Source organism: Ceratotherium simum, chromosome 7 (genome assembly GCF_057802395.1).
Source record: "Ceratotherium simum simum isolate JZ-2026a chromosome 7, ASM5780239v1, whole genome shotgun sequence".
NCBI lineage: Eukaryota > Metazoa > Chordata > Mammalia > Perissodactyla > Rhinocerotidae > Ceratotherium > Ceratotherium simum.
Genome location: NC_141906.1, coordinates 12,280,259 through 12,831,773, shown reverse-complemented (window position 1 = coordinate 12,831,773; position 551,515 = coordinate 12,280,259). Strand labels below are relative to the sequence as shown.

Below are 551,515 nucleotides of genomic sequence, written 5' to 3'. Positions count from 1 at the left end.
ACATTGTGATAGAATGATTCACGTTCAAGGTCAGGCCGGAGCAAATTGGAGGCGACATGCTGATTTTACTGCCCTCACTGAGCGGAGAGCCAATCCTACACACAGACACTTAACCCTTTCCTCGCCACTCTCATCAGCTGTGTCAGCCCCTGCCGCCTTCTGCACCAGCCGAGGTCCCCAGGGCCTGTTCACTCACGTGTGGCCCTGCCTTTGACATCTCCCCAAGGCTCTGACCACATAGGCCTTGCAGCCTCACATACTTGTCATGGTGGTTTGGGGAAGGCAGATGGCAATCACGGCACCAAACCAAACAACTTCAAGTTGAAGGTCAAACGCTACTTGTGTAAGTTCGTTGGCCACATTCTGCCCCAGGAAATCTCTCTCCCCAAGCAGAAGCAGAGCGCTTCCCCCTTCCTACCCTCTTTTCAGGGTTCCAGGCCCCCTCTTCCCAGCTTTCTGGGTGTCCCACATGGAGAAATGGAGGAGAAGGGGGACCAAATTCCTCATTTTTTTTTTTTATGCACAGCAAGTCAGATCTTTTCTGTGGCTCAAACATGATAGAAGTTTATTTCTCCCTCCTATAAAAAGAAAAAGAAGAAACCAAAACAGATGTTCCTGAGTAGGCGGAACCTTGCATCCAAAATAATTCAGAGACCCTGGCTCCTCTGTATTGGGGGTCTACCATATTCAGCACAAGCCTTCCAAAGGCACCCTACTCATCTGCTTCAAGCCAACCTGGGAAGGAGTGCAAGGAGCGTGCACTGGAGGTTTGGGGGAGCAGGATTGAAAGTGGCTTGCTCTCTCCCAGTCGTATCCCACTGGCCCGAACTCCTGTACATGGCCACACCTAACTGCAAGGTGATCTGGGAAATGTAGTCCAGCCGTGTGCCCAGGAAGACGAGGAGATGGGTCTGGTGGACAGTGTCTTCTCAATGAGGGAGTGGAGGTAGTATGGACAACTCTGAGGAGTTTGGCTGAGAAGGATAGAAGAGAGAGAAGGTATGAGGTCAAGGAAAGTTTATTTGTGGAAAGCGGTGACTTGACTGTACATCCTGGAAGAAGCCAGTGGAGAGAGAAGAAGTGTTTTGCTGGGAGAGAGATCAAGGGTCTCAGAGAACCCGTGACTGGCAGGAGAAGGGACAGTCATGATAAAGGCACCTCTGGCTGGGTAGACCTTACCCTGAATCTTTATTCATCTCTGTGTCCCCAGTGTGTAACACAGGGCACAGAAAAATGAATATGAACATGACTTTAAACATGAAAGTGAGGAGCCCGGGCAGCAAGAGGTTAAAGGGTATGGGGTGGGCAGAGCCGGGGAGCCAGGTGACCCCCAACATACTGTGGTGGTGCCAGTTAATCCTCTGCAGCAGGCAGGAGGCCTGCACAGCTGTCTCTCCCGAGCTGGAGCTGCGCCCCACTCCCAGCCCTTTGCCCAGCAGTCCTGGCAGCCCTGGGACTGGGGGGAGATACATGGGCATCATGGTGGGTAACTGGTCCACCCCCTGCGCCCCTTGGGGAGCTCCTTCTCCATCTGAGCCATTCTCTAGGCTTCCTACTCAGCCCCCACCTCTCTCTGGGCCAGGGTCTTCCCAGCCAGCTGAACCCAAACCTGTCCCTGCTCCTCCCACACCGTGTCCATCCCTGCCTCTGCACCTTAGCCTCTCCTGGAATGCCCTTTTCCTCCCTCTCCCTCTCCTGCCTAGCCTGCAGATTCCTAGACTTGAGTCCTACCTCACTGTAAAACCCCAGCCCACGGGATCCTTCTCTTTGGCCACTAACCCCCCACGGCCCTAGGTTCTGCTCCTCTGGGGCATCACATGCCAGCCTGTGTCTATGCTCTGCGCGGGGAAGGGGGATGCAGGCCTGGCTCCAGCATTCGTTCGTTATTCACCCACATTTCATTCATAACAAATGAGGATGCTAAGGCTCAGAGAGGTTAAGTGACTGAGGTTAAGTGAATAGCTGGACAGTGGAGGGGTCAGGACTCAAGTCCATGCTTGTATAACTCCAGAGCCCACACTCATGCTTTCCTTCTCAACCAGAAAGAGCACAAAGAGGATTGCTGGGTGCCTGGTAGTGAGTATTCCAGGCCCCTTCCTCCAGGAAGCCAGAGGGGACAGTGGAAAGAGGGATCTAGTCTCTCTTTGGCCAGTTGCCAGTTATAGGAATTTGGCAAATTTCAAGCCTCAGTCCCCTATTGTGAGGAGGGGCGACAGTTCTGCATCCTAGGGTTGGCATGAGGGTCGAGTGAGATCATGGACGGGAACGGGCTGGACAACTGCAGAGGCTGTGGCCAAGTGTGAGGCTGCCTGGCTGAGCCTGGAGCTCCCAGCCCAGCTGTGCCCAGGGCAGGAGAAAAGCAGGAGCAAAGAGCCTGACCCAGCCCTAGCCCACCCTTCGTCCAGAAGCTCTGGGGCTCACCACTAAGTCTTTGCTTCTGCTGTGCCCCAGCCAGCTGTGCATCCTGCCTCTGTTCTACCTGAACTAAATCACTGTCTATAGATTGTTGGAGCTGAAGAGGGAGCAGGGTGCAGTGGAAGAGCCTGGATTATGGGGTCAGGCTCTGTCTCTGAACAGCTGTGTGATTTATCCTCTCTAAATCTCAGTTTCTTTGTTGCTAAAATGGGAATGAGAATCTGGCAAAGTGATAGTGAGAATGTTTATAGATAAAGCCCCCAGCCTGTGGTAGGCATCTAATGAATGGAGCTATGTTACAACTATGGGCAGAACCTTAAAGGTCATCTTCTTCAAACTCCACGTTTTCAGGAGCAGGAAACTGATCCTCGAGAGAGAGGGTGACTAACCCAAGGTCTCTCTGCAAAGTGAGCAACCACAGAGGCAGCACTAGACTCCAAACCCATGCTCCTCCCATTGCCTCCTCCAGAGAGTCTTCCCTGAGCTCCAACCCAGTCCCGGGCTCCCTGCTCTGACCTCCCAGCATCTACTGTCTGAGTCACCCACTGGGCCTTCCAAGAGCTCTGTCTCCTTCTAAGACTGGAAGCTCACCAGATATGACCTGAGCCTCTTGGTCCTGTCCTAGCCTCCCCATCAATAACTATCACAAGGCCGGATCCTCTGCAAGGTGTTCAGACCCAGCTGAGGATGTTCTTGGGACTTTGGCTGAGCTGGGGGACATCAACTCCCAGGATGGAGGAGAGAAGTAAGAGAGGGAAGGGTTAAGGCTCAGCAGCTGGGGAGGGCAGCCTGCAGACGGCCCAGCCCAGCACTGGGAGGCCTGCACCATTCCATTCCTTTGCAGATCAGTTACACCCAGCTGTCTCCCTCCCCACCGCCAGTGCCCCTCGGATTAGGCGGGAAAGGATCCCCGGCCTGCAGCCTGCACACGGCCCATGGGGAACAGCGCCTGCAGCCCACGCCTCCACGACAGCTGCTGAGTGTCAGGCAAGAACATAGATCAGCGGGATCCTGGCAGAGGTGCCCCCACCACAGGCCCTGCCCCTAGCATGTGCAGGAGGGGCCGCCTGAGGAGAAAGGGGGTCTGTAAGGGATTTGGGAGGTACAGGGAAGGGACTGCTCCCAAAAATATCTCTTCTGTCCATATGTCACTATGCTTCAAATTCCACCATTAGACATCTTAGAAACTTTGGGTCTTCCAAAGACACCAACTAAAATCTACCTCCATGGAGTAGCTGGCATTCCTATGCACTGCTTGATAGGAACCCCTTGGTAAAATTTATGAAAAATTTATTTTACAAGGTATATATGAAGTCCTTCAAAAATATCCATTCCTTTGTCTCTGTAGTTCCACTGAGGACTTTAACTTAAAGAAGAATTTAACTTAGTAATTTATAACATGGAAAAAATATTGTAGGCCATAGTTTCAAGATAAAGAAACTAATGTCATGAATGCTCTCAAAATACTCAAAAAAGTCATAGGAAATGACAAAGAAAATGTTAAAACTAGAAAATATCTGTACTGGTAATGAAAAACATGAAACCATTCCATTAATAGGCTGGATATATGAAATTCCTGGAAGCTATAAAGCAAATGAGAGGCAGCACAGTGTATGGGTTGGACAGACTACTGGGGTTTGAATACTGGTTGCTTCACTCATTAGTTCTGTGAACTTGGCAAGTTACTGAACCTCTCTGAACTTCAATTTCCTCAGCTGTAAAATTAGAAAGACTATTACAGTGGTTGAGAGAATTCTGTGAAGATTAGGGGAGATCATATGTGGGAAACATCCTTGTGATCCCACTACCAGAGGAAGCAGCATCACCCAATGAGTGAAGGGTTATGGTATGTCTCCTCCAGACACCACCTAGCTGCTGAGAAACCTCACACAGTATCAATCCTGACTAATCTAGACGTTTATTATAAATATTATCAGTCAATTAAAACTCATTGGCTATTTGAAAATGATAGACAACCATAAAATGGTGTCCAAGTTGAGATGGCAAGGGAAATTTCCCTCAATGAAATACCATCAATTCAAGAAACAGGAAGGACGTGAATAATATTTTAATTAACATTCCCAGGGTGATTCATTAGGATATTGAAGTATTTATAAAATAAGAGGCTATGTGTAAAAGCACAATAAGGAAAACAAAAAAGAGTTTTTAGAAATTAAAAACATACATGTACTCTCAACAGAGTACCCTGCAACTGCAGACCTACCCTGCAGTTATAAACAACCAGAAAATTGGACAAATACATGAAATATGTGTTTTCAGACATTGGACAACAGGCAGTTCAGGACTGGGGTCCACAAGAGAAGGGAAAGACATGAAATGAGTCTCACTAGAAAGCTTCAACTTTCTGCCTGGAGGCATTTTCTCAAACAAGGCACAGAGAGGGGAAGGGCCAGCAGAGCATGGTGGTCTCACTGAGATGAAGAGAAAGAAATCAAATTCAGGAGTCTGAGGCAACTGGAATTTGTGTGGCAGAGTACCAGAGTAGAGGGAGCTATGTAGAGAAAGCACTCTAGAAATCTGCATAGATAAGTCTGTTGCTGAATACTAAGGTGCATATGTATAGGGTAGAAAGCCATATGGCTGAACGAAGAACTATTGGGTAATTGTAAACTAAGCAATTCCTGGAACTTACACAGGGCTAGGAGACATTCAAGTTCTTACCAGTCAGAGTGGAGAGACCTCATTGAACATCTATTGAACTTAATTGAGCCTCCAGAAAAGGCAACCCCTTAGCAATAGGACTAAACCAGCCCTAGATAAATCCTACCCTAAATCTGCCCTAATTAAGCTTTGAAACAAGTCTCAAATGGACCATGCTGATACACAACTAACTACTCTAAAACATAACAAAGTTTAAACATTTTTTAAAAGAAAAAAAATCCAGGCTCTCAACAACAACATAATAATAATGTCCAGACTTCAATAAAAATTACTAAACATGCAAAGAAGCTGGAAAATGTGACTCATAACAAGTAGAAAAATCAGTCAATAGAAATAGACATAGAAATGACAAAGATGATATTTGCAGACAAGGACTTTAAAATAGCTATTAAAAATAAGTGCTCAAGAATGTGTAGAGAAAAATATGAACATAATGAATAAAGAAATGGAAGATATAAAAAAAAGAAAATGGAACTTCTAGAGATGAAAACACAAAATTTTAAATGAAAATGGGATTAACAACAGAATAGAGACTTCAGAAGAAAAGATCAGTGAACTTGAAGACATAATAAGAGAAACTATCTAAAATAAATTACAGAGTGGAAAAAAAGGCTGAAAAAAGGAATAGAGCTTCAGTGACCTGTAAAATAATATGAAGAGATCTAAAAGCCGTGTAACATAAGGCCCAGAAGGAGAGAGAAGGGAAAGAAAAAAGTATCTTAAGAAAGAATGGCTGAATCCAAAATATATAGAAAACTTCTACAACTCAACAACAAAGAAACAAACAAAAGGATTTTTAGAAGGGCAAAGGACTTGAACAGACATTTCTCCAAAGAAGATACACAAATGGCCAACAAGCACATGACAAGATGCTCAGCATCACCACTCATCAAGGAAACGCAAATGAAAAGCGCAAGACACCACTTCACACCCTTTAGGATGGCTACTACTAAAAACAAAGTAACAAGTGTTGTCGAGGATGCAGAGAAACCTGAACCCTTGTGCACTGCTGGTGGGCATGTAAAATGGTACAGCCACTATGGAAAACAGCATCATGGTTTCTCAAAACATTAAACATAGAATTACCATATGATCCAGAAATTCCACTTCTGCATATATACTCAAACAACTTGAAAGCAGGGACACAAACAGATGTTTGTACACCCATGTTTATAGCAGCATTATTCACAATAACCAAAATGCAGAAGCAACCCAAGTGTCCATTGATGGATGAATGGATAAATACTCAATGTATATATATACAATGGAATATCATTCAGCCTTAAAAATGAAGAAAATTCTAATACATGCTACCACATGGGTAAACATTGAGGATGTTATGCTAAGTAAAATAAGCCAGTCACAAAAGGACAAATACAGTATGATTCCACTTATATGACGTACTTAGAGTAGCTTAGCTTCATGGCCAGTCAATAAATTGGACTTAAACATCTCAAAATCCACAAGGCTCCATACTCTACCTATCAACCTGTATGTGGGCTGATGAGTACACTCAAATTTGCAATCATGGTATTGACATAAGGATAACATATAGACCAATAGAAGAGAATTGAAAGCCCAGAAATAAACCCATACATTTATGGTCAATTAATTTTTGACAAGGGTTCCAAGACAATTCAATGGAGAAAGAATAGTCTTTTCAATAAATGGTGCCAGAACAAGTGGATATCCATGTGCAAAAGAATGAAGTTGGACCAGATCCTTACACCATACAGAAAAATTAACTCCAAACGGATTATAGACCTAAATGTAAGAGGTAAAAAAATAAAACTCTTAGAAGAAACTATCAGAATAAATTTCCATGACCTTGGGTTAACTAAAGGCTTCTTAGATGTGACACCTAAAGCTCAATTGACAAAAGAAAAAAAGATACTTTGAACTTCATCAAAATTAAAACTTTTATGTTTCAAAGGACAACACCAAAAAGGAAAAAAAAAATTAAAAAAAACCCTCACAGATGGGAGAAAATATTTGCAAATATTATGTCTGACAAGGGACTTGTAACCATAATATATAAAGAAATTTTACAAATCAACCATAAACAACAACAACAAAACCCAAATAACCCAGTTTTTCAAATGGGCAAAAGATTTGAATAGACATTTCTCCAAAGAAGATGTACAAATGTCCAATAATCATATGGAAACATGATCAACATCATTAGCCATCAGGGAAATGCAAATAAAATGCACAATGAGATACCACTTTCCATCCACTAGAATGGCTATAATCAAAAAGTCAGATAATAAGTGTTGGAGAGGATGTGGACAAATTAAAACCCTGATACGTTGCTGGTGGGAATGTAAAATGATGTGGCTACTTTGGAAAACAGCCTAATAATTTCTCAAAATGTTAATGATAGAGTTTCCATATGACCCAGCAATTCCACTCCTAGGTATAAAACTAAGAGAACTGAGGGGCTGGCCCGGTGGTGCAAGCGATTAAGTGTGCACGCTCCGCTGCGGCAGCCCGGGGTTTGACGGTTCGCGTCCCAGGTGCACACCGACGCACTGCTTGGCAAGCCATGCTGTGGCGGCATCCCATATAAAGTGAAGGAAGATGGGCACGGATGTTAGCCCAGGGCCAGTCTTCCTCAGCAAAAAGAGGAGGATTGGCAGATGTTAGCACAGGGCTGATCTCCTCACAAAAAAAAAACTAAGAGAACTGAAAACATACGTTACACAAAAAACATACACCAGTGCTCGTAGCAGCATTATTCATAGTAGTGAAAAAGTGGAAATAACCCAAATGTCCATCATCTGATGAATGGATAAATATAATTCCACACAATGGAATATTATTCAGCCATAAAAAGGAATGCAGTACTGAGAAATGCTACAACATGGACACACTTTGAAAATATTACTTTAAGTGAAAGAAGTCAGTCACAAGAGACCATGTATTGTATGATTCCATTTATATTGAGTTGTCCATAATACGCAAGTCTATAAGAAGAGAAAGCAGATTTGCGGTTGCTTAGGGTTGGGGGTGTGTGGAGGGGAATGAAGAGTAACTGCTAATGTGTATGTTCTTTTGGGGTGCTGAAACTGCTCTACAACTGATTGTGGTGATGGTTGCACAACTCTGTGAAAATGATAAAAAAACATTGATTAGTATACTTTAAAAGAGTGAATTGTGTGATATGTGAATTATATCTCAATAAAGCTGATATGTATACATGTATAGGCGATGATTGTCAGACTAGATAAGAAAAGCAAGAGCTAACTACATGTTAACTGCAAGACACAGATTCTAGATTCAAAGAAGCAAATAATTTGAAAGAAAAGAACGGAAATTTGTATATTCAACTCAGCAGTAACCACGAGAGAGTTGGAAAGGCTATATTAACATCAAACAAAATAGACTTTAAGAAAATAAATATTCTTCGGGACAAAGAAGAATATTTAATAATGACAAAATACTGAATACATCAAGAAGGTAAAATAATTATATAGGTAAAAGCATTTTACAACAGATCTCCAAAGTAAATGAGGCAAAACTTGACATAATTGAAAGGAGAAATAGACAATTCAACAATTATAGTTGAAAATATTAATATTTTTCTCTCAGAAATTGATAGAAAAACTAGACAGAAAATCAGCAATGATACAGAGCACTTGAACAACACTGTCAACCAACTTGGCCTAAATGACATGTATAGATCACTCTACCCAACAACAACAAAATAAACACTTTTCAAGTTCAAATAGGCCATTCCCCAGGATAGACTATATGTTATATTATTAAACGAGTCTCAGTAAATTTAAAAGGAATGTAATCATACAAAATATGATCCCCAATCACCATGGAATCAAGTCAGAAATCAACCAAAGAAAGAAATCTGGGAAATCTGCAAATATGTGGAAATTAAACAACATACTTCTAAGTAAAATAAGGAAAAAGCTCAAGTGAAAGTTAAAATATCTTGAAATGAATGAAAATGAAAACAAAACATATCAAAAATTATGAGATGCAGCTAAAGTAGTCCTTAGAGGGAAATGTACAGTTTTAAATACATATTTGAGAGGAAGAAAGATTTAGAATCAATAGTCTAAGTTTTCACCTCAGGGGGCCATAAAATGACTGAATCAAACTCTAAGTAAGCAAAAGGACATTAATAATAAAAATCAGAGAAGAAGCCAATGAAATAGAAAAAAGAAAAACAATAGCAAAAATAGATGAAACTAGAAATTAATTCTTTGAAGAGATCAACAAAATTGATAAACTTTTCATCAGACTGACCAAGAATAGAAAAGAGAAGACATAAATTACCAAAATCAGGAATGAATGGAGGAGGGAACATCACAACAGATCCTACAAAATTATAAGAGAGTATTATGAATAAATGCATGACAAAAAATTAGACAAGTTAAGTGAAGTGAAAAAATTCTGAGAAAGACATAAATTGCAAAACTGACTTAAGAAGGAATAAAAAATATGTAAAGATATATATCAAGTAAAGAAACTGGGTTGATAATTAAAATTCATCCCACAAAGAAAACCCTAAATCCAGATGCTTTCACTGGTGAGTTCTATCCAACATTCAAGGAATAAACAACACAAATCCTACACAAACTCTTTCAGAAAAGAGAGAAGGAGGATACAATTCCCAACTTATTTTACAAAGCTGTTATCACCCTGATACCAAAGCCAGACAAAGACACGACAAGAAACAGAACAACATTCTAATATCCTTCAGGAACATCCCTCATTAACAAAATATTAGCAAACAAAATCCAGCAACATGAAAGGATTGTACACTATGACCAAGTGGGATTTATCCCAGGGATGCAACGTTGGTTTAACATTCAAAAACCAAGTAATGTAATACACCATATTAATAAAAGGAACAACAAGTTCCACATGATCATCTCAATAGGCACAGAAAAAGCATTTGACAAAATCCAACACCATTTCATGACAAAAAAAAAAACTCTCAAAAAAGTAGGAATAGAAGAAAACTTCCCTCAACCAGATAAAGGCATCCACAAAAAATTTACAACTAATATCATACAATGACCAAAGAGAGAATGTTTTTCCACTAAGATTGTAAACTTAGTAGGATTTCTGGCCTCACGGCTTTTATTAAACAGTATATTGGAGGTTCTCACCATGCAATAAGGAAAGAAAAAGAAATTAAAGGCATACAGAGTGGAAAGGCAAAAGTAAAACTACCTTTATTCACAAATTACATGATCATCTATGTAAAAAACCCTAAAGAAACTACAAAAAAGTTACCAGTACTACTAAGCAAGGTAATGCAATATAAACTTAATATGCAAAAATCAATTATATTTCTAGATAATAGCAACAAACAAAAAATGCAATGATAAAACAATGCTAATCACACTAGTATAAAAAAGAATAAAATAGTCTGGAATACATTTAACAAACATGCAAGACCTATATGCTGAAAATTACAAAACATTGATGAGAGAATTTAAGGAAGATGTGAATCTATAGAGAGCTATGCCTTCTTCATGGATTGGAAGACTCAACATTGCTAATATGGCAATTTTCCCCACATTGATCTATAGATTCAATGAAATCCTCATCAAAACCCCAGCAAGCTTGTTTTGTAGAAAGTGACAAGCTGATCCTAAAATGTATATGGAAATGTAAAGGACCTAGAATAGCCAAGATGATCTGGAAAAGAACAAAGCTGGAGAACTTATACTACCTTTATTCAAAATTTACTGTAAAGCTACAGTAATTAAGATGATGTGGTATGGGCCTAAGGATATACATATAGATCAATGGACTACAAAAGAGAGTCCAGAAATACACCCACACAATCACAAGAAGTCCAAAAAACCAATAAGAACAAGAGCAAAATTTGACCTGACATTTCACCAAATAACACATATGACGGCAAATAAGCATATGAAAAGATCCCCAATATCATTGGTTATTAGGAAAATCCAAATTAAAACCACAATGAAATAATACTACACACCCTCTAGAATGTCTACATACTAAGAGACTGATCCATTAAATTTTTAGTGAGAATGTGGATAAATGGAACCCTCATACATTGCTGAAAAGAATGTAAAATAGTACAGTCACTTTAGAAGTCAGTGCGTGAGTTATTCAAGAAGTCAAACACACATTTCCATAGGATCCAGAAATTTTACCTCTAGGTAGATACACACAAAAAAATGAAAATCTGTGTCCCCTAAAGATGTGTATGCAAAAGTTAACAGCAGCTTTATGCATAATAGCCCCAAACTGGAAACAACACAAATGTCCATCAACAGGTGAATTAATAAACTAAATATGGTATGTGCATACAATGGACAGCTACTCAAGAACAAAAAAAGAAACGAACTATTAATATGTACAACAACATGGATGAACCTCAAAAACATTGTGCAAAATGTGAAATGCCGAATAAAAAAGACTACATGTTGTATGATTCAATTTATATGAAATTTCTACAAAAGCAAAAATATAGAGACAGAAATCAGATGAGTGATTGGGATGGGAGTGGGGTTGATTATAAATGGACAGGAGGGAACTTTTAAAGTAATGAAATTATTCTAAAATTGACTGTAGTGATGGTTACAGAACTGTATAAAAATACTAAAATTCATTGAAACTTACAATGGGCAAGTTTTATATTACGTAAATTATAACCCAGTGAATGAAGATTTTTTAAAAAAACTTACTGTCTAAAACAAAAACTGACAGTATTTTATATGGTAAACTACATAGATAGAAGTAAAATGTATGATAACAACAACACAGAGGATAGAATGTAGGTAAACTGTTGTAAGGTTGCATGATATACAGTTGTTGTCCATTACACATGCAATGGTGTAACATTATTTGAAGGTAGAATGTGATGTGATAAAGATAAATTAAAGATGCTTATTTTAAACCATTTTTCAATCACCAAAACAAAAGTTATAGCTAATATACCAATGGTGGAGATAAAATGGAATAAAAAAATGACTAATCCAAAAAAGGGCAGGAAACAAAAAAATAAAGGAAAAAAGGCAGGGTAATGTAACAAATACAAAATAAATAACCAGATGATAGAATAAAACCCAGTTATTATATTATTATATTAAATTATTATATTATATTAAAAATAAATGGTCTAAACAATCCAATAAAAAGAGATTGAAGAGACTTTTTAAAAAAAGGCCCAATTATTATTCCACCTACAAGAAACACATTTTAAATATAAAGACACATTTAAGTTAAAAATGAAAGAATAGAAAAAGAAACTTCATGCAAACATTAATCATAAGAGAGCTAGAATGGATATATTAATATCAGACAGAGGAGATTTCAGGGCAAGGAATATTATCAGTAATTTTTAAAAAGAACATCTAATGGGGGCCAGCCCGGTGGCGCATCGGTTAAGTGCACGCCCTCCACCGCGGCAGCCCAGAGTTCACAGGTTTGGATCCCGGGCGTGCACTGATGCACTGCTTGTCAAGCCATGCTGTGGTGGCGTCCCATATAAAGGAGAGGAAGATGGGCACGGATGTTAGCCCAGGGCCAGTCTTCCTCAGCAAAAAGAGGAGGATTGGCAGATGTTAGCTCAGGGCTGATCTTCCTCACACACACACGAAAAAACAAAGAACGTCTAATGATGAGAGAGTCAATTCATCAAAAAAAATAACAATCAATAATTTGCATGTACCTAATAACAGAGCTTCAAAATACGTGAAGCAAAACATACATATATATAATTATCATTGAAGATTTCGACGCCCTTCTACCAATAATTCACAGAATAAGTAGACAGAAAATCAGCAAGGCTATAGACTTGAATAGCACTATCAACTAACCGGATCTAACTTGCATTCATAGAACGCTTGACCCCACAAGAGCAGAATACTCATCCCTTTCAAGTGGACATAGAATATTTGCAAAGATAGATCATATTCTGAGCCATAAACTAAGTCTCAATAAATTTAAAAGAATATTATCATGAAAAGTATTTTCTCTTACCACAATGGAATTGAGTTAGAAATCATTAACAAAAAGATTTTTTGGAAAATCTCCAAATATTCAGAAATAAAACAACACCTCTAAATGATCCATGGGTCAAAGAAAAAATTTTTAAAATTAGAAGTGATTGGAAGTTAAAACACAACATATCAAAATTTGTGGGGTATACCTAAAGCGCTATTTAGAGGGAAAATTGTAATACTAATTGCCTGTATGAGAAAACAAGAAATGTCTTGGGGCTGGCCTGGTGGCGTAGTGGTTAAGTTCACATGCTCTGCTTCGGCGGCCAGGGGTTTGTGGGTTCTGATCCCAGGTGCGGATCAGTGCACCACTCATCAAGCCATGCTGTGGCGGCATCCCATATGCAGAGTAGAGGAAGATTGGCATGGATGTTAGCTCAGGGACCATCTTCCTCAAGCAAAAAGAGGAAGATTGGCAACAGATGTTAGCTGACGGCCAATGTTCCTCACCAAAAAAAAAAAAAAGAAGAAATGTCTCAAATCAACAATCTCATCTCCCATTCTAAGAAACTAGAAAAAGAAAGAAAATTAAATCCAAAGTAAACATAAGAATGGAAAAATAATAATTAAAGTTGGAACCAATAAAATGAAAAACGAAGGAGAAAAAGTAATACAGAAAAATCAATAAAACCAAAATCTTATTTTTTGAGAAGCTTGATAAAATTGATATACCTCTAGCCTAATTAATCCAGAACAAAAGAGAGAGGAATAAATTATCAATATCAGAAATTGATAAAGGGGGGGCCGGCCCGATGGCACAAGTGGTTAAGTGCGCTTGCTCTGCTGCGGTGGCCTGGGGTTCGCCGGTTCGGATCCCAGGCGCGCACCGACACACTGCTTGGCAAACCATGCTGTGGCGGTGTCCCATGTAAAGTGGAGGAAGATGGGCACGGATGTTAGCCCAGGGCCAGTCTTCCTCAGCAAAAAAACAAAAAAAGAGGAGGTTTGGCAGATGTTAGCACAGGGCTGATCTCCTCACAAAAAAAAAAAAAAAAGAAATTAATAAAGGGACATCAATACAGATCCTATCGATACTAAAGGATAATAAAATATTATTGTGAACAACTTAATGTTCATAAATTTAACAACTTAGATGAAATGGAAAAATAGAACTAAAAAAAATAGACAAATCCAACATTATAATTGGAGACATTAAAACTCCCCTCTCAGTAATAGATAGGAAAAGGAAATAAAAGATGCGTGGATTGGAAAGGAAAAAACAAAACTGTCTCTACTCACAGATGACGTAATTGTCTCTGTAGAAAATCCCAAAGAATCAACAAAGAAGTGATAGAACTAACAAGTGAGTTTAGCAAGGTTGTAGGATACAAGGTCAACATCTCACCAACAAAGGATTTGAAACTACAATTTAAAACAAGTACCATGTCAGCTAGGGCTACCATAATGAAAATACAATAGACTGCATGGCTTAAATAACAGAAATTTATTTTCTCTTAGCCGTGGAGGTTGGGATGTCCAAGATCAAGGTGCAGGCTGATCTGCTTCTCCATTCTCCTGCATTGTCACTAGTCTTTGTCCTGAGCAACCAGTGAAGGTTGATGGAGAAGAGCCTGCAAGCAACTATGAACCACCCTTTTTTTTTTTTTTTGTGAGGAAGTTCAGCCCTGAGCTAACATCCATGCTAATCCTCCTCTTTTTTTGCTGAGGAAGACTGGCTCTGAGCTAACATCTATTGCCAATCCTCCTCCTTGTTTTCCCCCAAAAGCCCTAGTAGATAGTTGTATGTCATAGTTGCACATCCTTCTAGTTGCTGTATGTGGGACTTGGCCTCAGCATGGCCGAAGAAGTGGTGCGTTGGTGCATGCCCGCGATCCGAACCTGGGCCGCCAGTAGCAGAGCACGCGCACTTAACCGCTAAGCCACGGGGCCGGCCCAAACCACCCTTTTTAGCAGCTCCCAGAATTTGTATACTCTCATACTAACCCACATTTAGCCTTTAGCAGTTTGTTTTAAAAATTTATCTTGTGAAATAAGTCAGACAGAGAAGGACAAATACCGCATGATCTCACTTATATGTGGAATCTAAAAACCAACCAACCAAACAAAAAACAAGCTCATAGATACAGAGAACAGATTGGTGGTTGCCAGGGGTAGGGTGTGGGGGAAATGAGTGAAGGGGGTCAAAAGGTACAAACTTCCAGTTATAAAATAAGTCATGGGGATGGAATGTACAGCATGGTGACTATAGTTAATAATACCATACTGCATATTAGGAAGTGGCCAGGAGAGTAGCTCCTAAAAGTTCTCATCACAAAAAAAATTGTAACTATGTATGGTGACAGATGTTAACTAGACTTACTGTGGTGATCATTTCTCAATATATAGAAACATTGAATCATTATGTTGTACGCCTGAAACTGATGTAACATTATATGTCAATTATACCTCAATAAAAAATAAAATAAAATCATTTTATGTATCAAAAATAATAAATAAAAATTTATCTCTCTTCTTTTTCTCTCTTTCTAGGGCACCTAGATCTCTTCTTCTCATACTCTGCCATAGGTAAGCGAATGCTTACATCCTGTCTCTGCTTGGAGGACCCTGTCTTTCCTTAGATTTCAGACCACTTGGTTACCCTGAAACCTCCACTCTCTGATGGGTTATTAGTTATCTACTGCTATGTAACAAATTATCCCCCAAACGTAGCGGTTTAAAGCAATACACAGTTATTATCTCACAGTTTCCACATATCAGGAATATAGGAGTGGCTCAATGGGGTGGTTCTGGTTCCGGGTCTCTATGAGGCTTCAGGCAAGCTGTCAGCCAGGACTATAGACATCTCAAGACTTGAATAGGGCTGAAGAACTTTTCCAAGCTCATGCCCACAGTTGTCAGCAGGCCTCAGTTTGTTGCTGGCTGTTGGTGAGAGCCTCCAGTTCCTTGCTATATGGACCTTTCCAACATGGCAGCTTGCTTCCCCCAGAGCAAGTGATGAGAGAGAGAGAGGGAGCCAAACCCAAGACAGAAAATCATATTGTTTTATAACCTAAACTTGGTAGTGGCATATCGTCACTTCTGCTGTATTCCATGGCTTATGCAGACTGACCCTGGTACAAGATGGGAAAGAATTACACAAGGGTGTAAATACCAGGAAGTAGGGATCACTGAGGTCATCTTGGAAGCTGGCACTACAGATGAGTTCAATAAATGTTGTGATTTTTAGCTTACCCAGCTTTTTGTTTTTGTTATTGTGGGAACAATGAGCAATGCTCTTTCCAGCTCTCTACATCCTGCACATAAGCGGAAGTCTTGAGTCTTCCTGTATTTAAACTTATATCTTACACTTTTCACCTCTTTGTCTTATTGCACTGTATTTTCAGAGAATTCCTTGGCACTATTTTTTAGGTCACTGACTCTGTCTTCAGTATATCCATCAGGGCTTCTATTATTTTTCCCCCACCAATCAGGTTTTTATTTCCCAGAAAACATGAGAGGTTTTTTAAAAAAATCTATTTTAATGTATTATATAGGATTATTTATGCTATATTTATGCATGTTCTTGGTCACTGCTATTGGTCCGGGGATGGACATGTGACCCAAAGTTGCCCAATTAAACTCAAGGAAAAGACTTACATTTCATGGTTGGGGAGAGATTATTTTCCTCTTTCCCATTAAACTGAATAAAGGAGAAAAATCTCCCTTTTCTGCTTGCAGCTATCTTACAACTAGGAGGCAACCAGCTTATGACATGGAGTAAGGCAAAGCTAAGAAACAGAAAGAACCTGAATTCTTGACGACATGATTGAGCTGCTGAATCAACCAGTCCTGAAGCCCACTTTATCTCTAAACTTCTTGTTAGGTAAGTTAATAAATGCTCTTATGTTTGATCCAGTTTGAGCTGGGTTTTCTGTTACATGTAGCCAAATCCATCCTGTACCCAGGTAATCAGTCTTTCATTAATGAATGAATCCCTACTTCATGCAAACAGAAAGAGATAGACTCACACAGGCAAGAATCTAATAAGAATGGGCTCCTGACCATCCTTATTTCATCCTTGGGAATGGTGCCTCCTGGAATTGGGCATCAAAGCAGTCCCCAGAAAACTCATATAACCATTCAGACCTCTTATTCTGGCAGTCTTCCTTTCAGGAATATGTTCAAGGGAAATAATTCAATAGAGGACAAATAGTTAACCGTGCAAAGAAATTTATTCATAATGGAGGAAACATAGAAACAATACAAGGATAAAAAAATCTGAGAAATACCAAATGAACTATTGTAAATTAATACTAGGGTGATCAATAGATGAATTATGTTACGAAGTGGAAAAGTATATGTGAATTAATACTAATTTTCATTGTTAATTTGGGTAGTTGGTTTTAGGCATTTTGTCATTTTGCTCTAAAAATATTAAAGTAAGTAATGTTTCAAAAATCAAGAACTTAGATATTTAAATGTATCCCACAAAAATTAAGCATCTGATGCTGCTAAGCTGTTTAGAATTTTTAAAAATATTTACATGCTTAACACAACTTATATCAACATTAATAAACTAAGAAAACAAGATAAAAAAAAAAAAAAAAAAAGAATGGGCTCCCAGTAACCTTGCCTTTCATCCTTAGCCACATATCCTCCCCTCATACCCCTCTTACAAACTGGTCCTTGACTTTGTCTCCCACCACCCATCTCTCATCTCCCATCTGTGGAGCCCAGATCTGTCACGAAATGCCTTTGGGACAACCCTGGCCCCCACCCTGACTATGAATGCAACTCAGCCATTGACTTATGACCAGTAAAGCATCTTTTATGCCTGTTTCTGGACCCCACATGTGGCAGACCCATAAGTGAGAGCCTCACTGCCATGTTCTCATCCCGGCCCCGTGTGGACTCTCCTCTGTCTGGGCCCCAGCATTCCTCTACGTACCACAATTGGGCTGGACTATATATCTCAAGGTTTCTCCTAGCTCTGACATTCCAGGATCCCTGGACTCTGAGATACATTAAACTCTATCTCTCCTGCTTAGCCTGATACCCGATTTTGCATTTGGCACACAACCATTCAGTGCTGGTCTCCTGCACTGTACAACAAATGTGGAGGGAGAAAGACAGAAAACACAGTTCCCAAAGTCCCTGGAAGCCCCTGATTTCAGCTGACAATAGAGCGGCCTTTGCCAGGACTCATTCCCTGACAGGCCAGGAGAGTTGTCTCCGGGCTATAGAGACACCCAGGGGAGGAGTAGAAACACCAGGAAATGGTTTCCAGGGATGTGGGACAGGAGAGGAAAGACTGGGGTAATGGATAGACACTTGGCGGAAGATAGGTAGAAAAGGATTGGAGATCCCGAGGGGCCAGAGCTGGTCACCCAAGAGATCCCTGTTCTCTCCCGCTCACTTGGGAGCTCTGCTAGCCACTTCCTCCTCCGGTCCCTCCCTACCAGCTACGTCGGCAGCCCCTCCCTCCCCATCCTGAGCCTTGCTCCAATTTCAAAGTTTCCTCAGCCCCAGCTGGGTTGGGAAACTAAGGAGGGAGAAGGCATAATTTTTAGTCCTGTTTTGGGGAGGGGGTGTAAGGAAGGGGCCGGGTGGAAGAGAGGAAAGAAGTGGAGCCTTTTGAAATGAAAGCTGGGCCAAGCTCATCAGAGATTAATGTAGGAAAAGCCCCGCTCGTCTGAGAGGGCCCAGATGGTGGGCAGACTTGCAGAGGCCGCTGACAGATCCTGAGGGTCCACAGCCTGCCTCCCACTTCTCATCCTCATCTTGGAGAAAAAGATGCAGGCCTGCACCCTCAAGGAAATTGGGGCTGCTCTAGGGCTGTCTCCAGATCAGGTGGGGAACCAGAGCTCTAACCTAATGGCTCCTAACTCCAGCTGCTTGTAAACACGGGCACGTGCATGCCCCCCGCCCCCACACACGGAAAGGGGGAGAGGACAGACATTTGACTCAGGCCCTTTCTTCCATGGGAAGACTGGCCCGGAGGAGAAAGGTCCCAAAGCAGACTCTGACCTTGTTCACTAGCTGGAAGGTGGTGGAAAGAGGGTTGTGACCCCCATCACAGCTTCAAACCGTCCCTCAACCTCCCCGCATGCCCAGTCACTGCCCCATCTCTTTCCTCCTCTTTCAAGCCCAGCTCCTCAAAGAAGCTGCCTCCATTCGCTGTCCTCTGCTTCCTCACTTCCTTCTCACTCCTCAACTCCTTGTGGTCTGGATTCCACTCTCTCCACCCGTGGAAACTATCCTGTTCTGACCACTACATTGCTAAATTTAATGGACACGTCACATCTCAGTCCTCAACTGTCTAGACCTCTCAGCATCTTTTTTTCCCCCCAAAGCCCCAGTAGATAGTTGTGTGTCATAGCTGCACATCCTTCTAGTTGCTGTATGTGGGACGCGGCCTCAGCATGGCCGGAGAAGCGGTGCGTCGGTGCGCGCCTGGGATCCGAACCCCGGCCGCCAGCAGCGGAGCGCGCGCACTTAACCGCTAAGCCACGGGGACCGGCCCCAAGACCTCTCAGCATCTTAAGGCCAACTGGCAGCTCCTCCCTTCTCAAACCTCTCTCTTCTTCCAGAGGAGCTCTCCTGGTCTCCTCTGACTGTCCCTTGTCTGCCTCCTTCACTGGCTTTTCTTCTTTTGCTTTCCCATCACCTTTCTTTCCCTTCCTTAGTTGGGGGCTCCTCTCGGTGCTGTCCTTAGTTTCCTTTGCTCAATACCCTCTCCTTGACACATCTTCCACTCCAAAGTCTTTAAAACACCAACTCTAGGCTGATGAGGCCCAAAGCAACTTCACCAGCCTCAGTCTCTCTCTGAGCCCCTGATTTATCCACCCCTCTGCCTCCTGACAGCTCCTCCTAGACGCCCAAAACTCAAAACAGCCCAGACCACAGTTCTTATCTTCCCCTCAACTTCTCCTCCTCTTGGGTTTCCCGTCTCAGGAAAGGATACCACCATCTATGTAGTTGCCAGAGTCAGAAACCCTGAGACTCATCATACCTCCCACATGCTCTCAGCCCTCAGGGCCTGTTGAGTCTACCGCCTAATAGCACTGGGACTCTGCTTCTCTCCGTCCTCAATGACCTCAGGCCTCCATGCCTCTCTCTTCCTCTATCTCCTGGAAAATTGTTAGCAGCTCCCATCTGATCATCCTGCCTCCATTCTTGCCCTTCTCCAATCTATCTTTCAAAAGCATCACCTGCTCATCATTCCTACCCTATTGCTTCCCCCACCCCCTCCCCACCTGCTCCACTCATGGGATGCAGCTGACACTGCTTACTTGGGCATTCAAGGCCCTTCAAATTTGATCCCAGTCTACTGTCCTGACTAGTGTCCTACCTCTCCTGCATGTTGCCCCTTATGCCACTCCCATGCACCCTACAATCCAGCCACACAGGTGTACTGCCCCCTTTATGCCTTTGCTTTCACTGCCTGGAGTTACTTCCCAGCTTCTTATCTGGGTAACCCAGATGTCACCTTCTCCAGGAAGCCTTCCCTTATTCCCCCAAGAAAAATGACTCTCTTTCTTCTCTGGGCTCCCATGGCACCTTTCACATGCCCCATAATGTAGCACTTACATTGGCTTTTACTTCTCTTCTTGGATTTCTGCTTTGCTGGCTAAACTGCGAACTCTTTGAGGGCCGAAATAGTGTCTGAGTCATCTTCATATAGCCATTCCTTAGCCCAGGGCATAATGGGTGATCAAAAAATATTTTATGAATGACTAAATGATTCTATATCAAGTATTGTGGCTGCTTTCTTGAAACCAAGTCAACATTAGATTTCTCTGTGCCAAATCTAGGATCCTGAGGACCAGTCTGGCTGCCCCCAGATGGAACACAAGGCAAAACAATTATTTCCAAACTGGGTGTTTTCACTGGTATAAGCAACACTGTGGTGACCATCTTTGGGAATAAAGCTACTTCTGTATTTTCAATTCTTTCCTTGGGACAAATAAGAAAGAACAGTGATCAGACTACCTGGTTCTTCTAGGAAATGACAGGTGCTGAGGGTGGGGTAAGCTTCCTCTGCAGCTCCTCTGGGAATCTACACACCAGAGGTCACTGAGGTCACAGCTCATTAAGAGTTACAGAATATGAGCGCCAAGGAGACTTGGGGACAAGATGAAATGATCCCACCCCACCACAGGTGAGAATCTAAGGCTCAGGGAGGGGAGCAGCTTGTCTAAGACTGTCCAAGTGGAAGAACTGTGGAGCCAAGCCTAGGAACCAGGGTTTCCTGACTGCCAGCCTCGCTCTTGCCCTTGCATCCTGTGCCTGCTTGGGAAATGCATGCACTTAACAGGTTCCCCAGAGCAGAGGCTACAGGTGGTCTCAGGAAAGAGCCAAGGCTCTGGGGAAAGCAGAAGCTTTGAGGAGAGGAAGCAACTGACTCCCGCAAAGAGCCAGACCTTCAAAACCTTCTCCATTCCCCTGTCCTCACAAGGACATTAGCTTAGGGGCTTCCTGAGGGAGATAGAAATAGTGGAGAAAGGAGAGGGGGACTAGGGCACTTAAAGGATCAGTGGAATCACCCTGTCCTCCTCCTCATCATTCTTAAGATAATAGGTTGTAATAACAACCACCATAATAATATACATTTAATTGTCTAAGCCTCTCAAGTACCATGTCACAATGGTGTTCTTATCCTCATTTTATACATATGGAAACAGGCTCAACCAACTTGTTCAAAGTCATATAACAAAGCCTCAAATGCAGATCTGCCAGACTACAAAGCCCACAGAATTAACGCCAACGACAGAAGTTTCCCAACTTCCATCCAGTCTCAGGCCAGGTATCTGTAGGGCAGCTCTGGAAGGCAGCAGTCCTGAATCCAGAGCTCCCACCTCTTACCAATAGTTGTTGTGAAGAATAAAATAGATATATGTGAACAAAGCCACATATATACGGACACTCGATTTATGACAAAGCTGCCTCTGCAGTGCAATGGGGAAATGATGATATTTTCAATAAGTGGTGTTGAGTCAACTGGATATCCACAGAGAAAAAAAAAAAAACAATGTTGACCCCCACCTCACGCCATACGCAAAAATCAGTTCCATTTGGATCACAAATCTAAATGTGAGAGGTAAAACCTTAAAACTCTTAGAGTAAAACATAGAATATTTTTGTGACTTGGGATAGGCAAAAGTTTCTTAAATAGAACATAAAAAGCACTAACCAAAAAGGGAAATTCTTTTGATAAATTAGACCATGTTAAGATTAAGAATGGCTGTTCATCAAAAGATGCCATTTAGAGTGAAAAACCAGCACATTAAGAGAATGAGAAGACAAGTCATAGACTGGGAGAAAATATTAGCAAAAGACATATCTGATAAAGAACTGTTCCCAAAATATACAAAGAACTCTTAAAACTCAACAATAAGAAAATGAACAATTCAATATAAAAATAGGCAAAGGATCTGAACAGACACCTCACCAAAGAAGATAAATAGATGGCAAATAAGCATATAAAAAGATGCTCAACATCATGTGTTATTAGGGAATTGCAAATTAAAACAACAAAGAGATATCTCTACACACTTATTAGAATGCCCAAAATCCAAAATACTGACAACACCAAATGATGGTGTGGATGTGGAGTGACAGGAACTCTCACTCATTGCTGGTGGAAATGCAAAATGGTACCACCACTTTGGAAGACAGTTTGGCAGTTTCTTATGAAACTAATCATATTCTTACCATACAATCCAGAATCACACTTCTTGGTATTTATCCAAATGAGTTGAAAATTTATGTCCACACCAAAAAACTGCACATGGATGTTTTAGCAGCTTTGTTCATTTGCCAAAACTTGGAAGGAACCAAGATGTCCTTCAGTAGGTGAATGAATAAACACACTGTGGTACATCCAGACAATGGAATATTATTCAGTGCTAAAAAGAGATGAGCTATCAAGCCATGAAAAGACATGGAAGGGACTTAAATGTGCATCACTAAGTGAAAGAAGCCAATCTGAAAATGTCACATACTGTATGACATTCTGGAAAAGGTAAAATTAGGGAGATAAAAAAGATTAGTGGTTGCCTAGGGTTATGGGGAAGGAAGGAATGAATAGGTAGAGCACAGAGGATTTTTAGGGCAATGAATGTATTCTGTACGAAACAATAATGGTGGATACATGTCATTATACATTTGTCCAAACCCGTAGAATGTACAACACCAAGAGTGAACCCTAAAGCAAACTATGGACTTTGGATGTGTCAATGTGGGTTCATCAGTTGTAACAAATGTACCACTCTGATGCAGGATGTTGATAGTGAGGATGCTGTGAGTGTGTAGGGGCAGGGGTATATATAAACTCTCTGTACTTTCCACTCAGTTTTGCTGTGAACCTAAAACTGCCCTAAAAAAATCTAGTCTTGGGCCGGCTCCGTGGCTTAGCGGTTAAGTGCGCGCGCTCTGATGCTGGCGGCCCGGGGTTCAGATCCCGGGCGCGCCCCAAGGCACCACTTCTCCGTCCAGCGCGGGGCCGAGTCCCACATACAGCAACTAGAAGGATGTGAACCTATGACATACAACTATCTGCTGGGACTTTGGGGGGAAAAAAATGAATAAATAAAATCTTTAAAAAAAAAAAAAAAAAAATCTAGTCTTAAGAAACAAAGGCAACACGGAGTGAGAGGAGGTATTGCAAGGCATATACCCAACAAAGCACTCATATCCAAATGCTTACAAATCAAGAAGGGGAAAAAAAAAAACGCAATAAAATAAAGGGCAAAAAACTTGGACTTGAACAGGCACTTCTCAAAAAAATGACATCCAAGTGGCCAAGAAACGTATGAAATGGTGCTCAACTTCACTAGTCATCAGGGAAATGCAAATTAAACACAACACACAATACCACATGCATACCATTTTTCCTAAAAGGAAAAAGGAAATCCCAAGATTTGGTAAGAATGTGGAAACCAGGACTCTGTGAACTGCTAACAGGAATGTAAAGTGGTAGAATCACTTTGGGAAATTGATTGGCAGTATGTATCAAAGAAAAACATATGTACACCCTAAGACCCAGCATTCCCACTGCTCAGTGTACACTCAACAGAAATGCTTACATATATTCACCCAAAGATATGCTGTTCATAACAGCCCCATTCATAACAGGCAAAAATAGAAACTACCAAAAGTCCACCAGCACTAGAGCGGAAAAATAAGTTGTGGGATATGCAGAATACAACAATGGAATAAACAAATTACACCTACACACAGCAACAAGCATACATCTTGCAAATATAACATTGAATTAAAGAAGCCAGAAATAAAAGTATACTGTATGGTACCATTTAAAGTTTAAAACCAGGCAAAACTCTTTGTGGTGATGAAACATTTCTGTATCCTGATTGAGGTGGTGATTACATGAATCTATGTATGTGATAAAATTTCATAGAATTATATGACAACAACAAAAAATAAGTGCGTGTAAAAACTGGTGAGGGGCCGGCCTGGTGGTGCGGCGGTTAAGTGCGCGTGCTTCGCTTCGGCGGCCTGGGGTTCGTGGGTTCAGATCCCGGGCGCACACCGACACACCGCTCATCAAGCCATGCTGTGGCAGAGTCCCATATGAAGTAGAAGAAGATGGGCACGATGTTAGCCCAGGGCCAGTCTTCCTCAGCAAAAAGAGGAGGATTGGCATTGGATGTTAGCTCAGGGCTGATCTTCCTCACAAAATAAAACAAAACAAAACAAAAAAAACTGGTGCGAACTGAATAAGACCTGTAGCTAAGTTACTATTATTGTGCCAACGTCAATTTCCTGGTTTTGATAATGCACTGTGGTTCTGTAATATATTATTGGGAGAAGCTGGGTAAAGGGTACGCAGGAACTCTCTGTACCACTTTTGTAACTTCTAATGAGTCTAAGATTATTTAAAAATAAAAAGTTAAAAAAAACAGACAAAATTAATCTACGGCCCTGGAGGTCAGGAAAGTAGTTATCCTTGGTAGAGTCAGAAGTGACTGGGAGGGGACACCAGGAGGCTTCTGGGGTGGTCTGTTTCTCAGTCTGGGGGCTAACTACACAGGTGTGTTCATTTTATGAAAATTCATCAAGTTGTACACTTATGTGCATTTTTCTCTATGTATATTATACTTCAATAGAAAGTTGTTTTTTTTTTTTAAAGCAATGATGTGCTCATAAGAGCTTGGCCCTCTGCCCAGCACACTCTGAGGGCTCCGTATGAGCGTTTCTCTAAGTCCCTGCCTGTCTCCTGTCTTACTCTCTTGTCGGGTTCTATCTTGTGTTGTCCCCACTGCCCAGGTGCGCACATTTCACAAAGGAGGTGACTTAGCCCATCGGACTGCAGAGTGGGAGTTCTAGGCAGATTTGGGGGGAATTACAAGACCTTCTAACAGGAAAAATTACCCCAGTGTGAAGCCTAATGTGCCTCCACCCAGCACCAAGCACCATAAAAAAAGGCTTATTGTAATTATTAGGCACATAACTTTACTAATAACCAATAATTTTCTTGATTTATTAGTTAAAACAAAAATACACCTCATGAAAAAAAAGCCCTGAAAATGTAAAACAAAAGTTGACAATGTAACAAGAATATTCTGTTGCTATGAAGAATTGACACAAATTACAAAGGGTGTACTCTGATCTTGCAATGCCTCGGAGGGAGGGGGTCCAGCTATTTGAGCCTTTTTGATAAGCTGTGCTCCACTCACAGACGGTGCTGCCTCCCACAGTTCCTTAAAGGGTCTTGAATTATTTTTAATTTGGAGAAAGAACATTCTGCCAAAGACAAAAGTAATAGGAATTGTTCAAACTGCAGAATATGCTACAGAAAAGCAGGCACTTAAATTGTAATATTTCATAGTAACCACACCAGTAAATTCAGTCTTAATTTTTTGCCAGTTTAGCATTTAATGATTTTATACAAAGCGGCATTGATAATAATCTGAAGGGTCACTTGAGAAGTCCTTTTACACCTTTGGTGTGTCTGCCACACTGAATTTTTCACCCATTTTTAATGGGTTTGGAGTAAGACATGCAAAGAAAGCCAATAGCTGTACTTCGCCTCTGAAATATTGGGTCTCAATAGGCAGTTAGTGTATCAATTACAGGATGAAAAATGATGAATTATAATCCCTCGCCCTAAAGAATCTGCAGATCAGAGAACCGTCATATGCTCTGGAGCAGATGACACAAAATGTTTAAAATATTGGCCTTTCAACCAAGAGAGTTTTACAACATGGGAAATGTGATTTAAAACAGTTGGTTTTTGCATAGCCTTCAAGACAATGCCACTGGTCACTGTATACGTTGCTCACTGGATCACAATCTATGCATGACAATTAAGATATGCAAGAAAATATACTTTTCCTTATTGTTCTCTAAATATTTTTTATCTTGTTTCAGTCTCCAGACAAAATGCAAATGGGGGGGGAAATTGTACTCCAATTCTTCTAGTTAAAATAGCTGCTGCATAAATTCTCTCCGTGGTAGCTACTCAGTCCTTCAAAGTGCTCCCCACCCACTGCTCCCCGAGTGCTACAGGATCACCAGGAGAAAGAGGGACCCTGGTCTGAGCCATATGGCTTCTGCTCACCTGGGGAAGGGAGAGCTCAACCCACCTGGTCTCTGGACATGAGCCTCTGTCCTCCTTCATCTGGCGATGAAGAATCTGTGGCTGGATATCTTGCAATCTGTGCTCTCAGGAAATGCAAATCACTTGGCGATTGCTTTCTGGGAGACAGCTCTCTCATTCTGCTATCGGGCTCCTGCTGAAGCTGCTGACGCTCTGAGACTCAGGTTCAACTCCCACCTGGACGCCAAGCTTTGGGCTGCCTACCTGCAGCCTCCTGTTATAAGAGTCCCCGTGTCTCCACATGATGAGAGGGTCCTTGTACCTCCATGCCATGGCAACTTTTGGGCAGGCCTGCCAATTCTCAGTTCTCAGCCATCTTCTCTGTCTGCCATAGTCATGCAGATGCTTCTGGATCTCTTCCATAGAACATGAAAACTACTTCAGGTACCAGTCTAGACACATCTTGAAGCATGGGGCAGGGCAGGTGTGGGGGGTTGTGGCTGGGAGAAAATGCAACAATGCCATGAAGACTTGCAGCATTTTCCCGAAACTTTTGGGGGGTTGTGTTTCTATTGGGGTGTCTATCATCTTCCCTCTCCCCTGTATCCCTGAGCTAAGGTAGCACCCTGATCTTTTCCTAGCAACTGAAGAGCTCTCTGCTTCCCCTTCCTATCTGATGGGGGACTTCTCTTACATCATCTCCTCCTCCTTTCCCACTCCAGCCCCACAGCCCAAAGGCTGATGGTGGAAATGCTGTAGGGCACAAACCCAAACCACTTAGAATAGAAAAATACATCAGGAGGTATTAAAATATATATATGATCCCTGACTATGATTCTGACAAAGATTTCTATATACTTTCAGGTAAAAAGAAGCCAAGTCTTAAAGGGCCAGCAACTACTGACAGCAGTTTATCCTTGCTGATGCTCACACAAACTTCCAGATTCTTCTGGAAGGGCAGGCAATGACCAGTTTTCATAGGGCCTCCCAATATACTGACCAGATATATGTATATTATTTTTGCATAGGAAAATAATCCAGGCATAGTATAGCCTAATCCTAAAATTTTAGAGTAATAAATTCAGGTGAAACGTTCTTTAACAAAATGAAGTCTGAATTCCAAAAGCTGAATTGGACCAATACAGCAATTTTTGTGCCCTTTTATTTAATCCACTGATGTTTTTATTTTTATCAGTACAATGTATTTTGCTCTTGTAACTACTTAACCAATTAAAGACTAGGAGGGTGGTTATTAAGTGTTATTGGGCAACTGGCAGAAAATTCTATTAATGGACTAGTGCAAAGATGCACCATAATACGCCTTCGCTCTTATCTCCTCTCTTGTCATAATTGTTGTACGTCATCATCCTATAGTCATGTGTTTGAATCCAGATCCTAGATCCCATATCTGAATCCTACGTAAGTGTGATTTTCTTTCTTTGCTAATGCTTTTATGTTCATTTTTAAATGCTTTAGCATATTTACCAGCCACAGCAAATATTCTTGCCACCTCTGACTAACATGGGTCTCTCTGAGCCACTGGTCTTAATACAATGTTCTTCTACGTCTTCCTGTCCCTCCTGGGCCTCTGGCTCACAGCTGAAGCCTCTGCCTGCACCTCCAGATTAGATATTGGGGTCGTCCTCACCCAGGAAGATAAGAACAGCCTCCATAAGATCACTGACCATCACCCAGGTCTGCACACCGGCTGATCTTCAGACTGAATCTTTAGCCACTCAAGGGCAGGGCTAGGTCTTCATTGTTCTGCAAGTTCCCTTCCCTCTAAACACACAATAGAAAAGGCTAACATTTATTGAGAACTGATTATGTACAAATACTTTACATTCATTATCTCATTTAATTCTCACTACTAATAGCCCTACTTTATAGCTAAGGAAAGTGAGGCTCAGAGAAGTTCAAACGCATTTGAAATCACAGCCAGCAAACAATAAAAGCTGTGAAATGAACGCATCTAACTCTAGTGCTCTTCACTTTTAAAATTGGGGCAGACAAAAGTTAAGTAATTTGTCTACAGTTATAAAGGTAATAAGTGGCTGGGCTGGGATTCAAATCCAGATCTCCTCCAACTCCAAACCTTTGTTCCTCAGCCTAGGGGACAGGGAAGATGCGTGAAGCAGAAGGTAGGCCTATGAAAGTAGCGTAAATTCAGATGGTCATGGTAGGAATTAGACATTAAATAGAAACAGGATGGAAGGTGTGTGAGAGCCGACCAAGCAGAGATTGGTTTCAGCTAACTGGATGGTGGGACTTAGCAATCAGAGAACAAGATCTTTGGAGAGCATGCTGTGAACTAGACCAATGACAGCTGCATATCATGAGAAGTGGGTGACGGGACTGACCAATCAGTAACTGCAAAAAGGGGATTATTCAGTGAAACTGACCAATCAAGGAGTCACAGCTAGGCCTGCATCTCTGAGTCAGGAATTTGTGCATTGGGAAGGTAATCTGACTTCTTAATGGTGAAAGGCCGCTTTGGGCTCTGCCTGGCGCCAGGGTTCCAGGAAACAGGTCTGAGGCCGTGCTTGGGCCAGCAGTAGCTGCCAGCATGCCTTTGCTCATAGATTAGCCATGAGGTCAACCGTTTTAGTGACTCATCTCGTGAAAATGAGGCATCAGTGTCAGGCCTTACTGTTTCTCTGTAAGCATTTAACTTGATTTTTCCAGCTGGTTAAATTCCTCCTTTGCTTTTATACAGAGGCTTGGGATGTGGCTGGATATCAGCTCCAAAGATATTAGCAGGTAAGGCAACCCCCCACCCAACCCATGCAAGATCCACACTCTGACCAGTGCAACTGGCTCGTGAAACTGTGGCCAAGAGTCACTGCCTGAGACATCCCCCCTGATGACAGCCTGGGAAAGCCACCGCCAAGGGCTGAGGGACATGCCTAACTAGAAACAGGGACAGCCCATCCTGAAACACCCCCTTGAGTGATGACCCCACCCATTGCCACAAATGTCAAGAGACCACATGTCTCTGCCGGCCCCTGTAAACCATGTGATGCCTTCCTTTCAGTCAGAAACTCCAAGAGCTCTGGGAATTTCATATGTGGAGAGTCTCCAGGGAAGGAGGTCCTGGAGGCTGTGTCCCTCAGAGTTTACCTTTCTATTTGAAGTTCTTTCCTACTCTGCCACCAAGTGTCCCCCCTCACACACCAGCGGTGCTGCCCCCAATTCACACAGCCTTTCAGGCGCAGGCACACAGTCTTGGTTTGGGTCACCCTGAAAGCAGAGCCAGAGGCAAGGATTTGGTGGAGTGGTCTGCTCAGAAGACGACCCCAGGAAGCAGAAGTGTGGAGCAGGAAGAGGAAACCGGGGAAATGGGAAAAGCCAAGGTGAGGGCGTTTCCTTGAGGGCGCACCTGTAGGCATAGGGGGCTCGATTCTGCTGGAACCTCTGAGAAGTCTACAGAATGCCTCCCAGAAGTATCACCTCACTGACTGAAAATTGTTCCTGGGGAAGTTAACTCCCCATGCCTCCAGGCAGCATTTGATTCAGCCTACGGATCTGAAGAAACCTCAAATCAGAATTCAGGAAGACTGTGGCTCCTGCTTAAGGTAGGACATTGAGAGAGTCTGAACTTGCCTAGAACTGTCCACCACGGCTGTGTCTGAAACCAGAGGTGAGCCAGGGGCTTGTGGTGCCAACACCACAGGCTATACACACTGACCGCAACCTTCCTGAACAATTTCATGAAGTCTGATAGAGAGCAACAGGGAAATAATCTCAAAAGGAGCAAGAAATGAGAACCAGTTTACCTCACCCAAACTGAAGTTGTAGCATTCCAGACTTCTACCCAAAAGGCATTGGAGAAAAACGTACTGACTTCTGAATCCTACAAATTTGGGTTCAGATCCTGGCTCTGCCACTTAGAAAGTTAATAACCTTAAGCAGGCCACTTGACTGCTCTAAGCCTCAGTTTCCTCCAGTGTATAATAGGGATAAAAATACTTACCTTATAAGAAAGTTGTATGCAAAGCCCTTGGGACACAATCAGCCCTGTCTCAACATACGGCAGCTCTTACTAAAGGGCTGGCCCATTTTGCACACCCGCAAACTCTCATGCCAGGAGCCATGTCTGAGCTCCAGGCTGTCTCTGAGGGAAGGTGGCTATTTCCCCTTCTCTAGACAAGAGCTGCCCATCATCTTTTTTTTTTTTTTGTGAGGAAGATCAGCCCTGAGCTAACATCCATGCCAATCCTCCTCTTTTTTTGCTGAGGAAGACTGGCTCTGAGCTAACATCTATTGCCAATCTTCCTCCTTTTTTTTCCCCAAAGCCCCAGCAGATAGTTATATGTCATAGTTGCACAGCCTTCTAGTTGCCGTATGTGGGACACGGCCTCAGCATGGCCGGAGAAGCGGTGCATTGGTGCGCGCCCGGGATCCGAACCCGGGCCGCCAGTAGCGGAGCGCGTGCACTTAACCGCTAAGCCACGGGGCCGGCCCCTGCCCGTCATCTTGATGTGTAGAAGGCCAGGACCAGACAGCCATACGGCCTCTGCTGTCCTCATCCTCAGCACCTTAACAGAACCACTTCTTGTCCTGGAGATCTGGCTCAAACCATTTAGGAGGCACAAAGAGAGCAGGTCTGAATGAGACATGTAAAATCCAGGCGTTAAAAAAATGGAATGATGTGGAAAAATACATCTTTGGAGAACTATCCTGACCTTTCTCTCAACAACTGAAGAAAAAATGTAAACTTTCCTCTCTGACTTTTTCTGTTTCATAATCTGGGCTTCCATACCTTTGGTTGCACATCGTAATAAACAAACTCAGATTCCAGAGGTGAGTGTCCTTATGTGTTAAATCCAGCCATCTGTGCTCCTCAATTGTGCTAAAAAGTGGTGCTATGTTTATAAAAGACATTTAAAAACTTACTTATTGCCTTTATTTCAATTATTCTCATATTTTCATTCCTGGTGTTCCCCAAATTTCCAACTTCAAATGAGCTGAAATTTGACTTCTTTAATCTGGGTTAAAAAGACCATGTGCTTTAGTTCAGAAACTTCTTTCCCATGATCTCCTCTGCCTTGGGGTCTGGGGTTGGACAGCAGCACCCATATCAAACCCCATCACCTAGATGACAGGTCTGCAGGAGAACTTCTCCAGGAGGAGCCAGGGAAAGCACCAGGGCTAGGAGTAGAGGGATCAGAGTTCTGGTGCAGGCTCTGCCGTGAACAGGCTGTGTGGCTTTGGGCAGGTACCTCACCTCTCTGGGCCCTAGTTCCTGTTCTTTAAGATGAGGGGCTTAGACAGGAAGTGCTCTGAGAATCAGTAGATGTGATCCTTGGGGGCTTAGGCAGAGAATCCTGGATAGCTGAGATTTTCTGAGCCCCGCCATGGCGTGCCTGGCCTGGCTAGGAGTTCCCGCAGGGCAGGATCACATTGCCCCAGATTCCAGGACTGGCTGCAGCACAGACCCAGGATCGGGTGACAGATCCATCCAGCCTGGACTGGCTCAACCTCTCAGCTACAGCCGTAGCCATGGGGGCTGGAAAACCAGAGCTAATGCAAGCCAGCTGGAGGCCAGGAGAAGATTGATGAAGCACAGGGAGAGGATTTGGCCAGGGGGTTGGGGGCCTAGAGCATAATTAGTCCTGCCTGCTTCCCCGGGGCCCCCAAGCTGGGTAAACCTCGTTAATTGGGAACCCTCGAAGGGGAATTCCTGCTCATGACCCAGCGAAGGAAGGGCTCATTAGGAGTTAATTAGTAGTGAAACTGCCTATCAGGGAAAGTGTTTAAACTATTACACGGCTGAGCACCTGTTTACCTACAAACAACTGATATGTCAATTATCTGACCATCAAAGCAGGTCCCCTAAGATGGTGATTACCAACCTCGGGTGATCCTCAAGGTCACCTAGGAACCTTGTTAAACATCAGTCTCTCATGTAGTGATCCTGATTGGTCAGCCAGGGGTGAGGACCATGCCCTACGCTGTCCACTAGCCCAGGATCTCTTGGCCACATGTGTCAGCAAGCAAGAAGCAACACCTGCCACCTGCTACTGCTACTGCTCGTCCTATAATTTATTTAGCATTTACTATGCACCAAGAACAATTCTTGGCTTTTAGAATGCATTGTCTCTTTTAATCCTCATCACAGCTATTTGTGATAGGTGTTATTATCCCTTATCTACAGAAGATGACGGAATTGAAGTCAAAGAGGGGAAAAAACTTACTAGAAATAATAGTAACTGGCAGAGGTTATATTTGATTCCAGACATTTTGACTCAAAATCTTCACTCCAACTTTTTTAATCATTCCAAAAGCCTTTCCTGTCCTTTGACTGACTAAGGCAATACTCTGTTAGGCTTTTAAGGATAGTCATAGTGCTATTCAAGATATTGTCCCTTACACAGATGGGAAAACCAAGTTCCCAAAAGGAGACATTAACTGATTCAAAAAGTCCAGGTTTATGGCTCCCATGCCTGGGCCACTTTCCATTAGACAAGGCTGTCATCTGGAATGATGGACTAGAAGGAAGGAGAGAGGCCAGTCTCCAGAGCTAAATGTCAGCGTGTGTGCCCTGGTATTCAAGAGGCAGAGTAATTTACTTAGGAACACTGGGCTCTAATCACAGCCACACCACTGACCCCAAGTGTGACCTGAGACAAGGCACTGAACTTCTATGGGTCTCAGTTTCCCCATCTGTCAAATGGGAACGCTGCCTTCTGCCTTGTGCAGACTAAGTACCTGGAGGGTGAGTGAGAGAAGAGAGTGCTGTAATGAAGTAAGAGAGTGCTGTAATGACGGAAGGGATTGCTCGAAACCAAGCCTGGCAGCCTTGACTTGAGAGAGCCTCTCTCACAATTGTATGGCACTTTAGGGCTTGATAAGATGGCCCTTTAGGCCCCAGGCTCCAGAGCCAATCTTACCTTCCCTGCATCGCATGAAGCGAAAGAAAATACTTCCTAATTTTCTCCAGAAAGCTGGCAAGATGGTTGACCAAATGACCCCTTTGACCTTCTTGTATGACTCCTGGATTTGACTTATTGGTCAGAAAAACCTTGCAGCCCTACCCCTCAGACCAAGGGCAGCTTCCTCCAGAGTCAACTCACCTAGGGGCTCCATCCGGATGCCCGCCTAGTTCCCTTCCGGCCCTGGTGGAGGCATGAGCCTCCCCCGCCTCCTGCTCACTCCTCACTCCTCGGCCGCCGGCCCAGCAGCTGTTGCCTCAGATCAATGTGGACCATCTAATCCCCTCTCCAGAGCCCTGGCCCCCTCCTCAGGCAGTAAATTAAGGAGGATGTAAGAACAGAGGGCACCAGCGTCAGCAGAGCGGCATCCAAAACATCCTCCCCCACCCTGTGCCTGAGTCATAGGGCCCTGAATTGGCCCCCTTTCTGCCTGGGGTGAGGGAGGAGGAGGCAGGGAGAACCAGGCCTGAGGGAAGAGGGAAGCGAGAACCCAGAGGAGGGAAAGGGCAGGGGGCTTATAGAGAGGAACCAGGCGGGGCTCCTAGGGGTGTTCTAGCTCAATCACCTTCCCTGTCACACTGTGTGAGACCCCAAAACCATACACCAGAGTGATGCAGGGCATGGATCCTAGACCTCAGCTCCCTAGTCATGCCCTGACTCCCGCATCCCATTTCCTTCACATTCCACACCCACTCCTGACCGTTGTGTATCCATCCATAGAATGGACAGGGAATAGCTGACAAGAGTAGGGACACCTCACTACAGGACCCATCCCAAATCCCTGTGTTGAGGGGCTCTGGTGGAAGCAGCATCTTTGGCAGCAGTTCTTGCCTACTGCCTCTGAGACCATAATCTGAAAGACTGATCTTAAAACTCTATTGCTCTCTGACTTAACACCATCTAAGACTCCCTATGCATATAATGTATTGAAGACCACACCAAGAGCTTCTTGATCTGACACCAATCTACCAACAAACTAAAAATGGAGGAAGAGGGAACAAGATGGCCAGATAGAACTGGTATGGCGTCTGCTGGAATGACCCAGAAAGAAGAGCAATGTAGGGATCCTGCCCAGCTTTTCAGAGATGCCACCTGGGAGAAGGGGCTGGTGAATAATACAGTGGCTTCCAATGCAGAGACCAGAGTAGGGTGATAAACCCCATAAGCTTGAGATTTTAACTCAGCAAAGTCAATGCCACCTTTTAGGCTTCCCAGAGACCTAGTGGAATGAGACTCATCCCTCAGAAACAGGATGGAAATGTTTCACAGAGAAGATGGGTCTGCTCAGTGGGAAGGGCAAACAATCCTACATGTCAAACACATCAGTGTTTGTGCTTCAGTGTTGATTTGTATACCATTTATATGCTGACGACTATCAAATTTCTATCTTCAGCCCGGGTTTCTTGTATCTGTCAGCCTGCTTGATGTCATCACTTGGATGTCCAATAGACCTCTCAAACTTAACCTATCCAAAACTGAACCCCTGATCTCCTCCCACAAACTCTCTCTCCAAACGACATTTCCCATCTCAGCTTATGGCAACTCCAGCATTCACGTTGCTCAGGCAAACACCTCCACACTATTTGAATCTTCTCCTTGTCTCCCTTCTCCACTCTCACATCCAATCTGTCATGAAATCCTATTGGCTCTACTTTCAAATACTATATCCAAAAGCTGACTACTTCTTACTCCTCCACCATTACCACTGTGAGCCAGGCTACGATGGTTTTTTGCCTAGATTACTGCAGAAGCCTTTGTCCAAGTCCTCTTGCTTCTACCCTCCCCTGCCCTATCTCCCCACCCCATCCATTCTCGGCACAGCTGCTAGAGAAATCCTTTTAAAAATGCAAGTTGGGGCTCATAACTCTTCTGCTCAAAACTCATCAAGGATCCTCCATTTCACTCAAACTAAAAGCCGAAGACCTGGCAACGCCTACAAGGCTCTATGTGATCTGGTTCCATCAACACTTGGCCCTCAGCTCATGCTCCTCTTCCTCCTTCTCTGCTCCAGGTGCACCGACCTCCTTGCTGTTTCTCAAACCTGACAGACATGCTTCTGCCTTAGAACCTTTGTTGTGACTTTTCCCTGTGCTTGGAATATTCTTCCTCACGCCTCACCCACCTTCAAGTCGTTGCTCAAATCTCACCTTTTCAACAAGGTCTTCCCCGATCGTCTTTTAACTGCAATTGAAGTCTCTCTCTTTCACCATCCTGATCTCCCTTACCCCAATCTACTTTTTCCTTTTTTTATGTTACACTAAAACACTTACAGTATATAATTCACTTATTCATCATCTTTATGCTTGTTGACCATCTCTCCCAGCTAAAAGGTAAGCTCCACAAGATCTTTATTTTTTTCGTTGCTGTATCCCAAGTGCCTAGAACAGTACTTGGCCCATGAATGAATGAATGAATGAATGAATCAAGGTGGGAAAGGGGAGAGGAATGTCCCCCAAAGCTCTCTGGCTAAATGACAGAAATGGAGGTTGGCATATTGAAACATGTCCCAGGGCTTCCCTAGAGAGCCATTTAAGCAGTGATGATGTCTCCATCCATCTGGATGTCCTATTACAAGGGACTTGTGGCTAAAAGTCAGACATGTTGCAAACTTTGAGGTGCATTTAATACAGCCATACTTATGACTGATCCAATAGAAAGAGGCAAAAACTGGAAGCAGCTTACCTCCAATATTCTTTGGGTTCATTCCATGTCTGCTGCCATTTCATGCCTTCATATGCGGGTAACTATCCTGGTTCTTGATTTAGTACCATCCCTTAACTTAAGACGTCTATCCTCCCACCCATGACAGTCCAGGCCCACCTTATGAGAATGCCATTTATTGACTTTGCCACTCAACTCAAAGGGTGTATTTTGTTATCAACTTTTGCACCATTTCCATTTTTGCCACCTGGGTGTGAGAAAGCATTTCTATTGCTGTGTAACAAATTACCCCACACTTAGTGGCTTAAAACTATACCAATTCAACATCAATTGCCATTAGGGAAATGCAAATTGAAACCACAATGAGGTACCACTTCATACCCACTAGGATGGTTTTAATAAAAATAGACAAATATAACAATTGTTTGCAGGCATGTGGTGAAATTGGAACCCTCATGCATTGCTGGTGGGAGTGTAAATAGGTGCAGTGACTTTAGGAAATAGTTCGGTAGTTCCTCAAAAAGTTAAACATAGAATTATTATATGACCCATATATCTTATATGACCCATTATATATCTACTCCTAGGTATATACCCAAGAGAATTGAAAACGTAAGTCCATGCAAAAACCTGTTCACGAATGTTCATAGCAGCTTTATTCAATAGACAAAAAGAAACAACCCAAATGTCCATCAACTGATGAACGGATAAATATAAAGTGCTATACCTATAGAACAGAATATTAATCGGCCATAAAAGGGGTTGAAGTACTGATATATGCTACAATTTGGATGAACCTTGGAAATATCATGCTAAGTGAAAAGAACCAAACACAAAAGGCTACATATTGTACGACCCCATTTATATGAAATGTCCAGAATAGGCAAATCCACATATACAGAAAATGGGTTAGTGTTTGCCAGGGGCTGGAGGAAGTGAGGAATGGGGAATGCCTACTTAGTGAGTATGGGCTTTGTTTGGGGGAAGTGATTAAAATATTCTGGAATTAGATAGTGATGATGGTTGCACAACTTTGTGAATGTACTAAAAACCATTGAATAGTACACTTAAAAAAAAAAACATTAATTAGTTCACAGTCCTGGAGGTCAGAAGTCTGGATGGGCTTGTGTGGGTTCTAATCTCAAGGGCTCACAAGACTGAAATCAAGGTGTCAGTAGGAAGGTGGCATGAAACATATTCCAAGAATCTGCTTCCAAACTCCTTCAATTCGTTGGCAGAGTCCAGTACTTGTGATTTTAGGGTGGAGGTCCCTGTTTCTTGCTGGTGGTCTCTCGGTGCCTTAAGGCCACCTACATTCCTTCTCATACGGCCCTCTCTATCTTCAAACTAGCAAATCAAATCAAATCAGTGCACTGAGTCCTTCTTATGCTTCAAATCTCTCTGACTTCCCCTTCTGCCACCAGCATGAGAGAGTTCTTTGCTGTTAATGACTCATGCGATTAGATTAGACCCCCTCAGTTATAGCCCTTTTCTAAGGTCAACTGTACCTATAACATAAGCCAAGCAGGGGAGTGGTGTCTCATCACAGTCACAGGGTCCAGGGATTAAGGCGTGGCGTCTTGGGAGCCATTTCTAGAAATTCTACCACTACAGCACCTGATATTATTTTGGGTGGACATAAAGACAATTTGGTCTCCCAGAAGGAGCAAGCATTTCCCGAGCACCTGTTGCATTCAGATGCTGGGAGTTCTGAGTTACCCTCTTGTCTCCCTGGTCGCTAGCCCAGCCCCAGCACATAATGTGTGCTCAATGAATACTCACTGAGGGTTTGCTCTGTGATAGGTGTCTGTTCAGGTCAGAAGACAGAACCAGACACACACAGGCAAGTTTTGGGAGCTAATCGCCGTGAGAGGTAGGTACAACTGGTAGGAGGACACAGGAGGTTGTGACATAGGGAATGGTGTCTTTGAAACTAGTCCTGATCTGTTAGATGAAGAGGTGATAGGAACCTTGAAAGAAAGTAACCAAGTCATCTCAGCACTTGTGATAACTACAGAGGTTATCTGCATGAGATAAATGCCAAGCATGTCCCCATTTTTGGAAGGCAAATTTCAAAAAGGGGGAGAGAAGATGACAGGCTCCCATGAACAGATGTGTTATTCAAAGGTAACATTTAAAAAAAAATTTCATTGCAAATGATCCCCATGAAGAGGAAAAGTGTGGGAGGTGATGGAGGGGAAGGGTAGTATCCAAGGAGAACAATATAGAATAATAGGACCTCTGTCCAGTGTCTTCTGATGATCTCACTCGTTCTTTCAACAAATAGCTCCTGAGGGCACTGTGCTGGGCGGGACAATACAGGGAGAAGCCACATGGGAAATGTGGTAGGTGGCCTCTAAAATGGCTCCCAATGATCCCCACCTCCTGGTATAATGCAATGCTCTCCCTCTGAGTGTGACTATCAGCACAAGTAATGGGGTGTCACTTCCAGGTTAGGTTATAAAAAGATGCGGCTCTGTTTTGGGTGCCATTCTCTCTCTTGCTCTCTCTCGGCTCACTTGCTTTGAGAGAAGCCAGTTGCCATGTTGTGGGCTGCCCCATGGAAAGGCCCACATGGCAAGGAATCGTTGTCTCCAGCCAATAGCCAGCAAGGACCCAAGGCCTGCCAACAGCCACATGAGTGACCTGGACATGGATCCTCCCCTAGTCATGCAGCGAGATTACTGCAGCCCCAGCCAGCACCTTGATGTCAGCCTATGAGAGACCCTGAGCAAGAGTCACAGCTAAGCTGCTCCTGGATTCCCAACCCACAGAAATAGCAAGAGAATAAAAGTTTGTTGTTTTAAATTGCTAAGTTTTGGGGTAAGTTGATATGCCACAATAGATGACTAATGCCAGAAGGTTTATAAGAGAGGTGATAATACTTTTAATAGTTATAATAAAGAACATACCCAAAAAACAGAGGCAGGTCACCCACCTGAGGATGAGCCAAAGAGACAACTTAAGAGAAGGGAGGCAGGAAGGGAGAGGACCTGGGGAGAGTGAGACTTGAGAAAATGCTCAGGGCAGAAAACAGGATTTCTCCAGTTTTGTTTAGGGCAAGAAGCAGAACAAAAGCTTCCTGTTGGGGCTGAGGTGGGCAGAGAAGCAAGAGAACTCCCCACTTTCGCATCTATTGCCTCCACAGGGGGAATGAGCCTCATTCGTTCATTTCTCAAATGTTTCCAAGGGCAGAATTAGGTCTGGTTGGAGCAAACCGGAGGAGGAGATGCTGAAGAAGATTGTTCTAGAGCTCAAAGCTCTGCTAAGCGCCTTCTCTTTAGGCCCCACCCAAGAAATCCCACTCTGAGGACCCAAGAGCATGTGAAGTGAGATTGTGGAAGTGCTTTTGGGAGATCCGGGGCGTGGCAGGGGTCATGTTGTTGGAGGGGTAGACACTGCCCTCATTTCCAGAAAAAAGGAAGTAGATCCTGAGACACATAGACTAGGGATCCTGATCTGGGGAGAAGGTTTAGAACAGAATCCGAAGAGACGATGTGTGAGCTCCAAGCCCCAGCCCAGGCTTCACTAAACAACTCAGGCCTAGCCTCGAGTGCTTTCTCGGTGTTTAAATAGCGAAGAATGAGCAGTCACAGCCAGGATCCAAGTGACGCTGTGAAAACGGCACATCCTGATTTCATCTGGCAATTGACAGCCTCTAGTAATGTGGAAAGTGGAGTAAAAATACTACTAGGATGATTTATAACCATTTGAACAGTTATGGCCAGAAATTACTGATTAGAGGAACATTATCAACTAGAATGAGCCCAGGAACCTCTCAGCCCCCACTGGATAATAATATTAACAGTTAGCATGTACTGTGGACTTACATTGTATTAGCAACCATTCTAAGTACTTTCCATGGCTAGTTTCATTTGATTCTCAAAACCTTCCTGTGAAGAGATGCTTATTACAATCAGCTCCATTTAACAGATGAGGAACCTGAGGTGCAGGGAGGTTGATAAGGTCACACAGTTAGCATCTCACAGAGCCAGGACTGGCATCAGGTGGCCCAGACTTAGGGCCTTCACCTTTACCACGTGGCCCCATTGCCACAGAGAAGGCAATGCCCATATTCTCCCACCTGAGAAGAACCTGGCTCAGCTTGCCTGAGTATGACGCAGGCTCCCATGTGGGGCGTGCATGCCTGCAGCCCTGTGTTAGTGCCCATGTCTGTGTGTGCAGCGCGAATCTGCATATGCATGCTATTTATGTGCGTGTGCTCTGAGCCAGTAAGTTGCTGGGAAAAGCTGGAAAGGGGGAGGGCACTGCAGCCCCAATCACCCAGTGCCCAGGGTGCTGGGAAGCAGCAGGAAGTTGGTCAGTGGGTCAGGCAGCCGGTCACCCGAGCAGGAGGGTGACAGGTGGGCAGGGTTGTCGGGGGTGACCAGCCAGCTCCCACCTGCCAGAGCTGTCCATCACCACCAATGCTGGCAGTGCCTGAGGCCAGGACCCCCAGCAGGCCGGTCCCAGAGGCACACCCTTCCAGGGGGCATCCCAGGGTGGCAGAGACCCCCATAGCCAGCCCCAAGCCCTGGCTCAGACCTAAGCACCCAGTCCTCCCTGTGTCTCTTACCCACCCCACACCAGAGGCTGAAAGCTGTCTTGGCCAGCTCAAACGCTGAGAACTAAGTGACGGGATGAGATGGGGTGGGGACATGGGGCCAGTGGGTGCCTTCCCACGCTCATCGTCCTCAGCATTCAGAAGACTGGAAGTACATGACCTTGATAATGTTGTGGGATAGGACAGGGCAAAAGAGTCCTCAGAGGTCATCTAAATCACACCTCCTTATTTTTCAGACAAGTAAAACTGAGGTTCAAAGAGGCCCGGGATCCCCCCAAAGATCCTGGGATCCGTCCGGGGTGTCTAGCAAGAGTCAGAGGATTAGAACTGAAGTTTGGCTGCCCTGTGGGGAGGTGAGTTCTGCCCGGGGAATAACAGGAGCAGGTGGAAGCTGTAAATATACGTGGTGGGGGAAGAGGGGACCACCAAGAACATCGCAAATCCCGGCAGCTAGGGGGCTGCCGTCTGGCCAGCTGACAGGGGCAGAGCAGGTAAATAAGAGGGTGGAGAGTGAGGAGGTGGGAGCCCAGGTCCTGAGCCAGGAGGGGGTGGGCATGGAGCTGGCAGGTGGGTGGCTCTGGGCAGGGCCGGGCACTGCAGGTCCTGCGGTGGAGAGACGGCGATGGGGGTGCGGCTCCAGCCAGCCTGATGGGCCAATAGCGGGAGGACCTGGGGGCGGGGCAGTGGCGGCTCAGGAATAGGTGGGGGTGGGCGCACAGGGTCAGCGGGTGGTGGAGGGGCCGGGAGGAGGGAGCGGGGTGGAGTGTGGGGAGGGGCCCGCGGGGGGCGCGTGGCCGGGAGGGCGGTGGGCTGGGGCTGCGGGGATGGGCGGCGCGTGGCCGGCCGCCCCCAGCTGTGGCGTCGCTCAGGCCCGGCTTAGCGGGCCAGGGCCAGGGATTAGGGGCAGTGGCCGCACCTGGCGGGGCGGCCGCAGGGCTAATGCTGTGTGACCGCGCGGCCCCGCCCGACAACTGGCTCCCTCCCGCCGACAAGGGCTGGGGGCTCGTTAGCCCGCCGGCCGGCGTGTGCGCGGGTGTGTGCGCAGCCATGGGCGGCGTGCGCACGTGTGTCACCGGGGGCCCTGCGGCTGCGGCGGCTGACGGCCACCGGCTGCGCGGACTGAGAGGGGCCCTGGAGTGAGGCTGGGGAGGGCAGCGGCCGGAAGTGTCCAGCCCTGTGGCGGGGCGTTGAGGACCAACTGGGGGCACTTGATTGTGTGCCACTGTGCCCAGTTGTCACCTTGCGATGGTGCCGCTCTGGGTCTGAGTCCCTGGGGGTCTGACTGGGGCTGCCTCTCTCATGTGACAGTGCCTATGATCGTACAGTGTTGACGCTCACTGTCCAGGACCGTGGCCCATGCTGTGAGACTGAGCGTCTGTGGACAAGACACTGTGTGTGTTTGGGGGTATCAGGAAGAACTCCCACCTTCCTTGGGGCCTGCTGCCCAAGTTCCCTCTGCAGATATAGCCGTTGAGGTACAAGCCCCCCACAAGCTGTCTGCTTTCCAGCAGCAGTGTCTCAGCACATACCCTGCAGGGCGCCAAATCTCTGGTGCTGAATGGAGACCATCGGAGGGGAGTTCTCAGTTCTAATCTTTGTGTTCCTTCCCCCCTAAACTCAGGCCTGCCCCCTCAAGCCCATCCCCAACCTGGGCCTAACTCAGGTCCCCCCAGACATACTTTAACATGCCCATTTTCTACCAATATAATTGGATCTGGACAAAGCTTGTGTTAGGATTGGGAGTTCTTCTTATCTAATGCCATAAATAAGCCTCTGGGCCTTTGCACCTGCTGTTCCCTCTGCCTGGAAGGAGGCCTCTCCCTTTCCTAGAGGACAGGAACCATCTCCACCGAGAAGCCTTCCCTGTGGCACCCCCACCCTGCTCTTCCCTCTCCTTGCAGAACCTTGGTTCACACCTGGCTTGGGCTACTCCAATGTCATCTGCATCTCCTGGAGACAGGAGCTCCCCGAAAACAGAGGCAGGTCCAGACAGATGGTAAATGGCACAGAATGCTCACTGAGCTGAGGCACTGGGCAGGCAGAGCCATGGACTCTGCTCCTGCCACCGACGCCTAGAGAAAGCCTGCTGGGGCTTCATTTCTGAGAGGTGGAGGGTCTGGCTCCCTCCTCCACATACACACGTGTCCTCTCTGCTTCCAGGGAGGTGCCAAGCTGCTAGCAGCAGCCCTGCCCCCCACCAGGCTCCCCAGCAGTGAGGAGCTGGGCTGAGCTGTCCTCACCCGCCCTCTTGGCCTGACCCTGGCCCTTCTCTCTCCCTGTCTGGGGATGCCAGGACCCACAGCAGGTGCCTGGACAGACTTGGGGCTGGAGGGAAGGGCTGGGTGCAGCGGGCCAGCCTCTGGCCCAGAACAGGACTCAGAGAGACACGTTCTAAAATCCTCCTCTTCCTCCTTCTCCTGACTACTGTTAATAACAACAGCTCCCATTCCCTGCACGCTTATTGTGGGCCTTACACAGTGTTTGACACTGTGCGTGCATTATCTGCTTCATCCTACATCAATCCTGAAAGGCTGGTGTGGTTGTCCCCCTCCTTCTGATGAGGCAGTTGAGATTCAGAGAGGCTGTGTGCTTTGTTCAAGGTCACCTTGCGGGTCAGAGGCAGAGCCTGGATTCACACCCCGACCTCTCCCTGCTCCTGTCCCCCACTGCTGAGCCCAGGAGCTACTTTCCTCCCCCTGGGGGGTGACTCTGTTGTACATCTGCCTCCCACATTGAGTGGGAGCTGTGGACCAGCAAGGACTGTACCGTCCTCGGGATTGCCCCAGTGAAGGCGTTGAGGAAGCTGGTGGAGTGATGGTACCTTGGCTGTTAGACAGCATGGCAAGTGCTGGGGTTCTGGTCCTAGCTCAATCTTACTTGCCCTGTGACCTTGGAACACTAATCTTTTTGTCTCCCTCTCCTCATCTGTAAAATGGGAAGGATAATAATATGGTGGTGTGAGGAGACTGAGTTAATTTAGGAAAATTCCTGTCATGTAGTAGGTAGTACATAAGGTGTTAGATATTACTCTTGTTACCTATTATTATCTCCCACTGGCCTGGAATGGGCCCTGTCCCACTCTCTGCTGTATGCCCAGCACTTAGCACGGGCCTGGCCTATAGTTGGTCCTTCCATCTCCTCATCCGTAAAATGTGGCTAAAAATACCAAACTTCCAAGATTAAGGAGCTGTATGAAGCACCTGCACAGGGCGGAGGCTGGCGTCGGTAGTGGCACCAGTGGGGCTGTGGGTAGGTTGAAGGGGGGCCAGGGCTAGCTTGGGCTCTCCTGGACACCCCGTCTTTGGATCCAGAGGCAGAGGCTGCACCCACCACCTCCTCCTGCCCACGTAGAGAAGACACACAGAGCCTCACTCAGACTGCGTCCCCTCCATCACATGGAGGGACCCCCACGCCAACGGCTACCCTGGGGACAAGGCACCTCCACTTTGCCCCTTCCTGGGGCTTCCCCGAGGAACTGGCAGCTTAGGGCTTTGGGAATGGAGTCAGGTGGACAGGAAGGCATTGGGGAGACCATCCCAAGCCAAACTTCTCTAGGAGCAGAATCCTGTCTTCAGTTAAGTTTTTATGTGAAATTGATATAGAAAGCAGAAAGAGGTGCCATTTTGTTGTTATAAAATTAATTTAATTAGTTCAAATGTGTAACTCTTATTTCTTATAAAGAACACCACTGTTATCCACCAGCTACAACAGGGTCTGGCGTGTAGTAGTCTCTCAATGAATACTTGTTGACTGAATGGAAGTCAATTAGTGAAAAAAAATGAGGTTATTTTGATGAATACAAATATGTGAAATGGGGGAGGGGGTTATGTGTGATAGTTGGAGAATCCCACTAGGCTGAAACTCTAATCCACCAGTCATGGAGTCCCTGTAGCACTTCTGAATGGCCCAGGGCTCCGCAGAACACCGTTTGAAAGTGACTGGCCTACACAAGTGCTCCTTTCGGTGGATGAGGACACTAAGACCACAGTGTCAGTGGCAGAGCCGGCCTAGAACCCAGGCCTCCTGACTCCCCACTTCCCTCTCAGCCCCTCAACACGATGCACTCTGGAGTCCTGGGGTGGAGGCCTTCCTGTCCATTTCACCCTGCCTGGGACAGCCTGTGTGGCAGCGGCCCACCATCCTGCTCCAGGCAGTTCCCATCATCCTCTGCCCTGGGCCTGAGCCAGGCGGGAGCCAGGCCCTTCCCACTGACTGCAGGCCAGGCTCTACTCCTAATGCGTGTCATCAGGGGAAGGAAGGCCCATTGCTCAAGACCCCTCTTGGAACCACTGGCCCCCAAGTGGTGGGCATTCCCCCGGGTGCCAGATCAGCAGAACCTGCTGGCTGAGTGAGGAGCAGAGGGTGGAGTACAGCCATTGATGGCCCCTGGCAGGGGGAACATCCAGGAGCGCCCCGGATCATGGGCCCCACAGCAGTTGGGGACATTTATGGGCCTTCCTATAAACTTCTGAGAGGGTAACTTTATCCTGCTTCTTTCGGCCAAGTATCCTCCTCCAGCAGCTGGTCACAAAGCTGGTTAATCTCCCAGAGTGCTCAGCTTAAAACCCGTGACTCACAGCACCGCCAGTGTGGGGGAGGGGGCAGCCGCCTCCAAAACGTGGCGCCCAGAGTCAGCTGTTCCGGGGCCTTCTCAGGTTTCTCCAACACAGGCCTGAGGTTTGGGGCCTTGTCTTCCCTCCTAGAGTCCTCCTCCTCACTGACCCCTAGATACAAGCCATAAGAGGTCAGGGCCCTGGGAGGAAGGCCAGTTCCAGGGCCTTGGCTTTGGCCAAGACTTCAGGCTGTCCCCAGGAATGACCAGCAGGCATTGGCCTTCAACGGAAGGGTGAGGTTTCAAGTGTAACTCTGGAATAGGGGAGAGGACAGCCCTGCAATTGGGGGTCCCTCGCCTGTACAGGCCTGGAGAAATTCCCTTCAACCACGACCCCTCACTGCGGGTCTGCCATTCCTTGTCAGAGTGTGACGTGAAGCACATGGAGAATGGCTGAAGTGGGCTAGCAAAGAGTAACACAAATTCAAGTGGCCTCCGACTTGAGATGAGCAGAATAAACACAAGACCTTTAAGGGAGAAAAAGTGAAGTAGTTAGGAGTCTTGGCTTTGGAGCTGGAGAGACCTGGGTTCAAGTCCCAACTCTGCCACTTGCTAGCTGAATGGCTTCTCTGAGCCTCAGTTCCCTCATCTGTAAAGTGGGAAGAACAATAGTACTAACCGTGGTGAGTTAACGTGAGAATCAGATGAGATTCTGTTTTGCTTACTTAGTAGGTGGGAGCTGTTAATATTATTGTTATCATCCACATCATTATTGCTCGAAAGGCAGGAGAACCCATTTTTCCTTGTCAGGGAATTGTGTCTGTGTAGTAGGAGGGGAGCTAAGGGTTTGAAAGGCTTTCAGGGACCCCTCTCATTTGATAGGAATCTATTCAGATGAATGTAACTCTGCACATGATGGGTGAGTGTCTGCCAGCCAGTGGCCTTCTGCTTGTTATGGCTGAGGACCAAACCTGAGATTCAGCCACAGCCGAGACATGGTGGAGAGTCCTCCTGGTAGCTCCACTGAGCGAAGCATAAATCACATGTTAACCTTTGCTAATGTGGTACCCAGCAATTCTCAATATCATCTACTCTATCCCCAAAGTTCCAGAAATAGCCTAAGAGCCCTGTGGTGACAAGGAACTAACCACTTTATAAGTTCCTGTCATGGGCCAGGCCTATATTAAACAGCTATATATTCGACCACATCTAATCTTTGCAACAGCCCCGTGGGGTAGGTATACTATTATCCCATGTGGCAGACTGATTACGAGAACGGACCCAATTCTTTACTCCTCCTTGTATTCACGACCTTTGCCACGTGACTTTGCAGCTCCTCACGTCCAGAGGCGTGTTTCTCCCTCCCTCAGCGCTGAGTTCAGTCTTGACCTTGTCGTGGCCCGAGGGACAACACACCTAACTCAAGCAGAGCGGTGAAAAAGCACCGTGTGCTTCTGCTTGCCCATTGCACCATGGCTGTCACCGTGAAGACACGGCCAGGCTAGCCTGCTGGACCATGGGAGAAGAGCTGAGCTGCCCCCATCACCCAAGCAAGACCAGCCTGGAGCAACCCAGAGCCAGTCGGCCACAACATGTGGGGGAGCCCAGCGGAGCCCAGGAGAACAGCCCAATCTCAATAGGCAACCTGCAGACCCATGAACTAAATAAATGCTGATTGTTTGAAGCCTCTGAGTTTTGGGGTGGATCGTTACATAGCATTATCATGGTAATAGATAACAGATACACACCTTTTTAAAAAAAAAAATAGACTTTATTTTTTAGAGCAGTTTTAGGTTCACAGCAAAACTGAGCAGAAAGTACGGAAATTTCCCATATACCCCCTGTCCCAATACACATACAACCTTCCTCACTGTCAACACTCCGCACTGGATGGTACATTTGTTACAGTCAATGAACCTACATTAACAATCATAATCACTCAAAGCCCATAGTTTAACTTAGGGTTCACTTGTGGTGTTATGTGTTCTACAGGTTTGGACAGATATATAATGACATGTATCCACCATTATAGTATCATATAGAATGATTTCACTTCCCTAAAAAGTCCTCTGTGCTCTGCCTATTCGTCCCTCCCACCCCTCCATAAACCCTGGTAACCACGAATCTTTTTACTGTCTCCATAGTTTTGCCTTTTCCAGAATGTCATATAATTGGAATCATATAGTATGTGGCCTTTCCAGATTGGCTTCTTTCACTTAGTAATATGCACCTAAGTTTCCTCCATGTCTTTTCATGGCTTCATAGCTCATTTCTTTTTTAGTGCTGAATAATGTTCCGTTGTCTGGATATATCTCAGTTTATCCATTCACCTACTGGTGGACATCTTGGTAGCTTCCAAGTTTTGGTACACTAGTTTTTAGATGAGGAAACTGAAGTGTGAAGTGGTTAAGTAGTCTGTCCAAAAACACATGGCCGTAAGTGGCAGGTCTGGGATTCAAACTTAGGTCTTCTGCTAGAAATCATGGACTTTCCATTCTTCTGTTGGAGTGTCCCTACAAAACAATGCCCTTTTAGAGCTCTCTGCTTTTTCTTATTCTGGTCCCTCAGCTTAGCATGCTCTTCCTTCCCTCTCTGTTCATCTATGTTTAACTCAAAGTCTATCTCTGTGAGACATTCCCCACTTTCCTCCTCCCCACTCCAGCCAAGGTATTTGTTAGTCCTTTCCCTGTGTCTCTACTATGAGTTGCTTGCTTTGAAGATACTGTGGAAGTTCTTGCTGAGGCACATTCCAAAGTGAGGTCCCCAACTAAGATGTAAGCATTTCTAACTAGATGGCTGAGAACCAATTATCTTAGGGCATTGACGGTTTGAGGGAGGATTTTCTTTGGAGAGAGCTCTTTGGGCCATGAAGATTCCCCCACGGGGGTGGAGTGGGGTCTGCTTTCCCCTTTACTTCAAGACAAGAGAGAGGGGCTTTATGGAGACCACATGGGGATGTTAACATGTCTCCCCTGCAGTTTGGGTGACATAGTAGGCTGACATCTGAGTCATGAATACAAACCCTAAAGAAGGAGAAGATGGCTCAAATGGCCTGGAGCTGCAGAGTAGAAGGCTGCAGTCCCAGAAACGTCTGGGCAAGGATTCGTGAGTACTTTCTGTGGACTGTATGTGGGCCACGTAAGAAAGAGCCAGTATGGGGTGCCTTAGATCTTGCCCTAGAGGCCATCTGGAGAGTAGTGGGGCCTCAGCAGAAGAAACCCAAGGGTAGACTGAGAGCTGCAAGAGATCAGTGGAAGAGAGTTGCAGGTGAGAGGTCCCCAGCAATGAGGGCAGGAAGGGTCTCCGAAGAACTTGTGAAAGCACGCAGGCTGGAAGGAGTAAGCTTTAAGATGCCTTTCAAGCCTGGAGAGCGCTGCTACTAGAATACTGACACAATACCAGTCAAATAAGAACATTCCTGGCCCTCTCGTCTCCTCTCCCTCCTGAGTAGCAAGTCTCATTGACTGCAGATTTCCTACCCTCAGCAGAATCATGCTGGAGGGCAGAGGAGAAAAGCTTCCACTTAAGTCACTTCCCCGAGTTTTGATCATTACATGAGACCGGACATTGTAATCTCTCAATTGAGATTGTATTTGTATTAGTTTTCTATTGCCACGTAACATAATTACCACAAACTTGCCAGCTTAAAGCAACACCGATTCATTAGCTCTACATTAGTTCTACAGGTCAGAAGTCTGGCACGGCCTGGCTGGGTTCTCTGCTCAGGGTCTCAGGAGGCTGAAGTTAAGGCGTCAGCAGTCTGAGTTCTCATCTGGAGGCTCTGGGGGAAAATCCACATCCAACCTTCCTCAAGTTGTTGGCAGAACCCAGTTCTTTATGATTTTATTTTATGACTTAGGTCCAAATTTCCTTGCTGGCTGTTGGCTGGATGTCACTTTCAGCTCCTAGAAGTCTCTCTCAGGTCCTTTCTACACAGCCAACCCCATCTTCAAGCCAACAACAGCATGTCAAATCCTTCTTGTGCTTTGAATCCTTGACTTCCTCCTTTGCAACAAGCTGGGGAAAACTCTCTACTTTTAAAGGGCTCATGTGATTAGGTCAGGACCACCCAAATAATCTCCCAGTCCTAAAGTCAACTGTGCCAACATGACCTATTCATCAGAGTAAAATCATCAAATTCACAGTCCTGGGGATTATTAAGAATGTGTGTACGGCAGCGGGAGGATGGAATCTTGGGGAACATCTTAGATTCTTTCACAGTATTGTAATCTAAAATAGCAGTAGGACTTTTTATTGCCTTAAAGAGACCAGAGAAGTCATGAGATTGCCCAAGTTTTCATCCAGGATCAGGAAAATAGCTATCATGCTAAAGAGCAGGTTTAAAGGGATGGTGGGAGACCCCTCCCCACAGAAAAGTTGTTTCCTGATGACCTCCCACTAGTCTTTCTTGTTTAGTGCAATGATTGTCATTGCCCCCCCTCGTTAGCACTAATCTCGTCTGCCTTCTGGGATCAGAAAATGTTTTCCCATCTACCCTCCTCCATCGAACTTCAGAGACTTAAAGGAAAAGACCAAGGCTTGTTCAATTTTCCACCTTCCAGAGCTGGGCATAGAGCAAAACCTCACAGTCTGTTGAAAGAATGCATGAGTGAGCTAAGCAAATGGAAACTGTTCGCAGCAGGTGATGAAACTGCAGCTCCACTCTGACCCCTCCCGAGAGCCCCTGGAGGTGAGAGCAATCAGAGAGCTGCCCTTGGGAAATAGTTTTAACAAAATCGTACCTGGATCCCACACATTTGCTGATGGTTGCTCCCCATTCGGTCAAGTTAAGTCTCCATCCTCATGTAGGACAAAAGAGAGGGAGCTGGAGGGAGGGGGAGGGCAGGGCAGCCCCTTTCACTTCTTCCTCCCTGACTTGGGCAGGGCCTATTAAATGGCAGCTACAACTATTCTGAAAGTCCGTGTGTGAGAGACCAGGCTTAAATATTGGCAATGAACAGAAGATTGAGGGGTTCTGGACCTCTCTGACACTCAATAGGTGGGCCTGCCCATTGAGTTTTGGGCAGTACCTACTGTTTATTGACTACCTACTGTGTTCCCAATTCGGTGCTTTGGATCTAATTTTCAGGCATTCTCTTACTTCATATGCAGCACTTTGACAAATGTAAATTAACATCTCCACTTTTCAGATGTGGAAACAGAGGCTCAGAGAGATTAAGGAACTTGCCAAGGTCACAAGTGAGTGGCAGAGGGAGGACAAGCTAGGCAGCGTGACACTCAGAGCCCACGGCTTAACCACATCACTTACACTGCTTCCCTTCGTGTGACTCTTACTTCTCATCTTCCCTAACGGTTACCCCAGAACCTCCACTTCCATCTGAGGGGCAAGCCATCTGTTTGCCTGAGGGAGAATCACCAATCTCTTAGCTCTGTCTGCAAAATGAAGAGAACAATCCCCGCTCATCTAGCAGCAGTCAGCTCAGACCAACAAGTATGTCTTCCCTCCTTTGTTTATGGTCACATAATCCCCTGGGCACATCTCAGCCATCACCTTACCACGTGCATTATTGCCCCTGTCATTGCCAGATACATAGTAGGTATGCATATTGATTAGGATACAGGTTAGGCTGCTGTAAAACAGAGACAACTAAAAATGCAGTTTATTCTGTTATACATAAAATTCCAGGGAGGTGGTCAAAGACTTGTATGGCAGCTTAACAATCCTGGGGACCCAGGTTCTTTCCATCTTGTTGCTCTACAGTCTTCAACAAGCAACTTCCATCACATGATCTAAGATGGTATATTAGTTTCTTATCACTACTGAAACAAATTACCATAAACTTAGTGGTTTAAAATAACACATGTTTATAATCTTAGAATCGTGGTGGTCAGAAGTCTGAAATGGGTCTTACAGGGCTAAGATCAAGGTGTTGGCAGACCAGCGTTCCTTCTGAAGGCTCTAGAGGGGAATTCCTTCCTTGCCTTTTTCATCTTCTAGAAGCTACCTGCATTCCTTGGCTCATGGCCACATCACTCTGACCTCTGCTTCTGTAATCACATTTTCTTCTCTGACTCTCCTACCTCCCTCTTTTCCTTTAAGGACTCTTATGATCGTATTGGGCTCACCTAAATAATCCAGGATAATCTCCCCATCAAGATCCTTAAATTAATCCCATCTGCAAGGTCCTCTATGCCAGGTAAGGTAACATATCCACAGGTTCCAGGGATTAGGACCGGGCATGTTGGCAGCCTTATTCTGTCTACCACAGATGGCTACTCCAGCTCCTGCCATTCACTCATATTCCAACCAATGGGGAGGAGGGAAGAAGAAGAGAAGCCATAACCAAGAAGCTGCATGCAAATCACTTCCACTCACACCCCATTGGCTAGAACTCACTCACATGGCTACAGCTCGCTGCAAGGGAATCTGGAAAGTGTAGTCTTCTGCCAAGTGGCCATATTTCCAGCTAAAAATTATATCAGTACGTAAAAAAAAAAGTGAAAAAACCCCCACATCATAGAGATGCAACTGGAAATCTCCAGACCATAAGAAACTCTGTAGGACAAACAACCCAGTTTTTTTCAAAAAATAAATTGCAAAGGAAAAAAGATATAGAAGAAGAACTTTAAAGAGACTTAAAAGACAGATTAACCAATCACAATGTGTAGGCCCTATTCGGATCCTGATTCAAACAAACCAAAATATTTATGAGATAATTGGAAGTTCGATTACTGATTGCATATTTGCTGGTATAAGGATTTACTGTTAATTTTTTAAATATTCTAATGGGATTGTACTTATGTCAAAAGAGGTTCTTATCACATAGAGATACATAATCAAATACATACAAGTGAAATGATATAATGTCTGAAACCTGTTTCAAAATAACAGGAGGAGAGGAAGTGGGTGGGGCATTAAAAGGTCAGGTCAGGTTTGGACACGGGTTAATGGTTGTCGGAGCTGGTAACGGGGCTCAGTATGCTATTGTGTCTATTTCTGTGTTTGAAATACTTCATAATTCAGAGTGGAAAAGGAGGCTTGCCTGGGAAAGGAAGAAGAGGCAGGGGAGGGGCTAAATGGACAGGGGCAGATTTGATGCACCCAGCAAGGCCCCCAGGCCAGATGTCTTTCTCCCCATGTTCTCCCCACTCCCCTGCCCCCGCCTAGTTCCTGGACAAGCCCACTCTGAGCCCCCATCCCAAAGTAGCTAAGGAAGGACAGTGAGACTCAAGACCCCTGAGACCGAGGTGTCAGATGTCATATATGTCAGGGCAGAGGTGGCCACTTCATGACCACAAAGAAACCAAATCAGTGCCAGCCCCCAGGGACCCTGCATTTGCCTTGGTCTACCACAGGTGGGTTGTCCTTGCTTCAAGGGCATGAGGTGGGGCAAGTTCATCCTTACTCATTCAGAGAATCCTGGGCATAAAGGGGCCTCAAGAAGCCATCAAGTCCATTCCCCTGTCTCCGAGATCTGGGCTTCCTAGAGTTGGACGGGTAGGTAGAGCGCAGAGACCAGCATTCCCATCCCAGAGCCTCCATAGCTAAGCGTATGTGAGTCCTGGGCAAGTTGCTTAGAACTCTGGGCCTCAGATTCCTACACTGTACAACAGAGATAAATGTTGCCACTGGGCTTGGGGCGGGGAGGGGATACTGGCCACTGAGATGTGGACTCTGCTGGGCCTCAGCCCTCTCTGGGGGTGCCTTCCACAGAGCTGCCTCCTCCAGCCTCTCCCAGCCCCCACCCCCAGGCCCTGCCTGCACCAGCCTCTCTGCATCTGTCATCAGCCCGCTCTGCTCCCCCTGGGCCAAGCTTTGTTTGGGGGCGACTGGCAGGCTGCCCGTGCGCACAGTGGAGGCGGTGCCGCCCGCTGCTGCAGACAATACTTCACAGGCTGCATGGTTACCCACACTTCCAGCCCCCCACACCCCACCATGGCCCCAGTTCCAAGAAGTCCAGAGCCCAGAATAGACAGGCTGGGCTCCCCCACTGCCTCAGCCCCATCCCGTCCACTGCTTGCTCCTAGCATCTATCCAAAGGGAGAGCAAGCAAGGCAGGACCCCAGGCTCCTACCGTGCACCGTGCACTGGAGACAGGCTCCACACAAGCATGCCACGTGCCTCGGCGTATGAACCCTCACCGTCCTTCGAGATAGGTGCTAGGACTAGTCACCTTTTACAGCTGGGACAAGTGAGACTCAGAGAGGAGAAGTGACTTACCCAAGGTGAGTAAAGGGCAGAGCCGGCATTTGAGTCCAGGTCTATCTGACCCCTAAGGCCAGTGGGAACACAGCCCCAGGCACCAGTGACCCAGTCTCTGTGTCAGGCAAGATCAGCACCACGTTCTCCAAGGCCAAGTTCTGAGAGAGGTCATGCTGCATCTTCAGGAGAAGCCAAGACTATGACATTCATGGCCCCCCAGGGCTGCTTGGGGTGGGGACCTTCACGTTAACTGCCTCTCCAGCCTGAGGAACAGGCTTCTGCTTCTCATGCTGAGCCCCAGCCTCACGCAGGCTGATGCTTCACCCACCCCTGGCCCTGTGCTGGGCCAGGGGGACGGGTCAAAGGACAGGCCTCTGCCCTGCATGCCGAGAAGGGAGACCCAAGAGGGAGCTGGGAGGCCAGGGAGACGCAGGGACCCTGGCCAGACCCCTTCTTGAGTGTGAGTGAGGCCAGGAGTCCAAGGCCTCCATCCTACATGTGGGGAAAGTGAGACCCCAAAAGGAGTGTGGAGGGGCTCGGAGAGGACCCCACAGCAGCACACAGCCAACTCAGAGAAAACCCCGGTCCTGGGGCTCGGTCCAGGTTCTCTCCTCTGTACAAGGGTGCCATCCTCCTCCCGCAATCCCTCCTCACACCACCCTCGACCCTTGACTTAACCTGTTACCTTGTCTGGAAAACTGGTGGGCTTCACCTCAGACAGAGCCATTTACCCCTCTGGAAGCAGGTCCCAAATGACCAAAGGAACGCCGGATACAGAGTCAGCTGCACGGGAACATCCTACGGCATGTTGACATGCCTTCTGGCCTTCACTTATGCTGTTCCCTAAGCCTGGAATGCCTTTCCCTCCAGTTCTCCCAGTGGGCACTCCTACCTATCCTTCAATACCCAAAAAGAAGGATACCATACATCCTCCTTGGGGAAGTCTTCTCGAGTAGCCACAGGAGAGCTCGCTGCCCACTCTGGGTGCTCCCATAGGGTGTTTTGATGATTCATTCATGGGTCTGCCTCTCCCCACTAGGTGGAGCTCCTGGAGGCCAGGGGCCCTGCCTGAATCATGGTTAGATCCTGCCACAGTGCCTAGCTTGAAGCCTGGGAACAGAGTGAGTGCTTAAGGAACATTTGAGGAACGGAGGGAAGGTAGGCCTGTTGGGGCACGTGGACCATAAATCACTTCCCCAAACCAGGGGGGAAGCCGCCATCCAGGAGGGCTTTATGGTAGTGGCAGGACAGGATATAGGGCAGAGGCAGATGACAGTTACCCTGGACAACCTGGGTACCAGTAATGAGGCCCTTGCCCCACGTTTCTCTGCCAGGAAACTCCTGTCCTGGGTGCCAGTGGTCAAGGATGGGCAGGTTTGGGGGAAAGAATCAGGCCTCCTCAAGGCACCCCACCTCCCCTCAGAGGCGTGTGGCTGGGGCAGCTGCTGGGGGCAGCAGCTGGTGTCTGTCCCTGGAGCCCAACGGCTGTGTGTGCCTTAATCCCAGCTCCTTGGAGCCCCCCAGGCTGGCAGGTGGGCCTATTAGGCAGAAAGGAGGCAACAGGAGAGGGGTGGGGAGCCGAGGCCCCTCCCCAGGCCCCCACAGCTGCCCACTGGATCCTGCCACATGCATCATCCCCAGCACCAGGCCCCCATCCACAGCTCTCCCCTCAGCCCTTACAGGGAGGCCTGACCCTCTCTAGGCAGGAAGATTCCGCTTAAAAAGTTCAAATCCAAGACTGCAAAGAAGACATGGATGCCAGGGCCAATATGCCCCTTTAGTGTCTTCCTTCCAGATGGAGTGGAGGACATCCAGGCCCATAGGGCCAGGCAAGCGTTCACACTGGGAGCAAATGTGGATATACCTGACAGAGAATGTGAGCAGTGTGGGACACAGGTGGGTGTGGACTTGGGGTATGAGTTGTGTTCTGTAGGGGAGGTGTACACAGGTGTACAACGTGAGGTATATACACGTGTGACGTATACATGGAATATGAGGAGTACACTGTATATGATGAGTAACGTGTGTGAGGTGGACATGGTGTGACAGAGGTACACAGTATGGAAGATGTGTCCTGTATGTGAGGAACACTCATGTGTGAGGTGTGCATGGTGTGGGAGGTATAAACAGAATGTGAAGTGTACACAGAGTGTGAGGTATACATGGAATATGAGGTATACATGAAGTGTGAGGTGTACATACTCCATGTATGTACAGGAGTGTGAGGTATTCACAGAGGTGAGGTGTACATTGTGTGAAGTGTACATGGAGCGTGATGTGTACATGGGATATGAGGTATACACGGAGTGTGAGGTGTACATGGTGTGAGGTGTGCATGGTGTGGGAGGTATAAACAGAATGTGAGGTGTACACAGAGTGTGAGGTGTACACAGAGTGTGAGGTGTACATGGAATATGAGGTATACATGAAGTGTGAGGTGTTCATGGAATATGAGGTACACATGGAGTGTGAGGTATTCACAGAGTGAGAGGTGTACACTGTGTGAGGTGTACATTGTGTGAGGTGTACATGGAGTGTGAGGTGTACATGGGATATGAGGTATACACGAAGTGTGAGGTATACATGGAGTATGAGGTGTACATGGAACGTGAGGTGTTCATAGAGTGTGAGGTGTATATTGTGTGAGGTGTACATTGTGTGAGGTGTACATGGAGTGTGACGTGTACATGGGATATGAGGTATACACGGAGTGTGAGGTGTACACGGTGTGAGAGGTGTCCGCAGTTTATGAGGTACACATGCCTATGACATGTCACAAAGAGACATGGAGGTACGGGGAGAAGGGCAAACAGTCTTTCCCAGGAAATGCTGTCAGCTCTATCCGAGGCCCAGACGCTGGACCCTTGGCACAACCTCCTGTGGAGTGTCATAGCAGAGGAGACAGGGACATCCTCTGGCTTTTTACAAATCCTATGTGCATAAAGTAGAAAGTGACTTGGTGAGGCCTTCTCCTTCTCCTTCCTCCTGCATCCATGCCATCTTAGCTTAAGGACAAAGCGCTCTTTGAGGAGATACCGTACTTTGGCAATATTATTTCTTATATCTGACTTAAATTCCTCACACTGCAAGTTAAATTCACATTTAAAAAAACTTCTTGTAGTGTGTGTTCAGTGGAGGTGGTGAACTCTCCTTGAACAGCTCTCCTCATGCCAAGAGCCTAATGCCCTTAGGCTACAAGAATAATTAGCACCTTCATGAACCCTGCCAGCCTTAACACTTCTTTTCTTTCTTTTTTTTTTTTTTTTTTGAGGAAGATCAGCCCTGAGCTAACATCCATGCTAATCCTCTCCTTTTTGCTGAGGAAGACCGGCTCTGAGCTAACATCTATTGCCAATCCTCCTCCTTTTTATTCTCCCCCCCAAAGCCCCAGTAGATAGTTGTATGTCATAGCTGCACGTCCTTCTAGTTGCTGTATGTGGGACGCGGCCTCAGCATGGCCAGAGAAGCGGTGCGTCGGTGCGCGCCTGGGATCCGAACCCGGGACGCCAGTAGCGGAGCGCATGCGCTTAACCGCTAAGCCACGGGGCCGGCCCAACACTTCTAGTCATTAACTATTGTCACCTTATTTGTGCTGTTTAGTTAACCACAGTGAGTTTGTATGTCAGACCCCAGGAATCTGTGCCCTGAGAGACCCCTGCCCTCACCTCTGAGGCACAGAAAGTTTATAATTATGTAAAGAATAAGCTTGAAGGAGAGAGACCGGATGAATGAACTCCTCGGGTCTTTCCAGAAGCCAGGCATCAGGTGATTCTTAAACTGGGCCTCAGCTTTCCGTGCCTCTGTCAAACAGTCTGGGCTCCTGCGAATTTCCCTCGCCAACCCCCTCAGCCCCTGGGGAAGCACCTGGAGGTGAGAGGTGTACATGGGGAGTGAGGGGGGCAGGGACGGAGGTGCACATGGCCCGTGGGGCCGGGCAGGGTGAAAAGCTGTGCAGGCCGCGGGGGCTTCCCCTCCCACAATGCCAGGCTCGCATCAGGCACATCCCCTGCCCTCCACCCCGCTCCTGAGCACACAACACACTGTACACGTGTTTCTGTGTGCGTGAAGCATCTCACCCTCACCTCACCAGTGGTCACAAGTCACCCATCCAACCATCCTCAAACTCATGCCACTCCTCGTCTCACCCAGCCCACCTGGCACCAGACATTCAGGCCACAGGGTCCTAGAGCAGCAGCAGCCATGCCTGTCTTGTCCCCCACAAAATCCTCTGCTCCTGGCAACTGTCCCACAGAAAGTGCTCAGTAATAATCTTCTCTCTCTGCCTGGAACGTTCCTCCCCCAACGGGTACGTGGCTCACTCCCAAACCTCTCTGACCTCTTTGCTCAAATGTCACCGTGTCAACCTGACCGCTCTGTTTAATTCTGCGACCAGGCCTGCGCTGCGCCCCAGTCCCGCTCACCCTGCTCTGCTTTTGATATTTTTCTGCAGCATGTCTCCCCTTCTAACGTGCTCCATAATTCACTTATTAGTGCGTTTACTGCTCATCGTGGGCCTTGCCTCCGAGAACATCAGCCCCACGAGGGCAGGGAACTCTGCTTTCTTCCCTGCTGCATTCCCAGCACCAGACACAGAACAGGAGCCGCATAAATATTTGCTGAATGAGTGAACGAGTCATAGGGTGGACGAGTGACAGTGGGCATACGCCCCCACAGTGCACACGCCGCCCCACACAGCCACACCCTGCACACAGTTGGGGGTGGTATATGTGCCATTTGTCGTTTCCTTGTTCGCTTCCCCTCCGTGTGGACCCCTTTCTCCAACTCCCAGTTCATCCGCTGGCCTCCCAAGCCCTGCTTGCATGTGAGGCCAGGGAGTACCCCCGAGTAGGAGGTGGTGTCTGTGGAGAATCTCTGGGAACCTGACCCTGAATCTGGGACCACATCTATACCCTCTCGACCAACACAGCCTGGCCCCAGGGCAGGATCCATACCCAGGTGGCCGGCAGTTTCAGGCTTTCCCAGGGAGCAAGCTTGGCAGGGGACAGGGGAGAAGTGCTCAGGGTGGACCCAGAGACAGGAAGAGAAAGACTGGGGACGGAGAGGGGACCTGGAGCTGGCCCGGCCCCACCTGGCTTGCTCATGTTTTCACCCTCTGGCCCTGTGGCACTCCCCACCCCCCACCAGATATGCAGCCTGTGCCAGCCGGGGGAGAAGCCACAGGTCCAGCCCGGGCAGGGGCAGGGTGCTTGAGGACTGGGGCAGGTGCAGGCTGGATTGGGTTTCCAGAGGCTATATATGTATATAAAGGCTGCAGGAGCCCTGGGGCCACCGCTCCCTGAGGGTGCAACACTGTGGGGCCCAGCCAGGCCTGCATTCCTGCCCAGAGGCCAGCTCTCCATTTATAGCCCCAGGCAGGCAGGCCAGGGGCTGAGGAGGGAGGGCTGGAAAGGGTGGAGGGGGAAGGGAGCCCCCTCCCTACCTGCTGCCAAAGGAGGTCCTCACTGTGAAGACTGGAGACCAAGGACCGGTGAGGTGTGCGCCTGGCCCAGACCATAGAGCCCCGCAGTCTCCTCAGCCTTCAGTTGCGGGGAGAGGTGCTGGGGCACCCCCTGCATTGCCCCTCAGCCCATTGCCCTCGGCCTCTCCCAGAACAAGTGAGCACCCGTGTCTCCGAGGGGCACCTTTGACTGGACTCTGCAATGTAAGAGTCTGGACTCTTTTCAGCTTCCAGACCTGACGTCCTTTTCCCTCCCCGCCCCCAACCCAGCACTAGGACTGAAAGGCACCAGGTCCCAGGGCAGACACACTTCTCCCTGCTCGTTCGGCTGCAGGGATGGGAAGGTGGTGTCGACAAACCTCTCCCAAAGATGTGGTGGCACCACCAGGAGGGCGGCCCCGGCAGGCAGGGTCCCAGGCCCAGAGAGGTCTCTAAAGGTCTCCAGGTCCAGTGATTGCCAAACTCTTCAAGCAGCAGGAGGCTTGTAGCAAACAAAACCCCACTTGGAAGTCTCATGTGGAAGCGGCTTTGTATCACTAGAACGTGTGTGCATTTCAAAACAGTGCTTCTCAATTACCACAGAAGATGAAGCTACCAGTCGAGTTTAAAACTGTCAAAGCCATTTAGATTTCTAAGCCACAAGTGATAAAATATTAAATGTGTTTGGTAAGATCGAACATACAACATTTACTTGTTGTAAAGGCACCATGACGACAGCCCTGAGGTGGTTTTTATGAACGCAAACACAAAAAGCAAAGTTGTAATCATTTAAGTCTTGGCATCCAATTTATTTCTGTGTCCCCTTTGCTTGCTCAGGTTGGAGAAGAACCTGGATTTGCAAGGAAAAGTGGCTTAAAGAGCTGACCTGGAAATCTCAGGGTACTCTTTAATTAAAGAGTTTGATTCATTCATTCATTCAGCCAACAAATATTTATTGAGTGTCTACTAGGTGCCAGGCATTCTGCTGAGGCTTGAACAGTAGGAAGACGTATTTGTTTCAATCTAAATCACTAACACATCAGTTACTCGCATTCCTCATTGTGAGTATAAGTCAAGTGAAAAGACTCATAGTTTCTAATAAGCACCAAATCGCTCTGCAGTATACTATTACGACATTACAGCAGGCCAGGTGTAATTGCTCAACGTGAAGGTGCATGCCCCAGGCAGATAGGCCTGAGTCTTGCCTGAGAAGAGCAAGTGTGACCCAGCATGTGTGTCTAATCACGTATGCAACTGTCCAGTGTAGAAGAAATACAACCATCCTCATTAATGACATATTTCAAGAAGTTCAAATATATGCATAGAGATTCAAAGAGCATGAGGCCACCCATTCGATCACTCGACATTTATCAAGTTCCTACTATGTGACAGCCGCTGTGATGGTTTCTGGAAATGCCGTGGTGAAAAAAACCTCCCTGCCTTCACGGGGCCATGTCAATCAATGAATGAACTAATAAAGAAGATAATTAAAGAGCAGCTGTGCGAAGAAGGAAATGAGCAGGGTGATGCGACCCAGCTACCTTAGAGAGGATGGCAGAGGCGTCCCAAGGAGACAACATTTGAGCTGAGACCTGATACGTGAAAAGCAGCCAATGGTGGAGAGAGCCCGGCGGAGAGTGCTAGTGTAAGGCTCCGAAGCAGGACGGTCCTCAGAGCGCTGGAAGTCAGGAGAGGAGGTCAGGCTGGAATGGAGAGATGAAAGGGGACAGTGGTTCCAGATTACATTGCAGAGGTGGGCTGAGGCCAGCTCATGTAGGGCCTTACAGGCCAGGGTAAAAAGATGAGATTTTATTCTAAACGTGATGAGAAACTGTTAGGGAGTCTGAAGCAGAAGAGGGTATAATCCCATTGATGTTTTTAAGGGATTACTCAGGCTGCTGTGTAGTGAGTGGATTCTCCTGGGGCAAGAGCGGATGTGAGGGAAGCAGCCAGGAGGCTACTGTGGTCTTTGGGCCAGCAGTGTGGCGGTGCAGTCCAGGATGGTGACACCGGGGATGGAGAGACTTGAGAGACGTCTTAGAGGTCGAGTGGACTGGTCTTCCTCAGGCCCAGACCTCCCCTCTGGAATTCCAGCGTGACAAATCCTCTGCCTACTTGACCTCTCCACTGCAATGTTGAATATGCATCTCAAATTTTGCCCCAACCTGGACTCTCGATCTGCCACCCGCAAACCTGCTCTTCCCCAGCTCCACCCTTCCAGGAGTCATCCTTAACTCCCCTCTTGTCTCCCTGCCCACATCCAATCATGAATAAGTCTTGCTGGCTCCATTTTCAAAATATACCTGGAATTCAACCACTTTTCACCATCTCCACCGCCACCAGATCTAAGCCACTATCACCATTCACTTGCATTATTGCAGTAGCCGCCTAATTGGTCTCCCTGCTTCTGCCCTTGCTCTCCAGTAACCAGCATGCTCCTGTTAAAATGTAAGTCAGATGGTGACATTCTTCTCTTCTGCTCAAGCCCTCCAGTGGCTTTCCATCTCAGAATAGAATTCCTTTGCTCCCTTTCTGACCCCATCTCCACCACTCTCCCGCTTGCTCACCCTGCTCCAGACATACCAAACCTCTTGCTGTACTTTAAATCTGCCACACAATCCTGCCCCAGGACCTTGGCACATGCTCTTCCCTCTATCTGGCCCCAGATATCTGCCTCTGCCCTCCCTTCACTCAGGTCTCTGTTCAGATGTAGTCAGCCCAGAGAGTCCTTTTCTGATCACTCCATACAATGCAAAAATCTTCATCACTTTTGTTCCCATGCTTTACTTTTTCTTCATAAAACTTATAACCTCCTATAACATCATATACTTCCTTGCTTACTCATTTATTGTCTGTCACCCTGACCTACAATGTAAGCACCATGAGAGCAGGGGCTTGATTTCATTCATTGCTGTGTCCCCAACACCTAGACCAGTACCTGACACATACTGGATGCTCCATGATATCTGTTGAATGAATAAATGAAGGTGGTGTTATGGTGTGAAGTTACTTCATGAAGGGGGACCTTCAGCACTACTACAAGTGGCAGAGAAGACGGCAGGGCTCCAAAAGAGCCCACCAGGTCCAGTGGGAAGGGAGGGCTTCCCAGAGCCCAGATGGCCAGCCAGGACAGCTTCCAGAAGTTAGTGGGAAAGGCACAAAGGTCAGTCTGGTTTATGTCTCTGGGCTCCAGGAGGAGAGACCCAGGTAGGGGTGTATGGTCCAAGGGAGATTTCTAGCCAGAGTTCGGAGAGGAAGGTGTGGACTGCAGATTCCAGAAGAGGCTGAGAGGCCCTATGGGGGTGGGGGTACCCCAGGGCTTGTGAAAGAGGCAGAGATCCCATGGGGTGGTTGCCTCCTCCTTCGATTCCCAGTCTCCCCAGTGGGCCTGCTGGGGAGAAATGCAGCTGAGGCCTCCACAGGAGCTGAGCCCTGAGACTTACAAGGGCCCCTGTCGGGGCCCAGTGCCCCAGCCAACAGCTGGGAGGCCCAAAGGGAGCACACCATCCAGCCGGCCTCAGAGACAGGAGCAAGCCCTCTTGCTAGTATAGCCTTGCACCTCAAACTGAGAGCTTCCACATCTTTGGTCTCTTTATGACCACCACAATCACTCCAAGAGATCGCTATTATTATCCCCAAATTTAGAAAGTGGGGAAACTGAGGCTCGGGAAGGCGGTGTGACTTACACAAAATCATACAGGAAACTGTGGAGTCTGGACGCGAACTTGGGTCATTAGTCTGCAAACTCCACTCTCAAAGACTTGGCTCTGAAGTGGAGTTCTCAAGCCCAGCCTGGGCGTTCGCTGCCTTTGAGCAGTGAACTGCCTTGGTGCAGCATTGTGCTACAGGCGGAGGCAAGCCCGAGCAGACGGAGTTTTCTTCCCAGCTGAAGCGACATCTTGGCCTGGACCCGCACTGGACGCCTGGCTGCGGAAAGGCGCAGGTTGAGAGTCCGCTTCCCTCCCTCCAGGCCGGGGCAGGACCTGAGTTTGGAGAGACTGGCGCGAAGCTCCTAGCAGAGATCCTTGCCTTCTGTATAGACGCGGCCGGGTTTCTAAGTGTCCAGATGGGCTGGGCCCGCGGCCCTCTGAGCGACCCCTGAGGCAAGAATTGGCCCAGTGACACGGTCACCACGTCCAGTTTGTCTCCGGTTCACCCACTAGCACTCTTGGAGTCTCTCGTTGCGCGTTTCTCTTTTTCTGCTTCTCAGAGAGCTTTCTGCCCTCTGAATGTCTCTCAGTCTCTTGGGTATATCTCTCACCATCTCACTATCTCAGCTCTGAGTGTGTCTCCGCCCCACTGCCATGTGTCTCTCTCCAAATCTCTTCCCATCTGATTTCTACTCCTACCCTGTTCTTGGGTCCCTCACAAATCAGAGGACAGAGGGGAGCCCAAAGTCGGCTTGGAAGTGAGCGCGCGCGGCCAGCGTTTCCCGAGGACACAGGAAGAGTTTGGTGCTGGAGAGGTTTGGAAAGAGTGTGCCCGGGAGCCAAGTGCAGCCGCGTTGGGCTGCCAGCTTCTGCCTCCCTCCCTGCCTAGGGAGGGGCCGGAGCGCGCACGCTCGGGTGTCGAGGGGTAGGGGGCTGGCTAGTCTCTTGCCCCTGCGGCCACCCTGGGGATCCCAAGCCCCTCCCCGCTCTGTTCCTATTGGCCTCGGGCGCCCCCGCCCCCAGCCGCCCGCTCTGGCTCTGGGGGCCCTTAGGCTACTACGGGATAAATAGCCCCGGGCGCCTGGTGAGAAGATAGGGGTGGGGAAGCCCCGGGGCGCTGCCACCGCTTTCCTCACCTCCCGCCAGGCCAGACGGGACAGGGCAGGGTGGAGGACAGCTGGGTCTACATTCAGACCCCCAGTACTTTGCCATCGCACGGCCGGGACTCCAGAGAGCCAGAAAGTTTCGGGCAACCCCTGCCGCTGCGGTTGGGCAAAGCCAGGTTGTTGCGCCGACCCCCGCCGGGATATGGAGCTGCTGTCGCCGCCGCTCCGCGACGTAGACCTGACTGGCCCCGATGGCTCTCTCTGCAACTTTGCCACAGCGGACGACTTCTACGATGACCCATGTTTCGACTCCCCGGACCTGCGTTTCTTCGAGGACCTGGACCCGCGCCTCGTGCACGTGGGCGCGCTCCTGAAGCCCGAGGAACACTCGCACTTTCCTGCGACCGTGCACCCGGCCCCGGGCGGGCGGGAGGACGAGCATGTGCGCGCGCCCAGCGGGCACCACCAAGCGGGCCGCTGTCTATTGTGGGCTTGCAAGGCGTGCAAGCGCAAGACTACTAACGCCGACCGCCGCAAGGCGGCCACCATGCGCGAGCGGCGCCGCCTGAGCAAAGTCAACGAAGCCTTCGAGACGCTCAAGCGCTGCACGTCTAGCAACCCGAACCAGCGGCTGCCCAAGGTGGAGATCCTGCGCAACGCTATCCGCTATATCGAGGGCCTGCAGGCGCTGCTGCGCGACCAGGACGCCGCGCCCCCTGGCGCCGCCGCCGCCTTCTACGCGCCTGGCCCACTGCCCCCAGGCCGCGGCGGCGAGCACTACAGCGGCGACTCGGACGCGTCCAGCCCGCGCTCCAACTGCTCCGACGGCATGGTAAGGGAAGGACCCCGGGCTAGAGGACAAGTGAGGGCAGCTCTCGGGATATCTGGGACGCGTTTCCGAGGGCAGGGAGCTGGCCCTCCGGGGGAGGGTTGGGCGGGGAAACTTCCCAGGAGTGGACCCCCATATCCTGGGCTACTGTCGCTGGAATGGCCTAGTGCTTTGGGGGCGCATGGGACAGGTGCGATCCACCCGGTTGGGGGCGCTATTAGAACACTGCTGCGCCGACATGAAGATCTGCTTTTTCTCCCTTTATCCCTATTTCCAAAATACAGATTTGTGCTCCTAGGTAACTGTCCGCCCTCTGGCCTGGCATGCTGCAGACAGCTCCTGCCCATCCCTACCACCCAACCAGGACAGATCTGGGCCGGAACTCGTGGCTGAGATTTGGGGAGCTGGGGGGGGGCGGCCTCAGGGAGTGATGCTCCGCCCCACGCGGTCTCGCGGGCCTGACTGGTCGCCCTTGCCTTTTGCAGATGGACTACAGCGGCCCCCCGAGCGGTGCGCGGCGGCGGAACTGCTACGACGGCACCTACTACAGCGAGGCGCACAGCGGTGCGTATTCGCTCTTCCTTCCCACGTTCCCATTTGAGCTGTCCTGGCTTCCCTCTGTCTAGGACCCCCCCGCCCCCCAACCCTGGGCGATGGTATACTGAATGAAAAACTAAGCGTGGGGCTCCCTCTCTTTTTGCCCAGCACTCTTGCTGGATCGTCCTGGACTCTGGCAGGCCCTCAGTTTCCCGTCTGCCCCAAAGCACTGAGCCCAGTAGTGGGAGACTTGGCGGCTCAACCTCTGCATACTAACCTACCCTCCCCGTGCAGAACCCAGGCCCGGGAAGAGTGCTGCGGTGTCCAGCCTCGACTGCCTGTCCAGCATCGTGGAGCGCATCTCCACCGAGAGCCCCGCCGCGCCCGCGCTTCTGCTGGCCGATGCGCCGCTGGAGTCGTCTCCCGGCCCGCAAGAGGCGGCCGCCCCGAGCGAGGGCGAGCGCGGCGCCCCCACCCCTTCCCCCGACGCCGCCCCGCTGTGCCCCGCGGGCGCGAACCCCAACCCGATCTACCAGGTGCTCTGAGGGGTGGGCAGCCGCGTCGGAGGGCGCTGCTGCCCACCCGCCCGAGGGATGGTGCCCCTAGGGTCCCTCATGCCCAAAAGATTGAGCTTAAATGCCACCCCTCCCCAACCGCGCTTTAAAAGCGACCCCTCCCGAGGTAGGAGAGGCAGGAGAACTGATGCGTGTTTCCGCCTCCCGCACCCGAGAGCAAGGACACAGTCCTCTTTCTCCACGCAGCACCTTTCCCTGAGACCCGCTGCGATGGCCAGTCGGTGTTCCTTCGTGGGCCAGAGCTGATCCTCGAGGGGCTAGGCCCTTCCTCTTCCTGGCCTCCTCCCCCACGGGGAGTGGGACGCCCGCGGACCTAAGCCCCGCCCCCGGACGCCCAGGTCGCTTACGGGGGCGTGGCCTCTCCGGTCCGGAGCCCAGGAGCTGTGCGCTCTTCCCCACGCCTGCGGGGTGCGCTCCCGTCCCCAGTGTAACTAGTGTAACGGTTACCGCTCCCACCCCCTCCCCGGTTCAGGACCACTTTTTGTAATACTTTTGTAATCTATTTCTGTAAATAAGAGTTGCTTTGCCAGAGCAGGAGCCCCTAGGGCTGTATTTATCTCTGAGGCATGGTGTGCGGTGCAACAGGGACTTTGTATGTTTATACGGCAGGCGGGCGAGCCGCGGACGCTCGTCAGGTGTTGGAAATAAAGACGCTAATTTATACCGCGGTGGCTCCGGCTCTCCCTGGGGATGGGGGCAGGATTTTTGACCCGGAGGAAAATGGGCTAACTGGGCCAGCTGTACCGCAGCGACCCCTGTAGGCGGCAGAGGGATTGCAAGGAGGAAGCCTGGGGCCACCGGAAGGGAGGGTGCACATGTCTCCAACAAGTGGGGAGCTTCCTCTGACCGTGACGTATATACTACGCACGGGTCGGTGGTTCTCAGGTGAGGATGCGTCTTAGAATGATCTGAGTAGTTTAAAAAAGATCCATGCTTGCCCACCCCCCACCCCGCCCCGAGATTCCGATTTAATGTATCTGCCCCAGATCCCCTGGGCCAGGTATTGGTAGTTTTCAGAAGCTCCCCAGGTGATTCTGAAGTGGTGCAAGGTTGAGAATCACGCGTTCCGTGCACACAGAGTGAACCTAGGTGTGGTGTCCAGAAGGATCACTGGAAAGTCGTGGCCCCGGGTGCCACTCAGAATCCTCATGGGGACAGAGGATGTGATAAGGTGCTCACAGCGTTAAGAGGGAAGGAAATGACTGGAGGGGGCATGGTAAGCTGTATGGTACTTACAGGCTCCTAGTGATAGGTGGAATCACAAGGGGACAGCATAGAAGACCAGAGAGGCACAGACACCTCTACTCAGCCAGTAACCCGGCACATGGAGCATCCTGGCACTGTCGGATCTCAGAGGACAGGAGCCCAGAGCCTTCAAGGAGGGGGCACGTGCAAACCTGCATCCTCACAGGTGGCATAAGTGCTGTCATCAAGCTATGAACACTCTGAGAGCAGAGGAGGGGCCACTGATTTAGCCAGGGTGCTGGGGAGGGCTTCCTGGAAGAGGTGCCATTTGAACTGTGTCTTGAGAAGTAAGAGAAGACAACACACCCACAATGCCCACAGACCCACGCACACCCACAAGGGAGAGACCCACACACAGAGACACCTCTGGGAGGGCACCCCTGGAAAGATGGCCAGATAAAAGTTTCTCCCCACTCACGTACTGCCCCAACCCCGCCCCCCAACACACATACAGGTACGTCCTACATCCCACCCTTACAGATACGTTTTTCCTGAAAACCTTACAGGCCCACTTTCAAGGGTTCTGCTCACCAAGTGGAGGGGCCCTGGGGAATATAGGTAAGACATGATGCCAGAAGGGAGGGCCCCATTACGTAGCTGAGGATCTGCTGTCTGCTCTGAGGAGAGCCTCTGCTCTCCCCAACACAGGGCCCCTGAGGAGCCGCCCAGGGCTGCTTTGGTACTAACGATCCTCAGCTTTTTCTCTGGCGGCTTCCCCAGATGCGCCTTGGGGTTCTTTACACTCCTTTGAGACCCCTTGGGGCTCATTCATGAGTTCATTCATTCAGCAGATGCCAGGTCCTATGCTGGGTGACAAGAGAGACCGGTGGACACAGTTCCTGACCCTGGGAGGCACTCAGACTTTGGGGGGGATTGGATCTTTCAGCAGCTGATTACATCACAATGACTTACGTGCTATAATAGGGGTGTGTGTGGCAGAGGAGCACAGTAGGAACAGAAGGTATGGACAAGCCGGTAACCCGTAATTAGAACCTTGAAGGAGTTGGTCAGGAAAGACGGGTGCCCCAAGCTGGGGAATCAGCAAGTGCAAAGACCAGAGGTGACAGAAAGCAAACTGCGGCTTCATGGAACCAAAAATGCTCACAGGGAGGGGCCGGAGGTGAGATGGGGAGAGGCAGCAGCAAGGCCACAGTAGACCTGGTCTTTAACCTGAGGGCAGTAGGGAGCCATCGAGGAATCGAACCAGGGGAAGGATCCACATAAATCTGTATTTTAGAAAGGCCAGTTTGGGCTGGCAGAATGGATAGCAGGGAATAAGACCTGAGACAGGAAGACTTGTCAGGAGGCCACCGGGGTTGCTCAGAGGACATGGCCTGAACGGGGACTGTGACTGGGGAAGGGAGAGAAAGCACAGGAGTGGAGACAGTTGTGCCAGATAAAGTGTAGGTATCGACAGGACAGCGGAGAACCTGGAGGCACAGTGCCTACCCTCACACAGCTTAAAATCCGCTGGGCAGACAGCCATTAGACAAAGAACCAAGGGAATAAATGCAGTGTGACAAATGGGGAGAAATGCTGTAGGAAAAGTAAAGGCTGCAATGAGAAACGAGGTTGGGGTTTGAGAAGGTAACCAGTGAAGAGAGGAGGAGGCAGTTTCTGCACGGAGGGAACCAGCCCCATATATGCAGAAGGCCCCAGGAGCCTATAGGGAGCTAAGATGCAATTAGAAAAAGGTGTCCCTTCTTTCCCAAGGACACTGCTCTGCAACAGGGTTCATGGCTAGGCAAGCAGAGAGAAGGCTGCACTTCAGCCCTCACTCACCTCCTTAGCCAGCTGCACTTGTTCAGTGAACAACCTGCGTAGCTGTTCACAGAGCCTGTGTATGGAAGCCCTAAGGAAGTGAGAGAAAAGGAAGAGCCAAGGATGACTTCAGGCTCTGGTTTGCTTCAGATTGGTGGTGCCATTGCAGAGATGGAGACTCTGGGAAAGAAGTAGGTATGGGGACAGATTTAGTCCAGGACACTTCCGGTTACAAGTGACAGAAACTCAATTCAAACTAGCTTAAACCCCCCCAGGGTGTGTTGGAAGGACACGGGGCAGTTCCCAGATGGAAGTAGCGCTACAAGCACCACAGCGTCCAGGGGCCTCGAGAGCTGGGACTGGAGCCCGTATTACTCTCCCACGCGCTCCCCTTCTTGCCTCTACTTGGCCTCACTCTCTCCTACTCCATATTGGTTTTCTCCAGCAACTCAGGGATCACCTTAGACCTCACCATTAAACTCCAGTTAGAAAATTCCCAGGGAAGAATTCTCATTGGACTCACTCAGGTCATGAGCCAGGATTTGAACCCAGGCAGAGAGGCTCCAGAGACCACACTCTCAGCTGTCTTGCCCTGTAGCCTCTACAGAGGGAGTAAGGAGAGAGGAGGTAAGGAAAGTCAGGAGGGAGGGGAGCAGCTGGACACTGGATCACCTCATGGATGATAGGATTTGAGGCTGCCTCCTGGCCTGTTCCTCGCCTCAGTCCCCTGGTGGAGAGGTGGTGGTGGCGGGGGGACATCTGGCTGAGCCCAACTCCATTTGCAGTGTAGATGAAATGTCCCTTGCTCTTGGGGCCATTTTCGCCCAGGCTGGATCTGAGGAAACACCAAGCCATGCTCTCCATAGAGACATATGTGTGTGTCTCCACACTTGTGTGTCCATACAACAGCACACGTGTACCCAGCGCATACCAGCAGATGCACCGTGAAACCAATGACGTTTAAACCTCAGGTCCCCTCCGTTGCGTGAGTCCCTTCTAAGGCCCTGGGAGAAGCCCTGGAAATATGTTCACATCATCTCGTCTCTTTTTTAATTTGCCACAGTAAATTACTTTAACTAATTGGTTGTGGTGATTGTCTCTTTCTATTCTGACGTCCCCATTGTGTTGAGTGGCATTTATGGGCATGTTGGGGTCCTACCTAAAGACATACATTTTGTCTGGCTTTCGGAGAACATATTTTAAATAAATGGAATATAAAACAGAAGCAATAATGATGAACGATGAAATAAATTTAAATGATTATGACATTGAGAAGACAATAGTACCCCCAAAATATATTTAGATGATACCAAAAAGGAATTTATTAAAAGCAAGAGATAACTTTTGAATGAAGTTATTGAAGACTCTTGCATTGTTTGTAATCCAATCAATGAAGAAGGGTGAATTATATGAAAACATTGGAAAAAGATTAAGCGTTTGTTGATCTAACACAAAATACTGGCATCAACTAATTATGAATTATAGAATAAAATTTATATGTCACTATAACAAGTTCTCAACATCAACAAACTTTTTAATGAACATTGTCAATTTAAAAACATTTAAAATTAATCACCACACAAGAAAACTCAAAATACCTTGAACTCTTACAGTCCACAGATGAAAGAAACTTGGTGGAGTTTTCCCCAAATTTGACACCAATCCTGAAATTGCACATGACATTTCCACTAGAGTGGCAAGCCTGAAAGAAGCTTCCTAAATTATCAATGACACAGAACAAGTTTTGGTCAACCATGTTCAAGGAAAGACTGAATTATCTGAATTCTCTCTCAACTGTCTGTACAGAAAATGATATAAAACCATTGTCACATGAAGGGGCAATTAAAGAATATGCCCCCTGATGCAGGTGGAACGGAGTAGGCAAGGTGGGAAAAGGCAAGAAAAAAGGCTAAGAGGAGGAAGGAGGAAAGGATGAGGAGATGAGGAGGAAGATAAAGGCAAACATGATGATGGTGCTAATGATGAAGAACTAGTCGGTTCTAGCTCAGTTTTTTCTCATCTATAAAACACTTAAATCCTCTGCACACAACTCACTACAATTAAAGGGAAAAAATTAAAATGTGAGGCTGTGTAATATTCGTTTTTATACCGTACAGGGTCATTTTTGCATAGTGTACTATTTTTTTTCAGACAACATTTATCAGCAGGTTTTAATTCACGTAGAACTCGCCCGGTGGCAGGGGGAAGTGAGCCCCGGATGATGTCCATGGCTACCTCATCCCCGGGACCTAGGCCTGTGGTGCCACTGACCAGCTCCGAGACCTCGGGCATATGCCTTACCCCATCTGACTCGGGCTTTCTCTCTGGGTAATGAATTAGTGAATTTACAAGGTATGTCTCAGTTCTGAATTCTTTAGTAATTCACTTAAAGCATTTCAGAGAAACAAAAAGATAATGAAATAGATCTTTTACAGATAAGGGAACCAGACCCACGATAAACTAAGATTTTTCTCAGCATAAGCAAATTAACTATAACCTCCTGGTTTACTGATCCTTCCACTTTTCCCAAATTTTTATTGAGATATAATTCATATACCATAAAATTCACCCTTTTAAAGTGTCCAGTTCAGTGGTTTGTACCGTATTCAACAACACTATATTCAGCAACAATCACCACTATCTAATTCCAGAACATTTTCATTCCTCCCCAAAGAAACCCATACCCATTGACAGTCGCTCCCCACTCTCCTCCTCCCCCCAGCCCCTGGCAACCACTAATCTATTTTCTATCTCTGTGGATTTGCTTATTCTGGACACTTCGTATGAATAGAATCACACACTTTGTGGCCTTTTGTGGCTTCTTTCACTTAGCATAATGTTTTTAAGGTTCATCCATGTTGTAGCCTGTATCAGTACTTCATTCCTTTTTATAGCTGAATAATATTCCACTGTATGGATACATCACATTTTGTTTATCCATTCATCAGTTGATAGATATTTGGGTTGCTTCCATTTTTTAGCTATTATGAATAATGTTACTATTATTTATGTACGAGTTTTTGTGTAAACATATGCTTTTAATTCTCTTAGGTATATACCTAAAAGTGAAATTGCTGGGTATATCATAACTCTATGTTTAAATTTTTGAAGAACTGCCAAAGTGTTTACCAAAGCAGCCGCACCATTTTACATCCCCATCAGCAACGTGTGAGGGCTCCAATTTCTCTACATCTGCGACAACACTGTTATTGTTTGTCTTTTTATTCTAGACATCCTAGTGGGTGTGAAGTGGTATCTCATTGTGGTTTTGATTTGCATTTCCCTAATCACTAGTGATGTTGAGCATCTTGTCGTGTGCTAGTTGGCCATTTGTATATTTTCTTTGGAGAAATGTCTATTCAAATCCTTTTCCATTTTAAAACTAGGTTGTCCTTTTATTGTTGAGTTATGAGAGTTCTTTATATATTCTAGATACGAGACCCTTATCAGATATATGATTTGCAAATATTTTCTCTCATTCTATGGGTTATCTTTTCACTTTCTTGACAGTGTCCTTCACAGCACAAAAGCTTTTTCTTTATTTTTATGGAGTCCAATTTATCTATTGTTCTTTTGTTGTTTGTGTTTTGGGCATCATATCTAAGAAATCATGACCTAATCCAAGTGAGAGTTCTATACTGTTAGTTCCTACATTTAGGTATTTGATCCACTTTTAGTTGCTTTTTCTATATGGTGGGAAGAAGGGGTCCAACTTCATTCTTTAGCCTGTGGATATCCAGTTGTCCCAGCACTATTTGTTGAAAGAACTATTCTTCCCCCCTCCCCATAGAATTGTCTTGGCACCATTGTCAAAAATCAGTTGACTATAAATGTATGGGCTTATTTCTGGACTCTCAGTTCTATTCTATTGATCCGTGTGTCTATCCTTATGGAAGTACCACACAGTCTTGATTACTGTAGCTTTGTAGTAAGTTTTGAGATAAGGAAGTGTGAATCCTCCACCCTCGTTCTTCCTCAAGATTGTTTTGGCTGTTCTGGATCCTGTGCATTTCATGAATGTATATTTAAGTAGCCCTATCCTATGGTATTTTCAGGAGCACAAACCTTGCCTCATACGATATAGGAGCTGTCAATTGGCATGGAAATTTAAAGCAGGGTCTTGTTGGTACACAGAAAAAAATAGTTATATGGGAGGAAGATGATTTTTTCATTTTTAGTCAACTTTGATGCAGCTTTAATAAAATAAATGTGGTTTTGTTAACTGAACATCATCCTGTAATTGCAAAAAAAAGTTGCAACTGGTTTTTGCTGGCATTATGAATGCTTCCAAGTAAATATAACTTATTTAAAAGTATTATGTAGGTGTGTCAGGCAGTTAATAAAAATATTAAGCTACCTTTTTCTGGATTTATTTTGTAGTATTTGTCAACCTTTAAAAATTTATATCTATCCCTGATTTCTTCTCTAAGTCTAAACAAATATTCACTTTTGTACCCAACTTTTAATTTTTTTAAAGAGTGACCCCCTAAACTTCAGGCCTTGCAAAACCTGGACCTGCCCCTGTGCACTGCCACCCAGGATCCCCTGCAGACTGCCTCACACACAGGTCCCCCCCGAGGAGCACACACAAGAGAACCCCCAAGGCTCCTATCAAAGGAGTCGCAGAGGGAGGAAGACCCTTGGGATAGCCTCACGTCTCCAGCTGCTTCTGGGAGGACAACGCAGCGGCCCCTGCCCAGTCCTGGTGGGAGCACTCTTGCAGAAGTGCCCATGCCCACCTGTCCTCCCTACACACAGGCACCCCTGACCATCCACATGCACCCTTTACCACAGCCATCATCAGTTCCCACCCTCCCCTCTCACTCCCACAGCCGTTGAGGCCTCATCTTCCCCGAAGCCAAGCCTAGGAAGGGCTGACGCTCTGCCCCCTGGGCCACACTGACACCCTGAGGGACAGGCGTTGCTGAGCAGTGGCAGGAGCCCATGAGGGAGACGTGGGGTGAAGGCTGGTCACTGAGGGTTTGGAGGAGGTGGGCAGTCCAAGGGGAGGGGGAAAGGAAAGAGGCTCTATCTCATTTAATCCTGACAAAATGTTATTCCCTTTAAGCAGATGAGGAAACAGAAGCCTAGAGAGGGAAAGTGACTAGTTTACACAGCTAAAAAGCCACAAAATGAGATTGGTAACCAAATCTGTCTAGATCAGTGGTTCTCTCAACTGGAGGAAATGTTACCCCCCAAGGGACATTTGGCAGTCTGTAGATCTTTTTGATTGTCACGACTGGGGAAGGGGTTCTACTGACATCTAGAGGGTGGAGGCCAGGGATGCTGCTAAACATCCTACAATACACAGCACAGCCCCCTCAACAAAAGATCATCTGATCCAAAATGTCAAGGGTGCAGAGAATGAGAAACCCCGGTCTAGCACTTCGCCAGAGTATTCTTTACCTTGGCCCCTTTCTAGACTTGCCCTGGCCTAAGAGCTCTGGGACCCACTCACCCAGGGGTTGCAGGAAGGTACCTAACCACCCCATTCCCAGGTTAGGCACCAGGGTCAGTGCTCAAGCTACAGACCCGACGGCCACGGTCACCAATTTCCCACTATGACACCTTTGGTTTCACTTTCCTCTGTCCACTGGAGGGAGGAGTTCTGGTCTGGGGAGGAGACACCTGTAGGTCCCACTGCTTACCATTACCCTGAAGCCTACTCTGTGTCCAGCTCAGGTTAGTTTCCTGATGTGGCCACAAGATGGCATCCCAAGCCACCAGGAATGCTAAGGCTCTGGACCTGGGAGAGCAGCATACAGGACAGTGCCAAGCCGGACAAAGGCCTAGGGGCTGGACTTGGGCCAGTTCCAGAGCCTAGCAGGACCAGATCTAAGGCCTGCAAGGGCCAGGTGTGAGAACATAGGCCCAGCTTGGCTCAGGACTCCCTTCCCCTTTTTCGAGTCCACTCCCAGTCCCAGCTCATCCTCCAGCCATTCCCACCACGGAGCTTACTGAAGCCCACCACCTGCTCCCCTCTAGCCTGAACAAAAGAGATCCCAGAGCTGAGGAGTTAAGGTTATAGGGCTTGTTATTATTCATATCCAGCAATAAAGAAGCTGAGGCATAGAGAAGTTGAGTAACTTGCCCCAGGTCATAGCTGGTCAATGGTGGACCCGGGATTAGAACCCAGGCAGCCCGGTCCTAGAGTCTATGCTCTTGGCCGCTGATCAACACCCCACCAGTAGTTCATTGCCCACCCCTCCCACTAGCCACTGAGCCCAATCACCCCCTGGCACGGGACCACAAGCCTTCCTCTGCAAGGGAGGGGACAAATGGCTGTGAATAAGGGGGACTGCTCAGTGGAAAGGGGCGAGGGTCTGGGCTGGGCTGAGGGTCTTGCATAGTGGCTGTGTGTGGGAAGCTGAGGCTCTGGCAGCAATCCCTGCCCCCACATCCATTTCTCTGGGGCTTTTTTTTCTTTCTTTCTGTGTTGCCCTCTTGGTTTTTCTGGGCTTTCTGCAAATGCCAGCCTTCTTACAGTGTGAAAAGGAAGTGAGAGAAGGGAATTTTGTGTCTGAGCTTAGGATAGAGAAGGGGGGCATTCTTTGGGGCTTGAGCTGGGAGTGCCATCAGGATCAAGGTGAGAATCCCGAAGTGGGACAGTGCAGGGCCCCTCAGGGCAGCTGCCCCCTCCCACCTGGGAGGCTCCTGGGAGCTCCTTTCTCTGAGCCTTCTCTGCTCACCTCATAGGGGATTTTAGGGTGCAATGGACACGCTTTCACATTCCCCCTCCCTCCAGCGCTGGCCCGCCTCTCTTTCTAGCACACCCTCCAGGGCCCGGCCTGACCGGAGCTCCTAGTCACCCAACCTTCCCTCTACTAGAAGCCGTTTGTCTCTCAGTCTCTCCACCTTCCCCTGCCTCTCCCCACCACCTGAGGCACACTTCAGCTCCCCACATGACTCACCATGGGGTAGTGGCCTGAGTGGGCTCTGCACTGACTCCCTGAGAGACCCTAGGTAAGTCCCTCCCCCTGACTCAGCCTCTGTTAAGGCCTCCAGATTCCCATGGCCTCTGACACTGGGATCTAGGATCCCAGGCCCCCTCCTGCCTTTCTCAACTCCTCTAGCCCTTCATGAGGAGCTCCTGGGTTCTGGGCACTGTGGAGGGAAGCAAACAAGAAGCAGCCCTATAGGAGGTGATTGTCCATTTTTGGGAATGAGATGAGCTATAGTGAGGGTTGGGGAGCTGTACTCTGATCCCATGTGGTCCTGCAGGAGAGGGAAGGGGTGGAGCCCTGGGCCCCTGTGGCTGGTGGAATCACAGAAGGCTTCCTGGGGGAGAGGGGATGGACGTCTGGCTGGAAGGAAGAGAAAGTTTAGAGACACTTCTTTCTTGTCTCTCCCCATCTTGATTTCTCCCAGCTGGGGGGGTGTGTCTTCATCGCTCTGTGTCCATCTTTTTCTCTTCCTTCTGGGGTCTCCATTTCTCTGTTTTATCACCTCCTTGGATTGGGGCAGAGCTTTCTGAGAGCCTGTGTCCTGGGGAATCTGAATCTGGGCTGAGCTGAGCTGTCCCAGGTCAGGCCTCCTCATGATTAGGGCCTGGGGCTCACACTCGTCAGGGTGAGAGGGACACAAAAGCACTGTCATCTCTGCATTACTCTGAGGTCGAATGGGAAATAGCTTCTACTTAGATCTCTGGAGGATGGAGGTGCCGTCCAGGCCCCCGACTCCAGCCCTGTCTTTGCCTCTGCCCCTCTCTGCCCCTGGTTTTGCCAGAGCTCTGCTCTCTCTGTCACTCGCCTTGTCCTTTTCCCATCCCTCATCTCTCTCTCTGCCCTTGCTCCTCTCCAAAGCTCTCCACTCCTTCAAATCTTTCCCCCATGACCCACAGATTTCCCTGGGGCTGGGCAGGGATTCCCCAGGCCAGGTGAGGAGACAGATGTCTGCGGCACAGCTTTGTCCCCAGGCCCACAACGGTGTCTGTGGGTCAGTGTTGAGGGACAGCTGTCAGCACAGTTAGCAAGTGCCGACAGGTAAATGAGAGACTCATGTCTTCTTAATTAAATCGCCCTTTGCCCAGGCAGCCTTGTGTTCGATCAGGCTGGGCTGCAATCAATAAGCCTCTTTCCCAGCGCAGCCACCCCTGGAGCTGGGCCTGACCTCCTCAGCCCTGCCCAGGCCTACCTGCCCACTTCCCCAACAGCCTGAGAGCCCCCCAAGGGCAGGGTCTCTTGTGCCCCTGTGCCTGGGACAGAGCACAGAACAAGTAAGGAGTAAAGGAGTGATTGCTCAATTGAGTAGACTGAGGCCCTGGCAGCAAACATGGGCCAGGAAGGCTTGGAGGCCCAAACTGCAACTCCCACCCCCAGGATCAACTGTGAAGCTGTAGGAATCACAGCAGGCCCTGCTGCCATCCAGCTCCCAGACACAGCACCAGCTTCCCACCCAGGGCCCCTGAAGCCCTGCAGGGAGAGGGGGATTGTCAACGCTCAGGACTGCTGGGAGCAGCTGCTCCCTCTGACCTCTAAGGGCAGAATGCCCTTTTCATAAGGAATCCCCACCTAGGGATCCAGGGCTAGTGTGGGAGGAGCAGTGACCTGGGCTCAATACGCAGAGAACGTGGCACTCATGGGAGACTAGGGTCAGCCTGGAGTTATGAAGGGCCCAGGGTTAGCAAAGGCTCAGAGGGGTCCAGAATTACTGGGTTGTTAGTAGAGGGCTTAGAGGACAGCGTGTGTGTGGCGTGTTTGGCGTGTGTGTGTTGGGGGGCGGAGGGGGCTATTATTTTAGAGTCCATGCAAGAGGGATCTATGAAAGGATCATGAGGGCTCCAGGTTCCGTGAAGACGGTCGCTATAAACGAGTTGCTTGGAGCGGCCAATTCTGGCTCGGGTCGAGATACCGCTGATAGCGATCGGGGACATCTCGTTTCATTAGGGGATCAAACAGTCTCTAGTTTGGAAGGAGAGGGGCAGATGCCGATGCCTTCACCTTAGTCTGACCCGGGTTCGCGGGCCTAGACGTCTCCTGGAGCCCCCGCCAATCAAACAGCGCTCCCCGAGCGCGGAGCGTCGGCTGGTCCCCCGGGAGCAGCAGGCGCCCTGCCGGACAGGCGCCCCCAGCGCCGGGGTGGAGGGAGGCCGGCTCCGCGCGGGGCTGGGAGGGGGGCGCGGAATCAGGGCTTTTTAGGACCCAGCGCGGCGCCTCCCTCCGGGGGCGAGTGCGGCTGCGCGCGCCGTGTGCCCGTGTCCGGAGAGCGGCGGGCTGGACGCGGACCGCGCGAGCTAGCCAGCGAGCAAGCGAGCCGAGCAGCAGCCTGGGCGGCAGCAGCGTCGCGGCGGCGGCGGCGGCGGCCGCTCCGCGCCTCGCCTTCCCGGCCTCGCCGGCCTCGCCTCGCCGCGCCTGGACCCGCCACCCCCGCCTCCCGGGCCCGACCACCGTAGCCCCCTCGCCTCGGCCGGCAGCGCCAACTGCCTGCCCGAAGCGAGGCGCGGAGCGCGCGGCGCAGAGGCATCGGAGCCAGTGCCCGCCAGCGCCGCAGACCAAACCCAGCCCGGAGAACCCCTGCGCGGCCCCGCGCGGCTCAGCCACAGTCCGGGAGCTGTCCCTTCAGCACCGCCGCCGGAGCCGGAGCCCGAGTCGGAGCGCAGCCCAGCGGAGCCCCAGCTCGAGCCGGAGCGCACCGAGCGCGGCGCTCTGCGGCCGCCGCACCGAGCAGCGCCCCGGGTGCCCCTGCCCAGGGGGCCCGCCATCTCCTCCGAGAGGCGGGGAGAAGGAGCGAGGAGGGCGGGCGGGCGGGCAGGCGCGCCCGCCGCCGGGGGGAGCAGGCAGCCAGGCAAGGAGAGAGGGAGGGGGCTAGAGCCCGCCCTGCGCCCCGAGCTGCAGCCCGGCCACGCAGGGAGGAAAGCAGCGGGCATCCATCTCCCCCGCGCCGAGAGCGCGCTGCGGCGACCACCGCACGGCAGAGCGCGCATTTCCCGGCCCCCTGTCCTCCCCTCCCCCTTCCGGGGGCTGGTCTATCTGTCCGGCCCCGGGAGCAGCTGACCTTCCCCCCAAAAGCTTTGTGTCGATTTCTCCATTTTCCCGCTGAGATGGGGACGGGAGCCCGGCCCCCCCACCCTCTTTTCCCTCCTCCCGGGGCTCGCCGCTGAGCGCCGCCCCCCTCCCTCCTTTCTTCCCTCCCTGTCTCCCTCCCTCCTTTCCTCCTCTGCCTCCTCCGCAGCCGGACCAGCTCCCTCCCACATCTGGTGCCTAGAGACCCTTGGGATCCTGCGCACACTCCCCTGGACCAGCACCCGACAGAAAGCGCCCAGAGGGGCTTGGGTCGCTCTTGGAGTGGCCAGAGCCGCGGTCCTCTGTACCCCCGACGGCTGGGGGGAGGGGGGAGGAGGCCGCGCGCCCCCCTCCCCGGCGCCGACTCCCCCTGGCGGCTGCTCCCATGGGTGTCGCTGGGCCGCGCCATGCCTAAGGGGGCGCCGCGATGGGCCAAGGGGACGAGAGCGAGCGCATCGTGATCAACGTGGGCGGCACGCGCCACCAGACGTACCGCTCGACGCTGCGCACGCTGCCCGGCACGCGGCTCGCCTGGCTGGCGGAGCCCGACGCCCACAGCCACTTCGACTATGACCCTCGCGCTGACGAGTTCTTTTTCGACCGCCACCCGGGGGTCTTCGCGCACATCCTGAACTACTACCGCACGGGCAAGCTGCACTGCCCGGCCGACGTGTGCGGGCCACTCTACGAGGAGGAGCTGGCCTTCTGGGGCATCGACGAGACCGACGTGGAGCCCTGCTGCTGGATGACGTACCGCCAGCACCGCGACGCCGAGGAGGCGCTCGACAGCTTCGGAGGCGCGCCCCTGGACAACAGCGCCGACGACGCGGACGCCGACGGCCCCGGCGACTCAGGCGACGGCGAGGACGAGCTGGAGATGACCAAGCGCCTGGCGCTCAGCGACTCCCCGGACGGCCGGCCCGGCGGCTTCTGGCGCCGCTGGCAGCCGCGCATCTGGGCGCTCTTCGAGGACCCCTACTCATCCCGCTACGCGCGGGTAAGTGACAGCTGACCCATCAGGAGAGCGGGGCGGGGGCGGCAGCCGTCCTCTGCCTCCCTCGGGCAGGGGTGGATCCGAGAACTGGCGCCTAGGGAGTCAGAACTGAAAGGGGTGTGTGTGCGCATGTGTGTACATACGTGTACGTGTGCAAGAAACAGGGTGACTCTTTTCAAAGGTGACTACTTATGTACGTATGTAGGTCTGTGTCTGTATTTCCGAATTTAATGTGTATGAGTGAGCATGAATGGGTATGTTTGTGTGTATGAGTAGATTGTGTGTGCATATGTAAGTGTGGTGGTGTGTATTTGGGTGGGTAAAGTATGTAGCCGGAATGAATGAGTATGAGTGTATGTTTGAGTGTGCGGAAGTGCCTGTGCATGCATATCTGTGTCTTTGTAGATGTACGCTGTGAAGGTGTGAGCTGCCCTGTAAATTTTGGTGTGGAGAAAGGAGCTGGGAACCCCTCCTCCCTCCCAGGTAAGGGGCCTCTGGAGCCAGCCAGGGCCCACAGAAGAGGGCCTGAGGCCTGGTCTGCTGCTTGAGACAGCCCTCCCCTCCTCAGGGAGCAGCCCTAGGCCATTCTGAGGAGATGGTCAAGGGGGCATGTTTATGGCTAATTAATAGTTTGATAGGTGGTGTGGCGGTGAGCTGTGGGGAGGGGATGTGATCCTCTGAGACCTGCTTCTGAGAACAGAGCCTGTCCTTCTTCCTCGTTAGAAGAGGAGGCTGTTGGAGGGGCCCACTGGGCTTATGGCTGTGCTTCCTGTGGGACCTGTCAGGGACAGAGGGTGCCCTAATGGGGCAGACCGCAAGGAGGTGTGTGTGAGGTGGGCGTGTCCTCCTTGGCCACTCCCCTTTAGTGACAGCAGCTTGTTGCAGGGGAGAAAGGGCACCCTGCTGCTGACCTTGGCCCCTCAGATGGACTCTCTAGGTCAGCATCCTGCTCTGTAAAATGAGAGAGAAGGTCTGTGAATTCTAAGGGTCTTTGCTGCTCAACTGAGCCCAGAAGGGAGACACTGGTAGCAAACACTTATCCTGGAAGAGACTCCCCCTTGCCTTCTCTGGCTCTGTCCTCAGAGGCCTGAATGGAGCCTAAGGCATGAGGAGAAGGGTCAGAGTTGGGAATTAAAGCAGAGCCCCTCACCCACCGTAAGCCATCCTCCCCAACCCCTCCCAGGCAAACCGTTGCCTCTCCTGGCCCCCATTTACTGCTCCACATCCCATCCCTCCTGCTCACTGGAGCCCAGGGTGGGGATGGGGCAGGGGACAGACAGGAGTGTCCGCCCAGCTGCCGAGGATCAGTGGGAGAAGGGCACATGGGGAGCACTGAGGTGCCCACGGGCAGAGAAAGACTGTGTTAGGCACAGGCCTGGTAGATTTGTTACTGAGATAAAGCACAACATGTCTGAGCATTTGAGGGAGGGGGTAGCAGGCCAGAGCCTTTAAATTCTAGGACAGAGGATGTATGTATGGGGCAAGGGGAGCTAATAGGGAGAGAGCCAAGCCCCTGGTTTTGCCACTGAGGACCCTGCCCAAGGTCACCCAGGGAGCTAGAAGCCAAGCAGGACTAGAAGCCAGGTCTCCTGGGACCCCGTCCTCCCCTGAACTGGCCACCAGCTCCCTGCCATTCCCTGGAGTGGACTGGGACCCTCAGAGGTCTCTCCTCCCCTCCCCTCTCCTGACAGAGACCAGCATAGCCAGGGGATTATGTAACTGGAGGCTGTGGCTGAGCTGTGGGGAGGGGCTGGAGGAGGGGGACTGGGAGGTGGAACCAGCACATGGCGGGGCGTGCTGGGCAAAGGCCTGTGTTAGAGCAGCTGCCCATTCGGTCTGCATTTGACCTTGGACAGCATCTTACCACCACCATCACCCTCCCTTGGCCCCGGAAACAAGGAATAGGTCCAACTTCCTCATTGTTCTCTCAGCCTTCTGGCTCCCTAGCAAGAGGCTGTGTCCCTCCACCCCACCCCTTGGGCTCAGCTTTAGGGCTCTGACCCCCGTCCCTGAGTCTCAGGATAGGCAGAGGCCACCTGGGGCATGTTCCAGCCCCTCCCCGTCCATCTCCTCCCACTGGACGTTCCTAGGCCTCGGGGTGGCCTTCACCTAATGCAGACAAATGGGCTGGCTAGTGTGATTTGGGGTCTTGTTGGTGTACAAAACCTTACAGAGAAGTCCTGATTCTCTCCAGTGTCCACTGAAGAGCAAACTGAGGGAAAAGCTGGGCAGTGGGGGAGAGATGAAGGTGGGTTAGAAGGTGCCCCCCCAGCCTATCCATGCCACCTTCTTTTCCCAGTAGCCCCACAGAGTCGTTCCAACTCCCTGGGGTGACAGTGAGGACCCTGAGGCCCACAGGGGAAGGGCCTGCCCAAGGGCACACATGAACTGAGGGCAGAGCCTGGATTAGAACCCGGGCTTCCTGCTGCACGGCCGGCTGGCCTAGCTGCATTGCGTTGCCTCTCTGCGGCTCATCTGCGCAGAGACCAGCCGGCCGCCCGCCCGCCCCCCTCCATCTTTGCTCTGCCACTGCTGCTGTCACCTTTGTTTACCCCTCCCCCACACAGGCCCCAAGCCTCCTCACATTGGTGGGTTGGGATTTAAGTTTTTATTCTTGATTCTAGCCCAGAATCCTGTATGCGTGTGACATTGTATATATGTGTGAAGGAAAAGCTGTGTGTATGAGAGAGAGAATCTGTGTAAGAGAGATTCTCTGTGGGTGTAAGAGACTCTTCATGTGTGTGAAAAAGACTGTATGAGAATAAAAATATGTGTGAGTGAGACTCTGGGTATGGGGTGTGTGTGTGTGTGGTAAGACTGTGTAAGAGAGATTCTGTGAGTCTCTGTATCAGAGAAATTCTGTGTGAACGTGAGAGAGACAGATTGTGTGTTTTGAGAGATGGACTTTGTGTGTGAGAATGAGACTGCGTGGGCGAGAGTGCGTATATAAGAAAGAGAGAGAGACTGTATGTGTAAGAGAGATGCTGTGTGTGAGAGAGATTCTTGGGATGTGTGAGAGACTTGAGGTGAGTGTGTTGCTGTGGGTGTATTGCTGTGTGTGGCAAGTGTGAAACTATATGTGAAGCTCTGCATGTGAGGCTGTGTATGTGTGTGTGTGTGTGTGTAAGGCTGTGTGCATGAGACCATCTGTGTGTGAGGCTGTATGTGGGGTGGGGGACCCTATGTGTGACATGGACTGTGTGTATGTGAGGCTGTGGGTAAGACAGAGACTGCGTGAGAGCCTGTGTGTGTCTGTGTTGCTGTGTGTGCTTGCGTGTGAGAGAGACCCTGGGTTACCTGGGTGTGAGTGCACCTTGAGGAAGGTGAAGCTCCAGACCAGCTTCCTGCCTGCTGCCTCCATCTCCCGGGACTCCTGAGCTGCCTTAGCGGGTGGCTTTGCTCCTCATTTCCCATCCTCGATAGAAACACTGCTCTAGCCCAGGCCAGTTGTTGGTACACGGGCCAGGTAGTGAGGCCACCCCACCCTGGGCCTCAGTGTTGGCTCTGGAAGATAAGGGCTACTTGGCTGTGGCGGGAGGTCCCAGCTGAGCTCTTCAGGGGTGACGATGCTGGCTGCAGCAGCTGGCTCCATGGCCCCTCTCTCCTAGGCTTTCCTGGGCACCCAGTCTGAGGGAGTGAGGGGTGGGGAGGTAAGCTGGGACATGCTGAGCCTGGCTTGTGTTCTGGGAGTGAGGGCTGGTTCCCCAGACGCACACAGGCAAAGGATGACGATGACACTCATGGGTGTCATCCCACGTGGGGGAGAGAGCTGTGGAGGGGCTTCCTGGGGCCATGAGAGTGAGAACTGCCCCCAGGGAGGCAATGCTGGGGCAAGCTTGGAAGGGCAAGTAGGAATTAGCCGGGCAGATGGAGGGGACGGCCGTGCTAGCCTGCAAAGCCGTGGAGGTGTGGGAGCAGCAGGGAGGGTTGGGGCAGCCGGGGCAGTCCCGGCTTGAAAGAGGCCCTCGTCTCTTCCTTGGGGGCCAGCACAGGTCTGATTAGCATATTGTCATCAGGAACATTGTTCCGTGTCAGATCAGGGCCAGTGGTGGTCCCTGGGCTGTAGGCCAGAGAGTGTCCCCTGTGTGTGTGTCTGTGTGTGTGATGACATCTGTCCCCTAGAGTCACTTGACCTTCCAAATGATGAGGAAGTGCCAATGGCCCCCCAGCTTTGGAAGCACCTCCTCCATCCACCCGCTGCCCACCTCGGCTCTGACACCAGGTCTCTGTTCCTCTGCCTTGTCCCCTCCTCTTTGGGACCTGACCCAGTCTGACTCCTCCTCAGCTGCCCGGGAAGCAGATTCACCTGGAGGCAGGGACGAAGAGCCCAGCAGAAACTTCTGTCCTCCCTTGGGTCCCAGCCGACACAGGGCTTTTGGCGTCTTGACCTGGCCTGCGGAGGGGCTGGGGACACAGCTGCTGTCCAGGACTTCCCAGCAGCTCACCCCCCGCCCAGAGCCCACTCCCCCAGGTCAGGGCCCCACGTTGAGTCGTGGTAGGGTGAGAAGGAGATCCATGAGCAGGGGAGAAGGGGCTGGCTGTGCTCCCCTCCAGCCACCCTGAGTGCTCCCCACCACAGTGTCCCCCCATTCGATGCTCTTCTCCTTCCCCAGGTGCTTTTACAGGGGTCCTCGTGTCTTTGAAGGGCACCTCCACCCCCTCCCGCCGCAGCTCTCCTCCCAGTAGTGAACATCACAAACCAAGCGTCTCCTAGTCAGAGTCTCTCAGCCTCTTCACCTTTAAAATGGGCATAATGATAGACCCTGCCCCCGGGGGTTGATGGAGAGATAACTGGGGTAATATGTGGAGGGCCCCGAGTCACAGGGCCTGGCATGCAGTAAGTGCTCAATAAATGTTGGCTGCTGCTGTTACACCTACTGGTTGTATTATCATTTTACTTCGTGACTCTCTCTAGACTCCATCCTTTGCCTTCCATCTCCAGGTCCACCATCCTGGTTCAAGCCGCCATTGTTTCCCTCAGGCCCACCTTTCCAACAGCTTCCTGACTGCTCTCCCACCTCCAGCCCCTGGCCCCTCCAGTTCACTCTCCACCTGGCAACCACAGAGGTCTTTTCAACTCACAAGTCTGTCAGCTCACCTCCCTGCCTGCTTAAAAACGCTTCAGTGCTTCCCCAGCCCGTACACGGCCCATTAGGCCTGCCTGCCTCTCCAGTCTCCCCCAGCTTGGCTCTCCGCCTCATTCACTGAGCTCTAGCCATCCTGGCCTCATTTCAGTTTCTTGCATGAGCCAGGTCCCCCTGCCTCAGGGCCTTTGCATATGCTGTCCCCTCTGGAGTATTCTTTCCTCCTGGTTCCTCCCTCTTCATCCTTCATACCCCGCCTCAAACCGTTGGCTCCTTGGTGATGCCTTCCCAGCCCCCATAAGTGGGGTCAGGGTTCAGAACCAGGGTCCTTCCCTTCAGAGAAGCCATCTGGTTTGTAATGAAGTGTTCATTAGCAGCCCGGCTTGATTCAGGTTCGTTTCCTCCTCCAGACTCTCAGCTTCTTACATACTCAGTCTAACTGGAGCTATTATTATGATGGATGAGGAAGTGGAGGCCCAGAGAGGAGTGCTCTACCCAAGGTCACGTGTGATCAGGTTTCTTTGGGGGCTGGTTCAGAAACCTGGGTCTCTCTAACTCCCAGCTTGGTGGCCTGGAGCCCCCATCCACCTTACGACGCCTTGGGCGTGTTTGGAGTCTGGCACTCTGGGGACAGCAGTGTGTGCTCCCTGACTGGACAGGCGGTCTGGCATCTGCCAGGAGCTTTGGAGGAGGTTGGCTTGAGCCTTCCAGAGGGAGGCGGTTGTCTCAGAGGTGGGGGAGGGGGGTGGTGGGGGCTCGTTCCAGGCCCGCTGCCTGGGCCGGGGATCTCGGGGCCTCCCACGACAGCTGAATATAGTGCTCCAGCTATTCTGAGCGGTCCCATGACCAGTGGATTCGCTCTGGACCGAAAGATCAGGGCCTTAAGCAGCTGCCTCCTGTCAGCCCCCAGGCCAGCCTGGCCACCCCGCTGGCCTGAGCTTCCCTTCCCTGGGCGCAGGCTCAGAGGGAAAGGGGGGCCTGAGAGGCTCCAGGGACTGTTGGCTGCCCAGTCCTTATTTGGGAGAACCACTTGGGTGGGAGGGACCACCTTCTACATACGGGACTGTTGGAGCAGATGGGCGCTCCCAGGCCCCCTCCAGCCACTACCTTCATCTCGTGGAGGAGAAACAGGCTCAGAGAGGGGAAGACACTTGCCCGAGACCACACAGGGAATCAGCGAGACCCAAACTCACACCCCAAGCCTCCCGGCCAGCTGGCCTAGCCATTTGCATTGCTTTTGGCTCTCAGTTTTAAAAGGACACCAGATCCCACCTGGGCAGGGTCTTCTCTTACTGTCGATATTTCCTCCCCTGGGCGGGGAGAATAAGCAGTTACCTGCTACCTCACCTCCCTTCCCTGCTCCCCCCTAGGGCCCAGCACAGCGGGGCAGTCAACCCAGACTTGGGCCAAATCCTGTTCTTTCAGCCCCCAAGCAGGATTTTCCAGAACCCCCTTCCTTTCTGAATCACAACACTAATGGCTACTGGTTACTAAAGCACTCACTATGTGTCAGACGGTCTTAAGAGCTTGATTTACATATTCTCATTTAATTCTCACAAAAACCCCGTGGAACTGTGTTGTTGTCATCAGGCCAATGTCACCAGTGAGGCTGCTGAGCAGCAAAGAGGTTAAGTAACTTATCCCAGGTCACCCAGCTCACGCGTGGTGGAGCCAGCGTCCAGACCTGGGCCTGCCTGACTCTGGAGCTGAGTCCATCACCCCTACTGCCTCCTGTTGCTGTCCCAGGGACGGTGGGGTCAGTGGCTTGCCATGGCCCAGGCTTGGGTTTCCATCTGCTTCCCTCCCTCCACCACCAAACACTCTTTCCAACATCCTGTCTGGGAATCCTGCTCAGCGAATTCTGGCCCCGGGACAGTGGCGGCTGAGGGTCCAGCCTGGCGGGGTTAGGAGTGCTCTGGCAGCCCCCAGGAAGAGGATTTTCAGATGCCTCAACTGCCTCCCCTATCCACGCGGGCCCTGGGGCTCCATATGGCCTGCAGGGAGATGGCAGAGGGCTTGGGGAGGATCAGCAGTTATCTTGCATGAGGCGATGCATGGTGGGAATGCTGGCTCCTCCTCTGCTCGGCCTTCGAGGCCTTCTGCTCTGGAACTGGGCCACTCTCCTGCTGCTCCCTTCTGCCAGGCTCCTCCCAACCCCCTCGTCTTCAGCCCTCATTCCAGCCTCCAGGTTTTCACTTATCTATTCCCCTCTCTCGGTGTCCTTTCTGGTTTTTGCTGAACGTGAAAACCCATCCCTCAAGATCCCTAACGCTTAGCCTGGCTGCTCCTGCCCTTGCTGACCTCCTCCTTTGGGAGTGAGGGGTCTGAGATGGGCACGGAGTCACCAGGCTTGCATGATTCGAGCTGGAGGTCAGTGGGTCAGCTCTGGAGGCCTGTGGCTGGGGACAGGCAGGCCTGGGTATTAGAGACCATTTCAGGTGCGTGGAGAGATGAGGCCACAGACAAGACCCCAGTTGTGGGCATCAGGCAACTGTGCCAGAGCAAGATCTGCAGCCAGGCCAATAAACCAGCCTGGCTCCCTTGGGCAGCTTCCATGGCCACGTCAGGCTGCAGTTTCTCCAGCTGTAAAATACAGAGGTTGTTCTACATGACCACCAGGCCCTTCCCAGCTCTAACTTTCCAGGAGGCTAGAAATTCTGGGCTTCAGCCTCCTAGAGGTGCCACAGGAGTGGAGTCAAGCCCTCCCTCTCTCTCCTTGTGCACCCTCGGCCCAGCTCCTCTCCAGGACATGTGTGGGTCCTCCTGACAAGGGTCCTGGCACCAAGCAGGCAGGAGCCTAGGGAGGGGGTCTGAAGAGCTTCCTTCTGCATTCAGTCAGGCTCCCTCAACCACTCTCATTCCTTCATTCAGGACATAGTGATCACGCCCTGCCTGGGATCGCCGCTGGTGCTGGGCCCCTGTGAGCTGTCAGTGGCCTGGTAGACTCACCCAGCCCTCTCGCAGGCACAGACCTGTGGGTGCCACCCCTTTAGGGTGTGCTTGCTCAGACCCAGTGGGTTGCCCTCTTCTCCAGGCCCTTCTTTTGGCTATCTGTCCTCAGGAGTTGCAGGAAGGTACACTCAGAGAGGAGATGCTCTGCCAGGCTGCAGGGGCTGGAGCAGGGTGGGGGGCTAACTTGGATGGTGGAGGGGTGCTGTGGAGAGGCGTGCATGAGCTGCTGCTGTGCTGGATGGGGCTAGGGCCGGGGTTGGGGTATATGCAGTTGTTGCTGTGGGGGTTGCAGGGGTGGTTGCTGGAGGACACCCATTCATGGTGACTCTCATCATCCCCTACCTGGGACGCTTCAAAAAGGTCAGCCTCCTGGGCTCTGTCCCTCGAGAATTCGATTCCTGGATCTGGGGGGCAGCTGTGACGTTTACTCCGTTCTCGGGTGATGCTAATGCTCAGCAAGGGAGGATCTGCAATGGGGTCTGCGATATGGGGGCTCCTACTGCTCAGGGTGGCCCTCTGACCACCAGCATCAACATCACCTGAGCATTGTTAGAAATGAAGAGTTTCAGGCCCCACCTCGACCTACGGATTCAGGATCTGCCGTTTAACCAGATCCCCAGGTGAATCATATGCACATTTGATTCTGAGACGGGCTGAGGCAGGCGACGGTTCCCAGTGGAGCGGAAGCCTCAGGACGCAGAGAGGCCTGGGGGAGTCGGTGCAGGTTGGCAGGGCTTCGCCGGTGATTCTGATCTTCCTTTGTGCCCAAGGTGTTGGCATCAGGGTGACGGGCCTGGGGGTGAGACCCCAGCTCGGTAAATGGCAATCCGTCCAGTTGCTCAGACCCAAAACCTTGGCATCTTCCTTGATTCCTCGCCTTCTCTCACGCATCAGCAAATCCTCTTGTCTCCATGTTGGAAACATACCCAGCACCCGACAGCGTCACCTCACCGCCACTGCCCCCTCCCTGGTTGAAGCCACCATCTTTTCTCCCCTGGATCACTGCCAACCGTCCTCCCTGCTTCTGCCGTCACCGGCGCCCTCCACACAGTCAAATGCTAGTCAGATGGCGCCACTGCCATGCTCTGCTCACTCTGACTTCTGGTCCCACTCAGGGCAGAAGCCCAGTCCTTCCAAGGGTCATGAGGCCCCTCAGGAGCTCCCCACACCCACCCTCTCCCACTGCTCCCTGCGCTCTCCTCCTTACCCGTTCTGGCCTCTGGTTTCCCGCCAGCACCAGCGCACTCTAGTGCTCCTGCCTCGGGCCCTGTGCTCCCCATCCGTTCCGCCTGGAGCGCCTGCCCCCACGTCCTCACCCCCTCACTCCTCAGGTCTGGACTCAGAAGCCAGTCGCTCAGATACACCCTTGCATTCCCTTCCCCTTCTGTGCTTTCTTGTTTTCTCCTTGGCATGTAACTCCCTCTAATTATATTTTACTTACTTACCCGGTTTGTTGTCTGCTTCCCCCACTAGAATATAAGCTCCACCAGGGCAGGGATTTTTGCCTTTTTTTAAAAATTATTTTATTGAGGTCATATTGGTCTATAACATATATTTCAGATGTGTGTTATTATATTCCAGTTTCTGAGTAGACTGCGTCTTGTTCACCCCCAATAGTCTAGTTTTTTGTCTGTCACCCTCCGTATGTGCCCCTTTACCCCTTCTGCCTCCCCCCACCCCCTTCCCCCCTGGTAACCACCAATCTGTTGTCCTTTACCCATTGTTCTACTCTTGGAACCTACAACAGGGCCTGGCACACAGTGGGTGCTAAGTAAATATTTACTGAGAGAATGAAGAAGGAGGCCAGAATTCAAGATCCAGGTCAGACGTTGGCACCACACCTTTGAGGCTGTTACTGGCTGACGCCCTCCTTCCTTGCCTCACCTGGGAACACAGTCCCTCCATCCTTCAAGCCTGGAGTGGTGATGGAGAGGCAGAGGCTGAGGCAGTGCTGGGAGGGCTGGAGTGCCCTGGTCAGGGGACAGAGGGCAAATCCCGGTCAGGGCAGAGTTCCACCTGCCGCTGTCCCCGCCCAGGGCCAGATGAGGCTCTTTACATCCTGGCCGCTCCACCTCTCCATACTCCTCCTTCACTCTGCATCACCCCAGCCACTCCCCACAGCCAGAGCTCAGAGGCTAGGAAACTATTTTCCAAAACCAGGATGCACAAGTTCTTAGGATAGTGACGTAGGGACCCTGAGTTCCCAGGTCCACTTGGTCCAGCCTAACACCCAAGTCTGACTTCTCTTGGAACTATTTCTCCTGAAGGCCAGCCAGTTCTTTGTCCCCTCCCATCTCCTTCCTGTCCCCCTCCTTCCCTTCCCTCTTGCCTCCCATTGTCCCCTCTCCTCTCTCAGCTGTGTTTGTGGGAAGTTCTAGGCATTAGTTACTGGCTTTCAACATGGACTCTTCCCCTCGAAGGCCTAAGATGCTTTGTGTCCCAAATCCCCCTGCTTCGAGCCTCTGTCATGTATTCAGTAGAAATAGGGGCTGGCCTGCTTCGAGGCCAGCCCCTACTTCGTAGCTACCCAACCTTGGCAATATGACCTGGAGCCTCGTTCTCTCCAAAGAGCATGGCCTCTTGAGCCAGGAGGCCTGTGTTCGAATCCCAGCCCCACCACTTCCCTGCTGTGTGATCTTGGATGAGTTCCCTAACCTGTCTGAGCCTTAAGAGGGGTATTAATAGCACCTGACTCACAGGGAAGTCGGGAAGATTGAATGTGTTCAGCACTTAGCCCAGAGCCCAGAACGTAGTAAGTGCTCAATTATCGTGGACTCCATTATTGTCCTCTTACCAGCACTCAGCTCTGGAAGATCCAAACCCTCACCTGTTCCCCGTCTGCTGCCTTCTTTCAGCAACTGACTCTGCCCTCAAGAACCTCTCTGGGGGTCACCTCGCCTACCTCAGCCCTGGGGGCCCCTCCTTCCAGAGTTTGTCTCCCAGGAGCCAGATTTTAGGAGGCAGGCCTGGATTCTGTCTTGGTTTTGCCACAAACCTGGGGTGTGTCGTGGGCAGGTCACAGCCCCTCTGGGCCTCAGTCTCCTCATCTCTTGTGACGGTCTGCTCGTCCTTGCTCTGCCTCACCCCCAGGTGTAGTGGGGCATGAGCGAGATGGATAGTGGAACTTCCGCCTGCAGGTGGAAAGGGAGGGAGGGCCGTTGACATCAGGCTCTTGTCGGGGGCCAAGAACGGAGACCTGAGATGCTGACAAGTGTGCCAGTGTGCTGGGGCCAGTGGGTGGGGACCGTGCATCACAGCTCAGGGCACTGAAACGTCTCCTCTCTACAGGGGGTGCTCAGGCACAGGGAGCAGTGGCAGCAGAGGCCAAGCTGACCCCAGGAGCCGCTGGAGTCCGGGGACTAGGGCCTGGGGTTCCTGTGGGTGCTAGTGGGCGGTGCCCGCTCTGGAGCTGGGCTGCCCCACGAGGCTGACGCCAGGCTGGGTGGGGACGAGCTAATATTAGCTGGGACAGCCCCAGACAGCTGAGCTCAGGGGGCCCCAGGAGCCAGCCTCACTGGGCCCAGGCTCAGATGCAGCTTTGGCCTGGGCTGTGGCAGCCAAAGGAAGCTTGCTCAAGCCTGTGCAGGGCCTCAGATGCCCCTTCCATCCCGGCCTGACCCAGACCCTTCCCCTGCTGGCCTGGCAGCCCTGCTCCTGCTTCACCCTGCCTCTGGCTCCTGCCCGCGAGCCCTGGCCCACTGGCCAGGATGTGCCCACCTCACCTCTTTCCCTCCCATCCCCAGGGCAGGAGGGGACTTCTCTCCTGCACCATACTCTACACCGAAGGAAGGACAGTCTGTGTGGTCCCCCTGCTGGGGCTGCTGGCAGCACTCACTCACTTGTTCATGCAGCAAATATTTATTGAGCACGTACTTACTAGGTGGCAGGCACTGCTCTAGATGCTGGGAACAGAGCAAAGGACAGAACGGTCAAAATCCCTGCCCTCAAGAAGCTTACATTCTAGTGCAGGGCGAATAAAAAGAAACAAATGGATACACGGACTATCTAGTGTGCCCGACGGTGAGCAGTGCCGTGGAGATGTATAATGCAAGGAAGGGCCCAGAAGTGCTCGAGGTGGCGATTTTAGCTAGTGTGGCAGGGAAGGCCTTCCTGAGCAAGGGATGTTTCAGCAAAGACTTGAAGGAGGTGAAGGAAGGGGACATGTGACATCTGAAGGACAGAGGGACTGGGACATGCAAAAGCCCTGAGCAGGCCTGTGCTTGGGGTTCAAGGCACAGCGAGAGGCCAGTGTCCAGGCTGGGCTCAGAGAGTAGGGCACAGTGTTAGGTCAGAAGGAGCAAAGCAGAGCTCCCCTCAGCCCCACCAGGCTCCTGGCAGTGGGGTCATGCCCCATGGGCTCCATGGTGTGCCAGCCCAGTGCCCGCTGTGCTCACGTCTGCACTGCCGTCACTCCCTGCCCATGGCCCCAGGGGCTGCACAGTCTGGACCTCCAGGAGACTGGGCCTCAGGGAGGGGCTCCTGCCTCACCGTAATGGGGGACCTCCGTCCCTTCCCTGAAGGGGGAACAGTGGGGCCACACCGGGCTGCCACCAGGCCGGGGGGTGAGCTATTCTCTGAGGGGATATGGGGCTGGAGAGAAGCTGGTGAGGGAGCCAGAGGCGAGGGGCCCTTCCAGACGAAGGTCCTCCATCCACATAGCCCTCACTGGTCGCTCAGCTGGCCCTTACTCCAGGTGTGCTGAGAGACAATGGTTAGCGCACTGGTTATGGGCCAGACAGAGTCAGACTGCCTAGGTCCAAACCTGGCTCTGCTGATGACCAGCTGTGTGGCCTCTGGAGCCCATCCAGCTCAGCTGTAGAGGGATAACAAGAGTCCCCACTTCAGGGGGCTGCTGTGAGAACACAAGGAGATAAGCTGTGGAAAGCCCTTCAGCACGGTGCAGGGCGCAGCGCAGGTGTTCCAGTTATGCATTAGTATCGCTCTCCCCATTTGGTGCATGAGGCATCTTTCTAGGATGCTCTGCAGACACTGGCCTCACCCACCCAGGGGCTCTGGGAATATGAACCTAATGTCTACAAAGGGAGTTGCTGTAACTGGAGAGGCTCGGTGGCTCCCTGGTGACCTTCTCTGCCCGTGCAGGTGGTTGAGCGGGCAGCTGGGACTCCTTTGGGCCTTGTCCCCGGGGCAGGACTGTGTACATACTTCAGACCACAACTTCCCTCCAGGGCCAGCGTCTCATCGCTTAGAGATGAATGTTTTATGCTCAACCTCAGGGGCTCTCTGAGCAGCCGTGAGGAACACGGTCACCCGCTGGGCCACCTGGAGCCAGCCAGAGCCCTGGGCTGAGGGCTGGGCTCTCGGAAGCCCACGTGGCTGTCACCTGCTCCTCCTCGTGTTGCTGTGGTTGCTCCTCACTCGGCCCTGACCAGCCCGTACCCCTGGAGCATGGCCCTCAGTTTCCTCATCTATAAAGTGTGCATGATGGCGTCGTCTACCTCTCAGGGATGCTGGAGAATCCCCCAGAGGCAGGAAGATAATTTGTGAGGGAGAAAATGGGGTTCAGAGCAGGCCCATGTGCAAGAGACCACAATCTCAAGGGAGTGCGAGGAGGGGACAGGGTGGAGGCAAGAGCACAGGGCTGGGACCTGGCCGGGCCTGGGTTTGGCCTCCCCTGTCTCTGTGTGGGCTGGGGCAGCTGGTGTCTGGCTGCGCCCACTTCCTCCTGTGTGAAAGGGGATGAGTCTCGGAGGGGAAATCCCCAGCATGGTGCCTGGCACACAGGGGGTTGCTTACCAGGGGTGGGATCTGGCTGCCTGAGGCACCATCAAACCTGGTCCTGGGTTCAGATTCCCAGGGGAGCTGGTATAATGAGGCCCTCGCTGAGCCACAGAGACAGGAAGGCAGGCTGTGGAAGCCTCTTCTGGTGGCTCCACAGCCTCAGGGGCATGAACCGCTGTCACCAATAATATATTTAGCCACACAAAGGTCAGAAATGCCAGGGCTGGCTTCCCTTCTAGGCGACAGGAGTCGTGTCTCCCGAAGCTTGGCTGTCACCAAGAGGATATTTTTTCCTGTCTGGCAGTCTCAGGATCTGAATAAAAGCCTCAGAGTGAGGAACCGCTGTGGTTTGTAGCCGCTTGTTGAGTCTCTCCATGCCCATGGCCCTTCCCAAACCCGATGTGCTTCCCTTGGGAATCCCCTGTCCCATCTCTCCAGATCGCTCAGCCTTGGCCTCCAGGCACATCAACTGTGCCTAACATCCTCTAGCTCCCCTGCCTCCTGCCTTTGCTTATTCTGTTCCCTCTGCCAAGAATGCCCTTTCTTCCACCTCTGCAATCTGGAACGATCCATCCTTCAAGGCCCGCTTTGATGGCCCCTCCTGTCTGGAGCCTTTCCTAATCCCCCTCCTGAAGAGCTATTCTCCCAGAGAACTCTTCCTGCCCTGGTCCAGCTGCCTTATTGAGGTTACACGTCTCCCTGACTCAGCGGCAGCCTCTCAGAGGACAAGGACCAGCTTAAGGAATGATCGTGCCTGTTACATAATATCGCATCCATAAATCTTTGCTAAAGCAACGTACCTCACAACAGCCCTGTGAGGTAGAAGGATTAGATATTGTCCCCATTTTATTGGTGAAGGAAAAAATGGCCCAGAGAGATGGGTTTACTTGTGGAAGACCATCCTGTTAGCAAGTGGTGGAAGAAGGCTCAGCTGCCGGGTCTTCTTGGGGGAATTAAGGAGACACTAGAGTAGTGCCAGTGTCCCTCCTGCACTATTATGCTGTGGTTCTCTGGTAAAGAATGAAGTGGTTGGATGGACAGATGGGTGATGGACAGTAGATGAAAGAATGGATAGAAAGATGGGTACGTGGATGCATATGGATGAACGGATGGAAGGAAGGATGTATGATGGACACCCAGCTGGGTGGGTAGCTCGGTGGATGGGTGAATGAATGAATGGATATGAGGATCTCTGGATAAATTTCTAGTTGCTTGGCTTCAAGGCAGGAGAGGAAGTCCCACCTCTCATTAAATGAAAACGTCTAGAGGATGGGACGTGGAGGCTGAGGGCTTCTGGGTGGAAGGCAGGGGGGAGCCATCCAGCCCACGTGTGGAGAAAGCAGGTTTGCCAGATGCCAGGTATGGATGGTTTGTGGAGTGAGGGAGCTGGCAGCTGGGGCAGAGACTGGCCTGGGGGCCTGGCCCACTCTCAGAAGTGAGAGGCTCTGATGGAGCAGACCCAGGACAGGCTGGAAAGAAGTTGCAGACAGAGCCACGTGACAGGGGAGGCCTCAGAGCCTGGGGTTTTCCAGACTCCCTGAGGCCACTGGAGGACAGACAGTGAGTAGGGGATTGGCCTCTGAACTCGAGGCTGCAATGAGCATACCAGTGGTTTGAGTCTGTTCTGGGGTGAGGAGGCCACTCTTCCTTCTCAGGTCCCCAGCTTTGGTGAGCGAGCCCGTCACATAGCTCTGGAGGGCGTGCTCAAGGAGGCAGCACACTGCTGCCGAGGAGTGGGCCCTCCTGAGGCCCTGGATGATCCTGGCTCAGGTATACAGAGATCCACCACCTTCCCATTGCTTTTTGCCATCAATTCTCAGGCTCTAGACATGAGCTCCAAGGCTTTCGTTCTAATTGCCTAACAAGGGCCAGTGAAGGGACCAAGGACATAGGTGGCCAGTAGTTGAGCTTGGCAGGCCTGGAGACTTAGATGCTGCTAGGCTGGAGCAATTCTTCCTGCTGGAGCTAAGGGTCTCCATTTGCACAAGGCACAATGCTGTGAGCTCCAGGCTCCCTCCTGAAGCCCTGCTCTAGCGTTCCCCAGCACCAGGCTGTACCCCCCACACACTCACTGGCCCCGGCAATCTCCATGGGAAACCAGGTCCCAGTGGGAGTGCCTGGTGCACTGCTAACCGCTCATTACAGTCGCGGCTGCAGCTAAGTATAGCTCCAGCACACACAGGACCAAGACAACAGGGAAAGTCTTCCATAAGAAAGCTCCACGTGCAAACACACCACATCTACACACACACGCTCCCACACTCGTGCATAGCGATGCACTCATGGACCCATACCTGCACCAACACAAAGTTTCATTCATTCATTCATTCAGGCATTCATTCAATAAATGTTTGTTGAGGGGCTAGGAGAGTGGTTGAGAGCATGTGCTCTGGAGTCAGGCAGAGCTGGGTTTCGAATTCTAACGCCATCACCTCCCAGGTGTATGATCATGGGCAACGTAACTCTCGAGCTTCAGTTCCCTTCTTTGTAGAATGGGGATGGTAACTGCAGGGAGGACCTCAGAGTTGGTGCAGGGGTGGATGAGATGGGGCATGTAAGAGTGCTTGGGACAGGTCCGGCTCAGGACAAGTGTCAGTACACAGTTGGTGTCTATCCTCACTACTGAAGACCTACTGTGTGCCTAGCTCTGTGCTGGGAGCTTTATTTAAAGCTGTTGTTTCAGAGGTGGTTGCGAGAAGTGGTGCCTGGTGTGTAACAGGCACTCAGTAAATACTGATGATTGAATGAACGAACAAAGGAATGGACGCTGCGTCAGTGGATGGCCGGTGTCCTTGGGGCTTTCTTCTCTTGGGAGGAATCCATCCTCACTTGTCTCTCGTCCAGGCTGTGTCTCTGGTAGGATCTGGATGTTCTTGTGGGTAACACAGGGATCCTGGAGAGAGGGTGGGAGCTCGAGGTATCTGGGCCACCCCTCATTTTGCAGGTGGGGAAATGGCAGCACAGCGCAAGCAGGGAGCATCTTCCCAAGCCAAATGGTCAGCAGTCAGTGGCCGAGGCCCAGAGTTGTCACCTTGAGCCAGCCTGGCACAGTGGGTGGTGCCTGGTCCAGCCACAGCCCCCGAGCCCCTGAGCCCACTGAGGCCACAGCCCTGGTCCTGGCTTGGGCAGACACAGGAGTCATGCAGCACCAGAGCCTGGGCTGGGCTGTCGGCAGGTGGGGGCCTCTGGGCTGGCACTAGGCAGGGCTCCATCTGCCGGGGAAGGGACTGGAATTCTGTCCAGCCTGGGTAGGAAATAAGGCTCAGGATTTGAAGGCATTGCCACCGTTCCGACCTTTGAGGAGGCCGGCAGCTGAATGGCCTGGGCCGTCTCCTCCCATCACACCTCCTCAAAAAGAAAGTGACATTTCCTGGTGCTTTTTTGAGCCCAGGCTGGCTGGGCCAGGCCTGGCGTGGGGTGGCGAGGGGGCGGGTGGCACTGGGAGTCACAGCCCGAGTCTCTCCTCACCTTGAGTGATCTCAAGACGCTGGGAATAGACATGGTCTCAGCTCCTCGCCATGTGTCCCAGATTCCAGTTCTGACGCCCAGATTTGAGATTCCGCATGCCAGGGCCTGCATGAAGGTTTTGAATTCCACATTCCGGAGCCAGATCTGCCCCTGAGGCAGGACTCGGGCTGTCGAACTCCACAAGGAGCAGTGCCTTCTGCTGGCCACCTGCTGGGAGGGGAGGACGTCGGCCCCTCTGAGAAGGAACCTCCGTGCCCTTGTGCCCACTCGGCTCAGTCATTCATGTTCGTGGCTGGTGGGGGTTCAGGTCTTTATTTACTGACTGTGCCCATTGTCAGGAGGTGAACGTGTTTGTGCCTGCTGTGGGTGTACATGTGAGTCTGCTGTCAAGGAGGGTCCCCATTGCCAGTGTAGACATGGACGTGCTCTCAATCACTGTGCGCATTGCCAGTATAACAACCAGTCTCTGTAGAGGTTAAGCAGCTGAGAACGTAGCTGAATGACTAGTGACTGCGTCCGTGGCCGCTTCAGTCACAGATTCGTGGACAGCGATGATTCTTTTACCCATGTAGGTGTAGATCCGCTGTAAGTGTGGCCAGTGCCAGTGTAAACACAAGTCTGAAATCAGTGATTGTGTACACTGCCTGTGGAGACGAGGGGAGGCGGGCACCCGAGGGGCGGTTCACTTCCTAAGGAGGCTGAAGGGAGCCGACTTTGTTCTGCCCACTGTGGAGATGGAAGGATTGAGGCTAGTAGACACAGGATGTGTATTCACGACCTTCCCACAGTCGGGAAGCTGTGCTCTTGCTTAGCTGTGCTCCTGGTTCCCGAGGCAGGGCCCCTCTTCACCTGCTAGTGTGGGGTGTGTGGCGGGGCCTGATGGCAGGGCCAGCCCTGGTCCCCAGATCCAGCTGCCTCATGGACCTTACATTCTAAGAGGGAAGAGAGAGAAACAACAAATATGGGAACTAAGTGAATTAGAGAGTGTGAAGTGCCAACACTCATCCAACAGGGCACTTAGATTGGGTGAATATTATTGTATGTCAATTATACCTCAGTTAAGCTGGGAAAAGTTTGTGTGTTTGAAGATGGTACATCCTGGGACGTGGGGGGAGTAGAGAAGGAAATTCAGATGAGTACGGGATGCTGGTTGAGATTTTAAGCAGGGTGGTGGGCGTAGGCCTCATGAGATGGTATCATGAGGATCCTTGGAGAAGGCCATTCTGAACAGAGGGAGCAGCCAGTGCGAGGGCCCTAAGGCAGGCGTGTCTGGCATGTTTAAGGAACATGTTTGAGGAGGCGGGTGTGGCTGGAACAAGCGAAGGGGACAGTGGTAGCGGGAGCTCGGAGGCGTAATGGAGGCCCAGATCACGTGGGGGCCTGCAGGGCATGGTGAGGCCCGTGGCTTTTCCTCTGGGAGAAGTGGGGAGCCACTACAGGGTTTTGAGCAGAGAAATGACACAATCAGATTTACATTTTAAAAGGATCATCTGGCTGCTGTGTTGAAAATAGTCCTCGAGCGCAGGAATGTTGCATCTAGGAGAGCAGCTAAGAGGCTCTTACCATAATCCCGGGGGAAATGATGATGGTGGAACAGCGGCGGTAGCAGCGGTGGTGGGAAGTGGTCAGAGTCTAGATTTATTTCGAGCTGAGCCAACAGGATTTCCTTACAGATTAAATGTGAGGCGTGACTGAAAGAGAGGTGTCAAGGATGACTCCGAGGTTTTTGGCAAGAATGTCCTGGAAGGATGGAGCTGCTATCCAATGAGATGGAGAAGGCTGCAGGCGGTGGGGGCAGTCCAGGAGTTCAGTGATGTGTTGAGTTGGAGAGAGCTATTAGACCTCCACCTAGAGATGCTAAGGAGCTGGATGCTGAAGACCTGAGTTCAAAGGGCTGGACAGCAGATAAACATTTGGGAATGTGCTATTAGTGGTATTTGAATGGGTGATGTACATAAGCCTTGAAACTGGGTGAATCACTGCGGGAATGAGTGTAGATGGAGAAGAGGACCAAGGACTGTGCTCCAGGGCTCCTTGATAGTTAGAGGCTGGGGAGAAGATGTTAGTAAAGGACATTGAGAAGGAGCAGCCAGGGAGGCAGGAGGAAAATCAAGACTGTGGGGCCCTGGGAAGGGTGACCAAAAGGAGGGAGTGATCAGCTGTCTCAGCTGCTGCTGGTCAAGGAACATGTGCACTGGGCACTGTTCCTGTTCTTTCTGCCTAGAATGCTCTTCCTTGCACCCTCTGTTTCTCTAGTTGATTCTTACCATCCTTCCAACCTCTGCACACTTGTCACTTCCTCCTGGGAGCCACTCTGACCCCAAGACTTGTTGTTAAAGGCCCCTCAAATGCCTTGTGCGCTCCCCTCGTCACCTCATACAGGTACATGTTTACTTGTATGGTTATTTGATAAATGTCAGTCTCGCCTGCCAGGAGCTGTGGCTGATTTGCTCACTCTGTCCTCGGTGCCCTGCACAGGCCTGGGAGAAAGGGTAAACATTTGTTTGAGGGAGAGCAGGTGGGCAGTCCACTGTGGTCCCACCTGGGCTGTGTCCACTGCCCTCCCTGAGCTGTCCCATCTTTTTATTCCCCTCCCTCCGATGCACACGTCCATACTGCATACAGTCGGCCCTGCATATCTGCAGGTTCTGCGTCCGCGGATTCAACCAACTGCAGGTGGAAAAGCTTATGATGGTTGCGCCTGTACTGACCATGTACAGACTTTTTTCCCTTATTATTATTCCCTAAACGATATAGTGTAACAACTATTTATACAGCATTTACATTGTATTAGGTATTATAAGTGATCTAGAGATGATTTAAAGTATACTGGAGGATGTGTGTTATATGCAAATATTATGCCTTTTTATATAAAAGACTTGAGCATCTGCAGATTTTGGTATCTGTGGGGCATCCTGGAACAAATCCCCCATGGATACTGAGGGACAACTGTGTGTGTACGTACACGTGCATACCCTATTGGGAGTCAGGACCCTGACTCGATGCAAAAACACAAGTGGGCACGTGGGGGCAATTTTCCCAGTGGTTTCCTAGTGGACACACCATGGAGCTTGGAGCCTCAATTTTCTCATCTGCCAAAGGGGGGCAGTCAAGACTGTCCTGCTAATGGCCCAACTGTTGATGTGTATGTATGTGTGAGTGTGAGTGTGTGTGTGTGTGTGTGTGTTGTTCATATGGGATTCAAAATGTGAAGATGTGTTGTAAACTGTAGACAGCTGTGCCCAATGTCATCATAAGGGGAAGACGAATGTCTTCCTCCCGGGGCTACCTGGATGGATGTGAAAGAGATTTATAAAGGGAAGCCCTGGCGCATAGTGGGTTTAGAGTCAGAGAGACCTGGTTTCAAATTCTGCCTATCACTTCTCAGCTATGTGGGTTTTGGGGTTTTGTGCATGTCTTAACCACTCTGAACCTCAATTTTCTTATCTGCAAAATGGACGTGATGATGCCTCGCTCAGAGGTTTTTAAAGATAAATGGGATCCTGTTTGTAACGGCAGTCGTTATTACTTTATAGCAGAGGACAGTGAGGCTCAGCAAAGATGAATACTCCCGCCACAGAGGTGGTGGTGAGGACTGAAAAGGGTCAAGTGTGCAATCCGTGTAGCCACGCACACTGAGTGCTTCACAACATCAGGCTCTGACACAGGCCACGGGGCTGGCTGGAGAACGGAAGCGTGGACGGAAGCCAGGGGAAGCCTGGCCTGCGGGAGGGCCGCTCGGGTGGGTCCTGAAGCCCATCCGCAGGTGTGGGCGGGGCTGGCACAGGGAAGAAGAGGAGTGGGTGTGTTCCGGTCACCCCAGAGGGCAGACCTGGGATCGCTGAGAGAAAGGGGCAGGGAGGTTGACTTAGACGAGACATAAATGCCTGTCTGTAGAGCTGTCCAAAGACAAAATGAGTGGCTGCAGGAGCTCCCCATTGCTGCCCATCACCAACAGAGACCTCTGCCTCAGGGTTCCTGCAGAGGGGATCACTGAGCTGCCCCCGGGGGAGGGCTGTGTATCCTATATGTGGTGCCTTCCTACTCCCTTCCTGATGTGGGAGTCTCAGTCATGAACTTCTTATTCTAGTCTGTGGCACAAAAAGGTCTGAGGCACTTGAGACACACCTACAACAGAATCCTTAGAAATAAAGAAGAAAAGAAAAAAATGAGGGCAGTATAATGAAGGGAAAAAATAGTGATACCTCAAACCCAGGAAAAACATTAGCCCAGACTTAAGCACCAAATTTAGCTGAGCTCCCTGGCAGGCAGAGCAAAAGAGGAAGTCTGAAGGGTTCCATGACTCATCATTTACTAACAGAAAAGTAGACAAGTGCCCAGGAGACACACAATCAGACACAGTTCTAAGACCTGAACTAGAAGAGGAATTTCCCTTGTGGAATACTGGTATTTCTCCGAGTTTAAGATGTTAATGGGAGAGGGTGTTTACTTTCCGGTCTCCAGGCGGGACTCTCAGGTCACAGGAGTGGGTGGGATGTTGGCTCCTGATGGGACCCTCTGGGCCCTGACACCCAGCCTTCCTGGCCTGTGGGACTGTAGGGGCACTCTGGGACAGCACAGCTGGACCTCCCTGTGGCTGACTAAGGTTGAAACCAAGCTGCAGCAGCTAGGTCAGGCTCATGGGGCGCAGCCTGGCCGACTGGCGCTGTGCACGTCCTGCCTGGCTGCTTAGAGGGACCTCTGGGAGGCCTGGAGTGCAGGGCGTCGGAGCAGGGTAGGACTGCCCCTGCCCCTGGGAAGCTCTGAGGAGCAGTGGCGACAACAGAACCGACCTCCCTGGGCTGGCGTGAGGCTTGGGCAGACGACACAGGGACAACAGGAAGCACAGCCTGCTCAATACCAGGAAGCCGCCGGCGTGAGTCCTCCGCCTCGTCACCAGTGTTAGGCCGGGATGCCGGGAGCCCTGGCTCAAACCCCGCTCATCGTGTGACCTTGGGTGTCCTTTGCCACTGAGCCTCCTCTCCTCCCAGCCCCAGGCAGGGGCTCACGTGGAAAACCCTGTGGAAGTGGGCGTGTGAAGTCACCGTCCCCCTGAGGAGTGTGGCCCTCACTGGCTGGGGGCTGCGGTACTGGGTCTTGGGCTGTGGCACGGGGACAGGCTCTGAGGGCCAGGCCACTGGCTGTCACGAGGCCATCATTCGCTCCTGGTCTATTGTTAGCAGGTGAGTGGTAGCAGGAGCAGAAAAATTAGGGGGAAAACCCTAAAATTGAACACATCTCTCCCTTTAGCTGTTGCTACTGCTCCTTGCACCTCCCCCCACCCTTATAATTTGGGGAAAAAAAAATTTTAAATGCTGTGTTTGGATTTTTGTGGAGAGAAGCCTTGGCCCAGTTCCTGGAATCCCAGTGTGCACAGGAACTGGCAGTCTTGGGGTTTCTCCCTGCCCCAGAACTCCCTCCTAGATCTGGGGCAGCCCGAGACGCCTGGCCTTTTCCTCCAGGCCCCTCAACAGCATCTTCCTTCCTGGACTTTCTCATTATTATTATTGTCACCACTTTAAGAATGATGGGACTGAGTCTACAGGAGGTTACTTGCCTGCAGTCATATAGCTAGTGGCAGAGCTCAGATTCGAACTTGGGTCTCTGAAGCCAAGCCCAGGACTTTTCTCCTTGGGCCATGCTGCCTGCTTCCCAGCCCCTAACATGGTCTCAGGCTGATGAGGTTTATTATGCCTGGCACTGGGGTCTTGTCAGGCCTCATGAATCCCAAATGCCAGGACGGGGCTGGTGGCATCAGAGGGCACAAATTAAAGGTAAATTTCTGGTCCCGCCCAGAACTGCTGAACCCCAGTCTCTGGGTGCAGGGCTGAGGACCCTGCATTTCTATCTCCACTCAGTCACTGTCCTGCAGCACGCTCCACTGCCATCCTCCCCATGACGCAAGCCTCTGCCTACTCTGTTCCCTACCAGACCCCTCCAGGGAGGCCTTCTTACTCCCCACTTTCCCTTCCACCTTCAAGGGGGTCTGCGTTTGCCCCCCCAAGTTCTCCTTGTTGCTAAATCCAGACACTTCTCCTCTGACCCTGTCCCACTGGATCCCTCAGGGGCCGTCCCTCAGGGAACAGCCCTCCCCTTGTCCTCCAGGACCAGCGCTGGCCCTCGCTGGGCAGGCTGGTCACTGTGCTGCTCAGCCAGGTGTGCGTGGGAGCGTAGACTCAGCCTCACGCACACCACATGGGCTGAGTGGGGCCAGGGGCCAATGGGGCTGCTTTGTGATGTGGGGGCAGGTCCGTCTCAGTCTCCCGGGTGCCTCCCAGCACAGTGGTTCCTGTCCCATGACTAAGATTCTAGGCTTTTCTACGTCTGAGATGCTCTGGTCCTAGGTGCTCCATTGTGATGGGAGAGGAGCAGGGTGGGAGGGCCCACCGAGGGTCAGAGGTGGGGGGGTTGTGTGGAGTGATGTGTTTGAACCCCTGCTTCTTACTTCCTGTGTGTTATTTCATTTCATCATCACAGCCCCCGGGAGGCAGGACTGTGGTCCTGCCCCCTCGCTATCCAGGAATTAAGCCTCCGAAAGGGCCTTGAACTTGTCCAAGGTCACCACCCGAGCCACACCCCAAACTCAGGTTGGTCTGACTTCAAGGTCCTGCCATTTCTGCTGCAGCTGCTGCCTCCTTTGACAAGAGGGACTCCAGCTGCTTTTGACCGGGGATCTAGAAGGACAGCAGAGAGGTCTGGGAGGGTGTTTTAGGCAAAATCTTAGACGCTGCAATGATGGAAGCCCTGTGCTGGAGCCCCCCCATGCTAGAGTACTGTGGTCCCTTCCCTCTTGTGCCTTCATTTCTCCTTTCCTGCCACAAAGGTGACTTTTGGACCAAAAACCTCAGAGGCCCTCCTCTGTCCTGGTGTTCTGGGTTTCTAATGACCGTGTTTTCACAAGTCCAAGGTACTATCGATTTGAAACAGGCCGTGAGTTAAGTAACAGCGGGTTGGGGATATGGGAAGAAATGCTATTTTAAAGGTGTGTACGTTTATGACATATTTTCATTTCCAAAATGTGAAAAAGTGTGCATCTTGGAGTGAAAGCAACATAGGAACCTGTACCACCTCAAAATTTGCCAGCCCGGCTGTGGGGCGGCCCTGAAAGGCTATGACCTGGGTCTAGGGTCGTGAATGAACTGTGCGCAGTGGGTGTTGTCTCTCTGGGAGGCTGGGGTCCCTGAGGCCTGGGCACTGCCTTTTCTGGCCCTCGTTCCCCACTGCCCAGGCTGGATCCTGGGACTGAGAGGGTCAGTGCAGTGGGACGAGGGGCTTCTGAGCTGGGCACAGCCCTGCCTTCCCCCAGGCTGGCTCCGTGGCCTCTTCCCCGCCCCACCCTGTCTATCCCCTTTCTCTCAGTCACGGACAGTCCCAGGGAAAGAGGCAACCCCCCATCCCCGGCTAGCGTGTGAGTGACCACCTCTGGCATGGAAAAGGGTCAGGCCCTGGGCTGGGTCTCAGCTCAGAGAACACGTGTCCAGAGTGCCCAGCCAGACCCTGATTCCCCCAGGAGATGGCTCATACATGCAGACACACAATTCACACAATCACACCCCACACATGTCCTTATACACTCACACAATGACATCCCATGTGTGTCCTTATACACACACACATCACACCCCATGTGTGTCCTTATATACACACATCACACCCCATGTGTGTCCTTATACACACACATCACAACCCATGCATGTCCTTATATATACACACACACACAATCACATCCCATGTGTGTCCTTATACACACACAATCACACCCCATGTGTGTCCTTATACACACACACAATAACACCCCATGTGTGTCCTTATACATGCACATCACACCCCACACATGTCCTTATATACACACACAATCACACCCCACACATGTCCTTTTACACACACATATCACACCCCACATGTGTCCTTATACACACACACAATCACACCCCACGCGTGTCCTTATACACACACACAATCACACCCCACGCATGTCCTTATACACACAGTCACACCCCACGCGTGTCCTTATACACGCACAGTCACACCCCACGTGTTTCCATATACACACACACATCACACCCCACGCGTTTCCTTATACACACACACATCACACCCCACGCGTGTCCTTATACACATGCACGATCACACCCCACACGTGTCCTTATACACATGCACGATCACACCCCACGCATGTCCTTATACACGCACACTATCACACCCCACGCGTGTCCTTATACATGCACACGATCATGCCCCGCGCGTGTCCATATACACACACACACAATCACACCCCACATGTGTCCTTATACACACACACAATCACACCCCACGTGTGTCCTTATACACACACATATCACACCCCACACGTGTTCTTATACACACACATAACACACCCCATGCATGTCCTTATACACACACATATCACACCCCACGCGTGTCCATACACACACACACAATCACACCACATGCGTGTCCTTATACACACTCACAATCACACCCCACGCGTGTCCTTATACACACACACAATCATACCCCATGCGTGTCCTTATACACACACATAACACCCCACACGTGTCCTTATACACACACACAATCACACCCCATGCATGTCCTTCTACACACACAATCACACCCCATGCATGTCCTTATACACACACATATCACACCCCATACATATCACACAGACACCACACACCCCCATACATATCACACACACACACACACACACACACACACACTTCTGCCCTCTACATGAACTGCATAACCCCCACACAGTGACCACTTACAGAAGCATTGTACACATGCCTGGAGTCAGGTCACATAAATAGGTGACACACCGCTGTGTACACACCTCCTCCACATTTACACACCATCTCCCCTCCCCCCACACTCTCCCCAGCACACAGACTTTCCCAGACAGGCGCCCATACGGCCGTGTTCTCAGCACACTTGCACACACTTTTGCTCACCTCTCCATGCAGCACCATGGGGAGCTCCTCCCACCTGCCGCTCCGTGGGCTGGCGCCAGGAGGGGAGAATCAACGAGAAGGAATGGGGGCCGGGACCCAGGAGCCCCGACAGAGTGCTCGGGACCCAGCCAGGCCTCTCGGGGTTGATGGTGGAGGCATTTACTGATGGATCAAAAAAGGGACTGGACCCCAAAGAGGCCCCAGCCCCCATCTCCACCCTTGAAGCCCGCAGCCGGCCCAGCGCGCTATGGGCATGCCCGGTCCAAGGGAGTCCAGACGAGTCTAATTCAGTTTCCAAACTCAACTTGACTGACAATTTATTTAGGCCAATTGGCCATCCTGCCTGCTTTGCATCACTGACTCCACATGGATTAACTCAAACGCTGCACACCCCCGCTGGGCAAATTTAATTAGGCAGAAAAACTGACCTGAAGCCTCAGGGGGCCCAGGGCCTGGACACCAGCCAGGGCTCCCCTAAGTAGCCCCACTACCTGCAACCTCGCTTGGTCTCACAATCCTCAGAAGGGACCAAGTCCAACCCTCACTGTACTGATGATGACAGTGAGGCCCAGAGAGGGGAAGTGATTTGCCAAGGTCACACAGCGAGTAAGCAGCCAGACCAGAATGTCAGTCCCTGCACCACGTCACAACCATCGCCTTGTTCCTGGAACGCCAAACTGCAAGAACACAGATCTGCACGGCCAACTGCTGAACGGTTCCGAAAGGCAAGCACAATTTTCTACAGATGACTGTGTCATAAATAATTTATAAATGAAAGTCATAGCACATATTGGTCATTTTAATAGATAGTAAATTGCCTTCCTGATTTATGGTTTCAGGGGTGGGGTTATGATAAAAATAACTTGGTGATTTATAAAATATCTTCCTAAGTCAACAGATCGTTAGTAGGTTTGTCTGACTTTACAGCCAATAGCCTCACCACCCTGGTTACCATAGAAATGGGATGCCTTGCTCTGTTGCCATGGCTACCATTTTCTAGAGCACAATTGGTGGGTCTCTCACAGTTTGTGATTTGGTTCTGGGGGAAAAAAAGCCAAAAACTACCAGCTTGGGTTTATGCTGCATTATCAGGCGATCTTGCCTGTGTTGTCTTGAAATTTCACAGACAGTGAGGTGGCCACTGAGGTGGCCAGGCTGGGTGATAACTGCTCCTGGGCTGCTGGGCCAAGCTCCCTTGGTGCCCTTCCTCAGCCTAGCAGCCCAGGAGGGACTGGTCTCACAGCTGGCCTGGATCCTGGGTTTGGGGGACAGCTGCTACAGGGGGTGCTGAGGAAGGGAGGCACGGTCTGGCGGGTGGCAGGAAATCAGGAAACCCATGGATGGCAGGCAGGCCCTAGGGATGAGGAATCCAGACACCGGCACCATCTGAGCAGGGAGGCGGGCTGAGGAGGCGGGGGCGAGGCGGGCTGGAGCTGCTGTCCTGTAGGAGAGACAGACACTGAGTCTGTCACACCCGGCGGGGGCGAGGCGCGCAGAGGAGGGGCCAGCTGGGCAGCAGTGCTGGGGTCTGTGCTGTGTAGTGGGGACGCTGTGTGGTGACCGCTGCTGCACCATCCGTGTGCTCTGAGTGTGTATGTGCCAGTGTCGTGTGGGGATGTGTGCTGGCTGCGCAGCACCCTGGTGTTTACGTCTGGTGTGTGGTGACATGTTGCAAGATGCTCCATGGGCCCCTGTATTCTCTGTGTGTGTGTGTTGGGGACACCATGCTGTGGTGGTTTGTGTGGCCACGTGCACAGTGTATGTGCTTAGGTAATGGGTGAAGTGTATCCCTGGGTAGTTGTGTGTGTCTGTGGTCTGTGGGTGACTCTTCTGTGTCCTCTGGGTGACTGGGGATTGGGAGGCAGACAGCTCACCTGAGGTACAGGCCCCTGCTCTTGTCTGCAGCCCCTACAGCCCTGGGGGTGACAGCCCAGGGTTGCTGTAGAGGCGGCCCCCAAGGCTTGCTGCCCTGGGCCTGCCAGGCTGAGGTTCCCTTCCTGCCAGGGGCAGCAGATCCCAGGAACTTCCCTTCCCCGTGCACTTGCCCCCTGCCTCTGGCTGAGCTCCTTGAGCAAGGTGAGGTCACCTCTCAGCATGCCCTTTCTGGATTTGTGAGAAGGTGGGCCAGGTGGGGGTGAGGTGGCCGGTGGGGATGCTGGCTAGGCCACCCAAGGCTGCAGTCCTTTGATTCCCCGAGCAAGGAGGGGGCAGCATCCCTGCCCCTGGGGCTCCTGTTGCCCCAGCTGCTGGTAAGTCCCAGCAACGAGGCCCAAGTATGATCCAGACGTGGCTGTGCTCCAGCCTGTGGACCCGGGCACCCTGTGCTCTCCCTCTCTGGAGATGGCATAGCCTGCCCTCAGAGAGTCTGGGCTGTGGGTGCCAACTACAAGATGGAGCCTCAGACACGATCAGGGCCAGCTACCCCATGTGCAGGGTGGGGTTTTTAGCCCCGAGAGCTTAGGCAGGTCTGATGGTAGAGAGAGCTTGGGTTCTGGAGCTAGCTATGTTTGGGTCCAAGTCCAAGTTTCAGCTTCATCACTAGCCTTAAACCCTTGGTTTCGTCCCTGAACCTCTCTGTACCTGGGTTTCCTTTTTGGCACAATGGGGCACCACCACCCGTCTTACCGGGTCAGTATGAGGATTAAAGGTGCAGAGTAGGTCCTCAACTTTGGAAGCTTCCTCCTCTCTCCTTCCTGTGCTCGGCTACCCCAAGGATGCACAGAAGGGAGCTGGGGACTCAGCTGGGTATGAGCTCTCGCTTTGGCTGTGCGCCGTGGCTGACCTGCTCGTCTCCAGGCTCAGGAGAATGTGGCTGTCCAAGCAAGCCAGGGGCACCTTCCTCCACTGCCCTCCTGATGGCCCACTTGGACCCAGATGTTGCTGGGACTCTGCCTGTGACAAAGGACCAGGCCTGCCAGCAGCAAAGGCCAGGAAGGAAGGCACCCAGGGAGCCTAGGCAGGGCAGAAGGCCTGGCTTTGTCCTCTTCTGGCTCTCCTGGAGGAGAATCCTGGCGTCTGGCTCTAGGCCTGGCTGCTGCTGCCTGCACTCCACCCCCACTCCTTGGGCACAGGGGCCCAGAGAGGAAAGAATCTAGACAGGATGTCCATTGATCACTGAGAACCAAGGATTTTTTCCTACCCTATTTTATAAGACCTGACCTCTTTTGGGGCCTCAGTTTTCCCAACAGGACCTGTCCTGTGAAAAGAGCAAATGGGATGAGAGCTCTGAGGGCCCGTGGGGGCACTTGGGAGTCAGAAGGCTCCTGGGACATCAGTGCCCTGTCAGGCCTGTTCCCATGAGCCTCCCCTGAGCACTAATGAGCCAGAGTAGGAGACAGCTAGAAGCTTGCTGCCTCCCTGGGTGTGAATTTACAGACTCCTTGTGTGTGGGGGTCCCTTCATCTGCTGCTTCCTAGGGGCCTCAGCTGCCAAGAGCCTCACCTGGAAAAGGTGTCTCAGGAGAAGGGCTGCTTAGTGGCTGTTGCAGGATGGGTGGGTTTTTTCAGACAGAGATCGGCAGGAACACTTTCTGGTGGAAGGAACAGCAGGTGTAAAGACATGGAGATGGGGGAGACATGGAAGTGGGGGTCAGAAATGGCAGAGAGTTGCATGTGGCAAGAACGTTGGGTGCTTGTAGGGAAGCCACTGAGGCCGGGGCACAGAGAGCCTCGTGTGCCAGGCTGAGGAGTTAGGGCTTTTCTCAGTGGGCAGCGTAGTCCGGGGGCCTGGGCAGAGCCGGGTTTCCAGTGGGTTGCTCCCTTTGGTAGCTGTTGGAGGCTGGACTGAAGCCTAAAACCTGACCTGTTGGCTTTGATGGCAGTGACCCTGTTGAGAGAGAGTCACACGTGAGCAGAGGCGACAGAGGAGGACAGATGTGGGACCGTTTAGGAGGGGACGCTGTGGCTGATGGGGCGGTGAGGAGAGGAGGTGCTTCTTGCCTTCCACCCCTGGCCAGGTTCGGGAGCCCAGGGGTGCTGAGGGCCCTGCCTCTTGGTCTTCCTATCTCACAAAGGCCAGGGCAGGGGGGTGGCTGGGGGCATGACCTGCCCTTCGGGAGTCTGGGCTGTGAATGCCAAGCTCCAAGAGGGGGCCCTCCAGGGGGAATCCAGGGCCAAATGCCCAGTGGACAAGGATGTGTTTTAGTTCCAAGAGCTTTGGCAGCTCTGGTGATGGAAAGAGCTACAGAAACATGGGTCAGAAGGGGTAGCCTCTCTTAGTTGCCACCACTTTGCTTTCCGGGTCTACCTCTTAGTGACCCAGGTCAGCACTATCTGGACCCTTAAAGAACTGTTTCTAGAGTTGGAAGACCTGGCTGAAGTCCTTACCCTGTCCCCACCGTGTCCAAATCTCACCCACTTCATAGGGCTGACGGGGCTTACCTTTTCAGTCCACTGCATTGTACTTGTCTCTGTTCTTGTCTCCCTGAGGGCTGGGCTGAGGCCTTATTCTACTCTGTGCTGGGCATAACCTGGCGCCTGGTGAGGAACGGAAGGAAGAAAGGACAGATGGATGAACGGTCGGATGCATGAATGGGTGGATGGATGGGTGGGTGGAAGGGGGGGGGAGGGAGGAAAGAACGAGGGAAGGAAAAAAGAAGAGAGGAGGGAAGGGAAGAATGAATGAATGCATGATGTATGGAAGAGAGAGAGGGAGGGAAAGGAGGAAGGAACAAAGAAAGGAAGGAAAGGAGAGAGGGAGGGAAGAAGGATTAATGCGTGTGTGGATGAGAGGGAGGGAGGGAGAGAGGATAGAAGGAAGGAAGAATGGGGCTGGCCCCGTGGCTTAGCGGTTAAGTGCGCACGCTCCACTGCTGGCAGCCCGGGTTCGGATCCCTGGCGCGCACTGATGCACTGCTTCTCCGGCCATGCTGAGGCCACGTCCCACGTGCAGCAACTAGAAGGATGTGCAGCTATGACATACAACTATCTACTGGGGCTTTGGGGGAAAAATGAATAAATAAATCAAATTATATAAAAAAAAAAAGAAGGAAGGAAGGATGAGTGGATGGATGGGAGGGAGAAAGGGAGGAAGGAAGGATGGATGATGGATGATGGATGGGTAAAAGAAAGGAGGCACAGGTGGATGGAAGGAAGGATGCATAGGGATCACACTTGATAGTAGTCTAGGATAAAATTTTTGAAAATTGCACCATGCTCTAAAACCTACAGGACAATTAGCTACCATCATGATTGGCTCGGGCCATCTCTTCCTGTTTCTGGGCCTCAGGCTTCCCATCTGTAGCATGTAGTGTCTTGCACCAGATAATCCCTAAAGGCTGCTCTTACGCTGTCATTCTGAAGTGCTGACTTTGTCCCTTCCCCCTCTCCTCTTCCCTTCCCCCAACCCAGAACGTGGCTTGAAAGGTCCACATAGTTCTTGGTTTCTAGAACCCTGCCAGAATGGGTACCAGTTCCCATGGCCATGATCAACCCAGACAGGGCTGTTCTGGGACTTCCAATGCTGCCCATCCCCTCACCAGGGGATGCAAACTAAAGAAATTGCTAGAAGCAGCATGGCTGCCTCCCACTGCAAATACAGGGTGAGACCATGGCTCTCCTTGAAGCTATCTATGGGGGCAGCTCTGTAGACCAAAGGTGCCACCCATTCCAGACTGTTGCCCAGGGCTACCTCCAGGGAGATGGCCCTGCTCTGGCCATGGTCTGTCGTGGCCAGGCTGGGAGAAGAGGGGCCCAGAGGGGAGGGGAGCAGTGGGAACATGCAGGCAGGAATAACCAGCTAGGCCCCTGGAGGACAGCTGACTGACCAGGATTCCATCTGCCCAGGGCAGTGCCAGGGGAGGCCACGGTATGTCAGAGTTCCAGGGGGACCCAACTGGAGGCTGGAAGAAGAGCCCTTGCCTGGAATTTAGTCTGAGCAGGAGGGTTTGAAACTCAGACAGCTGCTCAATTCTTTTTCCTCGGGTACCAGTGTCTGCTGGGGGCTAGAGAAGCCCAGGAGGTCCTCAGATGGGGCCACTAAACCAAGCCAAAGGGTCTCCTGAACCTTTCTGCAGTGGCTCGGGGCCAGAGCATATAGTCTGGACAGGCTGGGTTATCCTGGCCATTTCCTTCTCACTGGTGGGGTCTGAGAGGAGCAGGTACCCGCTTGTGTTTGGAAAGCTCCAGCCCCTCAGCAGTTTCTTCCTCCTTCCCACTCACACCCCTCCCCTGGGGCTAGCAGGCAGGAGCATGAGAGAAGCAGACCCTATGGTTTATGGTGACTTTGAGGAGCCCCTGGTCAAATTCTCCTCCTAATGCTTGAACCCTCAACACAGTATCTCTGACAAATGACCATTTGGCCTCTATTTGAATACCTCCAAGGATGGGGAACTCACTTCAGCTTGGTGGTGTGAGTTCCTAGGAGGACAGGGAGAGGGGGTAAAAAATATCATGTACCTGGAGCAGATACTCCATCCTAGATAGGCTCGAAAGAGACCCCATGAGTGAGGCACAGATCCGTGAGAAAGAGAGCAAATAGACTGGAGTAGGAAGGAAGAAGGATGGAAGACGAGGCCTTTGAGGGGCCTGATTGCACTACAGCTGCCCATTCCCATTTCTTTGCCAACTTCAACCCCAGCAGGCCAGGTCACTTTTCTTAGAGTAGGCTAAATGCTTTAATAAATCACCCCCAAGTCACAGTGGCTTAACACAACAGAAGTTTGTTTTCGCTCAGGTGATAGTTCAATGAGGGCATTTGATAGATGTCTTTCTTTTCAGGGACCCAGCCTCCTTCCTTCTGTAGCTCTGCCGCATGGGATCTGGCAGGAGGGTCCCGAGGGCTTCAGCATTTGACTGGCAGTCAAAGGAAGAAAGAGAGCAGGGAGATTGAGTGGGAAGGTCCTATGAGCCATACCTGGCATTAGTGCACACTCCTTCTGTGCACATCCACTGGCCTGAACTCAGTCCCATGACTCCACCCAAGCCCAAGGAAGTCTGGGAAATGTAGTCTAGCTGCACGTCCAGGAGGAAAGAAAAGGCATCTGTGAAAACAAAGCAATCTCTGCCACAACCCCTTCATTCCCAAGCCTCCTCACCCCGTGCCCTGTGGAGGGAAAAGTGGCATGTCGGCTTGGCCCATGTTGGAGGGCACATTGTGCAGGTGTCTTCCCCTGGCCTGGCCTCTGCCTGGACCCAGCACAAAGGCACCCCAGATTTCTCTGCTCTGGGTGGGAGGGCCTCCCCTCTGACACTGTGTGTTTCTCCCCCACAGTATGTGGCCTTTGCCTCCCTCTTCTTCATCCTGGTCTCCATCACCACCTTCTGCCTGGAGACCCACGAGCGCTTCAACCCCATCGTGAACAAGACGGAGATCGAGAACGTTCGGAATGGCACGCAAGTGCGTTACTACCGGGAAGCGGAGACGGAGGCCTTCCTCACCTACATTGAGGGCGTCTGTGTGGTCTGGTTCACCTTCGAGTTCCTCATGCGCGTCGTCTTCTGCCCCAACAAGGTAGAGTTCATCAAGAACTCGCTCAACATCATTGACTTTGTGGCCATCCTTCCCTTCTACCTGGAGGTGGGTTTAAGTGGCCTGTCCTCCAAGGCTGCCAAGGACGTCCTGGGCTTCCTGCGCGTCGTCCGCTTTGTGCGTATCCTGCGCATCTTCAAGCTGACCCGCCATTTTGTGGGCCTGCGGGTCCTGGGCCACACTCTCCGCGCCAGCACCAATGAGTTCTTACTGCTTATCATCTTCCTGGCTCTGGGTGTCCTGATCTTTGCCACTATGATCTACTATGCCGAGAGGATAGGGGCACAGCCCAATGACCCCAGCGCCAGTGAGCACACCCACTTTAAGAACATCCCCATTGGCTTCTGGTGGGCCGTGGTCACCATGACAACACTAGGCTACGGAGACATGTACCCGCAGACGTGGTCCGGCATGTTGGTGGGAGCACTGTGTGCGCTGGCAGGCGTGCTGACCATTGCCATGCCCGTGCCCGTCATCGTGAACAATTTCGGGATGTATTACTCCTTAGCCATGGCTAAGCAGAAACTACCAAAGAAAAAAAAGAAGCATATTCCACGGCCACCGCAGCTGGGATCTCCCAATTATTGTAAATCTGTCGTAAACTCTCCACATCACAGTACTCAGAGTGACACATGCCCGCTGGCCCAGGAAGAAATTTTAGAAATTAACAGAGCAGGTAGGAAACCTCTTAGAGGCATGTCGATCTGACCATTCACCTCCGCCCCCTGTAGTGATGATTCCACATTCAGTCAGACTGCTTCCTTAGTTCCATGGGCAACCCTGGACCCCGCACTCAGTCGCGAGGTGTGGAGCCTGAGGGCCCAGGGAGATGCTGGGCAGCCAAATTCACAAGGCGAGAGCCTGCTAGAGGAACCTCACTGGTGGCCCTGGGTAAGGAGGTTGACGTGCTGGTCTTGTGAGGTTCTGAAGAGATGACTCGGTCCGTGAGGTTGCTAAGGACTCTCTTAGCAGGAGCCTGGGGGCTGCTGCTCGGTGGGCAGGAGTCAAGCTTGAGTCTCCGACTCAGGCCACTGACCCAGTGTCGGGGCAGGGTGGGGGTGGGTGTGGTCTGGAAATGCCAGAGAGCTTCTGATTTGGTTTTTACACGGCTCCCTTCAGGCTGTGCAGACCGCACAAATGGTGCATGGGATCTGGCAGGAGGGTCCCTGCAAAGGCAGTAGCAAGGATTCTCACCCCCAACAGAGCCTGTCTCATAGCTGAGTAGAACTCCTGCTCTGATTCCGGCTGCCTAGCTCCGGGGCTTCCTAGGAGACGCCCCTAGCCCTCCGTAACAAGCTTACTTACCCCATAGCATGCCGAACCAACTCATCTTCTACCACCACTCTAGAGTTTAGCGTTTATCTTTAGGAACCTGTTGGAGTGACTCTAGCTTTCACGTTGTCTGTTTGGGTTGATGGTCGAGTGGGAGTTTCCGGTGGTCTTCTGATGGAAGCGGCTGGTGAGCCAAGGACTGGAGGGGGCCACCACCCCGGGCAGCGTAGACGAAAGCGCTACAGACCAGCAGCCACCTCCCACCAAAGGTTCTCCCCATTTCCGGCGGTAGGGACTGCGGCAGCAATACGTGACATCCCAACCAGTGTGCAACCACTTTCCCGTGAATTCGGTGGGCGTCGGGGAGCGGGGAGGGGGCCATGAAACAATACTAGTCACCGTGGGATATATTCTAATATTCCATGGCTAGTGGTTCATTATGGGACTATCTCAGTTTTATGAGAACCTGCATATAGCACATAAAGTTGATCACGGGGCTCTGGTCCGAAGATATAAAGCCCATCGTCTACCTCTACCCATGGAATACCATCGACTTATTCTGTGGACACAGGGATTTCAAGAGAATGAATGACCCAGAGGAGAATGACAACGCTGAGCTGAGTGCCGGGGTGAGGGAGGCTGAGTGAGTGATAGGTAGCACTTAGTCTACGAAGGACATCCCCGTGCCCATATCTGGCCGGGGGGGTTGTAGGCTAGCACAGCCTAGATGAGCAAGTTTCCTCCTGGTTTGGGTGGCCTCCCCCAGTGGAATATTGATTCTTTCTTCCCTGCCGACGTGCTCTCTGGCCCACCACCCCCATCCTGCTCCTGATCTGGCTTTATCCCACAGCTCTGCTGCCCAGGGCAGTACCCCCAAGGCCCACTTCTCTGCCCATAGGGGCTTTCCAGCCCCTCACCAGGCCCCCTCCCCTTCCCCGCTTCCTGGGATTTCTGTAGGCACCTGAGAGGAACGTGGTTAGTGTTCTGGGCTGGGCCAGGGGATGGGCAGGGGTCTCAGAGGCTAGAACAGGGGGCCTGAGGTGAGGCCAGGCTCCCCGGCTAGGGCATGGCTCCCACTCAGTGAGTCAGGCCTGGGCCACTGGAAAGCTCTGCCCCACCTCTCTGCTTTGGATTAGCTAGCTGTTTGACCTCAAGAGCCACACCATGGCATGGAAAGTTCCTGAGGCTCTGGGAGAGGGTCTGGGCTGGCCTAGCCCCCAGCTCCACTCTGGGCTCCGCAGGAAGAGCTCTGCTGAATGGCGTCATCATGGCTCTACTTGACCCTTCTGTCACATCTTCCCCACACTGGGTCTTTCAGGGCTGGTGCCCAAGTGTGGGTGTCCTAGGCCAGCCTGTCAAGGATCCCCAGTTCACTCCAGTCGGGCAGATTCCCCTCTACTTCTAGACAATGCCAGTATCCTCCATGTGCTGAGGGTGCGCACGCACACACATACGCACACACACACAGAGTGCAGACGTGTGTGTTCTGACATGCATACCAGCTCGTCCCAGGGACACAGCCCTTTCCCCATGCTGCAGCACCTGTAAGCCCATGCACTCTGCTGGATCCCGTGGGCCCCACAGCCATGGCAGCCCTGCTCCTGGAGCCTCCTTGTGCTGGCCCCAGGTCTCAGGGACCCAGAGAGCTCTGGCTTGAGCAGTGTCTATGGCTGAGGAGATATTTGAGGCCCTTCCAGGATTGCCTTCTGGAACCTGACGCCGGGACCCTCCTACCTGTCTCCCTGATCCCCATGCTCAATCCCGACTCCCTTTCCCAAGTACTCACTTCCCCTAGTGGTGCTGTCCTGATGTCCAGACCTGCCTACCTTGGCTCCGAGACCCCCTCTGAGCCTCAGCCCTCACTAGAACATTCCTTCCTCTGAAAGCTGGTGTATGAGACCTAGATTATCTATCCAAGAGGGGCTGTAGTCCTTAGGAGGTGTCCCTCCATCTCTGCATCCCTGAGTCCCTTTCCATTCGCCTCTTTTTCTGTTTGCAGCTATGTACCTAGATGGGCATGGTGTTGAGGGTGAGTTTGTGAGTGAGCTGGGGGGAAGGCCAGAGGTGAGGAAGGCAAATGTGAGTGGAGACCAGACCCGACAGGAACTGAGAGAGGTGAGATGCAGCCCCTGCGGCATTTCCAGCCTCACTCCACCCCCAAGGGCAGTCAAGTGGCCTCAAGGAAACCTGGGGTTCTCCAGTTCTACTTTTAGAACCTGGGTTGGGGCCAAGTGCAGCATGCTGGGCTCTGAGGGCACCCCCCCACACCCAGGGCCATACCCTGGGACTCCAGCAAGGCCTCCGGGTTATGCCAGCAGCCACCGTCCCCTTCCTCCATCCCCTGGTCTCTCCTGAAGCCTCAGGCCTGTGTGTCTGTGAGGGATGATCTGGTCTCCTCCTCTGTATCATGGCTGGCATGGCCTCAGTGTGTGGCGGATTTGTCCTGGGTGGGGGGTTGTAGGGCATCATAGGGAGGATGCCAGGAGGGCACCTCGCAAGGTCAGGGACTGCCTGGGTCTCATGGCCCAGGAGAAGCTGCTCCTGTCCCAGAAAGGGGCTCCCTCCTCCATCCGCAGTCGGGGGCCCGGGCCACCTGCTCTGGACAGCTCAGAGTGCTCCCTCTATCCTGCCATGTCCATTCACGTGTGTCTTGTCCATCTCTGCTCCTGTGATGTGGGTCGGTCCTCTGTGGTGCCGTGTCCAGGGCTGCTGGGGTCCCACCATAGGTGAGCAGGGGGCTGGCATGGGGGAGGGGTGGTGGCCAGACCCCCTTCCTGCCTGTGGGCATGTAGGGTGGCAGTGAGGTCCCAGAGAAGACCCTGCCCGGGCCCTCGGGGAGCTGCCACTGCAGCGTCGGGGACATATTTGTGAGGTGGGTTCTCCCCCAAACAGCTGAGTCCAAAGTGCCCCTGTCCTGGCACTCTTCCGCCTTTCCCCTGCTGGGCCGCAGGCGGGGCCAGGAGTGCTGCTGGCCCGTGGGGCAGGGAGGGTGACGGGATTGGGGCTGAGGTGACCAGGCAGGGTGTGGGCAGGGCCAGGGTGGGCAGCTGGGGCCCTGACTGGGGTCCGTGTGGCCCCGGTGGGCTAAGGGGGAAGCACCAGAGAAGTGATGGGACTCTGAGGGCCAGGCTGGTGTTCAGTCTGTGTTGTTCACCTTCTCTCTCTCTCTCTCCACTAATCATGTCTCTCTCTCTCCTCGTTTTGTCGCATGACTCGTGCCGGTTCTCGTCACTGTCCTCTGCTATGTCTCTCACAGACTGTCCCCAGTTAGCCTGGGACTTTTTCCCTGAGCCCCCAGTGGGGCAGACCCCTCAGGGCTAAATGCCCAGCACCCCCTCCCCGCCCCAGCCCTGCGTGCGCCCTGGCGCCCACTGCCGGTGTGAACAGTAAGTACATCGGCGGGGCCTGGAGACCGGGCAGAAAAGCCGGCCGTGCTGGCTGCGGGCCCAGACACCGGGTTCTCCTTGCTCTAAAGTTTAAAAAAAAATGACCCTCTCGCGGATGCTCATCTATCTCAGCCCATTTCAAAGCCTGGAAACCATCTCTGTGAGACGCTGCCCATGCTGCCATTTCATCATCACAGGCCCGCGGGTCTAGTTGGTCCGAGGGGCCCTGGACCAGGGGAGGGTGGGCTCCCAGCCTTCTGGCGAGCAGGCAGGAGCTGAGGCTCCTGGCGGCCATCTGATGCCAAAGATGGGGGGCAGGAGGGGGTGGGGAGTCTTAGGTGAGCTGGCACCTCTGGCCTTTTTCACGGGTTCCCCAGGTTTTCTCTCTCTTCTAGCCACCCCTCGGAGCTGGAGAGAGAGAATGCTCCCAGTTTCTGAGAGCACCCCAAACCGCAGATAAACCAACAGCCCAGGGAGTCTGGCTCCTTCACAGAGCGAGATCTAGCCACTCCCACCCAGTCACAGCCCCTCCTCAAAGGTCATGGTTGAGAGAAGCCACAGGCGGCAGGGGTGGTGCCCGGCTCACATCCACTCAGAGATCCCTGGTGGCTGCCCCCTGCCCCCGGCCCCTGCAGGGAAAACCAGCCCCAACTTTGGGCCCTTTAAAGGTTGTGGGAGCTGGCTGCTACAGGGGCAGGGCACTGGGGGGCAGAGCCAGAGGAGGGCTCCACCAGCCACCTTTGACCCTCCCCTGGGCAAGAACTGCAGGCTGTAGACACCTCGACTGACAGACGATGGCCAACAGAGAGACAGCAAGTCCTGGTCCCCGTCCCAAATGGAGACGCTGCCTGGTAGGACTGGCTGTCTTCCCCTTGAGGAACGTTTGTGCAGGGTAGCATGGGCCCCGACTTCCACACCCTCATCCCCATCCTCTTCTCTTATACTTCCCTCCCCTACCCCCAGCCGCCCTCCTCCCGCAGCCCAGAGACCCTTGGGAGGGAAGACAGGGCCAGCCAGAGCAGGAGGCAGGACCAGGCTTGTCTGTGCGCACATGTGTGTGCCCACAGACACGCCCCAAGTGCTAGGCAGCCCCCCAGGCCCCAGAGAGGCCCCAGCCCCAGTCCTGTGGTGTCCGAGTTACCTTGGTAACTGGCTTTTCTGGTTCAGAGTAAATCAGGGAGTGAAGCCCCTGGGATTTGTCAAGAAACGCACTGTACGTGAAATGCTTTGCCATCTTGTACGACAGATTTTTTTTAAGTTCCAAAATTATGATGGGATTTTTTTTTGGATTTGCTTTACGAATAAACCTGATTGGTCCATTTCTCTTTTGACTGACTGCCTCTTTGTAGTGACACGATGTGTACACGGGCCGTGATCCCGCCCGCGGGCACGCTGAGTGTGCACGCAGAGAAGGATCACCTGTGCGTGTAGCTATATGATGTGAATAGGGTCACCGAAGAGGGTCGCATCGGGCGGGGATGGTCTCCAGCTTTTCTCCCCTCTGTAGTCCTTCACAGAACCACTCCCTCCCCTCCTGTGCTCATGCCCATGTTGGTGTCCGTCTTCCCTGGAGGCTCTCGCTCTTGACGAAGTCTTCGAGGAAGCCATGCTGCCCACTGTGGGGACTAAGTTGGCTCCACCCTGGCCAGGAAGATTCTGCTTTGAGGGCAGAGAGCGTGGGGCAGGCTCAGTCTCTAAGAGTGATGGGGGGAGGGCAGAGGCCAGACAGAGCTACCTCTGCCAGCTCCAGAGGCTTCCATGGCGCTGCTGCTGGACTTGGGAGGGGGAGAGCTCCCTGCTCTGGCCATACTTTGCCTCCCCCCCCGAAATGTGCCCCACATCTCCTCCCAGGTTCCCTCTCAGGCTACCACAGTGGCCAAGACTCGTCTTCCCACCTGAGTCCATCAGCTGCTATTGTCTTTACACATCCATTTGCTCTGCTTTGCTGGGGACGCTGCTGAGAGGAGACAGAGGAATGGGAGCCCCCTCCCCAATCATGGCCCACTGTCACTGCCTCATGCATACATCCCTGTTGTACCTGTGACCGCTGACCAGGCCTGCTTGGGGCAGAGAGGGGTGGAAGACACTGGCTTGGTCTGTGTGGGGATCAGAGTGGACTGACTAGCTTACGTCTGTGTGGGGGATGGAGCAGACTGCGTGGTCAAATTGGGGCTGGGGGACAGAGGAGACTGTGTGACCAGGCCTAGTCTGCATGGGGGGCAGGGCATACAGAGCAACCAGATTGAGTCTATATGGGGACAGAGGCGACTGTGTGACCAGGCCTAGTCTGCATGGGGGGCAGGGCATACAGAATGATCAGGTTGAGTCTATATGGGGACAGAGGCGACTGCGTAACCAGGCCTAGTCTGCATGGGGGGCAGGGCATACAGAATGACCAGGTTGAGTCTATATGGGGACAGAGGCGACTGTGTGACCAGGCCTAGTCTGCACAGAGGATGGAACATATAGAGTGACCAGATTGCGTCCATGGTGGGGAGATGAGTGATCAGATAGAGTGTAGTGGGGGAACAGCATAAAGCCAGTGACCAGATGGGATCCAAATGGGGGATGGAGAAGCATTGATTGATGGGATCTGGATGGGGCTAGGGAAGCCTGGGCAACCAGCTGGATGTGGATGGGAGGCAGCCAGGCTCAGGTCAGCAGCAGAGGGGTCTGGAAAGGCCGCCTCTCTGGACGGGAGTGTTTCTGAGTGTCTGTCTGTCTTCTCCCTGAGCTCTGTGTCTGGCCCTCTACCCATGACCACATCCACACCATCCTGTCTCACCGGCCCCGCCTTGGGCCCTGGGCCTGGCCCGCAGCACCACGCTTGCTGGGTCCATCACCAACTCATCTTTTTGCAAACTTTGAGCAAACCCAGGAGCCCCTCCTTCCCAGTGCTGCGGGCAGCCCGCAGGCTGCCTGAATGAGCCGGAGACCCCCAGCCTCCTGCCTCCCTCCATGGCCCGCTCGCCTTTCCGTCCTCAGCGGCGGGCTGCCCTTTGTCAATGCCCCACCTCTGGCCTGTCCCCCCGACTAAACAGTTTTGAGTGTCTCAATAGCTTCTGCTTATATGTTTGAAGATTCCAAACTGAATGGGGAGGTGGCGAAGGCCGCGCTGGCGAACGAAGACTGCCCCCACATAGACCAGGCCCTCACTCCCGATGAGGGCCTGCCCTTTACGCGCTCGGGCACCCGCGAGAGATACGGACCCTGCTTCCTCTTATCAACCGGGGAGTACGCGTGCCCACCTGGTGGAGGAATGAGAAAGGGTATGTAGAGGAGGCTGGGCACCCTGCATCAGCTGGGCTGCCTCGCACTCCTGCAGATGGGTGGGTGGGGCGGCGGGCGAGGGGCGCTGAGGGGCAGGCAGGCACACTGAGGGGGGGGGCAAGGAGCAGAAGGAACCCCCAGGGTCGACCCCTGGATGTCTGAGTCCCTTTCTCCCAAGTGGGATATTGGGCTGGCAGAGAGGACCTGAGGTCCAGGCAGCTGTGGGTGGGTATCGAGCTAAGGGTAGGAAGGGGCTTGGGGACAGGCTGGCTGACTACAGGCTGCAACCCTAAGGCAGAGGGGTATCCAGGGATGCGGGAGGAGCCTCGACTCCTCCAGGCTGCTCTGGCACATGGCAGGTCAGACCCAGAAGGCAAAGTGATCTCCCCTGACCCTTGGTTGAGGAGGGCAACAGGGTGGGCCTTGCCTGGGCAGGACCCTCTGGGCTTAGCCACCCAAGATCCATGTTGTGGAAAAAGCATCCTTTAAAGAGAATCCACAGACCAGTGGGAGGGGAGGCATGAAGAGAGAGGTGGCTTCAGGGCTTGGGGGTGAGGCCAGTGTCCTTGCAGAGGTAAGGTGTGTGCCAGTCAGAATATTGCTAGTGGCAGATAAAGAACTTGCCAAGAGAAGGTGGTTACGCAGGGCTCTGCAGCCCCTTCCCTCCCTAGCACCCATTAGCCACAGCCCCGGGTGTGGTCAGCGCCCCCTTGTGGTGGGTGAAGGCTGAGGCCCATGGTGGCCTCTGTTCCAGGTCTCCTTGTATCAGACCCTTACCTTAGGCTGACTCCTGGGGAAAAGGCTTCTACTAGAGCTTGAGCATGGGCTGCAGAGAGGCTTGGGGTGGGGCCAGAGTGCCTGAGCTCAAGGCTCCAGGCATGGGCCCGGGCCTCGAAGGTAGAGAAAGCTATCCTCAGCACAGCGGACTGGCTGGACAGCTTGTGCATGTCTGGAGCACCGCACAGGCTCACACGGGATGCATGCTGGCCAGGGCGAGCAGGTTGGGCCAGAGCGGTAGTTGGTTTTTTAGAGCAACAGTGGTGTAGCCTGTGGCCATTCACAGCTGCTCCAGTATTTGAAGTGGTTTGACAATACACAAGGAGAAAACACAGAATTCAAAATAAAGGGCAAACCCAGAAGAGGAGAGGCAGCCTACACTGGGATGGGGGAAGTCCTTCTGGTCACTGGTGCTTGGTGTGCCCAGCTGGTCCAGGCTCGTCCCTGCTTCGTGCCCTGCCTGGAGGTCCCTTGGACCCCAGCATGGCATACCCGCAGGGTACTGCATGGTGGAGGGCTGCTGGCCTGTTGGCAGGCCCCATCCTTGGCACCTTCCATGGATAGGACTGATGCTCCTCTTTGCAACTGGCTTTTTCCCAGGTGGAGGTTCTAGAATGCCAGGAGCAGGGGCAGCCCAGGGGAGTGAGGGAGAAAGCAGGTAGACGATTCCCAACGGCTGTGCTCTGCCTAGTAAGGTCTCATGGGCCGCCTGTCTCCATCTCGAATGTTGGATCCAGCTGTGTGGTCTAAAAGAGCAGACAGGAGAGTCTCTTTACCGTGCTCCCAGAAGCCCAGGGAGTGTGGGACAGAAGAAGCCCGTAGCGGCCAGGGAGTCCAGCAGCGACCCCTGTCCACAGGTGGTACCCATGCCCCAATCCCACAGAGCCGTGGGTGCCATTGTCTTTGGGAGGCGCCAAGGGTGAAGTGCCCCCACCCACATCCACCCAGCCCTGCTCTCATGGAGTCATGACAGCCGCTGAGGACTTGCGTTTCTCGGGAGAATTCCAGGCCATAAGCCATGTGCAGAGTAGGACAAGAGTTAGGGACTCCACCGTCCCCCCAGGAGGGAGAAAGAGGCGTGCTGGGCTGGCTCACTGCATGGGAAACCAAGCCAGCTGGAGAAGAATCTGCCTGCCTCTGCATGCGGCTGTTCTGTCTTTCCTCCTCCTTCCTTAAAAACTAAGTACCAGCGGGATGGGAAAGCCGAGAAGAGAAGCTCAAGTGTTAATTGTATTCTTTACATACAGATCTTTGCAAAGAAAGCCCTGTCATTGCTAAGTATATGCCGACAGAGGCTGTGAGAGTGACTTGACCAGGCGGCTTGGCCCAGGACACTGGTGGCTATTAAGCATCTGGGTGGACCTGCAGCCCCTCCTCACCCTCGGACAGAGTAAATTCACGCCATGCAGGTTTGCCGGACGAGTCCGAGTGGCCCAGGCATTGTGCTAGGACGGACGTAGCTTTTCCTACGGCCAAATGGTAACCGACCGTAGAGGATTTCTTTTCCTTCTTTTCATTTTTTAAAATTTTATTTTACTCGGGGAGGGGGGGTGGAGGGGTTCCTTAGCATGACTTGCATGAAGTTAAACAGAAAACCCAGCCAACCGAACCCACCAACCCCCTGCAACTGTATGATTACCCTAAACAACAACAACGAAAAGGAAAAAGTGAAAGTCCTCTATTTTCTTTCAAAGCTCTTTACTTTTCCACACGTTGTTGGAGCCAAACTGTAACAGCGTTCGGTAGAAACCTGTACATTTTGGGGGAGGGGGGAGGCATGGGGGAGGGCTGGGCACGGGAACGGATTGCTTCCCTCTTTGTACACGGGATGGAGAGTAAAGGTTCCAACAAGGGCAGTCGGTCAGTCATCGGTCATATTGACCTAACCTTCATAGTTCACCTCTCACGCGGAAACTGAGAACTCTGCTCCAAATAGAATCGTGGAAACCCGCACCGCCGCCTTCTTCCCTCTGTTTGGCATGCTTGTGACCCAGCGGACGTCTCCCCAAGACCCCTGACAGCAGCTAGTCTAGGTTGATTCTGTCATCTTCTCGGTGTGTAGATGCAGTGTGACCAACTTTCACAGCAAATTGTTCAAAGTAAATAGTCAACACTGTACAGATTTTCCAGTGTTACTTTCGAGCACCAAAAGATCAGGACCAGGGGAGGGGTGGCCCTCCCCCACCTTTATTAAGGCACAACCTGGCATTGTGTGCAATTTAGTACTTCAGACTAAAAAACTGCATGCCCAATGTTATGCAAAGCGATCCTAGCATGAAATACATCTTGTATCACGGTTTCTGTATAGTCTAAAGCAGATTTGTTTTCCTCAAGCAATTGGAGCTTTGCAGAGACACACTTCTGCATCTTGAATACATATAGTATTTTCCCAACGGAAACAGAGGACAGTAGCTTGGCTTTGGTCTGATTCTAAAATTAGTGGTGGGAGGGGGGTGGGGAAGGATGATATTTTTGAAAAACACATGCTTGAGTTGAAAAAAAAATGCAACATCTTGAGCTTTCACTGCAGCTCGCAACATTTCCTGGAAAGAGAGCAATGCTGCTTTCGCTCGATGCCCTCCCCTCCCGGGCCCTGGCCCTCAATAAAAAGCTGACTTTTGAGATGAAGCACACACGGAGTTGGGTTTTTATTGCCTCAGGCAGTGTCGCGATTTGGTCCTGGGCCTCTGGTCAGGCACGCTGTGGCCGGGCGGGGGAAGCCTGAGCCCTGGCTCCTTGGTCTCAAGGACCCACCCAAGGAGCTGGCCGTACTCGTACTGGGGGGAAGCCAGGCCCTCAGAAAGACCTTGTCCTCTGGACACCCCCCACCTTCAGATCCTGTTGGGTGCCGGGGAGGAGGCAGCTCTCAGAAGGGATAGTGTCTATAAGGACCTGACCTAATGTGAACACATCCTCGGGAAGGTTCACCAACACAGAAACTTCTCCGTGAATCACGCCATATTCATGACTCCTTGAATCTGGCCATGTCAGAGCTCCCAGCCCCCCGTGCAGACCACAGTCACCTCCTTCCTAGGAACATTCTTGAATCTGATGGAGCCAGAGGCAGGGGTCTGACTGACAGGTCTGGGTGCCCAGCTGCATCCTTGCTAGACCGTCTGTTGGACCACCTCATCACATACCCCTCACTCAGCCTGGGGGCATCTTGGAAGGGGTGGAGCCCTGTCCTAGGGATCTTGATTTGCTTGGGTTGTTCACTTGGTTTGGGTCGGGGGTAGAGTGGGGGACTAGGGTTCTGATTCTTTTCCATTAGAGAATCCAGGAATGTTCAGGTGGAAAAGTCCCAATGGACATGGTGGTCGACCTCTGAGCATCTTACATATGAGGAACTGAGGCACACGGAGGGGAGTGCTCTGCCCAGGGCCACAAACAAGTGGTGCCAGTCTCCCCTTGACTTCAGTTCCCTTGAGGCCCCCCAGCACGGCCTGAGTCAACGATCCTATGGTGGGGGGCTGAAGGTGGGTGCCTTCATCTATTCTCATCCAGCAGTTTCTCATCCCCTCTAAGCATTTGCCTCAATGTCCCGGTTCCCTGTGCAGTCTGGAAACCAGTGGGTGGGATCAGTGGAGCAGTGAAGATGGCAAGGCCTCTGCCCAGGGGTGATGCAGCCAAAGGGCTGCCAGCTCCACGCTGTGCATGTGACAGTCATGCGCAAGTCTCAGGATGGAGAAGCCAAGCCGCCTCAGCTGCTGCAGCGGGGTATGTTCCCTCCACCTGGATCGGCCCCATAAGTGCCTCTAGTGGACTCAAGCGGGACTCAAGACAAAGCCATTTGGAACACGGGTTTTCAGGGACACAGCAGCCAATGGTGAAAGGGGATTAACATGCACTGAGCATCTGCCGTGTGCAAGGCATCTGAGAAAAGTTGTCTACTGATAGCCCACAATAATTCAACATGCCCATTTTAGAGGCAAGAGAACAACGTACAGAGAGGTAAAGTAACTGGCCCAAAGCTGCACAGTCCATGAATGATGAAGCCAAGATTTTAACCCAGGTGGTCTGACTCCAGAGCTCAGGTTAAGCTGTCTCAGTGCCTTCCGGGGGCTGGAGGTGGAATTGATGGGAACACTAGAGTTGCTGGTCCTGAATCCCAGGACCCTCAGGACCTGGCCTCCTGCCTTCCTTCACGAAGTGCCATGGGTATGACAGAAGGGCCACTTCACACGCTGCTCCGAGCCTTCCATACACACATCTGACCACCTCACTCTCCCGCTCAGACACCTGCTGCCCTGAGAAGGAAGCTGAAGCCCCTTACACTGGCTCGCACGGCCGCCAGCCGCCCCTCTCCGGGCTCTCACGCTCTCTGGGCTCCGTCACTGAAATTCTACACTTGCAGTGGTTACACATACGCACCTCAGGGCCTGGAACTCCCTCCCTCTAACACCCCCACCACTTCCCGACTAACTTGTGCCATGGGTATGACAGAACCCCAATTTCGATTTGTCACTAAGTCACTTCACTCAGCCATTGCGGCTGCCTGGGGGCATGGCGGAGGGCTTTACTCTGAGCCCCAGGCCTGGATTCACCATTCCCAAGCACAGTCTCATCTAGTCGTGGTGTGATGGCCCACTGCGATCAAAGGGGGTGAGGTGTCAAGGGGAGATGGGGTGCCTCCGATCAGGAGGGGACAGCGTGCGGGGCAGGCTGGGTGTAAACATCCCACTAACACCTCGTACGTGGGCGGGCGTCAACAATCACTCCAGGAGCCAGGCCCAGGACCTGTGAGCACACAGCGGGGTCCCATTCCCCTCTTCATTTTCCTTTCCTCCTTCTCACACAGGAAGAATGTGAAGGCCAATTTATTTGGTCTATCAGAAAAAAATTTTTTTTAAAAACGAATGGGTATTTCTCAAGTTGGCTCCTATGGCTCATTAGCTAACCAGGTGAACAATATCCACATTAATTGACTATCAGATGCTTACAACATCCACAGCATGGTTATCAAACATTTGTACAAGATAAAAGCAGAGGATGGGTGGGGGGTGAGGGATCAAGTACCCACTCACTTAACCTCCCAACCCACAGTGACCCCAAGGGTGGACTGACCAGTTGATTCATTTACTGGGCACTTCCTCTGTAGAGGACCTGACCTTGGGGAAGGGGTTCCGGGTCGACACAGCCCTGATCCTTTGCCCTTGAAGAGCTCAGGGTCTATCAGGAATGAGGGGCTCGGACATCCACAAGTCTGAGAACCACCAGTAGGGATCAAAGAGTCCCGAAGAAAGTCTGGGAGACACAGTCAACAGCCCTTCGCCCCCTGGAGCTTTCAGACCCTCATCAGATCCTGCTGGCGAACTGACTTGGAGAAGCCGTCTGCTGCTGTCAGCAGGGCGATGTGGAGGAACTCGAGCTGAGGGGACGGGCTGTGGTGTCTGCTGGCGCCAAGAGCCATTCAGTCCTCCATGTGTGGACTACCTGTGCCCTGCATGCTTCCAACAAAGTCTGACTCAGCTTCTGAGTGAGGCTCTGAGGCTTAGGGCTGACATGTCACTTGACCCCGGCAGGCGGGAAAGGAGCCCCGAGACGCTTCATTCCTGTGCCCACAAGGAGGTCTCCAGAGAGGCACTAGGGCTGAGCAGCAGAGGACTTGGGATTTGGGTCTCTTCCAGCAGGCGCTGCAAGAGGTAGGGGCCTTGGCACTGCCATGCTGCGAGAGAGCGTCAACGTTGGTTCCTCGTGAGGGGAAAGTCTGTCGAGGAGGGCCTGGGTACTAGCCACGTGGGACTGCTTTCCGGCCTGTGTCTGATGCAGACCACTTGGCCTGGGACGGTGGGTGGTGGCCAGTAACGGGCTTGCTCTGGCATGGGCCACCGATGGATTGCTCCATATCTGAGGGCTTGGTCACCTTGGCAAGACCAACTCAGAGTCCATGGAGATGTCCTTCCTCCCATTCCAGAAGTGCTTGGAGGCTGCTCTGGCCTCCACTGGTTCTGGGAGGTGGCGGACCAAGGGATTTGCTGGCCAGGGCAGCAGTGTTTCTAGGGTGCAATGCTAGGAGCAGGACTCCATGTGCTGTGTTCAAGGTCGGCTGATGGCTGTGGGAGGCCCCTAAGTTCAGGCCCGGGAAGCTCAGGATTGTCCTCATCCCCACCCTCCTGAGCTGAACCCACCCCTGATGCCCCCTCCTTGTCTGGCTCAAGGCCCTGGATGGGTCACCTCCCAATCAGGACCCTGGGCCAGGAGTGAGGTGTACGGCCTCGAGATGGTCCCTTCCCCTTTTTAGGCCTCCATTTTCCCATATGAACAATGAAATATTGGATAAGATCAGTGGTTTTTAAACTTTTTCCAGACCCCTTGTCAAATGAAATCTTATGTGAAGCCGAATATATAACATAGATTAAAATAAAGCTGATGTGAATAGGGTGGAGGGTGGGACCCGGGCCTCTGTCTACTCGGCCTTCCTTTACCCACAGCCCACAGGGTGCCACTGAGTTCTCCAGAGACTTCTAGGCTCTACCGAATGCAGTTTGAAGGCCACTACGCTACATGGTTATTTCAGGTCCTCCAGCTTTGATGGCCTGAGGTTTTGTAACTTCCTAAAGCCACTGGAGCCTAGCCCTCACAGATCCAAACCCTCTCCCAAGTCACAAAGGGAAGGCAGTGTGGGAGGAGCCACACTGCTGGCTGGCTAGCTGGGGACACGGTCACACAGTCCCCCAGGGAGAGCCACTCTCTCAGGCCCTCTGGTCAAACGCCTGCCACCGCTCACAGCAGAGAGAAAGGTACTATGTCCCCCAGAGCCATAGCCGCCACCAGGGGAAGCCTGGGGCCCGGGGTCTGGCCTGGTCCCCATCTCACCTGAGGGCCCTCGTCCGGCAGAGGCCGGGGCCTGGGGGCGGACGTCAGGGTTAGGGTCTTGATGTCGCTATCCCTACAGACTCCCCTGCCCATGCTGTGGCCTGTCCCTCACCTGACACTGCACAGCTTGGCAATTACAGTCACAGACTGGCTCCAGAGTCCCGCCTGGCTCAGATGAAGACAGTAATTTTCTGCGAGTTTCACTGGTTCTACACTCTTTTGTCTGTCCCAGGGGTCTCCTCTGCGGGGTCTTCCCAGGTGTCTTGTCCCTTCCTCCACTTACTCATCTCCACTCCCTTCCACCCCCACTCCAGGGCTTTCTCCCTTGGTCCTAGTCACCAAGACAAGCAACTCTTCCTGTCCAAGTATCCAGCCTGCTGATCAGGGTGTCTTGATAACCTTGAACCAGCAAACTACGTGCTCTGCGCCCTAAGAAGAACAGCCCAGGAGAGGCTGCGGCTGCTCTCAGCGTGGCCTGAATCAAAGGCCGCTGGATCAAAACCACCACTGGGGATAGGGCCGGGCTTTCTGTTCCCACCAGGTAGGGACAGGCTGGAGCCTTCCTGCTGGGTTTTAGCTTTGCATGTCCTTTGGTGAGGACCTACGCCTCATTCTCATCTGCTGGGCAGAAAGGATGTCTGTCTCCTCGAGCCCCAGACACTGGGCAGGCAGCCTCCATTGTTCTGGTCTGTGGTCAGCCCCACCACAGTGCCTCCTAAGCCTTCTCAGGCCACCCCAAGACCTGACAAAGCAATTCTCTGGGAACACTTCGGGTAGAAAAAGCCACTTTATTGAAGAGTCTCTGTCACAAGACCCCCATTTCTGCACCTGTCAGATTGGCTTTGGGTAGAAATTTCTGGTTGTCTTTCCTTCCAGTTTCTCTCTTTGTCGATGGCTTCCTGAGATTTGGCGTCTTTGGTGGCATCTGGGGAATCGTCAGTGACCATGGGGCCCTGGCCCAGTGCAGGAAGGGCTGGCAGCTGGCAGAGGGCCAGGGAGTGGCCAGCCCCGCAGCCCACAAGGAGTCCCGATGACGACCGCAGAGCCTGCACGGGCTTTGGGGCCCAGACATTGGCTTCGGTGCCGTCCCCGCACATGCCATGCTCGTTCCAGCCCCAGGAGTAACATGCGCCGCCTGTGAAGGAGACGGAAGACTGCTGTGGATGCGGTTTGGGATAACAGGGCTGAAACACTCACCCTGGGGGCACAGTGTCATCATAACCCCAGTTCACAGGAAGAAACCAAAGCTCAGTGACACTTGGTGGCACGCTCACCATCCCTGCTTCCACCCCTGCCCTCCTGGGTCTGCTCCTGTTCCCTATTTCCCACTCCCACCAACCCACAACTGTTCCTGCCCCAAACCTGGCTTTCCCCCTTGGCCCTTCCCTCACTGCCACCCCCAACACACACACACACACACACATAATCTAAGACCTGCCGACTCTATCTCCAAACACCTCTCACATCCTCTCACGTCTCTCCGTCTCCACTGCCATGGCCCTGGTCCCGACGCCGTTTTCTTGCATCTGGGCCATGCCCATCGCCGGCTAACTACAGGGCTGCTCACCATCCACTCCATCTTCAAAGAGTATCACAGTGACCTCTGACACTGCCATCTAATCACGTCACTCTTCTGCTTAGACCTGTTCGATGACTTACCACCGCTCTTAAGGAGGCCTTTCCTTGGCCTGTGAGGCCCTCAGTGACCTGGCTCCTGACTATCTTGCTGCCCTCCCTTGCACAACTCTCCCCGTACCTTCTTTCAGTTCCCTAAATAAGCCCTGTAGGGCCTTCCTTTCTCTCGAAGTCCTCGCTTTACTGGGCTCCAGATGTCCTCATGCTTTAGATTCCAGCTTAAATGTTGCTCAGAGGCCAGACTCGCGGCCACCCACTCCAACTTAGACTCCCGCCATTGCCCCTGTGCTCTCCCCTCACGGGCAGCAGGCAGGTGACTTGTGTGGTGGCGGGTTTACTATCCGCTCCTTACTAGCCCATCTGCTCTACAGTGGGAAGGAACGTGCATGTTCTGTTCACTGCTGTATTTCTAGCATGGGGCCTGGCACACAGTTGGTGGTCAGTAAGGGTTTGTCGACTAGACAAAAGATTGAAGGAACTCAGAGTCATACAGCCAGAAAGTCTCCAGCCAGCATTCAAGCGCAGGTCCCTCCCACAGTCCACGATGCTCCACTCCATCACATCACCTCTTCCTAGGTTGTGGACTCTTTCCTAGGGTCTAAACTCACTCACATTTTTCAGTAGTTGTTTAGAAATTTTTTTTTATGGATATAAAAGTAATACATCTTCATGGCAAAAAAGGAAAAAACAGAAAATATGGGATGAGTGTAAAGAAAAGCTGACAGCTGACTTCCGGAATCTTGCCCACTACTATGAATATTCTGGATATCTCTTTCAAACATTTAATTTTTAAATATCTGTGTATATTTTGTCCTGCTTTTATGTTTTTAATTTTTATTTATTTATTTATTTTAGGAAGATTGGCCCTGTGCTAACATCTGTGACCAATCTTCCTCTTTTTCTTTTTTTTCACCCCAAAGCCCCAGCACGTAGCTGTGTATCATAGTCATAGAGTTGTGGCTCTTCTATGTGGGACGTCGCCTCAGCGTGGCTTGATGAGTGGTGAGTAGCTCCACGCCCAGGATTTGAACCGGCGAACCCCGGGCTGCCGAAGTGGAACGCGAGAACTTAACTGCTACGCCACTGGGCTGGCCCCATGTCCTGCTTTTATCCCTTAATATTATAACACTAAAATTTCTCCATGAAATTGCAAATCGTTCAAAAAGTAAATTAAAAATAATTTTAAATTTTGAAATAGCTCAGCATACAGAAAGGTACAAAAATAATTTAACAGAAAGATACATATCCCCACCCAGATTTAGAACATTAGTTAACATTTTGCCATAGTTGCTTCAACCTTTCCCTTTAAAAAAACCAGTCAATCACGAAGACACAGCTTAACCCCCACCCCCATCCTTGCCCCTCCATCCATCCCCTCCTTCCTGGGAGTAACCACTACTTTGAAGTTGGTGTACATTATTTGCATGCTTGTTTTATATTTTTCTACCTATATATGCCCTTAAATACTATGTAATATTTTTAGTTTGTTTTAAAGATTTACATAAATAGTATCACTTAACTATGTATCCTTTTTGGTACTTGCTCTTTCCACTCAGCATTGTTTTTGAAATTTATCTGAGCTGATAGTTCTAGATCTAGTTATTTGAACTGTGCATAGTATCCTATTACGTATAAATCATATGTTACTTATCCATTTCCCTTCTGATGGACAGCTCTTTAATGATGATAGCTGTTGTTATTTTACTGGAAATATAATAATGTACAATAATATTATACAACAATACTAATATTGTTGCTATTATAAACAGCACTACAATGAACATCCTTGAACATGTCTCCTTGTACAGATTGGTGTTCCCGCAGGGGTGATTCCCACAAGTGTGAGTGTAGCGGGATTTACTAGGTGTGGCCAAATATAGCTCTCCCAAGTGGCTTCAGTCATTTCTGGTCCCATTAGCAATGGATATGAATCTGTTTCCCTCTCTCTCTGCCGTTAGACTCCTGTCATTGTGATAAGTATACGTAAGGAATTTGCATTTCCCTGACGAACAGTGAGAAGGAGCGTCACTTTGTTTATTATCCCTATGTTGCCTCTCCTGTGAATTGCACGTAGACATTCTTTGCCTCTTCTGTTCTTTGGTTGTTTATCTTTTTCTTATTGATTTGTATGTTTTGTGTATTCTTTTGTTTATATATTCTTTGTTGTTACATGCATTGCAAGTGTCTCCTCTCAGAAGTTTGTTTACGGTGTCTTTTGTTATATAGATTTACGTAAAATGCTGCCTGACTGCCCATTGTGGAGATTAAACAATTTCCTTAACCTGTATCCTATTATCAGGTTGTTTCTAATTTTTCATTATTTTGTATAACATTCCTATGAACATCTTTATGCATGAATCTTTGTCCATCTCTCTAATTATTTTCTCAAAGTAGATTCTTCGAATGTGAATTCCTGGTCAAAGGGTATGGACTTTTTGAGACTCCTCAATTCTGAGCACTGCCAGAGCACCTTTCAGAAAGGCCACTGGACTGTAACCAGCGCAATCTGGGGGGGTGTCTGTTTCACTCCAGCATTGACAGTATTTATTAGTTATTATGTTTAAAAATCTTTCCTAATTCGAGGACCAAAAATGGTATCTCATTGTTTTAATTTGTACTTTTTTGATTACCACTGAAATTGGAAATTAATTATGTTTCTCAGATATTTGTATTTCCTCTTTTGTGTATTGTCTGCTTCATATCTTTTTCCTACTTAGTATAGAAGATTTAAGTGCTCAGACCCAAAAGCCAGATGAGCTGGGTTCAAATCCCAGCTCCTCCATTTATTAGCTGAATGACCTTGGGCAAGTTACTTAGCCTCTCTGTGCCTCAGTTCCCTCATCAGTTAAAAGGGGATAATAATAGTACCTTTATCATAAAGTTGTTTACAAGGATTAAATGAGTAAGTATGTATAAAATACTTAGAATGGTACCTGGCACATAGTACTATATAAATATCAGCTATTATTATTATCAATTAAGAGCCTTGTTGTTTTAAAGATTTTTATTGTAAGAATATTAATTCTTTCTCTGCCATATCTGGCATAAATACTTTTTCTCAGTTTAACTTAAAATTTTGTTTTGAGTCTTTTGAGATAAATCATAAGTTTTATGGTTCCATGTAGTAAAATTTGTTGATCTTTTACCTTATAATTTCTTCCAGTGCTTGTAAGAATTGAAAACCTATTCCTATCCAGATTGGAAAATATTCTTTTTGATTTTTCAATGATCTGAATTTTTTAATCTCTTCATTTCACTCATTACCACTGAAAACCTGCTTTACAGACCATTCTTTCACAGAGGGAGGCTGGCTGGCCCGGGACTTCCCTTTCCTTTTCCCTGGTAGGAAGGCAATCACGGGCCAAAAGCTTGCGTTAGGGGAAACACAGATGTCTGCCTGTTTAGCCGGCGAGTGAGGAAACGCACACGGAGAGGATGGACCCCAGGCTGCAGCTCCCACAGTTATGCGGGAGTTTCAGCCAGGTGGCTCTGCGGCACGAGGTGGGAGAGTGGAAGGCTTGGTACCTTCAGGCCCAGCTCGGCACCTGGCGTGGGCTTCATGCCAGGCCCTGGTGAGTGGCACCAGCTGACGGTCAGCAGGAGTGGGGGTGGGAGGAAGGCAGAGCTGACCTACCAGCAGGACGCGGTGCGATGGGCAGCTGGCAGGTCCCTTTCCTCCTGCCAAAGGACACATGCTCCAAGGAAGCGCACTCAGGCCGGGGCAGCCAGAGGCCTCATGCCAGGCCTTCATGCCCACTGGGTCGAGAAGCCTGGCAAAAGGCCCGAAACATCTTCCCTCAATACTTCCAAAGAAGCCTACTCGAGGTTAGGTGCTTTAAAGTCTTCACTTCATTTAATTCCAATGTCCATGTGAGAGCCCTGGTTTATAGATTATTCTCATTTTACAGATGAGGAAACTGAGGATCTAGAACTCAGGGCAGGGTGGTCTGAATCTGTAGTGAACTCTGCACATTGTATCCCAGGGCTCGCCACATTTATTCTATAAAGGCAGATAGTCAATATCTTAGGTTTGAGGGCCTCATTCAGTCTCTGTTGCACACTCTTGTTCTTTATTATAACCCTTTAAAGACCATTCTGAGCCTGCAAGGCCATACCAAACAGGCCCCGGGTCAGATCCGGCCCGTGGGTCGTAATTTGCCAGCCCCTGGCATATAAAGAATACATATAATTTACCATAGCCTGGGCTCTGCTTTCCCAGGTCCCACATTACCAAACAAACATCTGTGTGATAATGGTACCCCTGTCCCCACCTCCCTCCCAGGGTCGCTGGGAGGAGGGCTGCATGAGCTGAGGCATATCTAAGGCCCCAGCACAGTGCCTGACACTGGTGACAGCTCACACCCACATAGGAAGCAGACCACGGGGGAGAAGGGAAGGCAGAGAAGGCCACGCCAGTGGCAAAAGGCACAGAGATGGAGGGCCACCAGCAGATGGGAAGGCCTAGGGTGGAACGACAAGAAGTTTGGGGCTCCTGAACACTTTACACAAATCTCCTACAGAAAAAACCAGGCAGGGGCCGGCCCCGTGGCTTAGCGGTTAAGTGCACGCACTCCGCTACTGGCGGCCCGGGTTTGGATCCCGGGCGCGCACAGACGCACAGCTTGTCGGGGGCGGCATCCCACATACAGCAACTAAGAAGGATGTGCAACTATGACATACAACACTCTACTGGGGCTTTGGGGAGAAACAGGGGGAAAAAAAAAGGAGGAGGATTGGCAATAGATGTTAGCTCAGGGCCGGTCTTCCTCAGCAAAAAGAGGAGGATTAGCATGGATGTTAGTTCAGGGCTGATCTTCCTCACAAAAAAAAAAAAAAAACACACCAGGCTGCTGAACTCGGCAAGTGCAAGACTGGCGCTCCCCTCAACAGAAGGACATCTTTAAGTACTGAGCTCCACCAGCATTTTAGAATGGGTTTCACCCGCCCCCTGGCCTCACTTAGCACCACCTTTTCAGGGGCACAGTGAAGACGGGAAGGCCCTCTGGACTCAGCGAGATGCCACTGTGCAGGCTGTTCTCAAGCAGAAGTGAGAGGAAGGAGAATGGGCAATGGCGAGCCTCTCGCTAAGCTAACTGGAATCTGGAACACCCAGTTTTCAAAACAGCTGAGTTACAGGACGATGCCTGGCTTTACAGAGGCCTCTCTGCAGTGTGCTGGCACTTGCCAGGTCCTTGAGGACTCTGAAATCCTACTTGAACGATCTGGATCTGCTTTACTGGCCCCAGGGCACACGGCTGAGCCCGGAGTGGAGAGCCCACAGTTACAGAGGGATTCCCCAGCCTCTCGGAGTTCAGGTCCCTGCTCACGGGGCTCAGTGGAGCGGGCCTGATCCAGGCTGTGACAAGTGATGGTGCTCGCGGCCCACCACACTGTGTCAACCTAAGAGCCCTGCGGGCAGTGGAACCTCGGGACTGGCAGGGTCCCTGGCACAGGCTGGACACAGTACCCAAATCTGCTCAGGCCTTGTGGCACTACCTGAGCTTCTTGGCAACTCAGGTCCTTGGAGGGCCTTATGCTGCTGGGACTGCAGCCCAGCGCTAGGGAGGGGGCAGCATTTCTGCTGGGGGGCCTTGCCTAGGAGAGGCAAACACGTGAGCATGTGTGGCAGAGCCTCCTGGCTGTCCCTGAACCACAGAGGAAGACTACATTTCCCAACTGCTCTTGCAGCTGGGTGTGGCCAATGAGATTCAAGCTGGAATGTTCTGTAATAGCTTATGGGACCCTTCCTTAACAGACAGATGGCATGCACACTTTGTCTGTTCTTTGTCCCTTCCTCCAGCCTGTCACTGCGAATGTGGAGCTCAGGCTGCCAGCTCAGACCATGAAGATGAGGGCTGCAACCTGGGGATGGGGCTTCTGTTCATGCAAATGTCACCTTAATTCCCACAGCAACCCTCCGAGGTGTTTTACCTCCATTTTCCAGATGAGCTAACTAGGCTCAGAGAGGTGAAATAACTTGTCCGTGGTCACACAGCCATTCCAGTCTGGAATGGACTGGAACCCAGGACACCCAGGTCTCAGGCTCCTTCACTAATTCCATGTGAAATGGTAATAAAATCACTGAATACTTGGTGTACGCCAGACTCGGTGACAAGTACTTTATACGTATTAATTCAATGAATCCCCCCAAGCATGTGAGGTACACCGAACATCAGCCCCATTTCCAGGGAGGTAGCATGAACTGGTCAAGGTAACAGCTGGCAGAAGCAGGACTGGATTCAAACCCAGCAGCCTGACTCCAGGACCTCTTCAGTGAACATACTGTCCTCTAGCAAAAACCCTGCTTCCAAGATAATCCAGAAAAGGTATAGAGTAACAGTCCACCTGATTGGCGACAAGATCAGCATGGAAGGCAACACTGTAGCTGGTGAGAGAAGCACTCTGCAGAGGAGCAGAAACCTCCCTGAGCCCTTAGGAGCACTGGGGCCGAGGAAGCCGCACATCTATCTGGTGGGGTTGGGAAGAGGAGGGGGACATGGGGGTGAAAAGGCAGGCAGCTCTCATCTTCATGGTCCCCTTGTCTGAGCTCCTCCCGCCAAAACCTCACAAAGACCTGGAGCATCAGCCAGGGCTGCTCTCCTGCAGTACCAGGCAGGGGGAGGGGAGGTCTGAGGACCTCACGGAGAGGAAGGCTCTGGGTTCAGGAAGCTGGTAAACGTCAGTGTGGACACAGCCGGCCGTGGAGCTGGGCAAATTTGGGAAAAACTTCTGAGTGTCCAGCCACCCAGCTCACAGGGATCCCACCCTTTGGGCAGTATTGCTGGGATGGGCCCCAGGGTCCTGCTGTGAGCAAGGAATAGTGAGTGAGGAACCCGGAATTCAGTCCTCCTGCAGCGTTTTGGGTCTAGGTGGCAATCTGAGGGTAGAAAGAAGAGGCTCAGGTCCTCACCCTCTCTTGCCCGGACAATGACAACAGCTACTCTGTCCTTTATGCAGAGGCAGCTGGCCTTGGGGAAGGTGGGGAATCAGGCTGAAACAGTGTGGACTAGGTCCTCCCATGGACAATTCCCTGACTCCTCACCACTGACGAGACCAAGTCCAGGCCTCTGAGCTGGCTCTCAAGGCCCTCTGTGGTCCGCCCCTCTTTCCCAGCCCTCTGTCCCAGCCCCGCGGGCTCGCTGCTGCTCCCCGGATTCACCCAGGCCTTTCACACCGTCATGATGTTGCTCAGATGAGTCATTTCTTTCATCATGTGGGTGTCTCTTCTGGCTTGGCCTGTGCTGGACACAAGACCCAGAAGAGGAAAATTCAGTTTCTGCCCTCGGGGCTTCCAGTCCACTGGGGAAGCAGCCATGGAAATGATGATTATGGGGACAGATGGCACGTGTGCACAAGGAGGCACGCACAACGTGTGTACTGCAGCACGGCTCGTAATTGCAAAAGATCGGCGTAACCCCAACGTATCCATCAATAGAGGAGTGTTTAAGGAAACGATGATTTGACCCCACTGTTAATAATCTGCAGCTATTAAAAATAATGAGGTAGAGCTCTATGGCCGGACCTGGGAAGATATCGAACACATTCTTAAGAGAAAATAGGTTACAGAACAATAGAGAGAGTGTGATTTAATTTATGAAAAGCCTCTATATATTTCTGTAAGTATAGATCCTGAAGAATACATCCCAAACTGAGAACAGTCTTTGAGGAAGAGAGGGAGAAATGGGTGAAATCGTTTGTCCAAGTATATAAGAAAGCAATAACATAGGATGATAATCAAAAAATAACTGTATTTCTAAGGGACAGAGGTAACACAGAGGAGGGGATGATATGCCCTGTGGGGAGAGGAGGTGGGTGTCACTGAAAGGTCCAGAGATTAATTCTTAGCTGGGTTTTGAAGGATCAATAAGAGTTCACCAGTCTTAAATTTGCCCACTCTGACCTGCTTTCATTGATCCCGATAGCATCCTATTTTGCTGCTGAGAACAGAATGGTGGCTGGGTGTAGGGCTAGAACCCACTGGGCTGTTGGAATACTGTTAATTTCACTTCCCCTGAGCTTCTGCAGGACCCAGAGCTCTCCAAGTACACACCACACCCCTCCTGGTTCTACAGGTCTCACCAGGCTGTGAGCTGGGGACAAGAGTAGGTGCTTGGAGCAGGGCACACGCATCACTCAGTCCTCAGGCACATGGGACAGGCACTCAGGATACAGCGACTGAGTGGAAGTGAATTCTTCTGGGCCTTTCCCTTGCCCACAGTCTTTATGCGCCCGTTCTGGAGAGCAGCAGGGGAGGGGCGCGCGCGCACACACGCGCACACACACACACAAAATGCTGAAGTTGGGTGCCGTCGACCCAGTCCTGTGCCTGTGCCTTTATTCCCTGGTCTGTGGCCAGAGCTGCCTCCTGGCCAAGGCCTCAAGAACAGACAGTGGCAAGTCTCTGTCCCTGGTCACACCGCCCGGAAGAGAGGCTGCTCTTGCAGAGAATGGCCATTGTTAGTGCAGGACCCTTCCAACAATTAGTCCATCCACCACTCACCAGGGCCAACGAGGCCCTCGAGGCAAGCGCTGAAGCAGCAGGAAGAAGCCATTCCAGAATCAGACAGTGGGGCTGTTCGCACACAGAATTATCTGGAGATGTTTTGGGATCATGGCCCATACTGCCTCAGGGAAGGCCGTAAGTGGAAGTAGGCTGGTCTAGGATCCCTTCCAGCCCAGGACCATGGCCCCACTGAGAGTGGGGTGAGAGGAGGAGATGGGCGGTGAGGACTGGAGGCAAGGGGGCCGGTGAGGAGGCTGTGGCTGTCCACCAGGTAAGAAAAGATGAGGCCCTGAGGAAGAAGGGATTTAGGAAGGTAACATTCAAAACACGGCCGGAATCCGGCCACTTCTCAGCAGCCCCATCACCGCACACCGGTACTCCTGCAAGGGCCTCCTGACTGGTCCCTCGGAATCCACTGCCCCTCGTGGTCTATTCTCCACACACAGCCTGAGTGATCCTGCTAAAACCTAAGTCAGACATGGCACTGCTCTGCTCAGAATCCTCCACTGCCTTCTCCGACTCAGATAAACAGCAGCTGGTCTCCAGCTTCCTCCCGGACCTCATGTCCTATTGCATTCCACCTTGCTGACATCACCACAGCCACAGTGACTTCCTTACTATTCCTCAAGTAGTTCCTGTTTCCCACCTCAGGGCCTTTGCACTTGCTGTTCCTGCTGTCTCCAATGCCCCTGATATCCATAGGTTCACTCCCTCATTTGTTCAAATGTCACCTTAACCGAGAGGCCTTCCCTGAGAACTCTGAGATAGCAATCTACACCCCTCCTCATCTCTGTCTCCTCACCTGCTTTATTTTTCTTTACATTGTTTTACTGTTTATTTGTTTATTACCTATCTCTCCTGACCAGAACACCAGCTCTTTGAGAACAGGGACTCTGTTTCTGCTGTGTCCCAGCGCCTGCAACAGTGCTTGGTGTATATTAGTGCTCAATACATTCCTGTTGTCAAATGAAGGAGCAGACGAATGATGAACGGACAAATGGCTAGTGAGAGAACGGAGCTGCCTTATTCTCTCCTAGAGGGCCAATAGGGAGCCCACGGACATGGAGAGAAGCTGCTGACGTCAGCTTGCCCTCAGGAAGGGCGCTGTGACCACTGGAGGCCACCCTGGAGCAGCAGGTGGCCTGGCTGGAGGTTCGGAGCCCCAGCTGGCAAGGGCATTCCTACAGTGGGCAGAGCCTGGGATGAGACAAATCGAATGTCCTTCTGATCCGGGAGAACTGTGTGGTGGTGTGGGCTTGTGTAGACGTGTAGGAGAGAGAAGACGAGCAGCGTCGGGGAACAGACACCCAGGTCCTCGGGCTGGCTCCCTCAGACCCGCCAGAGGGATGGCCTTAGTTCCGACGAGAAATAAAAATGTGTTGAATTGATGGGTATGCCCTCATAGGTCTCATTCTGAGGCCGCAAGGCTGGGTGTGCTCTAGAATCTCTTTTAGAACCTCACAGCTCAAAAGGTTGTTCAGTTCTCTGTCAGTCTCTATCCCTTTCCATAAGAGGAAACTGAGGCCCAGGGTGGGGCAGTATCCTGCCAGAGGTCCCCCTGCACGCCTTCCCACTGCTCCCTCCCCCTCGGCATCACTGCGGGCACCGAGCCTGACGCTTAGAGCAGCCCAGTGAGGACAGTATTTGGATCAACACTGTGTGGAAGAGAACAGTGACCTGGGAGAGGTTCAGAAATAGCCCAGCCAGGAGGGGCGGAGGCCAGCCCCCCCACCCCGGGAGTAGGAGGTGCTGCAGCTGCTGTGGATACATTTCCTCAGTCACCTGTGGAGAGAGCGTGCGGCGGCACATTGGCTCCACTGGGTGACTATTCTTAGATTGAGGGAGCTGGGGATGACGGATTTAGAACTTACGAGGTGGAAACGTGTTGGCCTGTTTTATAAACAACTGAAATCCTCCCCACAGACTGTCTTTCTGAATTCTGTGTTATCTGCTAGAACTGCTGGCTCTCTGGGCTTCTTGGCTGCACTGGGAGAGGGAACAGAAAAGGCAACTAACCCTCCCGAGGGCCGGCTATGACCACGTATCGTGCTAAGGGCTTCTGCACGACCCATCTCATTTAACAGAGCAGCCCTGGGAAGAAGGTATTGTGATCCCACTCTAGAGATGAAGAAACAGCGGCTGAGAGAGGTCCAGAAACAGCACACCCCGTGACGGGGTGCAAGAGCTAGGCTGTGGATGAGGAGGCCTGACGTGGAGCCTGCTGCTGCCGGCAGGGGACTGGCCAGTCGGACGGGGCACTATGGGCATAGTGCAGCTTCTATCCTCTAAGAGCTCTTCACTCCAGGTGATATATCGGCCCTCTGTATGACCTGGTGGCCTGTCCCCAAGGCCAGTCAGGGGCCCCTCTTCTCTGTAGGTTCCAGGTTGTCATCTCCCTTCTAGAAATGTGGTCCCCAGAGTTGCCCGAGGGCTCTAGAGACGATGAGCCCATCCGGATGCTCACCTTGTCCCAGAGGCTGCCTCTATCAGTTTAGCCTGAGGTCACATGAGCTGCGCTGGAGTCCAAGTCCGCTGACTCTTGCTGAATGCACAGCCCACACATACTCCTAAACTGTTTTTGCATGAGCTGCTATACTACGTCTCCCCTGGCCTGGCCTGTGTGCTGGTGTTTGGGAGCTGGTCAGAACTTTCAAGTTGTCTCCATCAAAAATCATCTTATTAGGGGCCGACCAGGTGGCGTAGAGGTTAAGTTTGCACTCTCTGCTTCAGCGGCCTGGGGTTCACGGGTTCAGATCCCGGGCACGGACCTACACACCACTTATCAAGCCATGCTGTGGCAGGTGTCCCACATATAAAGTAGAGGAAGATGGGCACAGATGTTAGCCCAGGGCCAATCTTCCTCAGCAAAAAGAGGAGGACTGGAAACAGATGTTAGCTCAGGCTAACCTTCCTCACAAAAAAATTTAAAAATTCATCTGATTAAATGAACACAGTGATCTGCGGGGCACCAGCAGAGGAGCAGGGGCACGATGCGGCTCTGGGGCCAGGCTGCCATTCCAGGAGCCTGGTTGCAACAGAGCCTCTCTCCATTGTTCTCCCCAGGCCTGTGTGGGACTCAGCAGTGTGCAGGAGAGGAGGCTGGGAGTTAGAGCAGTCATGGGGGTGGGGGTCAGAAGGTCTTTTCTGGAAGCCAGCAGCAGGTCCAGAAGAATCCACATGCACATTAAGAAGATCAGGTACCAAGTTCACTGAGAAGCCGCTGGATGACACCAACCTGAGGAGGAATTCTGCCTACGGTTTCCAGTCACTTAATAAACACCTACTGAGTGACTGTTCCATGCTGGGTGCTGTATCCAATTCAGTTCAGTCCTAGTGCACAGCGACTAGGCTCCCACAGCACACAAGTGCTGGGTTAGGGAGGGGGGCACCCATCCCACTGTGACAGTGCAGGGAGACAAGTGCCCAGGAAAGGTATACCCCGAAAGGCAGTGGCCAGTTCTTCAGAGGGATCAAACCCCCTTGGGAACAGAGTCTGACTCTTATCTTTTTTTCTTCCTTCAGTACACTTTTATTGAACTTCATGCCAGTAAAAAAAAAAAAATATAGTAAAAATAGGAAAAGACTAAGGGATTAATACTTTTAATTTACATTAATGCATTTTTTCCTTTTAAACAGTGTTATTTTTTAGAGCATTTTTAGGTTCACAGAAAAATTAAGCAGAAAGTTCTCTGCCCCCATGTACTCACACCCTCCCCCACCTGAGTGGTACATTTGTTAAAATCGATGAACCTACATTGACACATTATGGCCCAAAGTCCATGGTTTACATTAGGAGTCCCTCTTGGTGTGGTACATTCTATGCATTTGGACAAATGTTTAATGACATGTATCGTCTATTATATTTCACAGAGAATAGGTTCATTGCCCCAAAAGTCCTCTGTGCTCCACCTGTTTACTTATGGTTTTATCTACCAGAGCTGAATGAATAGATGAGTGGATGAAGAGTTACAGAGTGCCCACGAGGCTCAAGCACAGCCCTAGTGGGAGGGGTACGGAGTGAATGAGACACAGGGCCCCTGTCCTCTAGGGGCTTATGTTCTACCAGGGGAACAACAAGCAAGCAGACACACAGGTCATCAGGTGCAGCCAGTGATGAGAGCTACAAGGAAAACAGATGGAGTGATGTGCTTAGAAGGAAGTCCTTTCCAACAAGGTGGCCTCTGAGCTGTGACCTGAAAGATGAGCAGGAGCCGGCCACACAAACACCTGGAGGAACAGCTTTCCAGGCAGAGGAAACGACCAAGACAAAGGCCCGAAATGCAGAGGAGTCTGCCAGTTCCAGCAACAGTAAGGAGGCCCCTGGTGTCTGGGGCCAGCTAGCCGGGGGAGAGGCAGGCCTTGGGAGGCCTGGTGAGGCCTGAGGAGTTATTTGGAGTGTGCTGAGAAGCCACTGGAGGGTTTTAAGCAGGGAGTGATAAGATCTGACTTACACTGGACAAGGCTGCTCTCTGAAGGGCCATGTGGAGGAGATGATTCAGGAGGTGTCTGCATTGCAGAGGACGGGCAGGGCAGGGCAGGACGGCGGCCGCGAGCGGGCTGGGAGCAGTGCGGACAGAGAAACACATGGATTTACAATCTATTTTGGAAGCAGGGTGTGTAGGACCTGCTGATGGATGTACAAAGAGAGTGAGGGAAAGAAGGGATCAAGACAGATTCCTCGTGCAGTGGGTGGAGAGTGGTGCTATTTATTCAGCTGAGGAAGCCTCGGGGGAGGGACAGGCTGGGGAGAAAACCAAGAGTTCTGTTTTGGACACTTTAAGATAGAAGTGCCCATGAGACATGAATATATTACCAAAGAGACCTCTGAACCTGAGTGAGAACTTGGAACTGTGGGAACGACAAGCAGAGGGACTGACCAAGTGAGCAGTGGGCAGTGCAAGAGGTAACGGGCACTTAGGATTCGATGGGGCCTAACTTGCTGCCTTTATCACTCTAAATTCCAGCTTCGGTTTTTGGTTTTTTTTTAATGAAGTCCATGACTGGGATGTATGCATAGCACATGGGCTAATAAAATATAAATTTCCTTTGTGAGTGGCTCTACTTCATAAAAAATGCATACTGTTTGAACGCGAAGTTATCATAACTATAACCCACTGGCCCAAGTTCTCCCGTGGTCCCGGGGAAGCTGCAATCTCCAATAGCCCGGTGAGCACAGGGTTGCTGGGCTGGGGACATAGGCACAGTGCTCTCCTGGGACGGGTGTCGGGCGAGAAGTGGCGTTCCCAGAGGATGCGGCGTGGGCACAGGAAATGCGGCAGCCCTGCTGCCAGACTGCCTAGTCTCGGGGAGTGTGAGGCCACCCAGAAATGAGGGCTTGTGGGGTAGGCAGCTCTGAGAGGCCCCGTGGCCCTGGCCCTGAGAACTCACAACTGCAGCTAAGGAGGCCCCGCAAGACCCCTGGGGGCCCCTGCCTACATGACTGCTCACAGCCAGCTCGGACTACTCAGCTTCCTGGGAGCTCAGTCCCAAGTGACAGATTTCCCTCCCAGACAAGGGAGCTAGCTGGAGGCTGTAAGACTGAAGCCAAGGACATGTGTGCCCACAGCGCAAATCCTCCGACAGCACCCCAGCTTAGGAGGAATTCCAAAGACCAGACCCGGGCCTGTACGGGTCCACACCCACTGGGCCCCAGCTGCCTCTGAGCCCACGCTGCCACTCTCCCCCTCGCTCACTCCTCCCTGGCCACACTGGCCGCCTCACTGCTCCTCCATCAGGCCAGCCGTGCTTCCGGCTTTGGCTTTCATGCTGGCTGTTTCTTCTGCCGGAACACTCCTCCCCACATATCCACGTGGCTCCCTCCCGGCCTTCATTTGGGTCTTAGTTCAAATGTCACCTTCTCAGAGGGCCTTCCCGACCACTCAACCCCATCCCGCTATCCCTCACACTGCTTTATTTTCCTTCCCAGCATGTGACACTCCATCATATACGTATTTGTTCGTCTGTCTCCCCACTAGAACAAACAACTCCACAAGAGCAAAAACTTCATCTTGTTCAACTGCTGTATCCCCAGCACTCAGAACAGTTATGGGTACATACAAGGTGCTCAATCAGGATTTGTTTTAGGAATGAACAGGTGTCACCTGTCCAAGAGGAGCTCATTCCCTTGAGGGGAAGCCAAGTCAGAGAGCTTGGCAGGCTGTCCACAGGAGTCACCGATCCAAGGAATTGCTGTGGTGTGTGTTGGGGGGCAGCCCTGCTGAAGGCACCTGCAGACTGTAGGGTGCCTGCAGCTTCACTCATGGGGGAAAGGAGACATTACAGCTGAAGACTGGACAGACTCCACCTCCAGCTTTAGAACCAAGCCTGGCCTGGCAGCCTGGCCTGGCCAAGCCTGTCTCAGCTCTTTAAGTGGGCACCCACCCAGCTGCCTGTAGGGCGACCCTCCCCTTCCTGAGACGAGGAGGAGTCCCCTGGGCAGTATATCTCAAGTCCTCACTCGCTGGGCCAGAGAATCTGGAAACAATTGTTACTGCTCAGTGGCTATAGAGCCAGAGAAGATTGGATCTGATCTTGCCTCCGTTACCCACTATGTAGGTCTGGGCCTTGGTTTCTTCATCTGTAAAAAAGGACAATCATCTTTCCTTTACCTTTTTTTGAATGAATACGTAAAGTGCCCAGCACAGAGTCCATCACATGATACATGCTCAGTTGACACTTGTTCCCTTCCCCCTCTTCCAATCTGCTGCTGGGATGGCCCCGTGCCTCCTGCCCAGGATCCATTCCTAGCCCTCCTTGGTCTGGTCTATCTTGCTGCCAGCTGTTCGTAACTTTGGGAGAATCCTCAGTACAGGGGCAAATGACAAAAACAAGCCATCTCTCTTCCTCCCTCCCATCCTCCCAGGACCCATTGCATGGAACAAGTAGGTAACATTTCACACAAGTTCTAGCTGAGGGTTCAGATTAGCATTTGTCTGAGGTGTCCTGACAGGCACAAACCACTAAGCATTGCTATGGAAACCATTCTGCTATTCTCTGCTGTGTCATTTGTTTTCTGGCTCAGCTGTAGTTGTGGTATAGAGGGAAGAGACAAGGTACCTGAGGATTAGACTCCTAGTGGGGCCTATGCTCCTTCCTATGGGGCTGTATGATGAATGGTAACTCCCTGCTTCCCCCTGGGTCTTACCCTCCCCAACTCTAAGAAGTAGGCCGCTGCTTCTCAAACTGTGGCCTGATGACCACTTGCACTTGTTAACAATCACAGTACTGGTGCCCACCTCAGACCAACCATCAGAATCTCCCTTGGAGGTTCTGATGCACGTGAGAGTTTAAGACCCACTGATGTAGGAATTAGACTATCTAAATTGTTTCCAATCTCCCAGTGCATAAAACAGGCCACACGGAAGCTACTCTAGTTGGAGCAGAGGTGAGGGGCTCAGAGCCCCATCCACTCAGCCTCCCACTACCCTCATCTGGTTCCATGGAATCCTAGGGCTTCCCAGAGCATAGCTTGAAAACCGGTGGACCAGATGATTTCTAGTGCCTTCCCTAGAAGGGATGTCAGGCGTTCATTTACTCACTCACTGACATCTATTAGGTGCCCTCTGCTTTCTTTATGCCAAGTATTTGTTTGAAGTCAGCAGCTCTACTACTTACTAGACGTGTAATCTTGAGCAAGTTATTTAATCTCTCTGGGACTCAAATTTCCCACTTGCAAAATGGGAAAATAAGACTTGTTTCCCCTACCTGACAGGATTCTTGTAATGATCAAATAAACAACAAGAACACCTATGAAGAAGCGGTTCGTTACCTGGAAGAGACTCTACAAGTGCCAACAACTATTATTACTCTTATTAGTAGTATATCTAACTATCTGAAGTCTGCAGAACTAAATTAAGTCCTGAGAGTCCTCAGTGGATCATTACCCTTCTACTCTCTGTAGCTAAACTTCCAGAAGGTGTTACAGGGTTTGGGGAACCATAGGTCTAAAAGCCTCCATCTAAAAGATAGCAACCTGCTTACAGGGGTATTTCTGAGGTTTAAGAATAGTACCCACTGTGTTATCTTCTAAACAGAACATTTCTCTATTATCCAAATTTTTTTCAATGATCACATATTACTTTTATAATAATTTTTTTAAAGCACCACTGTTGAAAATACTGTCTGATATACAAAGTTCTTTCAAACACTCTTATTTCTTTATCTGATGCTTTAAAATAAATTCAAACAAGGCACTCGGAGCAAGGCCAATGCCCGGCTTTGCTGGGCGTGGGCAGCATGGCCCTACAGGAGAACTGAGGCAGCTGTGCCACTAACTCAGCATGTGGTCTCAGTGAGTCACTGCCTCTCCTAGGGCCTCCGTTTCTGCACCCATAAACTGAAGGCATCAGCTTTACTGATCTCCGAGGGCCTTCCAGCTCTGATGGTTAACGTTTCAGGACAATGGAGAGCACTTTCCAACACACCCAGCATTCCATACCAGTCATTCCACAGCACATCTGGACCTGCTGGGGCTGCAGCCTTGCTGAGCTCGAGGTGGCTCATGGAGACACTGTTTGCTGAAAACAACATTCCTCTCCCCAGTCATTTAACTGGAGCTTCAGACTTTCCAAAGCACCTTCAGCCCTACTACAAATCAGGGAGTGAGCACATCTAGAAGAGAGGTGGCTCACTCAAGAGCTGTGCCCTTGTAAGTGATGGGGCCATGACCAAAATCAAGGCATTTTGACTCCAAGCCCAGTGCTCCTTACCTCACTGGAATCACATCCTAGGGAAAACTACAGACCCAAAGAGCTTTCATTTGGTGGAAAGACCACCAGCGTTGGAGTCATAAGACGGGACAACACCCCTGCTCCAGCTCTTCCTGCTGTGTGCTTTTGGACCAGCTACTCCCTGGTACTGAGCCTCAGTGTCTTCATCCACAATGTGGGGATATTACTCCTGACAATTCCAGTGCTATGGTGAGGCTCAAGTGAGAGTGAAGGGGAAAGCTTCTGTATATTATAAAGCTATACAGTAGTTACCATTAATATCATATGTTGTGCCTGAAGGTCGGGAGGAATCTACTGCATCTGTCCTTCAAGAAACCCACAGCCGTGGGAAGTATACGTCCTTGGCCACAGGGCAGCTGGATACGGGACCTGAATGGGCAAGTCACTTTACCGTGTGGGCTGAGCTACACAAGACAGACTCTCGGCCTGGCCTGGCTCCAGCCTATGGAGACCAAAGGGCATCAAAGCTGAAAACACTTGACAGGAGTGCAGAGCCCATCAACATGGGCAGCTCTTTTACTTTTTAATTTTTTGTGAGGAAGATCAGCCCTGAGCTAACATCCATGCCAATCCACCTCTTTTTGCTGAGGAAGACCGGCCCTAAGCTAACATCTATTGCCAATCCTCCTCCATTTTTTTCCCCAAAGCCCCAGTAGATAGCTGTATGTCATAGCTGCACATCCTTCTAGTTGCTGTATGTGGGACGCCGCCTCAGCAAGGCCAGACAAGCAGTGCTTTGGTGCCCACCTGGGATCCGAACCCGGGCCGCCAGTAGCGGAGCACCCGCACTTAACCGCTGGCCCCCGGCAGCTCTTTATTCTGAGTATTCATGCATTCATTCCATTAACAAACATCCTCTTAATATCAACTCCAGATAAAGTACTATTTGGGTGTCTCGTGTGCAAGGAAGCAGGAGGAATGAGCAAATATGAGTAAGATAGTCCCCGTTTTTAAGGAATTCTCAATCTCTTAATAACCAGCATTTCCTGAGCTCTTACTACATACCAGGAACTCTGCTGTTTCACACCCATAATCCCCCCATAGGGTAGGAATGTTCAGGGTCCTGACTTTACCCCTGAAGAAGCTGAGGCTCAGGCTCACCTGAAAACCAAATGGTGGAGCCAGGACTCGAATCAAGGTCATGTCTCCAGATCCTAAGTTCTTGACCCCTGTGTTCCATGGCCTCTGTATCACTGGGGACTTGAGGCATGCATCTTCCTCTCTGGGTCTCAGTTCCCCTATGAACGTAGAGTTCAACAATTCTAGTGGGTACAAGAGATCTTGCAACACAAGCGAGCTAAAACAGAAAGCAGGAGATGCCCACCTGAAGTGAGGTATGAGGTGTGGAGATCAGGTCCCATAGCTCAGGAGGGGAAGACACAGGACACAAGCTGGGTGGAATGAGGCCAAGGCCAGGATTTTGCCACACACAGCTCAAACCAGCAAGTTTCAGAGAGGCATGGCTGACACCTGCCCACCTCCACCAATGTCCCTCCTCCCACCAAACCTCACTGCCCACTCATCTGCCTCCCCAGCTGGGCCTTTGTTCATACTGCTCCCCCTATTTTTCCCCATCTCCCCCAACTTTGCTCCTCGAGCAGGTCTCTTCTGATCCTGCAGCTCTCCCCAACAGACTATAACAGACTACAATAGCTTTAACAGTCACTTAAATACCATTTCATCAAGAAGCCCCCACATCATCGGAACAGCATTTTCCTTTAAGATCCTGGTCCTTGGTGTCTGGCTCCCTATCTTCATAATTTGCTCTGTCTCTAATGGAGAAAGAGCAGTGGCCCTTCTGCATCTGAATCTTTCACAGTAGCAGAAGCCAGTAAGGTTGCCTGGAGAGTCTGGAAATGCCATGTTGCCATGGTAATGACAGACCAAAGTTCCAGATGCTTTATCCCCAGTGAGCTGCCCTGGCAGCGCCACTCCAGGCTGCTGGTGGAGTCTTCCTTGGTGAACCAAAAAAAAAATCCATTAATGGACAAGCAACTGCTCCACTGGTGCTGAGGTTTAGCTCCTGCAAACACACTTGTGGCCCACTCACCCGGCCCCTTGGCTGATAAGGAGGCCTGGCCCTGGCTCTCTACACCGTGGCTCACTCGGGGGTAATATGGATTTTAACCAGCTCAGCCAACAAAGCAGGCCCTCCCCCACTCCAGCCCCCAAATTACCACTTCTCTTGTTTGATGCTGCCAACCAGGGATCTGCTGGCGTGGACCCTGGCAATTAGCACAGCACTTGCATTTGTTTGGGAATTAAGTGTCACTGATTAGCCTAATTCCACGCCATTTACAGACAGTCAGTGTCAGTCTGAGATTCGCTTTTCTAAATGGTGGCCCAGGGGGTGGCGTGATCATGGCTTGAGTTTGAAATGGAGGCAAGGGCCTGGTGAGCCAGACTGAACCAGGAGGCAGGACTCACCTCTGGACCTGCCTGTCTATCAGCCTGTGCCTCCCGTGGTCTTGGCTGCCTAAGGGAACTGAAGACAAGAAGAAGCTGTTTCCAAATTGAAGTCATGCCTATTTCCAAGTCAATCCTGGCCAGAGAGGGAACTCATTCCCATCTGACAGCCTCCCAGCTGATGCCCACTGGGCATGCCCAGCCACATGACTAGTGAGCCCTAAACTGGGGCTCCTGGGGCTGGAGGCCTGAGTCAAACTCTGGGTGGCTGGGCAGGACCCTGACACTCTGCCTAGACTCTCCTGCCATCCCACCACCTAAGGGCCTGAGCCTTTTATCTGCCCCCTAAGAGCCCCTTGGAATTTGAATGCCCCATGATAATTACCTTAAGACCTCTTACTCACCTGCTGGAGGACCCCAAATGGGCCCTCCAGAATACTGACATTCCCAGGATCATACAGGCCTTATACCTTGGATGGTTGATCCCTATCCTGACCCAGCAGGAGCCAACTCCACAGCTAATATGGTTCCCTTGGGTTTCTACCCTCTCCTGCCAGTTTGCTTGTATAGAGCATACAGGGGTCATAACCCTGTGGAGCTGGCTGATTGAATATGTGCCCACGGACACTGAGGAACTTCCAGATCCTGTTGAGGAAATTCATAGGCATTGAGGCCTGGCTGGATAGGCCTTGATGACTGAGCTTCCCTAATACAAACTCTAGCTTGCTTGAAAACAGGGAGCTGAACCAGGTCTTTCCAGTCACTCATAAAACATTTATTGAGCTTCCCTTGGTAGATGCCATCAGGGATACAGAATGAATCATTCATGGCACCTGCCATCAAGGAATATATAGTCTAGGTGGTCAGCAGAGACTTCCCAGCAGAAAAAGAATGATTAAGGGAGAGGGGAGGAAGGGCGTTCTACGTAGGGGGAACAGTGCAGACAAAGGCCTTGCTGGGGAGGTGGATGGAGCTTGTAGAGCTAATGGTGGGAGCTCAGTTTGGTGGGAGAAAAGGAAGTACAAAAAGCAGTAGAAGGAAATAAATGTGGGATGCTGGGTAGGGCGTGTATCACTGCAGAGGGCTTAGGAAATAAAATCCTCAACATGACTAACTAAAGATTTTGGACTTTATTTGGCAGCCAACTGGAAGCCACTAAGGCTTTTGGGCAAGGGAGCGCAGAATCAGAGCTGTGCTTCAGAAGCAAATCTGGACAATAACAGTCATCATCACTGTCACTGTCATCAGGACAGATAACATGTAGGGAGCACTTAGACTACGCTGGATACTTTCTAAACACTTCAGACTGAACCTGAGCAGGGCCCACAGGAAGATGTGTTTGGAGGCAGAGGCCAACTCCGGGAGAAGGAGATTGAGTGAAGCCTGTGCTGTCTCAGTGGCAGTGGGATGCTGAAGAGAGATAGCTGGAGAGAAAGCAAGGAGGCAGGACCAAGAGGACTGGGCATCTGCAACGCTGTGGGTACAGAGGGGAGAGAGGAGTCAGACAGCCTCAGCCAGAGGACTGGGAGGATGGAGGTCACATCCACGTCTAGGCCTGGTAGATGAATCTAGAATCCAATCCCAAGGACATAGTCAAAATATCCCTCTTGTCACTCTGAGTTCAGAAAAACATTTGGGGAGGAACAGACCATGTAAGAGGGCCAGCTATTCCAGGACAACTTACCCGTTCACACACTGTGCCGCTGGCTGGGGTGACAAGGAAAGGGCCTGGAGAGGGGCGGCCTCTCCTAGCTTTGACCCTTGAGCCTTCTTGGTGGGGGTCTTTCTGTCATGATTTGCATCAGACTGGGGCCCCCATATAGGCAGGGAGCCCTGGTTTTAACCTGTCTTGTTTGCTTCTCTATCCTGCAGGTACCACTGGTACCCCAAGCCCCCGGACAAAGGCCTACAGATGGCAAGAGTTGCCTCCTTGGAGATTGCTCTCGCTCCTCATGACCCACACGAACTCTGCTCTAGTCAGGAGGGCTCCCACCTGCTCTACCTCACCTGTACTCTATAGTCTCTGCCTGTGCTCATGCACCCTCCTCCCCCGAGTCACGAAGGCGCTTATCCATTTCTCCTGGGCCAGTCCAAATCCCAGTCTAGCCTTCAAGGCTCAGCTCAGTCCTCCTTCCTCCAGAAAGTCCACAAGAACCACTCCTTCACTGAGCTACAGCACTTAGAATGGAGATTTCAGAGCAGGAAGGAAACTTTGAGATCACTGGGCCAACCCTCTCAACTCTGCGTAAGAGGACACTGCAGCTTAGAGGAAGGAAGAACCTGCCCAAGACAGAAAGGCCGTGACTAGAATCCAAGTCCACAGGTTCCCTGGACAAGCCTCCCATGAGCTCCACAGCTCTGCTCTGTCTTGCCTGTCATGGCACAGACTGTGAGACTGTCTGTGGGGACAATGACTTCTGTATCTCTGTATCCTCCTCAGGCCCTGGCACAGAGCCCTGGACTGCACATAGCTCAGGAAACAGAATCCTCAGTAGCTAAAGGCTGGGGAAGGCAACAGGTCCTGAGGAAAAGCAAGACACAGGTGAAGAAGAAAGGACTCCTCCTTCCAGCACTTCTCCCCTGTTCTGGGATGCAAGCCCAGCCCAGCCACTGGACTTGGGGTGGGAACAGAATGATGCACTCAAAGGCACTTTTGCATCCAAAAGAGACTTCTGCATCTGATGCCAGTGTTCTAGCTCAGAGCTTCCTGGGAGAGCAACTTCGAGAGGCTGGCAGAAGGGGTCATCCTGAGGTCAGATTTTGCTTTTAAAGTTGAATCTTCAGATTTTTAGAGTGAAAAGAATGCTTCAAGATCACCCAATCCAATTCCCAAATTTTTCAAATAAGGAAACTGAGGTCATGGTAAGCAAAGAGTCCTTGACGAGGTCATATAATACCTCAGGGTCACAGCCAGGACACAATTCCGGGTCTCTTGCTCCCAGTCCAGGGCTCTTTGCAGGGCAACTTGTCTCAGCCGAGTCCCACGTGGGTGTAGAAGAAGAGAGCTGGTGGGGTTAAATGGCCATCAGTAACTTCTACGTTGTTATTTATTTATTTATTTGCTGAGGAAGATTCTAATATCTGTGCCAATCTTCCTCTACGTTGTATGTGGGTCGCCGCCACAGCATGGCTGATGAGTGGTGTAGGTCTGCACCCAGGATCCAAACCCGCGAACTGTGGGCCATCAAAGTGGAGCGCCCCAAACTTAACCACTAGGCTACAGGGCCGGCCCCCTCTGCATGGTTTTTTAAAATGTCAAAACTCAATTACTGACAGACTGGTGATTCAGGTTTAAAGAAAAGTACTGGGTTTGACTAAGGCTCCAGGTGAAGAAGCCACTTGCTTGAGATCACACAACTAGAAAAAGGTGGAGCCAAAACTCAAGCACAGATTTACCTGGTTCCCAAGTCGTTCCCTTCTCCATTGGCTCATGCTGCCACACGTGCTGCCTCCAGACTCAGAATAAAGGAAGCAAGACAAGACAGACAGCCATCCTGACTAGACAGACACTTCCTGCGTGGGCCCCTCCTTTGCCCCAGGTCTTGCACTGGCTGCTGCAGACAGAGAGAGGAAATGAGATGCAGGAGTGTGAGACAACTTCCAGGGAGATTGTAAATGAGCAGTTATAAAGGCTGGAGGAGAAACAAACTAAATCCTTTAAATTCTGAAGTAAGAATGAGATTGAGGAATGGTACAAGAAGGGCATGGTGTGCTAGAACATGCTGGCAGGGTCCTGCCTGAAGACGTGTGTGCTCCTAGCCATGGTTATCTCTGTACTTGCAGAGCAGAGCACGACGCCTGGCACAGAGAGGCACGTGGATAGAAAGTTGCCGAGTCAATGCACAGATAAATGAACTCCCATGCTAAAGGGAAGCGAGATGCAACTCCAGGCCTTGCAGAGAAAGGGTCTGCCCACCAAGTGGGGTCCTGCACCGCCCCCATCTGCAGAAGGGACAGGAGGCAGCTGGCGAGTCCAGAAATGCTGACACAGAGAGGGACAGAGCTTCCAGCCCCAACTGACTTCTCCATGGCAACGAGCTGACAGAAAACTGCACAGGAGACTGAGAAGCCAGTTTTAAAATAAAGACACAAAACACTCTCAGTCTGAAATCCCACATGCAAAGCAACAGCTCCTGCCTCTCAGCCCTTCGGAGGGGTCGGCACAATCACTAGAAAAGGTACCTCCTTCCAACCTGCCCATTCCCCTGCCAAGGCCCCGCGTGCCTCCCCTCCTACTCTTCACCCTTCTGAGAGCTGCCAGGCAGAGCCTCTCTTGCTTTGCCGTACGTGCTTAGGGCATTGCATCAAATCTGACAAGCAAGGACAGAGGCTCCACTAGGGTCGGCGCTGGCCAGGTCCTCCAGCAAACAGGCTGTGGCAGCTGGCCTCGTGTCACACCAGAGCAGCGGTGGCTGCTGCAGGGGGGCTGAGAAGGAAGAGCGGGGCAGAGACCTCTCTCCTCCTCTGCCTCCTGACGGTCAAATCCCGCTTCCTCGCTTCAGGGCTCTGCTGTATTTGCCTTCATCTCCCCGGGATGACTTAATCGCACACACCTTCCCCTGTGAATCTAAAGCCCTCTGTTTACATTTCAAATATAAAACTTTTCTTTATACTTCTGCTGGCAGAACTAGACAGACAGTCTACTTTGCATTATACTTCTGCTTACTTATCCTGCCCCCCAGTAGAGAACCTGGTCTATGAAAAAGCCTCAATAAATGTTTTCTGAATTGAACCAACAGCATGAGAAAACATTTTAATTTGATAGCCAGAGACCAACCCTCCTGCAGTTTATGGGAGTCCACGCAGACTATCATTGCCCTCAAAGCCTTGGGTGCTTTGGGAGCAGGAAGGCAGTGTCACCCCGCTCCGATGCTGCTGTCCTTCCCACTGGCTTCCTGCCAACTCCAGTGTGTGCTCCCCCTCACAGTTTCATAGACATCACCACGTTCAAAAGAGCACCCCAAAACGAGCTGAGCTAAGGATCCTGGGTTCAACTCTAGCTTTATCCTCCCGTTTCTGTGAATTTAGGCAACTCATTTAATCTCTTTGAATCTTGTCTGCAAAATGGGAACAATCCATTTGCACACCTATATCCTGCCTACCTCCTGAGGCTGGTGTGAGGAACAGAGATGATGAATCAAGAAGACGCTCTGACAGCTGTAAGGTGGTCTGTGCCAAGAGAAGGTGGAGTGTGGCTTCCAGGATCTTATGAAAGAGGTGGCTGAGGCCTAAACTCACGAAGTGCCCACGATCTCAGGGGGAGGTAGCAGGGAAGCAGGGTCCAGGCCTCCTAATTCCGGGTCCACAGCTATTTTTCCCAAACCTATGCTGCCTTAGAGATCCCATCCAGGCCTTCTTCAACCTTGGCAAAAGCAATTCCACATTCCATTAAAATAAGAAGCATTCTGGATCACCTGTGGAGTACAAATCTCTGAAACAGAATGGAGTCCAGCTCTCTGCTTCCAGGCAGAATGCCACCTGACACAGTCTCAGCAGGGAGTTAACTCTTACGCCCCCAGCAGGCCTTTCCTTCTAGTCTCTCGGTCACTGCTAACTAACCCATGCCAGAAGGTCATCCTGGCGAGTAAAACAGTCTTGCTACGGCAGAGCCCAGGTCTTCTGATCTAACCTCAGAAACGAGAACAATAAATGCAACACTGCAAATATCAGAGCAGCAGATCAGGAACGAGTTGGACAGGATACAGAAGGAGACTGGTGTGGCCTGGAGTGGAGACTTCAATGGAAAACCACGAAGGCTGCCCCAGGGCTTGACTCAGGAAGTAGGGACACTGATTCCCTGGGTGTGAAGTCAGCAGAAACAGATCTGAGAGAGACAGGAGGGACACACAGACCCCACTGCCCAGATTCTAACAGCTCCAGGCCCACACCCCAGAGATGTCACTGAGTGAAGCCTCTTCACTGAAGACCTCAGCAATGACATCGAAAAGGAGGGAGGGAGGGAGGGAAGAAAATGTTTTTGTCAAGAACCCTGTCGGGGGAAGAGGGAGAATCTCCCTCTGCCCTTTCTCTTAAGGTTTTTCTGGCTGGCCAAATAATCAACAAGACAGGTTAGCAGGAGAAAATAATACCAAGTTTAATAACATGTATACATGGGAGAAAGCAGGGACACTGCGTTTCTCAACACAATAGCAGAAATTCTCGTCTTAAATATCATTTTTAGCCAATGATAAAGGAGGATTTTGGGGGTGGGGGGAGTCAGTTACAGGAGATTACCACTAAAGCACAGTAAACAAGTGTAAGGTTATTATGTAGCTCAAGGCCTCACCTTCTACATTGATAAGTCACTAGAAATGAGCTTATCCCCCTCTCTTTTCAAAACAGAGAGGGAGATACCTTTATAAATGGAGATTTCCCTTATAAATGTAAATGATTGTCTGGCAACTCTTCGAAGGGTCATCCAGAGAATGTGGCCAGAGAGACAGAACTTCTGATAAGAGGGGCTTGTTGGTGTCTTTTTTATTGTAACATTTACCCTACGTTATCTTTATAGCCATCATGATAGATCTATTCCAGGAAGGAGCTACCATGTCAAATTTTTTAGGCAGTTAGTGGGGGAGGTCAAATGTCCCTAGAGAAAACAACCAAGGTAAAGAGATAGATTTCAGGGTGGCCAAATCTTGATCTCCCACAACCCTAACCCTTTCACGGTATGATGGTTCATTTTGTGTCACCTTGCCTAGCCTACAGTGACCAATTCTTCGGTCAAACACTAGTCTAGATGTTGCTATAAAGGTATTTTTTTTAGATGTGATTAACATTTACAATCAATTGTGGTGCGCCTCATCCAATCAGTTGAAGGCCTTAAGGGCAAAGACTGAGGTTTCCGGAAGAAGGGATTCTGCCTCAAGGCTGCAACATAGAAACCCTGCCTGAGTTTCCTGCCATTGGATTCAGGACCGCAACATCAACTCACCTGAATCTCCAGCCTACTGGCTTGCCTCAGGGAGCTCAGACTTGCCAGCCTCCATAACCATGTGAGACAATTTTTAAAGATAAATCGAGAGAGACAGAGACTGAGACAGAGACACTAGTGGTTCTGTTTCTTTGGAGACCCCAACTAATACATGTGGGGTTGGGTGTTTTCACCTAACTTATCTCACTTAATCCTCCAAATGACCCTAAGAGGCAGGTTTTGCTATTCAGATGTTTGTTTATACACGAGGAAACCGAGGCTTGGAGAGTCAAGTCACCTGGTAAGGGAGACACCGAAGCCCACACTTTATCAGCGTCACCAGGGGGCACGAGGAAGGAGAATTTCTAAGAACACTGGGACAAGAATTCCTCGCCAAAGCAAATGGAGTTGCTGATTCTTCTGGATTCTCCTTCTCCATAGGGGTGCAGCCAATGCTGACAGGAACTAGGGGTACGAATAGGTTTGCTCATTCAAGCAGGACGATCTGCTTTTGCAAAGCTCAGTCTTTAGATCTCCGTTCTTCCCTGGGATCTGTATCTGGACGTGGGAATGGGGTCTGCATAACTACTTCAGGGTCTCATCACTTTTAAACCGGACCCCTGAGTGTCGGAAGAAGACGAGGTTTGGTTAGGCCCTGAGTGGTCTTCCTCCTGAAGCAAATCCAGGCTGAGACTGCTTCCCTTCGGCTCCTGACGGGAAGGGGGAAGATGGCGCTCTCTGCTCAAACAACAAGCCCTGAAGGGGCTGCTCTCTCTGGGCGGTGCCTGGGCAAGCAGACTTCTCTCTGCCTCCTTGGGCTGCCCTCTCCCCTCCTCAGGGTCTCTCACCGCCACAGTGTCTCCTGGGGCAGGGAGAGCATTCTTCCCCTGAATGTCAGCCCAAGGATGGTTGAAACCTCTTTCCTCGTTCCTGTTAGTGCAGCTGAGACAGGGCGGGGTGTGCAGGAGGGAGTTTACCGAATGCTCGGGGCACCGAAAGGGAAACAATCCCAGCACCCCAACACATCTCCAGGCGGGCAGGGCTGCCATGATGAGAGCTCCGACTCTGATAACTCCTCTCTCTCCAAAGTGCTGGGGCATCTGCAGCAGCCTTTGCTCAGCTCCTGTCACTTCAACTTCCAGCAGTTTCCACGTGGTTGCCATCTTGCTTATTGCCTCAAAGCCATGGCCACCCAGAGCAGTACTTCCCAACACATGAAGGCCACATAAAAAGTGATGATGTTTGCACACTGGGTAAGTGGAGAGGTCAATGTACAGTCAGACTGGCTCCTGCTAGCCCGGGCCCGGCCAGCCACCCTGAGTGCTGAGGGGGTCACTGTCTCGATCCCCGGTTGGGAAACCTGTCCTCCAGAGCCTTGTCCCACTCACAAACCAAGTCAAGAGTCCCAGAATCAACTCTGCCTCTCGCCTTGCCCAATCCCTGCATTTCTGGGCTCTGGTCTGGGGGGTCACGCTTCCTCCTCAGGTAAGAGTGTGGTGACAGGCAAACGACATCACCTTTCAGAGGAAATCTCACCCCACTTAGTAGGAAAGCAGGCTTACCTGTTATAGACCAAAGGGTCCTTCAAGGACCAGGAAAAGGCCTACTTCCCCCAGGAAGCCTTCCCGGACAGGCATACTGTCTCCTGTGTCTGCTGAGAGACCAGGGATCTCTCCTCTCCTCTGCCGCTGGTGTGACTGCGCCAAAAAATAAAAATAAAAAGAGCTGCCTGCACGTTTACACAGCTGCTGGAGCCTATGGTCACCATCAGCCAGCACTCCAGTGAGAGGCAAGAGCTAGTCATCAGAACACTAATAACTACCATTTACTGAGAGCATACAACGAACTAAGCACTGCTCTAGGCACCTCACATGTATTAACTCATTAATAAACCTTCACCACAACCCCTAGAGTTAGGGCCTCTCATTATACCCATTTTACAGACAAGAAAACCAAGGCACAGACAGATTAGATTTCTTGCCCAATATTACATAGCTGGTTAGTGGCAGAGCCGGGATTCAAGTGCAGGGAGTCTGGCTCCATAGGATTTAATCCAAACAACTCTGCCAGGTTAGTTTTATTAGCCCTGTTTTAAGGTTGAGGAAACTGAGATTTGAGCCCTCAGCTAGGATCTCACAGCTAACAAGAGGCAAATCAAGTATTTACCCCAGAGGCTGCATCCTTCCTCAAACTTTCCCTGCTCAGGACTGTGCTGCAGCCACTCTGGGCTGAACGCAGGGAGCCCAGCTGACCTCATCTGTCCTCTGGGTCGAAAGGCCACAGAACCAGGAATGGATGTCCACTGCCATCAGGAAGGCTCAAGCAGGTGGCTTTGTGTGAGTCGGGTTCCCAAGGCACTTTACAAATAATAATTATATATATAGTCACCTCTCTCCCCTAGAGACAGAGGCCTGGGAGAGCTGGCCTCCTGTGACGGTGTGCACCCTTTTCTGTTACAGTGCATGGACACCAGATGGTTAGGGCTTTCTGAGTGTCCACCCTGCCCAGGTGCTGTTCTAGAAGTGGCCTCACATGTACCTCTTGTATCCTACTTGTATGCAGGACTGAGTGAGACACAGGGAGCAGGTCTCCCGGGGGAAGGGCCAAGGCCTAGAGAGACGTAGGGCTCCCACCCTCTTCCTGCGGGGTTGAGGCAAGCATCTCCCTCTCTAAGAGTTTCAATTTCCTTATCTGTACAACAAAATGCAAACAAAGAAATTCTGCCTTTCAGGATGGTTATGAGAAAAAAAAAAGTATGAAACTTTACAGCAGAGAAAGAAAACACATTTACTAAGCACCTATGATGTGCCAGGCTCTATACGTATGTGTCTCACTGACATTTCACACAAGCCCCATGAGAGAGGCATCTCCACTTTACAGACAAGGAAACTGACACTCAGAGAGGTTAATGCTTGTTCACTGTCACACAACTAGTTAGTGGCATAGCTGAGCTGTGAACCCAAACCATCTGGCTTGAGCCTGGAAACTTCGCCACCACACCAAACTGCCTCTCTTAAAAGGCACGTTGGGTTCCGCAATTCCAGCAGGGGGGCCCCTCAGGCCTTTCCCTGCCAGCTCGGCCCTCTCCTGCAGGGCTGAGGCTGCCCACACCTCCCCAGTCTTGGTTCCTGTGAGGTTCCCACAAAACATCTGAACGGAAATTCTGTGCTTGGACTTGAGCGATCAACAGGAAAGGCCCACTACCTCTTCTCTCAGGTTTCTGGGGTGATTTTTCTCCCAGGCTTTCAGATCCTACGGGAGGAAGGAGGCCATCATGTATGGTTCCTGCGGCTTGATTCTGGGAGACAGAGGCTGGTCCTCTGCAGAGCCTTGAGCCACCCGTGTCTGGGATGCAGCAGCTGCAGTCTGGGAGATGGGCAGAGATGGGCCCTTGGCAGCACCAGGCCCAGTAGGTGACTCAGCACCAGCTGGCTCTGGCCCTCTGTCCCTGCACGACATACCGCAGAAATCCATGGGTCTCAGAAGTCATCGCTTGGTCCTCAGAATGGCTCTGATGGAGGCGTGTGGCCTGGGCCTGGCTCTGTGGAGTCCAGGAACTGCTATGGTTCTGCCTTGTGCCCTTAGCTCCCGGTCACCCAGCCGGATGGGCTCTGCCTAAAAAGATCCAGATGATGTTTCCTCTTCTCCAGCCTCATTTTCACTGCCCTAGTTTACTAGGCCCTTACCATCACTTATCCGGCACAATAATATTAATGAACAACAATCACGAAGTGCTTTCTATGTGACAGACACTATGCACTTGAAATGCATTTTTTTTTTCTTATTCTTTTTTTTAAATTGTGGTAAAATATACATGACCTCAAGTTTACCATTTTAACCATTTTTAAGTGCACAGTTCGGTGGCATTAAGTCCATTCACATTGTTGTGCAACCATCACCACCATCCACCTCCACCACTCTTCATCTTGCAGAACTGAAACTCTGTACCCATTAAACAATAACTCCTCCTCCCTCCCCCTCCTCAGCCCCTGGCAACCACTATTCTACTTTGTCTGTGGGAGCTTGACTACTCTCAGTACCTCATGAGTGGAATCATACAGCGTCTGTCCTTTTGTGACTGGCTTCTCTCACTTAGCATTAAGTCCTCCTAACAGTTCTCTGCGGTAGATACATTATGTCCATTTTACAGAAAGGAAACAAGGAACAGAGAGACTAAGTAACTGGATCACTCAACTGGTAGGGAGCAGAGGCGGGATTTAAGCCCAGGCCATGTCGCTCTTGAGACGTTGTGCTCTCCCGTTCTGCTGCGACCCCCATGCCTTCCCCCAGCAGCCCTCCTACCACAGGTCTCCCGAGCTCCATTCTCCATCAAGGCAGTGATCTTTTTAAAAGGCCCATCGAATACTGTCACTCTCCTACTTCAAACCCTTCCCTGGCTTTCAGGCCTGGCCCTGACTCAGCTCCTATATCTTCTTTTCTGTCTTTTCCCCCGCCTTTCCCCCTCCCAGAAACTGAAGTCCCCACTACCTGACTCTGTGCCTCGTTTTTTTTTTTTTTTTTTTTGCTGAGGAAGATTGACCCTGAGCTAACATCCGTGCCCATCTTCCTCTACTTTATATGCGGGACGCCTGCCACAGCATAGCTTGACAAAGAGTGTGGAGGTCCGCGCTTAGGACCCGAATCTGCAAACCCTGGGCCGCTAAAACAGAGTGGCTGAACTTAACCGCTACGCCACTGGGCCAGCCCCCAGACTCTGCCTTTTAACCAGCTGTTCTCTACACCTGCAGCGCCCGCTTTCCAAATGAGGCAGATCCCCACTCATCTTTGAAGGCCTAGCCTAAATGTCACTTTCTCCCTCCCAGATTTCTCCAGGCAGCTTGTCTAGCTTTCCTCTAAGCTCTGGCAGAAACTGAACCCAGCTCTATAACTGCACTGCTCACCCATAATCTGATTTGTCAGTCTATGGTGTCTGACAAATACGTGGGTACCTCTGTCTCCCACGCTACACCAGTGGTTGCCAACATATTTGAGTATGAGGACTCCTTTTTAATCAGAGAATTTCAGGATCTTCCATACACACCGATCAAAGCAACATTTAATGACAAAACGTCACCAGGAATTCAGTAAAGCTTTTAAATGTAATTGTATTTAAGTCAACATGATACCATCTATACATATTTGAAAACATTGCTGCAGGTAGGTGACAAAATTTGGGGACAATGCTTTAGATTCCAAGGTGCCAAAGCCTACAGTTTGGGAACCACTGCTTTGGCCCAGAAAGTGAGTTGTTTGTTGAAATGGAAGTAACATTCATTGACTCTATTATATTCCAGGGCAGTGCCAGTTACTTTTCATTTTTATCTCCTTTAAATCTCAAAAAAATCCACATTCTTCAGATAAGAAAACAGGGCTTGGGAAGGTAGAGTACCTGGTCTGTGGTCACACAGTGACGGGAGGCAGAGTGGGATTTGGTTTTCAATCTTTTTCTATTCTGCCACTCTGCCTCCAGGGCAAGGATCACAGGTGTCCATCTCTGAGTTTCTGGTGCCTCACCCATGGCAGTGCTCAGAAAGTGTCGGGGGAATGAATGACACAAACCCAGAGAGCCCTTCCCTACACGTTCTCAGGCCCTCCAGCTTGTCCCAGAGAGTCTCTGGCCAGAGAAGTCCCCAGCTGCAGGCAAGCACAGAGGCCCCTCACACAGCAAAGAGCCAGAGAAGGCGCTGGGCAAAACTCTAAGATGGCAAAGTATGGCCCACTTCTCTTTAAAGTTCTACTTCCCTTACTTAGTAGGTATCCCTGCCCAACCCTGGGCTCTAAGCCCCCTGTCTTCATTACCAGCCCTCAGCCCCCTCTTCCCTCCCTCCCTCAAACCTCCTGCCATCTCCACAGCAGCCTGCTCTCAGCTAACAGTTCCCTTGGACTAGTTCCCACTAGAACTTTATTTATTTATTTTTTTAATTAATTAGTTTTTTTTTTTGGTGAGGAAGATTGGCCCTGAGCTAACATCTGTTACCAATCTTTCTCTTTGTGCTGAGGAAGACTGGCTCTGAGCTAACATCTATGCCCATCTTCCTCTATTTTGTACGTGGGACACTGCCACAGAATGGCTTGATGAGTGGTGTGTCGGTCCACACCTAGGATTTGAACCTACGAACCCCAGGCTGCAGAAACAGAGCACGCGAACTTAACCACTATGCCACTGGGCCGGCCCCCCCACTAGAACTTAATGCCTCGTAAAACCAGGCGTGGTCTTCCCATAGACATTTGTGTTTTAAACCAAAGGAGAGATTCCTCAAAACTTCTGGTTGGTCAGGAGGCCACAGGAGGAAAAGCATGGGCTTCAGAGTAAGACAACACCAGGTTTCCACCTCTGGTTCTGCTACTTCCTTTCTGCATGACCTTGGGTGAATCACTTAATTTCTCTGAGCCTAGTGTCCTCATCTGGAAAATGAGAATAAAGCCTCCCTCATACAGCCAGTATACAAAGGCCTTACGATCTTGCACCGTGTGGTGGGCTGAACCGTGGAGCTCCAAAATATATGGCTGCACCTTAACCCCCGGAACCTGTGAATGTGACCTTATTTGGAAAGAGAGTCTGTACACAGAGGTGGTTAAGTTAAGGATTTTGAGAAGAGATGATAGTCTTGGATTATCTGTGTGGGCCGTAACTGCCATCACAAGTGTCCTTTTAAGAGAAGGCAGAAGGACATTTGACACACACAGCGAAGAGGAGGAGGCACTGTGACCATGGAGGCAGAGACTGGAGTGATGTGGCCACAAGTCACAGAATGCCAACAGCCACCAGAAGCTGGAAGAAGCAAAGAACGCATTCTCCCCTAGAGCCTTTGCAAATACAACATTAAGAACCCGGAGACGAGATCATCCTGGATGATCCAGGTGGGCCCTAAATCCAATGACAAGTGTCCTTATAGGAGACAGACACACAGAGGAGAAGCCATGTGATGACAGAGGCAGAGACTGGAGTTTTGCAGCCACAAGCCAAGGAACTCCTGGAGCCACGAGAAGACAGAAGAGGCAAGGAAGGTCCTTCCCGAGAGCCTCCGGAGGGAGCATGGCCCTGCCAACACCTCGTTTTCAGACTTCTGGCCTCCAGAACTGTGAGAGAATAAATTTCTGTTGTAAGCCACCCAGACTGTGGTACTTTATTACTTCAGCTCCAGGAAATAAATACACATTGCCCATCTCCCTAACTCACCACACATCACCCCTTATCTCCTGCTTCATGTCAGAGCCACACAAACCACGTGTACAAGAATGCAAGCTTTGGGGGAGTGGAACTTTGTCTGATTTGGTCACTATTATAACCCTAATGATTAGCATGGTGTCAGGTACATGGTAGATGCTCAAAAAAAAAAAAAAATATATATATATATATATTTTTTTTTTGGTGAGGAAGATTGGCCTTCAGCTAACATCTATGCCCACGTTCCTCCATTTTGTATGTGGGACGCCACCACAGCATGGCTTGATGTGTGGTGCATAGGTCTGTGCCCAGGATCTGAACCCGCGAACCCTAGGCCACTGAAGCAGAGCATGTGAACTTAACCACTATATCACCAGGCTGGCCTCTCAATACATTTTTTTGAATAAGTGAATTGTAGTTTTCAGAGGGTAGGAGCTGTACGTGATTTACCTCTATATCCTCAGCACCCAAAGTACAGGGCACACGTTCTATACATGTGGCACTTCCTCCTCCTTCCATATACAGTAGTCCTCCCTTATCCACGGATTTGCTGTCTGTGGTTTCAGTTACCTGCGGTCAACCGCAGACATTGTCCGCTCCTGGCATCCAAGCACTGACATTGTCATTGCTCGATGATCCTCCTGACGTACTGCTAGAAGGTCAATAGTAGCCTAACGCTATGTCATCATGCCTACGTCATTCCCCTCACTTCAACTCATCACGTAGGCATTGTATCATCTCACATCATCACAAGAAGGGTGAGGACAGTACAATATTTTGAGAGAGAGAGAGACTACATCCACATAACTTTTATTACAGTACATTGTTATAATTGTTCTATTTTATTAGTAGTTGTGAATTTCTTACCATGCCTAATTTACTAATTAAACTCTATCCTAGGTATGTATGTTTAGGAAAAAACTCAGTACATATAGGGTTCAGTACTATTCGTGGTTTTGGGCATCCACTGGGGTGCCTGGAACATATGCCCCACAGATAAGGGGAGACTACTGGTATTCCAGTACTGAAGGGGCAACTCGCTGAAAAAGGGGCAAATCTTATCATCTGGGAGCCCAGAGATAAGTTTACAGGCTCCAAAGAGTCCATATGCTCTTTCCAGACCTGACTCCAAACTCCCTCTAAACAGAAGCCTTGGAGAGAACCCACGACTGAGAATCCTGGGGATGACAGTGTTTAATTAAACAGAGACTCAAGTCACCAGCATCTGGCTCAGGCTGGGCCTCTGGGACCCGAGCAGGCAACATTTCATCATTAGGAGGAAAGGAGATGACAAACTCTTTCCTGAAAGAACCCAGCAGGCAGGCAGAATTACTGGATGTGGATGAATAAAACCATTATTTCCAAATACATATCCCAGGCAGCACTAAAAGCATTCTCCGTATCACAGGCTATACTAAATTTAGAACTGGCAGTTTGAGTCATATGCTGATTCCTGAAGAGAAAAACTAAATTCAAGGGGAAAAAATCAAGTGCAATTTGAAAATAAAAATGCAATCTAAGTCCCTCAGAGCAAGCTGTCAAGAGAGCTGAGGGAGAAGTTTCCTGCACAGAATTCTGGCTGTAAGGGAGCTCCAGTGGGGCGGCGGCCGGGCCCTGCTGGAGGCCACAGCACAGCAGCCTCTGGGGCAACCTCTGGAGGGCCTCCCAGTGCGGAACTGCAGAGGCAGGCGGGGAATCCACATGCTAAGCAACAACGTGGGAACACTGTTTCCAAAGCTGTCACACGCCGTCTCACTGCAGCGGCTTCTCAATCCTGCAGTGAAGGTGTTGTCACCCCCTCGTACAGCTAAAGAACGGAGCCCAGAGGGGGAAGTGACTTGCCCAAGTCAGACAATCAGTGAGCAGGAATTTATTTTAATAAACTTTTAATTTTAGAACAGTGTTAGATTTACAGAAAAGTTGAAAAGGTAGTATAGTTCCTAAATACCCCTTCCCTAGTTTCCCCTATTGGTAACATCCTACATTACTATGGTATACCCGTCACAACTAAGGGGCCAGCACTGGGACATTACTATTAACTACATGCTACACTCTGTTTAGATTTCATGAGTTTTGCCCTAATGTCCTTTTTCTGCTCCAGGAGCCCTCCAGGATATCACCTTACATTTAGTTGTCCTGTCTCCTTGGGCACCTCTGGTCTGTTACAGTTCCTCCAACTTTCCTTGTTTTTGATGACCCTGACAGTTTTGAAGAGTACTAGTCAGGTATTTTGTAGGATGTCCCTCAATTTGGGTTTTTCTGATGTTTTACTCATGGTTAGACTAGGATTATGGGTTTGGGGGACGAAGACCACAGAGGTGAAGTGTCCCGCTCATGACATCATATCAAAGGTACATAATATTAACACGATTTATCACCGATGATGTTAACCTTGCTCACCTGGCCAAGGTTGTGTTTGCCAGGTTTCTTCACTGTAAAGTTTTTCTCCCTTCCCCACCCCACTTCCATGCTCTACTCTTTGGAAGCAAGTCACTAAGCAGAGCCTACACTCAGGAAATGGGAAGTTCAGTTCCAGCTCCTTAAGGGGTGAGTATCTATGTAAATTATCTGGAATTCTTCCGTATGGGAGAGCAGGGATTTAAATCCTGGTCTACCTCATCAAATCATCTAAAATATGCCCTCCTCATTTTTCTCTCTCATTGCATCCTGTTTTTCCCTTGACACTATTTCTCACAATTTGCAATTATGTCTTTATGAATGTATTGCCTGACGCTTGCTGCTTCCCCTCCCTGCAGGTGAGCAGGCACCACGAGGTCAGGAACCAGCACAGTTCTGTTCGTTGCTGTATCCTGAGGGTCAAGCCTGACACTTAGTAGATGCCCAGTAAATACCTGTGACATCCTGGTAGTACAGGTACAAGATGATGTCATCCCCGCCCTTGAGGAGAAAAGCAGGGACATATTAAAAACCTTTTATTACAGAAATTTTCAAACACACAAAAGGAGAGACAATATCCTACATAACTTTCAACAGCAAGCAGCTCATGATGAGTACTAAAGTACACATGTAAGCAAAGTGCACAGGAACACAGGATTGAGACCATTCTATATCACCTCAGGTGCTGCCCGGAGGAAGAGTTTGGGTGGGCCTGGAAGGATGGGTAGGAAATTAAGGTGTCAAAGGGCAAAGGGTATACTTCCAGGGAGAGGGAACTAGAAGGCAGGTGAGTGCAAGCCTATTCAGCGAATAGGGCTGCAGGCAAGGTAGCAGGGAACAGGGGAAGAGAAGGCTGGGAGGGTGGTTAGGAGTAAACTGAGCAGTGCCCTCCAGCCAAGCAGGAGGCTTGGACTATTCTGCAGACAACGAGAGCCATCTCCTCTATGTCTTGCTCAGGGTACCAGTGGTGACTCACAGGCTCTGAGAAGTGGGACTGCTCTTGTGAGTAAGAAGCTCACTTTCAGCTTCTTCACTCCCCAAAGTGCTCATGCTTCTTGAGGCATAGACTACTGATTATCTACTCAAGATCCATTCTCTCCAAAGTTTATTCAGGGCAGCCACTTACCCAGCTAAAAGACTAATTTCCCAGCCTTCATTATGGTTAGGTGTGACTATGTAACTAAGTTCTGGCCAGTGAGTTCTAAGTGGACATTGCTGGGTACCACTTCAGGGAAAGTGACTCAATAGGGCCTCTTTTTGTCCTTTCTCCCATCTACCTGCTTCCTGCCTGAATATGGATGTGACAGCTCAACTCGAGCAGCCATCTTGGACCATGAGAAAACCTTGAAGATGAAAGCCTATACCAAGGATAGTGAAATGGAGAGATGGAAATATCTGGGGTCCTTGCTATCCATAGAGCTACTATACCAGCCCTGGGCTGCATATTACCAGACTCCTCATGTGTGAATGTTTTAGTCTCCTCAGGCTGTTATAACAAAATATCACAGACTGGGTGGCTTAAAGCACAGAAATTTATTTCCTCACAGTTCTGGAGGCTAGAAGTCCAAGATCAAGATGCCATCAGGGTTGGTTTCTGGTGAAGCCTCTCTTCCTGGCTTGAAGATGGCCTTTCCTCTGTGCCCACATGAAGGGAGAGCGAGCTCTGGCGTCTCTTCCTCTTCTGTAAGGACATCCCAGTCCTATCAGACTAAGACTCCATCCTTATGACTTCACTTAACCTTTATTATCTCCTTATAGGCCCTACCTCCAAATACAGTCATATTGGTGGTAAGGGCTTCAACCCATGAATTTTAGGCAGACAAAACTCAGTCCATAACAGTGAAAGAAAACTGACCTCTCTTTTGTTTAAGCCATTATTACTTCTGGTAACTGTTACCAGCAGGTGCACATAATTCCTTACTGACAGACTTCCAAATTCTAAGCAACATCTTCAAAAGCTTCCATCTTGATGACTTTGTGAGTTGAAAGTCCAAAGGAAAGTACCAAAGACGCCGCCCTTTAAGTCAATTTGAATACTGATTCATTATCTTTCATTCATTCATTCAACGAGTGCCAGATACTGGGCTATGTGCTGGGACACTATGATAAACGACCACGGTCCCTGACCGCTAGGCACTTACTGTCTTTACTGATTTACTTACTCTAAGCTCGTCTCTTTCCAAAGGGCATTCCTACAACATACCAGGTAAAATAGAAATGGAAAGTCAAAACCATGAAAAGGAGGAGTATCCAAACATGCCAGCCCTGGGAATTTATATACATGCTGTGTGTGACTGAGCATTCAAATTGCCTTTGAGCTTCCGAGGAGCCATGACAATAAGCAAAACAGAGCGATTTGGTCTTGTTTTCTGAAAGGAGACTGAATCCTAGTCACTCAAGGAAGACAAAAGTAAGCAGTCTTTTTTTCTGAACAAACTCCACTCCGTGCTTCTGGGTGACTTGAATGTCCTGGAAAGCACCATTTTCTGACCAAAACCCCAATGACTGCTCTAAATTTCATGCACAATTCATTAGCTCTTAGATGCTCATCCAATAAAGCCAGAGAGTTCCACGGTTTGCAAACATGGTTTTAGTTTCCTATCCTAGAGCAGAGAGCTTATTGAAGACCACGAGTGATCACTTCAAGATGGTGCAGAGAATGGGGACTGGTAAATCCAGAAAGCTCTGAAGCTTGGACATCAAGTGCATGATTTTAAGAAGAAGAAATAGCAAGAAGATAGAACCCCAGAGAAAGGCCAGGGTACATGGAAAGATGAAATACCAGGAATGAAGTCAACATGACTCACCCACAGAGTTTTTTCTTGGGATATCACAACAGGTGGCATCGTATGAGAGGAAAGGAGTATGGGTTTGAATCCAAGCTCTGCTCCTCTGCTACTTATTAGCTTGGTAATTTGGGGGTTGTTAACAACCCAGAGCCTTAGTTTCCTCATGGACAAAGAAGAGGGTATCTACCTATTGCGGGGATTAAATACCAGAACATTATACATAATATCTCTGCCACAGTGCAAAAATAGTAACAGCAGCCTACATATCAAGGCCTTATCTGTGCCAGGCACTGTGTTACACACTTGACATGAATTAGCTCATTTAATCTTCACCATGAGGTAGACGCTACTAAAGAATTCCAAAACTGTTGGTTTTCCCCCAAGCTATGCCAAGCCACATCCTTGTATATTTTTGGAAGGAATGTACCAGCTCTTGGAAGGCTCTTTGAAGATCCAGCCCATGCAAAGCAGCTGTACTGACATCCATTTTGTAACTATCTGCAATCTCCAAAGTTTGCTGCAACTGACATAGCCTCTAACTTTCGGGCTCCCCAGTGGGAGTTTGCAGAACTCGAAGAAAATCCTACCAAGAGGCCCTTTCCAACCCCCATTTGTGGTGGGAAGAAAGACACTGAAGAACTTGGAGCATGCTATTCAAAAGAGAGTGATCAGGCTGGGAGGAGGGGGAAAGGGGGAGGTAGTGTTTAATGGGGCAGAGTTCCAGTATGGGAAGATGAAAAAGTTCTGGAGATGGATGGTGGTGATGGTTGCACAACAATGTGAACGGACTGAATGCCACTGAACCATACATTTAAAATGGTAAGTTTTGTTATGTATATTTTGCCACAGTAAAACCAGTAATAATAATAATAATAATAATAAAATAAAGTAACCAGGGTGGTGAGGGGCCTAACGACCACATATAATTCTTTCAGGTGTTCTGCAGGCAAAAGCTTGAAAGCCTCTGGTTTTCGGGATAATAATATTACCAACTACTTATCAAGCGCATGGTCTACAAAGGCACTTTATCTTTATTCTCCAGCATGGCTCTGTAAGACATTTCTTCCTTAGAGGGATCAGGTGAACAGCCCAGGACCACACAGCTAGAAAATGGGGGAGATGGGACTCGAACCCAACCAGTTCAATATACCATGTCCCTCTATACCGTGTTGCTTCTCATTCAAAAATTGAGTAGATGCCTGGATTAAAAATGCTAAAGATTTCTTTTAATCTTAAGATTTTATTATTCTGAATTGGGGTGTGAGGGGTAGGAAGGTCAGACATTCATCTTCTTGAAGGCTCCACTGCACTGCCAGGGCATGTACGTAAACCCGAGCCTATTGAATAGGTGCCCTGCACACCAGGGGCAACCAATCTGATAAGAGGAAACTGGAAGACCCTTGAGATTAGAACCAGAGCCAATACCAGGTTGAAGCCGCTAGGGGACTGCGTCAGGGCCCATGGCCACAACCAGCTCCCAGGGCGGGGGAGGAGGCCGTCAGCCAACAGTGCACACACAGCAAGCTCTGAATACAGCAAGAGCTACTGAAAGCGCTTCTCCCCCACAGTGTAGTCGCCACATCCCAGCAGAGAAATTCTGAAGAGAGGAAGGAAGAAGACAAAGCAGAAGAAGGATTAGGGACAGGTGAGAGGGTTCTGAAGGCTCCAGCCTCTGTTCAAATCCCAGCCTACTGTTCCGTTGGTAAGAGCAGACTTGTAATCACTCTGAAGCTGGACCACACTCTCATGACTGTCTTAGGTGTCCTCAGAAGTCCCTTGGCATCACCTTCTATTTTTCAGTGACCTCCCTTCCTGTCACTGAGTCTTGCCCTCTATGGACAAGGGGATTGGGAAGTGGTCCTCAGGTCTAAGTCAATATCACAAACACCCAGGTAACAGAGGTGTTACGGCAAACTGAAGGAATGGGTGACAGGGAAATGGGTCTTTTGTAAATGCTGCTGTTGATCAGAGACCCCTGGACACCGACTCCGCTTCTTCCCCACTGGACAAAACAGATCTGCTGACACTGAGTTTGCTTCAAAATGCAGGACAGCTTTTAGTAGGAGAGATGTTTGTAAACATTCTCTTAAAAGTAAACACAAAAATTGTTGTAAGTTCTTCAAGAATGAAGGGCCAAGCCTTCACTGAGTAAGAAAAGACCTGTGACGCAACAAGAAGTGGCCGTTTCCTAGATGCTGTTTTCAGTCTGCATGGACAGTGCCACGAGCAGCTGCATGCTCCAGTACGGAAGCAGGGGCCAGTGAAGGCTAGCTTGAGATAACTCATATCTATTCCCGTCCTACATGGCCGCTTCACTCCCAGTAAGTACCTGTATCTGTGAGTAATTAATTCAGGAACTCGATATAATCTTACAATGGTGTGTGTGTGTGTGCACATGTGCATGTGTGTGAGTCTCCCCACCAATCCACAGACTCTCACTGCATTTCCCCCATTCTCCTTCAAGAATTTCCCCGTTTGGGGCCAGCCCAGTGGCTTAGTGGTTAAGTTGGCATGCTCGCTTCGGTGGTCCAGTGTTCTCAGGTTCGGATCCCGGGCATGGACCTACGCATTGCTCATCAAGCCATGCTGTGGCAGCATCCCATATACAAAATAGATGAAGACTGGCACGGATATTAGCTCAGGGAAAATCTTCCTCAAGCCAAAAAAAAAAAGAGGAGGATTGGCAACAGATGTTAGCTCAGGGCCAATCTTCCTCACCAAAAAAAAAAAAAAAAAAGGAATTTCCCCGTTTTGCTGAACCTATTGTACCTACTCGTAAGCTAGGACCCATTTGCATGAGCTACACTAGCTGCCCTGTCTTGGCAGCAGGAGCCACTTCCCGAGAAGGATCCTTGGAAGACTGCGTGGAGCCGTGGCTGACTGGCCCTGCCACGTGGACCTGCTGGAGTCGGCTGGGCTCCACTCCACACAGCACTTGGCTGTCGCCTGCTCACTTTGAGTGGAGGATCCGGCACTTTTTTTAGGTCCTTATAAATAATACATTTTGTCATCTTGATTCTTCAAGGCCTTCCTTTAAGCTATTTTTTCCTCTTTGGGAACACCGCTTTTACTCTATGAGAAAGAGTTGTTCATAAATCAAGAGGAGCTCCAAGTGACCGAAGCCTGAATTCCTGACTTTGGAAGGAGTGGGCAGCCACCGAATCTGATTTGCCAAGGAAGAAGCTGGCCTCATACAGAAAGAGGATCTGACCTCTAGGATGAAAAAAACGTTCACAACATTTCTGATTCCTTGACCTCTGACCCAGGAAGTCCTAGTATCAGGCCTTTAAATACCACCGGCAACTCCTGCCTCCCTATGAGTCCCTACAGGTTGGTTACACTCAGTGAAACGCTGAGGGTTCTTATTAGCTGTGAAATGGAGACAAGGCTACCTGTCATGCAGTGCTGTCCACTGGCCTTGCATAGAGTCAGAGCTCGGTATGTGAGCTCCCCTCTGACTCGCCTTGTCTCCCGCAGCTCTCAAGAAGATACATTTGTATCTTGAAAAAGTGTCATTTTTTCCTCTCTTCACTGACCATGAACCACTGAAGAGGTGTTCTTTAATTAATACGGTCTTTAATTAAAGAAGCCCAATTGTACAGTGGACACAGCACTGAACTCAGAATTGGATAGACCAGGGCTTGAATCCTGGGTCTGCTACTTGTTACGTGATCTTGGGTAAATTCCTTAATCTCTCTGGACTTTAGTGTCCAATCAATAAATGAGGATAAATCACTAACTTCATAGTCTCTTTCAAACGTTACTGTGCATGTGAATTGCCAGGGAATCTTGTTAAAATACAGATTCTGATTCAGCAGGTCTCAGGTACGGCCTGAGGTTCTAATTTCTAATTAGCACAGGCCAACGCCAAGGATGCTGGTTTGTGGATCACCTTTTGAGTAGAAAGGACATGCACTGTCAGGGCACTTTGTAAACTGTGACAGGCTATGTCAGCTTCAGGTCTGACTCATTAACCACTGTTGTTCTACCTTAAAACACAGGAAGCCCATTCTATAGCTTAGCTTACACTATGCATTATCTTGAGTCTTGATAGGTAAGCAAAATAGTGATTATTTACCTAGTAAAATAACTAGGGCTGGGGAAAACCACTGGTCACCAATCTTCTTCCCCCAAAACACAAAAACAGAGCACAACACCTCTCCTATCAACTGGTTGATGAAAAAGGCGAACACGCATCTCCAATAGAGCTTAAAATCACTTCAGATGAAAACTTCTCAGGGTAACGATGTAAACTACAACCCCTCCCCCACCAAAAGCATTGTTTTGAACCCAAGTGTTTATGACTAGACCTAAGTACCGACTTAGAGTGAAAGTAGGTTTTGATGGGTGAAGAAGAGAAAGGCCAAAAACACTGCGTGCCTGAGATTGGTTTGATGGAGAAGGAGGGGAGGAAATCGAGGAGAGAATTTGATGGAATGGAAGAAGGAAGCCAGAGACAAGGCCTGTGAAAGGGGCTTTCCTTCTCAGAACAACCACACCAGTGTTCAGATGCAGCTCCAGGGTCACCTCCTTGGTGACATCTTCCCTGACAGCCGGTTCCTGCTCTTGTTGCCAAAGCACTAATACCTACCCCTCCGCTCGCCCTGGAGCCGGTGCTTTTCATATTGTATTGAACACTCATTTCCATATTGATCTCCAGTCCCTTGAGGTCAGGGACCATGTCTTACTTATCTCCACATTCTCAGCCTGGCACCGTGCCCTGGCACATATTAGGCACTCAGTGAATGACGCTGAATGAATGCATGAGCTGGAGAATATTGAAGAGAAAGCTTAATGGCCTTGCTTCAGGGGTTATCCTTCCTGGAGGTATTCATTCATATAATTACTCGCTTGGTAAACATACACGCCCCAAGTGTGAGCACTCAGACCTTTTACTAGTTTCCAGTGTATTTCAGTCTGAGAAGTGTTCCAAACTTTCTTGATCCTAAGATTGTAAACTTAATAATATATATAATAATTATTATACTTTTATTGTTTTTCCAAGTGCTTTTCTATTTTCACAGTAAATTGAACACATAATTTCCCCATTTTTGAACAAGGAAACTGGGGCCCAGAAAAAAAATGAAGTGATCTAAGACAGAGTCTCAAACTTTAGGTACATAAGAATCACTTGGGGCACTTCTCAAAAATACAGATTTGGGCCCCTACCCTGAGAGACTCTCATTCAGTAGGTACGAGGTGGAGCCCAGGAATCTGCATTTCAGTGCTCCCTAGGTTCTGAGGCTGGTTGTCTACAGACCTGGGGCAAGGCCCCCAGACGATGAGAGCTCAGCCCAGTGCCTTCCTCAGGCCAGGTGTCTGGCCTATTCTGGAGCTCAGTATGGGTGGGAGGTCATCTCGGGGCTTTGGCTCCATACCTAGAGTCGTGGGATGGGAGGCAAGTTACACGGACTGCACCTCCACAGGGCCTGGCAGGAAACCTAAAACCAGAGACACTCAGATAGGATGGCAGTTCCAACATCCCATGCATAAAACCGTGAAGCCAGAGTGGTGGCTAGTAAGGGGATCACACTTCTGAGGACTTAAGACCTGGAAGGCCAGGTCCTGGAAAAGAACTAGGCCCTCTAGGCAAGAGAGACCAAAAAAAAAAAAAAAAAAGAAAAATTACAGAGAGGCTTAACTTAGGAAATGTTGAATGTGTTTGATATATTCATCAATATATTTATCGACATATATTGGAGGTAGTTTAGCAAACAAAACCCAATGGGACAATTCAGTAAAGAATAGCAACCGAAGAAAGTACAAGTAGACTTCTTCCTTTCATCTGCCTTCCACATCCATGCCACGCTGACTGGACCTCTGCATTGACTCTCCCCTCAGCCCCCTCCGCGTCAGCCCACTGCCAGGGCCCTGATTAAAGACCTCACGTGTTACCTTTCACCTAACTGCATGTAAAAGCCTCCCGAGGCTCTCCCTGACTCGCGCCTCTCTTTCTCCCTCCATCTGCCTCCACTAGAAAGACTCATTAATCTTCCCAGAGCACAGATCTCATCACAGAGTATAGAAGACCACCGTATTTGAAGCCAGAAGATCTGGTTCTCGTTCTAGCCCTACCTCCAGCTCCATCATTAATACTGTCTGACCTCGGGTAACTTCCCCTTTTGGGATTCAGTCTTTATGTGTGAGACGGAGGGCTAGACTGGATCATCTCCAAAGTCCTTTCCAACCCTAGGATTTTATGCATATTCCTGCGTAAAAACTATTAGTGCCATCTTATTGCCTACAGAATTAAATATATAGTTGTCTTACCCTGGAACATCTAAGGGGGCCCTCTGAGATCTGGCCCTACTATGGACTGAATGTTTGTGGCCCCCATAATCCATACGTTGAAACTCTAATCCCCAATGTGATAGAATGTGGAGATGGGGCCTTTGGGAGGTGATCAGGTGATGAGGATAGAGCCCTCATGAATGGGATTAGCGCCCTGATAAAAAGAGACATGAAAGAGAGCTTGCTTCCTCTTTCTCTGCTCCCCACCATCAGAGGACACAGCAAGAAGACCGCCATGTATGAACCAGACAGAGGGTTCTCACCAAGAACCCCACCACACTGGCACCCTGATCTCGAACTTCCAGCCTCCAGTACCATGAGAGACAAATGTCTGTTGTTTAAGTCATCCAATCTACAGTATCTTCTTATAGTAACCTGAACAAAGAGAGGCCCCAACTTTTTTTAAGCATTATTCCCCTTTACGTTCCCTTTGTAACACTCAAACTGAAGTATTCCCAGTTCCCTAAATATGCCTAGAGCTTTCTGCTTCCTCAATGCTTTTGTCATTATTTTATTTTAGAAAACCTATTACACCTATTTCAACATGTATGATCCCTACATTTTTTGAGGTCCAAATCACTTGGATCTCTTTTAAGATTTCCCTTTATGTCCCTAGCCTAAAAGCAAACTCCTTCTCCTCTGCCTGGTAGTATTTCATCTGCCCCTCTCTCACAAGTCGTATTAACAGTTCTGCCTGAGTCTGGCTCACACCCCTTTTGTCAGCTCCTTGAGGGCAGGGCCTGGGGGAGTCTCCTACCCACTTAGCACAGGGCCCTGCACAATGAAGGGTTTGATGAATAATTGTTGGATAAACGTCAGAAAGCAGAAGCTCCCATTTTAGTCAGATCCTGAATTTGAGTGGCTGCCAAGGCAGAGAGGGCCACACAGGCAAACAGTTTCCAGTCCTACAAAAGACAGAATACAAATTCCTGTTGCAGTGAACAACTTTTTCTTGAAATCAACCCCAAGGATGTGGGCCATAAAAAGGGGCCACTGAGCTGTGCCCACTGCTCACAAAGGCCATTGGCTGAATGCCTGAGGTGCTTTTCCCTGCCAACAGCAGCTTGGGCTGAGGTGTTCAACTTGGTGGCTGCAGGCTGACTAGGAGCTCCAGGCAGCCACAGAGCACATCCTCCTGGCCACGGCGGCTCAGTGAATTCTGAGCCCACACGGTGTGATAAGAGGCAGATTTCCTGCTCGTATGATGCACTGGAAGGGGTTTCCTCCTCTGACCTCCCCTGCCCCTGGATCTGGCCTGTCCCAGCTTATTCTCTCTCCATCTGGGGTCAGGGTCAAGTGTGTATATGTTTTATCTCCCTGAAGACCGTCAGTTCCTGCCTAGAAAGATCTTGTTCATCCTGTATCTTGTTCATCTTCCTATCTCCCACATGCCTAGCACAAAGCCCTGCTCATAGCAGATGTCAATAAATGTTTTCTGGATGGATGCTCAAATTTAGATCAAATTGACTCAAATCCCAATTAAAATCCTCAGTCAGGAAGATAAGATTTAATTCATTTTATTTCCTACAAAAAAGACAATCTTGCTGTTTAATATAACCTAATATATTTCCTTCACAACTCAGAGACAGACGCAGGTTCTGTTTTTAGAAGGCATATCTGAGATGTTGTAAAGTACTGCTTGATTTTGGTATTTTATTCTGATTAAATTTGAGGCATAACAGAAATATGAGTGATGACTTGGCTTGTTCTCAACCATTCTATTTATCATCCAGAATCCTTGGACAGCAGAGTGTCAAGGGCCTTAGAGACCAACCAGGTTGTTATACAGCTAAGAGAACTGAAATTCAAGAGCTGGGATTATACCCCAGGTTGAATGTTTGGTTGGGTGGTTCTCTTCTTTTCCTAGTTCATTTACTGAACAAACATCACTGAGCACATACCGTGTGCCAGGGCCTGTGCTGGGGCCCAGGGATACGGAACCGGGAAAGACAATCACAGCCATCGAGTTCTCAGATTAATGGTTACCTCCTGGCCCCTCAGCCCAGGACATTTCATCTTCTTCAAAGGAGCTACATAGCCTCTTCGAAAGACCTTCCTGGGGAAAAGGACCAATGTCAGTTGGACAAGGAGGCCTTGCATTTACTAGAGCACTGTACTTCCTTATGGGTCAAGAGCATCCATTCCAGGGCTAGCGGACCAGAATCCCTTGAAAGCCTGGTACTTTCTGCCTCAGCACTGCCCCCTTGCAATTAATACAACCACGGCCACACTTAGAAATATGTTCCTTCAGACTAGAGTGCTACTTCTCCCTTCAGCCCAACAGCCACTCTCCCTGCAACAGCAGGGACACTGGGTTCTGACTGTCCTCCATGTCTCACACAATGTAGGCAATTTATACTTGTGGCTGATGAGATAATTGTAAAAGACAGTTTTTGGTGCTAGAACACTTCTCTCTTTAAATTCATCCACAGACTCATCTTCTTTCAGGAATGGAAAATAGGCCTCATCTTCTGCCAACTCTGGTTGACTGGAAGTGACTGCCTGGAGTGCCGTGTTGAGAACGTTTCTGAGGCTGTATCCAGACGCAGGAGGAAATGGGGATTTGACTGACTGGCAGTCTATGAGGCAGCTATTTGCCTTCCATCAACTAGACCCTGGCTTTAAGACCTCCACTGGTTCCCGGATGCCTAAAGGATTAAGTCCTTTAGGACTCTCAACATGCCACATAAGGTCCTTCAGAGTGAAGTCAACAACCTTACACACACCGGCCTGGACCTCCCCCACCACACACTCTATACCCCAGCCACACAGGTGTTTCCTGTTTCTTGAATACATCCCTTTCTCTCAGGATTCTGGGCCTTTGCAAATGCTATTCCATTTTTCTAGAATGTTCTCTCTCTTTACCCTCTTTTGATGCCCAGTTTCTCTGTGAAGCTTCCCCTTACTTCCCCAATGAAAAGTTAGTCTTCTCCTTTTAGGTGGTTCCAACATCCCCTTGTTCATTCGTCCTTTTGCCATTATACTGATTCCCTGAGATTCATCTATTTCCATTTCTACCTCCCCCAAGAGATGGGAGGTCATAAAGAGCAGAGCCCTATCTTATTCACCACTAGCAAAACACCAGCCACTGACAAGGCACTTGCTGTAGGACTGCTGAATGAATGAATTCTTTGAAAATCTCTCCCCTTTTCACTTCTCCAAGCTGTCTTCCAGAGATGCAAGAACAAGCCTCTATCTATGATCTCTCAAACTTACAGAGGTACGTGCTGGCAGTCAGGTCTGTCATCCCTCAAGTCCACCCACTGCCAGATGTCCTCCCTCTCCCTCTCTCCCCCACCCCAGTTTAGGAATTGATCTACACTTTGATCTACACTAATTGGATACTGAGTAGATTGAGCAGAATGGATTATTTCATATAATCCTTCATCAAGCCTTGTTGTCCTAACTTCAGCATAATCTCAAACTTATCTGCTTTCTGTCTCCCCTGTCCTAACCCAGTCCAGGCAGCTGTCAACTCTGCTGGGTTATTATAACAGCCTCCTAACTGGTATCTCTGCTTCCCTGTTCACATTTTACAATCCATTCTCCACTTAGCAGCCTCAGTTTTCTTTAAGATCACATCACTCCCCTGCTTAAAGCCCTTCAATGGCTTCCTATTGATTCTAGAAAAAAATCCAAACTACTCTGTGGCCTCGGCCCAACATGCTCTAGCTCATGTTTCTCTCTCTCTTTTTTTTTTTTTGTGAGGAGATCAACCCTGTGCTAACATCTGCCAATCCTCCTCTTTTTTTGCTGAGGAAGACTGGCCCTGGGCTAACATCCGTGCCCATCTTCCTCCACTTTATATGGGACGCCGCCCCAGCATGGACTGCCAAGCAGTGCGTCGGTGCGCACCGGGATCCGAACCGGCGAACCCCGGGCCACCACAGCGGAGTGCGTGCGCACTTAACCTCTTGCGCCACCGGGCCGCCCCCTCATGCTTCTCTCAACCTTATCCCTTTCCCCTCTGGCACACTGTGTCCCAACCATCCAGATCTCCGTTTTACTCCTTGACTGGCCAGGCCCTTTTTACTCTAGGTCTTTGCTCTCACTGCTCCCTCAGCCTCAAACGCTCTTGCTCAGCTTTTCATTTTAGGTCTCAGCTCAAAATGTCACCTCCTCAAGGAGTCCTTCCCTGACCATGCTATCCAAAGTGCACAAAACATCTCCCAGTCACTCTCCATCCCACAGCCCGATTTTTTCCTTTCATGGCACTTAAAATCCAAAATTATCTTACTGATTTACTTGTTTATGTTTTTATTATCTACCTCTCACACTAGAATGTGAACTCCTTGAAAGCTCCACGACAGACAGACCTGTCTGTCTCCTTCACTGCCACATCCAGTGTCTAACACAAGGTCTGGCTGAGAGTAGGTGCTAAATAAGTACATATTTATTGAAAGCCAAATGAATACGTTTCTGAGGCTCCCCAAGACAAAGAGGGGGCTCCTATTTTTCCCTATGAGTACTGCATACTCCTCTTAAAGATCACCTAACAATATGCTGCAGCATGTGACGCTGGAAGTCAGGAGACCCGGGTCCCAGCTCACTTCCATAAGTGGTCCCTCATAAAACACAACACAACAGCATGAAAGATCCACGCAAGGTGCCGAAATAAGGAAAACAACCCGCACTTGCCTTAGAGAAAGTCAGGAAAGGGGAGAGCCTTGTGGCGGGTGAGGCCAGGGCAGGCTTTAGCGTTCCAGAACACAGCCCTGGGGCAAATGTCAGGGGGTGACGCAGCATGCCAGGGAGGATGGTGTTTCCTGAACTGGCACAAGACTAAACAGGCAGTATCTAACAGAGAGCTCAGATCAGAGACTTAAAGTGGCCTCTGGGGGATTGGAGGGAGTGTGACGGAGAAAGCCATGGAGAGGACTTCAGCATGACCTCGGCTTCTAAACAGACTAAATGGGATGCAGCGGAAAGAGCACTGGACTGGGAGTCAGAGGAGGGGGACTAGAGAAAGGAAAGCAGCATTGATTGAGCACCTCCTCCACTGCAGGCTCTGTGCTATGCTGTTTACATACATTACCTCATTCAGGCCTCATAACTGCCCTCCCAGGGAGGTATCAGTATTCTCATTTTACAGAGAAATTGAGGCTCAGACAGGTTACTTTAGCTCTCTGAATTTCAGGACACTTATCTGTAAAATGGATAATAATAAACGCATCTCACAGGTCTAATGTGAATAATGCAACGAGATACAGTGGAGAGCACCTGCCACTGTGCTGGCTGTTTTGTAAATTTTACCGTTATTACTAATATTAATAACCATTTCTAACATTAATGACTAGCTTGTGCAAGGTCACACAGCTCATGAATGTCACAGGTGAGTTTTCACCACGTCAGGCTGCCCCTTAGAAAACCAGGATTCGAAAAACAACTTTGCCAATAATTAGCTGCATGAGCTCAGACAAACTATTGTACCTTGCAAGAGCAATGCTCTCTTAATCTGAACAAAAGGGCCAAGAACTCAACCCGACAGAGCCCACAGGGATGCTGGAGGAGAAAATAACCAGTGAACATGATCTGCCTTGTGTGTGCAGATGGGCACTGTGATGACTGTGAGAGGTGCCCTGAGCAGGGACAAGTGTCTTCAGGCTGGCACGATTCAAGTGTGCTAGATGGTGACATATGAAGCCAGAGCCATGCCTGGGGTGCCAAGGATTTTGCAGGCAGCAAGCAAATGGCCTTGAGTGACTGTGCTAGCTCCCTCCAAAGGCTAGTCTATATCTTGTTAATGCTCCCCCGGAAAACAAAAACAGCGTGAACCTCCTGAGACACCATCAGAAACACGATACAGGATTTTAGCCAACACATTAGGAAAATAACTCCTCAAAAAATCAGCTTTAGGAAAGAGCTGGCATGAGAAAGGGACATAGCCAGAATTCTTACAGGGGTCAGATTGCAAGCAACATGCCACCATCAGAACCTGAAAGAATTTCTCTGTGATGAGGACTGAGTTCTTTGAGGAAACTTAAGCTGGGTGGGCTAAAGGTTGCTGAGTGGGTGTCTCCTCAGGCAGAAACAGGACAGTGTGTCCCAGCCCACCCCAGGCTGCCAGCGAGCTGACACATGCCCTGCATTTGTGCTCTGGGGAGAAATGAATGTTCTCCCTGAGCAGAGCATGCAGACCCAGGCCATGCGCACACACGAGAGTTGGCAGCTGACCAGAGGCACCACAGGCCTCTCCCCTTCTTACCTGCTGGGGTGCTGGCTGCTAGGCTTAACTCATCTGACCCTCGTACACACAGAACTCTGCAAGGCATTCCGAACATGTTTTGCAGACCGGGTTAGAAGGAGGTTCAGAGAGCAAACCGCCCACGTCACACAGTTAGAAGACGTGGAGCTGGGATTTAGCCCACGTCCTTCTGACTTGAAGGACACTTCAGTCCTTGTCAGATTTGCCTAAGGCAGACTTACTTTTCAAGACGAAAGGGAAAGCCAAGAATCAGAGACTCTTAGAGATGCTACTCTCAGCCCACCGTCCCACCCTGGGATGGAGTCTCCCTGTCCCACCTGTCACGGTCACCCTCTGCAGGATCACCTCCCCTCACTGGCTCACCAGCTGCTCCAGTTGTAAGAAGCTCTTTGTTCCACTGACAGAGGGAAGGTCAGCTCCCCTTGAGGGCCTACACTGGCATAGTTTTCCCCCCTCACTGCATTGCATGTGAAAAACACGAGAGGATGATACCATGCTCCCTCGCATGATGGGAATCACTGTCCTGAATTCATGTGGCTCGTGAGTTTAGATTTTCACAAGGCAAATATGTTCTGAGAGCACGTATCTATTCCACATGGGTACTCACAGATCCCAGCACATGGTGCCAGGGCTGGATGTGTCACTCCCCTGCCCACCCGCCTCTCTGTCTGCCAGTCCAACTTCCTCAGCCACTCCCCAAGAGGACACAAAGCCTGCTCTGCCACTACTCTCACCCTCACCTGGAACAAAGGGACGCTCTCAGACAACAAACCAGAACACACGGCACAGGCGTAGGGGTGGGACTCAGACGGCCCAGCTGAGCCCCATTCAAAGGGAAGACCCAGCATGGATGCTGTTACTGTCTAGGGAGACTCTGCAAAAGGAGGGGGCTCGCAGACCTGGGAGGCGCAGCTGCAGAGGAAGTCCCTGACAAACCAACTCTATGAACTCAAGGACATGCCCCCTTGAGAAAAGCCAGCAGTCAGCATCCTGGAGATTCAGCATTCAGAGAAAGGGCAGCATCCTGCTTGGTTTCTTTAGGATCACAAGAACAGCAATGCCAGATGGGCTCCGGCGATGTCACTTTCCAAAGAACCCAGGGGGCCTTTCTGACTTGGCATTGTGCCTGCCATATTGTAGATATATATTAATAGCAAATATTTTAATTAATAAATGAATAAATCAAGCACAAATATCTCACCTACAAATTTGGAATAAAAAACCACCTCAAACAACATGCACCAATATCTGAACTGTTTCCCCCGAAGAAGCTGCCTCTCTGCCCAGACTGTTTGTACCCCTCCTTAGGCTGAATTCTCTCATGGCAACCCTTTTCAGAATAATCCGGTAAGGAAACAGAACCACGAGGGGCGGGAAGCAAACCATGAGTCCTCAGACCAACTGGACTTGACCCCCGGAGGCTGGACCTGGGTCAGAGTGCCCAAGGCATTCCAAGGCCATTGTATCCTACCATTGGGGGCCCTAAGCACGGAACATCTATGCTTCGATGTCTAAAAGGCACCTCAAATGCAGCGTGTTCAAATTCAAATCAAGATCTTTCTACCCAAACCTGGTCTTCTGATCTTCCGCCTTTTTTAAAGCTTAGAACGGCACGGCCATAAACCACTTGTACATCCAGAAACGCAGGGGTGCCCTTCATACTTTCTCTTTCTTCATAGCTGTATCTAACCCACCATCATGTCCTGCCAATTTTACCTCTGAAATATCACAAACCCTCCTCCCTCCTCAATCTCTGATGTCACTACTCTAGCCCTAACCTGCGTGATTTCTTACTGGCACTAATGCAAAGCCTCCTCTTAGGTTTCCCCACAACCGCCCTCTTGCATCCTCCAACCCATTCTCAAGAGCACTGCCAAACAGATTTCCTGTAAATACCAAATTGATCATATTACTCCCCACATGTGCAACACACACATATATCAGCCTTTGCTCCAAATCCTTCAATGGTCCCCGTGCACTTAGAATAAAGAGAAAAACAATCCTTAACAAGGCCCTGACCTCCCTCTCCAGCCTTCTCTTGTACGGCTCACTCTTCCCCACTCTCTGCGCTCAAGTCATGCTGACCCCCTCAGTTCTCTGAAAGTACTACATTGTCTCTCACCTTAGGGGCCATATTGGTCCACGTGCCTAGAAAGCTTTTCCCCCACGTCATCCACTCTTACCTAATAAACTCCTAATGATCCTTCAGATCTCAGTTTAGAGGTCACTTCCTCAGCAAAGCTCTCTCTCATCACCTGAGGTAGGTAAGGACCTCTATTATATGCTCTCATGGTAACCTGTCCCTCTCTCTCCTAGCATTTATCCTAGTTTGTGATTTTACAGGACTGGTGCAGTTATTTTAACAGTGTCTGATTCCCCGATGAGACTGGAAGCTCCTTGAGGGCAGGAATCATGTCTGTTTTATCATCACTGTATCTCCAGCTTTTAGCACAGGCCTGATACATAGTAGGTAGTCAACAAAAATCTGCTGAATTAATAAATAAAATGCAGCTCTTCTCTGAGTTTATTCCAACCAATCATACCGGGTTCCTTTCTAACATCATTCCTAAGGTTCTCTTGAGCTTGTCTTAGGCTACTCGGAACTAGTGACTTTTTGGCATCTCTCCTTATCCCTCTAGTATCTACTATAGTGGTCTACCTTCTATAGATCAAGAGATCATGGCACTGTCATCTTCATCACCATCACCACAGTTACATTTAAGGAGGATTTACTTGCCATGTATTAGGCACTATGTCGAGTACCATGCATGTGGTATTTACGTAGTCCTCACAGTACTACAAGGTATACATTATTAATCCTATTTTGCTGAGAAGACTCAGAGAGGGTTGGCTAAAACATAGTGGGGCCAGGATTTGAATCTTGGTCTAACTCTAAAGTCTATGCTCTTAATTACAACCTGTTGCTTTGTAAAATGGGGCAAATAATACCTACTCATAGTGATGTCATAAAGATTCAGGCACAGTAGGCACTTGGTAAAGGGTGGTGGTGGTTATTATTATTGTAGTGCTGGAAGCATTATGGGGAGGGATAACCATTTATCATTTTGCCCAAAAGAGAGCTAATGTGGCTGCCCTTCTGGGGCTGAAACAATTGGCCTTGGTTTGAAGAAGATTTTTATGAGAAGCAGGATGCTGTGGTGGTTCCAACACAGAGTGGAACACAGAAAGTGGAGAGGGGAGCTGATGTGCTAAGAAAACCAACCTGAAGATCTTTGGCCGTGGGAACTAGCCACTCTGAACGAACTTGGGTTTCTCACTGCAAGCCCAGACATATGGCCCACATCGGGAACCCAAACCTAGTTCCTTGAATTTCTTTTGCTACTTCTTCTTCTACCTCCCTGTAGCAGCATTATAAAGATAACGCACTGCAGTTGGAGTCAGGAGAGTCTAAGTCTGAATTCTGATGTGCTCAGGACTGAGCAAGAAGGGATCCACCAAGGTGCCTGGGCTTCAGTCAGAGCCTCAGGATCCCGGGAAGCCAGGAGATGACAAAGGACCATATGTCGTCCTCTGTGGCTGGCTTGGGGATGATCCATTCTTCCGGGTCTCCTTCCCTCCTTTCCTGTCACTCACCAATGGCCATGTAGAGAAAGAAAGTAGCTAAAGTATCTGAGTTCCTACTGTATGTCAAGCACTTCACATGCACATTCTCATGTAGTAAATTAATCCTCACAACAATCTTGAGTGACAGGTGCTATTATCCTTATTGTACAATCAAGGAAACTGCAGTTTAAAGAGATTAAACGACTTGGGAGAAATCACTACACAGTAAGAAGTGGAACTGAGATTCAAATCCATTTTGTTAGTTTCCAAAAGCTGTGTTCTTTTCATTCTTCATATCAGGAAAAATTATGGAAATTACATGGATGTGCATAAATGGTAGTGAAGCCACAAAAGCCCATTCATTCCCTCCTTCCCTTATTCTGCTTACTGAGCACTTCCCATGTGCCAGGCATTGCATAAGATGCCAGGGATACAGAGGTGGGCAAGATACGGCCCCTGCTCCTGAGAGGTTCACAGTCTAGTGAGGGGAGCTCTCTAGGGAAAAAAGTATAAGAGAAAATCAGGAGCAAGAAAGAGAAGGCAGAGGATTCTAAAACATCAGGACCAGAGGGGTTCTTGGAAGACAACTACTCAAAACGTGGTGGCACCACCTGGAATCACCTATAGGATTACTAGAGCTAAAAATTCCAAGCACTCAATTCCCAACTCTACAGATCTGCAGTGGGGCCCAGGAATCTGTACATTTAACAGTTATCCCAAGTGACTCGACAGAACTGATTCACAGGCCAGCTGAATAGAACCACTGCTGACCCACCCCCTTCACCTTGCAGGTATGACAGCAGAGAGGCAGACAGGGAACGTAAGCAGTCCATGGACACACAAGAGTCAATGCTCCAGACTCAGGTTTCCAGCTCACAGCCAAGTGACTTGAAGTTCTTTTTCAAAAATTCAGAATGCTTTATTTTTAAGCATTATATATATATTTATAAGTGCAAATACAACTTATTTCATGTACCCGGATCAGGTAGTTCTTTAAGGACAATGTTATGTGCCTACTGGAAAATTATTTTCCACAAAAATATAGTGTGGAAAATAACACAGATCAACTTAGGAGACTAAAATTATACATGGATACACAGAACGGATATAGGTTTTCATGATCAAGAACAATATTCTCACCCTTTCCTACTTCTGACCACCTCCATACTAGGGGATCACTACAGGGCAGAAAATTTCATTAATTAATTAAGGACAGTGCTTCAAGGTACTGATTCACAAACTGCGAAGGAGAGAAGGGAAAAGCGCAGACAAACGGGCACTTCAGTAGTTGGCTACAGCCTTGCAACACCCACAGCATCTTTCTCCACCCAGAGTAGAGATGCTCTGGTCCCTGAAAAAGTGATGAGCCTCCCACGGCTGACTTCTCTGCAGTGAACTCAACCCCCCTGCCTCACTAGGACATCAGCAAGATCCTCTGTTCCTCCTACCTTTAGATTCCTTCCACTGACTAAATGTAGGAGACAGGCAAAGGCCAGAGGTAGAGAGAGGCTCTGAGGATGAGGGGAGTGAGCCTACACCGAGCAGCTGCTCGTCAGCCACCTCCACCGGGTCCCCTTCTCTGTCGGTTTCACTGTGGTCTGCCTGTCTCTGCTTGTTTGAGAACTCTGAGAGCAAACTCTACCTGCTCTGCTTCAATGTCTTCCTGTCCATCGTTTTGGCCATCTGGGCATAATGAATTACAATTATATTTACCTTCGGAGGCTCAGCTGCCAGAGCTACCCCTTCCTCTTCTGCTCGCAGGCCACAGGCTCTGAGGCTGGTAAGGGAGCCCAGAAGCAGTAGCTGGTGGGTGGGTAGGGGAGCCCCAGGAGAGCTCAGTGTGAAAGCAGCTAACTGTAGAAAGGGTTCCAAGGAGGGCTCACCAGCAGTCTCAGTGAGGAGAAGGCTGGAGGTGAGACCGGGGTTCAGCTGACCAGCCTCCCCCTCCTGGCTCTGCCACTGGGAGACTGGGCAAGTCACACCCTTCTCAGCCTCATTTTCCCATCTGTAAGTGAAGAAACTGAATTAGCTTGCATCAATCGTTCCTGCCCAGATTCTAAAATTCTAGATCTTTATTTTTTTTCTCTTTGGCACTGGATATAAATGACTAAGATTGACACTATGACTCAATGATAAATGTTTATAACCCAGAATCATAGATTCTGAAATCTTAGAGCTAGAAGAGATTGACCAAGCCAGTTCTCTCTTTCCTACCCATATAATGATATGGAAACTAAGGCCCAGGGAGGGACTATAAGTTCGGTGAGGGCAGGAACTAGCTGTCTTGTTCTCCATGGCATGTCTGGCACATTTTCAAGAATGTTGATTGAACGAACCAATGAACAAATAACCTCCCTCCAAGATCCTGCAGCCTGGGGCAGGGGAAATAACCTTGCTCCTTGCCTAGAGGGAGGGAGCAGGATAAGACAGAAGGCTCAGGCCACTTCTGGCCCTTGGAGGTATGGCGCTCTCCAGCTGGAGAGCCAGAACAGAGCCAGGAACAAATTCTCAAGGCTGGTGGTGCCAGCGGCGGTTGGCCACAAAGTGGGCTTCTGCTAGAGTACTCCGTGCTGTGCATAATGAATCACGACACGTCAATTACTGCATTCTGTTAACAAGCTCGTGTCCGCCTGTGCGTTGCCAATGAACGCCCTGCAATTTGCCACAGATCTGCAGTTAATATGTGGCAGAGCAAGTGGGGCAGAGGATTTCAAGATACTCCAGGGAAATCAGGTGGTGGCTTGTTTTTGGCAACTCCTGGCCTCAATGATTGGGCAGCAGTACGCAGGGATGTACTTTCTCCTGTCTGGGGAAGAGGTCTGTGTCCTGGGTACCCTTTCCTATCCTGGAAGGCGTAGGTTGTCTGACTCACTAAGTCCAGCTGGAGAAAGCCATCTCTGCACTATTTTCTCTGAAGTACCAAACAAAATGGGGCAGAAGTAGAGTGGTAATTAAAAAACCTCCAGCATGGTTTGATGGACTGGACATCTGGTCATCAGATCTGAAGTCTCACACAGGATTCAGAATCTGGCTCCACTACACACAGCTGTTGTGATCTTCAGTGCATCTCTTAATGTCTCTGACTCAGTTTCCACATCTGCAAAACGGGGATAATAATACCTACTTTGCAGAGGTATTTGCAAGGATTAAATGAGATAATGCATATCAGACCCAGAATAGTAGCTGGCATGTGGTGGTGTACAATACACGAGCCTCCTACCATGTTCGGGATGTTTTCTGAAGGGATTCTAATCTCTTGAGGAAAATTGGGGCCAGGACCCTAGGCAAACCCAGGCAAGAATCTCTGGGTCTCAGACATGTGTGTCCCCCTCGGTGCCTCTCCAGTGATGATTACAACTGCAGTAACGTGAGGACGTCAGATCTGCTTTCCTCACCTCCACACTGCTATGTGAGAAGGGAGCGAGCCTCCTGGAGAGAGGGGAGGCTGCTCATTTCTCAGGCAGCACCGCTGCAGCCCCTGACCTACTTTCTTACTAAAAATAGCCCCTCTTAGGTCACTGCTGCAAATTGAATTCTGCTGCTTCACTGCACCCTGTAAGCAGGTGGGTGGGCGTCAGAGCACATTTGGTGAGCAGGAGCCTCCGCTTACATGGCGCCCGGCTGCCCACCAAGCAGGCTAATCCCACACGTCTGTGCAGAGGGCAGAGGGCTCTAGTGCCCACCCCACCCCACCCCCCTGCCTGCATGCCTTTAGTGAGTGGGGTGGGCAGGGAAGGGGCAGTAAGGAAGGTTCTAGTTTCTGAGCTTTGAAGTCTGATAGAACTGAATTCAAATATGAGCTCCACTGCATTATTGTTATTTAACCTTGGGCAAGACACTTAAGTTTTCTTTGCCTCAGTTTCTTCATCTGTAAAATGGAGATAATAAAACTGACCCTAAGGTATCGTACAGATAAAAAAATGCTGCATGTAAAGCAGTCCTTGCACAGAATAGGTCTCAATAATGAAGCAAATACAATTATTCTCCATTTTCTGGCCTGTTGCTCCACAGCGTCCTCATGCTGAAGCCTCTCACGGCAGGGGTAGCAAGGGACAGGAGACCCCTCCACGAACTAGAAAGATTTAAGCTGAAAGTGCCTTAGAGGTACTTAGGTCAAGGGTTCCCACAGACGGCTAAGCATCACAACAGCTAAGGTGGCTTGTCGACAGTGTTGATTCCAGGTCCCTGCCCTGGAGATTGGGAGTCAGGCAGCCTGTCTCGGGACGTGGGAATCTGCATTTTAATAAGATTTCCAGCATTTTAATACACTTTCTAGGTGATTCTGATGCACTGTCAGGTTTGAGAACCTTTGAGTTAGAGCAGTTACCTCCTTGAAAAAAAAGGGGTAGATGAATTACCGTTATTTTTCTTCCATTATAAGCATAATGCATGGTCATTATAAGATATGCAGAAAACATGGAAAAGGAAAAAGTAAAAAGTGAAGAACAATTCAATCAACATGTATTGAGTGCCCATTAAATGCCAGGCCCTCTGCTAAGTACTCCGGATTTGGTGATAACACAGTTCTGACCCTCAAAGGGTGTCCAGTTCATGTGCAGAGACAGAAATAGACACAAAAGACTAACACAATACATAGGTGTTAGAGCCGCCTTACAAAATGTACAGGAACAGAGACAAAGGAGCAATTGATCCCTTCTAGGAAGTCAGGGAAATCTAAAGCTGGACCGGAAGAAGAGTAGATGTTCACCTGCTGGACAAGGGAGGGAAGAGCGTTTCAGGAGGAATGAAGAGGACATACAAAAGCAGACAAGGGAGAAAGGTGTTTGTTAGGAAAATGTCCTAAGGTCACCATAGTGAAGTCACCATAGTGGTGGCCCAGGGAAGCTGGCGTCAATGGCTGGGGCCAGATCACGAAGGATCCCAAATGACTTTAACAATGTTGCCTACATTAGGAAGTATGATTTTTCCCAGTATTCTTTAAATTATGCCTTTTTGTTTTCATTTTTACATGACCAATGCTGTCACTCTTAGTAAATACTGCAAATTAGTCAAGCAGATGGACCATAATTTACCCAGTCCCAATTGCTGGACATTTAGGCAGCTTCTAATTTTATTAAATTATAAAAACACTATGATGAACATCTTTAACCATAAAGCTTTTTCCAAATAAGATCTTTCCTTGGGAGACAATTCCAGAATGTGAATTAATAAATGAAAGTGAATGGACATCTTCAAGGCTCTTGATAAATAGTTCCAAAGGATTTTCCAAATTGGCCTGCTTTTATAAATGAGGAGGTAAGGCCCAAAGAAGTTACACGTCTTGTCCAAGTCACAGTGCTGAACAGGGCTGGAACCAAGAGCAACACCGAGCCCCCGAAGTCCCGGTGCCGCGCTGCTGCTTCTACAGCAGGTGGCCTTGCTACAGATCAAGGCTGAATGCAGATCTGTTCAGCCACTGCCTCTGAGCACTTCCAACCAAGCATTTTAGCTTAGCAGTGTACATGGCAGGAGATGGGGCAATAAGTGTGTGTTTACACGCTGATGCGGAGTTCTACAGATCATTCTCTTTTCCCAACCTTATCATGTATGCTCCCTTCCAATTACACTTTTTCTTCCAGCCAAGCTAAGTAGATCTCACACTCTCACACCTCGTCACCTTTGATCCCACATGAAATGTCTCCTGTTCTCCTATTCAACTTCTCTGCATATTTTTAAAAAGAAGGACCTACATGATCCAAAAAGTATTTCCAGACTGTGGGCATTTACTATCAATAACATCCATATATGATACTTATTTTATTGCTTTGCAGTACCTCTTGTATTGATGTAAAATTATTTAAGTTTACCTCCAGAATAAAAGTCTGTCTCAGGCCTTTGTTATTAGAAAGAGATAAAACCACCCCACCACACCCTCCTAAAGCTAATGAGCATACATTTACTTCAAAAAGGCACTTCTAGAGTTTGGTGGTCTCAAGGCCCATCCAATCTTTGTCCAATCCTCTGTACCTGCCATATCACAGTAGCAGGCATCCTGGTAGACTGGAAAGATCACTGGATTGGGAGACAGAATAATAATATTCATGTGCTGAGCACCTACCTGACCAGGCACAATGCTAGTTGCTTTATATACATACTTAGAATAACCTTAAAATAATCCCAGAAGAGAAACATTATTCTCCCCATTTTACAGATGAGGAATGTTGGGACCTGAGAGACTAACTTGCTCAAGGTCAACACCATTAGTAAGCATCAAAATCAAGATTTGAACCTAGGTATGTCTGACTCAAAAACCTGTTTTTTTCTGCTTTACTACACTGTCTACAATGTCATTTCAGTTACAGCTCTGCTACTATCAAGCTATATGATGCCCAACAAGGCATTCATGCTGAGTCCTAGTTTTCTCACCTGTGAGATGGGGATAATTATCTCCATCCAATTATCTACACACACACACACACACACACAGGGCTGTTGCCACGATTAAAGGATACAATGAGTGTAAGAGACCCAGACAGAATATAGATTGTTATTAGAGTCCTGATAATCACAACTAGCCTTTTGACAATGACTGGAGACCCTGCCAAGATCCTCTGTTGTTTAAGAAGGATTTAATTACGCTAACTAGACAGGCCCTTCTAGCATCAGAAAGTGAATGGCTGCAGTGCATTTCATAATGACCCTCAACAAGGCCTGAAACCAAGAGGTTGATACTCTGAGAAAATCCATTAACCAAAATACTGCATTCCTGGAGCACTCTGGGGAATCACGGTTTCCAGGACATTTTCCTGCTCCATCATTTATACGTGTATATTTGTGCATAAACATGTGTGAGTGTGCACACACATCTTTCACCAGCAGCCCATTTCTAGAAAGCAGGATTCAGCAGGAGGGAGGCTGGGCTCAAACTCTACCACCAGGAGGCCAGTTGTAAATGAGTTTGGGGCATTTATTCCAGTTTTCCAGAGGCTTCTGGTGAAATGTTAGGAGACCTGGCTTATAGTTCTGATTCTGCTGTTTACTCGTTGTACAACCTTGGGCAAGATCCTCGACCTCTCAGCCTCAGTTTCTCTTTACATAAAATAGGGATAATGCGTATCTCAGACAAACAAGTTAACCTCCCTGGGCTGCTATCTTCTCTGCTGTAAAACTGACGCCACAGTTACGAAGTGTTATGTGCTTACTGTGTGCCTGGCCCTGCGCTGAGGCTCTACATGCATTCTTTCACTCATCCTCACAGCCCTGTGAGATGGTACTAGTATCTCCAGTTGACAGACGCAGAAACCTACACTCACAGGAGCTCAGTAATTTGCTGCAGGTCACACAGTGTTAAGTTGCAGAGTTAGGATTCAAACTCTGGTCTCTTTGATTTGAAACCCTGTACCCTTAACCACCAAACCATATTCCTGCCTGGCAGAGAGCTGATGCAAGGAAGACATGAAATACCACTTACTTTACGGTCCTCTTGGGCGCCAGCAGTCTGCATCCCTCCTCTGCACCCTGTGAGTCCAGGAGGCTCTGCACAGCTCTGGGGCTGTGGGGCTCTGGGGGCAGGTGTGCATCAAGAGAACAGAGGGGAGAGACAAGATCTGCTGGAAAAATATTTACTGCTGTGCTCCCCAAATTCATGAAGTCAGCCACACTGTGAACATGGGCAGGAGTGACGGATGACATTTCTCCAAAGTTTGAAAAGTTGGAGAGTTGAAGGCCAGGTCAGCAGTGAGAGAACCCTGCTGACGACTTGAGTAAAACACTCATTTTGAAGCATTATCATGGATTTCCTAGAAGCTGATGGGATCCAAAGTGACTGCGAGGGATACCAACGAGGAAGAAGATGTGACGCAGGAGTACGCACCTTCAGAGAAGCTGGACAATCCCCTCTCCACCCCGACCCCCCACTGCTCACACAGAAAGGATGCAGGGACACACCAGGAAGACACCATATTTTTAAAGCTTAGGCTGGAATGAACTAAAAATAGAGCTGTGAGGGCCGGCCCCGTGGCTTAGCGGTTAAGTGGGCGCGCTCCGCTACTGGCGACCTGGGTTCGGATCCCAGGTGCACACCGACACACCACTTCTCCGGCCATGCTGAGGTGGCATCCCACATACAGCAACTAGAAGGATGTGCAGTTATGACATACAACTATCTACTGGGGCTTTGGGGGAACAAAAGGAGGAGGATTGGCAGTAGATGTTAGCTCAGAGCTGGTCTTCGTCACACACACACACACACACACACACACACACACACACACAAAACAGAGCTGTGATTCAAATGTCTATTACTGAGTGCTCTGCCTTGCACTCCAGAAACCAGATTGCTTCACCATCACTAATCTACCTCCCCAAGGTGCTCGTTCTCACAGGGAAGTAAGAATTACTGAGAGTCTAATGAGCACATGGCACCACGCTGGGTCCTTTACACACGCGATCTCATCTGAGCAGCACGACAGCCTGCAAGGCAGGTACTATCACTCCCATTTTACAGATGAGGAGACTGAGGCCCAGGTAGGTGAGATGAATTGCCCAAGGTCACTTGGCTAGTAAGTGGCAATGCTGGGAATGGAACCCAGGTGAGTCTGGCTCCAGAACCCATGCTCTTTCAAATACACATGCCTGCTACATTTCAAAGTCAGAAACTAAGCTTCATTTTAAGCTTAGTGAGTGATGAAAGCAACACTGCTCTCCCGTTTACCTTCTGGCTCTGGGAAGGACTCAGCAAGGCAGCCTTTTGAATGACACACTCCTGTGACTGACGGGAAGACTTCTCTGGGTTAGAGTTTCAGCAGCTGCCGAATCTGCGACACCCCCTGCCCCAGCTGGCTCCAGGAGAGGAATTATTCATGTAAGAATTTCAGTGGCCTCCTGCTTTAAGGCATGATTATCAGAGACTTTTAAGTGATAAAAATGTCATAAATCATCATAAGGGACAGGAGGAGTCAGGACTGGGGAAGATAACAGGAGAGAGGATGCTCTGACGAGCAGTGCAGTAGGTACCGATGTTGTAGAACAACTTCCCAAGCTTACAAGAACACTTTCCTACCCATTTCTTCATCTGATCCTCATAACACCCTGCCAGGTACATGTCAGTATCTCCATTTTATAGATGGTGCAAGTGTGGTTCCAAAAGGTTAAGGTCAAGGTTCAAGGTCAGACAGAGGCTGGGATAAGAACCTAAGTCTCCTAATTCCCATCCAGTGCTTCCCCCAACACACCTACCCCTTAAAGCTGTGAGGACAGAAATCCGTGAGAACTGTGAGAGAAAGAACTCTGCAGTCTTGCTGCCCTGAACGGCAGGACCAGGGAGGGAAAGTGGCTGTGTCATCAGAGGGAGGCAGCACAGAGTCTGGAACTCTGGGCCTGGGAATCAGAACATTTTTTCAAATCTCAACTTAGACATCTACTAATTATGTGACCCTGGGCAAGTCACGTAATCTCTTTGCCTTGATTTCCTCACCTGTAAAATGTCGCTAATAATAGTACCTATCTTATATGGTTGTTGTGACAATTAAATAGAAAAAAACAAGCCATGCGTGCCCAGCGCCTGGCACCAAGGCAAACGCTGAGCAAGCTGTCACTTTTTTCATCATTATCATCATGCAGGTGCCCTGCACACTGCTTGGCGTGCAGAAGGTGCTCAGCGAATGTTCACTCCCTCCCCTTCCCCAATGTCCCATACCTCCCAGAGCACAAAACCCCCATCCACATTGGCAGACCTGTTGGAGGAGGTCTAGGGTTGGAAACTGGGAGAGCAGAGGGTGCTTCTTCCCAGGCAGCCTGACTGGGCTGGTCTTGTTTTCTGGGACTGTGAGCTGCTACACGAAGTCATTAATCATTCTTTGCGCTATGTGCTTTCAGGTCACTCCCCAGAAATTAGCGACTCCATCCTGGATTTTCCTCAAGGAGACAGAGCCTTCACACGTATGGGATCCTACTGAGGACCTAATCCTTGCAATGACTTCTTGACATCTAGGCAGAAAGTCTTGCAGGGTGGGTAGGTCCCTGCAAAAGGTGGCTAGGAAAGCAGTCTCTGCCCTGGGCCCAATTACTGCAGCAGCAGGAATAATCAAAGAATAGTCACATTGATGTAACAATATCAAAGGCATCACCACAACACACCCTATACAGGGCCACCTAGCAGAACCACTATGCACGTATATATGTGAAGAAAAAACCACATAAGTAGATCTACTTCACTAACCTTTCTCTACAGAAACAACTCCCTGACCTCTCTAAATAGGAAAAAGTCTTCATTCCAATCTTCTACCAGATAGTTCTATTTGGATGTTCCACAGGCATCTCATGCTCAGTTATGTTCAAAAATAGATGCATCACCTTGCCTAAAGCCCACTCTTTCCTCTCTCAGTGTATTTCCCTTCTCAGTCAATGATGACACATCTACCCAGTCTACCAAGCAGAAAACTGGGTGCCATTCCTGATCCTGCCCATTCCTCTCCTTCCCTTCTCCACCCTGTTCATACTAGATCACTGAATCCCGACAAGCTGAGCTCGGTCTTTCAAAGCTCTTCTTTCCACCTCAGCTGTCACTACTTAATTCGGGTCCTCATCTCCCCTCCCTTAAGGTAATACTCTGGTTTCTCTACTCGTCTCCGCTTCCAGACTCTCTCTCCTTCAACTCAGCCTCCCTCCTGTCCCCAGAATGATTTTCTTAAATACAAGTTGGCCCATGTGATGGTCAGTTTTATGTGTCAATTTGTACGCATTATTCAATCAAACACTGATCTAGGTGTTGCTGGGAAGGTATTTTGTAGATGTGATTAACATCTATAATCAGCTGACTTGATGTAAAAGAGATTACTCTGGATAAACTGGGTAGGCCTGATCCAATTAGTTGAAAGGCCTTACAAAGAGAGCTGGGGTTTCCCTGAGGAAGAAGTTCCGCCTGTCAGCCTGCCTTTCCTAAAGATTTGCCCTATGGATTTTAGACTTGCATAGCCATCCTCCACAGTCGTTTAAGCCAATTCTTTGCATTAAAATTTCTTAACATATGTCTTCTCCTGGGTCTGTTTCTCTGGTTGAACCTGGGCTGATATACCCTGTTTCTGAACCAAAATTCTTATTTTGATAGAACCTATTGGACTGGCAAAAATTGAAAGATGGATCACTCCAAGTTTTGGCAAGGATGTGGAGCTACAGAAATCTTCCTGTACCGCTGGTGAGATGTATTGGGCATTAAACATAATAACTTTGAGTATTCTCATTCTCTTTATCCACATAGGGAAACTGAGGCTCAGGGAGGCTGTAATTCACTCAAAGTAGCATAGCTAGAAAATGGCAGAGCTGAGATTTGAAACCTAGTCAGGTTTATTTCATGGACTTAGTGTCCCCCAAAATTCACATAAAATTCATTTGAGAATTACAATAAAACAATATTTATTAAAACTATGATATTCTATTTTGGTTTTTATGCAAAGTTATTACCTTTCTTTTCTAACCATACTTTTTACAACATCAGGAAGTCTCTATAAAGCAAGGTGAGGGGGACTAGATTATTATCTTTATTTTTACAGAAGTGCAATTAGAGCCCTTGGAGGGCAAGAAAATTACTTAAAGTCACAAAAAAGAGAAGATTAGGGGCCGGCCCGGTGGTGTAGTGATTAAGATCATGTGCTCTGCTTTGGTGGCCCAGGGTTCGCAGGTTTGGATCCCAGGTGCGGACCTACACACCACTTATCCAACCATGCTGCAGCAGGCGTTCCACATATAAAGCAGAGGAAGATGGGCATGGATGTTAGCCCAGGGCCAATCTTCCTCAGCAAAAAGATGAGGATTGGCAACCGACATTAGCTCAAGGCTAACATTCCTCATAAAAAAAAAAGAGAGAGAGATTAACAAAAGCGTATGAACAGTCTAAAGGGCCAGATTCAAAGACACCTTCCCTAGCAGGCCTGGATTTGGATTTCAAATACTCCCTTCCGAGAACACATGGCTTGAAGCAAAAGGTTCTGGGCTGAGTGGTGAGAGATCTGCCTTCTCAGGTGGCCTGGGCCTTTCCTCTGGCTAGCTCACAACTGGAATCCATCGCTGCCCCTTCCAAGACTTGGGTACTTTGTTCAGAGATGAGGAGTGGGAATAGATGGCCTCTGAGGTCCTTTCCAGCTCCAACCCACTTCAATTCTATAAACTCAACACTCCCAAGTATACCTGTGCTTTGCGAGCTCTTTCTGGGGTGGACAGAGGTTATTCTTAGTGTGGACACACAGGTGTGGTGCTGTAACTCAAGACACTCAAAACTCCAGCCCTGCCCCTACCACAAACTTCCTCACTAGACCCCTTTTACTTTTTGCCTTCAGGACGGCCCCCCTGCCTGCCCCACTGACAGCTGAAGACAACACAAGCAATGAGCTCATCCTCTCCCCAATGCCAACATCTCTGCTGCCATGGCTGGCTCCCCTGTGCTCCGGCCTCACTAGTGCAAACTGACCAGGAATCATCTAGTCAGTCAACACCTAAGACTTAGAATTTCTACCATTAGGTCCACTTTTACATTTATGCCCAGTTACGTGTTACTTTGTTGATTTCAGCTCACATTTCCACCCGTGTTTAGATCCTGACTTTGTCATCCTTTGTGTAGATAAACCCTCTCAGTTTTCTGATATCCCAGAAAATGGAACGCTCTCCTTCTGTGCCTTCACGGGCACAGGCTAAGGCTGGAGCCTTTTGGCAGCCACAAGAGATCCCTTTGCAGGTCTTACTGATCTATTACTGAATAATTTGGGAGGATATCACTCACTAATTATGAATCCACCACTTTGGATACCCAGCCCCTTACACTATAGAGTACCCAAGACAATGCCCTTCTCCTTAAGCAAGTCATTTAACCTCTCTGTGCCTCAGCTTCCCCATCTGTGAAATAGGTATAATAACAGTACCTACCTTACAGCTGATGTAAAGGATCAATTAACAATAACAGTACCTACCTTATGGCTGATGTAAAGGATCAATTAATAATGCGTGTAAAAGGTGTAAAACAACACAGGGTCCATGGTAAGGACCAATAATGTCAGCTATTACTGTTATTATGGTCAGTAAATGTTTGAGAGTCGATAATCTGTTGTATTGGCTTCCGGGGCCCTTATTTCCCCTTACTTTCCCCCAAAAGATGAGTTATTGAAGTCTTTACCTTTTTTTTTTTAAACTACAGTTGAGTTCATATAGCAACCCCTGGGGGAGCCTCAAAAATTAGGAAATAAAAGGAAATAGGTCTAAATTTCCATTTAGCACTGAGCTGCATGTGCCGAAAACCTGTGAGATGATGCAGCAAAGGCAACTGGAGGACAGGATCTCTCTAGTGTGGATGAGTAGCAGAAACCACCCAGAAGAACCGAGTCAAGGGCTCCTGATGCCATGGCAGATTCATCGGAGGGTGAGAGTGAGGAAGGATGAAACAAAAGTGACAGTCTGTAGATTGAATGATGGGACCCCAAGCCTCCTTCCTCCACCCTGTTCCAGAAAGTCAACAGCCAGGCACACATGCTCCAAGGCAGGAGATTAGAAAAAAAGTCCATAAATGCTGATCTCTGGAGGACTACCAATGAAAAAGCTTCTCTCACTCCTGAGTTCAACATTTTACAAGGAAGTCCACCAGTCAATGAGCTTCTCCATGCACACAGAGTCTCACTTAGCGTCTCACTTTTCAATATGAACAGGTAACCAAAGATCGCCAGATCTCTTGAGAAGAAAACCTCTGTAAGAGCCAGGGTCTCAGCAGAAGACAGATGCACCTCAAACCAAGCAGCAGGGGAGAGTTTAATAAAGGGACCATTGATTGAGGCATGGACAATATTTAGGGAAACCAACAAGGGGTAGTTTAGTAGCCCCAGGGCTACTAGGTAAACCTAGAGCTTTAGCACCTCTAAGCCTGTAGAGGCAAGGGAAGGGAGCGGGTACCAGAACCAGAGATGGTGGAGTCATGGAAAGGGATCCCGGACTGGAGCTGTGGCCCTTGACAAAGGGTTAGAGCTATAGCAACCAAGCAGGGAGGGAGCTGGGGGAATAAACACCCTGACCTCACTCTTTTCCAGTTCTCAGATCTCCGCTATGCCTCTCATTGGCCAAATCCAACCAGAAGCCAGAGGGCAAGGGAGACTGCTAATGCAGGCCACAGAGGTCAGCCTCCTGGGGGGTACACAGCAGGGTGGAAAAGAGTGGAGAGCACGTCCGGAGGGGAAGCAAAAAGCATCCAGCACAGTCTCCAACATGTGAGACAGAACCCAAAACCAAGAAACGGAAAGGAAAAAAGTGGAAGAAACAGAAAAGGCTGGGAGCAAAAGAAAACATTTTTTAAAACTCTACAATAATATCCATTAAAAAATGATAGATGATAAGGCAATAAGAACAAGAATAGGAAATTATTTTTTTAAAAAAGGATTAAGGAATAAGAAAGAACCCTTGGAAATTAAAAATAATAATTCCAGGAGAAAGGCTGGAAGATTAGGTTAAGGAAATTTCCCAAAAAGTAATCAAAAAGCAACAACATGTCCAAGAGGAAAGAAAGCTAAGGAAATTAGAAGATCAGTCCAGGAGATTCAATATATATCTAGTAGAAGTCCCAGACAGTGAAAATAGAGAAAAATAAGGAAAAAATTATCAAAGAAATATTTCAAGAAAAATTTCCCAGAACTGAAGGGCATAGCCCCCAGATTGAGAGGGCTCACTAACACCAGGACAATGAATAAAAGAAGACCCACACCAAGGCACATCTTCATAAGACTTCAAAACACTGAAGATAAAGAGAAGCTTCTAAAAGTTTCAAAGAGGGAGAAAACCCTAGTGACATACAAAGGAACAGGAATTAGAAAAAACAGCAGACTTCTCAATACTAACACTAGAAACTAGAAGACAATGGAAAAATGCCTCCAAAAGTCAGAAGGAAAAGGATTTCCAACCTAGAATCCTACACACAGCTACGCTATTAATCAAGTGTGAAAACAGAGTAAACATATTTTCAGAAATTCAAGGAATCAAAAAATTTATCTTCAACTACTCTTTCCTAGGAAGCTACTGAAACACGTTCTCCACCAAAATGAGAGACTAATGTAAAGGAGGAGGAAGACAGGGAGCAGGTGAAGCAGGGATTTGACACAGGAGAATGTAAGGAGAACTCACTGGATAACACTGTGCCAGCCAACATAACCACTTCTGAGGGGAACAGGAGGGTGGGGCTCTGGAGGGGTTGGGGTGACAGCTAACAGAGTTGATGTATTGACCATGCCCAAAAGAGTATGGAGAGGTGTTTTACAGATGGGTTTGGGGGTATTTGGGAAGAATCAGTGATTAGTATATAGAAAATCAATCAAAAGGGAAAAAATCAGGCAACTTTAACTCCAGGAAAAGAAAACGTACACTACTTGGCTCAGCAGTGAGACCAGCATCTACACTGGTCATAATAATGGACTCATGATTTAACCATAGTTGGGAGGACAGAGGAAGAGGACACGGAGGTGGTGGTGTAAGATAATTAAATTTTTATTTACATTAAGAAATAAACAGATAAAATTTATTTTATTTAAAATTGATATCTTAAGCATTTGATTTAGAAATATAGAGGTAAATACCTGAAAATACTCAAAACGGCTGGCTCTGGGAAGGGGCCCAGGGAGTGGGAAAAGGTGAGGCAGAAGCTGCCATTATTAAGCCTTCCGTCATTTTTTTACTCTTTAATTATGTACATATACTATTCTGTAATAACAAAGAAAGTGCATGCTCCAGAGTCAGATAATCTAGTTCAAATAAACACTGTAAACATTCCCACAAAATTTAGTCATAAGATCTTAAGACAAAATGTTTAACTTTTCTGAGCCTCATTTTTCTTACCTGTAAAACAAGGTTCCATGTTACAGTGTACGTAAGTGTATGTGAAATACACACATAAATAGAGTGTGCAAGAGTATATAAGAGCTGAGTGGGATAACACAGGTAAGAGCTTAGCCTGGCGCATGCCACGCTGTAAGTTCCCTGAGGAGGAAGGAGAGGTCACTAGCACTCCATTTCATGGTCAGATCACCTTGGCTCTGTTTCAGGAGTGAAGACTAGACCCTCTCTGCTCCCACACACACACCAGCCAGGCAACAAGCAAAGGGAGTACAGGGGCCATCTCCTATGTCCTCTCACCCCCTCCACAGGCCTAGCTTTGTATTGGGTACACAGGAAGAGTATTTTCATTAACATATGTCTGTGGGATTGACTTAGTAGGGGAGCAAGAGAGACGACAAAAAGGGCCATACGGGAAGCAAAGTGAAACACCAGAAGAGCACTGGAGTCAGAAACAGACATGCCGAGCACCTACTCTGTGCCAAGAGCTTTCCATAAACCACACAATTCACTCCAACGACAAGCATTTACAGAAGCTGTTACTATCTCCATCTTCAGAGATAAGAAACCCACAGTTCAGAGAGGGTAGCACTTGCCCATGGTCACACAGATATTAAGCAGCAGAGCCAGAACTGGAACCCACGACTTTCTAACTCCAAGGCCTCGGGCTCCTTACTACATTATGCTGCTTGGGGCAAAGCATGCAACCTTTCTGAGGCTGCGTTTCCTCATTTGTACGATAGGGACTGAACTTTCCCTGAGAACTTCAGAGTTACTGTGACAGTGACAGGAGATGCACGAGCTGAAGGGCCTTGTGCCCCGTGAAGCCGTGAGCACATATAAGAGGCTCCTGACATATGCATGCATGCCACACGAAGGCTGCACTGGGGAGCTTCCTCACCAAGTCAGACTCCTGGCTGCCACGGGCAGAGGGAGGGACTGGCCTTGGGCTGGGCCTGGAGTTACAACTAGGACAGGGCAGAGTCCAGACGAAGGAGTCTGATGGGCATTCTGGAGCCACGCCTAGTGGAGATGATCAGACCTTAGATCATGACACCCAGTGTGCTGAGGGCCAAAGGTCAGCGGCATCATTCTTGTGCTGCTGAGGAGCATTGCCTAATCCCACGTTATGGTGAAGGCATGAATTTATGGATGAACAAAACACAGGCTCAGAAAGTGCTGAAGCTGGAAGAAACCTCAAAGATTGACTTCTACAACTCTCTGATTCTATCCATAAAGAAAAGGAGGCCCAGGGAAGGAAAGTGGCCTGCCCAACATGATAGCAGCTAGCCTTGTACTCAGGTCCCTTGGCGGGCTCCTTCTACTACATAGTGCAGCCTCCTAATAAATGAATAAATCCATGAATGGCCAACTGGGCAAACAGAACGTTGCTGAAGCCCTGCCCAGTGAGAGCACTTTGGAATGAACAGTCACAGCTATTCTGCATTTAAGGGCATTAGCTGCACCCAGGAGGAAGAGGGGATTCCACTGAGGCAAGAGGCAGCAGGGACAGCAGCCATTGGGTAATGGTATTGAGGGGCACCAGTGCAAGCCAAGGCCTGTGGGTGCTCAGGGGCAACACTGTGAGTCCAGGCATTCACAGGGAGATACCATGGTACTGCCCAGGCTCAGGAAGCTTGCTCCTGTCTAAGGAAGGACAGAGCAGGCTCCTGGGCCTGACTGCTTGGCCACTGTCAAAGCTGCCTCATGTCACACATAGGTGCTATGCTCTGAGGAGAGACAATAAGATAGGGGCTGCCTCAGCCCCTCCCGACAGGTACTATCAGTACTAACTGTGCTGTTGCTTCTTCCTGTCTTCCAAGGTCACCTGCATGCTATTAGCTCAGTTGATGCTGCTTGATACGCTAATTACGCGGAAGCCTGACCTCTGCAGGGAGGTAGTGTGATAAGGGGTAAGTGCAGACCTCAGAGTCAGCAGATATTAGGCTGAACCCTGGGCTCCACCTCTCTGCGTCTCCATTTTCCCACGTGGCAAACAGGGACAGTTCTTATCTGTCTACTTTCTGCCTTGCATGGCGATGACTAAATGAAATGATACATGTAAAATGCTCAGAATGGTGCCAGGACTGAGTAGGTACCCAATTCCTGTCAGTTCTCTTTTATTCCGTAAAAAGGCATTATCTTTTTTTTTTTTTAAAGGCTTTTATCTTCCGTAATTGTCGACTTCTGAAGTGTCTTCCGAAATAACCTCTAACGGCTCCAAACTGTCTATTCAATAAAGCCAAATCCCCTCAGCCTGCCCCTGGAGACTTGGCCGCAGCTGACTCTCCGCTGTCTTGCTGGTTGACCACTTGTCCCTCAACCACGATTCACACTGTGAAGGCTTCCCTTCCTTTGCTCATGTTGATCCTTCAGCATACCATCCTCCTTACCCTTCCTCCACTCAAGCATACCATCCTCCTTACCCCTCCTCCACTTGCTGGTTGACCACCTGTCCCTCAACCACGATTCACACCGTGAAGCCTTCCTTTCCTTTGCTCATGTTGATCCTTCAGCACACCATCCTCCTTACCACTTCCTCCACGCCTCTTCCATGAGGATTTCCAAAGTTAGTCATTCCCTCCTCTTCACTCTTTCTTCTAATTATCACTCTCTGCTTTGCATTCATTCATTTGTTCATTCATTTATTAAGTACATATTATGTGCCAGGCTTAATTCATAGCCCTCTTTCCCATTAAATGTGAGCTCCACGGTAACAACCATTTGCTGTACTCCTCCACAGCATCCAGAATGCTACATGTCAGCCTCCAACTAACTGAAGGGAGGGAGGGAGGAAAATACTGTATGTAACATTCATTTAGTATTTAACAAACATGTGAAGCACCTACTGCCTGCAAGGCAAAGGTAGACAGTTTGGGTCTGTTAAGACGTACAACGCCGTCTGCGGACATGAAGACAGACTTGAGCGGTGCAGCAGACTTTAGAAACATTTCTCAGATGGGGATCCTAAGGCCTGGAGAGGGAAACTGACTGCCCAGGATCACCCAGAGAGTTAGGGGCAGACAGAGCTGGGACCAGAGCCCAGCCCTTCCACTGGGAAAGGCTGCCTCTAGTTTACTCTCACTCTTTGTATTTTTTACCTTGAGTTCACCTCAGTTAGACTTACCTTCGCAAGGCCCCAAGCCTTCTGAGTGTTTGTAAACAAGTGCAGTGGATCACGACTGCAGTTTTTGCCACTGTAAGCAACCCTAAAAGGACCAGAGCATTGTCCTAGAGCATAGTGGTCAATCTTGTGCCAAAAAAGCTGGCATGAGTGAGTAATTTAGGAAGTATGTGAGCCTCCTTGACAGCCTGGCACCCTCACCTGTGGTCTCATATATGATGACGCCTGTGGAGTGACATAAACATTGCTTCTTTAGGGATAATAGTGAAAAAAAATCCACCTTTATTGAAAGCTAAAAAGGCACACTTTGTGATGGGAGGCTATGCCTTGAAAACAAATGACAGAAATGTGACTCGAACGATAACCAACCGTCTGTAGAAACAACTCTGTATTAATTGTGAAACATCTCTCCTGAATGCAAAAAGTCTTATCACATTTCTGGCCTGGTAGGGAAGAAAATATGGTGCCTCCAGTGGCCAGGTGTGATACCAGCAACAAATTTATCAGCTCTGGAGCTGAGCAAAGCAGGACCTGGGACAGAGCACTGAGAACCAGGGGAACTGAAAGAGGCTGCCCCACCTTAGTAGTCCTCCTCTGCTTAGGAAACTGCCCAGGAGATCACAACCACTTGGGAAGGCTCCTTGAGAACCAGCCACCAGCTCCTGTCTGAGCTCTGCCACTGACTAGCTGGGCAATCTTGGGTAAGTCGCTGCCTCTCCTTATGCCTTAGGGCAGCTCTGGTAGCAATGGGACCCAGGAAGGCAGCCAAAGAAAGAGAATTCAATAAACAGTGTTGAGACAATTGGGTAGCCATCTGGAGAAATAACGAAGTTGAATTCACACCTGACATTGTATAGCAGGATAAATTCCAAATGGCTTAAAGATTTACACGTAAAAAATAAAACCATAAAAATACTAAAATAAAATATGAGGGGAGTGGGGAAGGCTTCTCTAACTCAAAATCAAGAAGCCATACAGGAAAAGACTGATAAATTTCACCTACGGTGAAAGAAAAAGTTGCATGCAAAAACAGGACAAAATAAACAAAAACACCAAAACCAAAGACAAAAAGCTGGGAAAATATATTTGCAATTCATACCACAGACAAAGGTCTAATCTCCCTGATATGTAAAGAGCTCCTAGAAATTTATTAGAAAAAGACCAACAATCTAATTGGAAAAAAGGGCAAAGGATATTGTGGTAGGCAGGATAATGGCCTCCAGAAGTCCTAATTCCTAGAGCCTATGAACGTTATGTAATATGGCGAAGGAGAACTGAGGTAGTAGATGAAATTCAGTTTGCTAACCCACTAACCTTAAAATAGGGAGATTATGCTGGCTTATCTGAGTGAGCTGCATGTAATCACAAGGATTCTTAAATGTGGAAGAGGGAGGCAGAAGAGCCAGTTTCAGAGTATGATGTGAGAAAGCCTCGACCAGCCATTGCTGCTTTGAAGATGGAAGGGGGCCACAAGTCAAGGAATACAAGCAGCCTCTAGAAGCTGGAAAAGGCAAGAAAACAGACTCTCCCTAAAGCCTCCAGAAAGGAATGAAATCTGCTCACACCCAGATTTTAGCTCAGTGAAACCCTCAAGCTCTAAGATAATACATTTGTGTTGTTTTAAGTCACTAATTTTGTGGTAATTTGTTAAAACAGCAATGAAAAACTAATACAGGTAGGGAAAAACGCTTTATAAAGAAGAAAATACTCTTAAACATAAGAAAAGATGCTCAACTTTCATTCATAGTAACTAAAACTAGACAGAGATTAGAAAAGCCACAATAATCTTAAAGAAGAGCAAAGTTGGAGGGCTTACAATACCAGATATGGGGATTTATTATAAAGCTACAGTAATCAAGATGGTGTGGTTCTGGGGCCGGCCCGGTGGTGTAGCGGTTAAGTACACATGCTTCGCTTCAGTGGCCCGGGGTTCGCAGGTTCAGATCCCTGGCGCGGACCGACGCACCGCTTGTCAAGCCATGCTGTGGCGGTGTCCCATATAAAGTAGAGGAAGATGGGCACGGATGTTAGCCCAGGGCCAATCTTCCTCAGCAAAAAAAGAGGAGGACTGGCAACAGACATTAGCTCAGGGCTAACCTTCCTCAAAGGAAAAAAAAAGGATGGTGTGGTTCTAGCATGCAAATAGAAAAATAAACTAATGAAAGAGAAGAGAGAGTCCAAAAACAGACTCACACATATATACCATCTCTTGATTTACAACAAAGGAGCCTCTAAAATTCAATGGGGAAAGGAAGAACTTTTCAATAAATGGTTGTAGAGCAATGTTTGTTTGTTTAACTAATTTGAGATGGATTTTCAGTCTAAATACAAAAGGCAAAATAAAGTTTCAAGAAGAACATACAGGAGAATATTTTCATGATCTTTGAGTAAGCAAAAATGTTTTAAATAGGACACAAATACCTCAAACCATTAAAGAAAAGGTTGAGAAGCTAGACTTCCTTAAAATTAAGAATATCTATTCAAGAAAGACATCATTAAGAGAGCAAAAGAGCAAGCCACTGACTAGGAGAAGACATTTGCAATACATATGTCCAAAAAAGGACTTGAATCTGTAAGATAAAGGATGTCTACAAATCATTAGGAAAAACAGATAAAACTCACTTTAAAACAACAGGCAAAGACAAAGTTTTTTGCATTTATGACTTTGCACTTCACAAAAGAAGCTACCCATGCGGCCTACAGGCATATGAAAAGGTGATCGAAGTCATTGGTTACCAGGGAAAAGCAAATTAAAATCACAGCGAGATTCCACACCACATACTCAGCAGAATGGCTTAAATCAACGAGACTGAAAATACCTGGCAAGGATGTGGCACAACTGGAACTCTCCTATATTGCTAACGGGATTAGTATAAACTGGTACACCTATTTTGGAAGACTGTTGAGCAGTATTTACTAATGCTATACATAGGACCTAGGACTCCTACTCTTAGTTACACACCCAAGAGAAATAAATATATATGTTTACCAAAAGGCATGTATAAGAATGTTCATGGCAGCTTTATTCACAACGCTCAAACTGGAAACCCAAATGTTCAACAGTTAAACGGATAAGTTGTGGTATATTCACACAGTGGAATATTACTGATCAATAAAAAAGAACCATTGCTACACACAAAATGGATGATTCTTATAGACACAATGTGTTGGACAAAAAAAGCCAAACACAAAAGAGTACAACTGTGTCACACTATTTATATGAAGTTCAAGCACAGCCAAACTCTTCTCTGGAGACAGAAGTCAGAATCACAGTTACCTCTGGGGGTGGGGTATTGACTGAGAAGGGGTTTCTAGCTTTCTGGGGTGCTGGAAATGTTCTCTATCTTGTTCTGGATGTGGTTTCTTAGGTACATACATACGGAAAAACTCATCAAACTGAACCTTAGTTTCAGTTTGGGCACCTTACTGCATATACAGTAGTCCCCCCTTATCCCCAGGGGATACATTCCAAGCTCCCCAGTGGATGCCTGAAACCACAGACAGTACTGAGTCCTATATATACTATGTTTTTTTCCTATACATACATACCTAGTATAAAGTTTAATTTATAAATTAGGCACAGTAAGAGATTAATAACAATAACTAATAATAAAATATAACAATTATAACAATATACTATAATAAAAGTTACTGTAGATCTTAGCAACCTCAGCATATGATTTTTTTCTTTCCTTATTAAGTCAAGAACTTTTACTTTTTCACTTAAAGGAAGCATTTTATGGCTTCTCTGTGGCATATCCAAATTGCCAGCATCACCACCTTGTGCTTTGGGACCATTATTAAGTAAAATAAGGGTGACTTGAACACTGCGATACCACGACAGTTGATCTGATAACCAAGACGGCTACTAAGTGACTAAAGGGTGGGTAGCATATACAGTATGGATCCGCTGGACAAAGGGATGATTCATGTCCCAGGCAGGACAGAGCGCATGGCATGAGATTTCATCATGCTACTCAGAACAGCATGTAATTTAAAACTTATGAATTGTCTATGTCCGGAATTTTCCATTTAATATTTTCAGAGCATGGTTTACTGCAGGTAACTGAAACTGTGGAAAGCAAATCCATGGATAAGGGAGGACTACTATATATTGTATTTCAAACTTAAAAGTAAAATAAACAAAAACCACCCTGAGTAGTTTTTCACCTATCAGATTGGCAAAACTCCAAAAGTTTCTTAACACATTACATTAGGGAGGCTGCAGAAACAGGAATTCATACATTGCTGGTGGGAGTGAAAAATGGTATAATTCTTATGGAGGCAATTTCCCAGTATCTTGCAAAATAACAAATACACTTATTTTTTTATTTTGTGAGGAAGATTAGCCCTGAGCTAACATCTGTTGCCAATCCTCCTCTTTTTGCTGAGGAAGATCGGCCCTGGGCTAACATCCATGCCCATCTTCCTCTACTTTATATGGGACGCCACCACAGCATGGCTTGACAAGCAGTGCATCGGTCCATGACCGGGATCTGAACCTGCGAACCCCGGGCCACCGCAGTGGAGCGTGTGCACTTAACTGCTACGCCACCGGGCCAGCCCCTACACTTATTCTCTGATACAAGAATTTTACTTCTAAAAATTTATCCTACAACTACACTCTCCCACACTTGAAATAACATATATACAAGTGGTTATTCACTACATCATTACTTGTAATAGTAAAAGACTGGAAATGACCTAAATGTCCATCAATAGGATACGGTTAAATAAATCATGGTACACAGGTATACTGGAATATTATGTAGCTGTAATAAACTAGGAAGCCTTTTATATTGATCTGGAAAGATCTCCCAGATAAACTGTTGAAAGAAAAAACACTAAAAAATGTGTACAGTATACTACCCTTTATGCAAAAGGAGAGGATAAAAATATATTTTAGTATTCACTTAATATATGCAAAAAGAAACTAGAAGAATACAGAAGAAACTAATAACAGGCACTAGCTGCACACGTAGTGGAAAGGTTTGGGGGCACTGGACAGATAGGGCACAGGGCAGGAGGGAGGTTTTTCATTTTAAATCTTTTTTATGCTTTTTTAAGTTTTAAATCATGTACATATATTAGTTATTAAAAAATGAAATAAGTTAATTTTTTTAAAGAGGTGAGGGAGAATGGAAGGGGGAAGAAGAATCCTAAAACGGGTGGTTTTCCAAAACGATGTCATCAATTTCACTATTTTATCTGGTTATTATGCAGAAAACTGCTTAATCTGAAGCAGGAGACTTAGCCTAGATGTACAGAAGGAGTTGCCAACACGAAGGAGAACTAAACACTGGAATGAAGAGAGGAAATAATCTTATCTGGTGGCCTTGAAAACAGGCCACTGTCACTGGTCTGCAGGAAGGCAGCAGCAGGTCATAGACCACAGGCTCTTAAGTTAGAGGCCTGGGTTAAAGGCCTGACACAGGTTCCTCCTGCCCCTCTCACCAGGATGGGGCAAACTGCTCAGCCTAAGCCCCAGCTTCCCTCATCTAGAAAATGGGGTTAATAACAGTGCCACCCCGTCACTTTGCTGCTTTGCCTATCTCACTGTGCAGAGGACCACACAAGCCTGTACTTGCCTCTAAGCTCTCCACAAGGCCCTGGGGTTTGGAGGTATTGCCTCTCGGAGGAAGAGCCAGTGTCAAAAAGACAGTTTTCTCTATTAAATTCTTACACAACCCTGTTCGATGGGCTTCAGGCCAAGGTCAGAGGATGTGCCACACACATTACAAAGGCACAACGGTTCAACAATCGGAAATCATCAGTGAAATGAAAAAAAAAATCCTCACATTGATTATAGCTGCAATTTGGTAAAAGAGCTGGCTGTGCTTGGAGGAGGAGGAGGCACCACAGTTTCCTGCCAAATATCTAACCCTTTCACAACGCCTGTCTGGCGAGCCTGAGTGCTCCAGGAAAAGGCCACCAATAAAATTCTTTCCAAGGGTCCGTGTGGAGCAGGGAGAGAGGAAATGCAGTCAGCTCTTTTTTCTCTGCAGGAAGGGAAGGCTGAACAACTGCACATCAGGAGAGAAGGCAAACAAATTGCCCATTCAAGCCAAAATAAGCTGCTCCTGGGGGAAGCAAACCAGCTGGAGCCAGCTCAGCCAGACATGGAGGTGAGGGCCCAAGACGGAGCTGGGCCTGGGGAGCCTGCCTCTGGCAGGCAGGGACCTCCTGCGCAAGTGGTGGCCACATGCCCTCCTCTCACCTCCCTGACCTCAGTCCACACTCACGAATGGGAGCCAGCCAGCCAGCCAGCTCTGTCAGATGTGGAGGGAAATACTGGGTGGAAAGGAAGAAAGAAACAAAGGATGCAAACTAGCACACTTGCCAAGTGAGCGAGCACCTGCTGAGCACCTGTAATGTGGCAGGCACCCGACACACCTATGCCATTCGGAAGAACAACTTTGGGGGTGCGTTGACTTCACAGATGAGGAATCAGGCTCAGTGAGGCAGAGTGACTATACAAGGCACACAGCTAGAGGGGCCAGGCCAGCCAGGCCAATGGCTTCTGCGCTCTCCTTCCTGATTGTCACTCGAGTTTCTCAGCGCTCAGCTCCAGCAGTTCCTCCTTTGTCTAGAGCATGACATCACACCACCTCACCATCCTGTCCAGCCATGGCAGTGCCTGGCAGCAAACACAACATGTCAAGAGAAACTTCACTGGAAAACTAGGGAAAGAACAAACCACGTCGCAAAAGAAAAGGAAGAAAAGAAACCTGGAAGCAAACGAAGTAGCAGAGTAGAATTATTCTGATCCCCTAAGAAACCTGCAAAACGGCTGCTGTGGCGCTCACCTCAGGCTGGACATCAGGTCCTGAGTCCTTGTCCAGGACAGTGGATAGCAGAATCCTGACCTGGAACAAGTCTGGGCTAGCAGATCCCCCAGACTGGGGTCCCCAGGCTCCAGTTTACAAATCCATTCTGCAGCTATGCTGACATCCTGCCCTGGACCGTGACATCCTGGGTGGGGAAGAGCTTTCCTTCTCCAGCTTCTGAGATTTCCATCCTGAGCCTCAGGCCCTCTTATAGTTATCTAACAATTCCTCCCTTCCTTTAAGACCTTATATGTATAATAATAATAATAACAATAATACCAGCTAACATTTATTGAACATTTACTTCTGTGACAGGCACAGTTAGCACATTGCATAACAACCCTATGAGGTCAATAATACGATACTCTAAATGAGGCGATCAAGACACAGAGAGGTTGAGCCAGTTATACAAGGTTATACAGCTCTTAAGTGGAGGAGCCAGGACTTGAATCCAGGCCATCTGACCCCAGGGCCTGTGCTCTTCTTAACCACTACCCATCTTGCCTCTGGCCCCTAGGATATGAGAGGGTCGAATGAGCAGTCTTGGAAGTCAGGTAGACAGTTCTACCACTTACTGCTACTTAGCCCTGGGCAACCTGTTTAACCTCAGAGTCTCAGTTGTCTTTTCCATAAAGTGGGTGCAAGAAATAAATACACTTTGTGGAGTTGTGTCCATTCTAAGACAGAGTAGGTCCTGAATTATGTCCTCCCACCCGTCTCTATTTCACCTCCCCTTCCAGTTTGATTTGTCTGTTGCACATTCATTAGACATTAAGGCTGCTTCTACCCTGGAGCAAAGTTTGGCTTCTTTATATTCCGTTCTAGTGTATTCTATAACTATTTCGTGCCTATCACATCTGGGACCCAGCGCCAGGTACCGAGGGGCTGGCTCTCGGGCAATGAGAGTGAAGGCAGAGAAATCCACGGAAAGTGGGCAATGGAGAAGGGTTGCGGGAGGAGCTGGCTGTGAGAAGCAGGCTTTAAGCTGGTAGGAACTCTCCTCCAGCTTGTCTCCCTCCTGTTGGCCTCCTGCCAGGGCTGGCAGGCAGCTTCTTGTCGCTTCCTGTTGCACAGCTTGCACCCTGCAGGGCACCCACTGAGGGCCCCCTTCCTTGAGGGGTGGGGAGCCTGTGCTCCCAGCTCACACGCAGGCAGGCAGACATGTCCGGAGCCCTGTGATGGGGCCCACCTCTCCTGACTCCGGAACCATTCATTCAGCAGACTTGAGCCAGGCCCCAGGCACTGAGGACAAAATGGAAAACGACAGGCCTGCCCTCAAGGAGTTGACCAGCATGCCCTGCTCCTCCACTGCCTCTGATGTTTTCCTGACTGGGTGACAAGGACACACCTTTCCAGAACGTTATCATTTCCTCTCCCAACTAAGCATTACTTCACTAGAACAGTTACACTAACAAGTGATTCTCCTTTCTCCTCACCCTGACCGAGAGAAATAAGAAACAAAGAGAATTACAAATATATACATATTTCTTATGCAGCTCCTATATCCCAGGTAGTTCACATACATTATCTCACCTAATCCTCACAATATCAATCCTGCAAGGTGGAATTATCCTCATTACAAAGATGAGGGAAAAAATGGAAGCTCACACAGAGATGGAGTCAGTTTGAACCAAGGCCGTCTGCCTGCAGAGTCCATGCTCTTTCTACAGCCCTAGGCTGCCTCTGTCAGCTCGGCCTGCCATCCTGCTAACTCTGGCTCCCTCCTTCATCTGGATTTTGTTCTTTCATGTATTTAGATGCCTGGATCTTCTTCTTTGTGCTGAGCCCAGAAGAAGCCAACCTCTATCCCAGTCCAGTGACAGCAGCAGCAGCAACATCCTAGGCACTGTCTCTGATTCTTTGATTAGCTTGTCTTAATTACACCCAGGCTGGAGCAGTTCTACTATAAAGTATCTGGCATTGCTGCAAAGCATGCAGGTTTGCTGTTACATTTTCTCGCTCCTTCTCTGACTCCAGCCCCTTTTCCTATCCCCAGCTGGCTGGCAGCCGACCTCCTCTGCCTCCTTGCACATCACGTTCGGGCCTGCCAAGTAGTGCTTCAAACTGCTGCCACCCCAGGCAGCAGAGCCAGTCCAGCTCAATCCAGAAAACGGTGCTGAGTCTCTGCTGAGCGCCAGGCACTGTTCTGGGCCCTGCACACAGGCAGGAAACAAAAAGAAAACACAGGGCCTTGCCCTTCAGAAGCTGAGAGTCAGAGGCTGGGAGAGAGAAGTAGACAGGAAGAGAAACCACTGACACAAGGCAGGTAGAAATGGGGTTGTAACAGAGTCGTAAAATATCAGAGTGGGAGGGAACCTTGGTTTCTGTTTTAACCCCAGAGGAGGGCAATTATTTGAACTAATGATATCAGATAATAAGATCCAACACTTCTAAACCTCTTACTAGGAGCTGAGTGCTGCTCCCAGTGCTCTACATGTACTGACTCCTCCAACCCTCACACCAGCCTGTGAGGCAGGCGCCACTGCCCTCCCCTCTTCTGGGCTCAGATGAGGAAACGAGGTATCGAGGGGCTAAGCACCTCATCCAAGTTCACACAGCTGGTGAGTGGAAGCCTGCACCGAACTCGGGCAATCAGGCCCCACATGCTGTCCCTTCAATGGACTGTGAGATGGAGACTGAGTCTACCTGTGCAAGCAATGAGAAGGTTTCTAGAAGGAAGTACTCATAGGCCTGATTATAAAGACAGAGAACCTTGGTCATCCAGAGTCATCTAAGAGGAAACCTCAATTAATCAGAGGCTTGGCTTCAACTGGGAGTTCCTGAGTGCCACGAGATACAAGGCAGTGAGCAGAGCCCCATATTTCCAAAGAAAGAGCCACCCAAGAGGAAAGAACTTGGTGTAAGGGATTTACTCAAAGAACCAGGAGCAGCCCGATCCTCTTCCTCTTTTATGTCTGGCTTTCTATACATGATGCTCCCAGCCTGTAAGATCTTTAACATCCTCAAATGCCACTTTCTGAGGCAAAGATGCCAGCTCAGCCACCTTAAAAAGACGCTCAGTGATGTGGATTGACATTTTTAGGAAAGGGGCTTCTAGTAAAACCTTGGTCAACCTAGACTTCCATTTCCCAGAATCTCCCCTCAACACACACACACACACGCACGCACCCTGGCCTTTAGTTAACCAAGAGTCTTCTCCAATTCTGCTACATGAGTTTCAGAATAAACACAGTTATCAGTACACTAATTACTTACTAATCACTGCCAGATTATGCTCTGAGCCACAAGAGACCTGTAAAAAGAAAGAAAATAAGTTACATTAGAGAAAGAATATGTATAGATACTTCAGCTAGTATATTTTATGATCACAGTTTTTTTTTAATGACACTAACATCCATTTTTGGAAAATTTGAGAATGTAGAAGAGGGTACCATACACAAAAGTTAAGATTATAATTACATTACACTCACAACTATATAAAAATTGGAAAAAAACACTCAGTGGAAATACACCAAGACGTTCAAGTATTTGTCTTTAGGAAGTGAAACAATGAGTGATTTTTTTAAAATCTTTTCTTCTTTCTACTTTTTCGTACTTTGCAAACTTTCTATAATGAGCATGTGTTACCATAAGAATGGAAATATTAAGCAATATAAATGACAGTTTTTGAAAACTGAACCAAGAAGACTATCGCTCTCATCTGGACTGATAAAATAAAGAATTCAGTGGAAACAGACTTGTCTGAGGAGAAATCTTGACTTTTCCTCATCTGCTCACTCTCCCTTTTACCTTCCAGCCACACAAACTATCTCCAGTTCTCTGAACACGACATGTTCTCTCACACCTCTGGGCCTTTGCATATGCTGTTCCTCTGCTAGAATGCCCTCTCCTTGACTGGCTACCTAGAAAACTTCTACTCATCCTTAAAATCTCAAAGTGTCCACTGAGATTCCTTTGCTGTTGCTTCTAGGCAGACTCAAGCACTCCTCTCATTACACAACCTGTTCGTACCCACATTGTAGCAACTACCATGCTGCCTTTTACAGTCTTCCTGTCTCCTCACCAGACTGCATGTGTCTCGAGAACAGGGCTGAGTCTTATTCACCTCTGTATTGCACAGATGGATTGTACAAGGCCTGGCACTCAGTTAACATCTGCTAACAGAGATGAGATGAATGAATGAATGAAAGAACAGAGTAAGTACATAAAAGAACAAATACCTAATACATACAAGACAACCATTTGGGGCTTTGAATCCAGTGTTTCCACCCAGTGAGAGACACTTGCCTTTCAGTCTCTGCACGTCCCAACTGCTACCAAGAGGAAGTGACTGGGAATGTGAAAGTGTGAACAGTTCCTCAGGCACGAATTAAAGGAGCTCGAGACTCAGGGGAAGCATCCTGTGACCTTTACCAGGATGCTCACTTCAGCTCCTGGAAGAGGAAGACCTCAGGTACTCCCGGAATGTCCGTGCTGGAAGGCCCTGCAGACCATCTGGTCCAATCTTTCCACATCACGAGGAGAAAAACTGAGGCTTGGGAAGAGGAAGGAACTTGCCTCGATGTGTCAAAACTAAGACTAGAGGCACTCTGATTCTCACACAGTTCCTTTCTTGATGCTATAGCGTCTCACTCTTTCCCAGGGAAAACCACTTGCAAGTGACATTCACAGGTAATCAGCACAGGCCCCTGACAGTCAAGGCAACAGGTTCAAAAGGCATTTGAGCATTGGAGGCCAAACAACACACGGGTGGGTGAGAAGGGGCAGCAAGGCTTCCGAGGCTTTTTTCTTTGTAAAAGTGGTGCTTCCAGATCCCAGCTTCCACAGGGGAGAGGGCCACCCACACTCAGGTGGGCTCTGACAGTGTCTGGCAAACAGGCACTTGCATAATCTACCCCAGTAAGTATTTCCAGGTTGTCTAGTCTCTGAGGCAGGCTCTGTAGCTGATTTATGTGAGGGGTCCCACCATGCCCCACCCAGGGCCATACACACAGCATAAGATGTTTTTTTCTTCTACTCTCTCTTTTTCAAATATTCTTTAACTGTGGTGGTAGCAGTGGTGGTGGTGGTGGCACCAACAGGAACAGGAATTAAAGCCACCATACACGGAGGACTCATAGGCGCCAGGCACCACACCAAGGCACTTTATAAACATGCCCACGTCCTAGTCATCACAACAATCTTTTCAGGTAGGTGTGCCTTTGCTCACTGCAGAGATAAGGAAACTGAGGCTCACACATGCTGAATAACTTGCACAGATGGCTACGTGGCAGCAGCAGAAAGAAAACCCAGGTCTGCCTGATTGCCAAACTCATGTTCTGTTCTGCTAGATCATGTTACCTTGGTTTTTCAAAAATAAAGTTATATCATTTTACAAAATGCAGACAGAAAAAGGGCCTGCCTCTGACTGCCAGGGTTCACCCTGGGGCTGCAGCCTGCAGAGCTGACCAACCTTGAGCACCAGGGGCTTACAGCAACAAGCCACTGACAAATGCCAGTATCAGGCAGCAGATGCTGCACTGAATTAATGAGCGAGACAGTGATGGATGGATTTTGTCAAGGCAATGTAGAGCTTGAAGCTCCAAGCTCCCCACTGCTTCTTTGCTGTCCGCGCATTGGCATAGAGGTCAGGAGACTGAACACCACAGGCCATAAAATCCCAGTGCTACACTTTCGACAAGATTCTATCAATGATCATTTGCTTCGTATTGCTCCTGTCAGCATCTACCCACTGCCCAGCTGCAGGCAGCTTTCTAGAAGACTCTTTGAACAACGGCAGTGTGCCCGGGAGAAAGAGATTCAGAGCCAGGAAGCCAGGTGAATCCTAGGTCCTCTGCTTTCTGGCTCCGAGACCTCTGGCAAGGTATTTAACCTCTTGGGCCTCAGTGTTCTCAGGTGTAAAAAGTAGATAACAGTATCTGTCCCATCTGCCTTACCAAATTGCTAGAGGACAAATGAGACAATCCATCTCCTCACAGCCGTGCATCTCCCCTTTCTTACACATAAATCTGACCATGTCATGCCCCTATATAAAACCCTTCCCAGGTTCCCAGCGAGGGAGGGTAAAGTCTAAACGACACAGTACAGCTCACAAGGCCCTTATGAGTAGGCCTCTGGTTACCTCTCAGGGCTCATTTCCTCCCTCTGCTCCTCATGAACCCTCAACCCCAAATAACATAGTTCCCTTTTCCATTCACACCACATTGCATTTTCTCTAAGAACACCATGCGATTTCAGGCTTTTATGCATGTTATTCTACTTGACTGGAATTCCCTTTCTCCCACTGTCTACCTAGCTAAATCCTTCGAGATTGCTCAGATGTCACCTCCTGGTAAAGTGACCCCTGACTTCTCAAAGCAGACCAGCTGCTCCTCCCCGGCTACTCCCACAGCATTATGCATCATGGCCTTGATCACACACGAGATGTCTATTTGTGAACTGTGCATGTGTCAGGCACTTCCGTCCCTCAGACAGCCAGCAGAGTGCCTGCCCAGTAGTGTCTCTGCCACACAGCCCACGTGCAGGGCCTGAAGCAGGGGGAAGGAGAGGAGTACAAAGGTAAGGGGCCCAGAGAAGTTGGATGATCCCAAAACAAATGTGAGTAGTGGTGTGGCCACTCCAGCCAACTGGAGACAGACACTGAGATGCACAACGTGGGCAGAAAGGGAATAGTACTACAGGAATAGAGAGTAAAGATAATAGGGTATCAAAAGCACAGGATTGTTCCAGAAACTCGAGCACAGCAAAGCACAGTGGACCAGCTACAGAGGTCAGTGCTAGGAGACAGAGTCCCACTACAGAGAAAGCAGTTCCAGCTTGTTGGTTGGGGACTTCAAGAGAAGAGGGGCACACCTGCCCAAGGGTGAGGGGTGGGGAACAGAAGCGGCTGTGGAAAGCTGTCCTGAGTCAGCACTGCTCAAATATCAGAAGGTCTGCTCTGTTCAGGCATCCAGCCTGAGGAGGCAGAGCTGCAGAAAACAATTTCCAAACCCCCAACGGCCACAGGGATGAGATCTCCCAGCAACTGTCCTGCCAGGCGAGACCCCATCAGTTCTCATGAAGGGAGGTGCACAGGGATTCCCTGGGGGCTGCATCCCACTAAATACAGGTGGATGGGGATGAGCTGGGGCAAGAACGGACTGGTAATAGATGCCTAGTGAATATATGCTGAATGTATTAATGGGTTAAATGAACGAATAACTAAACAAATAAGCAAAATTAGATTGACATGAAAATATTTGCCAAGTGTTGACGTGAGCCTTTCAGTTCTCAGCAGTACACTGTACCATTTCTAAAAACAGCTGACTGGCCCCACTGAGTGCTTATGGCCAGGCACCTGGCTAACTGCTTTGCTTGTATTATCTCATTTAAACTTATACCACATCTAAGAGATTCTTTTGTTACAACTGCCTTACAAGTGAGACAACTGGGGTCCAGAGACGTAAGGTAACTTGCCCAGTGACTTACAGCTGGTGGAGGTGCAGGATTCTTTGACACTCAGATTCAACCTTTATGTCCTCCCAACTGTTTTAACCCTTCCCGTTCACATATAGGATGGAAATAAACCGCCCACCCATCTCCTTACATCTGGCAACGCTGTGTCAATTATCAAGGGATCTTACAAGCAGGGAGGGCCCTATACTTACAGGGCCCAAACAACATCTTCCTGGGCCTAGGAGCGCCCACTTCTGGAAAGATCAAGAACCGCTCCACGCCTTTTTCTTGGGGGAAATGGCTGTAAAATGGCAACAAAGCTTTGTCCTCTGCTCTCCCCGTGGAAGCTATCACCTCACTGGCAGGGAACTCCACCAGACTGTTCAACTCTGAATCGGGAGAAATTAGGGTGAGAAAACAGAGTGGGGCGGGGTGCGAGCAGGACTCAGGGGAAAGAGCCCTGAGACGCCAAGGAGAGGAAGCCGGCTGAGGCCAGTCCCGCCACAGGCCAGGGACGGCCCTCTCCTTCCCTAGAGCGGCTGGCAGCCGGGGGGACCATCCTGCGACAGCGCGGAGCCCGCAGGGCCTGCTGATTGGTTCCCGCCCGTGCCAATGGGCTTGGGCGCCGCGGATGCTATGGCAACGAGGCACTCACGGAGGCACGTGACGGCCGAGGGAGGGGCGGCCATTCCCGGACTCCGAGGATGGATTCGAAGCCGGGGCTCCGAGCCTCACCGAGAGTCCTCGGTGGGCACAGCCGCCCCGGGTGCGTGCTGGGAGCAGCTCCACAATGGCAGGCTCCTGCCGGCCCGGGGTTACGGGGGAAGGGAATGGGAGCCTCAGTGCAGCCTTTGCTAGAACTCCGCCCAAACCGAGTTGCCATGTGTGTAGAACTGCGGGGAGACAACCAGTTTCCAAACCTGTTAGACAAGCAGGGCTGCGGGGCTGGGCACGTTTTACAGGCAAACCGCAGTCACCCAACAGGGTTTTACCCCTAGCCTCAGACATAGCCCCAAATGGAGCCCATGGCGACAGCACAGAGTCAGCACAGTTGCCTGCTTCTTCTGGAAGCAGCTAGCCTCAGAAGGATACCTTTAGCTCCCTGTGTGAGGGCTTGAATTTTTGACTGAAGCCTCCATGTCAAAGAAGATCAAGGTGAGACCTCCAGGCCCACAGGCTCCATTTGTCCTCTGCCTCCAACTCCAGGGTGCAAGAACTCATCCTCCCTTGTAAAGCCAGTTCCTTTTTTCAAAGCACGTTATATACCTAAGAAAATGAGGCTTAAACTGGGTTCAACTATCTCCTCAAACGGAGAGGCTGGGGTGGGGAGGAAGAGAGCTAAAATTTGGTATATGCCTGGATGCCAGGCATGTGACATTATAGAATTTCACTTTACCTGCAAAGCTTCGCCTCCTCACAGCTACTCTGAGAAGTGGAAATCTGTCTCCCAACTCAACAGGTCAGCAAACACACTCAGAGGAGTTCAATCACTAGTCCCAGGAAACACTGGGCTATACATCCAAAGCCTGTAAGCTTAACCACTGCACATTACTGCCCCTCCTCTTCAGATACTGGGACCAGACTGCCACGGTCACTAAAGCTCAAACTCTCAAGTGACAGACAGGTCTCTGACTCTTTATCTCCCTCCTACTCTGTTGCCATCCTGTTAATTCTGCCTTCTCAAAGACTCTCAAATCTATGTCTTGATTTCCAGCTGCTACTGTCTTCGTTCAGTCCTTTTCACTCCAGCCTGGACTCTTTTAAGAGACACCTAAATGACTTCAAGCTTTCTTCTCTCCATCATGTCATGATCTGCTTTTTTAAAAAAATTTGTTTAAGTTGTCATAGTCACAAAGCCTCCTAACTTCCTACCACACTAGATCTCTCACTCTTTTCCTACCTAAACCCACTAACCAGCAACACGAGTCTCTTCTCTGTCCCTGGAAAATCTGTTTCCCCACTTTTGTACCTTTTTGTACCTTTATTGGCACCATTCTCCCTTCTCCATACCATTCTAAACTTGACCAGCCCTACAAGGCCCAGTTCAAAACCCAGTGCCTTGAGGAACCTCCCAGATCATCTTCAGCCCCAAGGAGGTCTGCCTTCTTTCAGATCCTACCACTTGCCTTGGCCGTAGTTTGCTTCATCAAACCTCCTTTGTACTGTTAATAATTTGGGCATGGGTGTAGGGCATGTCTCTACGGTCAGTGGGAGGTAGTGGAGAGCGCTCTGGTTATGGAACCAGAGGCCCTAGGTTTGAGTCCTGGCCCTGCCACTTCCTGGTCATGTGACCTTGGGCAAATCTCTTTGCCTCTCTGGCCTTCAGTTCCCTCATCCTTCATCACACCATTTTAAAGATGGGATAATAACAACAGGCATATCTCATACATCCTAAACCCTTTCACCACCCTCCACCCAACATCTGCAGAATAAAATTCACTTTGAGCTTGACCCTGTTCTGCAGATACACTTCCAGAACATATAAAATATATAATTTGAGAACATATAAAAGGAAACTATAAGCATTAGGAACTGGCATAGGTTCACTAGGTTCATTTCCTTTTTCAACAGTTATAGTTATTCTATTGGCACATAAGGAGAGGGCTTGAGAAGTGTCTACTGAATTTGAATATGATATACACAATAATTAGAATATAACACACAATTAAACTAGTCAGGCACTCAGTATGCTTGCTTTTCCCACAGTGCCCTTCTAAGGGAATTAATTTCTCCTAAATTGCCAAGGTAATACTATGTGTTCCTCCTTCCTGTGGGCACACCTATTTGGACTATAGATGGACACTTGTCCCAAAGTGGGCTACTGGATAGACTGGCCACAGCCTGTGAGGTGGCTTAATGTGAAAATTCTGCCTGAAAAGGGTTGTAGGGAGTGAGTCCTCGAGTTGGGAGCTGGGGCAGTAGCTGGAAGACATAGACACAAGAAAGGTTAATATAAGGAGAAGCTATAGGCAGAAGAGTCAGAAGCAGCAGAACAGTCACAGTAGAGAAGAGTAGCTAAGTCACTAGGATGTGAGAGTTCTAGATCTTACTGCTGAGGGCTCAAGAAGGTCTCGATGTTTGAGTGCCTTGTGTTCTAAATGACCTTCCAGTTGTTCTTTTATGAGGCATTTGCTTCACCTGTTTTCCTTACTCATGCCCTTCCTTACAATATGAAAGTAACCCAAGAGTACCTCTGATCCTTGCAGACTAAAAGCACCTAACAACAATGCATCTGGATTTCAGTAAAGGCAAACCATTAAGTTACCTATACCCCTGAGAACAGGTGGAACCATGTGAGCTGGCCAACCAAACTCAAAGACAGGCAATTAATAGATTCAGGCCAGCCAAACATCCTACAGCATGCTTCTCAAAAAAAATTTAACCCTTGCCCTAATAGCCAAGAAAGGCTGAAATGAAAAAAGACAGCCAATACGAAGTGCTGGTGAGGATGTGGAATAACTGGAACTCTCTTACATTGCTGGCAGGAATGTAAATTCAACAACTGATTTGAAAAACTGTTTGACAGTATCTAGTAAAGCTAAACACACACACACACGTACACATATATATATACATGCCACGAGACCCAAGTACCCAAAATAAATGATACCTTACTTCCATCAAAAGACATGTTCAAAAATGTTCATAGCAGCTTTAATCATAATAAATAAAAACATAAAATTACCCAAATATTCATCATCAGTAGAATGGATTAAGTGTGGTATATTCACAATACTTTATAACAATGGAAAAAAAACCCTAGTTATTCACAACATGGATAAATCTTCAAGAATAAAGGTGAACAGAAGAAACCAGACACAGAAGACTAAATATTGCATGACTCTATTTACATGAAGCTCAAAAACATGCAAAACTTATTTCAAATAAATAATATAACCGTTCTGAAGGGGAAAAAAGAACCAATCCTAGTGACTTTTAAACACAGCACTTTGACTAAATAACTTATGTTTAAAAACAAAAAGAGCTGTAAAAAAATCTCTAACTCTATTTAGTGGATTCTTTTTTTTTCATAGTAGTATGCATGTATCAATTCTGAAAGTATTTTGTATATACTGTAGGACTGTGCAAATGAGAAAATATATTAATGTTGTTGGGAACTGGAGTTTTCACTGCAGATGACAAAAACACAAATATGGAATGAGGGATGGCAGTGAGGAACCCTGCGGACACTGGATTAGAATTAGAGAGAGATATCACTGTGAACTCGCAGTTTTATACATACACATACACAGATTGAGTTAAACCAATATGAAATTGCATAGAAGCAGTGACACCCGAGCAGCAATGAATTCACTTGGTGCACCAATCTTGGCCTTCAAATACTATTCGACTAAGAGGAATCAGAGCTCCTTGGAGAAATGGCTGATTCCAGGGTTGGGATGGGGAAAGAACAATTTGAGCCTGGAACATCTATTTGCGCCAGGAAGTAGGGAAGTGATCAAAGAATGACAGGGACATGTCAAAAGGATACAGGAGCCAACCTGAAGGGTCTCCCACTGGCTAAATCAGGGAGAATTTGAGCATCAAAATGAATAATGACAGTAATAGATTATAATTCATTGAATAGAATAAAACATCATAAATACATACTGAATAATAAAAATAATAGGGGAGCAGGGAAAGCTCTTCCTTATAGTACAATGTCAAAAATAATAAATGTAAAAGGAGTAATTGGGCAAGAAAATAATTTTGCATAGTAATAGCTAATTCAAGCAAGAATCATTAATAGGGGGCCGGCTCCGTGGCTTAGTGGTTAAGTGCGTGCGCTCCGCTGCTGGCGGCCCGGGTTCGGATCCCGGGCGCGCACCGACGCACCGCTTCTCCGGCCATGCTGAGGCCGCATCCCACATACAGCAACTAGAAGGATGTGCAGCTATGACATACAACAATCTACTGGGGCTTTGGGGGGAAAATAAATAAATAAATAAAATCTTTAAAAAAAAAAAAAGAATCATTAATAGATGTTAAAAATACTGGGCAAAAATCTGAAGAGGAACAGGATATTTACATAGTCTCAAAGTATCTCTTCACAGATTACTTCTTAATTACAAAGGAGAAATGGTAACTTTGCAGCAGAGAAAGGAGGCAGACACCACCTTACCCAAGTGCTCTAAGTTAGCATCACTAATAATGAGATAAACTGACATCAGGTGCTCTTCATGCAATACATTAAAGACACAACATCACTTATTTAGTATTCTTGCCAGAAATGCTTAAGTGAAATCTAATCATGAGGAAAAATCAGATAAAACCAAATTGAGGGCCATTATACAAAACAAGTGTCCTGTACTCTTAAGAAATATCAATGTCATAAAAGATAAAGAAAAGCTATTCTAGATTAAAGGAAGCAAAAAGATGTGACAACTAAATGCAATATATGATCCTGGATTGGATTCTGGATCAAAGTGAAAAATTGCCATCAAAGATATCATTGAGACAACTGGAGAAATATGAAGATGCTCTGTAGATTAGATAACAGTATTCTATCAATGTCAAATTTCCAGAAAAGAGAGAGAGAGAGGACACAAATGTACACCACAAATGTACACAAATGTGGTAAAAGTAAATACATGCTGTGTCTGGGTAAAGGACTTGGAGAGTTCTTTATATTATTCTTGCAACTCTTCCACACATTTGAAATTATTTCTAAATAAAAAGTTAAAAAATTTAAACAAGCAAAACCAATCTGCGGTGAAAGTATAGAGCAGTGGTTATCTGTGGGGGTACATCTGAGAAGAGGCATGAAGGAGGCTTGCTTGCTGGGGTGCTTAATTTGCGTGATTACACAGGTGTATACAAATGTAAAAACTCATGGAGTTGAACACTGAAGATCTGCACATTTTACTGTATTTAAGTTATATTTCAACCAAAACAAACAAAATAGAAAAATGTTTTACGAAGTAAGAGGTATAGCCTGCCTTCCTTCCTGAACAATTCAGTCCGAGAGCCACCGTGAGGAAGGTGGCCAAGCAGGGGAGTGGAGGGTGGGAGCCCACAGGAATAAAGTGGCCGAGCAGGGGCAGCAGCAGCCCAGCGGGGCTCAGAGCCGGACAGCGTGGCCTGGGGGAAATCGGATCCCGTGCAAGGAAGGCAGCCAGCAGGACTGGGGTGCACTGGATTGGTTTCGTAGAGGAGAACCGAGCAAATAAGTAAATGTACTGACGGTAGATGAGAAACTTGAGGCTCACGGAGATTAAGAGCCTGGTCCAAAATCTGACATCTGTTAAGTCATCCGACCTTGGGCATGAGGCCCGCACTTTCTGAGCCTTCGTCTCCATTGTAAAATGGGTGTAGGAATACTTGCCTCACAGGTTTGTGAAGGATTCAAAGAGATCAAGTATGCCAAAGAACCCAACCCAGCTCCTATACTTTGAAGTAGTTCAATAAATGTTACTTCATCTCCCTTGATATCCCAACTCTTTTTACAATATAAGGCCTCTGGAAAATGTCTTTATATGAGACCAATATTAAGGTAATTTTCATTGTTGTGATTTTAGATACTAGGCCTCATCTCATAAAGGCTCCCCTGCAATGAGACTATTTCAGATTTCAGCAGGTTCCACAGCTGCCCAGCTCTGCGCAAGCCACTGGTTTCCACATGCAGAAAGTCTTGTGTATATGCTCAACTCACGCGCAATGCAACGAGTGCAGCTAAGCAGGCAGGGATGTATGGGTGGATGAGCCTTGAGGTCAGAAGACTAAACATGATCTCAGAATATTAAAATTTATGGGCTACATGGGATAAACTGTCACTCAAATCAATGTTCCTTCAGCCAGAAACCTAGAGGCCTACAAAAGAGGGAACTGAATCTCTTCTTCAGCCCCCACCACACTAAGGGCGTCAGAGAAATGGTCTGAGTCTTAGTTCTGGCGTTAGCTCTGCCTGGAATTCTGCAGCAGCTTCCTCGGTGTCCCTCTCCTCCCCAGTCTCTCCCTGCTCTACCACAATGCTCTTCCTAAAGTACACGTGGATTACTTGGCTCCCCATTGCCCAAGCCCACACTCCTTTGTCTGGTATCGAAGATCCTCCATGGTCTGGACATAGTGTGGTTCTCTAGCCTCTTTCACCAGTAGAATTAACCACAAATACTTGCATTCCAGAGTCATCAGACCCCTACACAGCATCCCAGCACCCCACTCCTCATCATGCCTGGCTCACGCTGTCCCCTCAGTTCAGGGTAACCTTCACTCATCCTTGAGGAGGAGGGAGAGAGCAAAAAAGGAGACGGAAAAGGATTGCAGACATTTGACTACTAAATCCCTAGAATTCTAGACACTTTATGTGAATTAACTCATCATATCTTCATTGAATAGATGAACTAAGGAATCGAGTGGTTAAATACCTTGACTAAAAGCACACAGCTAGTAAGCGGCAGGCCACTTCAGAAGTAATTGCTCCCTCCTCTGGGCCCTGCTATAGAAACAGCACTTATTCCACTTATTATTAAGTGGTTCTCGTGTCTGTCTCTTCCCAGATTATACAGATTATAACTTTAAGTGTGAGGACTGTGTCTCATTAATCTCTTTCCTCAGGGCCGTGCACAGTGCCCTGCACATAGTAGGTCTTAATCAGATGTTGTTGAAGTCACTCATCTGTGTACCTCCCACAGCTCTTGGCTCAGAGCCCGACACAGAGTGGGTTCTCAGGAAATGCTAGGTGGATGACACTGAATTTATCTCTGAATTTCCTCAGCTCCTTACCAGGGACTCATAAATGCTTTGAGCTCTGTAGGTAATGGTTGAATTTGGAGATTAGATGATCCTTCAGATGTCTGGAATTCGAGTCAGTGGATAAACAGATTGGCCTCCCAAGACATGACAGGTAGACCCCCCAAGGCCTGAGGAAAAGCTGCTGGGTGATGCCCCAGCATGGGAGGAGTTAGAAAGTGGACACCTAGTGCGTAGGAGACAGCACAGCCCCCTCCTATCTCGAGTCTATCCCCAACCACCGTAACAACAAAAACAAGCCGACGGGCTGACTCTGAGCCATTTGTGTACAAGGCCTTTGCTGCAGCTATACAGCAGAGCTTGGCTGGCCACTGCCAGGCCTGGGGCAGAAGCACCTGAACACGACCCCTGACCAACAGGTCCTCTGGTACTCTGGAGCCCTGCACACTAAGGATCACTTTTGCTTTTTAGATTAGAACAAAACAAAACAAAATCTAGAGGGCTAGAACCTAAGGCTTTATTCTTACTGGGATTAAAAAGTCAAGAAAGCAGGGGCCAGCCCGGTGGCGCAAACGGTTAAAGTGTGCGCACTCCACTGCAGCGGCCTGGAGTTCGCTGGTTCAGATCCCGGGCGTGCACCGATGCACCACTTGTCAAGCCATGCTGTAGCGGTGTCCCATATAAAGTGGAGGAAGATGGGCATGGATGTTAGCCCAGGGCCAGTCTTCCTCAGCAAAAAAAAAAAAAAAGAAAGAAAGAAAGAAAGAAAAAAGAGGAGGATTGGCAGATGTTAGCTCAGGGCCAATCTTACACACACAAAAAAAGTCAAGAAAGCAGATAGGATGTGACAGAGATCAAAGCTTCTAATAACAAGCGGGTGCAGTGTAACAATGGACACAGCACTAAGAATGACGATTGTATCTGCTGCAACTGACTGGGGCCATGTGCCCCAACCTGACAGAGTTCCTTCCTAGGCACAGCCCCACAAGTCAACGGTCCACTGAGTGCTGCTGTTCTCTCCACAGGGGCTGCCTGCTGGAATCCGACTGCCTTCAGTCAGGTTCCTGGCTGAGTGATCATCAGAGGTACCTTCTTGATCTACTGATGTGACTCTGCAACTTTTCTGGTTCAAGACCAAGTTGTGGATTATCAGGTACTGTTCTGGGCTACACATACAAAATAATGTTTAAACAGAGTTTATTCATCTTTTTCAAATTTTAAAAGTAATATACAATTATTGCAAGAAAATATAATAAGGAAAATAAAAAACACCTCTAATCCCACTGCCTACTGTTAATACATGGTATATTTCCTTCCAGCTTTTTCCCTATCAGTGTTTGTCTGTATATGAATAAAATATATATAATTTCAGAGACACAGTTGGGGTCATGCTATATATTCTGTTTTATATCATGACTTTTGTACTTAACATAATGTTATGTTTCCCATGTCATTACTTTCATTGAAAATGTGATTTTTATGGCTTTATAGCATCATAGGAATGTGCCCTAATTTCATTATTTCCCTACTGTTGGGTACCTAGATTGCTTTCAATATTTTGCCATTATAAATTGTGTTCTGATGAACATTCTTGAAAAAAAACTTTGCCTACATCTCTGAGTATTTCCTTGGGATAAATTTTCTAAAGTAGAATTATTGAATACAAGGACCATAAACTTCTTTAAAGCACTTGTATAATTTGGGCAGTATATTTTATTAGGGTTATTGACAAAATAGATCACATCCAGAAGAAAAAGAAAAAAATGGGGAAAGAGTAGCAATATTGCAATAATAATATTGGCTAACATATCGGATGTATATAATGTGACAGGGAAGGTGCTTAAGAGCTTTGCATGCATTAGCTCACTTAATCTGTGAATTAATCCTATAAGGGATGCATAGGTAAGGAAAGCAAGGTTCAGAGAAGTTAACTTGCCCAATACCAGTTAGCTGGTGGCATAGCTGAATTTAAATCCAATAATGTATAATTCCGGAGAGTACACTTAATGCTATGCTACAACATGTCATGTAAAAAATAAAGGGGGAAAAATGAGTGTTTTCAATCTGGAGAAGAGAAAACTTGAATGGTACAAGGGCCACAGGACAGGGAGAAGAGGAATCAGGTTACAGAATGAGATGGCAGAATGCAGATCAATGGAGAGAAATGCTCACAATGACCAAGTACAGCTTAATATCAGAAAGGCCATGCTAAAAATGAAAGTCTATCAAAAATGGAAGGACTATCTCTAGGTGGGCCTAACTAATCACGGGAATCCTTTAGAAGCAGAGTTTTCTCCTTCTGACGGCAGAAGGACAATTCAGAAAGAACTGAAGCACAAAGGGGATCTGAGGCATTACTGCTGGATTTGAAGATGGGGGGCCATGCGTGAGGACTGGAGAACAGCATCTAACTGCTGAGAGCAACCTCGGGCCGACCACCAGCAAGCAAAGGGGACCTCAGTCCTATAACCACGAGGAACTGAAATCTACCAACAAGCTGAATGAGCTTAGAAGCAGATTCTTCCCTACAGTCTCCAGATAAGAATCCAGCCCAGCTGACATCTTGATTTTGGCTTTGTAAAATCCTAAGCAGAAAACCTACCCAGATTTCTGACCAATAGGACTCTGAGCTAATAAAAAGATGCTGTTTTAAGCCACTAAGTTTGTGGTAATTTGTTATGCAGCAAGAGAAAACTAATACAATGGGTAAATGCACAAACAAACTGTAGTACAACCACATAATGGAATACTGCTCATTAATAAAAAAGGTACAGCCTACTGATATATGTAACAATATGGATGAATCTCAAAAACACTGAGCTGAACAAAAGAAGCCAGACACAAAAAAGTAATATGAAACTCCAGGAAAAAAAAATCTAATTTATAGTGATAGAAAGGCTGGGGTTGGGTGGGTGGGTTGACTGGTCCCATCCTCTTCCGGTCTGACTGTTCTGCCTCCACCTGTACCCTCAGCCCAGCACTGGAGCTGGGGAGACCCACTCAGAAAACACATCACTGCACATTCACTTCTTTCTCTGCCACTCCAACAAGACTGAGGGCCCCGTTAGCCCCTAATACAGGTAAACATTCTATCAAAAGCATAATTTGAAACCTTAACACACATTCCAAAGAGGAGTAACCAAATTTTCAAAAAGCGATTATGCTACGTAGATTTCTCTGGTCAAGCTCCTTTTAACAATATGTCCCATTTATAGAGAGGCCATACTGGGAGGGTTGAGTAGTCACAATAATTTAACACTATTTTTTGAAGTATTTTAAATAAGTAGCAGGCAGCATCCTGAGGAAATCAGGAATTTGGCCCTGCCTTAAAGCAAAACAGAGGTCAAATATGTTTGAATGAATTACTTGTTCTAGTAGCTCCAATGTGAAGCTGTCAACATAAGCTGCCACCCCTGCCATGTGCAGCAGGAAGGCTGCATGGCCCGGGGAGGAGAGCTTGAGACAATCAGACTGTTGAGCTACTGCACCAGTCCAGGGGAGAGCAGGTTTAACTTCTGGTTCTATCACCTATTTGTTCTGTGAACTTGGCCAAGATATTAAGACTGCCTAAGCCTCAATTTCCTCAGCTGCATGGCGGGAGTTACAGCAATACCTCATAGGACTATCGTGAGGATTGAATTCAATTACCTATATTTAGTACCTTGGACAGAGTAGACACTTACATGCTAGTTCACTTGCCCCTTTGTCCACTGGAGATCCGATGGCCCAGAGAAACAAAAGGCCAAGTGGAAAATTGTTGAGAGGTGGGGAAGCAATCTTTTTGCCCCAGACCTCTGTTATCTTTCATTAAAAAAAAAAAAAAATCAGAAGAGTAAAACAACTCTTCCAAAATTTTCTAAATGTAATTCTCTCTAAATGTGTCAGCCGTGATAATATTATGAGCAAACCAAACATTTTTATATTCATCAACTAGCAGTCATTTTAGACCTCTAAAGGGCACTTGAAAAGCACTGTATATATTTCCATATTAATCAAAATGTTGGTCCTATCCTAAAAAATGTTTTTTTTCCCTTTTATAGTTTCAAAATTTCCATCAGTAATAATATAAGCCAACACTTCTGGCGGTGTATGTGCTGAGTACAATGCTACGAGTCTTTATTCTTAATGCACACAAAACCTCAGTCTCAGTATTGACATCACCTGGAACATATTTTTAAATTTGACCATTCTTTCTAACAGAGTCTACCAACTTATAGCAGCTAAAAATCAACTTAACTTTCCCATCTGATATGTACTAATGTCTTCAGTTGTATTTATTATTAAACTAAAACCTACCATTTATTCCCTAATAACCTTCTCAGAGTGCTGAGTCAATGGTTTAGTGACCCTGCTGGGGGGACTGGCAGGGAAATGCAACACACTTCTGACCATTCTAAGTGCTCTGTCAACTATGAACATTCATGCAAACATGAACTACTGTTGTGACTGTGTCAATGACAACCAGCAGGTGGCCATCCCACATATACCAGGTATACATATATGTATGGGGGCACATGCTGGGGAGACTGGACTCAGGAAACATCGAGTGACATGGACAGTACATCAGAAATTCAAAGATAAACAAGGTTCACTTGAGGGCTTCATTCAGCTGAACTGTAAAAGGCAGCCAAACGTTTGCTTAATAAAGAGGAAGGACAGAGGGGATCAGGAATGGCAGCAGTAGTGGTGAAGAGCATTGGGCACACATGTGAAATGGGCAATTCACCAGCACCTAAAATTCCCCCGCACAAAACAGAACGAACCATCTACCACCACCCCACCCCTTCCCACGCCCAAACTTGTTTTCCTTCTGACCCTCCTCTTTCTCTCGGTTGCTGCCGTCACCATTCTTGCACTTATCTCGGAATCATCGGAGTCCTCCTCTCTCCCCCGAAGGCCAGCCAGTCACCAAGTTCTGTAATTCTGCCTCCCTGGTTCTGCTCTCTTGTTGCCCCTCTTCTCCAACCCCATTGTCACGGTGCTATTTCAGGTCCTCAGAACATCTGTGCTGGACAATTGCTTCTAACTGTTTCCTCTCTCTGCCATTTCCCTTTCCCTCCAATTCATTGTGTGCCCGAGGTAACCTTTCTAAATCTCAGCTCTGACTAGCAACTGCCCTGCCCAAAGCCTGCTAATGGCTCCTCTGTGCCTATAGAACAGACCATGAATCTTTTAACCAGACATTTAAGTCCATCTATGAACAGGCTACAGCTCACCTTTGTAGCCTTATATCCCACTATGTCTTCCCCCACAAGAACCCAGTGTTCCAACCAAGCAGACCACTCACTAATGATCTCTGGTGATACCAAGGCCATTTCCCTCTCTGTCCTGTCTATACTAGTCCCTCTTTTCCTGTCCTGGCCTCCCAGCTCCTTCTGTCAAAATACTGCCTATCCTTCACACTCAGTGGAAATCTACCTGCTCTATGAAGTCTTCCCTAATCCCCCAGCTAGAAGAAATGTCACCATCCTCAGAATTTCCATAGCACCACATCTATAGTTCTCAGGATAATGGGCATTTTCTTCCATGACAGTTGTTTATGTGCATGCCCTACGCTTTCTGCCAGCCTAGAGATTTTTTACTTCCTACCCACCACTCTACCACTAGCACCAGGTCCACAGCACAGCAGAGGAATGTGCTTTTTTCTTAGGGCCTCAGTCTCCATGTCTACAATATGAACATAACTCAGTCTAACTCACAGGAATATCAAGAGGGTTAAATAAAATAATATATGCATATTATCAGCACACAGTAGGTAGTTACCAAATCCAAAACCCCATTCTTCCCTTTCACACAGCAGAGTACTTGTTCAACAAGCAAAACCCTGCATGATTTACAGTTTGCAAAGAAATGTTATTATATTTTTTCATTGAAGGAGGGAGAGAGGGATGGAGGGAACAAATGGGCAAAGAATCACTAAATATGTAGGAGACATGAGTAGCCCAGTCTGACTGGTATGAACAACTCGTGCCAGGGATGGAGAGTTAGATTATGAAAGAGCTGGAATGTTTGGTTTGATAGCTTCAGGGAGTTTTCAACTCAAAAGTGGGGCAGTGTTTCAAGTCTACCTGTCTGCATGATGGATGAGGGACTAAGGACCAGGAGATGACTAAGAGGCTGCTGTAGTGGTCCAGGGAAGAGGCACAAACACCTCGCTGTGGCTGGTGGCAGCCACAAGGGAGCAGACAGGAATGGTTGGATTTCCAAGGCATGTGACACCACTGACAGGGTTGGTGAGTGCTCACAGACTAAACGACTGGAGTGCTCTCATCAAGCTGGGTCGTGGAGGACTCCAAGTCTGGGTAATTAGGAGAACAGAACACCGAGAGAACCAAAGGATAGCTGGGAGGTAGGGAGGGCAGAGGGGGAGCAGCACACGCAGGAAGAACATAGTTTACTCTTCCAGTTTGAGGTGGAACAGGCAGAAATGAGGCATTAGTGCTTGATGGTCCTGAGGGACTGAGAAACCATTTTAGAAACAAAGAAAAATGTCCATTTGTACATGAGGGCCTACAAGGATTCACTGAATAACAGGCATGTAGGACAAAGTGTCCCACACACTGAACCCCATGAGCTCTCTGCCTACCCACCAGACATTATCTGCCTGGGAAGAGATTGCTTCTTCTCGGCTGCCTTTCCTTCCTTACACTCACGAGGCAGAGTACTGCAAAAGGAGTCCCAAATTGTTTTATTTGCAAAGAGAAATTCACCGAGTTGGTGCCTTCTCCAAATAAAGAGCTGGCTTACATGGAGAGGATAAGGTACATTTACAGCCTAAAATCTAGTCTGGCATTAGAGACCAAAATTTATGAGCTAGGTGACCTTGGGTTAGTCACTTAAATTCTCTCTGGGTCTCAGATGTTTTATCTCTTAAGTGTGATAACAGTATCTCACGTGCCAGAAAGGACCAGAAGATTTCAGGAGGTCTCTCAGTTCTAAGATCTACGATTCAGCGCTTAATCTAAATCCTGCAGCTCAGACTCCAATCTCTCTGAACCCCTGGACTGTGACTCACTGCAGAAGCCTACATGACACGGAGATGCTAAGAAACCTGGCAAAAGCACAGGTTCAGAGCAGGGGCAAAAATTCCAACTGTCGGGTCCCAGTCACCAGAAGATACAGCTAGAATATTAAAGCTGGCCCAGGGACGAAAGATAATTAATCTTCAAGGCAATAAAAATATTTAATTCATTCATCTGAGAGAAATGACAAGAGAGAAGATAGACATTTGCTTTTTCCCTCTCTGTTCTGACAAGGTTGCTCTGGAGGGATTGTAGAACGTTTAATGAACATTTAATATCAGAGCCTGAGATGCAAACAAGTCAATGAGAGGCCTGGGCAGCGAGCAGTGGAAGCTGACACTGTGAAGGCTGCAACCAAGGTGGACATTTCCAGAGCAGAGCTTTGGGAAGAGAAACTTATTTGCAGTCATTCAGGTGACAACAGCAGTGAGAAGATGGGGAAAAATATGAGGGAAATTGCAGGGTGAAATCATAGGATTTGATAATTGAATGGATACATATGAAAGGAAGGAACAGGCACACTGAAGCTGCCTGAACTTCCTAACCAGCATCGGAACTGGGGAGTCACCAGAGCAGACAAGAGGACAGCCATGGAGAATGATGGAAAGGGGAATCTCCATGTCCTGTAGAAGGTCTTAAGGGAGAAGACAACAGCCATCAGCAGTGAACACTACAATCCCCCCTTCACTTCAGTCTAACAGGCCTTGAAGGCATGACCACAAAGCACCTGAGCAGTCAGCCCACATCTGCTCTGTGCCCAGAACAGAGGGGTGGGTGTCTAGGGCCAGGGGAGGACGTTCTGGGAAGTGTTGAGGGGCTGGGAGAGTAGCAAAGCAGAGGGAGGAGGAGAAAACGTCAGAAGCCCACTGCATTAGACTCTATACTGGTTTTGTGTCTCATATATTTTCTTCCTTAAAGAGGGCTAACGAGGACTCCAAGAAACAGAAAAGCATTTCCAAGGCTGGAAATGGGAGCATGGGCCATGGCCTGAACCAGTGGAGCAGAGGGGGAGCCCTCAAGGAGAAGAGCCAGGTTCTCCAAGCTGCCCTTGGCAACAGCTCGCATGAATGGTTAAGGACTAAGGACCACTCCTAAGTGTCCATGACCAAAGAGGCTGTGGCCAGGGGTGGACAAGTTCAGGAAAGACTATGCAGAGGGTCTCTGCCATGCAGACTGAGCCCTGCCCAGGCATTCCACTGTGACTGCAGCCCTGCCTTTTGCTTCCCTTTATGTAACCCTGCAAGAAAGACAGGCAACTCTTGATAAACTTCAAATTACAATCTCTCTCTAGCTTCTCTCTGTCTATACCAACCGCTTCTATGAACTGTTCAGATGATGTTTGCTTTGGTGACAAGTCCTAGTATGACCCCTAAATGCGAATATATGGAAATTTCTATGAACGTGTCAGCCTCTGGGTGAAAACCTGCCAAAGTATCAAGAAGTATTTCTTCTTTCCTTCCCTCCCTTCCTGCTTTCCTTCCTTTCTTTCAGCAAATACTAACTAGAGGCAAGGCCTACTAATTTGCAAACGACTATAACCTTTCAAGACTAGGGAAATTATTTAGAGGCATTTAAAACCACCTGCTATGGCCTAAAATAAGAGAAAATAAAGGAACCTCTGCTTTGAGGAAGACTGGATCTGCTCTGGCAACTTGACTCCCAGGGCCACCAAAGCCTGGTTTTCACAGCCGGAATGTCTGACAACTAACAGGCTTGTTCTTCTGTTCACCCCACATAGCTCAAGCTACAGACTACTTGACATTTGAATTATCAACTGACTTCCAAAACATGTTGGCCTTGAAGGTGGCTTTGAAAGATCCTGTGTAAAAGGTTCATTTGATTAGCAAACTTTGGTACATGTATCAGAAAATGGGTATGCATTTCTGCATTTCAATTGTAACATCAATACTTGGTCCAAAGACAGAATTCCTCAGATTGAATTGAGACCATCCAAAAGATCCAGGAAAAATTACTAGGGAGACTGCTTTATTCCCACCCTCTGATTTCTCCTCAAAAGGGAAAGAGATACTGTCCAGAATTAAAATGGTCTAACAAAAGTTGTTTTTGCTTTAAAGCAAATTTCAGTAATTTAAGTGTACTTTATTAAAAACAATTTTCAGTCAAAATAAGCCCAATTTTCTCACAGAATAAGATGAAAGTACAATGGCCTGGATTCTTGCCACACTCAGCTGTTCTGACTCTGAGAATTTGAGCCCTCACTCTGAGGCAAGACCCATTCCTACCAAGAATTCTTGGAGAGGCACCAGCCCTACTGCAAAACCAGTCCTGGCCTGATCTGGCTTGGCCTGAGGAAGGAAAGGGATACAACTGTCTAGCAGGGATCCAAGTGACCTAGGAATCCAACATCAGCAGGACCCAGGTTCTCTCCCTAGTAGTTAATTTACAGGTAGAGACCACTGGGCATCTCTGAATTCATATGACAGGAGTCAGAAAGACGATGACAGGAGTGAAATCCAGAAGGAGGAAGTGGAGGTTCTCAGAGCCCCATTAGAAACGGGGACAAGTGCCTCACTGGGCACATGTGGTTATAACAGCACTGGGCCGGCCCGTGCTCCAGCCCCTTTGTCTCCATGCCTTCACGTGCCCATCTATAAAATAAGGAGCTTGGATAAACAGCAGATCCTTAGGTCCCAGTCAGCTCTGACATGCTGAGATAGATTCTAGCCCCAGATGACTGGAGAAGTCTCCAGCCTCCACGAGGCAGTCCTGAGACCAGCAATGGGCAGGCCACCAGCATCTTCCCCCCATTTCTTCCTGTCTTGACACAATTAATAGCACAAAGCCTAGCTCAAAAGCCACTGCCTTCAACAAGTTTCCTGACTCTTCTGGCATCATCACTCACTCTTCCCTCTAGGAGCCCCTGATTTGTCTCAGTGCTTAGCACTGAGATAACGGACGCAATATAATCGGGGAGGGGGGTGGGGGGGGTCCTGGGTGGGGGGTACGTAGGGAGAAAGGAACGGAAACCAGAGAGAGGCAAATGGAAACATTCCCAGGCCTCTCCTCATCGCTGTGCAGAACTCTCAAACCCAGTCCCAGCCCCCTGACAGACCCAGCTCTGGAAAGCCAAAAGCCTTGCTCCATGATTTGGAATACCAATGGCTAACGAAGATTACATCTGAACCAATCTTTGGCTTTTTTACTGAGAAAAAGCCATTCCTGAGCTGTCAGGTATAAAACCTTTGCGGTCTGTAGAGAAACAGAAGGCAAAATGGCCACAGGAACAATCACCTGCAAAGGAAAGGGTGGGTGGGGGGCTGCAGCGCAGAGCTGGGGGGCGGGGTGCTCGGCGGCTCAGGCCCTGGGAGACAGTGCCATGCCGTGGCCACCTGCCGTCGCTGCGCCGCCTTCCGCAGCCGCTGCAGGTACAGGAGGCCTGTTTCCTGACCCAGTTTTCTCCCAATCTCGATTTAGCTGTTCGCTAGTGATGCTCCTGGCATGCCAATCAGATACTGCAGCCTGCAGTGCAGTTTGCTACAACAAACTCACAGTTCCTAGTAAATTCAGTGGAAAAGTACTGTGTCAAGCAGCCTAATTAAACTGACGTAATTTCCACAGCCATACACTTTTATCAAATAAGAAAAAAAACACTCAAGGAAAAAAAAAAGAAGGAAATCATGTCTTTTGGATAGTATGAAATTGACTGTGGTTGCAATGCACCTGAAGAATGATTCTATTCAGCGTCCTTGGAGCCAAGCTGTCCAAGACTTGGGCCTTGGGTGTGACCTTGGACTGTGCTGGAAAGAGCACTAGACTACAAATCTGGGGGCCCCTCTACCCCTCACTCACTCTGTGACCTTGGACAACTATTTCCAGTCTCTTGGGAAAAGGTGGACTATCAAACTAGACTGTCACTAAAACAGCCTATAAGTCTCTCATTCTCCAGACTATCAAACTGTCAAACTTATGGAAAAAAATCACACTTTCATGCGGCTAGTGAAACAAGAACTGAACTAGGAGTCGTTGCTTCGGGTCCCAGTTCTGCTACTAGCTAATTGTGACCTTGGGCAAACCACACGACTCCTAAGACTTCAAGTCCTCATCTACAAAATGAGGATGATGAACTGGATGAACTCTAAGGTCCCTTCTGAAGCTAATGCTCTATTCTGTTCCATAAAAGATTACACTGGTCAGCACTACCACAGAGAGGACAGATCCGAATGTCACCAGCCTAGAGCATTTCAGGCTGCCCACACTGGGCCCACACTGGCATTAGTTACATGTTCTTTCCCACTGTGTTTAAAGATTTTCTATTCTAAAAATGCAAAAGGGATACTTGCCGCTTTCTCCTTTAGAGGTAACTCAGCAAATAAAGTCAGCTTTATCTCACTGTTCCCCAGGCACCACTCCTGGAAGAGGATGGCACTATCCATGCAAAGGGGGAGTGAAGGTTATCCAGAGGGACACCTGAGTCACATCTCTTGGTTGACCTCAGGAGTCACTCAGGTTTCCAAATGCAAATAGAAAGAATGCCCTGGACATTGATCTGAAAGATGATAAAGGTAGGGTTAGCCAAAGGAGAAGGACCCTGCAGGGAGAACATGGTATGGGAAGGGGGATGAGTAAACAGAGCCAACCAGGAATCAAACATCAGGTTTCTCTTCTGACAGCAAAAAGGAATTGCATGTAGGAGAAGGCAAGGCAGACACATGTGAGGGTGAGACAAAATGGCATTCATTCTCTAACTGCATGGACAGCTGATCAGCTAGTAGCCCTAGAAATGCCACCTCCCTTATATTCTGAATCCATTTACTTCTCTCCCTTATTGCTGCTATAACCTTAGTTCAAGTTCTCATCAGCTCAGGCCTCAATCACTGCCACAGTCTTCTGACTCACCACTTATCTCTGTCTCTCTCTCTCCAATCCATCCTTCACCCTGCCATCATAGTGATCTTTCTTTTTTTTTTTTTAATTTTTATTTATTTATTTTTCCCCCAACGCTCCAGTAGATAGTTGTATGTCATAGCTGCACATCCTTCTAGTTGCTGTATGTGGGACGCGGCCTCAGCATGGCCGGAGAAGCGGTGCGTCGGTGCACGCCCGGGATCCGAACCCGGGACGCCAGTAGCGGAGCGTGCGCACTCAACCGCTAAGCCACGGGGCTGGCCCTATAGTGATCTTTCTAAAACGCTATTCTAAACAAGTCAGGAAGATCTTTCTATGACCCCTCATCAACTTCATAACAAACTAAGAGCCTTGCACAGTCTGGTTCCAGATTACCTCTCCTGCCTCATCCCTCACTGTCCCTACAATCTCTGATCCAGTCAGGCCAAAGCGCTTGCAGTTCCCTACACATGAAGCTTTGGGTCTTCCTATAAAGAGGTCTTTCTGCCTAGCACTCTGCCCTCCCCATGACTCCCCCAGCCACCACCACCACTCACTCACTCTGAGCCAACCTCAACTCATCCCTTAGGGCTCAGTTTAGACATGATCTCTTCCAAGAAAACTTCTCTGCCCACCCAAACCTAGATCACATGTCTCTCCTCCTATGCTCTCACAAACATCTTTGTTTATGCCTTCAAACCATTACCATACTGAATTGTAGAGGGCTCCTGATTCTTAATGGTCTCCTCAACCATGTTTTACCATCTTGGAAGTCCCAGTGCCTACATACGGTGCTTGACATCAGCATTCAGAAAAGGGCTGAGGAGTGAATAAATGAATGAATAAATAAATCCAGGAAACTGAGCCTACCTGATAGGAGGGGAGCCTTAGTCTTTCAAAGAACCAAGACTGACAGGAAGAACCATGAGAAATATCGGACAGATTAGGAGAAAAAAGACAAGGGACAAAGCAGGGTCTAAGGTTTAGACCAAGGGTAAACTTGACAGCAGGAAAAATAAGGGTAGAGATCACTGGGAGCTAAGGAAGATGGAAGGAGTTCCACAAGTCAGCATGGGAAGCCCCAGAAGAATCTTGGGGTCTGAGAGGAATAAACTTCTTCCTGCTGGAATCTATGGAATTCTCTCAAGACTAAAAAGATATAGAAGCAGTAGAGAAAGTAATAAATAGTTTAGCTTGGAATCACAGAAAAAACCTAGGGCTAAAGCCCGAACAAGCCTAGGCAGATCAAAGAGAAGATACTGGAAGGAGGAGCCAGGAGGTACACAATGGAAAGAGAACAGGGTTGGGAGTTAGGCGGCTCCTCCACTTACTAGCTCTGTGACCTTGGGCAAGCCAAGCCTTTTTTTCTCTAAGAATCTTAGCTTCTTCATTGGCAAAACGAAAACATAATACCCATTTCATAGACTGTTTAAAGAAACATAAGAGATACAGTATACTTTGTAAAGGAAAGGAACAATGTATTCCAATATACAATAGATTCATGTATACAATAGATGTATTGGCATCTATGATTATGAATGTTGATCAGAAGCTGTGTCTCTTCTGTCTCAAGGCATCTAGTGCTTATAAATTGCTCCCAATTCCTTGTGAAGGTGAGGAAGCCATATTGATAAATGAATGTACTTCAAAATACATGGAGCCCAATATGTTACCATTTCCAGTGGGAGACGCTGCTGGAAAGGGCAGTGCTTAATCCAAAGGAATGGCACTAATAATGATGAAATTCTAAGCTAGATCAGGGCCCAGTGGGGATGGCACAGAATAATGGGTTATTTGTGTGAGTAACTGTCACAGTATGGATGTCTTATTGATGATACGGCTGAGGTATCATTATACTATTAGACTCGTATAGAGGACAAGCCAGAACCACATCTGGAAGGAGTGTTACCGGAATGGTGATCATCCTAGGTGTGTCTCTCAGACTGGATAAAGGAAATGTGTATCAAGAGGAACAGAAGCCAGGTTCTCCAGTCTTGGACACAAAAATGTCGGGATGTCTAAGAAGGAGTTCCTGCGAAATAAGTTTTCAGATTGGACCCTCCACATAGGCAAGAGGCTGCAGCTAGAAAACAGAGGACCAGGCCAGACGTTGGGGTAGTTGTGCCCAACCTCCGGGGCAAGGGACCAAGTGTCCTAGCCCGAGTGAGCTGGTTGCTTCAGCCTCTCCTCCTCTCTGCCTGGTTCCCTACCGCTCCCTCGCTGTGGTGCAGACTAGTCTTCAGAACAGTGCCAGTCTGCCTCAGCCGTGCTCAGGGGATGCGGAGGAAGGTCTGTGTCCAAACTTGGGCCACGGTATAAAAGGAGGCCTACAGCTCCCTCAAGACCCAAAAGGGAAGGTGAGATCAGAGGGCAGAAGTGGGACCGTTTGCCACCTACAAACACTTAGAAAATTTCCTTCCAGGGCTAAATTTTATAAGTTCTAGGTTTGTTTTAATAATGAGCTAACTGGTGGGAATTTGTCTTACTGCTCGGCGGCCTCATAATACTTTGTGAATCATATACCATTCATTCATTCATTCCACTTTTACTGAACACCTACTATATGCCCAGCATAGGCAAAGGAGAAAGAGAAAAAGTCTGAAATGACGCATGCCCTCAGATGTCCAATGTAGATGGAGAGGAAAGATGTACACATGAAGCCACTTAAAAAAAAAAAAGACAAAATAAAAAATCCGGCTGTGAATCAGTACTAAATGGGCTAACACAAAACATGAGTGTAGAAGGGAGAGGAGGGAGGCCAGGAGGGCCCTGTGGAGGAGATTCCACGGAGCAGGTAGAACCTAAGCTGGACCTTAAAGCAGCAGCAATATTTGGATAAAAGCTGAGGAAAGAAAATAGTACTTCAAGACTACAGCAGCATTGATTCATTCATTCAATAAACATTTATTGAACACCTACTCTGTGCCAGACACTGTGAACCTGAGATGAAGAAGACACAACCACAACAAACACTTGGAGAGCTTAACATGTGGCAGGTACTGTTTTAAGGACTTAATCTGAATTAACTCATTTAATCCTCCTCAAAAATCCTATATAGTAAGTCATTGTTATTATCCTTATTTTACAGATGAGGAAAATGAGGTGCAGAGAAGTTGAGTAACTTGCCCAAGGGGCAGAGCCAGGATTCAGACCTAGGATGTCTGGCTCTGGGCAGTTTTCTTTCTTTCTTTCATTTTAACAGTTTTATTGAGGTATAATTGACACATACATATTTAACATGTACAATCTGATAAGTTTTGACATATGTATAAACCCAGAAAAACCCAGACCACCATCAAGATAGCGAAGGTCTCCATCATCCAGAAGCTTCCTTGTACAGCTCTGGGAGGTTTCAACGATGACTCACTGACAGAACTGGGCAGTCAGGTGGAGACGGAGCAGGGCACCAGTGTGGGGTTTCAATAACGACAGTTTAGTTTGGGATATGATGAGTTAGAGCTTAGATTCAGCAAAGAGCCAAACACAGGGAACCGGAGAGGGGCCTGGCCACTGGAGGTGGGGATGCCGATTTCAGAATCCTCAAGGAAAGGTGGAAAGTAAGATTCCACCTGTGAAAAAAGAGGAGCAGGGGCTAAGAACTGAATCTGGGGAGACAAACAGTACAGAGGACAGGAGGGTAGTGAAGGAGGCAGAGAAGATGTGAGAAGACAATGAGAGACGCACAGTCCATGAAAACCAAGGGAGAACAAAGTTTCTAGAAAGTCAGATGCCACAGAAAAGTCAAGGTCAATGAAGACACTACATACAGCATTTTAGAACTAGGAAAAAAACTCAGAAATAATCTCGTCTAATTTCTATCTGAAAAGATAAAGAGAATCTGAATCAGGTTTGTAGTCTAGTTAACAACAGGTATTGTACCAATGTCAATTTCTAGTTTTTGTTTTTTTTCACATACCATTTTTATTTTTATTTTGTTTTATTTATTCATTCATTCATTCATTTATTTTATGAGGAAGATCAGCCCTGAGCTAACATCCATGCCAATCCTCCTCTTTTTGCTGAGGAAGACTGGCCCTGAGCTAACATCCGTGCTGATCTTCCTCTACTTTATGTGGGACGCCGCCACAGCATGGCCTGACAAGCGATGCGTCGGTGCACGCCCGGGATCCGAACCCAGGCCGCCAGCAGCGGAGCGCGCGCACTTCACCGCTACGCCACAGGGCCGGCCCTCAATTTCTAGTTTTGATACTATATTATGACCACATAAGATCCTACCATTGGCGGAAGCTGGGGGAAGGGCACATAGATTCTCCATACTATTTTTACAACTTCCTGTGAGTCTATAATTATTTTAAAAAAAAGTTTATAAAAAGGAACTAAATGAACATCAAACGTATGCCAGGTATTGTACTGGACACTCTTAATAAATGATTATTTTAACCCTCAAATAATCCTATTAAGTGTTACTATCCCCATTTTATAGCCGACAAACATGAGATGCACAATAAAGGACTTGCCCAAAGTCACCACCTAGTTAATGAAGGAGCCAAAACGTTATCTTCTTCTACTGCCATGTGCACGAATTCCTTCGCAAGCATCCCTGACATCGGCCTCTTGGCTCCTGCAGGAACAAGTCCCAGCCTTTATGCTTTACATCTACATGACATTAGAATAAGCTTCCTAATCCCACCTTATCCCCAGTTTTCTCATCAGTAAAGTGGATCAACAACTCCTGTCCCAATTAATTCACAAAGTGTTGTGAGATTCCAATGAGATAAAGAACTTGAAAGGTCCCTGCAAAGTGTCAAGTCTGTGCACCTCTGAGGCACTGACATTCTGAAATTAACTGTGAATAAGGTCAGCCCTGGCAAAACAGACAGAAGGAAGGAAAAAACACCTGCACTAGCATCTCTTGCTTGCCTGTCTTTTTGAGTCATATATGACCCTGGGGATGCACCAGCTACCAGCAGCATCTGGCCAAGGGCAGGCAGTCCTCTCTGCACAAGCCTGTATCAGCAACCTCGACTCAATCACCACCCGCTCTCCACCAAACCCACTCTCCCCCAGCCCCACACACATATGGTGTCCTTCCTATGCAGATGTCCTGTGCCCCCAGAAACTTCAGCTCTTTGTAGATGAGCACTCTGCTATAAGGCTATTGGAAATATACCCCTTGGCCCATGGCCCCCAGCCCTTGTTCAAAGCTGTCTTGTTGAAGGCAGGCTGTCCTCAGTACACCCAGAGCTTCAGAAATGAGAGCTCCAGATTCCGGTAGAGCTGACCTCTACCAGTCATACGTCATAGTGTCCTTGGTGCCGGAATTACCCAGAGATGAAGCAAAGACACACGCTGCTGGATTAAAACAACAGAAACCTCTGTCTAAGGGTAGCTGGGCATGGTACTGAGTTCTGCTTGTAGAAACGCTTCTCTGGATAAAATGGCCTGTCATTCCAGGAAGGAGGCCTCGCTGCACTATCAGGTCATCAGTCATGCGTAGGAACAAACGGGGCTAGAAGTGCCAGTGCGGCCTGCCTCCCCTGGCTTGATCACTGCAGTGCCAGTGATTCCACCAAGAGCCCTCAAAGGAGATCCAGAGCTGGGGGGTGGACAGGCCCTGCAGCCCAGCTCTACCTCAGCCCTTCTCTCCAGTGCCAGTGATACAGCCCTAAGCTGAGCCCATGTTATGTGGACCACGGCATCGCCTTCTAGCTGGTCTTCCTGCCTGCTCCAAGCCATCCTCCAAAGGCAGCCAGGGAGAGCTCTGACCACATCACTTCTGTTTAAAAGTCATTCACAATTCTCACTGACTGCAAAGCCAAATGAGGCCCAAATCCCATGGCCTCGCATCAAAGACCTTCTCAAAGCGGCCCCAGTCAACCTTTATAACGTCACTTCAATTATTCCCGTTCCTGTTCTTTAGGCTCCAGCCAAAATGAACTACTTCTGATCCCTGAATTCAGCCTGTAATTCCTGCCTCTTGAGTTTGTTTATGCTGTGTGCTCCATCTGGAATACTTCCTTCTTATCCAAGTCCTACCTGATTTTCAAGCCATCTCAAATCTCACCTCCTCCATGAAGCTTCCCTGATTATTCTAGGTCACCTTATTTTAGCTACCCATTATCATTACCTGGGAGCTCTTATAAAATACTAATGTCCAGGCATCACCCAGAGATTCTGATTTAATCAGTATGGAGTAGGACCTAGGCAGTTGATATATTTTTTTAAAGTTTCCAAGGCATTTCTAATGTGCAACCAGATTTAAAAACCATTGTCCTAATTAGGGTGGTGTCCCTTTACTGAGCTCCCACAGCACGTTATCCAAATATCTTTTATGACACAATTTCTACCTTCTTTTATAGATTTTATTTTTAAAAGATTTTATTGAGTGTCTATTTGGTGTCAGGCACTATTCTAGGTACTAGAATAGAGCAGTGATCAAAACAGAGCCCCTGCTCTCACGGAGCTTACACTCGGATAGGGAGACACATACTAAACAAGTAATATAAGGTCGGGGGACGAGTGCTGTTAGAAGTGGGGTGAGGGGATGGAGAATCAAAGGAGAGGTCCTGCTTTAGAGGGTGGTTAGGAACAGCCTTATTAACACACACATCTTATCTCCCTTCAAGACAGCGCACTGCCTGACAACAAAGCCTGAGTCTAATTCACCTTTGTGTCTCTCACAGCTTTTTGCATAGTGTTTGGCACATGACAGGTGCTCAATAAATAAGTGTTTGTTGTATGAATGAATGAGGGAGCGAGTGAACGGATCAATGTGCCTTATCTATGGCTACATCCCCCATAGTGCCCAGGGAAGTACTTGAAATACACTAGACGCTCAACAGATGTTGGTTGAGTGGGTGTACTTGACTGTATTTTGGGACAAGTTATTGTGATGGCTCATGTTCCTGGGAATATAGGTCATCACAAGATCACAGAATATCAAGCCAATTCTGAGATCATTGAGACCAATCTCCTCATTTTCAAGTTAAAACTGATATCCAGAGAGGTGATTACCTAACTGGCCCAAGATCACAGAAGAAATCAAGACAGCTGACCTGAACCCTCAGCTCTTCTGACCCCTGGTCCAGTGCCCATTCCATCAAACTGAATCACTTTTCACATTAGCATCAGAAAATTATTCTGAGGGCTTTTAACTCAGCCCAAGAAGTATCTCAGATTAGCATCAGCAGAACTAAAGAAAACCTCCATTTTCTTTGGTTTCAGAATAGTCTTTCCTGATGGCTAAAATGCAGTACATTTAACAGACAACCTCACCCTGGCTACACCTCACTGCCCCACTCCACCACCCTCATTAAGGCAGGCAGACAGGACCTCCCAGGCAGGTGAAGGGTTGGTGACTTTCCAGCTGTACATGCAACTCTGAACCTTGCCCCTTTTCCGTCAATGAACTTAGCCACAGTTCCAATGGAACATGGAAAATACAACCCCAGGCTAAATGGGAAAGCCTATGCAAAGAAGCCAGTAGCTGGAAAAATCGAGAGGAGTGGAAGGCTCTTGACCTCACCTGAGCGGGTGAGTGAGACCAGCAGGTGCTGGGATTGTAGGTGGAGTGATGGGGTTTGCTCCAAGGACGTGGCTGGCCAGCTGGCCTCGGTGTGGGCAAACAAGCTCTGGCCTGAAGAGAAGCAAGTAAAACATTTTCTCTTTTCATGTTTCTTAAAATCCTGTGGAATCACAGAATCCATCTGGATGCAATGAAGACCAATTGTCTAGAATAATGTTCCAAACAAAATACCCCTCTTCAAGAGAGCCAAACATTATACAGTCAGCATGGGCATCCTTGGCCTTCTAGTAAACAGAACGCTCTATCACCTGGCCTTTCTGCAGCTCTACAGTCAAGGGATGGTCAAAATGAGGACCCTAAGGCATTTGGAGATCCCAAAGGGTTTCCTCAATCATAAAGAATAATCTGACCCAGTGTAACTTTTAGTGTCAAGTATATTATATTATATTGATTTGATATTTCTTTGAAATTGGCAATTTTGTATTGGGCATTGACGAAAGAGGAGAGCTGATTAACTAGAGAGATTTCCAGCTTTACCTAATCAAAAGAATCACCTGAGGGCAGTGGGCCCCACCAAATTAAAATCACCAGGGTCAAGACCTAGAACTCTGTATTTGTTAGCAAGCACACCAGGTGATTCTTATGAATTGGTCAGCGTGGGAAACACAAAGGTGGAAAATCATAGTATCCACATCATAGGATTATTATCAGAATTAAGTGGAACTATACACAGCTCTTGGCACATTGCCAGGCACACGGTAAGTGCTCACTAAGTGTCAGCTGTTATTTAATTATTAATAAGACATTCCAGAGCCTGGTCAGATAATAGTTACTAAATGGACACCCACAATTAAAAGAGCAGAGAGCACAAGTATCCTGGAGTGGAAGAACTACCATTACTTACCTCTTTTTTCTTATTAACTTCATCCCTGTTATCCCCCTAGCACAATGGTTCTCAAATGTGGTCCCTGCACCAGCAGCATCAATGCTCCCTGGGAAATTATTTAGAAATGAAAATTCTCAGGTCCCACCCCAGACCTACTGAATAAGTACATCATTAGAGGTGGGGCCCAGAAACCTGTTTTAACAAGCTTTCCAGGTAATTCGGAGGCAGGCTATATAACTTGAGAACCATCGCCGTGACATCTTGCTACTCAAAGTATGGTCCCTGGGTCAGCAGTATGACATATTAGAAACACAGAGCCTCAGGCCCTATCCCAGACCTACTAATTCAGATTCTGCATTGTAATGAGGTCCCCAGGTGACTCACATGCACAGTACTGTTTCAGCAGCACTGTCCTAGACCACAGGAACTTCACAGATGCACGAGATAAAAGGGAAGTAAATGTGCTGCTGTTCTGACTGTTGTTAGATGGCATTTATAAGTATTGACTAGGCACTGTCTTTACATAGGTTACCTTGTTCATCCTCACTAAGTCTAGTGGTAGGTATCTGTATTCCTGTTTTATAGATTAGAAAATCAGTAAAGTAGCTTGCTGAAGGTCATTCAGCTAAGAAGTGGTGGAGCTGGTCATCTCTGTGTGACAGTCTGTGTTCCTGTCTCCACCCCATGGTGCCTGGCGTGGTCGACAGTACAGATAAGCAAACGCCACCTGCCTGCTTGTACAAATGGAGCAACTTCAAAAAAGAAAGAGCAAGCCAACTTATGAATGAGCAAGCCTCCAAAAGTACATGTTTCTAAGTCAGATATTTGGAACTAGTGATGGAACTACTCTTGGAAACTATTTACATCATGGCTTCTACAAGAAAATACATTGAGTTACAGCACCAGACGGTAGCAGCTCCCTGCAGGGTCAATAAATCTGGGCTCCAGAAACTTGTTAGGACTTCCTTCATATCAGCATAAGAGAAAGCACCTCCAATGCAACTCCCTCCCCAGATGTTATGGCTTGGGGAGCCATTCATTCCCTCACTCAAAGATTTACTGAGTGCCTCCTATAGAAAGAGTGCGAGGTGCCATTGGTGATAAAAGATGAGAATGATCCACGCCTCAAGGAACGCACAGCCCAGTGAGGGAAATAAAGCAGGAACACACACACACACACACCCTAAAATCCAAGGTGGAAAGTGGTGAATGGCAAAGAGAAATGCTAATGGAAGTTCAGAGAAGGGAGAGGTCACTTAGAACCCGGGATCAGGGAAGACTTCCCAAGAAGGCGCCATCTAAAGCTGAGTCTGGAAGGAGGGGCAGGACATGGATCAGGCAAAATGGGCATCCTTGGCAAAGGGAAAGGTGTGAGCAAAGGCCCGGAGGCTAGAAGAGAAGGCCAGGTGGGAGAGCTGCACTGACCCCTGGGTTGAAGCCAAAGGCTCATTTAACTTGCATATGGGAGATGAAACTAGACAGGCAGGCCTGTGCCTAAGCAAGGGAGATTCTAAATGCCAGGCTGAGAGGTCAGAACTTTATATACATAGACACCGCTTCACATTCTTGTCATACTCCATAATAAGTTGTGGAACTCCAAATCCTTTTTGAAAGAGGCTAGGGTAAAAACAAACATTTCTGAATTGGTATTGTAATTATTTTCAAGTCTGCTTCCTCCATTAGACTCAATTCAAATGACTTTGAGCATTAGAGGCTCAAAAGACACTGAATGTGTGAACAAAGGAATGAATAAATGAATCCACTAATGAGCAGCTGAGGGGTTCTGGGCAGGAGAGGTGGTTCAATTTTGCAGCATGGCATGGAAACAAAGGGGGTGAGGGGAGGGATGGTGATGGAGAGACTGGCAGCAGAGCTAATGGTTAGGACGCCATTGTGATTGGACAGTTCAGAGGCCACCACCTAGATTAAAGACAACGGGAAGGAGGAGCAAGGGACAGAAGAGAGACGTACAGCTACAGGACCTAGCAAGTGACTGGCAATGTGGCAAAGAGGAGGGAGACCTCAAAGGCTTACTGACGTTTGGAACCTGGGTGGCTAGGAGAGGGACAATGCCATTGGAAAAACGGGAAGTCAGACAGAAGAGCAAGGTGCTTCATTTAATCCTCACAACCCTGGGGCTATTATCGCCACTACCTCTCTGACTTCATCCTCTCTTATTTGCGCCCATGCTCACTCTGCTTGAGCCGCAGTAGCTTCCTTGCTGTTTCTCAAATGTGCCAGGCCTTTGCACTGGGACACTCTTCACCAGGCATCTGCACGGCCAAGTCTCTCAGCAACTCCACCTCTTTGCTCACATGTCACCACCTCAATGAGGTCTATTAAAACTGCAGGCCACACTTATCCCAGCTCCCCTCCAGAATCCCCAAAGTCCCTTACCCTGATCTCCCTTTTTTCTTTTTATTGTACTTATTACCTTCAAACATATAATTTTCTTACTTATTATGTCTACAGTTTAACACCTGTCTTCCTTCAATAAAATGTAAATTCCACGAGGACAAGGATTTCTATTTCCCAAATGCCTTGAACAGTGGCTAGCACATAACAAGTGCTCAATAAATAATTGTTCCATGAATTATCCCCATTTTATAGATGAGGAAACTGAGGCTCAGAGAGGTAATGTGACTTTCCCTAAATAACAGCTGCCAGTCAGTAGCAGGAGCCTGAATTCAAACACAAATCTGTCCAACTCCAACATCCACTCTGCCAGGCTGAGTCTTGCTTTCGACAGGCCAACCTTGAGGGGACAGCAGCCCATCATGGAGGCAATGATGAGCAGGCAGGGAGAAATGTGAGATTAGAGCCAACAGCAGCCATGCCCACAAGACAGCGAAGTTGGCCTGGCCAGGGGCAAGTCCACGCGTGCAGGTCCTAACCCGCCTACGGCCTGAGAGACACTCACTCTGACCAGAGCATCACCAACAGGACCAACGGTTTCACTTTCCAAGCGCAAGTTTGCGGAATCAGGCCAGCTTCGCCAGCACAGCAGCTCCTAATTTTTCCAGCTGTCTCAACTGTCAAATTACAAACTATCTTTGGGGGATGTATTTAACGAAGGGACGTGTTCTCTTTCCCTTTTTACCACCATCTAGTGGATCTGCAATTGGTTTCACTGCCACTCTGATCCCCCCGCATCATCCATACAACACGGGCTCATTTTACAGCACAGTACATTAGCGCGCCGAAGCTGCTCAAAATAAACGGGGTTGGCAAAGTATAATTATTTCCAGCAAAAGAGTTGGTTCTGCATTTTGACAGTCATCTGATATATTATTGCATTCAATGCTAAACTGTGAAACTGCAAAATTAAAAGAAAGCATTTTCTTTAAGTTTCAAAAGTACTCATTACTAAATTATAAAGCAGGTCATTTATGATGAATCAGTCCAAAAACAGAAGGATAACAGTGAAAGACTGCAGGAAGCTTGACTTCTTCGTATAACCTCTAACAGCCACATCCAAGGCCATTGTGAAAATTAAAAGAGATAGCAAACCTCACCCAGTGCCTGGGTCATAAGAGGTCCTCAATAAATGTCAATTTTCTTCCTTAATTATTATAGTTCTTTTCCCAACAGCAGAATTTACAAACTATTTCAATTTGTTCCTTTGGTCATTCCAGCATCCCCAAAGAGCTCTCAGTCTACTAGGGAAAGGCAGGTACACGGGGAACCGCTCACGGCGGGAGGGTGCTAAGAAAGAGGGGGACATGAGGTGCTGCGGGAGCAGAGAAAGAGCCCTTCCCCAGACCCCAACGGGAGCAGGACCTGAGCGGAGCTGGAAAGAGGAAGAGAGGTCAGCAGAGTGTGGGGAAAGGTGAGGAGGGCAGGAAGCCTGGAAGCAAGAGTGAGCACACGATCTGGGGAAACTGCAATTAGAACCCCCAGAACGACCAAGGCAGGGTAAACAGATGGTATTTAGACCTGCACTGGCCCCTCTTTTTGTGTTAAAGTGACAAAATGCACTGACTCCTCAGCACAACGGGAAGTGGCTGAGCCTGTCTCCTGTAGCCCACCTCCCCAGTCCAATTTCCCAGTAAGGCCATCTCTGGCCCCAGCCACCCAGCCTCCCGGGCTTGCCCTCAAAGATGAGACAGATCTCTCTTGAAAAGAGGACTTGACGAAATCTAAGCTCCCGAGTGTCAACGTCAGAACAAGCTGAATCAGCTGCACTTCAGGAAACAGAGTGTCCTTGGGAGACAGGGCATATCACTTACAGAAAACTGCTCCTGTTCACGAAGGACAAACTGTGAAACGTTTAACGTTGGCCTTCAATTATTAAAGGAGCCCAAATGAGCTCTGGCAGTAAGATGGATCACACACGCTCACAGAGAGGGCTCTGCAGGCCCGCCTAAACTGTGCTGGGCCATTCGTCAAGGCACCGGCAGACAGGGCGAGACGGAGGGCTCTCTCAGAGCTCACAGGGGCAGAGCTTCTGGAGAACTCTAGGAAGAGATGGTCATGCCCAGAGCAGGGAAGAGAAAGTAGAACCTGATTCTTTGTGGAAAACATGGATTTCTTCTAGGTATAACAGCCCATGCTGGCAAAGATCTCATTAACAGCTTTTGGCTCCTTGGTTGGCATTTTCACACTGGCCAGTTTTTGGCTTCCTGCGTGGTACTCAGGCAGTTACCCACTTGTCTGCCCTGGGGTATTTTTCAGTTTCTGGGACAAGAAGCACGCTGCAGCCAAGCTCTGGAGTACACTCGGCTTCAGCACTGCTCTCCTGTCAGTAGCTGTGTGACTTTTAGCCTCAGTTTCCCCATCTATAAGTGTAGGTTCACGGGGCTGTTGTGAAGACTAAACACCACACACGTTATTAAATAACCTGGCACATGCACACAGGAGGGGTTCTTGCATCCTGCTCCCTACTCCCTTTACTCCTTTTCTTTGTGTCCCTAAAAAATTAGAATGTTTTCCTGTCTGGGCACTGGGTCCCCCTCTTTCGATTTCAGATCAAAACAGTCATCCCTAAGGATAGAACTACCATACGATCCAGCTATTCCACTTCTGGGTGTTTATCCAAAGAACGTGAAAACACCAATGTGTAAAGATACATGCACCCCTGTGTTCATTGCAGCGTTATTCACAATAGCCAAGACTTGGAAGCAACCTAAGTGCCCATCAAGGGATGAATGGATAAAGAAGATGTGGTATATATACACAATGGAATACTACTCAGCCACAAGAAACGATGAAATCCAGCCATTTGTGACAACATGGATGGACACTGAGGGTATTATTCGAAGTGAAATAAGTCAGAGGGTGGAGGTCAAATACCGTATGATCTCACTCATTAAGAAGTAGATAATAACAACAACAAACAAACACAGAGACAGAGACTGGATTGGTGGTTACCAGAGGGGAAGTGGGGGGAGGAGGGCAAAAGGGATAATTAGGCACGTGTGTGTGATGGATTGTAATTAGTATTTGGGTGGTGAACATGAGAACATGATGTAATCCATGCGGAAATAGAAGTCTAATGATGTACACCTGAAATTTATACAATGTTATAACCCAATGTTACCGTAATAAACAACAAAAAAAAACCAACAGTCATCCTTTGGAGCCTCTGCCTGGTTTGACACTAACCTCCACCTGGGGGTTCCCTAACAGGAAGACATGTGGGTGACGATCCCAGCCCTTTCCCACCTCTCCTCACTCTGACCGCAGACAGTCTGCCCCACCTGGTTAGATCTCAGCTGTGCTCCTCCCCAGCTGACTCATCTATGAGGTCGGTCTGTTTCCCTGCCTGTGACCGTCTCCTCCCCTCACAGCTGATTCCCATCTATTTGTCCAGCCCTGCCACAGGCCCAGGGAGCACACTCCAGGCCTAGCCAGGCTCTTGCCCCTCACTTGGTTTGAGCTACTAGATCCTGAACCCCTGGAGAGCAGGGACCACGTCTCCCTGCTCTCTACTTTGCAAGCAGCACAGGATCCAGCACACGGCAGAGGCTGGCCAGAGCTGGTGGGGTGAGAGCGACACGGTGCCAGAGGGCCCAATCCTGGGACATGTTCTTAGAAGTTCTGTCTTGAGGCCAAGAAAATATTTCCTAGGATGGAAATGCTCCAGGAAGCCTAGGCAATGACAAATGAGCTGAGCACAGGCAATCTCCAGAGACTCCTGGTACTCCAGAAGCCTCACCCTCGCACGCACACTCCTCACACACTCAGAACAGTTCATGTGAACAGGGCCTGGCCCGGGGGGAGACAGCACAGACTCCAGGCTCGATGGAAAGGAAGGTGCTGCGGAAGGACTGATGAGAATAGAGGGTGAGAGAGCAGAGCAAAAGATGACTGAGATGTGGTGTCCTGGTCACAGAGGAAAACAATTTAACACAGTGCTGGGCGCTGGGGACGCAGAGGTAGGTGTGCACACAGCCCCAACCCTCCCTCCCCTCGAGGCACCCTGAACCCCCTCATCACTGGACTCAGCCTCCTGGATGGATACGCTGACTTCTTTGTCTCACCTACTAGACCACAAGCTCCTTGAAGGAAGAGACCACGTCACACTGACACAAACCCCAGTTACTAGCCCTGTGATCTTGCCAAGTCACTTAAACTCTCTAAGCTTCAATTTCCTAGTCTGTAGAGTGGAGATAATAACAATCTCTACACCCAAGGAAGAGGAAGTGAGCAAATGCATGTAAAGCCCTTCCTTAGCCCAGTGCTTGATTTACAGTCAGCACTCAGCAATGGTTAGGAAGCAGTAGTTTACAAAGCAGACATCAAGCAAATGCTTCATGAATTGGGGATAAGACAGAGGTATAAACATTGAAACAACTCATTACAAAATTATGTAACAAAACATATGGCATGAATACATCTGAACTACTATGAGAGCAGAAAGGAGAAAAAGCACCTAATTTTGCCTGGGCATGTATAGAAAATTTCACAGAGGAGGTAGGTAACACTTGGATTAAAATCTAAAGAACTGAAATCTGATCAAAGGAACGGCATGTGCAAAGGCACAGAGGCAGGACAGAGAACCTGGTGCGCTCAGGAATTGCAAGTCTGGCTACAAGCAGGGTCCGCACAAAGGAGCGGCGGTGACACACGGTTGAAGAGGTCAGTAAGAGCCAACAACTCCCTGAATGCTCTGCCAAGGAGAACCGCTCCTCCCAGGAGCCACTGAAGAACCACTGTAGGTTCTGAGCTAGGAATGAACGCGGCACAGCCCTCTGCGGGCTGTGTGGACGGTGGGAAAAGGGGGCAGGACTGGGGATAAACACAGGGCAGCGAGGGGGCTGACGTGGGATCGGGGGAAGGGAATGGAGATGGGGCAGAGACAGGGGGTAGGTGAAGCCAGCCAGCTCGAGGAGCTAGGAGAAACCGAGTCTCAGAAAAACTGCCACTGGCCCTTGGCACTCCCCAAGGTGCCTTCACATAAAGGACGGGTCTGTGCGTTAGGTAAATCACCTGCTCTCCACACCGGCCGCCTCACAGTGTGTACAACAGAGAAGCATGGCTGTGGAAATTCCCCGCTGAAAGCTCTGACTGCAGTGAGCAGGCCCAGAGGTCACAGTCACCACCGACTGGAGAGGACGAAACCACCTACGACGAGCCTGGGATCGGGCCAGCACTGCTCCACTCACGCGAAAACCTGAGGCCCAAGTTCCAGCGACAAAACCTTTCAGGTGGACTTTTTTTTTAAAGCCATTTACAGGAAGTCAAGGTTCTCCATGTACTTCAGAGAAATGGCTCTTATTTCGTGTGTTCTTAAAGAAAAAACAACAGTCTTCTCGCCCTACATGTCTGGGCGCCAACAAAAAGAAGCAGTTACTCACTAAGTCTCTAAAGGTCCCAGAAGTCAGTCGGTCTGTCTGCCTGTCTGTCTCACACACACACACACTCACTCATTCACTCCCCCCCACCCCGCCCCCCACAATAGAAATATGCTACTGTTCTTTGAAAGGGGCTGCATTCTAATGGCCTTATGGAGGAGGAGGGAGGAAGGGAGGGCTTAAGGCCATACATGACTATTCCTGCCAAACAAAAATGGTTGCCTCTGCTGCTTCCTTCCTTGTTTTCAATCTAATTAGACAGAGCTAATGAGTAGGCACCAATGGTGCTTGGTTCAGCTGTTCCAGACCCAAGTGTTTCTTCCTTATTAAAAATAAAGACACCCAAGGGCTCAATTTGGTAAAAATGCACACAGAAAGGCACATTTCCTTTTTAAAAAATGTTTTGTATTAAAAAACGATATCTGTTTAATAAGGATCAAAAATCAAATGTACAACAGCAAGATCCCTGGCAGCACCTGTGTGCATTTTCAGATGTGTCTTCAAAGACAAAACATTAGAGAGAGACTCAGAAGACCTGAGTTCTAGTGTCAGCTCTGCCATTTACCAGCTGCATGATCTTGGGCAAATACATACCACCCTGGGCTTCAGCTTCCTCAGTATCAAATGGGCATAATGCTCTGCCTATCTCAGAGTCTGGGGAGAGACTGTAATTGGAAGTGTTTTGCAAACTATAAAGCACTTTGTGCTATAAAGCACCTACTCGGTCAACAAACATTTACTGAGGGCCTACTAGGAGCCAGGAATTGTTCCCCTTCGACTGTTACCATCCTTACCAACACGGTACCTCTTCCAGTTCAGTCACTAGGTGTCAATTTCAAATGCAGCCTGGTCCGTGGTCTCAAGCCACACACTGGTTCACCCAGTCTTTTCCCCATTGAAGCATTAGTCACTTGCCTCCATCAGGAAATACTTAATGACATCTTAGCCCTGGGAGGCCCTGGGACATGTTAATACAAATGATGATGGGGTCAGCGGCCTCCTGCCACCTCTTCTACCCCAGAGGGCCTGGTCCTAAGCAGCTTCCAGAAACTTTCTCTCCATAACCACAGAATGAGGTGATTCTCACAGCCAGGGCCAAAGGCGGGGAGGGTAGGCAGGTAAAAAGATGGTAAGCCTGCATGGCTAGTCCCTCTGGTATCACAGTGCCTGGCTCCATGTCCTCACCAGGTGACCTTACCTGCAGGCTCAGCCCCAGCCCAGCCCTGCCCATCAGTCCTGTCTCAGGAAAGGTTTAAAGTATCTGAAGTTAGCAGCTCAGAGACAAGCTCAGTGTGCGGCCCTTCCTGCCCTGACCTTGTTCCTTAGTTTTCATCACTAAGCATCTGCCTTATTCCAGAAACCATGCCCTGCTTGTGCCAGAGGCCCAGCAAGTATGACCCTGAATTGGTTCCTCTATCCGAAGCCCCACCTAGTGAACTGTTCCACCTAGACCAGAATCTACCAATACCGCCTACTCTTACTCCAAGAGATTGTCTCGATGCAGACTCTACTTGGGAGCCTCCTGAGACCAGAGCTCCTAGGAATTCATCTCCACATCCCCCAGTGAGCAGCTTAGCGTCTGGCGTGTTACAGGCACATAATAAATATTCATAAAATGAAAAGTTTGTCCACTTGCCTAGATGCCTGCAAACTATCTGCTCCTATGCCCCTCCCCACTCACAGGACCTCCTTGACAGACAAAAGTACTGTTGCTTATTGCCATGTTCCCCGGTAGCTGTGCTGTTCCCACAACTCCAGGCCCCTGGCAGGGTGTCTGCGTCAAACCTCCTACCCACCCCATTCCCAGTATATCCCCTTTGCCACTTAGCGCATTCTAAGAGCCAAAGTGCTGGCAAGTTCTGAAGTCTGTGGAAGGCTTAGCATCACAGACCCACCTTTCACTCCCAGAATGTGAGAGCTAGCTCAGTCTAAAGACTCAGTTTGGGCCATCTGGCACCTTCTGGCACCAGTGTAGAAGGGACTCAGATTCTGTTCAACAAGCACTGCTGAACACCAAGAATGGTGTGAGGAAGGCTCTGTGTAAGATCCTGAGGTTGACACAGAAAATGTCTCACTAAAACCTAAGAAAGAAGGGCTCCAGATGGGTCTAGACTACAACATATCAGATTTGGCCTCTACAAGGTTGCTCTAAACCTGGTAACTCAAGTAGGAAACCTTATTTCTACTTCCTTATTTCTACTTTTTTGTAGATCAGCAGAGGAAAAGTGTACACAACAGAAAGAAAGTGATGACCTGAGATTTGGTGCTGGTGTCTTCACTAATCTGCTGTGTGACCTCAGGCAAGTCACTCTCCTTTCCTGGGTCTCTGTGTTACAGAGTCACAGACTTAGATCTGGTGATCATTTCTGAGGACCTTCCCATGCCCCACATTCAGCAATTTCCTTGCTACTCAAAGTGTGGTTCTCAGACCACAGCACTGACATCACATGGGAGCTTGTTAGCAACGCAGAGGAGACCTCCCGACAGACCTACGGAATCAGAATCTGCATTGTAACGAGATCCCGAAATGATCTGCATGCACACGGAAGTCTGACAAACACTGTTCTACAGCTCCCGGGAAAAACCCAGGCCAACCTGGAGCACGACATCTTCTGCAAGGAGCTGGAAGAAGAATGAGTCTGTCACAGGACTAAACTGAATGCGATTAGAAGCAGCTGGCCAGTAGTAAGGGCCAGGGAGAAAAGCTGCAAGATCCTTTTAAACTCAGCTGCAATCCATAAAATCTCTGGCAAGTACTTAGAGTCTCTAAATTTGAAGTCTTCAGATAAAATGACTTAAAAAATACTAATTATGCACGGAAGTCTAACCATGAACCAAGCATTAGTGAATCCAGAGCTCCTTCTGTACTGGCTTGCTGCCAGGGGCACTGAACAAAGCTCTAAAATCAGCAAGGAGGTCACCTCTGAAACCACAGCACTGCTGCCAGCCCCACCGGTCTCCCAGCTGGTCCTGGCCTACCAGAACCTCAGTCTCAGTTGGAATCCCACAAACAAGACCACACTCAAAGGAACACTGCCTGGACCCACACAGCAGGCCGAGGAGGGAGAGGGCCACAACCTCTGGGCTCACAGACCCACACAGAGTCAGTCCCATGGGGCAGAAAGGGAAGAAGAGGAGAAGCACAGGCTGGAAGCTGCACAGACCAGACAAACTTTGCCCTTGCTCCACATCCAGGGAGAAGCCCAGCTTCTGGCTTGGTGACCAGCCAGCTGAGAAAGTCTCACTCAGCCAATGAGGCTTTGAGACAAGCAAAGAAAACATCCTAAGCCCTGGGTTCTAGTCCTGACTCTACACTAACATGCTATGTCCCTGGGAGGCAGCCTCCCTCCCCCTCACCACCAGATGAGAGTCACCACTTGCTCCTCTGAGATAGGATTCTATTACACACCATAGAATCATTCATCTTTGTTTGCATGGCCACATCACCCACTATGCAAGGGCTATATCTCAATTGCTTGTTTCCCTAGCAATGGAGGGGACAGGAGGAGGGAGGGAGGGAGGGAGCAGTGGGGAGGGGAGGCTTGGACTTGATGACTATGCAGGTCATCAGCAAGTTAGGAAGGGACCCTCTTTCTTGAGGCATTCTCAGTGTCACAGTGCCCATTTTTCATCCTAAGCACACAGTGAAAAAATAACTTATAATCCTTAGAGCCTAGCCCCGAAACTCCTTATTGTATCTGCCAAAGGCTCCTCTTCCACCTTATGGTTTCAGGATCATACAATAATGACAGACATTGTCAGGAAGGATTTCTGTTGACCTGATTTCCCTAACCAACTCAGATAGAAATCCCAAGTGGAAATCTGACTATAAAATTCTCTAGAAGTCACTAGCTATAGCTATACTCAGTGTCCAAAAATCAATCTTCAAGACCCCCAACCCTACACAGAACCTAAAGGAGGAAGGCGATAGGACTCCTGATTATCGTTAAATAATCCTACTCTTCCTGTGGTGGGAGATGTGGGCAGGATACTCTGAGTACTTACTGAATAAACTACAGCCAGCCCCAGTCCTGACTTGGGGAGGGATGAGGGCTTGCCTTTGTGAGTCATCACTGAGAGCTGACCCCTGGCAGACCTCTAAGATTCACATTCTCCTATGAGGCCCTTGTGACCATCAGTGTTGCATTAGGTGCCCATCCCAACACTCCCCGCTCACTTTGTATGGCATACTCTTATCTGTCTCACCCATGCACTGTAAGCTTTGCGAGGACAGGACTGTAAAACTTGTCCTAGTATCTATGGTGGCCTATGTATAGGAGTCATTCAACAAATGTGTTATTAGTGAATGAACGAATGGACCAACCAAAGGAAAACAAGGACCAAAGATCATTTACTCAGTTTCATCAGTGTCAGTCAAGACTGCCCTTCAAACACTGTGAGCTAGGCCTACTCCTCAGTCCAGAAGCTAGCACAGAAGGAGAAGACCCAGGAGGTTAAATCTGAAAAAAACTGGATTCAAATTGTCTTGGAATTTTTTCTGGACCAAGGTATACTAACAAGTAGGCTATTCTCACCTATTTCAGGTTCTGCAATGTTGTGCTACTCTTACCAGAATTGTTCAGTCGGAAATGTATTCTTTAGAAACTGGATAGTATTTATATTTTAGTTATTAAATGCAATGTGAAATACCCGGCATATATTCACTGTTTAAATTAACATTTGTTGAACCTCAATCTATACAATTTTATTTCTCTATGTCTTGAACTAGGAATTTGCAAATAGTGGAGTTACAGAACCACTCTGGGCCACCCCTTTTTGTGAATATAAAAGCACTTAAGTAAGGCAAGCTGACTTTGGTGGAATAGCCTCTATTTTTCATCCAGTTATATAACTCTGCATTGTCAAAATGCACCAATAACTGGTGCTGTCATCTATCATGGCCCCAAGAAAAACCTCCTTTGGGGCTCTTTCTACATTTATTTTCAATTGCCAGATCCCCAGAGGCAAAAATCAAATCACTGACGCTATTTCAAACTTCATGCTCAAGGCAGCCGCTAAGAGGATAATAGGGCAGCCCAGCTTTTGCTCTCTTTGAGGCAGGAAGACACCCCATGGCTGTGAAGGAAAGGTAGGACACGTATGAGGACATTCAAAATACAGCAAGGAAACCCAAAACAACAGAAAGATAAGAGATGCTGGAGGAAAAAGCTATTTGGAACTATGAATCATTCCAAAGTAACTTATTATACAAAATGAGCTTTCAGAATTGCCATTCATTTATTGTTTTGTCCATTCATGCGTTCATTCTGCAAATATTCACTGGGTCCCCATTACATGCCAGGCACTGTGCTGGGCAGGCAGGCAGCACAAGGATTTCTGGTAAGAAGCAGAACATCAGTCCACACTAGCTCACTATGCTCCTGCCACACTAGCCTTCCTTCAGGTCTTCATGCAAGGTCCTTTCATGCTTCAGCACAGGTCCCAGCTGAAATGTCTCTTCCTCCAGGAGGTCTTGCCTGATTTGTACCCCCACCCCTCCAGCCCACCCTGGACTAGATTAGCCTTGCCTGTTATATAACCCACAGTACCTCCCTTTTAACACTCTATATCCTCATCATTACTCTGTCTTCCCCAAGAGACGGTAAGCCCCATGTGGGCAGGGACTGCCTCTCCAGTGACTAGCACAGTTGCTAGAATATGTAGGACTCAGTAAATATTCACTGAACAAATGAATGAACTGGGGTTTATGGGCAAACTACAGGCCCTGAAACGTACAGTGGGATTTGGAGCTCAACAGACTCAAATCTGAAGCCTGGCTTCACCACTTACCAGCTATGTCACCTTAAGCAAGCCCCATGATCTCTGTGAGCCTGTTTCCTCATCTGTAAAATGGAGATAATACTTCATAGAGATGTAGTGACAAATAAATAATATGATGTGAGTAGAGTGATTGGCACGAAATAGATGCTCAACAAATATTACCCCCTGACCCCTCCCCCAACTCTCTATAGTGAAGAAAGAATTGATAACAGCAAAGCAGGGCCCCAGCCCCATAGGAACTTATCAACTTGTCAAGACAGGAATCAGGCACAGGGTAGCAATCAGGCCAGTTTACACAGGGGTAGCAGCCCAGTAAGATGACATCTTACTGACTCCCAGGCTCTGAATTTGAGCTTCTTCCATCTACCTGATCAAGGTACAACACTGGGCACAGCACCGAGCCTGCAGTTGGAGATCAAATGGCCGCAGCTATGGAAGAAGATGGCAGAGACTGAACCCATTCCTCATGCCAGAAAGTGCCCTTTGAGGCATTCGGACAAAAGCTTACACAACTCTCTTCCCCAACTGTGCTGTCCGCAGTAACTAAAGGGAGCCTGAAGGTCTACAGTGGGCTACAGTCACTGAGGAAGACCAGTGACGGCAAAGGCAGTGCAGTGCAGTGGGAGGAGCACGCTAGGCCCAGACTCGGAGGACGCGGCACAAGTCTACTCTGGCACCTATTAGACACCTGCTTTGGGGCAAGTCTTTCCCTTACCCAGGCCTCATTCCACCACCTGTAAATGGAAGGGACTGGACTAGGACGATACCTAGGGACCCTTACAGCACTCAAGATCTGAGATGGATGCATGTCAACCAGCTGTAATCAGTGAGCCAGGGAGAACTCTTCAGTCATGCACACCCTGACCTGACACACTCGGCTCGCTCTCAGTTACACAGCGGACACAACAGTCAGGAGGAAGGGCTAATATGGTCTTCCCTTAGCCGACGCAGTCTCCTGATGCAGCACTGCACCTGTTCTCTTTGCATTTGCAACTTACTAGATAATACCACCACAGCACTCCCTGAAACAGCCACCATTCGTCACTTGCTTGGGTATTTCAGGTCTTTGCTTTTTTTAAAAGAGACTAACTAGAGTATTATAAAGACTAATCAATAAAACTGCCAAATAAAATTTACCCAGAAAACAATTTCCTCCTTTCTTTGTTTCCAATAATAATAGCAACACCTTTAATGAATTGCTGACCTGCACTGAAAGTGAGACAACTACCAGAAGGGACATGGGGCAAGTCTAGAACGCCCACTTCATAAACGAGCCAGGCCACACAGAGAAATGTAACCCATGCATTACCCAGTGCCTTTTTCTTAGGGAAACAATACTATAAACAATACTCAACATCCCAGGCCTGCTGCATGGCAACAATATCCACCCTCACCCTCAGACACATAGCCAACTAGGCACCGCGAGAGATCAAAATTGGCCACCCTGAAATATGTCTCTTTACCTTGATTATTTTCTCTGACGGACATTTGACCTTCCCCACTAACTGCCTAAAGGAATTTAACTCTGGGTATGGACAGACTGGCAGCGTCCTCACTAAGCCCATTCTTTTCAAAGTTCTGTTTACCAAATATTTACATTTGTAAATGTATCTCCCTCTCCATATTGGGAAGAGTGGGGGATGGTCTTATCTGTGGAAACTCTTATCAGTACGGAAGGAGAGGACTTAAATCTACATACTCTTGATTACTGTGATTTCTGTCTCTCTGGCCACATTCTCTATAGGTGACCTTGTAAAGAATTGTCTGACAAACATTTACATTTCCCTCTCCATGTGAATTGTCTTCTTCCCCTCTGAAATCCCAAACCCTGCACCCCCAACATCCTCCTTTGTCTTTAGCTGAAGATAGTATTTAAGATGAGAATCTCGGCCATTGTGTGGAGAAACTCAGTTTCCCTGGTTTCTCCCATGTACACATGTTATTAAACTTGGTATTATTTTCTTCTGCTAACCTGTCTTTTAATTATTTCGCCAGCCATAAGAACCTTAAGGGAAAGGGTGGATGGGGATTCTCCCTCTTCCCTGACAGCACCTTTTAATATATCCTCGCCATTCTTCTTAGGGCTGGAGAAACAAAATGATAAAACACTATTTCTGTCATTAAACAAAGTCTGAGGCTACAAGTCAAGTGGTCCCAGCTATGGAAGAAAAAGTGGCAGAAAAAGGCCTCTGCAAGCACTTAGGCCAAAGAATGAATGGCAAAACACTGCCCGATATCCACACCATAGAGGCCACATAACACTGGGGCAGCGGTTTTCAAAGCATGGTCCCAGGCCATCAGCATCAGCACCACCTGGGACCTTGTCAGAAATCAAATTCTCAGGCACTGCCCCAGACCAGCGGCATCAGAAACCCCAGGGGTGGGACCCAGCAACCTGCATTTTAGCAAGTCCTCCAGGGGATTCTAATGCAGCTTACGTTTGAGAATCACCACCTCAGAGCATTCCAACTGCGGAATATTTGCAGTGAAACGGCAGAAAACTAAGTTGTCCATTAAACCTAAGAGAAGAATTTGAAAACTGGGTAAGAAATAGGTTTTTAAAATTATCTTATACGTCGGTATTTTGGAAAAAGCAGGTTTATTACAGGAGAAAGGAAGATACAGAAACGCTGGTTCTGATGCAGAAGGGAATGTCTGCGCATATGCAGGAGCCTCTGAGGTAAAGCCCCGGGCCTTTTCCTGTGTGGCACTTCACTTCCAAATATAGGCCTTTTCTGTCCCTTCAGCTGGGAGCTCATCACTCCAGAGGGTGTTCCCACACATTCACCAGCACAGCTCTCAGACTCAGCAACCACAATGAAGGTCACTTTTTTTTTTGGACTCATAAATAGGAGAGTGGAAAGTAAAAAAGCAAGGAGCAATAAATGTTGCAGGGTCACCAAATTAAAAAATGAAGGGAGAATTAAAAGAGGGAGAAAGAAATATATGAGTACATATGAGAAAGAGGTTGTTTAAAGTAGGATTTGCTGAGCTCTGAATAAGAGAAGAGAGGAGGGTAGGGTCAGCCCCAGAAGGAGAAAGGAGGCAGTGAAGGAATACTGGGACAGTCCTTGGCCTCTGCCACCAGGTGGCGACATCAACCCAGCACAGCTGAGTTGCTGTCCAAAAGCTTTTGTTTTGCTTTGTCTTTTCTTGTTTCGTTATTGCTTTAGGGTGGGAACACAGATGCAGAACAACTTCAAGTTGGGTGGCTGGGGGCAGAGAGAGCATAATGAGCAACGGATTGTTTTTATGCATGTTAATTTAGTCAGTGACCTTAATTAAAGAGTATCATTATATTTTAAAATGTGCGAGCAACCACATAATAAAAAGTGCCCATGATGATAAAGGCTATAGGGAGTTATACATTAATATTTTACTGCAACTAAATTTTTAGATAATACATTTGACTTTAAAATATTTATTTGCCTGGAATGAAATTCAATGTCAAGTTAGGTCTAACTTTATGGTCCAAATGCAGTTTTCCTCCAGCAACCACAAAATGTTAAATACTGAGGAAGACAATAATAATGAAAAGTCTGCTGTACTGTAACAGCAAATTTCCTGTAGGAATGATCTGAGGTTCTACAGGTCACCAAGCAAAAGACACACATGGTTAATCATAAATCCATCTAAAGATAGTTCATTTCTTTCATTTTTCATTTTAAATGGAAGCTTAAACAACTCTCTGGGCCTGGAAGGTTGTAAATTTAATAATGTTGTTCCAATTCACTACTAGTTCCCATTGATTTTCTCTCATTTTAATCTGTATTGATGGATTAATGTCTTGTGACGTCTAAATGGCAAATTGAGGAAGAAAAATGATATGCACTGAGTTGGACCTCTACTGGAAAAAGCATTAAGCTGGGAATCCAGACCTGGGTCAAGCCTCAGCCTCAGCATCTACTAGCCGTCATCCCTGGGAAAGTCACTTCAGCTCTCTGGGCTCAAGTTCCTCATACATAAAATGAAATAATAATCTTCGCCATAATTCACCAAATTGTTGTGCTGAGCAGATGAGAAAACAAGGAGTTGTTACTATGAGGTAGTACCTAGATTCCCCTAAATTCAAATCAAACAAGCAAACAAACCCTCTACTGAAGAACAAGCTACTTTTAAAAGCTTTTAAAATTAGGCAAAGAAAAATATGCTGCTTCAGGGATCACAAATATCAAGGTGGTGAGGTAGGAAAACTGGAAAATAGTTCTCAGTGTTGTTGGATCCTCAAATTTTGGATCACCAAAATAAATGTCTTTGGAAAAATTGAGTTTGAATAACCCCAAATGATGCTAGAGTTACCATAGCAACAAACAGGACCATTCAGCTGGGGCAATCAATAAAAGCCATCAACAAGTGGATCTGCATTTCCTACAGCCACAAGAAAATTTCTACTTACACTTCTCTGAAACATACAGTTTCAAAATGCTCATGGAATCAACAAGAGTGAAGTGATTTTCAGAATAAATCCCATAAAAAAAAATCCTAGTGTTTTTCGTTAAGTGTTGAGATCCTTGAATGAAAGGTATTGACTGGGTACATATACCCCTGCTATTATCCAGGAAGGAATACCAATCAAATGAGTCTACAGACAATTTACTCTGAATGTTCCTTTAGCTGCTATATTAATAAAAGGTAATATAATACATGGTAAATATGTACTCAACAAAACAAGAGCTGTCATTCTCTCTTGATTATTAGTGGATACTCAAATTCAAACAAGCCAAACCATCCTTCAAACAATTCAGATCATAGAGCTGGACAAATATTAGCTTAGCCTGCTTCCCAGCTGGTAGCCCAGAGTTCAATCCAGTTACAGATTTAGGAGAAAAGAAACTGCCTATGTCATTTATCTTTAATTCACTGTCCTGTTGAACCCACAGATCTGACAGCTCTCCTCCAGGTAAGACCCACGGCTTAGACATTAGTTCTACTATTAATGACAACAATGGTCCATGTTAATGTGACGGGACCAGTGCTGGGCGATGACTGATTGTTTTTACAATCTTACTGTAAAAACTTCATAAAGACCTTTAATCCTCTGGCAAGTCCAAAACAAACAGATCTCTAGCTCTTAAGCTACATGACACCTGTAGCCATGGAAGACAAAGGGACTAGAGACCAAGATGTATTGAGTAACCTCAACCAAGTAAGTTTCTAATAAAATCACGTAACCGAAAAATTTAATTCTGATTTTATCTTTGTGTAACAATAAATTATTTGTTGAAAGAAAACTTCATCTACGATTCCACCACCTAACACCACATCTTTTGTTCATTATTCAACTTTCCCTTCAAATCTCTGAGCACAAACAGAATTTTACTCAGAGATATGACCCCGTTCCCATTTCTCACTAATCTAGAGGGTTTTCAAACTGTGTCCTACAGAGCCTTGTGTTCCCTGGATGGACCCCAGGAGCTACCACAAGACAGGGCCTGCCTGCAGGCAGCCAAGTTGTAAGGCTTCATTCTCCCTCCCCCACGTTCCTATCCCTATTCCCAATTCAATCAGAACAGTTCCATTTTTACCTGTTTTAGATTTTCAGATTCTGAATAATATTTTATTTGAAAATAAAACAAAAATAGTTCTACCACTACAAAGCATTTAAAAACTAAGAATGCAAAGAATCATGAAATTTTAGAAAGAACCTCAGAGATTCAATGCTTTCATTTTACAGACGCTGAAAGGAGACCCAAAGAGAAGAAAGACTTGCCCAAGTCATATAGGCAATTAGGAACTGAAATTAGATCCCAGGTCGCCATCCTCAACTCAAAGATCCTGTTCCTCATTTAGAAACTATTCATTTACTCATCCAATAACTATCTATCAAACGCTGCTCTGTGCCAGGCACTGATTTAAGCACTGAGAAGTTAAAAGGGACTTCTTAAAAATCCTGCCCTGAAGGCACTTACAGTTTAATAAAGGAAGACATATAATAAACACAACAAATGAGTAAAGTGTATATATATAGTTGTTATTAGTGCCATCGAGTTGATTCCGACTTCTAGTGACCCTGTGTACAGCAGAGCGGAACCCTGCCTGGTCTCTTTGAGCTATCCCCTCACCTTCTGGTGCTATCTCGGACAATGCTCTGCTGCTGTTCATAGGTTTTTCATAGCCAGCTTTTTTTGGAACTGGGTGGCTATGTCCTTCTTTCTAGTCTGTCTTAGTCTGGAAGCTCCACTGAAACCTGTCCACCCTGGGTGACCCTGCTGATATTTGAAATACTGGCAACATAGCTTTCAGCATCACAGCAACACACAGCTGCCACAGTATGGCAACTGACAGATGGGTGGTGTGGTTCCCTGACCGGGAAATGAACCTGAGTTGCTGGCAGCGAGAGCTAGAATCTTAATCACTAGACCACCAATATAGTCATTAGAAAGTAATAAAGCACAGAGGGGGGATGGGGTCACCAGGCTGGAAGGTTAGAGGTCGCAATTGGTAAATTTCCTCCAAGACCATTCCTTTAGGTCTTTATGCACCTAATAAGAACATGTGTGTGCTATAACTCTCATTAATTCAGCTCACTAGTTCAGAAGAAGAAATAATCTAATGGTAAGTCTGTCTGGAATTTCCCAGGACTCCATCTATTTTTTTTCTTAAATGGCATACAAAGCAAATCAGTACAATACACAAGCAGGGTGTTAAAATTCTTTGGTAAAAATGTTAAACAGTATCTTAGAAGTACACACAAGCAAGATACTAATTGTGGCACTTGGCTCTAGAAGAAGCAAAGAACGTGGCAAAAATAAAAAAAGAGTTACAAGTGAGGAGACCTGGCTTCCAGGCTTATTCTGCTGTGTGACCTTGGATAAGACGATTAACTTCTCTGAGCCTCAGTTTCCTTATCTGTAAAATAAGGGGGCCAAAGTAAACATTCTCTGAAGTTCCATGCTATCATTCAAGTATCAACGTCCTCCAATGTGCCAGAAGCATTATATAATATCTTAGTAGTCATATCAGCATTATTATTTGATTCCAAAGTAACCCTAATAACACATTACATTTATAGAGTTCTTCACAGTTTTCAATGTGTTTTCACATGCATTATTCTCATCTGAGAAGGAATAGAACAGCATTTTTTTCATGTTCTAATAAGAAAGGCTGGCCCTTCAGTCAATCCAGGATAATACGAAACTGCCTGCTTTCCAGAGCGACTCTGGCCCAGGTGTAGCTCTAGCCGAGGAAACCAGCAAGGCCCTGAGAGACTTGCAGAGTTAGGGGCGCCATTCAATGCATCCTCAATAGCACTGTGGATGGCAAGAGCACATGTGGACCTTTAAAATCCCTTCCCCATTCGAGGGGTACAGGGAATTTTCACACTGAGGTATCTGCCACTATATGGGTGATCAGCATGGGGATCAAGGGCTAAAATGCAAACTTTAATAATCCTTGCCATACTAAATAGGTGTCAAAAGCCTTTAAAAAGTCTATCTCCTCTGATTCAGCAATCCTATTTCTAGAAATCCTTCCTGAGAAAATAATCAGAAATTTGACAAAAGATTTAGGTACAAAGATATTGACCACAGAGTAATTTTTAGTAGCAAAAACTTGGAAAACAACCTAAATTTCCAAAAATAATCAAATAAATTGTGGCATATCCAAATAATAGAATATTATTTTTTAATGTTAAATAGCTAAGAATACTTAATAACATGGGGAAAATGTTCCCAATATAATTATAGGTGGATAATCTGGATATAAAGCAAACATACTAGACATAATATCTTGGATTTTTAAAAAACACATATAGAAAAAAGCATTAGAATGTTACACATGGTTTTCTCTAGGATGTGATATTATGGATGATTTGGGTGTCCTATAATTCTACAATGAGCATGCACTATTTTTATAACCAGAAATTAAAAATTATTATTTTTTAAATTCCTCTCCTACCTACCGCACAGAGTAGTGATAAAAACCAACAGAAGAATGAGCTTTGTAACAATAAGAACTATCCCAAAATTGAATCCAAGGAGACAGAGTTCAAGCAGCACTGTGTGACCACATGGTCCCTGATCAGGTCAGACTTTAGGAACCTGGGATTCTAGAGGCCTCTGTGAAATCCCTCTACCCCACAGGATGTGTCCTGCATTGTTGGCAAGGCAGGGCTGGGTTGGGTTGGTCCCACCCTCCCTGTCTAGTGCCCCAATGCTTGGTGGTATGCACTATGAGGGGTAAAGCAAGCAGTCGGTGGCCAAGTAAGAGAGATCCTCTGGGAAGCAACCCCAGCAGCCCGTGGCCACTGTGCCCTTACCAGCTTCCAACACCCCAAGTAGTAAAGGCCCTCCTGCCCAGCAAACATGTTACTAAAACACGCCACTGCCTGACACAGTGCTCATGGTAACTTCTCTGAGGACCGAAACTGGTCCTAAGCCTTCACTCTGCAGTGTGGTCCCAGGCATTCCATGGGAGAGGAAAGGAGGAGTGAGACTGTCACATGCAACCCTCAGACATTTTTGTTTAGCCCACCAAGCGTTTTAAAAGACAATATACGTGAGCAGGGGTTTGGCTTGGTCACAATACAGTACATAAGCAGCTTACCTCATACCTATGCCCCTGCAGGCACCGAAGCTTGTCACAGATAGATGGAAAAATTGAGACTCGAAGAAGAAAAGTGACTTGTTCAAGGCCACGTAGCAAGTTATTGCAAACTGGGTCTAGAAGCTGGGTGTCTGACTTTCAGTTCAATGTGTCACGTTACAGAATCCCCAGCTCTCCAGGGACTCTAGGCCCCGGACACTAGAAGGGGCTCCAGACTCTTCCACCTCCTATGGGTCTCTTTGCCCAGGATTGCAAGAGACATCAGTTCTTATTTTAAGCTGTCAGTGACCAAAACACGGTGAAATAAAAGTTCATACTTGGGACTCAGGAGTAAGTGACAGTGGGCCAACAGGAAAAGACAGGACATCCTAGGAATGGGGGTTAGAAGACAGAGAGCCTCTGCTCCCTCAGGATGGGTGACAGAGAACCAAGTCAAAGAAAGTGAACAAACAGCATCTTAATGCTACATAGATGCATGAACAGAGCTGCATTCATCCATACTGCTCACCAGAGGAGAGAGGCGAGGATGTTCGTGGGTATCAGAGTGGGCTGAATTGATGGAACGAATGAGTGTTAAGGAAAGACAACCCACTTCTGCTTTGGTGTCTTGGTCCTCCTTAGCTTGGCTGTAGCCATGCTCTCATCAGACAGGGAACTGTGTAGACAGAGCATAACAAATATGGTAAACTGAATGAGCGAATGTTACGTTCTGGACTTCCTCTGGAAGATGGTGACTCTATTACCCGGGAAGCGGCAGAAGTCTGGTGATGTCCTATCTTTCCTACCATTCCATATTTTCATACTCTCAGAAAACAAATGATAAAAGAACAGAAGGTGGGGCAGGGACAGGAGGAAGAGTGAGCAGCAGGACAAGGAGAAAAGGAGAGGAAGACTAGAGGAGAGAAAAGAAGAGTAGAAAAGCATATTTTTATCATAAACAAGTTCAATGACAAGCCAGGAAACATAACAGTGTTTTCTTTCCAACTTAAAAAGGAAGATGAACTTCATTATTCTGATTTCCATCCGCCCACCAACCTGTCTCCACCACCCTCCCCAGCCCGTCAGCTTCCCAGGTAATCAAGAAGCAAAGTAAATCAGGCAAGAGCCCTCGAGTGCGGACAGAAAAATCCACCTCTCCTCGGCCCCCTCTTGCACTGGAACACTTGGAACTGCTGTGAGTCTTCTCAGCTGGGAGGACTGCTAACAACGGTGAATTAATTTGGGTGTTTCACTGCAGAGACGGTGAGGTGCCACCTCGCTGCATGAATACAGTGTGCTGCTGGCTTCCTCTGGATCGTCGGGTGAGCCCAGGCATCACAGGCAGCGTGACTCCTGAGGGATGGGGAGTCAATGAGCCTGCAGGGAGCAGAGACCCTGGTGGCACCCCAAAAGTGCAAACACACAGAAAAGGCCAGCCTCTGGGTCAAATTCGTAGCTCAGCGGAACCCTGTCCATCTGGCAGCAGATGGCTGTTCTATTCTAGACTTGGTCATTCCTCTTGAGAAAACCTCTTCGGTAATGGTGTTGTCAGTCCCTTTCTCAATTTGCATTTAATGCTCAGACATCACCAGGACAGGCCACCAAGAATGCCACAAAGATTCTCCGCAGTATTTGGAAAGGAGAAGGAATACAGTTATTTGCTTGTTTTATTTTTTATTAAAGGTGTTAAGTGCAGAGGAAAGAGCCCCAGAAAAACCTTTCTAATAGCACAGTCAGTGCACTCTCCAGCCTGGCTGCTACTTCCCTCTTCCAGGCTAGCTCCCTCTTCCAGCTCAGCAAAGAAGAGGAAAGCTGAAGGGGTCTGACAAACCAACTGAGTCTGTTCTAGTAGGTTCAACAGGAAAGTTGGAAGAGCACTCTTCAGAACAAAAAGAGGAATCAGAGGAAACCCAAGCCACCTTGCACCCTCAGCATTGCCCTCCTCCTGCGCAGTGTGTTAATACCCCAGATGCTAACAAGGCCACCTGGGAGAGTGGAAAGGACAGTGCCCTGGCAGTCAAGACATCTGGGTGGCAGGCCACTGACCTGCTGTGCACCCTTGGGCCAGGTGCTTAGATTCTCTGAGTTCCAGTGTCCTCATCTGTAAAACAGAAATAATGTGTACTTAATTTAATATTATTGGTTTTAGTTTCGCCTGTTAGAATTTCACATATATGGACTCATGCAGCATGTACTCTTTTGTGTAAGGCTTCTTTCATCCATGTTGTTGGATGCATCACTTCACTCCTTCTGAACTGTATGAATAAACTACAGTTGTTTAATCCATTCTCCACTGATGGATATTTGGGCTGTTCCCAGTTTGAGGCCACTAGGAATAAAGATTCCACTTCCTGTCTTTACAATTTTGACTACTCTAGGTACTTCATATAAGCGGAATCATACAGTATTTGTCTTCTTGTGACTGATTTATTTCACTTAGCATAATGCCCTCAAGGTTCATCCATGTTGTAGCATGTGTCAGAACTTCCTTCCTTCTTAAGGCGGAATGCTATTCCATTGTATGCATACACCACATTTTGCTTATCCATTCATCTGTCAATGAACACTTGGGTTGCTTCCACCTTTTGGCTATTGTGAATAATGCTACTATGAACACTCATCAAGATCCTGCTTTCAATTCTTTTGAATACATATCCAGAAGTGGAATTGCTGGATCATATGATAATTCTATTTTTAATATTTGTGTAACCACTATACTGTTTCCACAGCAGCTGCACTAATTCATTCACATTTCCACCAACAGCGTACAAGGGTTCCTTTCTCCACGTCCTGGCCAACACTTATTGATTTCTGTTTTTTGGTTTGTTTTTTATAGTAGCCATCCTAATGGGTGTGAGGTGGATCTCACTGTGGTTTTGATTTGCATTTCTCTAATGATTAGTGATGTTCAGCATCTTTTCATATGCTGTTGCTCATTTGCATATCATCTTTGGAGAAATGTCTACTCAAGTCCTTTGCCCATTTTTTTAATCAAGTTATTTGTGTTTTTGTTGTTGACATACTGCAGTTTTACAGCAAATCTTGAAGATAATGTGAATCCTCCAACTTCATTCTTTTTCAAGATTTCTTTTTCAAGCTTTCAAGATATTTGAGGTCCTTTACGTTTCCATATAAATGTTAGAATCAGCTTAGCAATTTCTACCTCAAAAAAAGCCTCTTGGGATTTTGATTGGGATTGCTTTAAATCTATAAATCAATTTAGGGAGAACTGACAACAACATTGGGCCTTCAAATCCATGAACGTGATCTCTCTCTCCATTTATTTAGGTCTTCTTTAACTTCTCACAGTGCTGTTTTGTATTTTTTATGTACAGGTCTTTCACATTTTTTTGTTAAGTTTATACCTAGATATTTTAGGCTTCTTGATATAAATATAAAATAAATTGCTTTTTTAAGATCTTCCAATTCTTTGCTACTATGATATAAAAAAATCGATTTCTGAAGGTTGAATTTGTACTCTTCTAAATTCACTTCTTGATTCTAATAGTTATTTTATAGATTTCTTAAGATTTTCTATGTCAACAATCATGTCATCTGTGAATAAAAACATATTTACTTATTCCTTTCTGATTTTTAAGCCTTTTATTGCTTTTTCTTACTTTATGGCACTGGCTAGAACCGCCACCCAATATAACGTTGAATAAAAATAGTGAAAGAGGACACACTTGCTTTCTTCTGATCTTAGGAGGAACACATTGAATTCTTCACCATTATTTATGATGTTTGCATTTTATAAATGCCCTTTATTAGATTGCAGAAGTTTCCTTCTATTTCTAATTTGCCAAGAGTTTTTACCACAAATGGATGTTAAATTTTTTTCCAGCTTTATTGAGGTATAATTGACAAATAAAAATTGTATATATTTAAGATGTACAACGTGATTTGATATACATCAAATACGCTATGAAATGATTACCACAATGAAGCTAATTAACACATCCATCACTTCACAGTTACTATTTCTGTGTGCGTGTGTGTGTTGTGTGTGGTAAGAACACTTAAGATATACTCTCTTAGCAAATTTCAAGTATATAAAACAGTATTATTAACTATAGTCACCACACTGTACATTAATCTCTAGAACTTATTCATTTCACATAACTGAACCTTCATACCCTTTGACCAACATCTCTCCACTTCCCCTACCTCCCAGCCACTGGCAACCACCATTCTACTCTCTGCTTTTATGACTTAGACTTTTTCGGATTCCACATATAACTGAGATCATGCAGTATTTGTCTTTTTGTGTCTGGCTTATTTCACTTAGCATAATGTCCTCCAGGTTCATCCATGTTGTCACAAATGGCAGGTTTTCTTTCTTTGTAAAGGCTGAATAATCCTCCAGTGTGTGTGTGTGTATCACATTTTCTTTATCCATTCATCCATTAACAGACATGTAGGTTGTTTCTATGTCTTGTCTGTTGTGAACAATGCTGCAATGAACATGGAGGTGCAGACATCTCTTTGAGAAGGGATTTCATTTCCTTTGGATATCTACCCAGAAGTGGGATTGCTGGATCATACGGTAGTTCTATTTTTTATTTGAATTTTTAATTTTTTGAGGAACCTCTATACTGTTTTCCACAACGTCTGTACCAATTTACATTCCCATCAACAGTATACAAAGGTTCCCCTTTCTCTACACCCTTTCCCTAGTCAACACTTGTTATTTCTTTGTCTTTTTGATAATAGCCATCCTAAAAGGTAGATAGCTCACTGTGATTTTGTCAAAGCCTTTTCTGCACCTGCTGAAATGATGATCCGGTTCTCCTCCTTTATTTTGTTAATATGGTGAATTACGTTCACTATTTTTCAAATGTTAAAGCAAGCTTTCATTCCTGGGATAACACAGCTCAGTCATGATGTAGTGTCTTTTTTACATGTTGCCAGATTTGATTTGCTAACATTTTGTTAAAGAATTTTGTGTCTATGTTTATGAGCAATATTAGTCTATAGTTTTCATTTTTTGTAATGTCTTTTTTAGGTTTTGGTATCAGAACTGTGCTGACTTCATAAAATGAATTGGGAAGTGTCCCCTCCTCCTCCTGTATTTTCTGAAAGAGTTTGTGTAAAAATCGTGTTTTTGCCTTAAATACTTGATAAAATTTACCAGTTACACCATCTAGGCCGAGAGGGTTCTTGGTGGGAAAATTTTACATAATGAATTGGTCTCTTTAATAGATATATAGATATTCAGATTTATTTCATCTTATGTCAGTTTTGGTAATTTACATTTTTTCAAAGAATTCATCCATTTAATCTAAGCTGCCAAATTTATTGGCACAAAGTTCTTCATAACATTTCTTCAGTATCCTTTAATGTCTGTAGACCTACTTGCATTCCTCATACTCGTGTTTTGTGATCTCTTTCTCTTTTTTCTTAATCAGTCCAGCTAGGGCTTTATCAATTTGGTTGATATTTTCAAAGAATTGGTTTTGGCTTTGTTCTTTTTCTCTACTTTTGTCTGTTTTCTATTTCATTAATTTCTGCTCTTACTTTTATTATTTCCTTCTTTCTACTTATTTCATGTTTACTTTTCTTTTTCCAGCTTCTAATGGTAGAATCTTAAGTCAGTGAATCTAGTCCTTGCTTCTTTCTAATATATGCATTTAAAGATATAAATTTCCCTGAAAGCACTGCTTTAGCCATATCCCACAAATGTTGATGTGTTCTGTTTTCATTATTGTTCAGTATGGAGTTTTTAAAAATCTTTTAATTTTGAAATAAATTCAAACTTAGAGAAAAGTTGCAAGAACTATACAAAGAATTTCTGTTTACCCTTCACTCATATTCCCCAAATATTAACATTTTACCATCTTTGCTCTATATTCCCTTCCCTCTCTTTCTCTATTTTTTCTGAACTATCTCTGAGCAAGTTGCCAAACCAATGCCCCAACACTCCAAAATATGTTAGTGTGTTTGGCACCAAAACCAACAGCACTATCTATATAACAACAATTTAACCATAAAAACTAAAAAATTAACACTGGTATGTAACTACCAATGAAACTTCAAGTCCATTTAGGGTTCACCAATTGTTCCAGTAATGTCCTTTACAACAAAAGGATCCAGTTCGCAATTGTACATCTCAAGTAGTTGCCACATCTCTTTAGAATCCTTCAAGCTGGAACAGCTCCTCAGTCTTTCCTTGACCTTCAGGACCTGACACTTGTGAAGAAGGGGCCTGCTTTTGGTCACTGTCCAGTTCCTCCAGGTAGTTGTTTTTACATTTTGTCTTGAGTTTATGTGTTTTCTGTGGGAGGATTAGTCTGATAGGAACTTCTCCACCAATACTAGAAATGGAATCAAGATGGAATCCTCTTCTGATCACAGATCCTACATGAAAAGCTGCCTCTCTGACTAGCATGTCAGTTCTCACATCTACAAAATAGGAACAGCTCCATTATGTGGTCTCATAGCATTTCATTTAATTTTTCCAAATATCAATTTTATTATTATAATTAAGATGATGCCTATATAGAGTTAAAAAATCAAATAGTACAGAAAGGTATAAAATGAAAAGAAAAAGTCCCCCACCTAACATTAAAACAGTGAGTTATCTAATGAGCAGGGTCTCTCTACTCTACGCTTGGCACACCAGTGATGGGAGAACTAAAGGAGACTCTGGCTGGGAACAGAAGACCTAAGTTTCTAGTCCCGGTTCCATGGCACCAAAGATGACTTCAGATAAGCCACTTATTCATGCCAAAAGTATTTACTCAGCTCCTAGTAGCATATTCAACCCCTCTGTGCCTCAGTTTCCTTAGAAACGCACATAGCACTATCCATCTCTTCTATATACTTTATAGGAAGGAAAAAAATGATGCAATAATGCCTGAGTGTGCGCTGAATGTTGAAAGCACAATACAAATGTAATAATATGTCAGGTATCACACCTCTGGAAAAATCAACATGGAAATCAGAAGCCTTAGTTGGAATATAGGAGACAAATTAAAGATGAGATGGGAATAGAAGACTCTATACTATATTTGGTTTTACATTATTATACTACCTATACGTGCACTGCCCAGTACAGTAGCTACTAGCCACATGTGACTATTTAAATTTAAATTAATTAAAATTAAATAAAATTTAAAATTCAGTTCCTCAGTCACACTAGCCACATTTCAAGTGCTCAGCAGCAACATGTGGATATCAGCTACTGTATTGGGCTGACACAGACCACTTCCATCATCACTGTTCTAAAGGACAGCACTGATCCATACTGTTTTACACTATGTACACTCTTAACTGCCTGATATTAATGTTGTTGCTGTGGAATTAATACATAGCAGCTAGCCTGCCACTATAAAACAAATCAAACAAACAAAAAATCTCAAAGCTAAAAAGAAATCAGCCTCCAGGTAGGTAAGAGTTCTAACCAAACCAGAATGGTATTGGCCTTAGAGCTTGGGAAGAACCTTGGAACTGCTTCTCATTGCACAGATTATAAGCTGCAGCCCAGGGAAGCAGAGCCTCTGGCCCCAGGTCCCATAGAGAATTAACATTCGAGTCTAAAATGGAATCGTGGTATTTCATAGCATAGGCTTTGCAGTAGGATCTGAGTTTTAATCACAATCTGTCACTTACTAGCTGTGTGGCCTTGGACAAGTGACCACCCTCAATCCGCACTCTCCTCATCTGCAAATTGAGGAATAATAATCCCAGCTCTGCTGGGCTATCATGAGAACTACAGAGACAGGGTCTGGAAAGTGCTTAGCAGAGAACCTGGCACCCCACCGCGACTTGGTGAATGCCACGTGCTGTCATTATTAGCTGATACATTGCTCTTTCCACTACACCACAAACTCTGATCAGGGAGCCTGTAGCCACCAGATGCATCATCATCATGGAGCTGGTGAGTGTAGGAAGGAACGGGGAAATTATGCAGCTTGGTAAAATGTGCCAAGGGACAGAATGATAAACGCATTGTGCAGCAGTAACTACGGAGCTGCTCCCACAAGTCCCCATGCAGCAGCAGAAGTTTCACCTTGAGGGGTGCAAAGGGAAATGTACCATTTTCGTGCCTCTGTGCTCTCACCCTTAAATAGGCATCTGAGGAATGGAACACTGCAGACTGAGAAAGAGGCTTATTTTATATGACCCTCATGCTGAGACAACTGGAGGAGTCAGCATTCCGTTTCTGTTCCTCTCCCTCCAGAACTAATACATCACAACTCTGTTAGCAACCAACACAGCTATCCCCTGGCAGACCTCTCCAAGCCTGCTTCAGAGGGGATGGGGCTCAAGCCCCCAAGGCTTCTCCATGTGCCTGCTGTGTGACCTGGCTCCTCACTCCCTGCCCAACAGGGTATGAGAGTAAAAAAATCCTAGGATACAGCACCCACTCTTCAGCACCATGTGCTCTCCTCTGGAAGATCACCACACACGGAGGTAACCAGATGTTACAGTAAAATCAAACAGTAAATGGGGACTCACTCAGAGACTCTAAGTGAGGACAGGTTTCCATCGAATTCTATGATAAACTCCATCCACTTGCTCTCTGATAGGCACCGTGCCATGCACTGAAGATCCAGCTGCAATCAAGACATGGTACCTGTCCTCAAGTAGCTTAAACTTGAAATGGCACCTGGAGTTGTCCAGAAAAGATTCAGTTGAGTAAGCTCTAACCTGAGCCTTGTAAAGTGGTGCAATTTGGATTTGCAGGTGAGGAGCTAGGGTTGAGATACTCCCAAACTCACCCTTGCTGCCACTATGAATGGAAACAGAAGCCCAGGAAAGAACCGAGAGGAATTAAAATATTTTATCTCAACTCTTCAAAGGCACACATCACTGTCCCAGCTTTAAAGTGGTAGTTTCTGGGGAGAGAAAGCCACTCAGTGGCTCTGCTAGGTACACCTCTACTAGTCTGCACCTAGGCACCAAGGAGCTGTCACAGGCTCCACCTCTTCTGGCACCACTTGGACTTCTAGGGTGGGAGTGGAGTGAGCAGCATTCATAGTCACCTCTTTGCCCTCCAACCTGGAAAACCACCATTCAGTCCCCTGTATGTCCTCTAGTCCACAACTCTGCCACTGTGTTAGCTCTGCTATTTCCTATCTGTGTCCTTAGACAAGTTACTTCCCCAAGTCTTGGTTTCCTCATCTACAAAATGGGATAAAATGGAATAATGCTTCAGAGAAATGTGGTTAGAATTAAAAGTGATGTTTATACAGTGCTTAGCACAATACGTGGCACATAGTCAATGTTCAACAAATGATCTCTCTTCTCACATGTCCTCATGTCTTACCTGTTGGAGATTTATACTATCAATCACAACCCATTTAGAAAGTGTTAGGACTCTGTGTCCTCCCTGTTGTCACATTCCAAGTCCACAGCTCCTTATGTAATGAATGCACCCTGTGTACTCGACAAGTACTGACGGAGCAAGAGGAACACAAGAGTCACAGAAATGATGCATATCAAACTCCAGCTTTATGATAAGCGATAATGATTTCCACAGACCTACAAGAAATCAGAGTTTCCTGAAAACCCACAGAAGGTTGGATATGACCAAGAAATCTACTAACATCACTTGCATTTGTTTATTGCTTCATAGTTTATAAAACGCTTTCACATTCACGACATCATTGTGACAACAACTTGGAGAGGTCGGCCTAATAAGTGTTATATGACTTTGACAGATACAAAATCTGAGGCTCAGAGAAGTAAAGCAGTTTGTCTAAGAATCAAGCCACAGTGAAAATTCTCTTGATTCTTCCAAGTCCTTCTCCTATTTATTGCTGCTTCATGCAGACTCTATCCTCAATGATGTGCATGTTCCAGGCAATTAATAAAAAGTCTTAACCAAAAGGGATCACATGGAAATAAAACCACAGAGAAGAGACTCAAGAATGACTAAATTACCTTTCTGGAGTGAGGAACTTTCCTCACTCGGTCCTGGGAGTGCTGGCTACAATGACACATACATTTTATTCAGCAGCCATGAGCAACCTTCCCCAGCCAGCTGGGTCTCCTGAAGTGGCACATGGGAAGGTCCTCATGGGAGCCACCAGCAGCCTCCCAGCACCTACGAGTGGGCTCCTACTCTCCCCCTGCTTTGCTTTCTCCTTATACTTCTGGCCCTTCTGAAAAGCCAGAGGCTTCATGACTGACTGTTGCATCAGCTGATCTTTGTGCAATGACATCTCTTATTCCTTCCATTTCTGCTACCCACAGCCAGTCTCCCCAATCTTAGATGATACCAGGCATCCAGTAGAAAGAGCTTCCTTCCAAAAAGCAATCTGCAGGTGCAGGCAATGGCCACCACCACTGACAGTGTTCCTACAGAGAGAACCACTGCCTCACAGAGGGGAATTATGTAATCAGACGAAGACTAACCTCTTCCTTCTAGTCATCATTCAGCAGTTCCTCCACCAACTGGCCTGGGCTCTTGGGGTACTGAAGGCTGCATCCCAATGGAATGGCATGGTTTTGCTTCCCTGGAAGTGACAAGTGCAATGTTTTCTCTTTATCTACATCAAGGGGCACCTGCCAGGTAAGGCCTCAGTGGCTCTGCACATCACAGGCCAAGAAGAGGCTAGAACGGTATAGGAATAACCTTTGGGGAGGAGGGGTGACTACAGGGCTACTCCTAAGACAGCCATCCAACATACAGTACCCAAAGGGGCCTGGCACAGAAAGGCTTGATTCAGGCCAGTGCCAACATCAAAGAAGGCCTCCAAGCAGGAAGCTCCGAGTGGCAGCGACCCTCCGAGTCCAGCAGATGGATTTCTCCTGGGGAATCAGCCATTCAGAACAACGTCCCAAACAGTGACCGGGGGTCCAGGACACAGAGTCCAGTCCCTGGGCAATGAGACTGACACAGTCCAGGCCCTGCTCAGGGTAGGGTTCTTGCACAAGTGGAACTGACAGAGAGGCCCAGCTGTCTGGATGGGGTCACTGTGGGGGGCAGATGGTGCTTAAGAAAGACAAAAGGAAGGCCAGGGTTCATGACAAAGAGCCAGGCCTCCAGCAGCCCAACAAATTCCAGATCTGGAATCTCAAGAAGGATCAGGGACAAGGGAGGTAGAGAGAAGGTGGAAAAGGGCTTCAGGGACAGCAGCTCAACAGAGCCAAGGAAGCGGGTAATGACACCAAGCAAAGAAAAACTCAGTCGAGAAAGAAAGAAGAGGCAGGTTAGTCAGGCTGGATGGTAGGAATACTGACATGAATATAAGACATTGTTCTTGTTATCCATTGGGGGATGGGTAGTAGTTGTCCAAGTAGCCAATGGCAAAGGGAAGCAGAAGAACCAGCACGGCAAAGACGCAGAAGTATCAAACAACATGGCAATCCCGCTGGTGCAGCACAAATGAACTGCAGAAGGCAAGGTAGAGACTAGCGGAAGGTGAGGCTGGGTTTTCTGACAGGGGCGGGGTCAAGAAGAGCTTCTTATGACAAGCCAGAGATTTTGAACTTCATCCTGGATGGGAAGGCATTAAACAGTAAGGGCATACATACATTCATCACTATGATTATTATTTGCTGAGCACCTACTGTGTGCTGGGCTCGATCAAGGTGATGTGGACACAGAGGTGAACAGGTCAATGAATATCCTGGCACTCATGCTCTAAGAACTCCATTCTTTGCACTCTGGCTGTGGAGACCATGAGTTGTGTGCTTTTCCTACCCCTTGAGGGCAGAGGCTGGGTCTTATTCTCCACTACATCCTAAAGGCACAGCTTAATTTCCTCCATATAGTAGGTTTCCAATAAGTGTTTATTGTGGGGATGAATGTTTTCTGTATTTTCTAAGAATCTTAAAAAAGAAAGCATAACACGATCAGATTTATATTTTAGTACATCACTTTGGCAGCTGGGTGGGGGCAACTGGGATGAGGTCAGACTAGAGACAAGGGGTTCTCAGTTAAGGGGCTGTCACGGTAACTAGGCAGTAGATGATGGGGGTCCGAGCTACAGGAACAGTGGGAGAGATGGAGGAAGTTTTAGTTTCCTGGCCAATGGATTCATGCGCAATTCACTCAGCCTTCACAGACCTCGCATTTCTCCCATCAAACCACTGCAGCCTCCTTTAAACCCTCATTGGCTTCTGTTTTCACTCTAAACCTCTGCATGATTTACTTTCACCCTGGGACAACCCAGTTTTCAAGGTCAAATGCAAGGAAAGACAGCTGGTCAGCTCTAGCGTGACCGTGGGCGCGGCCTGGGGCAGTCGTAATGCTGCAAAGTGTAGTAGTGACATATGAGGTCACTGGGACTTTAAATCAGTGCTGATGAATTTCCTCTGCTGCTGAGACAGAGCAAGCAAGAAGCATCCTTGCTGCAGATGCTGATGGCTATCTCAACAGGAATTCATGCTCTCAGGCACTGCATGGAGATTGGCTATGCATTACCAAGCTTAGGCCTCCACTATTTTCACTGGTTCTGATTCTAAGAAGTGTTTACCACAAGATCCAGGACAGCTCTATGTAGCTCCTAAGATCTCAAGTGATGGAAAGAGAAGAGCAGCTCTGACCTGTACTTAGAACAAAAACTGTATCTGAGGCACAGAGTGGCTCATGTGCTATGAACCAACAATAACACTTGCACAGCACTTTAGAGTTTACAAAAGCCCTTACAGATCTTATATATGCATCTTTCAATAACCCTCTGGGCAAGGTAAAGCAGATATTATTATTCTGACTTCAGAGAGATTTCGACTGACCCAAAGTCACATGGACAATAGGTGACAAAGCAAAAATCCCAACCCAGGTCTCACTCCACATTCAACACTTTGTCCGTCAGACCTCCAGCTCCAGCAAGCACTAGGGTTCACCACAGTCGTGAGCTGACTTCACTGTCCCAGCCCTCACTGAGGCTATTCCCTCCCCCCTGCTTTTCCTCAGAAGCCACTGACCCAGACTGTGAGTCTGGAGAGGGCTACCAGGGCTCTGTCAGACCCAACTACCACCTAGAGCCCAGGGCCCCATTCTGGCCAGAACCGTCCTCTCTAATCAGAGAGGAAGCTGCTGGTGTAAGGGGCTAGCAAGGAGAAGAATGAGGGCTCTGAGGGCCAAGTTCAAGTCCCGTTCTGCCATGTTCGTGTAACCTTGAGCTCGTGACAGCTTCACTTTGCACTTCAGTTTCCTCACCCATAGAACGAGGGCAGCAATATCTGCCCTGCCCTCTACTCAGGGGTCAGAGCCAATAATGACGTCTTGCTTCTCCCACTTCCAGGCAGTTGCCAGACTGTGCTGGATGGACCCACTAGAGAGTAAAGTGAACTAGTCCCTTCCTGAAGCCTCCCACACTAACCTCATCACACCAGCAGACAATTTGGCTTTCAATTTAACCAGGAAGATGCAAGCCACCCAACAGGAGCTCTCACACTTGTTTCAGCACACTTCTACTGACTATTTACTTTGTACCAAACATGGCCCTAATTATACACAGATAAATAAGACAGTATCTGCTCTCAAAGAACTCGCTTGATTTAGAGATGGACACATTAATAACCCTGTATTACAGTATTGGCAGCAACTCTGACCTTCTTTGTGGATTCTTGGCACCTTGCCCTGTGCATGGCCCGCAGTAGGATGCATAAACACTTATTGAACAAATAAATAAAACTAAGACATAACATGATGACAAAGGATACACACACTTCAACGAAAGCATTTCTCTTCTCTACCTCAAAACTTATCTCTTCACATATCCCCCTTTTTTTCACTCCTGTGCAGGAAAAAAAGTGTCCTTTCTTCTTGTCAGAACCCAATCCCTTCACAGTGACGTCAGTCTCCTCTCATCTCCTTGGGGGCCAGGTTCCAGCTATGCCCCCACCCTCTTGAGTCTTTACTCATAAGCTTTTCTCTCTCTCTCTCTAATCCTTTCTTTCAGACTTCTGACCCACTCCAGCTTCCTCGAGCTCACAAAACCAACTCGAACCAAGCTCTCCTCTCAAGTTCCTGAGCCTGTTCTCATCCCCCTTTGGCCACCGAACCTCCCGAAAGGGTGGTTCACACCTGCAGCCTCAGCTTCTCATCACCTTTTCATTCCCCACGAGCCTGCGTTAGCTTCCACCTTTCCACCGAAGCTCCTCTCAGAAGTGTCACCACACCTCCCCATCACCAGATCCAGGGTCTTTTCTCAGTCTCCGGCATCCCTGACCTCCCTGTTGAAATTTTCCTCCTTCTGAGACACTGCAGTTCCTGGCTTGCTTTCTCCCTCTCTCGTCAATAGTCAGCCTCTATCTGGCCACTCTTCTTCTGCTTTCCTCTTAATGCAAGTTCTTGCCAAGATTCCCCTGTTACTTTACATTAGCTCCCTTGAGAACTAATTTAATGTTAAAGCTTCCAATTCAGGAAGCCTTTCCAGTCACTACCTCCCACCCCAACCACCCCTTACCACCCCCCCTCCAACCCTGTAGAACCCAAGAGAACCATAAGCACTGAAAACGCAAGGAAGATAAGGTCCCCAAGGACAAGGGAAGGGATGGGACCAACATGTTTCCATTGTCAGACTCGCCCTCACAGCCACCGTCACATTCTGCTTGTCCTGCAGTGAACTTATCTGAGCCCTGCCACAGCTCACAAGCTCCCAAGACAAAGACTGTTCCACTTTTCTCTGCTTCCCCATTCGGCTAATGCAGTGCTCAGAGAGACAGGCATACATGAGCATCAGCTGGATTAAAGAAGAAAAACCAAAGACGAACATGCCTGAAAGCACCTGGTAAATCGCAAAGCACGCAAGGACTACAGGCCTCGACACCAATAGCCTTCATAAGAAACTTCGGGATCGTTCAAACACAGAACAGGGGCAGAGCCTGTCTGTTCTCTGGCTCTGCAGGACATCTGATGTTTAAATGCCTGAAAACATGGAAATACCTATTTCTGAACTGGCCTGGGACTGAGAAGTGCAGACTGTAGGGAGACAGAAGAGGAGCTGAAGAGGGGCACATCCCTCCCAAACCATTTCTTTCATTCACTTTTCACTTATTCAGTCAGCAGACATCCACTAGCACTTATGAGACATCAGGAACTACTCTGGACCCTGGGAACACAGCTTTGAACAAGACAGACAAGGCCCTTGCCCTCCTGAATCTTATATTTTAGTGAGAAGAGAGCGATGATAACTACAAATAAATAAGAAAATAGCAGGTAGTAAGCAAGTGCTTGCTGTATCATATCCTTTACCATCTCTTTCAAACAAGGCAGCCCTGTCGGCTGGCTCTTCTCCTCTTCTGAGTGTTCACACGGACAAATCCAGTCCACAGCTTTGAGGCTGTTTTCTGTTATTTCTCCTCCTGTTAGAGCAGCAGCGACAGCACAGATGTGCTAGCTTTTCTAATCTCCCATGAAACAGTCTTTGGGTGAACACTGTTACCCATTTTGGGAGGCCTCGAAAACCCGCTACACCTGGAAGGTTCTGACCATCCGGGCACCATGGTCTCAGCGACGTCATGCTCCCCTGAGAACAGCAACGATGCCACGGGTCCCTCACCACAGAGCTGCTTGGGAATGCTTTTTCAGGTTGTGTTCAATTCTGCCAGAGCCCTCTGGACTCAGCTGACTGCTGGTGGTAGATTTCTGTGTTATTTAGGGCACCAAAGTCCCACAGTCTTGACACAAACTTAAAATTAGAAATGCATTAAATATAGGAAAGCAGGAAGGTCACTCAGGAAAAGCAGCCTTCCGAGGGAGCTGCAGGACAAAGATGCCCTGGAAACTTCCAGGTTCATTAATGGGTTTTACACAGCATTCAAGTGGTATGTCTCCTTCAGAAATAACACTGTGGAAAGCATAGGACTGGCTCAAACCTCAGCTAACACAGCCGAGGGAGTGACTCTGCAAACTAAAAATAGCTCCTTTCCCACTCATTCTGACAGATTTCACTGAGACCCTGTGCACAGGTTGATCCTCTAACAAACAGTTTTAGTCCTGCAGCAAAATGAAGGGTGATGGCATCTGGGAGTGACAATTACTCCATCTCTGGTTCAGCTCCTGTTTATTTCCACGATTCCCACTTCTGCTTCACTGGGCTGCATGTGTGCACACACGTGCACGTGCACACTGAGCTCCCCGACTGGGATTTGGTGCTCCTCAACCAAACGTGGGCAGAATTTAAACCAGGAACATGACTCAGGACCGTGGCTGCAGACTGAGCCCAGAGCGAGGCCCCCTGGGAATCAGGCTGTTTGTCTTGGGTCTGTTCCTAATTCCAAGCTAGCCTCTCTGGGCCTCAGTTTCCTCAATTAGAAAACAAGGATAATCATGCCTATTCTGTCCTATTTCACAGCATCACACTGGGATCAAAGGAGATAACGTATGTGAAAGTTATTGTCCTTCAGACCGTACTCCTATCAGAAGGATGGATGGCAGTGATGGGACAGGCTGGACAGGCAGCCAGGCTGGAATGGACAGGCATCCTGACCACACCAGGAGTTAAAGGCAGACCTAGACTCACAGCTTTAGTTCATATTGTCCCCCCTCTGCCTGGAATGTCCTTCCACCTTTGCTAAACTCCTACACGTTTAATAGCCCAGTTCAAACAACGCTTCTTTTTTGTTAGTGTCTTCAGAATAAATCATTCCATCTTCACTGTGCCCTTGGCCTTTTATACACACCTCTAATAGCACTTTTCACTCTGTACAGTGAGGATTTATTTATGTACCTGGAAGCTCTCTGAGAGCAAAGATCATGTATTCCTTATCTTTGTATCCACCTCCCCACCCAACACAGGCACATGGCAGGTGTCAACCAATGTTTACCGAGTTGACTATGGAATGGGCAAGAGCCCAAAGCCAAGGAGGTAAACCCAAGAGAGCAGAAAAGGTGGGACAGCACACAGAGCCAGGGGCATCTGGGCCACCATCCAGGGAATCCAGGAAGGTAGTGTCACCAGGTCTGCCTGCCCTGGCACTAAGGGCACAGCCACAGGGACCAGAGTCAAAGCTGAAGTGCAAGTCCTGGGAGGTCCTAGAAAAATGAGGGACTGAACAGGGAGCAGAAGCACCAAACTGAGGTCCAGGGACCAAGGAACAGGAGCCTCATACCAAGTCCCAGTGACCTAAACGGGAAAAGGAGGGCTTGAGGACAAGGAACAAGCACAGAGAACAGAGCCAAGGCAAAGAGGCAGAGCAAGGTTGAAACGGTATGGAAGCCTAGAACTTCCAGATGAGTTAACATTCCCGGGTCTGCCAGGGTGGAGCCAGCAGCTAGGAGTTAAGTGACTTGGCTATGACACTGAGGGACTCTGGAGGCAGGAGCCATTACAAATTTAAGTAGTGATCATTTCTATGAAATAGAATCAGAGATGGAAGGGACTCTTAGTTCTATAGGAAACATTAGGAATCATCTGATCTAAGACCCCAACCTACACCTGGGGGAACTGAGGGTCCAGGAGGAAACGGAGCTTGCACAAACTTACTCAGCAGGGCAGAACCAAAGCTAGAACCCAAGCCTTCTAAATCTAGTCTAGTTCTTGTCTCCCAAGGGCTGGTGACCTTCAGTCTAGCAGGTCGTCCTGATGGTTCTACTTACACAGCAAGTTCCCAATTCTGGCTGCTTTAGAATCTTGGGGAGGCCCCAGTGTCCCCACTAAATGAGCACAAGCACTTATGCCCAGCTGTGTAGTGCTTCCACCTTTGGGCAGAGTTCAGAGCCAACGTTCCACAGCAAATGTGCAGGCAGCAGCCCCATCTGGGGCTTGAAAGCAAAGAGCTGCTGTGGTGTATGTTTGCTGTCAAGGAGCAAACAAAATGGTTCACACACACCCTGCCCTGACATGTGCTTGGGGTATTAATCCCAACCACTGTGCTACCCCTGGAATTTTCCAGGAGTGGCTAGGGAGGCCCACTATCTAAGGTAAAGCTTAAATACACAAGGTTCATATACACAGTACATGAAACACATAGTTTTCACCACTGTAGGAACATTAAAGGAAGGCCTGGCAGCTCTAAAATCTCAAAGTCCTTCTCAGGCTAAACATGAGACACAACTCAAAAGAAAAGAATTGAGACTTTCAGGGAATCAGAGACCCTGACTCCCAGACTTCTAGAACTTTCATCCAGGTAAGGGCACATATGCAAAAGGACATATCCAATTTTATGTCATCTATACAGAAAGTATGTGAGCTTCAAGTACTTCAAGTCCAAGTCCCAGCCCCACTGTTTACCTAGTGTGTGATCTGGGGCCAGTGACTTGCCCATTCTGAGCCTTGGTCTCCTTACGCGTAAAGCAACAATTCTAACACCTGTGCCCAGGTTTATTATGAAGATGAAACAACAGATATAAAGCATTTCGCACACTGCCTGGCCCATAATAACCACCAAGTAATTGCGCTTATTTGCTTTCCTTTGTTCACGGGAAGGGATGGTTGCAGCACAGTCCACTTCCGTCCACCTGCGCTTTCCCCTCCTGCTTGGCTGTCCCTCTTGACCCTTCTGCACAGACATCCTACCTGGCGCCCCAGCCCAGACAGCTCGATCCTCCCTCTGCTTATCCCTTGGACAGAGAAGAAGGCAACTGGTCAGCTATGGGCCACACTCAATTCCTTGAAGGTCAGGAACCATCAGCTTAGGTCGAGGCTGTTCCTGTCTCCCCAGGTGTCCCTGCAGCTCCCTGGCCAAGCCCTGCCCAAGGCAGTGCCTGGTTTAGTACGGTTCTTGTCTTTTCCAAGGTGAACCCCCTCCTAGCAGCTTACAGCTGCCCCTGGTCTGGCTCTGGGCCTCAGGCAAATAGACGCCAGACAGGTCAGACCTGGACATCAACAGCCAGAGATAGTTCCCAGACCCAACTAACCAGCAGGAAACAGCCTGGAGTCTGAACCCGCAGTGAGACCCGCAAGGATACACACCAGCACCCCAGAGACTGGAGCAGAGAGGGAGGGGAGCCCTAAAATGAAGCTGCCAAGGGGCTCAGGGCACAAGCCGACTCTTCAGATTGCCCCGGCAAGAAGCTAAATAAAAGTCACCTCAATGTCAGGCTCTCAGGCTGCATGTTTGCACTGGCCATGTCTGTCACAGCGCCACACACCATGGCCACCACAGGGCATTAACAGGCTTCACAGGGGAAGAAGAGAAAGGAACCAACCATCACCAAGTGCCTGCTGCATGCCAAGGACTTTCCGCGTAACCCTCGTCAATGACCTTCTGTGGTATTATTAGCCTTATCTTGCCAATAAAACCAGAGACTCAGAAAAATCCTTGAGGACTCTGTGCCTCCTCTACGCTACCTGACCACAAAGTCTTAAATGTTCTTGGAAAGAGAAAGAAAAGCTGAAGAGTCTAAAGGACTAGGTACCGAGCTCTCCAGGCAGACAATCTAGCTTGACTACTGCACTGCATTCCCTCGTTCCCTGCTGGGGGAGTCGACTCCTTTCACACAGAACCTACAGAAACACAGCAGAAGTCATCAAGATGCTCATGGCCTTTGAGCAATTTCATCCCCAAGACTGTACCTTAAGGAAACAGTTCAACAAGGTATTCACTGCAGAGTCCATCATAGTGACAAAAAAAAGCGGGGGAGGACATAATCTAAATGTCCAACACTCAAAGAATGGTTTGGAAAATCCTAGAACCTTCAAATCATATAATATTATAAGACTAAGAGGAAACAAAGCAAAGCATTTGTGATAAAATAAATGAAGACTGAATACAAAACATCATAAATGCTATCACTACAACTTTGTAAAGTATGTACGTGTGTGTATGCAAAAGGGACGTAGTTGTGTTAGGGTGGTAAGATTATGGATGGTTTTATTATCACATCTAAATCCTCTTTGTGGTGTGGTTCAGTACCTTTTCAATTAAAGAAAAAGAGAGAGAGAGAAAGACAGACAGATCAACCCAGCACTAAGGAAGGGCCCAAGAGGCCCAGGGCTGGGATGTGAAGCAGAAATTGAGAACCGTCCTACATACCCGGAAGGAGGAGGCCAGGCAGGCCGCAGGGGAAGGGAAGCCCTCTAGGTATGGAAAGGGTTGTAATTAGTCTGATGCTAATTACAGAAGTCTCACTAGCTTATTAATTTTTTGACAGACTCTGAATGAAGACTGAATTCCTTCATTAAGCCAACTTGGGTTCAGAGGCACATTTCCTGCGTGGCCATCCTCACTCTTCTCAAAAACCTAGCCTTTTTTTTTTAAGGATGGCAGTAAAGTAAAATTTAGTAACAGAAACACACACCCTGGAGAAATTAAGACTCCTTCCTTAAATGTAGAAATTCAAGACATTTCGGGGAACTAAAGGGGCCTGAATAAGCAACTGAACTGCAGTGTTTTCTACACTGGGAGATATAAACAGAAGCACAGAATACTCAGCTCAGAGTTAAAGGCCTCCTCAATCAGGTTCCACCCATCTATCTGATGGCACCTCATAATTTCCCGCAGACAGCCCATGCTCCAGCCACACTGAACCAGCAGTGGTACCAAACACTTTCTTCCCTTTCCTACCCCAGGATTCTGTTCAAGCTCTTGTGCCCACCTGAAAGTCCTCCTCTTTCTTGGAGCTGCTTGCTCAAGTCTGACCCATCCTCCCAGGCACAGCTCAAAACCATGTCCCCTCGAAGCCCAACCCAACGCCTGTACCCCGAATTCACATCTCACTCTTTGAAGTGGACCCAGAGTATACCGAGCCTCTCTAAAGGAGTTACACACAGTCTGCCTTGTGGTATAGTTATCTGGGTAACTGCTGTTTCTACCATATTAAACCACAGGCAACTTGAGGGCAAGGACCCTTCAGATTCTTGCATGTAAACTACCATATGCCTGGACATGAGCACACAGTAGGCCCTCAAAAAACTTCACTGAAAGATAGGGAAAAGGACGCATGACATCTATGGAAAGTCACTTCCTACCTCAGTAGCTCCCGTCAAGCAATGCAGAGATGAAAGTGTGCTGTTTCGTGGTCTCAGGCCGGGGAGGGATGAATCCTGCTGGTCTAGTTTCCAGCCTTCATGAGACTCCAGCTTCCTCCCTAGCTGACCGTAGTCCGCACGGCCCCAGGTAAACACCTTGCCAGTTTCTAAAAACAAACATTATTTGAATTAAGGCTACTTTCCACAGCTGTGCTCTCACAGGTAAGCAACGAATTACAAGAGAAAGTGTGAACATTTATTTTACTACCAACTAACAATGTACCAGGAGCCTATCTTCCTGTAAAGAACGCACGAGAATTCCCATTTTTACAGCTGTGGGAACTGAGGTTCAGAGAGGCGAAATGACTTGTCCAAGATCAAACAAGTGGTGAATACCAGAGTTGGATTCCAACAGAGGCTGATTCTAAAGCTTTGCTCCTGCATTTTAACAGATGTGGACATGACCACAGATAACACTTCAACCTCGCTGGATGGCTTCCCCAGTCTCTCCCCTCCCCACACCGTCCTGTGCTTTGCCCAGATGTCTGTCCCCAGGCTCTCCTCTCTCTCACCCCACTCAGGGCCCAGTCACCCTGAAGTTCCCCAGGCTCCTGACTTGCCCCCTGCCACATCTCAGGGCCTCACTCTGCACTCAATTAACGGTCGGTTTCACGTCCGTTTTCCCCTCCGTGTACTATAAAAGGGCCCTTTGGAGGCCAGACTCTCACCCAAAGGAGCAATGCCAACAGTGCCAAGGCCAGTGTCTACGTGCACTGGAGGGAAGGGAGGGAGAGACGGAAAAAAATACAAAATCACTGGGAGCCAGAAAAGCATTCAGTCCCCAGATGCACCACCTGGGAAGCTGGCCAGGGCTCAAGACGATAGAAGAAAATGAAATTTGGAAAAAGAGAAATGGCCTTTCTTCTCCCAAATAAGAGAAAATTCACCAAACTCATTCAGCTGTACCAAGTGCCACATTTGTTATTTCAACAGAAATGCGAAATCCGATGAGGCATAGATTATTAACAGATTCTCTGCAATAAATATGCATAACCATGTGCGCTGTATAAATTCTTTATACATGTTTATTTTAACAAAGAAAAACTTTGCTTAAGAGACAAAACACCAAGTAATGCATATTAAATTCTAGACAAATCTACTACTTACTCTGTGTTTAGCATCAAAGCTTCATCTGGCCCCACATTCAACATATGGTTTATAGTGTCAGTGAAAAAACAACCACAGACTCACGGGGGACATGTCAGAATATTACAGGGGCACAGGGCTCTGCAGGGATACAGTTCTCAGGATCAGTCTGCTCACCGACACCAACGCAGATACCAAGAAGTTCACAGGAATCGGACTCCTGAGCTTCCTCAAAGAGGGAGCAAAGTCCCATGGGATACGAGGTGTATTACAAGAACCGGGGTGGCTCCATTCAGACGTGCTATCTCATGGCTTCTCATGGCATGTGCTGTACCTGTTGCCATGGTGGCCTTTCCTTACATTATTCATCTGGTAAACTACAGCTCAACCTTTACAGTCCAGCTCATGTACCAACAGTTCTGTGAAACCTTTCCTGACTCCTCAATTCTCCACAGAAAGGGTGAAATCCACCCTCCTGTGAGCCACCCTTATTACTGTTCTCGTCAACTGATATGTTCTCATTTAACAGGAGAGAAAATTAGGCTCAGAGAAGTGACCAGCCCGGGGTCACACAGCGAAGCCACATCTCCTCCTAGCCCACGGTACCACCCTGCTTTGGTCATTCACACTAGTCCACACTCACTCAACACTCTCCCTGAGCTTCCGCAGGATGAGACCAAAAAAAGTCCATGTGCCCAGGACCCACAAAGCATCCAAAACCGGCAAACTGTCTCTCCACCTGAGCTGGCTAGACTGACAATCAGATTGCCTTAGCCAGGAGATGCCCAGAAAGCCAGAGGATGAGACTGTTACTTCTTAAATGAGCCCAGCATTCCTCTGCTGGGAAGAACTGGCAAGTTGCTATTTGCAAGACAAGAGAAAGAAATGTTATCACAAATCCCACAACGAATCCTTTCTTATCAAGTAAAACATCTTAGAACCTGCTCTGCTATTGATTACTGACGTCCAAGACAGGCAAGACTGCCAGAATATGGTGCTACCATTATTACATCTCCAATAGCAATTCAACCATTCCACTTACATAGCACTTTTCACCTTCAAAGCACTTTACAAAGATTAACTAATTAATCTTCATGCTCCCCAGGGAGGCCATAGACATTCTATTAGAGACAAGCCCAGAAACCACGCCGACTGGTTGTCCAGCCTTCAGTCTCCAACCTAAGTTTGCTCAGTCGGGCAGGTGCACTCTCTGAAATTGTCTGTTTCTCCCCAAAATATATGCTGCATCAGAAGGCTCACAGAGGACAGAGGAGGCTCTTTTCCTTTTCCTTTTCTTTTAACAGACATTTATTGACCACCTCCCAGGTGCCCAGCACATTCACAGACACTATCTCAGCTAATCCTCATAATAATTCTGTGAAGTACAGATTATTAAGCTTATTTTACAGATGAGGTTAAATGACTTGGTCAAGTCCAAACAACCGGGAAGTGGTGGAATCAAGATATAAACTTATGTCTTCTGACTCCAAGACCAAGGGTAGCTCCAATGACTGCACAGCTGCTGTCACCAACCGAGGAAACCTAGCTGACGACACAGCCATTCTTACAGTGTTTGAGGAGGGGGAAATCTCAGATTAAATGGATATGTTCTGTGTACTGTCCAACTATCCTCACTAGAATGGCCTCCTTCCCAGGAGGCCATGCAGAACTCAGGACTATAAGCGCTGACATAAAGGCATTAAACACAAGGATTATGATTTTAGGTCACCCAGAGTAAAAGAAAACAGTGAATCCACATACAAAAAATGTTCATTAACGCACTGTAGATAAATATTTGCCTCAAGCTGAGGCATGCCATCAAACCCAAGGAGATTCAGATCACAAATGTAACAAATAAATCTTCTCCTTAGAGTAAGAATTATATATTACTGTGATAAAAAATAATATATTAATGTCATCCAAAAAGTATAGGTCTGTGTCTCTATATAAATGAGAGAAATGACAAACAGCTCAAAATAAAGTCAGCAAGTAAAATATAATTTAAAGGCACATCCATGTGAGAATTAACATAGAATAACCATGGAGCCAGGAAATACACACGGCAAAAGGTCCCAATGCAGCAGAGAAGAAAACGGGCCAAATGAGCAGCGCTGACAAAGAAGGCCTAGGGCCCAGAGGAAACATTTCGAGCTAGAACTGTGCTGGCAATTCTTCTTGCACGCTCATTTTAGGGACTACTGCTAAATAGACCACCAGGGGACGGCAGACTTTTAAGCAGGGGTAGGGCCTGATGAAAGGAACATTTAGGGACGGTACATCTGGCAGAGGATTGGAGGGGCCAGTAACAATAATATTCACAGCTGACACATCCCTCCATAGCACCTACTCCGTCCCTCAGCCTTCTGCTCTAAGCATTCTCTATGTAGTATCCTGCTTGTCCCTCCCAACTTCCCCGTGAGATAGGTACTCCCACCTGCCCCATTTTACTGACAGGGAAGAAGGCACCTACCCAAAGTCACAGAGGTAGTAAGTGAAAAGGGAAGGAAGGAAGGAACAGCCACAGTACACAAGCCTAAGATGCATCAGGGCTGAAACTGGGGTGGAAGACACAGGGGAGAACAAGTAAGAATTTGCAAGGCTTGGCACCCCATTAAATGCGAGAGAAAGGGACGGGAGGACATAAACACCACTTTGAGATTTCAGGACTTCAAGGTTACTGGGAAGGTGGGGGTGCCATTAAAAGAAATAGACAAAGGGGCAGAGATGCTAGATTAAGGGTCCTGTCAATGGGAATTATGAAATGTTATTTATTTCATTACCAAATGATTTAAGTCTACTGGGGCCTTCTGCAAACATCTTTATCAAATAGTCAAATATAAATAAAGAGGGAGTAAATGAGGAGCAAGACTACTAGGTGCAAAGCCCTGGAGTAGGGGGTGCTCTGAGGTCAGAGGAGACTCGGGCGGGTGGGTGGATGATCAATACTCAAGGAGCCAGCTTCCTTTCCCATCCACCAGAGGGCTGCCTGGGATGGGGATGAGGCAGGTGCTGCAGCCCCAGCTAAGGCACAGTGAGAAGCTGCTCCAGCGGCATCTGAGCTCCCCAGGGAAAAGGACTTCCTACCCTGTCCTAGGAAACGGGTCCTGAAGGCGACAAGAAGATAGATTACAGTGTAATATAAGGAACATCCATATTTTCTTAACAAATAAGCCCAAAAGGGAACAGAATGTGACTGAAGATATCAAAATGGAGTTAGCAAATAGATGTTATACATGTTATTTAAAAAGTTATAAAAAGAACACCCATGGGTCAGGCAGAGAAAAGGCCATACAACCTCTAAAATTCCAGGATGCTGCAAGGCCTTCTAGGGGACACACACACACACACACACACACACGAGAAGGAGCCCACTCTCTGCCTATGAGTTTGTTATATTTATAATTCATCTGTTTACAAACACCAGTTACTCTCGGAGTCATTAATTCTAAGTCCTCAGAGCATCAGAGCCTCATTTCTGTAACTCATCCTTCATTCTGCCATGTGGACAGAGGCTTTATAAAAAGGCACTTGATAACAATAACCAAGGAGTAGTCAGACGCAGAACTAACTGCCCAAGAGTCACCCAGCTTAACTTTCCCATGTAGGGAGCAGGAGAGAGGGAAGGGAGGGAGCTCAGAGCACAGGTGCTGGAAGCAGCCACGCCAGGCCCCTTCCCGTGCACAAACGTGCCCTGCCGCTCCCCCACGGGCCTCCACACTGCTTCCGTCTGTCCCCACTATCTCCACTGCCCCAACCCCATTCACCCAGTCAACTCCTACTCACTCTTCAACCCTGCTGAGCCCTCAACCCAGATCAGATTCTTTCCTGCAACAATCTCAGAGAATCACGTTCCTCTTCTTGGGAGCTCTTATCCCAGTTTATACACATACAGTCATTAGGAGGACTGTTGGATTAATGTCTGTCTCCCCCTCCAGAGAGTCAGCTCTATGAGAGCAGGGACTGTCTGTTTTTGCTTATCCCTGTATCCTAGAATAATGCCCAGCACAAAGTAGGTGCTCAATAAAATAGTTGTTGCCTGAATAACAAATGAATCTAACCATCTCTACCTTCCTACTTCTTGCTCACCACTACTGAACTGTTATCATTTGCTGGCTTCATAACCTTGAGCAAATTATTCAACATCTGCAAAATGGGAATAATAACATCTACTTTGCAGGGTTGTGGCAAGGATACATTCACACAAAGTGCATGACACATAATAATAAATGCTAGCCACTATTACTATTATTCTCCCAAACTGAATGCCACAGCCTTATCAAGAACTTCCACAGTTCTACCCACAGTTTCTACCAATCTGTCAAATCTCCACCAATTCCCATCTACCAAGGTCTCAGGGTCACTGTCTCTACTGATGAAGAAGCAGGGGAGCACAGAAGGCTCCACCACGGAATTTCTGGATTTTTGTAAGATTCAAGCACCTGGCACATTGTACCACACGATACAAATAAATTAAAACTAGGGGGAAAAAAGGAAGAGAGCAGAAGAGAACAATGGAGAAGAGAGGTGAAGCCCAGTGAGTTGGAGAAGAGAGGAAGCTTTAACCTGAGGCTCAGAAGACCTGGATCCTAATCCTGGCTTCTCTTCTGGGCTACAAGACCTTGACAGACTCTTTCTCCTCTAGGGTCTAGCTTTCCCATCCACACAAGAAGAGGACTAGAATAGATGAACTCCAAGACCTCTTCCTGATCTAAACTTCAGTAATGATGTCTAAAAATCTTCAGTGTCAAAATGAGTGGTGTACAATCTAATTTTATTGGCACATTTAGCCTGACCAATGTCCTAAAATAAAACATCCAGTCTGATATCAAAGACCACTAATATAATTCACAATTTAAATAAAAATTGGGACTTGACTGTATATCCTGTTATTTTTTTGTAAAATTTCCTAGGTCTCCAGAGTCATATCATGAACAATATCACATAACAAAAGGTTTGGAATGTTTTAAAAGTTAATACAGTAATAAAATTTCCAAACGTGGGCTGTCCAACTAAAAAGAGGACAAGCAACAGCCTGCAAAGAGATTGAACAAAAACTAAGGAACTGGGGAGAATTTATTTATTGAGAGCTGACTCGGTGTAAAACTCGATTTCAGGCACCGCCATTAAGTTATATAATTTAATCAACCCTGAATAACTGGTGTGAACCCCATTTTACAGAAAAAGAAACAGATCCCAGAGGTTAAGTGACTTGCTCAAGATCACACAGCTAGTAAGTGGCAAAGCCGCAATGATGATGATGATGACGACAGCTAATATTTAGAGGGCACGTGTTTCACGCCAGGCTCTTTACATGGATTGTCCCATTTAGTCCACAAAAACACCCCACCACTAGGCATTATTATAATCCTCAAATTACAGGTAAGGAAATTACAGCACAGACAGAGGTGAAGTCTGGGGCTTGGAGTCCTGCAGCTGTCAGCGGCAGAGCCCGGATGGAACCCAGGAGCCTGGCCCCAGAGTCGGTGCCCGCCGTCACTGCCCTGCAGAGGATGCGCTGGTCCATGTGACCCCAGCTCCACTTTTCACTGGGGCACACTGTCTCTTCAAAAGTAAACTTTCCCAAGGACTTCTGGAGGTTGTTCAAAGTTACAGGGACACAAGTGTGGGCCAGGGGCACAAAGAGAGCCCAGCCAGTAAGAGTCATCCTTGGCCTATATGGCAAAGATCAGAGTCCCAAAACATGCCAGACATTCCCCACCGCTGCTCCATTTTCACCACTAACTTTATTAGCTGTCAAATTGGGAGCACCAGTGATGGGAGTCAAGACAGACTGCACCCGGAGGAGCCCCTAGACCAGCTACAGGACTATCTACACCACGCGGGGCCAGGGCTTCCCAGACAAGAGCAGGGAGGAAGAGCACCTTCTCCCAAACCAGGTGAGCGCATCGCAGGGAGCCCCGTCGCTGGTGTGCTTGTTTGTTTAGCCCCTCGTTGTCCACACAGTCCCTCCCTCCAAGCAGCTGTGTTCTCTCAGGGCTGGACGCCTGCCCCTTTGTCAAGGGCATACCCCACTTCCTCCCTCCCAGGCCTCAGGGTCATGTTGTGCCCCAGCCTGCAATGTTGGTCAGCCTGCTTATTCCACCCACCAAACCCCTTCTCACCCCTCAGGGCCTGGTTCCAACGCCACTGCCTCCCTAAAGCGTCCCATTATCCCCTCGTCAGAATAAGCCACCCCTTCCTTAGGAACCAATGGCATGTGCTCGTACCTCTGTTCCAACAACTATCCTATGCTGCCAAATATAAGATGATCTGATGACACATCTTATGTTGCCCACTGTATTAGTCAAGCTTCTCCAGAGAAAGAGAACCAATAGGATCTATAGAGAGAGATTTATTACAAGGAATTGGCTCACATGATCATGAAAGCTGGCAAGTCCAGAATCTGCAGAGCCCATGTCTCAGTTCAAAGGCTGTCAGGCAGGAGAATTCTTTTACTTGGGGAGGGTCAGTCTTTTGTTCCATTCAGGCCTTCAAGTGATTGGATGAGGCCCACCCACATTAAGGATGGCAATCTGCTTTACTCCGTCTACCAATGTAAATGTTAATCGCATCCAAAAACACCCTCACAGAAACACCCAGAATAATGTTTACCAAATATCTGGGCACCTGAGGTTCAGTCAAGCTGACACACAAAATTACCATCACATGCATTAAAGGGTGGAGAACAGTGGTCCTTTCTCTTCTCTCTCTATTCCTCACAGCACCTAGTACAGGGCCTGACCCACAGCAGGTGCTCAGTGTTTGCTGAAAGAGAAAAGAGTTACAGATATTGCTCTTAGCATGGACTTTCATATGCCACCCAGCACATCAGAGGCCATCCTATCCAACTCCCCAAAGAGAATACAAAACTGACGAAAATAAATAACTTTCCTAAGTCACACGGACTACTTAGAAACAGAGCCAGGCAGTCATGATACTTAACAAATAGTTCCTGAGCACCTTCTACACGCCAGGTGCTGTCCCAGGTGCTGGGGCCACAGCAGCGAACAAAACAGACAGAACTCCCCTGCTTGCTGAAGCTTACGTTCTAGTAGGGGGAAGACAGACAACTGACCAGACACACATAAAACACAAACCATGGCAAATGACTTGAAGTGCTGTTGAGAAACATAAAGTAGGGAAAGGGGCAGGCAGAGCTGGGAGGGAGGTGGAGGCCCGCGAGCACGCCCAGCTCGCATCTTCCTGTCTGGGGCTTTTCCTCTAAAGCACGCCACCCTTCTGAAAGGAAGAATCTTAAATTTAAGAGACCTCAGCCAGCTCAGGAAGGGGCAATGAAACTTGCTCTAACTCGGTCTCAGGACTAGGATGAAAAGGGAGACGAGAAATGTGCAACACTTCATAAAATCTAAACAGAGGTGCTAGTAAGATCATGACTCTTTCTCTACAGCCATTTTGCAAAGAACAATCATGAGAGGCTGAGCCGTGAGCCCTGCTCTGGGGGGCTGCTCCGGCTGAGTGCTGGGCTTCCTGCTCCTCCAGGGGCCCAGCCGTGCGTCAGGCTGCCAGTCACACCTAGCAGCTACTTGGTACCCAGAGAAAAATCCCTGATTGGGGCCAGTGCCTCTGCAGATGTTTCCCAGCTCATTTCACATTCAGACTCCACAGCTTCTTCGCACAGTTTTAGATTCTTATTAATAACATTTTAAAATGTAGATTGCTGCCTAATCTTAGCTGCGTAATTAAAAAAGTAATCTTGCTCTTCTCCCTCCCAGCAAGAAAGGAACCTATACCCCAGAGCTTCTGCAGCTAAGAATCACACCCTGCAGAAAAGCTAGTAGAAGGCTCAAGTTGGGGGTGCGGGGAGAGAGATGGGGGGAGCTGAAGCCAAGAAGCAAGGAATCAAGAATCCCTTGATTTTACAGAAAATGAAAAAGAGGCCGAAGGAGGGGAATGACGTGCCCAAGGACACACGTGTATTTTGCCAGAGCCAGGCCAGAATCCCAGTTTCCTGCTTCCCAGTAGACTCTGTCCACTGCCTCGTGGGGAGAGGAAAGGAGGAGGACTGTAAGTTCTTGGAGGGAGGGATCACACCTGTGGGATTCTCCTTATGCGGTGAGCACTGTTCACCTGGAGAAATAGCTGCAGGTTTCAGATGTTCAAGAGGATTATGGCAACAAGGTTCAAAATTCTTAACATTCAGTTCAGACTCACAGACCGTCAGAGCAAGAAGGGACCTCAGAGCCCTTCTAACCCAACTGCTTTTAGCTGGGAAAAGTGAGGCCCAGTGAGGAAAGTGACTGACTTACCCAAGGTCAAATAGGGAGTTAGAAGCAAAGCAAGACTCGAATCCAGGCCCCCCCGACTTCTAGTACATCCTGTCCAAGGCCTCTATGAAAAGGACCAGTCAACCTCGCAGAGCTCCATTGCTCCCTGCGTCAGCTAACTCCCAAAGGCCTCCTGGCTCCTCGGCAGGGAAGGGCAGAGACAGCTGAGGGCCGCACGCTCCCTCCTGCCTGCCTCCCTGGGATGGCTGCCTGGAAGGCCCGAAGGCCAGTTATGGAAAGACACCATCCTTACGCCATCTCCTCTCCCTCCCTAGAACCACCGTCCCTAGCCCTGGACTTCTCCTTCAGCTACTGTCCACTGCAAAAGATCATCAACGGTTTCCATCTCTGTGAAGCTATAAAAAAAGACAGAAAAAAAAGGCCAAGCACTGCGCCCAGCTGTTGGTGAGGCCACATTTTCCACTGGTGGTGATGACTCACAGGGAGGCTGGCACTGGGAGGGAAACTGGGGAGATTCGGCACAGCCGAGGGAAAGCCGCAGTTCCCAAGCATGCCTGGGCCTGCAGAAAGAGGAATGCTCAGTTCCTTCAGTAAGATCCCAGCACACCTGGCTGTGGGAACACAGCTCCCCCTGCAGACCTCCCTGACACCCCGCAGAAGCAGGACCAGCGACAAACCACACACTGGGCCAGCGGATCCTGCAAAGCTCACCGTCACATCAAAGCTGTTATGGTAGGAACCCAGGTCCCACCTCTGAAACCCCAAGAGATCCCGCAACCCCCAGAAATACTATATGCATCCTTGGCTTCCAAAGAGAAACTGGCTTACAGCTAATGGGAGACACAGATTAAGATCTTCAAACAGGGGACACAAAGGCTGCCCCCAATTTTTCAGGGGGCAAATAACTCACCCATGGGCAGCAGCAAGGAGGTGAGGGCACCTATTCTGGGATGCCAGTTTGTCAACCAGTGAGAACATCTTAGGACATGACTGGACGGTGCCTCTCAAACTTCCTCTAATCCCACCTCTGGGAACTCCCCCAGGCTCCTCATGAGAGATGGGTCTAAAAGACCTATGGGGTCCTAACAGAGCTGCACTCAGGGGTGGGGGAACACGCTCCCACTCCACGTGTGAGCACCTTGCCTGCGTGGGAACTAAGCAGCAGCACCAGGTCAGGAGGAGTCCGTGGAAGGGACGCCCACTCCACTGTCAATGGTTTGGGGATCTGTCCCTTGCATCAAGCAGTGGCAGTAACAAGCATGGCCAGAGGAGGCCACTGAGGAGAAGGCATTATGATCAAGCCCACCAGCAAAGGGGAGATGATCAGGAGACCTGGAGTCCGGGAATTTCAATGGAAGGGGCTGGGGGAGGCTTGGGATCAAGGTCCACTGTGAAGGCTGGTGGGTGGTGTGACAAGCACTGCATTATATTCAAATTGCTCATCTGGATGTGCACGGCCTCATGGTGTGAAGATCCACCAGGCCAGATCCATGGTGGGACAGCCTGTCTTTCCCTGCCACATCTGCTCATCTCCCTCCCACTCTGCTCCCTGTTCCCATCTGTTCCTCAGGCCCTAGAAGAAACACCCTTTACCAGCACCCACCTGCCAAGAAACTCCAAGTCACCAATGTGACCTTTTGTAAAAGTGTGACATGGTTTAAGACTCCCTCCCACGGCATTCACCGTCAGTCACAGCAGAGATGGTAAGCACCAAAGCCGCAGTGCCTTCCTCGGGGAGGCTGACTCTTCCACGGCCAGGGACTGGGAAAGGCATCTGCTGCACAGGATTTTTCATTTCATAGGATCAGCTCCAACCAAATCAGCAAAGCACTGTTACTATGGACCATCTGCCAGGACCCGGAAACAGCCTGTTACATAAAGGCGCTGGTGTAATGAAACTGATGAAACTGGATCCTTCCTCCACAAATGAGATGAAGCACTTGAAGTCTCTCTTGAGAGGGGCGATGTGGGGCAGTGGGGGGGTCCTGGGCAAGGGACCCACTGGGTTCTAATCCTGGCTCTGCATCTGTTAGCTATAGGACTATCTCCCTGGGTTTCTGTTTTCTCAAATTTCAAATAAGGATGAGATGGTCCCTTCCAGCATTAAAATTCCATGATCTATTATTGTTTTCACCAAAATGGCAAACAAGTAAGCTTACTTTGATATTAATTTTGTACTGTAGCATTAATTTTCTAAAACAAGAGCAGTACCTTCATATTTGTGGGCTTAAAAGAAAGAAGTGGTGAGTGGAGCCACTGACTGGAGCCGGCTGGAAGAAAATGCACAAAGAAACCAAAGGTTCGAACCTTCTATCTGCCCAGGCAGGAAAGGCCCAAGCAAATCTCAAAGGATTTCGCTGGGAAGTAGTACTATAAATATGCCTGCCTATGCATACAGTAATTTCCAGTTTACAAAGAGCTTTCCCATCCAGGATCTCACTTGATCCTCACAACTCCCTTGAAGATGATGCGGTAGTGTTGCTGACCCCCATTTCGCATTGAATACGGTGAGGCTAAGAACCAGGTAGGGCGAGTCCATCTCTCAAGCGCTCTTCAGTTTCATGAAAACAGGAGTGAGCCTCACTCAGTAAACTTTGTCTAAGGATTAAACAGATCATTTTGTAAAGCCCTGGCAAAACACCTGGCACTCAGGGCATCCTTGACAAATGCAAGTAACCCTTCCCCACACACCTCCAGCTCCTCAGAGACGTGTGTGAGAAGCCTCAAAGCTGCTCATCTCTAGCCCCCGAAGAAATGCTTCATGACTGAAGGCAACATGATGGTTTCCTAGTGACCTTCCATGTGGCCAACCTCCCAGAAGGCAGATCAATGAGCCAGATAACCCCAGGCCCTATCATCTTGTGTATTCTAATAGCAACCACGGCTCACAGGGGATGGGGCTCCCCGAGAACCCAGAACACGTCAAAATCAGCCACAGAGATGAGACGTGAGGCAAGGAGCAAGCATGAGGCCTCAAGAGAGGAGCCGTCAGAGACACCTGAGGCAGAGTGGCTCCTTCCTGCTCATGTTTATCACCCTCCCCCTCACAGAAGCCTTCAGCTGCTCCCTCCACCGCTCACAGAACAAAGCCCCAGTGAGGATCCACACCATCACACTTGAGTGTCTCCAGTCCCTTCTCACTCTATCCAGCCCCACGTTAAGCAAATTACGCCAGGGTGCGCCTCCCACTTCTACACCCTTGTTTGCAGGATTCCTTCTGCCTGGAAGGCCCTCCCCTCACCTCTGCCTAGTCAACAAATATTTATTGAATAACAGAGTGAAGGAATGAAGGCAGGAATGTGTGAATGAGTGAACGACACTATATATCCCTGTGAGGCAAATTAGAGATTACGATTCTCATTTAACAGATGAGGAAATTCAGGCTCTGAGAGGTTAAATGACTTGTCTAAGATCACACAGCCAACCAGCAGCCAAATTAGAACTTGAACCTGGCTCTTCAGGGCTCTTTTAGCCACATCAGCCTTCCTCCTAAGGTAAAAAGTCACACTCAGATTAGGAAAAAGCTGATCCAAGATTCCTCAAAATGGGCCACTTTCATCTTGGCACACATCCGAGAGCACTTTAAGGCACTGGCTGTCACCACCATTACTGAGAGTTCCCGTGAGACAGGCAAGGTCTCCTGAGAAAGGGCAAGCACAGGGCCACTCATCAGGAACCTAAAAATGATGGCAAAACTACAGGCCGGTCACTTAACACCCACTTTTAGAGAGCTCCTGGAACAAATCAATCCCCACCAGGAAAGAGGATGACGATTCCTTGAATGGAAACCGAGCCCTTTGCCAGGGACCTGTGAGCCCTTCCCAGAACCATCTGGTGAGCTGGCAGAGTGGCTGGTGCCCCACCGCTGTGGACAATGGGGAAGCCGAGGACCCAGGGCAAGGCCTTGCAGACACGCAGGGGCAAAGCGGGCCCTACCACCCTGGGGCCTCAGGCGTCACTGTCTGCCTCAGGGAGCTGAGGCTCTCCGCCCTGCACTTCTCCGAGAAGGTGGGAAGAGGGTAGGGCCCAGGCTGGGTCTCGGGAGCTTGGCCACTGGAGACGGCACAGCTTCCACATCCCAAAACTACAGCCATTCCATGCAGCTAGCCCTCACTGCACCTCTCTTCTGTGCAGGGGAGATCCGGGGGGCTAAAAACTGACCAAGTCCCTGACCTGGGAGGGCTCGCATTTGGTGAGGAGAGAGTGACCACAAATAAGTAACCAATAATCATATTACGGTTTCAGGAAGTGAAAAATAAAGCAGGGCATGGCCTAGTGTGTGGCTGAGAGTGTGGTGGTGGCCATTTCGGATGGGGCAGACAGGGAAGGCCTCTGTGAGAGGTGACAGTGGGCAGAAAGATGGAAATTGGCAACAGCTTCAAGGGGGCTGGAGAGGCGAGCAGAGGGAGCTGCTAGCGTAAGGCACACAGAGGAAGGGCACCTCCCCTCTTCTCAGGCGCTTCTGCCACCACCCCCACCCTGCCCCCAAATGCCGGCCCTTTACTGCTTCACAGGCCTCCTGCCCTAGCAGCCCACCACCACAACTGCCCCACAGCTGTGGGAAGAGAGAAGTATTTCTTCCTCCGTGCCCTAAAGCCTGGGAGCCACTCATTTCCAGTGCAGTCACTGAGGGGAGGTAGCATGATGAGATGAAATGACACGATCCTTGACATCAAACGGAGCACGGTTCAAGCATGGTCTGCTTTGCTTCTTAACTCTCTGTGTTACTTTAGACAAGCCCCTGAGCCTCTCTGAGACTCAATTTTCCCACCTGGAATGCGAGGGAATGAACCCTATGTCAGGGGTATGAGGAGTATGTAAGGCAGCACCTGGTACATGCTAGGTGCTTGACACACACTGGTGCCCTGCCCTACTCTGCCCCCTGGGAAATTAAAAAGAAAAATTGTTTTGTTCAACCAATTGTGTAACTCGCGTCTTACTGCAGCGTGCCTCAGGCAAGGCCCTGGGCCTGGGCATCTGTCGGGTGTGGGGACTGTGAGACAACTCTTAACAAAGCTTCCTCATGGCACAGCCTGATGGGAGGGCCCTGGCCTGGAGGAGAACTGGGCAGACGGGAGGAGGGCAGAAAAGACAGTGGACACTGCCCCTGCTGCAGGGAGGAGGGTGGAAAGCGTTAAGACCAGACGGTCCAAGAAACCAGGATCAAGGCAGACAGTTAACTGCTGGCCCCTGCCCTTCCCACCTCCGGCTCACTGGCCCAGGGCCCAGGCCCTTGTCTCCCGGCTCTCCTGTGGGGCAGCCAGCTAGAGGCCACTCTGATCTCGGTTCTTCTCACAAGCAAGGAGATACTCAGGTATCATATCACGGTGAGACCTTAGGTAGCCCTCTTCCCTCTCTGGACCTGAGTTCCCATCTAAAAAAGAGAGGGAGGGCCTGGGTGACCTCTGGGGGTCCTTTCAGCTCTGACCTTGCTAATTCTGACTGGATGCTGGCCCTACCAGCCTCACCCCCAAGGCCGTCTGCCTGCCCACTGCTGCCATCTGGTGGCCCTCCAGGCCCAGCGGCATGTGGCTTTGGCCAGGGCCCCTGAAAGTCCCTTATTCGAATGCACTACTTCAGAGGGTGAACCTTGCTTCTGCTTCAGCTGGACACACACTGCACTTCTCTGGACCACAGATCAAGGGGTATTCATTGCCAGACACAAAAACCAAAAATACACCAGAACTTCATCTCTCTGGCAGAGATGACACAACTGCAGCTGAGAGCCTGATCTCCCAGCCCACAAAGGAAGTAACCTGCCCAAGGTCGCACAGCTGCCTGGCTCCCAGACCAGCACACAATTCCACTTTACCCCAGTGCTTAGGGCTGTGAGCACCCTGGAAACCAAAAATAAAGTCAGCCCAGGGCCAAGGAAACAAAGCCTTTGGAAGCTGGGAAACGAACTGTCAGGATTCCTTCCAAACCTCAAGAAATGGTAAGATAGGACATGTGAACATGTGAGCACAGCCTGCAGAAAGTCACTGGAAAACAACTGGGGATGCCTGCGGTACCTCCTAACCTTGGGGGGGTGTCATTCACAAGGACCCTTACAGGTCTTCCACAAACCAGCCTCCACGCCACCACCACAGCCTGACTCAGGAGAGGCAGATACCGAGGGCAAGGCGGACACATGGGGGGCATCACCCCACCAGACTGAGCTCCTCAGGGCAGAGCCAGAGCTTTCTTCTCCATCTCCAGGCCCTCAGCTCCTGGCCAGAGGAGCTCTGTAAAGGTGTATCCAGGCAGATCCCTTAGACTCCTATGCAATCATGGGAGCTGGCCACCCTTTTGTGGACGCGACTGTCACACTCTCAGCTCTGTCTGCAGCCTTCTTCTAAACCCTATAGTGCAGACCCTGATAAAACATACTGTTCAACTATAAGTAGGTTACTTGCCTTTTGTGGCCTCTATTATCTCACATCTGCAGCATAACAGCGTTCTACTAGATGATCTTCAAAGTCCTTTTAATTCTAAAATTCTAGAATTTGAAACCAAATCAAGGCTACTCTCCACTGGCAGAGCAACTAGGACAGTGGGTGAGGGGGAAGTAGTCACAACACTTCCCTCCAGCGGTGGAATGCTGTCACTGCACACTCCCAGCTCTGAGCCCTGTCACTCAGCTCCATCCAATCCCACCCTGAACTTTGAATAGGAGCAATCGGCTTGCAGCCAGGCAGACCAGCCCAGGTGCAGAGGAGCAGGAAAGCAAGCAAGGACACCAGGCTCAAGGAACCAAGGAGGCCTGTGAGCCAGTTCCACCACAGTGGAGAAATTCTCCATCTTCAGGAAAAAGTATATCTTGGAGCTAAAAGGACCTTTTGTGACCTACAACTCCCCTCTTCAGATGAGGAAACCAAGGCTCAGGGATGTTCAGAAGGAAGCTGCCTCAGGTCACAAAGCTGACTCACCACTGAGCCAAAAATAGATCCCTGCTTTCCTGCCTCTTTCTACAGTGTCTTGCCTCTTTTCCATGCGACCTCCCAACTGAGGGCCGTGGAAGTGATTTGTCAAGGACATACACGCAGGGATGGGTGGCAAAGGGGCCAGTTCCCTGCGCTGAGGGGCAAGAAATTTTATTCATTAACTTCAACATTTAGGGGGGATATAATCAGACTACAAATTACATATTCAGCATAGAAAATATAAAAGAAAATAAAATTCACTCAGAATCCCACCAATCAGAAATAATATTCTGGCATATTTCTTTTAGTCTTTTCTATGCAAACATCCTTTTTTTTAAAAAACAAATTAGAAGTTATAGTGTAGTAACTTATTGTAATCTACTCTTTTCACTTACTATATAAGCATATTCCTCTGTCATTAAATATCCTTCTAAAACATTCTATTTAATGGCCAGATATTCCAACATATGGTTGTACACAATTTAACCAGTCCCCCTACAATTTCATTTGTTTCCAGGCCTTGGTTTTTGTCATTATAAATTAGGCTGCAATGAACGGCATTATACTTATTCTTTCAACATATCCATAATTATTTCCTTAGGCCAGTTTTATTTTTTTATAGGATAGAATTGCAGAGCTGGAATGGCCCTTAGAGATCATCATGTCCACAACCTCCGACTGCCCAGATGGGAGGAAGGGGACCAGAGAGTTTTGTGTCTTCGCAGAGGACAAAGAGTAAGCAACAGAACCAAGTCCCAAACTCTCCATCCATTAAAATGTGACCTTCCCAAAGGATTTTACCCATTTCCCTGCCCACCCTGACCTCTCCTTCCTCCAACACCCTAGAGCCTTCAGCGTCTGGGCCACTCCTCTGGCTCTTTGCCGCATTCTTTTTTATTCTTCTACTAAATATTTCATTTGTTCAGCCAACTACAAGCTTCCTGAAGGTAGTTCTGGATTTTTATATTCCCCTATATTCTGTAGCACAGTGCTATACACATGTAGATAAGCATTCCACAAACACCTGCTGAAGGATTAAGGATAACAAGAATGTTCTTCCTTATTGCTTGGGAGAAGCACTGGCAAAGTTGGAGAAAGATGCTTCTACGAAGAGTAAAAGCAGTTTAGTTAATAAGTCAGAGCATTCTGAGATACACACAACTTGGAATTAGAGTAGCAGGCTTGGGGACAAAAGACCAGGTTCAAGTTTCAGCTCTGCCCATCTCCGTGAGCCAGGGTGATGCAGTTAACCAATGAGGGGCTCATCTGTGGAACAAGGGTAACATCACTCATCTTGCCAAATTCATATGAGAAAACGGATGTGAAAGCATTTTGTGGTGACAAAAGTGGTCCATGGCAGCTGCGATTGCTGTTGATTTACCATAAATGGAAACGCAGCAGCTTCGGTGAATCCTGGAATGGCTCCTGATCTGGCTCCTGGGGCGCCATCTCCTCGTTTCCACTGAACGCATAAATCCAATAAGGGAATCTAGTGACACATTTCAGGTAAGCGTTGGTGTTTTCTTGAAGCAGAGCTTCATGTACAAAAGAACTATTATTCCTGGTTCAGGTCCCTGGGTGTGGTCAAGTCAGCCACACTTCCTCACCGTCTCTGGAGAGAATGTGACAAGGTGGAAAGAGCAATGGACCGAGAGCCATGAGACCTGAGTTCTGTCTTAGCTCCTTCACTCACTCCCTGTGCTTCCCCTCTTCAGTCCTCAGTTTTCCCATGTCTAAACTGAGAGAGCCAGACCAGGTGAGCTCTAAGTTCTCATACATTCCTGACATTCTAAGGATTTTAGGATGAGAACTAATGACTTTAATAATGAGCAAAAACTATCCATTTCAAAATAGTCCTCTGGGCTCAGTTTGACTTTCAACTATTGGGTTTTCAAAGCTCTAAAGCGCCAACATCATGAATTCCAAAGCACCTGCTTTAAATAGAGCCCATGAAGTCAGAACCTCCCTGAGCTCGGTTGAGGTTTCATGATACATGGTCCCAAAGAAGATGGAGTAATATACACTGTCACCCTATTCTGGAAAGGATCTTGGCCCCAAAACAGAAAAATCAGCATTAGATATATTTATAAACTCAGTTTAGTGTGAATCAATGGCTCGGCTTAGATTTCACTAATGCTTAGACATCAAAGGCAATAAAATATTTCTTGGTCTGTGGCACTTGAAGAAAGGAGAGTTGCTAACAGCTGGTCCCTTCCACATGTGCCATTCAATTCCCCACTTTAGAGAAACTGAAGAATAAAAAACATCTCACCTAAAAGTATATAACCAAGAACCAGGAGAGTGATGGGAGGGAAAAGAAATTACTGAAAAGCAGAATTGGATTTCTAACTTTAAATGCAGCCATCAAGTCACCTGCTCTCCTCTTTGTTTCAGTTTTCTCCTTTGCAAAGTGAGGAGGTTTCTTCCTTCATCTCCAAGTCTCTAGAACTTCTAAGACTCTAGGACTTTCTCAGGTGACACTGAAGAAAGTGAAGAACATCAAGGACCCTGTATTTGGGCCCATTTGTCAATCCACAGCCTTTGTGAGACCACAAGGCTACTTCAGGACACTGCGTGGGTCAGGGAGAGCTTCCAGCATTCTGAAAGCAACGGATTCTAGGTATTCTGACCAACCTCACATTAAGGTTTGGATCTTGTGTAAATCACTCCCCTTGAAATTCTAATAAATCACCAGCAACCAGCACTCAGCATTTGTAAGCAATGATCTTTCTACACTCTCCAGGGATCCTGAATCAGCCTATCCAGAGACATGCATATCCAGCCCCGCAGAAACCTCGCGGGAAAGAGAAGAGATGGGGCATCTGACCTCCAGAGCTCCAAGGTTTCAAAGGGCAGAGGAAGCTAACGTAGCCTGAACCAACAACTGAGCCTGTGCTGTGCTGGAGGCTGGAAGCTTTAAACATATTTTTTGTGTGTGTGTGAGGAAGATTAGCCCTGAGCTAACATCCAATGCCAATCCTTCTCTTTTTGCTGAGGAAGATTGGGCCTGGGCTAACATCTGTTGCCAATCCTCCTCTTTTTCCTGAGGAAGACTGGCCCTGGGCTGACATTCGTGCCCATCTTCCTCTACTTTATATGGGACGCTGCCACAGCACAGCTTGACAAGCAGTGTGTTGGTCCGTGCCTGGGATCTGAACCTGCAAACCCCGGGCCGCCAAAGCAGAGCACGTAAACTTGACCGCTACACCACCGGGCCAGCCCCTGGATGCTGGAAGCTTTAATTCATCATCTCATTTAACCCTCATACCAGGTCGGCACCACTTCCTCATGTTCCTAATGAAGAACTAACCTCAAAGAAGTCAGGTTTATTCACTTGTCCAACATGTACTGAGTACCTACCTCCTAAGTGCCAAGTACTCTGCTAAGCACTGAGGGTATAATGCTGAGCAAACGAATGTGGCTCCTGCCTTCACGGAGCTTAGAGTCTAGCAGGAGGGAGAATTCATCAAAGAACTCTACAAAAAACAGCACAGAGGAGAGGCTGTAGTGCTGCGAGGACAGACAGAACGGCAAAGGGATTAGTCAGGGATGTCAAGGGAAGGCCTCCGGAGAAGGCAATGACTAAGTTGAGATCTGAAAAAAAAAAAGGATGTAAATAAATCAAAATGAAAAAGGAGCGCAGGGATAAGTGTGCCAAATAGAAGGAACATCAGGTGCAAAGGCCCTATGGTGGGAAATACGTGCTGTATTCCAGGACCCAAGGAGAGGCCAGAGGGGAGATCAGCTAGAGACCCAGAGCTAGCATAGTAAGAAATGGGGCTGGAAAGGCAGGCAGAGCACACAGGCCTCATAGGACCACAAAGGATTATGTTTGTATCCTAAGAGCAATGGGAAGCCACTGGAATGTGACACGATGGGTTTGAAAAGATCTTCCAACTGAGGTATGGAGAACAGATTGGACATGAGATGGAGTGAATGTGGGAAGATGAGGACACCTGCAGGATTCAGGCAAGAGGGGACAGTGGCCTGAACCACTGTAGTGGCAACGGAGATGGAGAGGTAGAGCTGCCCACAGCCACACAATCAGGAAGGTGACAGAGCTGAGCTCCAAACCCAGCCCTGTGTGACTTCAAAGTCCATGTTTCTCTCTACTTGTCATTAGCAATTAGTGACTAATCACCTACTATGTGCCAGGGCTGCGCCAGGTGCCGAGGATACAGCCACAAACAAAACAGACACTGCTCGGGCCCGGCTCCGTGCATTAGTGGTTAAGTGCACGTGCTCCGCTACTGGCGGCCCAGGTTCGGATCCCAGGCGCGCACTGACACACTGCTTGTCTGGCCATGCTGAGGCGGCGTCCCACATACAGCAACTAGAAGGATGTGCAGCTATGACATACAACTATCTACTGGGGCTTTGGGGATAAAAAGGGAAAAAAAGGAGGAGGATTGGCAATGATGTTAGCTCAGAGCAGGTCTTCCTCAGCAAAAAGAGGAGAATTGGCATGGATGTTAGCTCAGGGCTGATCTTCCTCACAAAAAAAAACAAAAAAAAAACCAGACACTGCTCTCATGGAATCTACAGTCTAGTCATTAAACAAACAAGAATACAAAGAGAGGCATACAATTACACATCGGGATGAACACCATGAAGGAACGACAATGCGATCAGAGATTTTAACAAGGAAAATGATCTATAAGGCAACAAAGATCTTCCAAACTGTTGATAATAGAAAAGAGCCACTTGCCGGCTGCATGTAAGTGAAAGACTTTAGAAAACTGCCTGTCAGAGCTGGATATCGAGCATCACGTCCCTGGCCAGCTCATGAGCCCTCAGGGGAGAAGCTGGTATGTCTCATGAAGCTCTGCACAGGCCCTGCTGAAATAGAAGTCTCTCTAAAAGGAACAGCTAACTCCTTAACATGCTCACATATCCCAACCTCAGGCACCCCTCGTCTACGTATGAGTTTTTACAATTTTAACATTCGTTGAGATCTTTCACCCAGATTTATTCATCTGGAGCTCACAGCAGCCCTACGTAGAATGCAGGTGGGTTTAATATGCTACTTGAGAGATGAGGAAACTGAGGCCTGGACAGGCGAAGTGACTTAAGTGACCAAGGTCATTAAACTAGGAAGGCACCCAGATCCGCCACCCAGCTCTCACTAGAAGCACCTCAGGCCAGGAAATCATGAATCTCAGATGAGACAGCTGCAGGTCACTGAGCCTGGATAAAGTCACCCTGGAGTCCCATGAAGTTCCTGAGAACAATGATCAGGGACATTAAGCAGCTTGGGAAAGGTTTCTAGAATGCAGCTCCACCAGCCTGAGACACAGGTACCCTTGCCAACTTTCCCAGATTAGAACAGGTTCTCTTGGACTCTTTCCAAGCGCCTCTGACTAACAGAGAAAAGTATTTTTCCACTGCAAACACTGCAGGCAGGCACCAGACTCCTGAAGAGGGAGGCAAGACACTGCATCCCAGATTCCCATACAGACAAGCTGTCAAGTTGTCCTGATACGATGTGAACTGTCCTAGCTAAGCAGCTACCACTGGGGATGTCAGTCCTGGGCAGCATTTCTCAATCTTGGCACGACTAACACTGGGGGCTGGGTATTTCTTTGTTGTGGGGGTTGCTCTTGCACTGTAGGATGTTTAGCAGCCTCTCTGGCCTCCACCAACTAGATGCCAGTAGCACACCCCAGTTATGACAACCAAATATGTCCCCAGACATTGCAAATGTCCCCTGGGGGACAAAATCGACTGTAGTTGAGAATCACTGGTCTAGGGACTATGGAGAAAGGGAAAAGCAAGGTCGGCTCCCTTTCTCTCAGCCCAGCCCAGCCCATCCCATCCCATCCCATCCCATCCCATCCCATCCAATCTTACTGGACAGATATATGGTCACTGTGCACAAACTCTTTTTTAAATCAATATCACACAACTAATGCCTTCCAGAATGAGACTAAGAGCAGCCTCTGTGCTGATGTGGCCTGTAGGTAGGTCCAGGAACAATTCCCCAGTGGAGCTTGTGAAAACAACTTGAGTCAAATAACTCCTTGTTCCACTAATGAGCTGCTTCCGACCCTGGAAGCAAATCTTGCTCTCATTAAAACGAGCAGCTACGTCTGATTAAACTAGAAGACCTGGGTGTTTCTTCTCAATGACACTGGGCCAGGGCAAAGGCTTCCACAGCTGCTAGAGGGAGCACAAAATTAGTGAATCGAAGAGCAAGACATGCCCATTTACCCAAAATTCAGTACAAGAACCAGGACACTCAAACATCCCAGCTTTGAACCATTCTGGACTTAGGAGAAAGGGGAAAGTGACAAAGTACATAAACAAGAGATCTGAATTAACAAGTTAATTAAATAGCTGAAACATTACCAAAAAACCACTCTCTCAAGTGGAGGTGGAGACCTGAAGCTGAACTCCAGAGCAGCTGGAGTGACTCAGACAGTATCAGGGACGTGGGTTCCAACCTCCCACCCTGAGAGCTGGGCTGTTGGCCCAGACAGGGAAATCAGCATCAGTTACAGTGCTTCAACGCTAGAATCAAAGAAGCAGCATCTTTATGTCTTTCATTAGTCAGCTATTTAACTAGGTAAAGGGTTTACTGACAGACTCAAGCAAATTTGCTACCACTTGGTAGTAAGTGTATTTTACTGCACTGCAATTCTTTGAAGACTGACTACCTGTCAACACCCAATTACTCACACTCCTGCTAGTTTCTATGCTACCTCTGCACGCTGTACTTAGCTCTGTTGTTGCACTTCTCAGACTGCAATGTACTGAAATTTGGTCACAGGTCTGTCTCCCCCAGTGGACAGTGGGCTCCTTGAGGGCAGGATTTATATCTAGTACAAGGCATGGTACATAAACAGATCTTCACCATCTATATGATGGGCGGATGGATGGTAAAGTCTTCCATCTCTATATTCTTAGACTTAAGCCTGTCTACACAGCCTAGTGGAAGGACACGGCCCATATCCTTTCTCCTCTGTTTCTCCAAGGCTAGCACACTGCTCAATAGGTTCCCAATAAACAGTAACTGATTTGGTTGGACTCTTGAATCCAAAGAGACAAACTGAAGCCTTCTGTTCACGAACCAGTGAGTCCAAGGAAAGAGCTCAGAAATCCTAGCTGTCTACCCTGACTCAAACGCATCTGAGTATGTTTAGTCTCTTTTAACTAGAAACAATTTAATGCAGGAAACGAATACATTCTCTGCTAGGCAGTGGAGACACAGAAGTGAACAAGACTAATCTGGCACCTTCCCTCACAGAGCTCATTGTCTGTAGGAAAAGACAGATATTAACAATTAAATAAGCAGCTACTATGCTCAGTGAGTCTCTTTAAAGAAAATTTCTGTAGATAGTCCCAATCTTTAAGCAGTCTGAACGTCTTTGAGGAAAGTCACGATTTTCCTCCAAATGAACACTTTCCTTAGAGAATCCTCTGAAGTGGTAAATACACCAAGTTTATTATACACTTTTGTTACACAGGCCTCTGTTCCAAAATGATGGTAAAAATTTTTTAAAAGACCAAGTAAAAGCATTATAGATATGACTACTCATAAGTCTATGTCTGCGTGTCCACATGTGTAGTACGTGTGACTCACCAAGAATAACTGAAGCTAACCTGAAGACCCACAAAAGCCAGAAGGCACTGGAATAACAGTCACCAGGTATTTGGGAGTCCAGAGATCTGCGTGTAGCCAACAAGCAGGCCAAGAGCAGGCCAGGGGCCTCCTGAGAACCCCTGAAGTTCAGAAGACCTTGACACGACAACAGATCTGAAGATCTGCAGGCTGCCTGTCTGGAATAGGCTGTGGAAGCCAGCAGTTCTAGGAAGGCAGGGAAGAAGAAAGGCCACGCAAAAAGCACCCCCAGAACAAAGCCGGGAATACGAAGACCAGGAAAGGAGAACCGCCCTCAGGGAAAGATAAGAAATACATGAAGACTCAAGAAAAGACAAAGATGCCGAAAGCTAGATGGCATGGCAGGGTAAGGTAACATCTGAGGGAATCTATGGATGTCTGAATCAACATACATAGTTTGTGAGGGTTGATAAAGATTTAAATCAAAATACCATGCCAGCTGCGATTCAAGGTAATGCTCTTGCCTCAATCTTGAAATATTTATCTTAAACTTAACAGTTTCTGATGCCTTTAATTTAGACTCAGGTAGAAATGCAAACAGAGTCACCTCTTCACCTCTGACAAAGCAAAGACGCCTCAACAACCTGGACGAATTTCTGGGTGATGCTTGCTGCAATGGGTTCCTTCTCAAAACCTCACAGACTCTTAGGGCCCAAAGGAGTTAACTTAACCCACATACCTATTGCAGAACTAGATCCCAGGTTCTCCCTTTCCCAGTCCTTCAAGCTTTTCATCAGTAAAAACCAACCTACTTAATCCCGAGCACCCACAGCTGTTGAAACAGTTGTCCCCCAGATGCTCTTGCCAACCGCAAATTTTCTGCTGCTCTCTCACCTGTCTGAGCAACTAGGTGTGTCCACCCACTCCAGACGGCGGTGACCTTTTCATTCTGAAAACAAGGCGCTTCTATTTTCTGGGGCGCAGGAAGGAAAGCAGCCTGGGAAGCCAGCTGCCCGTGCTTATTGCTTCCCCAAACATACAGCTCTCCTGCAGCTTAAACAGAGGGCAACAAAAGAGGTGAAGGAACATTAGGCCAAAATGATGGAAAATAACACAAGTCTGAACAAAAAGGGGTTAAAAGAAGTTGTATTATTTGTATGCTACAACATCAAGTCAAGCAAAGCAAAGTACAAAATTCATGTATAGCGTAATCACATATACGATTTTTTTAAAGTCTATAAATAGGAAACAAGGCCAAATGTTCTTAGTAGTTTGTCAAGGAATAGAAATGTGGGAGTTTATTTTTTATTAATTCATTCAACAAATATTTATTCAACATCTACCATGTGCAAGACATATGTTTCTCTATTTTCTACATTTTTAAAATATATGCTTGCATTACCTTTTGTTAGGAAAAAATACATTAACTTTTAAAAATAACAGGTTAAAAGATACACTATTTAAGCTTAAACTTTTTAAACATAAGACTATTTTATTTTACCACATGCCCTGTCCAGCAGAAAATATAATGCTGCCACATCACATCCGTGTAGCACTTCAGCTCATTTGACCCTCACAATAATCCTGTGATATAAGCAAGAATGTGACTGACTGACATTGCGATTTAACAGAAAGAGAGCAAATTCAGAGTCAAGTGACTCTGGCTCTATTCCTGGATCTGCTAACCAGCTATTGACCTTGGACAAATCATTTCCTCTCTACACCTTAGTTTCACTAGCTGAAAACTGCAGGGCAAGGTGGTTGATCTAGAAGGGCAGACGATCTAACTGATGACACTGGTTAACAAGAGAGACTGGTGAGTGACCGTGGGAAACCAGAAGGCATGTGCTTGTCTCCAGTCATTCACGTCCAAAAAATTTTTTAACTGGAAGCCAAATAAAATGGGGCCATGGGCTACAATTTGGCCTATGAATCTACAATGTCACTCCTTGGATGGTCTGTAAGAGCTCTTCCAACCCTAACATTTAAGGTTCTACACTATACAGCACACAGCATACACAGTGGCTATTGAACACTTGAAATGTAGGTAGTCCAAACCGAGACGTGTTGTAAGACAAAAAAAAGCAAAAAGGATTGCAAAGACAATTAAAAAAAACAAAAAGAATGTAGCTCATTAATAAATTTCATATTGATTACACACTGAAATAATATTTTAGATATACTGGGTTAGGTAAAATACATTATTAAAATTAATTCACCTGTTTCTCTTTACTTTTTGAAATGTAGCTCACATTATATTTATATTAGACAGCACTTCTCTGAAGATAAATTAATCAATGCTCAGAGATGTCATTTTCAAGATCACACGGCTAATAAGGAGTCAAGCAGGACTAGAAGCCAGGTCTTCACTTCTACTGCATTGTGTGACCTCCCAATAAAGCTTTACAGCATTGCTTGCTCTAGAGCAGTCTGGTATACTCTCAAAAACTGATTAAAAGCCAGACAGTATCACTAAAGGACATTAGGCCAGGATTCAGGGTTCAAGTTCTAGATCTGCTACTTGATCCCTCTTTGACATTGGGCACGTCACTTCACATTCTGGGCCTCTGTTTCATCGAGTCTAAGATGAGGGAGTGTAAATCAGTGGAGCCTTTTTGTCACCCAGGTGACCTCTGCAGCACTGACACTCTGCAGTTCTATGAGGGGAATTTGGTAGAGAGAGGGCAACCTCCCTGGACTTCACCAGGGTGTGCAAAGTAAGAGGACCCCTTACAAGAAGGCAGAGGACCCCCGCAGCAAAGTCTCAACCCATTAAATGGACTGGTCAGCTACAGATGCCACTGACCATGAGCCTGTGTCTGTAATGAGCCTTCACTTCTCTTAGTAAGTCTACACCATCTTTTGCAAAGGCAAACTGCCTTCCACATGCAGATTATTACACTGTTGCATCAGCAGGCAAAATTAAATTCTGCTGCAACGCCAAACAGTTACATAATCTACAACTCCAGAGAAAAGGTCTAAAGGGCACTGAACAAAATTCACTGAGTAATAGCTTGAACTAGAGCAGGAAAGAGGGATAGTACTCTCGACAATTTTTAACTCACTTTCAAAATACCAAAAACCAAGTCACTTTCTGAATGTACTAAAAATCACTAAATTGTACACTTTAAAAGAGTGAATGTTATATATGAATTGCATCTCAATAAAACAAAAATTCAACATCTGTTTTTAAAACACCAAAATATAACTGCTCCACATATGAAATAATAAATAACTTTACTAATTACAACATTTTTGAGGAGATTGACGTTGGCAAGCAATTAGAGAATCCCTAGGTTTACATAATGCCAGCCATTTCAAATTAATTAGAACAGAATAGAAACATCTTAGTCTACTCTTAGTCTTAGAAAAGAATGCCTTCCTCATCCCTCACTGACTGTAGGACATGAACAAGTCACTTCCCACCATGGGGCCTCCAGTTCTTCCTCTAAAAGGAGAGGAGAGACCAGAGGCCCAATGGAGTCCCTTACAGCTGGCATTCATTTTAATTCAACTATTTTCACGTATACATAAATCTACTTAATATGAAACATAGGCTAAAAGCAGGTATTTCTTTTGTTAGTTGGTTGTTTTAAATTCATTAAATAAATTATCTGTAGTTCAGAATTTGTAAAATATTTAAATTCTCACATTATGGCTCTCGTACTCTGGAGACAATGCAGCTTCTCAGTTGGACCGCATGGCAAATTTGATGTTGAGGAATGCACGCCATAATTAATTTACATATATTATGTACACACCTTAATACTAGCCACATAAAACACTGAAAACACTATGAAAGTCATTTCCCTTTGCTTAAAAAATGTAATGCATTCAACTCCGTGTGAAGGGTCTTACCAAAATAAATCTCTTAGAGCCATTGTCCCCCGTCTACCAGCAGGGCTCAGGGCAAGCTGGGCTTCGGAAGAAAGAACCTTCACTTTCAAGCAAATGCTGCATTGTCACTAGAAAGTTTATACTGCATTGGCTGGGTGTGTCAAATGTATGGATGGATGCATAGCCAAAAAGAGAGATAGAGGGTGAGAAAGAAAAACAGCTTAGATAGAGAGATGGATAGATCAAAGAGATGGAATAGAGATCAACAAGAGAAATATATAAAAATATAAATTAGATTAGAGAAATATATACATAACTAGATTTAGAGAGATATATAGATACATAGATTAGGTAGAAAGATACAAGGATGAAAGATAAAAAGATATATAGTTAAATAAAGAGATATATAGTTAAGTAAATAAAATAGAGTAGATAAATATAGAGGGAGCAAGCAGAGAGATAGATAAATGGATTAGAAAGATACAGGTGGATAAAATAGGTTAGTTTGAGATTAAACAGCTAGAGAGAATAGATAGCTAGAGAGCTTAGTTATATTAGACACCAAAATGGATTCGATGGATAAGATAACAATACATTAGGTATAGATTTACTGTTGGACCATTACAATTACCGAGAGGAAGATACTCTCATCCCTACGGTACAGTTGTGAAAACAAACTCAGAGGCAGGGACGTGAGCCTGTGTTTCATGTGAGTGCTGTATGCATATTTGCATATTTAATTCTCAAAACCACCCACAAGGTATTTTATAGCCAAGGAAACAGTCTCAGGAAGGTAAAATGACTCGCCTAAGATCAGAGCAGTGGTGGCATCAGAATTCTAACTCCAAAGTCTCTGCTCTTCTCTGTGTCCCGATAGCACCACTTGAGGCAGAGATGCACAGTTCTGGGCAGCATGTGAACGTGAAAGAGCTGGTACCTACCTGTCAATGAGGCTGAGTGACAGGAGCCAGCAACAACACACGTCGCTTTAGAATCCTCTAGGCCTACAAAAAAAAATTCTTTTGAAATTACATTTATAACAGAACAAACTAGGCAGACAAGGGACATAGGCCTGGGGGGAAACTCAGCCAGTGCAGGAAGGTCTGAGTCAGCGGCACTGGCACAGTAGGGAGACTGGTTACCTACCAGGGGGTTGAACAAAAAAGTAAATATACTGAGGATAAAGGAATGAGATTTCTCACTATCAGAGAGGAGAGGAAAAGTACAGATATGGAAAGGTGGAAGGCTAGAATCGACCATGCAATACTGGATTGTAACTGGAGAAATCAGTGTCAATTCATGGTTTCTAGCAGAGATAAATACATACATATAGGTGCACATATGTATAAACATGTGTGTGTACATGTGTATTTCCTAGCTCTGTCATTGAGTGGCCTAGGAGCAATGATGTCTCATACATTCAGATATCACATGGAGGCACCGAAGTACAAACCCAGGCCTCCCAACAACACACAGCAGAACTAGAATCTGAACTGAACTGGCCTTCCATCTCCAAATCCAGCACTTTCCCTCCCTTAATTACACCGCCTTTACTGACAAGGTATAATCCAATCAACTCTGCTAGAAGTTGTGGTCACCTGGTCTAGCATGAAGAGAAAGGCAGTCTTATTCTGTCATTCTTTTTTCTGACACTTCTATTTAACTAACTAGTGTCTTAATAAAATGCCCCTTGCACCTTCAAGTATCCTGTAGAATGAGGAAGGGACAAAGTAGAGGTTTTGGCCACCTTCACCACAGAGGAAGCCCTGGGCCCCTGGTGGCCACATGAGGAAAGGACACCCAGGGTCTCAGCTCCAGAACCTACGGCAATGAGGTGCAGACAGGAGGAGGAAAAGGGAAAGGCTCTGAGGGGAGGAAGTTGATGATCCACTCTATTATCTCATCAGAAAACCCCCCAAATCAGCTCTGAGTCTAAGCTGTGGCCCGAGCAGACCCCAAACAGGTCGTTACAATCAAATCAAATCAAAACATTTCTGATTCCTTCTAGTTACAGGTCCTGTGCTAAAATAGAAAGCAGACACAATTCCTGCCCTTAAAAAGCTCATATCTTTGGGGTGTGGGAAAACATATAATCAATTCAAAACAACACAATAAACTGTGCTGTCCATGCACGTGAAGAAAATGCAATGGAGGCAAGAAGAGGGAAGAGTCTTTACTGAGAAAGCTGTATCTGAGCTAAGCCTTGAAAAATTATCAGGATTTTCGCAAGGGGAACAGGAAGGGAAAGGCAGAGGTAACAATTCGCCCGAAGGCACAGAGAAATGAGAAAGCAGGATATGCCCAGGGAGCAGTGAATACCCTGGTGAGGCAGGAAAAATGTTTGGGAAGGAGGAGTTCACATTATGAACATTTCCAGTGTCACGTGAAGTGGACTGCTGTCCAGCATCCGTGCCCCTTCTCCTCTGAGTACCCTCCCTGACTCAACCCAAGCGCTTCAGGGTCACCATGAAGGCTCACCCCTGCTGAAGGAGAACCTCCAGGACTTAGGAAAACCAGAATGATCCCAAAAGCTTGCGCATCACTCCACTGCAATTTACCCTTCCTTTGTCCTTCCTCCTCCCTACCACCCTCACAAATCCCTCCTTTGCTCTGAGCTAGAGGAGAGTAGAAGTTTCCTGTGAAGGTTTTCTTACAGCCAGTCCTCAGTAACTGGGTCATAAAGTAAGAGTGAGTGAGGAAGACGGAGAAGAGGAGGAGATGGAGACAAGGTGCTACATCCAGAGAAAGAAAGGCCCCCAAAGAGTGTAGAGCAGAGGGAGAGAGAAGAGCTGAGAGAGAGAAAGGGAGAGGGAGAGGAAGGGAGAGAGAAAGGGAGTGATTGAGTCCCAGAGTGAAAGAGAGAAAAAGAGAAAGCCCTAGAGAGTGACTGGTCATCAAAGACTGACCAACAGACCCGTGGGCAGAACACTTACTACCTACTCCTCGTGTGCCCCATGGAGAGATCTCCCTAAGGGAACACTTCTGGCCCCTCTCTCCACAACCTCGCCTACTCCTGCTTTCCCCTTGGGAGAAGGAACTGGGCATGCGAGCACAGTCCTTCTGGGTTCTCCCTTTGGGATGTGCCTGCCTGCGGAGAAGGTGGCTCCTCACGTGCCCTTAGCCATGCAGGAAGCTTAGCAGGGCCGACTCTGTGCAGCTGCTCCAGTGTCTGGTGGATAAATTCAATCTGGGATTCAGAATTTAGAGGCTCATTATTGCAACACATTATTTCCAAACACCGAAGTCACGTCTTCCAACCTAACTTTTAACAGTTCTAGAGCTACCATTTTGATCCCCAGCTGCCTGACTTGCATCTGTCTCTCAACGAGTTCCAAACAAGGCAGCAAAGAGAGGTGCTTTTACTGGGCCCACAAAACTCCCAACAAGACTAACAGACCAATCAACAGAGTGTTAAGACAGAGAGACCAAGGAATAGCAAAAGCAAAACTCCATTTACCCATTTTCTGCATGCCTGTGTCTCTAGTTCTTGACAAAGAACAAATACAAAATTCAGAAGAAATAAGGGCCTTACCTGTCACTCTGCTCGGTTCCTTTGCTGTCAAAAACAGTGGGAGAGTCTTCACAGGGCACAACCGCCGTCCAGATGATGCCAAACCAGTTCCCCACTGGAACACGATGCCACTTGCTTCCCAATGGAGCAGAAGAGAGAAAAGGGAAAATGCTTATCAAGATAAGACCAGATTGCTCTTTGAACCTCACTATATGAGAGAGTCCCAATTCATTCTCAGTTAACATGCATATTATGGAGAAGCTTATTGCTTCTCAGTTAACATGCATATTATGGAGAAGCTTATTGCTTCAAGGGGCCCTATGACTGGTCATAAGGATGACCACCAAGCCAACCACAAGCCCAACTTTCAGCGCAAACTAAGACCATCAAAGAAAATTCCAACATAGGTAAAACTCCCTCCAAAAAGTTCCAGGACACTCCTCCAGAGTTGACTAGAATGACACCTTGTTCATGATTAACCTGAAAGGACAACTCAGACTCCAGACTGAGCAGGAAAGAACCTTGAAGATTATCAAGTCCATTCCTCACATTAACTAGATGAAAAAACTGAGGCCCTGAAGAGGGGATGTGATTTGTCCAAGGTCAGACAGGGAGCTAGTAGCAGAGAAAGCACCAGGACTCAGCTCTCCTAACACCTAATATACTGCCTTTTCTACTACACCAAGATGGATTCAAAGATTCTTAATTGCCAAATAAATACACATTTATGACTGCAAGATAGCTTCTTAATAGCCACTATTTCAGTGAAAGGGCCTCTTATTTCCATATCCACTGAAGCTAATTCATGTACCCATGTTCTGAACCTCATAAATAGGTGTAGATGAAATTTTATATATTTGGTCTATGGTCAGATGTGTGTAACCAGGATCCATCACCCAATGGCAACATTAAGGTTCTGCTCCTCTGGAAGTATTCTATAACCAATGGTAATTTAGGCTGTAAACAGACTAACTTGTTTTGTGAATTATAAGTGATGATGACAGAGCACAATGTGAGCAAAACACAGTGTTGAAATAAAACAAAACTTAACATCTTTTCAACAAATAAATTGCAAGGGAAAAAAAAAAGATGAAAAGGAATTTATAGATTAAAAGAGACTTGAGATATCTGATAAAGGATTAATATTAAGACTATATACAGAACTCCTAAAACTCAACAACAACAAAAACAATCTGTTTTAAAAATGAGCAAAGGACTTGAATAGACATTTCTCCAAAGAAAATACACAAATGGCCAACAAACACATGAAAAGATGCTCAACATCACTAATCATTAGGGAAATGCAAACCAAAACCACAATGAGATACCACTTCATACTCATTAGGAAGGCTACTATTAAAAAAAAAAAAAAAAAAAAAAACAGAAAACAAGTGTTGGTGAGGATGTGGAGAATTTGGAACCTTGTGCACTATTGGTGGGCATGTAATAGTATGCCAGTTCCTCAAAAAATTAAAAATAGAATTACTATATGATCCAGCAATTCTACTTCTGAGTATATACCCTAAAGAATTGAAAGCAAGATCTCAAAGAGCTATTTGTACACCCACGTTCACAGCAGCATTATTCACAATAGCTAAGGCATGGAAGCAACCCAAGCGTCTATCAACAGATGAACGGAGAAGCAAAATGTGGTGTATACATACAATGAAATATTACTCAGCCTTAAAAAGGAAGGAAATCCTGACATATGCTACAACATGGATAGACCTTGAGGACATTATACTAAGTGAAATAAGCCACAAAAAGACAAATACTGTATGATCTCACTTACATGAGGTACCTGTATGAGCGGTCAAAATCACAGAGACAGAAAGTAGAATGGTGGTTGCCAGGGGCTGGGGAGAGGTGGGGATGAGGAGGGATCGTTTAACGGATGTAGAGTTTCAGTTTTGCAAGATGAAAAATGTTCTGAAGATGGATGGTAGTAACAGCTGTGCAATAATGTCAATGTACTTAATACCACTCAACTGCACAATTAAACGTGGTTAAGATGGTAAATTTTATGTGTATTTTATCACAATAACTAAAAGGAACAAATAAATATTTTAAAAGAGAGATTTGAGATACATATCAACCAATTGCAATGTATACACTAATTCAGATCCTGATTCCAACAAACTGTAAAAAAAATATTTTTGAGACAATCAGGGAAATGTAAACACTGACTGGATATTTGATGAAATTACAGAATTAATGTTAATTTTCTGTAGGTATGATGATGGTATTTTCAGAAAGAGTCCTTATTTTTTAGAGATGCATGCAGAAATATTTACAGATTAAATGGGGGAGGACAGGACTTACAATTAAGTTAATCAAACACATGATGGAAACTGTGCTGCTTTGTAACTGGACAGAAATGTACACATAATTAGCAATTACAGAATTTTGGTAAGAAAGGGGCAAGTAAACCAATGATAGGCAATTCTCCAGCCCCAATAATTTCTAAGAGAAGCTGCTGCTTATAAAAATGTAATCGCCACCACACAACTCAGCAACCACACTCCTGGGCACTTATTCCAGAGAAATGAAGATTTATGTCCACATAAAAACTAGTCCACAAATGTTTATGGCTTTATTCTTAATGGCCAAAAACTAGAAACAACCAGATCCTTCAGTGGGTGACTGGTTAAACAAACTGTGGTTGTTATGGACTGAATCGTGCCCCCTGAAAATTCATACGTTGAAGCCCTCACCTCCAATGTGACTGTATTTGGAGATGGGGCCTATGAGGAGGTAATAAAGGTTGAATGGGTCAGAAGAGGGAGGCCTTAATCCAATAGGGCTGGTGTCCTTATAAAAAGAGAAAGAGACCCCAGAGATCTCTCTCTTTCCATGCATGTTAGGAGACAGCAAGAAGGCAGACATCTACAAGTCAGGAAGAGAGGCCTCACCAGAAACCAACCCTCACAACATCTTGATCTTGGACATCTAGTCTCACACTTAACTGTGAGAAAATAAATTCCTGTTGTTTAAGCCACCCAATCTGTGGTATTTTGTTACGGCAGCCCTAGCAAAGTAATATGGTGGTGTCTACACCATGGAATACTACTCAGCAATAAAAAGGAACAAATTATTGATACAACTTGTAGGAATCACCAGGGAATCATGCTGAGCAAAATAGCCAAGCCCAAAAGGTTATATACTGTATGACACCACTTATATAACATTGTTGAAATGACCACATTATTGTTGGAGAACAGAACAGTGGTTGCCAGGAGCTAAGAAGGGGGCAGGGGTAGGCAGGAAGAGGGCGTGGCTATAAAAGAGCAACAAGAGGGATCCTTGTGTGATGGAACTGCTCTGTACCTTGACTGTATCCAGACATCCCGGTTGTGCTGCTGCCCTATAGTCTCCCAAGGTGTTACCATTAGGAGAAGCTGGGAAAAGAGTGCATGAGATCTATTTTATTTCTTACAACTGCATGTGAATCTACAATCATCTCAAAATAAAAAGTTAAAATTTTTTCTTAAAGTATAATTAACACTAAGCCCCAGGCAACCATTAGCACAGCACTGCGCCAGCCTCTTCCTCGCCTCCTCTCCTCTCCCCACTCCACAGCTGGACTCACCAAGCACTGGAGCATCGGCTGCCACAGCCGTCAGGGCTGTCCTTCAGCCCACACGATGGGGAGCAGAAAAATGAGCAAGGAAGAGAAAGAAAGGTCACCACTCTTCCACATGCCACCGCCTCCCCACTTTCCACCCTCCACCTCACACATAGCGTCAGCCCCACAGCCATCACCCTCTCACGGTTCAGGAGACAAGCACGCTTGAAGCTTTTAAATTAACAAACGTTAAAATCCCCTAGGAAAGCAGAGCAGTCCACAGCAAAGAACGTTGTCCTTGGAATCCAGACCGTCCTAGACTCTGATCCCTACCTTTTACTACCTTAGTCCCTGTGTAGCCTCGGACAAGCGCATTAGCCTCTCTGGACCTCAGTTTCTTCACATGTAAAAATTTAACTCACATCACTGCGCAGTTGTGAGGATTAAATAAGATATTAACTAAATCAAGAAAACTGAGCACCACGCCTAGAACATAATAAAGAGCTAGAAACCTTCTTTCCTTCCTCTCACCTGCTAAAGGCTTTCCCACATGACATCTGCCTTACATTCTCCTTTTAAGCAGAACTGCAGCACAGCGGGACACTCCAAATTACTCCTTCAAGTTTACTTCTTCTAAAGCTCCACTTCTCCATGAAAACACGATTTCAAAAAGATATATGCACTCCTGTCTTCATCGCAGTATTATTCACAGCCGCCAAGACATGGAAGCAACCCAAGTGTCCATCAATGGATGAATGGATAAAGAAGATGTGGTATATATATACAATGGAATACTACTCAGCCATTAAAAAAAGGCACAAAATTGTGCCATTTGCAACAACATGGATGGACTTTGAGGATATTATGCTAAGTGAAATAAGTCAGACAGAGAAAGACAAATACCGTATGATTTCACTCACATGTGGAAGATAAACAAACAGATAGATAAAGAGAACAGATTAGTGGTTACCAGAGGGGAGGCGGTTGGGAGGAGGGCAAAAGGGGTAAAGGGGCACATATGTATGGTAATGGATGGAAACTAGACTACCGGTGGTGAACACAATGTAGTTTATACAGAAACCGAAATATGACGTATACCTGAAATTTACACAATGTTATAAATCAACGTGATCTCAATAAAATTAAAAAAAAAAGAACTAAACTTTTTTCATAAAGCTCCATTTCTCCTTATTATGTGCCTATTTAGAAAACAGAAGCAAAATGATCACCTGTAGCAGCTAAAGCGTGCCTCAGTCCAGCAGCAATACTAACAACCTTCTCTCTCAGGAGCTGTCAAAACAAAGAAAGGGATGGAGGTCTCAGAATACTTATGCCCAAATCCAAGGCAGCATGTCCCTCATTATGTGCCTGATTGGTTTTGGGGTTCCCAATCCCAAACATTTCCATCCATAAATACCTCTATATGTACCCCTAAAAGCCAAAAATCTTGTTAAAATACCCTATCACAATGCCTCTCAGGGCTGGGAGGGACCTTTAAGGTCATCCAGTCCAAAGCTGGCAAATGTTTTCTGTAAAGGGCCAGATAGTAAATATTTTAGACTTTGCAGGCCATACGGTTTCTGTCACACTACTCTGCTCTGCCATTGTAAGATAAAAGCAGCCATACACAATAAACATGGAAATGAATGGGTGTGGCTGTATGCCAATAAAACTTTATTTACCAAGGGTTCTAGTTTGCTGACCTCTGATCTAGTCCAATCCCCATCCAATGATAGAAACCCCTCCACAATACCCCACCAAGTGGTTGTGCTACCTACTTCCAGTGACATGGGCTCACCACCTCCCCAGGTGCCTGTTCATCTTTGCACAGTTCCATTTATCTCCTTAGGTGAGCCAAACCTATCTGCCTATAGCTTCTGACAGTGCTTTCCAAATATTTCAAGACAGCTGTCATGTCCTCTCTGAGACATCTTGTGGTGGTTTTAAAAATAGGTTCTCAAATTCTGAGATTCCCCCCTTTAAGATGTATAGATTATTCCCCTCCCCTTGAGTGTCGGCTGGACTTAGTGACTTGCTTCTAGTGAAAAGGATAAGGAAGTGATGAGCGGTTCAGAGACGAGGTAATAAAAGGCACTGAGGGTTCCTGCTTGGCCTCTCTCTCTCATCACTCTTGGGGGATGCCAGATGCCACGTCTGAACAGTCTTATAGAGAGGCCCACCTGGCAAGGAACTGAAGCCTCCTGCCAGGTGTGAGAGCTCCGCCAGCCCAGCCGAGCCTCCAGCAGACCTTGTGCAGCCCTGGCTGACACCTTGACTACAACCTCATGAGACCAGCTACACTGTTCCCAGATTCCTGACTCTCAGAAACTATGAGATAATAAATTTGTTGTTTTAACCTGCTAAATTTTGGGGTCATTTATTACAGAGCAATAGATAACACATATCTCTTCTTTGGGCCAAACACCCCAATTCCATCAGCCATCACCTGTTTTTAAATTCCCTCCCCTTCTTGGTTTCTCTCCTCTAAATACACTCTCGTGACCCAAACTCCCTCTTTTAAAGGGACTGTATATACATCAATCACAGCCCCCATGGAGCTTTACCACATTCGTTTATTTACAGGTCCACAGTGTCTTTCCCAACTTCAGAGCCCTCAGGGGCAGGGTCTGAGTCTTATTCACCTTAACGCCTAGGGCCTAAGAACCAAACCCACACCACAACACATCCCAGATGCAGTCTGACCAGCACAAAGGACAGGGCTCTGGTCTCCCTCCTCTGGAGACCATACTTCTGTTAACGCAGCCCACGAGCATATTAGCTTTTGGGAAGATCAAACCGTACTGCTAATACAATCTGAACATATTGTCCTTCAAAATTTTTCCTTTAATTTTCTTTTTTTTTTTTTCAAAAGTAACTGAAGGGCTTTACATGGGGATTCAATCTTTTCAACACCACCTACCTCCATCCCTTCCTCTCCATCCCCACTGCTGCTGCTTTAGTTTGGGCCAAGATCATCTCTTCTCTGGATTATTAGCAAGAGATCCCTGAGCCACCTTTCTTCTCTCCATCCTCCGCACCACGCCACCCCTCCCTCCCTAACACACTGGCTTACCGTTTGTCATACACTCCCTCCCCGATGCCCCTCCCCACTGGCACTTCTACCACTGCCTTATATTCCAATCATACTAAACTGCCTGCAGTATCCCAAACCCTCCTGTTTTATGCTTCTATACCTTTGCTTACATGGTTCCTTCTGTCTGGCCTGTGCTTCTTTTGTACCTACTCTGTGCAACCTCCTATCTCAAGCCAGGTAAACTTCTACTCAACTCTCAAGACTCAGTACAAGCCTGTTCTCATCCCCCCTTCCCCTAAGAGTTCAATACTCCCCCTTTGGGGCGATACATGCATCTACCATAGTTCTAACATGGTGATGCATTTAGGTGTTTCTATATCTAACACGTATTACTAAACTATAAGGCCCTCAAATGCTGTGATTGGATCTTCCTAATCGCAGTGCCTATACACAATAGTTGCTTTTAAATAAATGAATGAATTTGTATTATATTTCACTTTGGCACATTCCTCCCACTGCTCTATAGGATACAGCCTGTCAAAACATTTTTACCTTCTGATTCTATCGTTCAACATATTTTAACCATTGTTCCTCTCTGTCTTCTTTAATCATGTGACTTAAGCTAAATTAATTATAACTCATATGTAGGTTCTTAAAAAGCCATCTATTTGCAATTGGAAGCTGTAACACTTCCTACAACAGGGACTACAGAGTCTAGACTTCTGTGCATACCATATGCTATAGGCTGAATGTTTGTGTTCTTGTGAAATTCACATGTTGAGACCTAATCCCCAATGTGATGGTATTTGGAGGTGGCACCTTTGGGAGGTGATTAAACCATGAGGGCAGAGCCCTTATGAAAGGGATTGATGCCCTTATATAAAAAAGAGACCCCAGAGAGTGCCTTTGCCCCTTCTGACATGTAAGGACACAGCGAAAAGACAACACTCTATGAACCAGGAAGTTGGCCCTCACCAAATCTGCCGGTGCCTTGATCTTGGACTTCCCAGCCTCTAGAACTGTGAGAAATAAATATTTGTGGTTTAGGCCACCCAGTCTTCGGTATTTTCATTAGAGTAGCCCAAAGGGACTAAAACCCCATGGAAATCATGATCCCAAATAATAACCCACAGATCAACAATCGGAATTCAGCAAGATGACAGGAACAGACCCAAGCTCTTTCCAATGAAAACAGATCTCCCACCCTTAGTCAGAGTGTAAGGAAATTAGATATGAATGGAGCAGCTTAGGTGGTAGAATTCATTTTAGATTCTAGCATAACTTGTTTAAAAATTCACTTACAATATAGTCTTCACAAAAATATGCACATTTTAAGTATGAGTGAAAGTATCAGTGAAAGAGCTCTGAACTCGGGCTGTCCAATATGGTAACCTCTAACTACATGTGGCTATAGAACACTGGAAACCTGACTAGACTGAATTGAGACATACTGCAAGTAAAAAATGTACACCAGAATTTAAAGTATAGAATCAAAGTACAGTATAAAATAAAGAATATAAAATACCTCATTAATAAAGATTTATATTGAAGACATACAAAATGAAATGATAATAGTTTAGATACACTGGATTAGTTTAAAAATTATTAAAATTAATTTCATCTACATGCCACAATACGGATGAAACTTAAAAACACCATGTGTAGTGAAAGAAGCCAGACACAAAAGGCCACACACTGTATAATTCTATTTATATAAAATGTCCAGAATAGGCAAATCCATAGAGACAGAGTAGCAGTTACCAGGGGCTGGGGGGAGGAGAGAATGGGAAGTGATTGCTATTGGGTATGTGGTGATGAAAATGTTCTAAAATTAGATAATGGTGATGGCTGCACATCTCTAGGAATATACTAAAAACTACTGAATTATAGGTTTTTAAAGGGTAAATTTTATGCTACATGAATTAGATCTTAATAAAGCTATTGTTTTAAAATAATTTCACCTGTTTCTTTTTACTTTTTTAAATGGTGCTACTAGAAAATTTTAAATTACATATGTGGCTCACATTATATTTCTACTGGACAGAACTGGCCTACATCATTTACCTAGCTTAGTTTCTTTAGGCAAGTCACTGCTATCTGGACATGTTTCTAACATAGTTCCCACTATTACTAACTTTAGAATTGTAAAATGCCCTTAATGTCTTTATAACATACATTACCTTTATTGTTTTATTTCACAAAAAATTATGAGAACTGACAGAGGTTTTTCACTCACAACATCCATCCCCTCAACCTAATTTTTCCCAGAAGAACCTGAGTTTTTCAACTTAAATTCTAACTACCCCATGGGTCTGCAGGGACCCGGCCAGCCTTTAGTCTGGTAAGGGATAACTGTAATACCCTGGAAACGTTTTAACCGGACACGGGCAAGTCAAGATTAGGTGCTGTCCTTACCTCAATGGCCTGGGGAACTACACATCTTCGAGGCCCATGAGGAACTCCTAATTGGCCAAAGGAGTTAGATCCACACGACAGAACTTGACCACTTTCTGCAAAATACAAATACTTAAATCGCAGATGTCAGAAGTAAGATATCTGTGACCAACGGGCAAATGCTGAAGGAGGAGAAGAGCACAGGGAGTGAAGAGGAGCAAGCAGGGCCCTGGGCTTCAGCACATTCAAACCACAGTCCCTGCTTTTATTCCCCTGGGAGTAAAAACATTGGGCACGGGGGCTAAGTGCTTCACACAGACTCTCCATTACTCTACCTAATTAATGACAGAGGAGCTGTGCAGAACACAGCCCAGGGCCTAATGCCGGAAGCAGAGGATACTTATCTTCCACTTTTCATGTCTCCATGTGATGGAATTTCCAGGCCTTTCTCCCTGCCCTTCCCCATACTCACTGCTTCCCAGGAAAGGGGGCAACCTAGCCCAGTGCTGAGTCTGGGAGCAGGAACAGGACATGTGTAGCTTGGCACTTTCCTTTCAGGCAGTCTGGGCTGACACATAGTAAGGGCTTCCCCTTTAGGGAGGCCTAGAGTTTGGAGGACAGGCTTGGATCAGAGGAGTGTTACCATAACCAGTTGGCCTGACACTTAACCCCGTCCTCCAGCTTAACCTCTATCAGTAAAAACCCAGCAGTGTGATCAACTGTGTGACTGCTCTGCACCATTCTCACAACTGGTTCCAAAAGTGAGCAGGAAACAACATTATCTGCAGACTCCCTACAACTTCAACACAGGCCCACACAAAGCCCTTTAGAAATGAGAGCTAGTATTCACATTCTAATAATCACTACCAAATTCAATGCACCTGATGGAACCCCTCAGCAGAAGAGAGATGGGGACACCTGAGCAGGGTTTTAAAGAAGGGACAAGAGTTGAGGGGCTGTTCCAGACAGAGAACAGCATGGACTGTCTGGTATCACTAGACAGAAAGTACGAGGAGTGTGGAGAACAAACGACAAGGCAACGACAGTGACTGGTGGGAAGAGTACTTGGAGGCCATGAGCTAAAATACTTGGGGTTTGAGCTATGCCTGTGAGAACCCACAAGGGTCTGAGGCGGGGGTGACATGGTCAGAAGATGCCCTTGCCAGACGACTGTGACAAAGAGGGAGCCCAGTCAGAACTCTAGATGGTCCTTTCAGACAGGGTGCAGCTGAACAGAGAGGTCAAAAGTGCTTCCAGGGCGAAGTCAGCTGACACAGTAACTATCGCCAGCTGCTCCCAAGAGCATGATTCTATCAACCCTTGCCCATATCCGTCTACATCCTATTCTGCTACCTGGCTTTGCAGAGACCGAACAGTTGTACGCAGCCATATTTTTTTTTTAAATCCCTCTTCGGGCAAAAGCTGCCATTACTGTTTTGGCAGCCTTCGATTTCCTCACACTTCCCCACCACGTTCCCCCGTGAGTAACCCTTAGCTGGCACTACCAGCCGGCTAGCCCAGGCACACAGCTATCATGAACTTCTGGGACAGAAAGTGGCCACCAAAGGTGATTTAGATCATTCCCCAGTCTCTGGTAAAAGTTTTCCAACCCAAAGTTTTACTGTTAAAGCTTTCCTTGCAAAATGCACCCCGCAACTTTCCTTGACAACCAGAGAGAACATTTGCATGTGTTTTTAAACACAGCGAGACTTTCATTCAATCAGCGTCCCCACCATCACGCTTTTCTCACCCAGAGCCTTTGCGGTGATCAAGACTTACCTAGGAGTGACCTCACCTGTGAGTATAATAGTGAAATCCCAGCCACAGGCCACCTGTTGGATGGGACAGCCAAGGAGGGATTTGCAGGGGGTAAAATACAGGACATCCTCTGTGTGACCAAGCCCCAGCTGCCCATCTTTGTTCAGGCCACAAACAAAAAGGCTTCCTCCATCTGCAAAATATAAAGGCTTCAGTGATGATGAGCACAGGAGAAATTACAACTGCCAAATGGAGCAAAAGGATTTCACTAATTATTTGGAGTCACAGACCCAATAACTTTCTCCTCACTCACGTTATTCAGCCATGCATATTAACGTGCTCTGGACCAGAGGCACAAGGCCAAGGGGTTCAAATCTAATATCTAAATGGAAACTCCAAGTCCTACAGCAGTGGCCAATCAATCACCAAATTGAGCATCTACTGGAACAATAAAAGCCACCATTTATCAGTAGAATGTGCCAAGTACTGTTCTAAGAGCTTTCTGTCTGGGGCTGACTATCCTTTAGGCTCAGTGCCCAGGGCCCACAATACTTTCAGAGGCCCACAGAAGTGTTTTATTTTAAATTCTTTTAAAATAAGAAAAAATAAATGTAACAAGAATGAATATATAATACTAAATCTAGCCTGGATTACATTAACCTTTATATCAATGCAGTTGTAAAATATAATTTTAAATATTTCTTTATGGAGGAAGGGGATCACAAAGGCAAAAGCGCCAAGGACCCAAGAAAGTCATAACGCAGCCCTGATAACTCACTGATTCTGCTCATCCACCATCACTAGCCCCATGAAACAGAGAGGAAACTGTGGCACAGAGAAATTAAGTAATTTTCCCAAGGCCACACAGCAAATCAATAACAAAACCAGGATTTGAACCCAGGCAGTTTAATTCCAGAGCTCTTATTCTTCACTAGGATGCAATATGCTCTCTTTTACAATTTTACAGCACTTGTAGTACGTGTTGAGTACTATCCTAGGTACTGTGAGGGAAGATTAAGGAAAATACAAAGCTCTTGCTCTCAAGAAATATTCAATCTAATTGCAAAGACTTCTAACTCATATGTGAAAGTTAAATAGCAATACATGGTATAAAATGTGATAGACGTTGCAACATTGCCACTAATTTGTCTTGTAACCTTAAGCAGTCAGTTATCCTCTCTGAATCTCATTTATATGAAGTCCTTTCAGCTCTGACAATCTAGGATTCTCTGATGGTAACTTGGCTCCTCCACAAAAATGTTTTCCTCTACAAAATACAAAAGGCTAAAAGATGACAATATAACTCCCTAGGGGAAAATATCTAAATAAGAAAATTCAGGGCTCTCTACTCGAGAAGGAAGTTACCTGTGACTACAGCAGAGTGGCCCCCTCCTCCTGTGATCCTCCTGACACACCTCGGTTTACAGAAGTCATTCAGCTGCTGGGGCAGAAGCACATCTTCCTTATGGCCAAGGCCAAGTTGCCCATAGCTGTTCGCACCCTAGGGGTAAAACAAGCCAAGGGTAAAAAAGTATGGGAACCCCAACTGTCAATGTGTACTTACCTGTCCCTATCTTGCTCACCTTGACACCTCTCAGAGCCTATAACAGAGGGGATTTCACAGGCTTATTCTCAAGAGGTTGTCATAAGCAACCCACACTTAGCAGGTGGGTCCCATCCCCACACCACCACCATTTCCATGTGAGAGGAGCCCTTAGCATCCACAACTAATCCAATGATACTCCTCGCCTTCCCTTCCAATGCCCAGCCCCCATGCATTCCCTTTGAGGGACAGCATGGGAGTGCCTTCTGATAAAAGCTAATTATCTAGGGAGACTAAGGAAAGAAATAAGGAGGGCAAATATGAACAAAGTGAGTGGGAAATGCCCTGGGACCAGATCTTGTCCCTTCTTCCCACATGCTGACTGGAAAAACTGCAATGACTTTCTCTAACCAAAGGTAGCTAAGGATTTAGTGCCATCAAGCAAGGCACATCATTGTTATTCCATTTGTACAAAGAGGTTGGCAAGGATCTCTAAGCGCCTTTCCAAGTACAATGTTTTGTGACTCTAAGATTCACACAATGAGATTCCTATAAGGGAACAGATTTCCCCTTGGTGGGCAATATGTCTATCATTGTTATTATATAATAAAGGTCCAGAATCCCTAATCCAAAACCCTCGCAGCCAGATGTATTTCAGATTCAGAATTCTATAGACTCAAGAACAGCAATACCGTACATAAATCATATACACTACTGCAAGGTCCGGGAGTAGCACTCATAAGCAAAACAGTATTATTCTGCAGTAAAAGCTACAAATACTCACAGTAAGTGGGCAAAGACTATAAAGACCCTTATGTCAGGTCAGTGTGGGGTTTTCAGAGCTTTTTGTTTTCAAAATTGGAGATAAAGAGTTGTAGACCTGCAGGGAGAATCTTATTAAGATTTCAGGAATCCTTATAATTTCTCTAAGTATCTACTCCTGGCTGGTTCTTCCTAGAGGTGAGTAGTAAAACCTTTAAAATGTGTTCATTTTTGAAGACACCTGAATGAGAAAAAGTGATTTAAAACAACTACAAAAAATATATACATGCAAACTCCTAGCCCTTGTGGTCTATTCTACAGCCTTTCTGGGCTGCAAGGACTCCCAGAGAAGAGCAAACCAGGGCAGGGGCACAGGCCCCAGAGGCCCTCAGAAGCCATATTAGCTACCAATTACTGAGTGCTTCTCCATGGGCTGGGCATTCACCTTTAATCCTCACAACAACCAGGGAGATGGGCATTATCACTCTCACTTTACAGGTGAAGAAACCAAGGCTCAGAGAGATGAAGTAACTTTCCACAGTCACACAGCTAGGCAGGCAACAAGCTGGATGCCCTGTTCCTTTCATTGTACCCTACTCTAAGAAAAAAGAAAAAACAGGATATATAGTGAAACAGCCGAGGCTTACCTGGCAGGAGGCTAACTGTATAACCCTACCTAAAATAATACCCCCATCACTTTATCCCCTTTTTCTGCCCTATTTTTCTTCATGGCACTCCCTGACATTACACTATATATTTGTTTACTTGTTTACTGTCCACCCCCTACACTCCATGAGGGGAGGAACTTCATTTTGCTCACTGCTATGCCCCCTGCATCTGAAACTCTGTTGGCCCAGAGAAGGTGTGCATATATTTTATAGTGAATGACTGTAAGGTCCTGCGAGTCCCTACCTAGGAAAGATCAATGCAAGTCTTGCAGTGTGAAGTGGAGTGTATGTGCACAGGATTTCTCCACCAGCCCTGAGACCTCTGTGGCTGCCCCGTTACCAGGACTGCAGGCTGCCGAACAGAAAGTAAGGGAGGGAGACACAGGCACTCTGGGATTCAAATTACGGCACTCAATTTTTGTAATGCAGCAAGAGGCCCTAAATCCAGGATAAAGCAAAATGAAGGAAAATTTAATACAACATATTACAGTTCTATTTGCCTCTCTTCCTTACAAACATTCCAGACACCCCCCCACACACACCTTCAAGGAGGTAAATCCCCTTGTTATGGACTGAATCGTGTTCCCCTAAAATTAATTTGTTGAAGCTCTAACCTCCAGGACCTCAGAATGTGACTATATTTGGACATGGGGCCTTTAAAAAGGTAATTATGGGTAACTGAGACCATACAGGTGGGTCCCTAATCCCGTATGACTGGTACCATTTTAAGAAGCGACACCAGATGCTCTCGCACAGAGAAGAAGCCACATGAGGACACAGAGAGAAGGCAGCTATCTGTGAGCCAAAGAAAGATGCCTCAGAAGAAATTAAACCTGCTAACACCTAGATCTTGGACTTCTGGCCTCCAGAACTGTGAGAACATAAATTTCCATTGTTTACGCCTCTCAGTCTGTGGTATTTTGTTATGGCAGCCCTAGCAAAGGCAGATTATGCAGCAGGAAGAACACACCAGCAGGCCTCCAAACTCAGCACTGGGGTTAGGTTCAACCACACCTTTGTTTCACAGGGGCAAGGCCATATCTGACACACAGACCCCAGTCCCCTGGGGAAAAAGCCAGAGCCAGCACCCACCCCAGGCACACATTCAATCCCCAACTCCACCCCCAGCTGAAGTGCCACCCCAAGGATGCTCAGACAGCCAGGCTACCTCAGGCCACACCACGCTCTCCCTTCCACCAGTCTGCAGCCTGACATTCAACAAGTTCTGTCTGGTACTGATATCACCTTTTTAAAATTAACCAATACATACTGGTTTTAACTGCAATATAGATGTCATCCCCCTCTCCCAACACAAGAGCTGGAAGTCTTTCACTCGTGTGTTTTTCCCAGAGGACCAGTACATAGCTCGGCACACACAGGTATTCATTCATTCGTCAACAAGTATTTACTGAGCACCCTACAATGTGCCAGACACCCCGAACAAAACAGACACAGTACCCACCCTTATGACGCTTATGTTCCAGCCAAGGAGACTGACTTTGACAAATTACATATTTCATTACAGTTGTGATCCGTGCTATGAAGAACTACAAGACACTCCGTCTGCTTGTTCTTGAGCATCTGGTCGGATGCCTGCCACACACTCCTGGGCAAAGACCCACCCACGACACATAAAAATGACCCTGTCTCTCGGTGCTCCCGTCAAACCAACACCAGAGCAAGACCCCCACGCCCCCAGTACAGGCAAGATGCAGTCACAGCGGAATATCAGCAAATATGCAGTGTCCCCGCCTCGTGCACGGCCAAACGCCGCAGGCAGGGGTGGGGCTGGGCAAGGGCCCGCATCCTCCGAGCAACGGGAGTGTGGGGAGCACAGGTGGCCCCACAGGGCTCCGGCGCGGGGCAGTCCTCTCCCTACGGAGCCTCCACGCTGTCTTCCCGGCGCCATCCGGGCCTGAGGGCTCCCGCGGAACCGGACGCTCGGCCCGGAGGCAGGTTCTTCCCACGGCGCCGCAGCCCCTCCGGTCGGGACCCCTCCAGCCAACAGGCCCCTAAGTCACCCCGCGAAGACCCTTCCCTCCCCGCCCTCTCCTTCTCAGCGTCCAGCCCAGGATCCTCCAACCAAAAGCCAGACTCCGGCCTTGGCCGCGGAGCCACAGCCCGCCCCCGCCGAGGCCGGGAGCTCCCAGCGCCCGCGCGCCCCCCAGTCCCAGCGGCCGCGGCCGGGGGCGGAGTCACGTACCCAGGCGAAGAGCGCGGCCGCCGCAGGGCCGGCCTCCGAGGCGCTCTGCTCGCGCGCCATGCGGGGACGCTCCGCCGGCGCTTCCGGGAGGGGCTGGGGCGGGGAAGGGGCGGCCGGGGGAGGGGTCTGGGTGGGGGAGGGGCCCGCCGGGGGAGGGAGTGGACACCGGGTGGTGGGGCCGCCGCGGGAAGGAGTCTGTGGTTGGGAGGGGCCCGCCGCGGGGGAGGGATCTGTGGGGGGGAGGGAAGGGCCCGTCGGGAGAGGGGGGGTCTGTGGTGGGCGAGGGGGCCCCGGGGGGAGGGAGTCCGCCAGGGGAGGGGCCGCCGGGGGAGGGGGCCCTCGGGGGAGGGGCCCGCCGAGGGAGGAATTGGAGACTGGGCGGTGGAGTCGGCGCGGGAAGGAGTCTGTGGTTGGGAGGGGCGGTACGGGGGAGGGGCCCGCCGGGGGAGGGGCCCGCCGGGGGAGGGGTCTATGGCGGGCGGGAACGCCGCAGCCGCCTCCCCGGCCGCCTCTGGAGCCGCCTCTGGAGCCGCCTCTGGAGCCGCCTCTGGAGCCGCCTCCGGTCGCGCAGCTCGGGCGCCCTCTGAGAGTCTCCGTCTGGGGCCTCCTGTCTCAAAGGGCGGGTCTGCCTCTCTCTCCCACCCCTCGTACTCTTTATTTTTAGTAATGATTCTGTGCGAAGGCACTACGCTCCCTCCTTTTTGTCTCCTTGGAGTCCCAGGACAGCCCAGAGAGGCTGACAGGACAGGGATTGTATTTGACAGGGAAGAAGTTGAGCCCGAGAGGGAGTGGAAAGGGTCCTGCCCCACTGTCTTAGGCCGAACTGTCTTTGGGCCTGCTTTGGGGTGGGTTTGCAAACTCCGAGTGAGCTTGTGGGTAGGCGCGTGTAGTGTCGTACTACACTGTGGCGGTGTCGCCTTCAGCGCCTGGCACGGAGCGGGAATTTGCACCCAGGAGCACTGACCTGAGGAGGCTGGTTCTCGTGGATTCATCTTGGGGCGGCCTTCTAACCCTCAGCGCTCTGAGCATGCCCCTGCCCTGACTATCATCAATACTGGATAATTTTCATCCAACAAAGATTTTCGTATAAAATGGTTTTTATCAGACACCCTCATAGGCTGCTGGTGGGAGCTAAGTACAATTTTCGTGAAGGACAACGTGGCAGTGCATGTTAGGAAGATGAAGATAAATAGATATTTAACTGGTAATTCCACTTTTGTTAATTTTTCACAGGAAAATAATCAGAGCTGTGCACAAAGACTTAGACTGCAAGTTATTCTTATGACATTCCATATAATAGGAAAGAACTTATTACCTGAAAGTCCAAAAATAAATTGATTAAATTATGGCATAGCCATGCAATGGAATACTAGGCTGCCATTAAAAGATATGTTTTGGAAGATATTAAATAAGGGGAAAATGTTCATGATATGTTGTTAAAATAAGTATTATACCAATTTTCCATACACACACACACACACATACTCGGGGTGGTGGATTACAAGTGATTTTTATTTTCTTTTTTGTCCTTTTTTGTACATAACTCACATTTCCCAAGCCACACATTATCTTGTGGGTACAAATGGTGTCACATTAAATATGATAATCCATATTCACTAGTACTGGACCCCTCTGCTGACACAAGCCTCCAGTACTCATCACCCTTTATGCCTGGGAGCCCTGGAAAATGTTTCCAGTGAGCACTTACAGTTCTTTCCTGTTTTTTCACTCCACCCACTCCTTGGTGTTTCCGCCTCTAAGACCCCTTAAGGGCAGCACCTCATCTTTACCTCTTGCCTGTGGCATCTTGAGAACATCAATGACCATGCTAAGAAAAATGCAAACTTTAGAGAGGCAAAGCAGCTCTTCATCCTCCGGAGACCTTGATGTGCAAAAACGATACCATGTTTGCTGATTGTTTCATATGAGTGTTCCTTATGTTATATGACCATTCCTTTAAAGCATGTGTAATAGGATGTAAAAATGGGACCCTTCCCGTCTCAGTTTTGGCTGAGACTCCAAGGCAGTAAGTGCCAATTACTCCCACATTCTTAAGTGAGATACAAGACCACCAAAGCAGGACTTATGGAGGAGGTATCTAAAAACCAGTGTATGACTTCCAGTCTATGAAAGATGTTGGAGAGGCTGAGAGAGAATTCTGAGTGGATATGTGGCAATGGATGTCAATGTGCTGTGAGTCCTGCTCTCCTCATGTCTAAGGAAAGGCGTGCTTCAGAGGGCCACTAAGAGACTGTGATATGTCCCTCCAGATTGGGGCCTGGGCAGGCTGCTGTCCAGTTGGTGCTGAGAAGTCCAATGGCTTGTGGCCAGATAACTGCTTTGATAATTGAGCAAAGAGAGATTGACACTTTGGAGAGATCTTTCATGCTCAGAGTTTCTCAAGACAAAGAATGTCTGAGTATCTCCCATGTGAGTGTTTCCCATGCATGAGCAAATTGGCCAAGGGGTGGTCTCAGACCCTGTCCAAGGGAATTTCTGGAGGGGTGAAGTGACACCCACAAGAGAGTTGACCACTAGATTCCTAGAGGCTGAGTGAGATGAATTCAACAGCCCAGTCAAAGAGATACATTTACCCACATCAAGAGATCCCGAGAAATAAGAAGTGGGAAGGTCTCCCAAAACAGCCACAGAGAATGAGAGTCAGCTTTAAATACTTACCAAGTACAGAAAGCACATATGCCAACTCACAACAGTATCAGACCAAAAAGAACTTTCTACTCCTTACCTGTCCTCCCCATCACCATTCCCAAACCCTGGAGGAGCCAGAGGCATCCTAGAGAGTGAAGAAGCAGGAGCAAGAAAATAAGAAACTAAGCACACACCTTCCTTTCTCAATTCCAGAGAAGAAAAACTTTAACCTTTCATAAAGTTTGATGTTTTGAACTTTTACACAAGACTGGACTTGTAAAATACTCAAATGAGAGTGTGTGTGTCTGTGTGTGTCTGTGTGTGTGTGTTTGTGTGAGAAAGAGAGAGAGAGAGAGAGATTAGAAGCTAAAGACTGAGAGTGAGCAGAAACTTAACAGCAGGGACCTGAGATTTCAACGAAAGGGGCAAGGAGGAAGTACCCAGAGTCAGTTTTAACAGAGAGAGGGTCTGGGAGAATACAGTTGTTTCCTGATTTCACGCCTTGAATGTACATGCATCAATACTTCAGCTAACTTACAGTTATATCCTTAATACAATTTCTTGGAAGTGTTGAGATGTTTCAACTACTTCAACTATGTAGACGCCACTGACTAGCTCTTCCTTGAGCTACAGTTCTTTTTTTTTTTTTTTTTTTGTGAGGAAGATCAGCCCTGAGCTAACATCCGTGCTAATCCTCCTCTTTTTGCTGAGGAAGACCGGCTCTGAGCTAACATCTATTGCCAATCCTCCTCCTTTTTTTTTTTCCCCCAAAGCCCCAGTAGATAGTTGTATGTCATAGCTGCACATCCTCCTAGTTGCTGTATGTGGGACGCGGCCTCAGCATGGCCGGAGAAGCAGTGCCTCGGTGTGCGCCCAGGATCTGAACCCAGGCTGCCAGTAGCGAAGAGCACACACTTAACCACTAAGCCACGGGACCGGCCCCTGAGCTACAGTTCTTGAATGGCTAGATTTAAACTCTTTGGTGGTGTCACTTTCAGATGCCTTGTCTCCCCATAAGAAGAAAATGTAAAGTATTTGGGACCATACAGACTAGATCTCTGTACCATACAGGTTAGGAAATTTTTTCCCATTAGTTTATCTTATTTGATCGTCTCACTATTACTGGTATGATAAGTATTGTTAGGACCATTATTTCATAGATGAGAAAACTGAGGCTCAAAGAAGTTAAATGATTTACCCTAAGGTCAGATTTCTGCTTTGGATAAAGGCAGATTAGCTAGCTGCAGACTAATTCTCTCACCAAAACAACTAGCAAAATTGGGGAAACATTTTTAAAATCTGTTTCAAGTCACTGGAGGGCTATCAAAGCAGCCAGAACTTGAAGGGCCAAGATCTGGAGGCTGAGCAATTATATTTGGCATTACTCTTCTGCTTGAAGCACTTGCTAATTAGCAAGCAGTGACTTGGAGACTAAGAAACTGGGCTGAAAGCTGCAACTGAGAAGCTGAGAAATTGAATTACTTTTAGCAATTTTATGGGGGCAGGGGGATGAGAGTGAAGGAGGGGACAAATGTCGGAGCCCAGGGTCCCCATGGAGAAGCCCTCGTCCACACCCATAGCTTTCCTTTAGGATCCCCAAAGGGCTGCACCCTAAAAGTAGAGGTGACCTGGAAACAGACCAGCCCTCACAAAGACTGAAGCTCAGCTCAAATTGGCTTAATCCCTGATTGGACTAAGGAGATCTTCCCATGCCATTATATACTACCTGCTAGAAGCAAACATGAATTCCCTCTGGAGGAAGATAAAATCATCCAGAAGCTATGGGGGTCTCTGATTAGGAGAGTGATTACACTAAAGATTCTTTACATATGATAATAAGTTTCTTTTACAAAGTCCTCTCATAACAGAATTCCTCCAATAACCCAGGGAAGTAGATTTAGCTCATTTTCCAGATGAGGAACATGAGTTGAGACTTTATCCAGAATTCTGAAAAGTAGTTACTCTAGTTTCCAGATCTGGCTTCCCTTATATCTCATATTCATAGGCTTTTTAAGAATTGATGTTATAGATTTCTTAAACTACAAAAATTGCTAACATATATTTAAATCAGTTTTAACATATGTTTGACAAAAAATAAATGCTTGCTGAGAACACGAATTTTGTGTTAATTTATTATCCAGTTGAATAACAAACTTGCAAATCATAGTACATAGTAAAAATAAAGACTAGACTGAAATAGACCACAGTATCTTTATACATTTCCTAGAAATTAATATATGAACTCTATTTTATGTTCCTTTAGAGTATTCCAGAATTTTTTCTTTTTTCAGTTTGGAAGCCAACTTAAAAATTAACTATAATTCTGTACATTTTGGTGTGTCATTATACTGTATAACTCCAAATGACAAAATAGGCAGATTAAGAAATGTAGGCATTCTGACAACCAACTTCTGGAGCTTTCTTCAGAAAGTCAGGAAAACATCATCTATGTCTTCGAGTAATAACTCACTGATTAAGAATTATGAACCAAACTTTTGGTTCAATTATGTTCTCATATTTGAATAACTATTAACATATTCTTAGATGCTTTGTAGATATATATTTATTTATTTATTTATTTATTTATTTTTTTTTTTTAAGATTTTATTTATTTCTTGCCCCCAAAGCCCCAGTAGATAGTTGTATGTCACAGCTGCACACCCTTCTAGTTGCTGTATGTGGGACTCGGCCTCAGGATGGACAGAGAAGTGGTGCCTCGATGCGCACCCGGGATCCGAACCCGGGCCGCCAGCATCGCAGCGCGCGCACTTAACCACCAAGCCACAGGGCCGGCCCTAGATATATATTTAAAATGCATGAAAATTCTAAGACTCTCAGGATTCCTGATTTATCAAATATCACAAATCCAGAGGTTAGAAGAAAGAACTGAAATCAATCATTAAATATTTCCATTATTCTGAAGTTGTGAATTATAATGGTTGTGCCTTAACATTTATTTCAGTGTGCTTTAGTCATAGAGTGATTTTAAATATCATGGTTTTAAAATTCAATAACTATGATTCTTTACCATGATCAAGGTTGTATGAAAATAACCAGACACAGTATGCATAATTTGCTGTTATCTACAGTATACAGTATGCTGTTATAATTTGCTATCTATCATGGTTTGCTTACAATAGATTTCCTTGCAACCAAATACACTAAGTATAAACCAGCTAATCAATATTTCAAATGATTTTAGATTAGGTGACTTAGATCTGTTACCATCAAACGTATACTTAACAGTCGATCAACTATTAAAATTTATAAGTAATGTAAAAATCTGAAATAGCATGAATTACTCTTCCCAATTCTATTTCCTTGTATAACATAAAATGAAATAATTTTTTTTAAGTTTTAAATAATTTCTTTTGAGGTCTAAAAAGCATTAAAAGATCTAGTGATCTAATGAAATAAAACATGTTAAATGGTATATAATGTGACTATTCATGTGAAAAAAATAAGGCCACAATTCTTTAAGTAGCTGATTAAGACTGGAAAATTAACTTAAAATATGACCCTTACTATACCATGAACAGAAATGAGATCACTGGGAGAGGAAGCTGATGGGATGTAATACTCAGGTGATTCGGAGTTCCTTTTGGACCTGTTGAGTTTGAGATACTTGACAGGCTGCCATGTTACACAACCCCATTTCATTCTACATGAATGGTGCCACAAGGAGTTGTACAACATTGGCCTAACTTATGGGACATCTAGATGGAAATATCCAGCAGGCAGCTGGAATTAAGAGGCAGAAACTCAAGAAAAATGTCAGAGTTAGAACTGCAAATATGAGAGTCAACCAAAAGAAGAATTGGAGTCGTGGACACGGATGACATTTCTCATGAAGAGATGGCAGAGACGGAGGAGGGCCAAAGACAGAAACTTGAGGAAAGTCTTCCTTTAGGGGGCAGGGGGAGGAAAGGAGCAAGTTAAGGAGACCCAGCATGTATTCGGGACTTCAGCTTTACTTGTTTATATCAGGCCTGTACTACGGTACTATCCGTACTCCCTGTACTACACAGCTGACGTAAAAACCAATCCTTGTAACCCCTTGCGTTATTATAGTGTCAGTCCTAAAATGGTCTCCTTGACCTTTCTTACATTCCATTTCCTCTTCATTTCCTCACCCTCTACCCTCATGACTTGCCTTCCTATTTATGGTCTCACCTTACACCTTGGAAATAAAGTGCTTGACACTGCTTTTCCACCTTTAACTTTGTGCTTCTCTCATCTGTCTCAGTTTGAACTCTCCCTTTGACAACACTGTCTCCTGCTAACCTGAGGACAATCCCATCACAATACGTGGGACTGCATGTCTGAGTATAGGGCCTTGCAAGTGGCACCCCCACCAAGTTCCCCATAGCTCCATGAGTAGGACAGATAATCTAAAACAAAACCAGCATCATGCAACACCATCAACAGGAAAGAGTTTCAAGGAGGGTAGTCACTTGGAAGGGACTCCCTAGTGGCTACAAAATAAAAGTCCCAAATTCTTAGCCTGATCTCAAGAATTATACCACAATCAACCTTTCCAGACTTTGCTACTATTTCCCCACAAGACACTACACTTGAACTAGACTACTTGCTCTTTACTGGGTATGTTTCATGTGCAAAGGCCTCTACGCTTTGCTCATGCTAGCAGCAGAGACAGCTGGTCTATCAAGTTTAGGCATGTGAATGTGACCAAGCTTGGCACAAACTCAGCAATAAGTTAGAAACTTCAGAAATAAGAGGATCTTAGGTAACAATATGGGTCAGCTCCATAATATACATTAAGGTATTTTAAGTGATCAGAAAGGTCATTTTACTCAAGAAGGATTGGAAAAAATAGAATCAGGCTGGGACTGGATCTATCCATTGGGTCAATCAACTTCTCTGTGAAAAACAGGTGGTCAATGACTTGTATGGTATATGAATCACATTTCACTAAAGATGTTAGAAAAAAAAAAAAATAGGTGGTAGCTAGAGTATCCAGGTACAAATTTTCAAAGACTAATGATCCATTGAGAAATAGAAGTAGAGAATATTGTTTGGCTGCTGTCCCTCCACAACCAACTCTTTAAGAAAAGCAAGAGTTGGCCCACAGGCCTCTGAATTGATGCTCAGCTGTTCTCAGGATTAGGACTGGCAACAGTCAGATGCTCAGCTGCCCGCCAACCTTAGCAAGGGCGTCACTGACAACATCGAGGTCGTGCTGCAGCTCGTTCATGGCGCTGGTTATGCTCTTGGTGTCTTTCAAGATCTGAATACTCCGTGTATATGGATTATACTTCACTCCAAATGGACGCTTAATTGTTTTGGTAAATTCTCTATTTAAGAAAACAAATAAGAGGCAATCAATTTCTAGGCGGAAAATGATGAAAACTAAATAAACAACAGCAAACCTATTTCACACACTAGGCAAAAGACAAATCTTCCTTAGATGTTCGTGTAACCAATCTGCCCTACTTCCCTATACTGCATGTGCAGAGGGCCCCTGGAATCCCACACAGGTAGAAAATCTAAAGTAGATATGGATACATCTACCCCTGCGTTACTAGGGAACGATCCTGTAGATGGCTTTATTAATGATTTATTACTTTATACAGTAAGGAGACCAACCACAGTAACTTTGTCAGTAGACAGTGACAACATTTGACCACATAGTAACAGACCCCTCAGTTGTGATTTACATAACTACACCTACGTGCTCGCGTGTGCGCAAACGCGTGCACACACACACACACGCACACACACTGAAACAGGCCAGGAACAGTCCTGCCTCCTACACATGTACATTCTTTCTGTTTAGAATATTTTCCTCTAGACTTCTCTCAAATGACCTAAATTCCACCTTTTCTTCAAGCATTAAAGTTCTGCCTTCTTTATCAAGCCAACATTTGAACCTCTCATTTGCACCCCCAAAATAATTGTGTTCAGGACCCCTAAGGACACAGCTGAGGACAACTGTACAGGAGTAGGGCCTGAAATCCAGTTTGCAATCCACTTGGTCTTCCCAGAGGGGACCCCTCCTTCCAATTTGCACGAAGGAGCCATATGTGCTAGAGGAAGCCCTGCTGGTATTGTTATTTGGTTCTGTGCATGGCCTAATTCCTCAGCTAAGCGAAAGTCCCTAAAAGACAAGGAGTATGTCTTCAACCCCTGTCTATCTCCATCGTCACAATGTGGCCTCATGACCCCTCCACCAATTGTTTTGTTGATTCTGCTTCTACAGTCCTATCCTTTCCTACTACCTCTCTCTTTAACAAGTTCAGGCTTTTATTTTCACCTGAAGTATTGCAAGAACCTCCTCAGTAGTTTCTCTGCCTCCAACATCTTTCCTTAACAACACACTTAGCTGATTAATAGTTAAGCAGCTTTGAATGCCTTGCACACATCTCCTATATTTTTCTACCTCCTTACGTTTTTTATGCTGTCCTTTGGCCAAAAAGTTGACATATCTAAATCCTATCTAGCCGCCAAATCCTTTCTCAAATGCTATTAAGCTTTACCTGTTACCCCAGCTGGAATAAATTGCTCTTGAATAAAATGCAGAACAACGTGTCATTGTGTATAGTTCATTTTTCTTTTAGATTACAAACTCTCTGATGGTAAGAAACCAATTTCTTAATGTATCTGATTCATATTTGCAACTACCAAACATCATAATAAACCACATACTCTAAATATTTTTTGTGAAAGGGAGATGTGTTACAGGCAGAAGGCGCCTAGAGGCTTCTAAATATCCAGCTGCTTGCTTCTGTGATTTGTTACCATTATTGGACCTATCTTTTGCAGAGGACAATTAAGGCATGAGGAAGATATACTTTACCTCATCTTCTCCTTTGCATCTTCAAAGCTTTCAGATACAAAGTAGACATCCTGAAAAGTTGTGATGAGACACTCCTGTTTGCAGGTAATCTTGGGATCAAAGGGCTTTACTTTGGCATGTCCAGAAAGTGCATGCTGGAGGACAAAGAGTTTGTGAATCAAACACTATCTGTTTTCATAGACCACATTCTACACACAACTGCCAGAATCAGCACACCTCTGAATGTATTACTAATGCACTGGCCCCAATCTACAATTCCAAACTTATTTCCTACAGCTTTATTTAACCTACAATATACACCAGCAAAACAAACGGCTTGCTGTTCTCCATAAATGCCCCAAGATCACCTCCATTGTTCCAACACTCTTCTCCATGTGGGAGGCACCCAAGGATCCTTCTTTCTTTACTTCTGCATTATGGCACCTACTTTCTACCCTGCACGAGTTATTCTTATACACGACTTGTCTCCACCACAAGGCGATCAGCTCCCTGAGAGCAAGACAGTGCCTTGGACAGTATTGCAGGCTCATCCCCCACTCAGCAAACATAAGTTAATTCTTTTATTGGATAAATAGTAAATCTCAAAGAATTCCCTAGAAATTACAGAACTTACTGCTAGCACACCAAAAATGGTGAGGAAACAGCAAGACCTCATAAGTGAAAGCTTTAACATACTTTTTTATTTAAGATATATATATATATATCAAAAAATTTGGAAAATAGAGAAAAATGTCTCTTAAGTAATGTTTACTGCCACCCCAAGTATTTTCCGTAGTAAGCTCTTGTTCAAATCCAAAAACAATTTCAGGTCATATCAATTATATGAAGTGCAAAGATTTACAACTCTTACTTTGAGTTCGCTGATAGAAGAGAGTAATCCAGCACCAAAGACTCTTAGCTGCCCATCTTGTTTACACAGACCAAACTCCACAGTGAAAAAGTAGCACTGCAAAAGGACATCAACATTACTTTCACATCCTGAACGACTCAATTTAAAACAAATTACAACTCTTCATCCCTGACCCAAGTACCCTGGAATAACGTCCAAGACCCCCAGACTAACTCACAAGTATTTCCATAATTGGCCTTGTTCTAAACCAGCACTTCTCAAACTTTTGTTCCCAGGACTCTTACTCTTAAAAATTACTATGAGGACCCAGGGGCTGGCCTGGTCGGGTAGTGGTTAAGTTAGCGCACATTGCTTTGGCGGCCTGGGGGTTTGCAGGCACGGACCTACACACCACTCATATAAGCCATGCTGTGGCAGGCGTCCCACATATAAAATAGAAGAAGATGGGCAGAGATGTTAGCTCAGGGCCAATCTTTCTCAGCAAAAAGAGGAAGATTGGCAACAGATGTTAGCTCACCTCCTCCCCACACACACACACACCCACACACACAATATTACTGAGGACCCCAAGACCTTTTCTTTATCTGGGTAATAGCAAGCTATATTTATCATATCAAAAAATAAAACTGAGAAAAAATTTAAATGTTAACTAATTAATTTTAAAATATAATAAACCATTTTATGGTAACATAAGATTTTAATGAAAAGTAACTATAATGCACAAAACAAAAAAAAGATGAGAAAAGTAGCATTGTTTTACATTGTTACTTGTCTGGCTAGATATTATTTAATGTCTGGCTGGAAAATAGATGGATTCTCATATCTGCTTCTGTATTTAGCCTGTTGCAATACGTTGTTTTGGTTAAAGTATATGAAGAAAATTCAGCCTCACATAGATAAGTAGTTGGAAGAGGGTTGAATATTGTAATAGCCTTTTCAGACAATTGTGGATATTCTTCTTTGACACTGCATCAAAACTCAACCAGTGGTAATTTCTTAAAGTTCAGCTGCAATGTGAAATCTGAAACCATATCAATGAACTCCATTACCTTAATATCCACTTCGTACTTTGAATGGATCTTTTACTCAAGGACCCCAGGGGTCCCCAAACCACAGTTTGAGAAGCACTGTTCTAACCATCTAGCCTATTTCACACCACCTCCCCCACCCTCACACACTCTGCTCCAGCTTCTCGTCATTTCCCCAGACACACCAGGCACCTCCTTGTCTTTCCTTGTGTGCCCTCATGCTGAGATGCTCTTCCTTCGTTTCTCAGCACATGAGAACATTACTCATCTTCCCTGGGCCAGTCCAGATGTTCCTCTTCCCTGAAACCTTCCCCAGGCGTTCTCTGTGCTCCCAGAGCACTCTGCCTGAACTTCTCTCGACTTCCTCTCCTTCTAACACAACTGTCTCCTCAAGTAGTGTGTAGGTTCCTTGAAGGCAGGAACCAGGCCTTACTCATACTTCTATTTCCAGCATGATGTCTTGTACTTAATGCTCAAAAATATTTTTAGCATCATTTTTATGGAACCTCTGATTTTTATTGAAAAAAGAAGATATACAAACTACTAACATTATTGTACTCCAGTGTTTCTCTACCTTTTTTTAAAGCTCATGTCTCCTTTTGATAAACCTTAAAATTTCACATCTTCATTTAATGCTATTTAAATCATTTAAATTAAATATGAGCAAAGACAAATTTTCTAGTGGTCATCTTGAATATGTACTTTAAACGACCCAAATACTCACATCCCACCCCAGTTAAGAATCACTAATCTATGCAGCTATTTCCAGATTTATACCGTTGCCAGGTTTTGAACAGCCTCCTCTGAAGCTCCAAGGGAAGCCAGGCCAATTTCTTGGGAGAACTGAGCAAAACTAGGTTCAGCCAAAAGGGGGACATGACCTAAGAGTTCATGGCAGGTATCTCTGAAAAAGAGGTACAACTGTGTCACACTGTGATGCTTAACATAAATGCACAATCAACCATTCCATCACATCAAAATCTGATCTTACTTTTATTCAAATTGATTAGGTGGTATTACTTTGGAAATGAACCACCAAGGATGCTAATAAAATAAAGAAACTATTGTGGTTCAAAACCTTGGCCATTTCCAAACACACATACATAAGTGCATACAGATACCCATAGACAGCCACATGCCCCCCCCCCCAAAATCAGGGCTCTGCTCAAATGTCACCTTCTCAGCAAGTCTTTCCCTGATCACCCTTTCAAAATAGAAACACGCTCCCAAGCACACCTCTATCCTCTCTCCCTGCGTTATTTTGCTCCGTGGTACTTATCACCATCTAATGTAATACATATATTTACTGGTTTATTATCTATATTCCCCATTGGAATATAAGCTCTATGAAGGCAGAAGTTTTTGTCTGATTTTTTTCAGTTATATCCCCTATGCTTAGAACAGCATCTGGTACCTAACAGGCTGTCAGTTAGTAACAATAATGGAGAAAATACATTGAGCATGGAGCATGTGTTATGGGCCAGGCACCCTTCTAAATGCTTTACATGTGTTAATTCATTTAATCTTCACAAAAAACTCAGGAGGTAGGTACCATTACTACAAACAGCTATTTGACGAATGACAGCTGAAGGAGAAGTACTTACGGCTCTGGGGTGTAGAGGGGATCTGAACTATGCCTCACATACTGTGTGCAGTGAAAGACTCGAAAGGCTAAGCCTGATAAGAAATCTCTTGGTGATAAGTAACCAGCCACAGGACGGATAGAAAAACCTGTGCGCTCTGCAAAGCAAAGGAGAAGACAGAAAATCTTCACCAGAACTGACCGTTTACTGCAACACTTTAATTCTGCCAGTGGCACCAAGTAATACTTTGAGGGAGCACATGGAAACTAAAATTTACCATATGTGTACTACAGGGAAGTAATAGTTATTAAGCACTTACCATGGCCACGCAATGAGTTAGGCCTTACATATCACATCTCCTTTCATGTTCATAGTATGAGTTAAAGTTTATTTTCCTCATTGTGACAATTATAAAACTGAGGCTCAGAGACTCAATATTGTGCCCATGATAAAGGTAGAATGAAAACTCAGGTTTCCTTATATTACACCTTGCTGTCTCCCTAAACAGTTCAGAATATCCCCTAGACAATCTTACTGTCTTTTTAAAAAAACTCACTAACAAGATCTATTACTTTAGATCAGACCTATTCTTGAATGTATGCCATTTTTAGCCAGTACTACTTCTTGTAGTTTCTTTATTTTCTTTAAACTGGATGGCACTCTTCCATCCCCCAACAGCTAAGACTGCATGCCCACTGGAGACGGGGCAGGCCACCAGGCTGCAGTGGCTCAGAGCATCTCTATAAACTCCCATCTTGCCATTCTTTTCAAACCCTCACAGTCGGGCATTCCAGTTCCACCCAGTTGCTTTGTACTTGGATTCTCCCACTCTGATGGGCAGACTTCATGGTCCAATAGAACTTTCCACAATGTTGGGAATATTCTATATCTAGGCTACCCAATAGGATAGCCTCTAGCTACATGTGACTATTAAGCACTTGAAATGTGGCTAGTGCGGCTGGGCAACTAACATTTTGATTTACATTAATTTTAATTATTTAAACAACTACATGTCTAGTGGCCACCGTATTTGACAGTGCAGGTAGTCCCTTCCAACTGATGTTTTGTTTGAACTCTCTTTTAATTTTGGTTTCTCTCCTCGACACTTTCCCTTGAAACAACTTTAGAAATTTGTTCTGTAGCCAGTAAAAGCTCCAGGCCTCAAGTGAACAGCTTTCAGTTTTGTATCCATAACAAGTATTTCCTTTCCTGTCATCCTTAATCACTGTTTTGTTTTGTTTTTGGTAAGGAAGATTGGCCCTGAGCTAACATCTATTGCATATCTTCCTCTGTTTGCTTGAGGAAGATTGTCCCTGAGCTAACATCTGTGTCAATCTTCCTCTACTTTGTATGTGGGACGCCGCCACAGCATGGCTTGATGAGCGGTGTATAGGTCTGCACCTGGGATCCAAACCCACGAACCCCGGGCTGCCAAAGCGGAGCACACAAACTTAACCACTATGCCACTGGACCAGCCTCTGTTTTTTTAAAATCTAGTTTTTTGTAGGAACCACTTAGATGAGTTCTTCCTTTGTAAAAATTATATTGCCTTTTCCTGTTTAGTCTGTCTTAGTTTTGTGTATAGCGGTTGATTAATGAGAATTATGGAGTTGAATAGATATGCAGATTTTATAACAGTCTATGTGAGAAATTCAAAGATAGTAATTTCAGACCATGATAAAAATAAACTAAACTCTATTTGAGTCAAAAATGTAACTTCTTTTTTTCCCCTACGGTTCTAATCTGCTGAGATCAAAGGAGATATTTATTTTTCTTACATACTATAGACCCTGGAGATCACTGGTCATTTTCCTTCCTATACTAGCTAGAAAAAATAAGGAGGCCTGGATCAAATAAATATGAAGAACTTACAGGAGCACAATTGTCCTTCCCCTTTGTTTATGCCTCTGCTAGTACATCTCCTCCTTTGGGAAAATGATAGAATCTTGGTATGGAAAGGGCTGCAGAGATCACCTACTCCAACCTCCGCCAAGGTGCGTGACTCTCCTCTACCACACCCCTGACGAGTAGTGTGAAGCTTGTGCATGAACACCACCAGGGATGGGGAACCAGCCGTCTCATGAGCCTGTTCTATTTTCAAATGGCTCTTTTAGCAAGGTCTTCTCCATTTTGAGCCAAAAGTTTACAGTTTCTATTCAATAGTCCTTCAGTTTAGGGCCACATAGTAATCCTCTATTACGTAAAAATGATTTACAAATATTTAAATAAAGCTGTAATGTTCCCTAAATCTCCAGGTTAAACACCCTAAAAGTCTTTCAAATTTTATTTATATGATACATTTTCCAATCCCCTTATAATTCTGCTCACTTTCCTCTACACTTGCTCCAGGTTATGAATGTCCCTCTTCAAATGTGATGCCCAGTACTGGACCCAATACTCCAGGACAGAGTACAGGAAAATTCTGACCTCCCATATAACTGGACTTTATGCCTCTATTAAGAATTCTGTCATGATCAAACAGAGTTCAACATTCCCCTTCCAAAAAATTAGTTAGCTTATTACCTTTTAAAAAGTTTGAGACATCTTCCAATTGTGGGATATTATCTTCCCGGTATCCACAATGTTTAGAAAGCAAAGGTAAGTTTTTGAGATACTCTCTGCAGGCATGGGTTGGGTAAAGTTTGTTGAGCTCTCGGAACACCGTACCCCAGGTCTTAATCTCCTCTTCAGTGAATTCAACCTTAGGAATGAGGTCTCCACTAATGGGATAAAGGGAAGGAGTTATTTTGAATTAGCATTCAATAAACAGTAGCACTTGTTTTCTATTTACTAAATGAGCATTATCTACTCTATTCATTTTATTATTTCAAAGTTGGATAAGTTATTTTTACAATACACTTACTGTTTATAGTTCATAGCCAAGTCTGCAAAATACTTTCGTCTTTTACGATAGACATTGTCTTTGAAGCCCTGATAATTAAAGAAAAGTTTTTAAATGTTCATACGAAAAAATACTTGACAAATGATATATAGGAAGCATTTCATTATTACTCGAGCTATTATATTAAAGGGCTACATAATTGTTATTATGAGCAAGCACTGTTACAAATTTATGATCATTTTTATTTTAAAGTCAATAATACACTACAGCTTTATACTATAGTGGCTACAAAGATCAAAGGTATGGGCCGGCCCTGTGGCTTAGCGGTTAAGTGCGCACGCTCCGCTACTGGCTGCTCGGGTTCGGATCCCGGGCGCGCACCGACGCACTGCTTCTCCGGCCATGCTGAGGCCGTGTCCCACATACAGCAACTAGAAGGATGTGCAGCTATGACATACAACTATCTATTGGGGCTTTGGGGGAAAAATAAATAAATAAAAATTTAAAAAAAAACGATCAAAGGTATTATTGATACAAAGATACTATAGTGGCTACAAAAATAAAACAGTTTGAGGAATAAGAAAAACACCACCCTAGTTAAATACATGGCTCTTTTCCAAGGGTGAGATTTTTTTTCTTAATGGTTCAACTACATTTTTAGTTATATTTTCCTGTAATAGTAATTAATACTAAAATAGTAATTAATAATCCTTGAAATCATGACTCGACTGAATCTAGCCTTAGATTTTATTGCAAAATGCAAACATATTCATCATTTACAAAAGCAAATAATGATAAGAAAAAAATACACAAAATAGTAACATTAGAATTTATACCTATGAAAAATATTTAAGAAAAAAATAGACAAAATAAGGCATCAAAAAGCAAAGCCCAGGAGCAAATAGCCAATAATACAACTACTAGGAAAGAAGGGGAGGACACCTGAAAAGAGAGAATGAAACTCATCTCTAATACAGATGCATGAGCCCCTACTAGGCACCTGACCTATGACAAAAATTATATGGCCTTTGGTGGCTGGCTTCTTTCACTATCATAACATTTTCAAGGGGCGTCCATATTTTAGCATGTATCAGTATTTCATGCTTTTTTATGACCACTAATATCCCATTTTATGGACATATCACACTTTACTTATCCACTCATCAGTGGATGGACATTTGAGTTGTTTCCATTTTTTTGCTATTATAAATAATGATGCTATGAACATCTGTGTACAAGTTTCTGTGTGGATGTATGTTTTCAATTCTCTTAGATATTCACCTATGTACCATTGGTGATTTTTAGGCAGAAGAAAGATAACGATCCTATTGAGGTTTTAGATCATTCTAGTGACTATGAGGAGGATGGATTTGAGATGGCAAGACCAGTTAACAGATATGGTAGTAGGAATGAATAAGGAACAAATTTAAGCAATATTTAAGAGGTGAAAATCACCAGGACTTGGTAGCAGATCAGTAAAATTTATTTACTCACCTTTCCAAAAACATGCCCCAAGTTTTCTTGCCTCTGAATCTTTGCTTATATTGTAATGAACTGTCCTTCCTCTCCATCTCTTTCCTGCCAAAATCCTTTAAGTCCCAGTAAAAATGTTGCCTTTCTCTGATCTCTTCAGCTAGAAGTCTTTGCTCTCTTGTGTATATTTCAAAGCAATCTGTTCATGCCACTTAGCACACTTTTCACCTTTTATCTTGTGTGTGCTTATTTATATATGTGTGTTTTATCTTTTCAACTAGACTGTAAGCTCCCTGAGGGCAGGTACAGCAATTTATTAATTCCAATAGTGACTCAATAAGATGTTATAGAATAAATGGATGGATCAGCTGGTGGTTAAGGCAGTATATGATCACATTCACACAGCTAATAAGTGGAAGAAGCTAGATGATATCCCTGGTCTGTGCAATTCCACTATTGGCTCTCTTCTCTCCACCCCTCCCAGGATCCTAGAGCTCCATAAGCAATCCTAATGCCCTGGACTTACTAACTCTCCAACTCATGCCTGTACTGTATCCCATATAATTTTCCAAGGAAACAACTTCCTAGTTCATCAACTGCCTAATAAACCAATTATGCTGGGCAGTGTGAGTACTGTCTTTCTCCTTCCTATTTTTACTCCCCTTTCTAAAAACTCATGTCATTTTAATTCAAACTGACTACAGACACTGTCTTCATTTTAGGATAAGTCTTGGAATAGCTCTAAATAATGAGAATGCTAGGCATGGGACAGATGTTTTGGAGCCAATGAAGTTAGGTGCTCTTTAGGCAGTTAGTCTCAATTCCACCAACATGGAGGCCTACTAACACTTCCTGAAATCTGGATTAAAATAAGATCTTATTTAGTCTAGAATGAGCACTTTCTCCAAAAAAGAAAAAGTTGCCCTTATTTTTAGTTTGCTTTAAATTATTTTCATGAAAAAATTTATTAAAAATATTTACAGGATGGTCCGCATCTAGTTCAGATCCATACATCAGAACTCTGTTGGCACAATGGTCCAGGTCAGAAATCTTCTTTGGAAACCAAGGAACAGTTTCCATATCTGCAAAATACAAAACCACTAAAAGTCGAGGAGACAATCTTAAATAAGGCAATAAGGAAGAAGAAATTAAGAAAGCTATAAATGCATTTGGATGAGACTTTTAATTTTAGCTCGTACATTGAGGTAAAATTTATACAAGTAAACTGCTCTATTTCTAGTAAGTAAATTTTATTCAAAATTTTTGAGCTTTAAAATTTTTTGATTTACTATCAACCTGTTGTTGGAGAAATGCTCTACTTTAATAATAGACCAAAAGTTCAAAAAAAATTTTAAGCTACATATTTAGTTATCCTAAAAAAACAGAATAAATATGTACAACTTTACAGACTAAGTGAAAATTTAATAAGAACTTTCAATGTTAATTTTTGTTGATGAAAACGATCTTGGAGATCATTTATATCTTTGCCACTTTTATCTGTCACCATTCCCCAGACATACAAGGGCTCCTAAGACTCTGGGGTTTTGCATATGCTGTTCTTTTGTCTGGAATACCTATCCCACTCCCATTTCCCACACTATTCCATCCTTCTATTTTCCTGAGACTCTCCTCATCCTTCAAGATACAAATCAAATGAGCCTTCCCTGACCCTGTAACTGGAGCTAATTCTCTGTCCTCTGGGTTCCCATGACACTATATTTCTAACTCTTTCTAAAAGCTTTCACTATATTTTATTATAATGTATCTGTTTATCTATCTGTCTTACACAAAAGAATGGGAATGACTCTAGGGTAGAGAGTATATATTTTTGTATCTCCATTTCTTAGTAGAAATATCTGATACGAGTAGCTGTACCCTAAATATCAACTGAACCATTTAGCTTCTATAAAACTCTTCATTTTATAGATGAGGTAAGCAAAGTCCAGAGAGGTAAAGTAATTTCTCCAAGGTGACTCATTTCCAATGGATGAAAGAGGACTAGAACTCCATCCTTCTTGCCCCCGTTGAGTGCTCTTTCTAACATATCCAGAAGTGACATTCAAGAGATTTAACGAATACAACAGGGGCACCAGTCACTCAAAATAGACACAAGCAGAAAGTCCTAGGCTCCTGCTCTGCCAGGTGTTAACCCTTTAGTTGTTTGTGGTGGGCACGGGACTCCTAGGGGAGGATCAGGAGCACAGGGGTTTCACACAAGGTGGGGAGCACTCACAGGACCCAGGGAAGCAGCTATCTGCCAGCCAGAAATGGAAGTATATCAACATTGTAATAGCTTATAAGGCCAGATGAATACACAGCAGATGAATATCAGCTTGGATTACACCCCAAATATTGTGACCTAATCTGAAGGGATTATTTTAAATTGAGTACCATATATGAAACCTGGCTGAATTACCCATTTGTCTTTGCTCCAAGTAAACTACCAGAGTTTTTTTTTCACAATAGAAGATCTCAGCCTATATCTTTGTGATCTGAGTGTCTGAAACCTCAGAAAGCTTTATTGCTTTTCCAATTGCTTTTGTTGGGAGTGGGGACAGAGAGGAATGTTGTACAGAGTGTATTTCATATCACAGTTGTCAGCAGCTGCCAACATTCTCAACAAATTCAAATAGTCACCGACTATCTGCTAATGCTAAGCCCTGTGAGAGGTTCTAAGTGCTCAGGGACTGTGAATTAGAGGTTTGTTAAACAAGAAATGCTTGATATTTGGAAATGGAGATAACTGATTTCTAACTCTGCTGAATTCTTTCCTATACTGAAAGTTTCCTTTCACTTCTCTCACACGTGATAAAATGCTGCTTTATAATTTTTCTTTAGCATTTTGAGCAATTATATTTTGTATTCCTGTCACTACCAGACTGTAGACAATTTGAGGAGACAGTATTTTATTTTTACTTTCATGCCTTCAAGATAAATATAAGATTAGACACAGATTATGAGCTTAATCTTCTGAGTAGTATTTTCACTTTTCGAACTTACCATCTTCCTTCACAGTGAAATTATCTAGTGGATTCACGGAGAGAACATTAGTATGAGACTTCAACAGATGAAAAATATCATTCAGCTGTTCTCTGTTGATATCGCAGTCAATAAAAATCTCAAATTCTGAGCTTCTCCTCTTTGATTTTCGGGACTCGATATGTAACAGGTTCACATGCTTCTCCTGTGTAAAGCAGGTCAAGATTATATGTGATGGCCTCAGGTGGTAATAGTCTCCGAGAAGCTTGCTTTCATTACCATTAAAAGTCAACTTCACACTTGTCATAACAGCCAAAGGGGAAAAAGGCTGTTTTTAGTGCTGTCAACAGTAAAATAATTCTCCCTAAATATTAGGTACGTTTGGGAGAACTTTTGGGAGACTTATTAGGTCAACAGCAAAATAATTCTCCCTAAGTATTAGGTACGATTCAAAAAAGTTTGAAAAACTCATCACACCCTCCAGAAACTGATAAAATCACACCCACTAGAAGTCCCTCAGATTGCCAGAATTGATTGGTATTCAAATCAAAATACCAAGTCTCCTAGATAAAAAGAACCTTTTGAAAATTATCACAAATACAAGCCAGTTTTCAAAAAGTGATATTAATGTTAGTCCTTTAGAAAGAAAAGTTTCCTTTGCAAAAACCCATTTAGTAAAATTAGATGAACAGCTTGAACCCAGAGTATTTAATACCTCAAATCTCTTAAGCTACTAACTTAGCAACCAGCTGAACCAGATTGCTGCTTCTCATCTCTTCCCACGCAGCCTGAGCTGTGGGTGACATGTGTGCAAACCTGCGGTAGGAGGGTATCTTCTCTTACCAATTTGGGCAGCTGAGGAAAAACACGGGTGACATAATAATGAAACATAAGAACCAATCACTCAATGGTTAACCTAAAAAATGATAAGGTTAGAGTAGACGATTTCCAATATTGCCCAGTTCAATCTAAATTAACTTAGCAAGCACCTCTGTAGCCAGGTAAGAGCTGTGAAGCATACAAAAAAGGGTAAGACACACAAGGAGTTTACAGCCTAGTTGGCTAACATGGGAAAGACTAAGAGAAAACACGAGTAGTGAGTGTTCAGGTGCAGAAGATGTTCAGTGAAGGGAAAAAGCATCATGGGTTAGAGAAAGTAGAAAGTTCTATGGAGCAGATAGGAAGTGAAATGAGTCTTAAAGAACAGATAGAATGGGAAGACAGAAGGGCAGGAGGAGGATTCCAAAGAGGAGGAACTGTACGAGCAAAGGTAGGGATGAGATAAGGATTATCAGGGAACATGAACCAATAAGAAAGGAGAGTGAGTGTCAGGGATGTTGGGGAATTGGAATAGGCAAGGTTTATCCTGGAATACAGACTTTATCATGGAACCAAGAGGAAAGCCAGTTACAAAATATACTGGAATTGATCAGGAGTAAAGGAGAGTTTCATTTAGTCTATTTCTTATGAATTTTTACAATAATGCATTCATAAATATTTTCTGATTGATGACTTGAATTATAAAGTTAAATTATGTTTTTGGAGAAAAAGCTGCAAAATGTCAATTCTTCCTAAATTAATCTATAAGACAAATGCCATCAAAATCAAAATCTTGATGGAATTTGGTGAGGAAATGTAACTAAATAATTTAAAAGTCCATTTGGAAGAAAAATTTAGTTAAGAAGATCCAGGAAAGTTCAGATAAAATAAGAGTAATAAGTGAGATTCCCTATCAGATATTTCAATTACATAGGCAGAGGCAGAGAGAGGTTAAGCAGTTTTCCCAAAGGCATGCAGCCAATAAGTGTCAGAGCTGGAACTCAAACCCAGGCTGTCCAGCTGCATAGTCTATGCTTTTAAACTCTATGTTGTAATCCTGCTGTACAAGAAAGGAAGAGGCAGAATAATGAATAATATGGCTGTTCTTTGAACAAGATTCACATAATCTTAATAATAAAAACACTAAAAACTGACATAGCCAAAAATTGAGACATAACTACATTGGGAAGGTGAGGGGAAGGGAAGTTGAGGGGGCCACTGGAAAGGGAGTTGTGTCAATAAAGCTAAATCCTTACTTCCATTGTAGGAAATCAATAGGAAATATCTACAACTGAAAAAACTAAGAAATAGCAGCATAATAAGCATATTGTTTATAAATATGGAAGTAAATACTAGAAAATATAGTTAAAAGAGTTGAAAATAGGGGCTGGCCCACTATTTTATAGTGGTTAAGTTCACGCGCTCTGCTTCGGTGGCCCAGGGTTTGCGAGTTCGGATCCCGGGCACGAACCTACATACTGCTCATCAAGCCATGCTGTGATGACATCCCACATACAAAAAATAGAGGAAGATTGGCCCTGAGCTAACATCTGTTGCCAATCTTTCTCACCAAAAAAAAAGAGTTGAAAATGGTTGCCTCCTATAGGCTAAGGATAAGTAAAATGAGTGGATGCATCCCGGAACACTACACACAGTTAGAAGAACGAATGAGATGGACACACAGCAGCATGGGCAGGTCTTCCAAACACAACAAGTGTATCATACAATAAAATTTATATAAATTACCAATACTGCACACATAAAAAATCTACACATCCCAAAGTACACATAAAAATAAGTCAATGTACAGATTAAACATATCAAAGCAGTTGTCTATCAGAAGAGAGAAATAGAGATCGAGTGGAACAAGGATTTAAAGCAGGAGGAGGCTGTATAAATCAATGACAGTCACACGTGATCTAGTGAGTATGATTAACTCAACCCTCTGTACTCAAGTTTAACCAAAAAATTAAATGGAACTCAGGAAAGAAGAGAGATGAAGCAGAATACTGCTGTTTTCTTTACAAGCTTTATTGTGTGGGTTGACTTTTTAAACCATGCACAAGTGTTCTTTGATTAGAAATAAAATAAAAAATAAACTTGATGGAAGAAGAAATAAAGGTATATTATTTAAAGACTCAAAGGTAATCAATAGAATAGCTTAAAATAATCATGTAATTATCAAATTTTAGGAGGAGTAGGAGGGAGAAGTGAGGAAGGTGGTATCAGGATCATTCACAATAGAGAGTAAATGAATATTGTGTAAAGTTGATAAAGAGAGCTGTAAGAGCAATATTTACATTTTATAAACTCACTACCAGAAGAACTAAAGAACAGAAAGAGTTAAAAGAGGTTGCCCCCAGGGAGGGGGACTGAGGATGCGGTGTGTTGGGTAGGAAAACTGATGCTTTTCTAACTCTTTTAGACTATTTGTCCATATTTTAAAATCATAATTCTTTGAAATATTTTCAAATGGTTATATAATATTATATCATACGGATATAAACTTGATTTTTAAAATAGCTAACCGTGTATTGATAATGCACTTACCTATATTAACTCTATTAATTCTCACAATGACCCTATGAGGTAGGCAGAGTTCTTGTTTTATAGACGTAAAGACTGAAGCACAGGGAGACTAGCTAATTTGCCCGTGGTCACTCAGCCAATAAGGGACAGAGCAAGGATCTGAACTCAGGTGGTCTGCCTCCAGAGCCTAAAAGCTTAACCCCAGTGATGTTCTAGTAGCATAATTTAACCTGTCCCCTACCTTAGGACAAGCAGTTTGCTTATAATTTTTAGTTCCTATAAATAAATCTTTGTGTCCCTAAGCCCTTAAACTAGGTTAGGTCTCCCAGTTCAACACTAGCATAGCGCCTGGTACTTCTCTTTTAGGTCACTTTACACACATGTAATTATGTATTTCCTATGATATTTGTTTAGTGTCTGTCTCCCCCTCTGGGTTATATACATTGTGAGGGCGGGCACCGTGTCTGCTTGGTTCAGGTCCACATCCTTAGGACCTAGCAGGGTACCTGGCACACAGAAGTACTCAATAAATGTTGATGTTCTGTCTGACTGACCCCTATTTCCTTAAGATAGATTTATGGAAGTGGAATTACTGGGTCAAAAAATGTGAACATTATAAGGCTCATAATACATATTACCAGATTGTTTCCCTACACATTACACCAATTTACCCTCACACCAAAGGTATATTTAAATGCCAAATGCATTGAAGCTTTGACAGTAGGGAACAGTATAATTGTAGACTCTTTGCTATTTTGCTATATAAAAAATATCATTAAATGTGTTAATATATCATTAAAATTTTAATATTTTATTTAATTAAAATTTCCTTCTCCAAAATCTATGAAGTGAATCTTTCCTCCCCCATTTCTTTCTTAGCTATTTGTATCTCCTCTTCTGTAAATTGTTTGTATCTTTTGCCCATTTGTTAGAATTGAGCAATATTTTAGAAATTGAAGTGATTAAGCAATTTCTATAGTCCATCTCTGAAGAATTTACAACCATTTCTATTTTAAATATAATTTCAGAGACTCATTTTAGAATAGTTTTATGCAGCAATATGGAGAGTGCTTACCTGGAAGATTTTCAGGGCTTTTATAAGGCCTCCAACTTCATTCTTTAAGGAAAAAATGAGGGTTGCTCTTCCCCTTTCTAAAGAATGGTCTTTGTTCTCCTTATTGTCTTCAATCATGATGAAGTTGGTATACTTCTCTAAAAATAAAATATGAAAATATAGAGAAAGGTCTAAAAAAGAAGTCGTGCAATGTAGACAATACTTGATAACATAGACAATATTTGATAATATTTGAAACTAAAACAATATTTGATAACATTAACCAAGTTTTAGTTTCCTCACCTGTAAAACATGGATATGCAGATACACTGGCAAGACTGTGATGAGACCAAAGTAAGATAAAACATTGCCTAGCATAGTGCCCGGAATGTAACAGGCATACAATACGTGCGAGCACCTACTTTTTCTTTTTTTCTAATCCAGTCCTTTCAGGGCACGACTCAAGCCCACGGGCTTCTTGCAGGCATCCTGACGACTGTGGCCGGACTTGCGCGTTCTTCCTCTATGGAAGCCCACCTCCTCCTCTCCCCCGACAATTTTAGCACTGTGTTATACTGGGTCTTGAATGGCTTCCCCAAGTGTTTTATTCATACGTGTCTTCTAACAAGGCAGCAAGCTCCTTCAGAACAGGGACAAGCCCTTCTACAGTATTTCTTTTATAAATTCAAGATCCTGGACAGCTCTGGACACATGTGGACTAGAAGAATAACTACACCGAGAGAGTTCTGGTTCCATATAAGTATCCCCTTTCCTCTCTGACTGTGGAACCCCCTAGGTCATGGGCCCTGAAGCCTTTTCAATATTGGCCTGCAAGGGCTATATGATTATAAATCCAACTCTGTGTGTGTGTGCGCGTGTGTGTTTTGGGGGAGGTGAGGATTTGTGGGGGATAGAAGTAGGGTACAATAACTTCGTATTGGTGACCTTCAGTTGAGAAATACACACTTGAGAAATAAGATTTGGATTAATAAATGGAAACAGAACATTGAGGATTTATTCTTATTAGTTTTCTTTTGGTTATTAATTCTTCCTAATCGCCCAGTTTCATGTCGTGGTTCTAGCAGAATTAACCTTTAACAACTTAAATTGAGGTAAGTGATTCCACTGTCTTTCACCTGCTCTCACTCATCGATCCAAGCCTGCAGCACGACCACTCAGAGCAGGTATGATGTGGGCTTGAAGCCAGACAGACCACGTTCCAATCCCTCACAGCTCAATCTTCACTTCTCGTGGAAGCTTCCCTGACCTCCCCATGTCAACTCCCCTTCGTGCTGGTCATCATGGCACCATATGCCTCCCAGTCTTAACAACAGGTGCAGTTGCAGCTCTGTCTGGGTGAGTATTTGATGATGTCTGTCTCGCCAACTAGACAGTGAGGTCCATGGGGGCAGGGATCACATGTGCTTTTACTCACCATTGTATGTCCACCCAGCACAGTCTCAGCACATTAGGCCCTGGATAGATGTCATCGAATGAATAAATGAGTGAAAGATTGATTAAAGACATGGTCCCCACACTCAGGGAACTGGAAGTCTGGTGAGCGAGTGACAATGCAGATGGATAAGCACTCTAACAGGGAACACCAGATGGCATAGTGATGGCAGTGACTAGATTGATTATTCTGGTACATGTTCAGAGATGCTTCATTGAAGAAGATGTGTTTGAACTGGATCTTAAAGAAAAAGGGGGGAAGGAGTAGATGAGGAAGTGAAAGACAAAAGATGAGCAGGGGACCACCCACTACAGAGCAGTGGGAGATCATGTAGGCAAGGAAAGTGGGGCCAGATCCTTCAAAAGGCTCTGTGCAGGTAATACAGGGAGTTTGGACTTGATCTTCTATGCCCATCCAAATACCTATCTAAGACCCATGGCCAGGCTGATCAAAGGCTAAATGAGAAAAGTAAGGACAAGGTAGTTTTCCATTTAGCTGAAGTCCCGGCTTTGAAATGCTTTTCTATAGGATGATGCAAAATGAGGGGCTTCATGCATTTCTGTCTTTCTGACCAGAGAGCTTTTGTGAGTTTTCTCTTTCCTCCATAAAGTCTTTTTCTTAACCCATACTATGTAACATTTTGGGACCCCGTATAAGAGGCAGGCCCAAGAGACCTATCTGTCTTAATAGAGAGTATAAAGTACCAAATATGGCTTAGTCATTTTCAGCTGTATGGTCTTAAACATATGGCTTACTAAATTTGCCAATGGAATACAATTCTCAGTTTCAGAATTCAGTCTTTCTGACACTTTTGGAATTTAGTTTAACAAATATTTATCAGGCATGTGCTAAGTTGAAGGACTGCTACATACAAGTTCAGAGACTTTGGAGATAAGAAAAAAAAGAAATTACCCATTTTATGATGGCAAGATTCCCTCCATTCTTAGCAACCCAAGAGGTGGGTAAAGGAACTGACATTTGTCAAATGTCTATAAATATAATGCACTAAAATTATCTCATATAATTATCAGAAAATCTTGGTGGGAGGGGATAGGAATTATATCCATTTTATAAATGAGAAAAATGAAGCTTAGAGAAACTAACTAACCTGTCCATGGTCACACAGCTAGAAAATGTGAGAACACATATTTAAAACTATGTCCTCGAAAATGCGAATGTTAACACATGGATATGATTTCACTGGGGTTACCCTAAAAATATTCAGAAACACAGACGGTATAACAAAATTCCTGGCATCTAGTTGAAAGCTGCCTTCTCAGAAGACTAACTAGATATCTACTTTGGCTTCTTCTCAACCACCTATTTATGCTGCAAAACAGTGTAAGGAAATATCTGGAACGTGAAGTCAGACATATCTAATCACTGGTCTGACGTTTATCAGTATATGACATTGGGCATGCTACTTAACCTTTCTAATATAGCAAAGTTCCCAAACAGTTAACCAGAACTTATAACATCAAAACTCTTTTACACATTTTAAAACACATCATGTGACTTGGTATTTAAATGTTTTCCCCACAGAAGAAACTAGGCTATTTCAGCTACCAAGAAAAGAAGGAGACATACAATTCAAAATTTAACAAATATTGAAATATTTATTACTCAAATGAATTATTGATTCATTGAGTTTAAAATCAAAACTGCTTAGATATTTTTAATTGTGTCAATTTATTCTCTACAACTAAAACAATCTCTATGTGAAATGCTTTAAAACCAAACGATCAGTTAAACTTATTAACAGTGTGGATTTTTCTGTGATTCAAATGATTACTAATGGTAAAATAAGTGAAATTTCAACCCAAGTGCATTCACGTGTATAAAATACCATAGTCAGTGTTAGGACAGTAAAGATTAAAGAACAAAGAAGATAATTTGCCTCCAAGGAACTCACACACATATGTATGGCGGGGGGTGGGAGAGACAGACTTTCCAATAATTACAAATAAGTAGAAGAGAATGGGACCCTGAGATCCCAGCTATGATATCTGAGGGGCACACCCAAGCCCCCTACTTCCCCACCCCGTGACCAATATCCCATGAGATTCTAAAGATGATTGGAGATGGCTTCTGGCCTGTCCATAAGTCTCTGATCAGAAAGGATTATGGGCAAGAAGCAAGAGATTCTAAGAGAGAGCTTCAGCTTCAAAGGAATTGACCATTTCTTAAGGTAAACTCAGTATACACAGGAAATTCTGAATTGGTGGCTCTGGGGCTAAAAATTCAGGAATGGTCTCAAATACGCATTCTCAAAATGCTTTTATAAATGTGAAAACTTTTGGAAACATTTCTCATCTGTCTAACTCTCACTCGAAGACCATGGACTTTTTTTTCATGCAGAGCATGGGTAACTTTGTCCTATACTATGCAGATGAAACAATAAGAGAGATGTAAAATAATATAGCATTTTGCTGATAATAAATCCATCTACAAATCCATCTAGGCAAGCTATAATTTCTGTGTGCATCAATTTCCTTATTTGCAAAATTAGAGGGAAGATAATTGGCACCAATCTCATGGTTATAAGGAGGATTAAATATATATAATATATATGAAATCCTTAGAACAGTTGCCGACCTACACTAAGTACTCAACAAATATTAGCTCTAATAATGGGAAGTGCATATCAAATCTCCTAGTCTTCAAAACAAGAGGAAATGTTAAATGTAATGAAATTGACATTCTAAATTCCCCTGGCTAAGAGTGTTTCTTGCCCTGCGAATTAAACATTTTATAAGATAGTTATAAACCTATATCTTATAGTAGCAAACACATGGAATTGCTGTTTTATGACATAAAATGTAAGTATTCTTTTGTCTGAAGGTGATTTTTCAGTTTCATTAGTTTATTTATTATGAAACCCCTAAAGTGTAAGTTCCAAATCCCAAGTGAATAATTTAGCAATTCTTTTGCAAACAAACAGATGAAGACCCCAAAGTACAATTTACTGAGTCAGCCTATACTTATTGAGGGCTCATTTCCCCTGATATTGTCACCATGACATGCTGAAGGAAGAGGATTCTGCAAATATAAGCTATTTCCTGGCCCACCACTATCTCCATAATGTAAGCAAACTTTACAACTGGGAGCAAGGATCAGAGAACAGTAAAGAAAAGCGATTTTTGCCAGTCAGTGGTGACACCGACAGAGTTTCAGATCTCCTGACAGTTTATCTTTCAACTCTTCATATAAAACTATATAAAGATTTCCTTTCACATTTCAAAACTGGCCCTTAAGCTCCCCTGACAGGAGCCATTGTAAGTCGCTACTAACAGTCATGGCTGGTCTAACTCCATCCCTTTGGGGTTCATAATTCTCTCTTCTTTCCCTGGTTCTGGAATGGATCTAGTTTTGCCACCATCATCTCCCTAGTGGGTGGAGGCAGAGGAGGGTGAAGGATACATTAATTGAATATTTATGGTGTGAAAGGCATTTTATATTGAGATTTGGAAACATTCCTATCCCTCTTGTTAAAGTCAATATAAGAATGAGGTTTCTCAAAAAGAACTTTTGCTAAGAAATTAGAAGAAAAGAATTCTCACCTCCTCCCGCTTGCCACTTCCCCCCCCCCAAATAAGCTTACAGAGCATAGGACTTTGATCTTTACTAAAATTTGCCCATAACTTTGCCGAGTTGACAGAGCTTATGAGGCATCAGTTCTTTTTCCTTTATTCAACTAACCCAAACGCCTTTCAGAACCTCAACATTTTCCCTTGTCACTTTTTTTCCTTTCCCCCTTCAACTTACCTAGCCCCTCCTACTCCTTCAGGAACAAAACCCACAGTACCAGCCTGGTAAGATAAAAGCCTATTAAGTTTCCAAGGGGGCACACTTGTTTGAATCCTTGTCTCCTCAAAAGTATATATTTTCTTTTCAAAGCAACACCTAATAGGCCAATGCCAACCGGTACTTTCCCTTTTCCTGTGAGGGCAGGGAGTCATTCTCCTGCTGCATTTCCAGGCCTGAGTAAAGATGCACTGGTGTGAGAACATGCCATTAGAAATCAGGAAGACACACTAAGAAGGTCAGAAGACCAACAGCCCCTTGGTAGAGTAGAGGTCAAGGTGTATATATTGACTAACTCTTTTCTCCCCTTAATCAATAGCAAGTGTAATTTAAATTTATCTGATCTAGGAAACAGAAAGCACTATCAAATTAAAGTATTTTGAAAGCATGGATGCTGTCTGAAGACAGAACTAAAAGCTGTGAGGAGGACTGGTGTGGAGGGACAGAATCCTCCAGAGACTCTTGACTTTTCTATTCTAAATGGGGAATTAGGGGAATGAGGGTGAAAGTGGAGATGAAATACAAGAGAAAACACCGTCCATGAAACACATAGTATAGGAAATAAAGGCAGTGGCAAAGAAAATGGAAATAGAAGATACATCCCTACTGGAAGATAACCTAATATGCTAATAGTACTTGTACAAATGAACTCCAGTGAGGAAATACACAAGCCACAGATTACAGCTTTACAGAAACATTTATAGTTATTTTAAGCTGTGCGCACATCTACTTTTAAGCCAAATAAGTGAATTCTATTTTTCTTTGAGAATTAATTGACAGGCACAAAGTTTTACTAGATTAGAAAGCTCACTTCTAGTCTGTTCTCCTCCAAGCTAACTAGAGTAGAATATCAATGGGGAATTAAATTTAAGCCTCTGAAAACCAAATGGTCAGAGGCAAGGTTAAGCCTTCCTGGACTATTAACTGAATCTGAACTACCCGGCCATATGCCTCTTTGTCAGTTGTAACCTCCTACAGCAACTCTCAGTCCTGTGTTAGGGTGGAGATGATGAGGGTAGGTGTGATGGTGAGAGGCTTTGCATCTGAGACTCCCTTTTCTTTGGGGATGTCTAAGGTTCCCTTTACAGGAGGAGAAGGAAAAAAGAGATGTCATTTGATGGAGAGGAAGGGAAGGAAGAAGAATGTGTCTGTTTCTGCTATCATAGAGGAGTCACACAGACTCGGGTTCGACACTGAACCTGTTTCCCCATCTGTAAAATGCAAGAAACATCTACTTCACAGGGTTTGTTGTGAAGGTGAAATCAGATGATGTGTAAAGAACCTGTTTCTGACACACAGGTGGCCCTCAAAAATAATATCTTTTCTCCCCAAAATGGGTAGGAGGAAAGGAGAAGAGTGAGTGATCACAGGGATAAACTCCAACTTCCCAGACCCAGCTCCCCAAGGACATTTACATCCCGAGGGGGACCCTGCCTCCGCCTCGCGCCGGCCTAGCTCCCCCATAACCGCGACAGCGGCCCCTGGTCCCCGCGGGAGGGGACCACCCCACTCACCTCGGGCGCTGCTAGCGGTGAGCTGGGCGAGCCCGCGAACCGCGCTGCCCGCCTCTTATAGCAGCGGGCGAGGGAGCGGGCCAATGGGCGCCCGAGGCCGCCTGGCAGGGCCAATGGGAAGAGGGTTCGCCTGCCCTGCGGGGAGCTGACCTCCGCTCGGTGCTGACCGTCCAGCCAGCCTGCGCCGACACTCGCACGCCTTAGCCCTTACGTGTACCTGACTGGTGTTTTAATTAAGCTAATGTCTGCTCATCCTTAACTACACAAGTCTGACTAATATTAATCAATCCAGAGTTGGAAATTCCCTCCAAACCAAGCTAACATCTGTTACCGACATAATGACCTCAGTACTGCTTTTCCCGGTTGGTGACCGAAGCAGGAATCCCCCCCACCTATCTCTGTGCTTCTAAGTTATCTGCTAGCCCAGGCCTGCCTCATCACTCTCTTGGTGCTTTCCGTTGTTCCTTGAGGCAGAGCAATCGATGAACTTTTAAGAAGGGAAGTTCTCAGTACCTTTCCGATTAAAGAAATTTTACAGCTGCAAGCAGATGGGCACGCTATATTAGCAGAAAATCGTGTTACATGATATACGAACAACACGTCACAGAAGCCAAAAACTGGGGCTACATTGTTTTTATTGGTTGAGTGTTTGGTTCATTAGATTCTGTCCCAAAGGACTATACATGTAACACATTATATTGTAGGACTTTTTTCCCCTAACTTTTTAAAAGTCGAATGTATTGATGTATAATTTAACACAGTAAACTTCACCCTTTGAGACCTACAGTTCCGTGAGTTTTGGCGAACATATACAGTTGTGTAACAACCAAACAATCATCACCTCAAAAAGGTTCCCTGGTCTCAATCCCCACTCCCCACTTTCAGACCCTGGTGACCAGGGTCTATTTCTGTCCCCACAGTTTTGCCTTTTCCAGAATGTCATATACATGGAATCCTATGGTACGTATAGGGTTTTGGCTCCTGGCACTTAACATGACACTTTTGAGCTTCATCCATTTTGTTGCATCATCAGTAATTTGTTCCTTTTCATTGCTGAGTGTGGATGTCCTTTAAAATATAGGACATTTACAGCTTTCACATGCATTTTTTCTTTTATCTGCATAACTCTATGAGGTAAATATTATTCTCATTTTACAAACAAGGAAACTCAGGCACAGGGAGGCTCTATGACCTTTGTCCAGCACAGGCTAGTAAGTAGAATCAAGAATCAAGCAAAAGCATTCTGACTTTCAATTGGTGTTCCTACTGCAATCCCATGAAAACTGGCCAGGTAGACACCTTCCAGAACCAAGCTGAAGTCAAAGATGGCTTTCCTAAAGTGGGGTCTACAGGAGGGCTTGCACCACTTCTGTTAAAGAAGAGAGATGGGGCCGAGGCATTCAGTCAGCCCACCCCCTAGGAAATCAGAATAGGTTGGGTGCTAGCCCTAAAGTGGAGAGGTCTGTGGAGTTGATCTCACTGAAGCCGGTCCAAGGTCACCTTGAAGGACTGAGCAGGAACCTTCTCCGAGCCTCTCTGAACATACATAGACACCACAACCCTGGGCGACTCCAGCCATCTGGGCTTTCCCACTTCTTTGACAGAATTCTAAGATGACTCTGACCCTTCCCAAAAGGTCTCCAGCATTTTGTGTCTGGAATTCCACCAATGAAGAATTTTTGCTGGGCTCAATTATATAATTTAAAAATTCAATACTCTGAGAAGGTTCAGAGAAAAGTCTATCAGTTGGAGAAAATATATATTTGCCTAATTAGAAGTGCTTAATTGGCTTTGCCTTGCTGCTGTAACAAATTGCCACAAACTTGGTGTTTTAAAACAACACAAATTTATCATCTTATGGTTCTGGAGGTCAGAAATCTGAAATGGGTTTCATTGATCTAAAATCAAGGGGTCAGCAGGGCTGTGTTCCCTTTGGAAGCTCCAGGGGAGAATCTGCTCTCTTGCCTTTTCCAGCTTCTAGAGGCTGCCTCCATTTCTTGGCTCATGATCCCTTTGTCCATCTTCAAAGCAAGCAATGTAGCATCTTTGTATCCGTCTCTGACTCTCCTGCTTCCTCTGTCACTTGTAAGGACATTTGTGATTACTTTGTGCCTATCTAGAAAACCCAGGATAATCTCCCCATCTCAAAATCCTTAATCACAACTGCAAAGTCCCTTTTGCCATGTAAGAAAACATATTCACAGGTTCCAGAGATTAGGACATGGACATCTTTGTACCAAAATTAGAAGCTTTGGGTGGTACCAGATGGGAACTGGTCTTTCTCCTTGTCTTTGTCCTATCATCTTGACGAGTGGAATCTAAGGCAAAGGAGTTTTCTGACCCTGACATAAGGATTTTGAGAAATTAAAAGTACTGGCTCCATGGGTGGCAAAGAAGGACACCTCTCTGCATTCCTTGCATCTTTGGCAGAACATATTTGAGAAGGGACATCCCAATCTCCAGTTTCTCACTTGCTAAGCTGGCTTGGTGGTACCTTTGGATTGGTCCTCCTGATCTTCTTTGCCAGCTTCTCCTTTTCTTCCCTCCAGATATTCAGGGTTCTTCTGGGAAAAGACCTGGGTCCTCTTCTCTTCTCAGTCTATACCCTCTTCCTTGTCAATGCCATCCTCTCTCATGTCTTTAAGTATCCTTGACATGCTTACAACTCTAAAATGTAAATTTCAAGCCCAAACCTCCCTTTTAAACTCCAGGCCTTTATATCCAATAATTTATCTTATATCTCCACTTACATGACACATTGGCATCTTAACATATTCAAAAGTTAACTTGGAAAAATAACAAGTGTTGGCAAGGATGTGGAGAAATTTGAACCCTTGTACATTGCTGGTGGGAATGTAAAATGGGCCAGCCGCTATGGAAGACAGTTTGGTGGTTCCTCAAAAAAGTTAAACAGAGAATTAACATATGACCTGGCAATTCTACTCCTAGGTATATACTCAAAAGCAAGCTGGTATATACATACATACAATGGAATACTATTCAGCCATAGAAAAGAATGAAGTACTAATACATGCCAGAACTTGGAGGAACCTGGAAAATATTATGCTATGTGAAAGAAGCCAGACACAAAAGCTCACATATTGTATGATTCAGTTTATATCAAATATCAGAATAGGTAAATCCATAGAAACAGAATGCAGTGTGGTGGTTGCCAAGGGCAGGCTGTTGCAGGGTCGGGGTGGGAGAAGGAGGAGTAACTGCTTAATAGGCACAGGGTTTACTTTGGAATGATGGAAATGTTTTGGAACTAGACAGAGGTAGTGGTTGCATAACATTGTGAACGTACTAAATGCCACTGAATTGCTCACTTTAAAATGGTTAATTTTATGTTATTGATTTTCTCCTCAATAAAAAAAGTAAACTTGATCTCCCTGCCCTCAAAGTCCTCCCTCCTTCTTGCGTATGCTTCTGTCTCATCTCCTTCATCCCATAGATTAGCAAATTTGGTCTCCTCTACCTCCAATCTATACTTGATTTCATCTCCTCCTCTCCATCTCCTCTGTCACCATGCTAGTCCAATCCATCATCTGGTCTCTGAAACACTGCCATTATTTCCTGACTGGTTTCCCTTTTTTCCACTCTAGTCCCTCCTCCTATTCATCCTCACTTTTAAAACACGCCAAAACCTATTGTGCAGAGTCTACACAACAATTTTTGCCACAGTTTAAAAATGCAAACACGATCATGTCACTACTCTGATTATAAGCATAAAATGGCTTTCCATTATTCATACGATGAAGTTTAAAATCCTTTCCATGATCTTAAAGGCCCCAAATCTGGCCCCTATGCATCAATCTGGCCTCTTACCCTCTCACTCTCCCATTCTTCACTGCATTCCGTCTACTACCTTGGGTTCTAGCCCTCTAATTGAAGCTCCTTCCCACCTCACGACCTTCCCACATGCTCAGACCTGAAGATCTCCACCCCCACACACCCCAACCCCTGCCTTGTCACCTGATTCACTTTTCTCATCCTTTAGGTTTTCACTTAAGGGTCAATTCCTTCCCTGAAATAAGACAACTCCCAGTCTTTGGCCATCCCAGTGCCTGGCATATAGTAATTTCTCAATATATTTGTTCAGCTAATGACAACTGAATGATAGAACCTACGTTCAAATATGTGTGCGTACCATGTCTGACCAGGCAAGAGAAACAATAGAAAAAATAAACAAATGGGACTACATCAAACTAAAAAGCTTCTGTACAGCAAAGGAAACCATCACCAAAACGAAAAGACAACCTAACACTTGGGAGAAGATATTTGCAAACCATACATCTGATAAGGGGTTAATCTCCAAAATATATAAAGAACTCATGCATCTCAACAACAAAAAAACTAACAATCTAATTAAAAAATGGGCAAAAGACCTGAACAGACATTTCTCCAAAGAAGATATACAGATGGCCAACAGACACATGAAAAGATGTTCAACATCATGAACTATCAGGGAAATGCAAATCAAAACTACAATGAGATATCACCTCACGCCTGTCAGAATGGCTATAATTAACAAAACAGGAAACAACATGTGTTGGAGAGGATGTGGAGAGAAGGGAACACTCATACACTGCTGGTGGGAGTGCAAACTGGTGCAGCCACTTGGGATAACAGTATGGAGATTCCTCAAAAAATTAAGGATAGAACTACCATATGATCCAGCTATTCCACTGCTGGGTATTTATCCAAAGAACTTGAAAACATCAATGCGTAAAGATACATGCACCCCTTTGTTCATTGCAGCGTTATTCACAATAGCCAAGACTTGGAAGCAACCTAAGTGCCCATCAAGGGACGAATGGATAAAGAAGATGTGGTATATATACACAATGGAATACTGCTCAGCCATAAGAAATGATGAAATCCAGCCATTTGTGACAACATGGATGGACATTGAGGGTATTATGCAAAGTGAAATAAGTCAGAGGGAGAAGGTCAAATACTGTATGATCTCCCTTATCAAGTAGTAGATAATAACAACAACAAACAAACACATAGAGACAGAGATTGGATTGGTGGTTACCAAAGGGGAAGGGGGCAGGGAGGAGGGCGAAAGGGGTAATTTGGCACATGTGTGTGGTGATGGGTTGTAATTAGTATTTGGGTGGTGAACATGATGTAATCCATGCAGAAATAGAAGTATAATGATGTATACCTGAAATTTATACAATGTTACTGCAATAAACAAAAAATTAAAAAATAAAATAAAATAAAAAACAAAACAAAACAATCAAAAAAACCCAAACATATGTGCATATATGTATTTAGTCTGGCATTTCTGTAGAACTGATTCCCAGATGTAGAATACTGCAGATTGCCTTCCAAAAAGATTACACCAACTTATATTCCTATTCTCAAGAACAGAAAACAACATCCTCATCCTAACCAAAAGTAGATGTTATTAATCTTAATTTTTTATAATCTAAATACCAAACACGTATCTAATTTTTAGAATTTTTCTTATTATTAGCAGAGCTGGGCATCTCTTCAGACATTTGTCCACATGCAAATTTCTTATGTCACTGCTCATTTTTCAGTCAGGTTACTTTTTCTTATTGATAAGTAGGAGCTCTCTTGATATTATAGATATTAACTGTTATATGCATGGCTGTCATCTAAGCCTTTCGTTTGTCTTTAACTTCATTTAAGATGTCTTATACCTTACTACTTTTTTTGTTTTCATAAAGTCAAATCAATCTTTTATGCTGGAGTTTAAAGAGGCCCCCAAATCACACGCTTCTCCCTCCCCCCAGTTCTAAGGTGGACAGGTGGAGATTAGTTGTGGTGGTGGGTGTGGGGGGCAAGGAGTAAGAGTGGCAGCAGGGAGACTGGCTGAAAGGACTGGAGGAGTCCAGCTGGGATATGATGGTGGACATGGGTAGAGTGGAGATGAAGAGAATGGAGCAAGAACTGAAGATGTGCTTCAGAGATGGAGTCAAGAGGATCAGTTGACGGCAGCAGTGGGGGGCTGGTAAGGGAAACAGGGTTTCAAGGATGATTCCTAGACTTTTCACTTGGCAATTGAGTAGGTTATAGTTCCATTTACTAAGATGCAGATGGGGGGAGGGAGAGCAGGTTTGGCAAGGAGGAGAAAATTAGGTCTTGTTTTGGACTTGTTAGGTTTGACATGCCTCCTTGCTATCCAAATGAAGATGTCATGTAGGCATTAAGAAACGGGAGTCCAAAATTCAGAAAGAGATCACAGGCAGAGATATAAATTTAGAATTCACTGGTGTTATGATCATATACAAAGATGGTAATAAAATCACAGGACTGGGTGAAATTTCCTAGGGAGAAAGTGTATCAAGAGAAAGAAAGAGGCCCAGTACTGGGCCCTACGGCATGACAAGGTCCAGAGGTTAAGAAGAGGAGGAGGAGGAGCCAGAAAAGGAGGCTGAAGGAATGGACACCAAGGAGGGAGAAAACTCAGGTGAACATGGTGTCCAGAAGCCAAGAAGAGAAGGTGTTTTAAGAAGGAAGGAATCGTCAGCTGCCTTTAACGCTACTTCCAGTTGAGGACAGAAATGTAACCACTGGATTCAGGAACAGGGAAGTCACTAGGATCCTTGACAACAGCAACGTCAGTGGCGTGGGGCAGAGGGAATCCAGCGTACCTCAGCAGAGGTGAGGTTAGGCCACAGACAGTATGTTAGCTCTTTCAGAAGCAGCTTTGTTGTCAAGAGGAGCAGAAAAGTGTGGTGGCAGCTGGAGGGGAATGTGGGATAAAGGGAGGAATTTTTTTTTTTTTAAGAGAGGAGATACTAGAAAAAGAATGACCCAGTAGCACAGAAGAAATGGATGACTTAGGAAAGTGAGAGAATAATTACAGGAGTGAAGTCCATCCTACTGATCTCATTAGTTCCAAAAGGTCAGTCAGGTGAGTCTCCTGAATTCCTAGGTACATAATCATATCCTCTGAAAAGGCACCTGAAAAAAAATAGTAGCACTTTTCAAATAAGTGATCATCAAAAAAGTAGGCATAAAGGTTTATTTGCAGGGAAGGCAGGAGTTATGATTGAGAGGGGGCATACAGACGGGCTTCTGGTTGACAAAAGTTCTATTTCTTGAGCTGGGTGACGGATACAGGAGTACGTGTTTTTTTGTTTTTGTTTTTGTTTTGTTTTTTTGTATGTGTGTGTGAGGAAGATTAGCCCTGAGCTAACATCTGTTGCCAATCCTCTTTTTGCTGAGGAAGACTGGCCCTGGGCTAACATCCATGCCCATCTTCCTCTACTTTATATGGGACGCCACCACAGCATGGCTTGACAAGCGGTACATATGTCTGTGCCCGGGATCTGAACCTACGAACCCTGAGCCGCCAAAGCGGAGCACACGAACTTGGAATGGCTACGCCACGGGGCTGGCCACTAAAGCTGTTTTTCTTGGAAACAGATGTTAAATTTTATCAAATGAATTGTTCGCATTTACTGAAATGATCGCATATGCTCTTTTTTAAAAATCTATTAATGTAGTGAATTACATTAAAAGATTTCCTAATGTTAAACCATCCTTGCATTTGTAAGATAAACTCACCTTGGTAATGATAGTTTTTTTAAATGCATATTTTTATATATCTTTTAATATAGTGCTGAATTTCATTTGCCAATATTTTGTCAAGAATTTTTGTATCTATATTAATAGATAAGATTGGCCTATAGTTTTCTTTTTGTGTGTGTGACTGTTCTTATCCAGTTTTGTTATCTCTGTAGACTTCAGAAATTTTCCCACCACTTTCTGTTGCCTTGAGGTGGGGATGGGGGTAGTTCTTTTATTACCTTTTCAATGTGAATATTAGTCTTTTAAGGTTTTCTGCCTCTTCCTGGGTTAACTTAATATTGAATATTTTCCTAGAAAATTATCCATTATTTAAAGATTTCCATGTGGTTATATTCTTTTAGTTTTCTTCCTTTAAAAACATTTCTTTTGCTTTATGACACTAGAGTTAGAGAAGGTGCCTGTACGATACCTAGTTAGAGAAATGTATCCAGATGTTCTTTGTGGCTCATCACATTATCTAACGTTATGGATACTCCGTTGAATTTGAAAACAGTGTGAATGTTGTTATGTTAACACAATAAAGGTTTATTTCATTTCTCTCTCACTCGAAGTCCAACACCCACTGGGTGACTCTCCAGGGCAGCACCTCTCCATGTGGTTCTCTGCATGGTTACTCAGGATTCAGGCAACTTTCCTCCTGTGGTTCTGCCATCTCAATCTGTGGCTGTCACCAAAAGAGAAAAGAGAGTTTTGAGGTGGCATGCCAGCTCTTAAATGCTTTGGTCCAGAAATGACTTGTCATTTCTGCTCTCCTTTCATTGGCTATAACTAATCACATTAATCACACACCTTCCTTACCGTAAGAGAGCTGCCAGGTCTAGTCTTCCCATAAGCCAGGAAGAAGATAAGAACCATATACGGAGAGCCCATATATTCTTTACTGTGGGGTACAAAGGTCTACATATGTGTGCATTTGAACACAGGAGTTAAGAGCACGGCCTGTGGAGCCAAGTGCAGTCCCGCCATTTACCCAGCTGTGTGACCTGAGGCAAGAGAAACTCTAGCATGCCTTGGTTTCTCTATCTGCAAAATGAAGATGATAGCACACCTGTCTCAAAGGATTGTTATGAGTATTAAATGAGTTTATATTTATAAAGTATTTAGCATAATTCCTGGCACATATTAAGTACTAGATATGACAGATAAATAAATAAAACAAATATATAAAATCTACATTGTAAAATATTGTTATTCACATCCTTTTATGTCTTCACTAATTTTTTTAACTTGGTTTGTCCATTTCTGAGAGGTGACTTCAAGTTTTCTACGATAAAAAAAAAATTCTCCCTGTATTTCTAACAAAATCTGCATTATAGGTTTGGTTACTCTATTGTTTGGTATACTTAAGTTTAAGTTACATCTTATTGATTAATTGTATCACTTATAAAATAGCCCGTGTCTCTAATTTTTTTGTGCCTTGAATTCCATTCTTAGTTTTTCAATTCCCGTTATTTTATCACTTCCCTAGTTTTTTTTAATCTAGCCCTTTATTGCATGTTGTTTTGTCTGGTTTGTCTCCTGTAAACAACATAAAACTTGATTTTGTCTCAACAGAAAAATCTTTACCTTTCAGTAATGTGACTTCACACATTCATTTCATGGGTATATTTAGCCTTAAAATGCACTTTTACTTTTTTTTCTTTCCCAACCTGACTTGTGCTAGATTGATCAAATTTTCTTTGGTCCTTTTTTTCCTAGTGGGTTAGAAATTCCACATCTTTTTCCTATTTCAATAGCAATTATCCTTGAATGCTTAACAAACATACTTAAATGTATGTAATCCTATCAACACCAAGATTCGTCAGTGTGTGTAACTTCTCTCCTTAACAAGACAAAGAATTTAGAATGCTCCTGCTTCTCTTTTCCCCTGCCCACTCTATCCTAAACGTCCTAATGTCTCATTCATTCAACAAATCTTTACTGAGCCTCAACTATGTGTTCAAATCATCTGGAATTTTATTTACAAATTGTTAGTACATTAACATTTAACAATCGCATCAAATGCCACATTAACAGTATCAGTGATGATTTGATCTTAACTAACAATTTTCCTGGTTTATTGGTTCATTGCTTGTAGAGGATATTACTGTTTTGGACACTGTGCCTCTATTCCCTCTTCTTCTAACAGAACCCTGGTTTTCATCTGAAGACTCACTCCTGACTCCCAGTCCCAATCCAATTGCTTTGGGTGGACCTGATTCTATCCCCTCCCTAACCAGTTCTAAGGTAGTCACATGACTCTGGACTAGCCTATCAGAGGATTGGAAGCCATTAGCCAAAATAATTGGTTCAATGATGGTCACATGACCCAAACTGGGCCAATGAGAATCAGGCCCAAGACTTGTTTACAATTTAGAAGAAGAGACTTTCTCTTATCCTTAACCTTGGAGGATAAAAGCCCATAGCTAATGGAAGTTGCCCAGTGGAAAAGATTTATTGAGAGTGATGCCAACATGGAAAGGAGCACTACTGGAAGAGAAACTAGGACCTAATGACGTTGTTTGAACATCTGGAACCAGCCATACCTAAAGTTTAATCCTTTTTAAATTAAATCAAAGGGTTCTGACCTGTAAGTTACTCTTTCTTCTATACCATGAATTAATTTTTTATTTTCTTGAAGTAAATCTTTGAATAATTTTTTTCAGAAAGATTGCATGGGTATTATACTTTTAGAATACTCTCATGACTGAAAGTGTTCCAATTCTGGAACCTTGCTCTTTGTCATTTCATGTGTCTCCTTGGGAAAATAACAAGTAAAACTAATACGGTATTTCATATGATTGCAGTTCAATATTTAGGTAAGAAAATGGGGTTTATAGTCACACAAATTTCAATTCAAATTCCAACTCTTCCACTTATGTGTGTGATCAATGACAAATTTCTTAACCTCTGAACTTTTCTTCATCCAGAAAACAGAGATGATACGATCTCCCTTGTGAGACTATTGTATTAACAAAATTATGTATGTAAATCCCCTAGTTCAGGCCCTTGAATACAAGAAGTACTCAGTAACTGCAAGTTTCTTTCCACGTCCCTTCCCTTAGGCTCTTCAATAAAGTAGAATATCACCACAGACAAGAACACTTATGTTAATATGTTTTAACCCTGAATGCTTACATAAATACCTCATCAAAGTTTGAAAAGATGTTTGTGTGTGTGCATGTGGCAATGTGTGTGTGCAAAGCATTCATGATCTGCACAATTTTCTTTTAAAAGTTGTAGTTCCAATATGTTATACTTCTATGATAGCAAAAGACGTGTTGAATTTTTAGTGTTGAGTTATTAATAATATGTCAAATGTGGGTGTATATTGTATGGTACGTATGTAGGAGAACTTTTCTTTTTGGGCAGTAAGACACAGGTACAGCATAGCCTGGCAACACAGAATGCACGCCTCAGGTAGAATCATCCTCTGCAAAGTTATCCTGAGGCTCACCTATGGGGATTTTATTTTTTTATTTTTATTTATTGATTCATTTATTGTTTTTTGTGAGGAAGATCAGCCCTGAGCTAACATCCATTGCCAATCCTCCTCTTTTTGCTGAGGAACATCGGCCCTGGGCTAACATCCGTGCCCATCTTCCTCTACTTTGTACGGGACGCCGCCATAGCATGGCCTGATTAGCGGTGGGTCCGTCCGCGCCCCGGATCTGAACCCACAAACCTGGGGCTGCTGAAGCGGAGCGTGCAAACTTAATCGCTATGCCACCGGGCCAGCCCCTATGGGGATTTTATTTTAATACCATGTTATACACAAACTGAGGGTCTAAAATGCATATGTTCTAATTGCTTTGTGACTGGAGACTTACTTAGGTAAAATGAAGAATTGCTTTAGATACCACAATGTGATTTATATGTATGATTAAGAAAAAATTCTTTAAGGAGAGGGAAAAAAGTCCTTTCAGGAAAAAAATTAGGCCCACAGTAAAAGTTGGGCTTATCATTCTTCAGGAGTACGACATTTGTGTGTGTGCCTGTGGCAAACTGGGGCTTTTTTTCCTAACAACAAACTCTTAAATTTATATAGTGTTTTATAAAGTACTTTTATTTATATTGTTTAATTTGGTCCTTAAAGAAACAGATTCAGAATGGTTCAGTGACTTGTCTAAAGTTACGCAGCCTGTAAACAGCATAAACAGAACTTGAAACCAGCTGTTCTCTCTCTCTCCTCTGCTGTTTTACTCATCATGCTACCACTTCTAAGAGGAAACTTGGTTGAACTCCAGTGCAGGACTATGCGTTTAGTTCAGATGTTACCATTTAATTGAAGGGGATCTCTGAAACAAGCTACAACCGTCCTCCAGAAGCTGCAACCGCAGTGGGGACGCTGCCTGAGCTCACTCCTCTCCATGGCACTGTCATGATTTGTTTCCTCGGTTTTCTCCTTTACCGTAAACTCCTTGAGGGTGAGAACTGTGCCTTCGTCTCTATAGCCCAGGATCCAGCATGTGCCTGTTACAGAGAAGGTGCTCAATAAATCACTACTCGATACATGTTTGCTGAAAAGGAATGAATGAATACAGAAATGAGCAAGTCATTTCTATGGGAGAGAAATGAAAGATGCGATAACAAAACAAAATGTCTGTAACCCTTCGTCAGAAAGGTCAAAGCTCCATGTACGTATCTGAGTATGAAACAGAGGCTGTTGCTACAAGTCCTCAGACATTAGAGGCCATATGGGATTCTATCCATGTTCAAATGGAAAGTAATTTGATAAGGCAAGGGGATGAAGGAGAGAGATCAGGCCAGGACATAATCTCTTGAGTCCTCAAGATCCAAGTCTACTAAATCTCCCTCCAAAAAGCACAGTAATCTTCACAACATGACACCTTCAGTGAGCACTCATCTCCGATAACGCCTGAATGGCTTCCCGGGACGAGCTGTGTACAAGTTTGTTCACACACAGTTTATGCAATAATTTCATTCCAAATCTGCTTCAGTTCTCAATTAGACTTTTAAAAGTCACAATTGGAAACCTGTTTACCATTTGAACATCTTTGCTTCAACACATTACTCCAAGAAATGTTGGCTTGTGGTCACGTGAAACACACTGAGCAAAACAGCCCACTCAGTATGGGTCACGACCAAGCCCTCTATTTGCTGTGCACTATAGCTTGCCTAAAGTCCCACAGCAAGTGAGCAGGATCCAAGGCCTCACTTATCCCAGGGAATTTTTCACCTCAATGTACCACAGAATTTCAAAAAGTAGACTAAGGAAGGGAAAGGATTTCTTTCTTTTTTAGTTTCTTCAGGTTTTTAGACTTCTGGGACTTTGGGTTCCAAGTCATATAGAAACCTCCTAGTCCATTATTAAGAGATAATTATGAAAGCACCCAATACCATCTGGAAGAGCCAAGGCATTCTAAGTCCAGGTAGCATGATTTACATAAAGGACAATGTGGGAGCCGGCCTGGTGGCCTAGTGGTTCAGTTCACTCACTCCGCTTCAGCAGTCCAGGGTTCGCAGGTTCGGTTCCTGGGCGCAGACCCACACACTGCTCATCAAGCCATGCTGTGGTGGCATCCCACATATAAAATAGAGGAAGATTGGCACAGATGTTAGCTCAATGGCAATCTTCCTCACGCAAAAAGATGAAGACTGGCAACAGATGTTAGTTCAGGGCCAATCTTCCTCACCAAAAACAAAAAAAAGACAATGCAAATTGTGCCCCCTGGAGTTGTGCGATACACATTCCTGCTCAAGATAATGAAGCAAACAGTGTGAGAAAATGCCACTAACTACAGAAATACAGAGAGTTCTGAACCATTAGGAAGTGCTGGCTATTCAGATTTCTACGATGAAGGAGACTGTCTTACAGCATGAGAAGCAACTGTGCTTGGAGAAAGCAGCCCCACTGTTTGGGCACACATGGTTTCCCCAAATGTCTGTTGTCTTAATGTTTGCTTTGTACTGTTTAAAAAGGCAATATTACCCCTCATTGAATGCAACCAGCCATCTCTCCTACAAGTCAAACAGCATTTGCTGCATTTGCAGAAAGCAAAGCCAGTACTCTTTGTCTAATTAATGGTCTCTGAGGCTTTTACGAAAGGATATCACTGCATCTACATCAGGGAAAATGAGCAAACTTGATGGTTAACCTCCCCTCTCTGCATCTCCAACTGAGCTCAAGGCAGTGTGGCCAAGCTTTCACAGCCATCAGGAAGATTCTGAAAGCATCTAAACGTAATCACCTGGAAGAGTCAGGAGAATAAAATAACCATGTGGAGAGATAAGGAAAGCAACTCCTGGAGTTCCAAATGGACAGAAAGGAGAGACGGTCCTTTCATCTTTGGGAAAATCCTATCTACATGGCATTAACACCCCAAACCCCACCCCAGAAGAGGTTAGTTGGGGGCACCTTTTCCTAGGTGCCAAATATTAGGAGACTTGACAGGCTCCATTGTGGCAGACATTAATCACAAAAGCCCCAGTCCTTCCTGACAGAGAGAAGCAGCCGTGCCCTTAATCTGCCCCTAGTCATCCCCGGGGCTCTGGCTTATGTATTATGGAACTTTTTCCCCAGAGGGCAACAAAGCCACTGATAATCAGATGCATAAATAACCTGGATGTCACCTGCTGAGTAGGTGTTTGATACTGGGAAGGGGCCAAGAGGACTCACAACAAAGCATGGCCAGGAAAAGGGAGCTCAGAGCACCCAGGAGCAGCCTTTGTATTTTGTAGATGATATGGGTAAATGCAGCTCACACGGCCACTCAGCAAGTTCAGAGCCACTTCAAAACACCACTGAGAGCCTCTCATCAGCTCCTGCACAGTTAGCTGCTCCATTCTCTCCTCTTCGGGCTGTGTTCGTGCTTACCCCATAGAGAGTCATGGAGACACACTTCCAGGTGTGCACCTGGCCAAAGGCAAAGAGGAAGTGCCCCACGTGGCCATCCTGTCTGCCAACAGGCCCACGTGTGCAGCAGAAACGGTTATTGTTTGCCTCTGTAATAAAATCAGCGAATAAATTTTGTAGAGCCTTGAATCAGCCTCATAAGTGTCACCAGGCAACTCCTCCAGGAAATGTCGGGGGATGGTGAGGCACAGAACTCTGGGGACACACAAAAGGGCCAGTGTGTCTCTGGCAAAGGCCTTGCACCGGAAGTGCTATAAACTTTGTGCTGACCATGAAATCCAATCAGTATAATGCAGAACGCATTAAAACCACAGAGCCCTGCCGCTTGTAGCAACTAATTCTTCCACTCCAAAGTGGAGCTCTTCTGAGAGCATTGCAAAAATCACTGTTAAGGTCATGGGCCAAGAAGAGGGACAAACCCACGAAAAGTGGCATCTGTTGCTTGTCATGGTTTAGCTTTCATGTGGGAGCGGCCATAAGAGGACTGTTAATCTGCATCTTTCAGCCAAATTATACTTCTGAAAAGCTCCTGCTGGCTAAGTAACCTGCTGACTGCACTAAGACCGCGTCAAGGACAGAGAAGGTCAGATCCAGGTTTTGAGTCACTTGAAGCTTATTCAATTTGGGAGCCCTGGTCAAGAAAAAGAATACAAAATTTCAAATTTGAAATTGCTAGGCACCTCCCAGGCCCTTTGGAAGGGACCTGAGCAAATGAGAGGCCCTTAATGCAATGGTTCCCCAACTTTGGTGTACATTAGAGCCACTTGGGGAGCTTTAAAAATCCTGATGCCCAGTTTGCACCCCATACCAAGGAAATCAGAATGTCTGGGGGTGGGAGCCAGGCATCAGTATTTGTTAAAGATCGTTAGATGACGTCTATGTGCGTGAAAGTCTGGGAACCACTGCTTTAAGGTTAAGCTTTATTAGCTTCATGTAAGTCTATCTCTGGATAGGCATCATTTTCATTCATTTATGTAACTAACATTTGTGGAACAACTGCCATGTTCCAAGCACTGTATCCCCAGCACTTAGCACTGTGCCTGACACGTAGCTGGTAATCAGCAAATGCTTGTTCACTATGTAAGTGAACACTAGCTGGGCAGTCTTTCCTGTTTCACACTAGAGACTGGTTGTAAACTAGATTTACAGTTTATCTCTTCCTTTAGATGTGTCAGCTTTTAAAGGAACACTCTGGGTTTACCCCAAGATAAAGATGCTTCGTGGCATACATATTAGGCGGTCCCTATGGATTCCGGATACAAAAGCAGTCAGTCAGCAAGCCTCCTGAAATGTAATGAAATATCTTTTTCATCTGTTGTCGTCCTCTTTGTTTTCTTAGAAATGAATCTATATGGAAGAGTAGAGAGTATATCTGACTGTAGAAATTCCAAAAGAAGTCTGTAAGGATTCTCTTATCTGCTAAAACTGGCAACTCCATCTCCTTTGACTCTTTTCCCATGTTATAGGTTCTCAAGATACAACTCACACTGTTACTCAGATGTGGAGAGGAAAGGTAAGCTTCAGTTTGCCCACAAGAAATCTGGTATTTCTCTGGAGCCCCCATCTGTTAGTAGCAGACAGGTCAATAAACCAAAGATCCAATACATTTTAAATTTACTCTGGTCCAACAATTTAAATAGACCCTTCAAGAACTGCACAGTCTTTAATTAAAAAAAAGAAAAGGGATGGGCCGGCCCCGTGGCTTAGCAGTTAAGTGCGTGCGCTTCGCTACTGGCGGCCTGGGTTCGGATCCCGGGCGCGCACCAACACACCGCTTCTCCAGCCATGCTGAGGCCGCGTCCCACATACAGCAACTAGAAGGATGTGCAACTATCACATACAACTATCTACTGGGGCTTTGGGGGGGAAAAAGGAGGAGGATTGGCAATAGATGTTAGCTCAGAGCCGGTCTTCCTCAGCAAAAAAGAGGAGGATTAGCATGGATGTTAGCTCAGGGCTGATCTTCCTCACAAAAAAAAAAAACAAACAAAAAACCCTGGCTCAGCTCAGACCCAGGGAAAGTTAAAAAAAAAAAAAGGGGGGGGGGGAGAAAAGGTTTACTGTCTTAAATAGCTTCCTCCTAAGATGGTGTCCAGGTGTACAGAGGGGTGTAGCTACGAGACTTCATGGTGGATGTGAAGATGATTATGTTCTTTCCAACTCGGACCTCTTGGCTTCCAGAGTGCTGGTTGCTTCACCATCGTCTGAGGCTGTGGCCTACAGCTAACATGAATTCAGGGTTGTCTCTTTGCACTTGGGTCAGGCTCCATCCACAGTGCTCCTTGAGTGACGAGGCCTCATCTCCACTCCCACTGGCAACAAAGCCTGGAGTCTCCTACATCCCCATCATTCCTCCAGCCTCCCGGGCCAGGGCTCCCCTCCTCTCAGCCTCTGCTGTGGCATCATCATGCCCTGCTATGGCAGGCCTGTTGGCACGTCCACTAGCTCTCAATTCAGCATTGATATTGCATGGGAAATTCAGGCAGTTTGGGAAACCTAAAACTCAGAGCTTCCCTCTGCAGGGGGGATACGGCCAAGCCCTAGGCTGGAATGGGAGTAGCCTGAAAGGTGATCTCCTTGTGAGGTCCCACAGGAGGAGCAGGGGCAAGCATTTACCTGCTGTCCTGAATTGTCATGGAGGGTGGCAGTGGTGGAAGGGTGCTTGCTGTTGGGCCCGCATATAAACTTGTAGGGAGATATCCACCCACAAAAGGATCTATATCTCTTTTGTAGTTATGTAAGCCTCAAGAGAGGCCCAAATCTCCGACTAGCATGGAACTTGTAGGAGTGCAAGTGCATCACTTCAAGGGAAGTGACACGGACCTTGACTTTCAGAAGCTGAGGAAATGAACAGTTATTATTAACTAGCTGCCTGTCTTCCTCCTATCTAGAATTGTCACCTTCTTAGTCCCACTAACTGTGCACAGTGCTCAACACATGGCAAGTTCAACAAATCACAACATACTGTGGCATGAATGAATGAATGAATGAATGAGAGGTGTTCGTCTACAGTTCACAGCTTCTCGCTTACTGGTTCAATAAACTGGTTCAACAAAGCACTTACTGATCACATACTGGAAGTTTATCTCTGACTGAAGATATGACAAGAAACCCGCGTTCTATTAACATCCCAATTCTCCCACGGAGGACCAAATCCTCTGCCCAGTGAAATCCTCCAAGGCTCGACAGCAACGTTACAGAAATCAGCACTAACATCTCGTGTGAGAGAACTGGCCAAGAGTGATGGTAGGGGCTTAAAAAGATTTGAGCTCAAATTTCAGAAACAGAAAAGAATAGATTTTAACCAAAGATAAGTATTTCCCAAACTGCAGGATGTGGCAAATAAGCTGATGGAAGCTCCTCTGTAGTAGTAGACCAATTTAATTCATCTGATGACAACCACATCAGCTACAAAATCCCTTTTCTGCCTCCTCTGCACTTATTTCCAGGACCAGATGCTCACAGCTTCACAGGACAACCCTCCATGTATATACTGGGTCTGCTCTACATATATACTGGGTCTACTTCCCTGTGTTGCTGTTCTGTTGGGAATTATTTAGGCAGAGCTGGCCCCCTCTTTCTGTGCCTACCTCCTTCCCACAGTCCAATTGCTTTCTAATGGTTCTTTATATTCAGAATTGCAAAAGAAAATAAACATCTCGGCTCCTACTGGCAACAAACCCTTGAATCTCTTTCTCATCACTTCTCCAGATGAGAGGCTTGGAGGGGAGACAAGAGAGAAAGAATTTTTTTTTCTTTTTCAATTAATTTCCATTTCTTTCAAGTCTGAGTAAACTCTGGGCACAGAGCAACCAGGATGATATGATTATGGAAACTATTAATCTCTCCATCAAAGGAGAGCCAACTCATGGTTACGGAGCAGTTGGCACGTTCCTCCAAAGGGTGTCTGTGGCATGGCCCTCCCGGTTTCCTTTGGGGCTGTAAGTGCTCAGGGTACAACCTGAGGCAACTTTCAAGGAGAAAAAATAATCCTTGAGTGCTTCATGATTTGTTCTGGAAAATTGTGTTTTCCTACAATTGCCTAAAGAAACAACCAACCCACATTAAAACATGTCCAAATAGAACGAAAGAGAAAAACCTACTAAGATTTTCACATTACTCAAGGCTTATCTGAAAACGTGGAATTGGGATCTTTAAAGACCATCCACATATCACTTGATGTGGGCAACAAGCAAAGGGGTACAATTGGAGCAAGCCATCTCCAAACTGCTTTAAACATTGATTACTATAACAATACAAATTGAAATAACTTCTAGAAATTACTTCGGACAAACAGGACAGTTATCAGGTTTGTCTAAACCTAAAACAAACATAAAAAGAAATTAGAGAATTCAATTCAGGGACTTTGTTCCAGGATCCACATTAGCAGATTTTTTTTTTCTCCCAATGGTGACAGAGTACAGACGTTTCCATGATGGGGGAGGTAAAGGACCTCAAGTTTCCTCCGGGACAAGTGTCTCCTGATTGGCCAAGTGAATGCTTGTTCCTGGGTACAGGTAGGAGTCGTCCAACACCAGTTGCACTTTGAAGAAAGCATGAATTTTATGGATTTACATATGCCACCAGCCTTCCCAAATAGAGTCCCACAGGAAATGTGAATTTCCAAAGATGCCAAATTCCTCAGATGGTATGGGGTCAACAGGCACCATTCAAAACAAAACTATATGACCCTATGTTGACTGAGTGACTTATAACAAAGCCCTGTATGTGCATTCTCTTGAATCGTGGACTATGATAAACATACATTCCTCACCCATCCACCACGATTTCAATGTACACTCCGTCCTGGAACTAAGCCCATACTTCAGGAAGTCAAACTCCTCCAGGAGAATACAGAAAGCCTCTTAGTCCTTTCTTCCCACTACCCCATCGTTGAAATCTGCATGCACCATAGGCCTGACTGAGCAGGGAAGTATCAGTTCTATGAAGGGACTGCTCCTAAAACGTGTCAATTTCTCATGTAATCATATAAACCCTGAATGGTAAGGGGGAAAACCCACAAAAGTCATTATAAACAGATCCCATGATGTAAAAGGAAAAGCAGGTGGAGAGAGTTTAATAAGCAGCCTTCTTTTATTATAAGAGGCTTGACGTCATTATTTATTATTTCCAACACTAAAACACAAAGCCATGCACTACACTGCGGACCAGGATGAAAAGGATCTGTGGACTTTCCTGAGTATTTTAATATCCTCTTATTGACAATAGATAGAAGATCTAAACAAGGACTGGGAACGGGAAATGGTTTTAGTGATTTCATTACAGTAATAGGGAAAAGCATTTCCAGGGGCAGGGTCTGGCAGATGGTCTGGTAAGGCGTCAACTTCTCAACAGCCTGCAGGTCAACAAGCCCAATATTGATACAAGCTCAGCACGTAATTAAGGAGGTGTCCTAGTGAACAGAAAAGTTTTTATAAATATATGCTGTAGCCTTAGCAGTGGAACACAGGAAGCTGGTGTTTAAAACTAATTAAAAACCATTTCACAAAGAAAGGCATTTAGAGGCAGCAAGAGGTATACAGTAAGACTGCAGCCAAAGAGCTCTTGATGTTCTAGGACAAATCATATTTGCAATGAAGTGTCGATACCTTGTGATATCTTAATTTATCTCTAGTGAAAAATAAAGGTGGCTGGAGAATTTTCAGATTTTTGTGATTTTCCAGATCCCATTCAAGAAAATCTAAAAAGCTTTGTAATATATTTTGAAATCATGAAGTGCGATGCCTCTAGCTTTGTTCTTTTAGCTCAAAATTGTTTGCCTATTCAGTCTTTTATGGTTCCAGCTGAATTTTAGGATTGTCTTTTCTATTTCTGTAAAAAATGCCATTGGGGTTTTTTTCTTTTTGAGGGATATTGGCCCTGAGCTCAAATCTGTCACCAATCTTTCTCGTTCTTTCCCTTTTTTCTCCCCAACGCCCCAGTAGATAGGTGTATGTCACAGCTGTACATCCTTCTAGTTGCCCTACGTGGGACACCGCCTCAGCATGGCTTGATGAGCAGTGTGTAGGTCCACGCCCAGGTTCTGAACTGGCGAACCCCAGGCCGCCGAAGCAGAGCGCGTGAACTTAACTGATACATCACCAGGCTGGCCCCCGTGATTGGGATTTTGATAGGGATTGCACTGAATCTATAGATTACTTTGGGTAGTATGGATATTTTAACAGTATTAATTCTTCCAATTCATGATCAAGGGAAGTCTTTCCATTTATTTGTGTCTGCCTTAATTTCTTTTGTCAGTGTTTTATAGTTTTTAGTGTACAAATCTTTCACCTCCTTGGTTAAACATATTCCTAAGTATTTTATTCTTTTTGATGCTATCATAAATAGGATTGTTTTAAAGCAGACATATAGACCAACGGAACCAAAGAGAGAGCCCAGAAATAAACCCATACACATACAGTCAACTGATCTTTGACAAAGGTGCCAAGAACACACTATGGGGAAAGGACAGTCTCTTCAATAAATGGTGTTAGGGAAGACTGGATATCCACACACAAAAATGAAATTGGACCCTTTCTTACATCATACATAAAAATTAACTCAAAATGGATAAAAACATAAATGTAAGTCCTAAAACCACAAAAATCCAAGAAGAAAGCATAGGGTACAAGCTTCTTGACATTGGTCTTGGCAATCATTTCTTGGACACGACACGAAGAGCCCAAGCCACAAAAGCAAAACTAGGTAAGTGGCACTATATCAAACTAAAAAGATTCTGCACAGCAAAGGAAACAACCACCAAAATGAAAAGGCAACTATGGAATGGAAGAAAATACTTCCAAACCACATATCTGATAAAGAGTTAATATCCAAATATATAGGGAACTCTTGCAACTCAATAGGAAAAAATCCCAATGACCTGATTAAAAAATTGGCAAAGGAACTAAATAGACTTTTCTCCAAAGACATACAAACGGCCAACAGGTATATGAAAACGTACTCAGCATTACTAATCATCAGGGAAATGCAAATCAAAACCAAAACGAGATATCACCTCATACCACTTATGATGGCTATTACTAAAAAACAAAACAAAACAAAGATAACAAGAGTTGGCGAGGATGTGGAGAAAAGGAAAGTCTTGTATACTGCTGGTGGAAATGTAAATTGGTGCAGCCACAATGGAAAATAGTATGGAGGCTCCTCAAAAAAATTAAAAATAAAACTGCCATATGATTCAGCAATTTCACTTCTGGGTACATATCCAAAGGAACTGAAATCAGGATCTCAAAGAGATATCTGCACTCCCATGTTCACTGCAGAATTATTCACAAAGTCAAAACACAGAAGCATCCTAAATGTCCATCGACAAACAAATAGATGAAGAAAATGGATACATATATACACACACACACAATGGAATATTATTCAACCTTAAAAAGAATGGTGCATCAAAGTACGCTGCTTACATCAGCTCCACTAACATTCTATTGGCCAAAGCAAAGCGACTTGGCTAAGCTCAAAGTCAAGGGACTGGGAAGTATTACTCCATCCACTGAGCAGCCATGGCATGAGGATGGGTGCATAAAGGTGAAGAATTGAGGACAATGATCCAATCTGCTACAGCTTGCATGACTTGCTGTCTGTCCCTCTATGCAGACCAGCTTCTTCCTTCGTACCTTTTACATGACTCTCCTGAATGTCAGCTCCATTTGGCAAGATTTCTGTCTTTGCCCACTGCAGTATTTCCAGTATGCAGATTCTGTCTGTTTTGTTCACTGCTGTCTTCCTACTGTTTGGGAACAATGCCTGGTACATAAACAATAAACATGAATGGCCGCCCCCAAATAGTGTCCTCAGCCTTGCAAATTACATGATCTTTAGAGTCCAATGCTCCTGAACCAATGTGATCTGCCCAGCTTGGATCAGGAATCGATCTCTTGTTCAACCATACACTGTAACTAGAAGAATATGGGTAGTTCAGGGACAATTCTCAGAGAAAAGGGCATGGATAAGCAGGTATCTCAGGTGTCTATTCCACATGATATATAAGACCCTTCATGATCTGGTCCATATCTAACTACAGGATGCAAGTATAGTATAGTGGTTAAAATAACATGCTTTAGGGTCAGGCAGGCCTGGATTCAAACCCTGGGTCAGCTACTTACTGTCTATGTAACTTTGGCCAAGTTATTTAACCACTTTGAATCTTCACTTCCCCATCTGTTAAATGGTAATTACCTTCACAGCCTGGCACATAGTAACCTTTCAACAAATGGTGATTATTTCTACCAGGTACGTAAGTCTGGTGTCTACTACACTGTTCTGTGTCCTTAGACAAAGTCTGTATCATATTCGTTTTAATTTCAACTTTAGTTAATTATATTAGGGGCGGACACTTAGCCCAAAGTAGCCAATCCACAGGCTGGCCAGTGCCCCACAACTGCCTGATGTACAGATCCTCTCCCTTCCAGGTCTGGTCTAAGTATGGCATGGCCCTTCCCCAGAATTTCATCCCTTGCCAGGGCTCTGCATTGGCAGACATGGAAAATTAGGGTAAAATGAGAATGGCCTAGTCCATAATGCTGCTAAATTGTGTAAGTCTTGCAGGTATGGACTTCGAGGGAAAATACAGCTATTAGAAAAGGGCAGTCACATGCGCACAACAGTCATGGTATAAGAGATCTAATATTCCAAACTCTCTGCTTTGAAAACTAACTAGAAACCCATGGAGGTTCTTTAGCTTTTATGTTACAGATGTTCCCTGACTTGTACAAAATTGGATTTGAGCAAATATGACTTCATGCGTATTACCCTAAGGTACATCATGTTGTAGCCATGCAGACTCTGCATTCTACACAGAGATGCAAAGCGGTCAGGCTGATGAACAAATACCATGAGGTGAGAGTGGAGGGCTGGAAGCAGCCACCACAAGGCGTCCTCCGGTTTCCAATCTTACCTGGTTTCCTTTGGTTCAGCTTTAGGTCTGGCCTGGCCCTCAGGACTACACTGGCCCAGGCTCTTGTAGGTCTGACTAACCCAGTGAATAAGGACTGGACATAGGTGATCCCTAATAATCGGCCCATCTCTAAAATTCTATGATTCTGCTTCTCTCCCTTAGTCTCCTCTACCCACAAAATACACCATTAAAGGTCACTAATAAGAACTTTTGTTAGTAAAAGTACTCTATTACGGTGCTAAAATGTATATGACATCAGTTCATCTCTGGTTAGTAGTCACTAACATTCCTCATGACAAAAGTCTCGTCAAGTCAGCTAAAACAATACGTAAAGATAATACTTTTTACATAATTGGTTATATACTGATGATAATCATTTCTAGCAAGTATTTGTGTTGGTTTCAACTGTGTTGAATTCAATAGTATTAAATGCTAATACAATAGATTTTTATTTAGACGTAAAAGGAATAAGCATCATTCATAATTAAATTAAGGCTTAAAAATGTGTGATTTACTTGCTTTTAAAAAACATTAATAGGAAACCTCAAACATATACAAAAACAGAAGAGTATAATGGATCTCCATGCAATCATTATCCAGCCTCTGCAATTCCAATTCATGGCCAATCTTGTTTCATCTACTCCCTTAACTCACTCACTTCCCCTCATCCCAGACTATTCTGAAGCAAATTCAAGACATATCATCTCACTATAAATACATGATTTTGAATAATGGTTCTCGGATTAGATCTCATCACAGCAATAAAAAGAAAAGTACTGGTATGGACTAATTCAAGAGGGGTGTTTACCTATTTCCTCTTTCTTAAAACTTCTGCCAGGAGCAGAGAGGAGATGGAGCTGCAAAGTGGTAAAAGATAATATAAGCTCAAGTCCTAAATGAATATGGACCTATTTCTTAAAACAACAGGCTACTGATGAGGTTTTTAAAAATGCCAGTTAAAATAGGCAAGATAATCTATAACCCCAATATTCCTTTTCTTCACTTCACTCAAATTCACAGTTAACTCTCAGACACGGCATCACTATAGCTCACTCCTTCACAGAAAACGGTGTTTAACATTTCAGGCATTTAAGCTTTTCTGAATCCCAAACAGAGGTTGTTTCTTAATGTCTTAATTAATACGGTTGGTTTCTGCACCTGCTTCATCAAAAAAACTATATATGCTGAAAGGTGGCTTTAAAACTTTTTTCCACTTACATGCCAGTTATCCAGGGTAACTAACTCAAAGCCAAGGCAATGGGAAATATTAAAGAAAGAGTGGAAAGTCTTTTGATCTAGAAAGTTGGATCAACCAAGAAAACAATTTAGTTATATCCCATTAACAGCAGGGGATAAAATATCTTAAAAAAAAAAAAAAGGCAGAAGGTAGAAGGAGAACATGTCTTCTGCGTTCTGTCTTAAGTGCCTTAGATACTTCAAAAATCAAATTCAAATTTAATTAGAAATAGAATGACAGGTTTAACAAATGCTAACTCAAGTTCCTCTTGTAATTTCTCCCCTCCTCTGCAATAAAGTATAGGGAAAAGAATGAATTTCAATTTCATTTCTATGTATAATTCCAAATTTCATATTTATGCTTCTGGAGAAAGCACCATTTCAAAATATCACTGTACCTAACACAAGCACTAAATTTTTTGGGGTGAATTCATCAGACTGTGTACATCAAAAAAGTATTAACATTGCTCATTTTTTAAAAAAAAACTATTATAATTTATAGATTTAGGAAGTTTTCAAACATATCAAAATAAGTACTATGAAAATATGCACCACCTCATAATGTTACAATAGCAATTAGTAACAAGTACACAGGGCAGGTCCAAGGCAGAAATGGGAAGCAGAATAACTTGGACATCCCAGCCTTCCCACCATGTATCCCTTTTCTCCCTCTGTAACTTCCCGCTTTGAGCTGACTCTTTCCCTCAGATACCCAAGATTCTTGTGCTCCCCCTTTTACAACATGCTCTCAGGAAAACAAAATGTGAAATTAACACGTACTGATGGAAACATGACTAATAAATTGGATTATTACTCTCATGGGGGTTATGTGCATCTTAACTTTTAAACTACAAGAGATAACCAGAACGGAATTTTTAGCACTGGCTAGCGGCTAGGAGTGATTCCACCTTGAACTCTCGTGTTAAGCACAGTCGTGTTCAGCCTATGGATAAGGTCAGCACGGAAGACATGCAAATATACATGAAGTAAACCTCCCAATTAGAGTTTCAACAGTAAGATTCTAATCTTATAGTTCACTTCTTTTCAGCAGGGACATTTTCAACAATAAAACTACCTCCAAATGGAAATTATATACCTCTTCCCAATAATGCTATCTCCTGTGTTTTATCAGCAAAAGTCACTCAAGGAAAGAAGACAAAGTGTGAGGCAAGAACAATGCTTTAAAGCCAAGCAGACTGGGCAGTAAATTGGAAAGGGGCTGTACCAGAAGAGGGGTTTAAAAGTTGGCTTTGTTATTCATAACTGATATTTTCTTAAACTCCATTAAAAATTCTGTGACCAGGGAACCAGGCAAAGAAAGGGTTACTGAGGATCTGGTTAACAACATAATCTGTCAAGTGCTTTTCAGACAACAAGAAACGATGTGTTCTGTTTTGCAGAAGTTGTTGTCTTGCAGAGAAGCACAGGTTGGCAGGAAAGACCCCTGCAAAACGTTCCAGCACCAGACGTCCTAAAGGTACCTACACTCATTACCATCTCAAATTCTCCTCCTCTGGGAGGGTCCAAACAGCAATTTTTAGATCATGCGATGTATGTAGTAACATGTAAACATGCTATGCAGCTGCCTTAAAAGAACAGAGTTGTTATGCAAATAAACCCCGATCTTCCGCCCTCTTTTGTACCAAGTCTCCAGTGGTGGGGAGACGCTGCTTTGGGAGTTACCCCCGGTGTTCTCCATTGCTTGTGCAGGTAATAAACCTTTCTTCACCTACTCCTGCCTTGGTTGTGCTTTTTGGCTCTGCACTCACCAAGAGATGAACCTACTGAGTTTGGTTACAATTCCACTTTCAGTAAGTGAAAACAGCGCAAACTGGATGCTTCCATAAGTGTACCTGGTTGATTCTCCGAATATATTTCATTAAGAAGTACTACCAAGAATTATAAAAGAATGAGAGGGAAAATCACATATAGCATGGTGTGTAAACAATCAAAAGTTATTAAACTCCATCAGTCTTAATTTAAAAAAATCTGAATTCAGGGCCAGGCCGGTGGCATAGTGGTTAAGTTTGTGTGTTCCACTTCTGGTGGCCCAGGGTTCGCAGGTTCAGATCCCAGGCGCAGGCGTACGTGCCACTTATCAAGCCATGCTGTGGCAGGTGTCACACATGTAAAGGAGAGGAAGATGAGCATGGATGTTAGCCCAAGGCCAATCTTCCTCAGCAAAAAGAGGAGGATTGGCAACAGATGTTAGCTCAGGGCTAATCTTCCTCACCAAAAAAAAAAAAATTCTGAATTCACTCGAGCAAATTATTTTCTGAAACTCAACCACTGGAATTATGCTGAAAATAGAGATTTTTGCTAATATGCTTTCATCAAAATGTTAGCATTTCTATCTTCATACATACAACACTGAAAAAATCAACTGTAACAAAGCTAAACTAATAACTGCTTTTGCATTGTTACTAACAATCTGGCATGGAATCAACACAATTAACAGTAACAAAATGGCTAAAATACGTTTGCATACTGTGGCAAACATCATGGACTGGTTATCCAAAAGCCATTCCAATCTCCCTTCTCTCGTCTCTCTCTCCTACAGAGGCTAGAAAGAAAAAAACGTACTTGACCTCAAACACTCACATTACAGATGGCCATGAGACACGGTTCTGGCTGCCCTTTCCAAATAAAAAGGTAAAGACTTGCTAGGATAAAGCCCCTAGCCTCTTTCTCCTTTTTCCTCCCTGAATGAATGAAAGGTCCAGAGATGTTATAGTCCCCTTAATCACAAGACAACAAACATGAACACAAAGGTCTATATTGCAGACCAGGTGGAGAGGTGAAAGGAATTAGGGCCCATAAGCCACCAAACTGGGTCTGGACTGCCCACCTCTGGATTTCTTATTGCATAAAATACATAAAAGCTATTGGATTAAGCTATTATAGTAGAGTTTTCTATTAGTGCAGCTGAATGCACTTGCAGTGGATACAAATACAAAATTCTCACGTAAAATTCAAATTAAAGATTATGAAGAAAATCCTCACCAACCCCTCAAATATTCTAAAAAGAATCTCAACGATAAGCTTGCATTTTTGTTTTCTTTACCTGAAGACAACAAATACCACATAACCAATACAACAAAGGGGGGCAGGGGGGCTTGACGGTGGTGAAACTCCAGATTCCAATGCCAAATAAAAATGAGATAGACTGGGGGAGGGAGAAGGGCAGGAGTGTAATCCTAGACAACTACGGTATAATATGGGCTTTATCTAATATTTCCTATATGTCAATTTCCACTGTCAGTGAAGAAAATAAAGCTTATTTCTTGGTCAGAGGAGATTCCAATTCAGTTTTTAAGTCTGAACCTTCAAACTTGGGAAACTTTCCTCCAGATCATCAGCCAGAGTCTTATCAACTTCACGTAGGATTTTAAGAAAGTCTTCCACCTGTGAGTCAAACACAAGAACCAAATAATGTAAGTAGAGGAAAGGGTGGTTTAAGATATTGATTGCTGACATAAAAATACTCTACCTGTGGTTTCTAAACAGTCCAACGGAAAAGAAACATTGACACACCCCAGATGACAGTAACACTACCTCCCGGCTAGTCCTCTGAAACATGAGGAGGTGACCAGCCCTCACTATTTTGCTTTACTCTTGAATTAGTATATATCTTCCTGCCGCTTCCCCTTTAGGTCCATTACTGCAGTTTTATTACCATCCTCCTTGCTGACATGTCCCCTCTCGCCTACATGTCATACTTCATTTTCTTAAAAAAGTTCCTATTTTGAAATTACCTCTAACAGTAGCAAATGTGATATAATTTGAAGAACCATAAAAACCTACTGACTATTCCTAACTAAGAATCTTATTTTTGCTTAACATATATATGCTGTCTACTTTGTAACAGAAAATGGTCAGATAAATTCAGTGTTGATTCCTTTCTCTTAAACTTAGAATCATGATTTCAGGCTAGTCCCATGAATTATCCAGCAGTCATCTATCCCACAAAGGCATTAAGTCGTGTCAATTGTATGCACCATCTTTTTTGACAATGGCCTCAGAGATCAAGCGCCTACTTAAGAACGTCTTACTGAGTAATCCTCTGAAACTCACTACCTACACATTTACTCATACTCACCACAGGGCTATAGAAAGGAAGAAGGTTTTGAAATGCACAGGAACACTTCTGTTTGCTTAACTGGCCCTCCTTTAGTCCCTGAGCCACAGTGTCCTAAAACAAACAAACAAAAGATATAATGTCAAAAAAGGAAAATTTCTAAAGCTATCTCTGGTAAATAGATACAAATCAGTATATACAATTCCCTACTGATCCTATGGGCATTTCAAACGTCCCAAACTGAACCCAGCATCATTCCTCCTAACGTAACGTGCTCCTCCAGAAACGTGCTCCTCCAGAAACGTGCTCCACTACAGCCCTTATTTTAGCGAAGGGCACCACCACCCACCCGTCCTGCTGCACAAGCCAGAAACTCGGGATACAGCCGAGTCTCTTCCTCCTCCTCTGCTGCCAACTCTTCCCCCTAGGTGTTTAATTTTCCTCTTCTATATCTCTCTAATCCCACCTCTCTCTCCATCCACACTTCCACTATTTAGGCTCTCATTATTTTTCAGGTTATTCTTGAATATTACCAACCACAAGAGTCTGTTGCTTGGTCTCTGGGCCTTCAGCCTCGACACTCTCTAAACATCTCTATTACTTTTGGAGTAATTCGTCTAAACGGATCATATCACTTGATGCTTAAAAAAAAGTCTTTAATAGCTCTTCACTTTCCTCAAGATTAAATCCACCTTCCATTAAGTATGTCACAGAAGAATTTTTATGACAAATCCCTGGTCTATTCTCAGCCCACCTTCCCCCTATATTCCTGTCACCTAAAAATAAACATCTATGTCCCTCCCTCCAAAAAAACCAAAAGCAACAGCAAACAATGGGAGAAATATTTGCAATGAATATGCAAAAGATACATTATTACACAAGGAGTTCATGCAAATAATGAAAACAGATAAATTTATAAAGCAGAAAATATAAAATATAATAATGTACAAATATATGGACAGATTTTCAACTTCACTAATAAAAAAGGTAAATCATAATAAGGCACAATTTATCACCTGTTGAACTTTACTTGATATAAAAATTATAACACCCAATAATAAGGACCAAGTAAAATTAACATTTTACATACTCTGTTAATAAAAACATTCTGGCAATATGTAGCCATTATGCTCCAGTCATCTTCACTTTTATAATGTTGAACCCCACAATCTAACTTCTGAAAATCTATGCTAAGGTAACAACTCCATATCTGGAAAAAGAAAGCAGGACAATTCACCGAAAAAAAAAAAAAAAATCACCAGATGGGGCCAGCCCAGTGGCGTAGTGGTTGAATTCGCACACTCTGCATTGGCGGCCCAGGGTTCACAGGTTTGGATCCTGGGTGGAGACTTACTCACTGCTTATCAAGCCCTGCTATGGCAGGCATCCCACATATAAAATAGAAGAAGATGGGCACGGATGTTAGCCCAGGAACAATCTTCCTCAGCAAAAAAGAAAAAAATAAAAGAGGAGGATTGGCAGCAGATGTTAGCTCAGGGCTAATCTTCCTCACAAAACAAAACAAAACAAAACAAAAAAACACCAGGATATAACAGAAACTTGTCTTAAAAAATATCCTTCTTGAAAAAGGAATAAAAGGAATCCAAATAGGTAACGAAGAAGTGAAACTCTCACTATTTGCAGATGACATGATTGTATATATAGAAAACCCTAAAGAATCTGTTGGAAAACTGTTAGAAACAATCAACAACTACAGCAAAGTTGCAGGGTACAAAATCAATCTACAAAAATCAGTTGCATTTCTATATGCTAATAATGAACTAACAGAAAGAGAGCTCAAAAAGATAATACCATTTACAACTGCATCAAAAAGAATAAAATACCTAGGAATAAATCTTACCAAGGAGGTGAAGGACCTATACAATGAGAACTACAAGACATTATTGAGGGAAATCCACGATGACATAAAGAAATGGAAAGATATCCCATGCACGTGGATTGGAAGAATAAACATAGTTAAAATGTCTATATTACCTAAAGCAATCTACAGATTCAATGCAATCCCAATCAGAATCCCAATAACATTCTTCACAGAAATAGAAAAAAGAATACTAAAATTTATATGGGGCAACAAAAGACCCCGAATAGCTAAAGAAATCCTAAAGAAAAAGAACAAAGCAGGAGGCATCACAATTCCTGACTTCAAAACATACTACAAAGCAATAGTAATCAAAACAGCATGGTACTGGTACAAAAACAGACACACAGATCAATGGAACAGAATTGAAAGCCCAGAAATAAAACCACACATATACGGACAGCTAATTTTCGACAAAGGTGCTAAGAACATGCAATGGAGAAAGGAAAGTCTCTTCAATAAATGGTGTTGGGAAAACTGGACAGCCACATGCAAAAGAATGAAAGTGGACCATGTGCTATCGCCATTCACAAAAATTAACTCAAAATGGATCAAAGACCTGAAGGTGAGACCTGAAGCTATAAAACTCATAGAAGAAAATATAGGCAACACACTATTTGACATTGGTTTTAAAGGAATCTTTTCGGATGACATGCCTACCCAGACTAGGGAAACTAAAGAAAAAATAAACAAGTGGGACTTTATCAGACTAAAGAGCTTTTATAAGACAAATGAAACCAGAATCAAGATGAACAACCAACCAACCAGCTGGGAGAGAATATTTGCAAAACATACATCTGACAAGGGGTTGATCTCCATAATATATAAAGAACTCACACAATTGAACAATAAAAAAACAAACAACCTGATCAAAAAATGGGCAGAGGAAATGAACAGACACTTCTCCAAGGAAGATATACAGATGGCCAATAGGCACATGAGAAGATGCTCAACATCACTAATCATCAGGGAAATGCAAATCAAAACAACAGTAAGATACCACCTCACGCCCGTTAGAATGGCTATAATCACCAAGACAAAAAACAACAAATGTTGGAGAGGATGTGGAGAAACAGGAACCCTCATACACAGCTGGTGGGAATGCAAATTGGTGCAGCCTCTATGGAAAACGGTATGGAGATTCCTCAAAGAATTAAAAATAGAGATGCCCTATGATCCAGCCATCCCACTACTGGGAATCTATCCAACGCACCTGAAATCAACAATCCAAAGAGGCTTATGCACCCCTATGTTCATTGCAGCATTATTCACCATAGCCAAGAAGTGGAAGCAACCTAAGTGTCCCTCGACTGATGATTGGATTAAGAAAATGTGGTATATATATACAATGGAATACTACTCAGCCATAAAAGACAAAATCGTCCCATTTGCAACAACATGGATGGGCCTGGAGCATATTATGTTAAGTGAAATAAGCCAGAAAGAGAAAGACAAACACTGCATGATCTCACTCATATGTGGAATATAAACCAACACATGGACAGAGAAAACTGGACTGTGGTTACCAGGGCAGTGGGGGTGGGGGGTGGGCACAAGGGGTGAAGGGAGTCATATATGTGGTGATGGACAAAGAAAAATGTACAACCCAAAATTTCACAATGTTAGAAACCATTAAAACATCAATAAAAAAAAAAAAAAAATCCTTCTTGAAAAAATTCAATGAATATGAACATATTCTTCACAGTTGTATCAATAATATATTTTTTTTCCTCAAATATATGGATAGAAAGTATGCTCAAAGGAAGAATACACTAATAATCCTGAACATATTCAGGAAGAATATTCCTTAAAACCAGTGTGCAGTAAATTTTGAAAACTGATTTTTGGGCAAATTGGGTATTAAACAAACTGGCTCTCAGTGAAAAGTCTTTCAGTGAATTTAGAGTCAGGAAAAGTGTTCATAATACAATGTTAAGTGAAAAGAGCAGTCTATAAAACTTGTATATACTGGGTTATAAGTACATGAAAAAGACATATATAAATACACCAAACCACATCAGTTGCTGGTTTAATTATAAACTTACAGTGATATGCTTTTTCTTTCTCTATTTTCCTCAATTTATGTAATATACTACTTTTATATTTAAAAAAATAACAGTAATCATAAAGTTTGGCACATTAAGTAATTCATACTTTCTTTTGCTGAAGAAACCATCAATACATCTTTCTTACCTTTGTTAATACCTGAAAAATATTAGAAAGAAATTCGCATGAAATATCCTTTAAGATTTTCAAGTGGAAATCATCTTGGGTTAAATCAGACTTTTTAGTTTCTTCCGTGTGAGACTCTGCCGAGTTCTCTGGTTTCTTCTGACATTGTTCCGTATTTTGTAAGACACGAATCAGGCTGTCAATTAAAGGAAGATCTAGCGTACAAACAAATCAACAGGCACGGAATTAGCCAGTTAAATTTGGTTTTTCATTCATTCATTCATTAGTACTGAACACCTACTGGTTCTGGACATCATATTTTAGGTCCTATAGATACAGAGGTAAACAAGATCGTTGAGGCCTCAGCCTTCGAGAGGCTTACATTTTTATACTCTCAAATAAGCTATGAATAAAATGGATCATTTCAGATTTTGGTGAGTTCTATGAAGGAAATTAAAGGGGAATATAATAAAGGAGCTGGCAGGGGTGGCTCTCTGAAGAGGTGACACTGAGTTGTGAACTAAAGGATAAGAAGCATCTATGCAAAGAGACCAGGAAAACATTTAAGGTTTAGGGCAGGAGAGGGGGTGAGGGTTAATTAGTGGCTTAGGGTTAAAGAAGCATCTTTACACTTCCTTGCGCAATCATAAAGATCATACATAAAGTTTCGGGGAGCCAGGGAAGGATAAAGAACACTGAGTCACATAAGATCAAGAAAGATGTGTTGTTCCTAGTATTTCAAATAAAAACCGTCCAAATGATTTTCAACAGAAAGCTCATATATACAAGGAGGTTAGAAACAGCATTGGGACTCAAAGTCAGCTTTTCTTCCCTTTTCCTTTCAGAAATCACCACCAAGAAACAAAGAAAACAAGCAACAAAAAATAGACTCCAGTTTGGAAGAAATTAGGAGACAGCTGAAACCTCAAACACAAGGTAAGTGGAAACAGTGTGAAAGTAAATCAACAGGGGGTACGGGAAGAAGTGATGAGAGGATGCCTCAGGCTGCCGATCTCAGAAAGGGCCCGAAAAGTCCTTCTCTCTGAGGTACAGCACAGACTCTGAGGAGCAAGGCCCAGAACCCCTTGTTCTCAACAGCAGGAATGGAGTGCGCAGGATAACAGCTGGTGCCTCCCCGGGGTTCTAAGAAGCAGAGGATGAGGGGGCAAGCGAGGAATCCCATGGACCAGCCACACTTGCAGGAAGTACATGGCAAGGGGAAAGCCACCTCTTGCCTGGGAAAAAGAGCCAGAAGACTCAGAGACCCAACTCCCGTTAGCCTAGAATGCAGCCTAACCCGCTCTCCTACATGAACTTCCTGCCAACAGCTAGTCCAGGAAAAGCTCAATTCATTGAAAGATGTGAACACACAAAGAAACCAGCACAGGAGCAACACAAAGACACTAAAAGAAAAAAGAAAGAAGAAAAACAAATGGCAGATAAGAATATTCATCAGAAGAAGTTGACATGAAGCTTATGACTATTAAGATAATATTTGGCCACGAGTTTTAATACAACAACATGTAATCAAGCAGAAAGCAGAGATATGAGAGCTCAGACTAAGAAACGAATGACAACAGGAGAGGAAACCTGAGCAGCAGAACTCAAGGCAGAAGTGAAAAGAAGAAATTAAAGCTACCACAGAAATGAAGGCATAACGGACAATAGCACTCGGGGCCGGCCCCGTGGTGTAATGTTTAAGTCTGGCGCACTCCATTTTGGCGGGCTGGGTTCACTGGTTCAGATCCCAGGCGCAGACCTACACCACTCATCAAGCCATGCTGTGGCGGCGACCCACATACAAAACAGAGGAAGACTGGCACAGATGGTAGCTCAGGGCTAATCTTCCTCAGCAAAAAGAGGAAGATTGGCAACAGATGTTGGCTCAGAGTGAAGCTTCCTCAGCAAACAAACAAACACAAATGGACAGGAGCACAAAGTAGAGCAGGTGCTGCTGAGAACACAGCCTGGGCGTGGAGGGGGGAAGGGAGAGCAAAACAAAGGCATGGAAAGGAGATTCCACGTAAGACTGTAACTCTCAAAGAAGAAACGCAAAACGATGGAACAGAACAAATATTTTTTTTTAATATTTTATATAATTCAGGAATGCCACCCTCAAGACTTGAATTTATAGTTTGAAAGTACCAGGAAAAGGTGATAAGGAATTGTCAACACTAAGATATACTGCTTAAGTTATTAGATTTTAAGAATTAAAAAAAAGTTGGCATGCAATTATAATTATATTTTGGGAGCAGTTATAATTATAAAGGTAACCACTAGACCACAAATACACACCTTCCTAAATGTTAGAACTCCACACAGAAACAAAGCAAAGAAACCATATGCTGGTTTATTTAACTGTAAATATACATAATGGAAAATATACCATAATAGCATTTAGAGCAAACATAACTACCATATCAATAAATTTAAATGAGTTTAACTTACCTACTGAAAAGAAATCAACACACCTAAAGCAGAGTATTTAGGAAGGTTGAAAAGACAAGGACAGGCAAAGGTATCAGTGGCAAATGCAAACAAAAGGAAAACGGGGTGTGATGTTTATATCTGATATACAGGATTCAGGACAAAAAAGTATGAAAAGAGACAAAGATGGGCGATTTATAATGAATGTCTATACAGCAAATAACGTGATGTAATACTCATTAAGCAAACTAGAAATGACAAAACATGAAAGAGACATAGTAATTGTAAAAGATATCAATTTTTCTTTCATTTCACATCAAATCAAGTCAAAAGAAAGCACTAAGGCACAGAAGAGCTCATCGACCTGACAACTGACAGCTCCAACATTTATACTCCAGCTCAAGCCACCTCCTCGGAGCCAGATTACAAACTGCCCACTCAGCACCTCCACTAGGACAGCGAGAAGACACCTCAAACGTATTTAAACCAGTCTTTCCTCCTAAAAGTTCTCATCACAAGGGAAAAAACATTTTTCCTGTAACTATGTGAGGTGAAGGACGTTAACTAAACTTACTGTGGTAATCATTTCCCAGCATATGTATGTCAAGTCACCACGCTGTATACCTTAAACTTACACAGTGCTGTATGTCCATTATATCTCAATAAAACAGAAAGGAAAACAAAAAAATCAGTCTTTCCCATCTCAGGAAATGGCAAGTCTTTTGGACAAAACTGCCAGATATATCTTGACTTTTCTCTTCTCACCCTCCCCATCCTGTCCGCAGATCCTGTTGGCACTACCTAAAAATGATCAAAATCTGACTATTTATTCCACCACCTCTACTGTTACCACCTTGAGCCATGTTATATCATCCCTTGCCTCAAGTTCACACAGCGTCCTAACTAGTCTCCCTGGTGGACCTTTGCCCCGCTCTGTTTCTTATCAACACGGCAGCCAGAGGGACCTATTAATGCCAGCTCCTATCTGTCCATCCTCTGCTTAAAACCCTCTGCAGTGCCCTATCTCATTTGGAGTAAAGGCTGACTCAGGCCCTCTACTCTCTAGCCCCTCTCGCCTCTCTGGCCCACGTGCTATTTCTCTTTCCCGGGTGGACTCCTCCCCACCCACACAGGGCCTCACTACTCTTCCTCAGACATTCCAGGCACGCTTCTCGTTCAGGCTTTGACATCTGCTGTTTCCTCTGTCTGCAACGCTTTCCTCCCCAAGTATTCACAGGACTCACTCCATTATTTCCCTTAAGTCTGTACTTAAAGCCACCTTCTCAATGAGGTAACTTATTTACCATAAATGCAGAAAAGACCCTTGAAGATATGCAACATCCATTTTTTATTAAAAACTCTTTTTTAATAAAATAGGAATAGATTAACATCTCCTTAAATGGAAAAACATAAATAGCTTAAGCCCAAAACAGTATCATGACTAATGGTGAAACTCTAGAATCATTCCCAATAAAGTCAGGAACAAGGTAAGGACATTTTCTACCATCATTATTATTTAACATCAGAGGTACAAGGCGACCCACTAGATAAGAGAAAGAAATCAGAGGTAGAAAAGTGATAAAACATGTCTAACAAACTCAAAGCAGTATCAGATAAAGCCCAAGATCATCACTGGAACAACTATTAAAAACAGTAAGAGAATTTAGTAAGGTTACTAGACGCAAAATTAGTATAGAGAACACAATGGCCTTCATATATTCCAACAACAATAATCAATGGAAGAAAAGACATCACAGACAATAGCAATGCAAAAGATAAAATATCTAGGAATAAATCTAATAAGAAATGTGCAATATCTCTATGAAGAAAATCATAGAACATTATTGAGGATGCAAAATAAGACGAACAAGTGGAAAAGTACAATATGTTCTTGGATACTCTAGAAACTTAACATAATCCCAATAAAACTATCAAGAAGATTTTCTGTTTTTTGTAACTTAGTCTAATTCAGTGTTAAACAAGAATAATAGTCAAAAACATTCTGAAAAATTAGAATGAAGGGGACTAGCCCTACTAAGTATTAAAACATAAAGCTTTAATGATTAAAACACTATGGCTACTGACACATGAATAGAGCAATGGAAGTGAACAAAACACACAGGGAAATTTAAAACAGTAATGATGAAATTTCAAACTAGTGTGGATAAACTGGTTTCTTCACAGACAACTGGGGAGCCATCTGGAAAAAGTTCAAACCATAACTCACATGTAACACCAGAAAAAATTCTAGGTGGGTCATGGATTTAATATCAGTCATTAAGTTCATTCTGTAAAAGAGCATTTGTTCACATGGGAAAATATTCATTTTATACTTCTAAATGAAGAAAGGTGCCTAAAAAGCAGGACTTAAAAACATATATGCACGTGAATATGTAGTAATTATCTCTGATGGAGGGATTACAAGCACTATGTTTTCTTTCATAAATTTTACAGATTTTCTTGTATTGAGTATGTTATATTTTTGTAATCAGGGGAATAAAAGCACAAAAGAGAGATAAAAAAAAGAATGGAAGAAAGAAACCAAATAAACAGCAAACACAAGCCTCGGCTCTAAAATCTGATAGACTAGAACTTAACTCAGAGAACTAAATGATACTTGCCTTTTTCTACCTTTAGATACTCCTGTTCAGCCTGTGAAGCATAGATGGCAGACAACACCGAAAAAATAGAGGCTAGCACTGTTTTCTGTTCTTGAAGTATGATGGGGGGATCATCAGACTGGCAGAATTCATGGCAGACCAGGTCAAAAAGCAAATTCCAAGTGTCTTTTCCAGTATCAGGACACTGTACTTAAAGATGATAAAGAAAAGTAGTAATTTAAAAACAGACAACAATTAAATGAGTAAGCATAGTGCTTCCCCATAAAACAGCTTACCAATTGCTTGAATTCCATCATCCACTGTGGTAAGCAGCTGTAAGATATGCATGTAAACATCGAGCCCTTCTGGATTTTCAGAACTAAATACAAAAAGCAAAAGCACTGACTCAGCAACTTTACTGTCTATGGGACTGCAATCATTCATTCATTCACAAATATTTATCACTCTACTAGTCACTGCCCTAAGTGCTGAGGATAAAACAGGGAACAGGACAAAGTTGCTGTGCTCACTGGAGCTTACATTCTAATAGGGGAATCAGTCAAACAAACAAATATTATGGAATATAATCAACACACAGGACAAGAGGTAAGAATTCTTTTTGGCCCTGTCCCACAAAAGCAACAATGCAGAAACCTGCTAGGTGGTACTCCATCATTCTGGTTTACTTGAATAATCAGAACAAAAAATGCTAAGACTTATAAAATGAATGACAGGCCCAGTGCACCAAGCATTGACAATAACCATGTTCCTAAAACTTCATAGTATTATCTTGGCTCCCTAGCTGAGAATACTAAAACCATATAAGTATAATTTTTGTGATCAACAGCTTGGATTCCTAGAAACTCACAGTCTTAGTTCTTCAACCAAACAATTAAGTGAAAAGATAGTGAACAATTAAAAAGATGGTTCAGCAAATATTTAAGTACCTACTGCTTTCAGGCACTATGACAGGGGCTGGGAAAACAGATGTACAAGACACTGTCCCTACCTTCATGAAGTTTATAGTCTAAAAGGAAAGAGAATAATTAGAGGGGTGATTACAAGGAAGCGCTATGAGAGTAACACTAGAGGAAGTCCAAGGTGCTAGAGGACCACAGAGCAAGCAGACTTAATTTAGTTTGGAGAGTCAGGAAGGGTGTCCCAAGAGAAACGATGTTTACACAGAAACCTGAAGCGGCAAAGAAATGTGTGGAGTAGAGGAGACATAGTATGCAAAGGCCTGGAGGCAAGAGAGCTTGGTTCAGTTGAAGAAATGAAAGAAATTTCATATGGTTGAAACAGAGCACAAGGAATAAGGAAGCAGAGGCCTGTGCAGGGCCTTATAAGCCACATTTTTAAAAAATCTGGACCTCATCCTCAGGAAGGCAACTGAAGAGTCTGAAGCATGACAGTGAGGTGATGAGTGTGTGCTTTGGAAAGAGGGCTCTAGAGTCGAGGCTTGGAAGAAGGAAGCCTTGAGGCAGGGAACGCAGGTGAGATAATGTTGCAGCTGTTGAGCTGAGAGACAGTGGCCTGGTGATGGCACGGATGGGATCCCAGGAACAAAGTCAGGAACAAGGCTTGATGTTGACTGGCCACGGGCAACAGTGAGATGGGGAAAAGTCAGTAAAGGCTTCCATATTTCTTCCACATTATCCAAATGGGATAATGACTGCATCATTCACTGAGATTGGCAATACTGAAGAAGCAGGTTTGGGGGAAAGAGAATGAGTTTAATTGTCACTTGGATAAAGGACATAAAATTAAAAGGCTTTAAGGTGGGTTGTTAAGCGCTAAGAATGCACAACTGACCATTAAGCAGATCAATTCATAAATTAATTGTCTAGTGACTAGAAATAAACAGTTCCAATGACCTACAAGACCTAGTGATCACTCTTGGCAAGACATCAGAGCCCAAAAGTCAGTCACTTACCCAAGACCGGCATTTATACACAAGGAACAAGAAAACAAATGTATCTGACATTCTAATTGAAGAAGTTGTTAGACGTTCAACGGAACATAAAGCACAAGAAAATATTTTCTATTGATTTAAATTAAACAAAACTGCAGATTTCAAGACAGTAACCATAATTAATGCTGAACAACAGCCTATAGCTAAGTCACATTATAAGAGGTACTTTGTAACCATTATGATTCTTGCAAAGAGCAAGGAGCTGTGTGCTATTCATCCTGTCAAAAGGAAATGAAAACTTACATCCAAGGATATTCTAGCAACTGGATTTTCCCAGAACACTTTGCACCAAAGAACTCGCCTACCGTACTTGTTTGGCAGCTTCAAGTACACAGGGCACAATTCTAAACACTGGCTGCTCTTCGGAATCTTCCTGGGGTTGGTCCAGAGACTGAACAGCCCCATTTCTAATCCACTCCAGCATTAGCTTCTCATCCAAATCAAAAAGCTTGTCCACAACCTCCCCCACCTTCACCAGCAAGTCAACTGTAGAGAATAAAACAGATATTGAAATGAGACACAAAATTTTAAAAGCAATAATCAAAATTCTGAAAGCTATCCAAGAAAGCCAAATCTTACCAAAGCATTACCTATTGCAGGGCCAATTTATTTACTTCCTTTGTTTAAATTTGCTTATCTTCCTTCATTTTTTTTTTTGCTGAGGAAGATTCGTCCTGAGCTAACATCTGTTGTCAATCCTCCTCTTTTAGCTTGAGGAAGATTCACTCTGAGCTAACATCTGTGCCAATCTTCCTCTATTTTGTATGTGGGCCGCCACCACAGCATAGCCACCGACCAGGGGTCTAGGTCCACGCCTGGGAACAGAACCGTGGCTGCTGAAGTGGAGCGCGCCGAACTTAACCACTAGGCCACGGGACTGGCCCTCTTCCTTCACCCCTTGTGCCTACCCCCCAACCCCCCTTGCCCCTGGTAACCACCATACAGTTCTCTCTGTCCGTGTGTTAGTTTACCTCCCACTTATGAGTGAAACCATGCGGTGTTTGTCTTTCTCTTTCTGGCTTATTTCATTTAACATGATACCCTCCAGGTCCATCTATGTTGTTGCAAATAGGACAATTTTGTCTTTTTTTATGGCTGTGCAGTATTCCATTGTATATATATACACCACATCTTCATCCACACATCAGCCGAGGGACACTTGGGTTGCTTCCATGTCTTGGCTATAGTGAATAATGCTGCAATGAACATACGGGTGCATAAGCCTCTTTGGATTCTTGATTTCAGGTTCATTGGGTAGACACCCAGTAGTGGGATAGCTGGATCATAAGGTATTTCTATTTTTAATTTTTTGAGGCATCTCCATACTGTTTTCCATAGAGGCTGTGCCAGTTTGCATTCCCACCAGCAGTGAAATAGGGTTCCCGTTTCTCCACAGCCTCTCCAGCATTAGTTGTTTTTTGTCTTGGTGATTATAGCCATCCTAGTGGGGGTACAGTGATATCTTAGTGTCGTTTTGATTTGCATTTCCCTGATGATTAGTGATGCTGAACATCTTTTCATGTGCCTAATGGCCATCTGTATATCTTCTTTGGAGAAGTGTCTGTTCATTTCCTCTGCACATTTTTTGATCAGGTTTTTTTTTGTTGTTCAGCTGTGTGAGTTCTTTATATATTACGGAGATTAATCCCTTGTCAGATATGTGGTTTGCAAAAATTTTTTCCCAGCTGGTGGGTTGCCTATTCATTTTGATGTTGGTTTCATTTGCCTTATAGAAGCTCTTTAATCTGATGAAGTCTCACTTGTTTTTCTTTTGTTTCCCTTGTGTGAGTAGACATGGAATTTGAAAAGATCCCTTTATGACTGATGACCAATAGTGTACTGCCTATATTTTCTTCCAGGAGTTTTATAGTTTCAGGTCTCACCTTCAGGCCTTTGATCCATTTTGAGTTAATTTTCATGTACGTCGAAAGCAGATGGTCTACTTTCATTCTTTTGCAAGTGGCTGCCCAGTTTTCCCAGCACCACTTATTGAAGAGACTTCCTTTCTTCATCGTATGTTCTCGGCTCCTTTGTTGAAGATTAGCTGCCCGTAGATGTGAGGTTTTATTTCTGGGCTTTCAATTCTGTTCCATTGATCTGTGTGTCTGTTTTGTACCAGTATCATGTTGTTTTGATCATTATTGCTTTGTAGTATATTTTGAAGTCAGGGATTGTGATGCCTCCAGCTTTGTTTTTTTTCCTCAGGACTGCTTTAGCTATTCCAGGTCTTTTGTTGCCCCCTATTAATTTTAGTATTCTTTGTTCTATTTCCGTGAAGAATGTCATTGGGATTCTGATTGGGATTGCAATGAATCTGTAGATTGCTTTAGGTAGTATGGACATTTAAACTATGTTTATTCTTCTAATCCACATGCATGGAATATTTTTTCATTTCTTTATGTCATCACTGATATCACTCAATAATGTCTTATAGTTGTCATTTACAGGTCTTTCACCTCCTTGGTTAAATTTATTCCTAGATATTTTATTCTTTTTGTTGCGATTGTAAATGAGACTGTCTTCTTGAGTTCTCTGTTAGTTCATTATTGGCATATAGAAATGCAACTGATATTTCTAAGTTGATTCTGTACTCTGCAACTTTGCTGTAGTTGTTGTATTTCTAAGTTTTCCAATGGATTCCTTAGGGTTTTCTACATATAAGATCATGTCATCTGCAAACAGCGAGAGTTTCACTTCTTCATTGCCTATTTGTATTCCTTTTATTCCTTTTTCTTGCCTAATTGCTCTGGCCAAAACCTCCAGTACTGTGTTGAACAAGAGTGGCGAGAGTGGGCACCCTTGTCTTGTTCCTGTTTTCAGAGGGATGGCTTTCAGTTTTTCCCCATTGAGTGTGATATTGGCTGTGGGTTTGTCATATATGGCCTTTATTATGTTAAGGTACTTTCCTTCTATACCCATTTTGTTGAGAGTTTTTATCATAAATCGATGTTGGCTCTTGTCGAATGCCTTCTGTGCATCTATTGAGATGATCACGTGGTTTTTATTCCTCATTTTGTTAATGTAGTGTATCACATTGATTGATTTGCGGATGCTGAACCACCTCTGTGTCCCTGGTACAAATCCCAATTGATCATGGTGTATGATCTTTTTAACGTATTGCTATATTCTGTTTGCCAATATTTTGTTGAGGATTTTTGCATCTATGTTCATCAGGGATATTGGTCTGTAATTTTCCTTCTTAGTACTGTCCTTTTCTGGCTTTGGTATCAGGGTTGGACTTGTAGAATGTGTTAAGAAGTGTTCCAACTTCCTCTACTTTTTGGAATAGTTTGAGAGGGATAAGTATTAAATCTTCTTTGAATGTTTGGCAAAATTCTCCAGAGAAGCCATCTGCTCCTGAACTTTTATTTTTGGGGAGGTTTTCGATTACTGTTTCAATCTCTTTACTTGTGATTGGTCTATTCAGATTCTCTATTTCTTCTTGATTCAGTTTGGGAGGTTGTATGAGTCTAAGAATTTATCTATTTCTCCTAGATTGTCCAATTTGTTGGCATATAGTTTTTCATAATATTCTCTTATAATCCTTCGTATTTCTGTGGTATCTATTGTAATTTCTCCTTTTGCATTTCTAATTTTATTTATTGGAGCCTTCTCTTTTTTTCTTGGTGCGTCTGGCTAAGAGTTCCTCTGTTTTGTTTATCTTCTCAAACAACCAGCTCTTTGTTTCATTGATACTTTCTACTGGTTTTTGGTTTCAATTTCATTTATTTCTGCTCTACTTTTTATTATTTCACTCCTGCTGACTTTGGGCGTTGTTTGTTCTTCTTTTTCTACTTCTGTTAGGCGTAGTTTTGGGTTGCTTATTTGCACTTTTTCTTGTTTGTTAAGGTGGCCCTGTTTTGCTATAAGTTTCCCTCTCAGGACAGCTTTTGCTGCACCCCGTATGAGTTGGTACGGTGTATTTTCATTTTCATTTGTTTCCAGATATGTCTGATTTCTCCTTTAATTTCTCTAATGATCCATTGGTTGTTCAGCAGCATGTTGTTTAGTCTCCGCACCTTTGTCACTTTCCTGGTTTTTTTCTTGTAGTTGATTTCTAGCTTCATGGCACTAAGATGCTTGTCAGAAAAGATGCTTGTTATGATTTCAATCTTCTTAAATTTATAGAGGCTTGCCTTGTTTCCCAACATATGGTCTATCCTTGAGAATGTTCCATGCGTGCTTGAGAAGAATGTGTAATCTGCTATGTCTGGATGGAGTGCTCTCTATATATCTATTAAGTCCATCTAGTCTAGTTTTTCATTTAAGTCCACTATTTCCTTATTGACTTTCTGTCTGGATGATCTATCCATTGATGTAAGTGCAGTGTTAAGATCCCCTACTATTATTGTGTTGCTGTTAATATCTCCTTTTAGGTTTGTTAATAGTTGCTTTATGTACTTTGGTGCTCCTGTGTTGGGTGCATATATATTTATAGGTGATATGTCTTCTTGGTGGAGTGTCCCTTGTATCATTATATATTGCCCCTCATTCCCTGTTTTATCTTGAAGTCAACTTCGTCTGATATAAGCATGGCAATAGCTGCTTTCTTTTGTTTGCCATTAGCTTGGAGTATTGTCTTCCATCCTTTCACTCTGAGCCTGTGTTTGTCTTTAGAGCTGAGATGTGTTTCTTGGAGGCAGCAAATTGTTGGGTCTTATTTTTTAATCCATCTCACCACTCTGTGTCTTTTGATTGGAGAGTTCAGCCCTTAAATGGGGGATTTTTAAACGGGAGTTTAAGAAGCAATTTTAGATCCTGAATTGAAATACGTTCTCACTTCACACTTTTTTTAAGGGAGCTTCAGAAATAATTACACAGTTTCCTAACAATTAAATATAACCAAAAAAATTTTTCCTAGATTCATGGTGACTTACCATTTGTTGAACTTGACATAATGAAGCAAATGCTATCATAAATAGCTGGATGTTCTCGAATTCTCTCAACCCAGACACTGGCCACTTCTGTCTGGGAAAGGCAAGTAAGCAACAACCTGCATGATAAATGTGAGCTTACTATCTGTATTTCAAAAACAGTATAGGAAATTCAAGAATGAAGAATTATCTCTATTGTCCTAGAGTCTCTTATGAGTATACAGAATCCATAAAAAGAGGAAGCATACCTGCTTGTTTCCAGCAGAGTAGGAGGGTCTGAATCATACAAACAGTGCAATAATACCTGTCTATGAAGACAAAAAAGGTAACCCAATATGCCTTACTGCTCTCATTTTAAATACCAAGGTACAGTTTTCATTTAATTTTGTCAACATTTTCATTGTAAAATACAGCATATATACAGAAAAGCTTATAAGATACAAATCTATACTTAATGAATAATTATAAAGCAAACATTTATGTTTCCAAGAAACAGAGCAGTGCTGCACCTCCATAGCACATATGTCCCTTCCAAATCACAATTCTCTTTCCCACTTAGAAATGACTACTATCCTGACTTTCCCAGCAATCATTTCTTTGCTTTATTCTACAGTTTTATTATTCTATATATTCTGGCTTTGAACATTATATGAAAGAAATTATATTTTATGTATTCTTTTGAGTCTAAGTTCTTTTGCTCAACACCACGTCTTTAAGATCTACCCACGTTGCTCTTGTAGCTAGTGTTCTTTGACTCACTGCTGCAGAACATTCTGTTGTATGACTATAACACGATTTATTTTTCCAGCCTACTACTGATGGACATTTGGGTTGATTCCAGTTTGGGGCTATTTCAAGCAAGGCTCCCGTAACACTTTTTGTCTGACTATACTGATGCAGGTGTGCAGTTTCTCTGACCAGATATCTATGAGTGGCATCACCTGGGCACAGCATATGCATATCTGCCAAGTTGACTAGATAATGCCCAACTGTTCCAATGTGGTTGAACAAATTTATGTCCTATCAACAATGTAAACTGTTCCATATTAAATTTAAGCTAAGCATTTATTTATTTATTTTTTGTGAGGAAGATCAGCCCTGAGCTAACATCCATGCCAATCCTCCTCTTTTTGCTGAGGAAGACCGGCCCTGAGCTAACATCTATTGCCAATCCTCCTCTTTTTTTTTTCCCCTCTTCTCCCCAAAGCCTCAGTAGATAGTTGTACGTCACAGATGCACATCCCCCTAGTTGCTGTATGTGGGATGCGGCCTCAGCATGGCCGGACAAACGGTGTGTTGGTGCGTGCCCAGGATCCGAATCCGGGCTGCCAGTAGCGGAGCGCACGCACTTAACCGCTAAGCCACGGGGCCGGCCCCCTAAGCTAAGCATTTAATTGAATTTACAAAAGCTGTTAACATTACTCATTCTCAGATTTTTTGATAGGGACCACTAGAGACCAAACATAATCCTGAGTCATTTACTCCATGAATGATTGTAAATTACTGAGGAATAAATACCTTAAACTAGGATCTTAAAGTCCCTCCACAGCTAGAAAAGATAATCATCTCTATTTTAGAGACCCAGGCACTTGAATCCTGTGATGAACCCTCACAGCCCTAGCTGACAATAACCACCCAAAACACTTTTCTTAACCTATTATGGGCATAAATTTCTTCGAGATTCTGGTTAACAGCCATGAACCCTCCTTCCACAAAATGAATACACTCACAAAATTTAGCATATAATTCAAGGGTGTTCTCAGACCTCTTAAAGTAACTACCAGGGTTTCCACCATTAAAAAAACCCTCTGCCTAACACTTTCTTGCACGTAGAAGAGAACCAGCCTCCAAGCAGAAGTACAAAAGCCTTTGAATCCCAGAGGCAACCCTGTACCTTCCAGTCTGTTGGCAAGTCTCACCCCCTGATCTAAGTCAGACTTCTCAGGGTGACCCTGGCCTGTAAGTCTAGTTTCTCCCAATTCTAGCTCTCTGAGCCCTTGGATTCCGTGAGCCTAAACTGTTTTGGACTCTGGTCAGGAGCCCCCATCTCCAGCTTTGCCCACTTATCTTACCTGGCTTACTACCTGCTGATGATTTAGGTCCCTTTGCTACTGATAAAGAAAACACGTCTAAATCCTGAATCATGTCCGTAAATAGAGTGGAAGCCCTTAGCTACCCTCAACACACAATGGAGTTCCTGGAGAGTGTTCATCAGGAGAAAGGAAGTACTACATTTCATAATATTTTCCTATCTCTCCTATGTGTTAGGATTTTCTTAGGGATACGAAATATGAATCTATTTTTAAAAAACATAATTATTATGTAGTAAAACTTACCCAAGATTTTTATCACTGCTGATAGACACACATATCTCCTGGAAACAGGCCATATTACCTAAAATTCCCACACAGATTTCCTGCCAAATCAAATTTCACAGGTCATAATGGCTCTGAGGTGAAAGACATATATACAAAATAAATAACTTAAAAAAAAACCTTCCAGGGGCCAGCCGGGTGGTGCAAGCAGTTGGGTGCGCGCGCTCCGCTGCGGCGGCCCAGGGTTCGCTGGTTCCGATCCCGGGCGCGCACTGACGCACTGCTTGGCAAGCCATGCTGTGGTGGCATCCCATATAAAGTGGAGGAAGATGGGCACAGATGTTAGCCCAGGGCCAGTCTTCCTCAGCAAAAAGAAGAGGATTGGCAGATGTTAGCTCAGGGCCGATCTTCCTCACAAAAAAAAAAAAAAAAACCCTTCCACTGAGCCAAGTTTGGGGGGGGAAGAGAAGGGTAGGCAGCATATAAAACTAATATAGAAGTACACTGCCTGCACCCTACCCATGACAAGTTTACAGGATTTGAGAAGGAATGAAAGACACAAGAAAGAGAAAGATCAAACACTGGCAGGAGTTACAGAAGAAGAAATCTTATGGGTGAACTGAATCTTAAATGGTTGGTAGGATTTAGACGTGCAAACAAGAAGACAGACACTCAAACAAGGGGGCAAGTGTTGGCAGAGGCGGGAAGGGAATGATGTACATGGCTAACACAGGGGCCAGTAAAGAAAGCAGCTGGGCTGAGCACGTGGTGGGGGAACAGCATGAGATAAACATGGCAGGGAACAAGGACCAGCACTAGGGGCCCGAAAGCCATGTTGAAGAGCTTAGACATAATCTAGGAGGTTATCAGGAGCCATGAAGGTTCTCAAGGAGAAGGGGACAACACGGATGATTATTCTGGCAGCAAAATGCACAATGCAAGACAGTGAAGAAACTTTAAAGCAAGTTAATAACCTCAGTAATAACAGCTAACGTTTATTTAGCTCCTGCTTTGCCCAGGCACTACTCTAAGCACTTTCCATTGTCATCTCATGTGATAACTCATGAGGTACGTACTATTATTATCCCCATTTTTCAGATGAGGAAACTGTGGCACAGAAAAGTTAAGCAACGTGCCCAGGATTTCCAACTAGGAAACAGCAGAGCTCCAGAGCCTGAGTACTAAACCACTATGCCACACTGCATCTCAGGTATCAAGGTGCAGAAGATGAGGGTGGTGATGGCAGGCATGGAAAGGGATGAAGCTGAGACAGACTCAAGGTGAAAGCAAAATAATTTGATGGGAGGCAAACAGAGAAAGCAGCTGAACATGACTCTTAGGTTTCAAGTTGCTTCATTTCTCCAGACACAGGAGACAACGGTCCCACTGACAGGAAAATTGGAAAAGAAATCATAGAAAAGAATACAATAAAATTCAGCTAAGACAGCGTTCCCAAACTTGCTGGAACATAGAATCACTCAGGGAGCATGTTAAAAGTACAGATTTCTGAGTCCCATCTCAGATCTATGGAATCGAATCTTCAGGGGAGGGCCTGAGAAGCTACTCCTTACCAAGCAGACCATGTGATTTTTATGATCAGAAAGTGTGATCACCACTGAGTTAGGACATATGGAATTTTGAAGTGGAAAATGCAGCATGCAAACAGAAGATGCCTGAAGCAAGTTGGAGATGCAGCACCAGAAACGAGAAGGGAGGTCAGAGCTTTGATCCCACACGCAAAGATCTGCAACTTAGGGGCCGGCCCCAGGGCGTAGTGGTTAAGTGCGGCGCTCCGCTGCTGGCGGCCCGGGTTCGGATCCCAGGCGCACACCAATGCACCGCTTGTCAGGCCATGCTGTGGTGGCGCCCCATATAAAGTGGAGGAAGACAGGCACAGACGTTAGCCCAAGGCCAGTCTTCCTCAGCAAAAAGAGAGGAGGATTGGCATGCATGTTAGCTCAAGGCTGATCTTCCTCACAAAAAAAACAAAAAAAACAAAAAAGATTTGCAACTTAAAGATGTAAAGAGTGGACAAGCTCCCTAAGAAAATGAATATAAAGAGGACAAGGGATCTGGGTCTACACCTTAGAAGGAGTCCACACTCAAGAAAGAAAAACGCCAATGAAAGTGAGAGAAAAGTGACTGAAGGGGTCAGAGACCAGGAGAGTCAGGTGGCACTGAAGCTTCAAGAGTGGAGAATTTTAATAAAATGTGGGTGGTCAATGTCGGGAAAAGAGTAAGAGAGTAGAGGCAGAAAAGAAACATACCCATTTCTCTTACAAACTAAAGAGGGAATAATTGAACTTCCAATCAAAGGCCAACTTTCTCAGTCTTGGCTGCTCACAGGGTTTACCTGGGGAACTTTAAAAGCTGTTGGAGCCTCACACCTGGAGATTCTGTTTTAAATGATCTGGGTATGGCCTGACTCAGGATTTTTAAACATTCCTTAGGGCAAAGCTTCTCAAAATGGGCCCTGGGTCCAGAGCACTAGCATCACCTGGGAACTTGTTAGAAATTCTCAACTCTTCCCCAGGCCTACTGGGTCGGAAACTCTGGGAGTGGGCCCAGTAATCAGTGATTCTGGGATATGCTGAAGTTTGAATACCCATGTCTTAGGTGATTCTACTGTGTGGCCAAGACTAAGAATCATTGCCGTAGACAGGCTGTGGCTCACAGACATATGTAATGATATGACTAACTCAGAAAGGAGTCATTCTTGACATAAGCTTATTTTCTTTAAGTACTAATCGTGAGTTAATATATTTAAATTAGAAAAATCCAGGAGAAAAGTCATATAACTGTCAAATCTTTATAATATTAACATAACGAGCCAAAGAAAAAGTGGTTCGTTAGACTCCAATTCAGGTGTAGCATTCTACTAAATAGAATTTTAATTCAACACTCAAGGTGAAAAAGTATAATACAGAATTCTCCACTTTATAAACTCAAAGAAAGAGAGGCAGTATAGTACGGTGGTTAGTTATACTGAAGACAGACAGGTCTAGGCTCAAATCCAAGCTCCATTCTTTCCTACTGGTGTGACCCTGGACACATTTCTTAGCCTGAGACTTAGTTCTTTTATTTATAAAGTGGAGATAAATGCCTACCTCATAGGGCAGTAAAATCAAATACTCAGTAAGTAACAGTTGTTCATAATTATAATTACTTAACAGATATTTACTAATCACCCACGATATGCATGTCACATGGCAACCTAAATGGTACTAAAGCACAGAACACAGATAAAACCTAAATGAGAAGTACAGATAATTGTTTTGGGGATTTAACTATCAGCAATGGCCAGTGGAGCTTACTTCTTCGGGAAGACTTGGAAGAAAAATATTACCTGGAATAACTGATGTGAAGATTGAGAGGGACGGAAGGCAGACAAAGGGAGGCAAGGGGGTGCTGATGATCACAGTACGCTCCTGAGAGGAGGAGCAGATAGGCCTGGCTAAATTAGAAGGACCATCTGCAGTGGAGATTTTATGCTGCAGAAGATGAATTAGATTCAGATTATGGACAGTCCTGAGCAATAGGCTGAATTCAGAATGAAAGTTTTTAAGCAGTGGAGGATTTTATAAATAAAAAAGACCAATAAACTGAGCGATGGGACGTCTAGGCACTGTTCCTTATTCTGCCACATCTTAGCGACGTAACTTCGGTTGTGCTAATCTGGTTTCCACAACTGTTAAATGAAAGTATTGATCTCCCTAGTTCAGCCCAAATCTAAAATTCTATGACTCTAATAATTTTAAATAGCCCATTATCTAGTATCTAGTGGTCAATAAACATTTGCAGACTGATTTGTAGCCAGCAAAAAATTAAAGTGAGAAAAATAATATACTATCTGCTATTATTGCTCCAAAGAGGAAGGCTTTAGAAATGTACATACTTACTCTTAATCGAGGACATCTGGATTTGGCCAACACTCCCATAAATATGTCAGGAGCATTAAATTCTTGGAGAAATAAAGCCACATCCTAAAAATAAAAATGATCATTAACTTGGATGTTGAATATTCCTCTTTAAACCCCAGAGCTTAGGCAACCATAAAAAAAACCCAAAAAACTTAATTCCATATATACTTCCTTTCAGGCACAAGAGAAAAAAAACCCATAAGGTTAGGAATTGTGTCAACAGAGAAAAGTAACATTAGAGAGTCTTTGTGGTATCTGGTCCCAAGGCAATGGAACAATTCCATAAACAAATCAGCTAACTATGATGTTCCAAAGGACTGTCCTCCCTTTTCTGCCTTAATGATTCTTCTACCACCAGGAATGCTCATTATCTCATTCAAGCACACTTGCTGATTGCCACATAGCATGTTAGAAGCTGAGGATCAGGAAACAGAGTAAAACTCATAATTCCTGTCTTCCAAAAGCTTAAAACACAACAGGGAAACAGGTGAAAACTCCTATTGGGTCAGGCCCCAAGTCAGAACTTGTGTTTTCAAAATCCTCAGTAGAAAAGAATTCTGATCATAATGTAACTGCAACAGCTTCCTCCTTCCTTCCTAGATTGTTTGGTCCACACAACTAAAAGAACAGACCACACAGGGGAATGCACCTGGAGTGGACATGTGACCCCCATCTCACCGAGAAATGTAGGCCCCAAAACTAAATCAGTTAGCCGTGGAGATCTGTACTGTAAAATATTTAAATAAAACTAAGTTTCTGGCTGTCCAATGCCTAGGATTTCCTCCAAACTTGAGGCATATACTTGGGATAATTCAACTTAAAACACAGGCTACATGGCTTACGTGAAAATTCACTTTGAAAGGCCCTTGGGGGCATCTCAAAGAGAGAGGCAGTAATCTTCAAAGCAGCTGAAACCAAGACAACCTGCATGAGACCGCTGACTGGGAGACATACTGTACTTATGAAGAGACCACAGCCAGAAAAAACAATGTTTTCAAAGATACACTCCAAACAGAAAGTCACAGCAGCAGATGCTCTCCACCCCAAGTGATCAAACTGTTTGCCATGTGGGCAACTCTTTGTAGCATACAGGGATTTATTTATTTACTGAGAGTTAACAATTCCTGGAGAAGCACAAGGTGGCCTAACAATATCAACAGCAAAAATAATAATGGCAATTAACATTTATTGAAAAGTATTAAATGTCAGGCATAGCAAAATGGTTTGCATACTATCTCATTAAATTCTTAAAACAACCCTATAAAGCAGTTATTAGTACTAGCACTATTACAGTAATAAACAAACTGAGGTTTTAAAAGTTACGGTAAGCAACCTGCCCAAAATTATGCAACCAGTAGAACAGAGCCAGGATTTGAACCCAGAGGAGTCTAACTTGAGGCCATGCTCTTAACCACCATACCAGGCTACCTCTCAGGTACTCATTCATTCATTCTTCACCAAATATTTACTGAAAAACCTAAGTAACAGGCACTGTCTTAGGTTCTAGGGACACATCAGTGAACAAATTAGATAAGGTCTCAGTCCCATGGAGTTTTCATTCTAATGGGACGAACAAACAATAAATACATAAACAACTAAACTACATAATTTCTAAGCGCTATGAAGAAAATAAACAAGATGGTGTGTGCTAGAATCCAAGATAAGGAGGTCCACTTTAGATGATCAGAAAAGGTATCTTTGAAGAGGTGACATTAAGCTTTTACAAGAAGGAACCTAAATCTATCAAGGGACACAGAGGCCCAAAACTATCACTGAATAACTCGATAAGTATTATGCAACAGAGTGAACAGTTTCCATGAGAGCACAGGAGAGAAATGAACTCTGCCTGGAGTGTCTGGGGAGGCATCACAGAGGAGATGACATTTAAGCTGGGCTATAAAAGATGAGATTTTGCCAGTTGGAGCCATTCTAGGCAGAGAGTGCCATGAACAGAGCATGAATGCAGGAAAATGCAGGAAGTAGCTCTGTTCCTGCTCAAGCATTGAGCAGTAGGAGCTAGGGCTGAAATGCAGTCTCATTGGAAGGCCTTTATGCCAGACACCTCAGTGATTGGTGGACAGCTCAGTTCTCTCGAGGTGCCTCAAGAGCCTCCCTAAGAGGGTGAAGAGGAGGCCAAGACCATGACCCTCCCCTCCACCAACAACCTCATTCAAACAGCAGCTGTTTATCTACTTTATATCTGAGGATTCCACACTAAGATTCATTTGGAAAACAGCATCTATTTCTTAAAAAAAAAGATTCTTTTTAAACCACAGCTTCTCAATAATTGTAGAACAAGTGGAAAGACGACTTGAAAAATACTCTTAACCATCTTGATCTGTCATTTATAAGACACTCCACACTTCAGCAACAGCAGAATACACGTTCTTTTTAAGTGACCATGGAACATTTACCAAGACAGACTGTATTCTAGGCCATAAAACAAGTCTCAATACATTTAAAAGGATTCAGAGTGTTCAATGACCACAGTAACAGAAAGATATTTGAAAAATTCCCAAATATTTGAAACCTAATGACATACCGCTAAATAACCCATGAACCAAAGAAAAATTAAGGAAAATCAGAAAGTACATTAAACTAAAAGAAATGAAACACAACATATCAGAAGTTGTGGGATACTACTAAAGCAATACTTAGGGGAAAATTTATAATGCTTAAATGCCTATATTAAAAAAAGAATGGTCTCTGGGGGCTGGCTTTGGGGGCTGGCCCAGTGGTGTAGTGGTTAAGTTCACATACTCCGCTTTGGTGGCCCAGGGTTCCCAGGTTTGGATCCCGGCTGTGGACCAACGCACCGCTTATTGAGCCATGCTGTGGTGGTGTACCATATACAAAATAGAGGAAGATGGGCACAGATGTTAGCTCAGGGCCAATCTTCTTCAGCAAAAAGAGGAGGATTGGCAACGGATGTTAGCTCATGGCCAAGCTTCCTCACAAAAAAAAAATGGTCTCAACTCAATGACCTCAACTTTCACTTTAAGAAATCAGAAAAAGAAGAGCAAATTAAACCAGAGTAAGAAGAAAAGAAATAATAAAGATCAAAGTGGAAATCAATAAAATAGAAAACAGTAAAGCGATAGAGGAAATCAATGAAACCAAAGGCTGATTCTTTGTGAAGATCAATAAAATTGGTAAACTTCTAGCCAGACGGATCAAGGAAAAAAGACAAAAGAGATAAATTACCAATATTAGGAATGTGAGAGGTACCATCACTACAGACTGTACAAATATTAAAAGGACAATAATGTAATACTCTGAACAACTTTACACCAATAAATTTGCCAACTTAGATGAAATGGATAAACTCCCTCAAGAACACAAAATACCAAAATAACCTGAATTAGCTCTACATCTATTAAAAGAATTAAATTTATAGTCTTTCGCACAATATACTAAAAACCAATGAATGGTGAATTTTATAGTAGTGAATTCTATCTCAATAAAACTGTTATTTTTAAAAAAATAATAAATACACAAAACTAAAAAACAAACAACAAACCAAAAATCTTCCCACAAAGAAAACTCCAACCTATGACAGGAGCTTCACTGGTAAATCCACCAAATATTAAGGAGGAAATAATATCAATTCTAGACAAACTCTTCTGGAAAAGTGAAGAAGGAAAGCTTCCCAACTCATTCTGTGAGGACAGAATTACCTTGGTACCAAACCAGACAATGACAAGAAAATGAATCTCTCTCACAAACACAGATGCAAATTTTTTAAAATAAGATTTTAGCAACTTGAAAATCAATCAGTGTAGTTCACCATATTAACAAACTAAAAAGAAAAACCACATGATGATCTCAATAGACTTAGCAAAAGCTTAAATCCAAAATCCATTCCTGATAAAGCCTCTCGACAAACTAGGGACAGAAGGGAACTTTCTCAATCTGCAGCTACATCATACTTAACGGCAGAAGAATGAATGCTTTCCCTCCACATTCAGGAACAAGACAAGGACGTCCCCTCTCACCACTTCTAATCAACATCATATTGGAGGTTCTAGCCGGAGCAAATGTGCAAGAAAAAGAAATAAAAGGAATTCATATTAGAAGAGCAGAAGTAAAACATTTTATTCATAAGTGACATAATTATTTATGTAGAAAATCTAATGAAATCTACAAAAAAAGGGTACTAAAACTTAAGTGAATTTAGCAAAGCTGCAGGATATACGATATATAAAATCAATTGTATTTCTATATACTAGCAGTGAACAGATAGTGAAATTTTTTAAAAATACCATTTACAATAGCATCCGAAAATATGAAATACTCAGAAACAAACCTAACAAAAAATGTGGAAGACCTATACACTAAAAACTACAAAACTTTGCAGAAAGAGGTTAAAGAAGACCTAAATAAACGGAGAGATTTAACTTGTTCACAGCTCAAAAGATTCATCATAACTAATTTGTCAATTCTTCCTGCAAATGATCTATAAATTCAACTCAATCTCAATCAAAAAGCTAGCAGCCTGTTCGTAGAAACTGACAAGTCGATTCTAAAATTAATACTAGGGCCGGCCCCGTGGCTTAGCGGTTGGGTGCGCGCGCTCCGCTGCTGGCGGCCCGGGTTCGGATCCCGGGATCGCACCGACGCACCGCTTCTCCGGCCACGCTGAGGCCGTGTCCCACATACAGCAACTAGAAGGATGTGCAGCTATGACAGACAACTATCTACTGGGGCGTTGGGGGAAAAATAAATAAATAAAATCTTTAAAATTAATACTAAAATACAAAGGACCCAGAACAACCAAAACAACTTTAAGAACAAAGTTGGAGGATTAATAATACCTGATTTCAAGATTTGGTATAAAGCTAGAATAATGAAAACAGTATGGTATTGGTGTAAAGACAGACAAATACATTAATGGAACAGAAGACAGTCCAGAAATAGACTCACATGTATACATACGGACAACTGAGCGCTGACAAAGGTGCAAAGGCAATTCAGTAAAGTAAAGGATAGTCTTTTTAACAAATGAGCTAGAACAACTGGCTATCCATATGCAAAAAAAAGTGAACTTCAATCCACACCTTGCACTATACACAAAAATTAACTCAAAATGCATCACACAGCTACAAGCAAAACCTAAAATTATAAAACTTTTATGAAATAATATGAAAACATATGAAAAAATAATATGAAAAAATATGAAAACAACATAATTAAAAAGTGGACAAAAGAATCAAAAAGGCACTGCACTGATTACAAATAAGCACATGAAAATATGCTCAACATGATGAGTTATTAGAGAAAACCAAATCACAATCCCAATGAGAATCACTACACACTTAGAATGGCTAAAATTAAAAAGACTGACCATGCCAAGTGTTGGCGAGGATGAGGAGAAACTGAACTAGAACTGGATCTCACACACTGCATGTAGTAATGTAAAATGGTAAAAAACTCTCTGGCAAACGATTTAACCATTTCTTAAAAAGTTGAACATACACCTACCACATGATCTAGCCATACTACTCTAGGTATGCACCCAAGAGAAAGGAAAGCATACCTCCATACAGACTTATACACAGAAGTTCACAGCAGCTTTATCTGTAATAAACTGTAAACAACTCAATATCCATCAACGGGTAAACAGATGAATAAATCCCAGTATACACATACGATAGAATACCACTCAGCAATAAGAAATAATAAACTACTGATATACACAACATAAATGAATTTTATTTATTTATTTATTTATTTATTTATTTATTTTTGTGAGAAAGATCAGCCCTGAGCTAACATCTGTGCTAATCCTCCTCTTTTTGCTGAGGAAGACCGGCTCTGAGCTAACATCTATTGCCAATCCTCCTCCTTTCTTTCTTTTCCCCAAAGTCCCAGTAGACAGTTGTATGTCATAGTTGCACATCCTTCTAGTTGCTGTATGTGGGACGCGGCCTCAGCATGGCCGGAGAAGCGGTGCATCGGTGCGCACCCGGGATCCAAACCAGGGCCACCAATAGTGGAGCGCACACACTTAACCGCTAAGCCAGGGGGCTGGCCCCATAAATGAATTTTAAAATAATGATGCTGAGTGAAAGAGCCAGACATCTCCAAAAAAAGAATACAATCTCATTTATTTAAACTCTAGAAAATGCAAACTACTCTGAAGTGACAGAAACTAGATCAGTGCCTGCCTGGAGAGGGTGGAGGCAGGGAAGGGCAAGAGGAAGGGCAAGGGGCATAGCTCAATAAAGCTGTTTAAAAAATGGCTGAAGGCAATGAATAGCCACTGACAATTTTTAAGAGAAAAATACAATTAAATCCATGTTTTAGGAAAAAGATAACACAGGTGGCAAGGTAGAGGACAGAGGGCAGTGAAAGAGATTAAAACAAGGGTTTTAATCAGGTATCTACTGCAAGAGTCCAAGTAACAAAACGAGAGATTATGTATGTCAATCTCTTTTTGCCTCTTTTCTTGTCTATAAAATAAAGATACTATCGGGGCCACCCAGTGACATAGTGGTTAAGTTTGTGCACTCCACTTAGGCGGCCTGGGGTTTGTGGTTTCAGATCCAGGGCGTGGACCTATGCATGGCTTATCGAGCCATGCTGTGCAGGCGTCCCACATATAAAGTAGAGGAAGATGGACACAGATGTCAGCCCAGGGCCAATCTCCCTCAGCAAAAAGAGGAGGAGTGGCAACAGATGCTAGCTCAGGGCTAATCTTCCTCACCAAAAAAAAAAAAAAAAAAAAGAAGGATACTACCTATATCACAGGGTTATTGTGAAGATCAAATGGAATAACATATATGAAAATACTTTCAAGCTATAGAGTACAACACAAATGTCAAAATATTACTACTGCAATTATATACACATAATTCCTCCTGTCCTTTCCTTCTAATTTAATCTTTGTACACCAGTGGTCTCCTAACTCCTAACCTGCTCTCAAATACAAGGCCAGCGTTCTCTTCAGGTAGATAAGTATTAGAACTTTCCTGGGCTACAAGTGTTCTAGCATTCATGAGAACTATATATTTAGCCCAAACCTAATGACAGCTCAGATCCTCTACCCTCAAAGACAAAAGTTAAGTATTTATAGCTCCTGGGACCTTATCCCCTGTACCATATATACGAGTGATTACAGACAATCAAGTCTTTCTCCAGAGACTTAAGGGCTGAACCTTTTTTAAAAAATCCATTCACCACGTCCTTACCCAAGTCTTTCCAGTTTTGTTTGCAACCCCATACCTCATCCATTGACATATCCCATACTCTGCAAATTTCATTCTCCATTTCTTCATCAAGCTCCATCTGCTGCTCCTCACCATCTGAGCTGGACTTGGTGTTTTCAGGGCTAACAATCTTCAGAAACAGAAGGAACAACAGAGATGAATAAAAGCTGTCTGTAATACTCCCAGGTAACATTATCCCACAATCATGTAGAAGTCACAAAGATCCTATCCTCAAAGTATCTTATCTTACTAAAACCTCGTTCAAAAAATTAGTTCCTTGGGTAGAGCTATTCATTCAACATTCACGGAGTAAATACTGCTGCTAGGCACTGGGGTAGAAAGATGAAGATGAACAAGACTTAATGTCTTGCTTTCAAGCACTTCAGGATCTAGTGGGGAAAAGCCATATATACTGATAAGCCCAAGAGAAAAGCCTAAGTGATTCAACTGAATGTGGACAAAGAGTTGTGGGCGCAAAAATGATGGACCAAAGACCTATGCGTGGGAGAAGTTAGGGAAAACTTTTTAGGAGATGATATTGAAGCTAAATCTCTAAGAATAGGAGTTTGTCATGCGAAGAACGGAAGAAAAGCACACAAAGTATGAGTTCAGAGTTAAAAAAGGGCCTAGCATGTTCTGGGAATGGTAAGCAGTTCAGTGTTGATGGAACACAGTGTGTCACTGGCAGATGAGGCTGGAGACGTTGCAAAGAGCCCTGGATTCCAAGCTAAGGAATATGAATTTTCCTCCTGTAGGCAAAGGGAACTACCGGGAGTTTCCAAGGACAGCATTTTTTTGAAGATTATTCTGGCAGCAGTGTAGAAGATGGACTGGAGAGGCCCAAGATGGACTGAGGGAAATCAGGGAGACGTGGGGAGAAGAAAGGGCACATTTACCGAGAGCCTCCTATAAGCCAAACACCATGGCAAGCACTCTGTGGCCATTATAATCTTATTTGACCTACATAAGAACCCTATATACAACAATAAAGGTATTATCATCCCATTTTATAGAAATTAAGAAAGAAACTGAGGCTCTGAGTGGCTGGGTGACTTGCCCCAAATTACGCAGTTAGTAGGTGATGAAGTCGCGTTTTTGATATCAGATCTGTATGACTCCCAAATCACCATTTATTCTACTACCATAACAGTCCATGAAATAGACAATTTAGGACCTTCGGAAACCACAGTGGCGATGAGGAGCAAAAGCCTGAACAATGTATTTAAACAGTAATATATTTTTTGAAATTTTGCAAAAGTAAAATGTTTTAACAGCAAGCACCCCAGCATCCCTGCCATTATACCCCGCTCTGTGCTGAGGGGCACCGGGAGGGGCTCCCGGCAGTTTGGGGGTCCACGGAGGCGGCCAGGGCGCCAGGCGTGAGGCCGCGCCGCGCGGGCCTGGGGAGGGGTCGCCGCGGGGACGGCGGCTCCGGGCCGGGGGGTCAGGGGACGGCGGGGAGCCCACGCCAGGCGCCGGTTTCCACACCTGGATGAGCCCGCTGAGGACGCCGAAGAGCCAGTGCTTGCTGTAGACCGTGCTCCCTATGCAGTCGCCCCCGGCCACCTCCTCCTCGGCCTCGTCCCGCCTCGGCGGCGGCGGCGAGGGGTTTCGGTCCATGCTCGACCGCCACCAGCACGCAGGAGCCGCGCCGGAAGCCGCCGGAGGAGGCGAGAGGCCTCCTGCCGCCAGAGGACCCGGAGCGCCCGGCGCGGCTCCCGCCACAGCGCCCCCTGCTGCCCGGAGCCCGGCCGGCCTGAGAGCCAGCCCAGTACGCCCATCAGGCCTGGAAGCGCAGACGGCTTATCTCCCCCACCTCACCCTATCCAGGACCCAGGCACAGTCATATCATAACTGTTATTTGTCACCCTCACTGGATTAAATATTCCATCTCTCCAGGAGCTCTTAGCTTGATGGCAAGGGCCGGAGGCTGGGGAGTGGGGCAGAGAACAGGATAGTGAATCGCCACATCTCGGACCTCTGATTTCTGGACACCGTTGCTGCACTTAAAGACATTGTAGGGGCTCATTCTTCTCCCAGGTGTCGTTGGAATCCTGGGAAAGACAAAAGTCACCAGTAAGAATGCCAATATTCCAACTCCTGTATTTTCAGTTCATGCTTCTATTTAGTTCAATGGTACTCAACCTCAGACCCAATGCTCCCTCCCACTCCTGCAACAAGTATTTACAACACCCACTTTACTTTAATGACATGAAAATTATAGATGATATGACCTACCTCAACATGTAATTTCAAAAATATCCATATGATGCCCTAACAGAAAGGAGAAAAAAAATTAATTTAAAATAAAATGATAATTCTATTTTAGTATTTTAAATGCTCAGGCACCACTGTACTAGAAGACATAATAAAGGTCCCTGACATTAGCATGTATACGTCAAGTCACTGTGAACCTGACAGCTACAAATGCAGAATGACACAGGTGTGGTTCCATCATGGATGGGTCTTCTCAAAATCATGAACAGATGATGGTAAAATTTCTAGCAAAACAAAGTTTCAATTTACACAATAATTACATTTCTGGAAAGTTTTAAGGTATAATAAAACTGGACAAAAATACTCTATGTTAATATATAAAATACAGTTGGGTCCTAGGCTCAAATAACTATAAACATTCTTTTCGTCTTATGTGCAGGGGCAGACCCAGGTTTTTCGGGGCCTGAATTATGCAATTTGGGAAGCCCCTTTAGGAAAAACAGTACAAAATTACAGATATTAAATTAGTTACAATAGGAAATATTTATTCAGAATGGGAAAAAAGAAATCACAATAAATTACCAATTTTAAACAGCCAACAAATACCTAAAATGTCATGAAATCCAGAAAAACATCCAAATATTTTTATTAATAAATAGCTTGACACACTTCTACCACCCTTTTTCTTTTTTTTAATAGATTTTATTTTTAGAACAGTTTTAGGTTCACAGCAATGTTGAGCAGAAGGTGCAGAGATTTCCCACAGAACCCTTGCCCTGACTCATGCATAGCCCCCCCGGTCAACATTCCCCACCACAGTGGTGCATTTGATACAGTTGATGAACCTACATTGGCACATCATTATCACCGCGAATCCATCGTTTACATTAGGGTTCACTCTTGGTGTTGTACGTTCTATGGGTTTGGACAAATTTATAATGACATATATCCACCGTTATAGTATCATACAGAGTAGTTTCACTGCCCTAAAAATCTTCTGTGGTCCCCCTATTTACAATCCTTTTTTAATATATTTTGCTAAGTTCTCTCTGATCATCTCTTTTTATGACAATGACCTTGTAAGATCATTTTCTATAGTGAAAAATAGAAAGATAATTCTGTCTTTAGTATGGTTGTTTGAATTTTTTAAAGTTATTATTGGTAGTTAGGGAAGTTTCTTTCACCTTCACAACTTATTATTGGTAATATTATGTAAAGTTGTGACAGCTGTCAAATTTGTGAAAACCTCTCTCTGGAGGAGAACTTTCATTGTGGCTAAGATTCTATGAGAATAAAGTCTTCCACTTATGATCTTACAGTTCTCCATAGACTCACACCTGACTTTGTACATTTCAGAGTTGTTTCTCCCCAACTACCCACATACCCTGTGCTGGGCTCTACAGGACATGTTCATTTTGCCATATGACCTCTGCTCCTGCACCTAGGAGTCACCTCAGTAGGTGGTAGAAGCATACCTAGAAGCCATTCCTACTCCAGGATAGCAATCAATGACTTAATTATACTTGGTAGTGACCACAAACCACATGAATATGTCCCACTAAATGCAGACCGATTGTAGTCCCAACTCAACTTTTCCTTAGTCAGATCCCCAAGATGCCTGTAACCACCCTGGTGGCACTCAACACAAATGGAAATGTGATGGTGGGACGTTGGACTGGACAGAGTTAGAGGCATTAACTGCTTGCAGTTAAAACATCTTACTTTTTCCTATCCTATGAGCCAGCTATCCCACTACTGGGAATCTATCCAACGAACCTGAAATCAACAATCCAAAGAGACTTGTGCACCCTTATGTTCATTGCAGCATCATTCACTATAGCCAAGAAGTAGAAGCAACACAAGTGTCCTTTGACTGATGACTGGATCAAGAAGATGTGGTATATATATATATATATATATATATATATATATATATATATAATGGAATACTACTCAGCCATTAAAAAAAGACAAAATCATCCCATTTGCAACAACATGGATGGACCTGGAGGGTATTATGTTAAGTGAAATAAGCCAGAAAGAGAAAGACAAACACCGCATTATTTCACTCATATGTGGAATATAAACCAACACACGGACAGAGAGAACTGTATAGTGGTTACCACGGGCAGGGGGGTTGGGGGGTGGGCACAAGGGGTGAAGGGAGGCATTTATATGGTGACCGACAAACAATAGTGTACAACAAAAATTTCACAATATTATAAACTATTAAGACATCAATAAAAAAATATTTTACTTTTTCAGATTTCACTAAAATATTTGACCATGTGAACACTTTTCTAGGGCCTCTCCCAGGGCCATGGAAAAGTCCCATATAAGTGAGGAGCCTTTGAAGCTTAAGCTTCATCAGTTTCACGGTAAATCGGACTCTGCCTACCTGCATGTCTGATAGGACATTACAAAAGCCATGCAGAATGCAGGATGATCCTTTGTTTGCAGCAGTGTCTCATAAATTGTAAGATGCATATATCTCTGGGCCATCTGCTAAATGTCCTCCAATCATTGTGCCAACCAAAAATGTCCCCAGAGATGTCCAAAACCTGGAGTGGGGTTGGGGGTGGGATCAATGCTGTCCCTGTTGAGAACTAGGGTCTAGATCTCTCTCTGTCCCGGGGACTGGCAAGTTTGGGGAAGAATTATGTTAATGCCATCCTCTAAGGAGGTGGCTACATACCTCTTTCTACCGTTCCCTTGTCACAATGATGTAATCTCCTCCAAATTGTCACTTGCTTTTTCCTCAGCCCTTTATTGGCTCTGGTCCCCCCCCCATATAGATTTACCTCATAGACTTGTTGTGAGGATCAACTGGGGTGGGACATGGAATACATTCATTGAAGGAGTGACTAAGGGAACTAATACATACAAAAGTGTTTTGTAAGCTCTAAACTGCAATACAAATATTAGTTATAGCAAAAGGTTAAGGATTTTGGGTCTGGCGCCAAGCTAGCAATGTGAGTTGGATGCATTATTTGCATCCAAATGCAAATGCAAGAACTTTTTGTGCCTCAAGTTTCCTCAGCTATAAAATAAGGATATTTAAAGTGTGAGGATCCAATGGGATAACACAAGAAAACACTTAGAGTTATGCCTGGCCCATAGTTAACTCCTCGCTGAATGTTAGCTGTCATATCATTATCATTCTACTATTAACTAGTGTTAGAGGAGCTTAAAAACCAACCAGCAAGAGGACTGACCTACAACCCACTAACTCTAACAGGGATGGATGCAGATTCCCAAGAAGGCATGAACAAAGTGCTATTCAGGCATTTAGTATTAAACATAAGGGTTTTGAGGCTGATGGTTATGATGTGCTGAGGACCTGGTGTTCTATAAAACCTGAACCACCTAGCAGGGAAAGAGTGAAGGGACATGACTTTGAAAGATGTTTCCCAGCACCATGGACAGGGACTGGTTAACAACAATCTGGAGGGAGAGGATGGGAGAGGAGAAAGCCTCCTGGGACTAGTCTCCATGGCAGGGAGAGAGACCACCGAGGGACCCAGATTCTTGGGAGGCAGAGAAGAGGAAAGGACACAGCTGTCTGAGCAGAGAGGAAATCTGGACACAGAGGGGCATAGAAACAGTCCATTGTAACCAGAGATGCTGGGGCCAGCAGGACCCAGAGGACAGGGTCTGGTTTGGAAAAGAAACTGTGCGTTGTATGAGACTGAATAGACTTCTACAAGATTTCAGGATCTTCTGGGGTTATGTAAGAGAGATAACTCAGGCTACACTTTGACCCCAAGGAGATGGTCGCTGCTGGGGTGAATCCATGGTACCTCAGAGTCCTTTTTTATACTTTCCTTTGATTTTTTTTGACATCAAATTTTCCTACCCTCCTGGTAAGGATTGGGGATTATTTTCTCTACTACTCTCTGGAATTGTTTGTACAAAATTGGAATGATTTGTTTATTTATTTATTTATTTATTTTAATTTTTTTATGAGGAAGATTAGCCCTGAGCTAACATCTGTTGCCAATCCTCCTCTTTTTTTGCTGAGGAAGATGGACCCTGGGCTAACAGCCGTGTCCATCTTCCTCTACTTTATATGGGACACCGCAACAGCATGGCATGACAAGCAGTGCGTTGGTGCGCGCCCAGGATCCGAACCTACGAACCCCGGGCTGCGGAAGGTGTGCACTTAACCGCTGCGCCACTGGGCCTGCCCCCTGATTTGCTTTTTTAAAGGGTTAAATTTGTCTGTAGAACCATTTGGGCCTGCTGTGTTCTTTGTGGGAAGATTTGATCTTTTATAATAATGATAGGATAATCCAAGTTTTCATTTCTTCTTGAGTCAGTTTTTTTAAATTGTTTTTCAAAGAATTTGTTGATTTTTGTCCAGTTTTAAGCTTTATTGCTGAAGTTGTTCATAGTATTCTCTTTTATCTTTTCTATGTTCTGGAACATAGAGTTATGGACTGATAATTGGTCCATGTAATGGTCCACACAAGGTCTATATAGTATGGTCTGTGTTATGGACATATAGTTTTACCCCAATTTAATACTATTGTTTATTAGTGCCTTATCTCCTTTTTAAAAATAAAAGTGATGATGTTTATTGATCATCCTCACGATATTAAATAGGCATAGGCTCATTCTCTTTAAGTAGGGAACACCGTCATGTTCTGTTTGCAGATGCTAACAACAAATGGGATTTCACAAGCATTTATTAAACACTTTTATATGCTCTTTATCAAGCATCAACTACTAGGGATATAGAATTCAGTAATACGAGATCAGCAATTGTCCCTGCCCTCGGGAGACTCACAGCACCACCTCCCGAGAGCAGAGTGAAGGGGAAGCTCAGTACTTGTCAGGCAGGCCAGCAGGTCTGAAGTGATTGGGGTCTTTGCCACTCCGGCCCCATTCATTGGCAGCCTGGTCAGCCCTCGAGTCTGCCGCTCCGTGGCCGCTGTCTCCAAACTTGAAAAGGTCTGTGACTCTCTGAGAACCCTCTCTGGCATCACTGGAATGGAGGTGGGCAGGTAGGAGATTAATCCAGGGCTTATGAGTAACAGTCCTATCCTCCCTGTCTGTCCTCTTTCCCAGGGATGGCTCTGAGAGGAGCCCAGGAGAGTGGGGCTAAAACATTGAGGCTGCCTGGTCACAGCCCACTCAGCCCCGCTGATGCCCCTGGTGCTGGGTGAACAGCACCCAGAAGGGAAGGCTGGGAATCGCCCATTCCCACCAGTCCTGATCTGGCTCTGTCACCACTCAGACCCCACACTGTGCACAGAGGGGGTGGGGTGGGCCAGAAGATGAGGGGCCACAGTCTCTACAGGAAACTTCCCCAGGGCGTGGCCCCTCCTGTTGTCCAAGGCAGCCCAGCTCTGCCCACCCACCCCCGCACCCGAGTCACCTGATCACTTTAGCAGCCCAGGCGCCCCCAGGGCCCCTTTGTGCAGCATCGTAGTTCCCTCGGGCGTGGAAGTATTTGTCGGAATCTTTGTAATTGGCTTCTCTCATGTCAGAGTAGGCTCTCCACATGTCTTTAGCCCCTGGAAGGGAAAGAAAATGATGAGATGAAGGTGATCACATCTTGGCAAATAGAGAAATCAATTTTCCTCTCAGTGGTTCTGAGACATCATCCTTTGACAAAGCCCTTGGAGATGATACGGCTTGAGATGAACATTCCTTTACTTTTCACTCCCTGGTTAATGTGATGAGAATCACACCAGGTGCAAATTTTATTCTGTCTGATTCTATTCCAAGTTCTGTTGCTCCTTTGTTTTAGGGTGTGTGTGATGCGTGTGAGGAAGAGGTGGGATGGTCCTTAGGGCATGTGTGGTTGTACAATGAGCCTCTACCTGGAAAGATGCAGGGAACCCTCCGACCGGGGCCTGAGAACAAAGGCGACTCTGAGGGAGGCTGGGAACCCACGGTGCTCCCAACCTAGTCACGGGAGAACTTCATCCCTGTGGGCAGCGTGAGAACCACTTGGTCCTGAGTACATCTGAATGTCCAGGTACATTTGCGCCTGGACAACTGTCAGAATTCAACTGGCAGGTGATAAAGGTGAGTCCCTAAGAGAGCTTTAAAGAACCTGGGTGATCAGATGCAGACAAAGGGCAACTGACCCACCAGCTCTAAAGGTCAGTGTCCTCTCCAGTGAAGTGGAGGAGTGGGGCCTCCCTCAGAGTGGTTATGTAGAAGGATGGGGAAGATACAGGTATAACTTCTAGAACATTCTACATGCTCAATATACCATCACTTCTCTGGTCCTTTGAGAGCATGGCACAAAAGGAAGAAAAAGAATGAACTAAGATGAGGAGCAGGGAGTTATGCATGAAAGAAATCTGACCAAGCTAGAATAAAATGGCAAAGACTTTAAAAAATTAGCTGATTAGGAAACAGAGAAAAACCTAACGTAGAGTTGTAATCTTAGCTTATGTAATATCCCCATGAGATAACTTGTCTTCATTTTATGTCTTCATTATTCCTGGTGTTCAGATAATACTTGTGTTGAGAGCTATGACTTTCTTACTATACTTATTTCCTCTGAGTTACTGACTTAAATAGATCCGTGGAGTCCAGACTTGCATAATAAGTCCTTCCAAAATGCCTGACACATTTGGTCACTTGAGGGGGCAGAACCGGAGGGAGTGGTTCTCAGCCTTCAGTGCACAGACATCACCTGGGGGGCTTGGTAAAGGCCGGATTCCAGCTCAGCCCCAGAGACTGATTCAGGGAGGGAAGTGTGTGGACCTGGGCATCTGCATTTCACAAAGCACCCAGACCCATGGAATTTCATGTGGGTAGTCTTAGAACAACCCTTTGAGAAACATTGACCTGAGAGATGAAAAGAGATTTTTAGCCAGGTGTGCAAGAATTAAGATAGGATTAACAGCAAACTCTTAAAACAATTCCTCAGAGACTATCAGAAAAAAACCCACAAAATAATTTTGTGAAATAAACAATTTTTTGCCACTTCACTATGGTAATGAGGTAACTATCTATTTTTTTTTTTCCTGTGAGGAAGATCAGCCCTGAGCTAACATCCGTGCTAATCCTCCTCTTTTTGCTGAGGAACACTGGCTCTGAGCTAACATCTATTGCCAATCCTTCTCCTTTTTTTTTTCCCCAAAGCCCCGGTAGATAGTTGTATGTCATAGTTGCACACCCTTCTAGTTGCTGTATGTGGGATGTGGCCTCAGCATGGCTGGAGAAGCGGTGCGTTGGTGCGCGCCCAGGATCCGAACCCGGGCTGCCAGTATTGGAGTGCGTGCACTTAACCACTAAGCCACGGGGCCGACCCCGGTAACTATCTCTTGCTCTTGGTTTCCTGGCCAGACCTCAGCCCCACTAGAACCATCATCAAGATACTTCATTGCACCTTTTATTGCAGGGAGGGAAGCCCTACGGAGTTGCCTTCCAAAGACACACATCCCCACTCCTGGCCATTTGCTCAGATAAGAACAGGGTGTGTTTACAAATCCCTCGCTCTCCCATGTGCACTCTTATCTGGGAGGCAGTGTGGTACCTGGTTAATAGCCAGGTCTGGGGAGCTCGACAACCTGGGCTAAATCCTGCTCTGCTTTGGGACTTTGTTAGGCATCTGAATCTTTCGGTTTCCCTGTTAAGGGATAATGGTACCTACATCTCAGGATGAAAGGATTAAAACCTGAAGATGAAAATGAGTTCATATGTCCATGTAAAGCTCTTAGAACAGTGCCTAGGACATATTAAAAGCTCAGTTACTTTGGTTGTAATTACTAAGCGGATGGGAAGTGGGCACACACCCCACACCTTTGATGCACCCACTTCCTGGCTCCTGAAACATAGACGTGAGCTGTCCCTGACTCCCCACTAGGCAGCAGTAGAGCCCCACGCATATTTAGGCAACATGCACCCCTGAACTCAGGTTTCCTCCTCACTCCTGCTGAAAGTTGAGGCCCAAACCTTATGACCTCGGGTCTGGGGATCCCCACAGAAGAGTGCAAAGCTGTGCAGAAAAGCCTGGGGAACTGCTGTCATGAAAACCGTGTTCCTTTTCTAGCCGCTTGTGGCCCTTGCCCTGTGGATATGTGGCCTCTACTCAGGTGAATCTTGGGGACTGCCAGTTGCAGCCTCCCCCTCACCCCCATCCTTTTTGGTCCTTACCTTGACCAGCTTCCTTGAGGAATGAAAACCATCCTCGACTGCTGACTCCTAGGACCAGGGAGCAAAAAATGATGCCGATGGAAAGCTTCATCTTGCTGCAGACAGTCAAGCAGACACAACAAAGGTTGACAGGTTTTTATTTTTGATAATGTTGATCCACCTTACATTCCAAAAATAAATCCCACTCAATTTTATACATGCATACGTATATGTATGTCTATCTATACTGATGGATACATAGATTGTATTTCAGAGGGTCCAGTTCTCCATTTCCATTGTCTCATTGGAATCCCGGTGATTTACTGGATGAGAGATTGCAATGGGCTTTTAGAATAAACAACTTTCCATTTCAATCATCCCCTTTCAGCTCTGCAACCCACTGTACAAAACTTTTCCAGAGAGGCATTTGGGGATTTTGTGACCACACACCTCTCGGTAATGTGAGATGAGTTAAACCATCCACAATATTCGCAGAAGCCTGCTCTACCCATCACTGACTCCACACAGAAGAAGCATACAACAGAATCCCTCCCCCAAAGTATTCACATCTGGTTAATTCTGATTGTCAGAATAGCGACTCAGGAAGGAGGCAGAGAGCGGGGATGCAGCACAAGGATGCTGGTGGGGAAAGAGAATCTCCAAAGAGGAAAGCTGCTGGAAAGTTCTAGCACCTCACCTGTGGCTGTCTCTTCCTGCTGGGCTCCTGGTGAGCTGAGCTGCCTGTGGTGCCCACCTGGGAGATGTGGCTGGTGCTATATATACTGACATTTTGCTAGGGGAACGAATGGGGACACAGATGTGAAGCCAACAAATGAAATTTGGGAAATTCCTCTTGGGCAGAACACAGCATTCAGAACATCAGGGTTATTCTTCACACACATCCAATTTTCCCAGATTGTGCAATCTGGTAGCTTTCAGGAGTGTACTAAGTTGGATTTTCTGCCCATTTCCAGCCTCACTCCTGGTGGGGACCAGGTTTTTCCCCCCGCAAAATAATGTACTGACATTTTCTGTGAAGGGAAACCAATATTATAAAAAGAGATTTGATTTAAAAATGAGCAAAACAGGCCACAGGGACCAGCAGAACAGGCTCCATTGGAGGAAGCTCAGGATGAAGCTGGAACCCCAGGGCACAGGAGTAGGAAAGGAAGGAGATAGACCACCCAGGAAAATAAAATTAAGAGCACCCACATGGGGTGGTCTCAGCACTGGAAAAGGGAGTAATCCAACTCAAGTGTATTCACGATCAGTTTCTATTGAAGGTCATATGGGCAGGTTATATTGGGAGGATGCTGTAACCCAGGAAGGTTGTAGTATAGAAATTTGCTACAATGTCGTGTAGAAATGACAAACTATAAAAATAAGCAGGAAATGGCCCAATGGCTGCTAAATTATCAGCATAGAAGATTCAGGAAGGATGCATAGAAAGCTTGGATGCAGCATGCTGTAGGGTGTGATGATAGAGTACAGCTGAAAAGCAGGATTGGGCTTTATTATCTGAGTTTACTAAGATAATCTTGGGAAGAAATTGTGTGCAGGTGCCAACAGGGGGATGATGTCCCTGGTTCACTCCCTGCCCCATCCCTGCCACTTCGTCCAAAGGGGAAATTGTAAAAGCAGTTGGATATCCCCAAGAAGAAAGATGATGTGTGTGCAACATGGCAGAGATGATGGAGGATTAGAGGACAGATCTGGTCCTCTTCACAATGGGACTGTGGGCCGGAGCCTGAGGACAGCGTAGGGCAAGTAAGGCCCAGCCCAGACAATACCAGCTCAGGATTTGTGCCTGGAGTGTTTCTGGGAGACAAGGAATGTGAGTAGTGCATTGGAGATACTAGGGAAGGAATCTCCAAGACTGATGCAAGCACATCATGGAGACTTGCTAGTCGAGATGTGGGAAGACGGAAAGAACAGTCATGAAGGACGGCAACCTTGTGCTCCAGTAGTAACCCAGAGAACAACAAGGATGAGGTCCTTCCAATGTTTTACAAGACCAGAGAAATTTGAGTAGGACATTCAAAAGAGGAGCAGTGACCCAGGATGAAGCAAGTCAACAAAGATTCCACTAGTGTTTGGGAGTCATTATCTTAGATTAGAGCCTACCAAAATTAGGAGTGATGGCTCTTTCTGGATCTTGGTCATATTTTAATTCTTGTAGGTATAATGAGATGAAAGTTGAAAGGCAGATAACTGTCAAGGATTTCCCTGTGCCTTTGGTTCTTATAAAGGCAATGTTAAGCAACATACAGATATTCCACAGACAACTTCCTTCCTTGGGAAAGGTGGATTCCCTGTGGGTGGGTGGTCAGGGTCCCTGAGCTGGCTTGGCTCTCTTGGTCCTAGGAGTAGACCTGGTGGGGAAGAGAGAGTTGTCAACCCTCCACAGCCATTGGTCATGGGCATGCTGGGGGGGTTGCTTCATAGAGAAGGGCATGTGATATTCAGACCCCCTTTTTCCACGTTCCTCTGGGCAGAAATTGTCAGCCAGTGATCACATCCTATTATAATTCTTTTACTCCCTCTGGGGCCATTCAATGCTGGAAATCCACTCCCCACTTTCTCATGTCATTGAAGTCATTCTCTTCTTTGAAGGAATCATTACAGAGAAAGCAGGTACAATTTCTAGACACCAAGAGGAACTCTTCACAGGGACTCTAACCAGCACTGCAAGTTCTCTTCGCTTTGTTACTCAATGTGTTCTGTCTTCTGGGAAGGGACACACAGTTCCTTGCAGGGCCATACTCAGAGCAGTAGACAGTAGTGTCAGTCTGCCTTTTTCACTTGCTTCTCCTACAAAAGGAAGCTACACTGTCATGGTGATATCAGGGTCTCCAGGCCTTAAAGGGATTTCCCAAGAGTCTCTCGTGAGTCTCTGTGTCCCAGTTTGCAGAGATGGTCTCTGTTAGTGCCTATTGTCCCAGCTTAATAGTTAATAGTGACACCCCCTTCCACTCTCGAAAGTGACTTGGTATTCACGATAAACTAGTTGGACCCCCACTCTACTGACCAGGCTGTTGAGTTGCCTGAAACACCTCCATTTCTTCTGTTACAATTAATGTAAGTGGAAGAGAAGATCACCAAGGCTCTTAAGATCAGAAACCAAAGTGAAAAAAAGCCCCACAGGATAGCCTGACCAAGAATGGCACCTGAGGCCCAAGTCCCAGATTCAGAGGGACAGCAGGAAGAAGGATGAGCAGGTCCACGAGTGTAAAATGAGGAGATAATGACACCGAGCTCACGGGGTTGTTGTCAGGATGACATGAGTGACGCTCAAAGGGGCTTGGACGAATTCTGGGCACATGTAAAGCACTTAAATTTAGCTCTTCTGGCTCAACCAAGAAAAATCATAATATTTTATACTTTGCAGAAGACAGAAAGATTAATTACTGTATTGTTACCAAGGCCACACATTGTTAACACATTAACTAGTAAGATTACCAATCAGAATGCAGTTTTAAAGATCAAGCTTTAATTTTACAGGTCACAGCAACATTCTCTGAAGTCTCTGAATCTCTTTCAAGATCCCTTTGTTAGAAATAATTGTTGCAAGGAGAGTGTTTTTGATGCAGGAAACCATCTGCATTTTTTGCGAGAGAAGAGGGAACATTCTCTCCTGACCTTGGCAGGACTTCTGTCTCCAGCAGTTAGATGGTCCTGCAGGTTTTCTAAGGCTAAGCCTGGAATTCCGCTAGACAGTATGAGAGAGAAAGATGGGCTGGAGGAGCTCAGAACTCACCACAAGGAAATACAGGGCCAAAGGAGGATTGTGAACAGCTGGAGTGTTGAGTGTGTAATCTTTTGCATCTAAAGTCCCCCATTTTGTTAAAGTTAAACAACACTTTATCTGGATTTCCGTCTGCATGAGTTCTTTTTCTCTTTCTCTCCAGATTTCAATTTCAGATATGAACTACCTGTTTAGTATCCAGATGAAAACATCTGTGGGCACCCTTTAATACTACCATTCACTGCTCTTTAAAATATTACTGGTTTAAAACAATTATTATATCCAACATCATGAAAATACCTTTTTAGAAAATTTCAGTGCTCATGGATGGGAAGAATTAATGTTGTTAAAATCTCCTTACTACCCGGAGCAATCTACAGATTCAATGCAACCCCTATCAAAATTCCAATGGCATTTTTCACAGAAACAGAACAAACAACCCTGAAATTTGTATGGAACTTAATTTTGTATGGAATCCTAAAATTTGAATGGAACAAAAGACCCCAAATAGCCAAAGCAATATTGAGAAAGAACAAAGTGGGAGACATCACATTTCCTGATTTGAAGTTATATTATAAAGCTATAGTAATCCAAACAGTATGGTATTGGCATAAAAATGGACACATAGATCAATGGAACAGAATAGAGAGCCCAGAAACAAACTCTCGTATATATGGTCAATTAATTTACAACAAAGGAGCCAAGAATATACATTGGGGAAAGGATAGTTTCTTCAATAAATGGTGTTGGAAAACTGAACAGACACATGCAAAGCATGAGATTTGACCCCTATCTTACACCATACACAAAAATTAACTCAAAATGGGTTAAAGACTTGAACATAAGACCTGAAACCATAAAACTCCTAGAAGAAAATATAGGCAGTAACCTCCTTGACATCAGTCTTGGCAAAGATTTTTTTGGATTTAACACCAAAAGCAGAGGCAACAAAGGCAAAAATAAGCAAATGGGACTGCATCAAACTAAGAGCTTCTGCACAGCAAAGGAAACCATCAGCAAAATGAAAAGGTAACCTACCAAAAGGGGGAAAATATTTGCATATCATATATATAATAAGGGGTTAATATCCAAAATTTATAATGAACTCACACAATTTAATAGCAAAAAAACCTCAAACACATCTGATTTAAAAATGATCAGAGGATCTGAACACACATTTTTTCAAAGAAGACATACAGATGGCCAACAGATATATGAAAGGGTGCTTAGCATCACTAATCATCAGGGAAATGCAAATCAAAACCACAATAGGATATCACCTCACCTATTAGAACACCTATCATCAAAAAGACAAGAAATAACAAGTGTTGGAGAGGATGTGGAGAGAAGGGAACCCTGTTACACTGTTGGTGGGAATGTAAATTAGTACAGTCAGTATGGAAAACAGTATGGAGGTTCCTCAAAAAATTAAAAATAGAACTACCTAAAATATTAGTTTTAGGGGCCGGCCCCGGGGCTTATCGGTTAAGTGCGTGTGCTCTGCTACTGGCGGCTCGGGTTTGGATCCCGGGTGCACACCGACGCACCGCTTCTCCAGCTGTGCTGAGGCCGTGTCCCACATGCATGCAGCTAGAAGGATGTGCAACTATGACATACAGCTATCTACTGGGGCTTTGGGGAAAAAAATAAAGGAGGAGGATTGGCAACAGATGTTAGCTCAGAGCCGGTCTTTCTCAGCAAAAAGAGGAAGATTAGCATGGAGGTTAGCTCAGGGCTGATCTTCCTCACAAAAATAAATAAATAAATAAATAAAACTGTTTAAAAAATAAAATAAAATATTAGTTTTAAAAGTAGAACTAAATGATCTAGCAATTGCAATTCTGAGTATTTATCTGAAGGAAACAAACCACACACTTGAAAAGATATATGCACTCCCATGTTCATTACAGCATTATTTACAATAGTCAAGACATGGAAGCAACCTAAGTGTCCATCAATGGATGAATGGATAGGGAAAACTAATACACACACACACACACACTCACACACACACACACAATGGAATATTATTCAGCCATAAAAAGAAGGAAATCATGCCATTTGCGACACATAGATGGAACTTGAGGGCATTTTGCTAAGTGAAATGTCAGACAGTACCATATGATCTCACTTATGTGTAGAATCTAAAAAGAACCCAAAAGCCAAACTCGTAATACAGAGAACAGATTGGTGGTTGCCAGAGGCAGGTGGGGTGGAGCAAAATGGATGAAGGGGTCAAAAGGTACAAACTTCCAGTTATAAAATAATTAAGTCTTGGGAATGTAATGTATGGTAAGGTGACTATAGTTAATAATACTGTATTGCATATTTGAAAGTAGCTAAGAGAGTAGATCTTAAAAGTTCTCATCACACACAAAAAATTGTAAGTATGTGTGGTGATGGATGTTAACTAGACTTATTGTGGTGATCATTTTGAAATATACACAAATATCAAATCATTATGTTCTACTGATGAAACTAATATAATGTTATATGTCAATTAAGGCTCAATAAAAAAATAAATGAATAAGGAAAAAATTTTGAGTCAAGAAAACCTTAGCTGAAAGAGTATATTAGTGTGGTAGACAAAATAATGTTCCCCACCAAAGATGTCCATATCCTAATCCCTGGAACCCGTGACTATGTCACCTCACGGGCACAGGAAGATTTCAGTGTCACAGATCATTTCTTTCTCCATCCGTTGAGACCTCACATCATCCATTGACTATCAGTTTGATGGGGACATCGTTGAAGAGCACACATGCTCCTCCATGTCAATCAAGGCCCAGAAAGGCATCACTTGACTAGTGACAGCTGTGGGAAAGAACACACAGACCATCCAAAACATCAACACATTATTTGGAAACTATTAGAATGATTTGAGGAACAATGTGTGCTATAAGCATATCTTTTGGTGAGAAGTTTGAGAACTTATGTACTTTTGTTCATAATGGAGGAGCACTGGCAGAATTTTAAAATTTAATGTATTAATGCTTAGTATATTAATTTATATTACTTCACCAGATAAAATTTTTGGACTATCACCCCATTGAATACCCCCAAGCAACCCAAGAAACAAACTGTTACTCACACTCCAGAAGCTCCTGTGCCCTCTCTCTGGCAGCACGCTCCTCCCTGCCCTTTCTCCAAAGGTAACCCCCCTCCTAAACTCTGTGCCTATCATTCCCCTGGTTTTTTTAAAGTTGTTTTTATCACGTGTGCGTATTCATAAGCGATTTACTATCTAGCCTTTGCCTGTTTTTGACCTTTCTGTAAACAGAATCATACTGTCTGGATTCACTGGTCACTTGCTGATTTTGCTCAATGATATGTCCTTAGATATGGGCATGTTGCTGTCTGTTGTAGTCCTTCTTTCATTTTCAGTGCTGAATACTCTTCCACAGAATGAATATATATGTATATCACAGCTTATTTTGACATTTGGTTGTTTCTTTTTTGCTATACAAACAGTGTTGCTTCTAACCATCTTGTACCCATGTCCAGGCACAAGAGTTCCTATGGGCACAGACTCAGGACTGGAATAGAATATGAGGTGTTGAACTTGAGTTGATAATGCCAGGTTGTTTTTCCAAAATGCGTGCACTAGTTTATGTTCCCACAAGCAATGGATGAGTGGCCCCTGCTCCACATTCTAGGCCAGACTTGTTTTTATGTCGAGTTGGTGAGTGATAAATAGTGTCACATTATAGTTTAAATTTGTGCTTTCCTGGTTATTAATCATATTCACCATTTTTGTATGTTGATGAGCCATTTGTACTTCCTCTTCTGTGAAATATCTACTCATTTCTTTTGTCTTTTTTTATTGATTAGTAAGAGTTCTTTACACACTTGATACAAGGCCTCTTTGATTATGCATGTTGCAAATATATTCCCCCAGTTTGTGGCTTTAATTGTCCCTCTATTTTCAGTCTCTTTACGGAAGTAAATGTATTTGGTTTTATATTTAACAAACTCATAACTTAACAAAATTATATTTTTTTCTGACATGCACTAATTCTCTTTAAATGTGTTATTTTTTCCATTTGTCTATTAATTTTTAGAATAAGGAGTTATAATCCTAGCAACCACAAAAGGTCTCCAGTAAACTTTGCCTTTTTTTTTTTTTTAACGTTTCTTATGGTATCTTTTGATGAACACTAATTCTTAACTTTGTCGTAGTTTTTTCTTCCATTTGGAACTATCTTTTACAGTAGACCACTATCTTATTCAGTGCTCTGATGACCAATTTCTATAACCCATTTAATGTGTTTGCTCTTAGTACAGAGTATGTCATTTATGGCTCAGCTATCAATGCAGGCGTTGTCAGAGCTCTACCTTCATTTTTCTCTTAAGCTTGAGAATTTTCTTAAAAAGTGAGCACTTTTGCAAAGGATTAGCAGTTTTGTTGTGCTTCTTTTTTTCTCCTGGAGAATCTTTGAAACTCTCAGCTTAGATTCAAATGTACAGCTGGTCATCTCTACTCCTTGTAGGTGGACTGCTCTGTGGTGTGCTGCAGAGGCTCAGACCAGCTCAGGAGAGCCATTGTCAAATTTTCAGGGATTTTGTGACCTGAGTGTTATGTCACTGGTCATGTGAAATGAGCCATGGTGGGAGTATTTACACTGTGGAAACTGACAAACACTCTAAGTCAGGACTTTATATTTTTCTTCCAGCCAACTGTAAACAATTCCCAGCACATGCCTGGGACTACTCCTTTCAGTCCCAAGTTCCACAAACCCTTTCCTTTGTCCTTCTAGGCACAAACCAACACTTGAGGAATGGGCAGCTACTACAAATACACAGCTTCAGCACCAAAAAGGCTGGATTCCTCACCCCCTATTCTTCAATTCACTCAGGGAGATTAAAAGAGAACATCACATTCAAACAACTGAAGAAATTATTAAATTCTTGTGTACGCTGTTGATTATATGGCCGCATTTTCTCCCCAAGAAAACACACATTGGTGGGGAGAGGGGGATGCATACACCAGAAAGGAAAACACGTTTACACAGCAGCTCTGAGCTTCCTAAGACCAGCACTTTCACCTCTACATTTATCTGTTGAGGGCAGCAGCTCCCAGATTCTTCTTGGGGTAGACACCCTGCTAAGGCAGTGGGTGGTTTCTGCTCTGCATGGCTCCTCCCTCTGCCCCAGGTCCAGAAGTGTGGGACAATGCTCTCCACTGGACCACAAGTGTCGTAGAGAAAGATGACCGACTTTCCTAGAATCATATACAAGTCTAACGCGACTATCAAACCCAAAAACGGTCATTTAAGAGAACAGATCCACAGTGTTTCTCCTCTGAGCCAACTGCTGATGGCTCACAGGTGAGACTACACCTGCGTTTCCTGGGTGTGCGCGCAGTGACTTCTGGGAGAAGACATAGAACAGCAGTCAACAACGGCAATAACTACGACACAACACAACACTCCCACAATTATTCTACCTTCCAATGACTATAGCGTTTCTCAGCAAGAAACTCTTCAGCAACATGATTCTGAGCCGGTTAGAACCAGTTCTCAGAGGCAGACAGACTCCTCATAAAGACCCAAATGAGGTTAATCTGAGTTCCCCTTTCCTGGTTGAAGTTTGGGCTGAATGTGGAGTCACTGTTCTCAGATCTCAATTTAATCAACTCCTGATGACACGTCATTTGTTAAGGCAGATGGAATAACACACTCAAAGCATCAGAGTAAGACAGACATCTTTTTGATGCAAGAGGCATAGACATCTTTAGGAAGCCACATAAGTATAAGATAAATTGAAGTGATTGTCAAAGATCTTTCCTCCCCAATATCTCCCACTGAGACCAGATGGTTTTTCAGGTGAGTCTGCTAAAATCTCAGGGGACAGTTAATTCTATGTTATACAAGTTGTTGTAGAAAACAGATAAAGAATGAAGTTGTCCAGCCCATTTAAAGATGTTAGAGTAATCTTGATTCAAAACCAGAGATGGGCAATACAAGAAAATAAAACAATAGTCCCATTTTGCTTTCAAGGGCACAATAATTCAAAATAAAATATAGTATTAACTAACCAATTCTGAGTATTAAAACTGCCTCATGATTGAGTGTGTTTTATTCTTGAAATGCAAAAATAGGTCAACATTACATCAATCAAGGTAATTCACCATATTGATAGCCTAAAGGAGAAAAATAATATTACCTCAATTGATCAAAAAAATCATTTTATAAAGCTCAAGACATATTTATGGCTTAAAAAAATCCTTTAGAAAACTGCACATCAAAGGGAATGTTCTTAACTTTTATAAGATTCTATGCCAGAAGTTATAGTAAACATATTATTTAAAGGGAAAACTCCAGTTGCTCCTACTGAGAACTGCAAAGCCTTTCTCTGTGGCTTAAATCAAAGAAGGGCTGTAAAGTATAGAGCACATTGTGGCGTTTGCAATGAAAGAAAACAAGCTACTCCAATTACTGTTCACCAGCCTCCTGCACCACAGCAGTTAGTATTGTCATCAGTGTGTGCTTCTGTTGATGCTCTTATTAAAGTGTGTTTAAGTCTACCCACATCTGACTGCCCCTCTAGAACTGGAGGTAGAGTTTAACTGAACTAAAGATAGTGAGACTCAAGATAACTGAAATGAATATGAGAACTATTCCTTAGGTAAAATGAGCAGGGACTGGTTAACAATTGAGTCAGGAGTAGGCTCTGATGTTGACGAGAAATAAGCTTCAGTTCAAGATGGAAGTTTCCAGGGTAGGCTTCCTGGGATTAGGCTTCCCCCAAAATTGCAAAGAGGTCACGAGAGGACAAGGCCTGGAGGCAGAGAGGGGCAGGATGCAACTGATTGGGCAGTGAAGAATCTGGATACAGAGAGGCCTGGGCACAGCAACAAAATAACCAGGGAGGCCTGGTCATGACGGAAGAAGAAGTGGGGGCTGGGGGCTGCCCAGAATTTGTGCCACAGCTACGCCTCCAGCCATTGAGGAGCCCAGCATGACAGCCAATGCTCTGCCACCTCAGCTTACTCAGGAGGAGAAACTGGGGCCACTAAGGGCAAGAGGGGCTCAGTAGGGTCACATGAGGACATGGCATAGTTACAGTTCAGGTGGGGGTCCCTGGGCCCCACATTCACAGTCTGAACCTCCACAGTGCCACTTATCTTCCATATGGCACAAGATGGCCATCCTTCCAGAGAGTCTGTCTCAAAGATTCCAGTTTCCATCAACCAATATCCAAAATATTAAAGAACACATACATCTCAACAACAAAAAAACTAGCAATGCAATTAAAAAATGGGCAAAAGATCTGAACAGACATTTCTCCAAAGAAGATATACAGATGGCCAACAGGCACATGAAAAGATGTTCAATATCCCTAATTATCAGGGAAATGCAAATCAGAACTACGATGAGCTATCACCTCACACATGTCAGAATGGCTATAATTAACAAGACAGGAAACAAGTGTTGGAGAGGATGTGGAGAGAAGGGAACTCTCATACACTGCTGGTTGGAGTATAAACTGGTGCAGCCACTCTGGAAAACAGTATGGAGATTCCTCAAAAAATTAAGAATAAAACTACCCTATGATCCAGCTATTCCACTGCTGGGCATTTATCCAGAGAACACGAAGACACAAATGCATAAAGATACATGGTGCCCCTACGTTTATTGCAGCGTTATTCACAATAGCCAAGACTTGGAAGCAACCTAAGTGCCCATCAAGGGATGAACAGATAAAGAAGATATGGTAAATATACACAATGGAATACCACTCAGCCATAAAACAAAATGAAATCTTATCATTTGTGACAACAGGGATGGACCTTAACATAACCTATTATGTTAAGCGAAGTAAGTCAAAGGGAGAAAGTCAAATACTGTATGATCTCAGTCATAAATAGAAGATAAAAACAACAACAAACAAAGACATAGAGACAGAGGTTGGATTGGTGGTTACCAGAGGGGAAGGGGGTAGGGCAGAGGGTGAAAAGGGTGATAAGGCACATGTGTGTGGTGATGGATTGTAACTAGTCTTTGGGTGGTGGACGTTATGTAATCCACACAGAAATCGAAATATAATGATACACACCCAAAATTTATATAATGTTACAAACCAATGGTACCTCAATAAAAAATATCTTAAGAAAAAAACACACAAAAAAACCAAATTCAATTTGAGAAACATGTATTGGGCACTGCTGGGTGCCCTGGGGACACAAAGCTCAGCAACACTGTGCCCTGTTTGCGGGGAGAGGTGTGTGGCGGGGAGAGGTGTGTGGCTCACAGCCTCGTCCCGTGACAGCAGAGGGAGCTGGGAGCTCGGTATTTCTCAGCCAGGCCAGCAGGTCGGAAGTGCTCGGGGTCATTGCCACTGCGGCCCCATTCCTCAGCTTTCTGATTGGACTTCAAGTCCCGCAACCCATAGCTGCTGCTTCCAAAGTAATCCTGGTTTAAGAGTCCTTGAAGATATTCCCTGACATTGCTGGAAGGAAAGGAGGGAGGAGATTATCTCCTGGGTCACTCTAGACAGCTCCACCTCCCAATTCCCTACTCCCCTTCCACCCAAGGAATGACTTTCAGAGGGGGCTGTAAGAACCCATGCTCAGGAAGGAGGGGCTAAAATATGCACCCTCTTGGGCAAAGGCCTAAATCAGCTGGCCCTTTCTATGCCGTGCAACAGAGTTCTGTAGAGACCCCTCACTTTCTCTTTAGGGGTGAGGGAGACATGTCCACACCAGCCCTGCTCTGGCTCTGCTGGCAACCCAGACCCCAGGAGCAGGGGCAGGAGGAGGAGGGGCCACGGGCCCTCCTGACTCTGTGGAGACAGACAGCTCTGCTCCCCCCTCACTGGCCTCCCCAGGACCCGAGTCACCTGATCACTTTAGCAGCCCAGACGCCCCCAGGGCCCCTTTGTGCAGCATCATAGCTCCCGCCAGGGCATGGAAGTATCTGGCTGAATGTTGGTAATTGGCTTCTCTCATGTCCCAGTAGGCTCCCAACAAGTCCCAAGTGCCTGGAAAGGAAACAAAATAACCAAAATGAACCTGGTGACATATTGGATAAGTAAAAGAATGAAAAGTGTCTACTCTTTTCAGATTGCGGCTCTTGACAAAACAGTGATAGGAGAAGGGGATTCCACATTTTTTTATCTACCACCGCCCATAAGAGAAATACATCCTTTCCAGCTGAGCGCAGGCAAGTCTGGCTTGAGTAAATCTGACATGACAGGCATAAAAGGCACAGAACAAACGTCGAAACAGGCAGTAAGAGATGAGGTGGAATTGCGTGAGGGAGCTCCACAGGACCTGTGTAATCAGACTTAGCTGTAAGGCATGGACACACGTGTTTAAGTCTCTGTCCTGCTAATTAGGCTTCAGCCTCCTCACCTCTTGATTGGGAGGATCATACCCACCTCCACTTTCCCACCAGCATCACCTGGATTTTGGCTGTATCAGATCGTGATGAATGTGAGTCTGTGCTAAGATAAAGAGCGAGAGCCCTCCCTTCACCGTCCGTCAGCTTCTGTCATTGCACAATGACCGTGCGAAAGAGGACCCAGAGGAAATCTCAGGAGATGGCCTAAACTGCACAAGCGTGCAATCACTTCCCGACAGAGCTTTCTAGGGCGTGTTACAGCAATCCTCATTACCAAAAGGGCACAGAGACTTTTCTAGTATTGCAAAAAGAATCACATCATCTGAATTTATTATCCAAGGCAAACCAAGCAAAAAACCAAAAATCCCCTACAGTCAAACATTTGAATTTGAACATTCTGCTCGGGTATTAGGGAGTGTTTTTAAATACAACTCGTATCCTTCACTTGCTTGAAAATGCTGCACAGACTGTGATTCATGGTCGCCTCACTCACCTTTGTGTCCAGACCTGACCCTGTGTAACAGGGCTACAGGGGAGCACAGCAGCTGAGAGCCTGGGTTCTCAGGCAGACTGTCTGACTTTGAATGTCTGCTCTTTTTCTCAATGACCTTGGAGAGGTTACTCTGTTTCTCTGTCTCAGTTTCCTCATCTGTAAAATGGGGCTGTAATAGCACTCACTTAGGTAGTTTGAAGATTAAATGAGACGATGAGCGTGCAGCATGTAGACTGGGGTTAGAGCTCCCTGGTATTGACAGTTAAATGAGACTGAAGTGTAGAGTGCAGCGCCCATGACATGGTCTATGGGTAATAAGTGTTAGCTATTGTTTGAGAGGTTTGACCCATCTTTCACCCAGTAGTGGTCAGACCCATGTGAACTGGTTATTAGAATCAGAGCAGGAAGACCAAGACTGAAGTTAATAATTTCCTTCCTTGCATGTGTTAAATTTGTCACTGCCTTGGTCCAGGCTCAAAACCGTGTAGTCAGCCTTGCCTCTTCCCACTCCTCAACCCTCACTTCCGGTTACGAGGTAAATCCTCTCTATTCTATGTTGGTGGGGTTTCCATTAGTTATTTTTTTCCCATTCTCTATTGCCTCCAGCCCACCTTCTCATTACTTCTTGCCTAGACAGTTGCAGCCGTTTCAGAGACCGTTCTTTCCTCATCTTTAAACCCTGCCCTCCCCACTCCACCACTAGTCTCAGCACATGAAAATGTCAGCAGCCTGTCAGGCACCACCAGTCAGGAGATTCACAAACTGCCACCCATCAGAATCACCCCAGACCTTGTGAAGGATATGGATCCCAGGGGTCCTGCCCCAGATCTGGACTTTGTAGTTTTGGGGATGAATTTAACCTCTTTCAACTTGCCTCCCCCCACGTTGTTCCCAGATTCAGATGTCGAGTTATCCTAGTTCACAGATGAACCAAGGACCCTAGGAGAGAGTGATTGTCTCTGTCTCCTGGGAAGTTAATTGGAGATTCGTTATCAGAATCCTCGTCCCCTTGAGGCACAGCCTTAATCGTGCCTCTCCCCAATCAGAAACTTTTGGTGGCTCCCCTCTGCCTTCAGAATAAAGCCCAAATCCTTGAGCTTGGCATTCAAGGCCCTCTATGGCTTGTTTCCAAACTCTTTTTCAGAGCCCAAGTTAGCCTCTCATCCTGGGTTCTCTGTTCCTTAGATGTTCTGCACTTGGTCCTCTGGCTGTGCACTGTTCAATCCTGACGTGCCCTTTGCCCCAGTGCCACCTGCTGAGATCCCACCAGGGTTCTGTCCCTTCAGGAAGTTCTACATGTATACTTTTTTTTTCAATTGTAAATTACAGATAACATAAAATTACCATCTTAACCATTTTTTGGCAGAACAAAGGGCTGAAATCTCCCCTCATGTCAGGAGAAGTAACTTGAGACTGAAGTCAGAGTTCAAACCCACTTTTCCCACCCCTTCATGTAGTAGAAATCTGGATACCACTAAACTTCCTGAAAATACTCCAGGATTACAACACGGTGCTGCTGTGTGGAGATGACAAGCCTGGAGTGTCTAGTTAACCCTGGTCTAATGGATCCCGAGAGAGGCCTGGAAAGTTCCCACTTGGTAGTTCTTCCCAGAGGGTTCAGAAAAATAGAGGCCTAGCCTTTAAACTTAATGATTAGGCTTAAGACCCTGACTCAGGGGCGGGCCCCGTGGCTTAGCAGTTAAGTGCGTGCGCTCTGTTACTGGCGGGCAGGGTTCAGATCCTGGGCGTGCACCGACGCACCGCTTGTCCCGCCATACTGAGGTGGCGTCCCACATACAGCAACTAGAAGGATGTGCAACTATGACATACAACTATTTACTGGGGCTTTGGGGAGAAAAAGAGGGAAAAAAAACGAGGAGGAGGATTGGCAATGGATGTTAGCTCAGGGCTAATCTTCCTCACAAAAAACAAAAACAAAAAAAAGACCCTGACTCAGGGTACAATTAAATTGAGAAAATATAAAAGTATAAATGTTGATAAGATTATGAAGGTTGGAATGTTTGAGCTAATTTTATATAAAGAAGTTATCTCATCTTTGGCTGAGTATGTTTTAAAATGTCTGACTAGAAATACTTCGCCTGTCCAAAATTATAAGGCCAAGACCTATAGATAAAGTCCTCATGAAAATTATGATTAGAGATGTAAGAGTTGAGGGAATTCAGATGAAATTTTGTAGGAAAATTGATATATTTACGGGCTTTTATGTGAAGTGATTGTCTCTCTTTTTGCCTCATTGTATTATAGATTGTATTGTGGGGATAGACATTGTGTCTCACTGGGGAAAGGTAATGTTTCCCCTGCCTGATTGTAAGACAGCATATAAATCTGCCCTTCACACAGTGTTAATTAAACACACTAAAGGGAAACCAATAGAGTTGCTTGAACCCACACAGTATGAGATAAAAACTAGAGGCTAATATCAGGTGCTAATAAAAAAGACAATAAAAGCCCCCCAGGTAAATTGGTCTAGGGTTAAATTGTGCACTTAGAAAAAAAAGGGGGCCTTTGTTAAATGCTTTATGCAGACTTTTAAAAGTTTGATACATTGTCCTGAATGTTTTAGAACATACAAATCTTTGATTCATCTCTCAAGTTAAAAATTTCCCTGATATAAAGAAGCAATTGGAAAGGTGTAGCTGGAGGGATGAATCAGCCTCTTTTGTCAAGCTGTAATCCAGTTCTTTGGGGAACTGAAAGCAACTGTCTTTGTCTTACAAATCTCTGCAAGACGGGAAGTATGGCTCCAGAAAGCGGTTCAAAGTTGACTTGTCTTTTGCCAATCCCAAATCCTCCCCTGTTCCTCAAAATGCTCCTATATATTGATTGAGACAAAAGATTGAGACAAGTTCACTTTTCTTTTGAAACTGATAAGACAAATATGCCCCAGAAACTCCATCTTGAAGAAAATTTGACTGCTTCTCTGTGCCTTTATGATATAGATTTTCTGCTCCCATCTTCTCTAGGACCTAAGAACCATTCTTTGAAATGCAAATGTTTCTCAGAAACTAGTGAGTTTTGTATTGCCCCTGATTCAGAACAAAAATTTAATGTCTCCGTCTGTGTCTACCTGCGTGTTCATGTGTGTCTCTATGTATGTTACATGTGTGTGATATTTTACCTTTAGATGGTATGGCCAAAATTAAGACTTCTGTTCAAGTGACTTAAAGTAAGCACTTACGTGTCTTTCAAGTGAACGTGATATGAAATATCTTTGGTAAATAAAAGCTTATTTAAGTTTGTTTGTTTAAAATGGGCATGTCCTCAGAGTTATCGGCATTGGATATGATGCAGACAAGCAGCCTGGGTTTACTTGTCAAATAAGCTCATGTTATCCCTGTTACAAATCTGTCAACTTAATAACTTAATATGATAGCTAATTTTGTCCAACGTCTCATGAAGTTTTCTTGGATAATCTCAACATAATTGTTGGGAGAAAACAATTTAGATGTAAGTGATATAAGAGTTTATAGATAAAGCAATAATTATATTTGATGACATATATCTAATAACTTCCAAAATCTCTTTAGTAACTTGAAATTTTGAAGTTTTGCTCAATTAAATGATGGAAAATTCATTGAATATCTACATTATTTCTAAATAAGATAAAATATTAGACATTAATTACTAAATATAAGCTTATCTACTTTTGGATTCTTATTACAGAAAAACTAAAAGGTGTTTTGAGTCTATTGGTAAACGTGTCTTGTGTTTTCTTAAAAGATTGTACTACAAAGTAACATGTTTCTAAAATTATAAAAAGTATTTACAAATTTGTCAAGCCACAGAATGCTAAAGTAAAAGAAAATTTATAATTGCTTACTTAGTTTTTACTTAGAAGTTGGGGGTTCTAAGGGTTAAAATTCTAATATGTGATTAAAGCTGCTAAAAATTAATTAAGGAAAATATGTTTGTATTCAAGGAAAGTAAAATGTATGTTTTCAGTAAAGAAGGTATAAAGATTGAAAATATATTTTTTGTTTGGTTAAGAAAGAAAAATTTGTCCTCACAGTACTAGGAGGAAAAAAGAAGGCATGGGACAAATTCTAAGTGTAAAAAAAGAAAGTTATAGAAGGTTTGTGGAGGAAGAACCCTGAGAAAAGAGTTTTGCATGGTCAAGTTGGCTAAGATTAAGATGAATCTAATTAAGTAAATAAGTTTTAATATCCAAAGTAAACTAATGCAAAATTAGAATTTATTTTTTTCCCCTCTCTCTTAAAAGGGTAATTTTCTTAAACTTTTAGTCTACTCTTGGAAAACAGATTATGAAAGGCTTTTTTCTTTGAGTAGTCTACCAAAAGGGTAAGGATTCTGTGTTTTATCAAAATAAATTTCCTATATTTTTTTATCAGGTCTTTAATCACAGGTGCTAAGGCTTTTCTTACAGCTATTTAATCTTCTGCAGTCACCTAAAAATATTTACTTGTCAACATGGTTAAAGGATAACTAAGCATTGTTTCATAGGGACCTAGGATATTGTGTGGGTAAATGTTATTGATGTAAGTGTTTTAAAAATTATATAACGTTCCTAGAATTCTGATGTCCTGTTTGTCAGTCATAATTCTACTTATTATCTTAAAGTGTTGTATGTCACAGAAATAACCAAGTTTCTTTGACAATTGTCATTGTTAAGTCTTTTGGCATTTACAGACAGTTGTTGGTTTACTCTGATGCTTTTGCAAATGTTTCATCTTCAGAGAGATTCATGGAAAGGACTCTGACACTTACTTTAGAATACAGGTTTCTGATAAACTTTCAGATTATAAAACGGAACTGGGTAAGAAATTACAGAACTCTAATGGAGAAACTAATGACTTCATGAAACTGCTAACAAAAGATCAAGATCAAAAGTTGGTTACATGGGACTGAATGAACTGATGAAGATGATTACAAATTTTTACGACTTTTGTTTGAAATATTGCTGATTTTTAAAAATGTTTTGTTTTTTCAGATTTAAGGAAAGCTTTTTGTCTTTTCTCTTAAGTTAACTATGACTTATAGCAATTTGGTAAATTATAATTTTGTAAGCAGAATTGAAACATTTATCTTTTTCTCTCTACCTGATCCCCCCAGAATTTGGAAACTCTCAGTGAGTATTCTTATTTCATGGCCATATAGTTATTTGCATAAGTTCAATAAGAATCTGTTCTCCTTATAACAGGACACAATTGGAAACGTGGGTTATATTACCAAAGTTTTAACTGGAAAGTCATATTTGAGAGAAACATGCATAGACTCAGATGTGACCAGACAGCTTTTGAGAGACAAAGATTAGACTATATGGAATAAAGCCACTTGGAAACATTGGCCTGGTACCTTGTTTACAGTGTTCCCAGCAACCTTACTGGGTAATTAAGGAAGGTTACTTATCTGGCAGGTGCCTGGAACCTCAATATTTTGGGGAACCTCAAAATAAGAGAACAATTCACCCAAATCTGTAGGTATTACAGACTTTGTCTGATAAGTCCTTGGATTTCCTGGCCTTGAGAGGCCCTTAAGTTCAATCTGAGATTCCTTATAAAAAGTTCTAGAAAAACAGATTTAAAAGAGCCTATATGATCAATTGCTATTCTTGCTGTACTTATGTAAATGATTGGGCCAAATTTACTAAAACTAGACTTATTTTGCAAACCAATTAGTCTTAACTTGGCTATCTTTGGTAAAAATTAGGGTGATTTTAGAGAGAAAAATTATATTTCAGTAGAAATTACAATATACATTTGTGGATGTTAGATCCTAGTTCTGTTAATTGTCTTTGAGGTTTTTGTTTTCTACCTGTAAACTGGACTGGATCCTGATTTCTTCTAGTCTAATGAAATATCTGGCTACAAATCTCCAAACTAACATTTTCAATTTTTTCCATCATTTTTATTTGAAATCATTGAGAACTGAAACCACCCATTTTCCTAAAGCCCTGCAAACTGAAGCAAGATAGTTTGATATAAACTTAAGAAAGATCATGATAGCATCCTTGTTGCTATGTAAGCCACTCAAAATGATACCTGAACACCAGGTGACATCATCAGAGACATTTTAAGCTGCAAAAGATGCTTCGACCCTGACACCTGGAAATCTTCTTAACTGGCTATCCTCTGAACTCAGAAACTGGTTTATAATTTGCTCCAACCATTAACTTTGTTTTTCTTTTTGTTTCCATAGAAATGCTTCTTATTAAATGCCTGATTGCTTGCTTCCATAATATAGGCCTAACTTTGGGAGCCCACCTGCATCACCACCTTCTAAAATGAATTTAACTAGACTAATCTATTATCAGGGCTAAGAAATGTATTCAGTGAGATTGAACAATCTACCAACTCAGCTTTTAGACTATGAAACTTCTTAAAGTTTCAAAGGACTCTGAAACTTCTTAAAGTTTCAAAGGTGAGACTGTGGGCGATCAAAATTGGCCACCCCAAATTGTGTCTCTTTGCCTTGACAGAACAAAAGACTGAAAGAAACTTTGATCTTCTCTCTAACTACCAAAAAGAATTTGAGATGGAAGGCCTGTCCCCAGGACAGGCCATCACCATAGATAACACTGGGCAGACTGTGAGGGTCCTTGCCAAGCCCATTCTTATCTACTGAGTATTTGCTTTTCCATTTCCAGATAAATTGCCTTCTTCCCCTTTGAAGTCCCAAATCACTACCCACAATCCTCCTTTATCTTTAGCTGAAGATGATATTTAAACTGGCAGCTTCAGCCATTCTGGTGAGTTGCTCAGTTTTTCCTGGGTTTCTCTCATGTATACAAGTAATAAAGGTTTGTTTGATTTTCTCCAGTTATTCTGTCTCATGTCAATTTAATTTGTAGTGCAGTCAGAAGGACCCAGAGGGTAGAGGAATTCTCTTCCTCTCCTACACATTGTACCCACACGTTATGTAACTGGTCCTGGCTGCCACAGTAGCTCTGAGGTGGAGCCTGAGAGTGTGCATTTCTGACAAGATCCCAGGTGACGCTGAGGCTTCTGGTCCTTGGATTGATCACCTGTGAGTAGCAAGGCTCAGTCTACGGGATGGGAGGGCAGCCACGTGGAAGCAATCTGAGAGACAGCATGAGCCGAGGCCCCTGGCAGCTGGATCACTCAAGACAAACCATTAAGTGAGTCATAAATTTCCATATTCCTTAAGCTTCTATATTTTTGTTACAGCAATTTAGCTTTACTCTAACTAAAGGAAGCGAAGTAGAGCAAGTCTCATATCCTGTTCTGAGTTTATTTAGGCCAAAATAATTTTGGAGAAACAGCTTTCTGTGAGGTGTGCCTGGGAACTGGACTCCAGCTGGGTCAAACAGAAGCTCAGCATCTCTGGTTGCCCTCCTCCCATGGGAGTGGGTGCTGGTTGAATGGCATTTATGAGCTGGGGAATTGGAGACTGAGTTTGAAATTAGAGGAGAAGAAGACACTCAGAATTCCAACCAGACTTGGCAATGCAGCCTGGGCTCACTAGAGTTCGGTTTTGAGGTTTGGGGCCAAACCCCAGCTAACAAAGTTGCTGGTCATTGCCCTCGGGGCTTGTCTCCACTGGGGACCCTGTGGCTCGTGTATTCCTTGGATCCCCTAACTGTAATGGTCATCCTACATGCTAATTTTACCTCAACTTCTACAAACTACTTGTTGTAAGAAAACAAAAGCAAGTTATTTTAAGCAAAATATTGTGTGGTGTGTAGCAGACATAATCTTGTTGGTAGGAATGCCACCATGTCCCTAACCTATTGAAGCCCTGCAGCACTCCCAGTGTCTTATGGAGCACTGTGCTCCAGACCCTGTCCCCCGGGGGTGACATCTCTCCCTGTGGATCTCAGGTTCACAGCTGGTTCATTTCCCAAGTCCACGGTAGTTTACCCTTCTCTGTCCTTCCCAATTGCCCCTGCTCTCTCCCCTTCTTGGATAACCAGTGTATTTTCCTCTTCTCTCTCTTATTCTCAGTCTAAGAGCCAATCAGTCCTTCATTCTGGAGTGAACTTACTGTGTCCATGTCTTGAGGAGCCTGTGTTTCTCACACGCTTTAGACAAGCACCGGGGCGTGGGGTATCTGATACTCTTCTGCGCTGCTTCAGACCCTCCGACCTCCCCTTCTCCAGCCACTGCTACGGCAGTGAGCTGCTCGTGGTTTTGATCCATCTCACGCAGGGTCACCCTGGCAGCGCCTTGCTTTGGATCTGCTCTGCGGACCTTCCACTTCATGCCCAGGGGAAACCCACTGGGCACTCACATGTGCACAACCAAGAAATACAGGGAAAGTTGACATTGGAGGGCCCAGCCTTGACCAATGGAGATGGAAGCCAGTTGACTGTTGCATTTCTTTTCTGGCTCCCGGTGCATGGAGCTGAGGCAATTTCACTGCAGTCCTCAGAAGGTCCCAGGGGACTGAGCTCCAGCTGTGAGGCTCTGACTCGTGGCTGCTCTGTAATCCGTCCTTATATTGGCCTTGCTCTTTCCCCGTGTTCCTCTCCGGTCTCTCACTTCTGCTCCCTGGGATCGTTTCCAAATAAAATACCTAGGAACCTAGGCTAAGAACTGTGGGGAGGAGGTGGGGTGGGGAGGGGATGAGGTGGGAGGATTCTTCTGTTCTCTGAAGCTTTATCACCTAGAGTTAGTCTGTCATCCAAGTTAAGTGTCCGTTAGGTAAGAAGCAGTAGATTCTCAGCCATCATCACGGGCTGGGTGGTCTCTCTCCCAACAGAACTCACTTTCTCACCCTTTCCCCACTCTGATGTCCCCAGGTCCCCATATCAGAGCCCCCAAGCTCCCTACATGGAGATGCAGCCTAACTCATGGCTTGGTGTAGAAAGTACTGAAAGATCCTCAATCTCTAATCTCTAGGCAACCCCGCAACTACCATCTGGGGCATAGGGGAGAATGGACATCCACACTTCCCCATAGTGAGAGACCAAAGAAGCCCAGGGTTACCCAGGGGACAGCCCAACCTAGGGGTCCAGGCAACCTGGTGCCCAAAGAGGGTACACCAACTGGCGCTCTACCATTTTGAGCCCCTTAAGACCATGAACTTCAAGAAAAAAAGAAGTGGCCTATTTTGTGAGTGATGTAAATATGAAAAGCAAGTAACACCAACTCCTGTCCTCTTGTCCCCCTGCCCTGACCCTGGAACTGGCCACATCCTGTGCAGGCATTCTCCATCCCAGGATGGAGCTCTTCCTGGACCACACCTTGGCTGCAATGGGCTCCCCAGCACCGTCCGGCAGAGCAGGAGGGGGTGGGTTGGGACTTGGCACCACCTGAATGGGGCGGATGAAATGTCCAGCAGAGTCCAGGCTGTGGCCATGCTGGGGCTGTCCATGTGCCTCCCTGCTGAGTTCCTGCCCTCAGGATGGGGCTGGGTCTTGCCTCCATCTCTCCCCACAACAGTTCCATCAGCGATGGAGGCTTTTCTCTCAGTGGCTGTTACCTGTGAGTCTCCTCAGAGGACTGGGGAGTCTCACTATTATTTATCAATACTCATACTTATGGAAGGAGTGCAGGGTAAGGGAAGAGCCTCAAGCTACATGCCTGGGTTCAGATCCTGGCGTTGCCTCTCTCTGGCTCTGTGACCCTGAGCAAGTGATTCCGTCTCTGTTCCAGGTGTCCTTATCTGAAAATGATCTACATCCTAGAGTAGTTGTGACCCAGTAAGAATAGCGCAAGTTCAAGAAATGTTAGCCATTATGACTATTATTATTACTCACATATTATTCTGGCCAGTCTTGGGAATCCCTAGTTTTTATTATTTAACCAAAACATAATTAATATCTCACAGGAAACTTAGCATGAGTTCTACTTTTCTTCTTTCATAAGGAGATAATGATAATAATAATCTTTAGAATTAATAATCTTTAGAATCTTTGGACAGTTGCTTTTCTTTTCTGGCTCCCAGTGGATGGAGCTGAGGCAATTTCACTATAGTCCTCATTCCCCGTGCATAAGATAAACAACTGATTCTTTTGTTGTCTTATCAAGATAATACTAAACAGAACTGTTAGAAACTCTCCTACCTGATATGGATATTATCTTAAATGACCGCAGAGTACTCTCTTTTAGGGCTTTGGCACACATTATTTAACGAATGCCCTCTTCTTTTTTTCCCCTGGACCTTAGTCTATTACATAAATATTTGTTCTCATACAATTTATTACTTGAGATACAATTCACATATTATAAAATTCACCCTATTAAAGTATACAATTCAGTGGGTTTTTAGTATATTCACAAGGTTGTGCCGTCTTCACCTGTATGTAATTCCGGAACATTTTCATCATCCCAGAAAGATACCTCATATCCTCTAGCAGTCTTTCCTCATTCCGCTCCTTCTAGACCCCGATAGCTACTAATCTTCTTTCTTTCTCTTTGGATTTGTCAATTCTGGACATTTCATATAAATAAAATCATATAACATGTGGCCTCTTGTGTCTGACTTCTTTTATTTAGCATAATGTTTTCAAGGTTTATCTGTGTTGTAGCCTGTATCAGTACTTCATTCCTTTTACGGCTGAATAATATTCCGTTGTATGAATTTACCACATTTTGTTTAAACACCCATTCATCGATAACTGTTTTTCTTGCTTCTACTTTTTGGCTATTTTGAATAATGTTGCAGTGAACATTGGTGTACAAATTTTTATGTGAAGATTCTTGGTTGACCTAGGAATTCATGATTTATAGAGTCACCCATAATTCCTGTGCTCTCACAGACCCAAATCCTTTTCATTATTGACTCTGTTTTCCTCAATAAGACATAACATGCTGCTGGCTCCCCTCTGTTGGAGAGGGCTCAGGAAGGGAAAATGACCTCCTCTCAGGACACACAACATATCCACTGCAATACAAGGTCTGCCGGCATGTCATCTACATGTTGTCACTAGCCCTTCTTGACATGTTTTGTTTCTGGGAACTTTTGTGTAAGGGATGAACATAAGGTGGAGGGAAACTGTTCTGGAGGCACTTCTTGGCTGACATGGACAGAAATTGGTTAATAATTGGATTTGTAGGTGTTCCTGGGTAATGAACAGAAGACCAAGGTGGGAGTTTCTGGAGCAAGTTTCCATGGTTCACTCCTCCCATGGTTGTGTCTCCTGCCTCCAGACAGAGACCACTGAGAAACAAAACTAAAGGGACTAGACCCTGGGGGCAGGGAAGGAGACAGGACACAACTGAGAGAGAGTGAGGAGGCCTGGACATGGAAGGACCTGGAAATAGCACCAATGTAACCAGAGGGGCTGCAGCGGGGAATGGGTCTGATTCAGGGAAGGGTTGGTGAGGGAGTCTGTCTTGTATGACGCTGAGATTGTCTCCCCTACACCCACACCCACAGGCACAGACTCGACCATCACGTGGGTGTCCATCCATCAACCCTAGGGAACAAACGGGAAATCCTTAGACAGAAGAATAACACACAGTTTTCAACAAATTCAATCTCTTAAACATTTATTAGACACTAATTATGTGCCCTCTACTGGCTTTTGTGGACATAGAACTCAATAACTCGGTGTCCCAGCCCTCAGGGGGCTCACAGCCCCGTCTCCTGAGAGCAGAGAGAAGGGAAAGCTCAGTACTTGTCAGGCAGGCCAGCAGGTCTGAAGTGATTGGGGTCTTTGCCACTCCGGCCCCATTCATTGGCAGCCTGGTCAGCCCTCGAGTCTGCCGCTCCATGGCCGCTGTCTCCATGCCTGAAAAGGTCTGTGAATCTCTGAGAACCCTCTCTGGCATCGCTGGAATGGAGGAGGACAGGTAGGAGATTAATCTGGGGCTGATGAGCAACAGCCCCACCCTCCCTGTCTGTCCTCTTTCCCAGGGATGGCTCTGAGAGGAGCCCAGGAGAGAGGGGCTAAAACACTGAGGCTGCCCAGGCACAGCCCACTCAGCCCCGCTGATGCCCCTGGTGCTGGGTGAACAGCACCAGAGAGGAGGCTGGGAATCGCCCAATCCCACCAGCCCTGCTCTGGCTCTATCACCACTCAGACCCCACACTGGGCACAGAGGGGAAGGGTGGGCCACAGGAGGAGGGGCCTCAGCCTCCAGAGGAAACTTCTCCAGGCCGTGGCCCCTCCTGCTGTCCAAGGCAGCCCAGCTCTGCCCACCCACCCCCACACCCCTAGGACCCAAGTCACCTGATCACTTTAGCAGCCCATTCGCCCCCAGGGCCCCTTTTTGCAGCATCATAGTTCCCGCGGGCATGGAAGTATTTGTCAGAATCTTTGTAATTGGCTTCTCTCATGTCAGAGTAGGCTCTCCACATGTCTTTAGCCCCTGGAAGGGAAAGAAAATGATGAGAAGAAGGTGATCACATCTTGGCAAAGTAGAGAAATAAGAAATTTTCCTCCCACTGATTCTGAGATTTTGACCTTTACAAAGCCCTTGGAGATGATATGGCTTGAGATGAACACTCTTTACTTTTCACTCCCTGGTTAATGTGATGAGAATCAGACCAGGTGCAAGTTTTATTCTGTCTCATTCCAAGTTCTGTTGCTACTTTGTTTTGGGCTGTGTGTGATGCGTGTGAGGAAGAGGTGGGATGGTCCTGAGGGGATGTGTGGTTGTACAATGAGCCTCTACCTGGAAAGATGCAGGGAACCCTCTGACCAGAGCCTGAGAACAAAAGCGACTCTGAGGGAGGCTGGGAACCCATGGTGCACCCAACCTTGCCACGGGAGAACTTCATCCCTGTGGGCAGCGTGAGGACCACTCAGTCCTGAGTACATCTGAACGTCCGGGCGCATTTGCACCTGGACGAATGTCAGAATTCAATCAGCAGGCGATAAAGGCGAGTCCCTAGGAGAGCTTTAAAGAACCTGCGTGATCAGATGCAGACAAAGGGCAACTGACCACCAGCTCTAAAGGCAACTGTCTTCCCCAGTGAAGTGGAGGAGCGGGGCCTCTCTCAGGTGGTTATGCAGAAGGACTGAGAAGATACAGGTATAACTTCTAGAACATTGCAGGTGCTCAATATAACATCACTTCCCTGGTCCTTGGGGAGGGTGGGATAAAAAAGTCAAGATACTCAACCAAGATGAGGAGCAGGGAGTTATGGACGGAAGAAATCTGATCAAGTTAGAATAAAATGGCAAAGATTTATAATAACTGATTAGGACAAAGAGAATAACCTAACCTAGAGCTGTAATCTTAGTTTATGTAATACCCCCATGAGATAACTTATCTTCATTTTATGTCTTTATTATTCCTGGTATTTAGATGATAGTTGTGTTGAGAGCTATGACTTTCTTACTGTACTTATTCCCTCCCACTTACTGATTTAAATAGATCTGTGGAGTCCAGACTTGCATAAAAAGTCCTTCCAAAATCCCTGAGACATTTTGTCCCTTAGGGGGCAGAACCCGAGGGAGTGGTTCTCAGCCTTTAGTGCACAAACATCACCCGAGGGGATTGGTAAAGGCCAGATTCCAGCTCAGCCCAGAGACTGTGATTCAGGGAGGGGAGTGTGTGGACCTGGGTGTCTGCATTTCACAAAGTGCCCAGACCCAGGGGATTTCATGTGAGTAGTCCTAGAACAACCCTTTGAGAAACAGTGACCTAAGAGAGGAAAAGACATTTTTTGCTGGGTCTGGGAGATTTAGAGAGGATTAACTGCAAACTCTTAAAACAATTAATCACTAACTATGAGAAAAAAAATAACACAAAATAATTTTGTGAAATGAACAAATATTTGCCACCTTACTATGGCTAGTGAGGTAAATATCTCTTGCTCTCGGTTTCCTGGCCAGGTCTCAGCCCCACTAGAACCGTCATCAGGAATTCATTGTGCCTTTTATTGTGGGGAGAGGAGCCCTACAGAGTTGTCTTCCAGAGACACACATCCCCACTCTTGGCCATTTGCTCAGATAAGATCAGGTGTGTGTTCACAAATCCCTTGCTCTCCCAGGTATACTCTTGTTGGGGAGGCAGTGTGGTACCTGGTTAATAACCAGGTCTGGGTAGCACGACGACCTGAGCTAAATCCTGCTCTGCTTTGGGACTTTGTTAGGCGTCTGAATCTCTTTGTGCCTCAGTTTGCCTTTTAAAGGATAATGGTACCTACATCACAGGATAAAAGAATTAAAAGCCTGAGGATGACAACGAGTTCATTCTCCATGTAAAGCCCTTAGAAGAGTGCCTGGGATGTATTAAAAGCTCACTAATTTTGGTTGTAATTACTAAGCGGATGGGGAGTGGGAACAGACCCCACACCTGTGATGCACCCACTTCATGGCTCCTGAGACATAGACGCGAGCCGTCCTTGAGTCCCCACTAGGCGGCAGGAGAGCCACATGCATATTTAGGGAACGTGCACCGCTGAATTCAGCTTTCCTCCTCACTCCTGCTGAAAATTGGGGCCCAAATCTTATGACCTTGGGCTGGGGCTCCCCACAGAAGAGTGAAAACCTGCCCAGAAAGGCCTGGGGCTGGAGGGACAGGACAGATGTTGTTTAAGGGTACAAACTAACAATGAGTGGTAAATAAGCCCTAGAGATCTGATGCACAGTACAGTGAATATAAACAATATTGTGTTATAATCATCACACTTGTTGAGAGACAGGAACTGAATTATTCCAACGACTAAAAGGAAAGGATAATTATGTAACGTGATAGATGTGCTAATTTTTGCTACAATGACAATCAAATTAAAATATATAAATGTGTCAAATTCAAATGTTGTACACCTTAAATTTAAGCAATGTTATATGTCAAATACATTTCAGTTGAAACAAAAAACACCTGGGGAACTGCTACCATGGAAACCGAGCTCCTTATCTACCCACTTGTGGCCTTTGCCCTGTGGGCATGTGGCCTCTGCTCAGGTGAATCCTGGGGGCAGTTAGTTGCGGCCTCTCCCCACCCCCATCCTTTGGTCCTTACCTTGACCAGCTTCCCTGAGGAATGAAAAAAATCCTTGGCTGCTGACGCCCAGGACCAGGGTGCAGAGAAGGATGCCGATGGAAAGCTTCATCCTGCTGCAGAGTCGAGGAGACACACAAGGATGACATACATTTTTGATTTATTTTGGTTTGGATGTTTCAGGGAGTAATGGTGACCCATTCTTGTATTTCCAAAATAAACCACCATCAATTTAATCTACATCTATGTCTCTATCTAAAATTTACATCTCTATATACATATATATACATATATACACACATATGTATGTAAATATATATACATAGAGAGAAAGAGAGACAGATGATAGATAGACAGATAGATAGATAGATAGATAGATAGATAGATAGATAGAATTTCGGAGAGCCCAGTTCTCCATTTCCCTTGTCTCATTGGAATCCTGGTGATTTACTAGATGAGAGATTGCAATGGGATCTAGAGTAAACCACTTTCCATTTCAATCACCCCCTATCAGCTCTGAAACCCACTGTAGAGAAAGTTCCCAGAGAGGCATTTGGGGACTTTGTGACCACACACCTCTCTGTAATGTGAGATGAGTTAAACCATCCACAGTATTTGCAGAAGCCTGCTCTACCCGTCACTGACTCCACACAGAAGAAGCATACAACAGAATCCCTCCCACCAAATATTCACATTGGGGAATTCTGATTGTCAGAACAGTAGACTCAGGAAGGAGGCAGAGAGCTGGGATGCAGCATAAGGATGCTGGTGGGGAAAGAGAATCTCCAAAGAGGAAAGCTGCTGGAAAGTTCTAGCACCTCACCTGTGGCTGTCTTTTCCCGCTGGGCTCCTGGTGAGCTGAGCTTCCTGTGCTGCCTGCCTGGGAGATGTGGCTGGTGCTATATATACTGATACTTTGCTAGGGGAACCAATGGAAACACAGGTGTGAAGCAAAAAGAAGAAATTTAGGAAATTCCTCTTGGCAAGCACACAGCATCCAAAATATTGGCTATTCTTCACAGATGTCCAATTTTCCCAGATTGTGCAATCTGGTACCTTTCAGGAATGTAGCAAGTCAGATTTTCTGCCCTGTTCCCAGTCTCACTCCATGTGGGGACAGGGTTTTTGCCCCCACACAAAAATGTACTGACATTTGCTGTGATTTGATTAAAAAATATAATAACACAGGCCAAAAGGACAAGTAGAACAGGCTTCATTGAAGGGACAGCTCAGGAGGAAGCTGGAACCCCAGGGCACAGGACTAGAAAAGGAAGGAGATAGACCACCCAGGAAAATAAAACTCCCAGCACCCACGTGGGAGGACTCAGCACTGGAAAAGGGAGTCCTCCAGACTCAGGTGCATTCACCATCAGTTGCTACGAGGGTCATAACGGCAGGTTATATTTGGAGGATGCTGTACCCTAGGAACACTGCAGTGTAGAAATTTGCAACAACATGTAGAAATAACATACCATAAAATGAGCAGAAAATGGCCCAATGGCTGCTAAATTATAAAAATAGGAGATTCAGGAAGGATTTAGAGAAAGCTGGGGTGCAGCACAAGAATGCTGGGAGGATGTGATGATAGAAAACAGCTGTTTCAACAAGAAAAGCAGGACTGGGCTTTATTATCTGAGTTTACTAGGATAATCTTGGGAAGAAATTGCATGCAGGTGCCAACAGGGGTATGGTGTCCATGGTTCACTCCCTGCCCCCTTCCCACCTCTTCATTCAAAAGAGAAATTGTAAAAGCAGTTGCATTTCCATACAGAAGAAACGACGATGTTTAGTGTGGCAGAGATAATGGGGGACCCAGAGGACAGATCTGATCCTTCTCACAGTGGGACCCTGGGCTGGAGCCTGAGGACAGCGTAGGGCAAGTAAGGCCCAGCCCAGACAATACCAGCTCAGGATTTGTGCCTGAAGTGTTTCTGGGAGACAAGGAACGTGAGTAGTGTATTGGAGATACTAGGGAAGGAATCTCCAAGACTGATGCAAGCACATCATGGAGACTTGCTAGTGGAGATGTTGGAAGATGGTAACAACAGTCATGAAGGACGGCGAACTTGTGCTCCAGTAGTAACCCAGAGAACAAGAAGGATGAAGGACTCCCAATTTGTTACAAGACTAGAGGATTTTGAGTAGGACATTCGAAAGAGGAGGAGTGACCCAGGATGAAACAAGTCAGCAAAGATTCCACTAGAGTGTGGGAGCCATTGTCTTAGATGAGATCCTGCCAAAATTAGGAGTGATGGCTCTTGGTCATATTTTAATTCTCATAGGTATAATGAGATGAAAGTTGTAGGGCAGATAACTGTCAAGAATTTCCCTGTGCTTTTGGTTCTTATGAAGGCAATGCTAAGCAACATCCAGATATTCCATAGACAACTTCCTTCCTTGGGAAAGGTGGATTCCCTGTGGGTGGGTGGTCAGGGTCCCTGAGCTGCCTTGGCTCTCTTGGTCCTAGGAGTAGACCTGCTGGGGAAGGGAGAGTTGTCAACCCTCCACAGCCATCGGTCATGGGTGTGCTGGGGGGCTGCTTCATAGAAGAGGGCATGTGATGTTCAGACCACTTTTCTCCTACCTTCGTTGGGGCAGAAATCATCGTCCAGTCATCACCTCCTCTTATAATTCCTTTACTCCCTCTGGGGTCATTCAATGTTGGAAATCCACTCCCTACTTTCTCACCTCACTCAAGTCGTTCTCTTCTAGGATAGAATCATTGGAGAGAAAGTAGGTACAATTTCTAGATGCCAGAGGAACTCCTCACAGGGACTTTGACCAGCATTGCAAGTTCTCTTCCTTTGTTACTCAATGTCTTCTGTCTTCTGGGAAGGGACACTTGGGGCCATGCTTGGAGCAGCAGACAGTAGTGGCAGTCTGCCTTTTTCACTTGTTTCTTCTGCAAATAGAAGCTACCCTGTCATGGTGATGTCAGGGTCTCCAGGCCTCAAAGGGATTTGCCAAGAGTCACCATGAGTCACTGTGTCCCTGTTTGTGGAGACGGTCTCTGTTGGGGTCTATTGTTCCAGCTTACTTGTTACTAGTGACTCCCCCTTGCACTGTCAGAAGTGACTTGGTTTTCATGATAAACTAGATGGACCCCTACTCTACGAGTCATGTGTGACCAGGCTGTTGAGAGGCCTGAGATGCCTCCATTTCTTCTGTTAAAATTAATGTAAGTGGAAGAGAAGATCACCAAGGCTCTTAAGCCTTTCAGAAACCAAAGTAAAAAAAAGAGAATGCGTAACAGGACAGCCTGACCAAGAATGGTACCTGAGGCCCAAGTCCCAGATTCAGAGGGACAGCAGGAAGAAGGATGAGCAGGTCCGTGAGTATAAAATGAGGAAATAATGACACTGAGGTCACGGGGTTGTTGTCAGGATGACATGATTAACGCTGAAAGGGGGTTGGACCAGTTCTGGGCGCGTGCAAAGCACTTAAATTTAGTTCTTCTAGCTCAACCAACGAAATTCGTAATAATTTATACTTTGCGGAAGACAGAAAGATTAATTAATACATTATTACCAAGACCACACATTATTGACACATTAATTAGTAAGATTACCAATCAGAATGCAGTTTTAAAGATCAAGGTTTAATTTTACAGGACATGGCAACATTCTCTGAAGTTTTGGTGTCTTTCTAGATTCCTTTGTTAGAAATAGCTGTTGCAAGGAGAGTGTCTTTGACGCAGGAAATCATCTGCATTTCTTGCAGCTGCAAGAGAATAGGGAACATTCTCTCCTGACCTTGGCAGGACATCTGTCTCCAGCAGTTAGGAGGTCCTGCAGGTTTTCTAGGGCTGAGACTGGAATTCCGCTAGACAGTATGAGAGAGACAGAGAGAGAGAGAGAGATGGGCTTAAGTTGCTCAGAACTCACGATGAGGAAAGACGAGGCCAAAGGAAGATTGTGAACAGGTGGAGTATTGAGTGTATAATCTTTTGCAGCTAAAGTCCCCCATTTTTCTAAACTTCATCTGGATTTCCATTTGCATGAGTTCTTTTTGTCTTACCCTTCAGATTTCATTTTCTAATATGAACTACCTGGGCCGGCCCTGTGGCTTAGCGGTTAAGTGTGTGCGTTCTGCTGCTGGCGGCCCGGGGTTCGGATCCCGGGCGTGCACCAGCGCGCCGCTTCTCTGGCCAGGCTGAGGCCGCGTCCCGCATACAGCAACTAGAAGGATGTGCAGCTATGACATACAACTATCTAGTGGGGCTTTGGGGGAAAATAAATAAATAAATAAAATTATAATATGAACTACCTGTTTAGTACCCAGGTGAGAATATTTGTGGCATCCTTTAAGGCTACAATTCATGTGCTATTTAAAATATTACTGCTTTTAAAAATAAGTATTATATCCAGCGTCATGAAAATACTTTTTAAAAAAATTTCAGTGCTGATTGATTGGAAGAATTAATATTGTTAAAATGTTCATACTTCCCAAAACAACCTAGAGATTCAACACAATCTCTACCAAAATTCCAAAGGCATTTTTCACAGAAATAGAACAATCTATTCTAAAATTTGCATGGAATCCTAAAATTTGAATGGAACAGTTTAGAAAAACCCGAAGAGCTGAAGCAATATTGAGAAAGAAAAACAAAGTTGGAGGCATGACATTTCCTGATGTCAAACTATATGACAAAGCTATAGTGATCTGTATGATATTGGCATAAAAACAGACACATAGATCAATGGAACGGAATAGAGAGCCCAGAATTAACTCAATTAATTTATGACAAAGGAGCCAGGAATATACAACGGGGAAAGGACAGTCTCTTCAATAAATGGTGGTGGGAAAACTGGACAGACACATGCAAAAGAATGAAACTGCATCCCTATCTTCCACCATGCACAAAAATTAACTCAAAAGGGATTAACGACGAACATAAGTCCTGAAACCATAAAACTCCTAGAAGAAAACAAAAGTGGTAAGCTCCTTGACATTGGTCTTGGCAAAGATTTTTTGGATTTAACATCAAAAGCAGAGGCAACAAAAGCAAAAATAAACAAGTGGGACTACATCAAACTAGAAGCTTCTGCATAGCAAAGGAAACCACCAACAAAATGAAAAAGCAACCTACCAAAAGGGCGAAAATATTTGCAAATCATATATCTTACAAGGAGTTAATATTCAAAATTTATAAAGAACTCAAACAATTCAATGGGAATAAAAAACAAGCAACCTGATTTAAAAATGGGATCTGAATAGACATTTTCCCAAAGAAGACATACAGATGGCCAACAGGTTTATGAAAAGGTGCTTAGCATCACCAACAATCAGGGAAATGCAAATCAAAACTACAGAGAGATATCACCTCACATCTATTGGATGGACAACAGGTATATGAAAAGGTGCTTAGCATCACTAACGATCAGGGAAATGCAAATCAAAACTACAGCGAGATATCACCTCACGCCTATTAGAACAGTTATTATCAAAAAGACAAGAAATAACAAGTGTTGGAGATGAGTGGAGAAAAGGGAACTCTTGTGCACTGTTGGTGGCAATGTAAATTGGTACAGTCAATATGGAAAACAGTATGAATGTTCCTCAAAAAATTAAATATAGAACTACCAAAAATATTAGTTTTAAAAATAGAACTAAATGATCTAGTAGTTCCACCTCTGAGTATTTATCTGAAGGAAACGAAAACACTAACTTGAAGAGGTATATGCACCCTCATGTTCATTGCAGTGTTATTGACAATAGTCAAGACATGGAAGTAATCTGAGTGTCCATCAATGGATGAATGGATAAAGAAAATGTGATATACAGACACATAGGAATAGATTCAGCCATAAAAAAGAGAAAATCTTGCCATTTGCGACAACATAGATGGACCCTGAGGGCATTTTGCTAAGTGAAATAAGTCAGTGAAAGACAAATACTGCAGGATCTCACTTATTTGTGCAATTAAAAAGAAAAAAAAAAGCCAAACTCATAATACAGAGAACAAATTGGTGGTTGCCTGAGGCAGGACATGAGGGGTGGGCAAAATGGATGAAGGGGTCAAAAGGTACAAACTTCCAGTTATAAAATAATTTAATCCTGGGGATGTAACGTACAGCATGATTACTGTAGTTAATAATACTGTATTGCATCTTTGAAAGTTGCTAAGATACGAGATCTTAAAAGCTCTCATCACACATAAAAAATAGTAACTGTGTGTAGTGATGGATGTTAACTAGACTTATTGTGGTTATCATTTTGACGTATATATAAATATCAAATCATTATGTTGCACAGATGAAACTAATATAATGTTATATGTCAATTATAGCTCAATAAAAATAAATAAAGAAGGAAAAAATTTTGAGTCAAGAAAACTTTAGCTGAAAGAGTATATTAGTGTGGTAGACAAAATAATGTCCCCCACCAAAGATGTCCACATCCTAATCCCTAGACCCCGTGAATATGTTACCTCACAGGCTCAGGAGGGATTCAGCACCACAAACCTTTTCTTTCTCTACCTGTTGAGACCTCACATCACCTAATGACTATCAGTTTGATGGGGACGTCGATGAAGAGCGCACATGCTCCTCCGTGTCAATCAAAGCCCAGAAAGGCATCACTTGACTACTGACAGCTGTGGGAAAGAACACACACACCAACCAAAACATCAACACATTATTTGGAGACTATTAGAATGATTTGAGGAACAAGGTGTGCTACCAGCATACGTTTTGGTGAGAAGTTTTAGAATTTATATACCTTTGTTCATATGGAGAAGCAGCAGCAGAATATTAAAATTCAATATATTAACATTTCATATGTTAATTTATATTACTTTACCAGATAAAATTTTTGGACAATCACCCTTGTGTAAGTCCCCCAAGTAACCCAAGAAACAGGCTGTTACTCACATCCCAGAAGCTCCTGTGCCCTCTCTCTGGCTGCACGTTCCTCCCTGCTCTTTTTCCAAAGGTAGTCCCTCTCCTAAACTTTGTGCTTGTTGTTCCCTTGCTTTTTGAAAACTGTTTTGATCACATTTGTATTCTTAAGCAATTTACTTTTTAGGCTTTGCCTGTTTTTGACCTTTCTGTAAACAAAATTACATTGTATGGATTCACTGGTGACTTGCTTATTTTGCTCAGTGATATGTCCTCAGATACTGGCGTGTTGATGTGTGTTGTAGGGCTTCTTTCATTTTCAGTGCTGAATACTATTCCACAGTATGTATATCTCACAGCTTATTTTGACATTTGAGTTGTTTCTTTTTTGCTATTACAAACAGCATTGCTTCTAACGATCTTATACAAGTGTCTGGGTACAAGAGTTTCTATGGGCACAGACCCAGGAGTGGAATAAAGTATAATAGAGTTGAATTGATAATGCCAACTTGTTTTTCCAAAATGGTTGCACTAGTTTATGTTCCCACAAGCAATGGATGAGTGGCCCCTGCTCCACATTCTAGGCCAGACTTGTTTTTATGTTGAGTTGATGAGTGAGAAATAGTATCACGTTATAGTTTAAATTTGTGTTTTCCTAAGCCAGCCCTGTGGCCTAGTGGTTAAGTTTGGTGCACTCTGCTTCGGCAGCCCGGGGTTTTGTTCTCAGGTGTGGACCTTGTCGGCGCCCATGCTGTGGTGGTGACCTGTTACCGCACAACGTGGGGCCTTCTGCTCACCGCAAGACATGCCAATAGTCAAGAGGCAAGGTTGTAGGAGAAAAAGGACTTTTTTATTACAGCTTGCTAGCAAGAGGGAAGATGGCTGACTCATGTCCAAAAGAACCATCTTAAGGGGGCACGAAATCTTACAGCAGTTATATAGGCCATTGGGTTATGGGGGAGGGGGTGAGGAATATTGACCTTCTGGTGTTACAGACCGGGAGTGCCACACCAGGTCTTTCAGTTTTCACTGATGATGGCTATCAGCATAGATTCTCTGTTCAGGGGTCATCACATTCCTAAGGAACTAAAAAAAAAATATATAAAGTTATCGTCTTATCGCAGCTGGGAGGTACGTGCACAAGCAGGGGTCATAAAATCTATAGAGCAGTTAGATCTCCTGGAAGGTGCAGATCCAGCTGGGTTAGTTTGTCAGAGGTCATTCAAAGGTACAATAGGGTTTTTCTTTTCTGCAATATGGCTTCCCTTATGTCAACCTTGTCTTGAGCCGGTATCAGTGCGAGTATTTACGCCATGGAAACTGACAAACACTGTAAGTCGGGCTTTACTTTTTTCTTCCAGGGCAAGTTGTTAAACATTCCCAGCACATGCCTGGGACTACTCCTTCCAATCCCAAGTTCTACAAACCCTTTCCTTTGTCCTTCTAGGCACAGACAAACCAATACTTGAGGAATGGACAGCTGCTGCAAATACACAGCTTCAGCACCAAAAAGGCTGGTTTGCCGACTTCCCATTCTTCAGTTCACTCAGGGAGATTAAAAGAGAGCATTACATTCAAACAACTGCAGAAATTGTTAAATTCTTGTGTACACTGTTGATTAGACAGCCGCATTTTCTCCCCAAGAAAAACAACCATTGGGAGGAGAGGGGGATGCATACACCAGAAAGAAAACACATTTACGCAGCTGCTCTGAACTTCCTGAGACCAGGACCTTCACCTACGTTTATCTGATGAGGGCAGCAGCTCCCTGATTATTCTGAGGGGAGGCACCCTGCTAAGGCAGTGGGTGGTTTCTGCTCTGCGCGGCTCCTCCCTCTGCCCAGGTCCAGGAGTGTGGGACAATGCTCTCCACTGGACCACAAGTGTCCTAGAGAAAGATGACCGACTTTCCTAGAACCACAGACAAGTCTCACCCAACCATCAAACCTAGAAACAGTCATTTAAGAGAACAGATCCACAGTGTTTCTCCTCCGAGCCAACTGTTGTGGCTCACAGGTGAGACCACACCTGTGTTCCCTGGGTGTGCACAATGACTTCTTGGAGAAGACTCAGGACAGCAGTCAACAACAGCAATAACTACGACACAACACAACACAACACGACACCCCCACAATTATTCTACCTTCCAATGACTATAGCGTTTCTCAGCATAAAGCTCTTCAGCATCATGATTCTGAGCTGGTTAGAACCAGTTCTCAGAGGCAGACAGACTCCCCATACAGACCCAAATGAGGTTAATCTGAGTTCCCCTTTCCTGGTTGAAGTTTGGGCTGAATGTGGAGTCACTGTCCTCAGATCTCAATTTACCTGACTCACAGTGACACACTATTTGTTAATTTAGATGAAATAATACCACCAAAGGTATTTGTTTAAATAAGACATCTTTTTGATACAAGAGACATAGACATCTTTAGGAAGCCACATAAGTATTAGATAAATTGAAGTAGTTGTCAAAGATCTTTCCTCCCCAACATCCCCTGCTGAGGCTGGATGGTTTCTCAGGAGAGCTCTTCTAGAACCTCAGGGGACAGTTAATTCTATTTATACAAATTGTTGTAGAAAACAGCTAAAGAATGAGGTTGTCTAGACCATTTTAAAGAAACTAGAGTAATCTTGATTCCAAAACAAGAGACAGAAAATACAAGAAAATAAAACAATAGTCCCATTTGCTTTCAAAGGCACAATAATTCAAAATAAAATATAGTGTTATTAAAACTGAGTATTAAAACTGCCTCATGATTGAGTGGGGTTTATTCTTGAAATGCAAAAATAGGCCAACATATGTGACACCAATGAATGTAATTCACCACATTAATAGCCTAAAGGAGAAAAGTAATATTATCTCAATTGATTAAAAAAATAATTTGATAAAGCTCAAGACATACGTATGGTGTAAAAAAAAATCCTTTAGAAAACTGCTTATCAAGGGAATGTTCTTACGTTTTATAAGATTATACGCCAAAAAGTTATAGCAAACATATTACTTAATGGAAAAAACCTCAGTTGCTCCAACTAAGAACTGCAAAGACTTTCTCTGTGGCTTAAATCAAATAAGGCCTGTAAAGTATAGAGCACTTCTGGCATTGGCAGTTAAAGAAAACGGAAGTTACTCCAATTACTGTTCACCAGCCTCCCACCCCCCAGCAGAGTTAGGATTGCCTCCAGCGTGTGCTTCTGTGGAGGCCCTTATGAAATTGTGCTGTAACTGTCTATCTACATAGCTGACTTCCCCTCTAGAACTGAAAGTAGTATTTTATCTGAACTAAGAGAGCGAGAATAAAGATAAGGGAAACTAATGTGAGAACCATTCCTTAGGGAAAATGAGCAGGAACTGGTTAACAGTTGAGTCAGGGGCAGGCTGGAGTTGATGAGAAATAAACTGGAGTCCAAGATGGAAGTTTCCAGGGTAGGCATCCTGGGATTAGGCTTCCCAAAGCAATGTACCCTCTTGATTTGGAAAGAGGTCCCTGGGGACAAGGCCTGGAGGCAGAGAGGGGCAGGATGCAACTGATTGGGCAGTGAAGAGTCTGGACACAGAGGCGTGGGCACAGCAACAAAATAACTGAGAAGGCCTGGTCATGACGGAAGAAGAAGTGGGGGGTGGGGCTGCCCAGGACTTGTGCCACAGCCACGCCTCCAGCCATTGAGGAGCCCGGCATGATCGCCAATGCTCTGCCAGCTCAGCTTACTCAGGAGGAGAAACTGGGGCCACTAAGGACTAAGGGTGTTCAGTGGTGTCATGTGAGGACACAGCATGGTTACAGGTCAGGTGGGGGTCCCTGGGCCCCCACAGTCACGGGCTCATCCTCCACAGTGCTGTGTATCTTCCATGTGACACCAGATGGCCATTATTCCAGAGAATCCATCTCAAAGATTCCAGTTTTCATCAAGAAATTCAGTTTGACAAACATGCATTGGGCACCTCTAGGTGCCCTGGGGACACAAAGCTCAGCGAACTGTGCCCTGTTTGTGGGGAGAGGTGTGTGGCTCACAGCCTTGTCCCGTGACAGCAGAGGGAGCCGGGAGCTCAGTATTTCTCAGGCAGCCCAGCAGGTCTGAAGTGCTTGGGGTCGTTGCCACTGTGGCCCCATTCCTCAGCTTTCCGGTTGGACTTCAAGTCCTCCCATTCACAGCTGCTGCTTCCAAAGTAATCCTGGTTTAAGAGTCCTTGAAGATATTCCCTGACATTGCTGGAAGGAAGGGAGATGGGAGATTATCTCCTGGGTCACTCTAGACAGCTCCACCTCCCAATTCCCTACTCCCCTTCCACTCAAGGAATGACTTTCAGAGGAGGCTGGAAGAGCCTATGCTCAGGAAGGAAGGGCTAAAATACGCACCCTCTTGGGCAAAGGCCCAAGGCAGCTGGTCCTTTCTGTGCCATAAACAGAGCTCTGTAGAGACCCCTCACTTTCTCTTTAGGGGTGAGAGAGACATGTCCATACCAGCCCTGCTCTGGCTCTGCTGGCAACTGTGGGAGATCAAGATTTGGCCATCCTAAAATATATCTCTTTACCTTGATTGTTTTCTCTGAGGGACATTTGACCTCCTCCACTAACTGCCTAAAGAATTTGACATGGTGGCTCCTTCCTGGAACAGATCTTCTATCATGATGGCTGTAAAGATCATGTAGGATAAATGTTACAATAGGAAAGGCACCAACAAGCCCATCTTATCGGAAGTTCTGTCTCTCTGGCCACATTCTCTGGATGGCCCTGCAAGGAGTTGCCAGACAAACATTTACATTTATAAGGGAAATCTCCATTTGTAAAGGTATCGCCCTCTCTGTATTGGGAAGAGGGGGGATGACCTCATTTCTAGAAACTTATCAATGTGGAAGGTGAGGCCTTAAATCTGCATAATAACCTTACTCTTGTTTGCTGTGCTTTAGTGGTAATCTCCTGTAACTGACTCCCCCCACCCCCAACATCCTCCTTTGTCCTTGGCTGAACATGGTATTTAAGACAAGAATTTCTGCTATTGTGTTGAGAAACGCAGTGTCCCTGCTTTCTCCTATGTATACATGTTACTAAACTTGGTATTATTTTCTCCTGCTAACCTGTCTTGTTAATTATTTGGCCAGCCATAAGAACCTTAAGGAAAAGGGCAGAGGGAGATTCTCCCTCTTCCCCTGACACAACCCAGACCCCAGGAGCAGGGGCAGGAGGAGGAGGGGCCACAGGCCCTCCTGACTCTCTGGAGACAGACAGCTCTGCTTCCCCCTCACTGGCCTCCCCAGGACCCGAGTCACCTGATCACTTTAGCAGCCCAGACCCCCTTTGTGCAGCATCATAGTTCCCGCGGGCATGGAAGTATCTGGCTGAATGTTGGTAATTGGCTTCTCTCATGTCCCAGTAGGCTCCCAACAAGTCCCAAGCCCCTGGAAAGGAAACAAAACAACTGAAATGAACCTGGGGAGATATTGGAGAAGTGAAGGAATGAAAATTGTCCACTCATTTTCAGATTGTGACTCTTGACAAAGTAGTGAGAGGAGAAGGGGGTTCCACATTTTTCCATCTACCAAGGCCCATAAGAACAATACACCCTTTCCAGCTGAGTGCAGGCAAGTCTGGCTTGAGTAAATCTGACACGACAGGCATAAAAGGCACAGAACAAACGTTGAAACAGGCAGTAAGAGATGAGGTGGAATTGTGGGAGGGAGCTCCACAGGACCTGTGTAATCAGACTTAGCTGTAAGGCATGGACACGCGTGTTTAAGTCTCTGTCCTGCTAATTAGGCTTCAGCCTCCTCACCCTTCATTGTGAGGATCATACCCACCTCCACCTTCCCACCAGTATCAGCTGTATTTTTGCTGTATTGGATCATGTTGAATGTGAGTCTGTGCTAAGATAAAGAGCGAGAGCCCTCCCTTCACCGTCTGTCAGCTTCTGTCATTGCACAGTGACCGTACAAAAGAGGACCCAGAGGAAATCTCAGGAGATGGCCTGAACTGCACAACTGTGCGATCACTTCTCGACAGAGCTTTCTAGGGCGTGTTACAGCAATCCTCATTACCAAAAGGGTACAGAGACTTTTCTAGTATTGCAAAAAGAATCACATCATCTGAATTTATTATCCAAGGCAAAGAAACCAAAAAAAAAAAAATCCCATTCAGTTAAACATTTGAATCTGAACAGTCTGCTTGGATTTTAGGCATTGTTTCTAAACACAACTCGCATTTTTCACTCGCCTGAAAATGCTGCACAGACCCTGTGATTCATGGTCGCCTCACTCACCTTTGTGTCCAGACCTGACCCTGTGTAACAGGGCTACAGGGGAGCACAGCCGCTGAGAGCCTGGGTTCTCAGGCAGACTGTCTGACTTTGAATGTCTGCTCTTTTTCTCAATGACCTTGGGGAAGTAACTCTGTTTCTCTGTCTCAGTTTCCTCATCTGTAAAATGGGGCTGAAGCGGCACTCAGGGTACTTTGAGGATTAAATGAGACGGTGAATGTGTAGCACGTAGACTGGGGTCAGTGCTCCCCAGTAGTGACAATTAAATGAGACTGAAGTGCAGAGCACAGCGCCCATGACATGTTCTATGGGTAATAAGTGTTAGCTGTTGTTTGAGAGGTTTGGACCGTCTTTCACCCAGCAGTGATCAGACCCGTGTGAACCGGTTTATAAGAATCAGAGTGGGAAGATCAAGACTGAAGTTAATCATTTCCTTCCTTGCGTGTGTTAAATTTGTCACTGCCCTGGTCCAGGCTCCAAACCTTGTAGTCATCCCTGCCTCTTCCCCTTCCTCAACCCTCACTTCCAATTAGGAGATAAATCCTCTCATTTCTATGTTGGTGGGGGTTTCGATTAGTTATTTTTTTTCCCTTCTCTATTGCCTCCAGCCCACCTTCTCATTACTTCTTGTCTACAAAGTTGCAGCTGTCTTCGGGACTTTTCCTTCTCCACTTTTAAACCCTGCCCTCCCCACTCCACCACTAGTCTCAGCACATGAAAATGTCAGCAGCCTGTCAGGCACCACCAGTCAGGAGATTAAACAAACTGCCACCCATCAGAATCACCCCAGACCTTGTGAAAGATACAGATCCCAGGGGTCCTGCCCCAGACCTGGACTCTGTAGATTTAGGGATGAATTTAACCTCTTTCAACTTGCCTCCCCCCACATTGTTCCCAGATTCAGATGTAGGGTTATCCTAGTTCACAGATGAACGAAGGCCCCTGAGAGAGTGATTGTCTCGGTCTCCTGGGAAGTTACCTGGAGATTTCTTGTCGGAATCCTCGTCCCCTTGAGGCACAGCCTTAATTGTGCCTCTTCCCTATCAGAATCTTTCGGGGGCTCTTTTCTGCTTTCAGAACAAAGCCCAAATCCTTGAGCTTGGCATTCAAGGCCCTCTAGGACTTGTTTCCAAATTCCTTTTCTGAACTTAGAGCCCAAGTTTGCCTCTCATCCTGGGTTCTCTGTTTCCTGGATATGCTCTGTACTTGGTCCTCTGGCTGTGCCCCTGCTCAACCTGACGTGCCCTTTGCCCCAGTGTCACCTGCTGAAATTCCACCAGTGACCTATCCTTTCATGAAGTTCTACCTGTCAAATTTTTTTTTTAATTGTAAATTACAGATAACATTAAATTTACCATCTTAACCATTTTGCGTGCAGAACAAGGGGCTGAAATCTCCCCTCGTGTCAGGAGCAGTAAAATGAGAGTGAGGTCAGAGCTAAAACCAGCTTTTCCCACCCCTTCATTTAGTAGAATCTGGACACCACTAAACTTCCTGAAAACACTGCAGAATTACAACACAGCCCTGCTGTGCTGAGTCGACGAGCCTGGAGTGTCCAATCAGCCTGGTCTAGTGGATCCCAAGAGAGGCCTGGAAAGTTCCCACTTGGTAGGTCTTCCAGAGAGTTCAGAAAAATACTCTTGGGCCCCACTGTGTCCTGAATACAGAGCGTGTTTCCCCAGACTGTGGTTTTCCCATCTTGCCAGGTAATACATTATTCAGATGGGCGACTGTCTGAACCAATCTGAATATTCAAGTTCATCTATTCCTCTGGTGACCTTAGTGGGCACAGCCTGGGTTTAGTGATGAGGGTTCGGTGTTTTTACCCCCGGCTGTGTGGCTTTTTCTGGTAGACTGCCGTCCTCATGGCATGAGGCCTGTGCAGAGCCCCGTGCCCAGCAGGGCCCTGGCCTGGGTTTCATGCTCTGCTTTCACCATCGTGGAGATCTTTATAATTTCTGGACATGGACTCACGTTTGTATTTTGCACTGTACCCACACGTCACGTGACTGGTCCTGGCTGTCACAGCAACTCTGAGGTGGAGCCTGAGAGTGTGCATTTCTGACAAGATCCCAGGTGACGCTGAGGCTTCTGGTCCATGGGTTGTCTTTGACTAGAAGCCTCAGTCTATGGGAAGGCAGAGCAGCCACATGGAAGGATCTGAGAGACAGCCTGAGCCGAGGCCCCTGGAAGCTGGATTACTCACAACAGACTGTGAAGTGAGTCATCAATTTCCATATTCCTTAAGCTTCTGTATTTTTGTTACAGCAATTTAGCCTTCCCCTACCTAAAGGAAGCAAAGTAGGGCAAGTCTCAGAGCCTGTTCTGTTCTCGGTTTATTTAGGCATAAATACTTTTGGAGAAAGAGCTGTCTGTGAGGTGTGCCTGGGAACTGGACTCCAGCTGGGTCAAGTAGAAGCTCAGGCTCCCTGGTTGCCCTCCTCCCATGGGAGTGGGTGCTGGTTGAATGGCCTTTATGAGCTGGGAATTGGAGACAGAGTTTGGAATTAGAGGAGAAGACACAGACTTCCAGCCAGACTCGGCAATGCAGCCTGGGCTCACCAGAGTTCGGTTTTGAAGTTTGAGTCCAAACCGTAGCTGACAAAGCTGCTGGTCATCGCCCTCGGGGCTTGTCTCCACTGGGGACCCTGTGGCTCGTGTGTTCCCTGGATCCCCTAACCGTAAGATCCATCCTATACGCTAATTTTACCTCAACTTCTAACTACTTCTGTTGTAAGAAAAGAAAGAACATTATTTTAAGCAAAATATTGTGTGGTGTGTAGCAGACACAATCTTGTTGGTAGGAATGCCACTTTATCCCTAACCTATCGAAGCCCCACAGCACTCCCAGTGTCTTAAGGAGTGCTGTGCTCCAGACCCCGTCCCCCGTGGGTGGCATCTGTCCGTGTGGATCTGAAGGTTCACTGCTGGCTCATTTCCCAAGTCCACGGTAGTTTACACCTCTTGTTCCTTCCCCATCGCCCCTGCTCTCTCCCCCTCTTGGATAACCAGTGTATTTTCCTCTTCTTTCTCTTATCCTCAGTCTAAGAGCCAATCAGTCTTTCAGTCCTGAGTGAGTCTACTGTGTCCACGCCTTGGGGAGCCTGTGTTTCTCCATAACCTTTAGATAAGCACTGGGTTGTGTGGTATCTGACATGCCTCATGCGCTGCTTCAGACCCTCCGACCCCCCCTTCTCCAGCCGCTGCTACAGGGATACGCTCCATGTGGTTTTGATCCATCTCATGGGGAAGCAACCGGGCAGCGCCTTGCTTTGAGTCTGTTCCAGGGACCTTCCACTTCATGCCCCAGGGAAACACACTGGACACTCACATGTGCACAACCAAGAAATGCAGGAGTTGACATTGGGGGGCCCAGCCTTGACCAATGGAGATGGAAGCGGTTGACAGTTGCATTTCTTTTCTGGCTCCTGGTGCATGGAGCTGAGGCAGTTTTCACTACAGTCCTCAGAAGGTCCCAGGGGACTGAGCTCCAGCTGTGAGGCTCTGACTCCTGGCTGCTCTGTAATCTGTCCTTATATTGGCCTTGTTCTTTCCCTGCGTTCTTCTCCGGTCTCTCACTCCTGCTCCCTGGGATCATTTCAAAATAAAATATCTGGGAACCTATGCGGAGAACTGTGGGGTGGAGGTGGGGTGGGGAGGGCTGAGGTGGGAGGATTCTTTCTTCTCTGAGGCTTTAACACCTAGACTTAGTCTGTCATCCAAGTTAAGGGTCCATTAGGTAAGAAACAGTAGATTCTCAGCCATCATAATAGGCTGGTTGTCTCTCCCCTGACAGAACCCACTTCCTCACCCTTCCCCTACTCTGGTGTCCCCAGGTCCCCACAGTGGAGCCCCCTGACCTCCCTACCTGCGGATGCAGCCCAGCTCATGGCTTGGTGTAGAAAGTACTGAAGGTTCCTCAATCTCTAATCTCTAGGCAACACCCCAACTACCATCTGGGACATACGGGAGAATGGACGTCCACACTTCCCCATAGTGAGAGATCCAAGGTGCCTGGGGTTATCCAGGGGACAGCCCAACCCTGGGGTCCAGGCAACCTGGTGCCCAAAGTGGGTGTAGACTGGCAGTCTACCATTTTGTGCCCCCTTAAGAACTTGAACCTAAATAAACAAAGAAGTGGACTATTTTTTTTGCTGAGGAAGATTTGCCCTGAGCTAACATCTGTTGCCAATCTTCTTCTATTTTGTATGTGAACTCCCACCACAGCATGGCCACTGATAGCCCAGTGGTGTAGGTCTGCTCCCAGGAACCGAACCCAGGCCGCCAATGCAGAGTAGGCTGAACTTAACCACTAGGCCACCAGAGGTGGCTTGAAGTGGCCTATTTTTGAGTGATGTAAATATAAAAAGGAAGTGAGGAAGTGACACAACTGCCATCCTCCTGTCCCCTGCCCTGGTCCTGGAACTGGCCACATCCTGTGCAGGGTGGTGTATGGAGCTCTTCCGGGACCACACCTTGGCTGCGATGGGCTCCCCAGCACCGTCTGGAAGAGCTGGCGGAGTGGGTGGGTTGGGACTCGGCACCATCTGAATGGGGCAGATGAAATGCCCAGCAGAGTCCAGGCTGTGGTCAGGCTGGGGCTGTCCAAGTGCCTCCCTGCTGAGCTCCTGCCCTCAGGACGGGGCTGGGTCTTGCCTCCATCTCTCCCCACAGCAGTTCCGTCGGTGGTGGAGTCTTTTCTCTCACTGGCCTGGCCGTTACCCGTGTGTCCCCTCAGAGGACTGGGAGTCTCATTATTATTCATCAATACTCATACTTGTGGAAGGAGTGCAGGGTAAGGGAAGAGCTCAAGCTACATGCCTGGATTCAGATCCTGGCTTTGCCTCTCACTGGCTCTGTGACCCTGAGCAAATGACTCAGTCTCTGTGCCCCAGTGTCCTCACCTGAAGATGATATACGTCCTGGAGTCCTTGTGATGTACTAAGAATAGTACAAGTTCAAGAAATGTTAGCTGTTATCACTATGGTTATTATTCACATATTCTTCTGGCCGATCTTGGGAATCCCTAGTTTTTATTTTTTAACCAAAACATAATTAATATGTTACACTAAACTTAGCATGAGTTCTGCTTTTCTTCTTTCACAAGGAGATAATGATAATAATATTCTTTAGAAAATTCCATATGCATAAGATGAACAAGTGATTCTTTTGTTGTCTTATCAAGGTAGTACTAAACAGAACTGTTAAACACTCTCCTATCTGATATGGATATTATCTTAAATGACTGCAGAGTATTCTCTTTCAGGGCTCTGGCACACATTGTTTGATAAATACCCTCTCCTTTTTCTCCCCTGGACCCTAGTCTATTATTACAAAAGTTTGTTCTCATAAAATTTTTTAATTCACATATTGTAAAATTCACCCTCTTACAGTGTACAATTCAGTGGTATCTTTTAGTATATTCACAAGGTTGTGCAGTCTTCACCTGTATTGAATTCCAGACATTTCTGTTTTCCCAGAGAGAAACTTCACACCCTTTAGCAGTCACCCCACATTCCCCTCCCCCACCCCCTGACCACCGCTAATCTTCTTTCTCTCTCTTTGGATTTGCCAATTCTGGACATTACACATAAAATCATATAACATGTGGCCTTTTGTGTCTGGCTTCTGTCACTTAGCATAATGTTTTTCAGGTTTATCCATGCTGTAGCCTGTATCAGTACTTCATTCCTTTTACGATTGAACAATATTGCATCGTACGAATTTGCCGCATTTTGGTTAAATACCCATTAATTGATAAATATTTTAGTTGCTTCCACTCTGGCTATTTTGAATAATGGTTCTATGAACATTGGTGTACAAATTTTTTTTTTTTTTTTTTTTTTTGTGAGGAGATCAGCCCTGTGCTAACATCCGCCAATCCTCCTCTTTTTTTGCCGAGGAAGACGGCCCTGGGCTAACATCCGTGCCCATCCTCCTCCACTTTATATGGGACGCCGCCACAGCATGGCTTGCCAAACCAGTGCGTCGGTGCGCGCCCGGGATCCGAACCAGTGAACCCCGGGCCCCCACAGCGGAGCGCGCGCACCCAACCACTTGCGCCACCGGGCCGGCCCTTGGTGTACAAATTTTTATGTGAAGATTCTTGGTTGACCTAGGAATTCATGATTTATAGAGTCACCCATAATTCCTGTGCTCTCACAGACCCAAATCCTTTTCATTATTGACCCTGTTTTCCTCAATAAGAAACAACATGCTGCTGGATCCCCTCTGTTGGAGAGGGCTCAGGAAGGGAAAATGACCTCCTCTCAGGACACACAACATATCCAATGCAATAGAAGGTCTGCCAGTATGTCATCTACATGTTGTCACTAGCCCTCCATTTCTTGACATGTTTTGTTTATGGGAACTTTTGTGTAAGGGATGAAAATAAGGGGGAGGGAAAGTGCTCTGGAGGCATTTCTTGGCCGACATGGACAGAAATGGGTTAATAATTGGATTTGTAGGTGTTGCTAAGAAATGAACAAAAGACCAAGATGGCAGTTGCTGCAGCAGGATTCCACGTTGGCTCCTCCCCCGGCTGTGTCCCCTGTCCCCAGACAGAGACCACTGAGGAACAGAACTAAGGAGACGAGACCCTGAGGCAGAGAAGTGACAGGACACAACTGACAGGGAGTGAGGAAAACGGGACACAGGAGGACCTGGAAATAGCACCAATGTAACTAGAGGGGCCTGGAGAGGGGAGCAGGTCTGATTTGGAGAGGGTTGGTGCAGGGTGTCTGTCCTGTATGACGCTGAGGTTGTCTCCGCTACACCCACACCCACAGACACAGGCTCGGCCTTCATGAGGGTGTCCATCCATCACCTCTAGGGAACAAACGGGCAGTCCTTAACCAAAGAATAACACACAGTTTTCAACAAATTCAAGCTCTTAAGCGTTTATTAGACACTAATTATGTGCCCTCTACTGGTTTCTGTGGACACAGAACTCAATAACTCTGTGTCCCTGCCCTCAGGGGGCTCACAGCCCCGTCTTCTGAGAGCAGAGTGAAGGGGAAGCTCAGTACTTGGGAGGCAGGCCAGCAGGTCTGAAGTGATTGGGGTCTTTGCCACTCCGGCCCCATTCATTGGCAGCCCGGTCAGCCCTCGAGTCTGCCGCTCCGTGGCCGCTGTCTCCATGCCTGAAAAGGTCTGTGACTCTCTGAGAACCCTCTCTGGCATCACTAGAATGGAGGAGGGCAGGTAGGAGATTAATCCTGGGCTGATGAGTAACAGCCCCACCCTCCCTGTCTCTCCTCTTACCCAGGGACGGCTCTGAGAGGAGCCCAGGAGAAAGGGGCTAAAACATTGAGGCTGCCCAGGCACAGCCCAGTCAGCCCCGTTGATGCCCCTGGTGCTGGGTGAACAGCACCCAGAGAGGAGGCTGGGAATCGCCCATTCCCACCAGCCCTGCTCTGGCTCTATCACCACTCAGACCCCACACTGGGCACAGAGGGAAAGGGTGGGCCACAGGAGGAGGGGCCACAGTCTCTACAGGACACTTCCCCAGGGCGTGGCCCCTCCTGCTGTCCAAGGCAGCCCAGCTCTGCCCACCCACCCCCGCACCCGAGTCACCTGATCACTTTAGCAGCCCAGGCGCCCCCAGGGCCCCTCTGTGCAGCATCGTAGTTCCCGCGGGCATGGAAGTATTTGTCGGAATCTTTGTAATTGGCTTCTCTCATGTCAGAGTAGGCTCTCCACATGTCTTTAGCCCCTGGAAGGGAAAGAAAATGATGAGATGAAGGTGATCACATCTTGGCAAAGTAAAGAAAGTGAAATTTTTCCTCCCACTGGTTCTGAGATTTCACCCTTTGACAAAGCGCTTGGTGATGATGTGGCTTGAGATGAAAATTCCTTTACTTTTCACTCCCTGGTTAATGTGATGAGAATCACACTAGGTGCAAGTTTTATTCTGTCAGATTCCATTCCAAGATCTGTGGCTACTTTGTTTTGGGCTGTACGTGATGCGTGTGAAGAAGAGGTGGGATGGTCCTTAGGAGATGTGTGGTTGTACAATGAGCTTCTACCTGGAAAGATGTAGGGAACCCTCTGACGGGGGCCTGAGAACAAAGGCGACTCTGAGGGAGGCTGGGAACCCACGGTGCTTCCACCCTAGTCATGGGAGAACTTCATCCCTGTGGGCAGCGTGAGGACCACCTGGTCCTGAGTACATCTGAATGTCCAGGTACATTTGCGCCTGGACGACTGTCAGAATTCAATCAGCAGGCGATAAAGGCGAGTCCCTAAGAGAGCTTTAAAGAACCTGGGTGATCAGATGCAGACAAAGGGCAACTGACCCACCAGCTGTAAAGCCCAGCATCCTTTCCAGTGAATCTGATCAAGTCAGAATAATATGGCAAAGATTTTAAGATTAACTGATTAGGAAAATGAGAAAAATCTAACATAGAGTTGTAATCTTAGTTTATGTAATATCCCCATGAGGTAACTTGTCTTCGTTTTATGTCTTTATTGTTCCTGGTTTTCAGATGATATTTGTGTTGAGTGCTATGGCTTTCTTAGTGTACTTATTCCCTCTGAGTTACCGATTTAAATAGATCCGTGGAGTCCAGACTTGCATACTTAGTCCTTTCAAAATGCCTGACACATTTGATCCCTTGAAGGGCAGAACTGGAGGGAGTGGTTCTCAGCCTTCAGTGCACAGACATCACCCGGGGGCCTTGGTAAAGGCCAGATTCCAGCTCAGCCCAGAGACCGTGACTCAGGGAGGGGAGTGTGTGGACCTGGGTGTCTGCATTTCACAAAGCTCCCAGACCCAGGAGATTTCATGCAAGTGGTCCTAGTACAAACCTTTGAGAAACATTGACCTAAGAGATAAAGAATATTTTTAGCTGGGTCTGCAAGAATTTAGATAGGATTAAGAGCACATTTTAAAAACAATTAATCAGTAACTATCAGAAAAACCCCCACAAAATAATTTTGTGAAATGAACAAATTTTTGCCACTTGACTATTGCTAGCAAGATAAATATCTCTTGCTCTCGGTATCCTGGCCAGGTATCAACCCCACCAGAACCGTCATCGAGAAATTCATTGTGCCTTTTATTGCAGGGAGAGGAGCTCTGCAGAGGTGCCGTCCAAAGACACACATCCCCACTCTTCACCATTTGCTCAGATAAGAACCGATGTGTGTTCACAAATCCCTGGCTATCCCAGGTGCACTCTTGTCGAGGAGGCAGGGTGGTACCTGGTTAATAGCCAGATCTGGGGAGCACGACGACCTGGGCTGAATCCTGCTCTGCTTTGGGACTTTGTTAGGTATCTGAACCTCTTTGTTCCTCATTTTCCCTGTTAAGGAATAATGGTACCTACATCTCGGGATGAAAGGATTAAAACCTGAGGATGAAAACGAGTTCATTCGTCCATGTAAAGCTCTTAGAACAGTGCCTGGGACGTATTCAAAGCTCAGTTACTTTGGTTGTAATTACTAAGTGGATGGGGAGTGGGAACACACCCCACACCTGTGATGCACCCACTTCATGGCTCCTGAGACATAGAGGTGAGCTGTCCCTGACTCCCCAGTAGGCAGCAGTAGAGCCCCACTCATATTCAGGAAACTTGGCACCCTTGAACTCAGCTCTCCTCCTCACTCCTGTTAAAAGTTGGGGCCCAAACCTTCTGACCTTGGCCTACCCCAAGAAGAGTACAAATCTGCCCAGAAAAACCTAGCAGTGGAGGGACAGGACAGATGTTGTTAAGGTACAAACTTTCCAGGAGTGGTAAATAAGCCCTAGAGACCTGATGCAGAGTACAGTGAATATAGACAGCAATGTTGTGTTATAATCATCAAACTTGCTAAGAGACTAGAACACTACTATTCCAACTACTAAAAAGAAAGGATAATTATATAACGTGATAGATATGCTAATTACCACTACAATGGCAATCATATTAAAATACATACATGTATCAAATTAACTTGCTATACACCTTAAATTTACACAACGTTACGTGTAAAATACAGTTCAATAAAAAAAAAGCCTGGGGAACCATGAAAACCGTGCTCTTTTTCTACTCATTCGTGGCCTTTGCCCTGTGGGGATGTGGCCTCTGCTCAGGTGAATCCTCGGGGCAGTTAGTTGCGGCCTCTCCCCACCCCTATCCTTTGGTCCTTACCTTGACCAGCTTGCCTAAGGAATGAAAAAAATCCTTGGCTGCTGACGCCCAGGACCAGGGTGCATAAAATGATGCCGATGGAAAGCTTCATCCTGCTGCAGAGTCAAGGAGACACACAAGGATGACACATGTTTTGTTTTGTTTTGATTTGTTTTTTTCGTGGAGTAAAGTTGACTCATTCTTGTATTTCAAAAATAAACCACACTCAATTTTATATACATCTGTACCTATATATTTCTATCTCTATACACACATATATACATATATATACACACATACGTGTATATGTGTATACAGTCGGATGATAGATAAAATTTCAGAGGGTCCAGTTCTCTATTTCCATTGTCTCATTGGAATCCCAGTGATTTACTGGATGAGAGATTGCAATGGGCTTTTAGAATAAACCACGTGCCATTTCAATCATTCCCTATCAGCTCTGAAACCCACTGTAGAGAAAGTTCCCAGAGAGGCATTTGGGGACTTTGTGACCACACGCCTCTCTGTAATGTAGGATGAGTTAAACCATCCACAATATTTGCAGAAGCCTGCTCTACCCATCACTGACTCCACACAGAAGAAGCATACAACAGAGTCCCTCCCCCAAAGTATTCACATCTGGTGAATTCTGATTGTCAGAACAGGAGACTCAGGAAGGAGGCAGAGAGCGGGGATGCAGCACAAGGATGCTGGTGGGGAAAGAGAATCTTCAAAGAGGAAAGCTGCTGGAAAGTTCTAGCACATCACCTGTGGCTGTCCCTTCCTGCTGGGCTCCTGGTGAGCTGAGCTGCCTGTGCTGCCTGCCTGGGAGATGTGGCTGGGGCTATACATACTGACACTTTGCTAGGGGAACGAATGGTAACGCAGATGTCAAGCAAAAAGAAGAAATTTGGGAAATTCCTCTTGGGCAGAACACAGCATCCAGAACATCATAGTTATTTTTCACACACATCTAGTTTTCCCAGATTGTGCAATCTGGCAGCTTTCAGGGTGCATCAATTTGCATTTTCTGCCTGTTTCCAGTCTCATCCCTGTTGGGGACAAGGTTTTTACCCCACACAATTATGTACTGACATTTGTTGGGAAGGGTCACCAATATTCGAAAAGAGATTTGATTAAAGAATGTAAGAGTACAGGGCAAGTGATCCAGCCGAACAAGCTTCATGGGACAGCTCAGGACGAAGCTGGGACCCCAGGGCACAGGGGTAGGAAAGGAAGAAGACTGCCCAGGAAAATAAAACCCCCAGCACTGGGGGCCAGCCCTGTGGCTTAGCAGTTAAGTGCGCGCACTCCGCTACTGGTGGCCAGGGGTTTGGATCCGGGGCGTGCACTGACGCACCGCTTGTCTGGCCATGCTGAGGCGGCGTCCCACAAACAGCAACTAGAAGGATGTGCAACTATGACATACAACTATCTACTGGGGCTTTGGGGAGAAAAAGGGAAAAAAAAGGAGGAGGATTGGCGATAGATGTTAGCTCAGGGCTGATCTTCCTCACAAAACAAAAACAAAAAATGCCCAGCACCTTCATGGGTGGACTCAGCCCTGGAAAAGGGAGTCCTCCAGGCTCAAGTATATTCACGATCAGTTGCTATTGAAGGTCATAACGGCAGGTCATATCTGGAGGATGCTGTAACCCAGGGACTTTGAACTGTAGCATAGAAATTTGCTACAAAGTTGTGTAGAAATAACACAGCATAAAATGAGCAGGAAATTGCCCACTGGTGGCTAAATTATCCGCATAGAAGATTCAACAGGGCTGCAGAGAAAGCTGGGGTGCAGCACAAGAATGCTGGGAGGGTGTGATGATAGAGAACAGCTGTTTCAACAAGAAAAGCAGGACTGGGCTTTATGATTTCAGTTTAGTAAGATAATCTTGGGAAGAAATTGCATGCAGGTGCCAACAGGGGGATGGTGTCCACGGTTCACTCCCTGCCCCGTCTCTGCCCCTCCATCCAAAAGGGAAATTGTAAAAGCAGTTGCATTTCTCCAGAGAAGAAAGTACGATGTTGTTTAATGTGGGAGAGATGATGGGGGATCCAGAGGACAGATCTGGTCCTTCTCACAGTGGGACCTTGAGCTGGAGCCTGAGGACAGCGTAGGGCAAGTAAGGCCCAGCGCAGGGAATACCAGCTCAGGATTTGTGCCTGGAGTGTTTCTGGGAGACAAGGAATGTGAGCAGTGCATTGGAGATACTAGGGAAGGAATGTCCCAGACTGATGCAAACACATCACGGAGACTTGCTAGTTGAGATGTTGGAAGATGGAAACAGTCATGAAGGATGAGGACCTTGTGCTCCAGTAGTAACCCAGAGAAGAACAAGGATGAGAGATTCCCAGTTTGTTACAAGACCAGAGGAATTTGAGTAGGACATTCAAAAGAGGAGCAGTGACCCAGGATGAAGCAAGTCAACAAAGATTCCACTGGTGTTTGGAAGTCATTGTCTTAGATTAGAGGCTACCAAAATTAGGAGTGATGACTCTTGGTCATATTTTAATTCTCATAGGTATAAAGAGATGAAATTTGTAGGGCAGACAACTGTCAAGGATTTCCCTGTGCCTTTGGTTCTTATAAAGGCAACACTAAGCAGCATTCAGATGTTCTACAGACAACTTCCTTCCTTTGGAAAGGTGGATTCCCTGTGGGTGGGTAGTCAGAGTCCCTGAGTTCGCTTGGCTCATTTGGTCCTGGGAGTAGACCTGGTGGGGAAGGGGGAGTTGTCAACTCTCCACAGCCATTGGTGTCAGGCATGCTGGGGGGCTGCTTCATAGAGGAGGGCATGTGATGTTCAAACCCCCTTTCTCCTACCTTCCTTCGGGCAGAAATCATGGGCCAGTGATCACATACTGTTATAATTCTTTTACTCCCTTTGAGGCCATTCAGGGCTGGAAATCCACTCCCCACTTTCTCATGTCATTCAAGTCATTCTCTTCTTTGATAGAATCATTGGAGAGAAAGCAGGTACAATTTCTAGACACCAAGAGGAACTCGTCACAGGGACTTTGACCAGCAGTGCAAGCTCTCTTCCTTTGTTACTCAATGTCTTCTGTCTTCTGGGAAGGGACACATGGGGCCATGCTTGGAACAGTAGACAATAGTGGTCGTCTGCCTTTTTCACTTGTTTCTTCTGCATAAGGAAGCTACCCTGTCATGGTGATGTCAGGATCTCTAGGCCTTAAAGAGATTTCCTAAGAGTCTCCTGTGAGTCTCTGTGTCCCTGTTTGCAGAGACGGTCTCTGTTAGTGCCTATTGTTAATAGTGACACTCCCTTCCACTCTCAAAAGAGACCTTGTTTTCATGATAAACTAGATGGACCCCTACTCTACAAGCCACGTGTGACCAGGCTGTTGAGAGGCCCGAGACACCTCCCTTTCTTCTGTTACAATTAATGTAAGTGGATTAGAAGAACACCAAGGCTCTTAAGATCAGAAAGCAAAGTAAAAAAAAGGGAAAGCCTCACAGGATAGCCTGAACAAGAATGGCAACTGAGGCCCAAGTCCCAGATTCAGAGGGACAGCAGGAAGAAGGATGAGCAGGTCCATGAGAGTAAAATGAGGAGATAATGACACCAAGGTCACGGGTTTGTTGTCAGGATGACATGATTGACGCTGAAAGGGGCTTGGACCAGTTCTCTGTGCACTTAACACGTTTTAGTTCTTCTGGCTTAACCATTAAAATTTGTAATAATTTATATTTTGCAGAAGACAGAAAGATTAAGTACTATATTATTACCAAGACCACACATTATTAACACATTAATAAGCAAGATTACCATTTAGAATTAAAGTTTTAAAGATCAAGCTTTAATTTTACAGGACACAGCAACATTCTCTGAAGTCCGGGTGTCTTTCAAGATCCCTTTGTTAGAAATAATTGTTGCAAGGAGAGTGTCTTTGATGCAGGAAACCATCTGCATTTCTTGCAGCTGCAAGAGAAGAGGGAACATTCTCTCCTGACCTTGGCAGGACTTCTGTCTTCAGCAGTTAGGAGGTCCTGCAGGTTTTCTAGGGCTAAGACTGGAATTCCGCTAGACGGCATGAGAGAGAGAGATGAACTGGAGGAGCTCAGAACTCACCATGAGGATAGGGCCGGCCCCGTGGCTTAGCGGTTATGGGCGCGCGCTCTGCTGCTGGTGGCCCGGGTTCGGATCCCGGACACACACCGTCGCACCGCTTCTCCGGCCATGCTGAGGCCGCGTCCCACATACAGCAACTAGAAGGATGTGCAGCTATGACATACAACTATCTACTGGGGCTTTGGGGGAAACAATAAATAAATAAAAATTATTAAAAAAAAAAAAACTCACCATGAGGAAAGACAGGGCCAAAGGAGGATTGTGAACAGCTAGAGTGTTGAGTGTACAATCGTTTGCATCTAAAGTCCCCCATTTTGTTAAAGTTATACAACACTTGATCTGGATTTCCATCTGAGTGAATTCTTTTTCTCTTACTCTTCGGATTTCAATTTCGGATATGAACTACCTTTTACCATCCAGGTGAGAACATTTGTGCGCATCCTTTAATGCTACAAATCATGTATTATTTAAAATATTTTAAATATTTTTAAATTTTTAAATTGTTTTAAAACAATTGCTATTTCCAACATCACGAAAATATCTTTTTAGAAAATATCAGTGCTCATGGATTGGAAGAACTGATATTGTTAAAATGTCCATACCACCCAATGCAATCTACAGATTCAGTGCAAACCCTGTCAAAATTCCAATGTCATTTACACAGAAATAGAACAAATAATCCTAAAATTTGTATGGAACCTTATATTTGTATGGGAGCCTAAAATATGAATAGAACAAAAGACCCCGAATAGCTGAAGCAATATTGAGAAAGAAGAAGAAAGTTGGAGACATCACATTTCCTGATTTCAAACCATATCACAAAGCTATCATAATCCAAACAGTATGGTATAGGCATAAAAATAGACACATAGATCACCAGAACAGAGAAACCAGAAATAAACCCATGCATATATGGTCAATTAATTTACAACAAACGAGCCGGGAATATACAATGTGGAAAGGATAGTCTCTTCAACAAATGGTGTTGGAAAACTGCACAGACACATGCGAAAGAATGTAACTGGATCCACCATACACAAAAATTAACTCAAAATGGATTAAAGACTTGAACTTAAAACCTGAAACCATAAAACTCCTAGAAGAAAACAAAGGCAGTAAGCTTCTTGACATCAGTCTTGGCAAAAGTTTTTTGGATTTAACACCAAAAGCAGAGGCAACAAAGGCAAAAATAAACAAGTGGGACTACATCAAACTAAAAAGCTTCTGCACAGCAAAGGAAACCATCAAAAAAAAAGAAAAAGCAATCTACCAAATAGGAGAAAATATTTGCAAATCTTGTATCTGATAAGAGGTAATATCCAAAATATATAAAGACCTCATACTATTCAATAGAAAAAGGCCCCAAATAGTCTGACTTAAAAATGGGCAGAGGACCTGAATAGACATTTTTCCAAAGAAGACATAAAGATAGATAACAGGTATATGAAAAGGTGCTCAATGTCACTAATCATCAGGAAAAATCAAATGAAAACCACAGTGAGATATCACCTCACACCTGTTAGAATGACTATCATCAAAAAGACAAGAAATAAGTGTTGGTGAGGACGTGGAGAAAAGGAAACATTTGTGCACTGTTGGCGGGAATGTGAATTGGTGCAATCAGTATGGAAAACAGTATGGAGGTTCCCTAAAAGATTAAAAACAGAACTACTGAAAATATTAGTTTAAAAATAGATCTAAATGATCTAGCAATTGCACATCTGAGTATTTATCTACAGGAAATGAAAAACTAGCTTGAAAAGATGTATACACCTTCATGTTCATCGCAGCATTATTTACAATAGTCTAGACATGGAAACAACCTAAGTGTCCTTCAATGGATGAATGGATAAAGAAAATGCGATATATATATATGTATATGTATATATATGTGTGTGTGTATATGTGTGTATCTATGTATACATTCTCTCCTTTCCTTGACAGGTGTACCTTGGTATATATATATATCATACACAATGGAATATTATTAGCAATAAAAAAGACAGAAAACTTGCCATTTGCAACAACACGGATGGGTTTTGAGGGAATTTTGCTAAGTGAAATAAGTCAGACAAAGACAAACACTGCATGATCTCACTTATATGTGGAATCTAATAAAACACTGAGAGCCAAACTCAAAATACAGAGAACAGATTGGTGATTGCCAGAGGTGGGGGGTGGGGTGGGGGCGAAATGGGTGTAGAGGATCAAAAGGTACAAATTTCCAGTTATAAAATAATGAAGTCTTGGAGATGTAATGTACAGCATGGTGACTATAGTTAATAATACTGTCTTGCATATTTTAAAGTTGCTAAGAGAGTTGATCTTAAAGGGTTTCATCACAAGAAAAGAAAATTGTAACTACACGTGGTGATGGGTGGTAACTAGACCTGTGGTGGTGATCATTTTGCAATATATACAAATATCAAATCATTATGTTGAACACATGCAACTAATATAATGTTATATGTAAATTATAGCTCAATAAAAATAAATAAATAAGGAAGAAATTTTAAGTCAGGAAAAACTTAGCTGAAAGAGTACATTAGTATGGTAGACAAAGTAATGCATCACACCCCTCTGCCCGCCACCAACACCTGGAAAGTCATCCACGTCCTAATCCCTGGAACCTGTGAATATGTTACCTCACAGGCACAGGAAGGATTCAGCACCACAGACCATTTCTTTCTCCACCTGTTGAGACTACACATCACCCAATGACTATCAGTTTGATGGGACGTCATTGAGGAGCATGCATCCTCCTCCATGTCAATCAAGGCCCAGAGAGGCATCACTTGACTAGTGACAGCTGTGGGAAAGAACACACACACTGACCAACATATCAACATATCATTTGGAAACTATTCGAATGAGCTGAGGAACAATTTGTGCTACAAGCATATCTTTTGGTGAGAAGTTTGAGAACCTATGTACCTTTGTTCATATGGAGGATCAGAAGCAGAATTTTAAAATTGAATGTATTAACATTTTATATATTAAGTTATATTACTTTACCAGGTAAAATTACTGGACTGTCACCCCTGTGTAAGCCCCCCAAGAAACCCAAGAGACAGGCTGTTACTCACACTCCAGAAGCTCCTGTGCCCTCTCTCTGGCTGCACGCTCCTCCCTGCCCTTTCTCCAAAGATAACCCCCCCTCCTCAACTTTATGCTTATCCTTCCCCTGCTTTTCTAAAGTCGTTTTGATCACGTCTGTGTATTCATAAGCAATTTACTATTTAGGCTTTGCCTGTTTTTGAACTTTCTGTAAACAGAATTATACTATATGGATTCACTGGTCACTTGCTGATTTTGCTCAATGATATGTCCTTAGATATGGGCGTGTTGCTGTCTGTTGTAGTCCTTCTTTCATTTTCAGTGCTGAACACTCTTCCACAGTATGAATATCTCACAGCTTATTTTGACATTTGGTTCTTTCTTTTTTGCTCTTACAAACAGTGTTGCTTCTAACGGTCTTGTATACGTCTGGCTGAGTGCAAGAGTTTATATGGACACAAACCCAGGAGTGGAATAGAATTTCATCACGATGAACTTCAGTTGATACTGCCAAATTTTTTTTCCAAAATGGTTGTACTAGTTTATGTTCCCGCTAACAATGGATGAGTGGTCTCCTTGCTACACATTCTAGGCCAGACTAGTTTTTAGGTCAATTGGTGAATGATAATATTACATTATAATATAAATTTGTATTTACCTGATTATTAATGAGATTGACCATTTTTATATGTTGATGAGCCATTTGTGCTTCCTCTTCTGTGAAATTTCTACTCATTTCTTTTTTTGTGTGTGTGTGTTTGAGGAGGACTAACCCTGAGCTAACATCTGATGCCAATCCTCCCCTTTTTTCTTGAGGAAGATGGGCCCTGAGCTAACAACTGTGGCCATCTTCCTCCACTTTATATGGGACGCCGCCACAGCATGGCTTAACAAGCGATGCGTCCGTGCGCGCCGGGAATCCGAACCTGGAAACCCCAGGCCGCCACAGCAGAGCACGCGCACTTAACAGCTTGTGCCACCAGGCCGGCCCCCTCTACTCATTTCTTTTGTCTTTTTTTATTGAATAGCAGGAGTTCTTTACACATTGGATAGAAAGCCTCTTTGATTACGCATGCTGCAAATATCTTCCCCAGTTGTGGCTATATTGTCACTCTATTTTCAGTCCCATTTTAGGGAAGGAAATGTATTTGGTATTACATTTAACAAACTCATAATTCAACCACATGATAGTGTACAGCCATGCACTAATTCTTTTTAAATGCTTTATTTTCTTCCCATTATCTATCAACTTTTAGCATAAGGAGTTATAATCCTAGCCACCACAAAAGGTGTCTAATGAGCTTCGCCTTGTTTTTTTTGTTTCATATTGTATATTTTGATAAACACTAATTCTTAACTTTATGGTGGTTTTTTTTTTTAATTAGAACTATCTTTTCCAGTAGACCATTATCTTGTTCAGTCCTCTGATGACCAATTTCTATGACCCATTTAACGTGTTTGCTCCAAGTACAGAGTATGTCATTTATGGCTCAGCTGTCTTTGCAGACATTGTCAGAGCTCTACTTTCATTTCTTTCTCAAGCTGGAGAGTTTTCTTAAAAACCTTGCACTATGGTAAAGGATTAGAAGTTTTGTTGCGCTTTTGTTCTCCTGGAGAATGTTTGGAACTCTCACCTTAGATTCAAATGTGCAGCTGGTTGTCTCTACCCCTTGTAAGTGGACTGCTCTATGGTATGCTGCAGTGGGTCAGACCAGCTCAGGAGAGTCATTATTAAATTTTCAGGAATTTTGTGACCCAACTGTTACGTCACTGGTCATGTGAAATGAGCCATGGTGGGAGTATTTACACTGTGGAAACTGACAAACACTGTAAGTTAGGACTTGATTTTTTTCTTCCAGAGCCAGCTGTTAAATAATGCCCAGGACATGCCAAGGACTACCCCTTCCGACCAAGTTCCAGAAAACCTTTCGTTTGTCCTTCTAGGCACAGACAAACCAATCCTTGAGGAATCGGCAGCTGCTGCAAATGCACGGCTTCAGCACCCAAAAGGCTGGATTCCCCGCTCTCAATTCTTCAATTCACTCAGGGAGATTAAAAGAAAGCATTATATTGAAACAACTGAAGAAATTATTAAATTCTTGTGTACGCTGTTGATTATATGGCCGCATTTTCTCATCAAGAAAACAAACATTGGGAAGAGAGGGGATGCATACACCAGAAAAGAAAACACGTTTACACAGCAGCTCTGAGCTTCCTGAGACCAGGACCTTCACCTCTACGTTTATCTGTTGAGGGCAGCAGCTCACTGATTATTCTGGGGAGAGACACCCTGCTAGGCAGTGGGTGATTTCTGCTCTGCATGGCTCCTCGCTCTGTCCCAGGTCCAGGAGTGTGGGACAACGCTCTCCACTGGACCAAGAGTGTCATAGAGAAAGATGACCGACTTTCCTAGAATCATATACAAGTCTAACGAGACTATCAAATCTAGAAACAGTCATTTAAAAGAACAGATCCACAGTTTCTCCTCTGAGCCAACTGCTGTGGCTCACAAGTGAGACTACACCTGTATTCCCTGGGTGTGTGTGCAATGACTTCTGGGAGAAGACATAGGACAGCAGTCAACAACAGCAATAACTACGACACAACACAACACAATACAACCACAATACCCCCACAATTATTCTACCTTCCAATGACTATAGCATTTCTCAGCAAGAAACTCTTCAGCAGCATGATTCTGAGCTGGTTAGAACCAGTTCTCAGACTCCCCATACAGACCCAAATAGAGGTTAATCTGAGTTCTCCTTTCCTGGTTCCAGTTTGGGCTAATGTGGAGGCACTGTTCTCAGATCTCAATTTCACCAACTCACAGTGACATGTTATTTGTTAGTTTAGATGAAATAACACCCTTCATGCCATTTGAGTAAATAAGACATCTTTTTGATGCAAGAGACTTAGATATCTTTAGGAAGCCACATAAGTATTAGATAAATTGAAGTGGTTGTCAAAGATCTTTCCTCCCCAATATCCCCGGCAGAGGCCAGATGGTTTCTCAGGAAGTTCTGCTAAAACCTCCAGGGGACAGTTAATTCTATGTTATACAAGTTATTGTAGAAAATTGATGTAGAATAAAGTTGTCCAGCCCATTTTAAAGGAACTAGAGTAATCTTGGTTCCAAAACCAGAGATGGGCAATACAGGAAAATAAAACAATAGTCCCATTTGCTTTCAAAGGCACAATAATTCAAAATAAAATATAGTGTTAGCTAACCAAATCTGAGCATTAAAACTGCCTCATGATTGAGTGGAGTTTATTCTTGAAATGCAAAAATAGGTCAACATTACAACATCAATCAATGTAATTCACCACATTAATAGCATAAAGGAGAAAAATAATATTACCTCTATTCATTAAAAAATATCATTTGATAAAGCTCTGACATGGTTTAAAAAAAATCCTTTAGAAAACTGCACGTCAAAGGGAATGTTCTTAACTTTTACAAGATTATATGCCAAAAAGTTTCAGCAAACGTAATATTTAATGGAAAAACCTCACGTGCTCCACTTTCTCTGTGGCTTAAATCAAATAAGGCCTGTAAAGCATAGAGCACATTCTTGCATTGGCAATTAAAGAAAATGGAAGTTATTGCAATTACAGTTCACCAGCCTCCCACACCTCAGCAGAGTTAGGATTGCCACCAGTGTGTGCCTCTGTGGAGGCCCTTATGAAATTGTGCTGTAACTGTCTATCTACATACCTGACTTCCCCTCTAGAATTGAAAGTAGTATTTCATCTGAACTAAAGAGAGTGAGAATAAAGATAAGGGAAACTAATGTGAGAACCATTCATTAGGGAAAATGAGCAGGGACTGGTTAACAGTTGAGTCAGGGGCAGGCTGGAGTTGATGAGAAATAAGCTGGAGTCCAAGATGGAGGTTTCCAGGGTAGGCATCCGGGGATTAGGTTTCCCCAAAAAATGTACCTTCTTCATTTGGAAAGAGGTCCTGGGGATAAGGCCTGGAGGCAGAGAGGGGCAGGATGCAACTGATTGGGCAGTGAAGTAGCCACAGGCCCTCCTGACTCTCTAGAACAGACTAGCTCTGCTCCCCCATCACTGGCCTCCCCAGGACTCGAGTCACCTGATCACTTTAGCAGCCCAGACATCCGGGGGGCCCCTTTGTGCAGCATCATAGCTCCCGCCAGGGCATGGAAGTATCTGGCTGAATGTTGGTAATTGGCTTCTCTCATGTCCCAATAGGCTCCCAACAATTCCCAAACCCTTGAAAAGGAAACAAAACAACTGAAATGAACCTGGTGACCTATTGGAGAAGTAAAGGAATGAATACTGTCCACTCCTTTCAGATTGTGACTCTTGACAAAATAGTGAGAGGAGAAGGGATTTCCACATTTTTCCATCTAACATGGCCCATGAGAAAAATACATCCTTTCCAGCTGAGTGAGGGCAACTCTGGCTTGAATAAATCTGACATGACAGGCATAACAGCCACAGAACAAATGCTGAAAAGTGCAGTAAGAGATGAGGTGGAATTGCGTGAGGGAGCTCCACAGGACCTGTGTAATCAGACTTAGCTGTAAGGCACGGACACACGTGTTTAAGTCTCTGTCCTGCTAGTTAGGCTTCAGCCTCCTCACCTCTTGATTGGGAGGATCATACCCACCTCCACTTTCCCACAAGCATCAGCTGGACTTTTGCTGTATGGATCATGTTGAATGTGAGTCTGTGCTAAGATAAAGAGCGAGAGCCCTCCCTTCACCGTCTGTCAGCTTCTGTCATTGCACAGTGACCGTACAAAAGAGGACCCAGAGGAAATCTCAGGAGATGGCCTGAACTGCACAACTGTGCGATCACTTCTCGACAGAGCTTTCTAGGGCGTGTTACAGCAATCCTCATTACCAAAAGGGTACAGAGACTTTTCTAGTATTGCAAAAAGAATCACATCATCTGAATTTATTTTCCAAGGCAAACAAACCAAAAAAGAAATCCCATTCAGTTAAACATTTGAATTTGAACAGTCTACTTGGATATGAGGCAGTGTTTTCAAACAGAACTTGTATCCTTCACTTGCCTGAACATGCTACACGGACCCTGTGATTCATGGTCGCCTCACTCACCTTTGTGTCCAGACCTGACCCTGTGTAACAGGGCTACAGGGGAGCACAGCCGCTGAGAGCCTGGGTTCTCAGGCAGACTGTCTGATGTTGAATGTCTGCTCTCTTTCTAAATGACCTTGGGGAAGTGACTCTGTTTCCCTGTCTCAGTTTCCTCATCTGTAAAATGGGGCTGAAGTGGCACTCACTTAGGGTACTTTGAGGATTAAATGAGAGAATGAATGGGCAGCACGTAGACTGGGGTCAGAGCTCCCCGGCAGAGACAATTAAATGAGACTGAAGTGCAGAGCACAGCGCCCATGACATGTTCTATGGGCAATAAGTGTTAGCTGTTGTTTGAGAGGTTTGGACCGTCTTTCACCCAGCAGTGATCAGACCTGTGTAAACTGGTTTATAAGAATCAGAGTGGGAAGACCAACACTGAAGTTAATAATTTCCGTCCTTGCCTGTGTTAAATTTGTCACTGCCCTGGTCCAGGCTCCAAACCTGGTAGTCACCCTTGTTTCTTCCCCACCCTCAACCCTCACTTCCAAATATGAGGTAAATCCTCTCAATTCTATGTTGGTGGGGGTGTCCATTAGTCATTTTTTCCCCATTCTCTATTTCCTCCAGCCTACCTTCTCATTGCTTCTTGCCTAGACAGTTGTAGCCGCATCAGAGACCTTTCTTTCCTCACCTTTAAACCCTGCCCTCCCCACTCCACCACTAGTCTCAGCACATGGAAGTGTCCGCAGCCTGTCAGGGACCACCAGTCAGGGGATTCACAAACTGCCACCCATCAGAATCACCCCAGACCTTGTGAAGGATATGGATCCCAGGGGTCCTGCCCCAGGCCTGGACTCTGTAGATTTAGGGATGAATTTAACCTCCTTCAACTTGCCTCCTCCCCCACGTTGTTCCCAGATTCAGACGTAGAGTTATACTAGTTCACAGATGAACCAAGGCCCCTGAGATAGAGATTGTCTTGGTCTCCAGGGAAGTTTCCTGCAGATTCATCGTCAGAATCCTCTTCCGCTTGAGGCACAGCCTTAATTGTGCTTCTTCCCAGTCAGAAACTTTCCGGGGTTGCCCTCTGCTTTCAGAATAAAACCCAAATCCTTGAGCTTGGCATTCAAGGCCCTCTAGGACTTGTTTTCAAACTCTTTTGCTCAGTTCAGAGCCCAAGTTTGCCTCTTATCCTGGGTTCTCTGTTTCCTGGACTTTCTGCACTTGGTCCTCTGGCTGTGCCCCTGCTCAACCCTCATGTGCCCTTTGCCCCAGTGCCACCTGCTGAGCTTCCACCAGGGATCTGTCCCTTCATGAAGTTCTACCTGTCAAAGTTTTTTTTCAATTGTAAATTACAGAAAACATAAAATTTACCATGTTAACCAATTTGTGGCCGAACAAGGGGCTGAAATCTCCCCTCATGTCAGGACAAGTAACTTGAGAGTGAGATCAGAGCTAAAACCAGCTTTTCCCACCCCTTCATTTAGTAGAATCTGGACACCACTAAACTTCCTGAAAACACTGCAGAATTACAACACAGCCCTGCTGTGCGGAGTCGACGAGCCTGGAGTGTCCAATCAGCCTGGCCTAGAGGATCCCAAGAGAGGCCTGGAAAGTTCCCACTTGGTAGGTCTTCCAGAGAGTTCAGAAAAATACTCTTGGGCCCCACTGTGTCCTGAATACAGAGCGTGTTTCCCCAGACTGTGGTTTTCCCATCTTGCCAGGTAATACATTATTCAGATGGGCGACTGTCTGAACCAATCTGAATATTCAAGTTCATCTATTCCTCTGGTGAGCTAGGCACTATTTACATCTGATCTTAGTGGACAAAGCCTGGGCTTAGCGATGTGGGCTCACTGTTTTTAGCCACGGCTGTGTAGTTTTCCCTGGTAAATTGCCGTCCTCACGGCATGAGGCCTGTGCAGAGCCCTGTGCTCAGCAGGGCCCAGTCCTTGCTTTCATGCTCTGCTTTCACCATCGTGGAGTTTTTAATAATTTCTGGACATGGACCCACGTTTGTATTTTGCACTGTACCCACACGTCACGTGACTGGTCCTGGCTGTCACAGCAGCTCTGTGGTGGAGCCTGAGAGTGTGCATTTCTGACAAGACCCCAGGTGACGCTGAGGCTTCTGGTCCATGGGTTGTCTTTGACTAGAAGCCTCAGTCTGTGGGATGGCAGAGCAGCCACACGGAAGGATCTGAGAGACAGCCTGAGCTGAGGCGCCTGGAAGCTGGATTACTCACCACAGACTGTGAAGTGAGTCATCAATTTCCATATTCCTTAAGCTTCTGTATTTTTGTTGCAGCAATTCAGCCTTCCCTTGTCTAAAGGAATCGAAGTAGAGCAAGTCTCAGAGCCTGTTCTGTTCTCAGTTTATTTAGGCATAAATACTTTTGGAGAAAGAGCTGTCTGTGAGGTGTGCCTGGGAACTGGACTCCAGCTGGGTCAAATAGAAGCTCAGGCTCCCTGGTTGCCCTCCTCCCATGGGAGTGGGTGCTGGTTGAATGGCCTTTATGAGCTGGGAATTGGAGACAGAGTTTGGAATTAGAGGAGAAGACACAGACTTCCAGCCAGACTCGGCAATGCAGCCTAGGCTCACCAGAGTTCGGTTTGATGTTTGGGGCCAAACCCCAGCTAACAAAGTTGCTGGTCATCGCCCTCGGGGCTTGTCTCCACTGGGGACACTGTGGCTCATGTGTTCCCTGGATCCCCTAACCGTAAGGGCCATCCTATACGCTAATTTTAGTCCGTCTTCGAACAAACTACTTCTGTTTTAAGAAAACAAAGAACGTTATTTTAAGCAACATATTGTGTGATGTGTAGCAGACACAATCTTGTTGGTAGGAATGCCACCATGTCCCTAACCTATCAAAGCCCCACAGCACTCTCAGTGTCTTATGGAACACCGTGCTCCAGATCACATACCCCTGGGTGGCATCTCTCTCTGTGGATCTCAAGGTTCTCGGCTGGTTCATTTCACACTGTAACCGAGCAAAAAGGGGCCCATTCAGCCCGCTGCAATCCAGTGTCAATCAATTGCAGACAAGTCAGTGGTTCAGAAAGGAAAATTTATACGATTAGCTAGCACAATCGGAAGATGGTGGACTAGTGTCCTAAAGAACCATCTTAAAGTCACACAGAATCTTGAGGCAGTTATATAGGGGAAATGGGCAGGGAAGGAGGGGTTTAGGGATGTTGATCATCCAGCATGAGGAACTTCAAGGCGCCTCATTATCTCTTTCTTCTGTCGTTTATGACAGGTACCAACACAGAGTTTTTCTGTCTCGAGGTCATCATGTTCCTGGGGAACTCAGAGAACAAAGTTATGCTTATCACAGCTGGGAGATAGACTTAAGAAAGAGTCATAGAACTAGCAGATCACGTATTTTGCAAAAGTGAGAGGTGCTTAATCATCTGGGCTACCTGCAGGCCAGAGTGCATTCTCAGAGACTAGCGAGTCAGAATCAAGTTGCAGTATTGCTTCCTTCCCCTAAAACGGCTTCCCCTAGGCTAACCTAAGATCTAGCTGTTACAACAGTCCACGGTAGTTTACACTTCTCTGTCCTTCCCCATCACCCCTGCTCTCTCCCCCTCTTGGATAACCAGTGTGATTTCTTCTCTCTCTTATCCTCAGTCTAAGAGCCAATCAGTCCTTCATTCCCCAGTGAGTCTACTGTGTCCACGCCTTGCAGAGCCTATGTTTCTCCACACACTTTAGACAAGCACCGGGGTGTGGGGTATCTGACATGCTTCTGCACTACTTCAGACCCTCTGCCCCGACCCCACCCCCTCCAGCCACTGCTACAGCGATGAGCTCCATGTGGTTTTGATCCATCTCATGAGGGGGCAACCTGGCAGCGCCTTGTTTTGGGTTCTGCTCCGTGGACATTCCACTTCATGCCCCAGGGAAACACACTGGACACTCACATGTGCACAACCAAGAAATGCAGGAGTTGACATTGGGGGGCCCAGCCTTGACCAATGGAGATGGAAGCGGTTGACAGTTGCATTTCTTTTCTGGCTCCCGGTGCATGGAGCTGTGGCAGTTTTCACTACAGTCCTCAGAAGGTCCCAGAGGACTGAGCTCCAGCTGTGAGGCTCTGACTCCTGGCTGCTCTGTAATCCGTCCTTATATTGGCCTTGGTCTTTCCCCATGTTACTCTCTGGTCTCTCACTCCTGTTCCCTGGGATCGTTTCCAAATAAAATACCTGGGAACCTAGGCTAAGAACTGTGGGGAGGAGGTGGGGTGGGGAGGAGATGAGGTGAGAGGATTCTTCTCTTCTTTGAGGATTTAACACCCAGAGTTAGTCTGTCACCCAAGTTAAGTGTCCATTAGGTAAGAAACAGTAGATACTCAACCATCATCAGGGGCTGGGTTGTCTCTCCCCTGACAGAATCCACTTCCCTACCCTCCCCTGACTCTGGTGTCCCCAGGTCCCCACAGCAGAGTCCCCTGACCTCCCTACCTGCAGATGCAGCCCAGCTCTTGGCTTGGTATAGAAAGTACTGAAGGTTCCTCAATCTCTAATCTCTAGGCAACCCCCAACTACCATCTGGGACATAGGGGAGAATGGATGTCCACACTTCCCCATAGTGAGAGACCCAAGGGGCCTGGGGTTATCCAGGGGACAGCCCAACCCTGGGGTCCAGGCAATCTGGTGCCCAAAGAGGGTGCAGCGACTGACTCTCTACCGTTCAAGGCTCCTTAAGAGCTTTAACATAAAGAAAAGATAGAAGTGGTGTATTTTGTTGTTGTTGTTGTTGAGGAAGATTCGCCCTGAGCTAACATCTGTTGCCAATCTTCCTTGTTTTTGTTTTTGTTTTTGGCTTGAGGAAGATTAGCCCTCAGCTACTATCTGTGCAAATCTTCCTCTATTTTGTATGTAGGTTGCTGCCACAGCATGGCTGACAAGTGGTGTAGGTCAATACCTGGGATCGGAACCCATAAACCCAGGCCCCTGAAGTGGAACATGCCTAAATTAAACACTACGCCATGGGTCCGGCCCCAGAAGTGGCCTATGTTTTGAGTGATGTAAATATAAAAGGAAGTGACACCAACTCCTGTCCTCCTGTCCCCTGCCCTGCCCCTGGAACTGGCCACGTCCTGTGCAGGCATTCTCCCTCCCAGGATGGTGTATGGAGCTCTTCCTGGACCACACCTTGGCTGCAATGGGCTCACAAGCGCTGTCCGGAAGAGCTGGAGCGGTGGGTTGGGACTCGGCACCATCTGAATGGGGCGGATGAAATGCCCAGCAGAGTCCAGGCTGTGGCCAGGCTGGGGCTGTCCATGTGCCTCCCTGCTGAGCTCCTGTCCTCAGGACGGGGCTGGGTCTTGCCTCCATCTCTCCCCACAGCAGTTCCGTCAGCGGTGGAGGCTTTTCTCTCACTGGCCGTTACCTGTGAGTCCCCTCAGAGGACTGGGGAGTCTCACTGTTATTTATTAATACTCATACTTGTGGAAGGAGTGCAGGGTAAGGGAAGAGCCTCAAGCTACATGCCTGGGTTCAGATCCTGGCGTTGCCTCTCACTGGCTCTGTGTCCTTGAGCAAGTGACTCAGTCTCTCTGTGCCCCAGTGTCCTCACCTGAAAATGATCTACATCCTAGAGTTGTTGTGACACATTAAGAATAGTGCAAGTTCAAGAGATGTTAGCCGTTATGACTATTATTATTATTCACATATTCTTCTGGCCAATCTTGGGAATACTTTGTTTTTATTTTTTAACCAAAACATAATTAATATCTCACACCAAACTTAGCAAGAGTTCTACTTTTCTTCTTTCCTTAGGAGAGAATTATAGTAATATTCTTAGAAAATACCCTATGCATTAGATAAACAACAGACTTTTTTTCTTGTCTTATCAAGCTAATACTAAACAGAACTTTTAAAAACTCTCCTGTATAATATGGATATTACTTAAATGACTGCAAAGTATTCTTTTTTTTTTTTAATTTTTATTTATTTATTTTTTTCCCCCAAAATCCCAGTAGATAGTTGTAAGTCATGGTTGCACAGCCTTCTAGTTGCTGTACGTGGGATGCGGCCTCAGCATGGCTGGAGAAGCGGTGCGTTGGTGCACGCCCGGGATCCGAACCCGGGCCGCCAGCAGCTGAGCGCGCGCACTCAACCCCTAAGCCACGGGGCCGGCCCCCAAAGTATTCTATTTTAGGGATCTGGCACAGATTTTTTAATGAATGTCCTCTCCTTTCTTTCCCCTGGAACCTAGACTATTATTTACAAAAATTCATTCTCATAAAATTTATTAATTCACATAATATAAAATTCCCCCCATTAAAGTGTAGACTTCAGTGGTTTCCTGGTATATTTACAAGGTCTTCACCTTGTGTAATTCCAGAACATTCCAGGTGCAGTCTTCACCTCTATGTAATTCCAGAACATTTCCATCATCCCCCCAAAAGAAACCTCATATCCTTTAGCAGTCACTCCACATTCTCCTCCTTCCAGCCCCTGACCACCTCTCATCTTTTTCTGTCTCTTTGGATTTGCCAATTCTGGAAATTTCATATAAATAAAACATATATATGTGTCTTTTGTGTCTGGCTTCTTTCACTTAGCGTAATGTTCTCAAGGTTTATCCATGTTGTAGCCTGTATCAGAACTTCATTCTTTATATGGCTGAATAATATTCCATTGTATGAATTTACCACATTTTGTTTAAACACCCATTAATTGATAAATATTTTAGTTGCTTCCACTCTTTGGCTATTTTGAACAATGCTGCTATGAACATTGGTGTACAAATTTTTTGGTGAAGAGTCTTTGTTTACCTGGGAATTCATGATTTATAGAGTCACCCATAATTCCTGTGCTCTCACAGACCCAAACCTCTTTTATTAATGACGCTATTTTCCTCAATAAGAAATAACATGCTGCTGGCTCCCCTCTGTTGGAGAGGGCTCAGGAAGGGAAAATGACCTCCTCTCAGGACACACAACATATCCACTGCAATACAAGGTCTGCCGGCATGTCATCATCATGTTGTCACTAGCCCTCCATTTCTTGACACGTTTTGTTTATGGGAACTTTTGTGTAAGGGATGAAAATAAGGGGGAGAGAAATGGCTCTGGAGGCATTTCTTGGTGACATGGACAGAAATGGGTTAATAATTGGATTTGTGGGTGTTGCTGAGAAATGAACAGGAGACCTAGGTGGCAGTTGCTGGAGCAGGATTCCAGAGTCCACTCCTCCCATGGTTGTGTCTCCTGTCCCCAGACAGAGATCACTGAGGAATAGAACTAAGGGGACTAAGACCCTGGGGGCAGAGAGGTGACAGGACACAAGGGAGAGGGAGTGAGGAGGCCTGGACACGGAAGGACCTGGAAATAGCACCAATGTAACCAGAGGGACCTGGAGAGGGGAGCAGGTCTGATCCAGGGAAGGGTTGGTGCAGGGTGTCTGTCCTGTATGACGCTGAGATTGTCTCCCTACACCCACACCCACAGGCACAGGCTTGGCCTTCACGTGGGTGTCCATCCATCATGCCTTGGGTACAAAAGGGCACTTTAGACCAAAGAATAACACACAGTTTTCAACAAATTCAATCTCTTAAGCATTTATTAGACACTAATTATGTGCCCTCTACTGGCTTTTGTGGACATAGAACTCAATAACTTGGTGTCCCTGCCCACAGGGGGCTCACAGCCCCGTCTCCTGAGAGCAGAGTGAAGGGGAAGCTCAGTACTTGTCAGGCAGGCCAGCAGGTCTGAAGTGATTGGGGTCTTTGCCACTCCGGCCCCATTCATTGGCAGCCTGGTCAGCCCTCGAGTCTGCCGCTCCATGGCCGCTGTCTCCATGCCTGAAAAGGTCTGTGAATCTCTGAGAACCCTCTCTGGCATCACTGGAATGGAGGAGGGCAGGTAGGAGATTAATCTGGGGTTGATGAGTAACAGCCCACCCTCTCTGTCTCTCCTCTTTCCCAGGGATGGCTCTGAGAGGAGCCCGGGAGAGAGGGGCTAAAACACAGAGGCTGCCCAGGCACAGCCCAGTCAGCCCCGCTGATGCCCCTGATGCTGGGTGAACAGCACCAGAGAGGAGGCTGGGAGTCGCCCAATCCCACCAGCCCTGCTCTGGCTCTATCACCACTCAGACCCCACACTGGGCACAGAGGGGAAGGGTGGGCCACAGGAGGAGGGGCCTCAGCCTCCAGAGGAAACTTCTCCAGGCCGTGGCCCCTCCTGCTGTCCAAGGCAGCCCAGCTCTGCCCACCCACCCCTGCACCCACAGGACCCGAGTCACCTGATCACTTTAGCAGCCCATTCGCCCCCAGGGCCCCTTTTTGCAGCATCATAGTTCCCGCGGGCATGGAAGTATTTGTCAGAATCTTTGTAATTGGCTTCTCTCATGTCAGAGTAGGCTCTCCACATGTCTTTAGCCCCTGAAAGGGAAAGAAAATGATAAGAAGGTGATCACATCCTGGCAAACTAGAGATATAAGAAATTTTCTTCCCACTGGTTCTGAGACATCATTCTTTGACAAAGCCCTTGGAGATGATACGGCTTGAGATGAACATTCCTTTACTTTTCACTCCCTGGTTAATGTGATGAGAATCAGACCAGGTGCAAGTTTTATTCTGTCTGATTCCATTCCAAGTTCTGTGGCTACTTTGTTTTAGGCTGTAAGTGATGCGTGTGAGGAAGAGGTGGGATGGTCCTTAGGGGATGTGTGGTTGTACAATGAGCCTCTACCTGGAAAGATGCAGGGAACCCTCTGACCGGGGCGTGAGAACAAAGGCGACTCTGAGGGAGGCTGGGAACCCACGGTGCTCCCCACCCCGTCAAAGGACGACTTCATCCCTGTGGGCAGTGTGAGGACCACTTTGTCCTGAGTACATGTGAATGTCCGGGCACATTTGCACCTGGTTGACTGTCAGAATTCAACTGGCAGGTGACAAAGGTGAGTCCTTAAGAGAGCTTTAAAGAACCTGGGTGATCAGATGCCGACAAAGGGCAATTGACCCGCCAGCTCTAAAGCCCAGTGTCCTTTCCAGTGAATCTGATCAAGCCAGAATAATATGGCAAAGATTTTAAGATTAACTGATTAGGAAAAAGGGAAAAGTCTAACATAGAGTTGTAATCCTAGTTTATGTAATATCCCCATGTGGTAACTTGTCTTCGTTTTATGTCTTTATTGTTCCTGGTGTTCAGATGTTAGTTGTGTTGAGAGCTATGACTTTCTTACTATACCTATTCCCTCTCAGTTACTGATTTAAATAGATCCATGGAGTCCAGACTTGCATAATAAGTCCTTTCAGAAAGGCTGACACATTTGGTCCCTTGAAGGGACCCGAGGGAGTGGTTCGCAGGCTTCAGCGCACAAATATCACCTCGGGAGCTTGGTAAAGGCCAGATTCCAGCTCAGCCCACAGACCGTGATTCAGAGAGGGGATTGCCTGGACCCGGGGGTCTGCATTTCACAAAGCTCCCAGACCCAGGGCATTTCATGCGTGGTTCTAGAACAACCCTCTGAGAAACATTGACCTAAGAGAGGAAAAGACATTTTTAGCTGGGTCTGGGAGATTTAGAGAGGATAACCACAAATTCTTAAAACAATTATTGAGTAACTATCAGAAAAATAATAACACAAAATAATTTTGTGAAATAAACAAATTTTTGCCACCTTACTATGGCTAGTGAGATAAATATCTCTTGCTCTCCGGGTCCTGGCCAGGTCTCAGCCCCACTAGAACCATCATCAGGAATTCATTGTGCTTTTTCTTATGGGGAGAGGAGCCCTGCAGAGTTGCCTTCCATAGACACACATCCCCACTCTTCGCCATTTGCTCAGATAAGAACGGGTGTGTGTTCACAAATCCCTCACTCTCCCACATGCACTCCTGTCTGGGAGGCAGGGTGGTACCTAGTTAATAGCCAGGCATGGGGGGCTCGACGACCTGGGCTAAATCCTGCTCTGCTTTGGGACTTTGTTAGACCTCTTAATCTCTTTGTGCCTCAGTCTCCCTGTTAAGGGATAATGGTACCTACATCTCACAATGGAAGGATTAAAACCTGAGGATGAAAACGAGTTCATTCGTCCATGTAAAGTTCTTAGAAGAGTATCTGGGACGTATTAAAAGCTCAGTTACGGGGCCAGCCTGGTGGCACAAGCTGTTGAGTGCGTGCGCTCTGCTGTGGCGGCCCGGGGTTCCCCGGTTCGGACTGACGCACTGCCTGTAGAGCCATGCTGTGGTGGCGTCCCATATAAAGTAGAGGAAGATGGGCATGGACGTTAGCTCAGGGCCAATCTTCCTCAACAAAAAGAGGAGGATTGGCATGGATGTTAGCTCAGTGCTGATCTTCCTCACAAAAATAAGTAACTAAAAGCTCAGTTACTTTGGTTGTGCCCCACTAGGCGGCAGTAGAGCCCCACTTGTATTTAGGAAACATGGCACCCCTGAACTCCGGTCTTCTCACTCCTGCTGATAGCTGGGGCCCAAACATTATGACCTCGGCCCTGGGGATCCCCACAGAAGAGTGCAAAGCTGCTTAGAACAGCGTGGGGGTAGAGGGACAGGACAGATGTTGTTTAGGGGTACAAACTTAAAAGCAGTGGTAAATAAGCCCTAGAGATCTGATGCAGAGTACAGTGAATATAGACAGCAATATTGTGTTATAATCATCAAACTCGTTAAGAGACTGGAACTCAATTACTCCAACTATTAAAAAGAAAGGATAATGTATAACGTGATAGATGTGCTAATTTTTGCCACAATGACAATCAAATTAAAATACATAAATGTATCAAATTCACATGTTGTACACCTTAAATTTAAACTCGTTATATGTCAAATACAGTTCAATTGAAAAAAAATGCTCTGGAGAACAGCTACCATGAAAACCGAGCTCCTTTTATACCCTTTGCCCTGTGGGCATGTGGCCTCTGCTCAGGTGAATCCTCGGGGCAGTTAGTTGCGGCCTCTCCCCCACCCCCATCCTTTGGTCCTTACCTTGACCAGCTTCCCTGAGGAATGAAAAAAATCCTTGGCTGCTGACGCCCAGGACCAGGGTGCAGAGAATGATGCCGATGGAAAGCTTCATCCTGCTGCAGAGTCAAGGAGACACACAAGGATGACACATGTCTTTGTTTTGTTTTGGTTTGGTTGTTTCAGGGAGTAATGTTGACCCATTCTTGTATTTCAAATTAAAACACCATTAATTTAATATACATCTATATCTATGTATTTATATCTGTATACACATATATATACACACACATATATGTATATATATAGAAAATGATAGATAGATAGATAGATAGATAGATAGATAGATAGATAGATAGAATTTCAGAAAGCCCAGTTCTCCATTTCCATTGTCTCATTGGAATCCCGGTGATTTACTGGATAAGAGATTGCAATGGGCTCTAGAGTAAACCACTTTCCATTTCAATCGTCCCCTATCAGCTCTGAAAACCACTGTAGGGAAAGTTCCGAGAGAGGCATTTGGGGACTTTGTAACCACACACCTCTCTGTAATGTGAGATGAGTTAAACTGTCCACAATAATCGCAGAAGCCTGCTCTACCCATCACTGACTCCACACAGAAGAAGCATACAACAGAATCCCTCCCCCAAAGTATTCGCATCTGCTGAATTCTGATTGTCAGAACAGTAGACTCAGGAAGGAGGCAGAGAGCTGGGATGCAGCACAAGGATGCTGGTGGGGAAAGAGAATCTTCAAAGAGGAAAGCTGCTGGAAAGTTCTAGCACCTCACCTGTGGCTGTCTCTTCCTGCTGGGCTCCTGGTGAGCTGAGCTGCCTGTGCTGCCCGCCTGGGAGATGTGGCTGGTGCTATATATACTGACACTTTACTAGGGGAACCAATGGAAACACAGGTGTGATGGAAAGAAATGAAATTTGGGAAATTCCTCTTGGCCAGAACACAGCAACCAGAACATCAGGGTTATTTTTCACACACATCTAATTTTCCCAGATTGTGCAATATGGTAGCTTTCAGGGGTGTAGCAAGTTGGATCCTCTGCCTGTTTCCAGTCTCACTCAAGGTGGGGACAGGGTTTTTTGCCCCCCACAATCATGTACTGACATTTGCTGTGATTTCATTAAAAAAATGTAAGAACATAGGCCAAATGGACCAGCAGAACTGGCTTCCTTGAAGGGACAGCTCAGCAGGAAGCTGGGACTCCAGGGCACAGGAGTAGGAAAGGAAGAGGATAGACCATTCAGGAAAATAAAACTCCCAGCACCCATGTGGGTGGACTCAGCACTGGAAAAGGGAGTCCTCCAGACTCGGGTGTATTCACCATCAGTTGCTATTGAAGGTCATAACGGCAGGTTATATTTGGTGGACACTAATCCAGAAATGCTGAATGGTAGTATAGAAATTTGCTACAATGTCATGTAGAAACCATACGCCACAAAAATGAGCAGGAAATGGCCCACTGGCTACCAATTTATCAAAACAGAAGACTCAGGAAGGATGCTGCGATGCAGCACAAGAATGCTACAAGAGTGTGATGATAGAAAAAAGCTGTTTCAACCAGAAAAGCAGGACTACACCTTGTTATTTGAGTTTAGTAAGATAATCTTGGAAGCAATCATGTGCAGGTGTTTTCAGAACGATGGTGTCCATTGTCCACTCTCTGCTCCATCCCTGCCCCTTCATCCTAAAGGGAAATTTTAGAAGCTGCTGCATTTCCCTAGAGAGGAAAGGATGATGTGTGTGTAACGTGGCAGAGATGACGGAGGATCTAAAGGACAGACATGGTGCTTCTCACAGTGGGATACTGGGCTGGAGCCTGAGGACAGCATAGGGCAAGTAAGGCCCAGCCCAGGGAGTACCAGCTCAGGATTTGTGCCTGGAGTGTTTCTGGGAGACAAGGAACGTGAGCAGTGCATTGGAGATACTAGGGAAGGAATCTCCAAGACTGATGCAAGCACATCATGGAGACTTGCTAGTTGAAATGTTGGAAGATGGAAACAACAGCCAGGAAGGAGGTGGGACTTGAGGTCCACTGGTAACCCAGAGAAGAGCAAGGATGAAGGACTCCAAATGTGTTAGAAGATCAGAGGAATTTGAGTAGGACATTAGAAAGGGGAGCAGTGACTCAGGATGAAGTAAGTCAAGCAAGGATTACACCACCGTTTGGGAGTCATTTTCTTAGATTAGAGCCTACCAAAATTAGGAGTGATGGCTCTTTCTGGGTCTGGGTCCTATTTTAATTCTTGTAGGTACACGAGATGAAAGTTGTAGGGCAGATAACTGTCAAGGATTTCCCTGTGCCTTTGGTTCTTATGAAGGCAATGCTAAGCAACATACAGACATTCCACAACTTCTTTCCTTGGGAAAGGTGGATTCCCTCTGGTCCGGGTACTCAGGGTTCCGGAGCTGGCTTGGCTCACTTGCTCCTAGGAATAGACATGGTGGGGAAGGGGGAGTTGTCAGCCCTCCACAGCCATTGGTCACAAGTGTGCTGGGGCGCTGCTTCAGAGAGCAGGGCATGTGATGTTCAGACCCCCTCTCTCCTATTTTCCTCTGGGCAGAAATTGTGGGCCAGTGATCACATCCTGTTATAATTCCTTTACTCCCTCTGGGGCCATTCAATGCTGGAAATCCACTCTGCACTTTCTCACCTCATTCAAGTCCTTCTCTTTTGATAGAATTATTGGAGAGAAAGCAGGTACATTTTTTAGACGCTAGAGGAACTCTCACAGGGACTCTGACCAGCGCTGCAAGTTCCCTTCCTTTGTTACTCAATGTCTTCTGTCTTCTGGGAAGGGACACACGGGGCCATGCTCAGAGCAGTAGACAATAGTGGCAGTCTGCCTTTTTCACTTGTTTCTTCTGCAAAAGGAAGCTACCCTGTCATGGTGATGTCAGGGTCTCCAGGCATTAAAGGAATTTGCCAAGAATCTCTCGTGAGTCACCGTGCCCCTGTTTGTGGAGATGGTCTCTGTTAGCACCTGTTGTCCCAGCTTAATTGTTAGTAGTGACACCCCCTTCCACTGTCAAAAGTGACTTGGTTTTCATGATAAACTAGATGGACCCCTACTCTACTAGGCACGTGTGACCAGGCTGTTGAGTTGCCTGAAACGCCTCCATTTCTTCTGTTACAATTAATGTAAGTGAAAGAGAAGATCACCAAGGCTCTTAAGATCAGAAAGCAAAGTAAAAAAAAGGGAAAGCCTCACAGGATAGCCTGACCAAGAATGGCACCTGAGGCCCAAGTCCCAGATTCAGATGGACAGCAGGAAGAAGGATGAGCAGGCCTGTGAGTGTAAAATGAGGAGATAATGACACCAAGCTCATGGGGTTGCTGTCAGGATGACATGACTGATGCTGAAAGGGGCTTGGACCAGTTCTGGGCACATGTAAAGCACTTAAAACATTTTCGCTCTTCTGGCTCAACCAAGAAAATTCGTAATATTTTATACTTTGCAGAAGACAGAAAGATTAATTACTGTATTGTTACCAAGGCCACACATTATTAACACATTAACTAGTAAGATTACCAATCAGAATACAGTTTTAAAGATCAAGGTTTAATTTTACAGGACACAGCAACAGTCTCTGAGGTCTGCGTGTCTTTCAAGATTCCTTTGTTAGAAATAATTGTTGCAAAGAGAGTGTTTTTGATGCAGGAAACCATCTGCATTTCTTGCAGCTGCAAGAGAAGAGGAAACATTCTCTCCTGACCTTGGCAGGACTTCTGTCTCCAGCAGTTACAAGGTCCTGCAGTTTTCTAAGTCTGGAATTCCGCTAGACAGCATGAGAGAGAGAGACAGGCTGGAGGAGCTCAGAACTCACCACGAGGAAAGACAGGGCCAAAGGAGGATTGTGAACAGCTGGAGTGTTGAGTGTATAATCTTTTGCATTTAAAGTCCCCCATTTCATTCAAGTTAAACAACACTTTATCTGGATTTCTACATACATGAGTCTTGTTTCTCATACATTTCAGATTTCTCTTTCCAGTGTGAACTACCTGTTTAGTATCCACGTGTGAACATTTTTGGGCATACTTTAAGGCTACAATCCATGTACTATTTAAAATATTACTGGTTTTCCATTTGGCTGGTGAACATGATGTAATCTATGCAGAAATAGAAGTATAATGATGTACACCTGAAATTTATACAATGTTATAAACCAATGTTACTGCAATAAACAAAAAATTAAAAATGCAAAAAAAAAAATAAAAATGTTTAAAAAAATATTACTGGTTTTAAAAATAAGTATTATATCCAGCATTATTAGAATGCCTTTTTAAAAAATTTGAGTGCTCATAGGTTGGAAGAACTAATATTTTTAACATGTCCATACTACCCAAAACAATCTACAGATTCAATGCAATCCCTATCAAAATTCCAAAGGCATTTACTCAGAAATAGAACAAACAGTCCTAAAATTTGTATGGACTCTTAAATTTGTAGGGAAGCCTAAAATTTGAATCGAACAAAAGACCCCAAAATTGAAGCAATCTTGAGAAAGAAGAAAAAAGTTGGAGGCATCACATTTCCTGATTTCAAACTATATTACAAGGCTATAGTAATCAAAACAGGATGGTGTTGGCATAAAAACAGACATATAGATCAATGGAACAGAATAGAGAGCCCAGAAATAAACCCGTGCATATATGCTAAATCAATTTACAATCAACGAGCCAAGAATATACAAGGGGAAAAGGACAATCTCTTCAATAAATGGTGTTGGAAAAATGGACAGAAACATATAGAAGAATTAAACTGGACCCCTATCTTACACCATACACAAAAATTAACTCAACTTAGATTAAATACTTGAACATAAGACCTGAAACCATAAAATTCCTAAGAAATCACGGGTGGCAAGCTCCTTGACGTCAGTCTTGGCAAAGATCTTTTGGATTTAACATCAAAAGCAGAGGTAACAAAAGCAAAAATAAACAAGTGGGACTACATTAAACTAAAAAGTCTGCACAGCAAAGGAAACCATCAACAAAATGAAAAAGCAACATACCAAATGGGAGAAAATATCTGCAAATCATGAATCTGATACAGGGTTAATATCCAAAATATATAAAGAACTCATACGATTGAATAGCAAAAAAACACACTAAAACAAATAATCTGATTTAAAAATGGGCAGAGGATCTGAATAGGCACTTTTCCAAAGAAGACATGCAGATAGCCAACAGGTATATGAAAAGGTGCTCAACATCACTAATCATCAGGGAAATCAAATGAAAACCACAATGGGATATCACCTCACACCTGTTAGAATGGCTGCTATAAAAAAGACAAGAAATAACAGGTGTTGGTGAGGACGTGGAGAAAATGGAACCCTTGTGCACTGTTGGTGGGAATGTAAATTGGTACAGTCAGTATGGAAAACAGTATGGAGTTTCCTCAAAAATCTAAAAATAGAACTACCTAAAATACTGGTTTTAAAAATAGAACTAGGGGTTGGCCTGGTGGCTCAAGCGGTTAAGTGCTTGCGCTCCGCTGCGGCGGCCTGGGGTTCGCCAGTTCGGATCCCAGGCGTGCACCGACGCACCACTTGTCAAGCCATGCTGTGGTGGCGTCCCATATAAAGTAGAGGAAGATGGGCATAGATGTTAGCCCAGGGCCAGTCTTTCTCAGCAAAAAAAGAGGAGGATTGGCAGATGTTAGCTCAGGGCCGATTTTCCTCACGAAAAAAAAAAATAGAACTAAATGCAATTCCACTTCTGAGTATTTATCTGAAGGAAACAAAAACACCAACTTGAAAAGATATATGCACTCTCATGTTTATTGTAGAATTATTTACAATAGTAAAGATGTGGATGTAACCTAAGTGCCCATCAATTGACGAATGGATATATAAAATGTGATATATATATACACGCACAATGGAATGTTCTTCATTCATAAAAAAGAAGGAAAACACTAAGAGCGCCATGAACCAAGAAAGTTTGGGCACTTTTGCTCTAAGGGAACAATGAAGGTCCTTTAGAGCCAGGTGTTTATGAAGGAGGGAGGAGTGGTAGGAAAGAGAACATGGATGGAACTTGAGGGCATTTTGCTAAATGAAATAAGTGAGACAGTGAAAGACAAAGACTGCATGATCTCCCTTATATGCGGAACCTAAAAAAAAAAAGAAAACCAAAAGCCAAACTCATAAAAAGGATAACAGATTGTGGTTGCCAGAGGCAGGAAGTGGGGTGTGGGCGAAATGGGTGAAGGGGGTCAAAAAGCACAAACTTCCAGTTATAAAATAATTAAGTCCGAGGAATGTAATGTACAGGATGGTGACTATAGTTAATAACACTGTATTGCATATTTGAAAGTTGCTAAGTGAGTAGATCTTAAAAGTTGTCATCACAAGAAAAAAAACTGTGTAACTATGTGTGGTGAAGGATGTTAACTATACTTATGGTGGTGATCATTTTGAAATATACACAAATATCAAATCATTATGTTGTACACATGAAACTAATATAACGTTATATATCAATTATAGCTCAATAAAAATAAATAAATAAATGAGGAAAAAAATTTTGAGTCAAGAAAACCTTAGCTGAAAGAGTGTATTAGTGTGGCAGACAAAATAATGTCCCCAACCAAAGATGTCCACGCCCTAATCCCTGGAACCTGTGAATATGTGACCTCACAGGCACAGGAAGGATTCAGCACCACAGACCATTTCTTTCTCCATCTGTTGAGACCTCACATCATCCATTGACTATCAGTTTGATGGGGACATCTTTGAAGAGCACACATGCTCCTCCAAGTCAATCAAGGCCCAGAAAGGCATCACTTGACTAGTGACAGCTGTGGGAAAGAACACACAGACCATCCAAAACATCAACACATTATTTGGAGACTATTAGAATGATCTGAGGAACGTGTGCCATGAGCATGTCTATTGGTGAGAAGTTTTACAATTTACGTACATTTTTTCATATGGAGAAGCAGTGGAAGAATCTTAAATTTTAATATATTAATTTATATTACCTTACCAGTCAAAAACTTTAAGCTGTCATCCCTCACTCTCGGGTGAGCCCCTCAAGTAACCCAAGAAACAGGCTGTTACTCTCACCTCAGAAGCTCCTGTGCCCTCTCTCTGGCTGCGTGCTCCTCCCTGACCTGTCTCCAAAGGTAACCCCCCCCAACCTTGTCTTTATCTTTCCCCTGCTTTTTAAAGTGGTTTTTATCACGTGTGTGTGCTCTTAAACAATTTACTATTTAGGCTTTGCCTGTTTTTGAACTTTCTGTAAAGAGAATTATATTGTGTTGATTCCCTGGTCACTTGCTTATTTTGCTCAATGATATGTTCTTAGATATGGGTGTGTTGATGTCTGTTGTAGTCCTTTCATTTTCAGTGCTGAATACTATTCAACAGCATGTACATCTCACAGCTTATTTTGACCTTTGGTTGTTTCTTTTTTGCTCTTACAAAGTGTTGCTTCTAACGATCTTGTACACATGTTCGGGTACAAGAGTTCCTATGGGCACAGACCCAGGAGTGGAATAGAGCATGAGGTGTTGAACTTGAGTTGATAATGCCAGGTTGTTTTTCCAAAATAGTTGTACTAGTTTATGTTCCCACAAGCAATGGATGAGTGGCCCCTGCTCCACATTCTAGGCCAGACTTGTTTTTATGTCGAGTTGGTGAGTGATAAACAGTGTCACATTGTAGTTTAAATTTGTGTTTTTCTGATTATCAACGAGATTCACCATTTCTATACATTGATGAGCCATCTGTGCTCCTCTTCTGTGAAATTTCTATTCATTTCTTTTGTCTTTTTTTGTTGATTAGTAGGAGTTCTTTACACACTTGATACAAAACCTATTTGATTATGCGTGTTGCAAATATCTTCCCCAGTTCATGGCTTTTGTTTTCACTCTGTTTTCAGTCATTTTTATGGAAGTAAATGTATTTGGTTTTATATTTAACAAACTCACTTATTCAACAAAATTATAGCATACAGCCATGAACTAAATCTTTTAAAATGCTTTATTCTTTCCTTTTACTTGTCGATTTTTAGAATAATAAGTTGTAATCCTAGAACCACAAAGGTGTCTAATGAACTTTGCCTTTTTTTTTTTTAAAGTTTCTTTATGGTACCTTTTGATGAACAGTAATGCTTACCTTTGTTGTAGTTTTTTTGTTTTTTCAATTCGGAGCCATCTTTTTTTTTTTTTTTCTGAGGAAGATTTGCCCTGAGCTAACATCCACTGCCAATTTTCCTCTTCTTTTATATGGGCTGCCACCACAGCATGGCCACTGACAGACGAGTAGTGTAGGTCTGCCCCTGGTAACAGAACCCAGGCCACCAAAGCAGAACGTGCTGAGCTCAACCACTAGGCCACCAGGGCTGGCCCCTGGAACCATCTTTTAAGGTGAAAAATTATCTTATTCAGTCCTCTCACAACCAACTTCTATAACGTATTAATGTATTTCTCAAGGTACAGAATATATAACTTATGACTTAGCTATCTTGGCAAACATTGTGAGAGCTACACTTTCATTTTTCTCTCAAGTTGGAGAGTTTTCTTAAGAAGCTAGCAGCGGTTTTTTTGCATTGCCTTTTATTTTACTTTATTTTTTTTATTATGGTCACGTTGATTTATAACATTGTATAAATTTCAGGTGTACATCATTATATTCTATTTGTCCATAGATTACATCGTGTTCACCACCCAAGGACTAATTACAATCCATCACCACAAACATGTGCCTAATTATTCCTTTCGCCCTCCTCCCTTCTCTCTTCCCATCTGGTAACCACCAAGCCGATCTCTGTCTCTGTGTTTGTTTGTTGTTGTTTTTATCTTCTACTTATGTGTGAAATCATATGGTATTTGACCTTCTCCCCATGACTTATTTCGCTTAGCATAATACCCTCAATGTCCATCCATGTTCACAAATGGCTGGGTTTCATCGTTTCTCATGGCTGAGTAGTATTCCATTGTGTATATATACCACATCTTTATCCATTCATCCCTTGATGGGCACTTAGGTTGCTTCCAAGTCTTGGCTATTGTGAATAATGCTGCAATGAACACAGGGGCACCATATATCTCTATGCAGTCATGTTTTCATGTTCTTTGGATAAATACCCAGCAGTGGAATAGCTGGATCATACAGTAGTTCTATTCTTAATTTTTTGAGGAATCTCCATACTGTTTTCCATAGTGGCTGCACCAGTTTGCACTCCCACCAGCAGTGTATGAGAGTTCCCTTCTCTCCACATCCTCTCCAACACTTGTTGTTTCCTGTCTTGTTAATTATAGCCGTTTTGACGGGAGTGATGTGATATCTCATTGTAGTTTTGATTTGCATTTCATGTGCCTGATGGCCATCTGTATATCTTCTTTGGAGAAATGTCTGTTCAGGTCTTTTGCCCATTTGTTAATTGGGTTGTTAGTTTTTTTGTTGTTGAGATGTATGAGTTCTTTATATATTTTGGAGATTAACTTCTTATCAGATGTATGGTTTGCAAATATCTTCTCCCAATTGTTAGGTTGTCTTTTCATTTTGTTGATGGTTTCCCTTTCTGTGCAGAAGGTTTTTAGTTTGATGTAGTCCCATTTGTTTATTTTTTCTATTGTTTCCCTTCCCTGGTCAGACACGGTACTTGAAAATATGTTGCTAAGACTGATGTGGAAGAGCGTACTGTCTATGTTTTCTTGAAGAAGTTTCATGGTTTCAGGTCTTATATTCAAGTCTTTAATCCATTTTGAGTTAATTTTTGTGTATGGTGTAAGATAATGGTCTACTTTCATTCTTTTGCATGTGGCTGCCCAGTTTTTCCAACACCATTTATTGAAGAGACTTTCCTTTCTCCATTGTATGGTCTGGGCTCCCTTGTCGAAAATTAGCTGTCCATAGATGTGTGGGTTTATTTCTGGGCTCTTGATTCTATTCCATTGATCTGTGTGTCTGTTTTTGTGCCAGTACCATGCTGTTTTGCTTACTATAGCTTTGTAGCATATTTTGAAGTCAGGGAGTGTGATACCTCCAGCTTTGATCTTTTCTCTCAGGATTCCTTTGGCTATTGGGGATCTTTTGTTGTTCCATATAAATTTTAGGATTCTTTGTTCTATTTCTGTGAAAAATGTTGTTGGAACTTTGATAGGGATTGCATTCAATCTATAGATTGCTTTAGGAAGTATGGACATTTTAACTATGTTAATTCTTCCAATCCAAGAGCACAGAATATCTTTCCAATTCTTTGTGTCTTCTTCAATTTCTTTCAACAATGTTGTATAGTTTTCAGCGTACAGATTTTTCACCTCTTTGGTTATGTTTATTCCTAGGTATTTTATTCTATTTGTTGCAATTATAAATGGGATTATATTCTTAATTTCTCTTTCTGCTACTTTGTTGTTAGAGTATAGAAATGCAACTGATTTCCGCATGTTGCTTTTGTATCCTGCAACTTTCCCAATTCATTTATTATTTCTAAAAGTTTTTTGGTGGATTCTTTGGGTTTTCTATATATAAAATCCTGTCATCTGTGGCGCTGGCCCGGTGGCATAGTGGTTAAGTTCACATGCTCTGCTTTGGCGCCCTGGGGTTCACGGGTTCGGATATCGGGTGCGGACCTATGCACCGCTCATCAAGCCACACTCTGGTGGCGTCCCATTTAAGTGGAGGAATATGGACAGGGATGTTAGCCCAGGGCCAATCTTCCTCAGCAAAAAAGAGGAGGATTGGCAACAGATGTTAGCTCAGGGCTAATCTTCCTCACACACACACACAAATCATGTCATCTGCAAATAGTGACAGATTCATATCTTCCTTTCCAATTTGGATCCCTTTTATTTCTTTTTCTTGCCTGATTGCTCTGGCTAGGACTTCCAATACTATGTTAAATAGGAGTGGTGAAAGTGGGCATCCTTGTCTGGTTCCTGTTCTTAGAGGGATAGCTTTCAGTTTTTCACCATTGAGGATGATATTAGCTGTGGGTTTGTCATATATGGCCTTTATTATGTTGAGGTACTTTCCTTCTATGCCCATTTTATTCAGAGTTTTTATCCTAAATGGATGTTGTATCTTGTCAAATGCTTTCTCTGCATCTATTGAGATGATCATGTGATTTTTATTCTTCATTTGTTAATGGTGTATCATGCAGATTGATATGTGGATAATGAACCATCTCTGCATCCATGGTATAAATCCCACTTGACCATGGTGTATGATCTTTTTAATGTATTGGGTTTTTTTTTTTTTGTGAGGAAGATCAGCCCTGAGCTAACATCCATGCTAATCCCCCTCTTTTTGATGAGGAAGACCGGCTCTGAGCTAACATCTATTGCCAATCCTCCTCCTTTTTTTTCCCCCAAAGCCCCAGTAGATAGTTTTATGTCATAGTTACACATCCTTCTAGTCGCTGTATGTGGGACGCGGCCTCAGCATGGCCGGAGAAGTGGTGCATCGGTGCACGCCCAGGATCCTAACCCAGGCCACGAGTAGCGGAGCACGCGCACTTAACCGCTAAGCCATGGGGCTGGCCCTAATGTATTGTTGTATTGGATTTGCTAGTATTTTGTTGGGGATTTTTGATTCGATGTTCATCAGTCATATTGGCCTCTAATTTTCTTTTTTTGTGTTGTCCTTGTCTGTTTTTGGTATCAAGGTAATATGGGCTTCATATAATGAGTTAGGAAGCTTCCCCTCCTCTTCAATTTTTTGGAAGAGTTTGAGAAGCATAGATATTAAGTCTTCGAATGTTTGGTAGAATTCACCAGGGAAGCCGTCTGATCCTGGACTTTTATTTTGGGGGAGGTTTTTGATTACTGTTTCAATCTCCTTACTGGTAATTGGTCTATTCAAATTCTCTATTTCTTTTTTTTTTTTTAATTTTTTTTTATTGCAGTAACATTGGTTTATAACATTGTAAAAATTTCAGGTGTACATCATTATACTTTTATTTCTGCATAGATTACATCATGTTCACCACCAAAATACTAATTACAACCCATCACCACACACATGTACCGAATTATCCCTTTCACCCTCCTACCTCCCCCCTTCCCCTCTGGTAATCACCAATCCAATCTCTGTCCCTATGTGTTTGTTTATTGTTGTTATTATCTACTACTTAATGAAGGAAATCATACGGTATTTGACTTTCTCCCTCTGACTTATTTCACTTTGCATTATACCCTCAATGTCCATCCATGTTGTCACAAATGGCTGGATTTCATCGTTTCTTATGGCTGAGTAGTATTCCATTGTGTATATATACCACAAATTCTTTATCCATTCGTCCCTTGATGGGTACTTAGGTTGCTTCCAAGTCTTGGCTATTGTGAATAAGGCTGCAGTGAACACAGGGGTGCATGTACCTTTACAAATTGGTGTTTTCAAGTTCTTTGGATAAATACCCAGCAGTGGAATAGCTGGATCATATGGTAGTTCTATCCTCGATTTTTTGAGGAATCGCCATACTGTTTTCCATAGTGGCTGCACCAGTTTGCACTCCCACCAGCAGTTCATGAGAGTTCCCTTCTCTCCACAGCCTCTCCAACACATGTTGTTTCCTGTCTTGTTAATTATAGCCATTCTGACGGGCGTGAGGTGATATCTCATTGTAGTTTTGATTTGCATTTCCCTGATAGTGATTTTGAACATCTTTTCATGTGTCTGTTGGCCATCTGTATATCTTCTTTGGAGAAATGTCTGTTCAGGTCTTTTGCCCATTTTTTAATTGGGTTGGTAGTTTTTTTGTTGTTGAGATGCATGAGTTCTTTATATATTTTGGAGATTAAGCCCTTATCAGATGTATGGTTGGCAAAAATCTTCTCCCAATTGTTAGGTTGTCTTTTCGTTTTGTTGCTGGTTTCCTTTGCTGTACAGAAGCTTTTTATTTTGATGTAGTCCCATTTGTTTATTTTTTCTGTTGTTTCTCTTGCCCGGTCAGACATGGTGCTTGAAAAGATGTTGCTAAGACCGATGTCGAAGATCGTACTGCCTATGTTTTCTTCTAGAAGTTTCATAGTTTCAGGTCTTACATTCAAGTCTTTAACCCATTTGGAGTTAATTTTTGTGTATGGTGTAAGGTAAGGGTCTACTTTCATTTTTTTGCATGTGGCTATCCAGTTTTCCCAACACCATTTGTTGAAGAGACTTTCTTTTCCCCATTGGATGTTCTTGGCTCCTTTGTCAAAGATTAGCTGTCCATAGATGTGTGGGTTTATTTCTGGGCTTTCAATTCTATTCCATTGATCTGTGTGTCTGTTTTGTGCCAGTACCATGCTGTTTTGGTTACTATAGCTTTGTAGTATATTTTGAAGTCAGGGAGTGTGATACCTCCAGCTTTGTTCTTTTTTCTCAGGATTCCTTTGGCTATTTGGGGTCTTTTGTTGTTCCATATAAGTTCTAGGATTCTTTGTTTTATTTCCACAAGAAATGTCCTTGGGACTTTGATAGGGATTGCTTTGAATCTGTAGATTACTTTAGGAAGTATGGGCATTTTAACTATGTTAATTCTTCCAGTCCATGAGCACAGAATATCTTTCCATTTCTTTGTGTCTTCTTTGATTTCTTTCAACAATGTTTCATAGTTTTCAGTGCATAGGTCTTTAAGCTCTTCGTTTAAATTTATTCCTAGGGGGCAGGCCCCATGGCTTAGTGGTTAAGTGCGTGTGCTCCGCTACTGGCGGCCCAGGTTTGGATCCCGGGCGCGCACCGACACACAGCTTCTCCGGCCATGCTGAGGTTACATCCCCACATACAGCAACTAGAAGAATGTGCTGCTATGACGTACAACTATCTACTGGGGCTTTGGGGAAAAAAAAAATTATTTGTAGGTATTTTATTCTATTTGTTTTGATTATAAATGAGGTTGTATTCTTAATTTCTCTTTCTGCTATTTCATTGTTAGTGTATAGAAATGCAACTCATTTTTGTATATTGAGTTTGTATCTTGCAACTTGACTATATTTGTTGATTATTTCTAATAGTTTTTTGGTGGATTCTTTAGGGTCTTCTATATATAAAATCATGTCATCTTCAAATAGTGAAAGTTTTCTTCTTCCTTTCCAATTTGGATCCCTTTTATTTCTTTTTCTTGCCTGATTGCTCTGGCTAAGACTTTTAATACTATGTTAAATAAGAATGGTGAAAGTGAGCATACTTGTCTGGTTCCTGTTCTTAAAGGGATAGCTTTCAGTTTTTCACCATTTAGTATGATGTTAGCTATGGGTTTGTCATATATGGCCTTTATTATGTTGAGGTACTTTCCTTCTATACCCATTTTGTTCAGAGTTTTTATCATAAATAGATGCTGTATCTTGTTGAATGCTTTCTCTGCATCTATTGAGATGATCATGTGATTTTTATTCTTCATTTTGTTAATGTGGTGTATCATGTTGACTGATTTGTGGATGTTGAACCATCCCCGCATCCCTGGAATAAATCCCACTTGATCATGGTGTATGATCTTTTTAATGTATTATTGTATTCAATTTGCTAGCATCTTTTAGAGGATTTTTGCATCTATGTTCATCAGTGATATCGGTTCTGTACTTTTCTTTTTTTTGTATTGTCCTTGTCTGGTTTTGGCATCAGGGTAACGTTGTCCTAGTAGAATGAGATAGGAAGAGCCCCCTCCTCTTCAATTTTTTGGAAGAATTTGAGAAGGATAAGTATTTAATCTTCTTTGAATGTTTGGTAAAATTCACTGGGGAAGCTGTCTGGTCCTGGACTTTTGTGTTTTGGGAGATTTTTTTATTGCTTTTTTGATCTCCTTTCTAGTGATCAGTCTATTCAAATTCTCTATTTCTTCTTAGTTAAGTTTTGGAAGGCTGCATGATTCTAAGAATTTATCCATTTCTTCCAGATTATCTAATTTGTCGTCATATAGCTTTTCATAGCATTCTCTTGTAGTCCTTTATATTCTTGTGGTGTCCATGGTCCTTTCTCCTTTTTCGTTTCTGCTTTTATTTATTTGAGCCCTCTCTCTCTTTTTTTTTTCTACTCCTTTTCTTTTTTTCTTTATACTTTTTTTTCCAGTAACTTCATTGAGATCATGGTGGTTTATAACATTTTGTAATTTCCAGTGTACATTATTGTTTATCAATTTCTGAATAGACTTCATCCTGGTCACCTGAGTAGTCTTATTATTGTCCATCACCCTACAGATGTGTCTGTTTACCTCTCTCACCCACCCACCGCCCACCTTCCCCTCTGGTAACCACTGTCTGTTCTCTTTATCCTTGTGTTTGTTATATTCCACATATGAGTGAAGTCATGCAGTGTTTGTCTTCTGGCTTATTTCGCTTAACATCATACCCTCCAGGTCCATCCATGTTGTTGCAAATGGGATGATTTTGTCTTTTTTATGGCTGAGTAGTATTCCATTGTATATATGTACCACATCTTCTTTATCCATTCATCAGTTGATGGGCACTTGGGTTGCTTCTACATCTTAGCTGTGGTGAATAATGCTGCAATGAACATATGGGTGCAGAAATCTCTTTGGATCATTGATTCCAAGTTCTTTGGATAAATACTCAGTAGTTGGATAGTGGGATCATACGGTATTTCTATTTTTAATTTTTTGAGAAATCTCCATACTGTTTTCCATAGTGGCAGGACCAGTTTTCATTCCCACCAGCAGTGTATGAGGATTCCCTTTTCTCCACATCCTCTCCAACATTTGTTGTTTTTTGTCTTGGTCATTATAGCCGTTCTGACAGATGTAAGGTGATATCTCATTGTGTTTTGATTTGCATTTTCCTAATAATTAGTGATGTTGAACATCATTTCATGTGTCTGTTGGCTATCTGTATATCTTCTTTGGAAAAATGCCTGTTCATATCCTCTGCCCGTTTTTTGATCAGGTTGTTTGTTTTTTTGTTGTTTAGTTGTATGAATTCTTTATATATTTTGGAGATCAACCCCTTGTGAGATAACTGATTTGCAAATATTTTCTCCCAGTTGGTGGGTTGTCTTTTTGTTTTGTTCATGGTTTCCTTTGTTTTGCAGAAGGTTTTTAGTCTGATGTAGTCCCATTTGTTAACTTTTTCTTTTGTTTCCCTTGCCCAGTCAGACATGTTATTTGAAAAGATGCTGCTAAGATCAATGTCAAATAGTGTACTGTCTATATTTTCTTCTAGGAGTTTTATGTTTCAGGTCTTACATTCAAGTCTTTAATCCATTTTCAGTTAACTTTTCTGTATGGTGCAAGATAATGGTCTACTTTCTTTCTTTTGCATGTGACTGTCCAGTTTTCCCAACACCATTTACTGAAGAGATTTTCCTTTCTCCATTGTATATTCTTGGCTCCTTTGAGAAAGATTAACTGTCCATATATACGTGGTTTTATTTCTGGGCTTTCAATTCTGTTCCATTGATCTGTGTGTCTGTGTTTGTGCCAACACCATGCTGTTTTGATTACTATAGCTTTGTAGTATATTTTGAAGTCAGAGATTGTGATGCCTCTAGCTTTGCTCTTTTTTCTCAGTATTGCCTTGGCTATTCGGGGTCTTTTGTTGTTCCATATAAATTTTAGGATTCTTTTTTCAATTTCCATGAAGCATGTCATTGGGATTCTAATTGGGATTGTGTTGAATCTGTAGATTGCTTTAGGTAATATGGACATTTTAACTATGTTGATTCTTCTGACCCATGAGCATGGAATATTTTTCCATTTCTTTGTGTCTTCTTCATTTTCTTTCAATAATGTCTTATAGTTTTAGTGTATAGGTCTTTCACCTCTTTGGTTAAGTTTATTCCTAAATACTTTATTCTTTTTGTTGCAATTGTAAATGAGATTGTATTCTTGATTTCTCTTTCTGCTAGTTCATTGTTAATATATAGAAATGCAATTGATTTTTTTAAGTTCATTTTGTAGCCTGCAACAGTACTGTAGTTGTTGATTATTTCTAATAGTTTTCTGACGGATTCTTTAGTTTTTTCTATATATAGGATCATGTCATCTGCAAACAGCGACAGTTTCACTTCTTCCTTGCCAATTTGGATTTCTTTTACTTCTTTTTCTTGCCTAACTGCTCTGGCCAAAACCTCCAGTCCTATGTTGAACAGTAGTGGTAAGAGTGGGCACCCTTGTCTTGTTCGTGTTCTCAGAGGGATGGCTTTCAGTTTTTCACCATTAAGTATGATGTTGGCTGTGCTTTTGTCTTATATGGACTTTATTATGTTGAGGTACTTTACTTCTATACCCATTTTGTCAAGAGTTTTTAATATAAAGGATGTTGGATCTTGTCAAATGTTTTCTATGCATCTATTGAAATGATCGTGTGGTTTTTGTTTCTCATTTTGTAAACGTGGTGTATCACATTGATTGACTTGCAGATGATGAACCACCCCTGAGCCCCTGGAATAAATCCCCCTTCATCATGGTGTATGATCCTTTGAATGAATTGCTGTATTTGGTTTGCCAATATTTTGTTGAGGATTTTTGCATCTATGTTCATTAGTGATATTGGCCTGTAAATTTCCTTCTTTGTATTGTCTTTGTCTGGTTTTGGTATCAGAGTAATGTTGGCCTCATAGAATGAGTTAGGAAGTGTTCTGTCTTCTTCAATTTTTTGGAATAGTTTGAGAAGGATAGGTATTAAATCTTCTTTGAATGTTTGGTAAAATTCTCCAGAGGTGCCATCTGGTCCTGGACTTTTGTTTCTTGGGATGTTTTTGATTACTGTTTCAATCTCTTTACTTGTGATTGGTCTATTCAGATTCTCTATATCTTCTTGATTCAGTTTTTGAAGGTCATATGAGTCTAAGAATTTATCCATTTCTTCTAGGTTATCCAATTTGTTGGCATATAGTTTTTCATAGTATTCTCTTATAATCCTTTGTATTCCTGCAGAATCTGTTGTAATTTCTCCTCGTTCATTTCTAATTTTATTTATTTGAGGCTTCTCTCTTTTTTTCTTCGTGAATCTAGCTAAGAGTTTGTCAATTTTGTTTATTTTCTCAAAGAACCAGCTCTTAGTTTCATTAATCCTTTCTACTGTTTTTTTAGTCTCTATTTCATTTGTTTCTTCTCTGATTTTTATTATTTCCCTCCTTCTGCTGACTTTGGGTTTTGTTTGTTCTTCTTTTTCTAGTTCTGTTAGGCACAGTTTAAGGTTACTTATTTGTGATTTTTCTTGTTTGTTGAAGTGGGCCTGTATTGCTACAAGTTTCCCTCCTATGACAGCTTTTTCTGTATCCCATAATAGTTGGTATGTTGTTCTTTCATTCTCATTTGTCTCCAGGTATTTTTTAATTTCTCATTTGATTTCTTCATTGATCCAATGGTTATTTACGAATACGCTGTTTAATCTCCACATATTTCTGACTTGCCCAATTTTTTTCTTGTAGTTGATTTCTAGTGTCAGAGCACTATGGTGGTCAGAAAAGACGCTTGGGATGATTTCAATCTTCTTAACTTTATTGAGGATTGCCTTTTTCCCAAATTATGGTCTATCTTTGAGAATGATCCGTGTGCACTTGAGAAGAATGTGTATTCTGCTGTTTTGGGATGGAATGCTCTGTATATGTCTATTAAGTCCATCTGATCAAGTGATTCATTTAAATCTACTATTTCCTTGTTGATTTTTTGTCTGGATGATCTGTCCATTGATGTAAGTGAGATGTTGATGTCCCCTACTATTTTTGTGTTGCTGTTAATTTTTCCCTTTATGTCTGTTAATAGTTGCTTTATGTACTTTAATGCCCCTGTGTTAGGTACATATATATTAATAAGTGTTATGTCCTTTTGGTGGAATGTCCCTTTTATCATTATATACTTCCCCTCTTTGTCTCTCATTGTCTTTTTTAACTTGAAGTCTGCTTTATCTGATATAAGTATGGCAACACCTGCTTTCTTTTGTTTGCCATTAGCTTGGAGTATTATCTTCCCTCCCTTCACTCTGAGCCTATGTTTGTCTTTAGAGCTGAGATGTGTTTACTGGAGGCAGAATTTTGTTGGATCTTGTTTTTTTATCCATCCAGCTACTCTGTGTCTTTTGATTGTAAAATTCAATCCATTTACATTTAGAGTGATTATTGATATATGAGGGCTTAATACTGCCATTTTATCTGTTGTTTTCTGGTTGATCTATGTTTCCATTGTTTCTCTTGTTTAGTATTTCTGACTGACATTCCATTATGGTGGTTTTCTAAGGAGGTTTTCTCAGTTTCCTCTCTTTTTGTGAATTGTGGCTCTGCTCTGATTTTTTGTTTAGTGGTTACCATGAGGTTTGTATAAAAGTTCTCATGGATGAAATAGTCCATTTCCTCATAGCCTCTTATCTCCATTGACCACAGCGGCTTCCATCCCTATCCTCTTCCCCTTCTGAGTTATTGTTGCTACAAATTATTCTGTTTTTAATGTTGTGAGTTTGTGACTAAGTTGAAGTGCTTATAGTTGCTTTTCATGCTTTCCTTCCCTTTATCTTTAGGTTATAATGGAGTATTTGTTTCCCTATTCTGATAGAGAGCTGCAATTTTCTGATTTTGTCTGTCTAATTATCTCCTTGCTCAACGCTTTGTAGGCCTTTGCCTTTTTGTTTGTGATGTGAGTGCATCTTTAATTATTTCTTGTAGGGGAGGTCTAATGGCAGTGAACTCCCTCAGCTTTTGTTTATTTGAGAAAGCTTTTATTTCTCCACTGTATCTGAAGAAAAGTTTCACTGGATAGAGTATTCTTGGCTGAAAGTTTTTGTCTTTCAGTATTTTGAATATATTGTTCCATTCTCTCCTAGCCTGTAGAGTTTCTGCCAAGAAATCTGCCGAAAACCTGATAGGGATTCCTTTGTATGTTATTCTATTTTGTCTAGCTGCCCTTAATATGTTTTCTTTGTCATTGACTTTTGCCAGTTTTACTATTATATGCCTTGGGGATGGTCTTTTAGCATTGATGTAATTAGGCCTTCTATTAGCTTCATGTATTTGTAAATCCAGTTCCTTCCCCAGGTTTGGGAAGTTCTCAGCTATTGTTTCTTTGAACAGGCTTTCTGCTCCTTTCTCCCTCTCCTCCCTCTGGAATACCTATAATCCATATGTTGCTTTTCCTCATTGAGTTGGATATTTCTCAAAGGATTCCTTCATTTTTTAAAAATCTTATTTCTGTCTCCTCCTCCACCTGTAGCATTACTATACTTTTATCCTCTAAATCACTAATTCTTTCCTCCATGACATCAAAAGCTCTATTCTCTAAGAAGTCTAGATTATTTTTTATTTCATTGATTATGTTTTTCAAATCCAGAATTTCTGCTTGATTTTTTTTATAGTTTCAATCTCTTGGGTGAAGAGGTTCATTTTATTCCTGAGCTGATGGAACTGTTTTTTTGTGTGTGTTCTCTTACAACTCGTTCAGTTTCTTTATGACAGCCATTTTGAATTCTCTGTCATGAATATCTGTGCCTTCAGGGTTAATTTCTGGAGAATTGTCATTTTCCTTCTAGTCTGACCTGTTGCTGTGGTTTCTCATGGTGTTTGATGAACTGATCTTTTGTCGGGGCATTTGTGGCAGTATTAGGTCACAGATTCCACGTGCTACTGCTAGGGAGAGCAGGGGCAGAGTTTCTGGTCCCACCCTGTCTGCTGGAAGTTGTGTGGGTACTGAGGGCACTTGCACCAACCTGAAGAGCCTTCAGGCACTTGTGTGGTCTGTGCTTGGTGGGCAGGGCTTCTTGTGGGAACCCAACCAGGGCCACACCTTGGGGCTGCAGGGGCATGGTGGGCTCCCCCACCACCACCAGGAAGGTGGTCACGAGTGGGTTAAGGGCGGCAGCCACCTCTTCCTGCAGTTGCCCTGGGGCTCACTCCCTCTTTCAGGGCTCAGCAGTACTATGTGCACTGGCGTGGGCCTGGAGTGTGCTTTCCCTGGTGCGCTTAGATCTGCTGCAGACTCTACTTGCACATCTGCAGGCTGCTGTGCTTGGTGGGTGGGGCTTCCTGTGGGAACCCAGCCAGGGCCACTCCTTGGGGCTGCAGGGGCATGGTGGGCTCCCTGCCTCACCAGGGAAGCAATTATGAGTGAGTTAAGGGTGGCAGCCACCTCTTCCTGCAGTCACCCCAGGGGGCACTCCCTCTTTCAAGGCTCAGCTGTACTATGGGCACTCACGGTGCACATAGTTCTGCCACAGATTCTGCTTGCAGTCCCACAGGCTACTGTGCTTAGTGAGCAGGGCTTCTCATGCGGACCCAGCCAGGGCCACTCCTTGGGGCCATGGGGGCACAATGGGCTCCCCCACCCCACTGAGAAAGCAATTACCAGTGGGCTAAGGGCTGTCACTGCCTCTTCCTACAGGTGGCTGGGGGCACATTCCCAATTTGGGGGCACTTGCACTAGGCTGGAAAGGGATCTTGTGTGTTTATAGGGTAGTGGGAGTAGGGGTAGGGAGTGCTCGCCTCTCTCCACCACTTCCTGGAGGGTCAGTCCATCTACGCTCAGATGTATAGCTGCATATGTCTCTCAGGTGTCCTCTTGTGCTGTGTAGGCTTCTTCTGTCCATCAATGAATGTCCATTTAGTTGTAGTTCAAAAGGCGGAGAGACAAAGGGAACAGCTCACTCTACCATGTTGCTGACGTCTATCCTCTCTTTTTTTCCTGATGACAAACCTTTGCTAAAGTTTTATCAATTTTGTTTATCTTCTCGAAGACCAGCTCTTAGTTTCATTGATTTTCTATCTTTTTTCAGTCTCTATTTCATTTATCTCTGCTCTGATTTTTATTATTTCCTTCCTTCTACTGTTTTGGGGCTTTGTTTGTTCTACTTTTTCCAGTTCCTTTAGGTGCACTGTTGGATTGTTTATTTGAGATTTTTCTTGTTTGTTGATGTAGGCCTGCATTGTTATATACTTCCCCCTTAGTACCATTTTTGCTGTATCTCATCAATTTTGGCATGTCATATTTTCATTTTCATTTGTCTCCAGGTATTTTTTGATTCCTCCTTTGAGTTTTTTGTTGACCCAATAGCTGTTTAGTAGCTTTTTGTTTAATCTCTACATATTCGTAGCTTTTCCAGTTTTCTTCTTGTAGTTGATTTCTAGTTTCATACCGTTGTGGTCAGAAAAGATACTTGGTATTATTTCAATCGTCTTAAATTTATTGAGACTTGTTTTGTGGCCTAATATGTGATCTATCCTGAAGAATGTTCCATGTGAATTTGAAAATCATGTGTATTCTGCAGTTTTTTATTGGAATGTTCTGTATATATCTACTAAGTCCCTCTGGCCTAATGTGTTATTTAAGGTCAATGTTTCTTTATTGCTCTTGTTTTTGGATGATCTATCCATTGATGTAAGTGGAGTTTTAAAGTTCCCTACTATTATTGTGTTCCTGTCTATTTCTCCTTTTATGTCTGTTAATAATTGCTTTACATATTTAGGTGCTCCTATGTTGGGTGCATAGATATTTACAAATGTTATGTCCTCTTGTTGGATTGTTCCCTTTATCATTATGTAGTGCCCTTCTTTGTCTCTTGTTACAGTTTTTGTTTTAAAGTATATTTTGTCTGATATAAATATTGCTATCCAAGCTTTCTTTTCATTTCCATTTGCATGGAAAATCTTTTTCCATCCCTTCACTTTCAGTTTGTGAGTGTCTTTAGGTCTGAAGAGTGTCTCTTGTATGCAGCATATATACGGGTGTTGGTTTTTTATTCATTCAGCCACTTTATGTCTTTGTATTGGAGCATTTAGTCCATTGACATTTAAAGAAGCTATTGATAAGTATGTACTTATTGTCATTTTGTTACTTTTTTTCTGGATGTTTCAGTAGTTTTTCTCGGTTCCTTTCTTCTTCTCTTGCTCTTTTCCCTTGTGATTTGATGGCTTTCTTTAGTATCATGTTTGAGTTCCTTTCTCTTTATTTTTTGTGTATTTATTATAGCTTTTTGGTTTGTGATTACCATGAGGTTCGTATATCATAACCTATGTGAATAGCAATCTATATTAATTTGATGGTCTCTTACGTTTGACCTCTTACTAAAAGCCCTACACTTTACTACAGTCCCCCCAACATTTTATGTTTTTATATCATATTTAGCCTCTTTTGTGTGTGTGTGTGTGTGTGTGTGTATCCCTTAACCTCTTATCAGAGATAGATATTTTTAGTATTTTTGTCTTTTGACCTTCATACTAGCTTTATAGGTAGTTGATCCACTACCTTTACTGCATATTTGTCTTTACCAGTAATTTTTTTTTTTATAATTTTCTTATTCCAGTTTGTGTTTTTTTCTTTTCCACTTAACTAAGTCCCTTTAATATTTCTTGTAAGGCCAGTTTAGTGGTGATAAACTCCTGCAGTTTTTGCTTGTCTAGAGAACTCTTTATCTCTCATTCAATTCTGAATGATAACCTTGCTGGATAGAGTATTCTTGGCTGTAGGTTTTTTCCTTTCATCACTTTGAATATATTGTGTCACTCCCTTCTAGCCTGTAAGGTTACTGCTGAGAAGTTGGCTGATAGACTTACGGTGTTTCCTTTGTATGTAACTTGTTGCTTTTCTCTTGCACCAGCTAGCTAATTTATTATTCAGTTGCATTGATCCATTATTCATCCTTTAATAAGGTGTTTATATTAAGTATTACATTTATAATCATTATTTCCATTTGATTCTTCTTCAAAATTGATAGTTCCTACATCATATTGTATTTTAACTCTTTTGATGATATTTATTAAGTTTGTTATAATTTTTCTTTGCATCTCTCCAACCCATTAATTTTGGGAGATCTAGTATTATTTTTTCAATTTGTCTTTCTTTTGTAGCAGCAGTGCTGATCGGATGTCTGGTAACTTTCCCCTGTGAGCTCATTCTCACTGGTGAAGTCAGCCATCCTGAATAGATGTATGTGAGTGTGTGTGTACACCAGGTTCTAGCATGTACAAAACCCAGTGGGTTTAAGGTATTTGGTTGTTGTGTCTGGGGTAAGTGGGCTCCAGGGGAGAGCTGACAATGCCACTGTCCAGAGCGGAAGCACTTATTTGAAGGACTTTTGGCTGTCCTTTATCTCCTCCCTGGCCCTGCCCCTTTGCAAGAAGTTTCTTGAGTTGTTGTAAACGCCCAGCCCTCAGGGTGTGCAGATGGACTAGAGAGGAAGAAACTAGCAGAAGCTGATATGTCCACCAGCCTCTATTCATATCTCAGCCCTGCTGGGCTCTGGTACTGACCCCTCTGTCTCACACTTGCTCCTCTACCAGCCGCTAGGAGCTGGCCTGCCCTCCTGATATTTCTGTCTCATAGACACGGAGGCAGACAGTGACCCCTCAGGATAATACAGGTGACAAGAAGCTCTCCCCATCTCTCCCTGACTGGGAGCCTCACATCCCCAGCTGGGCTGCAAATTTATCACACAACACTCTCACTCCCACTATGAGGCACCTCCAAGATTGGAGGAGGGGATGCAGAGTACCCTGCACTAGTTTGCACCAAACTCAGAGCAGCTTAGATAATATACTTCCTCCAAGGCAAAGCCAGCAGAGAAGCCGAGCAGGGCTTTTCTGTTTCTTGGACCTGAAATCTTAGCATCTTCTAAGATCAGGGGGGTCAGGTCTCTTTCCTGTGAGTTCCCCATCCCTGGGAGTAAACGTGATGAGCCTGGAGCTGCTGAATCAGGCTGGGGCCTTCAGAGAAGTGAAGGGCTCGGCTTCTGGACAGTATGCTCACCCAGCAGGTCTGACTACAGGATTCACTATTGGGATTATGGAAAGAGACGATGTGTCAAGAGAGATATGAGTCTCCATTTAGGCAGAAAGTCATCTTTAATTAAAGGAAAATTGGAAGACAAATCACTTGGACCTGAAAGTACTTTTTGTTTATTGAACCACGTGTTGTAAATCTCGGCTCTCTGAAGGTAAGACAACCAGGTAAATCTACAAATTTGACTTTGCCCAATCATAAGCGGTAAATTTCTCATGTTAGATTTCCTGCCAATGAAAGTAAATGGAAAATGAGTCTCTATTTGACAAAATATTTTATTATCCATTTAGAATGAAAACCTTTTCTATTTTATAAAATTGAAAAACACACTTAACAACTTAGATTTTGAATAGCCCAACTGCACAGAAGGTTTCATGATGATTCATAAGGTGTACTTATTATTAATCACTTGAAATTTAAGCAAAACTTAGGAAAAATTATTGAGACTTAAAAATTTTCGCCTACCCAAATGAGTGCTTAGCTTTGCCAATACTATACAACTCCATAAGGGATTTGGGGTTTTGAGCTGTCTATAATTCACTACTCCCTTTTGCAAATGTTTCTAAGGAAAGAAAATAAAATATTTTAAAACAATGCAGAGCCTTTCTGTACACTGACAACACCAATTCCAGACTCTGAGGGTAGCCTCGCTGTGGTGGACAGTGGGCCGGTGACTGAATCCACCATGACCCCGCATATCCTTTATCTTGATCTGATCCCTCAGGTAGAGTCCAGGAGGTTTCAGAGGAGCAATGAGCCTCAGCCAACGGCCTTTGGGGGAAGAGACACAGAACTGAGTACAGACAGGATTGAGTCAGGTTTTCCTGGTGACTAGAGAATGCAAACTGGAAACTCAAAGCTAGGAGGAAAGGGTTTTCTCTTCATGGGGGTGTGGGCTCTGTAAGAAGAAGACACACACCAAACAGAATCAGGAGTCCACATCCGTGATGAAAATGTTGGTGCTTTTACCTTTCTGATGATTAGCTTGTTAAGTAAAAGAAAGAGGAGGGAAGTCGTTTCTCCCATCCTCCTACCGGCAGTGATCCATAGGATGCCGGCTGGAGGGAGGGCAGGAAGCACAGGGTCAGGAGACCTTTCACAGATGAGCCATTTCTGATTTTATTAATTTGAAGGAGGACAGGATGAGAGGGAGTACTGATTTTAGTCCCTGGGGATGGTTGCCTTTCGGGGGAGACACAGTCTTAGGAGGATGAATGGGACCTTGCCTTCACTTTTCTTTTTTGTACACATAATCTTTCCCATTTATTTATTGGCATTATACTGATTTTTATCATCAAATAAGTGTGAGCTTTCTATGCATGTATAACCATTTTTCTCCCCAATTACAAGTCTTATATCATGAAGACATAGCCTGGATCTGGTCATTCCTCACCTCCCTCGCCTCAGTGTATGCCCACCATCTAGTGTAGTGGCTGTTGCATAGAAGGCACTCAATGAAGAGTTGGTGAATGAATAAATCAATGAACATTTCATGTAGGGAATTCTGAAAGCCCAGAAAACACGAACACTTCCCACGACCTAGAACATGGATACCATTGGATGCCCAACTTCCTAGGTTGTGTTTCACCGTGGGAAAATGTCTTTGAACAAAAGTGGGATCACATCCTATTACATTCTTTTTCCCTTAAGGCATCATCTGTGCTTCTCCAGGTCATTAAGTGCTCTTCCAGAACATGAGCAAATGGCAGAGCAGAAGTCCTACTAGGTCGGTCTGAATCTGGGGCTTGGCTCTTAGCTTCTATGCCATATTGCCTCCAAGTCCAGGTGGCTGGCTTTTAGGATCTGTGATGGGAACTCAGTGTCACAATCTCTACTGGAAAAGTATTCTGGTGTTTTGTAATAACACTTTTTGTTAGAGATAAACTAGGAAAAAGGGAATGGGCCAAAGTCCAGGTTTCTACTGCCAGAAGCTGAGATTGCTGTGTCCGATGGCGTTCTCCCAAACCAAATCACCCAACCTGGAATTATCATAAACCAACCCTCATGTTCCAACGGGTGTACAAGTTCCCAGAAAGGCATATTTGTTAAGTTATGGAGGCAAGGAACTGGAATAGAAAGAGCACTGGCCAAGGCATTGTGTGCAGCCTTGATTCTGGTCCTTGAGTGAGCCATTCATAGACTATATCGATTCATCATCAGAAAGGAGATAGAAGGTGGAGTGCTTTATAATGAGTAAAAGAGAATCATTCCTAGGAGATCTGGTGTACATCTTAGACAGAATGAGTTAGCTGTGACTCAATAAAAGATGGATTCATAGATAAACAAAGCACCCCTTTTCTAGGGAGAAAACTTGGATCCTCTTTCTAGAAATTAGAGATCTTACAAAGTAGAAAGACCTGGCCTATTAGGCCTATTGCATCCAAGTTTGAATGCTGTGTGTCAGCGTGAAAACTCACTTCTTGTTTATAAGTTTTACATATTAAACCTGTGTTGGGAGTATACCTTATCTACCCTCACTAACCTCTCTTTCCCCTACCCTCCGCTTTGTCCCTCCATTCTCTCTAGAATTTCTGTTAATAGTGGACTTCAGCACCTTTGGGAGGAGATCAGAAAGGCATTCCCATTGTTTCATTTTGCAGTCCATTTGGGCTTGAGGGATACTTCCACTGGCTCGTGTGTATCACCGTTCCACAGCATATCACCCCACACTCAGCCCTGAGACAATAAACAATCCCAGCCTGCTCTGGCTAATCAATAGTCTAAACCACTTCTTCCTTTACCCCTGCTTTCACTTAACATAAACTGATTTCTGTATGGGTCAGTCTCGACCCTCTCTACTCTCACCTGCCCTTCTAGTACTGCCTCCAAGGAGCCTTGGGCGAGAAGGCTCTGTGGAGGGAATTCGTCTTTGTCTCTGCCTATTTCCTTCCCCTGCAACAAGAACCTGAAACTCCCCTTTCCCATGTTGAGTCCACTCTATTTTCATCTTCTCCTTTGAGGGACACCCCATGCGATTCCTGAACAATAGCAGGGGAAAGAGGGGTCCACATCTCCTGTTCCCCAATGCTATTTCCACATTCTTTACCCCTTTGCTCTTTGCTCTTTGCCAAATTCCTTACCAACATCTCTAAACCACCACCAATGTTATCAGCACAAGTGATTTCCAAAAGAGGGAGATTTCCAAAGACAGGCATTCCTGAAGTCCACTCCATTCTTACTGAATCAGAACCTTCAAGATTCCAGTCCAAGAATATGATTCTTAAAACCCCCCCTCGATTTTTCTGATATAGACAATCTGATTAGTAATTACTGGGGACAAAGCCTCTCTATATTATACTTGTTTATAGATCTCTCCACTCCTTTGCCAACTTCATGGAAAATTTCCACGTCACTCACAGCCCTCATTCCAATGTATTCACTGCCAGTGCACTCAGGGACATTAACTATCTTGTTGAACAATCCAGCATTCTGAAATCTAAGATCTGGCTCTCCTCAAAACCCAGATATGCAAATATCTGAGAAACAATGTTCCAGATGAAAGGAATAGCTAATCCAAGCCCCTGGGGTGAGATGTGTCTAGGGGTTTTGAAGAACAGGGAGGAGACCAGTGTGTCTGGAGCAAGATGAGTGAGAAGCAGGCAATGAGGTCAAGTGAGACAGTTAGAGGAGACTTGGAAGCCACTGTAGCACTTTGGCTTCAACTATGAGTTAAACTGGGAACCTCTGCAGGGATGTGAGTAGAGTGACATGATCTGTCTCGTGTTTTCACAGTCTCGATCCTATATTAAGAGACTAGCGGGCCGGCCCCGTGGCTTAGCGGTTAAGTGTGCGCGCTCCACTGCTAGCGGCCCGGGTTCGGATCCCGGGCGCGCACCGACACACCACTTCTCCGGCCACGCTGAGGCCACGACACACATACAGCAACTAGAAGGATGTGCAGCTATGACACACAACTATCTACTGGGGCTTTGGGGGGAAAAATAAATAAATAAAATTATAAAATGGTTAATTTAAAAAAAAAAAAAAGAGACTAGCTAGGGGCAAGGGTGGAAACATGGAAGCCAGTTAGGGAATCACCACAATAATCCAGACGATGGTGCAAAATAACAGGATGTAGGTATAGGTGGTGATGTGTGTTTGCTTTCTGGACATACTTTTTGACAACAAGTTCAACCATTCCAAGTAGGCTGGGATTTTACTGCATATAAACAATGTCCATGTTCATTTCTAAATGACTAATACTACACAGTGCACATCATTGTTTCGTGCTTTTCCATTTTTCTTAACTTCCAAACTCCACCGTCACACTACCTCTGTCAAACTATGCAGATTACTTCTCCTCCTTCATTCACTCATTGATTCATTTCAATCAATAAATGATCGAGAACCCGTTACAGGTGGGGAGCTGTGCTAGGGGTTAACATACAGCAGAATGTCTGTCAATAAGTCAGACAGAGTTCCCACCCCTGGGTTTTGCACACTGTGGGTCAAAACTCAGAAATGCCAACATGTAGACAGTGATGAGTCCTGTGACAGCTGAAGGACAGGTGTTCCCGGATTCCCTCAGTTCTCTATCCTCCATCTCAAAATCCATCTTCCTCATCCTCTCTCCTTTCCTTCCTTTATCAGAGAAAGACCTGCTCCTCCTACACTCGGGGCAACCCCACCCCCAGAGGTCCTCTGCACCCTTGGACCTTGGAGTATAAGTTATGCCCTAGTTTTACCCTCAGTCACTCTCTCTCTGTGAACACTCTCCCTATAACCTATGACTCTCCCTCAACTTTAAATGAATCCTCCTCTGACCTTTGCATGTATTAATTCACTTGACAATCAACAAGTATTTATTGAGTGGTGATATCCAATTCCCCACTTACTTCACGTCTGCACTTGGGCAACTGAATGTGGTCAGAGAAGAGTACACAACCATGGTGACTAGTCTCACTTTAAATTCATAACCTTGAGCTGCCTCCCAATCCTGCTACACTTCCCAAGTTCATTCACTTTGCCATTCTCCCAGAAGACCATTTTTCACTTCTCTCCTGGAACTTCCACACCTTCTCCTCCTCCATCCTCCTCTCAGTTAATAACTTTGCTTCCTATTTCACTGAAAAATAGAAGAATTCACAAATGAAATTCCATGGGCTCCCACCATCAAATCCACTGACCTACCTGCATTTATTCCCAGCAAGGAAAGCTGACTATGAATACCAGCCACCTGTCCCCAGAGGCAGGGACCAGCAACTCTGCTCAGCGGAAATCAGGTGAGGATGAGCCAAAGAGTGATTTGTTTAAAACACAGTCTGTTTTCTCTTTCCTAAGAAGACTGTTATTTCCTTTAAAAAAACAATTATTCTGTTTTGGATTTGTCCTGTGTGAGGTCTCTGCTGGCAGAGTGCACAGGGTACATGTTTCTTGATTAATTATAGGGTACTTTAGGGAGGGAAAATTTGGTCCTAACTGCCCTCTTACTCCATCAAAGCCATCTTTGTGACCACTGGGACAGTCCTGGGTTCAGTGCTGATGGGTTCAGAACTGAGGGCTGTGGCTCTGAGTGAGGCCCTACTGCAGTGTTTCCTAGATGATCCACTAAGAGTCTCATGAGAGCAAATGGGAATCAACAACCAGGCTCTCTTTGACACACAAACGCCAAGGGTGTACCCAGTCTTGTCCGAGTCTCCCTGACCCTCTCCTTTCATTGCAGCACAGTGAAGCTGTTCACAGGCCTCATTTTCTGCTCCTTGGTCCTGGGAGTCAACAGCGGGTATTGTTCCTTGGTGAGGCTGCCCGAGATAAGGCTAATGGAGGAGAGATGGCATCCATGGGCCACTAGGACTCACCTTGAGCACTGTTAAAGTTTGGAGCTGCTGTCTTAGGTTGTGTTGTCCTATGAGGGAGAATGTGCCAAGTATTTGAGGAGCTTTTCATCAAACAAATTGAAAACAGAGGGCTTATTTCAATCAGTTACTAGAAGAATAACCATCGTGGTTGCCACTGAAGGGTAAGTTTGAATGGAAGACACAAAATAAGTCCTGAAGTGGGATAAAATTTCCCTCAGAACAAATTGCATAAAATGGATTAAAGCTATCCATCTTTTCTTCTTCTCCCCGCCTCTCTCTTCTGGCTGCCTTCCCTTCGTTCCCTCTTTCCTTCCTCCTTCACTTCCTTTCTCACTGCCTCTCTACTTCCCTCCCCTCATTCCCTCCTTTCTTCTCCCCTCCCTTCCTCCCTCTCTTCCTTCCTTCCTCCATCCTTCCTTCCTCACTCCTTCCTTCTATCTCTCCATCTTTCCTTCCTTCCTTCCTTTTTTCCTCCCTTCCTCCCTTGCTCCCTTCTTTCCTCCTTCCTCTCTTCCTTCCTTACGTCTGTTTCCTAATTTAGAGAGTCCCTCACTTAGCTCTTGCTGACGCTTCCTGTAGTCAGTGACACTGTCCCTGGTTTAGCCTGTTTCCTACCCTTTTCTACCCTCTTAACTGAGAAAAAAGAAAAGAGAACTAATAACATATATCAAGCCTCCACTAGGAACTCAGCACTTTCATGCACTTTCCTGGTCTGCTCAGGACTGAGGAGTTTTCCATGGCACATTCAGTGCTAACCGGGACAGTTCTGGGCAAACACAGACAGTTCTGGTTAAGCTGGGGTAGTTGGCTGCCTACATTAACAGCAGAATATCTCGTGGTGAGGAAGGCATCTTCCCCCAGCTTGAAGTGGGGAAGCTGAGGCTTAGAGCAGCCAATTCTGTTGCCCAGGGACCAACTGCCAGTCAGCAGGTGGCAGAGCAGAGGTTTGAACCCAGCTGTGCATGAGGCCAAGGCTCTCGCCAGGTAGACGTGTCTCAGGACCACTTCCTAGGGCTGGGTGGTTGTCAATCAGCTGCATGGTGGATTCACCTGGAGAGCCTTAAAACTACCGATTCCTCAACCTGCCCCCAGAGAGTGTGAGGGAACTGACCTGGGGTGTGAAGTCCCATCAGACTTTCAGTATTGCCCTGGGGATTAGAAAGTGCAGCCAAGGCTGAGGAGACGAACCACTGCTCTAGCACTTGCCTCCTCAAGCACCCACACCATCAGCACAGGCTATTTAGAAGGTTTTCAGGATGCCATTTACCCCCCTAGCACTCCCAGGGACTCAAGTCACAGTTATGTGCTTCCAGTCTGCAAGAATTCATTTTCCTGCGGTGTCATGGCAGACGTGCCATATGTCTGCAGCTGTCTTCCATGTCACCTCCTCACTGTCCCACGTCCCCTGGATAGTACCATATGTCACTTCATTCTATATAACAGTGGTTCTTGACCAGGAGCAATTTGGGGCCCTGGGGACATTTGGCAATGTGTGGAGACATGTTTGGTTGTCACACTGGGGGAACATGAGCTTGTTTTGCAGGAGAAACAGAATACCTTCAAGGAAGTTACAGATTGCCCCTTTGTTTCTCCAAAACTCCTCCTGCCAAGTGCCTTACTCTGTAAAACTCCCTGCTTTCTTGTCTTGTGAAGGCAGGTTTGAGAGAACCTATCCTCCTACCTTCTCATTTTGGCCAATTCTAATAAACTTTTCTCCATCTCTAAGCACCGATGTCTCAGTGATCAGCTTGCTGTACATCAGCCTACAAACTTGAGATTAAGAGCTCCAGTATCACTATCCTCTTTATACTAGTTTTTAAAATGAGTTTTGATGGCAGTTGCAGAGTTTTTCTGCACATAATAAAGAATATGTCCTCCCTTAGGCCAGTGTATTTCAGAACTTGTTTGTGGGCCACTCACATTCAAATCTGCTGGGAGTACTAGTACAAAAACTACATTCCTGAGCCTCTTCTCATAGCTACTGAGTCAGAATCTTGGAGATGGGGCAGGGCTAGGAATCAGCATTTTGAACAAACACCTCAGGTTATTTTAAACACAATACCAATGAGAATGACTCTCTCAGGTTTTGCTACCACCCAGTGATAGAATCTGTCAGGTGCTTGGAGAAAACTCTTACTAATCATTCTGGAAAACATGGAATGAATGTCAAGCAGGCATCAGAGAAAGAGCAATTGTTAGACCCTGCCAGAGATAGACTATTCAATAGAATCACAGACAAAATAATTAATACACAAAATTAGTGAGAAATACCCCATAGAACAAAGCACATAACAAATAATTAAAACTATCCATCTTTGGTTTTTTCCCCCAAGTGAGTTGGTTTACAGGAGTCCTTGACATGTAAGCCATGGCAGGACTCAATAAATATTGACTGAAAAAACAGGTACTCACAGACACTTCTTATAGATCTTCCTGGCTTATACCTGTTTTGAGCATCTATTTTTCCACTAATCTTCTTTTTAAACTTTTTTCATTGAGCTATAAGAGTAAACTGTACAGCTTGATGAACTTTTACATATATAAACACCCATGCTACCACCATCAGACCAAAATGGATTATATTTCCAGCACCCTTGAAGGATGCCTCATGCCCTCTCCCAGTTAATGTCCCCCACAAAAGGTAACCCCTATTCTGACCTCTATCACTATAGATTAGTTTTGCTTGCATTTGATCTTCAAATAAAAGAAATCATACAGCATGTGCTCTTTTGTATCTGGTTTTCTTCCACTCAACATTATGTCATTCTGCTCACACTGTTCATCTCTTATGTCTATAAGAATCTTCCATGTTTTTGCTTGTATCAATAGTTTGTTATTTTTCATTGATGTATAGTATCCTGTTGTATAAATATGCAGTCATGCATTGCATAACAATTGTAGGATCCCAAAAAGGAAACCCCAACTCCAGTCTCGGGAAGGCGCGGACCCACAGACACAGAAGACCGAGCTTGATGCAAACGCAAGAGGTTTTATTAAGCGGAGCTGCGGGTCGACACGTATCTCTCGCAAGAGACAGAGGAGTCGACCCCGGACCTTAAAGGGCAAATTCTTATATAGGGTTTGGAAGCACAAAGCGGGAAAAGGTTGGCGCGGTCTTACATGATTGGCTAATTTAAAACATTTAAACAGTTACATTTTATGGCGCAAATTGCTATGGCGCGAAGTGATTATCAGGTTACACACACGCGTCCCCATCTGGACCCCCTCCACCCCGACCCTCCCAAACTTATCCCTCTGGAGCACTCTCTTGTTCTCAATTCTTCCCCGAACAGTTTAGGGTGGGTCTTTCATGAATAGAGTCAGTCAGGATCGATAAACGTTGCCTCCTATACCAGGAATCCTTAGGGCGTGGAGGTGCCTGTCTCTAAGGTAGTAACTTTTTAATTTTTAATACAATTTTACTTCCTTCACAATGTTTTGGTCAATGACAAACAATTTATACAACAGTGGTCCCATGTATTAGTACCACATAACTTAGATGTGTAGCAGGCTATACCATCTAGGTTCGTGTAAGTACACTCTATGATGTTTGCACAATGACAAAGTCACCTAGCAAGGCATTTTTCAGAATGTATCCTCATGGTTAAGTGACGCATGACTGTACTACAATTTATTTGCCCATTATATGTTGTTGGATAATTAATTAGGTTTTTGAAATTGTGGACTGTTATGGATAAATCTGCAATGAACACTGGAGTACACATTCTGTGGTAGACATAGCAGTCATTTATGTTGGGGGTATATACCCAGGAGTGGATTGTAGAGTCCTAAGGTAAACGTAGGTTTAGCTTTAGCAGATACTGTCAAACAGTTTTCCAAAACTGTATCAGTTTACACTTCCATCACCAATGTATAAGAGTTCAAGATGTAGCACATCCTCACCACAATTAATATTGTCAGTTTTTAAAATTTTTGTCATTCTGGTGGGCGCATAGGGGTATCGCACTGTCACCACTACCCTTCACTAATAGGAAAAGGAAACTAACTTCCATAAAGGACTCCAACGTGCTAGGCATTTTATGGATGTTACTTCATTTTATCTTCTCATTTCATCTACCACGAAGGTAGGTATGATCCTCCCAACGAGGCATGAGGAAGCTGAATCTTCATTAGTAGGGCAGAGACTTAAACACGTGTGTCCACGCCTTACAGCTAAGGCTGATTACACAGGTCCTGTGGAGCTCCCTCACGCAATTCCACCTCATCTCTTACCGCCTGTTTCAACATTTGTTCTGGGCCTTTTATGCCTGTCATGTCATACTTATTCAAGCCAGAGTTGCCCTCACTCAGCTGGAAAGGAGGTGTTGCTCTTATGGGCCATGGTAGATGGAAAAATGTGGAACCCCCTTCTCCTCTCACTACTTTGTCAAGAGTCAGATTCTGAAAATGAGGGGACAATTTTCGTTCCTTCACTTCTCCAATATGTTACCAGGTTCATTTCAGTTATTTTGTTTCCTTTCCAGGGGCTTGGGACTTGTTGGGAGCCTACTGGGACATGAGAGAAGCCAATTTCCAACATTCAGCCAGACACTTCCACACCCGGTGGAGCTATGATGCTGCACAAAGGGGCCTTGGGGGCATCTGGGCTGCTAAAGTGATCAGGTGACTCAGGTCCTGGGGAGGCCAGTGAAGGGGGAACAGAGTGACTGTCTCCAGAGAGTCAGGAGGATGTGTGGCCCCTCCTCCTCCTGCCCTTGCTCCTGGGGTCTGGGTTGCCAGCAGAGCCAGAGCAGGGCTGGTGTGGACATGTCTCCCTCACCCCCAAAGAGAAAGTGAGGGGTCTCTACAGAGCTCTGTTTATGGCACAGAAAGGACCAGCTGATTTAGGCCTTTGCCCAAGAGGGTGCGTATTTTAGCCCCTCCTTCCTGAGCATAGGCTCTTCCAGCCTCCTCTGAAAGTCATTCCTTGAGTGGAAGGGGAGTAGGGAATTGGGAGGTGGAGCTGTCTAGAGTGACCCAGGAGATAATCTCCCATTCCTCTTCCTTCCAGCAATGTCAGGGAATATCTTCAAGGACTCTTAAACCAGGATTACTTTGGAAGCAGCAAGTATGAATGGGAGGACTTGAAGTCCAACCGGAAAGCTGAGGAATGGGGCCGCAGTGGCAACGACCCTGAGTGCTTCAGACCTGCTGGCCTGCCTGAGAAATACTGAGCTCCCGGCTCCCTCTGCTGTCACGGGACGAGGCTGTGAGCCACACACCTCTCCCCCCAAACAGGGCACAGTGTCACTGAGCTTTGTGTCCCCAGGGTACCCCAGAGGGACCCAATATTTTTCAAATGAATTTGTTGATGGAAACTGGAATCTTTGAGACAGACTCTCTGGAAGAATGGCCACGTATGGAAGACACAGCACTGTGAAGGATGAGCCTGTGACTATGGGGGCCCAGGGACCCCTACCTGACCTGTAACCATGCTGTGTCCTCACATGACCCCACTGAGCCTCTCTAGTCCTTAGTGGTCCTGGTTTCTCCTCCTCAGTAAGCTGAGCTCACAAAGCATTTGCCATCATGCTGGGCTCCTTAATAGCTGGAGGCATGGCTGTGGCACAAGTCCTGGGCAGCCCCCACCCCCGACTTCTTCTTCCGTCATGACCAGGCCTCCCCAGGTATTTTGTTGCTGTGCCCAGGCCTCTCTGTGTCCAGACTCTTCACTGCCCAATCAGTTGTATCCTGCCCCTCTCTGCCTCCAGGCCTTGTCCCCAGGACCTCTTTCCAAATCAAGAGGGTACATTGCTTTGGGAAGCCTAATCCCGAGATACCTATCCTGGAAACTTCCATCTTGGACTCCAGCTTATTTCTCATCACCTCCAGAGCCTACTCCTGACTCAATTGTTAACCAGTCCCTGTTCATTTTATGAAGTAATAGTTCTCACATTAGTTTCCCTTACCTTTATTCTCACTCTCTTAGTTCAGATAAAAGACTACTTTCAGTTCTAGAGGGGAAGTCAGATATGTAGATAGACAGTTACAGCACAATTTCATAAGGGCCTCCACAGAAGCACGCACTGGTGGCAATCCAAACTCTGCTGGGGTGTGGGAGGCTGGTGAATTGTAACTGTGGAAGCTGCCTTTTTTGTTAATTTCAAATGCCAGACTGTGCTCTATACAGTACGTGATTTATTTGATTGGGCCACAGAGAAAGTCTTTGCAGTTCTCAATTGGAGAAACTGAGGTTTAGAGATACGTCCTTAAGACCCCATCCAAGGTCGCACATGTAACAAGTGCAGAACCAGGATTGCAGGCTAGTGTATCTGACTCTGGAACCTGGGATATGCTGAACAAGGCAGTGGGGACTCTCTCTCCTTCCCTGATCTCTAGCACTTGGTGTAAATGGCCAAGAGAGCACTTATACCTGGAAATGCCCTACTTGTTTAAGGTAGGCACCCTGTCTTGTTCATACTTTCACGTGCAACACCTAGCAGGGTGCAGGCACTCAGTAACTGCTTTCCCAATAAATCACCGCATTGAAAACCCTGACTTCTTTCCACTTCACTCCTCCCTCTTGCTCATTTTCCTCTTCCTCCTAACAGTCAAAATGTTGACAGAGCTGCCCATCTACACTTTCTGACTCCTCACTGCTGACTCACACTTGAGCCCACTCCAGCCTGGCCTCTGTCCCCACCACTCCAGCAAAATAGCTCGTCACCATTGACCTCCGTGTTGCCAAAAACAGCGGACATATTTCTCTCCTTGTAGCAGGAGGCCTCTGAGCCACAGGCAGCACAGTTGCCCTCTCCCTCCCTCCTGGAAGTTTTTCTCTCTTGGCTTCATAGTACCACACTCTCCTTTTGTTTCTACCTCCATTTTTCTTTATCTCCATAGATCTCTTCTTTCTTATCCCCTAAAACTCTGAATGTTCCTCAGACTCGGTTCTTGGCTCTCTCTTTTTATTTCTCTATACTCTCCCCAACAAGTGTAAATCGTATCTGTATGCTGAGGGCTCTGCAATGACATCTCCACCTCAGAACCTCTTGTCTGAGCTCCCTGCTTGTCTATCCAATTGCCCTCCTGAAGTCTCTGATTGGATGCTTCCAGAGATCTCAAACTTACCATGTCCCAAGGTGAGCTCTCCTTTCCCCCAAGATTCTTCACCCCTAGGCTTCCATTTCAGTAATGACATGGCCATTCTCTCTGCAGATCATCACAGAAGTTGGGGAATGTGCTTGATGCTTCCTTTTCCTTTACCCCACATTCAATCCACTAGCAAGTCCTGTGATTCTACTTCCAAAATTCAGCCCTAGTCCCTCAACTTGATCTCATGTTCACCCCCATGCTCCCGGCCACATCATTTCTCACCTGGGTTACTGCAATAGCTGTATGACTAGTCTCCCCTTTTTCACGGTTTCCCCCTCTATTTGAGTTGACTATATAATTGATCATCCAAACCAAGTCACTTTTCAGAGTGAAAGGGGGCATTATGAATAATTATGCCAAGATTGGGAACAAACGGGGACTGTCCCAGGCAAAACAGGACATGTAATTACCCTACCTCTCAGTCTAACATACAAACTATAGTAAGATCACCTCTCTCTCCTGATTAAAACCCTTCAAGGGATTCCCATTGACTTAGAATAAAATCCAAGTCCTTTTCTTGGCCTACACAGCCCAGTGTCATCTGTCCCTGGCCACCCTCCAGCATCAACTCATGCCACACCCTCCTCAGCTCCCCACTCTCCAGTCCCACCAACAAGCCAAGCATTTATTTGCCACAGGGGCTTTGCACATGACATTCCTTCTACCTAGAACACTGTTCTGCTTGCTTTTCACAGGGCTGAGCCTTTCTCACCTTGTGGTCTTCTCCTGAAATCTCTCTTTCTTGAGAGAGGCCCTCCCTGATCATCCTGGCTGGCCTACCATGGGTATTCTTTCATTTTTACCAATTTTCAATATGTGAGATTCTTTTACTAATTTCTTTACTTATTCTTGTGATTTTTGTTTGGATTTCCTTTTGGTCCAGATTCCTCCCTGTGTTATAAATCAATGAGAGAAGTGACCATTTTTGTCTTGTTCACCCTTAAATATCCAGTACCAAGCCAGAATCTGGCATAGAATGGGTTCTCAACAAATGCTTGTTGAGTGAAGAAATGAATGATTGGATTAGTTTATTAACTTACTAATAAAAGGAATGTTTCCTCTCAATGTTGGTCAGTCTAGTTATAAGGAACAGGAAGGAGCTAATGAGGAGGGGGACAAAGAAGAGAAATAACAGCTGCACCAGAGTCAAGGGGAAGCAGGAGGCGGTGGGATCCAGCCCACAGGGGATGGTCAGCCCCACACGGAGCAGAAACCTCTCCTGCTCTGAGAAAGGAAAGCAGGAGGAGAGAACGGGGTGGGGGTGCAGCACACTTGAGACGCAGGACAAGGGCCTGCGGGAGTCCAGTTGTACCTGTTCTTGCCCTTGATGCCCCGGCTCATCACGCTCCACTCTGCTGCCCGTTTTCTTGTCTGACTTTAGGGCAAGTGGGTAGGAAACCCAAGGGCAAAAGGCACATCTCCCTATTGTATGTCATGCTGTGTCCACAGTCCCTGTCACAGCGCCTCGCAGAGAGCAGGCGCTTAGTCAATAGTGGTTACAATGAATGAAGGAAGCAGGAGAAGAAGTATTGTCCAGAAGTTGGCAGAACTGGGAGGAGGGTTGGGGAGTCGTAGAATGTCTGGATGTTGGATACAGAGTTTGATCTGCAGAACATGGTAACGAGTCACTTTCAGGTGACTGTGAACATCTATACCAATATCACACTAAGATAGCAGTCAAAATGACATAATTTTATTTTATTTATCATGGAAAATATTTCATTTTCTCTAGCACTGCTTTGCATGCTTTCTCATAGAAGTGAAAATTAGGAACTCCAAGTGTAAATAAATTGTTAGCCATTAGGGTATCTGAGGAGAAATGCTGGAAGAAAGCGATAAATATTTTGAATTTCCAAAGTACTGTGCTGACTACCTGAGGGACAAGTTAGCCCAGAGCACGCTGTCAGGCCGGAGGAGGGGAAAATGGACACCATGGACTGAAAGATGCATTATTATTTATACACCACAAAGAAAATTATGCTGCCAATTAAATTAAGACATAATGTCTTCTTATCATTCGGAATTTTTATTTTACAATTGTTGAAAGAGTTCTTTTGGATTTACTTAGACATAGATTTTTATCTTATCACTCTGGTGTATAAACAAAAAGATAAGCATACACAAAATTAATTTATTTAATTATCCCTAAAGCAATGACAACTATTTCATTGGTGCTGCCTGGTCATTAGTGAATGTAAGACACGTTCTAATCTAAGAAATTTATAATCAAGAAACGTGTGTCTTAGAAGAGATGAAATAGGATATTTAAATTTAAACCTATACAGATTCTCTTTCTCAGTATATTTACTGAGAAGAAACAATAAGCTTTGAGCTATTATTAATCAGAAAGTGTGAGGGTGATGCCCCTGAGGTGAAGGTCAGCTTCACACCAGCCCCCTCAGACACGGTGGACCCTCCCCTCCCCAGAGAGGAGCAGGTGTGTCCACGACTGTCCTGACAGGGGTCCAGGTTCCAAGCCCCCTCTCTAGGTAAGGCGTCAACTCACCTGGCCCAGCCACTGCCTTAACTGTTACCCTAGTGGTCTTTTCAGTAGACCCCCCTACCCCTGGAATGACTGAGGGCCTCTTCTCTTCCTGCCCAGGGCTGCAGAGATGACAGATGGAGAGAGCTCACCTTCATCTCCCTCCCAGCCACACTCCATCACTGCCTCTTCATCTCTGCTGCATGGACCACTCCATCCTCTAGAAATCCCTAGATGAGAAGCAACCAGGAAGTTCACTGGGTCCCATGCATGTCAACTGTCTCAAGAACTCCCTCAACACAGCCCGCTCTGCTCTGACAGGGGCAAGAATGAGCCGGCAGTGTTTGCAGCTCGGCATGCACCCAGCTGAGGACTGAGAAGGCATTTTTCTTTTCTTCCTGGCACCCCAAACCTATGTGAGGAAACCACCTATCTCC

At 45.6% G+C, this 551,515-nt stretch overlaps 10 protein-coding genes across 17 annotated transcripts; 2 read left to right on the top strand and 8 right to left on the bottom strand.

Moving 5' to 3' along the window:
• The first annotated feature begins 63,875 nt into the window (after positions 1–63,875).
• MYOD1 (myogenic differentiation 1) lies at positions 63,876–65,584 on the top strand. Its single transcript, XM_004418482.2, has 3 exons — positions 63,876–64,505; positions 64,988–65,066; positions 65,334–65,584. The coding sequence occupies exons 1-3, from the start codon at positions 63,876–63,878 to the stop codon at positions 65,582–65,584; spliced, it is 960 nt and encodes a 319-aa protein (XP_004418539.1).
• Positions 65,585–79,048: 13,464 nt separating this feature from the next.
• Positions 79,049–123,364, top strand: KCNC1 (potassium voltage-gated channel subfamily C member 1). 2 transcript variants are annotated; one of them, XM_004418483.3, is made up of 4 exons: positions 79,049–79,618; positions 113,022–113,955; positions 121,018–121,206; positions 123,232–123,364. In XM_004418483.3, exons 1-4 carry the CDS (start codon positions 79,049–79,051, stop codon positions 123,294–123,296), a joined length of 1,758 nt encoding a protein of 585 aa, XP_004418540.1. In that variant the 3' UTR covers positions 123,297–123,364. The 2 variants fall into 2 exon arrangements, with proteins under 2 accessions (XP_004418540.1, XP_087290108.1); XM_087433982.1 differs by having other exon boundaries at positions 120,997–121,206.
• Positions 123,365–129,574: 6,210 nt separating this feature from the next.
• SERGEF (secretion regulating guanine nucleotide exchange factor) lies at positions 129,575–336,836 on the bottom strand. Of its 4 annotated transcripts, XM_087433133.1 has the most exons (12): positions 336,510–336,830; positions 332,699–332,834; positions 331,371–331,526; positions 329,597–329,691; positions 325,377–325,437; positions 320,604–320,717; positions 318,013–318,075; positions 314,129–314,287; positions 289,380–289,546; positions 245,581–245,691; positions 214,360–214,396; positions 129,575–129,935 (listed from the first exon to the last, which is right to left on the bottom strand). In XM_087433133.1, exons 1-12 carry the CDS (start codon positions 336,567–336,569, stop codon positions 129,589–129,591), a joined length of 1,506 nt encoding a protein of 501 aa, XP_087289259.1. In that variant the 5' UTR covers positions 336,570–336,830; the 3' UTR covers positions 129,575–129,588. The 4 variants fall into 4 exon arrangements, with proteins under 4 accessions (XP_087289259.1, XP_087289261.1, XP_087289260.1 ...); XM_087433135.1 differs by lacking the exon at positions 314,129–314,287 and having other exon boundaries at positions 336,510–336,836; XM_087433134.1 differs by lacking the exon at positions 245,581–245,691 and having other exon boundaries at positions 336,510–336,822.
• Positions 336,837–344,298: 7,462 nt separating this feature from the next.
• Positions 344,299–361,291, bottom strand: TPH1 (tryptophan hydroxylase 1). Its single transcript, XM_004418484.3, has 10 exons — positions 361,154–361,291; positions 356,752–356,935; positions 354,733–354,833; positions 352,300–352,367; positions 351,960–352,156; positions 349,458–349,593; positions 348,631–348,757; positions 346,826–346,921; positions 345,976–346,109; positions 344,299–344,473 (listed from the first exon to the last, which is right to left on the bottom strand). Exons 1-10 carry the CDS (start codon positions 361,268–361,270, stop codon positions 344,299–344,301), a joined length of 1,335 nt encoding a protein of 444 aa, XP_004418541.1. The 5' UTR covers positions 361,271–361,291.
• A 14,226-nt stretch (positions 361,292–375,517) lies between these two features.
• Positions 375,518–427,583, bottom strand: SAAL1 (serum amyloid A like 1). 4 transcript variants are annotated; one of them, XM_087433130.1, is made up of 14 exons: positions 427,424–427,583; positions 425,952–426,065; positions 418,707–418,790; positions 414,829–414,908; positions 412,741–412,800; positions 412,496–412,611; positions 407,924–408,104; positions 405,943–406,025; positions 405,668–405,856; positions 400,641–400,834; positions 396,590–396,682; positions 395,815–395,895; positions 380,918–380,989; positions 376,579–379,930 (listed from the first exon to the last, which is right to left on the bottom strand). In XM_087433130.1, exons 1-13 carry the CDS (start codon positions 427,553–427,555, stop codon positions 380,924–380,926), a joined length of 1,473 nt encoding a protein of 490 aa, XP_087289256.1. In that variant the 5' UTR covers positions 427,556–427,583; the 3' UTR covers positions 376,579–379,930; positions 380,918–380,923. The 4 variants fall into 4 exon arrangements, with proteins under 4 accessions (XP_087289258.1, XP_087289256.1, XP_087289257.1 ...); XM_087433132.1 differs by lacking the exons at positions 376,579–379,930; positions 380,918–380,989 and adding an exon at positions 375,518–376,142; XM_087433131.1 differs by lacking the exon at positions 380,918–380,989 and having other exon boundaries at positions 376,580–379,930.
• A 5,336-nt stretch (positions 427,584–432,919) lies between these two features.
• On the bottom strand, positions 432,920–437,003 carry LOC101408429 (serum amyloid A protein). The gene is made up of 4 exons (XM_004418486.3): positions 436,950–437,003; positions 436,274–436,368; positions 433,533–433,671; positions 432,920–433,139 (listed from the first exon to the last, which is right to left on the bottom strand). The coding sequence occupies exons 2-4, from the start codon at positions 436,362–436,364 to the stop codon at positions 432,977–432,979; spliced, it is 393 nt and encodes a 130-aa protein (XP_004418543.1). The 5' UTR covers positions 436,365–436,368; positions 436,950–437,003; the 3' UTR covers positions 432,920–432,976.
• A 10,643-nt stretch (positions 437,004–447,646) lies between these two features.
• LOC101401268 (serum amyloid A-4 protein-like) lies at positions 447,647–449,485 on the bottom strand. The gene is made up of 3 exons (XM_087433981.1): positions 449,379–449,485; positions 448,839–448,979; positions 447,647–448,448 (listed from the first exon to the last, which is right to left on the bottom strand). Exons 1-3 carry the CDS (start codon positions 449,396–449,398, stop codon positions 448,247–448,249), a joined length of 363 nt encoding a protein of 120 aa, XP_087290107.1. The 5' UTR covers positions 449,399–449,485; the 3' UTR covers positions 447,647–448,246.
• Positions 449,486–461,264: 11,779 nt separating this feature from the next.
• LOC101401530 (serum amyloid A protein-like) lies at positions 461,265–464,789 on the bottom strand. The gene is made up of 3 exons (XM_014783384.2): positions 464,696–464,789; positions 461,953–462,091; positions 461,265–461,553 (listed from the first exon to the last, which is right to left on the bottom strand). Exons 1-3 carry the CDS (start codon positions 464,784–464,786, stop codon positions 461,391–461,393), a joined length of 393 nt encoding a protein of 130 aa, XP_014638870.1. The 5' UTR covers positions 464,787–464,789; the 3' UTR covers positions 461,265–461,390.
• A 19,980-nt stretch (positions 464,790–484,769) lies between these two features.
• LOC101408680 (serum amyloid A protein-like) lies at positions 484,770–487,989 on the bottom strand. Its single transcript, XM_014783391.2, has 3 exons — positions 487,899–487,989; positions 485,341–485,479; positions 484,770–484,949 (listed from the first exon to the last, which is right to left on the bottom strand). The coding sequence occupies exons 1-3, from the start codon at positions 487,987–487,989 to the stop codon at positions 484,787–484,789; spliced, it is 393 nt and encodes a 130-aa protein (XP_014638877.2). The 3' UTR covers positions 484,770–484,786.
• A 19,670-nt stretch (positions 487,990–507,659) lies between these two features.
• Positions 507,660–511,871, bottom strand: LOC147916550 (serum amyloid A protein-like). Its single transcript, XM_087433980.1, has 4 exons — positions 511,833–511,871; positions 511,067–511,161; positions 508,360–508,498; positions 507,660–507,961 (listed from the first exon to the last, which is right to left on the bottom strand). Exons 2-4 carry the CDS (start codon positions 511,155–511,157, stop codon positions 507,799–507,801), a joined length of 393 nt encoding a protein of 130 aa, XP_087290106.1. The 5' UTR covers positions 511,158–511,161; positions 511,833–511,871; the 3' UTR covers positions 507,660–507,798.
• Positions 511,872–551,515: the final 39,644 nt, after the last annotated feature.

Excerpts from the sequence above, each read along its gene's own strand:
- MYOD1 (XM_004418482.2), top strand. The coding sequence starts at position 63,876 with ATGGAGCTGCTGTCGCCGCCGCTCCGCGACGTAGACCTGACTGGCCCC. Across the intron at positions 64,506-64,987 it reads CCAACTGCTCCGACGGCATG|ATGGACTACAGCGGCCCCCC; the intron begins GTAAGGGAAGGA and ends TGCCTTTTGCAG. Across the intron at positions 65,067-65,333 it reads CTACAGCGAGGCGCACAGCG|AACCCAGGCCCGGGAAGAGT; the intron begins GTGCGTATTCGC and ends CTCCCCGTGCAG.
- KCNC1 (XM_087433982.1), top strand. The coding sequence starts at position 79,049 with ATGGGCCAAGGGGACGAGAGCGAGCGCATCGTGATCAACGTGGGCGGC. Across the intron at positions 79,619-113,021 it reads ACTCATCCCGCTACGCGCGG|TATGTGGCCTTTGCCTCCCT; the intron begins GTAAGTGACAGC and ends TCTCCCCCACAG. Across the intron at positions 113,956-120,996 it reads TTTAGAAATTAACAGAGCAG|CTTCTGCTTATATGTTTGAA; the intron begins GTAGGAAACCTC and ends GTGTCTCAATAG.
- SERGEF (XM_087433133.1), bottom strand. The coding sequence starts at position 336,569 with ATGGCGCGCGAGCAGAGCGCCTCGGAGGCCGGCCCTGCGGCGGCCGCG. Across the intron at positions 314,288-318,012 it reads TCACTCAGCCTCATTGACAG|CTGCAGGAGAGCTGTATGTT; the intron begins GTAGGTACCAGC and ends CCTCTGTTTAAG. Across the intron at positions 289,547-314,128 it reads ACACCTAGTTGCTCAGACAG|AAACTGGCAAGGTGTTTACC; the intron begins GTGAGAGAGCAG and ends GTTTGTTTTTAG.
- TPH1 (XM_004418484.3), bottom strand. The coding sequence starts at position 361,270 with ATGATTGAAGACAATAAGGAGAACAAAGACCATTCTTTAGAAAGGGGA. Across the intron at positions 354,834-356,751 it reads TTTCACTGTGAAGGAAGATG|ATATGGAAACTGTTCCTTGG; the intron begins GTAAGTTCGAAA and ends TGTATTTTGCAG. Across the intron at positions 346,922-348,630 it reads CTGTTCAAAACCTGGCAACG|TGCTACTTTTTCACTGTGGA; the intron begins GTATAAATCTGG and ends GTCCTTTTGCAG.
- SAAL1 (XM_087433130.1), bottom strand. The coding sequence starts at position 427,555 with ATGGACCGAAACCCCTCGCCGCCGCCGCCGAGGCGGGACGAGGCCGAG. Across the intron at positions 426,066-427,423 it reads TCCTCAGCGGGCTCATCCAG|ATTGTTAGCCCTGAAAACAC; the intron begins GTGTGGAAACCG and ends CTGTTTCTGAAG. Across the intron at positions 405,857-405,942 it reads TGATGGAATTCAAGCAATTG|TACAGTGTCCTGATACTGGA; the intron begins GTAAGCTGTTTT and ends ATCATCTTTAAG.
- LOC101408429 (XM_004418486.3), bottom strand. The coding sequence starts at position 436,364 with ATGAAGCTTTCCATCGGCATCATTTTTTGCTCCCTGGTCCTAGGAGTC. Across the intron at positions 433,672-436,273 it reads CCTCAAGGAAGCTGGTCAAG|GGGCTAAAGACATGTGGAGA; the intron begins GTAAGGACCAAA and ends TTTCCCTTCCAG. Across the intron at positions 433,140-433,532 it reads TGGGCTGCTAAAGTGATCAG|TGATGCCAGAGAGGGTTCTC; the intron begins GTGACTCGGGTG and ends CCTCCATTCCAG.
- LOC101401268 (XM_087433981.1), bottom strand. The coding sequence starts at position 449,398 with ATGCTGGTGGGAAAGTGGAG. Across the intron at positions 448,980-449,378 it reads ATGCTGGTGGGAAAGTGGAG|GCACTTGGGACTTGTTGGGA; the intron begins GTGGGTATGATC and ends TTTCCTTTCCAG. Across the intron at positions 448,449-448,838 it reads TGGGCTGCTAAAGTGATCAG|CAATGTCAGGGAATATCTTC; the intron begins GTGACTCGGGTC and ends CTTTCCTTCCAG.
- LOC101401530 (XM_014783384.2), bottom strand. The coding sequence starts at position 464,786 with ATGAAGCTTTCCATCGGCATCCTTCTCTGCACCCTGGTCCTGGGCGTC. Across the intron at positions 462,092-464,695 it reads CCTCAGGGAAGCTGGTCAAG|GGGCTAAAGACATGTGGAGA; the intron begins GTAAGGACCAAA and ends TTTCCCTTCCAG. Across the intron at positions 461,554-461,952 it reads TGGGCTGCTAAAGTGATCAG|CGATGCCAGAGAGGGTTCTC; the intron begins GTGACTTGGGTC and ends CCTCCATTCCAG.
- LOC101408680 (XM_014783391.2), bottom strand. The coding sequence starts at position 487,989 with ATGAAGCTTTCCATCGGCATCATTTTATGCACCCTGGTCCTGGGCGTC. Across the intron at positions 485,480-487,898 it reads CCTTAGGCAAGCTGGTCAAG|GGGCTAAAGACATGTGGAGA; the intron begins GTAAGGACCAAA and ends TTTCCCTTCCAG. Across the intron at positions 484,950-485,340 it reads TGGGCTGCTAAAGTGATCAG|TGATGCCAGAGAGGGTTCTC; the intron begins GTGACTCGGGTG and ends CCTCCATTCTAG.
- LOC147916550 (XM_087433980.1), bottom strand. The coding sequence starts at position 511,157 with ATGAAGCTTTCCATCGGCATCATTCTCTGCACCCTGGTCCTGGGCGTC. Across the intron at positions 508,499-511,066 it reads CCTCAGGGAAGCTGGTCAAG|GGGCTAAAGACATGTGGAGA; the intron begins GTAAGGACCAAA and ends TTTCCCTTTCAG. Across the intron at positions 507,962-508,359 it reads TGGGCTGCTAAAGTGATCAG|TGATGCCAGAGAGGGTTCTC; the intron begins GTGACTCGGGTC and ends CCTCCATTCCAG.